The following is a 445,699-nucleotide window of genomic DNA, read 5'->3' as shown; positions in this document are numbered from 1 at the left end:
TAGATCGGCGCTTGGACATAAAGAAAATGGAGTGATATAGACTGTGCAGGCAGAAGGAATAAATCTAATTTAGCATTATATTTAGCATAGGCATTGAAGGCCTAAAGGCCCGTTCTCGTGCTGTAATATTCTATCTCAATTCTGGGAACTCCTAGGATCTGGTTACTTGTGGGGAGGAAGGGCAAAACTGTAAATTTCCTCAACTGACAACAAACATGATTTCATTTCTCCTTGGCTTTCCTCAAACGCCACTGTGTGTAAGCTCCCAGTCAAAATCAGGATGTACCTCCTTCACCTACTGGCTACCTGCAATAGTGGAGGTGTTCCACTTTCATGCAGTGAAGGGCATATAGTCCTAATCTTACACCACCTAATTTCAGCCTGTGGACGCCATGGAAATCGCACTTCATTTCTTAAAATACAGAGTGATCTCCCCTCCTCCTGTCACCCTCCATTGATTCCAATCACAGAGGAATGAGAAGTAATGAGAATACCCAAATCACCAGTGTAAAATAAATCTAGGACATACACACTAATAAAAATCGCTCTGCTATAGAAATTCTTTCACCACTACAGTTGCCATTTCTACCTCGCACATGTAAGTTTGAAGAAGAGCCAGTTTGAATTTCAGTTTCTTTAAAGTGCAATGGAAAGTGTTGGGTATTTGATATTTCAGTAATATTTGAGGAATATTGTTAACATAATGTTTGATTAAGCATTCTTTGTTGTTTACAGAATGCATTGTGGGTTATATGTAAAAATACGTAAATGGCATACGTCATCACGACACCATGTGATATGTGCGTGCCTCACTGAAAGTAAAAACTAAGTTTACACACACCTCTTGGGCTCCCTTGCTTTTCTTTCAATTAGAATTATGTTTTGGAGTTACAGAATGCAACAGTGGTGACAAGGTAGTTTTAAGACAAATCTGAAATGACCACCAACCTGTTGAGATGTTCGAGTTTTGAAAGAAATGCAGCAAGGTGTTTGAGTTTAAAAAAAAGGCAGAAAATGGACAAGTTCATGGGTTCATAAACGGTGAGTACTGGGTGATAATAATCATAAAAAGTTTTAAAAGAGCAGAAATGGCTGGCTACATCAGAAAGATAAACACATTCAATTACACAATGAATAACTAGCTGATGTATGCTGAGTTAATTGAGCAGTATTTTAAAGGAAATGGAAAGCAAGTGCAAGTTTTGATGGGTGTAAATAGCTGGAAGTGCATAACTTGCTTAAAGGTTTGACTGCTCCAATCAAACCAGCCAAAATGATCTTTCCTGCTATCGTGGAAGTATTACAGGAACATTTAGAATCAAAGCTAGTGTTGATTGCAGAACAAATTAGGTTTCTTCAACCGAATCAAAAGGAAAGGGAGTCCATTTCAGCGTACATGGCTGAATTGAAGAGATTGTTTGAGCATTCTCAGTTCGGTAACGGGCTCAGTGATGGACTAAGAGATCATTTAGATTATGGAGACACGCAGTCCTCTTTTATTGTCATTTAGTAATGCATGCATTAAGAAATGATACAATATTTCCTCCAGTGTGATATCACAAAACACAGAACAGACCAAGACTAAAAAAACTAACAAAACTACATAATTATAATATATAGTTACAACAGTGCAACGATACCATAACTTGATGAAGAAGTCCATGAGCACAGTAAAAAGTTCAAAGTCTGTCAAATGTCCCACATCTCACGCAGACGGGCGAAGGAAGAAAAACTCTCCCTGCCATGCCCACCACAATCCATCTCTGAGTCATCCGAAAACTTCGAGCCTCCGATCAGCTCTCTGACACCAAGTACTGAGCGCCATCTCTATCCAAACGATTCAATCTCAATCTTTGTCGCCAACAGCAGGCAAAGCTGGGGACTTCAAGGCCTTCATTCCGAAAGAATCCCGATCGCGCAGTAACAACAGCAGCGAAATGGCGTTTCAGAAATTTCTCCAGATGTTCCTCTGTGCTTTCTCATCTGTCTCTATCAAATCAGAATTGTCCATGGCCCCTATTTAACGGGTACAATATCATTTTTCACCAGAGGGCTGCGCACATGCGGTGCGCTGCTCTCTCTCCTCCCGCCGGTAGAATGTAGAATCTTACAAGAAAGTAAGATTCTAGCCACGCCTATTCCCACAAGTAGTTTGTAGAATCTTACAAGAAATCATTCAAAAACAGCTCCTAACTGAAGAACAACACACATTTAAAAGAGCAGTTGAAATCGCTGTATCAAGGCAACAAAAGCCCGTGACACAATTAAATTCAGTAATAAAAAGGAGCATAAACAATATTGCGATGTTTAAATAGAAACCTGCCTGGCCGAACAAATTTGGTTACCATTGTGGCAGGGGCTCACATACACCAGGCCAATGCAGATTTAAAAGTGAAACTTGTGGAAAATGCAATAACATAGGACATACACAAAAGGCATGTCAGGCAGACGAAAGTAAATGGACTGCAAAAGGAAGAGAGAAAGATAGGAAGTCAAGTTGCAGTTTCAAAAAGAGCACTAATTTGAATGCTGTTGATGAAAACTCTGATAATGATGAGAGTGACACAGGACTGAGTAGACTTGAGATTTACAATGTGAAAAATAACAAGAGGCAGGCAATATGGCTTACAGCAGAAGTGAGCAGCAAACCAATTAAAAAGGAACAGCACAATGGCTCAGATGTTTCAGTTATTACACAAAATGAGTTTGAATGGAATTTCAGAGATACTGAACTGAAGTCTGCAGATATCCAACGAAGAACTTATACTGTTAAAAAGATAACTCCTGTCGGAGTGACATTTGTAACAGTGAAGTATAACAACCAACAAGCTCTTCTGGCTTGTATTTCATAAAACCAGAAGGGCCAGCATTGTGGGGTCATGATCAGATGAGACGACTCTGGCGCAGAGTCTGGCCCTGTTGCTCAGCAGAGTAGGGAAAAGAAGAGGATGGCAGCAGTGATAGGGGACTCTATAGTTAGGGGGTCAGACAGGCGATTCTGTGGATTCAGGAAAGAAACGCGGATGGTAGTTTGCCTCCCAGGTGCCAGGGTCTGGGATGTTTCTGATCACGTCCACGATATCTTAAAGTGGGAAAGAGAACAGCCAGTGGTAGTGGTACATATTGGTGCCAACAACATATGTAGGAAAAGGGAGGAGGTCCTGAGAACAGACTACAGGGAGTTAGGAAGGAAATTGAGAAGCAGGACCTCAAAGGTAGTAACTCGGGATTACTACCTGTGCCACGTGACAGTGAGTATAGGAATAAAATGAGATGGAGGATAAATGTATAGCTGAGGGATTGGAGCAGGGGGCAGGGATTCAGATTTCTGGATCACTGGGGCATCTTTTGGGGCAGAAGTGACCTGTACAAAAAGGATGGGTTGCACCTGAATCCCAGGAGGACCAATATCCTGGTGGGAAGGTTTGCCAAGGCTACTGGGGAGAGTTTAAACTAGAATAGCTGGGGGGTGGGAACCGAACTGAAGTGAAGGAAGAAAGGGCGATTGGCTCACAAATAGAGAAAGCTTGGAGACAGTGTGAAAGGGAGGATAGGCAGATGATAGAGAAGCGACGCGCTCAGACCGATGGTTTGAGATGCGTATATTTTAATGTGAGGAGTATGATGAACAAAACCGATGAGCTTAGAGTGTGGATCAGCACTTGGAGCTATGATGTTGTGATCATTACAGAGACTTAGATGGTGCAGGGACAGGAATGGCTACTTCAAGTGCCAGGCTTTAGGTGTTTCAGAAAGGAGAGGGAGGGAGGCAAAAGAGGCGGGGGTGTGGCACTATTGGTCAAGAATAGTGTCACAGTTGCAGAAAAGGAGGAAGTTATGGAGGGATTGTCTACGGAGTCTCTGTGGGTGGAAGTTAGAAACAGGAAGGGGTCAATAACTCTACTGGGTGTTTTTTTATAGACCACCCAATAGTAACAGGGACATAGAGGAGCAGATAGGGAGACAGGTTCTGCAAAGGTCTAATAATAACAGGATTGTTGTGGTGGGAGATTTTAATTTCCCAAATATTGATTGGCATCTCCCAAGAGTGAGGGGTTCAGATGGGGTGGAGTTTGTTGGTGTCACAAGTGCAGGTATAGGTGGACCCAAAAGCAGGACACAAACACGTTTTGTAGCGTTAACAAGAATGGAGTTTATTAATCATTACTAGGAAAGCAGGGAAGCAAGGATTGTTCAGAGGGAGATCAAGGAGTGAGCAAAGTAGAAATGGGAATAAGCATGACTAGACTCGGACTTGGACTTGGAACTCGGAACATTAAACTCGGGACCCGGACTTGGAATCAGGACTCAGACTTGGAACTTGGAACATCAGAGCCTGGGCTCAGAACTCAGAACATCAGAGCCTGGGCTTGGAACTCGGAACATCAGAGCCTGGGCTCGGAACTTGGAACATCAGAGCCTGGGCTCAGAACTTGGAACTTGGAACTCAGAACATCAGAGCCCGGGCTCAGAACTCGGAACTTGGAACTCGGAACATCAGAGCCTGGGCTCAGAACTCAGAACTTGGAACTCGGAACATCCTACCCAACGGAGACAAGGACATGAGGAGACAACACCTCACTAAGAGTAGCGGCAAAATGGCCGAACCTACTCAGCGGAGACGAGGACGCAAAGAGATGGTACCACACAACGATAGATAGTTCATACCTTGACATGTTGTAGATGGGTCATATTCTGCATGGAGGTCGGTGACCAGTGGTCTGCTTCAGGGATCTGTTCTGGGACCCCTTCTGTTTATGATTTTTATAAATGTCCTGGATGAGGAAGTGGAGGGATGGGTTTGTAAATTTGCTGATGTCACAAAGGTTGGGGGTGTTATGGATAGTGTGGAGGGCTGTCAGAGGTTACGATGGGACATTGATAGGATGCAAAACTGGGCTGAGAAGTGGCAGATGGAGTTCAACCCAGATAAGTGTGAGATGGTTTATTCTGGTAGGTCAAATAACTACTAATAATTTCTAAATAATTTCTAAATGATGATAAAAGAGGACTGAGTGTTCTCATAATGTAAAATATGATGGCAGAATATAGCATTAATGGTAAGACTCTTAGCAGTGTGGAGGATCAGAGGGATCTTGGGGTCCGAGTCCATAGGACACTCAAAGAGGCTATGCAGGTTGACTGTGTGGTTAAGAAGGCATACGGTGCATTGGCCTTCATCAATCATAGGACTGAGTTTAAGAGCCGAGAGGTAATGTTGCAGCTATATAGGACCCTGGTCAGACCCCACTTGGAGTATTGTGCTCAGTTCTGGTCGCCTCACTACAGGCAGGATGTGGAAACCATAGAAAGGGTGCAGAGGAGATTTATGAGGACGTTGCCTGGATTGGGGAGCACGCCTTTTGAGAATAGGTTGAACTCTGCCTTTTCTTCTTGGAGTGATGGAGGATGAGAGGTGATCTGATAGAGGTCTACAAGATAATGAGAGTCGTTGATCGTGTGGATAGTCAGAGGCTTTTTCCCAAGTCTGAAATGGCTAGCATGAGAGGGCATAGTTTTAAGGTGCTTGGTAGTAGGTACAGAGGAGATGTCAAGGGTAAGTTTTTTACACAGAGAGTGGTGAGTTTATGGAATGGGCTGCCGGCGGTGGCAGTGGAGGTAGAAACGATAGGGTCTTTTAAGAAACTCCTGGATAGGTACATAGAGTTTACAAAAATAGAGGGCTATGGGTAAGTCTAGGTAGTTTTAAGGTAAGGACATGTTCGGCACAGCTTTGTGGGCCGAAGGGCCTGTATTGTGTTGTAGGTTTTCTATGTTTCTATGTTTTCTACTACAACTTGATTGGAGATCCATCCACTATATGCATGCCACATCCCCTGCAATAAAGTCAATTGAAGGTGAATTTAAAAATGTGCTGGATGATGCCACAGCAGTGTTCAAGGATGGCATTGGAAAACTCAAACATATCAAGGGTAAAATAATTTTAAATGAAAATGTGACACCTACAGAGGATATCTTTGCAAACCTTTCTGGAGGAAAATACTTCAGAATGTACCTGTATTCTGGCAGAAAGCTGTGGACCGGGAGCTTCAAGGCTGCCCAGACATTCACTGTTACCTGTAGGACATCACTGTTACCAGTAAGGATAACAAGGAACATCTCAAAAATCTTTAAAAAGTATTAAAAAGATCATATGCTCAGAGCATGACACAACAAGTGTGAATTCCTTAAACCAAGCATCACTTAAGTCTGATTTATACTTGTGCGTCAAATGTACGTTGTAGGTACGGCATAGTGGCGTACTCTACGCTGTACTCTATGCCGAACCCTACTCTGTAGCCTAACGCGCACCTCTCCCAAAATGTAACTACGCGTTGCGGCGTCGCAGACTGCAACAACTGTAATTGGTCCATTTGGTAGCATTGCATTTCCTCCTACGCTGCAATAGCTTCCCATTGGGCGACTGAAGGGTCGGGAAGGAACTCTGACTGCAATGCTTTCCATAAAGCTTTACAGACCTCCATAATTATGGAGTACCCTGTGCTTGACGCCAGTTTGTAGCTAGCTGCTACAGCCTGTTGACTTCCACCCGAAGCTAAAACCCGAATGGTGTTCGCCAGTCTCTAAGTATACTGTGCGTACACAAATGCAAAATAAATGGTTGGAGACGATGAACCAAATTGTCAAATCTACTTGCTGACATCCGAAAATACTTGAAATGCATTTCCTCATCCATGTCTCTCAGTGGCTCGACAAGCACAGAAAATTCCCCCTCCTTCAGTTTCAGTTGCTATTGTTTGAAGTTTGAGTTTCTTCATGTTGAGTTTCAACACAAAGAAACTCAACACAGTGGCATAGAAACCGCACCGCCAACTAGCGTTTTGGCGGTGAATTGCAGAGTGACGCAGACATACCAACGCACAAGTTTAAATACTCACAATGGCGTAGCCCACTTGCTACAGCGTAAGCTAGTACGCACAAGTATAAATCAGCCTTTACTGCGGTCACACCATTGATGCATAAGATTGCAAAAGTGTGCTGAGAAGATTCAAGCCGTAGTGCATACCCCAAGGCTAAAGGATGTGTTACATTTAGGGTCCTTTTTAGGATTCATCAATTACTATATAACAGGTTCCGGCAAAACCTGGCTACTGTGAACTCACTACTGTCCTTGAACTCATTACTACAGATCAGGAAAAAATGGCAATGGACAAAGCAGAGTGAGGTGGCTTTCAAAAAGGTAAAGGAAATGGCAACGTCAGACACTGTTCTCACACATTATAATCTACATTGTTCAGTGAAGCTTGCTGTGAAGCCTCACCTTATGGTGTAGGTACAGTCATGCCACATGTCATGGGCAGTGGAAGTGAATGCCCCATAGCCTTTGCATCATGTTCCGTTACCACCGCAAGAAAAATTATGCACAGATCGACAGAGAGGCCTCAAGTTTGGTTTGGAGTGTAAAACATTTCACCAGTACTTGTATGGGGAGAGTTTACCCTCATTACTGATCATCTACCGCTAGTGTCCATTTTCAATCTACCAAAGGGTGTTCCACGAACAGCAGCAGCACAAATATAGAGGTGAGTTCTTTTTCTTGGAGGAATGAGTTCAGAAGGGCAACTAATTATGGGAATGCTGATGCATTGTTGCATTTACCCTTGGGAAAGGAAATAACTGAAAAAAATTACAAAAGAGGGCACTCCTCTTGATGTATACCCTCAAATGCAAATCAAAAGTCTCCCTCTTTCGGCAGTGATGATCCAAGGGGAAACCAGAAAATGCTCCACACTGTCTCAGGTCTACATGACCACCCAAAATGGCTGGAATGTGCACAGAACCTTCAGTTATCCCATTTATAGCAGTGAAGAGATGAATTTTCCTTTGATGGGGGTTGCCTTTTTGGGAATTCAGAATTGTTGTACCATCCAAATTGAGAGGTAAAATGTCAGAGGAGCTACAGTGCATGCCGGTCATCTGGGCGTGGTCAAAACGAAGGCATTATTTCGAAGCTTTGTCTGGTGGCCTGGGATAGATCAACAGGTCGAGCAGCTTGCCATGCACCGTTCGGGATGCCAACACATCCAGAAGAAAGGCATTCAGAGCTGTCAGAACCACTTCCTGCAGTTCCAGAATCAACTCCTGCAACACGGATGAGGCCACAGAACCTGAGGTCGTTTCACAGCCTCAAGTCTCATCTGCCAAGCAAAGCCAACCCCCTTGTCAGGAAAGAGACGTTATCCCACAAGAGTAAGTAACCCTCCACAGTGAGTAAATCTTCAGGTCTGAATGGGCCAATTTAAAATTTAAATTTACTATGCTTTGGATGCCTGTGTAGTAGTTGTATTGTATAGTATTCTCATTTTCTTATTTTCTTTCTTTTATTTTATACTCTGTTCTTGGTTGGTGCAACTGCAACAAAACCAAATTTCCCTCGGATCAATAAAGTATGACTATGACTATGACTATGGCTATGACTATTTTCTCTCTCTCTCTCTGGCAAAGAAGAGATCCACCCACCAGGTGCACCTTGCTCAGCCGTCTTGTCCTGATAAGAAAGCAGCCTTCCGCCTTGTATGCAGCAACCTCCAGGGCAAGTTTAGAGAGATTCAGAATGTGTGGTGGACCAACCTCGCAAAGAGAGCTCAGCTTTACGCAGACACCGGTGACTACAGAGGGTTTTATGAAGCCCTGAGAGCAGAGTACGGCTCTTCGCACCAGGTCCAGAGTCCCTTGCGCAGTGCAGACGGTCAGGCACTCCTCACAGACAAGGCGTCCATCCTGAACCCGTGGTTGGAACATTTCCAGACGCTCTTCAGCGCCAACAGCATGATTCAAGACTCAGCAATTCATCGCATCCCACAACAGCCAGAGAAAGCAGAACTGGACAAGATTCCAACCCTAGAAGAGACAGTCAAGACCATAGGGCAGCTGAAAAGTGGCAAGGCAGTGGGAGTTGATGGAATCCCACCTGAGATTTGGAAGCATGGGGGCCCAGTGTTACACACCAAACTCCATGAGTTCTTTGTCTGCTGCTGGGAACAAGGTAAACTACCACAGGACCTCCGTGATGCAGTCATCATCGCCCTGTGTAAGAACAAGCGAGGAAAGTCCTACTGCTCCAACTACCAGGGGATAACTCTTCTCTCTATCACAGGAAAAATCCTCGCAGGAGTACTCCTGAACAGATTGGTGCCCATCATTGCAGAAGAACACCTCCCAGAGAGCCAGTGTAGCTTTAGAGCCAACAGGAGCACCACCAACATGGTATTTGTTCTCAGGCAGCTCCAAGAGAAATGTAGGGAACAGAACAAGGGATTGTACGTGACGTTTATCGACCTTACCAAAGTGTTCGACACTGTGAGCAGGGAAGGTCTGTGGCAAATCATGGAATGACTGGCATGCCCCACAAAGTTCCTCAGCATGGTCACCCAGCTACACGAAGATCAGCATGGCCAAGTCAGACACAACAACGACCTCTCAGAACCATTCCCAATAGGCAACAGAGTAAAGCAAGGCTGCATCCTCGCGCCGACTCACTTCACCATCTTCTTCAGCATAGTGCTTGAAAGGGCTACAGAAGACCTTGACGACAAGGACGGTGTTTACATCCGATACCGCACCGATGGCAGCCTCTTCAACCTGAGGCGACTACAGTCCCATACCAAGACATTGGAGCAACTCATCTGAGAGCTACTCTTCGCAGACAGTGCTGCCCTTGTTGCCTACACAGAGACAGCCCTGCAGCGTATAACATCCTGCTTCGCAGAGCCTGCCAAGCTCTTCAGACTGGAAGTCAGCTTGAAGAAGGCAGAAGTTCTCCATCAGCCCGCACCTCAGGAAGAATACCACCCTCCCTGCATCACCATCGGTGAGGTAGAGCTGAAGACAGTCCACCAGTTCAGCTACCTGGGATGCACCACCTCGTCAGATGCCAAGATCGACAAAGAGATTGGCAACAGACTGGCAAAGGCAAACAGTGCATTCTGCAGGCTGTACAAAAGAGTCTGGAGCAACAAACATTTGAAGAAAGGCACAAAGATCAGCGTGTACAGAGCCGTTGTACTGACCACCCTCCTGTACGGCTCCGAGTCATGGGTCACCTACCGTCACCACCCACGACTCCTTGAGCGTTTCCACCAGCGCTGCCTCCGCACCATCCTCAACATCCACTGGAGTGACTTCGTCACCAACATCGAAGTCCTCGAACAGGCAGAGGTCACCAGCGTCGAGGCCATGCTGTTGAAGACGCAGCTGCGCTGGGCAGGGCACGTCTCCAGGATGGAGGATCATCGCCTGCCCAAGATTGTGCTGTATGGCGAACTCTCCACTGGTCACCGTGAAAGAGGGGCACCGAAGAAGAGTTACAAGGACTCTCTGAAGAAACCCCTTGGTGCCTGTCACATTACCATAGCCAGTGGTCTAATCTAGCCTCTGATCGCGAGGCCTGGCGACGCACCATTCACCAGTCTGTCTCATCCTTCGAAAACGCACGCAGAGCTGGCATTGAGGACAAAAGGAGAAGGAGGAAGAACTTTGACACAGCAGCACCAAACCCAGAGCAGAATTTCCCTTGCAGCTGCTGTGGCCGGGCCTGACTGTCCCGTATTGGCCTCGTCAGCCACCAGCAAGCCTGCAGCAGATGTGGGCAGCCTCCTTCCTAAATCTTCATTCGTGAAGCCAAGCCATGATGATATATATATACATACGCATGTGTACACGTGTGTGTGTGTGTGTGTGTGTGTGTGTGTGTGTGTGTGTGTATATATATGCAACACACACAAAATGCTGGAGGGACTCAGACTCAGCAGGCCAGGCAGCATCTATGAAAAAGAATACAGTCGACGTTTTGGGCCAAGACTCTTTGGCGGGACTAGAGAGGAAAAGCTGAGGAGTAGATTTTAAAGGTTGTGGGGGGGGGGGAGGTGAGAGAGAAAGACAAAAGTGAAAGGTAAAAACTGAAGGGGGAGGGATGAAAGAGATGAAATAAAGAACTGGGAAGTTGATTGGTGAAAGAAATACAGGGCTGGAGAAGGGGGAGTCTGACAGAAGAGGACAGAAAACCATGGACGAAAGAAAAGGGGGGCAGAGCACCAGAGTGAGGCAATGGACAGGCAAGGACATAAGATGAGAGAGGGAAAAGAGGACGAGGAATGGTGAAGGGGGAGGGTGGCAATTACCAGAAGTTTGGGAAATCGATATTCATGCCTTCAGGTTGCAGTCTATCCAGATGGAATATAAGGTGTTGTTCCTCCAACCTGAGAGTGGCCTCATCATGACAGTGGAGGAGGCCAAGGATAGACCTATTGGTATGGGAATGGGAAGTGGAATTAAATAGGGTGGCCACTGCGAGATCCAGCTTTTTCTGGAGGATGGAGCATCGTTGTCAGGCGAAACGGTCCCCCAATCCACATCAGGTCTCACCAATATACAGGAGGCCACACTGGGAACACCGGAACGTGTTCGACCCCAACAGACTCACAGGTGAAGAGTCACTTCACCTAGAAGGACTGTTTGGGGTCCTGAATGGTGGTGAGGTAGGAGATGTAGGGGCAGGGGTAGCACTTGTTCTGCTTGCAAGGATAAGTGCCAGCAGGGAGATCAGTGGGGAAGGACGAATGGACAAAGGAGTTGCATAGGGAGCGATCCCTGCGAAAAGCAGAAAGTGAAGGGGGTTGGAGATGAAAGATGTGCTTGGTGTTGGGATCCCACTGGAGACGGCAGAAGTTACGGAGAATTATGTGCTGGATGTGGAGGCTTGTGGGGTGGTAGGTGAGGACCAGAGGAATCCTGTCCCTGGCAGGAGGATGGGGTGAGAGCAGACAGGCATGAAATGGATGAGATGTGGTTGAGGGCAGCGTTGATGATGGAGGAAGGGAAGCCCCTTTCGTTGAAGAAGGAACACAACTTCCACTGACATCAACAGTGGCCCAGTTCGATCAGTAGGCGAACAGGAAAATGTCCAATGTAGCTGGAAGCCGGGACTTTATATGATCAATTACCAGCCACTCAAAGCACTTCATGATTGTTGAAGTCAGTGCCACTGGGCAGTAATCATTTAGGCCAGTTAACGTTGCTCTCTTGGGCACCGGAATGGTGATGGCTGCCTGGAAGCCCGCAGGAACAGTAGACTGTTGTAAAGAGATGGTAAAGATGTCTGTTAAGACATCTGTTAGTTGGACCGCACAATGCCTCAGCACTTGGCCAGGTTCGCGGTCTGGCCTCACAGCTTTGCATGGGTTTACCCTGGCTTCGGAGGAGAGGGGGGCTTGCCTCAATGTCACATCATTCATTGCATTAAATTGTGCACAGAAGGCACTCAGCCTGTCAGGAAGGGAGATGTCATTGTTGACCTGCAGGGTGGACTTGTAATCTGTTATGGTTTGTATACCCTGCCACATGTGCCACATGTCCCTAGTTGCTAAAAATCTGAAATAATTTGGGAAATGCTCAGCAAGTAATCTAATCTAATCTAAATCAACAAGCATCTGTGGAGGAGAGAAAATTGGAGTAAGCATTGCCTCTTCAACGAAACTACTGTAGAGATGGTCGACAGCTTCAGGTTCAGAAACAGAATCAGAGGTAGGTTTTATTGTCACCGACATACAGTAAGTTGTGAAATTTGTTGTTTCTACCAGTTACCTCACTGATGTGGTGAGCAAGAAAGTGCTGCAGTGTATTTACTTTGTTCAGCACCTGAAAAGATTTAGCATGTCATTGAGGACTCTCTCAAAGATCTACAGATGAGCTATAGAAAGTACAGTAGTCTGATAATATTGTTGAGGATGCCTGCCATCCTGGCCATTCCCTTTCTTTCTTCTCCTTTCTGGGAGAAGATATAGGAGTTTAAGATCACAGATTTAAGAACAGCTTCTTCCCCACTTCTTTCAAACGTCGGAAGTAATCGTTTCTTTCACATTCCCTTCCTGGTGGTGTTGCCGTAGTACTACTAACTCAATGCCTCTTGGTTGTCACTTCAGGATTTCATTTTGCATTACCTCAAGTGAGATCACGGGGAATGTATGTCATCATCTTTGCTCTCTTCGGGGATCAAGGATGTTTGGCTTACCACTGAACATACAAACAAACTTTGCAAAAGTGCTGGTTGAATGTATCCTGACTGGTTGTATCACAGTCTGGTATGGCAATTTGAATGTGTAGGAATGTAAGAAGCTGTCGAGAGTAGTGGACTTCGCTCAGAACATCACAAGCACATACTTCGCACCATTGGTAGTATCTGCAGGATGCATTGCCTCAAGACAACATGCATCATTAAAGATCTCCACTCTTTGCCATTTTCTTGCGACTACCATCGGACAGGAGGCACAGAAGTGAATACTACCAGGTTCAAGAACAACTTCTTCGCTTCAACCATTCAGTTTTTGGAAAAACCATTAAAACCCTAATTACAACAGCTTAGCAAATCTATCACCACGTTGCTCTAAAATGGGCATTCTTCTGTTCTTGTAAAATTATATTCAAGTTATGTTTAATGTATGCTTTTCTTGTGAATACTGCTTATATGATGCTGCTGCAACAAAGTTTTTCAGTGCGCATGTGCATTCATGTACTTGGGCATACGACAATAAATTCGACTGTAACTTTGACTGCACTACAATCTTTGGACCATTTTAATATTTGTGCACATTGCTGTACTTATATGTTTATTTTTACTTGTATACAGTTTACTTTATGAGCTTCATGTATGCAGGGAATTTTGCTGCAGCCTGGTAAATAAGACATATTAAACAAACTAAATTATTGCAGGTAACTGATCAGTTCTGACACAACTTCGTTTTCTGGTTTTCCCTAAGCGCAGTGGGAGTTGTAATATGTGCAGTTGGCAGATGAAACACTGTTCTTTTGGCTTTATGTCAAAGGCCAAAGATAGAGGCAGCAGATTGGGTGTGGGTTAGAAAATTAATGTGAGTTGTTCTGCAAGCAATCACCCAATCTGCATTTGGTTTCCGCAAGGTAGATGTGATTGCATAGTAACACTGATATCAATTCAGTCAACCTGAAGTACGGGTGAACTGTTGCATCAAAACCCTTCATGGTAGGAAGGGAAAATATCAAAAGCAGGTATTGTACAATAAGGGGTGTGGATGTGGCAGAGAATCATGAAGGGAACAGTCACCACATAATGTGAAGTGGGGAGCAACGGGAAGACATGCTTGTTTCTGGAATCACAGTGGAGCTGTTATATGATGATATGTTAATTATGAAAGTGTGGCATGTAAAGTGAGGAAAAAGGGAGACCCTATCTTTGCGGTCTTGGTGGTCAAATGGTCAAATTCTGGAAATAATTTGGATGTGATTAAGATTCCCACCAGTGCTGGGAAATCAATTGTTAAGTATAAAGGAAAACAAATCAGAAATACTGTTGCGGAGGAAATTATTATTAAAACGAATACATAATAGAGCTGGAGAAATGGGAAGCAGAAGTTTCCATTATTGCCATGGGGCTCCTCACAGAGTGTGAAGATGGGTATCAGTAATTTCATTGTCCTTTACACTTGTGTACGGGAAATTACATTAACAAATTTGAATTCGAGGAAAAAAATTGCAGGAATAACGGGAAAACAGGGATTGGAGATTAGATTAATGAGATTGCTCCCCTGGAACCTGATAGGTCAAACAGCCTCTTTTGATATTATTATGAGACTAAAACCTCAAGTCTGATATTTCGATTGCCCCTGGATATCTCCACTTATCTAGGTTGGGAAAATAAGTTAGATCTTACAAGTAGTCTATCCCTTGGTATTCAGCAATGCATTTCATTTGCTGTTTGGGCTACGGGGGGTATAGTACAGAGAACATACCACAACACGCCTCACAGCTCCAGAGTGCTTGTGCTGGTAGTTAACTCTCGACAGCAACTTAATCCTTTGTGTAGTGTGACCGAAAATTTTACAGGGACACAGGGAAATAATGAGGGGCATTGAACTAATGGGAATCGTTCCCCCGAATGCCTGTATGGGTGAAATGGCGACTTTCTGTGTCAGTGTAGGTGGCATATTTAAATCACAAAAAAAAGTCTTTATTTCTAAATAGAAGATAAAATAGGGTCCGTAGATTGACTGGATTCTGAGTTTAACAGACTGTGATTCCTCTATTTCTAGGGGAAACATTACTACGTTGGACTCGCCGGATTGATTTTTGTGCTGAACTGCGCCGCCGACTCTTGAGTCTGCGCAGTGGGGACTGTCGGAGGGCGGTGAGTAGCATCACCATGGCGGCGGAGTACAAGTCGAAGGCGCTAACCCGCAGGCCTGTGCTGCTCAGCAAGATCGAGGGCTCTCAGGATGTAGTGAACATGGCAGCCATCATCCCCAAGGAAGATGGGGTTATCAGCGTCAGTGAGGACAGGTTGGTGGTAGGGCTAGTGGGAAGAGGGGGAGCGGCATTGGGAGTCAGTGGTGAGTGGGACTGGGGCTGTGAGGGAGCTGGATAGTGGGGAGAGGTAAAGAGGGAGAGCGCGGCAGGCGGGGGTGGAGGGGCAAATCTGAATTGGTTAGTTACAGCGGGATATGGGGGACTAAGGCCTGAAGTTTGGGGGACTAACCTGTAAATAGAGAGCTGGAGAGTAGGGGCAATAATGGGGGAGGTTGTGATATGCGATGTTAGTGGCTGTGTGCAGGCAACTGTATTATGGGAATGATTCGGAATAGTCGTGATGATGTGGAGTCAGGGGTGCCAAAGATCCCAGTTTGATGGAACTGGTTGAAAACAAGAATTGAATTACAGTATTGGGGAGGACTGTTGACGAGCATTTGTCACTGGAGGAATGGGACACAGGAGTGTTGAGGCGAGAGAGGACAGGATACTTAGTAGAGAAAGGAGGATTGTTGACAGAGTAATGTACAAAACACTGAAAGAACCCAGCGGGTCAGGCAGTAACTATGGAGGGAAATGGGCAGTTGACGTTTTGGGTGAACACCCTTCATCTGGACCGAAGGAGTTCAGATAACCAGCAAGAGCTGGCATTTGATGGATGGATCCAGCTTGGGGCGCAGGGAGGTTACAGTTGGGGAGAGCAGGAATAGTGCCAGGAACTGGAGGACAACTTCTGTACATGGTGCTGGGAGTACTATGAGGATGTATTTTGTGGTGGTTGATAAAAACTGTAGAGAGTGTGATGGGTAGGAAGTTTGTTCTCTTCATATCTTTGCAAGCTGAGGGTTGAAGGCAAAGTTAGGAAATGTATTTCAGTGCATCAAAGTGGAATTGGACAAGGGAAGGTTGAAATAAATATAAGAGTAGGTGAAGGATTGAAGAGGCTGTTCAAAATGGAACTGAATAAATAGGAGGGAGGAAATAAAAACTGACTTCCTGAACTATTACATTTAACTGAATGTGAATGTATGTGGAATTGTGTAAGCAAGTGATAGGAAATGAAACTCTAATGATAAAGCGTTTTCAACAGAAACCGAAAGGTTGCCTTGTCTTCTGCTTCAGTTTACTGTACTTTGAGTTTTCAGAAAAAGGTTAGTTAATAGAAATACACATAAAAGTTGCTGGTGAACGCAGCAGGCCAGGCAGCATCTCCAGGAAGAGGTGCAGTCGACGTTTCAGGCCGAGACCCTTCGTCAGGACCTGACCTGCTGCCTGGCCTGCTGCGTTCACCAGCAACTTTTATGTGTGCTGCTTGAATTTCCAGCATCTGCAGAATTCCTGTTGTTTGAGTTAATAGAAATACTTTGATTTGTTGACCCCAAATGACCTTATTACATATAAAGCATTAATTAAGTAAAATGTTGACTAGATTATGTACTTGCTGTTAAAACAAAATCACGTGTTTTTCCTAAAGGATTGTGCTCTCTGTCTGCTTTAGAAAATATAGCATTTTAAAAATTACAAATTAAATGATGTTCTAAATCTGCTGTATATGATGCCTGATTCCCAATCCCACTGCATACTGGATTCAAGCGACTGTCCGCTGTCTTCCACGTGGCAATACGGCACCTTGCCTCCAGCAATCCTCCTCTGCAGGAGTGGAGTTCAAAGGCAGGAGGAATGGGGAACTTGACCTCATCAGCTCTTCACCAAAACAAAATCATCTCAACCTCACTCACAGATTGCAGCATATGGGCAAAGCTTGCATACAAAATGGCTATCCTGCAGAGGCTGAGGTCCAGATTATTGTTGGCCAGATACTGCATTCTTTACTTGAAGGTCAGAAGTTTATTTATGTTTTCTTCATCAGTTTATTAAAATACATCATTTAAAAAAATGGGGCATATTTGAGTATCTTTCCAGCTGTTTGTAGTATTCCTCTCTGTTACCTAAGTCGAAGTGGTCTGGGATTCTTCAGGAGTTGAATTAAGTGCTTCCTGAATCATCAGACTGACCTCTTGTACAAAGGGTCCTGGTTGTTGTGCCATGATGGGATTGGCCAAATTGAACATCCTCTTGCTGAGTCTGATTTTTGGTTGTTTGACCTTTGTGTTTTTGGCAACAATTTTGTCAACACACTGCTTTGTCAGCCTTGTCTGGATCTTGTTAATGCATTGCTGCTGCTTGAAAGAATGTTGGAAATACTGTGTAATGTAATATAATAAGGAGTTGTTTTCCTGCACTTCAAAAAAAAGCCAATGACAATCATTATTTAAACATGGGAAGAGGAATCAGCCCTTTGAACTGGGTTTGTTAATTACGTACATCATGGTTGAATATAGGGAAAAGAAGGTAACTGCAAATGTTTTGAATTCAACAGAACTTTGTCCTGTTTCAGAGGGAAAGTCTGATGGCCAAAATCTATGTGAGAGCAGCAGAAGATGTTTGTTTTAAAGGGGGAAAAAAAGCAGATATAAAACCAGTTTATAGTTTTAAGTTCAGGAAAAGAAAGGAGGTCTTGTACAAGTAGAGGTAAAGAACAATATAAAGTGGATAGGAAAACTTTTTTTTTGAAAAACATAAAACAAAGAAATTGGGCTGCATTTGTCCGCTTGAGATTACTCTGTGATTCATTAAGCTGAAAGCTGATCCAGTCTTGGCCTGAATACCATTTTTCTCATGTCCTTTAATTCCCTTGAAATTTAAATGCCTGTTGGTAATTCTCTTGAATATATTCAGTAACTTTGTCACCTCAGTTACCTGAGTAGCAAATTCCAAAGAGCTGCAGATCTCTGAGAGAAGTTCCTTCTCATTTCCATCTGAAATGGGTGACCTCTAATTCTATAACTCTGTCCCCTTTTTTTTAGTTAACTTCACTTAGAAAGCATTCTTTGTTTCCACTCTAATAATTTGTCAGTTTCAGTAAAATCACTTCTTATTCTTTGAAATTCTGAGCATAAGCCCAACATGTTCAGTCTTTGTATGTCCCTTTGTTTATCCCAGGAATCAATCTACTGAAAGTTCTATGCTACCTTCAATATGTGTACATCCTTCCTTAAATATGAAGATGAAATTTCCAGCTGTGAAGACCAACAGCATACTTCGTGTACCTGCATACAATAACTTTGTGTTGGATGTACCTCCCCTCCCTCCCCCATATTTCCTTGTGTTGCAACATTATATATTCTCAAGTTAAATCAGTTGTTCATTCTTCCTTCTAATATTGGTAACTAAATGTTTTTCTACATTACAATTTTTCAAATTTTTGTCCTGCTAAAACTTAAAAAACCAGGTTTTGGAAAGGAATGAGGAAAATCAGCTTGAAGAGCTGTTCAAAATTAACAAAATATAGTTACAATCATGTTACATGATTAAGATAGGAAACAAGTATGGAGTTGGGAGCTTGCTAAAATTAACATAACCAAAATATTTTTGTAGAAATTAATGGTACTAAAGGACCTGGTAACAAATGGTTTCTGACCCAAGATTATGTAGAATATGCAGCAGATGCACTTACTATAATTTCCCCAACCTCTCCTTTCTAAGAATGTCTTTTCTAGAGTAGAAAATTGCAAATAACTTCCATATTTCAGAAAGGTGTGAGAGGGAAGAAGATTTTTGGCAAAGTCTATCACCTAAGTGTTGGCTCAAGTTAAATCGGTGCAACTGGAGGTAAATTATTAACCCGGCTAGGAAATTGTCCAAGAGGCAGGGGATGAGATGGGTTCTCAGATTGGCAGTAAATAATTTATGGTGCTTTGTAAAAAAAAAATTAATGTTGAGATCGTTGCTGTTTGCTATTTTTGGTTTATGACTGATTAGTGGGATATATATCATGTCCATGACACAAGAATTGTTGCTGCCACAAGCAGAATAGATGATGTTAAATTACAAATATTGTCTTGAGTGAAAGAAAAACTTAGTTTCAATGTAGAAAAGTGTGTGTTGTCCACATGGGTATCTGCTATTAAAATGGCAGAGTGAAAAATTGGCAAGGAGCTCAAAATTACAGGTCGAAGGAAATCCTGGAAATATCACGGACTGGAAGAGAAAATAATCAAAATGACTTTCAGCCTTTATTGACAGCATCAGTATATAAGGTGTAGAAGATGTGATGCAGCTACACAGAGCCCTGGTTATACCACACTTGAATATCAAGAGCAGTTCTGGGCAACCTGCAAAAAATAACGTTATTGACTTTGGTCCAATGTAGATATACATGAGCGTACAGTGAAAGATTATTCAATTGCGGGTTATGGTATCTATTAAGTAAGTTGTTCTTTGGTTGAAGGTTTTGAGATTTTAAGGGAAACAAACTTGATTAGCTAGTTCACAAGCTTGGCCTGATTGTGAACTGATGAAAAGAAAGCTGTAAATAATAGACGCCTGTAACATTTTTCTACAAATGACAATTGATGCATGGTCAATTTTGTCTTAAACTTTTGTATTTTTGGTAACCAAAGTGAGATTGGAATTGAGGAAAGGTGTTTATTTGGAAGGTTTCAGAACACTCAGGGACCAAACTGCTTATTTTGTTTTAGTGTTTCTATGATCTGGATGGACACCTTCCCATTCTTGAAGATGTCGATGGACATTTGGAGATCAAGTTTTAATTTCTCATGGATTGTGTTGGGAGGCTTTAAAATAAAATGCTTGTCCCTATAGGAGAGGGAGAGTGACTTCTCTTTTGACTCCATGCAAACATTTTCCTCTTAACCATAACAACCAAACCAGATTATCTGACAGCTTAATTTTTTTTCGTTTGTGGGACCTGGTTCCTTAAGGTTGTCATAGCCGGGGGAGACTTTGGGGATGAACTCCCACTACCTATTAAATGCTTCCAATGGCATGCGTCTCAAATAGCAACTGACAACCAAGTTCAGCTCTTGGCCTTCACGTGTGGCAAAGGTACTCAGCCTGGTGGAACTGTTTCTATTGACAGGAGAAGGGGCAAAGGCAGGTTACTGGCACCTTGAAAGCAGTCAATTTAGGCAGATGGGGTTTGTCAGCCGGTGGTTTGCAGTTCAGCAAGGAGAAGGAAAACTCTAATCTCAAATCTCTGCTGCCTTGTGGCTATACCCACTCATGGGAAAGGCCTTTGGGAGTAAACCCTGCCGGGGGGGGGGGGGTGGGAATTGAAAACTGGGATCCCTAAGGCAGTTAGGCAGTCCTACAGTGAGTTCAACGCTGACTGGTAACTCCTGTGCCAAGCTATATCGGTCTCTGGTGTTCTTTAGGATTCATCTGCTGTATGGAGAGGGGAACCTGCTGCATGGGTAATAGTGTCCGTATTGTACTGTACTGGCTTGCATATCACTTGGACAGCTAGGACACAATACGCATTGTTGATCCCGACAAACTGAGGGTCTCAGGTGTGCGACCTCAGTTCTTGGGACTTTCCTGAAAAGTACAATGACAATGTTTCAAAGTAAAATATTGTGGAACAAATAAATCGTAGAGCCCCTTGTAGAGATTTGCTTTGTCGTTAGCCATTGGCAAAGTTTCAGAAGACTTGAGAGCGGCTAATAGTGTTCCATTGTTCAAGGGTAGCAAGGACAGGGCAGGGAATGGCAGGCTGGTGAACTTGACCTTCGTAGGGAAATAGCTGGAGAGAATTCTGAGAAACGAGATCACTTGGATAGTCAAGGCCTGCTTAGGACTAATTAGATGGTTTGTGTGTGTGTGTGTCATCTCTGGAGAATCTTTTGGAGCTTTAGAAAAGGTAACAAAAGAGATGGATTAAGGTAGGGTTGTGGATATTGTCTGTATGGTTTTGAGTAAGGTTTTTTTAACGAGGTCCTGTGTGGACGGTTGATCTGGAAAGTTGTTCCATGGAATTCGGAAGTGTTTGTGAGGTGGATTCAAAATTGGCTCGATGATGGGAAGCAGTGGGTGATGACTGAAAATTGATTCTTTGTCTGGAAGCCTGTGACGCGTGGTATGCCCCAGGGGTTAGTGTTGGGACCTCTATTTTGTTATTGATGTAAATGATCCTGATGTGAGTTTTCATGGTGTGATTAGCAAGTTGGCTGATGATGCTGAATTCGTGAGTCTTATTGACAGTGAAGCAGGTTACAATGAATTGAACAGACACCTTGATCAGTTATGGAGATGGGTTGAGCTATGGCAAATGAATTACAACTTGGAGAAGTGTAAGATGATGCATATTAGACAGGCAAACCAGAGACCTATATGTGAATGGTAGGAGACTGATGAGTGTTATGGAACAGAGGGAACTGGGCATGCAAGTGCTCAGTTTACAGAAAACCGCTGTGCAAATAGACATGGTGTTGAAGAAAGTATTCGATGTGCTGGACTTTGCAGTGCATTGAGTTTAGGAGTAGGGACATTATGTGGTAATTTTATAGGTTGTGGTGAGGCTGCACGAGTAATATTGTATACAGTCTTTGTTTCCTCTTATAGGAAAGATGTTGGCAAACTGGAGAGGGTTCAGAAGAGATTTACAAGGATGCTGCTTTGACTAGAGGGCCTGAATTATAGTGGGAGGTGGACCACAGGAGAACAAAGGGGTTTGGATGAGATGAACAGTCATATTTTTCCCCTATGATTGGGTAGTCCAAAACTAGAGGACTTGGATACAAAATAAGAGAAGGAGATTTAAGAGACCAGGGAGATGGCCTTCCTGGTACAGAGGGCAATGAATACCTGGAATGAGCTGGCAGAATAGTTGACCATGGCGGGTACAACTGTATCATTAAGGAGACATTTGAATAGGTACATGGTGCGGTTGGGGGGGCTTCTGGCCAAACACAGGCAACTGAAACTTGCAAAGGGTATGCTGTGGTCAGCATGGGCCAGTTGGGCTGAAGGGCCTGTTTTTGTTGTATTATTCTGACTCCAAGTACTGGGATATAGGAGTTGTCACTGTCTCCCTCCTCTTCCTGCCTGTCCCACCCATAGATTTAATGAGTTGGTTTGAAAACCTGTAGGCAGTTTGGCTGATTTCCTAAAGGGGAAACCTGATCCAAATGCAAGCAGTACCTTTGTCAGAAATGCAAAATATAAAAGCTTTGAAATTGTTTGGTTGCATTTTAATTGATTTATGTCAAGCCTAACAATTGCCAGAAGCATTGGTTGCATACTTGGGTAGCTGTTGGGCTCACCATAGAACTGGCCCAAATTTTGATTATTTCAATGTTTTCTAATCACGGGTGCACAGCTGCATTTAGTTTACTCAAATCATACATTTTCAGCATTTCTAGCAGTAGATTGATAAAAATCCAAGTTTCTTTAAAACTGCGTAATAGATTGTTGTTGCGTGAATGAAGTCACTGGAGAAAAGTACTGGCAGATATGAAGCAGCTTTATTCGACAAAACAAGAAGCAGCAGGCAACATAGGGCGATACTTTCGGTTGAAACATAAGGCCATACGACAGGAGCAGAAGTAGGCCATTCGGCTCATCGAGTCTGCTCTGCCATTCAATCATGGGCTGATCCATTTCTTCCAGTCATGCCCACTCCCCTGCCTTCTCCCCATACCCTTTGATGCCCTGGCTAATCAAGAATTTATCTATCTCTGTCTTAAGTGCACCCAATGAGTTGGCCTCCACAGCTGCTCATGGCAACAAATTCCACAGAGTTACCACCCTCTGACTAAAGTAGGTTCTCCACTTTCAGTTCTAAACGGAGGTCCTTCAATCCTGAAGTTGTGCTCTCTGGTCCTCGACTCCCCTACCATGGGAAATAACTTTCCCATATCTAATCTGTTCAGGCCTTTTAACATTTGGAATGTTTCAATGAGATCCCCCTCTCATTCTCCTGAACTCCAGGGAATACAGCCCAAGAGCTGCCAGACATTCCTCATATGGTAACCCTTTCATTCCTGGAATTATTCTCGTGAATCTTCTCTGAACCCTCTCCAACGTCAGTATATCCTTTGTAAAATAAGGAATCCAAAAATGAACACAATACTCCAAGTGTAATCTCACAAGTACCTTATAGAGCCTCAGCATCACATCTCTGCTCTTATATTCTATACCTCTAGAAATGAATGCCAACATTGCATTTACCTTCTGTTCCACCAACTCAACCTGGAGGTTAACCTTTAGGGCATCCTGCACAAGGACTCCCAAGTCCCTTTGCACCTCTGCATTTTGAATTCTCTCCCCATCTAAATAACAGTCTGCCTGTTTATTTCTTCCACCAAAGTGCATGACTATACACTTTACAGCATAGTATTTCATTTGCTACTTCTTTGCCTATTCCCCTAAACTATCTAAGTCTCTCTGCAGGCTCTCTGTCTCCTCAACACTACCCGCTTCTCCACCTATCTTTGTATCATCAGCAAATTTAGCCACAAATTCATTAATCCCATAGTCCAAATCATTGACATATATCGTAAAAAGCGGCTGTCCCTGCACCGACTCCTGTGGAACTCCACTGGTAACCGGCAGCCAGCCAGAATAGGATCCCTTTATTCCCACTCTCCATTTTCTGCTGATCAGCCAATGCCCCATCCATGCTAGTAACTCCCCTATAAATCCATGGGCTCTTATCTTGCTAAGCAGCCTCATGTGCAGCACCTTGTCAAAAGACTTCTGAAAATCCAAGAACACCACATCTACTGCATCTCCTTTGTCTACCCTGCTTGTAATTTCCTCAAAAAAAAAAATTGCAGTCGGTTAGTCAGGCAGGATTTTCCTTTTAGGGAAACAATGCTGGTTTGGCCTATCTTGTCATGTGCCTTCAAGTAATCTCATCCCTAACAATCTTTTCCAACAACTTCCCAAATATCTGCCTATGCCCAGCCCTACACACATTTTATGTGCTACTGATCAAAGAAAATTCAGGACAATTCAAACAAATCCATATTTCCAGTCTTCCCACCATCGCACCAAAACAAATATCAATCACTCTCTTATCCATGCAGTGTAATGTTGATTGGACTCGTACATATGCAGACAATCAGCTAGGTGCCTGTTTCCTGGTCTGTGAACCTATTGTTCGGAGCTGCATTAAAATCAAATCCACAATCCGTATTCAGATGTGAAGACTAGCGGCCGAAGTTATCTGCCGTATGTAGAAGCATAGGAAACCTACAGCACAATGCAGGCCCTTCAGCCCACAATGAGCTAAACTTAAAAATCGTTCTAACATAGTGCTGAACAATTTGTGTCAATTTATAGATATGTTGTTCTCATTGTTAGCTTCCCTTTTCTTGTGGCCACTTAGATTTTCAGTTCTCTACACACTTGCACTTTGTTGCCTTCTGTTGACTCTTTGGTTTACTTTTGCGTGCAATAAAGGAACAGCAGTTATAATGGGTGACTTCAATCTACATATAGATTGGCTGAACTAAATTGGTAAGGGTGCTGAGGAAGAGGATTTCTTGGAATGTATGTGGGATAGTTTTCTGAACCAGCATGTCGAGGAACCAACTAGAAAGCAGGCCATTCTAGACTGGGTATTGAGCAATGAAGAAGAGTTAGTTAGCAATCTTGTCATGCGAGGCCCCTTGGGTAAGAGTGACCATAATATGGTGGAATTCTTCATTAAGACGGAGTGTGATATAGTTAGTTCAGTAACAAAGGTTCTGAACTTAAAGAAGGGTAACTTTGAAGGTATGAGACGTGAATACTGGCAAATGTTACTTAAAGGGTTGACGGTGGATGTGCAATGGCAAGCATTTAAAGATCGCATGGATGAACTACAACAATTGTTCATCCCAGTTTGGCAAAAGAATAAACCAGGGAAGGTAGTGCACCTGTGACTGACAAGGGAAATTAAGGATAGTATCAATTCCAAAGAAGAAACATACAAATTAGCCAGAAAAAGCGGCACACCTGAGGACTGGGAGAAATTCAGAGTCCAGCAGAGGAGGACAAAGGGCTTAATTAGGAAGGGGAAAAAAGATTGAGAGAAAGCTGGCAGGGAACATAAAAACTGACTGTAAAAGCTTTTATAGGTATGTGAAAAGAAAAAGATTGGTTCAGACAAATGTAGGTCCCTTACAGTCAGAAGCAGGTGAATTGATCATGGGGAGCAAGGACATGGCAGACCAATTGAATAACTACTTTGGTTCTGTCTTCACTAAGGAGAACCTAAATAATCTTCCGGAAATAGTAGGGGACCGAGGGTCTAGTGAGATGGAGGAAATGAAGGAAATGCATGTTAGTAGGGAAGTGGTGTGTTAGGTAAATTGAAAGGATTAAAGGCAGATAAATCCCCAGGGCCAGATGGTCTGCATCCCAGAGTGCTTAAGGAAGTAGCACAAGAAATAGTGGATGCATTAGTGATAATTTTTCAAAACTCTTTAGATTCTGGATTAGTTCCTGAGGATTGGAGGGTGGCTAATGTAACCCCGCTCTTTAAAAAAGGAGGGAGAGCGAAACCGGGGAATTATAGACCGGTAAGCCTGACATCGGTGGTGGGGAAAATGCTAGAGTCAGTTATCAAAGATGTGATAACAGCACATTTAGAAAGCAGTGAAATCATTGGACAAAGTCAGCATGGATTTGTGAAAGGAAAATCATGTCTGACGAATCTCATAGAATTTTTTGAGGATGTAACTAGTAGAGTGGATAGGGGAGAACCAGTGGATGTGGTATATTTAGATTTTCAAAAGGCTTTTGACAAGGTCCCACACAGGAGATTAGTGTGCAAACTTAAAGCACACAGTATTGGGGGTATGGTATTGATGTGGGTGGAGAATTGGTTAGCAGACAGGAAGCAAAGAGTGGGAATAAACGGGACCTTTTCAGAATGGCAGGCAGTGACTAGTGGGGTACCGCAAGGCTCAATGTTGGGACCCCAGTTTACAATATATAAATGACTTGGATGAGGGAATTAAATGCAGCATCTCCAAGTTTGTGGATGACACGAAGCTGGGCGGCAGTGTTAGCTGTGAGGAGGATGCTAAGAGGATGCAGGGTGACTTGGATAGGTTAGGTGAGTGGGCAAATTCATGGCAGATGCAATTTAATGTGGATAAATGTGAAGTTATCCACTTTGGTGGCAAAAATAGGAAAACAGATTATTATCTGAGTGGTGGCGGATTAGGAAAAAGGGAGGTGCAACGAGACCTGGGTGTCATTATACACCAGTCATTGAAAGTGGGCATGCAGGTACAGCAGGCGGTGAAAAAGGCGAATGGTATGCTGGCATTTATAGCGAGAGGATTCGAGTACAGGAGCAGGGAGGTACTATTGCAGTTGTACAAGGCCTTGGTGAGACCACACCTGGAGTATTGGAGAGAAGGCAGGTACAGGGTTCTGAGTTGGATGATCAGCCATGATCGTACTGAATGGCGGTGCAGGCTCAAAGGGGCCGAATGGCCTACTCCTGCACCTATTTTCTATATTTCTGTGTTTTGGTTGGTGGATGTTTGCAGGATTACATGAATTTGTTCCACTGATGTTCTTTACAGCCAAAATGTTAATTTCACATCCTTTGCATTCCATCACCTTTGCAGATGAATCATAAAGCGTAGGAGGTCACCTGATTTAGTATGTTTGTACCAACTCCAAGATGTTGCTACAGTTTTTCCCAAAATTCCTGAATATTTCTGCTTTCCATGGTTTTGCTTAACCTTCATTTGGAAGTTGATAGTCTCCTTGTACCATATTTAACTGAAAACTAGCTAAGGGTTATTGCAGTCTTGTTTCTGAAGCAGAAAGTTATGGATTCATGTTCCACTCCAGGTTTGTGTGTAATAATCTAGGTTGCCAAACTAGTTACAATGAGATGCCAAACCGTCCCATTTCCATGAAGACCAAGTCATAGTGCCTTACAGCATTATTTTAATGAAGAATAGGGAAATTCCACCCCCTCCCCCCTGTGATTTCACATCTTTATTCCTCAATCAGCATCATTATTACTTTCGGGTCTTTACTGTCCATAAATGTACCACAGCATTTTATGTACTTTGCATCAGTGACCTTAATTAAGAGGTATTTTGTTGTCTGAAAGGTAAGTTCACCTAAAGTTGTGAAAGGTACCATATGAATACAAGTCTGCCTTCCAATCTCTTCCTCTTCTTACTCAATCAAAAAGGGTTTGAAGCAGCTGTTAACCCTCCAGTGCTACTGATGTTTCACTTACTCGAGAAAAGAACTTGGCTAGTGATGACTGTAAGAAATGATTCATTTGAACTTGGTTGCAGAGTGTGAGTGATTGGGTGTTGCAACGGTTGGGCTTTGATTTCACTACACAGAAACGAAAACAACGAAAAGCACTTGTGAAAATTTGCTTAAAAAATGGTGTAATTGTACTTAGTAAAACGCTCCACAGACCAAGCCTAACTAAAAAGCAAAGTGGATGCTGGATCCTTAGAAATAACATAATCAATAATAGTGAAAGCTGTGTGACTCAATCAGTTTGTTGTTCAGCTACATTCATATGAGACTTGTATGCCACATGGTGATGGGATGCAATAATGACTTTAAGCCCTGATGCTGAGATACATCCTAGGAAATACTGGGGCACATGATCAGTGACGTAACCTGGGGTCATCAAATGTTTCAGGTCTTTCAACATCAGACATCCTCATCCAGGCTACCCAGCCAGGGTTCATCAGGCCTTGGTTTGTGTCCCAGCAGCATTGGTCCATGAGTCACACCTCTTGATCCATAGCCATCTGGAGGCTCATTAAGCAGTCTCTGTGATGGGCCTGATGGCTCTTCTATTTGAAGACCCCATAATACCAAGGAGAGAGTAGGTTCTGTAGAGCAAGCAGCCAGCAGAACCTCTACACCCCTCCTCTACAGGCTCACAACGTACCCTCCACCACTGTCTCTGACACTGCTACACCAGCTCCTAGTATTTGTCCATCTTGCATTTGAATGCTCCCTCAATCCAGTCTTCTCAAGGCATTGTCAGTTCTACCATGACCATCTGCTTCGTGGTTTCTGACAGAATGGCCACGCTGGGCCTCGGGGCTGATGATGTGATGAAATCGGGGACCTTTAATTGCTTGCCAAGACTTTCAGTTACCACACACACACGCCATGGCAGGCAAGCCTGCTGGTGATCTGGGCTGAAGCTGTGGTTAGTCTCCAGTTTTGCCCATGGCTTTGGGCTTTCTGGGTTGATGGAGGTACTTACTGTTGTTAATGGCCGAGGAGATATTTTTTGCCACTACTTTAATCGCATGGTCATGGTGCCAGTGGTAGCAGCCTTTTCTCAGAGCTTTTAGGCAGTTGCTGAGGATGTTTCACAGGGTCTCTCTGCCAGGACAGAAAGGACATGATGCTTTTGGCTGAAGGAAAAAGGTTCACTGGTCAAGGCAGGATGTTGTGCACAGCCTAGATCATGAACTTCATGTGATGGGGTTCTGCCTGCCAGATGTTGGACCTGGAGGCCTTCTGCTTCAGTGCACCTCCCGCCTTGTCCAAGCTCCATGCTGCCCCATTCCTACTATCCTGGCGGTACACACTTCCTCAGTTGCTGTTCACACCTCTTCCTGGACCAGTTTATGTATGTCCCTGCCCTGAGTCCTGTCAAAGTGGGTTGAAGGGAAGCTACTGAGCTCCAGCTGACCAGATGCCACTGTTCTTGCTAGATTCCTGTGCCTCAGACGTGACTCAGCCATCTCTATTGCATCCTCAGCTCCCACTTCCTGCCTGTCAAGACTTTGGGGTCATTGGAATCTTGTTACAAAATCAATTCTCTTGTATGGGAAGCCATAAACTCGTAGTTCAGTCTACTGAAGGGAAACTGCAGTTTATTCCTCTTCCCATACAGAGCACTGCTGCTCAGGCTATGTAGGAGCCCCAGCCATCTTTGAAGGGAGCCATTGATCTTTCTTTCAAAAGCCTCAACTGTTGACTTGAATACCACCTCCTGTTTTCCATCATTGGCCAGAGGATTCAAGAGAGGGTGCCATGCTGGTAGATTTAGCCCCTGAGCTTGTCAGGTAGGCCTGACATGACCACACTGGTGAGCCACACTTCTTACTCCTTGTTTGACTTCTGGATGGATGGCAACAATATCCAAGGGGTGGCCGATTAGGAAAAGGGGAGGTGCAACGAGACCTGGGTGTCATTATACACCAGTCATTGAAAGTGGGCATGCAGGTACAGCAGGCGGTGAAAAAGGCGAACGGTATGCTGGCATTTATAGCGAGAGGATTCGAGTACAGGAGCAGGGAGGTACTACTGCAGTTGTACAAGGCCTTGGTGAGACCACACCTGGAGTATTGTGTGCAGTTTTGGTCCCCTAATCTGAGGAAAGACATCTTTGCCATAGAGGGAGTACAAAGAAGGTTCACCAGATTGATTCCTGGGATGGCAGGTCTTTCATATGAAGAAAGACTGGATGAACTGGGCTTGTACTCGTTGGAATTTAGAAGATTGAGGGGGGATCTGATTGAAACGTATAAGATCCTAAAGGGATTGGACAGGCTAGATGCGGGAAGATTGTTCCCGATGTTGGGGAGGTCTAGAACGAGGGGTCACAGTTTGAGGATAGAGGGGAAGCCTTTTAGGACCGAGGTTAGGAAAAACTTCTTCACACAGAGAGTGGTGAATCTGTGGAATTCTCTGCCACAGCAAACTGTTGAGGCCAGTTCATTAGCTATGTTTAAAAGGAAGTTAGATATGGCCCTTGTGGCTACAGGGGTCAGGGGGTATGGAGGGAAGGCTGGGTTCTGAGTTGGATGATCAGCCATGATCATAATAAATGGCGGTGCAGGCTCGAAGGGCCGAATGGCCTACTCCTGCACCTATTTTCTATGTTTCTATGTTTCTATGTATCTTGCTCCCAGGTCTGCCTTTCTTTAACACCAGAGATCTGGGTTTCTCTGGCTTAAAGCTCACCCTAGCCCACGTGATGTTCCTCTTAAGCCCTTGGACGATCAATCTACTGCCTGGGACTGGTGTAGTTGTTACTGTGAGTTCCTCTGTGAAGGCTCTGCATGCCTGTCTTAATCAGAGGGCCTCTACACTCCATTTTGGCTGCCTTAATCGGCACATTCATAATCAAGGAGAAGAAGATCAGAGATTGTACATTTAGTTAAAATACCCTTCTCGAGCCAGTGCCAACGTGGTGTGGCATTCCTGAGGAGACTTTCAATCTGAAGTTCCCATAGTAGTCCAGGATGAGGTCCTTTATCTTCCTCAGAACATGATGTCAATTCAGCGTTGTCTCCACTGGCTGATGCGATGGTAACCAGTATGTGTTGGCAGGGTCTAGCTGTAATGCGACGAGGTCTCCCTTTCTTTCATGTGCTTGCCTGATCAGCTGGGAAACCATGCCTGAGTGCTCCAGACACCCTGGCACTCTAAGAGTCACTCCTTTCTGTACAAATGCAGCAATGTAGCTATTGTTGATGAGAAACTCAGTCAGGCGATGGGAAACGATACGGAAAAATTATCTTCTCTTCCACACTGAGCAGCAAGATGGATCTGAACTGCTCGAAGTCCTTGCAGTTCTCCTCTTTGGCAATCCAGACTTCCTGTGCACACCTCCACTGGTATATGACTTTTCCCAATGCCAGATAACCCTAACGAATTTCCAAAGTAGCTGGAAGAACTTCAAGCAGTGCTTGTACACCTTGTAGGGTCCTCTGATGGGACCAGGGGCAGAACTGGCTCTGGCTGCTCTAACTGCTTTCAGGATCTCCTTCCAGCTGGGCTCCTTGCTGTTGAACTCAGCCACAAGAGGAGGAGGATTTACTGGGATGCTATAGTGTCTGAGTTCCCACTCCCCCTCTGAGTCGCTGAGGGAGTCCTGAAGGTATAGATCTATCTCTTGTTTGGAACATGTGAGGTGCCTGCTCTGCTTCTGTCCCAGCATCTGCTTGGTGAATCTAAAGGGGTTCATAATAAAGGCACTTATTTCCTGGCTCTCTCTCTCTTCCCTGTTTTCAATACCATTCTACCCTGCGCAATCATAAGCTTACTTCTGAGGATGTATCGAAGCTCAGCAAGTGGTGGTTTCTCTTGTTCACTTGTTCACTCGTTTCCCTGTACTGTTAAGTCAGGGATCGGAGCTCCTGATGCAGCTTATATGTTTTGGCTGCCCTACAGTTTATTCCATTGGGCTTCTCCACTGGACCAAATCTCTCAGCAAAGCTAACAATGATAGTTGACGTGGTCTGGAGTTGTCTATTGACGTTTCCCTTGGTTATTGCCTCAGTGATATGGATTACATCCTCCTCAAACTGCAGGCACAGTCTCAGATGGCTTGCTGGAGGGCACTTAACCCACTGGTGATCTGCTACTCTGCCTGGAGTGAGAGTTTCTGGCGCTTGGTGGGGTGAGTTCCTCTGCATCTCACAAGAAGTGATTCCTGACTGCTGTGTTGCTCTCTCCTGCTCCAGGCATTTCATCTTGGCAGTTCCTTGCAGACCTTGCCGCAAATTCCTCTCTCACTCGTAATCAATGATCCGTTTGCAAAGGTTGACATTCTACATCTAGCTACAAAATAATCCATGAGAATAATATGTCAATTTGCTGGTTAATCTTAACATTTGCATGCATGAAAGGTTTTCAGTGGAAAATAGTTTATTTCAATTTTCCTTCACACATGGGTGCAATGTAAGAGAACATTTAGATTTCAGGCTCCAGTAATTTTAGAGCAAGAGAAATTGACACCCTTGTTTTCATATAACAGTTCAATGTGTTCAGTTAGTTCTTTACACAATTTTCAAAATAAGATCTAAAGATTGGGATAATGATTTTATGTTCTATCAGACATGGTGAACTTAAAGTGATCAGAAAAACAAAGTTAAGTGTTTGAAAATCTTTAAATAAAAATACAATGCTGGAAATTGTTTCTCTTTCCACAGATGCTGAGGTAATGTTCAGGTTTATGTTAGAAATCAGGTTTTTAAATTGCAGTTAGAGAATAGAAGTGGAGGAAATGAAGACAGATCTCTGCAGCTGGTGGAATCTGGAGCAGCAACAGAGCAGTGGAGGAGCTCAGCAGACCAGGCAGGAACAATGGAGGGAAATGGGCAGCTGCCACTTCAGCTCAAGACCTTTCATCTGGGCTAAGTTATGACTTTTGGAGATGAATAAGAGATTGGATGACATACGATGCCTGTTCATTATGTAGATTGCCTAACTGAGATGTAAATAGAGGGGGCTAAAGCAGTGTTAAAACTGGCTTACAAAGCAGCCTGTTGCTGAAAGTCTAAAATAAAAGAATACCCAGTAATGGAATATCCAACAAGTCAGGCAGCATCAGTGGAGAAGGTAATATTTGAGTTACTGTTCAGGTTGATGTTGGTATTGGTTTATTATTGTCACATGCTCTGAGGTAGAGTGAAAAGCTTGTGTTGCACACATTGTTCATACATATCAAACTTTTAAACAGTGCATTGAGGGAGAATAAGGTAAAACAACAACAATGCAGAATAATGTGTCAGTGCTACTGAAAAAAGTGCAAGATCATAATGAGGTAGATTGTGAGGTCAAGAGTTCATCTTATCGTGGGTGGCTGGGGAGTGCAGTGGTTAGCACAATGCTTTACAGTACCAGCAACCTGGGTTCAATTCCTGCCACTGCCTGTACATTCTCACCGTGACCACATGTAGTACTCCGGTTTCCTACCACAGTCGAAAGATATACTGGTTGGTAGATTAATTGGTCATTGTAGATTGTCCTATGATTAGGCTAGGTTTAAATTGGAGGATTGCTGGGCGGTGCTCAAAGGGTCTACATCTCATTGTATTTCAATAAAAAATAAATATTATCATACAGGATACATTTAGAAGATCTGGTTATCTGAAATTGTTGAATCAAAAGATAATGTTCTTTGGGCTTTAATTATTTTGGAACAGCACAAGAGGCTAAAGACAAATTAATAGGATGAAGAATTAAATTGAATGACAAATACACTCAGTGGCCACTTTTTTAGGTACCTCCTGTACCTAATAAAGTGGCCACTGTGTGTATCTAGTGCTTCTTGAAAGATCATTACCAATACCTCCACAATCACTTCAGCTACCTCTTTCAGAATCCTGGTGTGCACACCATCTGGTCCAGGTGACTTACCTACCTTCAGACCTTTCAGTTCCCAGGAACCTTCTCCTTGTAATGGGAATTTCATACACTTCATGACTCCTGACACCTGGAATTCCCACCATGCTGCTAGTATCTTCCGCAGTGAAGACTAATGCAAAGTACTAATTCAGTTCGTCTGCCATTTCTTTGTCCCCCATAACTACTTTGCCAGCATCATTTTCCAGTGGTCCAATATCCACTCTTTCTCTTTTATACTTTATGGATCTGAAGAAACTTTTGGTATCCTCTTGAATATTATTGGCTAACTTACTTTAATATACAAACAACAGGAATTCTGCAGATGCTGGAAATTCAAGCAACACACATAAAAGTTGCTGGTGAATGCAGCAGGCCAGGCAGCATCTCAAGGAAGAGGTGCAGTCGACGTTTCAGGCCGAGACCCTTCGTCAGGACTAACTGAAGGAAGAGTGAGTAAGGGATTTGAAAGTTGGAGGGGGAGGGGGAGATCCAAAATGATAGGAGAAGACAGGAGGAGGAGAGATGGAGCCAAGAGCTGGACAGGTGATAGGCAAAAGGGATACAAGAGGATCATGGGACAGGAGGTCCGAGAAGACAGAAACAGTTCTTCCAGGTGAGGCAACACTTCACCTGTGAGTCGGCTGAGGTGATATACTGCGTCTGGTGCTCCCGATGTGGCCTTTTATATATTGGCGAGACCCGATGCAGACTGGGAGACCGCTTTGCTGAACACCTATGCTCTGTCCACCAGAGAAAGCAGGATCTCCCAGTGGCCACACATTTTAATTCCACATCCCATTCCCGTTCTGGCATGTCTGTCCACGGCCTCCTCTGCTGTAAAGATGAAACCACACTCAGGTTGGAGGAACAACACCTTATATTCCGTCTGAGTAGCCTCCAACCTGATGGCATGAACATCGACTTCTCTAACTTCCGCTAATGCCCCACCTCCCCCTCGTACCCCATCTGTTACTTATTTTTATACACACATTCTTTCTCTCACTCTCCTTTTTCTCCCTCTGTCCCTCTGAATATACCCCTTGCCCATCCTCTGGGTCCCCCCCCCCCCGTCTTTCTTTCCGGACCTCCTGTCCCATGATCCTCTCGTATCCCTTTTGCCTATCACCTGTCCAACTCTTGGCTCCATCCCTCCCCCTCCTGTCTTCTCCTATCATTTTGGATCTCCCCCTCCCCCTCCAACTTTCAAATCCCTTACTCACTCTTCCGTCAGTTAGTCCTGACAAAGGGTCTCGGCCTGAAACGTCGACTGCACCTCTTCCTAGAGATGCTGCCTGGCCTGCTGCATTCACCAGCAACTTTTATGTGTGTTGCTTACTTTAATATACTATCTTTACCTTAATGACTTTTTTTAGTTGCCGCCTTTGGTATTTAAAAGCTTCCCAATTCTCTAACTTCCCACTTACTTTTGCTCTATTATGTGCCTTCCCTTTGGCTTTTATGTTTGCTCTGATTTTGCTTTTTAGCTACGGTTGTGTCATCTTACCTTTAGACTACTACTTCCTCTTTGGGTTATATATCCTGTGCCTTCCAAATTGCTTCCAGAAATTCCAGCCATTACTGCTCTGTCGTCATTCCTCTCAGTGTTCATTTCCGATCAAATCTGGCCAACTCCTCTCTCATGCCTCAATTAACATCACTCAAAGACTGATAATTTGACTTTAGCTTCTCCTTCTTGAAGATGGATTCAATCATATTATAACAGGAATTCTGCAGATGCTGGAAATTCAAGCAACATACATCAAAGTTGCTGGTGAATGCAGCAGGCCAAGCAGCATCTATAGGAAGAGGTGCAGTCGACGTTTCAGGCCGAGACCCTTCGTCAGGACTAACTGAAGGAAGAGTGAGTAAGGGATTTGAAAGTTGGAGGGGGAGGGGGAGATGCAAAATGATAAGAGAAGACAGGAGGGGGAGGGATAGAGCCGAGAGCTGGACATCCCCTTTTGCCTATCACCTGTCCAGCTCTCGGCTCTATCCCTCCCCCTCCTGTCTTCTCCTATCATTTTGCATCTCCCCCTCCCCCTCCAACTTTCAAATCCCTTACTCACTCTTCCTTCAGTTAGTCCTGACGAAGGGTCTCGGCCTGAAACGTCGACTGCACCTCTTCCTATAGATGCTGCTTGGCCTGCTGCGTTCACCAGCAACTTTGATGTATGTTGCTTCAATCATATTATGATCACTTGCCCCTTAGATCTCCAATCAATTCCAGTTCATTGCACGACACCCAATCCAGAATAGCTGATCCCCTAGTGGGCTCAACCTTGAGTTGCTCTAAAAAGCCATCTCATAGGCATTCTATAAATTCCCCCTCTTGGAATTCAGCACCAACCTGACTTTCCCAATCTTCCAGTATATTGAATTCCTGCATGAGCATTGAAACAGTGCCTTTTTGGCATGCATTTTCCATCTCCCTTGTAGACCACATTTTTACTACTGTTTTGGGGTCTGTATATAACTGCCATCAGGATCTTTTTACCCTTGCAGTTCCTTGGCTCTATCCACAACAATTCAACTTTTTCCAACCCTTTGTCTCCTCTTTATAATGAATTGATTTCATTTTTTACCAACAGAGCAATGCCACCCCATCTGCCTTCCTGCCTGTCCTTTTGATACAATGTGTATCCTTGGATGTTAAGCTCCCAGCTGTAATCTTTCAGCCATGATCCAGTGTTACTGGCAACATCATACATGCAATCACAAACAAGAGAATATCTTTAGATGCTGGATATCCAACAACACACACAAATTGTTGGAGGAACTCAGCAGGCCAGACAGTATCTATGGAAAAGAGTACAGTGGATGTTTTGGTTTAAGACCCTTCATCAGGACTGGAGGAAAAAAAAGATGCATACATGCCAATTTGTAACTGTGCCTTATTCATCTACCTTATTCAGTATACTGCACACCTTCAAACATAACACCATCAGTCCTGTATTCACCCTTTTCGATTTTATCTGCCTTTCATGTTGTGACTCAAAGATTCAAAGGCTGCATCCTGTTGTTGCAAATATGCCCTATCATCAGCCTCTCCTTGCTAGAAATCTCACCACACATTGCTTCTTTGTAAACCAACTAACTCATCTTCAGCACAAACACGCGGGTTTTCACCCCCTGCCAATGTAGTTTAAACCCACCCGAACAACTCTAGCCAACCTGCCCACCAGGATATTGGACTCCCTTGGGTTCAGGTGTAACCTGTCCCTTTTTTGTAAGGTCCAATGGTCAAGAAGGCAGTCTCTGCAAGCATCGTGGAACATGTGGAGCAGGACTAGACACAGAAGATATCCTGGTCATCCACTGCGCCTAGTCCCATCTCCATCCGTTACGACTCTGTCTTGCCACTGGATCCAGATGGGAATTGGGAAGAGGGAGTGAGGCAGGCGCTGTGCAACTGTCCCTCACTTAAATCCAAATCACGCACTAGTCTCGACACCATCATAATGGTGTCGAGCTCTTCATTGATATTGACGATGGACGAACACTATCCCTTTTTGTATAGGTCCTGCCTTCTCGAGAGGAGATCCTGTGATCCATAAATTTGGGGTGCAAGGGGACTTGGAAGTCCTTGTGCAGGATTCCCCAAAGATTAATTTGCAAGTTGAGTCTGGGTGAGGAAAGCAAATGTGATGTCAACATTCATTTCAAGAGGACTAGAATATAAAAGCGAGCATTTAATGTTGAGACTTTATAAAGCACTGGTGAGGCCTCACTTGGAGTATTGTGAGTAGTTTTAGGCCCCTTACCTTACTTCTGTTGGGCACGTGGTCAAGTGGTTAAGGCGTTCGTCTAGTGATTTGAAGGTCACTAGTTCGAGCCTCAGCTGTGGCAAGGTGTTTGTGTCCTTGAGCAAGGCACTTAATCACACATTGCTCTAGTCTGTGCGAGGAGTGGCGCCCCACACAGACTTCCAATCTGTGCCTTGTAAGGCATGAGAATGCCCGACGCAGGCCTCTCATGGTCTGAGTCAACGTTCCCTCCCTCCCTCCCTCCCTCCCTACCTTGCTTCAGATGTGCTGAAACTGGAGGGGTCCAAAGGAGGTTCATAAAAATGGTTCCAGGATTGAACGGCTCATATGATGGCTCTGGGCCTGTATTCACTAGAATTCAGAAGAATGAGGGGTGACCTCATTGAAACCTATCGAATGGTGAAAGGCCTTGATGATTGTCCCACCATAGGAAACATCTCCATATCCACTCTTAAGACAAGAAGACACAGCCTCAGAGGGGTGTACTTTCAGAATGGAGATGAGGAGGAATCTATGAACGGTGAATCTGTGGAATTCCTTATCACAGGCAGCTGTGGAGGCTAAGTCTTTATGTATATTTAAGGCAATGGTTGATAGATTCTTGATTGGTCAGGGATTGAAGGGATATGGGGGGAGGTGGGGAAGACAGGTGCTGAGAGGGAAAAATGGATCAGTCATGATGAAATGGTGGAGCAGACTCGATGGGCTATATGGCCTAATTCTGCCCTGCTCCTGTACCTTATGGTCTTGTGCTTGTGGTCTTCTGCTGCTTTAGCCTATCACTTCTTCAAGGTGTGGCATTCAGAGATATTCTTCCACACAACACTATTATAACACATGGTTATTTGAATTACTGTTAGCTTACTGTCAGCTTGAAACAGTCTGGCCGTTCTCCTCTGACCATTGACAGGCATTTTCTCTCACAGAACTGCTGCTCATTGGGTACTTGACTTTCACATCATTCTCTGTAAATTCTAGAGACTGATGTGCGTAAAAATCCCAGGAGATCAGCTGTTTCTGAGATGTGCACGGCGAATGGTATGAATAATCAGTCTGGCACCAGTAGTCACCTCGATCACATTTCTTCCCCATTCTGATGTTTACTCTGAAGAACCACTGAGCCTTTTGACCATGTCTGCATGGCTTAATGCATTGTGTTGCTACCACATGATTGGCCGACTAGATATTTGTATTAACGAACAGGGGCACCTAATAGAGTGTCCACTGAGTGTAGAAGCTGTGGGTATCTTTATTGATTGAAGAGTTGTGTTCTTTAAAGCAGTGTCTCACTCAACATTTGCCGTAGAGGAAACAGCATTGAGAATACTGAATGCAGTATAATAAGATGAAATATGCGTACACAAATTGCTGTTTCACCTGGAAACAGTGGATCCCTGGACAATGTGAAGGGAGAAATGAAGAGTTGGCTTTGCATCTCTAGTGTCTGTGATGAGCAGGATTGGCTGTTGGTCTCGGTAAAAGAATGAACCTGGGTTATTGCATAGGGAATGATCTCCATTGAATGCTGGAAAGGGAAGTCATGTTTGGAGATTGTGCTATGCTTGAAGGTGGCAGCAGTTAAGATAATTTTGAATGTGAAGTGTGGTGGGGTGGAAAGTGAGGAAGAGAGGGGGAAGGGAAAGTGGAGCGGAGACTTGGGTAATGGAGTATTGGACTAAGACCTCTGCCAACAATGGCTAGGGCGGTGGGAGGGGGGTGTGGTTGGTAAACCACAGTTAAGGAGGAAGACATTTTAGAGGTGTGTGTTTTAATCAGAAATTATGAGGTGGAGCTGGAGAAACTGGAAGCATGAAATGGAGTCCAAGGATGCATGGTAGATAGATTTGTTGTAAGAAGAGGGCAGAAGCTTGCAACAAAGTAACAGACACGAGACTCCACAGATGTTGGAAGTCTTGAGCTATGCACACAAAATGCTGGAGGAACTCAGCAAGTTATGTAGCATCTATGGAGGGGAATAAGTAGTCAGCATATCAGACTGAGACCCCTCATCAGGACTGGAAAGGAATGGGGCAGAAGCCAGTGTAGCCCCCTGGTAAGCCTTAGGCGCGCTCAACTCGCTTTCGTCTGGGGGAAGCAGCCTTCAGCCCGCCACATTGAGTAATCAAGTTTGTGTGGATGCTGTGTGATGTACCCACCCCGCCAAATAACAGACAATACACCACATGCGATTAAATGATACAATTTATAGATATTACTGGAACTATGTAATTAATAGTGATAAAATATAAAAGGAAAGTAAAAGGCGCCGAACTTATCAAAGTTCAACCACTTCGTGCACAACAGGTGGAGCTCAAGTAACGGGGTCCTCTTTCCACCATCCGATCCCCTCAGACCACCTCGACCCACTGCCTGGGACCAACCACGGAGGTTGACCAGGCACTCCACACGAGAGTGTCTTTGCCTCCTCTCCTCGCCTAAAACCCTGGGCCTTGGACTCCTGCACGGGAGTTGGCCGGGTTACAGCATCGAGTCCACTCTCTCTGTCCCCATCGCGCCTTCAGCCCAAAGCCCGCGCATCACAATAGCTTACAGACACACAGGAAAGAATAACATCTATCCCAATCGGTTAGCAAATGAATACAATTCTCTTTATAACCCAAACAAGCTGCTAGAGAGAGAATTTTCTCAACAGCTAACATAACAAAGAAGCCATTTTGATTAGCCTACGCAGTAACATAAAAGAAGAAATCCCTTACACCAGAATAAAAAAAAGTTGAGGGAGGGGAAGGAGTACAAGCTGGCAGGTTTTGGTAAGAGCTGATGTGTGAGTGGGTTAAAGTAAGAAGTTAGGAGATCATAGGTGGAGGAGGTGAAGAGCTGAAGATAAAGGAATCTGGTACGAGGATAGTGGATCAGGAATAAAGGGGAGGAGGAGAACCAGAGAGAGGTGATGGGCAGATGTGAAGAAGAGAAGGAGTAAGAGGGTAACAGAATGGGGAATGAAAAAAGACTAGGGGAGAGAAATTACCCCAAGTTAGAGAAATTGTTGTTCATGCCATTAGGTAGGAGGCTTTCGAAACAGAAGGAGGTGTTGCACCTCCAACCTGAGTTTGACCTCACCGTCGCAGTACAGGATACTGTAGCCATACCTATTGGTTTGAAATGTAAAGTTGAATTGAACTGGGTAGCCACCAGGTGATCCTGTCTTTTATGGCAGTCAGAGCAAAGATATTTAACAAAGCTGCCTTCAATCTGCATCGGGTCTCTATTGCAGAGGAGGTTGCACCGTGAGCACCAGATACAGTAGATGACCCCCAACAAACTCACAGGTGAAGTGTCATTTCATCTGGAAAGACTGTTTGGGGTTCCGACTTGCAGTGAAGGAGGAGGTGTAATGGCCTCTGTAGCATTTGCCACAATTGGAGGGATGAGTGCCAGAAGGGAAATCAATGGGAAGGGCAGGATGGACAAGGAGGTTTCCCTATGGAAAATGGAGAATGTAATGGAGGGGTGGGGGAGTGATGGGATACCATTGGATATGGCAGAAGTTGCAGAGAAAATGTACTTGATACGGAGGCCTGTGGGGTGATAAGTAAAGACTAGGGAAACACTAGTGACATTTTCCAAATTCTTGAGAGCAGGAAGCACCATGAATAACACTATTAGTATAAGAATGGGATTGAAACAAACTCTTAAATGTATTCAACACACAGGCACAGCTTGGACCATGATGTCAGATGATTTAAGAGTCAGTTGAAGATGGGAAATGGTAAACTATAGAAGTGGTGGAAGATGTCAAAATCTTTCTAGATAGAGAAGTAATAATATAGGAAGGAATAAGTTCTGTTTGATCAGAACAGATTGAAATCGTGGGTCTACTAGAACGGACCTACTTGGAGATCTTGGGGAAGTGAAAAGAAGCTAACTGCAGTCTTGAGCAGGACCCTGTGGAAGGAAGTTTAGCAGAGTAAAGGCAAATCTGCAGGGTGAATGAGAACTGTTCTGTCCTTGGCTTCAGAGCCACAGTCGTTCCAAAGCCTAGGAGGCAATCACTTCATATTTAGTGATGCAATTGTGGTCCAGAGAGAGCTATGATGAAAGGCAGAGAATTGGCATTCAGTCTCTGTGTGGTAGTGATCTGTTCGACAACAACAATAGCTCCCATCAGCAGAGTTTGTGGCTTAGTTTAAAATTAAACTTGGTTGCTTATTTTAGAGAACCTGTGCAGTGAATTTGGATACAGTGACAGATACCTGTATAAGGGCCTGGAATTCTTCAAAAATCTGAGTTTGGATTCAGATCTTTTTTGAAAAGGAAGAAGCTTAAATTAGATTTAATTGAAGTGATTATTTTTGCTTTCCAAAAGCATTGAACAGAATCAGGTTTATTATCACTTGTTTCATGTGAAAATTGTTCTACATTAGCGGTACTGTGTAAAACAATAAGAATGATAAATTACAGAAATTGTGCAAAGCAAAATGAGCCAATGTTCATGGACTGTTCAGAAATCTGGCGGTGGGGAAGAAACTATTTCTGAACTGAATGAGGGTCTTCTGGCTCTTTCTTGTACCTACTTCCTGAAGGTTGTAATAAGAGGCCATGCCCCAGATGGTAAGAAGGTCCTCAGTGATGGGTGCTGCCTTCTTGAGGTTGAAGGTGGGGAACATTATGGTCTGTGATGGAGCTCATTGCAGTTTCTTGTGATCTTGCACATTGGAGCCTCTATACCAGGCTGTGATGCAACCAGTCAAAATGCTCTCTAGCAAACTTCAATAGACATTCACAAGAGACTATGGTGACATATAAAATCTCCTCAAACTCCTAAGTAAGTAGACGTGCCTTCTTTGTGACTGCATCAATGAGGTGGAGTCCAGGAACTACAAGTTGTTCACCTTTTCCACTGCCAACCCCTCAGTGAAGACTTTTGTGTGTTCTCCCACCTTCACCTTCCTGAAGTCTACAATTAATTCATTGCTCTTGGTCACATTGAGTGGTTGGTGTTCAAAAATTCTCAACAGGCTAATCTCCCTCCAAAATGCCGCCTCATCACCATCTGAAATTCTACCAACGGCGGTGGTCTCATCAACAGATTAATAGATGGTGTCTGAGCTGTGCTTAGTACACAGTCATGAGAGTAGAGAGAGCAGCAATGAAAATTGTAATTCAGTCATGTGAAAGTTGATAGGAACATTAAGAATGATTGAGTCTTTGGATTTCATTCTTTAACCAAAATGTCAGTGTTAATGTTCATGGGTTTGTATTGAAATGAGCTTCAAAAATCAAGCAGGTAGCATTTGCTCACCCACTCTTTTGAATTACTGTATTGTTGAGTTGTGGTTCACAAATACCATTGACCTTCCATAAACCAGTCATTGTGTGGCAGTAATGAATAAAAGAATGTACCAGAAACTTATCCAGCCAGTTAGTATATTGAAAGCTGTTTTGAGGTTGGATATTGTGTGGTAATTCCACTGAACTTTTCACCATCTACAAAGCATAAATCAGAAGTTTCATGGGCAAACACTTCACTTGCCTACATGAATGCAACTTCATCACTATTCAAACTTTATCTTCTGGAAGATGTAGTCTGCTTGATAGGTAACCCATCCACATTTTTAAATATTTACTTTGTAAATTGTGGCTACTGTGTACCGTCTATAAGATAAACAGCAGGAATTTACCAGGTGTTCTTTGATCAAGCTTGCCAAAATGCCAGTAAGTACTCCCTAATAAAGTAAATGGAAAGATTTGTGTGAATACAGCAGTTGATGGATTCCTCTCTGAATCACAAAACATGCTGACCAGAAGTCCCAAACACAAGGAATTCTGCAGATGCTGGAAATTCAAGCATCACACTTCAAAGTTGCTGGTGAACGCAGCAGGCCAGGCAGCATCTCTAGGAACAGGTGCAGTCGAGACCCTTCGTCTGGACTAACTGGGAGGGGGAGGGGAGATCCAAAATGATAGGAGAAGATAGAAGAGGGAGGGATGGAGCCAAGAGCTGGACAGTTGATTGGCAAAAGGAAGATGAGAGGATCCTGGGACAGGAGGCCCAGGAGAAGGAAAAGGGGGAGGGGGGGAAAAACCCAGCGGATGGGCAAGGGGTATAGTCAGAGGGACAGAGGGAGAAAAAGGAGAGAGAGAGAGAAAATGTATATATAAATAAATAACGGATGGGTTACGAGGGGAAGATGGGGCATTAGCGGAAGTTAGAGAAGTCAATGTTCATGTGACTATACCCCTTGCCCATCCTCTGGGTTTTTTCCCCCTCCTCCCCCTTTTCCTTCTCCCTGGGTCTCCTGTCCCATGATCCTCTCATATCCCTTTTGCCAATGAACTTTCCAGCTCTTGGCTCCATCCCTGCCCCTCCTGTCTTCTCCTATCATTTTGGATCTCCCCCTCCCCCTTCCACTTCCAAATCTCTTACTAGCTCTTCCTTCAGTTAGTCCTGACGAAGGGTCTCTGCCCGAAACGTCGACTATCGCTTCCTAGAGATGCTGCCTGGCCTGCTGCGTTCACCAGCAGCCCTGACCAGAAGTCCATCAGGTTCTTCATCTTCAGCACTTCTGACAAGGTTCCTCCTTTAATCAAATGAATTTACGGGACAAAAGGAGAATTGTTTGCGTCTGTCACTTTAGCTGTGAAGATACTCCAGCGTTTTCCATCAAACTGCGGTGTACTAACAATATTCAGCATTGGAACTCTGGATCAACGTTTACTCATTCAGTGAAACACTGAGGGGTTGGAGAGGAGGGAACTCAGTTGAGTTGATTATCACATGCATAAGAGCATTTATACATATTTGCATTATATATGTAAGAAAAACATAAATTAAACAAATTTACATTATTTTTTACAAGAAAGAACACAATTAGAATGAAAAAAAACATTTCCTTTTAATGCAAGGTGGCCAAAGAGTTCACAGTTTTTTAAGTTGTAGAGATAAATGCTTTCTGTTGGTCCAGAAACTTGGTAATTAAAGGGAAGTTGTTCTTGCACTTGGTGGTGTGGGGTATCAGGCTTCTGCTCTTGTGGCAATCATGCATTAAACAAAACCTTCTATCAGTCTGTCCCCACTGCACAACTCTACCTTCAACAATAAAAGTCAAAGATAAAATTGGGGAAAGTTGGATCACTTTACATATCTTAGGAGCCAGTTTCTGCAGGAGGCATATGTGAAAGATTAAGTGCGTTATTACATTGATTAGCCATTGAGGAAAAGAGTATTTAAAGTTCAAGACTTTAAACCTGATAGTAAGAGCAGGTTGTACTGGCGATCAGTAATCTATGTCCACTTAGAAACTATGCCATCTGCAGCAGGCACTTCAAACCACATGAGGTACCAGTTACATTATTTGTGTTGAAAATATTCCAAAGCCATTGGCAGAATCAGGTAACCAACATCACACTTTCTCCTTAGCCAATGCCTTTAATATCAAAGGTATCTCATTTAGTGGTAATGAGTGGAATCATTCACATTTCTAGCTTCCTGCTCTGTTTTAGCAAGGGCTTTCCAGGAGAATAAAGAAAACATTTTTAATGCCTCGTGAGTAGCCTTTGAGGAAAACTAGCAATCTCAATGTGAGAGCTTCTGTCCTGGAACCAGTCTAAATGAAGACAAAACACCCTTTGTCACTTTAGAGCTTATAGAAGCCCAAGGGAAAATGGTAAAGGGAGAACTATCCATCCACCCCACAGCACAGTTTCCAATGCTTCACTGGTTTAGTCAGCTGCCTGAAAACCCACAGAACTGATGTGGAAGCAAGTCATCCTTGATCCTTGAAGGATTGCCAAGAGAGGCAATATGGTGAAATTTCTAGTATTATCGTTACCTTTTCAAAGGCATTAGGGAAGTGAACATTACCCTAACTAAATTCATTAAGGTATTAATAAGTACATTAATGCTGCATGCTTGTACTCATTGTAGTCAGTTTAGGTGGCTGTTATGTAGGCATTTCTTCTATGGAGCTTGCAGGTTTGGAACTGTTGGTGACCAAGCATTGAGTTACAGAAATGCATCCTGCAGATATTGTGCACACTCACTCCATCTCCAGCATAAGTCATCAGAGGAGCTCTGAATTCCTTCAAAGACTTGATGGGCACAGATTGGATGAAGAAAGATCACGCTTGGTTGTCAACAAACATGCTGGTTTTAAAATGATCTTTCTCAGTTGAAGATTACTTTTTCATCTCTCTTTGCCATGATCAAGTTGATTCTTTTTACTGTGCCGGATTACTCCCTGTTGAGTTGTTGATGATTGAGTTATTGATCTGGGCTCCATGTAGTCACTGAATGCCTTTGTTTCTTTTTGAAACAAGGTTAGTTTAAGACTAATTAGGTAATCAGAACCTATTAAAACAAAGGATAAAAGCATTTACTCAAACTCTCTCCTGTGATTCAGTTATTGCAAGAAAATGCATGATTTGCTTGGAATTTTACTATCAGGTAAAAGCATAAAATGTGAAAAATCTCAAAAAAATAAATACTATGTACTAATAAGAAGCAAATTTGGTGGCAGACTTTAGATGAAAATGCACTTTGCTTAGTGCCTTGAGTTCAGTTGCATTTTTGTATTGTGGTGGCTGATCTATTTTCGCCCATGAAGTGCAGCCATTTTTTCTTAATTTGGCCAAAAGACTGAAGAAGCTGAGTTTCAAGCAAAAGCTCTGTATGAGAGTTACCTGCAGTTGTCAACGGCCATGCCCTTCAGGACTTGGTGCAATATTTGTCTTTCTTTTCTTTTTAAATCTTTTTATTGAATAAGTATACAAAAAGGTAAGCCATATAGGCACTAATACACTGTTAGAATATAATAAAATTACAGAAGATTTTAATACAAAAAAATAATACGAACAATGTAATTTAAACATAACGTACCAAGGTAACATAATAGTATACTAATTTTTATATATATATATAACAATAGAGAAAAGGAAAAAAAAAACCCAAAAAAAACCCCACCGTGCAACTAACTAAAAGCAAAGCAAAGCAATGGGCTAACATGAAACCAAACAGAGTTAAAAAACTTAAAATCACGTCCTCAATCCCGACCTCCATTAAAAACAGTAAAAAAAAAACAAGAAGGGTACATATTACATTAAATGAAAATATCGAATAAAAGATCTCCAGGTCTGTTCAAATTTAAATGAGGAGTCATAAAGATTGCTTCTAATTTTCTCCAAATTCAAGCATAATATCGTCTGAGAAAACCAAAAAAAGGTAGTTGGAACATTAGGCTCTTTCCAAAATTGTAAGATACATCTTTTCGCCATTAAAGTAAGAAATGCAATCATTCTACGGGCTGAAGGGGAAAGATTACTGGAAATTTTAGGTAGTCCAAAGATAGCAGTAATAGGGTGAGGAGAGATATCTATATTCAATACCCTGGAGATAATATTAAAAATGTCTCTCCAAAAAGTTTCCAGAGTAGGGCAAGACCAAAACATATGAGTTAAAGAGGCTATCTGCCCCGGACATCTATCACAAAAAGGATTAATATGAGAATAAAAGCGAGCTAATTTATCTTTGGACATATGTGCTCTATGAACAACTTTAAATTGAAAGGGAATGTTTAGCACGGATAGAGGAAGTATTGACTAATTGTAAAATCTGCCCCCAGTCATCCACGGAAATGATAAACCCCAATTCCTGTTCCCAATCTACCCTAATCTTATCAAATGGAGCTTTCCTAAGTTTCATAATAATATTATAAATCATAGCCGATGCACCTTTCTGACATGGATTAATGTTAATTATAATATCTAAAATGTATGTAGGAGGAAGCATTGGAAAGGAAGAAAGTATAGTACTTAGGAAATTTCTAACTTGTAGATATCTAAAAAAAATGTATTCTTGATAAATTATATTTATTAGATAATTGTTCAAAAGACATAATGGAACCATCTAAAAAAAATCCAAAAACCGTGAAATACCCTTAGTCTTCCAAATTTGAAAAGCACGATCCGTAAAAGAGGGAGGAAAAAATGTTACCTAAAATAGGAATCGCTAACCCAAATTGATTAAGATCAAAAAATTTTCTGAATTGAAACCAAATACGTAAGGTATATTTAACTATCGGGTTAGACACCTGTTTAAGGCGTTTCAAATCAAAAGGAAGAGAGGAACCTAAAATAGAGCCAAGTGTATAACCCTGAACAGATTGTAATTCCAATGCTACCCATTTAGGAATGGATAGTATATCCTGGTCAAGTAACCAAAATTTCATATGTCGAATATTAATTGCCCAATAATAAAATCTAAAGTTAGGTAATGCTAAACCTCCATCTCTCTTAGCTTTCTGTAAATGTATTTTACCCAGTCTCGGGTTTTTATTTTGCCAAATGAATGAAGAAATTTTGGAGTCGACTTTATCAAAAAAAGATTTTGGAACAAAGATTGGTAATGCCTGAAATATATATAAAAATTTTGGCAAAAAAAACATCTTAACTGCATTAATACGACCAATCAAAGTTAAATATAAAGGAAACCATTTAGATGAAAGTTGAATAATATGGTCAATTAATGGTAAAAAGTTAATCTTAAATAAATCTTTGTATTTACAAGTAATTTTAATCCCAAGGTATGAAAAATAATTATTAATCAATTTAAATGGAAAGTTATGATATAAGAGAAGTTGTTTATTAATCGGGAAAAGTTCACTCTTACTAAGATTTAATTTATAACCTGAAAAAAGACCAAATTGTGCTAATAGCTCTAAAACAGCCGGGATGGATTTTTGGGGGTTAGAAATATATAAAAGTAAGTCATCAGCATAGAGTGATATTTTATGGGACTTTAAGCCCCGAGTTATCCCAGTAATATTTGGAGATTCTCGAATGGCAATTGCAAGAGGTTCTAATGCAATATCAAATAATAAAGGACTAAGAGGACAACCTTGTCGAGTACCTCGAAAAAGAGGGAAAAAAGGTGAACTTAAAGAGTTAGTATGGACCGAGGCCACAGGAGAATGATATAACAGTTTGATCCAGGATATAAATTTCGAGCTAAAATTAAACATTTCAAGCACCTTAAGTAAATAAGGCCATTCTACTCTATCAAAAGCTTTCTCAGCATCTAAAGAGATAACACACTCAGGAACATTTTGTGAGGGAGTATAAACAATATTTAACAGTGTGCGAATATTATAAAATGAGTAACGACCTTTAATAAAACCAGTTTGGTCTTCTGAAATAATAGAAGGAAGTACTTTTTCTAATCTATTTGCTAATAACTTAGAAAAAACTTTAGAATCAACATTTAATAAAGATATTGGTCTATAAGATGCACATTGAGCAGGATCTTTATCCTTCTTTAATATTAGAGAGATTGACGCTCTATTGAAAGATTCAGGAAGTTTACCAAGTTTTAATGACGCCTCAAAAACCCTACAGAACCAAGGGATTAATGAAGGTGCGAAACATTTATAAAATTCTACGGTAAACCCATCAGGGCCAGGAGCTTTCCCCAAATTCATAGAGAAAGTAACATTGTTAATCTCATCTGTGGTAATGGGAGTATCTAACATAGAAGACATATCCTGTGAAATCTCAGGGAAGTCTAGATTGTCTAAAAAATCATTCATATATTTAGAATCTCGAGGAGACTCTGATTGATATAAGGAAGAATAAAAATCACAGAAGGTTTGATTAATCCCCACATGATCAAGTATCAGTCGGTCATTTTGGTTATAAATCTGATTAATTTGAGATTTAGCATAATTAGACTTCAGTTGATTAGCCAACAGTTTGCCAATTTTGTCACTGTGTACATAAAATTCACTTCTTGTTTTCTTTAATTGGTTTACAATCGAGGACGAAAGTAATAAACTGTGTTCCATTTGAAGTTCAGTTCTTTGTTTATATAACTCCTCAAAAGGAGCTATAACATATTTTTTATCAATTTCCTTAATCTTGTCCACAATTACCAACTCCTCCTGCTTCAGCTTCTTCCTCAAAGCAGCAGAATACGAGATAATCTGACCACGAATATAAGCTTTAAAAGTATCCCAAAGAATGTTCACAGAAATATCCTTTGTATAGTTAATTGTAAAAAAAAGATCAATCTGTTCATTCATAAAGTTAACAAAGTCCGAGTCCTGAAGCAACAGCGAATTAAAACGCCATTGTCTATTATTTTGTATATTGGCCAGAATTTTAATAGAAAGCTTAAGTGGAGCATGATCCGAAATGGTTATAGAGTCATAATCACATTTAATCACTGAAGAAATAAGACGAGAATCAATAAAGAAATAATCAATTCTTGAATAGGAATGGTGAACATGTGAAAAAAAAGAAAAATCTTTTTCCTGAGGATGCAAAAAACGCCAAATGTCCGTCGACCCAGAATCAGAAAGGAATGAATTAATCAAAGTTTCAGATTTATTAGGTAAGGTCCGTAGAGGAGCCGAACGGTCCAAAGCTGGAGACAAACAGGTATTAAGATCTCCACCCCAGATCAATGAAAACTCATTCAAATTCGGGAACTGATTGAATAATGATTTATAAAATTCCGGACAGTCCATATTAGGAGCATAAACATTAACCAGAACTACCTTTTTATTAAATAGTAGACCACTAACCAATAAAAATCTACCATTCGGATCAGAAATAATATCATGTTGTATAAAAGTAACTGAGGAGTCTATGAAAATAGAGACGCCTCGAATCTTAGCATTGGAGTTCGAATGAAACTGTTGTCCCTTCCAGAATTTAAAAAAACGTAGTCTGTCCCCCCTCCGCACATGGGTCTCTTGTAAAAATAGAATTTGTGCTTTAAGTCTCCGGAACACTTTAAAAACTTTTCTCCTTTTAATAGGATGATTAAGACCATTAGTATTCCAGGAGACAAAATTAATAATAGACTCCATAAACCCTAAAGTCAACCCGCAGCAAGGAGGATTGACGATAGGCTCGACCCACGAACCCAGAAAGGGAACAGAACATACAAGAGATACCGGGAAGAAGAACGCAACCAATACTTCAATAATGTACATAGCCCAAGAAGAAGGAAACTAAAACGTGAAGCCCCTCCCACCACCCCCACCCCATGACCCCAAGGCTAAATCTAACGCAGACCAGCCCAAAAGAAGCAAGCACTAAAACTACCCCCATGACTTCCGGTATACGCTCCCTAAAAAAAGTGTAAATATAAAAAAGATCAGCTAATTATAAAACAGTAAAAGAATAAAAAAAAGATAACTCAATTAAAATAGACACATAATATAACAAAGTAAAAGCCAGAAAATATTAAAAAAACTGCAACAAACCCCAGACCCATGAGTAAACAAAACAAAAAAAAATGAGATTATTAACATAAACTAGTTATAAAAACCTACAAAACAAAATAGATTTTAAAAAACTACAAAATTTAAGGCCACAAAGGAAATACGTAAAATGATGGTGAGGAAATAACCACCCAGAATCCCCTGGGAAAAAGAAAGAAATGACGCAGTTAAAAAGAAAGTTTAGCAACCATATTAAATAATCAAAAATAAACTTTTCTGCCCATATAGGGCAAAAAAAAATTAAGACCGACAAATTCACAACCTCCGATCAACAGAAATAGTTAAAAATTACGATTAAGATGTTGAAGGTGAAAATTGATCCAGATAACTCTGGGCATCCGATGGAGATTCAAAAAAACGGAGGGCTCCATCCAACGTACGAATCCTTAAACGTGCAGGGTAAAGCAGCGCTGGTTTTAAATCCATCTTGTAGAGTTCCGACATCACAGATCTGTAACGAATCCTTTGATCCTGGATTGGTTTACTGAAATCCTCCACGAATTGGAACTTAAGATCCAGAAAATCAATGTAACCTTTAGATCGAACGAAACGAAACAGTTTCTCCTTGTCTTGAAAGTAATGAAAACGTAAAATGACATGTCGAGGTTTATCTGACTTAGGCGAGTATGATAGAACTCTGTGAACACGATCCAATAACGGTGGTTGGTCAGGAAATACCGTAGGAAATGCATCTTTTAAAAGTTGAGAAAAATACTTCATAGGGTTATCAGATTCAACAGCTTCAAGCACCCCAATCATTCGAAGATTCTGCCGTCGCATTCTGGATTCTAAGTCAGAGTTTTTAAAGGTCAGAAAGTCGAGTTTCTTCTTCATTACCTTAATTGTTTCTTCGATTTTCTCCATCTTGAGCTCACTTTGTTGCGTGGATTTTTGAAGATCAGATATAGCCGACCGATGTTCCATAATAGATATTTGTATCTTCTTGATTGAATCGGCAATTTTCTGGAAACTAGTTGAAATTTCCTCACGAATTAGCTCCGATATAGCTTTCAAAGTCACCGGTGGTTCAGTCGGAGGGAAATCGGTACCTTTCGGTCTACCCGGAGGTTTGCCATCCTTCCCGTTTTTTCCATTCTTAGACATAGCAGACCTTAAAAACATCCGATTATCGAAGAGCCTAATTTGTTTCAAAGTATTGTAAAAGTTGATGCCTTAATGGTTAATTAAAATATAGCTGATCATAAGAAGAAAAACTCAGAGGTAATGGAGCGAGTCAAGAACGCGACTTCACTCCATGAGCGCTACCGGAAGTCCATCGCAATATTTGTATTACAGTAAATATATATTTCATCACAATGTCAATTTCCAATGAACAGTGGTGTAATTATGTTATGGCATCATTGGAACAGCTCTTGGTGTAAGAGTGAGATATTTGAGTAGCGAGTTCTGTGTCTGGGACAACAGCTCTACTTTTTTGTTCCAGTAAAGCTCTTCCCAGTCTGATACTGGAATGAGAGATTACCAAAGAAGCAAGTTAAGGAAGCTGATTCAGTGTGGCCCATTGGCTTGGGCCTTTCAGAATTGAAGCATTCAGCAGGAACAGGGTCTTTCACTGTAATGCCATTGCCTGACTAAAACAGTTAATGGTGAAATATAGACTTGATTTTTCTCTGATCAGTGAACCTGTGTTTTTCCTGCTCTTCTGAAAATACTGACTTCGTTGGAAGAGATTAAGTGTTCACAGAATGCTCCTTGTAGCTTTGCCCATGTCCTTTATTTAGATGTCTTGACGTTGAGTGCTTGCAGGTGTGCTTTATCCAGTTCTTCATAAATCTCCTGATTTGGCGGCTGCAGAAACCAGAGTTTGTCTCCTTGCAAATGAACAGTTTTGAGTACTTTGTCTATTTTTTATTTTGGCTTCTTATTAACTTAAACATTTTTTTCAAAAATCAATGTGACAATGTAATTCTTTTTCTAGAACAATTCGAGTGTGGATAAAGAGAGACAGTGGTCAATATTGGCCGAGCGTTTACCACTCAATGTCATGTAAGTTTGTTTTCCTAAAAATACTGTGCAAGTATGCATGTCTAAATTGTTTGGTTTGATTGAAGTACGTTTAAAAATACTTCTGGAAGCACTTTGTTCATCTAAGTTTACAAAAATTGAAATATTTTGAACTTTTCCAAGGAACTGGCCTCAAGATCTGGTGACTGAACCTATTTTCAGCTTTTGATAGTTAGAAACTGACTATCCAGACCTAAAAAGATGGCAATAATGTTTTTTGAAAATGTTAGCAGTTTGGTTCTTGAGGGCTTTCTGACAGTTAAGTACACAGGCATGAGTGTTTTCTGCTGAGCTTTACTTGTCAGAGGGAAAAGCACTTGCCAGTGCTGGTGGCTATATCTTAACCAAGAGGAAAAGAAGTTGCACTCAGCTTGTGCCCCTTATTCAAAATGATTCAAAAATAACTTGGGATAGATAAGTGCACTATTTCACTCTTCCCACTCTAGTTCATGTACTTGTTTCTTCTTCCCAAGAAGGGAGAACTCTTTTCATTATCTGACTCACTTATCTGCCACTGAGATTGTTGGTGTAGGGGTACATACAATCCTCTTCTTAAGGCTCATAAAATGAGGTCCTGGGTTCTTATCCTAACCTAGCTCTCAAATATCGAAGTTTAAAGTATGGAATCTATATACAACCTTGAGATTTGTCGTCTTGCAGGCAACCACAAAACGAAACACAATAGAACATATTTTTTTTTAAAAACCCACGCAGCTGAGACATTCAAACACCCAATGTCTGTTTTTAAAAAAAGAACAGATCATACATTTAATAAAAAATAAACAAATGACACACAGAACATGAACTGCAGAGTCCTGTAAAGTGCATCCACAGCCATGGATTCAGTTTAGCTTTGAAGAGAGTGTTGATGGTTGCAGGCCATAGCTGCAGAATCAGTTCAGCAGCGAAGTGAATAAAGGGGAACGTCGACTCAGACCATGAGAGGTCTGCATCAGGCATTTTCATACCTTACAAGGCACAGATTGGAAGTCTGTGTGGGGTGCCACTCCTCACAAAAACACTAGAGCAATGTGTGGTTAAGTGCCTTACTCAAGCTGAGCATGGCTGAGGCTCAAACTAGTGACCTTCAGATCACTAGACGAACGCCTTAACCACTTGGCCACATGTCCAACACAAGTGAATAAACCTCACGGATTAGTGGGTTGAACACCAGTTTACCCTTCATCCTCGGCCTAGACACCTTGATCTTTTTAATCTAGCTTGGCACTTAAATCGGCCAAATGTCAGTTTGTTTTTCGCACTTTTGGGCCCAGGCCTTACCGCTTCAGTCCAACCCCAAGTCTGTTGCAGCAAAGGCTGCCGCAGCTTAACCTGCGATCTCAAGAGTCCAGTTCACTGAATCATTCAGAATGTTGCAAAAATGCCAGGTTGTACAGACGATTCAAAAGAATAACTCCCAAAGGGAAATTGCAGGCTGTGGATGCAGTGATCACAGTCCAGATAAAGTATAATTAGTAGAATAGATAGTAGTTTTGTTTGCTTCCTGTAAAATGTCAACATGTCTGACCAACATCATCTTTACATTCCATTTATACTGCCTTATTTGTGGTGTTGAATCGAAGCTATACTAATGTGGATTTAATCTAGTTTGTTTGTTTGGTGTTTGCACACTCCCATTGTAACCACTAAAGTAGGTAAGTTACAAATAAATCAAAGGGGATTGCATGGACACGTGGAGAGGAAGGTTACAAATAACTCAGAGGAAGGAATGGAACTAAGGGATAAATTTTCCTGTGGGTTGAGTCTCGGTGGCTCAAATGCCCTTCTTCTGTGTCATGAATAACTAGATATCCATGACCCTCACCATACCAGCCATCCTCCTTTGTTCAATGTTCACAAACATCTTTATTGGCTGAAACCACTATCATCTCTTCCTTTAGAAATCTCTGCCCATCATTCTTAGAATCACATCTATGTAGCCCCCTCACCAGGCTCGTAAGCAATCTTGGCTTGTTAGCCAGTTCTGCTAACAGCCATGTGACTCAGCGGTGAGAATGTCACCTTTCATAAACAATATATGTCTAGGGTTGGTATGATTTGAGGTTCAACCAAACAAAATGTTGTGATGTTCCAGTTAAAGAATTGGTGCAAATGCTGTGTAATTTATGCCCATACGCAGTTATTGGTCGGCAAGAAATAACGGATCATACACCACATAAAATTATAAAGAATATTTATTTACTAATTTCAACAATTTCAGTTAATAGGAAAGAGAAAGGAAAATAAAAGGGCCCATTACAGTTAAATCAGTATAATTTGCATAATGACTATTGGAGCTCATACTACAGTTGTTTTTTCACTTTCGCAGGACCATAGTAAATAAAAGTAAAGCAAGGGAAGTGGAACGGCCTTTGTTGGAGTCGACAGGGTTAGGGTGGGGATTTGAGGCTTTGGCTTTTCAAGGCTTCAGGGAGAGGTTAGAGTGAGAGAAGATAAAAAGCTGTAGGTAGTTTTTATTTTTCTGTTTACCTGTTGTTTCCTCCTTTGTAACTGCACAATTAGAGAAGTAAGGATGCCAAGTATGATAGTTGAATGCTCCTCGTGCAGGATGTAGGAATGCAGGGAGACCTTCAGTGTCAGAAGGGAAGGGGGGAGAAGAGCTGAGCTGTGTTGATAGGAGATTTGTCAGTTAGGGGAACATTAAGGAGATTCTGTGGATGGGAATGAGATTCCAGGATGGTAAGTTGCCTCCCGGGTGCCAGGGTCCAGGACATCTTGTATCGAGTCCTCAGCATTTTTAAGTGGGAAGGTGAGCAGCCAGTGGTCATGGTCCATAAACGTACCAATGGCATAGGTAGGAAGAGGGGGTGAGGTTCTGCAAAGTGAGTTCAGGGAGTCAGCTGCTAAGTCAAAGGGCAGGACCTCCCATGTTGTGATCTCAGGATCGTTACCTGTGCCACATGCTTGTGAGGCCAGAAATGGGAAGATCATATTGTTCAATATGTGGCAAAGGAGTTGTTGTGGGAAGGTGGGACCTGTACAGAAGAGATGGTTTGCACCTAAACTGGATGGGGACTGATATCTGAGCAGGAAGGTTTGCTTGTGCAGCAGGCGGGTGGGAGGGGAGTTGAACGGGAGTTGCAGGGTGACAAGAACCAGAATTGGAGAACAGACAGTGGCGAAGTTGTGAAGTGAGATACTGTTAAGACCTCTGAGAAAGTAAGGATTCAAAAGGGGGGGGGCTGATGTTCTGAGTTGGGTCTATTTCAATGGAAAAAGTAATGTAGGAAAGGCAGATGAGCTCAGGGCATGGATCAATGCATGGAATCATGATATTGTAGCCTTTAGGTTGCAGGAGGAGTGGGACAGGCAGGTCAGTATTTCAAGGTTTTGTTGTTTTAGACGTGATGGAGGGGGAGGGGTGGCATTGCTTGTCAGGGAATATGTCACAGCATGCTCAGTCAGAACAGACTAGAGTGCTCATCTGGTTGGGCTTTATGGGTGGAATTGAGCAATAAGAAAGGTATGAACACGTTAATGGGCTATATTATAGACCACCCAACAGTCCAAGGAATTTAGAAGAACAAACTTGTAGAGAGATCGTGGATTGTTACAAGAAACATAAGGTTTTGATAGGTGATTTTAACTTTCCACATTTTAACTGGGAATCCCATACTGTAAAAGGACTGGAAAAGCTTGTCAAATGTGTTTGGGAAAGTTTCCTTAATCAATTGCGAGCCCCAATGAAAGTGTATGTGATACTTGATCTGCTATTGGGGAACAAGACAAGGCAGGTTTCAGAAATTTGTGTAGGGGAACAGCTTGCATCTAGTGGTCATAATACCATTAGTTTCAAGGTAACTAAGGAAAAGGATAGGTCTGATCCACAGATTGAGATTCTAAATTGGAGAAAGGCCAATTTTGACGGTATCAGACAGGATCTGGCAAGTGTGGATTGGAACAGGTTGTTTTCTTGCGAAGGTGTACTTGGTAAATAGGCCTTCAAAGTTGAAATTTTGAGAGTACAAAGATTGTATCTGGTCTTCCTGTTAGAATGAAATGTAAAGGTAACAGGTTTGGGGAACCTTGGGTTTTGAGGTGTTGAGGACCTGGTTAAGAAAAAGAGGTGCAAAGTGGGTATAGACAGGTAGGAGCAAATGAGGTACTTCAGCATAAGAAATGCAAGAGGACACTTAAATAAATCAGGCGTACTAAAGGAAGGCAGACAAGGTGAAGGAGAATCCCAGGGGCTTTTATAGATATGTTAAGAGTAAAAGGATAGCAAGGGTAAAAATTGGTCTCTTAGAAGATCAGAATGGTAATCTATGTGTGGAGCCAAAAAAGTTAGGAAAGATGTTAACTTGATTTTTTTTTTTGCCTCTGTTTACTGGGGAGATTGACAAAGTGTATAGATGTGAGGCAAAACACCAGTAAGGTCATGGACCCTATAAAGATTACAGCGGAGGAAGTGTTTGCTGTCCTGAGGCAAATTAGGGTAGGCAGATCCCCAGTACTTGACAAGGTGTTCCCTTGGACTCTGTGGGAGGGAGGCTCGTGCAGAAATTGCAGGGGTCCAAGCAGAAGTATTTAAATCATATTTGGCGACAGGTTGGATATTGGAGGATACTAATATTGTTCCACTGTTAAAGGAAGGCTTTAAGAATGAACTAGGAAATTATAAGTCAATTTGACATCAGTGGTGGAAAATTTATTGGAGGGTATTCTAAGGGGCTGGATATACAAGTTTTTGGATAGACCAGAACTGATTTGGGAAATTCAGCATGGCTTTGTGCATGGTAAGTTGTGTCTAACCAATCCTTCAGAGTTTTTGAGGAAGTTACAAAGGAAGTTGATGAAGGCAAGGCAGTGGATGTTGTCTGCATGGACTTTAGTAAGGCATTTGACGAGGTCCCACCTGGGAGGTTGGTCAAGAAGGTTCAGTCACTTGGCATTCAAGATGAGGTAGTAAATTGGGTTAGACATTGGCTTTGTGGGAAAAGCCAGAGAGTGGTGGTAGATGCAAACACGAGGAAATCTGCAGATGCTGGAAATTCAAGCAACACACACAAAATGCTGGCGGAACGCAGCAGGCCAGGCAGCATCTATTGGAAGAGGTACAGTCAACGTTTCGGGCCGCGACTGGCCCGAAACGTCGACTGTACCTCTTCCAATAGATGCTGCCTGGCCTGCTGCGTTCCACCAGCATTTTGTGTGTGTTGAGTGGTGGTAGATGATTGCCTTTCTGACTGGAGCCTATGACTAGTGGTGTGCTGCAGGGATCAGTGCTGGTTGTGTTGTTGTTTGTCATCTATATCAACAATCTGGATGATAATGTGGTTAACTGGATCAGCAAGTTTGCAAATGACACCAAGACTGGGGTGTAATGGACTGAGAAAATGGCACATGGAATTTAATGCAGACAAGTGTGAGGTGTTACACTTGGGGAGGGCCAATTGGAGTAGGTCTTGCACATTGAACGGTAGGGCACTGAGAAGTGTGGTAGAACAAAGGGATCTGGGAATATAGGGCCATGATTCATTGAAAGTAGTGTCGCTGGTAGATGGGGTCGTAAAGAAAGCTTTTGGTGTTCATAAATCAGAACTTGGGCTGTCATGTTGAAGTTGTATAACATTGGCGAGGCATAATTTGGAGGATTGTGTACAGTTTTGGTCACCCACCTACAGGAAAGATGTAAATAAGATTGTAAGAGCACAGAGAAAATTTACAAGGATGTCAGAACTAGAGGACCTGAGTTACAGGGAAAGACTGAATAAGTTAGAACTTTATTCCCTGGAACGTAGAAGATTGAGGGAAGGTTTGAAAAGGTATGCAAAATTATGAACGGTGTAGATAACAGAAAGGCAAGCAGACTTTTCCACTGAAGTTGAGTGAGACTGCAACTAGAGGTCATGGGTTAAAGGTGAAGGGGGATATGAGGGTAAACTTCACTCGGGATATTGATGGCGTGGAACGATCTGCTAGCACAAGTGGTGGAGGAGTTCTGATTTCAATGTTTAAGAGAAGTTTGGATAGGTACATGGATGGAAGGGTATGGAGGGCCATAGTCCAGGTGCAGATCAATGGGTCTAGGCAATTTAAATGGTTCAGCATGGACTATGTGGGCTGTTCCTGTGCTGTACTTCATTATGACTATGACTCTCCATCTTTATGTAACGTTTTCAAAATCAAGCTACTGTTTGATTGACACCATGGAGGCTCAGAAAATTATTGGACCTATCACTTTGTGCTTGGATGCAACAGTGATATGATAGCTGAGAATGTATTATTTATTTCCTCTACATGGCCTTGTTCCACACATGGTGTGATTTTGGTATGTTATTCTCAGAAGTACTCCATAAAAAGGTGCTGCAATGTGTTTAACTTATAGTTTTCTTTTAGTTTGGCTGCTTTAACCTGCCTTTTTTTTAAATCAACATCTATATGAACGTTCACAAGGTTTATATGAAGTACGTATCATTCTTGGGTGAGGTTGGGAGTGGTGGCAGGATGGCTGAGTTAAATTCCGATGGAAAAAGGAAGACGATAGTATTAGCAGTCAGCCTTTGATTGTTGTGCAGATAATGTCTATATCTTGAGTGTTTGTTATATTTCTGAAATTGAGATTCTGTAGCTACTGGAAATACTGAGTAACACACAAAATACTGGAGATACGTTAAGCAGCATCTATGGGAGTGGGTGTGTAAATAATTGACAGTTTGACAGAGAATCTTCAATAGGGCTGATGTTGGGTCTCAGCCTGAAATGTCAACCGTTTCTTCCCCTTCATAGAAACATGGTGCTGAGCTCTTGGTCATGATGTCCTAGACATCAGATTTGGAGTTAGATTTAAGGCATCAAGCTTACTTTTGGGTCATTGCTTTTCTGATTTTCTTTTAGTTACTGATCTCTCCACATAATATAATCTCTTGCTCGAGGCTTCATTGCAGTGGCTAATAAACAAATTTATGGATGTTTATTTCCCATTCGATCCACATTCCCAGGTTAATGAGAGGTGCACTGGAAGGATAGGTGAGGAAGGTCTGAAAGTGTGTTTAACTGCTAAGAAAAACATGGTGGTGGTGAATATAGGCTATGGCGTGATTTGTAGCAAAAACTGAAATTGAACCATCTATATTTCAAATGGTTTGTCAACATATGAAGGAGTACTTACGATATCGGGATGTTTGCTATTAATTATTACCTTAGAAACTTCTGCATTTTGGATGGGAAGCAAATTGAATTCATGTTCATGAATTTATAAAAGTAGAGTGGAGTGTCGTTCATGCTTCATTGCAAAGTTTGTATTCAGATCTTTGAATGTTAATGTTTGAAAAGCAATTGTATACAGTTGCAAGAAAAAGTTTGTGCGCCCTTTATTACCTGTTTTCTGCATTAATTACTCAAAATGGGGTATGTTCTTCATCTAAGTTGCAATAATAGACAAACAGAGTCTGAGTAAATTAATAACACAAACAATTGTACTTCTCGTCATCACTCAGTGTACCATTTAAGTAATCACAGTCGAAGTTTTAAAAAAACGTATGTGAACCTCTGGGGTAATGCCTTCTCCAAAAGCTATTTGGAGTCGGTGTTCCTATCAATGAGAAGAAATTGGAGGTGTGGGTTCTAAAGGTGCCCTGCCTTTTTTTAAAAAAAAGACACAAGGGCGACTGACAGAAACTGTACTTCTCAAGGAAGATCTCTTTATGCACTATGCCTCAATCAAAACAACTTTCAGAGGACCTGAGAAGAAGAACAGTACAGATGTATGAGGCTGGAAAAGGGTACAAAAGTATTTCTAAAGACCTAAATGTTCAACAGTCCACAGTAAGAGAAATTGACTACAAATGGAGGAAATTCAGTACTGTTGCTACTTTCCCTAGGAGTGGAGTCCTGCAAAGATCACACCAAGAGCACAACGTGTAATGCTGAAGGAGGAGAAAAAGAACCCAAGGGTAACAGTAAAAGACCTGCAGAAATCTCTTGAACTTGCTAAAGTCTCTGTTCATGTGTCCACTTTTAGAAAAACATTGAACAATAATGGTGTTTGTGGAAGGACACCACGGAGAAAACCACTGTTCTCCAAAAAAAAAGACATTGCTGCACATCTCAAGTTTGCAAGCACCACCTGGATGTCCACAACACTTCTGGGGCAATGATTTGTGGCCAGATGAGACAAAAGTTGAACTTTTTGACAGAAATGCACACTGTTGTGTTTGGAGGAAAAAGGCACTGCACACCAACACCAAAACCTCATCCCACCTTTGAAAGGTGGTGGAAGGAGCATCATGTTTTGGGGCAGCTTTCTGCCTCAGGGCATGGACAACTTGCAATCGTTGAGGGAACAATGCATTCAAAATTGTATCAAGACATTTTACAGGAGGATGTCAGGGTAGCGGTCCGTGACTTGAAACTTTATAGAAGTTGGATGATGCAGCAAGGCAATGATACAAAAGACAAGAGTAAATCAACAACAGAGTGATTTCAAAAGAAGAAAAATTCGTGTTTTGGCCAAGTCAGAGCCCAGGTCTTAACCCAATTGAGATGCTGTGGCATGACCTGAAGAGGACTGTTCATGCAAGGTATCCCAGAAAAGTTGATGAACTGAAACAGTTTTGTATGGAGGAATGGTCTAAAATTCCTTGTTGTCTTTATGCAGGACTGATCAACAGTTACCGGAAACATTTGGAGAGGTTGGAGCTGGGGTGGGGGGGGGGGGGGGGTGTCACATCAGTTACTTAAAGCAAAGGCTGACATACTTTTTCCAACAAATACATGTAATATTGGATCAGTTTTCTCAATAAATAAAGGAACAAAAGGAACAAGTATATTTTTTTTGATATTGATTTAATTGGGTTCTCTTTATCCAGTTTAGGACTTGTGTGAAGATCTGACATTTTAGGTCATATTTATGCAGACTACTTGAATTTTTTTTTCACAGTTTTTGACTGCTAACATTGATCTAATTTTGGCATAGCTTACTGGGAAGTTTTGCATCAGTTTACAATTTCATGCTAAAGTTGATCAATTGGAAATGTATCTTTGTTCTCTGATACCAGCTTTAATACTCTTACAGCCAAGCTTCCATTGTTGAGTACTTACCTTGAAGTTTAAGTTGTCTGTATTTTGTAATTGGATGTGGCATTGTTTTTCTTGCAAGTTTTCAATTGGCTTTTCAATTTTTTACACTGAAGTTTATCGAATAAAAGGCCAACCTGATCTTTTTTTTGAAGGGGATGTAATTAACTTTCTCCTTTCCTCCTTTGTCCTACAATTTTTTTTTATTCGAACTAAGCATCCAAGTTTCTCATTGTATTTCAGCCAGTATATTTAGATCATAGATGACTGCTTTAAAGCAAGTGCCTTGCTTGTCAAACTGAAGATTATAATGGTTAGAGTGGTGCTGCTGCATTTAAATGTAAGATCTTAAGCCAAGTGATTCAAACTCTGTTATGGTAATCTGAAGGACACGTTATTTCTTGGCAGCATTGTTTTCTCTCTGACAACCCCAAATCTTGCATTGAAGTCATTTCCAAATTCTCCATAATATTCTAAATATGTTCCAATCAATATTGGATGCTTTCTTAGTTACACATTTATAATACAGGTGTCCCCCGCTTTTCGAACGTTCGCTTTACGAAACCTCACTGTTACGAAAGACCTACATTAGTACCCTGTTTTCACTTTTAGAAGGTGTTTTCACTGTTACGAAAAAAAAGCAGCGCGTGATAAAAAGCAGCGAGCGCCCCGAGCAGCTGCTCTCCCCCGGATTCGGAACTGCATTCTCGCAGGCATTGCTTAAACACATGCCTGTGAGCAGTCGTTTGCAAGATGAGTTCTGAGGTATCGGAAGAGCCTGTAAGAGCTCATAAGGGTGTTACACTTAGCTTAAAACTAGACATAATTAAGCGTTTCGATCGTGGTGAACGAAGTAAGGACAACATGAATTTGGCTTGTGGATGCTGACGAACATGATGTTGAAGAGGTTTTGGCATCCCATGGCCAAGATCTGATAGATGAAGAGCTGATGCAATTGGAAGAAAAAAGGATAACAATCAAAACCGCATGAGTAATGATAAAGTACGACTTCAATTTTGAAAGGGTACGTCGGTTTAGGGGATATTTGCAGGATGGTTTGAGTCCTTACAAAGAACTGTGTGATAGAAAAATGCACGAGGCTCAGCAGTCAAACAAGCCTTCCACATCAGCCACAGCAGACGATGAACCTCGACCTTCAACATGGAGGCAGGCAGAGATAGAAGGTGACCTGCCTGCCCTAATGGAAACAGACGATGACGAGATGATACCCCAGTGTCCCACCACCCCAACCCCTAGGCCACGGACAGATACCGATTCGCAGAGAATGCAACGGTAGCCGGGAGGCACACAGCACATCTTTAAGAAAAAAGCCGAAGTAAACAAGCTAATTAATTAGGTGCCGCTGACACGTAATTGTCGGCCCAGATCAGAGACGACGCAATCGGAAATCGGCACTGATCTGGGCCGACAATTACATGCTGGGTGGCACCTAATTAATTAGCATGTTTGTTTCGGCTTTTTTCTTAAAGATGTGCTGTGTGCCTCCTGGCTACCACTGCACCCCTGTATGCTTCGCGGATCGGTATTGGTTGGGGGCCACTGCGCCACCCAAACTCTGACTCAGCCTAACACACCATCATCAGTGTACTCAGCGCTGTCTTCCCGATTTCGGTAAGTGATACTACACTGTACATACATTATTTCTACTTTATATAGGCTGTGTATTTTTACGTGTTATTTGGTATGATTTGGCAGCTTCATAGTTTAAAGATTACTGGAGAGCACTTGCTCTGTGTTTTTGCCAACAGCGCTTGTGTGAGATTTTCTGCCGACGGCGCTTGCATGAGATTTTCGCTACGGAGAACAGTGCAGTAATGATTGTGGAAAAGTATTTCTACTTTATATAAGCTGTGTATTTATCATATCATTCCTGCTTTTACTATATGTTACTGTTATTTTAGGTTTTTTGTGTTATTTGGCATGATTTGGTAGGTTATTTTTGGGTCTGCGAACGCTCACAGAATTTTCCCATATAAATAAATGGTAATTGCTTCTTTGCTTTACGACATTTCGGCTTACGAACCGTTTCATAGGAACGCTCTACCTTTGGATGGCGGGGGAAACCTGTATAGATTTTTTTTCCAAAAATATATTAGCATAGTTGCATTGTTTCAAACAGATCATATAATCTTGAGACTTGTAATTTGTTGGTCTTTAGATTATGAACTTTTTTTATTCTTGTATTCCATTGTATGCATGGGCATCATATGAGTCCCTTTTACTGAGACAATTGATTGTTACGTTTTTTTTTGAGTAGTCCCCTCGCCCTTAGCTTGAAATGTGAAATATCCAGACATTTGGGCAAAGAAAGAATTATGTCCACAGGTGATGAATCCTTTGGACAGATTCTGGTCCCTGAAAGAATGGTTATTTGCTCAAGAGCTGTAAGTATTTGGAAGTAAAATGCTTGAAAAAAATTAACGATATTAGGTAGAGGATGTATTTGATGAGAAAGTTTGGGGAAAATATACCTGTAAAGTTTCTAAGTATACTTGTTATTACAAATTTTTAATAGGAATACTTGCATGGGTCTTGTATAATACAGTAGAATTTGTGATGTGCATTTTGGGTCTGGTTTTATGTTATCAAGAATTTTTAAATAATTCAGTATATTAATTAATAATACACCCAGGTATATATAATGACTTGCCTCTTGCTTCCCCGTGGTTGTGCACCAGAAACTAAATACCATCACCTGTATCCATCTCAGACTGGTACTATTCTTCCCAATTGGATGCACCAGCAACTCTAAATAAGATTTGCATTTTCTACCTGACTACTAGCTATTGCCACATCTCAGAAATTGCTGATGGCAGCAAGAAGTTAATTCAGGTGAGGCCACACTTGACCTGCGAGTCTGTCTGGCTCATCTGTTGTATCTGGTGTCCTGGTGAGACCCAGTGTAGATTGGGGGACTGCTTTGTCAAGGACCTTTGCTCTGCCCGCAACGAGCAGGATTTCTCAGTGGCCAGCCGTTTAATTCCACTGCCCATTCCCATTTGAACATGTTGGTTGTGGCTTCCTCTATTCCCACGATGAGACCACTCTCAGGTTGCAGGAACAACACCACGTATTCTTTCTGGGTAGCCTCCCACCTGATGACATGCACATCCATTTCTCCAACTTAAGGTAATTCCTCTCCCTCCCCTCCTTTTACATTGCCCATTCTGGTTCCTCTCTAACCCCTGCAATTTTCCTCTTCTCCCTCTGGTGCTCCTGCTTTTTCCTTTTCTCCTATTCTCCATTCTCTTCTCCCATCAGATTCCTTTTTCTTCAGCCATAGAAACCATAGAAAAACTACAGCACAGAAACAGGCCTTTTGGCCCTTCTTGGCTGTGCCGAACTATTTTCTGCCTAGTCCCACTGACCTGCACACGGACCATATCCTTCCATACACTTCCCATCCATGTATCTGTCCAATTTATTCTTAAATGTTAAAAAAAAGTACCCGCATTTACCACCTCGTCTGGCAGCTCATTCCACACTCCCACCACTCTCTGTATGAAGAAGTCCCCCCTAATGTTCCCTTTAAACTTTCCCCCCGCTCACCCTTAACCTATATCCTCTGGTTTTTTTTCTCCCCTTGCCTCAGTGGAAAAAGCCTGCTTGCATTCACTCTATCTATACCCATCATAATTTTATATACCTCTATCAAATCTCCCCTCATTCTTCTACGCTCCAGGGAATAAAGTCCTAACCTATTCAACCTTTCTCTGTAACTGAGTTTCTCAAATCCCGGCAGCATCCTTGTAAACCTTCTCTGCACTCTTTCAACCTTATTAATATCCTTCCTGTAATTTGGTGACCAAAACTGAACACAATACTCCAGATTCAGCCTCACCAATGCCTTATACAACCTCATCATAACATTCCAGCTCTTATACTCAATACTTTGATTAGTAAAGGCTAATGTACCAAAAGCTCTCTTTACGACCCTATCTACCTGTGATGCCACTTTTAGGGAATTTTGTATCTGTATTCCCAGATCCCTCTGTTCCACTGCACTCCTCAGTGCCTTACCATTAACCCTGTATGTTCTACGTTGGTTTGTCCTTCCAACGTGCAATACCTCACACTTGTCTGTATTAAACTCCATCTGCCATTTTTCAGCCCATTTTTCCAGCTGGTCCAAGTCCCTCTGCAGGCTCTGAAAACCTTCCTCATTGTCCACTACACCTCCAATCTTTGTATCATCAGCAAACTTGCTGATCCAATTTACCACATTATCATCCAGATCATTGATATAGATGACACATAACAATGCCTTTACATTTCTCAGCTATCACCTCTCAGCTTCTCTCTTCATTTTCCCGCTCCCCACCCACTCATCTTCCCCCTCACCTGGTTTCACCTATCACTTTTTAGGTTGTACTCCTTTCCCTACCCCCCACCTCCGGCTTCTTCTCCCTTTCCTTACCACCAGTCCTGATGAAGGGTATTGGCCTGAAATGTTGGCTCTTTATTCCTCTCCATGGATGCTTAACCTACTGAGTTCTTCCAGCATTTGCTGTATGGTACTCCTGGATTTCCAACTTCCACACAATCTTAGTTTTCAGCCTTCTTACACATAAGTTTAGTTAAACCTAAGATTTAGAATAACTGGTTTAAAAATAATTAAATATAAACAATTCCTTGGCTCCAATCATCTGATCTTCATCACATTCACACAGTACTTTCCCTCCATTCCCCATCAAGAAGGTATTAATTTCTTTTTTCTTCCCCTTAAAGACCAACAGCTTCCACCTAGCAGAACTTTCCCTTACTCTCAACTTCTTTTGACCCCTCCCACTTCCTACGCATGCACTTGTATGGCCTATTGTTTTGTTGGCCATGTAAAACAATTCATGCCTATTCTGGCAGTCATCGACCTCCTCCCCACGCCTTACTCCTTTCCTATATGGATGGCTGTCTTGGTGTTGTGTCTTGGCACCCATGCAGAACTCATAAATGTTATCATCTTTGAAACCTGCTCCTCCCCTGTCCTCAAATTCATTTGGACTATTTCTGTCGGTTCCTTTTTAGGATCTTTTTGTCTCCATCTTGGAGACAAATTAACCACCGAAATTTCTTCTGAACTATGGAGCAGCGTAGCTACGTCCTTTCACCCTGTCCCTCGTTAGGATGCTGCCACTTTCTCTCATGTTTCCGTCTAGGCCGCATCTCTTACATGGGGCTTTCTGTTCTGTACATGTAAAATGACCCCTCTTTTTCAGGCAACCTGTTTTCCCCTCTCACTTGCATTATTTGCATTTTCTTTTGCTCTCATTACCTGGCAGAACAGAGTTGCCTTGGTCCTTATTTTTCAACCCACTAGCCTCTGACGAGAGTGACGTAGTTAATTCAGAAACAAAGGTTCTGAACTTAAAGAGGGGTGACTTTGAAGGTATGAGACGTGAATTAGCTAAGATAGACTGGCAAATGACACTTAAAGGATTGACGGTGGATATGCAATGGCAAGCATTTAAAGGTTGCATGGATGAACTACAACAATTGTTCATCCCAGTTTGGCAAAAGAATAAATCAAGGAAGGTATTGCACCCGTGGCTGACAAGAGAAATTAGGGATAGTATCAATTCCAAAGAAGTAGCATACAAATTAGCCAGAGAAAGTGGCTCACCTGAGGACTGGGAGAAATTCAGAGTTCAGCAGAGGAGGACAAAGGGCTTAATTAAGAAGGGGAAAAAAGATTATGAGAGAAAACTGGCAGGGAACATAAAAACGGACTGTAAAAGCTTTTATAGATATGTAAAAAGGAAAAGACTGGTAAAGACAAATGTAGGTCCCCTGCAGACAGAAACAGGTGAATTGATTATAGGGAGCAAGGACATGGCAGACCAATTGAATAATTACTTTGGTTCTGTCTTCACTAAGGAGGACATAAATAATCTTCCAGAAATAGTAAGGGACAGAGGGTCCAGTGAGATGGAGGAACTGAGCGAAATACATGTTAGTAGGGAAGTGGTGTTAGGTAAATTGAAGGGATTGAAGGCAAATAAATCCCCAGGGCCAGATGGTCTGCATCCTAGAGTGCTTAAGGAAGTAGCCCAAGAAATAGTGGATGCATTAGTGATAATTTTTCAAAACTCGTTAGATTCTGGACTAGTTCCTGAGGATTGGAGGGTGGCTAATGTAACCCCACTTTTTAAAAAAGGAGGGAGAGAGAAACCGGGGAATTATAGACCGGTTTGCCTAACGTCGGTGGTGGGGAAACTGATGGAGTCGATTATCAAGGATGTGATAACAGCACATTTGGAAAGCGGTGAAATCATCGGACAAAGTCAGCATGGATTTGTGAAAGGAAAATCATGTCTGACGAATCTCATAGAATTTTCTGAGGATGTAACTAGTAGAGTGGATAGGGGAGAACCAGTGGATGTGGTATATTTGGATTTTCAAAAGGCTTTTGACAAGGTCCCACACAGGAGATTAGTGTGCAAACTTAAAGCACACGGTATTGGGGGTAAGGTATTGGTGTGGGTGGAGAATTGGTTAGCAGACAGGAAGCAAAGAGTGGGAATAAACGGGACCTTTTCAGAATGGCAGGCGGTGACTAGTGGGGTACTGCAAGGCTCAGTGCTGGGACCCCAGTTGTTTACAATATATATTAATGACTTGGATGAGGGAATTAAATGCAGCATCTCCAAGTTTGCGGATGACACGAAGCTGGGTGGCAGTGTTAGCAGTGAGGAGGATGCTAAGAGGATGCAGGGTGACTTGGATAGGTTGGGTGAGTGGGCAAATTCATGGCAGATGCAATTTAATGTGGATAAATGTGAAGTTATCCACTTTGGTGGCAAAAATAGGAAAACAGATTATTATCTGAATGGTGGCCGATTAGGAAAAGGGGAGGTGCAACGAGACCTGGGTGTCATTATACACCAGTCATTGAAAGTGGGCATGCAGGTACAGCAGGCGGTGAAAAAGGCGAATGGTATGCTGGCATTTATAGCGAGAGGATTCGAGTACAGGAGCAGGGAGGTACTACTGCAGTTGTACAAGGCCTTGGTGAGACCACACCTGGAGTATTGTATGCAGTTTTGGTCCCCTAATCTGAGGAAAGACATCTTTGCCATGGAGGGAGTACAAAGAAGGTTCACCAGATTGATTCCTGGGATGGCAGGACTTTCATATGAAGAAAGACTGGATGAATTGGGCTTGTACTCATTGGAATTTAGAAGTTTGAGGGGGGATCTGATTGAAACGTATAAGATCCTAAAGGGATTGGACAGGCTGGATGCAGGAAGATTGTTCCCGATGTTGGGGAAGTCCAGAACGAGGGGTCACAGTTTGAGGATAGAGGGGAAGCCTTTTAGGACCGAGATTAGGAAAAACTTCTTCACACAGAGAGTGGTGAATCTGTGGAATTCTCTACCACAGGAAACTGTTGAGGTCAGTTCATTGGCTATATTTAAGAGGGAGTTAGATATGGCCCTTGTGGCTACGGGGGTCAGGGGGTATGGAGGGAAGGCTGGGGCGGGGTTCTGAGTTGGATGATCAGCCATGATCATAATAAATGGCGGTGCAGGCTCGAAGGACCGAATGGCCTACTCCTGCACCTATTTTCTATGTTTCTATGACTCCTGAATGTTGTTCTTTACCATTTCTGCCCACTGCAATGCAATGCTACCACCTGCCTCCCCCCACTTTCCACATTTGGTATGTCAGCAAATACCCTCAAAAACTTCTATAGATGTACCGTGGAGAGCATTTTGACAGGCTGTATCACTGTCTGATATCCCGGGGGGGGGGGGGGGGGGAGCAACTGCACAGGACCGAAAGAAGCTGCAGAAGGTCGTAAATTTAGTCGGCTCCATCTTGGGAACTAGCCTACGAAGTACCCAGGACATCTTCAAGGAGTGGTGTCTCAGAAAGACATGTCCATTATTAAGGGCCCCCAGCACCCAGGGTATGCCCTTTTCTCACTGTTGCTGTTGGGAAGGAGGTACAGTAGCCTGAGGGCACACACTCAGTGATTCAGGAACAGCTTCCTCCCTTCTGCCATCTGATTTCCAAATCGACATTGAACCCTTGGACACTGCCTCACTCTTTTAACATATATTTGTTTTTGCATAATTTTAATCTATTCAATATATGTATACTATAATTGATTTATTTATTATTATATTTTGTTTTTTTTTCTTCTATATTATGTATTGCATTGAACTGCTACTGCTAAGTTAACAAATTTCATGTCAGATGCCGGTGATAATAAACATGATTCTGATTCTCAGTGACTCCATGGTGCACTTATCTCTCCCTACCCTTGCCTTTCTCATTCCATGGCTTTTTCCCCAATATACGAGGGGTTAGTGATAAATTCGTGGCCTAAGGTAGAAGGAGTCAATTTTAGAAAACCTAGCACTTTTATTTTTCAACATAGTCCCCTCCTACATTTACACACTCAGTCCAGCGGTCGTGGAGCATACGGATCTTGGACCTCCAGAAAGTGCCCACGGCAGGGGTAATTAATAAGTTTGTAGCCTAAGGTAGAAGGAGGTGAGTTATACAGCTCTCATTACATGCACATGCAATTCAACTGCTTGAGTGATTATGCAGAAAGTTTGAGGTTAATAACTCATCAGGGTGATTGATAAGTTCGTGGCCTAAGGTAGAAGGAGATGAGTTATTAACTTCAAACTTTCTGCATAATCACTCAAAGAGTTGAACTGCATGTGCATTAGCTGCCTCCTGTGCCAAATAAAGTGGCCACTGAGTGTATGTTCATGATCTTCTGCTGCTGTAACCCATCCACTTAAAGGTTTGATATATTATGGTTTCAGTGATGCTTTTCTGCACACCACTGTTGCAACACATGGTTATTTGAGTTACTGTCACCTTTCAGTCAGCTTGAACGAGTCTGGGCATTCTCCTCTGACCTGTCTCATTAGAAGGTGTTTTCACCCACAGAACTATTGCTCACTAGATTTTTTTTTTTGTTTTTCACACCATACTCAAACCGCCCTGTCAGGCACCAATAATCATTCCATAGTCCAAGTCAATTGGATCTCATTTCTCCCCCCATCTTGATGTTCGGTTTGAACAACAACTGAACATCTTGACCATGTCTGCATGTTTTTATGCATTGAGTTGCTACCACATGATTGGCTGCTTAGATATTTGCATTACTGAACAGGTGTACCTTAAAGTGGCCACTGAGGTATATGTTATTAATAAATACAGCAACAGGCACAAAAACAATGGAATACTACTAAGTATAGTAATGCAACAAAGCAAGCAGCAAAATTAACAATGGTAGACTTAAGAGTACAAGGATGTGGGAGCATCACTGGGAATGGAATGTGAGAGAGGTGATTAGTTCAGAAATTATTCTGATAGAGAAAGCTGTTCTTAAGTCTGGTCATCTGGATTTTAAAATGAAAATTTACCTGTCTTTTGTTTTGAATCAAACCAATTTTTCCCCTCCTGCCCCTCTACCACACCCCACCAAAAACCAAAGTAAAAACCTACGTCTGAAAGAGTTGAGCCTCCTCTTCCTGATGTACTATTACATTTTCTCCCAGTACTGCATCACACAGGTGTCTGTTTTCTATAGAGGTCCACATCATCTCCCTCTTATAGGTTTCCTATAAACTAATGAATTATCCTTGTTCACTCTCACATTGTTGCATTTATTTTTGATATTATTTAGGCTAACAAAGCATTTATCTTAGTTTATGAGATCATTTGTGCAAAGTGGTATCTCTGTAACTTGGATCTTCCACAACCCTGGAGCCTCTTACTCTAGGATTCTGCAGCTTTTGATACCTTGCCTCTCCATCTAACTTAAAATATAAAAAACAATTTTGGACCTGTCAGCTCTTTATTTTATTTTTATTTAGAGATACTACACTGGATTGGCCCTTCTGACCCTTTGAGCTGCACCACTGACGACCCTGGTTTGACCCTAACCTAATCATGGGTCAATTTACAATGACCTGGTACATTTTAGGCTGTGGGAGGAAATCAGAACACCCGGGAAAACCCATTCATTCGATGGGGAAGACATACAGAGACTCCTCATGGAGGATGCCGGAATTGAACTCCAAACTCTGACACCTGGAGCTGTAATAACATTGCACTAGCAGCTAAACTGTGGTGGCCTCGTAAGAAGATTTGAAGGATATGAAATTAAAGGCGTAGGTCAGTCACTATCTAATTGAGTGACATTAGGGTTAAACAGTGAAATAATTTTACTATGTTCCAGAATACCACTAAAACTTCATTGATAACAGTATTGCACCAGGCTTTTGCAAAACCCTGTGATGAGGCCAGTGTGAGCCTTGTTGCTTTCGCTCTCTGCTTGTTAGGGACTTTGAAATAGGTGGAGCAGTGTATTGATGGTATCTTTGTAATTTGTTGCTATTGGGCCGGGGAGCTCTAGACAAGACTGGCCAGAAATCGTGTGCTTTCTGTTGAGGTTATTGGTATGCAGATGAACAGAGTGATAAGTCATGCTATTTGCTTGGCTTTGCAGAAATCTCTGGTTATTGTGTGCCCATGCATTAATCTTTTACAGAGAACAGGAATTCAGTATTATATTAAATCTATAAATGCATTGCATCTTAATTCAAGCAATAAATGTGACTAGGAACTCTAATTATTTTATTGGATATGTTTTTGGGGTCATTTGCAATGTTTGAAACAGCTGAGCTTAAATAGTTATTGTCTCAACCAGTATTACTACAAGCCTTTCTTTTAAACAGCTTCGTGTTCGTGCATGTCCTTCAATCCAGAAACAAGGAGGCTGTCTGTAGGTCTGGACAATGGTACTATTTCTGTAAGTATTTGACTAAAATTAGAATTTCCTTTTTCTAATTGATCATAAATGTGTATCCTTGCTGTATCCAATTTTTCTTGGGTCAACTCTTAACTCATTTACTTCTAATTGAAAGGAGAATTATTTCTTGGGCAACCAAAAGCTGATATATGGCAAGCAACTTGCGTTCCTGGATGTCATTCCTTCTGATGTTGTGGTAGTTACTTCATGCATTCTTCGGTATCTTTCAGAACTTGACCACCAAGAAGTACATGAACACTACTGACTTCAGGTGTACCTTCAAATGACACACATCCTAATGTAGAACTACTGTATATTGCTATTCCTTTGTTTGCTGGCCATAATTCCTGGAACACTTTCCACTGCAGTTGTAGAAGTAATGTCACGAAGAAGGCCATAATCATTCAAGATCATGGCTCACCACAATCTTCTTGCGGGCAGTTGGTGGTGGCCATAAATGCTGTTATTGCCAGAAACACACTCATTGCATTAATAAATAATGTCTCCTTCTCTTGAAATAGATTCATTTCAATCCTCAAATAACTGACCCTTAACCTCTGATCTTCAACAGCTGTTCAATCTCCAGTAATGTTTCCGGGACTTGTCATGGTACTGGAGGGTGAGGATGACAGATTACTTTCCCTGAATGACATTTGTGAACCATATAGGTTTTTTACGGCAATCTGTTAGTCTTTCTTTTACATGGAATCTATAAAGTATATGATACCGAAGCCGACCATTCTGCCCAATGCATTTGTCCTGTTTGCTTCAAACGTTCCCTATGGCAGCAAGTTCCATCTTCTCGCCATTGCTTGGGTAAAAAAAAAACAACTTTCTGAATTCCCCGTTGGATTTCTTTGTGATTATCTTACATTGGCTTCCGGTTCTGCTCTTGGAAAATTCTTTTTGTAGCCAGCTTATCAAAGCTGTCCATTTTATAGATCCCTGTTTGGTCACCCCTTCAGCTGCATTTTTTTTAAACCAAAAGAAGTAGTCCTTTTCTTCATTCTTTCCTGATAAGTAAATCCTCATCATTCAGCCCAATGCAACTATACAACATACTTCACTCATTTCTGTTACTATATATTTCTCTGTCTTAGAGACCAAAACTGTACTCAATATTTTAAATGTGGTCTGACCATGATTACAATCAGATTATACAGGACTGCCTACTTTTAAATTCTGTCACTTTCAGTTAAACTTGATATGCTTTCTCTATCACTTTATTAATCTGCAGTGCAAAATTTAGGGAATTGGTATTATAAGTAACCTCCCTATTCCTAAAATATACACATCTTTGTCTTCAGTATTTTAACTGGCTTTTTAATTCTGGATTTGTGTAATTCCTTGTATCAAAATTCCCAGGTAATGCTAGACTGCAGGTACTTGGAATTCAGAGCAAATAAAACCGCAAGAGGAGCCCAGTGGGTTAGGCGGCATCGGTGAAGGACTATTTTGAGGCGCGATCCTGCAAATTTCCTAGCTGGGTTCATTTTATTTATTATTTATTTATTTTATTTAGAGATGCAGCATGGAACAGGCCCTTCCAGTCATACTGCCATGGAATCCCCAGTAATTATCCTCATCATAGGATAATTTACAATAACCAATTAACCAGAGTCTTTGGACTGTGAGAGGAAAGTGGAGCATCTGGAGAAAATCCATGCATTCCACAGGGAAGATGTACGAACTCCATAGGATGCTGGGATTGACTTCCTAACTCCAATGTGCCTAGCTGAAATAGTGTCGCACTAACTGCTACAGTTATGAGATGTCTACGGATCTATCAATCCCATAACTTCATTTTCCTTTGGCAGCTTTTAATATGGCTAACCACATTATTCTCATATAAAGCATTTGTAAGGTTGGGACTTGACCAGTTGTACCTAGAGAATTTCCTGGCTCTTGCTCTTCTGATGTTACTGTCCCCAAAGGACTCTTTGACCCACACTGTTGTATCATCAACACACATCAAAGTTGCTGGTGAACGCAGCAGGCCAGGCAGCATCTCTAGGAAGAGGTACAGTTGATGTTTCAGGCCGAGACCCTTCGTCAGGACTAACTAAAGGAAGAGTTAGTAAGAGATTAGTCTTTTTTTCTCTGTAACATGATTCAGAAAGGTACAGAAGGGTCCATGTGTATGCCGATGTTACCTAACTCTCTCAATCACCTCTCTTGACCTTTCCACTCTTACAGTGAACTGCTTGCCAACTTTTTATAGAAGATGAGCAAAGATTTTCTTTCTCAGCCATACACCATTCTTTGAACACCAATTCTGTATTTCTACATTGTAAATATTGAAGGCTAAACCAGACTGTTTACAAACTGGCAGTAACATTTTTCATTTAAGACATTCTGATTGTGAGTCAGGAAATGCATTTCTGATAACATTTGTTTTGGCTGAGTGTTTCAGAGAAGTTCTTCATTAAGTTTTATTTTTCTGTTATACTTCTTCCAATTTTTTTTCTTTCACTCGGTGGTAACTTTCTGCATTTAATTTCTATGTGGAACTGCCAGTACTGAATGTGATCAGTTCCAAACAGGTTGGCCTGTTGGACAGCCTGAAGAATGCATATTCTTGTCATTTTAACAATGCTTCCTGTGTTCTGTCCTATCCTGAATTTTTCCATCCTGCCTTATTTCCCTGCATCTGTGGAGAACAAACAAAATAGAAGCATGTGGATCCTTGTGCCTACTTCATTCAGCAAGATTATGATGGATTGCTTATCTCCACGCCATTCTCCAGCAATGACCTCTTATCCTGTCATTCCCTTAATAATAAGAAATCCATCAAGAAGGTCACCAACCTGAAACTTTGACAATTTTTTCCCTCCATATATACTGCCTGATTTGTTGAATATTCCATTTTCTGTTTCAAAGTAATTCTAAGAATTTGCCTTTCTTCTTTGTCCCCTTGCTCTAATGATATGGGGCTTAGACGTATACTGTTCGCTGCAGAGTTGGGCACGTTTGTCCATTTTTAAACATCTGAGAGCTTTCTTGTTGGACCACTTGAAAACAGTAAATAATTGAATTGAGACATTCTGGTTGGAATTTAATGAAAACATAGTTGACTTCTTTGTTGTATCCGCTCACAAACCATGACAGTTCTAAGAACTTAACGACGAAGTTGAGAGACTTGTTGATTGCTTTTGCAGGCTTCCAGGTTGTCTTCCGTTGGTATTGAATTGTCTCACTTTGAGATTCTTGATGGTTGCATTACTTTATGCATTTGTTAATCTATCATGTGGAGAAATCATATCTCTGCCAATGCACCAGCTAGAAGGTGCAGTAAGTTATATTTTTAGAGAAAAAGAAACTGGTATCCAAATTTGTTTGTGTGTTTCTTAAAAACTTAACTTTCAGAAGGCAGTGTTTAAGCAATGTATTTATTTAAATATGAACAGAAATGATTGAGAGTATTTTGCAACTTAAATCTTACGTCTCCCGTCAGGAATTTATTTTGTCGGAGGATTACAACAAAATGACTTCTGTAAAGAGCTACTTAGGTAAGAAACTTACTGATTCTTCAAATTTGGGAAGAAGAGTTTGAGAAGGTGTGAAATTTTCATGAAATTTTGGTACTTCAAAAAGGTTTTGAAATATGTTCTAAAGCAAACCTTGAATTTGATGTATTGTTTTTGAGCTAGCTGGATGTATCAGATCTTCCTTAACTAAGGTAGTTAGGTTTGCAGACCAGTATTGCAATAAGCTCATGGAGCATTCTGTCCACATTGTATTCCTCAAGTGATGGATGAGGGAAGGCCTTTGGTCCACTAAATACATCCTAACCTGGGACACTGTTTCATGATTCATGATTTTTCAGACTGATAGCCACCTGAGGTAACTGTAGACCTGGACAGAAACCTAGATTTAAACCTAGTCTTGGAGAAAGAAGGTAGTTCGAATTTTTTCTCTAGAATCCTGACTTCACAGGGAGCCTATGACTGTGGCTACGTATTTGGGGAGCCGATTACCATGCCTTTCAGACGTGGTCTGGCTCCTGCTGAAGAAACATAGTCAACTGGTGTACACTGTATGAGCAGTCAATTCCTCTGATTCTTCTTTCTCTGAGAAGAGAAATACCTTTGAATGTCTAACGTGATTCTTGTCTTGCTGAACTTCAGATTCAGGCCACAAGACTTCTCAACCCATTTCGTTGAAACAGCCTGTCTACAGGAATGAATTTGACTCCCATCTCTATCACAGCAAACATTAGCCAAATTGCCCCTAAGTATGTCGTTACAGTACTGCAATATTTGGTTGATTTGGGTACCACTTTTTCTAATTTAGAAAATAGTGTCATGTTTCAAACAGAACTAATGAGCTACAGAACTTTAAGTTGCATTTTAATTCTGTGGCTGAGGTTTAGAGGATTGGACGTCATTCCTGGCATGGGGTTGGTGGGAAATGCTGTTTGTAATACTATCCTGAGGCACCCAAGTCTTTCAAATCCGAACCAAACAGCATTGTAAGCTTGTTTCCTCTCAGCACTGCTGTGAAGGTGATGCTGATACAGTAAACATGCATACAGCATAGATGTGTCATCAAAGGATATAAACTGCATGCTCTCCTCATTGCAATGTATGTCCATTTGCAATATACACTCTCATATACACAGCTACCTGTTCAGACACCAACACATTTTAACAGCTAATTATCCTAGAGTAAAGCATTCTGTGGCAAAGGTTATTTGAGAGAGTCTCTCCAACTTTGCAATTTGGTAATTAGGTTGACCAATCTGCAGAGCCCAGTATGAAATGGTTCCAAGATCAAACCCCACTTCTTTAAGAATTCACTGATTTTTCCATGCTGCTACTTATTGGAGCTATGAGCAGATAGTTAAAAATAATTGAATAGTACTCTTTTTTTTGTCCCCCCCCCCCCAGTTAAGCAATCAAACCCTTTGTGGACTGTTAGTATGTGACACTTCGCAGTTTTTCTATTGGACAAACTGTGATTCCAGTCCTATGCAAGTGAGGTAGAGAGATATTTGTATCTTTTAAACAGGTTGTAGTTGGTAATAATGCATGGCACAACATATAACTAAATGTCTCATTAACTCAGTTCTATAGGACTGGAATCAAAGTTCCTCCAATACAAAAACTGTAAAGTGGCACACAGTAATAGTTTGCTTTCAGCTATAGATTAACAGACTTCACTGAAAATTCTGATTGCCATGCTTTTGTCAGTATTATTTGCCACGGGCATTTGCCTGGTGCTAGCTTGAAGTTCATAAGCTTTCGAATGCTGTTGTGATTGATTTTTTTAATTCTGTTTTGCCAGCTCATCAGAACAGAGTGACAATGGTCCTATTTATCTTGGAAATGGAATGGGTGCTGAGTACAGGACAGGACAAGAGCTTCACATGGCATTGTTCAGAGAGTGGCCAAAAGTTAGGTAGCCACAAAACCTCTGCTTCAGCCTCATGTCTGCAGTATCCTGATCACAAATCAGTTATTTTAAATATTGTTTTATTCAGCTGCAGTTTTGGATTGGTTTCCTCAAATACTTTTCCATAACTGATGTTCACAGATTCGACATTGAAACACGACATGCTTTTGTGGGGGATTATTCTGGTCAGGTGACAATATTGAAGCTTGAACAAGACAATTGTTCTGTAGTTACAACATTTAAAGGACACAGTGGTAAGCCGAGTATCGTTTATCATTATACTGAGTTTACATTTGCCTTATTTTCTCAGCCCAAAAAGAACTTAATTACACAGTTCATAGCATCCATTATTGATTGTATAAATATTTCCCTTATTACTGATGTATATGAATATTTGATACTTAGAAATTAGTGTGGATTTTTTCTCTTTGAACTTTCAGTCATGCTCCAGCCATGAGCCAACTTTGTGTCAATGCTAGGGAGGAAGGCAGTCGCTATTGCAATTAAAATGTGAGCCCACCACCCCAACCACTAGCATCCAAGTAACTGCTGCTTATCATCTTCAAGGGAATCCAGAAACTGCCCAAAGGGGGAATATTTTGTATTTTGCCAGGCATATTTTGTACTTGTATTTTTCTTTCAATATACATTTAAGATGTTTTTAACAAATATTTGGACTTTTCTCTCTGAGCTATTTATGGAGAATGACTGAAGTTTACCTTTGTTTCCATATAAACTAAAATGCAAATTAATGTATAATATGCATGAAGAACAAACTCCTGATATAGCACTGTAACTTCTGTTTAAAATTAGCTCTGACAAGGAAAACTTGGGTCTCTTCAATTACACTTGTCTGTGTCCTGTAGAAACTTTCAGAAATGGGTCATTTTGCCCATAGGGGTGTAAACCCTGATTTATTTAAAGAAGCAGAAAAGTAGTCTCGGACAATCATTTTCTAAGGTTAGGAATAAGGATACTTTTTGATCAGAATTGAATTTACATTTAACCATACATACTCGGCAGGTTTACTGTAAAAGCAAATGAAGTACTTAATTTTTCACAATAAGGGCAAACATCTAACTAATAATATAAAGCAAATAACGCTTTGAGTAAAAATCCAAAATGGGATCTGCTTTCTCTAAGTTGACCAATAGGATGGATGAAAAATTAAGTTTGATTCACTTTATTCTGTAGGTTGTAACTTTTACTATTTATCTATCCTGCAATTTCATTACATTTAGTTACCTGAGCTACATTCTGTCTTTTAGGTAGCATTACTGCACTTTGTTGGGACCCAGTTCAACGAACACTATTCTCAGGCAGTTCTGATCATTCCATTATTATGTGGGATATCGGAGGAAGAAAGGGAACAGCTATCGAGTTGCAAGGCCACAAGTGAGTGTGTAAATTCTGTATTGATTTCCGCATACTAATTTTTCATGTCAAATAAAGACTGCAGTTTTGCTGCTTTAGCTAATTCTGTTCTGTTTCTGCCATGCAGTGACAAAGTTCAGTCCCTTTGTTACGCTCTTCATACTCGGCAGCTAATCTCTTGTGGTGCAGATGGTGGGATAGTTGTGTGGAACATGGATGTAAAAAGACAAGAGGTCAGCAAATGATTTCATTCAGTATTGGAACATTTTAACATAGAAAATGGAAACCAAGTTATCTTAATGTTTTACTAATAATGTGGGTGCTAATGGTAGTGAACATTCCATCTTCTTTCAGAGTGTGATGTTTTGGAATTAATATGTAGGAGAAAATGTATGAGGTGATTGCATTTGACTTTAAATTTTGATGTGTAGTTTAACAGATGTTACAATTCAATTACATTTGGGAACCAGCTAGCATTTCATGGTGCTTTAGGAAAGTGGACAAATTACAAGTTTGTAACATTGCAGCTCAGGAGCTTTTGGCCAAATGTCTGAACCTTGACCAGAAATGTCTCCACTTGACTTTTCTGTTACTGTACAATTACTTTAGTCTGTTCAAGAATTGAGAGGGAAGTAATGCTTGGAGTTGTTAAGGGGTTTCAGGGATTGGAGGGTGATTAAGTGAGGGAAAGTATGTTCATTAGAGCACTGGAATAAATATATTGCTTAAGTTATTTCTCTTGCCTTCATTCTCTCTCACCTCAACAGTTCTAAGCTTCGTTTTCTTATTTCAATTGTTTTTTGATTATGCCAAATCAATTATGTTAATATTCAGTGCACTTGTGTCAATGTTATCTGCATTTGAACAAAAAGTACTTCCAGAGTCTGTTGGGTATGTGGAATCTGTTGCCAGAGGAAGTAGTTGAGGCAGGTACAGTTAGAGCATTTAAAAGGTAATGGATAGAAAGTTTAGAGGGATATGGGCCAAATATAGGCAAATGGGACTATCTATACAAGGCAACATTTTAGGCATGGACACGTTGGGCTGTAAAGCCTATTCTCATGCTGTATTATTGAGTGATGTGCAACTTTGAGCATAGTCATAATCAGCAGCCAACCAGAGGAACAGTGAGCATTTAGAGATAACCTTACTTTTGTACCCAATCTTTCTTCTAGTACAATAATAAATTTGAATTGTTCTTAAAGTACTACATTGAAATCTGGTTAATTGTGACATTCACTTATTTGGACCAACTCTTAGAGCAAAAACAAATCGAGAAAATGGCTGGGATTTTCATTTATTTGGGACACTATGCTGCTTAATTGGGACAGGAGACTTGTCGAACGTTCTAACTAGCATTGGTCGCATGCACTTGTATCCAGGAATAAAGATGCAAAGTGCCACAAATCTGAAATAAAACCCAACAAATGCTAAAACACTGAGTCTGTGGAGAGAAAAACTTTTAATGCTTCTGAGTGAAGACTGAGTGTCCCTGGCATTTTCCATTCTTATTTCAACTTTCCCAGTTAAGATAGTTTTCATTTGGTTAAAGCCAGTGTTTTAAAAATTGAATCCCATATAGTGTTAATTGATATTTTTTGCTTTTTTAATACAAATGATTTCAGACTTCTAACAAAATCCGGAAGAAAGCATTTTGTTTCTCAACAAAAAAAATCCCCAAATGTTAACCTTTACTTTAAGTTTGCTGGCTGTGCACAAAACATCGAGGGTTTTGGCTGCACATGTCTTTAATGAACAGCTATCAATCCCATAATATATTCACACACAGCTCGCTCTTGAGTCATTAGCATGCATCCTTTCTTCAAATAAATTATTTCCAGATCTTAATGCTTGAATAATTAAGCAGTTATTCAAGAAAAATATACAATTGATATATTTGAGTTTGGTTTATATTCTGGTGATGAGGGACTGAATTGTCTTTAAGATTTTTTCTTCTTCACTTTATCAGACTCCTGATTGGTTGGATAGTGATTCCTGCCAGAAGTGTGACCAACCTTTCTTCTGGAACTTCAAACAAATGTGGGACAGTAAGAAAATTGGTCTGAGACAGGTATTCTTTTTCACATCTAAATGTTTTTAATTTGGAAGAATACAATTGCAGTTTAAAGATCAACTGAAGTTCTGCAGTTTGTAATGTGCTATTTAATTCATTATTATGGGCAGTAATTATTGGTGTCAGCATATGTAATATTTCCAGCATTTCCTCCCTTTGAGCTGCCAGTCTAGTTACCATATAATACATCCTCTTGTTCATTGATGTGACCTGACATGCAATTGTATTGGTGAATGAAACAAGGGCTGGTCAAATAATAGAACATAGAACAGTACAGCACACTATGGGTCCTTCGATCCATGGTGATATGCCGAACCATATAAATCATAATCAGTCTAACCTTTCAGTCCTATACAACCTCATAGCCCTGCATATTCTTACATCCATGTACCTATCTATGAGTTTCGTAAATGTCCTTATTGTATCCGCTTCTACTACATCCCAGCAGTGCACTCCAGGTACTCAGCACTCTGGCTCTGTTTATCTTTCTTACACACAATCTGCCCTAGATTTTCCTTCACTCACCTTAAACAAATGGTATTGGTCTTTGCTGTCCTGGGGAAAAAGGTGCTGGCTATCCACTCTATGCCTGTCATAATCTTATACACTCTATCATGTTGCCCCTCATCCTCGTTTGCTCCAAAGAGAAAAGCATGAGCTTGCTCGACCAAATTCTCATAACACTTGTTCTCCAATCTAGGGTATATCCTGGTAAGTTTCCTTTGCAACCTGTCTGAAGCTTCCACATTCTTAGCTATCCATATTGAAAACTATACTGCAAATGTGATCTAACCAAGGTTTTATAGCACTGCAACATTACCCCGTGGTTCTGGAACTCAATCCCCCAACTAATGAAGAGCAGCACACCATATGCCACCTCAATCACTCTAAAACTTTGAAGAATTCGTGGATTTGGACCCCAAGATCCTCCTGTTCCTCCACACTGTTCAGAGTCCTGCCATTAGCCTTGTATTCCATCTTCAAGTTTGATCTTGCAAAGTATATCACTTCTCAGTTTTTTGGATTGAACTCCATCTGCCATTTCTCAGCCCAGTTCTGCATACTGTCAACATCCCATTGTAATCTACAACAACCGTTATCAGCAAGACTATCAACCTTCATCTCATCTGAATACTTACTAATCCACCTTTCCACTTCCTCATCCAAGTCAGTAATAAAAATCGCAAAGGGCAGGTATCCCAGAGTGGATCCCTGTAGAATACTAGTCACCAACGTCTAGGCAGAATATGTTCCCTGTACCATCATCCTTTGAGGAAAGCTAAGCTAAGTTTTCATGGACCCTATGCCCTATGATTTTTTTGGATAAGCCTACCATGAGGAACCTTGTATAAAAAAAAAAACAACCTTGCTAAAATCCATCCGGTCCACATCCACTGCTCTGAAAAAGAGAGCAGAAGCCAGAATAAGAGGACTGCTTCATTGAGCACCTTTGCCTTGTCCACTGTATCTGCCAGGATCTGCCAGTAACCATACATTTCAATCTCACTTCCCATTCCAACATGAACATGTCAACCTGCGGCCTTCTCTACTACCACAGTGAGGCCAGATGCAGGTTGGAGGAGCAATACATCATGTTCTGTATTGGTAGTCTTCAACCTGACAGCATCAGCACTGATTTGTCTAACTTCCAGTGACCAGTCCACTCTGTTTTTTCTCTCCACCCCTCTGTTCCTGTGCCTCTTCATCCTTCTTATCCCCTTCTCTCAACCCGCCTCTCTCTAGTTCCCTACCTCCTTCCCTTAACTTTTGAATTATTTATAATTTTTGCAAAAGTTGTCATTATTCTACAGTGTGCTGGTCAGGTTTCCTAACCTAAACTGCAAGAAAGGAATAGCAAAGTACATTCAGCTTCAAGTTCTGCAGAATCCAGGCTGATCCATATCTTCAGTTCTGACTGATGATAGTCTTGTATTTTTAAATTGCCCTCTTCCTCCCTCAGCCCGGCAGCCCTTTAAGATGTGAGAGTTTTAATTTCTTCCTTTCTGTGCTTCCTTAAATGCCTCTGAGCATCTGAGATTATAATTTGAGATTACAACATCTTGTTCTGGACTAGGACACTGGAGAAAATACTTTAGCTATATAATGCCATCCTATTGTTACCTTGGATAAAAGAATTGAATCATGTTATAATGTTTGAAACTGTATATTCCTATTTGACATGACTTCATAATTTAAAAAAACAGTTGAAAAGCATTAAACAACAAATGCTGAAATAAAACAAAATCTGGAAGTGCCTGAGGTACTCAGAAGGTTAGACAGCATCAGTCCAGAGAAGCAGTTAACATTTCGGTCCGATGGCACTTCAGCTACTTTCATAATTAACCTGCTTAACCCTGAAATCTTATGTAGCCAGAGTTGTGTTGAATTTTGGACTAGTTTTGAATCTACTGCAAATATCATTCTCTTTTGTTTGCTGCAGCACCACTGCAGAAAGTGTGGGAAAGCTCTGTGTGGGAAGTGTAGCTCCAAACGTTCCTCCATCCCACTAATGGGATTTGAGTTTGAAGTGAGGGTCTGTGACAGCTGCTGTGAATCCATCACAGATGAGGAGTGAGTACATTTCAAACTTGTAGCTGGGAAAGAATGGTCATGTCCAATTTTTGTTAATTTTTTTAAAAATACTGGAATAAAAAAGTGATCTGGTTTTTAAACTCCATTTGATTGCTGCAGATGTCTTGTCAACACTTATCAAAGTTGGTAGGATATTTATTTGCATTCTGACTGTCGCATTAGACCTATAATGGTTACAAGCATTCCATTATCTTTTTCCAAATACAACTAATGCATTTTTATTGAATTATCCTGCTTGACTCAATAGTAATGTTGTCATTCTAGAGTCAGACTACTGTTGCTTCAGATCCTGTTAAAGGTTTTACAAATTACGACCACCTTCTCAGAAGTACCTTCAGTTGCCATTAAACAGGTGTGCCAGGGAGTAAAATCTCTGAAAGTAGAGGCAAAAAGTGACATAGTGGCACAGCTCATACGGCTGCTACCTCAAATCTCCAGTAACCCAGGTTCAATCCTGACCTCTGGTGCTGTCTCATTCTCCCTTACGTGGATCCACCCCACCATACCCCCTCCCCAAAAAAAAGAGGGTGCTCCAGTTTACTTCCATATCCCAGAGAGGTGCATGTTGGACGATTAATTGTTCATTAAATTGACCATGTGCATAAGTGAATTGTTGATTCTGGGTGGTTAATAGTTGCTTCTGTCTCTTTCTGAAGGAGCAGTTAGATGAATAGGGTGGTGACCTTGAGTTTAGAAAGCAACAGGGTTCGATCTAACCTAAGATGCTGTCTGTGTGATGTTTGCTTGTTCCACCTGTGAACATGTGGGTTTCCATGATGCTTTGGTTTCCTTCCACATGCCAAATATGTGCCGGTAGGTTGCAACAAGCAATCTGCTGGAAATCTCAACAGGCCAAGCGGTACCTATGCAAAAAAGGACTTGTTGACATTTCGAGTTGAAGTCCTGTATCAGTATTCAGCTACACTCGGTTCCAATTGTTCGTATTTTAACTCCTCTCGCCTCCTACAACTCAAAGGAGAAGCTATAAGTACCCATATGTGTCCTAGCTAAAACTAGCACAGTTGCTACTTGACCCATTAGGTTCCTCCAGGAGATGTTTATTGCTCAAGGTCCCAGCATCTGCAGTTTCTTCCTTAGTTGTCAGCAAGACTGGGGTGGTGTTAGAGAATATAGCCTGCTTTGCGGTTATCCGTTTTTGATGTATTAGGATGCAAGGAAATGAGAGATGGCTGTGAGTATCTAGAGAAAAAGATTAAGGGAGGGCAGTAAAATGAGATTTGAATTTGCTAATGATGGGGACTCTTGAAAGGTACCTATTAATGAGTCCTGAGCAGAAAAATAGAGACGGGTGGGGAGCTCTCACTTCAACGTTCAACATGTATCTCACTATATACAACCCTGAGATGCATTTTCTTGCAGGCAGGCATACTCAATAAATCAATAACCTTAACAGACTGCACCAATAGGGCTGACAACCAATGTGCAAAAGACAACAAACTGTCCAAAGAAAAAAAGTAATAATAAATAAGCAATAAATACCAGGAACGTGAGATGGACTATCATATCAGCTTACCAGAAATAAAGTTTGCTCTGACATCTTAATTCCTGCAGAGGAGATGAATTGCAATATCTCAAAAATTGTTGTATTTTTGGAATTTTATCAAGGATAGTAAAAACCATCCTTGCAGTAAATTCACTTCATTGGCCTTTCCTATATCATCATTCGCTTCTGCAGGTGCCACGTAATGAAATCTGTGAAGAAATATTTATTAATTTATGATGTTTTTCAGCACTAGCTTTTTTAACCTTTTGTGCTTTTGTACATGATTTGTGTTGTTTGCAGTCGAGCACCCACAGCCACTTTCCACGACAGTAAGCATTCTGTGGTCCACATGGCATTTGATGTAACGAGAGGCTGGTTGTTAACTTCGGGAAATGACCGGATTATCAAGGTGAGAAAATGAAGCACGAGTCCACCCCAGTGTAACTTTTACTCAAGTAAATTGTTTTGTGTCCATGTGCTTTTTAAATTGTTTTTATTACTCGTTCAACGGATGTAGGCTTTGCAGGCGGAATGCAATTGCCCTTGTGAAGGTGGTGGTGAGCTACCATCTTGAACCGCTGCAGTCCTTGAAGTCTGGCTGTACTCAACACTGGTGGGGAGAGAATTTCATGATTTTGGGATTCCAACTTGTTGGAAACACTTCACTTTGTAATACAGATCATTCTCCTTGCAGAAAGATGATAGATATTAAATGTGGCCAGGAGGGGAAAATATTGAGGGAGAAATTTTTTTAAAGAAATGTCAAATACAAGTAATCTGACTAAGCCCCCTTGATTTCATAATCTATTCAGAATTGGCATTAGTTGATGAATGGGTCCATATTTGTGGTGAAATTAAATCAAGCCCATGTTCAGATGCTCGCAGGTAATTAAGTCTTTGACTTGTTCAAACCTGCTGTAAGCCAAATGCCTTCACTTTTGTCACCACCACATTACTGGATTCTAATAAGAGGCCCTGATCTTGCTGGCATTGTGCTGCAAATTTCATCTTGGCCATCATGTGTCAGCCTGACCCGCTGGAGATCAATAGAACAGAACATGGCACAACACAGGAACTGGCTGTTCAGACAACCACATCTGCAGTGATCGTGATGCCAATCTACTTGAATGCATCTGCTTGCACCCTGTCTGTATCCTTCTATTTTGTGCTTGTTCACATGTCGTCTAAATGTCTCTAAACATTGCTATCAGACCTGCTTTTACCATTTATTCCAGGTACCTACCACTCTTACTAATCAAAAATCTTTCAACTCTGTTTTAAGTGTACCCAATGTCTTGGCCTTCGCTGAGTTGCACAGATTCACTTACCCTCTGGCTGTAGAAGTTCCTCCTTGTTTCTATTCTAAAGGGATGTCATTGAATTTTGAGGCTGTGCCATCTGGTCCTAGACTCCACCACTTCTGGAAACATCCTCTCCATGTCCATTCTATCTAGGCCTTTCAATATTCGGTAGGGTTCAATGAGATACTCCCTCATTCTTCTAAATTCCGAAGGGTATAGGCCCAGAGCCCTCATATGTTAACCCTTTTGTTCCCAGAATCATTCTCTTGAGCCTCCTATTCTTTTCACAGATTCAGAGACTTGTATCAAATCACCCTTCAGCTTCTAATGCTCCAGTAAAAACAATCTAACTTTGTTCAACCTCTCCTGATAGCTAATACTCTCTAGTTCAGGCAATATCATGGTAAATATCTTCCACACCCTCTCCAAAGCCTCCATATCCTTCCCATGGTCTGGCAAGTAGAACTGCACACAAAGCTCAATGTGGTCTGAACAAAGTTTCATGCAGCTGCAACACGAGTGATGGTGACTCAGTGCTCCAAATGATGAAGGCAAGCATGCCATACGCCATCTTTACCACCAACTTTTCAGGAGCTGAGGACTTGCACCCCAATATCCGTTCATTTGAATAGCAGTTCTGGCCTGTATAGTATTTGAGAAAAGCTAAATAAGGTAAAACATTGTGTTCCTAATGTAACAAAGAAACATAGAAAGTCTACAGCACAATACAGGCCCTTCGGCCCACAAAGCTGTGCCGAACATGTCCCTACCTTAGAAATTACCAGGCTTACCCATAGCCCTCTATTTTTCTAAGCTCCATGTACCTATCTAAAAGTCTCTTAAAACAGCAGCCCCTAACCGTGGACCGGTACCGGGCAGCAAAGCATGTGCTGCCGGGCTGTGTGGAAACGATACGAGTCAGCTGCACCTTTCCTCATTCCCTGTCACGCACTGTTGAACTTGAACATAGGGTTGCCAACTGTCCCGTATTTGCCTGGACATCCCTTATATCGGGCTAAATTGGTTTGTCCTATATTTCCCCCGCTAAGGTAGAGCGTTCCTATGAAACCTTTCATGCCAAAATGGCATGAAGCGAAGAAACAATTACCATTAATTTATATGGGAAAAATTTTTGAGTGCTCCCAGAACCAAAAAATAACCTAACAAATCATACCAACTAACACATAAAACCGAAAATAAATAACACTAACATATAGTAAAAGCAGGAATAATATGATAATTATACAGCCTATATAAAGTAGAAATAAGGTATGTAAGATGAAGGCAAAACCAATTTGTGGGGGGAAAAAATCGGCACGTACGCGCATGTGCACATCACATGCGCACGTCATGCATGCGTACACAGGTGCCTGCGCAAGGCTTCATGGTCATAGTAGTCTTTCCTGGGGTAAAATGTCCTGGGATTTGACTGCTACTTTTATCCCTTATTTGGGAGTGAAAAAGTTAGCAACCTTAACTGTAAAAGACATACTGAGGTGAATTTAACCCTACTTGAACGCCCACCCGGTCAGCCAGTCCGCAAGAATATTGTCAATATTAAACTGGTCCGCAGTGCAGAAAAGGATGGGGACCCCTGTCTTAAAAGACCCTATCGTATCCGCCTCCACCACCATTGCCAGCAGCCCATTCCATGCACTCACCACTCTCTGTGTAAAAAAAAAAACAACTTACCCCTGACATCTCTTCTGTACCTACTCCCCAGCACCCTAAACGTCTGTCCTCTTGTGGCAACCATTTCAGCCCTGAGAAAAAGCCTCTGACTAGCCACACGATCAATGCCTCTCATCATCTTATACACCTCTATCAGGTCACCTCTTATCCTCCGTCACTCCAAGGAGAAAAAGCTTAGTTCACTCAACCTGTTTTCATAAGGCATGCTCCCCAATCCAGGCAACATCCTTGTAAATCTCCTCTGCACCCTTTCTATGGTTTCTACATCCTTCCTGTAGTGAGGCGACCAGAACTGAGCACAATACTTCAAGTGGGGTCTGACCAGGGTCCTATATAGCTGCAACCTTTTGTGTATTTCAAGTAATAATATTAGTAATGTAAAAACTGCTACAAAATCTTGCTGGGCTTTGCTAGAAGCTGAGGCTCCATCCCCATGCCCCATCAAAGGCTTTAAGGGGAGGAGTTGCCCACCTGGGGTCCACAGAACCACCCCCCCTCGGTGAATGGTAAGGGTCCATGACATTAAAAAAGGGTGGGAAGTCCTGCTTTAGGACCTAAGGGAGATGGAGTTTTGGGGAGAGCTCAGCAATACACCACACTGGCAAAGTGCAACCAACTGGTACCTAGAAAATGGCAAGTGGCCAGAGTTGACAGAGAGAGCGCAGGGGAATTGAAAGGAAAAGGAAGGAGAAAGACAGTCAAGGACAAATGGTTATATGGAGACGAGGAAAGGGACTGTGGGCAAGTGATAAGGGGTGTGGGAAATGTGTGGGTGGCAGCTGAGGAAGACCATGGACAGTGACTCTGCACATGTTTTGTGTATGTGCATATGCCCAAGTATGTATTTGACCTGTGCAGCAGTGCATAGGCTCCAGTCATCTTGGATTGTATAGCCATTGGATCAAGACCTTGTTAAGACCATGTGATAGTTGTACACTGCACACTGCCATTTTCTGCTGCTGAACTAGAGTGAAATCAACTTATCCACGATATATTAATTTCAATTGGCAAAGACTGGCATTGCAGTGTGACAAGTTTCCAGGAAATTCCTTCCTCTTTACTAAGTTAGAACCTGTTTTCTTATGAAGAAATTGATCAGTTCAAGTACAGGCATGAAAACCATTTTATTGCATTGCAGATTCTAGCTTTTTGTTAAAAGCTACAATTTAGTTTTCTTGAGTTGCATTTGCTTATAATTTACATTTAGTCTGCAGTGTACATTATGTATTAATGAGTGGTTTAACTTCTGCAAAGTATTGAGGACATGGTTACCTCTGCTAATAACATGGCTAAGATACCTTGGGGGAGAGTGGTTTAATTTACTTTTATGAATTTGAATTGTAAATAACTTTATTAAAATTGCTCATTTGAATGTACTTCCCTGCAGCTTTGGGATATGACTCCTGTGGTATCGTGACCTGCTTTCGCTGATGATCAGAAAGGATTCTGTCCATGAGCTAGTCTACACATGGAAGATTAGTCAGCAATGCTAATACAGTTATGGCTTCGACAGGGAATGCACAGGAATTTAACTTTTTCCAAAGCAACCTTCCAAATCCTGATCAGTATCTGCTAAAGTTTAAAAGTTGCACAATGATTCTGGTAAATCTTGGTTGTGAGAATTGAAGTACAGTTTTCAAGAGGGTCTTTTGTACAATTAGTGTTTGTATGATTTTCGGTAATTTTTTGATAGACCTAAATGATTTTTGTTTATTTTTAAATGTTGTGGTGATAAGTTTTTGTCTGTTCATGTTTTTCTGTTGCTTGCCAATGAATGAATAAGTGTCATGCTTGAGAGGTGCCCAGTTTTGTTTTGGTAATGTACTTCGCGATAGTACATAGTTGTCTGTTTCGTGTCAAGAAATCACGGACTGCTAATACAGATTTTTCCAAAGCAGCAGAAAGGAAAAACTAACATTGGGATTGCAGCGAAGGGAAAGATATAAACCTCATTGTCTAACAGTCCTCTATCTACGTCAAAGTGAAATTAGGTCAAACATTCCATGCTTTCTAGTGATTTAACCCATGACTGTAGAAGTGAGGTTTAAGAAAACCCGGTGTTTTCTAGAAGTTGAGATGTAAATAATTAGAAGGTATAACCACAAACTCTAGACATGTTTAATGCAACCTGTGATAGTAGGATGAACAGTAGTAAAATAAACATCAGTGCAATAGATATAAGCAAGATTATAAAGATTAACTCAATCTGCTGTTGAGACGGTGGAGAAGGGAATTTTGATACTTAACTAAAAATCTATTCTTTTGCTCTAACTTCATACTCCTTATTATATGTTTATGCCATTGCTGTCCCATTATGTTGCTTGAAAGGGCAAGGTGAGAATTGAGAAGGGTAATGTGCCTTTCATTTTTACTTTAAAGTCTGATCTTTGATTTCTGGACTGATATGCTTCCTTTATGTCTTTGCAGCCATTTTTAGACACTGCAGTATAGTGGCACATCTTTTGAATCCTGTTTAGATCAACGTTGAGTATTACAATCTGTTGATGCATCCAGTGATCCAATTAAACTCTCATCTAACAAATTGAAATGTAATAGTTGACTTTGACTTTGTGGGACTAAAGTCTCCAATCACCAAGTTGTAGAAACATGGGAAGCTGCTCAGCTGATTACACTACTTACTGTTTGCTCCACATTGGAGTGCTCTACTCTATTCCCAATCCTTTTCTTGCAACTGTCACTCAGTTCCTGTGCAATTTGCTGAGGCTAGTTTCACTTTTAATTGTCCAATGTTGATCGTGCATACTCTTTAAAAGACTAAACCACCTATCTGACTTTTGCAGCAAATGATAAAAACTGGGGTTTGGGATGCTCAAAGGCTTGTTGGGGTTAATGGTTAGTGATGGTGTTGGGTGCAACAAACCTCAAACTGGAGAATAAAAGCTTGTCATTTGCATGTTGCCTTTACTACCCTCAATTCTTCAATCCACAGAATTATTTTGAAGTGTAAATAGCAACAGTGATAGTTAATCCAGGAATTTAGACTGTTACATTTTAATGGTATGTAAAAGGAACACAAGTATCTAAAGTTGGGCTAAGCTAATCGCATTGCAGTCATTTTTTATTACAACTTTTTTTGCCTTCAGAAAACAAATCATGTCTTTGCTTGGTCCTCATAGGTTGTCTACTGCACACATTTTAACTGAAACTTTTTTTGCCGTATGCTTACAATTAGCATTCATTCCACCTGTCCTGACGAAGGGTCTCGGCCTGAAACGTCGACTGTACCTCTTCCTAGAGATGCTGCCTGGCCTGCTGCGTTCACCAGTGACTTTGATGTGTGTTGCCATTCCACCTGTGGTACTTTTGTTTTGCATTTTAATAGAAGGAACAAAGATACTACGAAGCACAACTTAAAACCTGCAATGGATATTTTAACACAATGAAGTACAAATTTGATATAGGAACTGGAGTAAATTCTTCCATATCCTTTAATTCCCTTGCCTTAGAAATTTGTTTTAAGTCTTGAAAGTTCTGTTGTTTGCTGCATTTGTTTACTCTTGAGGGGTTGTGGGGTGATGAGAGGAGAATTCCAGATTTGGTTTGTGTTGTGTGGAGACCTATGAGGCTTGGCTCGAATCTAAGGATCCCGATTCTTTCTCTATATCCCTGCTCCAGAGAAAATATTTGTGAACTGTCAAACTTATTGAAAATTTAGATCATTCCAATAGCTTCTATATTCCACTTGTGGGGCTTTTTACACATATTCCCTTAACAACATGGTAACTTTATTTACTTGTGAGTACAATCATCCAATGGTTGTGTTTTGTCTTCCAAGTGGAAAATAAATTGGTTCTTCCTATGCAGCCTATGTATCTTTGATTCTCATAATTGATCCAAAGAGTTGAAACTACAGTCAATGTCTGCCCTATCTCGATTACTCAACTAAGTGAGAGTTAAGCCCCCAGATGAAGGCATAGTGGTTTATTCTGAGGTTAATTTTTTTTTCCATATTTCATAGTATTCCAGTATTTCAGATTTACCAATCAAAATAGTTGAGGCAATGTTTGTACCAGTTTATTAGGAAATCTTTAATCCACTGCTTTCTCCCCTTCTGTTTGTGACAATTTTCAAAATCCATTCACTTTTAAAACTGTTTTTGCCTCAAAGTATCCCATACTCTAATGTATACCCCCATCAATTTAAATCAACCCAGTCAGTGCTTGGAAAAATTAAGTGATTTTAAAATCAATCATCAATGTTCTAGGAGGCAATTTAGTGATACAATGTCATTGTTTGCTGTGTACAATAGGCTAATGGCTCTGAACGTTGTTCCTGCAGACTACTATGTTGCCTGGAAACTTTTCCACTGTAATTTGTTCCCTCTCTTCACTACCTTTTCACCTGCCCCCTCCCAAAAGAAAAGTGTAGTGCATGTTTTAAACCGATCTTTGCTAGACAATGGAAAACTGTCCCATTTTGGTCAACAGTAGTTAAGTTTTACTAAAGCAAAGGGGATAAATTGAGAAAGTTATTGGTTAAGATAAAAAGGTAGGTGCCAGTTGGTGATCTTTTGGCTGATCTTTAACCTCAGTGTTATAAACCTGTGTCCTTTCATTGCCCAATGAGCCATTGATTTCTGAGCTGACTGCACTCAGTGGTTGAGCCTGCAGAGCCCCTTTCCCCAAAACAATTCTGAAGGTTGGCTCCTTTCCGTGTGAAGAAGTTTGTTCTCACCTTCTAAATGATTGACCACCTATTTTGAGCCTGTGACTCCTGGTTCTAGCCACACCAGTCAAACCATCATCCATGCATTTCCTCTCTGAATCCCCAAAATAATTTCATTTGTTTTAATGAGATTGTTTTCATCCATTGAAATTCTAAAGAGCGTACACCCTTTGTGCACTTTGTATATTTTTCTTAGAAATCAGAATGGTACGCAATTATTTCAGGAGTAGTCTCACCTGGGCCCTATTGCAGTAAGTTGTCTTTGCTCAAAATGATAGGTTCTTGATTGGTAAATGGGTTAAGGGTTACAAGCAGAAGGAGGCTGGGGAAAAAGAAACATGACTAAATGGTGAAGCAGCCTTGATGGACCAGTAGCCTAATCCTATATTTTATGGTGGAAACACTCTTGTAATGGAGGCCACTGTTGTGCTTGCCCTTGTCATTGGTTGTTCTATCTCTGAAAAATTTCCATTCAAACTGTAATACAATAACACTTGTGAATTTTGGGATGTACTGCTTCAGGTATTGTGTTGTGAAGATGGGGCACAACACTGAAACTCTTATGGTTAGTGCTGTTCTGGAAGTTCTATTTGTGTATGAATATTTTCCCAAAATTTTTGTTTTTACACTTGTCCCTAATATTTCTGAGAACTTTGTATAAATTTGGCTTGACTAGAAATCTGTATCGGCAACAACTGCTGAGGCCCAGAAGCCAACTGGGCAGGACTGAACTTACTTTTGATAAAGTAACTGATCCATTAATTTGCAGTTATTAAATTTTAAGGCTAACTTCTCCAAATTTAGTTTTATTATTAGAATTGGCTAAGAATGGTTTCTAGAAGTATAGTGAGGTTCAGGATAAGGCCCCTGAGGAACAAGTCAAAAGTCCCAGGAAACAATTGAATGAAAATAGTAACAGCTGTATCAATTATATTGCAAAAAAGCTTTCATCATCTCATCGATTTGGTACTTTCAAAAAGTTTTCTGATTTTTGATGTGGTCTCTAGATGGATTTTTATTGGAACTTGTGATACTTCAAAGTAATGCCCCTTCCCCTCCCACCAGTGGGAGTGCTTCATTAGCTGCCAGAGGTGATAGCTGGTCAGCCTTGGATAAAATTTGGTGTTCCAGGACCTCAATCAATTATTTACAGTACTCCTGAGGGAGAAAGTTTCAAAGCGGTTTTTGTCATGTAGGCATTGTGCAATTTTGAGAGTAGTTTATTGTGAGTTCACTCTTGATGGAATGAGAAAATGTTAAATTAAGCAATATTCTATAGCAACCAATTTGATTGCTGCAGACTCAATTTTATTTGCATTTTTTACCTGATACTTCATAACTGTATCCAGCCAATTATATTTCACTTCGTAGTGTCACTCTGAGAGCCTACTCTATTCTTTGCATTAGAACAGCTCAATTTTGTATTCCTCAGCCAAGAGAATCACAGATCAGTGGAAATTGACCAGTTCCAATTTTATTAGAAGCGATTAATGCCTATGTTGTTCAGGAAAAATCAACTAGGCCCCACTGAGAAGAACCAGCAGTTTTTGTCTTATTGACAGCTGCTTTCAATGGAATTTAGTCCACTTGGAAGCCACTTGGCAATCTAAAAATTTTAAGTACTGTGATTTTATTTTTAAATGTGACCAAATCTTACTGCAAAGTGGTATTTCCTTAGGGTGGAGGAACGTCACATTTGTGGGTGAAGTGTATGGAACATTGTACCAGTATGAACTTAAATGATGCTGCAACTAATGCTTCAAAACCAATTCTGCTCTAAAGTAGGGCGACTCCTCCTCCTGGTAAAATGCCGATAAATCATTGCAAAGCGATTTTACTCCCAGGTTGATTTCACTATTAATGCTTCATTTCGTTTCAACACTTATGACTTGTTAAATATTTAAATTGTTACTATATTTATGTATTGACAATTCTAAATAAAACTCTTTTAGAGGTGTTTGTAAGAGCATTGTCTCATTGTTGCAGATGGTTCCCCTCTGACAGTTGTGTATCATCTTTCACTTTGATTGATCTCCAGTTGATTCATAAGCATGGAAACAGACACTCTAGCCCACCAGATTTGTGCTGATTGTCACACACTATTTACACTAATCCCACTTATTCTCCCCTCTTTTTTCCTTCTGTTTCTCCTGCTTCTGCAAAGCTCCACCTCTTCTGACCAGCTTTGAGCACTGCTATTTTTGGATCTTGGTAGTGGCTTCTCTTATCACAATGTCTGTCTGTCTAGGTACCATATCCGATGCGGACTTTGGTGTCCACGCTTTTCCATATAGATCTATCCTTCATTTTTTGGATGACTTCCATTTCCTCGATGTGTAGCCACCTGGCTATGCTTTTGATGTGCATAAGCTGAGGTCTTCCTCTAGGTTTACTCCCCTCAATCTTTCAAGAGAGTATGAGTTTTTCTAGTTCATCTTTCCGCATGATGTGTCCTAGGAATCTGAGTTGTCTTTCTCTTATTGTTGGTATGAGTGATCGAATAGCTTGGGTCTTCTGAGAACTTCTTCATTTGATGTGTGTGTGGTCCATGATATTTTTAACATCCTCCTGTAGAACCATAATTCAGCTGCTTCTAGTCTCTTTTCCATTGCTGGAGAAATGGTCCAGCATTCACTTCCATAAGTCAGGACAGAATAAATGTAGCACTGCAGTATTCTGTTTTCAGTGTGCGTGCTCATCTTTCCGTCTGTTAATATGGTCTTCATTTTTTGGAAAGCTTCTTTCACCATTGCTATTCTGTATTTGATATCCGTGTCACACCTGCCGTTATTTGTTATTAGGCTGCCAAGATATTTGAATTTGTTGACTTGTTTGAAGTTTGTATTTCTGATCTTGATCACGCATTGTGGGATGTTAGTCTTTCTGGAGATGACCATGCTTTCCATCTTCTTGGTGTTGATTGAGAGGCCTCTGCGATTACTTTCTGCTGCCACCATAGTGAGTAGTTCTTGTAGTTTTGTTTCTGAGTCGGCTATTAGTATGATGCCATCAGCATATCTGATGTTATTTATATTATGGCCTCCAATTGTGAATCCATTGATGTCTTTGATACTTCTCAAGATATTTTCACTATACAGGTTGAATAAGTCTGGCAAAAAGACACAACCTTGCCTGACTCCTCTCATGATATTCACATACTCACTCACTTCTCCTTCTATTCTGATGGATGCTGCCTGGTCCTAGTATAAGTTTCTTAAGAAACGTATATCTTTCCCATCCATGTCAAGATCTTGAAGCATTTCCAGAAGATCTTGCTGTCTGTTTGAGCCACGTGGCAAAAATTATTCTCAGAGTAATCATGATGAGAGCAAGACGCTGTATAAAACCAGAAATCAGTAAAGAACAATGTGACTTTGTGGAAAACAGTGGAACCAGAAATGCAATTTTTATGCGACAGATGATCTGTGAACGAGCCATCCAGGTACAAAAAGACATCTTTTTCTTATCACAGTATCTTTCATAATTCCTTAGGGATTTATTTTTGTCTCTTGGCCACTTCGGTTAACTGTGTCTCCGGTCGAAGTTGAGTTTATTGTCATATGCACAAGTACATGTATGCACAGGTGCAATGAAAAACATACTTGCAGCAACATTTCAGACGAATGGGAGATTGGGGCTAAGAGGAACATTGGAACAGCCATGATGAAATGGCAGAAACACAGAAAACCTACAGCACAATACAGGCCCTTCAGCCCACAATGCTGTGCGGAGCATGTACGTACTTTAGAAATTACCTCCAGTTACCCATAGCCCTCTATTTTTCTAAGCTCATGTACCTATCCAAAAGACCCTATCGTATCCACCTCCACCACAGTCACCGGCAGCCCATTCCAAGCACTCACCACTCTCTGCGTTTTTTTAAAAAAAACTTACCTCTGACATCCCCTCTGTACCCACTTCCAAGCACCTTAAAACTGTACCCTCTTGTATTAGCCATTTCAGCCCTGGGGAAAAACCCTCTGACTATCCACACAATCAGTGCCTCTCATCATCTTGTACACCTCTACCAGGTCACCTTTTGTCCTCTCTTGCTTCGAAGAGAAAAGGCCAAGTTCACTCAACCTATTCTTGTAAGGCATGCTCCCCAATCCAGGCAACATCCTTGTAAATCTCCCTGCACACTTTCTATAGTTTCCACATCCTACCTGTAGTGAAGTGACTAGAACTGAGCACAATTCTCCAAGTGGGGTCTGACCAGGGTCCTAAATAGCTGTAACATTACCTCTCAGCTCTTGAACACAATCCCACAGTTGCTGAAGGTCAATATTGTACACTGTATGCCTTCTTAACTTCACATCAACCTGCGCAGCAACCTTTGAGTGTCCTATGGACACGGACCCCAAGATCCTTCTGATCCTCTACTCTGTCAAGAGTCTTACCATTAATACTATATTCTGCCATCATATTTGACCTACCAAAATGAATTACCTCACACTTATCTGGGTTGAATTCCATCTGCCACTTCTCAGCCCAGTTTTGCATCCTATCAATGTCCAGTTGATAGCCCTCCAAACTATCCACAACACACCCAACCTTTGTGTCATCAGCAAATTTATTAACCCATCCCTCCACTTCCTCATCCAGGTCATTTATAGAAATCAAAGAGAAGGGGTCACAGAACAGATCCCTGAGGCATACCACTGGTCACCAACCTCCATGCAGAATATGACTTGTCTACAACCACTCTTTGCCTTCTTTGGGCAAGCCAATTCTGGATACACAAAGCAATGTCCCATTGAATCCCATGCCTCCTTACTTTCTCAATAAGCCTTGCAAAGGGTACATTATCAAATGCCTTGCTGAAATCCATATACACTACATCTACTGCTCTACCTTCATCAACGTGTTTGGTCACATCCTCAAAAAATTCAATTAGACTCATAAGGCACGATATGCCTTTGACAAAGTTATGCTGACTATTCCCAATCATATTATGCTTTTCCAAATGTTCTTAAATCCTGTGTCTCAGGATCTTCTCCATCAACTTACCAACCACTGAAGTAAGACTCACTGGTCTATAATTTTCTGGGCTATCTCTACTCCTTTTCTTGAATAAGGGAACAACATCCACAACCCTCCAATCCTCTGGAACCTCCCCCATCTCCATTGATGATGCAAAGATCATCGCCAGAGGCTCAGCAATCTCATCCCTTGCCTATGACAGTAGCCTGGGGTATATCTCTTCCGGTCCTCGTGACTTATCCAACTCGATGCTTTCCAAAAGCTCCAACACATCCTTTTTCTTAATGTCTCTATGCTCAAGCTTTTCAATCTGCTGTAAGTCATCCCTCCAATCGCCAAGGTCCTTTTCTGTCGTGAATACTGAAGCAAAGTATTCATTAAGTACCTCTGCTAAATCTCTGGTTCCACACACACTTTTCCACTGTCACCCTTGATTGGTCCTATTCTCTCACATCTTATCCTCTTGCTCTTCACATACTTGTAAAATGCCTTGGGGTTTTCCTTAACCCTGCTCGCCAAGGCCTTTTCATAGCCCCTTCTGGCTCTCTAATTTCCTTCTTCAGCTCCTTTCTGCTAGCCTTGTAACTTTCTAGATCTCTATCATTATCTAGCTTTTCTTCTTGACTAGATTTTCAATAGCCTTTATACACCATGGTTCCTGTACTCTACCATCTTTGCCTTTCCCTGTCTCATTGGAACATGCCTATGCAGAATGCCATGCAAATATCCCCTGAAAATTTGCCACATTTCTGCTGTACATTTCCCTGAGATCATCTGCTCCCAATTTATGCTTCCAAGTTCCTGCCTGATAGCTTTATATTTCCCCTTATTCTAATTAAACACTCCTAATTTGTCTGTTCCTATCCCCCTCCAATGCTATGGTAAAGGAGATAGAATTGTGATCACAATCTCCAAAATGCTGTCCCACTGAGACACCTGACATCTGACCAGGTTCATTTCCCAATACCAGATCAAGTACAGCCTCTCCTCTTGTAGGCTTATCTACATATTGTGTCAGGAAACCTTCCTGAACACAGCTAATAAACTCCACCCCATCTAAACCCCTTGCCCTAGGGAGATACCAATCAATATTGGGGAAGTTAAAATCACCCATCACGACAACCCTGTTATTATTGTATCTTTCCAGCATCTGTCTCCCTATCTGCTCCTCGATGTCCCTGTTATTATTGGGCGGTTCCTGTTCCTAACTTCCACCCATAGAGACTCAGTAGACAATCTCTCCATGACTTCCTCCTTTTCTGCAGCAATGACACTACCTCTGATCAGCTGTGCCATGCCCCACCCCCACCTCTTTTGCCTCCCTCCCTGTCCTTTCTGAAATGTCTAAAGCCTGGCACTCAAAGTAACCATTTCTGCCCCTGAGCCACCCAAGTCTCTGTAATGGCCACAATATCATAGCTCCAAATATTGATCCACGCTGTAAGCTCATCCGCTTTGTTCCTGATACTCCTTGCATTAAAATAGACACATTGCAAACCATTAGTCTGGACGTATCCCTTCTCTATCACCTCCCTCTTACACTGTCTGCAAGCTTTCTCAATAAGTGAGCCAACTGCATCTTTCTCTGTCTCTTTGGTTCCCATCCCTCAGCAATTCTAGTTTAAACTCTCCCTAACAGCCTTAGCAAACCTCCCTACCAGGATATTGGTCCCCCTGGGATTGAACTGCGGCCCGTCCTTTTTGTACAGGTCACTCCTGCCCCAAAAGAGGTTCCAATGATCCAGAAATCTGAATCCCTGCCCCTGCTCCAATCCCTCAGCCACGCATTTATCCTCCACCTCACTCTATTTCTCTACTCACTGTCTGGTGGCACAGGCAGTAATCCTGAGATTGCTACCTTTGAGGTCTTGCTTCTCAACTTCCTTCTAACTCCTTGTAGTCTGTTTTCAGGATCTCCTGCCTTTTCCTACCTATGTCATTGATACCAATACTGTATATACTACGACTGCTGGCTTTTCTCCTTCCCACTTCAGGATATCATGGACGTGATCAGAAACATCCTGGACCCTGGTACCTGGGAGGTAAACTACCATCCGTGTTTCTTTCCTGTGTCCACAGAATCGTCTGTCTGACCCCCTAACTATAGAGTCCCCTATCACTGCTGCCATCTTCTTCCTTTCCCTACCCTTCTGAGCCGCAGGGCCAGACTCTGTGTCAGAGGCACGGCCACTGTTGCTTCCCCCAGGTAGGCTGCCCCGCCCCCAACAGTACTCAAACAGGAGTACTTATTGTTAAGGGGACAACCAGAGGGGTACTCTCTAGTATCTGACTCTTGCTCTTCTCTCTCCTGACTGTTTTACCTGTCTCCTGAGGCCCCGGTGTGACTACCTGCCTATAGCTCCTCTCCATCACCTCCTCACGTTCCCTGACCAGACGAAGGTCATCCAGCTGCATCTCCAGTTCCCTAACCCAGTCGCTAAGGGGCAGATGTGGCAGTCCGGGAAGCTGGGAGTCAACTGGACATCCCACATCTGGCACCCAGTACAGAACACAGGCCTCACAGACATATTTCCTATTCCTATTCTTCACAAGTAACTTCCCTCGCCTTGACACATAATCCCCGAAGCCCTGTTGAGCCAAAGCCCTCCTACTCTGACTCCCTCTACTCCATGACCGTTCTAGAAAGCTGTCTTCTTTTTTAATTCTTCCCGCCAGTCAAACTTGCTGACATCCACGTGCCTGCGCATTTGTGCCTCCATCCGAGCAAACATGATGGGCCAAATCGCCTGATTCTGCTCATATCATGGTCTTATGGTCTAAATAGCATTCACAAGAAAAACAAATTAAACTGTATGCAAATTTCATAAGAGAACACATCTAGAACAAAACGCTGAAGAATCTCAGCAAGTCAGGCAGCATCTATGGAGAACAATGGACGGTTTCAAGCGGAGACATTTATTGGGACTGGCAATGAGGGGTAGAAGGTAGGAGGAGGGTAAGGAGGACTAGCTGGGTCAGATCAAAGGAGGGGAATGGGAATAAAGGAAGCAGGGAAACGGATAGGTGGAAGAAGTAGAGGGCTCAAGGAGGAATTTAATAGGAGAGGGCAGTGGACCATAGATGAAACAGGAGGAGGAAAACCAGAGGGAGGTGAGTAGGGAATGGTAATGGGGAAGAAAGGGAAGGGGAGAAATTAGTGGAAGTTAGAGAAATCGATGTTCATACTATCAGGTTAGAGGTACCTACATGGAATATGAGCTGCTGCTCCAATCTGAGTTTGGCAGTAGAGGATGCCATGGATAGATATGTCGGAATGGAAAGTCGAATTGAAATGTTTAGTCACTGGGACAGAACAAAGGTGCTTAACAAAGTGGTCCCCCTATCTGCATCATGTCTTACGGATGTAGAGGAGGCTCCACTGGATACAGTAGATGATTCCAATAGACTCACAGGTGAAGGGTCACCTTATCTGAAAGAACCTTTTGGGGCCATAAATAGTGGTGAGGCAGGAGGTGTAGTGCTAATCACACTAGCAGGGATATGTGCCAAGAGGGAGATCAATGGGGGGAGATGAGTGCAGAAGGGAGTTGCATAGGAAACAATCCTGGTGTTGGAAATGGAAGAAATTATGGAGAATGTTAGGGAGAATCTCTCCGGTGCAGAGATATCCGGAGGTACATGATTATGTGGAGTACAGAAAGTGCAAATGCATGCAGGCACTTTCCCCTCAGGTTGGGTGAGACTAGAACTAGAGGTGATAGCTTTAAGGTTAAAAAGTGAAATATTTATGGGTAAGCTGAGGGGGAGATTCTTCACTAAGAGTGTGGTGCAAGTGTGATTCAAGCTGCCATTGGAAGTGGTGGATGTGAGCTCAACGTAACACTTAAGAGCAGTTTGGATAAACTCCTAAATGAGAGGTATGGAAGACTACGGTCCAGGCGCAGGTGGATGGGACTAGTTAGATGACCAGGCTGGCATGGATTAGATGAGCAAAAGGGCTGTTTCAGTGCTATAGTACTCTGATTCCATCTACTTTCTCCAAACAAAGGTGTAGCCATGGGCAATCGCTTGGGCTCCTGTTGTGCCTCGTTTTTGTTCACAATATGGGACAGTATGTTCCAAGCCTACTGGTAATAGTCCCCAATGCTTCCTCTGCTTCATTGACGACTGCACTGGTGCTCCTTTATTTATCCATGCTGAGCTCATCAACTTCAGTTCTGCCTCCAACTTTCACCCTGCCCTCAAATTTACTTGGTCCACCTGTCCGTTCTCCCCACTCTTGATCTCTCTGCCTCCATCTCCTGAGTCAGATTAACAACAGGCATTTAATACAAACCTACTGACTCTCACAGTTATCCACAAACTCTTCCCACTCTGTCATTTGTAAAAATGCTATTCCCTTCCCTCAATTCCTATGTCTCCACCACATCAGTTCTTGGGATTAAGCTGTCCAATCTAGAACATCTGAGGTGTCCTTTTTTTCAGAAAATGGAGTTTCCCTTCTACAACTAATGATGCTGCTCTTGTCCATTCCCTACCCTTCTCCCACCTGGTCACACCAGAGCTAGGGTTCCCCTTGTTCTTGTCTGCCACCCCACAGACCTCTATCCAGCACATCATTCTCCGCTACTCTTGCTATCTCCAATGGGATCCAACTAGCAGGTAGATCTTTCCACAGGAATTACTCTCTTGTTCACTCATCTCTCCCCACAGGTCTCTTCTGGCACTTATCCCTGCAACCACGCCAAGTGCTACACCTGCCCCTATACCTTCCCTCTCACCATCATTCAGGACCCCAAGCGGTCCTTCCACATGAGGCAGGGAATCAGAATCGGGTTTATTATCATCAGCACATGGCGTGAAATTTGTTAATTTAGCAGCAGCAGTTCAATGAAATACATAATCTAGCAGAGAAAAAAATAACAATAATAAATAAAATAAAAATAATAATAAATGAACAAGTAAATCAATTACAGTATACGTATATTGAATAGATTAAAAAATGTGTAAAACCAGAAATATTGTTTATTTTTAAAAAGGTGAGGTAGTGTCCAAAGATAAAATGTCCATTTAGGATTCGGATGGCAGAGGGGAAAAAGCTGTTCCTGAATCGTTGAGTGTGTGCCTTCAGGCTTCTGTACCTCCCACCTGATGGTAACAGTGAGAAAAGGGCATGCCCTGGGTGCTGGAGGTCCTTAATAATGGACACCGCTCCCTGAAGATGTCCTGGGTACTTTGTAGGCTAGTGCCCAAGATGGAGCTGACTAGATTTACAACCTTCTGCAGCTTCTTTTGGTCCTGTGCAGTAGTCCCTCCATACCAGACAGTGATGCAGCCTGTCAGAATGCTCTCCACGGTACAACTATAGAAGTTTTTGAGTGTATTTGTTAACGTGCCAAATCTCTTCAAACTCCTAATAAAGTATAGCCAGTCGGTGTCATTTATTGTATCCAGTTCTGCCTCTACATTGGTGAGACTCGATACAGATTGGGAGACCACTTTGAGTACCTTTGTTCTGTCAGCCGCAAAAGGCCGTTTCTCCTAATTGCCATCCATTTCAACTTAACTTCCCGTTCTCACACACGCATATCTGTCCATGACCTCTTCTACTGCCATAATGAGGCCAAATGCAGTTTGGAGGAGCAACACTTCAATATTTTGTGTGGGTAGTCTCCAAGCTGATGGTATTACCATTGACTTCTCTAACTTCTGGTAACCGCTCCAACACTCCCCAGACCCGTTCTGATGCCCCACAGCATCTTTGCCCCTGCCTTAATGACCTACCCAACACCTCCCTCTGGCTCCTCACCATAGAAAACTTGCAGCACAATACAGACCCTATGGCCCACAAAGCTGTGCTGAACATGTCCTTACCTGAGAAATTACCCACAGCCCTCTATTTTTCTCAGCTCCATACACCTGTCCAGGAGTCTCTTAAAATACCCTATCGTATCCGCCTCCACCACCATCGCCGGCAGCCCATTCCATGCACTCACCACTCTCTGCGTAAAAACAACTCACCCCTGATATCTCCTCTGTACCTACTTCCAAGCACCTTAAAACTATGCCCTCTCGTGCTAGCCATTTCAGCCCTGGGAAAAGGCCTCTGACTATCCACACAATCAATGCCTCTCATCATCTTATACACCTCTATCAGGTCACCTCTCATCCTCCGTCACTCCAAGGAGAAAAGGCCGAGTTCACTCAACCTACTCTCATAAGGCATGCTCCCCAATCCAGGCAACATCCTTGTAAATCTCGTCTGCACCCTTTCTATGGTTTCCAAATCCCTCCTATAGTGAGGCAACCAGAACTGAGCACAGTACTCCAAGTTGGGTCTGACCAGGGTCCTATATAGCTGCAACATTACCTCTCAGCTTCTAAACTCAGTCCAATGATTAATGGAGGACCTGTGTAGCAGCCTTGAGTATCCTATGGACTCGGACCCCAAGATCCCTCTGATCCTCCACACTGCCAAGAGTTTTACCATTAATACTATATTCTGTCATCATATTTGACTTACCAAAATGAACCACCTCACACTTATCTGGGTTGAACTCCATCTGCCACTTCTCAGCCCATTTTTGCATCCTATCAATGTCCCACTGTAACCTCTGACAGCCCTCCACAATATCCACAACACCCCCAACCTTTGTGTCATCAGCAGATTTACTAACCCATCCCTTCACTTCTTCATCCAGGTCATTTTATAAAAATCATGTAGAGCAGGGTCCCAGAACAGATCCCTGAGGCACACCACTGGTGACTGACCTCCATGCAAAATATGACCCATCTACAACCACTCTTTGCCTTCTGTGGGCAAGCCAGTTCTGGATCCACAAAGCAAGGTCCCCTTGGATCCCATGCCTCCTTACTTTCTCAATAAGCTTGCATGGGGTACCTTTGTCAAATGCTTAGATGAAATCCATATTCACTACATCTACTGTTCTACCATCATCAAAGTGTTTAGTCATATCCTCAAAAAATTCAATCAGGCTCGTAAGGCATGACCTGCCTTTGACAAAGCCATGCTGACTATTCCTAATCATATTATGCCTCTCCCAATGTTCATAAATTCTGCCTCTCAGGATCTTCTCCATCAACTTACTGGTAAGTAAGACTCACTGGTCTATAATTTCCCGAGCTATCCCTACTCCCTTTCTTGAATAAGAGAACAACATCTGCAACCCTCCAATCCTCTGGAACCTCTCCCCTCCCCATTGATGATGCAAAGATCATTGCCAGAGGCTCAGCAATCTCCTCCCTTGCCTCCCACAGTAGCCTGGGGTACATCTCGCTCGGTTCCAGTGACTTATTCAACTTGATGCTTTCCAAAAGCTCCTGCACATTCTCTTTCTTAATATCTGCATGCTCAAGCTTTTCAGTCTGCTGTAAGTCGTCCACTTTTCCTTTATTTCAATGTCCCCTCCTATCAAATTTCTCCTTTAACACTCTATCTCTTCCACTTATCATCTCCCAGTTTCTCACATCATACCCACTCCATCACCTTCTCCCTCTCATCTGAACTTGCCTATTTCCTGCCTGCTTGCATTAGACCATAAGATACAGGAGCAGAATTGAGCCATTTGGGCTGTTTGGCCCATCAGGTCTGCTCCACCATTACATCATGGCCGAGACATTTCCCTTTCAGCCCCAATTTCCTGCCTTCTCTCTGCATGACTAATGCCATGACTAATTAAGTCTACCAACCTCTGCCTTAAATATAGCGAATGACATAGCCTCCACAGCCACCTGTGTCAACAAATTCCATGGATTCAGCATTCTCTGGCTAAAGAAATTCCTCCTCATCTCTGTTCTAAATGGACACCGCTCTATTCTGAGACTGCGACCTCTGGTCCTGGACTCCCCCCACTACAGGAAACATCCTCTCCACATCCACTCTTTTGAGGCCTTTCAACATTCAATAGATTTCAATGAGGTCACCCACTCATTCTTCTGAATTCCAGTGAGCGTAAGCCCAGAGTCATCAAACACTCCTCAAATGATAAGTCTTTCAACCCTGGAATCATTTTTCTGAACCTCCTTTGAATTCTCTCCAATGTCAGCATATCCTTCCTCAGAACTGCTTCCTGCCAGTTAGCTAATGCTCGATCCGTGCTAGTATCTTTCCTGTAATACCATAGGCTTTTAACCTTTTAAGCAGCTTCATGTGTGGCACCTTGTCAGAGGCCTTCTGAAAATTCAAGTACACAACATCCACTGATTCTCCTTTGTCTATCCTGCTTGTTATCTCTTCAAAGAATTCTAACAGATCTGTCAAGCAAGATTTCCCCTTAAGGCAACCATGCTGACATAGGCCTATTTTATCCTGTGCCTCCGAGTACCCCAAAACCATATCTTTAACAATCAGCTCCAAAATCTTCCCAACCACTGAGGTCAGACTAACTGGCCTATAATTTCCTTTATTCTGCCTCCCTCCCTTCTTGAAGAGTGGAGTGACATTTACAATTTTCCAATTCTCCGGAACCATGCCAGAATCAGCTGATTCTAGAAAGATCATTACTAATGCCTCCATAATCTGTTCAGCCACCTCTTTCAGAACCCTGTGGTGTAGATAATTTGGCACAGGCGACTTGTTATCCTTCAGACCTTTCAGTTTGCCAAGCACTTTCTCCCTAGTAATGGCAACTTCACTCACTTCTGCCTTCTGACATACTCTAGCTTCTGGCATACTGCTAGTATCTTCCACAGTGAAGAATGGCGCAAAATAGTTATTCAATTTATCCGCCATTTCCCTGTTCCCTCAATACTACCTCTCTAGCATCATTTTCCAGCGCTCTGATATTTATTCTCCCCTCTCTTTTACATTTTGTATATATGAACAAACTTTTGGTATCCTCTTTAATATTATTGGCTTGCTTGCCTTTGTGTCCATCTTTTCCTCCTTAATGCCTTTTTAAAGTTGCCTTCAGGTGGTTTTTAAAAGTCTTTGACTTTTATGTTGGCATTGACTTCTCTTGTCAGCCATAGTTGCACCATCCACCCTTTGGAGGAATATTTCTTTGGGATTTATCTATCCTGGGCCTTCTGAACTGTTCCCAGAAACTCCAGCCATTGCTGCTCTGCTGTCAACCCTGCTCGTGTTCCCTTTCAATCAATTTTGGCCAGCTCCTTTCTCCTGCCTCTGAAATTCCCGTTACTCCACTGTAATACTGGTATGTCTGAGTTCAGCTTCTCCTTCTCAAATTGCAGAAGGAATTCTTTCATATTCTGATCACTGCCTTTTAAGGGTTCCTTTACCTGAACTCCTCTAATTAATTCCGGTACATTGCACAATACCCAATCCAGAATAGCCGATTCCCTCATTGCTCAACCATCTTGTAGGCTTTCTATAAATTCCCTTCTGCCCTCACCACCATATTCTGGCTTGTGTCCTCTTCTTTCCAGTACCAATGAAGGGTCTTCGCCTGAAACATTGACTATTTTACCCTCTATAGATGCTGCCTGACCCAAGTTCCTCCAGTATCTTGTGTGGCTTGGTCAAGATTACAGCATCCCCTGCATCTTGAACTACTTTAGTTTAGGAAAAAGAATCCTTGGACATCACACTTTTGTGTCTACATGTGACTCTAGGTGCACGGAAATGTAGCTTAGCCCCCTGAAATGCTTTTGCAGTAATTCCATAGAAATGATCCTAAGTGCTGATCTTGGTTGCAATGCTCCCAGACAACACTGGACAGCAATTTTTTTCAGAAGCGTTGCTTCCTCAGAACTTTTTTTCTTTTTGCTTATGAAAGACCACTTGAAGCTGAACAAATATAATTGCAGACTACTTGTATCATGTAGGAATTTGGACAAACAAGATATTAACTTTTACGGAATATAATGAGTTTAATTGCATAATGGTGTTGACACTTTGCAATAGTTCAACTAAGTTCAAACTATTTTCTTGATGATTTTCATTTGTACTTGGTGCCTGAGGCTTCCTGCTTAAGTGGCCAACAATAATCAGGCAGCATTGATGGATTCCAGTTGCCCTGATACAGTTTCTCCATGACCGCAACGTCCTGGTGAAACCTTTCACCATGCACGGCACTGACAGCACCAAGATTTACAGGGAAGTAGACTAAATGGGAATGCAAGAAATCAATCTTTAGTGACATGTTGCACTTTATGGTTTTGTGTGCTTGTGGCATGTTGTCAACCAGCTGGATGTACAGGAGGTGATTGATAAATTCGTGCACTAAGGTGGACGGAGTCAATTTTACAAAACCTAGCACATTTATTTTTCAACATAGTCCCCTCCTACATGTACACACTTAGTCCAGCGGTCGTGGAGCATACAGATCCCTTCTTTGTAGAAGTGGCCCACAGCAGGGGTGATTGAAAAGTTCGTGGCCTAAGGTAGAAGGAGGTGAGTTATTAGCTTCAAACTTTCTGCATTATCACTCAGAGTTGAACTTCACGTGCATGTAACGAGAATGTCTTGGACCTTCAGATGATCCATAGCAGGGGTGATTGATAAGTTTGTGGCCTAAGGTAGAAGGCGATAAGTTATACAGTTCAACTCTGAGTGAAAATGCAGAAGTTTGAAGTTAATAACTCATCTCCTTCTACCTCTGGCCACAAACTTATCAATCATCCCTGCTGTGGACCACTTCTGGAGGTCCAAGACGCCGACTTCTACAAAGAAGGGATCCGTATGCTCCACTTCCACTGGACTAAGTGTGTAAATGTAGGAAAAATAAATGTGCTAGGTTTTCTAAAATTGAATCCTTCTACCCTCATCAATTACCCCTTGTAGTTCAGTGCTCTATAGTTGCCAAGAAAAATTTTAACATCCTTGAATCCCTTCCATGTGATTTTCTTTGGTCCCACTCGAAGTTCTTTGACTTGCCTGTCATTGAAGACCTGTTTGATTTATGGACCAACAAAAATGACTTCCTTAATCTTGGCATCAGCTATTCTCGGAAACATCCGTCTCGAATATCAAAATCCTTCACGGAAATTTATAGCCTTTCCTGTCATGCAGCATCTGCCCTGACTAAGCACGTCCAGACATGCCTGGACAAGATAGAAAACTTTTCAACTTGCTTTGTGGGCCACATTTTAATTGACTTGAATTATGAATTGAAATAACAAATATCAGCAACTTACAAAAAAAAGGTGTGTAATGGGAACATTTTATGATGATTTTCATGATCAGCAGCCCAAAATCCATAAGGTAAATCCAAAAGTATTCAGAAAGCAAAATCTGTGTTGTCTAGTGTAATTAATAAATGAGCAATACAATAGCCAATGCACTGCTGTAACTCTAACTAAACCAGTGATCACACCAGATATTTTAATACAGTTCTGGCTCTATTTGCATCAACCTCAAACTCTAGCACCTAACATCAACTGGAATCTTGAGTGACGAGATCAAGAAGCAGAACAGGGATGATTTTCCCACTGCCCGCATAATCTCAACCCAACTCTAACCCGAATTCATGTGTCCCAGTGCACATCTGGTTAATTAAGCCAAGTGTTGTTCGACCAGGTTAATGAAAGGCATGCGCCAGATTAAAGTGGCTCCACAACCCCATCAGCTACAGCCCCACATACCTCATGACACTAAACTCCACTACCCAATCTCTCCTAGCCCTATTCTTAACCCTAATCTTCATGTCCAAGGGCCTAAACACTCCAGCTAATTCTGACCGCGCCCCAACAAGCCAGCTGACTTGTGTAAGGAGGAGAAAGAACCAATAAAGGCAAGCGTTGGACCTGTTTAATGAAGGCGTGAGCCAGTATGAGTGATGAGATAAAGCAGCACAAGAGGGGTGATTTTTCCACCAGCCACACAATCTCAACCTAACTCTAACCCTAATGCATGTGTCCCAGTGCACACCCGGTTAATTAAGCCAAGTGGTGGGGGATCTGGTTAATGAAGGTGTGGGCCAGATCACAGTGGCAGGGTTGTGTCAAGATCAAGAAGCACAAGACCGACGATATTCCCGCTGGCCACATAATCTCAACCTGACATCACCCAGGCCGTGACCTTCAGCAACACACACAAAACACTGAAAAAAGAAACTCATCAAGTCAGGCAACGTCTATGTAGGGAATGAACAGTTGGCACTTTGGGGCAAGAGCTTTCATCAAGACACTGTCATCCTTTGCTGACTTCCTGCACATTGAAATCCAATAAAGGTTATTTCCTGAGGGGAAAATTCTGGTTGCTTAAAAGAAGAATAAATGGAGACATTTTGGAGGACATTTGTATAGTATTACCCGTGAGCAGGTATTTGTAGCCTTACAGCATATTAAGATAAACAGCTAGGGCTTATCCAAGTGCACGATTGGACTTTGTGGGAAGCCGGAGAAGAAGTTATGGAAGCCACTGCAAAGACATTTGCTTCACCGCTGGCTGCTAGTGAAATCCAAAAATACTACTGATGGCTAATGTTCCATTGTGTAAGAAGGAGGGCAAGGACAAACCAGAGGAGTACAGGCAGGTCAGCCTGGCGTCAGCAATGAGGAAGTTACTGGAGGAAATTGAGGGTCAGGACCTAGCAGCATAGACAATCGGATCAGAAAGTCAGCATAGCTTTGTGCATGGGAAGTTATGCTTGACAAACCATTTGGAGTGTTTCAAAGAGGTAACCAAAAATGTGAATGAGTGTAGGATTATTTAGACTTTAGCGAGGCTTTCGAAAAGTGCAGCCCAACGGCTGTTCTGGAAGGTTAAGTCTCATGGAATCCAGGAGTCTGCTCTTATCCCATCCTCCCGCAACCCTACCATGGATAGGGTTCCTCTTGTCCTCACCTACCACCCCACCAGCCTCTGGGTCCAGAACATGATTCTCCGAAACTTCGGCCCACCACCAAGCACATCTTTCTGTTCCACCCCTCCCCACCATTTTCTGCTTTCCACAGGGATCGCTCTCTACACGACTTCCTTATCCATTCATCCCTCCCCACTGATCTCCCTCCTGGCACTTATCCTTGCAAGCAGAACAAGCGCTACACCTCTCCCCACACCTCCTCCCTCACTACTATCTAGGGCCCTAAACAGTCCTTCCAGGTGAGGCGACACTTCATCTGAGAGTCTGTTGGGGTCTTTTACTGTGTTCAGTGCTCCCGGCGTGGCCTCTTGTACATTGGTGAGACCCGATGTAGATTGGAAGACCACTTCACCAAGCATCTACACTTCGTCCACCAAAACAAGCAGGATCTCCCAGTGGCCACCCATTTTAATTCATCGTCCCATTCCGATATGCCCATCCATGGCCTCTTCCACTGTCATGATAAGGCCACACTCAGGTTGGAGGAACACCACCTTATATTCCATCTGGGTAGCCCCCAGCCTGATGCCACGAACATTGATTTCTGAGACTTGCGATAATGCACCCCTCCTTCTCAATTTCCCAAATCCTTTCCCCTCTCTCACCTCATCTCCCTGTTGGCCTATCGACTCCCTCTGGTGCTCCTCCCCCCTTTTTCTTTATTCCATGGACTTCTGTCTCTTTCATCAATCAACTTCTCAGCTCTTTACTTCATCCCTCCCCCTCCAGGTTTCACCTATCACCCGGTGGTTCTCTCCCTCCCCCCCCCCCAACCTTTTGAATCCACTCCTCAGCTTTTTTTCTTCAGTCCTGCCGAAGGGTTTTGGCCTGAAACGTCGACTGGACTTTTTTTCCACAGATGCTGCCTGGTCTGCTGAGTGTCTCCAGCATTTTGTGTGTATTGCTCGCATTTCCAGCATTTGCATTCTTTCTCTTGTCTGAGACCTACATCAGTTAAATGCTGGTACTCTTCCCCTTATCTTTCTTCCACAGCCTTCTGTTCTCTCCCATCGAATTCGCTGTTCTCCAGCTCTTCATCTCTTTCACCAATTGAAATTCCCAGCTCTTTACTTCATCCCCGCCCCCGCCATACTTCTTCTTCCTCTCCCCCACGTTGTCACCTCTCTTCTCCAGTCCTGATGAACATTGACTGTTTACTCTTTTCTATAGATGTTGCCTGACCTGCTGAGTTCCTCCTGCATTTCGTGTGTGTTGCTCGGCTTTCCAGCATCTGCAGATTCTCTCTTGGCAGTTAATTTCAATACAGATTAGTATGAGGTTGTGCATTTTGGAAACTCATAACTTGTATTATGAATGGTGGGACACTGGGGAGTGTAATGGAATGGAGGAATACAAGTGTATAGTTTGTTGAAAGCAGTGTCACAGGTAGACAAAGTGGTGCAAAAGGCAGTTAGCATGCTAGCCTTCATCAGTCAGGATCATGAGTATAGGTGTTGGAACACTATTGTGCAGTTGTACAAGTTGAGAAAGAGACAGCACATGGAGTATTTTGTACAGTTTTGGGCACCCTGTAACAAAAAAAGACATGGTTAAAATGGTAAGTGCAAGGAAGATTTATGAGGATGTTGCCAGGACTAGAAAATCTGAGTTAAAGGCAGAGTTTCACCAGACCATAAGATTCAGGAGCAGAATTAGGCCATTCGGCCCATTGTACCTGCTCCGCCATTTCATCAAGGCTGATCCAATATTCCTCTCAACCCCAATCAACTGCCTTCTCCCCGCACTCCTCCATGCCCTGACAAATCAAGAATCTATCAACCTGTGCCTTAAATATACACAAAGACTTGGCCTCCACAGCTGCCTATGGCAAAGAATTCCATAGATTCACCACTCTCTAGCTGAAGAAATGCTTCCTCTTCTCCATTCTAAAAGGATGCTCCTCTGTTCTGAGGTTGTCTCCTCTGGTCTTTAGACTCTCCCACCATATGAAACATCCACTCTATCAAGGCCTTTCACCATTTGATAGGTTTCAATGAGGTCACCCCTCATTCTTCTGAATTCTAGTGAATACAGGCACAGAGCCAATCAATGCTCTTCATATGACAAGCCATTGAATCCTAGAATCATTTTCCAGAACCTCCACCGAACCCTCTCCAGCTTCAGCACATCCTTTCTAAGGGGCCCAAACCTGCTCACAATACTCCAAGTGAGGCCTCACCAGTGCTTTATAAAGTTTCAATATTACATCCTTGCTTTTATATTCTAGTCCTCTTGAAATGAATGCTAACATTGCATTTTCTTTCCTCACCTCAGAGTCAGCCTGTAAACTCAACTTTAGTGAATCCTGCACAAGGACTCCCAAGTCCGTTTAGACCTCAGTTTTTCTGTATTTTCTCTCCATTTTGAAAATGGAAAGAACCTGTCTCTGCCAACAACCTGTCTCTGAATGTGAACAAAACAAAAGAGATGGTTGTTGACTTCAGGAGGACACGGAGCGACCACTCTCCACTGAACATCGATGACTCCTCCGTAGAGATCGTTAAGAGCACCAAATTTCTTGGTGTTCACCTGGCGGAGACTCTCACCTGGTCCCTCAACACCAGCTCCATAGCAAAAAAGCCCAGCAGCGTCTCTACTTTCTGCGAAGGCTGAGAAAAGTCCATCTCCCACCCGCCCGCCCGCCCCCCCATCCTCACCCCATTCTACAGAGGTTGTATCGAGAGCATCCTGAGCAGCTGCATCACTGCCTGGTTCAGAAATTGCACCATCTCGGATCGCAAGACCCTGCAGCGGATAGTGAGGTCCGCTGAGAAGATCATCGGGGTCTCTCTTCCTGCTATTACAGACATTTACACCACACGCTGCATCCGCAAAGCTAATAGTATTGTGAAGGACCCCACGCAAACTCTTCTCCCTCCTGCCATCTGGCAAAAGGTACCAAAGCATTCGGGCTCTCATGACCAGACTGTGCAACAGTTTCTTCCCCCAAGCCATCAGACTCCTCAATACTCAGAGTCCAGACTGACATCTACATCATTATTATATTGTAATTTCTCCTCTGTGCCTATTGTCTTGTTTATTAATTATTGTACTGCCCTGCACTGTATGCAGTCCTGTGCAGGTCTGTAGTCTAGTGCAGTTTTTATGTTGTTTTACGTAGTCTAGTGTAGCCTTGTGCTGTCTCACACAGTCTAGTGTAGTTTTGTGTTGTTTCATGTAGCACCAGGGTCTTGGAGGAACCTTGTTTCATTTTTACTGTGTACTGTACCAGCAGCTTATGGTCAAAATGACAAAAAACTTAACTTGACTTGAAAATAGTCAACCCTTTCGTTTCTTCTACCAAAGTGCATGACCATATACTTCCCAACACTATATTCCATCTGCCATTTCTTTGCTCATTCTCCTAATCTGTCTAAGTCCTTCCATAGCCTCTCTACTTCCTCACCTGCCCCTCCACCCATCTTATTGTCTGTAAACTCTGCAACAAAGCCATCAATTCCATCATCCAAATCATTGACATATAATGTAGAAAGAAAACACAAAATAATCTGCAGATGCTGTGATCAGAGCAACACTTTCAGTATGCTGGATGAACTCAGCAGGTTGGGCAGCATCCTGGAAGCAGATACGGCGGAGACGGAGGAACTGGGAATAGGGAATGGCATTTTTGATGTGGCGGGGTGGGAAGAGGTATAGTCGAGGTACATTACTAGGTATATTACTTCCCACCCTGTCACATGCAAAAATGCCATTCCCTATTCCCAGTTCCTCCGTCTCTGCCGTATCTGCTCCCAGGATGAGGCTTTCCGTTCCAGGACATCTCAAATGTCCTCTTTCTTTAAGGATCATGGTTTCCCTTCTACGGTGATCGATGATGCCCTCACCCGCATCTCCTCCATTTCCTGCACTTCAGCTCTCACCCCAACCTCCCGCCACCACAACAGGGACAGATTTCCCCTTGTCCTCACCTACCACCCCACCAGCCTCCGGATTCAGCACATTATCCTCCGCAACTTCCGCCACCTTCAACAGGACCCCACCACTAAGCACATCTTTCCCTCTCTACCCCTCTCCGCTTTCCGCAGGGATTGATCCCTCAGCGACTCCCTGGTCCACACGTCCATCCCCACGGATCTCCCACCCGGCACTTATCCCTGTAAGTGTAAGTGCTACACCTGTCCCTACACCTCTTCTCTTGCCACCATTCAGGGCCCCAAACAGTCCTTCCAGGTGAGGCAACACTTCACTTGTGAGTTTGTTGGGGTCATCTATTGCATCCGGTACTCCCGGTGCGGCCTCCTCTATATCGGTGAAACCCGACGCAGATTGGGGACCGCTTCGTCGAGCACCTCCACTCCGTTCACCACAACAGACAGGATCTCCCGGTAGCCACCCACTTCAACTCTGCTTCCCATTCCCATTCAGGTATGTCCATACATGGCCTCCTCTACTGCCATGATGAGGCTAAACTCAGGTTGGAGGAGCAACACCTCATATACCGTCTAGGTAGTCTCCAGCCCCTTGGTATGAACATAGAATTCTCCAACTTCTGGTAATTCCCTCCCCCTCCCCCTCCTTTCTTCTATCCCTATGTCACTCTATCCCCTCCCCCAGCTCCCTCATGGTTCCGCCTCCTTCTTCTACTACCCATTGTTTTCAAGGGCTATGACGTCAATGCTTCCCCTCCCCCAGCCCTTTGTCTTCCAAATCACTGGTCTTTCAACTGAAGCTACAAGCATTCTTCAAATCCTTCCCCATCTTTCATTCTTCAGTCCTGACAAAGGGTTCTGGCCCGAAACGTCGACTTATTGTTTTCTAACTGATGCTGCCTGATCTGCTGAGTTCATCCAGTGTACTGAAAGTGTTGCTAATGTAGAAAGAATTGGTCCCAACACAGAGCCCTGTGTAACACCACTGGTCACTGGCAGCCAGCCTGACAAGGCTCCCTTCATTCCCACTCTTAGCCTCCTGCCAATCAGCCACTGCTTTATCCATGCTAAAATCTTCCCTGTAATATCATGCACTCGTAGCTTGTTAAGCACCCTCGTGTGTGGCACCTTGTCAAAGGCCTTCTGAAAATCCAAGTACACATTAACCAATTCTCCTTTGTCTATACTGCTTGTTATTTCTTCAAAGAATTCCAGCAGAGTTGTCAGGTAAGATCTTCCCCTTGAGCAAATCATGCTGACTATGCCCTATTTTATCATGTGCCTCCAAGTACCGAGACCTCCCTTAATAATCGACTCCAGCATCTTCCCAACCACTGATGTCAGACTAGCTACTAACTGGCCCATAGTTTCCTTTCTTCTGCCTCTCTCTCTCTCTCGAAGAGTGGAGTGAAATTTGCATTTTTCCAGTCTTCCTGAACCACTCTAGAACCTACTGATCCTTGAAAGATCATCACAATCCCCTCAGCCACCTCTTTCAGAACTCTGGGGTGCACCCCATCTGGTAGGTGACTTATCTACCTTCAGACCTTTCAGATTACCAAGAACCTTCTCCCTAGTAATGGCAACTTCACGCACTTCATGCCCCCAGGCACCCAGAACTTCTACCATACTTCTCGTGTTTTCAACAGTTTTTATTCCTTGGAACATAGGAGAATGAAAGGTGACCTTACAGAAATGCTTAAAATATGAGAGGCATAGTTAAGGTGGATGACAAGTCTTTTCCATAATGTAGGTGAGTTTAAAACAAGGGGGTAATGAGGGAGGGGAATGTCGAGGGATCGTCGCCTCAGACCATGAGAGGCCTGCGTCGGGCATTTTCATGCCTTACAAGGCACAGATTGGAAGTCTGTGTGGGGCACCACTCTTCGCACAGACACTAGAGCAATGTGTGGTTAAGTGCCTTGCTCAAAGACACAAACCCGCTGCCACAGCTGAGGCTCGAACTAGCGACCTTCAGATCACTAGACAAACGCCTTCACAACTTGGCCACAGGGACAATGAGGAAAGATTTAAAAGGGTCCCGATGGGCAGCCTTTTCCATACAGAGGGTGGTGAGTATATGGAACAAGTTGAAGAGGAAGTGGTTGAGGAAGCTACAATAGAATCAGTTGGAGTGGGCAAGGCCAGGAGGGATATGGGCCACCACAGACACTTGGGTTGAGCTTTATGGGCAGCATGGTTAGTGTGGACTTGAAGGGCTGAAGACCCGGTATCCATTCTGTATTGCTCTATGACTCTAAATAACAGCAGCACAAAAACCTGCCCAGTGTTGTGCTGTAGGCTGATGAAACCTCTCATTCCACAGAACAACCATGGTGGGGCAGGATTTCTCAAAATGTTCACCTGGCATCTTGGAAAAGTAATCCACGTTAAACTGCTTTGTGTCTCTAAATGATTGGCAAGTGTTATTTACAGTACAAATTCATAGTGACCCAAAAACCTTGTGGAGAATGGTCTCCACTGAAAATTCACTTGGTTACAGTGTGAAGAGAATATTGTCAAAATAAATAAATGTACACAAAATTAATATCTAATTCTTGCATATGCTTATTTTATTAATTTTACTAACCAAGAAATTGGACTAATTTAAGCAGCATTTAAACTACTCAACTTTTAAAAGGCACATTTTAAAAGGCTGAAAGTGTAAGGCAGATGTGTAGAAATTATTCATGGGGTGAAGAAATAAAACAGAAAAAAAACACCATTAAATAGAGGTGAGTGTCTAACGGCTGAAATGCCTATCAACATTCCACCTGACACGCAACAAGTGACCAAGGATCCACTCTCCACTGTATTGAGAATGTAGTGTTAGATGAGCAGGATGCCAAATTAATCAGAATTAAACTGAGTTGTCATTCTGTTTGTGTCGGGATTCTCTGATGTGAATGAACAGGGATCAGGACTTCGATTCCAGTGATAATTCATTCTGGACTAGCATTATTAGAAGTACCAGGTTTAAACTTTTCCGCTAATTCCTCCAGAATTTTCATTAGTTTATGCTCCTCTTCAGCTGTTGCTCTTGTCTGAGCCAAAAAGAGATGAGTAGACACTGGGTTCCGATCTAAATTATCCAGAAGAAAAATTAAGTGTGGCATCTTTAGAGAATGATATTTGTAAAGCAAAACAACAAAATTATGGAATGCTTAATAAATGCTCATTCTTTAGTGTGTTTCAAGTAAAGACGATACTTAAGGGCATCCCTGACGCTGTGACAACAGATGTACTTGATATTTAACTACAGTGATAATTTCATACTTTACTAAACAAGGTTGCAGTACAAAGCCATAAGTGAGTCGGTTTTCTCCAGCCTTGTTCAAATTGTGTGATATTCTGTCCACAGCACTTCCTTTATCCTCATCTTTGTTCTTTGAAGTTGAGATAAGTTTCCCTCAGCTTTCTCCCATCATACTGCAAACTAATCGTCTACAACTACACTTTTTAAAAAGGTTCACCAGGTGTGTTCCAGAACCTAACAATCAGGTGAATGTGCACGAGGTTGGGTCAACAGCCTAGTTCTACAAGACAAGCTAACAGATCAAGTGTGTGAATCTTCCCCAAGTAGCCACTCAGCAGTTATGGTTCTAATGCTTTGAGGTTATTATACAAAAAATATTGCTTTATGTGGTTTATAGATGGTGCAGAAGAATACGATAGGCTATTTGGCCTTTCGAAGCTCCACCACTCAACATAATTGTACCTAATCTTTTATCTCAATATGATATTCCCCATGCCCAATAACACCTCGTGTACATTCAGCAACCTTACCTCCACCACCTTCGAGGAATCCACTAGCTCAGCACCTTCCAAGTGAATAAATTCTCCACTCAGTTTAAAATATTTTAAGATTGTGAGACCTGGTTTCTGGACCCTCTAATTTTGAGCCTTAGAATTTTGTATGTTTCAGTGAGATCGCTTCTTATTCTTCTAAACTCTTGAACACAGCCCTAGTCAACCTAATTTCTCATCATATGATGGTCCCACCACCTTATTAATTAGTCTGGTGGATCTTTCTTAGGTAATATGACGACAACTGTGCTCAGTGGTTAAAGCATGGTCTCACAAGGATTTTCCAAGTATAGGAAGACATTCTTTCTCCTGTGCTCAAAGCCTCTTGTAAATGACATTCCACAGTTGCTTCCTTAACTGCTTAAATGTTTGTTTTCTTTGAACATCAACATTTAAACAACCTAAATTCTATTTAAATTAATCTCAGAATCAACTGTATATCAAATAGTTAAATAAGCAGTGCAAAAATTAGAAAAAGTAGTGAGTTAGTGTTTCTGGGTTCAATGTCCACTCAGAAAATCGGATGGGAGAGGGGAAGCAGCTGCTTTTGAATTGTTGAGTGTGCACCTTCAGGCTCCTCGACCTCCTTCCTGATTGCAGTAACAAGAGCAAGGCATGTCCTGTGTGATGGGTGTCCTTAATGACGGATGCCACCTTTCTGAGGCATTGCTGCTCGAAGATGTCCTGGATACTACAGAAACTAGTGCCCATGATAGAGCTGACTAAGTTTACAACTCTCTGCAGCTTATTCGGATCCTGTGGAGTAGCTCCCACACCCTCACCCCCACCCCAAACCAGACGGTGATGCAGCCATTAGAATGCTCTGCATGGTACATCTGTAGAAACTTCCAAGTGTCTTCGGCAACATTTCCTCAAACTCCTAATGAAATATAGCTGCTGCCATGCCTTCTTTGTAGCTGCAACGATATCTTGGGTCCAGAGATTCTCAGATATGTTGACGCCCAGGAACTTGAAATTGCTCACTCTTTCCACTTCTGATTCCTCTGAGGACTGGTGTGTGTTCCCTCATCTTACACTTTCTGAAGTCCACAATCAGTTCTTCAGTTTTACTGATGTTGAGGACAAGGTTGTTGCTGCGACACCACTCAATGAGTGATATATCATGCTCCTGTACACCCTCTCATCACCATCTGAAATTCTGCCAAGAATTTCCTTGAATTTTCTCGATGGAGAATTTCACATTTATCCACTTTTCCTGCATTTACCTTGTAGATGCTCATTCACACAACTTTTCTAAATCATCTTGAAGACTCTTCGCAGCATTGTTGCAACCCTCGCTTCCCAACAGTCTCACATTTCTAGCAAACTGCAAGATTCTTCTTTCAGTTCTTTCCATCCAAATCATTGATCTATTGTGAATAACTGGGGCCAAATATGGATCTGAGGAATGTAACCAGTCGCTACCCACTATCCAGAAACATTTCCTACTCATTTCCTCCATCAACCAATTTTAAATCCATGCCAATACATTATCCCCAAACTCATCCATTTAAATTTCACACTGTAATCTTTTTCACTTTCCAAGTTTTTCAGAAAACTTAAATATGCCACATCCACAGTTCTCCCTTGTCAATCTGACTTCTTACACTCTCAATAAAAAAGTACACTCCAATAGGGTTGTCAAACACGATTGCCTTTAATAAAACTATGAAATTGTTGGAAATGGTGAGAATAATTTGAGTTGATTCAATCAACGTGAATGAGCAATGTATCTGGACATGCCCTCTTGTTACTATCTCAGAGTAGAGGTACAGGAGGTTTAAGACCCATTGTCAATGAATAAGGAACAGCATCTTCCCCTCCACCATCAGATCTCTGGATGATTCATGAACCCATAAACACAACCTTATCATTCCTTTTTTTCTGCACCATTTATTTTTTGAAATTTATAGATCTTTGTGTCTTTGCACAGTTACAGCAAAATGACAAATTTCACATTGTACATCAGTGATTCCAATTCTGATGTAACATCTGCTCAGTGTAGCAAGCTTGGGAGGTGGTGGCAAATTTGGACCTAGGGTTTCTAAACTGCAGCAGACTCATGACTGGGTCTGTTGTAGACTGTTAATCCTATTTTGTTATTGATCCCATTATCACTATCACACAACAACAGAATGGTGGAGGTTTACTTCATTGGAATGACTTGCATTTTTTAAAGGGACAATGGGGCAAGACGTGCCCCGATACAGCCCGACTGGGCCAAGCCGAGCTCTTACCCTGAAAGAAAAGGCCACTGGGTTGCCGTGACGCTGAGTTGGAGACAGCAAGCCACACCAATGTGTCTGCCCCCTGAGTCGCCGTCCTCAATCTGTCCTTCATCCTTGCATGAAAACTGGGCATGGAAGTTCTCACAGCTTGTGGAGGAATGAAAAATACATTTTTTTAGATTCAAATCAGACAAGATTTAAAGGCACTCTGAATTCTATTACAAATCGGGTCAGTCATGCATTGAAAACAGGTTAGTTTGCTCTTTGCTTGATTTGACACTACCTGGGGTATCAGCCCAGCCAGGGTGCATGGAGGAGAAGTGAATGTTCTTGTACATTTTGGCCCATTGTTCTATCATAATTACTTGCTGGCGCTGAGTTGGGAAGAGAGAGAGAGGACAAATGTTAATGCTGGGTCCGCAATCACATCACAAACTAGAGAAAATCTGCAGATGCTGGAACGAACATGAACACACACACACAATTTTGTGTGTTGGTCAATCCACATGCTGGTTATTTGTAAATAGAAACAGAACATGCTAGAAATACTCATCAGGTCTGGCAGTAGCTATGGTTACATTTGACAAACAAAGTTTAACTTGAAATACAGAATTGGACACAAGTTTCAATAACACTAGTAGCATCAGTGAATCCAGCTGAATTGGTCTATTATTGTCACATGCACGGATGTACAGTGAAAAACTTTGTCTTCTGTACTTTTATACAGATCAATTCAATACAGAGCATTAAGATAGTACAAGGTAAAAATCACAGAATGGAGAATAAATTGTTACAGTTACAGAGAAAGTGCAGTGTAGGTAAACAAGGTTATAACATGTATATTGTGAAGTCAAGTGTCCATCTTATCATCCTAGGGAATTGAGAGCCAGGGCTAAAAATTCTCCTTCAGCCTGGTGACACATGGAAAGCTCTTGTGTCTTGTGTCCACTGGGAGGGAGGAGAAGCGAGAAGGTCTGGGGTGCATGATGACAGCTGCATTACCGAGGAAGCAGGAAGTGCAGGCAGTCATTGGAATGACGGCCGGATTCTGTGAGGTGCTGAACTGTGTCCACAACCCTGCATTTTCCTGTGGTTACAGGTGGAAGAGATGCTGTTTTGAGCCATCGTGCATCTGGATAGGATCTTTTTCATGTTGCACCTCGGAAAATTCACGAGGGTCAAAGAGGACATGCCAAAGATTTTTAGCCTCCCGAGGTTAGCTTCCTTTTCCATGGCACCCATGTATTAAGAGCAGAACAGAATATTGGTGATGTTCACACCTAGGGACTAGAAGCTCTTAACCCTCGACCTCAGCATCATTGATGTAAACACTCTCCTTCCTGAAGTCAATGACCAGCTCTTGTTTTGCTGACATGGAGGGAAAGGTTGTTGTTATAACACCAGGTCACCAAGCTTTCTATCCCCTTCCTATACTCTGACATCAACGGCCCGTTACACTGGTGTCATCTGCAAACTTGTAGATGGAGTTCAAGCAGAAGCTGGCCATACAGTTGAGTGTACAGGGAGTAGGGGGCTGAGGATACAGCCTTGTGGGGCACCAGTGTTGAGGGTAATCGAATAGAGGTGTTACGGTCTATCCTTACTGATTGTGGCCTATTGGTCACATGCTCAAGGATCCAGTTACAAAGGGAGATGTTGGAGTTCCAGCTCCAGGAATTTGGAGACAAGTTTGCATGGAATTACAGTATTGAGGGTGGAGCTGCAGTCAGTAAACAATGGTATAACATTAGTATTTTCACTCAGATGCTCCAGAGATGAGTGTAGGGCCACCAAGAGAGCATCTGCTGTAGACCTGTTTCAGCAGTAGGCGATGGCAATGGGCAGAGGTTGTCTGGAAGGCTGGAGGTAATGCGTGCCATGACTAGCCTCTCAAAGCTCTTCATGATGGTAGAGGTCAGTGCAAATGGGCAGTAGTCATCAAACCAGGTTACATTGTTTTTCCCTTAAGTGCCGGGATGTTAGTGGCCTTCTTAAAGCAGGTGGGAACCTCACATTGAAGCAGGGTAAGGTTAAAAATATCTAGATATCCTCACCGGTTGAATTGCACCAGATTCAAGGACACGGCCAGGGGACACCACTTGAACCAAATGCTTTCTGCAGGTTCACTCTATGGAAGAATGATCTTATGTCCACAACGGTGACTGTGGACTCAGATGCACTGGAGGCCGTCAGGGTGGGTGGTGACATTCTGGTCCCCTTCTGTTCAAAATGTGTTCAGCTCATCAAGGAGGAATGCGCTATTCTTGGAGATGCTGCCTGACTTTGTTTTGCAGCCCATCATAGCATTCAAATGCTGCCACAACTGACAGCTGGTCTGTGACTCAAACTTGAACTGTATTGACTCTTGGCATCCCTGACACCTTGATTTCTTATTAAGTTCAGGGTTACCCAATTTGAATACCACAGTCCTAGACTCCAGCAGGGAGTGGATTCTCTAGTTCACCATGGTTGTTGGTTTGGAAACACCTGGATTGTCCTCAACACACTTACTGATAAAGTCTGAGATGGTGGTGAACACTCATCTAGACTACGTGGACATGGCATTGGGACCCAGAGTTAATCTGATTGGGTCAGCCACAGCGACTACAAACCTGCTCCAACAGTGCAGAACATCTTCCCAATTGGTGCTATGCTGAGGCTTAACATCATGGACATGTAGCTGATTAGCTTGAGTTTTATATGTAATATACCTGGAATACAGTTATCTCCTTTGTGACTCATTACCTATATTAAATCAGTTACTCCGTTTGCCTTGTGCATCTTCCTGATTTCCAAATCTAGAAAACCATATACAGTACAAAAGGGTAAAATAAAACCCACCCTGACACCCAAATTTATTGCCTTTTTGCTTCTGGCTCCATATACTTTGACACACCAAGCACAATTCCTTTCGCAGTCCGACCTGCAATCACCACTCACTGTTCAGTTTACTGAAATGTGTCAGAGTGAAAATTAATCAGCCTCCACTCACAAACTGGTAAATGAGTCAACACACCAACTAGAGGCAAGACCGTAAGTTATAGGAGCAGAATTAGGCCATTTGGCCCATCGAGTCTGCTGTGCCATTTCATCATGGCTGATCCATTCTTCCTCTCTGCCCCAATCTCCTGCCTTCCCCCCATATCCCTTCATGCCCTGAAGGAGAAGAGACTCATTTAAGTTCCCATCAAATGATACAGGGTGTAATTGGGCTGCTAACCCTTTGGCATTGTCCTGTGATTTTCGGGAAATAAATATTAATCTTAACATGAAGCTCTGTGCATTTCCAAATAAATAATTGGAACTTGACTTTTCTTAAAATTTGGCCTTAAATTGCTTTTTGAAATTATAAAAATATTTGATACAAGATATTGTATTGACAGTCAAGACTCCTCTCTCACAGTCAATTAGGAGTCATTTTGCTTAATTATAACCAGAGGAAGGGCAGGGCACAATTGTAGTGGAAGAACAAAGCGGGAGAGTAGTGTTGGCAATTATAGGCAGTAGGTCCATCTATTAAAGCCTCTAGAGTTGATAAATCTTTGCAAATACATGTAGTTCAGCTTCAAAAGACAAACCTTGTTCTGTGCATATGACATGGTCCCATCAAATTGCCCCTCCTCAAATTGCAAATCTTCCACATTTAGTTTCTGAACGAGCATTCCTCCTGATGATACTGTGATCTAGCAGCAGGTAAAGTATTTGATTAGAACAGGGCAATAAAGGAGAGGCAAGGTGGTTTCTATTTGTGAGAGGAGAGAGGTGACTGGGAATGGTATGTTAAAAGAATACACAATAAAACTGCTGTTTAAAATGTGAAGCAGGCTAAAGCAAGCATAATGACCTCACCACTCTAGCATCTTCAGACTTTTGGAGGAGAGGTATCAAAGCTGTGGTTAGTATATATGCACCTGAGAAAAAGAGAACCACATACAAAGGTCATTAATCCATAGGGGATCATTCACTATGCATTTATCATTTAATGCAATGTTTCCATCCCAGGTTCTTACCCTGAAAAACGGATGGTAATTTTAGCTGCTTTAAAACTCTACTTTGAAAACTTTGCAAGCAGTGTCTGTTTACAGTTCAATAGTAAAATTTCTTGAAGTACCTTTTGCTACCATTATTAAAATATGGAGTTAAATAAAATATTTCAACTGCTTTTGGGGAAAATGTCCATTTTTATAGAAACCTTGGTCAGACCTCAGGTGGAGTACACTGTGCTTTAGGAAGCATGTTAAAGTGTTGAAAGGGCTGCAGTGGATATTTACCAACATGTTGCCTGGGATGGAGCAGTTCAGTTATGAGGAGAGTCAAAGAACACTACAGCACCAAAAGAGGCCATTTGGCCCATCTAGTCAGTGCCAAACCAATAACCTGCCTAGTCCTATCAACCTGCTGCACCAGGACCATAGCCCTCCATACCTCTCCCATCCATGTATCCCCTCATGTTCCCCTTCAACATTTCACCTTTCACCCTTAACCCATGACCTCCAGTTGTAGTCCCACCTAACCTCACTGGAAAAGGCCTGCATTTATCCTATCCATACCCCTCACAATTTTGTATAACAAATCTCCCCTCAATCTTCTACAGTCTAGGGAATAAAGTCCTAACCAATTCAATCTTTTCTTATAACTCAGGTCCTCAAGACCTAGCAACATCCTTGTAAATTTTCCCCACATTCCTTCAGTTTTACTTGCATCTTTCCTGTAGGTAGGTGGCCAAAACTGCACACAATTTCCAAATTAGGCCACACCAACATCTTATACAATTTCAACATAACATCCCAACTCTGTAAATCAATACATTGCCACTTTCAAGGAATTACGGATCTGTATTCCCAGATCCCTCTGTTCTACCACATTTCTCAGTGCCCTACAGCTCACCATGCAAGACTAACCCTGGTCTGTCCTCCCAAAGTGCATCACCTCACACTTCCCTGCACTAAATGCCATCTGCCATTTTTCAGCCCATTTTCCCAGCCAGTTCAGATCCAGCTGCAAGCTTTTATAGTGTTCTTCGCTGTCCACTACACCCCTAATCTTGGTGTCATCCACAAATTTGCTGATACAGTTTACCACATTATCATCCACACCATTGATGTAGACGACAAACACCAGCAGACCCAGCACCGATCCCTGCGGCACACCACTAGTCACAGGCCTCAGGTCAGAGAGGCAACCATCTACAACCACTCTCTGGTTTCTTCCGCAAAGCCAATGTCTAATCCAATTTACTATCTCATCTTAAATGCCAAGTGACTGAACCTTCTTCACCAACCTCCCATGTGGGACCTTGTCAAAGCCCTTGCTAAAATCCACAAAGACAACATCAACTTTCCTGGTAACTTTCTCGAAAACTGTAAGATTGGTCAGACATGACTTACCACACAGATAGCCACTTTGAATATCCCTAATCAGTCCATGTCTATCCAAATACTTATATATCTGGTCCCTTAGAATACCTTCCAATAATTTTCCCACTACAGATGTCAGGCTCACCGGCCTATAATTTCTTTGCCTTTTCTTAAGAGTCTTTCTTAAACAACAGAACAACATTAGCTATCCTCCAATCCTCCAGCACCTCACACACAGTTAATGATATTTTAAATATCTCTGCTACGGCCCCTGCAATTTCTGCACTCCCAACAGGGTCCAAGGAAACACATTGTCAAGTGCTGGGAATTTATCCATTCAAGACAGCAAGCACCTCCACCTCTGTAATCTATATAGGGTCACATTTTGGACACCATGTCCATCTTCCAAATGAATACAGATGCAAAAAATCCATTTAAGATCTCCCCCATCTCTTTTGGCTCCACACACAGATTACCATTCTGATCTTCCAGAGGACCAATTTTGTCCCTTGCAATCCTCTTGCTCTTAACTTATCTGTAGTATCCCTTAGGATTTTTCTTCCTCTCACCTGCTAGGGCAACCTCATGCTTTCTTTTAGTCCTTCTGATTTCCTTCTTAAGTGTTCTGTTGCAGATCTTATACTCAAGTATCTCATTTGTTCCTACCCACCTATACCTGCAACGGCACTTCTTTCCTCCCCTTAACTAGGGCCTCAATATCTCAAAAACCAAGGTTCCCACAGCATGTTATCCTTGCCATTTATTCTGATAGGAACATACAAAATCTGTACTCTCAAAATTTGAAGGCCTCCCACTTACCAAGTACACCTTTGTCAGAAAACAACCTGTCCCAATCCATACTTGCCAGATCCTTTCTGATACCATAAAAAATCAGCTTTCCTCCAATTCAGAATCTCCACCCAAAGACCAGACCCATCCTTTTCCATAATTACTTTGAAACCAATGGCATTATGATCACTAGATGCAAAGTGTCCCCTACACAAACATCTGACATCTGCCTCATTTCATTCTCTAATGGCAGATCAAGTAACACACACTCTGTCATTGGGACTTCTATGTACTGATTAAGGAAACTTTCCAGAACACATTTGACAAACTCTTTCCTGTCTGGCCCTTTTACAAGATGGAATTCCTGGTCAATATGTGGAAAGTTAAAGTTACCTATTATCACAAACTTGTTTCTTGCCAGAGTCTGTGATCTCTTTATAAATTTGCTCCTCTAAATCCCACAGACTGTAGAATGGTCTATAATATAATCCCATTAACTAGGTCCTACCTTTTATATTCCTTTTACCTATAAAGCCTCAGTAGATGAGCTCTTCAGTCTGTACTGTCTGAGAACTACGGTGACATCTTCCCCGACTAGGAATGCCATGCCTCGTCCTTTAGTCCTTCCCGTTCCATCATGTCTAAAGTAACAGAACCCCAGAATACTGAGCTGCCAGTCCTGCCCCTCCCGCAACCAAGTCTCACTAATGGCTGCAATGTCATAATTCCATTTGCTGATTCGTGCCCCAAGCTGATCCGCCTTTCCTACAATACTCCTTACGGTGAAATACACGCAGCTCAGAACCCTAATCCCACCATGCTTGACCTTCTGATTCTTGACTTTGTATGTAGGCTTAACATTATCTTTCTCCACAACCCCTCCATGTGTATTCTGGTTCCCATCCCCCTCCAACTCTAGTTTAAACACCCCCGTACAGCAATAGCAAACCTTCCTGCTAGAATATTAGTCCACCTCCAGTTCTGGCCAAACTGCCTTTTCTGTACAGGTCCCACCCACCTGGAAGAGAGACCAGTGATCGAAAAATCTGAAGACCTCCCTCCTGCACCAACTCCTTAGCCACATGTTAAACTGCATCATTTTCCTATTCCTAGCCTCACCAGCACATGGCACGGGCAGCAATCCTGAGATCACAACCCTGGAGATCCTGTCCTTTAACTTAGCACCTAACTCCCAGAATTCAATTTGCAGGAGCTCATCACCCACTCTACCTGTTCTCCAGAGACGGACAAGCCAAGTCTGTTCTTACTGGAGAAGAGGAGGTTAAGATGGGACATATTTGAGGTACACAAAACAGATAAGGGAGATTGTAGAAAACATACCCCTACACCAGAGGTAGATTAAGTAGAGAACATAGGTTTAGGGTAAAGGATAAGAGATTCTGGGGATTGGGGGGAGGGAACTTGAAGGGACCTTCTTTGTCCAGAGAATGGCAAGCACTGGCATGCAGGGCTTGAGACAATGGTGGAAGCAGAGTCATTGACAGTATTTTCAGATGAAACCTTGAATTGCTTAGGCACAGAAGGCTCTGGGATAAGTGCTGAGAGATGGAATTAACGGAGATGGTTGCCCAGTGATCAGTGTGGTCACACTGAGCCAAATGGCTTGTTTCTATGCTATACTATTAAGTCATTCCCTTCCCTCTCACTGGGACACTGGTTCCCACTTTTCTCTTTAATCTGCTACACACTTATTTAAATGCATTTTTTTAAATTAAGAAGTGTATTGTAGTATTAATTAAAGTTACATCTAATAGTCCAGAAAACTTGAACATCACACAAAACGAGGAACTCAGCAGGTCAGGCAGCAACTATGGAAATGGATACATAGTCCACGATCCTTCTTCAGGACTGGAAAGGAGGGGGAAGAAGCCTGAATAAGGTGGTTGGGCGGGGGGGGGGGGGGGAGTGGAGAAAGAGGAAGGAGTACAAACTAGAAGTTGACAGGTGAAGCCAGGTGGGTGAGGGAGGAGGGGATGAAGTGGGAAGCTGGAAGGAGAGTGGACCATGTGAGAAAAGGAAGGAGGACTGGCTCCAGGGGAGGTGATAGGCAGGTGAGGAGAAGAGGCAAGAGGGGAGCTAGAGTGGGGAATGGAAGAAGAGGGAAGGGACAAAAGGAAAAATCACTGCAAGTTAGTGAAATCAATGTTCAAGCCATCATGTTGGAGGCTACCCAGAAGGACAGTGTACTTGTCTTGGAGTCAATACAAGATACATTCATTGATAAGGGGCTATTCTGTGAACTAGCCTGCACTCAGTACAACTCAGAATGCAGTCTCATTGAGACACACCAGATTGTTGAGACAAAAGCTGAGAAACCTTTTTCCATTTTGGGCAAGTAGTTCAGGACAAGGGAAAGGCTAGTTAGACTGGTGTAGGGGAGATTCCTTTATGTGACGATTGTAAATCTTTGGGATTCTCTACCCCAGAGGGCCAAAGATGTCCTTTCATTGATCACACTAAATTTTTTTGGCCACTTAGGGAATCTGGAATATGGGATCATGTGGACAAGTGGATGAGGACAGGACCAGGCCACTAAACGGCAGACAAGGCTCGAGGAGCCAGACAAATGACAAACATGCGCATCTGAATGTTCTTAAATTTAGAACAGGTGGCAAGCATCATTTGAAACAACTGCGACCATTCACCCACAGATCTTCTTCCAGAGGGATCTCTGGAGATCTCTGTACTGGTGATAAATCCTAAAATCTGATCTGCATATATACATTCATTGCCATGACCAACAGAACTAGTTGCAACCCCCTCCCACTGCATCTCGGCACTCCTGTCTGCTTTGACAACATGTTTTAGAATACCGTGGCAGTCTGGTTACCAAATTCAGCCACTGTGTACATTTTATGCTTATGGACAAAACAGATTTGTGGACTCCTGTGAAAATGGAACCCAGAGGCGGCCTGTACCAAGACGTTCCTAATAGTAGAGGTCAAAGTGCATCAGCGTTTTAAAACCAGGTCATTATAGCTTACCCAAGGTGTTTGTGGCAAAGTTGCTCTCCAGCTGATCTGCAGTCACCTGGCGTTCATTGATCATACAGCCTGCATTGTTGATCTGGAAAGACAACTTTAAGTAAACACGATGTCGATAAGCTCTTTGCTGCCCAGCACAGACACTTTTGTGGTTCAATAGCCTCCTGGGTTGTAAGTTTTCACTACATTCCAAGCTCTGTACGCAGTGACGACTAGGTGGACTTTGCTACCACATAGAGTGGTCGGGACAGGCAGGTTGGAGCCATTTAAGGAGAGTCTGGACCAGCACGACAAGGGAACTTGTGCACAAACTCTGCAGGAACTCCTGACTGTCATTTGCACATCCTCTGCAGGGGTAAAAGGCAGGTGCACAGCCAAATATTGCCCATTTTGAGGCCCAGTGCTTGCTTACTTGGGGGAGGAAAGCAAATTGCAACAGAAGGGCAGGGGTTAGGGGGAGTAAATTAGGAGTGCTATTGTTGGGAGAAGGGCCTGTTCCTGTGCTGTACTCTGTCCTATTTTAGCACCAACGTGATCAGTGACCTGGCCACTTGTGTACGGACATTTCTGCACCCCCTTTAAAGGCTCCAGTTTCTTTGCCACGCATTCAGCTCCATTCATCTGCCTGTCAGTCATGTTTTCCTGCGGCAAATGGAAGGATTTCCATCAACCAAGCCGAATACAAGACTGCGAGCATTCTGACTGGTTGCATCAAGGTCTGATACGCAGGCTTCAGTGTGCTGGACGACAAGAAACTACAGTCCTCTGCAGCACCGGTCAGCTCCATCACGAGCACAACCTTCCCCACCGTCAAGAACATCCTGAAGAAGCGGTGGCTCTACCACAGCATCCACTACTGATCACCTTGCAGGACATGCCTTCTGCTTTTTACTACTGTCAGGCATCCGAATACAACACTCAGCAATTCAGGAACAGCTTCTTCCCCTCCATCAGATTTTTGAACAGTCCTTGAACACTTTTAGACTATTTATTCACGGTGTAATTTATGGTAATTTTAAGTCTGTAATGTACTGCTGCCACAAAAAAATAAAATCAAATTTCTCATCGTTAAATCAATGATTATAAACCTGATTCTGAACCTAAAAAGTGCAATAAAAACAATTTGATTAAAATGATCAAAAGAAAATCCTTACCAGAACATTTAGCTTGCCATGGATTTGTTGGAATTCATTTGCAAACGTCCAGATCATCGTTGGCTTTAACAAGTCCAAGACGTGGACAAAAACTTCCTATGAAAGAGAGTGAAGGGTCACTCATTGTAGTTTGGTAGAAACCAGATTGACTTGACGGCAGCATTTCTTCCACAAATGATCGGTCTTTGTGCTTGGACAGGATTGTCACTGCTGATTCAACCCAGCACCTCACCATTATATCCAAGTTGAGGTTGAAAGCGGATCAGCCCTCTTGAAAAGTAATGCTGAATACAGGACCCATGTATCACATTGCCTTTCTCAAACACTCGAACCTTAGCTTAGAATCTCATTTTCAAACACAATTTGATTCGAAAGTGGTCGCTGTTCTGGAGATGCTACAGGCAGCAGGATGGATAACTCACGAGTCCGCATCCCCCAGGAATTACTTTGTTATACGGTGAATGAATGGAAGTTTACTGCCACTACAATCTTTACGCCTCACAAAATTATTAAATCAAAAGTGTCTTTACCTCATTATTGCTGGCATTCACAATCTCAGCCTTGGCCTCTTCAGCTCGCTCTTTGTTTCGACAGACGAGATGAACGGTACCCCCTGAGGGAAGCCAAGGGTTTTACTGAGCACAGCAATCAGTGACCAAAAGACCCATGTATCACAGAGAGGAAGAGCAAGATACTGAATTTCCAGTTCAAATTTGTTATCAAAGCATGTATTTCGTATATGACTTTGACATTCATTTTCTTGCAGGGACTCACAAAAGAAAAACACAATTCAGTAAAAATCACACAGACACAAAGACCGCCACATATCCAATTTGCAAAAGAATACACCAGTCATGCAAATAGTAAATAAATTAAACAAAAACACATGGAATATGAACAGCAGAATCCCCAAAAGCAAGTCCACAACTGCACAGCCCGTTTAGTGCCCAGGCAAGAGAAGCCTGTCCAAGAGCCCCGTGGCTTCAGGGCAATAACTGCTCCTGAACCTGGTGGTGTGGGAACTGATGTGCATTTAAAATTTCAGTAATTGTAGACATTGCTAGATTTAGCATTCCTGTTTGCTTAAATAATTCATTACAGGTTACATGTAAAAATGCGTGAATTGCATGCCATCACATGATACGTGTGCACCTCGCTTAAAGTAAAGAACAATCTAAGACTCACATCTCTTGGGCCCCTGTCTTTTTCTTGCAATTAGTTTTTATGTTTTGGAATCACAAAACATAATGGTGGCGTTCAGAAAGGTTTAAATAAACCTGAGACGACTACCTACCCTTGGAAGTGCAGCACCATTTTTTCCTTCAGAGCAGCACATTTTCTTTGCAAAAGAAAAGACGACTGAGATTAACGAATTCATGGGCTCATCAACATTGAGTACTGGGCGACAATTATTTAAAAAAAGCAGAAATGGCTGGCTACATTAGAAAAAATTGACGCGCTTGATTGTACAACAGATAACTGGAAATTGTAAAATGGAATGGATTGAACAGCATTTTAAAGCAAATGAAATAACCAGTGAGAAACCATTACCAATTTTGCAGAGTCCATTGCATTTAAAAGCATACAGTTTGCTTAGAAATCTAACTGCTCCAATAAACCAGCTGAAATTTACTTTGATATCGTGAAAGTCAAACAGGTACATTTAGAATCAAAACCATTGTAGACTGAAGAATGTTTTAGGCTTCATAAGAGGAATTAAAAGGAAGGGGAGTCCATTTCAACCTATGTGGCTGAAGTGAATTGACTGCCACTTCAGTGATGGGCTTAATGATACACAGAGATCATTTAGTTGGAATCTTACAAGAAAGCATAAAAAAGGGCTCCTAACTGAGGTACTACTTACATTTAAAAGAGCAGTTGAAATAGCTGTATCAATGGAAACAGCAGAGACACAACTGAGATGCAGTCAGATATGAAAGTGAGCGTGAACAACACTGCAACATCTAAACAGAAGCTAGCCAGGCTGAACAGTATTACTATTGTGGCAAGGGCTCACGTACACCAGACCAATACAGATTTAAAGAGGAAACTTGCAGAAAATGCAACAAAATGGGACACATGCAAAGAACATATCAGGCAAAAAAAATGGACTGCACGGAGAAGAGAAAAAGCAAAAAGTCAAGTTGCAATTTCAATAAGTGTACTAACCTGCATGCTATTGATGATAATGATGAGAGTGACATGAAATTGTGTAGCCTTGAGATTTACAATGTTAAAACTAACAATAGACAAGCAATGTGGCTTGCACCAGAAGTGACTGGCAAATTAAATAAAATGGGAATTATAGACACTGACAGCTGTTACAATCAATCCACAAAATTAGTTTGAATGTCATTTCAAAGATATTGAACTGAAGCCTGCAGATATCCAACTAAGAACTTATACTGGAGAAAAGGATAACTCTTGTAGGAATGACATTTGTATCAGTAAAAATGCAACAAACAAGCCACATTAGGCTTATACATGGTAGAAACAGGACAGCCAGCATTGAGAGAGTATGATTGGCTGACACAACTACAACTTGACTGGAGATCCATCCACTATTTGCATGCAGAGTCAACTGAAAGTGAATTAAGAAAGGTACTGCATGATGCCACAACTGTCTCCATGCTGTAAACTATGAGCCACTGTCCAACAGAGGGCAAACAGGTGTTGATGCCAACCTCCGTGCCTCTGGTTGGAAAGCACACTGGGCCAAGGAAGGACCACGTTGCTCAGAGGAAGCGTGAAAGTGACAAAAGCAGTGATCTGACTACAACAGGTTTTGTAGGTAACATATCTGAGAAAACCTCTTAAGTGGTAAGCAGGCAGTTACTTGCAAAATGTGGCTTGGTTTTAAGCTAGAAGAGAGTTCAAGGAGCTCAGGAACATTGCAAACACTTGGCTTTTACGAGTATAAAAACCACCATCTACTCTGCGTATGTAGCCCTCCCACCGGGCTCTTATGGAAACTTGGCTCATTGCTGGTCCCACTAACAGCCACGGACTCAGCGGTGAGAAGGCCACCTGTCTTAAACAATAGGCCTCTAGGGTCCGTATGATTTGGGATTTAGTCAAACAGGAACGTCGTGAGGTTCCAATTAAAGAAACCTCGATTTGAGCAAGTGCTGTGTAAATACTGCCCATACACAATTGTCGGTCGGCAAGAAATAAAAAAATCATACATCGCAAAAAATTATAAAGAAAGCAAATTTCAGCTTTATCAAACAGTTAGTAGGAAAAAGAGAAAAAGAAAAAAAGGCCCTATTACAGTTAACCCAATCCAAATATGCACATAGTTGGAGTTCATCTTGAAGTTTGTCCTTTTTCCACACCCCCCCCCCCAAAGCACTGGACCCACAGTCTGTGTGAAAGCACACACCACATTCCAAACATAGCATGAAATCCCTCTGGAACAAACGGGCTCTCCCACAGGAGTATTGGCCCTTCCTCAGTGGAGCCATTCATCTGTACAAAGCACCTCGTGCAATAGGGGTGGCAATCATCAGCCATCTTTCCTCCTGCAGCTCCTGCCAAAAGAGACCCCCAAACCAGATTACTGTCCTTCATGTAACTCTTGTCCAACTCAGGAATGTGAGTCAGCCAATGTTTTCTTACCTTAGTCAAAGCCAAAACACACTTTCCAGCAAGGCACACCATTTTTACAGAAAACTGCTAATAATGAAATACCTACTGCATAGCAGTAAAAATCTTAACCAGGGCATTACACATACATTAAGGTTAGTGCATGAGCTTCATGGGAGACAAAAAGATACTTGTAACAGTATTCGCAAAAACAAAAGCCCAGTCGGATGAATGGAACACCAAAGAGAAAGGAGTGAATGGAGATACGAAAACAGAGGCTTCATCAGATGATGTTGTGGATGATGTACTGGGTGGGCACAGGAGTACATTCAGTCAGAGACTCACTCCTCCGAGATACAGCACAGAGCGTCATAGGAAGTCATTCCTGCCTGTGGCCATCAAACTTTACAAACTCCTCCCTTGGAGGGTCAGACCCCTGAGCTGATAGGCTGGTCCTGGACTTATTTCATAATTTACTGGCAGAATTTACATATTACTATTTAACTGTTAATTACTATTTTTCTATTACTATTTATCATTTCCATGACTATTACTATTTACTAATAGTAATATTACTCTTACTATTTCTATTACTATTTATTATTTATGGTGCAACTGTAACAAAAACCAATTTCCCCCAGGATCAATAAAGTATGACTATGAAGAAACCAAGAGGAGAGATCAGATCATGAAGGGAGCAATAGAAGGATTATTAAGAGAATTCTCCAGTGAACTAAATGCACCTTCCCAAGATCAACAAAGAAGAAAAAAAAGCAAAGAAAGAAGATGATGACACAAGTGCTATGGAAATGGAAGAGGACAAGCGAGAACCAATTTCAAGAAATTAGTAAATTCAGAGATATTCTCAAGAAACAAAAAGGCAAGAAAAAGAAAGACAAGTTGAAAAGGAGGGAAGAGGCAAAGAGAAAGAATGTGGGTGAGAAACAAAGGCATGAAAGTGAGAAGGAATGTGAGAAAGAAAAAAGTGTGGGATGAAGAGAGAGAAAAAAGCCGGCACCAGGAGAGGAGCAAGGAATGAAGTAGATCCAGGGAGGAAAGCGGAGAGGAATAAAAAGAAAGTTGTCTGGAGCTGTCAGGACCACCTCCTGCAGTCTCAGCGTCAACTCCTACAACCACGATGGAGGAGATCGCAGAACCTGAAATTGATTCACAGCCACAAGTCTCTCCTGCCAAGCAGAGTGACCACCCCCAGAATGGACATTATCCCACAAGAGTAAGAAATCCTCCACAGCGATTAAATCTTCAGGCCTGAATGGGTCAATTTAAAATTTACCTTGCTGTGGATGTCTGTATAGTAGTTGTGTTATATAGTATACCGTGTACATAGTTGAGGTGTATTCTCTATTCAGTTGGAAGTTATAGCTAAGCAGGGAAGAGTGTTGTGTATTTAATATTTCGGTAATATTTGATTAGTATTGTATGATTAACCATTCTTGTTCATTTAAGTAATTATGGGTTATATGTAAAAATACGTGGATTGCACATGTAATCATGCCACCAATTGATACACGTGCACCTCGCTTAAAGTGAAGAACAAACTAAGACTTGCATCTCTTAGACTCCCATCTTTTTCCTCACAATTAGTTTTTATACTTTCAAATTGCAAAACATAACAGGATCCTAGACTCCTGCACCTCCCAGCTGATGGTAGTAGCAAGAGAGAGAGAGGCCGGTCTGACAAAGGCAGATGTCGTTGGACACGTGTTCATTTTCTGCTCTCGTGCACGACGCTTTAGTCGACACGGAGTAATGGAGCTGACCACGGGTTTCTCTTCCGCTATCCGGATTCGACGCAGCGTCCACCCCCAGCGATGGGCACCCAGAATGTAGCTGCACTCTCAGAGAACTCGAATCCCCCAGGAGATTGTAAAACAGCCAGATTGTTTAACAGCCTTCCTCCAATATTGCGCTATGGAAAAAATACTAACCCCTTCCTTACAGATGCCACAGTTTTTGCCAATCTCATGTTTACCGTTGATCTGTTAGATCCAGTCCACCACATGATATCATCGGTTTCAAAGGCCTAAGTTCTAAAGTGTTGGAATCAATGAATCCAACAGGTGGCCAGAAACTTACAACCTTTTAATGGCATCCTGTGTATTCAATCTTCAAAGCACTTAAACCTGAAGGAAACAAATAAATATTTCCTCAAAGTTATAAAAATAAGATTACTGGACTCAGTCCTTGAATTACAGATGCAATAAATCCTCCTGCACAGTTTCATTTACCAGATTAACTCATCAACATTTAACCCTTTCATTATCTAAGGTTCAGTATGATAACTTTGGCAAAAGCTTGCATATTGACTGATACATCTTTTAAGCTGTTTCATATTTACATGCTTTTTGCTTGCAAGGTGTTAGAGAGAGTTTTGGGGTTAGTGCATATAGCAATCAACTTCAACTGACCGCAGCCACTCGTCTTCAGATTCAAATATGCAATAAAGATTACATTTAAAATGCAGCTCAGAACAGTAAAATGTACCCAAGACAGACCAGGAAACAGGCTCTTGACTAATTGTCTACATATGCACGAACCCAATTTGCATGGATATGACAAATATTAACACTTATTGTGGGTGTGATGGTGGGAAGATCCAGGCATTTGAAACTGTTACATGTGGTTCAAAGGAAGCATTGTAAGTATGGATTTGTTTGAATTGTCCTAAATTTTTCTTTGATCTTTAGCACAGAAAATGTTGTGTAGTGCTGGGTCAAGGAGACCTTTTCCCTCTGAAAGGATCTCCGTCCCATGCCTGCTGCATCTCACTTTGACCAATAGCGAGCCTGCTTTTTATCAACCAGTATTTCTCTCCAGTGACTTCACTCACGTCGTGTAGGAAAGAGGAATTAATATTTTACAAATTATAAAGAGCTAATGGAATGTTTTTGAACCAGAATCACAGTTACATTCTTGTCCCTTAGATGGTTTCTTGAAGTACTTTCTATCCAAACAAAAGGAGGAATTAAGACAACATAAATTTGAAAAACGAGTACAATCAGCTATTTGCCCCATCTAGTCTACTCTGCTTTTCTAGCATGACTTCTGCCTTCTCCCTGCAACTCTTAACCGCCCCCTTACCAATCAAGAAAGTATCAAACCCTGCCTTAAATACACCAGTGACTTTACTTCCACAGCCCCCAGTGACAATCAATTCCAGAAATTCCTTCAGACCTCAGTTTTGAGGCACAGGGGAAATGGAGGTGTCAGTTTCTGGGTTTCTGGTGAGGTGTTCAGGAGTACAGGGGTCAGAGGTCAAGTTAGGTAGCGAGCACCTAAAGGTGAACAAACTTGGGGATTAATTGAAAGCAGCTGCTGATGCCTTTGAATGCCAGCAAGATTACGTCGTTACGGAACTGGAGTTGCAGCTCGATGACCTTCGTCTGGTCAGGGAGAGTGAGGAGTTGATAGAGAGGAGTTACAGGCAGGTGGTCACGCCGGGGCCACGGGAGGCAGACAAGTGGGTCATGGTTAGGAGGGGGAAGGAGAAGAGTCAGGTAATAGGGAGTACCCCGGTGGCTGTGCCCCTTGACAATAGGTACTCCTGTTTGAGTACTGTTGGGGGGGGGACAGCTTACCCGGGGGAAGCGACAGTGGCCTTGCCTCCGGCACAGAGTCTGGCCCTGTAGCTCAGAAGGGTAGGGCAAGGAAGAGGAGGGCAGTTGTGATAGGGGACTCGACAGTAAGGGGGTCAGATAGGCGATTCTGTGGACGCAGTCCAGAGACCCGGATGGTAGTTTGCCTCCCTGGTGCCAGGGTCCGGGATATTTCTGATCGTGTCCAAGATATCCTGAAGTGGGAGGGTGAGGAGCCAGAGGTCGTGGTACATATAGGTACCAATGACATAGGTAGGAAAAGGGATGAGGTCCTGAAAGGAGAATATAGGGAGCTAGGAAGGGAGTTGAGAAAAAGGACCGCAAAGGTAGTAATCTCGGGATTACTGCCTGTGCCATGCGACAGTGAGAGTAGGAATGTGATGAGGTGGAGGATAAATGCGCGGCTGAGGGATTGGAGCAGGGGGCAGGGATTCAAGTTTTTGGATCATTGGGACCTCTTTTGGCGCAGGCGTGACCTGTACAAAAAGGACGGGTTACACTTGAATCCTAGGGGGACCAATATCCTGGCAGGGAGATTAGCAGGGGTTACTGAGGTGACTTTAAACTAGAATGGTTGGGGGGTGGGAATCAAATTAAAGAGGCTAGGCGTGAGGAGGTTAGTTCACAACAGGGGGATGGGAACCAGTGCAGAGAGACAGAGGGGTGTAAAGTGAGGGTAGAAGCAAAAAGTACTAAGGAGAAAAGTAAAAGTGGCAGGCCGACAAATCCAGGGCAAGCATTAAAAAGGGCCACTTTTCAACATAATTGTATAAGGGCTAAGAGAGTTGTAAAAGAGCGCCTGAAGGCTTTGTGTGTCAATGCAAGGAGCATTTGTAACAAGGTATAATGATATAGTTGGGATCACAGAGACATGGCTCCAGGGTGACCAGGGATGGGAGCTCAACGTTCAGGGATATTCAATATTCAGGAGGGATAGACATGAAGGAAGGGGAGGTGGGGTGGCGTTGCTGGTTAAAGAAGAGATTAACGCAATAGAAAGGAAGGACATAAGCTGGGAAGATGTGGAATCGATATGGGTAGAGCTGTGTAACACTAAGGGGCAGAAGACGCTGGTGGGAGTTGTGTACAGGCCACCTAACAGTAGTAGTGAGGTCGGAGATGGTATTAAACAGGAAATTAGAAATGTGTGCAATAAAGGAACAGCAGTTATAATGGGTGACTTCAATCTACATGTAGATTGGGTGAACCAAATTGGTAAAGGTGCTGAGGAAGAGGATTTCTTGGAATGTATGTGGGATGGTTTTCTGAACCAACATGTCGAGGAACCAACTAGAGAGCAGGCTATTCTGGACTGGGTTTTGAGCAATGAGGAAGGGTTAATTAGCGATCTTGTCGTGAGAGGCCCCTTGGGTAAGAGTGACCATAATATGGTGGAATTCTTCATTAAGATGGAGAGTGACATAGTTAATTCAGAAACAAAGGTTCTGAACTTAAAGAGGGGTAACTTTGAAGGTATGAGACGTGAATTAGCTAAGATAGACTGGCAAATGACACTTAAAGGATTGACGGTGGATATGCAATGGCAAGCATTTAAAGGTTGCATGGATGACCTACAACAATTGTTCATCCCAGTTTGGCAAAAGAATAAATCAAGGAAGGTAGTGCACCGTGGCTGACAAGAGAAATTAGGGATAGTGTCAATTCCAAAGAAGAAGAATACAAATTAGCCAGAGAAAGTGGCTCACCTGAGGACTGGGAAAAATTCAGACTTCAGCAGAGGAGGACAAAGGGCTTAATTAGGAAGGGGAAAAAAGATTATGAGAGAAAACTGGCAGGGAACATAAAAATGGACTGTAAAAGCTTTTATAGATATGTAAAAAGGAAAAGACTGGTAAAGACAAACGTAGGTCCCCTGCAGACAGAAACAGGTGAATTGATTATGGGGAGCAAGGACATGGCAGACTAATTGAATAATTACTTTGGTTCTGTCTTCACTCAGAAGGACATAAATAATCTTCCAGAAATAGTAGGGGACAGAGGGTCCAGTGAGATGGAGGAACTGAGCAAAATACATGTTAGTAGGGAAGTGGTGTTAGGTAAATTGAAGGGATTGAAGGCAGATAAATCTCCAGGGCCAGATGGTCTGCATCCTAGAGTGCTTAAGGAAGTAGCCCAAGAAATAGTGGATGCATTAGTGATAATTTTTCAAAACTCGTTAGATTCTGGATTAGTTCCTGAGGATTGGAGGGTGACTAATGTAACCCCACTTTTTAAAAAAGGAGGGAGAGAGAAACCGGGGAATTATAGACTGGTTTGCCTAACGTCGGTGGTGGGGAAACTGCTGGAGTCGGTTATCAAGGATGTGATAACAGCACATTTGGAAAGCGGTGAAATCATCAGACAAAGTCAGCATGGATTTGTGAAAGGAAAATCATGTCTGACGAATCTCATAGAATTTTTTGAGGATGTAACTAGTAGAGTGGATAGGGGAGAACCAGTGGATGTGGTATATTTGGATTTTCAAAAGGCTTTTGACAAGGTCCCACACAGGAGATTAGTGTGCAAACTTAAAGCACACGGTATTGGGGGTAAGGTATTGGTGTGGGTGGAGAATTGGTTAGCAGACAGGAAGCAAAGAGTGGGAATAAACGGGACCTTTTCAGAATGGCAGGCGGTGACTAGTGGGGTACTGCAAGGCTCAGTGCTGGGACCCCAGTTGTTTACAATATATATTAATGACTTGGATGAGGGAATTAAATGCAGCATCTCCAAGTTTGCGGATGACACGAAGCTGGGTGGCAGTGTTAGCTGTGAGGAGGATGCCAAGAGGATGCAGGGTGACTTGGATAGGTTGGGTGAGTGGGCAAATTCATGGCAGATGCAATTTAATGTGGATAAATGTGAAGTTATCCACTTTGGTGGCAAAAATAGGAAAACAGATTATTATCTGAATGGTGGCCGATTAGGAAAAGGGGAGGTGCAACGAGACCTGGGTGTCATTATACACCAGTCCTTGAAAGTGGGCATGCAGGTACAGCAGGCAGTGAAAAAGGCGAATGGTATGCTGGCATTTATAGCGAGAGGATTCGAGTACAGGAGCAGGGAGGTACTACTGCAGTTGTACAAGGCCTTGGTGAGACCACACCTGGAGTATTGTGTGCAGTTTTGGTCCCCTAATCTGAGGAGAGACATCCTTGCCATAGAGGGAGTACAAAGAAGGTTCACCAGATTGATTCCTGGGATGGCAGGACTTTCATATGATGAAAGACTGGATGAACTGGGCTTGTACTCGTTGGAATTTAGAAGATTGAGGGGGGATCTGATTGAAACGTATAAAATCCTAAAGGGATTGGACAGGCTGGATGCAGGAAGATTGTTCCCGATGTTGGGGAAGTCCAGAACGAGGGGCCACAGTTTGAGGATAGAGGGGAAGCCTTTTAGGACCGAGATTAGGAAAAACTTCTTCACACAGAGAGTGGTGAATCTGTGGAATTCTCTGCCACAGGAAACAGTTCAGGCCAGTTCATTGGCTATATTTAAGAGGGAGTTAGATATGTCCCTTGTGGCTGCAGGGGATCAGGGGGGTATGGAGGGAAGGCTGGGGCGGAGTTCTGATTTGGATGATCAGCCATGATCATAATAAATTGCGGTGCAGGCTCGAAGGGCCGAATGGCCTACTCCTGCACCTATTTTCTATGTTTCTATGTTTCATTGAAGAGGTCATCTCTTTCATTTTACAAGGCTTCTCCTATTAGCTGGCGTTTCTATTTCTATCCACCGTCTCCTAAAGATGAACTCATGACCTCCAAATCTACCTCATCATGGCCCTGGCATTTCTTTTGACAACTGGCTCATGTCTGTCTAAAATTCTCTTAAAACACTGGTATTAGAGCTGCTTTTACCATTTGGTTCAGGTACCTACCAATCTTTTTCTTAAAAATACTTACCTCACACATCTCCTTTACAACTCGCCTCCCTTACTTTAAACCTATGCCGTAGTAGTAGATGGCATGTCCACCCTGGGTGAGGGGGAAGGAGGAGGTAAAACTGCCATAACTGTGACCATTAGACACAGGAGCTGAATCAGGCCATTCAACCCATCGAGTAGTCTGCTATGCCATTTGATCCTGGCTGATTATCCCTTTCAACCCCATTCTCCTGGCTTCTCCCCGTAACCTTTGACGTCTTTACTATTCAGGAAGCTATCAGTCTCCATTTTAAATACACCCAATGACTTGGCCTCCACAGCCGTCCATGGCAATGAATTTCACAGATTCACCACGCTCTGGCTAAACATTTCCTCCTCATCACTGTTCTAAAGTGACGTCCTTGCATTCTGAGGCTGTACCCTCTGGACCTAGACTCCCACAATATAGGAAACAGCCTCTCCATGTCCACTCTATCTAGGCCTTTCAATATTTGATAGATTTCAATATGATTTTCCCCCCACTTTCTTTAAAAAAAAAACTCCTCTCAGTACAGTCCCAGAGCCATCAAACACTCATGGTACCTCAAGTCTTTCATTCTCGTAAACCTCCTCTGGACTCTCTCCAATGCCCACATATCCTTCCTTAGATAAGGGGCCCTAAAATGCTCATAAATCTTCGAGTGCACCCTGAACAATGCCTTGTAAAGTATGCAAGTGGTGCCCAGATCATCAGCAAGACTTGTTTACTCTCAGGCACTGGTTACTGTCAGAAGAGGGCATGGGCCAAGTACTATTCACCAAAAGTTCTTCCAGCCTCATTCATGGGATTTTGCAACCTGGGAGGCAATCAGTTATTGAACAATCATTTCTGTGATCCACATTTCAATTCCTTTGCCAACACAACAAAACTAATGCTTCAACACATGACCTTCCTTTGCCCAGCCCAGAAACTTCCTAGCATCTAAAGTTGTTTTCTGGAAATTACCAAATTTGGATTATTTCAATTCCACAGCTGATTTTCAGTTTTATATAATGACGTGTGCAATGGTAAGGGACAATTCAAATATGCTGGAATTCCCAAACATGGATAACTAACTAGCATCCTTCTTGATGAATCATCTTCAACACAGTCCAAACAAACTGGTTAACTCTGTGATGGAAGGATTAGGGAAATACCTACGTACCTCGCTTTGCAATTTCCAGGGCAGCAGCCTTGCCGATCCCACTGTTAGCTCCAGTAATCAGGAAGCACCTTCCTGTCACATCAACATCCAGATCTTTGGCATCAAAGTGCCGTGCTGCAGCCTCGTATCCGCTCCTGTAGAGTGCAAAGCAATACCAGGAGTCAGACTGGCCCCAGCCATCTCCAACAAACAGGGAATGCAAAGCAGGCACGAATGAGTCATAGAAACATAGAAAACCTACAGCACAATGCTGTGCCAAACATGTAGTAACTTTAGAAATTACTAGGCTTACCCATAGCCCTCTATTTTTCTAAGCTCCATGTACCTATCCAGGAGTCTCTTAAAAGACCCTATCGTATCTGCCTCCACCACCGTTGCCGGCAGCCCATTCCACGCACTCAGCACTCTCTGTGTAAAAAATAAACTTACCCGACATCTCCTCTGTACCTACTTCCAAGCACCTTAAAACCGTGCCCCCTCGTGTTAGCCATTTCAGCCCTGGAAAAAAGCCTCTGACTAGCCACACGATCAATGCCTCTCATCATCTTCTCCTTGGTCGACAGGGTGTTTCAAGTGGCAGGTCTCAGGATTTGGAGCTGGGTCTTCAACTTTTACGATTTATAGAAGGAACATGGATGAGGACATCAAAGGTAGTATCGTTAAATTTGCTGATACGTAGTAAAGGAAGTTGTGAACAGGGAATGAAGAGGTGAGATATGGAAGATAAAAGTTAGGTGAGAGGGCAAAGACATTGCAAATGCAGCATAATGTCAGAAATTGTGAAGTTGTTCACAGGCAGAAAAATAAAATGCTTATTATCGAAATGGTAAGGGACTGCAGGGGACCTGGAAGGGTTTGCAAAAAGCTAGTGTGCAGGACAGAAAGTAACTTGGGAGCTAAAACAATGCTTTTGCTTGTTTCCAGGGGAATTGAATTCAGAACCAGGAAGTTATATAAGGTAATGATGAGACAACATAAGGCCAATCCTGGTCTACTCACTTAAGGAAAGATGTTAACGATGTTAACAGTTCAGGAACTTCTACTAAACTAATCGCTGGAATGGGGAAATGATCTTATCAGGAATGCACAAGCTAGACTTGTATAGCGGAATTTAGGAAAGGGGATTTGATTAAACAGATACAAAATTAAGGGGACAAGTAGACAGGGAGAGGATATTTCCATTTGTGGGAAAATTTAGAACAGGAAAGACATGATTGCTTAAAAAAAGATTGGGCATTAAGAAATGGATTTCTTTTTTCATTTGAGTGTGGGCGTTTAGACGTTAAAGGACAGTGGTAGGAGGACAGGATGAAGGACCTGTTTCTCTGCTACATTTCTCTCTGCTCCTAATTAATTGCATGTTCACACACTGAAGTTCATCATTTCATGCAGTATTAGTATTTGGCTTAATCTCATGATTGTTGTTTTCAATTCCTTTTGGCATAAATACTTGGAGATTTATATTTTAACCAGGATGATTTAGGGTTTAATGTATCAAAGTGCAATCTGATTGACTGTTGATTATTTTCTGTTGAGGTACAGGATGTGCTAGTTTGTTCCCATTGATTAAACTTTCTCAACGCCTTCAAAAACAATAGCCTAGAGTCAGGAAACCGGACAATTGTGATTAATAATGTGGTCAATGCTAAACAAGACCCAAGTATGCGAGCAACCTTTCAACTTCTGCAGTTCTTGCTCTCTTTAACATACTACCATGCCGTAAGAAATTGTGAAACACAGCAAGTCTCCAGAGGCCTAAGGTCTTGTGCTTTCCTTTCCAACCTGTAGATGGCGACAAGAATAAGAGCGGCAATGATGACCCTGACTACAGAACCAGAGGAAACGATAGACATTTCATTCTGCATTTTTTGCTTAGACAAAGTTTGTAGTGTCTTGTGCAACTGTTAACTTTTTTTTAAAGCATGTGGACAAGCTAATACTGGTTTATAGGAATTGAAATACAGTGACAAGCTTTTATGTGCGGATAGATCATACCATACACAGGTACACAAAATGGAAAGCTGGATGCACAATATACTAGAGCAGCAACAGGGAAAGTAGCAGTGCAAGTAGACAATTTAGGTTCAGGGGCCATAAAAAGTAGACTGGGAAATCAATAATCTGCCTTTTAATATGAGAAGTCCATTCAAGAGTGGATAATGTGGATTAGAAGGTATCCTTGAGTTGGCGGTATATGCTATCAAACGTTTGTATCTTCTGCCCAATCAGAGCAGGAAGATGAGACAATGACCAGAGTAGGCGAGGTCTTTGATTACGTTAGATGAGTAGCTGAGGCAGCAGGAAGTTTCAGAGGGAGGAACAGAAAAAGACATTGTAAACTAGAGGGTACAGTCTGAAAGGGGTAGGGGAACAGAGACATTGTAAACTAGTGGGTACAGTCTGAAAGGGGTAGGGGAACAGAGACATTGTAAACTAGTGGGTACAGTCTGAAAGGGGTAGAGGAACAGAGACATTGTAAACTAGTGGGTACAGTCTGAAAAGGGTACAAGAACAAAGATCTGGAAGAAGAAACGTCTTGTTTATTGGAAGCAACAGCAGATTGAAAAGTGATTTTTAAAGCATACTGAATTCTATGGCTCGTGGAGTAAAACAGCAAGGAAATCTTGATAAATCTTTATAAAATAATGGCTCACCCAGAATATTGTGGGCAATTCCAGATACCACACTTTAGGATAGATGCAAAAGTTTTGGAGAAAGTGCAGAGGAGATTTATTGGAATATTCTAGGAATGTGCGATTTCCTTTTTATGGCAAAATCACAAAAGCTGTTGGAGTTCTCCTAAGAACAGAGGAAGTTGTGAAGAGTTTGGTTAAAAATTGAGCAGGATGAGGGCTAAATGCAGAGAAGTGGCACTCGCTTAGACGGGCATTGTGGTCAACGTGGGCAAACTGGCCCACTTCCATACTCTCTCTATTAATCTACGATAAGGGCATGTAGACTATACAGGCAGAGAGATACTGTTCCTGTTGGTAGAAGTTTCAATAGCAAAAAAAGATGAAGGTGATTGCGACAGAGAGAAACCTCACGGGGAGCAGACTGATGTCTTGCTCCTGTACTGCCTGGGGAAATGGTGCAGATAGATTCAAGTAGAGGACTAGTTGCTGGGCACAGATCTGATAACAAGGAGAGAGCACCAACTCAAAGAACCTGTGCTAGAACTATCTAAAGAGTCGAGGGCCCGGAGCTAATATAAAGTGCATGAGACTACAATCCCCAGCATTCCTTGAGCCTTGCAGTTACGTTGTCCAGAAATACTTCCTCGTGTAAGGGACCGGGCATAGTCAGATCACTGCGTTATTTGTTAGACAGCGACAGTTCCCTCCTCGCTACTAGGTGATTTAACCAGACAGAGGCTCGCTATTACCGAATCGCCCCCACAGCTGTATCTTAAATCCCGGCCGAGTTTCTCGCCGTCGAAGCGCGGGGCGACGCACCCTCGCTTATGTAACTCAGCGCCCGGGTTTATGCAACAGCACTAATGCGAAATTTATAAAGTAGCAGCAGATTGAAATCATCTGCAACGTCCCAAACGAGCGAGCAGCTTTTTTTAAATAAGTGTCTCTCCGCGAACAAAACTACAAAACTGAACTTGGAAGAGAAGTGGCGACAAGCACTCGAGCCGGAGTGAAATAAGCAGCGGTGAGAGCTGTGTTCTGCTCGCAATACTCACCTGGTGTACTCCCGGAGACCCTTCAGTAACCAGACGCAGTTCCTGTAGTAGGTCATCTCCAGCCCGGCCCCGGCTCCGGCTCTCTCTACTCCACCATCCCGGTTTACCGCTGATCTCCCCGTCGCGATTGTGTAACCACCTCCGTTAGCACGTGATTATGTCTCCTGTCAACTTCACTGCTAACATTTTATACCCTCCGGAAACAGCCCGGAGACGGGGGTTGCAACTCGGTTCGAAGGCGAGGCGCTCAGACCCCACTCAGCATTTCACTGTGTATGCCACAAGGGCCGATTTAGATGTACTCCGGGCATTAATGCTCCTTCTGGGCGCATCTCCTGTTCTTTTTTCTGATTATTAACCCCTGTTGCATTGTTCCGTAATCCCGTGAACCATAGTTCTCCTGTTTTCCGTCCTTTCAATGTTTCCATGCGACATAGGAACCCAGAGAGATACAGTACAACACAAAGACAGGCCATTCAGCCCATCGAGACCACCCCCCCTTCCCTGGAACCGGTCTAAGAATCATTGCTGTATGCTCTCTATGACGATCATATATTTTTAGGTAATAAGTTCAAAACTGTATTTAATCTTCTAAGGGTGGTTTTAATAAGTGCTATCTCCCTTCTCCCCTCCCCCTCCCTATCTCCCCTCTCCCCTCCCCCTCCCTTAACTTACCTCATCTCCAGACAGCAACTATGATTAACCAACCTTTACCACCTCTGTTAGCCTGTATCATTATGACTGGTGTCACCCCCTTGGTCCCTATCCTGCCACAAGTCACCCCTTCTTTCTCTGCACCATCCCCCCATGTTTTCCAGCTCCTCTTAGATGTGGTGAAACATCCTCAAGATGAAAAGTTGCTTTTCTCCCCACAGGTGCCTGCAAATGCGCAGAATCTTTCTGGTACCTGCTTTTGTCACTGGCACTCCAGTTGCTCCCTGAGGCACTGGACAGCCTGCCTTCCTTTGTGAGTAGGAATATTTCCATGCTGGGGTGTTAAATGTTCTTGTTAAATCCTTTGGTCCCTTTTTCACAATGTTGATCTATTCAACCATAATACACTGTATTGATAAACTAGCAGTTAAAATAGATTTTTTATATGACCACAAGACATAGGAGCAGAATTAGGCCATTTGGCCCATTGAGTCTGCTCTGCCATTTCATTATGACTGATCCATTTCCCTCTCAACCCCAATCTCCTGCCTTCTCCCCATATCCCTGCATGCCCTGATTAACCAAGAGTCTATTAATCTCTGTCTTAACTATATTCAATGACTTGGCTTCCACAGCTGCTTGTGGCAACACATTACACAGATTCACCACCCTCTGGCTAAACAATTTCCTCCTCATCTCTGTTCTAAAAGGACATCCCTCTATTCTGGGGTTGTGTCCTTCAAGCTGAGGTGTTAAGGTTAGTGCGTCCAATGTCCTGTGCTATAGAAATTGCATTTTTTCCCCAGAGCTGTAGTTGTAAATGGATTCTGGCATTACTGCTACAACCTAAGAGTTTTTGTGGTTTTTTTTCATAACCTAAGTTTTTCTATGAAGTACCAGAGATTCTGGTATTATTGCTATAGCCCAGGGTTTCTGTGGTTTGTTCATAATCTAACCCTCTTTCTATGAGGGCCATCCTTTTAGAATGGATATGAGGAGGGATTTCTTTAGGCAGAGGGTGGTGAGGTCATGAGGATTTGTGAAGGAATAACATTTTTATCACATGCAGGGCTCAATCACGGAAAGCAAACCTAACACCAGGGAGGGGAGTCGTACAAAGATGTGTGAGAGTTGCTCGTGCAAATCGCACAGACTGATTTGCCAGGCGCTGATGTGTTGATCACTTCAGGATGAGAAAATGCATGGTAAGCAGCCAAATAGCTGGAGTCTGCAGTCTTTAAAGTTCCCTAATTCACCATTTAATTACAAGTTTAACATCTTTGATCACCGCCAAAACCATTTTCCAAAGCATTAACATCCTCCGTGCTTCAGCAGTGAAACATTAGCTTATGCCTTTGTTATCTAAGTGTTTAAAAACTTCCCAACCAACCGTCTGAATTTTCCACAACTGATAACCCACACTAAGTGCCACAGGCTGGATCTTCACCAAAGCCTCAGTCATTCCTTCCTAGTCCTCTGCACTTGAGGAATTAAATTTTGGCCTCTCATGCCTCACCATTGTTCTCCAACCACACCTCCCCCCCACCAGATTCACAGAAACATTTTCCATCGTCTTTCCTATCTTTTGAGGTTCAATGTAAATTTATTATCAAAGTCTGTAAATATTACCACATACTGCATTGAGGTTGATTCTCTTGCGGGTATTTACAGGGAAAAAAGAAATACAGTAGAAATTTACACAAAACTATATATGAATAGACAAAGACCAATGTGCAAATGAGGCTCCGGAGGGTTCCTGTACTGTGGAAGACGTCCTGTCTCGTCCCTGTGCCGAAGACGCCGTGCCCCAGCGACCTCAATGACTACAGACCGGTGGCACTGACCTCCCACATCATGAAGACCCTGGAGAGACTTGTTCTGGAGCTGCTCTGGCCTATGGTCAGGCCACACTTAGATCCCCTCCAGTTCGCCTACCAGCCCCGACTAGGAGTTGAGGATGCCATCGTCTACCTGCTGAACCTTGTCTACGCCCACCTGGACAAGCGAGCGAGCACTGTGAGGGTCATGTTTTTTGACTTCTCCAGTGCGTTCAACACCATCCGCCCTGCCCTGCTGGGGGAGAAGCTGACAGCGATGCAGGTGGATGCTTCCCTGGTATCATGGATTCTTGATTACCTGACTGGCAGACCACAGTACGTGTGCTTGCAACACTGTGTGTCCGACAGAGTGATCAGCAGCACTGGGGCTTCACAGGGGACTGTCTTGTCTCCCTTTTTCTTCACCATTTACACCTCGGACTTCAGCTACTGCACAGAGTCTTGTCATCTTCAGAAGTTTTCTGATGACTCTGCCATAGTTGGATGCATCAGCAAGGGAGATGAGGCTGAGTACAGGGCTACGGTAGGAAACTTTGTCACATAGTGTGAGCAGAATTATCTGCAGATTAATGTGAAAAAGACTAAGGAGCTGGTGGTAGACCTGAGGAGAGCGAAGGCAAAGGTGACCCCTGTTTCCATCCAGGGGGTCAGTGTGGACATGGTGGAGGATTACAAATACCTGGGGATACGAATTGACAATTAACTGGACTGGTCAAAGAACACTGAGGCTGTCTACATGAAGGGTCAGAGCCGTCTCTATTTCCTGAGGAGACTGAGGTCCTTTAACATCTGTCGGATGATGCTGAGGATGTTCTACGAGTCTGTGGTGGCCAGTGCTATCATGTTTGCTGTTGTGTGCTGGGGCAGCAGGCTGAGGGTAGCAGACACTAACAGAATCAACAAACTCATTCGTAAGGCCAGTGATGTTGTGGGGATGGAACTGGACTCTCTGACGGTGATGTCTGGAAAGAGGATGCTGTCCAAGTTGCATGCCATCTTGGTCAATGTCTCCCATCCACTACATAATGGACTGGTTGGGCACAGGAGTACATTCAGCCAGAGACTCATTCCACTGAGATGCATCACAGAGCGTCACAGGAAGTCATTCCTGCCTGTGGCCATCAAACTTTACAACTCCTCCCTTGGAGGGTCAGACACCCTGAGCCGATAGGCTGGTCCTGGACTTATTTCATAAATTACTGGCATAATTTACATATTACTATTTAACTATTTATGGTTCTATTACTATTTATTATTTATGGTGCAACTGAAACGAAAACCAATTTCCCCCGGGATCAATAAAGTATGACTATGAAGACAAACTTCAAATAGAGGTAATACTGAAAACATGAATTGTAAGGAGTCCTTGAACGTGAGTGTGTTGGTCATACAGTAGAAGCAGTTCAGAGTAGAATGAAGTTATCCACACCGGTGGTTGTAATGGTGGGAAGGGTTTTGCCTGTGATGAACTGGGCTGTATCCACTATTTTCTGTAACCTTTTCCATTCCTTGCTTCCATGATGCAACTGGTTAGGATACTCCACCGTGCAATCAGATCATCTAAAGCCTGATTGACGTTGGCCTGAGGTGGAGTGGATGGCGTATGTGCTCGTTAACGGCGCTTCATTAGTTGAAGCTACCTCGCATAAAGTGAAAACTGACACGGCTGTGCCAATCTGGTATCTGCACAAAAGGTAGATTTTATTTCCTGGTCCTCCAGTTGTAATTGGTACAAGTACGTTGGTCAAAGCTTTTGGAGACTTGCTGAATCTACGCAAACTTCTAACAAAGTAGAGGCATTGCTGTGCCTTCTTTGTGGTGACACATATGTGCTGGATCCAGGACAGATCCTCCAATATGTTAACAGCCAAGGAATTTAAAACTACTGACTTTGTCCACCTCCTTTCCCGAATGAGGACTCTCCACATACCTCCAGCTTCTTCCACCTGTAGTTGATAATCGGCTCTTTGCCCTCTTTTCTCATTGTCTTCACCATTCCCAGTTATCTTCAGCCACTTCGTTATATCCATTATTACCTACATCTCTCCATCCCTACCTAATCCCTCCTATATTACACGTTCCTCTGGAAATAATTCTCCTCTAAATCTATCACAATAGCTCTCCAAGCTATCCAGCTTTCAGCAGTTGTTATCAAACCTACTCGGAGGCTGTGGATCTTGCACTGAGTGATTCACCTCCTGACCCTCAAAATTCTTTTCACCATCTGCAAGGCACAACACAGGAGCAAGATGGAAAATTCTTCACAGTGACTACAGGGTGAACCAGCAACAGAATGCACTGTAGTTACTCACCCAGGCTACCCTGACAGCACTTCCCAAATCTGCAGCCTCTATCACCAAGAGGGCCAGAGGTCGAAGGTGCTCGGGAACACTTGCCTGTAGGTTCCCTATAAACACTATCTCAATTTGAAAATATAGCACTGGCCTTTTTTAACTGCTTGGTTCAAATCCTATAATACCCTGCCCAGCAACAAGTATTATGTTTGGTTTTGGTTGTCCTGCTATAGGAAAGATGTTATTAAATTAGAAAGAGTGCAAAAAGATGTACAAAGATGTTCCAGGACTCTAGGGACTGAGTTATAGGAAGAAGTTATAGGTTAGGACTTTATTCCTTGGAGTGTAGGAGACTGAGAGATGATCTAATAGAATTGCATAAAATCATGAGGGGTACAAATAGGGTGAATGCACTCAATCTTTTTCCCAGGGTTGGGGAACAGAGAACTAGACAGCATAGGTTTAAGGTAAGATGAGAAAGATTTATTAGGAACTTGAGGGGCAAGTTTTTTGGCAAAAAGGGTGGTACCTATGTGGAATAAGCTGCCTGAAGAAGGGCTTGTGACAGATACATTAGTAACTTGTAAAAGACAGTTGGACAGATACATGGATTGAGAAGGTTTAGAAGGTTATGGGCAAAACACTAGAGAATGGGGCAAGCTTGGACTGGGCATCTTGGTCAGAATAGACCAGTTGGGCAGAAGGTCCTCTTTCTGTACTGTATAACTCTTTGACTCTAACACGGTGGGACTGCCTTCATCAAAAGGACTGCAGCAGTTCAAGAAGGCAGCTCACCATCACCTTCTGAAGGACAGTAATGGGTTGACAGCAATATTCTCTCTAATTCTTTTACAGCTGCACATACCGACCATTGATCTGAGCAGGAAATTTTTACATGGCCCGAAAACTGTGCAGCACTACAAAAAGTATGCAAACGATGAATATTTAGAATTGAAATGGAAAAAACAGATACTTTTGATTTTATTTATTAATTGAAGAGTATAATGAAATACAGTACAACAAAGAAAATCTTTCATGTTTCTTAAACTTTTCCTAGCTCCTTCCAATTCCAGTTGCATAGCAACAAAGGCTATGTGCGTGGGAGCATTTCCATTACCGTGCGGCTGTGCACCCGCGCAGTGTGGACGGAGCAGTGGTTGACAGTAAATGTTTGCTTTAAGCCCAAATGATGCAGTGGTCTGCCACTGTTCCATGGTCCTTCTTAAATTCAGTGGAAGTATCCTCAGCTTCTTACCTCCAATTGCAAACATTTTTCTAAAACCCACCATCTCTTTTCTATCCTGTAATTCCCCCCCCCCCCCCAACAGAGTTCATTGACACTTAGGTTATGACAATGCATGTAGTTGCTACTCCTTCCTTTTCTTGACTGGTCAATCAATTGGAACGTTGAGCCAGCAATCAGGACATAAGAAACAGAACCAGGGGAGTCACTCATTCCCCCCCCACCCCACCAACACCACGATCGAATAAAACTATGGCTGATCTTTCACCTCAACAGCACTTTACTGCACTCTCATATCTGTTGAGATTCCCTTAATATCTAAAAATCTATCAATCTTTTTATTAAGTAAAGTGACTGAGCTGCCACAGGCCTCTTGAGGAAAGACAGAGAATTCCGAATTCTCACTACCTCCGGATAAAGCAATGTTTCTGTTCTCAATAGCCACCAAAGGTTTTGAGAATGGTAACCCTGATGCTAATTACTGCAGCGAGGGGAAGAATCAGTTCCACATCTACCCAGCCATAACCTTCCAAACTGAAAGTGATCTTTTTATTTCTATGCTTTGTTCTCTGCCTGTGAACCATGCCAGCATATTACCCATAAAGGCATCTACTCTGATAATCTCCCTTGTGCCAATTTATCAAAGTCATTCTGAACATCCAATTGAACCAGTTGTCCTAACTTACTCTGCCAAGCAAAAGATCAGAAAAGAAACTATAGGCTTGTCAAACATTGTTTCCCCTCTCATAAGTCCACAAATCAAAACCTATTTTTAAGCCATGAGTTCATCTCTGTCTTCTCATCGTCAAAACGGCAATTTGCACATGGCTAAGATAATTCTCACTTCTGCGGTGTTTAAATTCGGACCTAGCTTCCCACACCACTCTCTGCAGTACCACAGATGAGGACCACAAAAGTATGATCAAGGGAGGCGGGAGAGTGCTTGCAGGACTGCTTTGAATCAGTGGACTGAACCATATTCAGTGATTCATCTTTGGATCTGAATGAATATTCAGATAAACGGTGTCACTAAATGGTGACCCCTTTGCTTGCATCTTCGGAAACAACCCTATTTCTATCTTTGATATCTCTTTTTTTTTCCCTTTCAGGGTTCTTTTGAAGACCCTGACCTGGAGTTACACTCTGACTTCGGTTCTTTGCCGGAATGGGACCCGCTCTCAGGGCCTCACGACCGGCTGCTTTTTGATATCCCAAGGACAAGGCTTGGAAGACAAGCACCTTCAGGGTGCCAGATTTTCGTGGCTGTGGAGGTGGGGTGATTCAAGGCTGGTGCCCTTGACTGAAGTGTCGCGGGAGAACACGGAACATCGGGAGCAGCGGGTTAGCTGCCGGTTGTGTGTCCAGAGACCTGCCTTTCTGGGGCCAATTCTTTGGGTGCAGGGCTCAGAAAAGCAACGCAACAGACTTTTAACATCATAAATCAGTGAGCTGTTTGTTATGTCTCCCCTCTCACTGTGAAACGGGGACACCTCTTTTTCCCTTATTAGGGAGAGAGAGAGCCTGTGGTATGTTGAATACCGGGTGAACAGGTAGTCTTTGGGTTACTGCAAGTCTGTGTCTTTATGATACTTTGCTGCATGCTTGAGTGCTCGGTGGGGGGGGGGAACAATACTTTTTTGCTGGTGGGGGGTGGTCGTTGCCTTGCAACTGCTTGTACCTGAGGGGGGGGGCTTTGGGCTTCTAACATTTAACTGTCATCCATTCTTTGGGGCACTCCTCTGTTTTCATGGATGCTTGTGAAGAAAAAGAATTTCAGGATGTATATTGTATACATTCTCTGACACTAAAGTGCACCTATTGAAACCTATTGAATATGCCACCATTGTCACCAAATTCATTAAGACCAACATGCCTTTGAGAACCAACTGAACAGACCCATACTAGAAGCCATGGGTGAACCTTGAGATTTGCAGCCTGCTGAGGGCTAGATTTATGGCTTTTAAGAATGGTGATCCAGAAATCTACAAGAAATCCAGGTGTGACCTATGAAAAGCTATCTTAAGAGCACAAAAGCAACTCTGAGTGAAGTTAGAGACGGAACGGGATGCACGTCAGCTATGGCAGGGTTTGCAGGCCATTACTTCCTACAAGGTAAAATCTAATCATAACTGGCTGCGATGCTTCACTCCTGTTTGTTCTGGATGCCTTTTATGCACCCTTTGAAGGGGAGAATAAAGCTGTAGCTGTGTAAATTCCCATAGCATCTGGCAACCCTGTGATAGCCGTCTCAGAGGCAGATGTCAGAACACCTGTCAAGGCATCAGGCCCCAGTTGTGTGCGTTAGAACATTAGAAAGTTTTTGACAAAAACAGACCATTCGGCCCATCAAAGCTTGCCAAATTCCGATTCACATAGTGTGTTGAAATAATTACCGAGTTTAGATTTGAAAGTTTCTAAGGAACTACTCTCAGCTGGGTAGTTTGTTCCATGTGTCCACGACTCACTGTGTAAAGAAGTGCTTCCTGAAGTTAGTCCGAAATCTCCCCTTAACCGGTCTCCACCCATGGCCCCGTGGGTTAATTTTGAAGTAGCAGCCGGCATTCACCTCACTTATACCGTTAATGAATTTGAACACTTGTATTATGCCTCCTCTCATTTTACATCTACTTAGGCTAAGAAGATGTCATTCTTTCAATCTTTCTTCATAGCTCATACCCTGCAGACCCGGAGTGAGTCTCGTCACCTTTTTCTGAACTCTCTTCAGTGCCTTCACATCCCTCACACAATATGGAGACCAAAACTGTACACGGTACTCAAGGCGTGGCCTCACAAGCGCATTATACAGCTTAAGGAGAACATCTCCGGGCTTGAACTCCACTGAGCACATTATATAGTGCAATATTTTATTAGCCTTCCTGATTAGTGATTACTTCTGTGTATCATCTAGATGTTGATAGTGATGAGTCTACCAGGATATCCAAATCCTTCTCCTACCGTGTACTTTCTAACTCATTGTATATTTATGTCTAATATTTCTATTTCCTATATGGAATATTATACATTTACTTACATTAAATTTCATCTGCCATTTATCTGCCCACATTGTGATTTTATTTACCCAATAGAGCACTGAATGCATGTGCCAACCAACAGTCTGGAGTGTTCAAGGATATCTTCAGCCTCTAATTGCAGCAGCCAGAAGTTCCTACCTTCTTCAGAAAGGCATCAATCACACCAGTGCCCAAGAAGAGCAGTGCGAGTTGCCACAACTCCTCCTTTCTGACAGTCTACACAGGCAGACCTCAATGATGCATATTTAGCCCACTGCTCTTCTCTCTCTACACCCATGACTCTAGGGTTAGGTTCAGCTCAAACACCATCTATAAATTCGCCAATGATGGCAGAATCTCAAATGGTGATGAAGAGGCATACAGGAGTGAGATAGATCAGCTGATTGAGTGGTGTTGCAACAATGATCTTGCACTCTACGTCAGTTAGACCGGGGAATGGTTTGTGGACTTCAGGAAGGGGAATTTGGGAGAACACAGACCAGTCTTCACCGGGGTGTCAACAGTGGAAAGGATGATCAGTTTCAAGTTCCTGGGAGTCAACATCTCTGAAGGTTTATCCTGGGTCCAACATATTGATGCAGTTACGAAGAAGGGTCATCAGTGGCTATATTTCATCAGGAGTTTTAGATTTGATATGTCACCAGAGACTCCAGGATGTTTCTACAGATGTACAATGGAGAGCATTCCAACTGGTTACATCAACGTCTGATATGGAGTCTCCAATACTCAGGATCAAAAAAGGCTGCAAAGGATTGTAAAGTCTGCCAGCTTCCTGTCAGTGAGGACAGCTTCAAAAGGCAATGCCTCGAAAAGGTGGCATCCACCATTGATGGTCCCTGGCATCCAGGAAGCGGCCTCTTCTCACTACCACCAGCAGGGAGGAGAAACAAGAGCCTGAAGGCACACAGACAACATTTCAGAAACAGCTCTTCCCCTCTGCCATCTGAATGGCCCATGATCACTATTTCACTATTTTGTTCTCTTTTTGCATTACTTTTTTTATATACTTCTCACTGTAACTTTTCTTATGCATTGCACTCTCCTGGTGCCAGAAATCTATTGCGCCTCTTCATCTTGTTCTAATGAAGATGGCTCAGGGTTTCTTCATCCTGTAGTCAATAATCAGCTCTTTGGCTTTGCTGACACTGAGTGAGAGGTTGTCGTTCTGGTACCATTTTACCAGATTTTCAATCTCCTTGCTATATACTGAATAGTCACCACTATTGATTCAGCCAACAACAGTGGTGTCATCAGCAAACTTAAGTGATAGCATTAGAGCTGTTCTTAGCCTCATAGACAAAGGTATAAAGTGAGTAGAGCGTGAGACTAAGCAGACGTCCCTGTGGTGCAGCTGATCTGATGGTGACCGTATAGAAGGTATTGCTGTCAATCGGCATGGATTGGCGTCTGCCAGTGAGGAAATCAAGGATCCCGTTGCATGGGGAGGGACAGAGACACGGGTCTTGGAGCTTAGTGACGAGTTTTGAGGGGATGATACTGCTGAAGGCTGAGCTCCATGGCCTATGTGTTCCAGAGCAGAGCCAATGAAGTAGCTCCTGCCATGGACCTGTTGTGAAATTAGAGCCGATCTATGTCAGTCCGCAGGCAAGAGTTAATATGCTTCTTGACCAACCTCGCAAAGCACTTCATCACAATGGCTCTAAGTACTGGATGCTAGTAGTTGAGGCAGGGTATGATTGAAGGCTCAGGATTGGGCGCTGAGGAGGTGGCAATGGACATTTCTTCATGCAAAGGACTGAATGGAAAGAATATGTTAGGACAGATTAAGCTGCGTCTGTCGGGGGAGAAAGATTACGATTCAGAAGAATTTCTTGTCAGAAACATCAGGATTCAATGGAATTCCTTACCTGCGTGAAGCTCACAGTAGTGTTGGAGCACGAGTGGAAGTAGAGCCAATAATCTGAAGTAGCGTGCTGTGGATGTAGCACGGCGAGAAGGGGCGAATGGTGTGGGAGGTGAGCGGGTTGCTGTGTGTGGCAGCGCCCAGCAGGGTGAGTGAGGATCTGCGGAGTGGCAGCTCCGGGGCGGAGATGGGACGCTGTCCCGCAGGTGAAAGGTGCGCCGCCCGCCGCAGGCGGAGACTCGGCTTCCTCGGTCTGTCCTCACACACACAGAGGGAGTGAGCGGCTCCGCCGGACGGCCAGAGCTGCCCCCACCCTCTCCCCTCCCCATCGTGCAGCCCCGAATGAACGATCGTCCCGACGGAGCCGGAGCCAGACCCCATGGCTGGGGAAGGGGTGCGAACGAGGGGAGCGGCGGCTGCGGATGAGCCGGACGGCACGGAGCCGGGCATCGGCGAGCGGAGGGCGGTCAAGGGTAGCCGCTGCGTGGAAGTAGCCCTGAGTGGGGGAGCGCCCTGGGGATTCACTCTGCGGGGAGGCCAGGAGCACAGGGAACCTCTGCTCATCACCAAGGTAAATCGGCCGCTCTCCCTCACTCCCCCGTTCTCCATTTTCTCTCCCTCTCCGTCCTTTCTCACTCACTCTCTCTCCCCTTACTTCAACCCCAACTTCACCCTCCCCGAAAATAACAACTGGTACCCTGACCTTGTGGCGTCCTCTCTTTCGGGAAATAAGCAACCCTGATTCAGGAAGAAACCAGTGTCCAGTGTTTTCTCAATTCATTTACCGGATCTGGGTTTTGCAGGCCTGCATTAGATCAGCTCCCCACTCCTGACGGAGTTATAAGGAAAAGTTGGACGGGTTAAGACTTTATTCCGTGTTGGATATTGAGGGGTGGCCATATAGAGGTGTATCAGATTATGAAGGACATACATTGGGCGAATGCACATGTTTTTTTTCATAAGGAAAGGAGGAAGATCGGGGCACACATTTAAGGTGATGAGAGGAGGATTTAATTTTTTAAAAGTTTGGAGTTGAGGGACAGCTTCACACAGAAGGTGGTGGGTACATGGAAGGGGCTGCCTGAGGAAGTGGTTGAGGCAAATAAGACTAACTAAAACAACACAGTACAAATCCTTCTGCTCACAATGCTTTGCTGACCTTTAACCTACCCCCAAGGTCAATCTAACCTCCCACGTAGCCTCGTCCACTTTTCTTTCATCCGTGTGCCAGTTGGGCCAGTATGACCAGTTGGGCAGAATGACTTGCTTCCCTGTATTATTTTACACCTAGGTGGCAGTGAGCCTCTTGATTTGCTGTTCTTTAGAGTTTAGAAAACTGAGAGGCGAACTGGTTGAAAATTCAAATCTCCTTACAGGGTTAATGTGGGGAGGATGTTTCCACCCAGATGGGGTATCTGGAAGCTGAGAATAAATCAGCACAGAAAGGATGAAATGTTTAGAATTCTATGCCAGGACTAAGTGATTTCCGGTCAGAGGTGGGGCAGCAGGTAGTGTGGCTACCTCAGCTGGGATCAATCTTAACCCCGTGTGTGTGTGTGTGTGTGTGTGTGTGTGTGTGTGCGTGCGTGCGTGCGTGTGTGTGTGTGTGTTTCCCTTTTAGGTCTAGGTTTCTCCTGTATGCCCTGGTTAATTGGCTGTGGTATATTACGCTCTGTGTAGGAATCAGGGCTAATTGGCATCTGTGAGGGAAATCAAATTGTTGGATTGGCCTGAGAGCAAGCAGGGAATTGATGAACTAACTAGTCTCCTGTGTCAACCCGAATGGGCGATGTTACGGCTGTGTGGTCAGGTGGACATTGAATGCCATGGATATGTGTTCTGAACCAGTTTTAGATCCCTGGTAACAGAGTGAAAGATGTAGTGGCCAGGGAAACAAAAACACAGGATGCATGGTGTGGACTGAATTTTATGTCTACAATATCAATCTGCTACTGGAAATTTTTTTGTTGATACCATGGAAAAAACTGATAATATTCAAGGGCAAACAGCAAATACCTTGAAGTATTAATAGTTGAAATGTCTTGCATATTGCCTTTGTTTAAAAATTGGTGGTACTGAGCTTTTCATGTTTATCTGCATTTTGCCATGGGTAATATTTATGTGTTGTGTGAATTGGGTACATTGTTGTGAAATGATACTTCTGACATCACTGGTTATGTGTCATCAGTGAGTTTACACAGCCCTTTTCCATCTACTTGTTCAACTGTTTCTGAACCAATGATACTGTCTCTGAATGTCTGTATACAGTGAAACAGAGTCTGTGTGTGTTGAAAAAAACTTGTTACTGGTTACGGTTATGCATTCCTTTGATACCATTGGTAAATTAGAATGATTGCCTGTTGCAGAAATTACTTGTGGCTAAAATTAGTCAATGGTGGAAAATATGCATTGTTTTCTGAACCTAAGATTGGACTCCAAAAGATTAACTGATGTCGAGTCATTGTGATGGCTGCTCTGTTTTTTTCTTTCGCCCTGTGACTTTTATTACCTGTATATGATTCTAGTCTGAGACTGGTTGATGAGGTCATTTCAGTTGGAGAGGCTTCCGATGGACTCCTAGTTGGATGAGGATCTGGATGTGCCCACTGTGGGTAATGAGTTCTGAAGATGGTGTTTTGGAGGCCACTTTGCATTGTGTCATGTGAAGAACAGTACAAAGGATTCGATGCTTATTGTCTGGGATTCAAATCTGAGAACACAGCCTGTCAATGATTGATTTTAAAATCAATCACCTTAACCATGTGCTGAAGTTGTGACATTCATTTGACGCTTCAGTGAGTGTCACTGGCTGGATTATTGTGTGGGTTTCAGTGTTTCAGCAGTCACAAATACTGGACACTTGGAATTGTCAACACTGTCTTCATATTGAGCTGAAATTAGGAGATGGGTTTTGGCTTTATTATGCCATCACAGGACAGGGCCAATTTAAAGGAAGTTATTTGGAAAGACAGTCTGGGCGCAGGTTTCCACCCACCCAAAGTCTCAACACTTCTGATGCAGGCTGTTAATCCAAAACATTGACAGTTCTTTGCCTCACTGATGATTTTGGCCCACTGAGTTCCTCTAGTTGTTTGTTTTTCTTTGCAAAGAAAGTTGTTTGAGCTTTTTCTCTGCTAAAGACCTGTTCAGTGGAAGCCCAAATGTACATATTGGGATATTTTTAATGCAGGCAGGAAATGGAATTCATAGTCCCTTTGCACACCATCAGGTTTAATAGAAAGGCCTTTCTTAAACCTATTGGAAGTCTGGGCAACTGTACACAAGTAAAAGGAGTTCCAAGGCCTCTTAATGCAAAATCCTGTTTTCACGTTTGTTAATGTTTAAATATTGGCTAAGAGATAACCCTTGTTTTCTAAATAGTGGGCTGGGGTTATGGGATTCTAAGCTCCATTTGAGAGGCAGACAGGCCTTTGGTCTCATCTCAGATGGCAATGAGGAGGCATAGAGGACAGAGATACAGTAAGTCACTGGTTGAGTGGTGTCACAACAGCAAGATCGAGGAACTGATTGTGAACATCAGAAAGGAGAGGTCGGGAGGAAACGGTGATTGAAAGGGGGAGCGGCTTCAAGGTTCTGTGTGTCAACGTCTCAGGGAATCTGTCCTGGGTCCAATATGTTGAATCAATCATGAAGAAGCCGGTTGTGGCCCTACTTTCTTGGGAATTTGGGGAGATTTGGTATGTTACCGAAGACCATTGCAAGTTTCTATATGGTAGAGAACTTTCTGACTGGTTGCATCACAGCTTGGTATGGAGGTTCCAGTGCATAGGATCACAATAGGTTGTAGACTTGGCCATCTCTGTCAAGGGCACACCTTTCTCCACCATCAAGAGGCAGTGCCTTTGAAGGTGGTATCCATCATTAAGGATCCTTACTATTGGTGACATGCCCTCTTTTCGTTACTACCATTGCTCGAAGTTCAAAGTGTATTTATTATCGAATTATGTATACAACCTTGAGTTTCGCCTTCTTGCAGGCAGCCACAAAACAGGGAAACACAATAGAACCAGTTCAAAGAAAAACCCCACACAAGGTTATCAAACACCCAGTGTGCAGGGAAAAAAAATCAAATCATGCAAGCAGTAAAAAGTCAACAGATAACATTAACTGCAGAGTCCCCAAAAGAGACTCCCCAGTGCTGTGCCAAAATGGCTGCAGAGTTAGTTCGGTGCTAAGGCACTCCAGTCAAATCATGCAAAGAGTAAAAAGTAAACAATATACACAGGAAGCTGGACTGCAGGGTCTCTGAAGCAAGTCCGCAGCTGTGGAGAGCACTCAGTGCTGAGGCAAGCCCATCTGGAAGCCCGGTGATTGCAGGCAAGAGCCGCTCCTGAAACTGGTGTCATGGGACCCAAAATTCTTGCAGTTTTCATTTGCAGGTAGCAGCGAGAGAGACCAGTCAAACGCAGGCAGATGGCGTTAAACATCTGTTTACTTTTCACTCTTGTCTTCGAGGACTTTAATCTTGCTCATGCTTTAATTGGCGCAGAGTAATGGAGCGGACCATGGGTTCATGCTCCACCATTAGGAATCAACACAAAGTCTCATCCATACCGAGTCCCCCAGGAGATTGCAGAAATGCCAGATTGTTCAGTCGGACCACAAATACATTCCTAAAAGGGAAAATACAGGCTGCAACTGATCGCAGTTTAGAATAAGTAAATTTAAAAGAATAGGAGTATCCAGTAGTTTTGTAGGCTGTCGGCAAGATGTTGCTGTTGGTCACTGGCGCCATCTTGTCAGAAGTCAGAGCAGTAGTATTGAGGTGTAATGAGTAGCATTGGGGAAATGGTTTCAGAGCCTGAAGACCCAGACTCAACAATATTGGAACAGCTTCTTTCTCTGATCAGGAATCCAATTTCTGAGCAGTCATGAACACTACTTCATTATTTCTTTATTTTGTGCTAATTGTTTATATTGTAATTTATAATAATTGAATGTTTTTGCAAAGCAACAACTTTCATGTCACGTAAGTAGGTGATGATAAATCTGATTCTGATCCTGGTTTAATGTTTCACTGAAACTACCTTTTCCTCTAATTGGAGCATGTCTTAAAGTTGAAAATTAATTTATCCCTGTGGCTGAGTTAGTAAGGGAGTTTCAAGCACAAAGTACATTTTGGCAATTTGTTTTATAGAGTTAAACCTATACCCGGTGATTAAGCATTCTTTACAAATTTGGCTCCAGTTCTGCAATTTTTTAAATCTTAAAAAATTTAAACTTTGTAGTTTAATTTATCCAAATTACTTTTTTAAGCCTTCTTTGAGTGATCCAATTTTTTTACTTTGGAAAAATAAGGGTATTAATTCTTTTTTGGATTTATTTAAAGAAGATAGATTGATGTCTTTTGAACAATTAGTTGATAAATATTCTCTTTCATACTCACACTTTTTACAATACTTTCAAGTTAGACATTTCTTACAAAAATATTTAAGTAATTTTCCTTACATATTGGAGGCTGACCTGTTAGATACTATTATGAGTATGAACCCTTCAACGAAGGGTTCTATTGGAAGAATTTATAATTTATTATTACAATGGGATAAGCATCCTTTACTTAAGATTAAACAAGATTGGGTAAAGGAACTCAATTTGACTTTATGACAGAGGATTGGACGCGGATTCTGAAGCTGGTTAACTCTTCTTCGATCTGTGCTAGTCATTCATTGATTCAATTTAAAATTGTACATCGTTACCAGCTGACGAAGGAGAGATTGTCTAAAATGTTTCTTAATGTTGATAGTTATTGTGATAGATGTAAAACTGGGACAGCTATACTGACACACATGTTTTGGTCTTGTTCTATACTTGAACAGTTCTGAAAGTCAGTTTTTTCGACAATTTCTAAAGCACTTAAAATTAATTTACAACCTAACGAATTAACTGTGCTTTTTGGAATAGTTCCTCAAAATATCCGTGGTATCTCTGTGACTGACCAACATGTTATTGCATTTGTTACATTGATAGCTAGGAGGGCCATTTTGTTGAAGTGGAAGGATACATCAGCTCCCACTTTGTCACAATGGTTCTCTCAAGTGATGCTATGTCTTAGTTTGGAGAAAATTAGAAGTCGAACCTTTGAACCTTTATTTGATTTTGAGAAAAGATGGGGTTCATTTGCTCGTTATTATGATTTGAGTGAATTGATAGATTTCCTCCATGATCTAATTGTAAGTTTTTGGTATTTTTTTCTTGTTGGCAGTTTGATGTTTATCTTTAGAAGCTTTTTGTATGACACATGGCTCCAGGGTTGTACACCTAATGGAGTTTTTTTCCCCACTTTCTCTGTTTAGTAGGGTTTTTATATTATCACCAAAATTTTTCAATCTTTAAAAAAATGTTTTTTTTTCCTTGAGACATTGTAAGTATTGCTTACTTTGATGTACTCGTGTTATTTTTTGATTAATATAATAATAAAAAGATTTGAAAAGAAAAAGGAATCGACACAAAGTCTCATCCATACCGAGTCCCCCAGGAGATTGCAGAAATGCCAGATTGTTCAGTCGGACCACAAGTACATTCTTAAAAGGGAAAATACAGGCTGCAACTGATTGCAGTTTAGAATAAGTAAATTTAAAAGAAGAGGAGTATCCAATAGTTTTGTAGGTGGTCGGCAAGATGTCGCTGTTGGTCACTGGCGCCATCTTGTCAGAAGTCAGAGCAGTGGTATTGAGGTGTATTGGGGAAATGGTTTCAGAGCCTGAAGACCCAGACTCAACAATATTGGAACAGCTTCTTTCTCTGATCAGGAATCCGATTTCTGAGCAGTCATGAACACTACTTCATTATTTCTTTATTTTGCGCTAATTGTTTATATTGTAATTTATAATAATTGAATGTCTTTGCAAAGCAACAACTTTCATGTCACGTAAGTAGGTGATGCTAAATCTGATTCTGATCCTGGATTAATGTTTCACTGAAACTACCTCTTCCTCTAATTGGAGCATGTCTTGAAGTTGAGAATTAATTTATCCCTGTGGCTGAGTTAGTAAGGGAGTTTCAAGCACAAGATACATTTTGGCAATTTGTTTTATAGAGTTTATTTATGTGATGAATATGTGGCTAAGAAATACACCTACCTGGACTGAGCCATAGGATTTTACTGTCCCAAATTACATGTCAATGAGTCACCTGTTACTACTCAAAATTCTCAATCACAAGTGTGGCCCATTTCCCTAGGACCTGACACAAGAAAATGAAGTTGAGAGCAGTAAAAATCTAATTAAACAGCAGAATAGCCTACTGTGGTTAAAAATGTTCTCAGAGATTTTTTGGCCCACTAATTTTTTTTAAGGAGTAATGTAAGATTTTGCCAAGAGTTTAAAGAAAGCTTAATACTCATTTTAAAGATGCAAAATGTTGCCTTTGACTTGTGCAAGTTATAATTTTTTAAAAAGTGCTTGGAAATATGTACAAGGGGGATGTCAGAGGTAAGTTTTTCACACAGAGAGTGGTGGGTGCGTGGAATGCATTGCCAGTGAAGATGGTGGAGGTGGATACAATAGGGTCTTTTAAGAGACTCTCAGATAGGTACATGGAGCTTAGAAAAATAGGGGGCTATGGGGCAGGGAAATTCTGGGCAGTTTCTAGAGTAGGTTACATGGTTGGCACAATATTGTGGGTCAAAGGGCCTGTAATGTGCTGTAGATTTCTATTTTTGTTGACCACCAAGTGAGAATTGAGCCCTTTATAGATCACTCTGACACTTGGGTTCCCTCAGTGTCACAGGGCGATGGGTGCCGTGAGGCTGGCTGTCATCCAGGGCTTCTCCTTCATCTGCGGACTTGATCGTCTCCTTGGAGGGTGATGTAAGAGAATTTGAGAATAGCTGCCTTGGAGGGTGCTCATTGAAGAATAAAGGCAAATCACTTGTTGTTATTTTGGTTCTTGAGGGAGAAAGGAACGGGAGTGGTTATAAATTAGTTTTTGTTATAATTGGTTGGAAAGTTCAATGATTAAACATGTTTAGTTTAACGAGCATGCTTTGCCTCAAGCTGGATTTAATGATGGCAGACCTGTAAGAGTTCATCAACCATGATGCACATGTGCACACACAGCAGAGTAAATGGCCCTTTCATTCCACTTGGTCCATCTTGTTCTTGCTCTACATGAGCTTCCTCTCTTCAACTTAGCAGTGGAATCTCGTGCCGTTACTTGCCTATCTGTTGCTGGTGACTGAGCATATTCACAGTGTATGATACCATTAGTAAATTAGAATGATAGCCTGTTGCAGAAATTACTTGCGGTTCAAGTTAGTCAACAGTGAAAAATATACATTGTATTCGGAACCTAAGATTGAATTCCAAAAAAAAAATTAACTGACGTAGAGTCATTGTGATGACTGCATTGTCTTTTTTTGCAATATGACTTTTATTATCTGTTTATGGTTCTAGTCTGAGACTAGTTGATGAGGTCATTTTCGTTGAGAGGCTTCGGATGGACTCCTAGTTGGGCGAGGATCTGGATTTGTTCACTGTGGGTATTGTGTTCTAAAGATGGTGTTTTGGAGGTCATTTTGCATTGTGTCATGTGAAGAACAGTACAAAGGATTCGATGCTTATTGTTTGGGTTTCAAATGTGAAACCACAGTCTGTCAATAATTGATGTTTAAAATACATCACCTTAACCATGTGCTGAAGTTGTGACATTCATTTGCCTCTTCATCTGATGGTAGCACTTTATGTGAGAAATTGGAGCAGGAATAGGCTATTCAGCCCTCCTGTTTACTCTACTAACATAATAGCTGGCCTTTTTCTGAGAATCACTTACTCGCACTAACCTTGGTTTCCTTAATATCAAAGTCACAATTGTACTACATCTGGAATAAGTGAGCTTGCACAAACTTTTTGCATAGAGAATGGCACAGATTTGCCAGCCGAGAAGCTGCTTCTCAGCTCCGTCCTGACTAGCCACCACCTTGTTTTCAGATGGTGACCCTTGGTTCTAAACTGGAAAATCAGGGTGTGAGCATCAGCTCTGCATCGAGCGACAGTGCTGTCCACCTCACGGGTCAGTGGTAGATCTAATGACTCAGATTCTGTCCCTGCCTCTAATGCAGGTTTTCTTCTACGTCCCAAAGATCTACAAGTTGGTGGGTGACCTCTTGTGTGCAGGTGAGTGTGGACTCTGGGGGGAGTAGGTGAGTATGTGGGGAAATGAAATAGAATTCTAGTAGGATTAATGTCGATGGATGGTGTGGATTCTGTGGTCAAAGGGCCTATTTCCTCACTGTATGATTATCTAATTCTACTCACCAATTTCCCATCATCTCAAAAGTACTTTTGTTCCAGCTTTCACACTCTCATTTTCTCGACACTGCCCATTGTCTTCCTGCCCAAACAACCCTGCTTGTATGCCTATTCACGGCAGCACCCACAGCGCTGTGAACTTGACTGTTTTCAGGCTGCACGCTCTATGTGCCATATCTCCCACAGGGTTGAACAAACACTGCCCAACAGCCTGAGCTGCTGCAGAAAATGTATTTACTTTTTGAGATACGGCATGGAATAGGCCATTCTGGCCCTTCAACCTGCGCCGGCCAGCATTCCCCCGATTTAATCTGAGCCTAATCACGGGACGATTAACAATGACCAATTAACCTGCCAACCGGTACAGTTTGGGACTGTGGGAGGAAACCCACACAGTCACGGGGACAACGTACAAACTCCTTACAGGAAGTGGTGGGAATTGAACCCGGGTCGCCTGTACTATAAAGTGTTGTGCTAACCACTATGCTTCTGTGCTAGCTTAACCTCCTAGCTGGGACCAATTCTCAACTGTAGTTTTGCAATCAATTTTCCCGCATAGCAAACTTAGATGAAAAAGCAGATTACCCAAGTCAGTGGCATAGATTGTAACTGGCTGAAGACTACGGCCTCCTGTGACACACTAACAACATTAATCAGGTGCTGATATATGGATGTTTTCATTGCACTGTGACCAATCCTGTTTCTCTGCTTTTCTGTTGCCCTGTTGTATGAATGCAGTGAACTATTTCCACTTAGCCCAATAACCTTGCCATCTTCTTCTGTTGCTTTCCATCTGGATAAAACTGCACCGTAAATCTATGCTTGATTAAAATGAAGTATTTCAACTCGTCCAACACCATCCTTCAGATGGCTATCTGCAAACTACCAAGTCTACATGTCTTAGATGACCATGCAGGCACAAGTTTTTTTTGCTTTTATCATGGAGTTTTACAGCATTAAAAACAGCTCAACTAGTCCACACTGACCAAGGTGTTAATTTGTGTTTTAAATCTGATTGGTTAAAATGTTTTGGGAATGTAGCACTGTTTTTCCGCTATCCAATTGGGGTCACAGAAGTAATCACCCTGCGTCTGGCAGCTTGCCAGCAGGTGCTGGCTTTCTTGCTGGGACGACGTTTGGGAACCTGTGGGGAGCTATTTACCCCAAGTGATGAAATAGGTCAGACACGCTTCCTGATGCTGCAGCTTTCTGCGTGCTTTTGTTGAAGCAATCAAATCCGTAAGCTTGCTCCTTGTTTGTTCACTCACCTTTCAAACCTGAACAAACAATTCATGTGTGAAGGTTGATAAGGAGGAATATTCAGGCCCTTCTGTCACATGTACATTTACTGTGAGGAACCTAGTACCTTCCAGATCGTCGACCTGAGCTTAAGGCTGCTATTGGCAAAAATTACACCGATCTTCTTTACGGTGATCTTACACATTGACAGACTTGTCCCCACCAGTACTGTACCCTGGTATTATACTGTACAATAACAGAGCCATCCCCACCAGTACTTTACCCCATCTCTACCTACAGTATTGTGTGTCAGTGTGGTACTGTAGTTTTACCTCTACTGCCTATTACTGCTTCCCTTGTTGTACCATGTCAATGTGTCCCCACCTGTCCCTACCAACTTGCATTTGGTGCTGGGGGTGGACCTAATCTGAGCCAAGAGTTCAAATGGGGTGTGCTGTAGTCCCGGCCCAGGTTCCTGTCTGGGCTGGAGTACTGGGTGATCCTCGGAGCGTGCAGGCAAGGCGGTTCTGGTCAGATGTTTGACGGAATATCTCAGCCTCTGGTCCTGCAAGTCTTGTGGGTGAGGGGGTCGAGTGGTGAACAGCCAGCGGGGTTGCAGTGGATTCCTTGCGTCCTGCCAGACAGTGTGCAGGTGGCTGGACCTTCCTCCACCATCTCGATAATGAGTTTCCCTATCATTTTTTCCAAGGAAAACATGGAATGCTTCCCTTCCCTTCCCTCCCCCCCCCCCCCACTGCTGATTGTGATTGGAGTCTGGGATTGGTTCCCTGAGGAAGGAATAGAATCCTTTTCTCTTGTATTTTTGGTGCATCAACTCGTTTATGCTGTCTGTGAGTCATTGCATTCAGAAGTGTGAGTGGTCATTTCTTTCCATAAAAGGTCTTACTAACCTCCCTCGTTCACTTTATCTATCTCCAGTGAATGTTTTTACTCACTTTATAGGGCACCGTTACAGGGTAGTCAAAGTTCTTTCCTGATGAAGTTTATAACATCCCCTTTTTATGCAAACTGTGTCACGTTAACCCTTTTGATACTGAAGTTTTGTTAGCCTTTGGGCCGGAACTGTGAATGTTTAGTCTGACTTGCCAGGCCCCATCTTTCTGTGCGTCTGAACTTGGGACATTGACCAAGCTTGAGACTTCAGACACCTCCGCCACCCCCCACCCCCCCACAGAAATTGTTTTGACATCTGCCTCCTCCCCGAGAGTGAATAGAACTCTTGTGCCAGCCTTGTTATGGAAACGGACTGAATTTTCCTGTAAACAGTGACAGGAGCAGATCACCTTGCACCCATCCACTCTGTGGGAGCACACCTTGCCTCGAAGTCTCAGGGCTTTGAGTTTTACGTTGTCTGGAAGCTCTGCAACTCTGTGACTAGTGATACCCTGTTGTATAGCTTGTTGTTGACAGCATGGTCCCATTCATAACATTGAGTTGACAGTCAGGTTTTTAGTGACGTCGGCCACGTGGATAATGTTGGGCAAGGGTAGGCAGCAGCTCCAGATCCTTTTGAATAGTGGTTGAAGAATCTGCACTTCCCACATTGGCCCTATCGGTCCTTTCTGATCTACAGGAGCAGAGTTGGAGCAGGTTGTCCTCCATCCAAAGACGTGTTTGGAATTGGTCTTTGAGCCAGGCCTGCATGGAGCTGCTGAAAATTCTATCATCATCTCTTTTTAAGTTCTGAGAACTCAGAACTAACATCCACCATCTGCCAATCATCTCCAACTTTCCAATGTGTGTTGGCTCTCTTTCACTGGATTGAATTTAAATTTCTTGTAGTTTATAAAAATTCTTCCATGGTTGTTCCTTGTGTTATAGTCAGCCCATTAAAGGAAATCTATTCAAAGCACACTCCTAGAAAACAAAAATCACGTCCCATCAATTCCCCCTCTCAAGACTCTCCACACACCCAGGGCAATTTACAGTAGCTAAGTAAACTTCCAACCTACGTGTCATTGGGATGTGGGAGGAGGTCAGAACATCTGGAGAAAACCAAAATAGTTACATGAAGAACGTCGAAATTGGGGACGCCACAGCTGAGGACTGAACATGGGTCACTGGAGCAATAAGCTGCAAACGTTGTCACCACTATCCCCTCCCACAGCCTCCCTCCCCCCCCCCATTTTCATACAGTTTTATCACTCTCTGTAGCCACTTTCCAACTTCCCGACACCTACCCTCCGATACTGTTCCAACTCTTTGCTTTGATATTTTGATGAAAATCTCAGCTCTGATTGATGACATTCAGCTCATCAGCTTCCAAGTCATGTTTAACAGATCATTCCTATCAGCCCCAACTGGGTGAGCCAGCAAGGCTGTTGATTTTAAAACTGATTTGATGCATCACAGGATTGTAACTTCCTTCCATCAACTCCAGCTTCAGGAGGGTGAGTAGTTTTATCAAGGATATCTGTACATTGGCCATTCCCATCTCTTGCTTTCGCCTTCTGGGAGACAATGGAGGAAGCCTGAAAGCTCAGACATTCAGTGTTAAAGCTTCTGGCCAATGTCAGGCTTCTGAACCAATCTCTTCTTTCACATCCCCTTCCCACTGGTGCTGCCATGTTCTCAGACTCTCAACTCTACCTCTCTGTTATTTGATGGTAGGTAAGCTGGTTTATCAAAACCAGTTTCCACACTGTTCATACATATCATTTTGTTACAACAGTGCATTGAGGCAGTACAAGGAAAGTATTGCAGAGAGTGCAGTGTAGGAGGGCAATAGGTGTTAGGTTGATTGCGAGGTAGAGTATAATATCAAGAGTTAATGCTGTTGTACTCGGGAACCGTTCAATAGTCTTATTGAAGCTGGCCTTGATCCTGGTGGAACATGCTTTCATACCTTCTAAGCGGGGTGGGTGGAGAAGGGAGAAATCCTTGGGTGGGTGGAGTTCTGATCGTGCTGGCAGCTTTACCAAGTCAGCAAGACGTGTCGTCGGGGTCCATACAGGGGAGGCAGGCTTCTGTGATGTACTGAGCTCAGTTCACAACTCTGCAGCTTTTTTGCAGGAATGGGCAGTGCATTCGCTGTACCAAGCGTGACGTATGAGGGCCGGATGCTTTCTGTGGTGCATCGATAAAGTTAAGTGAGAGTCAAAGGGGTAGTGCCAAATATTTACAAAGAAGTAGAAGTGCTGGTGATCTTTCTTGGCCCAATGCGGTTGGACCAGTCAATTAGTGACATCCACTCTTAGGAACTAGAAGCTCTCAACCTCAGCACTATCAATGTAGACAGGGGCACGTGCACCTACCCCCTCCCCACCCCACATTCCTGAAGTCAATGACCTGCTCTTTCATTTTGCTGACAATTAATGTAAAGGTTGTCATGACACAATGTCCCTCAGCTCACTATCTCCTTCCTGTACTCCGACTCATTGTTATTTGTGATACAACCCACTACGGTGGTGTCATCTACAAACTTGCCTCTGGATTTAGAGTGGAATGTGGCCATGCAGTTAGGAGTGTATGGGGAGTAGGGAAGGGTCTGGCAGTGGAGGTGTTGCTGCCCATGCTTTTTTTTTGCAGTCTGTTGGTGAGAAAGTCAAAGGTCTAGTTTTAAAGGAAAGTGTTGAGTCTCAGGTCTAAAGAGTTTGGAGATGAGTTTTCCTGGAATTATAATTTGAAGGTGGAGCTGTGGTTAATGAATAATGTAGGTATCTTTACTGTCCAGATGCTCCAGAGATGAGTGGAGGGCCAGGGAAATGGCATCTACTGTAGCACAAACCCGAGAAAGTCTGCAATGCTAGAAATCCAAAGCAGCGCGCGCGTGCGCACACACACACACACACACACACACAATGCTGGAGGAACTCAGCAAGCCAGGCAGAATCTATGGAAAAGGGTACAGTTGAAGTTTCATCCTGAAAAGGTTTTTGGACTGAGACCTCGACTGTTTACTCCTTTCCATAGATGCTGCTTGACCTGCTGAGTTCCTCCAGCATTTTGTGGGCCGTCTACTGTAGACCTGTTTTGCCAGTAGGCAAATTGCAGTGAGTTGGGTTTGTTTGGGAGGCTGGAGTTGGTGTGTTTGATGGCCGGCCCCTCCAAGCACATGATGGTGGATGTCAAAGCTACTGTGTCACCGTCATTACTTTTGCCCTGTTTGGTGGTTCTGTTTGCAAAACTGGCAGCTGTACAATTGCTGCACCATTTTGATATTCTGCACTTATTGCTGTACTTATTATGGCCTTGAAATAATAAATACCCTGAGCTTCACACACACAAAGAATTTCATTGCACCCTGGTGTCTATCACTGTAAACTCACGGGTTTAGAAAAGCACAAGACAAATACCGTTGGCGTGCTCTCACACTTGTTGCAGTGGGTCAGGATATTTTCAGCCCATGTTCTCTTCTATGTTTCCGTGGATTAAAATTCAAGTTCTTCCAGTGGTGACATTAATTCCTAAACTTCGCTGGAAAAATAGCCCAAGATGGGTGTGTGCAATTTTTTTTGGTTTCAAGTCATGTTGGCAGTTAGACAGGGTGATGGTCCCATTAACTCGCTGAAAACCTATTGAGTTCTGCTGTGAACAGTGACAGCCCTCGGCCAGTGATTGCAGACAACACTTTTCCTCTATACCTTGCCTCATGGATGGAACAGTTGATTTATGTTAACTACTGGGGCTGAGGTTCATGTTCCTTGTACCCCTGTGCTTTGGGCGTTGGCCTGTGCACCTTTGACTGACGGGAGCTACGCAGATTGTTGCCCTGATTCCATCTCACCCAGACCCCGGTTGCTTTCACCAGCCTCTGGTTTCATCCAGCCTGCTGTTGCTGCCGTATGCAAGGTTTTTAAAAATTTCCTTTTAAAAACAGAAACTCCATCCTGCTTCATGGGAAAGGGGGCGATTCAGGAACTATTTGTGAGCTAGTGATCTTTCTGGGAGAATCTGATATCATTGGACTTCTTGGGGACATGAGTCAACTATGGAATGCCTATGGAGGCTTCCAGTGCCTCTCAATGCCAGACCCAGGTTCAGTCCTGACCCTGGGTGTGTGCTGCTAGCATGTTCTTGGGACCACGTGGGTGTCCTCCTACAGAGCAAAGGCTTGAAGTTAGGTATGTTAATTAGCCCCTGGAAATTGTCCCCATTGTGTGGTAGAGTTTGTAGGCAGTTGCTGATAAAGTGTGGAGATTAAAAATGGGATTAATGTAACTGGCTGGCTGATAGTTGAGGTGTACTTGATACGCCAAAGGGTGTGTTTGGCTCTGTGACCTGCGGGCATGTAGCTTTGCTAACAAAGCACTCCTGAGGTGTGGTCGGTGGCCCATACAGTTTGCTAGTTTGTTCACTAGTCAGTTCCACAAGTGCCAATGAAACCATGAAGGGTGTGTGACGAGAGGTTGCCTGGGAGGTGAGTATCGGTCGGGGTAGCAATGTAAGGACAACAGTGCTGCTGTCTTCTGCACACCCTCTGCGGGATACTGAAACCCAGAATGGGCTCACGCAGCAGGACGTGTTTGGTAGGGACTCTGGACTTTGCTACCACTTTGGGGATATTATTTTGCAGTGAGGTGGAGGAAAAGGGACAGGAGTGAAATGGGTAAGGACAGGCAATGCTGGAAATGAGAAGGAGCAGTTTCGAAGAGCTGAAGCATGAAATACCGTTTCACCGATTCTTTTAGGTGTGAGTGACTTCTTTTCACATTTGAGTGCTCTCGTTTGGGCAACCGAGGAATCACACAGCTTTCAAGGTATTATAAACTGAATAGCATTTACACTCATTGGAAACTTACTGGAGAAAGAACTGACCACACAGCAATGCCTAGTATAGTTAACTAGTTCTGTTGGAAACAATGAGCTATTAACCAGATAAATATTTTAGCAGACTCGTGTTTATTCGCAATGCCTGACCTCCATCACCCTTCTCCAGTGATGCCTCAACTCGTTTAAGAACTGGATGATAAGTCTCAACTTCTGTTTTACCTTTCCTTTGCCTGCTGATTTAGACACATCGCTACAGTATGCAAGTGAAATAAATCAAAGTGCCAGGCACCCGTATCAGGGGTGCCCATACAGTTGCATGCATTGTGGAGATTTTGTTAGCCTGGAGGGTTTTTCCCACACTCCCTCTTTGATATTCTGTTGCCTGGTTAAAGCTGCACCTTAGCGGTGACTCCTCCCTCATGTTTATGACTACAAGGACATGATTGCTTTCAATGTCTCTCCTTCGTTGCCCTGAGCAGGTGGTAAGATTTTTCTTGACCAACTGATCAAAAAGAGATGGAGCCTGAACTGTCAGAACCAGCTTATGTTGTGAAATTTGTTGTCTTTATGGCAACAGTACAATGCAATACATAATAATAGAGGAAGATCACTGTGATCTAAACAAGTTGTGCAAAAATAAAAATAAAAAAATGGTGAAGTGGTGTTCATGGGTTCAGTGTCCATTCACAAATCAGACGGCAAAGGGGAAGAAGCTGTTCCTGAATCGCTGAGTGTGTGCCTTCAGGCTCCTGTATCTCCTTCCTGATGGTAGCAATGAGAACAGGGCATAACCTGGGTGATTATGGTCTGCCTTTTTAAGGCATCGCTCCTTGAAGATGTCCTGGATACTAAAGAGGCTAGTACCCATGATGGAGCTGACTAAGTTTACAATTCTCTGCAGCTTATTTTGTTCCTGTACAGTACTCTTTCCCCCCATGCACCGTACCAGATGGTGATGCTGCCAATTAAAATGCTCTCCAGAGTACATCTGTACAAATTTCCGGGTGTCCTTGGTGACATACCAAATCTCCTCAAACTCCTAATGAAATATAGCTGCTGTCTTTCCTTCTTTGTAGTTGCATCGATATGTTGGGTCTAGAATAGATCCTCTGAGATATTGACACCAAGGAACTTGAAGCTGCTCACTCTTTCCATTTCTGATCCCTCTATGAGGACTGGTGTGTGCTCCCTCATCTTGCCCTTTCTGAAGTGCACAATCAGTTCTTTGATCTCACTGATGTTGAGTGTAAGGTTGTTGCTGCGACACCACTCAACTAACTGATAAATCTAGAAGGGGTTCATGTGAGGATGACAAGGTTTCTTCTCCCAGGGAAAGAGCTTTGTGCTTGTACATAGTCTTTCATGGCCTCTGCTCATTCCATTGCGTTTTGCAGCCAGTGAAGTTGTTTTCAAATATGGTCATTTTTGAGAAGTGCAGCAGGTAGTTTATAGATAACAAGTCTTGATGTGGGAAAAACCAAATTACTAGTTTTCATGATGTGACTGTTTTTCCTTCAGCCAGCAACTTCACTCTCCCAAGCTGTGACCATCTCAATGCAAACCTGTTTGTCTTCCATTGTTGAATCTTCTATAGATAAGATGTCATCTAAAACTCTGCCTGTACCTCAACTTGCACAGGATCCGGCAAGTTTGTGCTTACTGATCTGCCTCTAACCTCATCATCATCTACATTTTAGAAATTCTTATACTGGTTCTCTAATCTATCTATCAGTTTCTCTAATCATCATTCCAAATAAACTGATTCCTAAGCTCTGGAACCTAGGTCTTAGCACTCAGATCTGCAGCTGGATCTTCAGCTTCCTCACAGACAGGACCCAGGCTGTAAAAATAGGGGACAAGCTCTCCTCTACAATCACTCTGAGCACCGGTGCCCCACAAGGCTGTGTACTTAGCCCCCTGCTGTACTCACTGTACACCCATAATTGTGTAGCCAAGTTTCCATCAAACTCAATATATAAGTTTGCTGATGACACAACAATTGTAGGCCGTATCTTGGGTAATGATGAGTTTGAGTACAGAGAGGAAATTAAGAACCTGGTGGCATGGTGCGAAGACAATAACCTTTCCCTCAACGTCAGCAAGATGAAGGAATTGGTTGTTGACTTCAGAAGGAGTAGCGGACCGCATGACCCAATTTACATCGGTGGTGCGCAAGTGGAACAGGTCAAAAGCTTTAAGTTCCTCGGGGTCAATATCACAAATGACCTGACTTGGTCCAATCAAGCAGAGTTCACTGCCAAGAAGGCCCGCCAGCGCCTTTACTTCCTGAGAAAACTAAAGAAATTTGACCTGTCCCCTAAAACCCTCACTAATTTTTATAGATGCACCGTAGAAAACATTCTTCTAGGGTGCATCACAACCTGGTATGGAAGTTGTGCTGTCCAAGACCAAAAGAAGCTGCAGAAGATCGTGAACACAGAGCAGCACATCACACAAACCAATCTTCCGTCCTTGGACTCACTTTACACCGCACGCTGTCGGAGCAGTGCTGCCAGGATAATCAAGGACACGACCCACCCAGCCAACACACTTTTCGTCCCTCTTCCCTCCAGGAGAAGGCTCAGGAGCTTGAAGACTCGTACGGCCAGATTTGGGAACAGCTTCTTTCCAACTGTGATAAGACTGCTGAATGGATCCTGACCCGGATCTGGGCCGTACCCTCCAAATATCCGGACCTGCCTCTCTTTTTTTTTTTGCACTACCTTACTTTCCATTTTTCTATTTTCTATTTGTGATTTATAATTTAAATTTTTAATATTTACTAATTTTTACTATTTTTAATATTTTTAATATTTAATATTTGTAATCCAGGGAGTGGGAAGCGCAGAATCAAATATCACTGTGATGATTGTACGTTCTAGTATCAATTGTTTTGGCAACAATAAAGTATAAAGTAAGTATAATGTATCTATAGCCCCATATCCTTTGCTCTTTCTGTGATCTTCTTGTCAATAAACAATTTTAATACCTGACTTATGTTCATTTTGAATTCGAATGCTTTGCCACAGATGGCATGTCTTCAAATACCAAAGCCTCCATAAACTCCTTTGCCTCTACTTCTGTTCATGATGCTCCTTAAAGGTATCTTTTAGACTTAGATTATGAGAACAGTCAGTCCTCTTTTATTGTCATTTAGAAATACATACATGCATTAAGAAATGATACAATATTTCTCCAGTATGATATCACAGAAAACAAGACAGACCAAAGAGTACCACTGACAAAACCACGTAATTATACCATATAGTTACAGCAGTGCAAAGCAATACCGTAATTTGATGAAGAACAGTCCAGAGGCACAGTAAAAAAAAAAGTCTCAAAGTCCCTGAGTCGATCGACTCCTGAGTCCCCGATAGCAGCGGCAAAAGGGAGAAACTCCCTGCCATAAACCTCCAGGCACCGTCAACTTGCCGATGCCTTGGAAACAGCCGACCACAGCCGACCCTGAGTCCATCCGTCCAAAAACTCCGAGCTTCCGAGCAGCCTCTCCGATACAGCCTCCTGGGCGCCATCCTCTGCCGAGCGCCTTCGACCTCTCCCCGGCCGCTGAAACATGCAGAGCCGAGGATTTCAAGGCCTACAGCTCCAGAGATTCTGGTTACCACACAGTAGCAGCGGTAACAAAGCAGATATTTCAGAAGTTTTCCAGATGTTCCACTATGCACTCACGTCTGTCTCCATCAAATCAGGAATTGTGCACGGTCCCCTACTTGACAGATAACAGATATTCATCACCGGAGAGGCTGCGCGTGCTGTCGTCGTGCCGCCATCTTTGGCCAAGCATTTGGTTGTCTACCTCACTGTCTCTTTGTGTGACTTTGTGTCATTGATAAATAAAAGGTATGGACATGTTAGACGCAAAGAGGACGTGTTTCTTGACTGACGAGACCAGGGCGCTGTCTCAAAGTAAGGAGTAGGCATTATGGGCACATTGCTTCCCACCATACTCTAGAGGAATAGAGTATAGGAGAAGGGGTGTGATGTTGAGGCTCTATAAAGCGCTGGTGAGACCTCACTTGGAGTACTGTGGGCAGTTTTGGCCTCCTTATTTAAGAAAGTATGTGCTGCCATTGGAGAGGGTACAAGAGAAGATTCACTAGAATGATTCCGGGAATGAGAGGGTTAACATATGAAGAACGTTTGTCCACTCTTGGACTATATTCCTTGGAGTTTAGAAGAATGAGGGGAGACCTCATAGAAACATTTTGAATGTTGAAAGGCATGGATAGAGTGGATGTGGCAAAGTTGTTTCCCATGATGGGAGAGTCTAGTACGAGAGGGCATGACTTAAGGATTGAAGGGCGCCCATTCAGAACAGAAATGCAAAGAAATTTTTTTAGCCAGAGGGTGGTGAGTCTATGGAATTTGTTGCCATGGGCGGCAGTGGAGGCCAAGTCATTGGGTGTATTTAAGGCAGAGATTGATAGGTATCTGAGTAGCCAGGGCATAAAAGGTTATGGTGAGAAGGCAGAGGAGTGGGACTAAATGGGAGAATGGATCAGCTCATGATAAAATGGTGGAGCAGACTCGATGGGCCGAATGGCCGACTTCTGCTCCTTTGTCTTATGGTCTTATACAAAGTAATGTAGTTGTTGGCACATTGCTTTTCAGTACAGGCGACCCAGGTTCAATTCCTGCTGCTGTCTGTAAGGAGTTTGTTTATTTTCCCCGTGACCGCGTGGGTTTCCTCCCACGATAAAGAAGTACCGATCGGTAAGTTAACTGGTTATTGTAAATTATTCCATGATTAGGCTAGGATTAAATTATGGGATTGCTGGCTGGGTGGTGTGGCTCAAAGGGCCAGAAGGGCCTATTCTGCCCTGTATGTCAATAAAAAAACGATCATGAAAGATCCCCAGGCCATCTTCTCGCAGCTGCCATTGGGCAGGAGAGACAAATGCCTGAACTCCCACACCAGGTTCAAGAGCAATTGTTTCCCTTCAGCCATTTGGTTGTTGAACCAGTTTGCACAACCCTGATTGTTCCCTTAACCATTTTGTACTACTGTGCTCTTTTTTGTAAAAACTGTGTATAATATTTACTTACTAACCTTTGCTACAGAGGCTGTGTACAAGAAGGGCCAGAGTCACCTCTACTTTCTGAGGAGACTGAGGTCCATCAGGGTATGCAGGCCTCTCCTTCATATATTCTACTAGTCTGTCATCACCAGCACAGTTTTCTATGCGGTGGTGTGCTGGGTGATGCCAACAGGCTCAATAAACTGATTAGAAAGGCTGGTTCTGTTAGAGGAGTCAAGCTGGACACACTGGAGACTGTGGTAGAACAAAAGATCCTACAAAACATCTTGGCAGTTCTGGACAATGTTTCTCACCCTCTGCATGCCACCTTGGCAGAACAGAGGAGCACTTTTAGTCATAGACTAAGACAGCTGTGCTGCTCCAAAGAACGCTGTATGAAGTCATTCTTACCGTTGGCCGTTAGGCTCTATAATGAGTCAACCTATAGCCAGGGAAGTGATAACCTCCTTCTGTTAGACTGTTTATTAACCCCTGCTATCATGGACACCCTGTGCAATATTACCATCACTTCTTATCTGGACGGTGTGAATGTTCACCCATTATGTATAATATTATGGTAATTCTTGCACTACCATCTTACCAGTATGAACTTGGTAATCTTGTAAATCTTGTAACGTCGACTTGTAAATATTGTACATTTTATTTTTAACGTAACTTTTTCAAATTTTTTTCTTTCTTTTCTAATATTTGTACACTATAATGCTACTGTAACACTGCAATTTCCTTTGGGATCAATGAAGAATCTATTTATTTGTCTATTTATGTAGGAGTCTCTTTCTTTCTATGTGCCCGTGCTGATGCTGCAAGTAAACTTTTTATAGTCTTTATGACAATAAGTTTGACTTAGAGGCCAAGCAGAACTGCTATCTGGAGAAATTTCTTCCCCTAGAAGAAGGTGAATCTTCAAAATTCTCCATTCTACAGGTCTGTGGAGGCTCACTATAATATCAATTAACATTCTATGTTTTCTACCACAGTGGATGACCTCAGGTTTTTTCCATTAGGTTCCACATTTCGCATCACTGCCTGTTTTAATTAGCTTGTCCATAACCCCTGGAGGCACTGTGTACCCTTTTCCCACTGCTGTCCAACCTTGTATCATCAGCAAGATTGGACGTAGTATACTCTGTCCACATATTTCTAGTCATTGATACAACAGTGAACAGCTTAGATTCTGTGACATGGCACTAGTCACAGTCTCGAAACCCAAAAATTACCTTTTCATATCTACTCCTTAATCAATTATCAATCTGTGCCAGAAAAGCTCCTCTCCAGGTTGTGCACGTCTGATTTATGTACAGCCCGCATGTATAAACGGGAGTTTGGGATCCTGGCTTTGGCATATACATTTACCGGCTGCTGTGGAGCTGCAGGGAAATTCTGCTGTGTGGGAACTCAGTCTGAGACAATCTCTGGTTGAGTTAAGAATCCTGGTCTCTCTCTCCCCCTCACTCTCTGCTCCTGAGTGAAGGCCCCTGCATTCGAATGGTCTCTCTCTTCCTTTGTTCTGTTGGAGGTTGTTACCGAAGCTCTGGGTCTGCGTTTTATGGATTGGACTGTAGTTACCTTTTGGACGACTTTCAATCAGGGCGGCCTGCAGATAATGAACACTGAGGTGAACTGAATGTTGGCTGTTCGATTTTGTGTTTTACATTCTGTGTTTTTGCTCATTCTTGTTGCCAATTTGCGCGAGGGGGGAGCTGATGTCCTTGTTGCCCTTTCGCAGTTTGTGTTTTACACATGGGGTGAGTTGCTGTTTTTTTTGAGTGGGTTCCATGGTTTCCTTTATTACGTGTCTGTCTGTGGGGAAGACGAATCTCAGGGTTGTATACTGCATACATACTTTGTACTTCGAATCTTTAACTTCATGGTATACTTGGTTTAGTCAAGTTTTTAACTTGTCAGCTAGCCGCATTTCCTATTTGGAAATAGTTTGGGTTACAACCAGTTCCAGGGTCAGCACCCTGTTGTAACCTGTGTATTACCACAAACCCTACGTGCACTACACCAGGGGTCCCCAACCTTTTTTGCACTGCGGACCGGTTTAAGATTGACAATATTCTTGCAGACCAGCCGACCGGGGGTTCGGGGGTAGGGTTGCCAACGGACAAGAGTAGCAGCCAAATACGTTGAGATTACCCCGAGAAAGACTGCAATGACCATGAAGCCTTGCGCGGGCACCAGTGCGCATGCGTAACTTGCCGATATTTTTTCTTCCTCCTACAAATCGTTTATGGCGATTCTGTTTGGGGGGGCGGGGTGTTAATCACGACCGGAATATAGGTGATAAGTGGCTAATACACTCAATTTCGTTTCTAAAAGGGTTTATCTAACAAATTTAATATTAAACACACAGCGCATATTTTCCACGTATGAATATAGTGAGGGGAGGACAGGGGAGCTTCAAGTAAGTGTTGAACGAACTTCCAATAGAAGTGGCAGAAGCAGGTTCGATATTATCATTTAAAGAAAAACTGGATAGGTATATGGACAGGAAAGGAATGGAGGGTTATGGGCTGAGTGCAGGTCGGTGGGACTAGGTGGGAGTAGCGTTCGGCCCGGACTGGAAGGGCAGAGATAGCCTGTTTCCGTGCTGTAATTATTATATGGTTATATAAGTAAGTCAATAGCATCATAACATTTTAAGTAACGTTTGGATATTAAGCACACAGCACATATTTTCTCCGTATGAACATATAAAATCATTGCAACACACTAATATCGCTGAATCAGTGGGAGCTCTGGGCTTGTTTCCCTGCAACAAGACGGTCCTATCGAGGGGTAATGGGAGACAGCGATACTCGAAGGGGGTTCCTTATGTCCAGTCTATTCTGCAATTTAGTTTTCATTGCATTCAATGCAGAAAAATGTTGGAAATGAAAGCAACGTTTTCAGGGCTTTCGTGGCTATCTCAGGATATTTAGCCTTGACTTTGATCCGGAATGCCGGCAGAGATGTTATGTCAAACATACTTCTCAGCCGGCCGTCATTTGCAAGCTCGAGGAGTTGATCTTCTTCCCGCGCTGACATGGATGACGCGTGCGTAATGACCTCACGTGCGTTCAAGCTCAATACAGTACGGCATGACAGGGAATGAGGAAAGGTGCAGCTGAGTCATATTGCCAAATCATATCGTTTCCTCGCGGCCCGGTAGCGCATGCTTCGCGGCCCGGTACCGGTCCGCGGCCCGGTGGTTGGGGACCGCTGCTCTACACTTACCTCTTGTGTGATACCTTTCAAAGGCCTTTTGAGTGCTTCCTCCTGAGCTGTTCTACAAATTACAGCCTCAGCAATCTCCTAGCTGCTCTGTGAAGGAGAATTTCCTCTCCATATGTTCATTTTGATTATGTCTAATCCATTTGTTTTTGTAAACTTCACAGTACAAGTTCTTCAGTCATAAATTCTAGCACCCCCCCCGTTAATGTTGGGTGAATTGGTCTGTAATTCATTGGTTTTCTTCTGTACTACATTGATTAGTGGGAATACCTTTATTCCCTTCAAAGTGGAGGAGTCGGTTGATAATTTTTTAGGAATTTTGGATGCTGACAACCCCTGCATTTGCCATTTCCATAGCCAACTCTTTCAAAGCTTCTGGATATAGGTCATTGGGTCCCAGGGATTATTCACTTTCAGTTCAATTAATTAGCCCCAGGCCATTAAGCCCATTGAGTCTGCTCCACCATTTGATCATGGCCGATGTATTTTCCTTCTCAACCCCATTCTCTGCCTTCTCCCCATGACCTTTTCTAATCAAGAAGCTATCAATATCTGCTTTAAATGTACAACAAGTGGGACAAATGACAGAGTCATGGAGTAGAAAAGCCCAACAGGCCAACACATCCAATCTGCCATCCTGAGCTAGTTCCATTTGCCTGTGTTTGGCCTACGTTCTCCCATAAACCTTTCCCATCCTGTCCAAATGCTTTTTTAAAACATTCCAATCAGACAGATCTCAAAGGAGCCAACACTTCCAAGCCCCGATAACGATTCCTGCAAACTGGTTACACACGTGAAGATGTGGGCTTGGGTGCTGTCTCTGTCCCTCAATGAACACTGATTTTAATATGCCCCTGATTATTAAAATAGACACATCCAGCTTCTTCATGAATCAGACCGTGCAGTTCCTGTTTATTTTGCAGTTGTTATAAGTTCACAGTGTTTTTTGGTCATGAGCAAGCACCAGTTTAAGTGGTTGATGAGCAAAGTCTGGGAAGGTTGTTTTAGCAAGCTTGATTTGTTGGCATTGCAGTGTTTCTTTTGTGCTGCATTTAAGCAATTGGGAGAAATAAGGATGCTCACCCTTAGAGAAAATACATTTGTAATGTTGCTTTGATGTTTAAATAACAAACAGCAGCATTGCATTTTCTTGTTGGGTTAATATGAGAAGTATTTTGCACAGGGAGCTCCTGGCTGGGGAGAAAAAAGTTGAAATTCTTGCTTTGATCTGAAAAAATAAATAATTAACTGCCAAAGCTGTCTTTGAAAATGACTGGAATTTATTTTACACAACTCTCTTGAATCTTTGCTGTTATCCCTCCCCCTCGACTCAGCAGTTTTTTTTAGCGATACTTGACTTTGCCTTGACCTCAAACCGAGCCAACAATGCATTGTCCCAGCAATTGCTGGTCTCGGGCACTCTTGAACCATTTTATGTTCATATTCTCAGAGTGCGGTTTGTGAAGAGAGGGGAAGGGTCAGCGTTTGAAGTAAAACACATTTTGACATTAAGTCAGAGTATGCCATTATGTTTGACTGATCAGTGATTAACTCTGACCCGGTTGGGTTTAGTTTCATTGCCAGTTTTCAAAATAAAAACTGCAAAAGTTGCCTCAACTCTTTCTATATTGTGAGCTTGAAGATTTGTGACTCGTATGTAGGTGATTTTTTTCCCCATCTGAGTTTGGAAAGTATAGCAGTGATATATTTTCACATTGAGATAATCTGTGTCTGAAAGCAACCTGGATTCCTGTTGGGTCTGCCTAATTGTTATGTAAATTACCTCTTTTCAGCATTGGCATTCAAATGCATTAAAATATTACCATCGTTGCTTGCTGTACAAGGCTGACATTGGATTCTGAGGAATGAATCTGGGTTTGGTGGATGAGGATGAGGAAGAATGGCCAGTTGAACTGTGCAGCAACTGACTGCTGGACGATATCAGCCAAGGCTGGAGAGCCAATCAGCCGCTTGGATCCATGCACAAAGTGTAGCTGGGGTTGTTATTGTTACGTGTATCAAGATAGAGTGAAAGACTTCGTATGTCACCTGAACAGGCAATTCCAAAAGCTAAGTACACTGAGGTAGTACAAAGGGAAAAGCAATGACACAGTGCGGAATATAGTGTTACAGAAACAGAGGAAGTGCCGTGCAGGTAGACAAGGTAGAATGAGCCATCAAAATGGACTTTATCATACCAGACAACACACATCAAAGTTGCTGGTGAACGCAGCAGGCCAGGCAGCACCTCTAGGAAGAGGTACAGTCGATGTTTCAGGCCGAGACCCTTCAGGCTGCTGCCTGGCCTGCTGCGTTCACCAGCAACTTTGATGTGTGTTGCTTGAATTTCCAGCATCTGCAGAATTCCTCATGTTTGCGATGTACAACTGAGATTCATTTTCTTGTGGGCATATTCAATAAATCCAATAAACATAACAGAATAAATGAAAGACCACACCAACAGGGTAGACAGCCAGTGTGCAAAAGGTAACAACTGGAAATACAAAAAGAGAAAAATAAATAATAATACTAGTAAACAAGTAATAAATATTGAGAACATGAGATGAGGAGTCCTTGAAAGTGAGTCCCTGGGTTGTGGGAACAGTTCAGTGACGGGGCAAGTGAAGTTGGGTGAAGTTATCCCCTCTAGCTCAAGAGCTGATGGTTGAGGGGTAGTAACTGTTTCTCAACCTGATGGTGTGAATCCTGAGCCTCAAAGCTCAAAACTCAAAAATAAACAAAATTCTGGTGTTCTGCCTAATATTTGTCATTCAATCAACATCACTGAAACAGACAATCTGATCAGTTTTCTGGGGTGGATTGTGGTTTTATTTTGTGCAACTCGGCTTCTGAGATTTCCATGCAAGGGCAAGATTTTGTGCAATGTTCCACCGGTTGCTAAGTGAGGCCCTGAGATGGTGAAGGGCGGAACACGAATGCAAGGATTTTTATGTGTGTGGTGTTACTTGCACAGATTCTTTTTTTTCAGGTTCCGGGGAAATTCGTGCAGGTTTGTAGACCATACTCCTTGCCTACAGATGGCTTAGGCATCAATAAACTCTGTTAGAATGAGTTTCAGTAGGAGATTGGGGAAAATCCACAACCTACTGGAATGTTACCATGCTGGTTGCTGGAGAGACCCCTTGCTCTCATGTTAGCCTGACTCTTTATCATACCAATGCAATTTGGAAGTGAAAACATTCCTAGATGTGTTTGCAAGAATGTGCCTGTAAACACTTCAGAAATTCTGTGAATTCTCAATCCCTGCAGCTCTGGTCTTGTAACTCGACCACTTCCTTAACCCCAACACTGGCAGTCCACATCTCTATCATTGGAATTTCTTGCTTAAGCTTTGCCTGCTTTCCTGCTTTTTTTTTGACTGCTTAAAGCTATTTTTTTTAAATCAAGCTTTTTAATCACCTGTTCTTATCATCTTTCTCTTGGGGGTCACCTCAGGTGTGACACTGCATCAGTACATAACAGTATAATGCCACTGGGGCTTGGTATGTGATGAGACCTGGGTAGTGGCTGGGAGTTCAGTAGTCTTGTGACCTGGAGGAAGAAGCCAGTGGTTCTTGTCCTAATGCTACAGTAACCCCTGCTTGATGGTTGGGGAAGGGTCAAAGAGATTGGTGGACAGATGAGAGGGATTATTGACAATGCAAAGGGCCCTGCATACGCAGTGCTCCAGATAAGTGTCTCTGATGGGTAGAAGAGAGACCCTGATGATTCTCTCAGGAGCCTTTGCAGTACTTTGTAGGGACTTGCGGTCAGATGCTGTGAAGTTGCCGTACCAGACAGGAATGCAGGTGGTCAGGACACTCTCAGTGGTGCTCCTGTAAAGATTGGTTAGAATGCGGAGGAGGGAAGCCTCGCTAACCTCAATCTCCTCAGGAAGTGGAAACGCTGCTGTGCTTTCTTGACTAAAGTAGGTGGTCTTGAGGGACCAGGTGAGGTCATCGTTATGTGCACTTCCAGAAATGTGGTGCTTCTAACTCTCTCCATGGAGGGAGGCTTTTGTGTGCAGAGAGGAGTGGTCAGCCTGCACCCTCCTGTATTCTACAATCACCTCTTTGGTCTTGTCCACACTGAGACTCGAGTTGTTGAGCTCGCACCACTCTACCTCCTCTCTATATGCCAGCTCATCATCGTTGGCGATGAGGGCAACCACTGTCGTGTGATCAACAAACGATGATTCGGTTTGAACCGGACCTGGCAGTGCAGTCACGCAGCAGCAGTGGACTGAGCCTGCAGCCCGGTGGGGGGTGTCGGTGCTCAGCGTGTGATGGAGCTGGAGATGCAACACAGACTGACCATGACCTTTCTCTCGAGAAGTCCAAGGTCCAGTTACAGAGAGAGGTGTTGAGAGCCAGCGAGGAGAGTTTCCCACCAGCATCTGTGGAATAATCGTATTAAATGACGAGATGAAGACAATAAACAATGAACGAGGCACAACTTTCCAGTTGGGACAGGATGGAGTGGAGTGCAGAGGTTATGGCATCATCAATAGACTGATTTGAGCGATAAGCCACTGGAAGGTCTCCAATCTACAGGAAGATGGGACTTAATGCAATCTACAATTTGAGAGGGTGAAGGGAAACTCAGAAGTGTCAGTTTTACAGTTGAACAAAGGGAACTATGGTGCTATGAGGGAGGAGCTGGCCAAAGTTCAATGGAACAATACCCTAGCAGGGATGATAGTGAAACAGCAATGGCAAGTGTTTCTGGGAATAATGTGGAAGGTGCAGGATCAGTTTGTTCCAAAGAGGAAGAAAGATCCTAAGGGGAGTAAGGGCAGGCCATGGCTGACAAGGGAAGTAATGGACAGCATAAAAATAAAAGAGAAGAAGTATAACATAGCAAAGACGAGTGGAAAGCTGGAGGATTGGGAAACTTTTAAAGAGCAACAGAAGGTAACTAAAAAGGCAATACGTGGAGAAAAAATGAGGTACGAAGGTAAACTAGCCAAGAATATAAAGGAGGATAGTAAAAGCTTCTGTAGGTATGTGAAAAGGAAAAAAATAGTTAAGACCAAAATTGGGCCCTTGAAGACAGAAATGGGTGAATTTATTATGGGGAACAAGGAAATGGCAGACTAGTTGAACAGGTACTTTGGATCTGTCTTCACTAGGGAAGACACAAACAATCTCCCAGATGTAATAGTGGCCAAAAAACCTAGGGTAATGGATGAATTGAAGGAAATTTATATTAGGCAGGAAATGGTGTTGGATAGGCTGTTGGGTCTGAAGGCTGATAAGTCCCCGGGACCTGATGGTCTGCATCCCAGGGTACTTAAGGAGGTGGCTTTAGAAATCGTGGATGCATTGGTAATCATTTTCCAATGTTCTATAGATTCAGGATCAGTTCCTGTGGATTGGAGGGTGGCTAATGTTGTCCCTCTCTTCAAGAAGGGAGGAAGAGAGGAAACAGGGAATTATAGACCGGTTAGCCTGACGTCAGTGGTGGGAAAGATGCTGGAGTCAATTATAAAAGATGAAATTACGACATATCTGGATAGTAGTAACAGGATTGGTCCGAATCAGCATGGATTTACAAAGGGGAAATCGTGTTTGACTAATCTTTGAGGATGTAACTATGAAAATGGACAAGGGAGAGCCAGTGGATGTAGTGTACCTGGACTTTCAGAAAGCTTTTGATAAAGTCCCACATAGGAGATTAGTGGGCAAAATTAGGGCACATGATATTGGGGCAGAGTACTGACATGGATTGAAAATTGGCTGGCTGACAGAAAACAAAGAGTAGCGATTAACGGGTCCCTTTCAGAATGGCAGGCGGTGACCAGTGGGGTGCCGCAGGGTTCAGTGCTGGGACTGCAGCTGTTTACAATATATATTAATGATTTAGATGAGGGAATTAAAAGTAACATTAGCATATTTGCTGATGACACAAAACTGGGAGGCAGTGTGAAATGTGAGGAGGATATTATGAGAATGCAGGGTGACTTGGACAGGCTGGGTGAGTGGGCAGATGCATGGCAGATGCAGTTTAATGTGGATAAATGTGAGGTTATCCACTTTGGTGGTAAGAACGGGAAGGCAGATTATTATCTAAAGGAGTCAAGTTAGGAAAAGGGGAAGCACAACGAGATCTAGGTGTTCTTGTACATCAGTCACTGAAAGCAAGCATGCAAGTACAGCAGGCAGTGAAGAAAGCTAATGGCATGCTGGCCTTCATAACAAGGAGAATTGAGTATAAGAGCAAAGAGGTCCTTCTGCAGCTGTACAGGGCCCTGGTGAGACCATATCTGGAGTACTGTATGCAGTTTTGGTCTCCAAATTTGAGGAAGGACATCCTTACTATTGAGGGAGTGCAGCGTAGGTTCATGAGGTTAATTCTCGGGATGGCGGGTCTGTCATATGTCGAAAGATTGGAGCGACTGGGCTTGTATACTCTGGAATTTAGAAGGCCGAGAGGGGATCTTATTGAAACATGTGAGATTATTAAGGGATTGGACACGCTGCAGGCAGGAAGCATGTTCCCGCTGATGGGTGAGTCCAGAACCAGGGGCCACAGTTTAAGAATTAGAATAGGCCATTTAGAACTGAGTTGAGGAAAAACTTTTTCACCCAGAGAATAGTGGATATATGGAATGCTCTGCCCCAGAAGGCTGTGGAGGCCAAGTCTCTGGATGCTTTCAAAAAAGAGATGGATAGAGCTCTTAAAGATAGCGCAATCAAAGGTTATGGGGATAAGGCAGGAACTGGATACTGATAGTGGATGATCAGCCATGATCACAGTGAATGGCGGTGCTGGCTCGAAGGGCTGAATGGCCTACTCTTGCACCTATTGTCTATTGTCTAATCCATAACCAGCTGTTCAAAGCATTTCATTATTGTTGAGGTCAGCACCACTGGACCGTAGTCTCTGAGGCAGGTTACTGTTGTCCTCCTGGGCACCAGGATGATCGGGCTGCCTTGAAGCTTACAGGGACAGTAGGATGTTCCAGAGGGATGTTGAAGATGTCTGTTAGAAGCTCAGTTAACTGGGATGCACGGTCCCTTAGCATGCAATGAGGTATGTTATCAGGCCATGCAGTTTTATGTGGGTTGACCCGAGCTAGGGATTTCCGTCATATCGGTTCTGTTACCTGCCGTTGTCAGGTTGGGGACCAAACTCAAGTATTGGACTCAGATCAAGTATTGTCTTTAAGGTAGAGTCCCCTTCCACCCTGTTTGCCATGTGATCTCCCCTGTCTTCTTCCATGCTCCTGTTCTCTCCTTCCACTTCCCACTTTGCCTTTTATTTCATTGCGAGCTTTCTTCAGTTCTGCTGAAAGGTTACCACCCATGATATTCAATCTCTCCTCTCATCCCAGATGCTGCTGAGCATTTTGAGCACCCTGTGTTTCCATATGCATTGTTGCTTCACCAGTGTTGCTTGGAGTTTTCTACATTTAACCCCAGCCTAGTGTGCATTTTATCCAGGTACCAGAATGCAAAAGTACAAATCTAGTTAAAAGCCACTCCGAGTCCAACACCTCAGCTCACTCTCTAGCGTGTTCATCTGTGCGGCAGGTTAGCTGGCTGAATGCCTGTACTGAGACGTGGGTAGATTTGCACACTGCTGGCCCATATTGAATTACAGATGGGGCATCCATATTTGCCTGCTGCAGGCACAAAGGTGGGAAATCTAGAATTCTTTCGCTGTTTGTAGAACTCAGCCAGTCTGAAGGACTCAGTGACATGTTCCCAGGCTTGTCAGGGAAACCTAGAGCACCATAGTTATTCCATCACCTCCCCAATCACATGCCAGCCTTCAATGTCACAAAGAGAGCACACGATTTCTCTCTGCATTCAGGTACCCACCTAATATTACCTTTTGGAGTTCAGTGAAATGTTGTCTGAAGCACCTTGGTACAGTTTGCTAAAGTCAGAGCACTACTTAAGTCCAAGCTGTAGTATGATGAGCAAAGTGGTATTTTATCACATGGTTACGGTCCGTCGATGAAAACTAATACCTGGACATTAGAATCCTCATTGATCGAATTAGTGACGTCACCGATGAGTTGGACACTCGTTCCTCAATCACACTTTATTTATTTATGCACAAGGAGCACAGCATGGCCCCTGTCACCAAGCTGTTCTGAAGTTTGAACAAAGAAACACAATTTTTATACAGATTGACTAGCGGTTACGGATGCTGACCAATTGGTAACCTTGTAGATGTTCAGATTCCTTGTACGACCAATCACCAATCACACCACAAAATAACAATAGCCAATACAATCTCCACGTTAAAGATCAATGATAGTTTAAAATTAGTAAATTAACTAACCAATAGTAAGTGTCACCTACAATCCTTTATTTTCATCATTATCTTGTCTCAATATGCCAAATGGCTGTTGTCCCATGCTGTGCAAAGGCAAGCTATGCTCTTCATTGGTCTCTCTTGCCTGCACAGGCTCTGTGAACTGTCCTTGCTTGGACATAATCTTGACCCTTGTCTTGTCAGTTCTTACTTGCGACACTACTACCAACCAGAGTTGAGCAATCTTATTTGCACCAAACCAGAATCAGAATTGGGTTTATTATCACCAGCATATATCGTGTAATGTGTTAACTTAGTGGCAGCAGTACAATTCAATACATAATAATGTAGAAAAAAATAAATAAGTAATCAGTTATAATAAATAAGGTTAATATATTATATATGTGTATGTACACATACACACACACAGATATATATATATATATATATATATATATATATATATAAATTAGTTTAAATAATTTATTTATTACAACTGATTTACTTGTATATCCTTACACATCTGGGGAAGAGGGATGCTTATGTGAGAATGCTGTTTTTGACTACAGTTCAGCATTCAACACTATAATTCCCTCCAGTCTCAACAAGAAGCTCAGAGACCTTGGCCTTCACCCTGTCTTGCGGCAGGTGGATCCCGGACTTCCTGTCAGATCGCCAGCAGGTGTTAAGAGTGGGCTCCCTCACCTCTGCCACTCTGACCCGCAACACAGGTGCCCCTCAGGGCTGTGTCCTAAGCCCCCCCCCCTTTACTCTCTGTACACCCGTGACTGTGTCGCCACCCACAGCTCCAATCTGCTAATTAAATTTGCCAACGACACGACACTGATTGGCCTAATCTCAAATAATAATGAGACAGCATACAGAGAGGAAGTCATCACTCTGATACAGTGGTGTCAAGAAAACAACCTGTCTCTCAATGTCGCAAAAACAAAGGAGCTGGTTGTGGACTACAGGAAGGATGGAGACAGGCTAGCCCCTATTGATGTCAATGGATCTGGAGTTGAGAGGGTGAACAGCTTTAAGTTCCTTGGCATACATATCACTGAGGATCTCACATGGTCTGTACATAGCGGCTGTGTGGTGAAAAAGGCACAGCAGCGCCTCTTTCACCTCAGACGGTTGAGGAAATTTGGCATGGGCCCCAAAATCCTAAGAACTTTCTACAGAGGCACAATTGAGAGCATCCTGACTGGCTGCATCACTGCCTGGTATGGGAACTGTACCTCCCTCAATCTCAGGACTCTGCAGAGAGTGGTGAGGACAACCCAGTGCATCTGTAGATGTGAACTTCCCACTATTGAGGATATTTAGAAAGACAGGCGTGTAAAAAGGGCCCGAAGGATCACTGGGGACTTGAGTCACCCCAACCATAAACTGTTCCAGCTGCTACCATCCGGGAAACGGTACTGCAGCATAAAAGCCAGGACCAACAGACTCCAGGACAGCTTCTTCCACCAGACCATCAGACTGATTAATTCATACTGATACAATTGTATTTCCATGTTATATTGACTATCTTGTTGTACATACTATTATTGTAAATTACTGTAAGTTGCATATTGCACATCTAGAGACGAAACGTAAAGATTTTTACTTGTGTATCTGAAGGATTTAAATAATAAAATCAATTCAATATATATATTATATACACGTGTATATGTATGCGTATTTGTGTGTGTGTACATAAAATATTAAATAGATTAAAAATAGCGCAAAGACGAATAATAAAAGTGCGGTAGTGTTCACGAGTTCAATGAGCATTTAGAAATCGGATGGCAGAAGGGAAGATGCTGTTCCTGAATCACTGAGTGTGTGCCTTCAGGCTCCTGTACCTCCTTCCAGATGGTAACGATGTAAGGAGGGCATGTTCTGGGTGATGGGGGTTCTTGATGATGGACGCTGCCTTCTTGAGGTCTTGCTCTTTGAAGATGACTTGGATACTACAGAGGCTAGTACCAAATATGGAGCTGACTAACTTATCAATTTTCTGTAGCTTCTTTCGATCCTGTGCAGTATCCCCCCACCTCCCCATTCCAGACTGTGATGCAGCCCGTCAGAATGCTCTCTGTGGTATACCTGTAGAAGTTTTCAAGTCTTTTAGGTGACAAACCAAATCTCTCCTGTTCTCTGTGGAAAGCTCTCATCAGCAGCTGCCCAGAAAAAGTGTGCACATCATGATCTGACCAGATATACTTCTGATGCCCTCCACCACTCTCCTGGTCCCCCACCAGCTCACCTTCACCAATTCCTCCTCACCCCCCTGCACTCACTGGGATAGCCAAAGGATGTCAAACTTCCTCTTTGAACAGAGGCCCATCCAATCTCCCAATATGAGGTATTTTCTACACTGAACGACTGCTCCTTAAGTTCCACTACTCAATACAAGGTGTAAGATGGGCATGTATTATGCCTGCCTCCTTTCAGGATACACGGAAGAGTCCTTACTTCAAACCTCATTCTTCACCTCTTTTCCCGGTTCATGGATGCTGCTTCCTGCTCTCAGAAAGTGGAAGTCTCATGAGTTCTGCTGCTGCCTTGCTCTCACCATCAGATGACCATCTCTGGCTCTTGCCTTCCTGTGCACAATCTCTTCCTCCCTCTCCGGGAATACATTAGCAGCCTATATCCAGTACAAACCCTCAGATGCCCACTGCTCCTTGACGCCAGCTCCCATCCCATTTCTTGTACAACTCCATTCTGTACCGTCGGTTCCTCCGACCTCACCATATCTGATCGGAATGATGACACTTTCTCCATCAAGATGCATTCCTTTCTCCGTCACCACAGCTGGCTTCTGCTATAGGCAACAAGGTGCAAAACTGCACATTTTATTTCTTGCAGTTTGTACTCAGGCCCTCTCTTCAAATCAGACAGATACACGATCGCTCCTCAGGCTTTTCACCACATTCTCTCACCCAGCACCACCACCACTGGCATCAGTCGGTCTGTCTTGGTCTCCAGTTGGTCAAACACTCTCTTTGCTCTCTTCACCTCTTCCCTTTCTCCAGAACTTAAAGCACACCCTGTTTCTAACCTTTGCAAGCTTTTCATGATTTGTAATTGGCCTGAAACACTGGGCTTCTCTCTCCACAGATGCTATCTGGTCTGGTGAGTATTTCCCAGTAATCTCTGTTCTCACTAAACTCAAGTGGCAGTTTACTGACAACAGAAATGACACAATGGGCACTGATATGCAGACATGGGGCCCTGAGATCTCGACTGCGGAAGGAAATATATAAGGTATACAAAATTATCAAGGTGGATAGAACATGGAACAGTACGGCATAGAATCAGGCCCTTCAACCCACAACTAATTAAGCTAAAAATGAAACAATAACTAAACTATTCCTTCTGCCAAAACAGTGTCCCCATTCCTGCATTCTGTGCATATCAAAACCAGAATTGGGTTTATTAACACTGACGCACGTCGTGAAATTTTGTTGCTTTTGTGACGGGCATAAAAATTACTGTAAGTTACAATAAAAAGATAAAATGTGCAAAAACGGACTAACGAGATGGTGGGCTCAGGGTCTCATGGTGCACGGGAAGTAGCTGTTCCTAAAACGTTGAGTGTGCACTTTTGGGCTGCTGTACCTCTTCCCTGATGGTGGTAATGGAAAGGGGGCATGTCCCAAATGGTGAGGGTCCTTAATGATGGATGCCACCTTATTGAGGCACCAACATTTGCAGATGTCCTTGATAGCAGGAAGGCTTCTACCCATGTTTGGGCTGCTGAGTTTGCAAACTTCTGCAGTCTAAATTGATCCTGTGCATTGGAGCTTCCATATCAGGTGGGGATGCATCAGAGTGCTCTCCATTGCACATCTGTAGAGATTGGCTGGAGTCTTTGGTGACGTACTAAACCTCCATAAGACATAGGAGCAGAATTAGGCTATTTAGCTCATTGAGTCTGCTCTGCCATGCTATCATGGCTCATACCTTTTTTATTTCCCTCCTCAGCCCCACTCCCTGGCCTTCTCCCCATAACCTTTGATGCCGTGGCCAGCCAAGAACCTATCAGTCTCTGCCATAAATACATCCTATACCCTGGCCTCCACAGCTGCCTGTGATAACAAATTCTACAAATTCACCACCCTCTGGCGAAAGATATTTCTCTGCATTTCTGTTTTAAATGGACACCTCTCTATCCTGAGGCTGTGCCCTCTTGTCCTAGACTCCCCCACCATGGGAAACACCCTTTCTACATTTGCTCTGTCTCAACATTCTGAATTCCAGCGAGTACAGGCCCAGAGCCTTCAAACGTTCTTCATATTATAACCCTTTCACTCCCGGAATCATCCTTGTGGACCCTCTCCAATGCCAGCACATCTTTTCTTAGATGAGGAATCCAAAACTGTTCACAATACTCAAGGTGAGGCCTCACCAGTGCCTTATAAAGCCTCAACATCGTATCCCTGCTTTTGTATTCTAGACCTCTTGAAATGAATGCTAACATTGCAGTTGCCTCCTCACCACCGACTCTGCCTGCAAGTTAACCTTTTGGATGTTTTGCACAAGGACTCCCAAGTCCCTTTTGCATCTCAGATTTTTGGATTTTCTCCCCATTTAGAAAATATTCTGCACATTTATTTCTTCTACCAAAGTGCATGACCATGCATTTTCCAACATTGTATTTCATTTGCTGCTTTCTTGCCCATTCTCCTAATCTGTCTGTCTGTTTCCTCAACACTATCTGCCCCTCCACCATTTTTTATATCATCTGCAAACTTGGCAACAAAGCCATCGATTCCATAATTGAAATCTTTGACATACAGCATAAAAGAAACGGTCCCAACACCGACCCCTGCACTAGTCTCTGGCAGCCAACCAGAAAAGGATCCTTTTATTCCCAGTCGCTGCCTCTTATCAATCAGCCAATGCTCTAACCATGCTAATACCTTTCCTGTAATTCCATGGGCTCTTAACTTGGGAAGCAGCCTCGTGTATGGCACCTTGTCAAAGGCCTTCTGAAAGTCCAAATATACAACATCCACTTTATCTATCCTGCTTGTAATCTCCTCAAACATTTCCAATGGGTTCATCAGGCAAGATTTGCCCTTAAGAAAACCATGCTGACTTTGTTCTTTATATCACTGTAGCACCTAGTACTCCATAATCTTATCCTTAACAGTTGACTACCACATCTTCCCAGCCACTGAGGTCAGGCTAACTGGTCTATAACTTCCTTTCTTAAAGAGTAGAGTGACACTTGCAATTTTTCAGTATTCTGGAACCATTGTAAGAGTCCAGAGATTCTTGAAAGATCATTGCTAATGCCTCCACAATCTCGAACGCTATCTCTTTCAGAACCCTAGGGTGCAGTTCATTTGGTCTGGGTGACTTATGTACCTTTAGGTCTTTCAGCATTTTGAGCACCTTCTCCCTTGTAATAATAACTGCACTCCCTTATCTTCCCTCACACCCTTCAACATCTGGCACACTGCTAGTGTCTTCCACAGTGAAGACTGATGCAAAATATAAAAAATAAAAAGAGAGGTGAGAGTGGATATAGGACTGCTAGAAAATGAGGCTAGAGAAATAATAACGGGGGACAAGGAGATGGCAGATGAACTAAATGAGTATTTTAGTCATAGTCAATAAAGTATGACTATGACTATGACTAAAATACTCATTTAGTTCATCTGCCATCTCCTTGTCCGCCGTTATTATTTCTCCAGCCTCTTTTTTCTAATGGTCCTATATCCACTCTCACCTCTTTTATTTTTATATCCTTGAAAAAGCTTTTTGTATCCACCTTGCTTTCACATTTCCTCTTTTCCCTTCTAATGATTCTTTTAGTTGCTTTTTGTAGGCTTTTAAAAGCTTCCCAGTCCTCTACCTTCCCGCTAATTTTTGCTTTATTGTATGCCCTCTCTTTTGGTCTTGCATTAGCTTTGACTTGCCTTGTCAGCCACACTTGTACCATTTTGCCATTTGAGTATTTCTTTGTTTTTTGAATACATCTATCCTGCATCTTCCTCATTTTTCTCAGAAACCCCACGCACCTTAAATGCAGGGTCTCTAGTGCTAGACGTGTCGCCCTGTGAAGAAGATGCTGGCTGTCAGCTCAATCCATACCTCTCATAATCTTATAAATCTCGTATAGCCTTATCTGGATAGTGGGAAACTTTTACCACAGCAGATGACACTGAAACCGGAGGACGGAGGTTTAAGGCAAGGAGGAAGAGAATTGGCGTGGATCTGAGGAAATTCTTTTGCACCCATAGGACAGTTGCAATGTGCCTGAGAACTTAGTGGCCACAGAGACACTTGCAATGGCTAAGTAGCATCTGGACCACAGTTAAATGACCCAGGGGTAGAAGGTTACTGACCAAGTAATGGGACAACACAAAAACTGCTGGAGGAATTCAGTGGGTCAGGCAGCATTAATGGAGAGAAAAAAGCAGTCGATGCTTCAGATTCTGACGCTTCACCAGGACTCAAGGATTTCATGGGAAACGGAAATGGGATTACTAGGGCAGGTTAGTCAATGGGCAGCATGGGCATGATGGGTGAATAGCCCAGATCTCGGCTCTATTAAAATAAAGGTGAACAACATTCCAAGATCTGTAAAATTCTGTTCCACACTGGTCAACGTTGCCTCTTTATGAGGCTGATGTGTTTATTTAAAATGTGGGAGTTTGTTCACAGACTTTTGGTGATAATTCTTCCCGGCAGCCTTTGCCGGGATGAGGAGTGGTCTCATATCTTGCTCCCACCCTCACAGGGAAAAAAACTCTCAGGATGTCCACGTCAATGAGTTAGGATGAAGCAGGAATTTAAAAAATTTCGAAAAAGTGCTGACAAGCTATTTCTTTTTATTGACCTCCCAAATACTACTTCCTCATTGGCTGGTTCTTTGGGACAATAATTACATGGGCACACAAACTTTGAAAACACTGGTTTCAGTTATAAAATAGTAAACAGATGTGAAATTAAACTCAAGCTGTTCAAAGCAAACTACAAGAGAAACCTCCATTGATGCGTGTGGCTGTGGAATGCACTTAAACTAGCTGTTAAACAAAAGAGCTGGTCATTAACTTCAGGAAGTGGGGTGGCATAACACCTCTGACTGGATCAATGGTGCTGAGGTGGAGATGGTTGAGAGCCTTAATTTTCCAAGGTGTCAAAATCACCACCAGTTTATCCTGGTCCTGCCATGTAGACACTAGAGTCAAGAAACGCACTGTACCTCTACTTCTAAATTTGGTATGTCAACATTGATTCCTACCAATTTTTAGAAGTGCACCATTGAAAGCATCCTATCCATAGGCATCAGAGCTTGTGTGGTAACTGTTCCAGTAAAGACTCAAACCAGCCTCTCTTTCATTGACTCTACCTACTTTTCCTCATGCCCCAGGAAAGAAAAGACAGTTGATTGGCAAAAGTATCCTGCCATTTACTTCGTACTCTGCCATGGAGTTTGTACGCTTTGGAAGGACAAACTCCAAGGCAGAGTACAAAGTAAACGGCAGGATAATTGGTAGTGTGGAGGAGCAGAGGGATCTCGGGGTACATGTCCACAGATCCCTGAACATTGCCTCACAGGTGGATAGGGTAGTTAAGAAAGCTTGTGGGGTGTTGGCTTTCATAAGTCGAGGGATAGAGTTTAAGAGTCGTGATGTAATGATGCGGCTCTATAAAACTCTGGTTAGGCCACACTTGGAGTATTGTGTCTAGTTCTGGTCGCCTCACTATAGGAAGGATGTGGAAGCATTGGAAAGGGTACAGAGGAGACTTACCAGGATGCTGCCTGGTTTAGAGAGTATAGATTATGATCTCAGAGATTAAGGGAGCTAGGGCTTTACTCTTTGGAGAGGAGGAGGATGAGAGGAGACATGTTAGAGGTGTACAAGATAATAAGAGGAATAGATAGAGTGGATAGCCAGCACCTCTTCCCCAGGGCACCACTGTTCAATACAAGAGGACATGGCTTTAAGGTAAGGGGTGGGAAGTTCAAGGGGGATATTAGAGGAAGGTTTTTTACTCAGAGAGTGGTTGGTGCGTGGAATGCACTGCCTGAGTCAGAGGTGGAGGCAGATACACTAGTGAAGTTTAAGAGACTACTAGACAGGTATATGGAGGAATCTAAGGTGGGGGGGTTATATGGGAGGCAGGGTTTGAGGGTTGGCACAACATTGTGGGCCGAAAGGCCTGTAATGCGCCGTACTGTTCTATGTTCTATGTTCTAAAGCAACTGACATAATCAAGCACCCCATCCAACCCTGGTCATTCCCTCTTCTCCCTTCTTCCATTGGGCTGAAGATGCTAAAGCTTGAAAATATGTACCACTGCACTCGAGGGCAGCTTCTAACCTTCTATCGTCAGTCTTGAATGGACTTCTCATGTGCTAAAGATGAACTCTTGATTTCTAGATCTATCTCATCATGGCCCTTGTGTTTTTGCATTCACCTGCACTATACCAGCTCTTTAGTTACAATACTACATTCTATTTTCTTATTACGGCCTTGATGTATATACCTATGTACAGCATGATCTGTCACAGCACACAATGGTATTCCACTGTATCTCAGTATATAATAAACCAATACCCTGTGTTTGAGGACTTGGGTTCAAGAGATGGATGAAAGGATTGAATGGATGTTGAACATGGTGGGTAATTGATAGCATGGGCTGAGTGGGCCAAATTGCCAGATTCCATGTGTTAATATGATCTGCAATTAGTTCAGGTAAAGGAAATAAGGAAACACAGCAGGCTAGGCAGCATCTCTAGGAAGAGGTATAGTCGATGTTTTGGGCTGAGACCCTTCGTCAGGATTAACTGACCCAGGGAGAAAGAAAAGGGGGAAGGGGGGAAAAACCCAGTGGATGGGCAAGGGGTATAGTGAGAGGGACAGAGGGAGAAAAAGGAGAGTGAGAGAAGGAATGTGTGTATATAAGTAAATAACAGATGTGGTACGAGGGGGAGGTGGGGTATTAGTGGAAGTTTGAGAAGTCAATGTTCATGCCATCAGGTTGGAGGCTACCCAGACGGAATATAAGGTGTTGTTCCTCCAACCTGAGTGTGGCTTCATCTTTACAGTAGAGGAGGCCGTGGATAGACATATCAGAATGGGAATGGGACATGGAATTAAAATGTGTGGCCACTGGGAGATCCTGCTTGCTCTGGCGGACAGAGCGTAGGTGTTCAGCAAAGCGATCTCCCAGTCTGCGTCGGATCCGTTATTTATTTACATACACACATTCTTTTTCTCTCTTTCCTTTTTCTCCCTCTGTCCCTCTGACTATACCCCTTGCCCATCCTCTGGGCTTCCCCCCTCCCCCTTTTCTTTCTACGTAGGCCTCCTGTCCCATGATCTTCTCATATCCCTTTTGCCAATCAACTGCCCAGCTCTTGGCTCCATCCCTCCCCCTCCTGTCTTCTCCTATCATTTTGGATCTCCCCCTCCCCCTCCCACTTTCAAATCTCTTACTAGCTCTTCCTTCAGTTAGTCCTGACGAAGGGTCTCGGCTGGAAACATCGACTGTACCTCTTCCTAGAGATGCTGCCTGGCCTGCTGCGTTCACCAGCAACTTTGATGTGTGTTGTTTCCCTACAGTATTAGTTTATTGCTGAACTAGCTGGAAAAGTCACCACTCGGGCACACTGTGATGGCTCCTTGGGTGAATCAGTGCCTGTAAAACATATGTTATCTAATTGTAAGTGAAATGAAAGGTTTGCTTATGACCAAAAGCTCAGCAGCAGGCATCTGTGGGGGGTGGGGAGGGGGAGTGCAAAAAGGAAGGGAAGTAGAAGAATTTTTATGAGAAGAAATACAAATAAATTCTGGGTTTGCAGTTTCACAGAGCAACAATTCAAGGGCATTTTATGCTGGGCTGCTTTCTCCTGTTTACTTACCATTGCCGCAATAGTATGTGGAATGCAGGAATCTTTGATTCTGTCACAAGGGGAGGAGTTAGTGACATTCCCCAGGGAGTTAGGAACTGTAAACATTTTAACAAACAACATTCAAAGAGCCTTTTTATTCTGGTGGCTTCTCCCTTCCTTTCCAGTCCCAAAGAAGAGTCTCAGCCTGAAACGTCAACTATTTATTCACTTCCATAGATGCTGCCTAACCTGTTGTTCCTCCGGCATTTTGTGTGTGTTGCTTTGGGTTTCCAGCATCTGCCGACTTTCTCTTGTTTATTCAGAGAACCTGAGGGGTTAATGCAAATTGGGTTAAACATTCTAGGAATGTCCCAGCTCCCCCTCTTTGTGCCTGCCACAATGCCTCTTGAGTAGCTCTCCCCACCCACATCAGGCAATCGTTAACTATTGGCGCAAGTCGGGTAGATAAGGGTGGCCTTGGGCTGGGACAGCTGGGTGACTATTAATCCTATTGACATACGTTGAGTGCTCTTTTTACTCAGCGGGGGGGGGGGGCTGTAAATCTGAATATTAGCAAGTGGTAGATAGATCGTGACGTGGTAGCCAGCCTCTGATACAATATACCCTGGAAGAATTAATTTTAAAAGGTCTCTCCCAACGTAAAGTTAAACTCTGATCATTCAGAACACTTGAGACTTTGGCAGATTTTTGGTGTAATTGGATGTAGCAGGTTCTGAGATGTAGCTGTGGTCAGACAGGTGCTGATATGTCAGCTAGAGAAGGTGCCATTATGCATTAAACTCCAACAATTCAGCATGCTTGAGGCTTTGACAGACTTTCATGACAATTGGATGTTATTTATTAATACTCAGAACTCTGCAACTTGAGGACCTCTCAAAGACACTTCTTTCGATGTTACGTGCTATTACGATAAATTTTCCAGAGAACCCAGTTGGTGCAGGAAATAGGGTCCTGGTTAATTTCAAGAGAGTGCAGAGCTCTGGTCATGGTGAGCAGAGGGGTTGGAGGGAACCTGTGGTCAGTGGGATTTGGACCAGGATGGGCTAGTTTAGGAATGGGTGGTTGAAAGTGGGTTGGATCTCAGATGGTATCAAGGGAATGCAGAAGATTTTCATCCGAACCAAAGTATGAATGCAACAGGGGAAGTTTAGGGTTAGGGTTAGGGTTATCAAAAGCCACAGAGAGGAAGCCTACAGGATCTGAAAGCTGGTGTGAACAATGGAGTAAGAGACTTGTTTCATTTTCATACTAACAGCAGCAATGATGGAAAACAGAATTTCTAGACAAAGGTATGATAAGATCACCAGTGCATCAGTAAATCACTTGGTTACGGCAAGGATGCATATCAATTCATCCAAACTAATGGGCCAAAATGATCTCCTCTATCATTTGAGGACACAGAAATGTCCTAAGTACCTCCACAAGAAAATATTTGAAAGCTAGAGCAAGCATTCAGATAGCTACCAACTCATAGTGCAAAGCTGAAAGTAGTTGGTTGCATTGCAGCCAGTCAAAGCAGAGGAATAGTCTGGGATGATGTGAATTAGTTAGGTTCATTTCTGTTTGAGTGCCTTATGAAGCAAAGCATCATCGATTATGAACGCGTTTCACAGTGTCACTAGTGTCAAATGGTGGAGCAAAAAGTTGGTAAGAAGTGTCAAAGGAGCAGTGAAGCAACTCGTGGCAGATGGGGGCTCCTGTTTAATAACGAGACATCAATTGGCACACATTCTGTGAACTGAAGGGCAGCACAGGTTAATGCTGCTGTGGGGTTGCTCAGTCGGTACTCAGAACAACATCGAGTTCTGTTGAGCCAAATTGGAGGACAGTTGAGACAGAAACAAAGTCACGATCCAGTGGATCATGTTATCCTGGTACTTATCCTTGCAAGCGGAACAAGTGCTACACCTGCCCCTACACCTCCTCCCTCACTACCATTTAGGGCCCCAACAGTCTTTCCAGGTGAGGTGACACTTCACTGTGAGTCTGTTGGGGTCATATGCTGAGTCCAGTGCTCCCGGTGTGGCCTCCGGTATACTGGTGAGACCCAATGTAGATTGGGAGATCGTTTCACCGAGCGCCTACACTCCGTCCGTAAGAAGAAACAGGATCTCCCAGGGGCCAGCCATTTTAATTCCACCTCCCATTCCCATTCCAACATGTCTGTCCATGGCCTCCTCTAATGTTGTGATGAAGCCACATTCAGGTTGGAGGAACTACACCTTGTATTCCATCTGGGTGGTCTCCAACCTAATGGCATGAATATCGATTTCTCGAACTCCAGTAATGCCCCCCCCTTCCCCATTCCTCATCTCCTTTTCCCTCTCTCACCTTATCTCCTTGCCTGCCCATCACCTCCTTCTAGAGCTCCTCCCTCCTTTTCTTTAGGGTTCTTCCATGGCCTTCTGTCCTCTCCTATTAGATTCCCCCTTCTCCAGCCCTGTATCTCTTTCACCAATCAACTTCCCAACTCTTTACTTCACCATCTCCCCCTCCAGGTTTCATCTGTCACCTGTTGTTTCTCCCACCTTCCCCACACCCACCTTTTAAATCTATTTCTCACCTTTTTTTCTCCAGTCCTGCTGAAGGGTCTCTGCCTGAAATGTCGACTGTACTCTTTTCCATGAATGCTGCCTGGTCTGCTGAGTTCCTCCAGCATTTTGTGTGTGTTGTTTAAGTAACTTTTTGCAGTTCCTTATGCAACCGGCACCTTGCAAACGTGATATTTGGGAATGGAGAGTAAGAGTTTATCACTGCACCTCAGTCATGTGATGATAATTAACTAATTCCCAATTCAGCTTGTTTTCAGTCTTTTCCATTGCCGATGGATTGAAAGAAATGGCTGAGGTAACAGTGAAGGCATTTGTCATAATTTACCAAAATTCTCTGAACTCTGGGCAGATCCCAGTGGATTGAAAGACAGTGAATGCCACACCACCGTTTAAAATAAAAAGTATGTAGGGAAAAGGTAAGTAATTATAAGTCATTTAGTTTAACATCTGTAGTTAGGAATATGCTTAAAGCTGTAATTAAGAAAGAAATAATGGATGAGGATTGAAATTATTCTGTTAAGCAGACACAGCCTGGATTCAGGAACGTCAAACCCTATCTGAAAAAACTTACTGGAATGAACACAGTGGATAGAAGGGAAATGGGAGATGTTGCATACTTCAATTTCTAGAGGGCATTTGACACGTACAAGACCTATCCATGAGACGAGGAGTTGAGAGTAATGTGTTAGTATAGATCGAGGATTCACTAACCGATAGAAGGCAAGGAACTGGGATAAATGGGTGTTCCTCTGGTTGGCAATCAGTGGTGCATCGAGTGCCATAGGGGCCAGTGCTGGGCTAGCAACTGTTTCTAATGAACATTAACTATTTGAAATAGGGGACTGAGTGTAGGATATCTAATTTTGCTGATGACAGTAAAGCTAATGGGAGAAACAAATTGTGCAGAGGTTGCAGAGATTCTGCCCAGGGATATGATAGGTTAAGTTATTGGGTAAGGGTCTGGCAGATGGAGCACAGTGTTGGTAAATGTGAAGTGATTCACTTTGGAAGTAAAAATAGAGGATGAGATTATTATTTAAATGGTGAAATATCGCAGTGTGCTGTTGTGCAGAGGAACTTACTTGGAAGTGCTTGTGCATGAATTGCAAAAGATTGTTTTGCAGGTACAATAGGTCATCAGGGAGGCAAATGGAATGTTGGCATTCATTGCTCGAGGGATTGAATTTAAGAGCAGGGAGGTTATGCTACAGCTGTACAGAGTACTGGTTAGGCAGAGCTGGAGTACTGCACACAGTTCTGCTGGCCTTCCTTACTTGGGAAAATGTATTCTGGCTTTGGAGAGTGTGCAAAAGAAGTTCACAAGGTTAATTGTGGAGATGAAGGGGCTGAGTCTATGAGGACAGATTGGGACTATAGCCTGGGACTGTTCTCACCTGAATTCAGAAGTAAGGGGAGATCTTATAGAAACATATATAATTATGAAAGGAGTAGGTAGGTTAGGAACAGGAAAGTTGTTTCCACTAGTAGGGGAGACTAGAACTAGGGGACATAGTCTTAGATTTGCTGTAATAAACTTAGGACAGAGATGAGGAGAAACTGCTTTTCCCAGAAGGTAGTGAATATGTGGAATTCCTTGTCAAGGGAAGCAGTTGATGCTGCCTCGCTATACTTTAGACGCAGATACACTCAATGGTCACTTTATTAGGTACCTGCATTCAGAGATGCTCTTCTCCACACCACTGTTATAACACGTGATTATCTGAGTTAGTGTCATCTTCCTATCAACATGAACCAGTCTGGCCATTCTCCTCTGACTTCTCCATTAACAAGGCATTTTCACCCATAGAACCGCCACTCACTGGATGGTTTCGTTTTTTACACAATTCTCTGTAAACTCTGGATTGTTGTGTGTGAAAAATCCCAGATCAGCGGTATCTGAGATACTCGAACTACCCTGTCTGGCACCAACAAACATTCCATGGTCAAAGCCACTTGGATCATTTTTCTTCCCCGTTTTCTTTCCCATCATTTCCCCAGAATCAAAACTCGTTAGATTCTGGACTAGTTCCTGAGGATTGGAGGGTGGCTAATGTATCCCCACTTTTTAAAAAAGGAGGGAGAGAGAAACCGGGGAATTATAGACCGGTTAGCCTAACGTCGGTGGTGGGGAAACTGCTGGAGTCAGTTATCAAAGATGTGATAACAGCACATTTGGAAAGCGGTGAAATCATCGGACAAAGTCAGCATGGATTTGTGAAAGGAAAATCATGTCTGAAGAATCTCACAGAATTTTTTGAGGATGTAACCAGTAGAGTGGATAGGGGAGAACCAGTGGATGTGGTATATTTGGATTTTCAAAAGGCTTTTGACAAGGTCCCACACAGGAGATTAGTGTGCAAACTTAAAGCACACGGTATTGGGGGTAAGGTATTGATGTGGATGGAGAATTGGTTAGCAGACAGGAAGCAAAGAGTGAGAATAAACGGGACCTTTTCAGAATGGCAGGCGGTGACTAGTGGGGTACCGCAAGGCTCAGTGCTGGGACCCCAGTTGTTTACAATATATATTAATGACTTGGATGAGGGAATTAAATGCAGCATCTCCAAGTTTGCGGATGACACGAAGCTGGGTGGCAGTGTTAGCTGTGAGGAGGATGCTAAGAGGATGCAGGGTGACTTGGATAGGTTGGGTGAGTGGGCAAATTCATGGCAGATGCAATTTAATGTGGATAAATGTGAAGTTATCCACTTTGGTGGCAAAAATAGGAAAACAGATTATTATCTGAATGGTGGCCGATTAGGAAAAGGGGAGGTGCAACGAGACCTGGGTGTCATTATACACCAGTCATTGAAAGTGGGCATGCAGGTACAGCAGGCGGTGAAAAAGGTGAATGCTATGCTGGCATTTATAGCGAGAGGATTCGAGTACAGGAGCAGGGAGGTACTACTGCAGTTGTACAAGGCCTTGGTGAGACCACACCTGGAGTATTGTGTGCAGTTTTGGTCCCCTAATCTGAGGAAAGACATCCTTGCCATAGAGGGAGTACAAAGAAGGTTCACCAGATTGATTCCTGGGATGGCAGGACTTTCATATGAAGAAAGACTGGATGAACTGGGCTTGTACTCGTTGGAATTTAGAAGATTGAGGGGGGATCTGATTGAAACGTATAAAATCCTAAAGAGATTGGACAGGCTAGATGCAGGAAGATTGTTCCCGATGTTGGGGAAGTCCAGAACGAGGGGTCACAGTTTGAGGATAGAGGGGAAGCCTTTTAGGACCGAGATTAGGAAAAACTTCTTCACACAGAGAGTGGTGAATCTGTGGAATTCTCTGCCACAGGAAACAGTTGAGGCCAGTTCATTGGCTATATTTAAGAGGGAGTTAGATATGGCCCTTGTGGCTACGGGGATCAGGGGGTATGGAGGGAAGGCTGGGGCGGAGTTCTGAGTTGGATGATCAGCCATGATCATAATAAATGGCGGTGCAGGCTCGAAGGGCCGAATGGCCTACTCCTGCACCTATTTTCTATGTTTCTATTTTGATCTTTGCTCTGAACAGCAATTGAACCTCTTGTCAATGTCTGCATGCTTTTATGCAATGGGTTGCTGCCACTCGATTGGCTGATTTAGATATTTGCAGGTGTATAGCTGTACCTAATAGAGGCCACTGATTGTAGATTTTTGCGTAGTTCGGGCAAAGAAAAGGCGAGTAGGCTGATCTGAGACTACAGCTGGAGCAGCCATGATCTTATTGAATGTTGGAACAGGCTCAACAGGTCTGATGATCTGTTTGTTGTGTTCTTAAAACACTAGGACCAAGAGCACGATGTAGGGTCCTGGTCGTCACACAATGGGAAGGATGAGAGAGTTCCAGAGAAGGAGCACGGTGCCTTGAGGATGTTGCGATGGCTGGGGAGTCACGGACGTGAAGGGATGCTATTCTAGGGGTCATTTTTGGTGCACCGGAGTCTGCGTGGACGTTCAGTTGAAGTGTACAAAATAATGAGAAGTCTAGATGGAGCAAGGCTGTCACTCCTTTCATCCAGAGCAGTGAAAACTAGATTAAATTAATGGGTGGATGAAGGAGGAAGATCTTCACCCAAAGAGTGGTGGAGCCTGGAACTTTTTGCCTGAAAGGCTGTTGGAGGCAGTAGCTCTAGACACCTGTAAAAAGTAGCTGAATGTCAATCTTAAGTGCTGTAGCTGACGAGGCTTTGGACAGAAAGCTCAGAAATGGAAATATGTAAAAATAGATTCATTTTTGCCCATCTGAACATAAATGGCCACCTTCAAACTTCCATCGTTGTGTTGTTCTGTGTTGTAGGCCATTAACATGTGGCTTTTGCTTGCCGAACTGGAGTACCCTCGTACATGAAGTGTGTGGTTCTCGAGTCGTAGTCATAGGGTAGAACAGCACCAAAATAAGCCCTTCAGCCCAGCACACCCATGCTAACCCTTCTGGCCATCTACACTAATCACGTTTGTCCGCATGAGGACCATATCCTTCCCTGCCTTGCCTATTTAACTTCCTCAATGCCACTTAAACACAGGTCTAAGAAGGTGTTACTTTCTTGATGAACTTGTAAAAGGCAGTGAGTACCTGGTCTTGCAGGTGTGTGCCAAGGATTGGTGGAAGGCCAAGCCAGAGTAGCTAGGGTTCCTGTTGGGCAGGTTAATTTTGGCTCCTGAACAGTGAGAATCTATTGCATCTATGAAATGACTCAGGAAATTGGTAACAGCAGGTGTTGTGGGAATTGAGAACGTAGCTCATGAATTTGTGCAGAAGATTGACTGAGGGGCCAGCATTGGCACTGTGACCTCAGAGTCAGATTATCATGGATTCAAATCCTATTCCAGTGACCTTCGACTGGCAGTATGAAGGCAGTACTAGAATTATGGAGATGCCAGTTTTTTTTCTGGGAAGGTGCTCACCAAAAGCCTTTGTGCTCTATCAAACCATCTCGTAAGCCTTATTTTGAAAAAAATCTTTAACAGGCATTTTCAAATATTATAACTCAGTGAGTAACCAAAGTTTTTAGTTATTACTAGATTAATGTTTGTGAAAACTTGCCCCAACTCCTTACTGTATAACAGTGACTCTGAAACACGTTAAAACATCTTGAAATTATGGTGTTATGTAAATACAAGTAGTTGTTTAACATGAGCTGCCTTGAGAAAATGGTTTCCAAGTTCAACTGTATGAAGATACATGCTTTAAACTGTGCAAAAAGTAAAAGTGTTGGAAAATTACCTTTTTTATTATCAAACTGAGGGTAACAATTCAGTATAAGTAACATTAGATTCTGATAAAATTACACTTTTAATTGGACGATTTGCCATTGGACTCTGGCTAATTGTGCGGTGTGCCTGTGGGATTAAGGTGGGGCGGTGTGCTGATGTCTGTATGTGAACAGATACAGGGAATTTATTTTTGTCCTTCTAAGCTGTATACTTAGGTGGGCTAGGTGCTGGGGCAAATGCCTTTCCTCTAGTAGCCGGGTAGTAGAAATCTGGAAATCTTGCCACCAAACAGCTGTGGATGCTGAAATGAACAGAGCTTTCAAAATTGAGTTTGTTACATGCTTGGTGAGGGTGGTGTAGAGGAACTGGGGTTAAAGGCTTATCTCACTGCAGGGACCATCACGGTGTGAGACCAGAGAAAACACTGGGAACAATTTATGCTAGCTCCCTCCCTAATGTAACCCTCAGTTCAGCTAGTGGCTTAATCTAGGGGAAAACAGCCTCCAACCCGGCCAAACCTGAGAAATCTTGTTTGGATGGATGCTGCGTGATGTGTTCCCTGTTACAAATCAGTACCACAAAATAACAAACAGTACACCATATGCAATTAAACAATTTAGTTTTATAATTCTTAATTTGACTAGAGGTTAGTAAAGAAACAAAAAAAGAAAAAGGGCCCATTCACATGAATAGGTCTAATGTGCAACGTTGGAGCTCACGTTTCCGTCCATTCGTTCCCCGTCGACCTCCGAGCGTCATGGACCCTCGCTTCAAGTCCACTCCATCCGACCGTCTACCAGATCTCTCCACTCGCGTCTTCTCTCTTCATCTCTTGCTGACAAAAGACCACAAAACCCCTTCTCTCGGACCCATAAGAAAGAACAACAAGCCTCTCATTGGATGGCGCACATTCCAAAGCCCCTGTTATCTCTAGTCACAACCCAAGCATTACTGCTACAGAGAAACCATTCCATTAGCAGTGAAACATCCCAGAGTGTTACACTAAATTTACAGCGGCCACATAATCGATGAACACCCACATCTTGGGGGTGGATGTGGGTGAAACAGAGCTCCAGTGGGAAACCCATGGGGGTCACAGGGAGAAGGTACTAATTCCATCCACACAGCGCCTGAGGTCAGGCTCGAACCTGGGTCAATGGAATTGTGAGTTAGAGGTTGTACTGCAGCATTGTGCTACACACAATCACATTTGAAGAAGTAATGGGGTTTCTGGCTGTTGCTATTTGTAGGAGATTGCCCGGTGCAGAATGCTTGGCTGAGCTACGTTACAATTGGACTAGAACCCGCAGCAGTTTGCAATGCCCTGAGATTTTCAGTGATTCATTTATGACATGTGGGCATCGCCAGCTAAGCCACCATTTATTGCCCATCCCTAGTTGCCCTTGAGAAGGTGGCAGGTGCTCTGTAAATGCAGCCCTTTCAGTACAGCAGTGCTTCTAGTTAAAGCAGCAGGAGAGGGGAAACCTGCACACAGCTTATTTTGCACTGCTTCCACTTGCTGAAGTGTGCTGCTTTGAGCACAGGGTTTCAGGTTCACCGTGGGCCAGCGCTTCCGAGGCTGAGGCGTGGTTGGCTTTAATTCAACTGACCATTATTCTGGTTACTCGCAGCCCAGAGTCGAGCACTGTCAATAAGATCAGAAAATGCTGGAAGTACTCAGCAAAGGAGTACTCACAGCACTTTTGCTTTTACTTTTCGTACTCCTGTCTGCATCTGACACTGCTCCTGGTGCAGTTTGATCTGCTGCACAGTAGATTGCATTTCTGTGTGAGGGATTCAAACGCAGTGGTTGTGAGGAGTCCTGTAGACTGTATGGTCACAAGTTATAGTAAGGCTCTGGGACAGGGCTCTGTCCATCCATCGTGTTCCCAGTGACTTTTACCAAGTTTTATTGATGCACTATAGAAAGCATAGTATCCCGATGCACCACATGTTGGCATGGGGGTACACTGTCCAAGACTGCGAGAAATTGCAGAGAGTCGTGGATGCGGCCTATTCGATCATGAAAGCCAGCCTCTCCTCGATTGACTCTATCTACATGGTCCGCTGCCTCAGAGAAACAGCTGATGTAATCACAGACCTCTTGTGCCTGAGTCACCCCCTCTTCTCCCTTCTCCCGTCAGGCAGGAGATACCAAAGCCCGAGAGCACAAACCATCAGACACAAGGACAGTTTCTGTCCTACTGTTATCAGACTCTTGAATGGGCTCCTCATATGCTAAGGGATGAAATTCCAATCCTTCCTTGATAAGAGTTAAGGAATTAATCCAGGCAAGAGGAATTGGTGAAGACAGGCATGATGGTTGGCACAGAGACTGTGGGCTGAAGGGCTCATTTCTGTTTTGAACAATTCTGACTCTATAACTTCCAATCTATCTCATTATAGCTCAAGTATATTTTTAATCCACCTTCTTTGAGACACTATATTCTGACTCTGTTTTCCCTTTTATACCTCAGTATAATTATATATGGCATGATCTGTCTGTATGGCATACAAAACATTAAACTTTTCACTATATATCAGTACATGGGAGGGTAATTGACCAATGGCAATGTCTTAGGTGTTCGGGTAAATCAACAAGAAAAATTAGAATGATTGGAACGAATAAATAAACTAAGAACATCTCGCAGATCCTTGGGGTGTGCTGAAATGTTTTGCAGCTGGGGAAAAGTTAGAGCATCCAGTGTCTGGGTTTCACACTTGTGCCTGGAGTGAGACGTGAACTCTGTGTCCATGCCTTGGATGAGGTTGATGTCTGAGACATTCATGTGTCCTGCAACGTTTCCTCCTACTCTTGCCCTTGATGAAAGATGTAACTAGCTTGAGGAGGTGGATGCCCTGTGCCCATTTGCATCACATCGAGTCATCAGAGTTATGTAAATCTATTTGTTGGCCATACACGGAGTTCCCAGGAATGTTCTCCGACTTGATAAAAGTGGTGACTGATGGAAATACTCAGCGGGTCGGTCGGCATCCGTGGGGAAGTGAAATTGAGTTAACACTTCAGTTTGAGACGATTCAGTGGGACTGTGAATAGCTGAAGTGTGGGGTGCAGAGGCGAGGTGGTGACCACAAAAGAGTAGATGTCGGTTAGAGTGCAGGTCAGCTTTGTTTAAAGAAGGTGATGGTGCTGCAGGCAAAATGCTGTCTAGTTGGCTCTGTGCGTGTATGTGTGCCAACAGCACAGAGTCCAAGTACACGCTCTTGAAGGCTGACCTTGTTATAATTATGATCAGCAGCGGAGTGAGGTTTTGCCGTTTTTTAGTTGCTGGCTGTGTTAGGAGTGCACGTGTTATTTAAATTATTGTGGTTGATCTTTGTGTTACCACAGCAACCTCTGTCAAGTTGTAACTGCTGTTGCATGATGTTTCTCATGATTTATTATAAAACTTGTTAATATCATCCTGCCAGTCTCGTGCAAAGTTTGCATCTATGCTATTCTCCATCACTACTGTTTTTCTAACATATATGAAGGAATTGACTGCTGTGAGAATTGAACTGAATTGGTTTAAATTAAATATGTTCGTGCTATTTTTGCATCATTGTGCACAGCTGAATGTCTCTTTATCAATGAGAAAGAAGATCGTACTGATTTTTGCATTGAGTACAGACTGCTGAGAAGCTGAGTGCTCGTGGTGAGAATGCAGAGAATGTCTACAGAATGGCAATGATGAGCTTAAGACTCCAGCTTTTCCCTGCAGCTTTTGGGGATTGTATTCCACTGCTTTGTAGCGGTTTTGGTGTGACTGATGGAAACATTTTGGGAACGTTTCCTTGCCTTTGTGGTTGCACAATTATTTTAGTGTGGAACTTAACCAATTTGTCTATTGCCTTTCAGAAACTTGGGACCTTTAAACTCCAGTTATGGGCAGTGGAATACTTTTGAGACTGCAGTTTCAGCTGCAGTTTTGAAAACTTGGCACCAATTCACATAGGTCAGGGCTGCACAAACTGAATTGAGCTAATGGCCAAATTATTTCAGTGGTGTTGCTGGAGCATACTTACAATTTGCCAAGGAAACTTCTCCACGACTTTTTGCCGAGGTGTGTGGAATCTATTGCACTAGGGTACCAGTGTGATCTGTCTGATGGTACACCCATCTTCACCACAGTATCCTCATCCCTGTCTCTGGCATTGGCTTAAGGCGGATGTACAGTGGAAGCTTGGAATGTGTGGAAGTGTTTGTGACCCTGGACTGCTAATCCAGGGAATATGCTTGAACTTGATCCTGGAACTTCAGCTCCATTTGGAATAAAAGCCTGCAAATTGAAAGGCTGATCCTCTGCAAGGGAGACACAAAACCCATTTGGATCACTGATGTGTGTGAGGAAAGGGAGACGCTGTCTCCTGGTGTATATGTAACACCAATATTATACCTTGCGGTTGACTCTGTGATTGGCCCACCCAATTATGAATGACCTGATTTACAGAAATATGACTTTATGCAAATTTTCCCAATCATTTTTGAAGCCTTTTTTTCAACCAAGTAATATTAAAGTGCTTCATGGTATTCGTTAATGACTATACATTCCATTAGTTTAATTATGCTAATGTTAGGGTGAACATTTAATGAAATGAAGTGTTTTCTGTGTGATGTACCGAATCAATATTTTTTTAAGGATGTAACTGGTAGAACAAGCACATGAAAATAATGTGTGTGTTGTATTTGAGACGGACTTCGAGAAAGGCTCTTGTAAGAGATTAGTGTGCAAATTTAAAACCCATGGGATTGAGGATAATGTACTGGATTGAAAATTGGTTGATAAAGAGGAGGATTAAATTGTTTTTTTTTTGGAGCTGGCAGGCAGTGACTTTAGAATATTGTAGGGATCAGTGAAGGATTTGAATTTAATATTCTTGAGGTGGCTAGTGATATGAAACAAAGTGGGATCTTGGGTTGTGAGGAGAAACAGAAAGTAAGAGAATAAAATGTTATTTCTTACATCGAAGGGAGTAAAAATCTTTCTTGTGTCTCCGTTGCAATATACACACAATAAGGAGGGTAAATGTGGGAGGATATTGCCCAAACACTAAGATTGTACACATAATTGTTTTGTATACACGTATGTACAGTCAGATATGCCATAAGATCAACGTGTATTGATAGATCTGCTGGTCTAGTGAAAGAAGCTGTCCCGAAGTCTGTTGGTCCTGGCCTTAATGCTGTGGTAGCGCTTGCCAGATGGTAGCGGCTGAAACAGTTTGTGGTTGGGGTGGCTGGAGTCCTGATGATCCTCCGGGCCCTTTGTACGCACCTGCTGCTGTAACTGTCCTGAACAGAGAAAAGTTCACATCCGCAGATGCACTGGGCAATTTAAGTAGTGAGAGTTTGGGGAAATATCCTTGTACAGCTGACCCTGAAAGTAAACGTGTAGATGAGTCAAAATCTTGAGAAGTGCCATTATTCTACGAAGTTCTGAAGACAGGAGCAAGGGTGACCTTTTGCAGTTATATATGACCCTTTAAAGACCACACCTCAGTACATATGGACTCCTTACCTAAAAATGAATGTAGTTGCCACAGAAGGTGTGAAGCAAAGGTTCACCTGGTCCTTGGGATTGTGGGACTATCCAATGAGGAGAGGTTGAGCCTGCTTTCAGGGGAGTGTGAAGAATGAGAGAAGATATCAATGAAATGCACAAGTCCTGAGAGGTCCTGTCAATCTAGGTACAGGAAGGTGGTTTTCCCTGGTTTGTTGTCCTGAGAACCAGAGGTCGCAGTCAGAGGACACAGACTGAGGTGAGACAATTCTTCACTCAGTGATTGATGAAGCTGTACAATTCTCCACAGCAGAGGGGAAATCATTGAACATTTTAAAGAAGAAAATGGATATATTTCTAGACACAGGGTATGAGGGGAATGAGAGAGTGTGGGAGTATAATATTGAGATATCAGCTGTCGTGGGGCTGAATGGCCTATTCTGCCCCTACATTTCTAAACCAGTTGCATTGTATTTGCAATGTGCAGCACCTCATGCTTCAGACTGGAGAGATTAGCAGCAGTGGTTGTGTGGGGAGATGCAATACCAGGCTTGGGAAGGGTGGTGGGAGTGGTCAGAGAGGCTGATACAGACCACTGCCTGGTCCTCACTGAGCCTTGAATTGTTACGTTACTGGCACCATGGTTGTAATAATTAGTGCAGACTGGATCGAAAAGGAAACCTTTTGGGTGGAATATTTAACCCAACAAACCATTCGTGTGTGTGTGTTTGTGTATGGTTGCTGATGACCAAAAACTCCCTGCTCACTTGACTTGTCATTGTTTGTGCATCGCACATTTTCCATTATAATTCCCTGTGCCTACATTATACAGTGTTCCAGCTTCCTGCTTTACACTGCATGGAAAAAAATTGAATCATTGGATATACTGTTATGTTTTCTAACTTCAGAAATCAATCAACAGAAAAACACGGGAGCCCAGGAAAATGTGTCGACTTCATTTCACTTTCATGAGACGTGCACGTGTGATGTGGTGGCGTAACAACATATGCCGTCATGTACTTCGTACATATAGCCTGGAATGAATTATGTGAGCGACAAAGAATTCTTAAACAAATACTTCCACGATTGTTCAAATCCCAGCTAGTTGAGTGGTGTCGCAGCAACAACCTTGTACTCAACATCAGAAAGACAAAAGAGCTGATTGTGGACTTCAGAAAGGGTAAGATGAGGAAGCACCAACCAGTCCTCATTGGGGGATCAGAAATGGAGAGAGTGAGCAATTTCAAGTTCCCGGGTGTCGATATCTCTGAGGATCTAACCTGGTCCCAACATATTGATGCAGCTGTAAAGAAGCCAAGGCAATGGGCGGTTATGTTTCATTAGGAGTTTGAGGAGATTTGGTTTATCACATAAAACACTCAAAAACTTCTGATACACCAGGGAGAGCATTCTGGCTGGCTGCATCACCATCTGGTATGGGGGGGGGGTGGGGGCGGCTACTGTACAAGATCGAACTAAACTGCAGAGAATTGTAAAATTAGTCAGCTCCATCACGGGCACGAGCACCTACAGTATCCAAAACACCTTCAAGGAGTGATGCTTCAGAAAGGAAGCGTCTATTATTAAGGAACCCCACTACCCAGGACATGCCCTCTTCTCATTATTACCTTCAGGAAGGTAGTGCAGAAACCTAAAGACTCAGCGATTTAGGAACAGCTTCTTCCTCATTGCCATCCAATTTCTAAATAGATTTTAAACCCATAAATACTACCTCACTGCTTTTTTAAATTTCTGCTTTTGCACTAATTTCAATTTAACTATTTAATATATATATACTTGCTGTAATTCAGATTTTTTTCCTATATTTTCCTATATTCACCAGATTGATTCCTGGGATGGCAGGACTTTCATATGAAGAAAGACTGGATGAACTGGGCTTGTACTCGTTGGAATTTAGAAGATTGAGGGGGGATCTGATTGAAACGTATAAGATCCTAAAGGGATTGGACAGGCTGGATGCAGGGAGATTGTTCCCGATGTTGGGGAAGTCCAGAACGAGGGGTCACAGTTTGAGGATAGAGGGGAAGCCTTTTAGGACCGAGATTAGGAAAAACTTCTTCACACAGAGAGTGGTGAATCTGTGGAATTCTCTGCCACAGGAAACTGTTGAGGCCAGTTCATTGGCTATGTTTAAGAGGGAGTTAGATATGGCCCTTGTGGCTACAGGGGTCAGGGGGTATGGAGGGAAGGCTGGGGCGGGGTTCTGAGTTGGATGATCAGCCATGATCATAATAAATGGCGGTGCAGGCTCGAAGGGCCGAATGGCCTACTCTTGCACCTATTTTCTATGTTTCTATGTTTCTATGTATTGCATTGTACTGCCGCCACAGAGTTCTCGACATATTCCGGTGATATTAAACCTGATACTGAAATATTAAATACACTACACATATAGCATGAAAAATTTAATCTAACCATTGTATGCCAACATTCATCCTCTATTTGAGTCCCTGCAATTAAGTCTATCAGCGTCACCCTCTGTTCCTTTCTCCCCCATGAGTTTGTCCAGCCTCCCCTTGAATGAATCGTCGGTTCAATAGGTTTCAATGGGTACATTTAATGTCAAAGAAACGTATACAATATACATCCTGAAATTCTTTTTCTTCACAAACATCCATGAAAACAGAGGGGTGCCCCAAAGAATGAATGACAGTTAAACATATAACCCCAAAGCACCTGCCCCAGCTCCCCCTTCCCAGGCACAAGCAGCAACAAGACGACGACGATGATGACCCTCCCTCTCCGGCACCTCCCACTGAGCACTCAAGCGTGCAGCAAAGCATCAATAAAGACACCAGACTTGAAGTACTCCAAAGACTACTCGTTCTATGAACTGACGTTTCTTTGGGTATAGAAGTTTCTTTTGCTTTCTCTTTTGGGTTTACAGACATACAAGCATTAGAACGGTTAATGGGCTGGGCTGCTCATCCACTAGCTGTCTCAACATTTAATGTAACGGTGGCTGCTCTGTTTCTAACCTCAACCCTGCGTTCCTGTCTCCCCCTGGTAACCTTTGAACCTCCTTGCTTAGCAAGAATCTATCTACCTCTCAGAAATATTCAACAACTCAGGTGTTACCAGGCCTCAGTAATGAGAGCTTGGGCAGGCTCGGACTTCATTCTTTGCAGTGTGAGTGGCCAGGCAGTCTGAGAGTTGGTGTGTTTCTTCTGCCATCTTTGTTGGACTTCTATATTTTCCTAACCTTTATTGTCTGGGGGGTGGGGGGGGGAAGCTACATTGGAGCCAGGTTGGTAACAGACCTTTCTACTGTGGATGTATAGAAAAAAAATTGCGCTGCGGATTGGAGGTAACATGTGAATCAATGGCCCATTCTAATGGTGGGTGTTTGACTATGCCACTATCTCCACCACATTTCCACTGAGGCATTTATCAGCAGGGGTGTTCCCATCCATGTCTGAATATCTTCAGGGTAGTTTGCCCAGGGTAGCATCTCTTCTGGGTGTTTACAGTCAAGCCACTACAGCAAGTGATGGAGCAAGAACTGGACTTGTATAAGTGAGGTTCATTCACTGAAGAAATGGAATAGCTTTTGCCAAACTTTTCTCTGATATTTTCTTTTATTTGTGGCAAGGTTGTTGCTTCTCTGCCAGAAGGATATGAGGTAAGAATTTCTCTTAGCACAGTGCTGTGGAATTGTTGTAATGATGCAGGTACTGCTTTTCAGATTAAGTGTCATATCAGGGCCTGTTGATGTTCTTGAGAGGATATATGGGGAAGAGGGCATTCCCAGAGAGTTTATTGGCTCTTGGCCTGTTCTTAATGGAGTTAAGGATTGAGGGGAGGGGTGGAATCTCATTTGAAACCCATCAGATGCTGAAAGGCCTGGGTAGAGTGAATGTGGAGAGGCCACAGACTCTGAAGAAAGGGACATCCATTTCGAACTGAGATGAGGAAGAACTTCTTCAGTCAGAGGGTGGTGAACTTGTGGAATTGATTGCCACAGGAGGCAGTGGGTGGAACAAAGACAGACATTAAACCCACCCAAACACATCTTGGCACCTGAATTATACCTTAGCTCAGTTAATCATCCACAGCTTTCTCTGGATGCCCTCCTGAAACAAAAGTCTACTTTTCTCAACATTGAAGATGCTAATTTATTACTGACTGCAACAGCTTTATACAAGGGAGGAAAGGGGAGCAAGTGTGAGAGAAAAGGTTTCTGGATTTTTGCTGCTTTTGTGTCAGGAAGTACTTCCCTATTTTTGAAGCTGGCCCTGCTTGCTCTGGATCCTTAATCAGAGTGATGACTTTCCCTGCATTAAAACCGTTGAATCTCCTGATTACATTATGTTTTGAGGAGTGTTTCTCCCTGTACCCTCTGGACAGAGACTGAGGTTATTGATTTAAGTCATCCCTGAGGAACTTCACCACAAAAACCTGGGTTGAGACAAGGTGGCAGTGCTTCAGAATCAGAATCAGGTTTATTATCACCGGCATGTGACGTGAAATTTGTTAACTTAGCAGCAGCAGTTCAATGCAATACATAATCTAGCAGAGAGAGAAAAAAAATAAAACATAATAAATAAACAAATCAATTATGTATATTGAATAGATTATTAAAACGTGCAGAAACAGAAATACTGTATATTTTTCCTTAATAATGGACGCTGCCTTTCTGAGACACCGCTCCCTAAAGATGTCCTGGGTACTTTGTAGGCTAGTGGCCAAGATGGAGCTGACTAGATTTACAACCTTCTGCAGCTTCTTTCGGTCCTGTGCAATAGCCCCTCCATACCAGGCAGTGATGCAGCCTGTCAGAATGCTCTCCACGGTACATCTAGAGAAGTTTCTGAGTGTATTTGTTGACATGCCAAATCGCTTCAAACTCCTAATAAAGTATAGCCACTGTCTTGCCTTCTTTATGACTACTCATAAAGAAGTGTACTCTATATGACATTGACTGTTCTATTTATTATAAATTATTATAAATTACTATGATCACACATGGCACATGGCACATTTAGATGGAGACATAACATTAAAGATTTTTACTCATGTACGTGAAGGATGTGTAAGGGTTTCTTCTTTTATGTTACTGCGAAGGCTCATAAAATGGCTTCTTTGTTATTTTAGAATAAAAGTGGCTTTTCTGTAATAATAACTGATGTAAGACGTTCTCTCTCTCTGCTTCTTTGGGTTATATTATTGATAAGAGGAAGAATGAACCAATGAGTGTCCATGTTATTCTTTTTGTGGGTGATATTCTGTCTCATATGGCTGGGAACTGTGTGGTTCGGCGGCTTTTTGGGAGGAGACCCGAAGAGGAAGGACGTGCTGGAAGCGCTCTGGTCGACCACCGTGGTTCCCGAGCGGCGGGTTGAGGAGGTTGGAGGAGATCGCATGGTGGAACGAGGACCCCGTCAATTGAGCTCCAGTGGTTGTGCACGGAGCGGTTGAACTCTGATAAGTCTGGCGCCTTTTACTTTCCCTTTTATATTGTATCACTATTAATTACATAGTTCCAGTAAGATTTATAAAGTGTAATCTGTAAATCGTACATTGTGTGCTGTCTGATATTTGATGTGTGAGTTTGTACCAGGGTGGCATTACACAGCAACTACGCTAACCGTGAGACACGGTTTGGCAGACGGACGGGTTTCCCCTCGATAAACACGAGCCAACAGACCTGAGCGTTACATATGGAAGAAATAAAGTCAATTCAATTCAATTCAATAATTTTCAGCCCAACACTCTGTCCTGTTGCCCACTCATGCCTGTGGTGTGCTGGTCTGGCTCACATGATTGTACTCTTGCCTCATTGAGACTCTTTCCAATTGAAAGTAGGTGTCACCTCTACCCTGTGAAGCTCCTTCTCTATGGAGGTGAGGTTCCAGTTGAGGATTATGAATTATGTACCGAGGAAAGAAGCCTCAAGGTGTCATAGGATTATCAGAAGAGTCATACAGTGCAGAACCAGATCCTTCCACCCAGTACAGTATGACTGTGTCGACCATCAGTAATCCTATTGGCCAGCGTTTGATCCATGGCCTTCCATAAGTCAAGTGCTTATCCAGACACTGAAATATTGTGAGAGTACCTGCCTCCAATTCCCACACAGGCAGTGTGTTCCAGATTCCAGTTACCAAATGGTGAAGACATTTCTTTTTCAGATCCCCTATAAAGGGCACCAAACCCCCCCCCCCCGCCCCCCGAGTACCTCCCCTAAACCTGTACCTTAAGATTGTGGACATCTATGTGTGGGGAGAGGTTTCCTACACTCTGCCCTTGTTGTAGACTGGAGAGCCAGCAGTGCCGGTTGTTGAGGTGTATAAGCGCAGAGCTTGAAACAACCTAACAAACTGATAATTCTGTTCAGGTTTAGTGGAAGTATGATGCGCTGTTGATCCTGGGTAAATGTGAGATGTTGTTACTGTGGATTGGATTTGTGACGGCGAATGTCAAGTTGGTTTACATGATGGGGGAGGTGTGGCTGACGTTGGTGCTGTCCTAGACATATATGAGTAAATACCTGGGGCTCTCCTGTGAGTTTGCATGTGTCCTCCTTGTGTGTTAACATTGTTAGATGGGGATGGAGTGAGGTCTCCTCCAGTGTTTCAGTGGGATGGGTGCCTGCCCGAGTTGGACGCATGCAGGTCTGGTTTACCAGCACAATTACTGATAGGTTGCAGGGCCTTGCCTTGCCAGTTCTGCTGACACCGTCATGGCTGTTGTACTCGGGTTTGTGTTTGTTGCAGTTTGGGGTGTGGGAGCTGATTTCACCCTCTACTTCACTAAAGATAGAGAATGTTGGAGATATTCAGCAGGTCAGGCAGCATCTATGGAGAGGGATACAGGGTTCACAAGCACAAGAAAATCTGCAGATGCTGGAAATCCAAGTCAACAACATACAAAATGTTGGAGGAACTCACCAGGCCAGACAGCACTGATTGATGAGAGTAAACAGTCGATGTTTTGGGTTGAGACCCTTCATCAGGACCTGATGAAGGATCTTGGCCTGAAATATCAAATCTTTACTCTTTTACATAGATGCTGCCTGGCCTGCTGAGTTGTTCCAGCATTTTGTATGAGATGCAGGGTAAATCATTCTGGTCTGGGACCTTTCTTCAGGAGTGGGAAGGTTAGTATTGAGAAGCAAAGAAGATAAGGGGAAGGATGGGAAGAACAAAGAAACTGACCGGTTTACATGAACCTCAAGTAATTCACACATTTGACAAAGTCCCACAAAGGAAACTGTTTTAAAATATTAGGACCCTTGGGATCCTGGAACAAGTTGCCAAACCAAGTCTGTTCTCCCAAGAGCAGGGAAGTTTAAGAGTTAGGACATCATTGAGATGTTTAGGAGAGCTGGGTGGCACTGATGGTGTCACAGGTTGTCACATACTCGGTGATCTTACTCAGCCGTCGCTGTGTAAAGGGGACTTCTGTTGCTTGGTGTGACGCAAAGTCAAAGTCAAGTTTATTGTCATCTGCACAAGTACATGTATACATAGGTGCAGTAAAAATCTTACAGTGACATCACAGGAATATATCACATATGTGGTATTCACAACAGAATATAAGTTAAACATTGTGCAAAATTAGACAAGAAAGACCACTACCACATTTGAACAAAACAGAAGTCCATTTTGGTGTTAGGTAGTTATTTTACTGCTATACTGAGGTGGTGATCAGGGTTTGGCAGTTTGGTTCAAGAACCAAATGATTAAAGTTATGCAGCTGATTCTGTACCTGGTGGTGGAGATCTCTGCATATTGTCTTCTGGAGGCAGTGCATCATGTATGTTGTAGTGTGGATGAAATCACTGGAGAGAGAGGATCACCGGTAGAGACAAAGCAGCTTCTTTATTCGACACAACAAGGTACAGCAGGCATCATACGGAGGGAGATGCTTTCGTAGAAAGGTCTGCTAGCCCAATGTGGGCTTGAGGTATATATACACACACACACACACACACACACATACACATATATATATATATACACACACTAAACACAAAGGCAATCGCTACTTAAAAAGTAAAAGACAATGCTTCCTTTTGAAGCTACATACAAACATCACACCTTCTGAATTCAGCCTTTCCTTCCAATGCCAACATGTCTGGGTTGGTATCCACAGCCTTTAAGAATGCAAGTTAAATCCACAATACATTTATTTGGCATTTTACATGCTAACATAGAAGACAATTAATATTTATAAAGGATAGATAATACTGTCTTTGAAACTGCAGCATCTGGTCAAACTACGGTGCCAGAAGCATCTGGTATTCACACCTTTTTAGGAAACGCATTGTTGTGGACTGGATCCACAGTACTTTGTCAAATAGAAGTCTGGTGGCCAAAGTCATTTAAGTGTAAACGAATCATCTACCCAAAAAAACTCACTCTAACAATGTAGAATACTGGGGAGGGATGTACCTGTGATCTATTGGGCTGAGTGCTCTGTTGTCTTGGTTTGGGGGCATTAGGAGGGGTAGGGTGTCTTCTGACAGTAGTGGGAATGGACACTGTCACCTCCAGCCTCGTCACCATCAATTCCTTTAGCACCCTGATTGACCAGTAGCTGAAGCTAACCAGCGACATAAATACCAGTAAATGTCTACAAGAGCAGCTCGGCGTGTGACTCACCTCCTGACAACCCAGTGACTTTTCACCTTCCACAAGGCACAAGGCATGGATCATGACGGAACCAACTACAAAATGCACTGCATTTACTCACCCCGGCCACTCGCACAGTGCCTTCCAAACCCTTTGCCTCCACCACCAAGAAACACAAGGGTAACAGCTACACCGTCTGATTTCCCCTTAAAATTACACAGCTTCCTGGCTTGATCTAAAGCCAGGAACTAGCTCACAACAGTGCATCTTTACTGGAGCGACTGTACTGGTTCAAGAAGGCATCTCTTGGACAAATTTGGAAGGGCAACAAATGCTGGCTTTCTCAATGATGCCAAGTTCCAAATAATGGTTAAAAAAATCTGTGGATAATGAGGAAGGAGAGCGCGACCGATTAGAGAGGGTTGGGGAAGCAAGAGTGCCTGGCCCAGGGACAGGGAAGTTTTTGGATTTTAAATGTGGAAAATGTGTATGTGGTGTGCCTTTGTGTTTATACACACACGGATCAGTACATTGAGACCAGATCGCAGGATCATGCTGGCAGGTGAAGGGCGGGGGGGAGGGGAGAGCAAAGATGGACTGAGATACAGAGCCATGCAGATTTTGTTGCCTTGCAGAGGTGTCAGCCAACCTGTTAGTGGGAGCGGAGCCTGCTCATGGGGTGGGAGGGACGGACGATGAGTGCGTGGTTGGTCTAGTGAAGCCAGCTGCCAACTACCTTAGTGTGCTAACAGTCCTTCAACCCTTTGTATCCAAGCAATTTCATCTGCTTTCAATAAAAACTGATCCTGTAATTGTGGAGAATTTTAATCATGGCTGCAGCCAGCTCGCCCCTTAATTACGAGCAGTGAAAGGTGCCCACAGAGCCTGTGTTTGAACCCTTGTGAGGGAGGAATGTTTACATTCCACACATGCCTTCGGAAATACCTACTTTAGTGATGGAGGTGAAGCGGAGAACATCTGAACTGGGCTGCGGATTTGGGGCGGGGGGGCGGGTCATGAGTCTGCTTCGTGCCGGATCATCTGCAAGGACTGAGGAGCTTTGGCGAAAGGAGCAAGGCTTTGCAGCCCCTCACAGCTGCTCCATCATTCAGTGTGCCTATGGCTCACTCTGTCTCTGATTACCTTCCTGTCCAACTTCCATTGATCCTGGTTCCATGTTCCAGGAATTTATCCACCTTCAATTTGGCTGCACTCAGGAGTTGAGCATCTGCAGCCTTGAGCAGCACAAACAGTGGGCACCGTCTCTCCTCTCTCACCCTGGTTCAAAGTCCTCTGCTCATTCTCTTAGCACTTCTTCCTGTCGTTCCCTCTCAGAACTACGACTCACTGAGATCACTGCACCTCCCCTAAACTCCAGCCTCCCTCAACTTCTCATACTCAACTCCTCCTTCCCAGGAGTCAGACTGGTGAATCTACACAGCACCAGCCTCGTGACAAGTAAATCTTGCTTTAGCTCGATGCACCGTAATCGACGTGTGTTCTGTGGACAGCTTATCTGGCAGTAGAGGGACAAAGATTAAAAAAAGCAGGTCTCTCAGGACTTGGGACTTTGCACTTTGCACTGATTTGTGTGCGCTGATGCTGAAATCATGTCTTTGACTGCAGAATTTGTGGTGGTGCAGGACTGTGCTCACTTTCCTACAAGAAAAGCCAGCCACCATTTTTTCTCCCTGGACATTAACGTTTAACTTCCTTCATTGCATGAGTGTGGACAGCAAGTCCTCTCTTCACTGTTTTCTCACCATTTTTGAGGAAACATTCTACCTTTCTCCCATTCCTCCTGGTGTGAATAATATTTGACCAGATGACGTAAGATCTGCCACCTCCAGATTCTCTGCTCCCTTTGCACAGCTTCCTTCCAATCTGGCATTGCACCTCAAATAATTTGCACTCTGAACAGAAGGGAGAGATTAAAATTGTCCTGTGACTTCGACATTGCCCATGAATGGTATTGACCCCCTACTTTGCACATGGTACAGTGTTATTTACAAGCTAGGGCATGCACTCCACTGTGGTGGAAATGTAATGGGACTCGAGAGTAGATGCACATCTCCCGGAACAGTTATGTGCCAGAGACTGGTTGACAGATGTCAGGTGGCCCACTGCTACATAAGCTGTTCTCTAGGGCTGTGTGCGTAGCAAGAGGATTAGGCTGGGCTTCGAAGTGGTGGAACTCGCTGAGTGAGATTGGGATACAGGTGGAAGAAGTGAGTACTTGTGACTTTGGGTTGAAAGATTTGAAGTAAATTCCTAAGAGAGTTATAGTGTAATACTGCCCTCTGGTCCATCTCATCCAAACTAATCCCATTTGCCCATGTTTGCCCTGTATCCCTCTAAATCTTTATCCATTTTAAATATTGATACTGAACTTGCCTTAGTCACTTCCTCTGGTGATGAGGAAGGCAAATGGGACCAGCTTGGTCAGCATGGATGAAATGGACCAGACTTGCATCAATATTGGGTCTGCTGTACTCTGAGGATGTTGCAGTTCTCTCCCGTCAACAAGCAGCCTTTGGAGTGTGCTCATCCTGTATAACGTTGGAACAGATTTGTCCACAAGTAGAGTCACCGAGCAAGCTGTTTCTGCGGGTGAGTAAACCAGTGACATCGATGTTCTGTAAGATAAAATATGGAACTGATAAATGGGGAGAAGGATTTGCCCTGATTTTATCCACTGTGTATACTCTGAATGATGTGTACTTTTGGAAAACAATGTTGACCTGGTCTGCAGACGAAACTTTGACAAAGTAGTGTCAAGAGAAAACCCGAAGGTTTCAGGTCAATCTCTTTTATCGAAACAAGGACATTGCCTTACCTACTTGGTCGTTTCCGTCATCTTCTCTTTTATACCACGCCCTTCACCACTGGTTTCATCTTTGCACCAAATGATGTGAGTGATACCCTCACTGAGGTAGTGGATTACTGACGGACAGCTGCACTACCTATTTGATGGGATGTTAAGCTAAGTTTCTGCGTAGGCCCCGACCTGCACACTGCTGGTATATCTTGTTGCAGACTTGGATGCACAGCATCATTCCTTTCCTCCCTCGCTCTCCGGGAGCTTAACACTTTAACAGCATAGCAGTCTCAGACCACGTGGCTGCCAATGGTATTGTCCTACAAGTAATACGGAAATTGCAAATCTGGGGAGTAAGTTCCATCGGGGGACAACTTGTACAGGCAGTTCACAATTTGTGTTTGAGTTCTGTTCCTGAAACCATTTGTAAGGCAGAAATGTCAATTCTCTCAAGTAACCCAAATCCTATTGATCTACAACACACATCAAAGTTGCTGGTGAACGCAGCAGGCCAGGCAGCATCTCTAGGAAGAGGTACAGTCAACGCTTCGGGCTGAGACCCTTTGTCAGGACTAACTGAAGGAAGAGCTAATAAGAGATTTGAAATTGGGAGGGGGAGGGGGAGATCCAAAATGATAGGAGAAGACAGGAGGGGGAGGGATGGAGCCAAGAGCTGGACAGGTGATTGGCCACACATTTTAATTCCACATCCCATTCCCATTCTGACATGTCTATCCACGGCCTCCTCTACTGTAAAGATGAAGCCACACTCAGGTTGGAGGAACAACACCTTATATTCCGTCTGGGTAGCCTCCAACCTGATGGCATGAACATTGACTTCTCTAACTTACGCTAATGCCCCACTTCCCCCTCGTACCCCATCCGTTATTTATTTATTTATATACACACATTCTTTCTCTCTCTCTCCTTTTTCTCCCTCTGTCCCTCTGACTATACCCCTTGCCCATCCTCTGGGTTCCCCCCCTTCCCCTTTTCTTTCTCCCTGGGCCTCCTGTCCCATGATCCTCTCATATCCCTTTTGCCAATCATCTGTCCAGCTCTTGGCTCCATCCCTCCCCCTCCTGTCTTCTCCTATCATTTTTGGATCTCCCCCTCCCCCTCCCAATTTCAAATCTCTTACTAGCTCTTCCTTCAGTTAGTCCTGACGAAGGGTCTCAGCCCGAAGCGTTGACTGTATCTCTTCCTAGAGATGCTGCCTGGCCTGCTGCGTTCACCAGCAACTTTGATGTGTGTTGCTTGAATTTCCAGCATCTGCAGAATTCCTCGTGTTTCCTATTGTTCTACACACCCTTGCTATATTATTTCATTTCATTCAATGTTCATCCTAACGTTACCCATAATTAACTAATGGAATATATCCTGAAGAAGGGTCTTGACCCAAAACATCGACTGTTTATTCCCATCCATAGATGCTGCCTGACCTGCTGTGCTCCTCCAGCACATTGTGTGTATTGCTCTAGATTTCCGGCATCTGCAGTATCTCCTGTGTTTCTAATGGAATATATACTGTATCCAGTCACTAATGAATACAATTCAACATATTATTACAGACAAGAAAATTGCTTTAAAAATCTATGGGAGAACTTGTGTAAATTTGGAAGTCAGGCCATTTGTATCCTAGGGAGCTGCTGTACTAGAGACAGAGCAGTGACTCTAAGACTTCCAATACCAATATGTACTGTATGTGCAAAGGAGACTTGTTTACTTCATTCTATTAGAAAGCTATCTGTTCAGTGTTATTTTGGTTGCTGGCATTCTTCTTTAGAGTAAGACAGAAACTGATCATGTTCTATTGGCCTAAAATATCTTTGGAGATTAACCATTTGGGATCCTTTCAGCATTCTAGATCTTCCCGGCTGATCTTTGGACAATTTTACTAACACTATTGCATGATCTCTTGCCTTGAACTGTCATATCCCCCAAACTAGTTCTGTGGGCTATCCTCCAGACTCGTCCCTTCTCCCTTGCTCAAAGCTAGCTCAAACAGGTGGACTTTGACTCTTGCTGAAACAGCTTTCGATCACTCCTTTACAAGAAATGGAAATTAAACTGTCCAACGACAGTTTAGTTGTCCTGTCAGTGTTGCCTGTAGCACCGTACTGGAGTCTAATCAGATTGGCAAGTGACATTAAAGAAAGCTGCACAATGCTGCCAAACTTCTCAAGATACCTGAACATCTCTGCCAAGTATCAACTGACTGTCAGTTTTGCATTAATTTTGTTCTCCCAGAGTCTGTTTGTTATTTTTGCTGTTTTTCTGTCCATATAAGAATCAGGTTTAGTATCACTGGCATGTTCCTATAACATTGAGAGTGCGTCTTCAAGCTCCTGTACCACCTCTTCTATGGTAGCAATGAGAAGAGGGCATGTCCTGGGTGATGTGGGTCTTGAATGATGGATACCACCTTTTTAAGGGATAGCCTTTCAAAGATGTCCTTGGTGCTGGAGAGGCAAATGCCCATGATGGAACTGGCTGAGTTTGCAACTTTCTACAGTTTTTTCCAATCCTGTGCAGTGGCCCCTCCATACCAGGAGGTGATGTAACCAGTTAGAATGATCTCACCGGCACGTCATGAAATTTGTTCTTTTGCGGCAGCAGTGCATTGCGATACATAATAATAAAAACTACTGATTACAATAGGAAGTCTATATGTGTATGTATATACTGTATCTATAAATTTTTTAAATTAAATATGTAGTGCAAAAAGAGAGGGAAAAAGCTGAGGTAGTGTTCATGGGTTCATTGTCTATTCAGAAATTTGATGTCAGAGGGGAAGAAGCTGTTCTTGAAATGTTGAATGTGTGTTTTCAGATGCCTGAACTCCTCCTTGATGGTAGCAATATGAAGAGAACATGTCCTGGGTGATGGAGCTTTATAACTTTTTGCAACTTATTTCGACCTTGTGCAGTGGTCCCTCCATTCCAGATGATGGTGCAGTCAGTTAGAATGCTCTCCACGGTACATTTGTAGAAATTTACGAGTGTCTTTGGTGATGTACCAATTCTCCTCAACCTGCTCTAGCTGCTGTGGTGCTTTCTTTGTAGTTGCATCAATATGTTGGGCCAGGGCAAATCCTCAGATGTTGACACCCATAAATGTGAAACTGTTCACCTTTTCCACTTCTGATTCCTCAGTGAGGCCTGGTTTGTGTTCCCCGTTCTGAAGTCCATAGTCAATTGAGTGCAACAGTACTGCTGCGACACCACTCAGCCAGCAGATCTATCCCCCTCCTGTATGCCTCCTTGTCATCATGTGGAATTCTGCCAATAAGAGTTGTGTCACTGGCAAATTTGTAGATGGTGTTTGAGCTCTCTCTAGCCATACGATTATGGAGGAGGAAGGTACAGAGGCCCAGGTTATGGAATTTTGTTGATTAGAATTGAGGGTATGATTGTGTTGAATGCCAAGTGTAGTCAATTAACAGCAGCCTGATGTAGGTATTACTATTGTCCAGATTGGACAGCCAGTGAGATTGCAGCTGCTGTAGACTTATTGTGGTAGTAGGCAAACTGCAGTGGTTCCAGGCCCTTACTTCAGCAGGAGTTGGTTCTAGCCATGACCAACCTCTCAAAGCAATGTAGCTCAGCCTTCTCTTCTTGGCCACTGGTATGATTGTTGTACTTTTGAAGCAGGTGGGATCCTCCGACTGCAGAAGTGAAAGATTCAAAATGCCTTGAACACTCCCGCCAGTTGGTTGGCATGGATTTTCAGTGCCCTACCAGGTACAACATCAGGAGCTGATGCTTGCAATGCATCACATGAAAGGTTTTCTGACGTTGGCCTCTGAGACGGAGATCACAGGGTCACCAGATGCTGCAGGGGTTTGCACAGGTCCAGTTTTATTCTCACTTTCAAAGAGAGCATAAAGGGTGTTGACCTTGCCTGGGAGTGAAGCGTCAGTCATTCACGATGTTGGGTTTCGCCTTGTAGGAAGTAATGTCCTGTAAAATCTGCCAGAGTTAACATACATCCGATTGCATCTCTAACTTCAATTGGAATTGGTTTTTCGCTCTTAAAATAGCCTTCCATAGGTCCTACCTGGATGACTTGTACAGTTGTGGATCACCAGTCCTGACTACCTAAGATCTAGCTCTCAGCAGACTACGAATCTCCTGGTTCATCCACAGCTTTAGGTTTCAGTAAGTCTCGAAGGTGCACGCTCATCCACACAGGTCTTGTTGAAGTTGGTGTATTCATTCAGATTTGATGATGAATTCCTGAGTATTGTCTCGCCCACTGACTCAAAGAAGTCCTGAAAGCACCCCTCTGCTCCCTTTGACCATACCTTCTTGGATCTCACCACTGGTGCTGCAGTCTTTTGTCTTTGCCCACACACTGGGAATGGAAGTACAGCCAGGTGATTGGATTTTCTCTGTAAATATCCTCAGTGACTGAACCTCCATGGTTGTCTTGGGTGGACAGTTCTGAATATTTTCTTTCCTCTGGGTAAGGAAAAGTTTTCCAACTCTGGCCTGAATCAGTAACCCTATATGTTGGGGTTGTGGGCTCTTGTTCTAGACGTTACAGCCAGGAAAAAAAAACAACTTCACTTGTGCATCAAATAGTTTGTTAATGTGATTGCCTTTAATTCTTTTAAACTCAAGACCGTGCAGGCCCAGGTTGGTTAATTCTTTTCATTGGGCAAGACCACCATCCCTTATTATCTGGAAGCAACATTGAACGTGTTGCACTCACTGATACTTTTTTCTGACATAATATGAAGAGTCAATCAAAGTAGACAGGTGTAACCTTAACAAATCCACACTGACTCTCCTTCATTAATCTGCTCCTTTCTAAATGACCACATATTTGCTGTCTTGCTCTGACTGGAAGACGGTGCTAGGGGTGTGTGTGTGTGTGTGTGTGTGTGGTGGGAGGATAGTTTGATAGTGTGATGTACGGTCTTTAATTTCTACGTCAAACGTAGGGCCTCATATGTTGCTTCCTCTACACATCAGGCCAACTCCTTAGCTGTAGCCATTTCTGTAATGACAGCTGACTGCACCATGTCACCTTTAAAACCTGTTAACAGAAGCACTGGGTTGGCATCCTGACCACCTTTAATCCACGTGTCAGAAACCTGATGGGAAACCTCTGTTGCCCCCAGATTAAAGCAGAACATGACTTCTTTCTCTGAGGTGTTGCAGTGCCAGTCTGAAGTGGTGACCTCTGAGTGTGTCACTGGTCCTGCGGAAAGGCAACATTAGGACGAAGTTACACACAAGTTTAACAGTGATCAGTCTGACAAAGTGGCTACGTTGAATCCGGCTTCTACAAACTGCCTCCATCTACCGGTTAGTTGCTCTTGAATTTGGAAAGTGCCAAAAGGGGTTTTGTTCTTTCAAACCACCTGACCACTGTATTTTGTTTTGCAATCTCTGTGACGGTCAGGCTGCAGAAATCAGTAGCTGCTTGGCTGTGGTGTGTACTTGTGTTTGCTGAAGGTTGAGGTACACCTGTTTTTTGTTTCTTGACACAAAGTGGATCATGTGTTGTTGCTGAGAACTGGATGTAGTATTGGTTGAACTGGCAGCACCTCCTGTGTCATAAACCACGAGGAAGTTAAACTTGGGAACGCCAGAGCTGCTAAGTGTTAAATAGGAGAGCTATCCAGTCACCCTCTGACTAAGATGGATACTGGATGATAATGGAGTCATTGCCTAAACCCAAGAGTTATGGGAATTTACAGCCCTTCAATTCTTCATCAAAACCATCATAAAATACAGCACAGGAACTGGCCCTTCGGCACAGTGTCTGTGCAAGGCACGATGCCAGATTGAACTAAATCTCTTCTACCTGCGTGTAATCCATATTCCTCCATTCCCTGCATGTCCATGTGTTTGTCTAAAAGCCTCTTAAACACCACTGTTGTTGTCTAAAAATGCCCACAATTGACAATAAGACTGGTGTGATAACCCTTGTGGGCTGCTGTTTCCGTGATGTGAAATGTAACGACTTGTGTTAATGGTTTTCCAAACTTACCCGACTGTTCGGTCCCAAGCAGGAAGTGGTCCTCTGTACCGGTCGTGGTTGGAAAGGAGCTGTATGGCTCTGAGTTTGGCCCTTTGGCCCCATGGCCCCATGCTTAGTGACTGCGACGTCTACTCTTCACACTAAAGCAGGCTCAGCTGCAAGTGTGTCTGCCGACTTAGGAACTATGTTGTGCTCTGTGCTTACATGCCCATAATGTGGGTGCTGTTGAAGTTAATTCTATCGCAGCTTTGCAGCCAGCAGGAAATCAGATAAAAAGCTGGAAATGTAGTAAGAGCAGCAAGAGGTACGTTAACATTCTCCATGATATGAGGTGCTGAAGTGACCAGGCGCGACAGGTGAAATAGACAATGCTGGAGTTTGAGGCGATTAATTTTTGTTCGACAAATGAGGGGAGTAAAAAGTGACAGCAGGAGCAGAGAAAAGCCTGATTTGTACTTCTGCGTCAACGCGACACCGTTAAGTTCTGTGTTGCCGCAAACCCTACGCAGAGCCGACGCGGATCCCTACGCCTGAGCCTGACGCGCACCTCTCCCAAAATGTAACTACGCATCACAGCAACGCAGAACGCAACAGCTGTGATTGGTCCACATGGTAGCATCACGTTTCATCCTAGGCTGCAGTAGCTTCCCACTGGGCGACTGAAGGACAGGGAAGGAACTCTGGCTGCAATGCTTTATATAAAGCTTTACAGACCTCCAAAAGTATGGAGGACACATTTCGCTTTTATGAAAAAAGACGCTCGCTTCTTGTTTACCCTGAGAAAGACTACCATGACCATGAAGCCTTGCACGGGCAGGTGTGTGCGCATGCGTGACGTCCGCAAATTGCAGAGTGACACAGACACACCAATGCACAAGTATAAACAACAGGAATTCTGCAGATGCTGGAAATTCAAGCAACACACATCAAAGTTGCTGGTGAACGCAGCAGGCCAGGCAGCATCTCTAGGAAGAGGTACAGTCGACATTTCAGGCCGAGACCCTTCGTCAGGACTAACTGAAGGAAGAGTTAGTAAGAGATTTGGAAGTGGGAGGGGGAGGGGGAGATCCAAAATGATAGGAGAAGACAGGAGGGGAAGGGATGGAGCTAAGAGCTGGACAGGTGATTGGCAAAGGGGATATGAGAGGATCATGGGACAGGAGGCCCAGGGAGAAAGACAAGGGGGGGGCGGGGAAACCAGAGGATGGGCAAGGGGTATAGTCAGAGGGACAGAAGGAGAAAAAGGAGAGTGAGAGAAAGAATGTGTGAGCATAAATCTGCCAGAGAAAGCAGGATCTCCCAGTGGCCACACATTTTAATTCCACAACCCATTCCTATTCTGACATGTCTATCCACGGCCTCCTTATATTCCACACCTTATATTCTGTCTGGGTAGCCTCCAACCTGATGGCATGAACATCGATTTCTCTAACTTCCGCTAAGGCCCCACCTCCCCCTCGTACCCCATCCGTTATTTATTCTTTCTCTCACTCTCCTTTTTCTCCCTCTGTCCCTCTGACTATACCCCTTGCCCATCCTCTGGTTCCCCCCCCCGTCTTTCTCCCCGGACCTCCTGTCCCATGATCCTCTCATATCCCCTTTTGCCTATCACCTGTCCAGCTCTTGGCTCTATCCCTCCCCCTCCTGTCTTCTCATATCATTTTGGATCTCCCCCTCCCCCTCCCACTTTCAAATCTCTTACTCACTCTTCCTTCAGTTAGTCCTGACGAAGGGTCTCGGCCTGAAACGTCGACTGCACCTCTTCCTAGAAATGCACAAGTATAAATGCTCACAACGTGCGTAAGTCACTTGCGTAGGTTACGGCGTCGAGTTAACGCAGAAGTATAAATCAGCGTTAACCGGTGAGTGTAAGTGTACAAATCTTTGGCCGGTTCAGAAGACTGGTATTTCAGATTTTTGTAGGGGGGCGGGTGTTGAAATTAGTTGCTGTAGGAAGTCGATGGCAGAACCTGTGGAGGGTTAACGTTTTGGGTTGAGGTCAAGATGAAGTGTTTTAATTCAAAAAGACATTTCAAAAGATTCAAGATATTTATTATCAAAGTCTGTGTACAGTGTACAACCCTGCGGTTCGTCTTCCCACAGAAAACAAAGAAGAACAACCATGGAACCAACCCGCTCAAAGGAAAACATCAAACCCCATTACCCCCACACGCAAAAGAAAAACTGAGCAAGCAGCAACAAACAAAACCGAAAACACAGTGTAAAACACAAAAGGCATCATGTTTCAGTACAGTTCAGCTCAGTGTTCATTATCTGCAGGCCATTTTCCTCCACAAATGCTGCCTGACCTGCCTAATTTCTCTGGCACCATGTTTTCTGCTCTGGATTCCCGTATCTGCAGTCTTCATATTGCTATTGTTGGGTTTATAACTGGAGACAAAAGAATAGAAAAGAAATGGAGGAATGTTGATATTTCCTCTAACTCTGGGTGGACATCTGCTGGGGTATTGTGTTGCACTCCGGAGGCCAGAATATTGACATGTGTTAGACTAGAATGGTGGCAAGAGTGAAAGACTAGTCCTGTGGAGGCATCAGAGGAAATGGTATCTCTTTGAATAGCAGAGCAATCTGTGAAACTTTATCTGCAACGTTGTTAGATAGTGGCCGACATGTACCTTAACTCCATTACCCATCCAGCTTCCTTGTCGCTGTCCGTCCCAAATTTTAAATTGGCATTTGTCTTTCTGTTCCCTTACCCTCTTCTTTGATTTTTAAAATGATGTTTCCCCGATTTCTGCAGGATGCTTGATTTTGTTCCTTAACTCCCAGCTTTGATTTTGTGATCCTTTGAAGGTGGCTACTTGGAAATAGTTTCCTCTCAATCTGGAGGACCTCTGTTGGCTGGGTTTGACCTGGACGCTCCGACCTAGCTGTCTACATTCAGTCTATTCCCAAACCAATCCGCAAGCCGGGAAAGTTCAATATGGAGAGCAAGCTGTTGCCCGAGTGGCAGGCTGCGCCTCTCCACACAGCTGATGAATCCAATGGACTGATACATTTTGGCAGACCAGCAGCATTGAACTCAACATAGGACCACCTCAGGGATTCCAGCTCCAGATTTTTCCCCTCTGGATTTATCCCCGAAGCCTTTCCTGTGAGTGGGCGTGGCTGCAAGGCAGCAGAGATCTGAGATCAGAGCTTTCCTTCTCCTAAATGATCTGCTGCCCGTGGCTGACGAGTCCCACCTGCCTGGAAAGATTGGTTAACCCACCTTTGCCCCTTCTGTCAGTAGAAACGGTTCTGCTGGGCTTAGTAGCTAAGCCACACATGAGATCCCAAAGCTGAACTTGGTTGTCAGAGACATTTAGTAGGCTGTGGGAGCTTATCCTCACTACCCCCACCTCCTGGCTATGATAATCTTAAAGAACCTTTTCCATCAACCATAGCAGAAAGACTGTAGGAGTCTACATGTACATAAGCAAACTCACTGTTGACTTCAAAGCCACTTCTCTTGGACATTCCTCTAATCACTTTAAACATATCAGATCAGTCACCTCCTAAGATTCTGTACCACAGGGAACATCTTATCAATACAAACTTTCCTCATAGTTTAATCTACCCTTCTGTTGGTGTGGTGATTGCACCCCCAGTGGAGTCTAACCAGACATTTTGACACCCAAACACAACTTGCAACATTTCATGAGCAGTTTTATGTCTGTCCACCGCTTCGTCGAGCACCTCCACTCCGTCCGCCGAAACAGACAGGATCTCCCAGTAGCCACCTACTTCAACTCTGCTTCCCACTCCCATTCAGGTATGTCCATACATGGCCTCCTCTACTGCCATGATGAGGCCAAACTCAGGTTGGAGGAGCAACACCTCATATACCGTCTAGGTAGTCTCCAGCCCCTTGGTATGAACATAGAATTCTCCAACTTCCGGTAATTCCCTCTCCCTCCCTTCCCCTATCCCTATGTCACTCTGCCCCCTCCCCCAGCTGCCTATCACCTCCCTCATGGTTCCACCTCCTTCTACTACCCATTGCGTTTTCCCCTATTCCTTCTTCACCTTTCTTGCCTCTCACCTCCCTGCCTCCCTTCACCTGGAACCTACCAGCCTTCTCCTTCCCACCCTCCCCCACCTTCTTTATAGGGCCTCTGCCCCGTCCCTCTTCAGTCCTGACGAAGGGTTCCGGCCCGAAACGTCGACTGATCGTTTCCACGGATGCTGCCCGACCTGCTGAGTTCCTCCAGCGTGTTGTGAATGTCTGTCCACAAGCTTTGAGTTCTCCTAAAGATTTTAAATAAATAGATTCCTGGTGCAGTGGAAGTGTTGGTCAGGGAAAGGTTCCTCTCCTTGCTCCTTCACGTTGTGAAGTAACTCTGAGTGATTCCCATCCCTGCCCTCCCAGTGTCAGGCCAGCCAATTCCAGGTGAAATTGTCATTCAATGTACTCTCCCTGCTTCGCTGCCTGAAGCAGTAGAGCTTGGTGACTTAACCATCAAAAGAAAAAAATGGCAAGTGTCCACGCTCTAACTCTCTATGACGCAGGATTTAAATTTCAGCTTTTCTTTTCAAGAAAGACCCCAAGAATCAAGCACATTAAGAAGAAAGCTGTTAACCTCAAAACCACTTTCCTAGGCTATTCTTTGATTTCACTGAATGCAAGAGCAATCTAAATCCCCTGAGCCTTTCTGTCGTATTTTCCTGCTTACCCGATTTAGTGTTTCACCTGAGACATATGAATGCTTTGATATTTTCCGGGTGATCTCGAAAAATCCTGTCTCCAAGTGTTTTGTCCCGCTTGTCCTGTTTCCATGACCTCCATTGGCTGTCAGATATGTCCATCACCGGGATCTTCTGCCTTCCTATCCCTATTGGATAGTTGAACGTTCCCTTTATTAAATAGCAATAAAGGGGATGTTCAATTATCCAATAGGCATAGGAAGGCGGGGGAATCCTGGTGATGGACATGTCTGACAGCCAATGGAAAGGATAGAAAGAAGGGCAAGCGACTGGCCGACCCACTTGCTTTTTACAGCCAGCAAATAGAACTAAGGACGTTTTTTAAAACATTATGCTTTTAATTAAATCTTTTTGTTCTTTTTCCCCTTTAATGTTGCTTGTAATTTCAGAGATTGGAGTCGCATTTTAGTGGATTCCTGGCCTGATTGGCAACTCTTTCCAAAGCCACGATAGATAGATACAGCAAGGGTACAGGAAGCTTTCAACTATGCTGGGATACCGTTGTAAGAAACCTGCTCCTTGCTAACTGCATCGGAATGCTGACTTTGCACAAAATCTGTTTGTGTTTGGAAGTGGGAACAGCCTTGCTCTTGGGGACTGATATCTCAGGCAGAGTTAATCAACCAGAGAAATAAAACTCAGCTGGGTGGAGCCTTAGGAGATGGTGAATAGTCATTAGTGGTTGTTCCTCACACTCCCGATTCTGATCTCTTTTTAAAGAACAATTGAGGCCCCTTAGGGAAAAATAGGAATGCTGTACAAGTATGTATTTATTAAAGGGATCTTGTCAACTTGGTTGTCATTTTATGGTGCATGTGACTTTGTTTATGATAATTATGATGGCACAGTGATGGGTGTGGAGGAGGAATGAGGAACAGTGTGCAGGAACAAACCATTCTTGTCAGACCTGCTGTGATTGATCAAAGTAACTGAAAGGATCAAAGTTTTGCCCTTGTTATTGAGTGAAAAATCAACTCAAAGTGATGAGCTATCTCCTTGTGTTCTTGTATTTTACTGCTTCACTCTTCCAGCTCTTGCCACGAGCCATCATGCATTTGAACGTCTGGGTGCTGAGCTACACACCTCCCATTTGAAATTGCTCTCCCTTTAAGGCCTTCCTTTCGGCCCTTTGATTAGGGTTTTGTTTCCGTGCCCTTGTGTGACTCCATGTCAAAATTTAACAAAGCATCTCAACAAGGCACCAACCTACGACTCGGTGTCATTTGTGTTCTTTGATAGGGAAGCCCTGAAATGGTTAGAAACAGTGTGGGATTGATGGCTGTCAATCATTTGGATGTAATTCCGAGTTTTAGCTCAACCTGGACACCAGATCTGGTTTATGAAATCACACGTATGTCATTCTCTGGAGGGCGAAAACAAAACACTGCATTGATTTAGATGGCAGCAGCAGTTTGAGGTTGAATGTCTGTTTGGTTTGCATTAAAAATATCCCCTCTGAGCCTAGTGGGCTGTAGCAGAAGAGTTTGCAGGGACTTGTGTTATTGTGTGGCTGTTCACACATGAACACTACCTGGTGATTCCTCTTTTGCACCATTTATTCATCGTAACTTATAGTGATTTTTATGTCTTGCAGTGCAGGGCTGCCACAAAGCAACACTCACAATGCCTGTGATAATAAACTTGAATCCGATCCTAATCCTGTCCTGATGCTTCCTCCCTCCGACCAGTGAGGCAGTGTTAAATGTGAGATGATGTGAGCACACTGCTCTGCGACGGTTACTCAGCTCTCCACTGCACTAAGGCTCTGTGGATGCACTCTCTTTGAAACTTCAGTTCTGAACGCTGTTTGAACTCATTTAAAAAAAAGACCATCAAACACACAATGTGCAGAGAGAAAAAAAAACTAGTATTGTTTGCATGACTAGTTTTATTTTCTCTCTGCACGTTATATGTTTGATGGTCTTTTTTCAAATGGGTTCTTTTCAGTTTCTTTGTTTTCCGGCTGCCTGTAAGGAGACCAATCTCAAGATTGTATAATGTGTACATACTTTGATAATAAATGTAATTGGACTTTGAACTTTGAATTGAGCCATGTTTGTTTATTTATTTGTGCTTATGGAAGAATGGAAGGTGCACGACCAGCCAGGAGAGTGTTGGGTTAGTTGATTCAATTCAGGAGATTTGGATGAAAGTAAGAGTGCTGACTTTGACAGTGATCAGAACCCCAGAACTGAAACCTGAAGCTAATAGGTGACTTGCTTTAACTCGTGCATTCCCTCCATCTGAAACCACACTTCAAAAGGTCAGCCTGCTGGGACATGATCAACAGCCCTGCACATTACAAATGTTGCACTGCATAATTCATGTGATGTAGCTTTTAAATGTAACGTTGATACACACAGCATTGATCATTAAGATCCGTCAATGTATGTTACTATAGCATCTCGGTCCCAGGGCAGGCCAAGAGCAGTAACGTGATCGGTGAGCCAGGGTATTAGTCATCATGACATCATTCATAGAGTTGGTTTTACAGCAATCATGCTTTTGGATTATTAAAGATACTTGGCAGCTTTAAATCCAAGAACAACTGAATTCTCAGTCAGTGCTTGAGCGTTATAGAGTGTAGGTAAACATTACCAGTGCTTGCTGGGTTGGGTTGTTCTCTGATCTTAGCAATTTACTTGCAAATGTTTTGTCACCATGCGAGGAGACATGGTCAGTGCGTTGTTGGTTGTGGCGTGTCCCAGAATGCTTGGCCTGTATATTCCTTTCAATCAGCTGATTGCACATCATTTTGGAAACTCAGTTGTGTTATAATGAGGAAGTCTCATCGCTGATTGGTTGCGTGGTGAACTTCGTGTGTTATGGTCAGGAATTTTGCCAGCATCAGCTCAAAAAAACAGGATCGAGGTCTACGTGTCTGTTCACAGAATTGTTCATGGAAAACCATGCTTCTGGGAATTTTCTTGCATGCCATGTGCTTGCTTGTGCCGTGGCTTCCACTGGTGTCCAGTCGAGTCTCCATGGGTAGAGACGAGGGAGAGTTGGTCATGCTGCTTTCTGCCAGTTAATATCACCTGCTTATGTTGCGAAATTTGTTGTGTTTGCGACAACGGTACAATGCAATATATAATAGAGAAAAATACAGAATGATTGTGTGTGTGTGTGTGTGTTGTGTGTTTGTGTGTGTACGTAATAATTAAATAGGTAGTGCAAGAAATAGGAAATAACAAAGTAGTGAGGTAGCGTTCATGGGTTCAATGTCAATTCAGAAAATGGATGGCCGATGGGAAGAAGCTGTTCCTGAATTGTTGAGTGTGGGCCTTCAGGCTCCTGTACCTCCTTCCTGATGGCAGCACAGAGAACAAGGCATGCCTTGGGTGGCAGTGGGCCTTAATGATGGATGCTGCCTTTTTGAGGCATCGCTTCTTGAAGATGTCCTGTAAACTATGGAGACTAGTGCCCATAATGGAACTGACTAAGTTTATGACTCGCTGCAGCTTACTTCGATCCTGTGCAGTAGCCCCCGCCCCAACTCCCCCACACCAAATGGTGATGCAGCCAGTTAGAATGCTTTCCATGGTACATTTGTAGAAATTTTTGAGTGTTTTTGGTGACATACCAAATCTTCTCAAACTCCTAAAGAAATATAGTTGATGTCGTGCTTTCTTTGTAGCTGCAACAATATATTGGGTGCAAGTTAGATCCCCAGAGGTATCCCGAGCCACACCCCTTCCAAATTATTTCCATTATCAGTGTATTGATCTGTGAATGTTGGGACCACTAGAAGGCACGGCATGAGGAGGAGAATGTGTCATTGTTGTCATTACCATTCACGTCACTGATTGTGGAAGAGCATTATCCAATCAATTCTGAACATGGTTAAAGTACATGGGAATGTGACCTCACCAATTGATTACTTCTTAGTGCACTAGTTATGCGATGGGCACGTGACGGATTGGTTTGCAATTGTCTTGTCGTTAATTCTCTTCCATTCTCTGCTACCAGGTCACGTTTGTCCTTATCTAGCTCTGTAACCTTATCTACGATGCTGGTATAGATTGTGCAGTGAGGTAGTGTAGCAGTTAGCGCAATGCTATCGCAGCACCAGCAATGCAGGTTCAATTCCTGCCGCTGTGTGGAGTTTGTGCACTCTCCCCATGGCTGCGTCGGTTTCCTCCCACACTCCAGAGACGTACTGGTTAGTGGGGTAATTGGGCTGCTTGCTGCCCTGGAAGGGGCTGTGACTGTGCTTTATCTCTGAGTAAGTAAAATAGCGCCTGAGCCCACTGTTTCCATTCCTGTTTCTGTCCTCCCCTTCTCTCCTTCCACCACTCTTGGTGGTGTCTCTCCTCTTTGTGGGTGTTCTTCCCAAATTTAACTCCTTCCCCCCCTCCTTTATCACCTTCCGTAATATATCTGTCTATGCTGTTCAGCGTCAGTATTATTTGACAACCCTCCTGTGAAGAATCTTGAGCTGTTTTCTTCCATTAGGATGCTCGATAAATGCATGTGTTTGTTCTTGAACCTGCAAATCTGTCAAGAAATGAGATACAACACACAAAGGCACAACCTGCATACAAAGTAGATTTAACCATTAGGCTCTTGAACAAAAGGAGATTACTACACTCATTCTATTTCTAGTGCTCCCACAACAGATGGTCTCACTTTAAAAACGCTGCTTCTTGTCATTTCATGCTCTCACTTTTTATTTATATTTGCATCTGCACGGTTTCTTGTTTATTGATCCTGTTTATAGTTAGTGTTTCATAGATTTACTAAGTATGCCTGCAGAAAAAGAATCTCAGGGTGGTATGTGGTGACCTGTATGTACTCTGATAAATTTGACTTTAAAACAACCCTTCCTGAAGTACTGTATATATGCCATTATTGAGCAGAATAAAGGATATACTGTGTGTGTGTGTGTGTGTGTGTGTGTGTGTGTGTGTGTGTGTTATCAGCTTGAAGGTCAGAAGTCTCTTGAGAGGCCAAATGACCTGGGGTTGTCGCTATGCTCTATGTCTGGGCTGCTTACTCAATACCATAAGACATAGGAGCTGAATCAGGCCATTCAGCCCATTGGGTCTGTTCTACCATTCCATCATGGCTGATTTATTATTCCGCTCAACCCCATTCTCCTGCCTTCTCCCTGTAACTTTTGATGCCCTCACTAATCAAGAACCTATTAATCTCCGTTTTAAATATGCCCAATGACTTTCCCTCCACAGCCTCCTGTGGCTATGAAACCCACAGATTCGCCACTTTCTGGATAAAGAAATTCCTCCTCATCGCTGTTCGAAAGGGGCATCCCTCTATTCTGAGGCTGTGTCCTCTGGTTCTAGACTCCCACACTACAAGAAACATCCTCTTCACATCCACTCTATCTAGGCCTGCCAATATTCGGAAGGTTTAAGTAAGATTTCCACCCCCCCCCCACCCCATTATTCCAAACTCCAGCAAGTACAAGCCCAGAGACATCAAATGTTTCTCATATGTTAACCCTTTTATTCCTGGAATTGTTCTTGTGTCTTTCCTCTGGGCCCTCTCCAGTGCCAGAGCACCCTTTTCTTAGATAATGGGCCCAAAGCTCCTCACAATACTCCAAGTGTGGTCTGACCAGTGACTTGTAAAGCCTCAGCATTACATCCTTGCTTCTGTACTCTAGTCCTCGTGAACTGAATGCTAACATTGCACTTGCCTTCCTTACCACTGACTCAACCTGTAAGTTAATCTTTAGGGAATCCTACACACAGACTCCCAAATCCCTGTGAACCTCTGATTGCTGAATTTTCTCTCCATTTAGAAGATAGCCTAAGTCTTTATTCCTTCTACCAAAGTGCATGACTGTACACTTCACTGCACTTCATTCCATCTGCCACATCTTTGCCCATTCCCCTAATCTGTTTGACTCCTTCAGCAGACTCCCTGCTTCCTCAACATCACCTGCCCCTCCACCTATCTTTGTATTGTCTGCAAATTTGGCCAAAAAACCATCAATTCTGTCATCCAAATCATTGACATATAACATTAAAAGAAGAGGTTCCATCACCGACTCCTGTGAACCATCACTAGTCACTGGCAGTCAAATAGAAAAGGCCCCTTTAATCCCACTCTTTGCTTCATGCCAGATCCTGCTAGTAGCTTTCCTGTGACACCATGAGCTCTTATCTTGTTAAGTAGCCTCATGTGCGGCACCTTGTCAAATGCCTTCTGAAAATCCAAGTACATAACATCCACTGACTCTCCTTTGTCTACTCTGGCTGTTATTGCCTCAAAGAATTCCAACTGATTTGTCAGGCTAGGTTTCCCCTTAAGGAAAACATGTTTACTTTTGGCCTATTTTATCGTGTGGCTCCAGGCATTCTGAAACCTCATCCTTAATAATGGACTCCAACATCTTCCCAATTAGTGAAGTTTGGCTAATTGGCTTATAATTTCCTTTATTTTTCCTCCTACCCTTCTTAAAAAGTGGTGTGATGTTTTCAATCTTCCAGTCTTCTGGAACCAATACAGAATGTAGTGATTTTTGAAAGATCATTACTAATGCCTCCACAATCTCATCAGCTACCTCTTTCAGAACCCTGAGGTGTAGTCCATCTAGTCCAGGTGACTTACCTACCTTCAGACCTTTCAGCTTCCAAAACACCTCTCCTTAGTAATAGCAATGTCGCTCACTTCTGCCCCTCGACACTCTTGAACTTTTGGCATGACCCTTCCCAATTGTACCTCCAGGTCATGGCGTTTCTCAGAATGCTGTAAAATTCAGGAGCTATTGAAACGCTTCTACTGGTCTTGGATGTACTGTGACAAGTGAACAGTGCCCACCAAGGTCCCTCAATGAATGATTGGATAATCTACCTCATTGATGCCGACCGGGGATAAAAGGGCCAGTGCGTCTGAGGAAAAGTCCACTGCTCTACCAAAAGATGTCACGGGAACTTTATTGTCCGGGGAAAGTGAGGCCTTGATTTTACCTGCAGAACTTTCCCTTACGCTAGGTGTACAGTGCAATGTTTGAGGTGCCCTTTAAGCAGGCAGTAGATGCAGACAGATGGAAGCGTAAGAGATTGCTCGGAAGGAAGGGAATGTTGCAAAGATATTGCAGAACCATATAACTGTCCCAGAACTCAGGCTGGGCAGTAAACTGGTAATGGGTTGTTTCATCATTTTGGGTCTTAATATTTTTTAAGTGTATGCCATGCAATCCACCTTAGAGCTGGAAGATTACTTCCCTTGACTGATTGTGCCTTCATCCTTATTAATAAGCATATTCCTGGTATGTTCCGCTCCTCCTCTTTTGCACCACACTTTCCTGTTTGAACTGTACATTTGGTCAAACCTGCAAGCCCCCACCCCACCACTTTCTCTGCCCCCGAGGGGCTGCAGTTTGAGTCTGGTTTAGGCTGCAGTTTGGGGGGTGGTGGTGCTGCGGTGTTGAACACCTAACAATTCGGGCTTTGACAGTACACTGTCAACTCACACTTGTGCTTCAAATGAAAGTCATGTTTTCCAGAGCTGTTAGTGCACTGCAGATTCAGTGGCAGGAAAGGTGGTTTATTATTAAAATTCTGCTTACAAAGATGCTGTTGTTGGAGACTTGTGCAGAGCTACGTGAGTGCAGGAGATGTAAATAAAGTGCTCAAGAGGCAAACTTGCAGATGCAAATAAGATTAGAATGGAAACAATAACTCCAGGAAAAGAAGTGATTGAACTGATATGCTTGCACTAAAAAATTTTTCTACAATATTAAAACAGGTGCTCTGTATTGCCATTGAAAACGTGCTGTAGTCCTGATCCTAATCTTATGCAATCACTTTGTTTAGCATCTTGGTTAAATGGGTTTTAATTCCTGATCAGGAAGTGTGGAGGTTTTTTTAAATATAGAATCCTGCATTTACAATTTGCAAGACAAAACTACATTTAACTGTTGTAATGCAATCACTCAGAACACCTGGTGGTGGATGGCCTCCGAATGAAACCATTTGGTCTCAGCTCCAGTGGAGATAGCTTTTGTTTGTACACTTGCTCCTGTGACCCATTCTGTGAGCACCCCTGGTGTTAGTTTCTAATGTTAATCCGGACGATAAGATTGGAGCTGCTTTTGTGTGCTGCACCTGGAAAGAGTGGGGCATAAACTGAGTGACTTGGTGCTCAAGTTGCCATCGTCATCTTCCCAAGGTAATGGGCAGAGAAAAAGCTGACAGAGGGATATTGGCAGCACAGTGATGTGGCTTCACTGCTCCGGCATCTGGAGTTAGATCCTGACTTCGGACCCATGCCCTTCAAGGATCGGAAGATCGCCCGTCTAAAGACCACCGTACCTACTGATTCAAACGCTGGCAGACCTCGATGTCTCCAGACTGCGACCTCTGCTGCTGACCTCAATGGCTCTAACAATCCTGAGTGGACTCAAAACCCGGACTCCAAGTTAAATTCCTGCCTTGCCCACTGAGTTCCTCCAGCATTTTGTGTGTGTTGTTCGGGCATGTTTGAATGGAGTTTGCACATTCTGGTCAAGATGGTGCCAGGTTGCAGTCTCCATTGAGGTTGTGGCTTAGCTGTGTGTTTTTTTTTCATTTTGTAGGGATGGTTTTGGGGACAAAGGGGAGTTGCGGTTTATGGACAGGGTTGTGAGGTCAGATTAGGGTTTGGGGGAGGGCGGTGGAAGAGTTAGAGGTCAGGCTGGAGACTAGGCCTCTGCTGTGCATTCGAAGGCCAGCAACAAGAATGGGTGATGAATGACATTCAGAGTCAAGGACTCTGCTCTACACTCGAAGCCCAGTGATATGGACAGGGAATGAAAGACATCTGGAGCTCTGCACACAAAGGTCATTGATGTGAATGTGGGATGTAGGACATCCTGCGGCTAGGCCTCCCATCTGAATTAGATGAGGAAGTGGACCTGTGATGAAGCACATCTGTGGATGTCAGGCTGTCCCAGGTCAGTGGGTCCTGGGATCGGATTCCGTGTGAGTGGGATGCACGAGGGCCTGTGAGTCGGTGAGCCTGGAGATTGAGGTCCCATCATCGGCCAGTCCAGGGATCAATACCAAAAATCGAAGCCCAAAGATCATTTGGATGCCCTAAAGTTGAAGCCAAAGCCTGGAGAGTGGCGTCCCGGAGGTCTGTCCGTGGGCTGGGGGACTGTTGGTTGTGTTGGGAGGAAAGGGACTTACTTTACTGTTGTTTTGTTGTGTTCTGTGTTGCTCTGCTGAGCGTTGTGAGCCTGCTATGCTGGCACTGGAATGTGCGCTGACACTTGTGATCTGCCTTCCGCACGTCCTTGGGTTGTGTTGGCTGTTAATGCAAATGATGCATTTCACTGTGTGTTTTGATGTACATGTGATAAGTAAATAAATCTGAATTGGAATCTCTGTAATCATATGGGTTTTCTCTGGTCCCCAAAGATGTGTGGCTTGGCATGTTAGTTGGCCATTGGTGTGTAGGTGAATGATAAAATCAGGGAAAATTTTATGGGAGTGTTGGAAAGAATAAAATAGGATTAATGTAAGATTAATGTAAATTGGTATTTGATAGTTTTGTGGACTCAGTAGGAACAGGTCTAGAGGTTCTCATTAGTTGGTGAGGGTATCAAATTTTTTCAGAGAATCTTGGACAACATTCGTGAAATGTATTCTCGATGCTCCCGGAAATCTCCTGATGTGGCAGAGCTAAGGGCGGATTGTCTTTCTCCGGAACTGGTGTCAGGCTTGGGCGTGATGCAATCAGTTCACCAGAGCAGGTTGACCACGATTAGAGCCTTGGTGTCAAGGTGATGCCTGGAAAATGTACTAATCCTTGCCGGCCAATCATGCCCCAGTGTTTGGAGGATCCCGGGTTTGCAACACTAGTGGTCCCTTTCCAGTGCCTTGTGGTGGGTCCTGTAGGAGATCCGGGTCTCACAGGAGGTCAAGGGTCACTGTTGCTTGGTGGACATAGGGGTTTTTGAATGCTCCGATCTTCAGTCAGCCATTGGCAGTGCCGAGAGCATGATAGCTGTTGTCATTGATGGTTAATTTTGTTGAGAAGTGTCTCACATTTAATACACCAGGTCCTTCAGCCCCTTGGGTGCTTGCTGACTCTCATCAGTCCCTTTTGTCCTCTCCTTAGTTCTACTTGGCCCTGCGTTGCTTTGTCTTCTTGCACTTCCACCATGTTGCTTTGATTGTTTTACCACTTAACCACAGTAGGGGTAATTTATGGAAGTCTGTCTACCAGCCTACATGTCTATAGGGTGCAGAAGGAAACCAGAGCACCCAGAGGAGATGAACAGTCATGGGGAAGGTGTAAATTCTACACAGGCAGCACTGGAGGTCAGAATCAAACCCAGGCCTCTGAGCTGTGATGAGGTGTTTCTTCCAGCTGCACCACTCTTTGCCCCTCACCACCACCACCCCCACCCCCCCAACAGTCTGGATTGTAATTCTCTTTTCATCGATGTAAACCTGAACTTTTCCATTTACTTAATATTTGGAGGGGGTGGACTCTGGTGTAAAAATCTTGGCTTCAGAGTGAACTGAGAGCAGCTTGGCTGGAGTAACCAGCTGGGGGTCGATCCTGTGACTTGGTGCTCAAGTCACCATCGTCTTCTTCTAAAGGAGTCCTCAGAGGCAAAGCCAACAGAAGGATATTGGCAGTACTCCCTTATTCTCTAAAAATGTCTACAGGGACAGTTGTGTCTTACTGCTGGAATCCTCCACTTTTTTCAAAAAAAGTGTTCTTGCAACAAAACTTTTAAGAAACCCCCTCTTGAAAACAGAACAGAGAAGACAAGGAGCAAGTTGGGATGAAATGATGCTTCACTTCAAAGGCCACACAGTAAATTAAATCAATTCCACATTTGGGATCCTCTCATATCGATCCTGTAACGAGGAGCAGCGAACTCCGTCAGGATGCAGAAACACAGTGCTTCTATTCAGTGTGAACCTGATTTTAAATGACAAATATTGATCTGATGGATGGGGAGAGTAAATCTGTGCAGAGTAAGGGCTCCTGTCCAACATATTTGCTCTTGCCCTCATTTTCAAGTGCCAACCTTGACCCATTTGGGAGCACACTAGCCTCCAGGTTAGGAGGTTATCGGCACAAGGACCATTCCTGAGGTTTGAGCCTGAAATTCCAGGTGGGCATTTCAGTGTAATAGTGAGGATATTCTGCACAGACATTCTCTTTGAATCTTCTGTACTCGCTATCATTTTGCATCATAGCACCATAAACGTAGAGCTTCAATACTGAGTCCCTTAATTAGTCCATTGGTCTGCTGACAAGCAAATGTATGCCAGTGACCTTTGTGCTGGGGGAAGGGTGTAACGAACAGTTTTTCCACAGTTGCACTGGGTGAAGTCTCTAGTGCCATTTGTCACTCAGCTGTGACCAGTGTCACCCCTTGATGAATTGAAGCCCAGGGACTGAATTGTGAGATGGATACAGTGTCTTCTGGGGAAAGGCGTCTTTCAGTGCTTTCCTTGTGAATTTGTCAACATTGTCGACTGGAATGTGCTATGTTTGTGTCTGAGGTGGGGTTTCGAGATGTTGTATGTTGAGTTGGCAGAGACTGAATGCCAGGTTAAATTTATACAGTTTGCTCCTTTTGCAAGTTGCTGCACTTTAAATATGTGCCAGAGCTCGGTGTGGACTGACAAAGGTTTGGTATGCATTTGGCAAAACTTTCTCGCATTTCAGTAACTCTTTCCCTTTTGGAACTGGCCCTTGGGGTGAAGGCAAATTTGTTGTGTAGTCCTGAGCCGGCTGATGGGTGGCAGGCTGTGACACAGGTGGGGCAGGGGGTGCCGGATGAGACCAGTGGCTCAAAAGGCTGTATGCCTTCCCCGTTTTGAGTGATCATAAACCACTCTGAGGTTTGTCCTTCCACAGGCAGCCACGAAACAAACAAACACCATGGAACCTGTTCAAAGAAAACAGCAGGTAGCCAACACGCAAATATTAAAAAAACAGATTGTGCACACGGCAAAAAGCAAGTGAACGGCACATTGAATATCAAAGCAGGAGTGTTCAGTTTAGGTCAGTGCTGTGCCGCTGCTGACTACAGAGTCAGCAGCACTTCAGACTGCACTGAGGCACCGTGACCAAACTGCTCAAAAACAGCAAAAAAAAAACCCGAATCCAGAAACACATGCAACATGCAAAGTCTCCCAAAATGAGTCCGCAGCCATGAGTCTTGCCGATCAGTCCTTCCAACGTGGAACCCAAGGCCCCTGCACTTTCCTCTGTCTGTCCACTCGGTTATTACATAAACCAATCTTCTGTCCGTGGACTCACTTTACACCACACGCTGTTGGAGCAGTGCTGCCAGGATAAACAAGGACACGACCCACCCAGCCAACACATTTTTCGTCCCTCTTCCCTCCGGGAGAAGGCTCAGGAGCTTGAAGACTCGTACGGCCAGATTTGGGAACAGCTTCTTTCCAACTGTGATAAGACTGCTGAATGGATCCTGACCCGGATCTGGGCTGTACCCTCCAAATATCCGGACCTGCCTCTCAGTTTTTTTGCACTACCTTACTTTCCATTTTTCTATTTTCTATTTATGATTTATAATTTAAAATTTTAATATTTACTATCGATTTGTAATCCAGAGAGTGGGAAGCGCAGAATCAAATATCGCTATGATGATTGTACGTTCTAGTAAATTGTTTGGCGACAGTAAAGAATAAAGTATAAAGTGTTAGGATGTTATGCCCTGCTGATTAGAGATGGCTGAAGATAACCAGGTGGTCTCGGAGAGGCTCAGGTATTGGTACCCTGCTGATGGCTGTGGGCTTTGCTGGAATGGCAGTGGAATGTTTTGAGTTGCCAGCAGCAGTAGTCCATGCCTGAGTGTATACAGGAGAGTAGGCTTGCCTGAAACAGGTCAGCACTGAGGCTCCTTGAGGTGTAGACTCGTTGGATAAGATCACACCCATCAGGGGAGAGGTGAATTTCTGTGGCACGCAGAATTAAGAAGGTTGCTTCATTATTCTTCGTATGCAATCAAAGGCGGCACAGTTTGGGATTAATGTGAGAAGAGTATACAGTTTTGGGTGGAAAAACACACAGTTTGCTCAGAAGTTTGACTGCTCCAACCAAACCAGCTGAAATGAGCTTTGCTGATAGAGTGATAGTAATGCAGGAACATTTAGAACCCAAACCATGTTGACTGCAGAACACTTCAGGTTTTATCAACAGAATCAAAAGGAAAAGAAGTCCATTTCAGCTTGTGTAGCTGAATTGAAGAGATTGTCTGAGCATTATCAGTTCAATGATGAGCTTAGTGATGCACTGAGAGCTTGTTTAGTTTGTGGAATCTTGCAAGAAAGCTTTCAAAAATGGTTCATAACTGAAGCAAAACTCACATTTAAATGAGCAGTTAAAGTTACTGTGTCCATGGGAATTCATTCCAAGGTTGAGTGGAGCACATGGGCAACACCAGTGGTCCCGGTAGCCAAGAAGAATGGGTCTGTCAGTGATTGACAGTCACCTCTTTGGTGATTTTAAGGTCACCATCAACACAGTACTGAATGTAGCTCAATACTCTCTGCCCAGGATAGAGGGTATCTTTGCAAATCTTTGTGGAAGAAAGCACTTCAAAATGGATTTAACTGAGGCCTACCTAGAGATGGAGATGGAAAAAGAGTCCAAAGTATTTCTCACCATAAGCACTCACCAAGGGGTTTATCACTATAAAAAGCTTCTTTTTGGAGAAGCATCTGCACCTGCACTCTGGCAGAAATCTATGGATCAGGTGCTGCAAGGCTGCCCAGGCACTCAGTGTTACCTGGATGACATCATTGTTACCGGTGCAGATAACAAGGAACACCTCCAAAATCTTAAAACAGTGTTAAAAGGTTAGAAGATTATAGGCTTGGAGCATGATGAAGCAAGTGTGAATTCTTTAAACCAAGCGTCACTGGCTGTGGTGACAGCATTGACGTACAAGGATTACACAAGTGTACTGAAAAAATTGAAGCAGTGATGGATGGCCCAAGGCCAAAGGACATGTCACAGATGCCGTCCTTTTTAGGATTTGTCAATTACTATAACAGGTTCCAGCCAAACCTGACTACTGTGCTCCACCACTTAAATTCAATTGCTACAGATTGGGAAGAAATGGCAGTGGACAAAGCAGAGTGAGATGGCTTTCCAAAAGACAAAAGAAAATGGTGATGTCTGACACTGTATGCAGGACCCGCACATCAGTGAAGCTTGTCAGTGACGCCTTGCCTTATGGTATAGGTGTAGTCATGTCACACGTTATGAGTGATGGAAGTGAATGGCCCGTAGCCTTTGCGTCACATTCCCTTACTGCTGCAGAGAAAAATCACACACAGATTGACAGAGAGGCCTTGAGTCTGGTTTGGGGTGTAAAACGTGTGAACCAGAACTTGGATGGGAGAGAGTTTACCCTCATTACTGATCATCAACCACTCGTGTCCATTTCCAATCCACAGAAGGGTGTTCCACTAACGGCAGCAACATGAATGCAGAGATGAACTCTGTTTCTTGAAGGCCACAACTACAAGATTGAAAAATACTTTTAGTACTCTTTTATATTATTAGCTAGCTTACCCTCTGTTGGCTTTTAAAAGCTTCCCTCAGGCTCCGCACTAAGTTTTGCTATATTGTATATCCTCTTTTGCTTTAATGTTGTCTTTGACTTCCTTTGTCTCTTAGCAACATAAGTTTTATTCATTACTTATTTAACAGTCAGAACTTCGAACAGCATGCCTGCAGCTGAATTCATCAGCTAGTGCCTAACAAATTGGCCAACTCTGGACTAAACAAAGCAGTTCATGTAAAGAAGCACTGGCAGACTGACTCGTCAACACTGGATATGCTGTGCAGACGTCACCTCAACACTCACGAGGCTCCCGTTTCATTCTATAACAGGCTGGATGGATACACACATTGCACCAATGACCCGCCGCAAAGTGAATTCTGTTCAAATAGATGATTATGCAAATATTAGTCAAATATCCAGCTGGTTTCGATGCATATGGTACAGCATGCAGTCTCACTAATCAGCACCTGAGCAAGGTTAGGAGTCAGATAAACTTGCATTCTTATGTAGTCAACAAAGACTGATGCAGAAAATTGATTTAACACTCTACCAGATTTTAATGATGTCTTAGCTATGTAAAATTCTCCACTTTAATTCAATTTGCCTTTTTCCCATTGCAGGAGAACATTTCCTGGTCATTGTCCACCATGTTCCCTCTCAAGAGAGCTGTCCGATTCCACAGTCCACTTCCCCAGGAATATAGCTGGTCTCTTTGCATTACCGACCCACCCTCTGGATTATGCCTTTGAACATGATGGACTGAGCAGATCCTTTCTAATTTAACACATAGCAGCTCCCACCCTGACAGAGATTGCAGATAATTCCTTCAACGACACTGCAAGTATCGGGGGAGAAAGATGGTTCTCTGAAGGAAGATTTCCTCATTGAATGCATCCAGCATCCATTCATTGGTGATGTTGAGGAGGCCAAAGGACTTCTGGCAGGAGAGCTAAAGGCATTTCTGAATATGCTGAATTGGAGCTGGAAGCCCAAGCAACACGATCTCATTAATTGAGAATGAAGAGGTAGTAAAACAGCCCTGGGGCGGATCTGGTTCCAGATTCAGTGCAGGCTGCTGCTGTGGTTTGCAGGTTTAGGGCTTGCGAGGATGAGCCCCAGAGGTCAATTGAAAATGCCTTGAGGCTGCCTCTGACTTTGCTCTCCCACAGAGAGAGGCTTGTTGCCACTTGCTGTTTGTTATTCAACAGCTGTCTAGGCCAAGGAATGGGGTTTGATCCCACGCAGTAGTATGTTTTGTCACTCCAAAAACTAATCAAAAGAAAAACACTCGACTGGGGATAAACCTGACTATTTCATTTTCACTTTAGTGTATTTTTGCTTTTTTTTTCTGTCTGCACGTTGGATGTTTGATGGTCTTTTTTATGGGTTCTTTGTTTTGCAGCTGCCTGTAAGGAGGTGAATCTCAGGGTTGTATAATGGATGCACACTTGGATAATGACGTGGTGTAATGACATATGCCATTCACATACTTTTACATACAACCCATAATGAATTATTTAAACAACAAAGAATGCTTAATCGGACAACGTATTTACAATATTACTGTAATATTAAAAAGTAATAGAAAAAAATTATATATTGTGTGTAAAAATATATATATACGCACACATTTATTACACACACGCACACACACACACACACACACACACACACGCACTCACTCACTCACTCACACTCTCACTCACACACTCGCTAACTGTCTACACAGTATATAATATTTATTTTCTATTACTATTGCTTTCTTCTGTTCCTTGTCCAATATTGTGTCTGGTTGGTTGGCCAGTACCTGCTTATCAGTCTGTATTTGAAGCTATATGGCAGAAATGAAAGAGACTTTGACTCTCTAATCCACTTGACGAGGGTATACTACAGAGACATCAGGATGTCATTTGGACTGGAAAAGTGCAGCTGGATGGTAGTGAAAAGAGGTGAACTCATCAAGACTGAAGGAGTCGAGTTACCTGAAGGCCATATACCAGATGTACAGGACAGCTACAAGTACCTGGGGATCCTGCAGGCACATGGAAGCCATGATAAGGACACAAGGAAGGCTGCAACATCCAAGTACCTCCACAGAGTGAGACAGGTCCTAAAAAGGCAGCTGAATGGGAAGAACAAGATCAGAGCCATCAACCGATCATCAGATACCCAGCTGTGAAAGTGTTCTGGCCAAGGAATGAACTGGAAGCCACTGACATCAAACCCAGAAACTACTAACTATTTCCATCCAAAGCCCAATGTTGAGCCATTGTACATCCGCTGGAGTAAAGGAGGACGGGGACTTGGTGGAAGTGTCGAGGCCACAGTCATAGAAGAAATGTGAAATATTCATGAGTATGTCAGGAAGATGGCCCTGAAGGACGACCTGCTTGGAGAATACCTCAGACAGCAGGCAGGGGTCATGGAAATGGAAGTGGGTGAAGCAGATCCAGAGGCCATAGCAGGACAAGCCACTGCACGGGATGTACCGTCGCTAGATATCAGAGGTGACTGACATAAGAAAGTCCTACCAATGGCAGGAAATGGAGGAATTGCTCACGGCTGCACAAGAACAGCTGCTGAGCACAAAAGGAATATAAGCAGGGGTCTATCACACCAGACAAAGACCCAAGATGCAGACTGTACAAGGAATCTGCTGAAACCATCCAGCACATATTAGCAGGATGCAGATGCAGGCAGAGACAGTAATCACTGAACGGCAGAACCATGATGCAGGAATTGTGTACGGGAACATCAGCGCAGAGTATGGATTAGACACTCCCAAATCCATATGGGAAACACCCGAGAAGGTAGTGGAGAATGAGGGAGCAAAGATCCTGTGAGACTTCCAGATACAGACTGAGAAGCAGGTACAACCAACCAGACAAGGAACAGGAGAAAGCAATAGTAATCAATGTGGCAATCCCGAATGACAGTAACATCTGGAAGAAAGAATAGGAGAAGCTGGAGAAATACCAGGGCTTGAAAGAGCAGATAGAAAGGATGTGAAAAGTTAAAGCCAGAGTAATCCTGGTGGTGAGAGGAACACTTGGAGCTGTGACACCTGGACTGGGACAGTGGCTCCAACAAATCCCAGGATCAACGGCTGAGATCTCGGAACAGAAGAGTGGACTACCAGGATCAGCAAGGGTACTGTGCAGAACCCTCGAGCTCCCAGGCCTCTGGTAGAGGGGATCGGCAATTGAGGGAAAAATGCACATACACATCTCCCATAAGGGCTGAGGAAAAAAATATGTTTTGTGGCAATAGTGCAGTGCAATACATAAAATATTACTATAAGTTATAATAATGAATGTATAAAAATAAATAGTGTAAAAGAAGAGCAAAATCGTGACGTAATTTTAAACACAAGAAATCCTCGAACACTCTAGATGGTAGAACAACTCTCAATCCCCACACAAGGCAGCCTCTGTCAAGGGCAAGTTCATCCTGGTGGTGGTAAAAATGGGGAAACTGTAGTTTCTGCTGCACATTCCAGCCATTTTGTGTGGCCGTAGACCTGGGAGAATGTGGGGTATTTGCTGATTTCCCTTTGGATCATTTCTGCCGTAATACAGACATTGAGCGTGGCGGGGGTAGGATCAAAGGGGAATTGAGGGGCAAATTTTTTACTCAGAGAGTGGGGGATGTCTGGAATGTGCGGCCTGGTATGGTGGAAGAGGCAAATACATTAGGGGCTCTGAAGAGACACTTGGGTAGGCACACGGATGTGAGGAAGATGGAGGGATGTGGACGTTGTATAGGTAGGAGAGATTAATTTATGGGGGTTTTTGATTTGCTTTTTAGTTGGTTCGGCACAACGTTGTTGGCTGTAGGGCTGTTCCTGTGCTGTACTCTTCTATGTACTATGTAATACGAAGATTTTTGATTCGCATTAGGGAGGAATGTTAAAGGGCGTGTCCTCTTTTGTAAATTTTTCAGTTATTTCCTTTTCCCAAGGGTAAATGGGACAGTCGATCAGCATTTCCATGATTAGTCATCCTCTTGAATTCGATATATAAAGGTTAAAAAAGAAACGAGAGTGGACATGGGACAGCTGGAAAATGAAGCTGGAGAGATAATAATGGAGAACAAAGGAATGGCTAATGAACTGAATAGCTATTTTGTGTCAGTCTTCACCGTGGGAGACACCAGCAAAATGCCAGAAATTTGAGGGCAGCAAGGGGCAGAAGTGAGTGTAGTTGCTATTACTAAGGAGAAGGTGTTTGCGAAGCTGAGAAGTCTGAAGATGGATAAATCACCTGGACCAGATGGACTACACCTCAGGGTTGTGAAAAGAGGTGGCTGAAGAGATTGTGGCGGCGTTAATCATGACATCAAGGCATCACCAGGTTCTGGAATGGTTCTGGAGGACTGGAAAATTGTAAATTACACTCCTCTCTTTAAAATGGGAGGGAAGCAAAAGAGAGGAGATTATAGCCCGGTTAGCCTACTTCAGTGGTTGGCAAGATTATAGAGCCTGTTATCAAGGATGAGGTTTTGGGGTATTTGGAGGCACACGATAAAATAGGCCAAATTCAGCATGGTTTCCTTAAGGAGAAATCTTACTTGGCAGATTTGTTGGAATTCTTTGAGGAAATAGCAAGCAGTAAAGACAGGAGAGCCAGTGGATGTTGTTTACTTGGGTTTTTAGACTTTTAACAAGGTGCCATATGTGAGGCTGCTAAACAAAATAAGAGCCCATAGGATTGTAGGAAAGATACTAGTGCGGATAGAAGATTGGTTGACTGACAAGGCAAAGAGTGTGGCTAAAGACGGACTTTTCCGATCAGCTGCCAGTGACTCGTGGTCTTCTGCAGCAATTGGTGTTGGGTCACTTTATATTTTCACTTTATATATTAATGATCTAGATGATGGGGGAATCGATGGCTTTGTAGCCAAGTTTGTAGATAATATGAGTGGCAGGTAGTCTTGAGGAAGCAAGGGGTCAGCAGAAGAACTTAGAAAAATTAGGAGAAAGGACAGAGAAATGGCAGATGAAATAGGGAAGTGTATGAACATACACTTTGGTAGAAGGAATAAAGGCACAGGCCTTTTCTTAACGGGGAGAAAATTCAGAAATTGGAGGTGCAAAGGGACTTAGGATTTCTGGTGCAGGATGCTAAAGGTTAATTTTGCAGATGAGGTTGGTAGTAAGGAAGGCAAATGCATTGTTAGCATTAATTTTCCACAGAATTAGAGGATAAAAGCAAGGGTGTAATGCTGATACTTTATAAGACATAGGTCAGTCTGTGGTTGTATTGTGAGCAGTTTCTGGCCCCATATGTAAGAAAGGAGATGCTGGCATTGGAGAGGGTCCAGATGAGGTTTACAAGAATGGTCCCAGAAATGGAAGCATTAGTGTTTGATGCCTCTGGGCCTTTACTCACTGGAGTTCAGAAGATTGAAGGGTAATCTCTTTCATACCTGTTGAATATTGAAAGACCTAGATAGAGTGGACATAAGAGGATGTTTCAAATCGTGTGAGAGTCCATTACTAGAGGGCACAGCCTTAGAATAAAAGGACATCGCTTTGGAACAGAGATGAGGACGAATTTGCAGAAGGTGGTAAATCTGTGGAATTCAATGCCAGAGATGGCTGTAGAGTATACTTAAAGCAGAGTTGATAGGTTCTCGATTAGTAAGTGCGTCAAAGATTAGGGGGAGATGGCAGGAGAATCCTATTGAGAAGGAAAATAAACCAGCAATTTTCTAATAGCAGAGCATACTTGGTAGACCTAACGGCCTAATTCTGCTACTATGGCTTATGGTATTATAGTTAATTTATGTTTTTCTTGTAAATGTTGTGTACTTTATGCTATGTGCTTGTGATACAGCTGCGACTAAGTCTTTGTGCACATCACAAACACAAGAGATCCTGCAGATGCTGGAAATCCAAAGCAACACACACTAAATGTTGGAGGAAGTGAGCAGGCCAGGCAGCATCTATGGAAAGGAATGAACAGTTGATTTTCAAGGCGAGGCGAGATGATAATAACCTTGATTTTGACTTCTTGAGTTTCATTTCTTTTTTGGCATACGGTCTCTAGATGCATATTCACACATTTTGTGTATCTGAATTTTATCCTTTTCAGTTGGTAAATGGTCAGGAGAAAATCAGAATGTACAAATGTTTGTATTTTAATCGCTCTGTGTAACTCCTTGATAGATATTTGCTGAATAATTAAACACTTATGAAAAGTACATTTCCCTGCATTGCCCTTGCAGATGTAACTTGTAAGTTGGTTTATTGTTGTCACAATTACTGAGGTAGAGTGAAGAGCTTTGTTTTTATGCCGTCCATACAGAGTTCATTACATTAGTGTGAGAAGGTGATACAAGGGAAAACAGTAACAGAAACAAAGAGTGTTACAGTTACAGAGAAAATGCAGTGCAGTCAGACGGTGGTGCAGACCCATGACGTGGTAGATTGAGGTCAGGAGTCCATCTTGAGGTCAAGCGTCCATCCCATCATGCCAGGGGACCTTCAATAGTCTTGCAACAACAGGATGGATACTGTCCTTGAGTCTGATGTTACATGCTTTCAGGGTCTTTGTATCTTCCTGGCGGAAGAAGGGGAGAAGGGAGGTGTAGGCAGGATGTCTGATGATGTTGGCTGTTTTACTGAGGCAGCAGAAAGTGTAGACAGAGTTCATGAGGCTTGTTTAATGTGATATCCTGAGCTGTGGGTCCACAACTCTCTGCACTTCCTTGTGATTCGGGGCAGAATAGTTGCCACACAAAACTCTTGTGGTCAAACCATGATGCATGTGGGTATGATGCTTTCCATGGCGCACCGATAAAAATTGGTGAAGTCACAGGGAACATGCCAAGTTTCTTCAGCCTCCTGAGGAAGAAGACCCACCGGTGAGCTTTCTTCACTGTGCTGTCAACATAGTTAGACCAGGACTGGTTCTTGGTGATGTTCGCGCCTTGGAGCTTGATGCTCTCGGGCCTCCTAGCCTCCGCACTATTGATGTAAGCAGGAGGGTGTGCACTGTTCCCCTTCGTGAAGCTCTTTTGTTTTGCTGACATTAAGGCTGTTGGCATAACATCATGTCACTAGGCTGTCTATTACCTGTACTTTGACTCATCATGATTTGAGATCCAGCCCATTGTGATGGCGTCATCTGCAAGCTCGGAGTTGGAGTCAGTGCAGAATCTGGCCACGCAGTCATAAGGTACAAGGACCAGAGCAAGGGGTTGAGGACGCAGCCTTTTGGGGCACCAGTGTTGAGGATAATCATGCCAGAGGTGCTGATGCCATTCCCTACTTGTTGTGGTCAGTTGCTCAGCAAGTCAAGGATCCAGCTGCAAAGGGACGTGTTGAGTCCAAGGTTTATTTACAGTGCCTATAAAAAATTATTCACATACCCCGCCCCAGAAGTTTTCATGTTTTATTGTTTTACAACATTGAATCACAGTGGATTTAATTTTTTTGACAGTGATCAACAGAAAAAGAGTCCTTCATGTCAAAGTGAAAACAGATCTCTACAAAGTGATCTGAATTGATTGCAAGTATAAAGCACAAAATAATTGATTGTATAATTATTCACCCCCTTCAAGTCAGTATTTTGTAGATGCACCTTTTGGCAGCAATTATAGCCTTAAGCCTGTGTGGATAGAGCTCTATCAGCTTCGCACATCAGGACACTGCAAATTTTTCCTCACTCTTCAGTACAAAACTGCTCAAGCTCTGTCAGGTTGCATCGGGATTGTGAATGAACGGCCCTTTTCAAGTCCACCACAAATTCTCAATTGGATTGAGGTTTGGACTCTGACTTGGCCACTCCAGGACATTAACTTTGCTGTTTTTAAGCCATTCCTGTGTAGCTTTCATTTTATGTTTGGGGTCATTGTCTTGCTGGAAAACAAGTCTTCTCCCAAGTCATGGTTCTCTTGCAGAATGTGCCAGGTTTTCCTCCGGGATTTCCCTGTATTTTGCTGCATTCATTTTACCCTCTACCTTCACAAGCTTCCAGGGCCTGTTGCAGTGAAGCATCCCCACAGCAGGATGCAGCCACTGCCATGGTTCATGATAGGGATGGTGTGTTTTTGATGATGTGCATAGTGTTTAGTCTGATGGCCAAAAAGCCCAATTTTGCTTTTGTCAAACCATAGAACCTTCTTCCAGCTGACTTCAGAGACTCCCACATGCCTTCTGGCTAGCTCAGTCCAAGTTTGCATGTGAGTTTTTTTTCAACAGTGGCTTTCTCTTTGTCACTCTCCCATAAAGCTGCGACTGGTGAAGCACCCAGGCAACAGTTGTAGCATGCACAGTCTCTACCATCTCAGCCATTGAAGCTTGTAACTCCTCCAGAGCTCTGAAAGGTCTCTTGGTGGCCTCCCTCACTAGTCCCCTTCTTGCACGGTCACTCAGTTTTTGAGGATGGCCTGCTCTGGGCAGATTTACAGCTGTGTCATATTCTTTCCATTTCTTGATGATTGACGTAACTGTACTCCAAGGGATATTCAGTGACTTGGAAATGTTCTTGTATCCATCTCCGGAATTGTGCTTTTCAATAACCTTTTCACAGAGTTGCTTGGAGTGTTCTTTTGTCTTCATGGTGTAGTTTTTACCAGGATACTGACTCACCAGGATTTGGACCTTCCAGATCTAGGTGTATTTTTACTACAATCAATTGAAACACCTTGACTGCACTTGGGTCTCCAAAAGCAGATCTCCATTTAACTAATTATGTGATTTCTAAAACCAGTTGGTTGTACCAGTGATGATTTGGTGTGTCATGTTAAAGGGGGTAAATACTTAAGCAATCAATTATTTTGTGTTTTATATTTGTAATTAATTTAGATTACTTTTTACAGATCTGTTTTCACTTTGATACGTAAGTCTTTTACTGTTGATCAGTGTCAAAAAAGCCAAATTAAGTCCACTGAGATTCAATATTGTAAAATAATAAAACATGAAAACTTCCAAGGGGGAGGGGTGAGTACTTTTTATAGGCACTGTATTTGTTTAGAAATATAGTGCAGAATAGGCCCTTCTGCCTCTTCAGGCTATGATTTTTTTTAAAACTTCAAAATATACTTTATTCAAAAATAAAATTATATGCAATAAACCATTCAATGACTCTCAAACCTTTACATACATTTCCCTTATGGTCTGTACATATCCATACTTTTGGCCACCCATGTGGCACTCCGTTGTTTCACCTTACCACACCATTGTTGAGGGGTAAACTCCCCGTCACCCGACCCCTCCCACTCCTGCGAGTGAAGAAACCTAAACCATGTCCTTCCCCACCGGGCCGTTGCGGTGGCTGCACCGAGTTTCAGTGTGTCCCTCAGCACGTACTCCTGCAGCCGAGAATGTGCCAGTCGGCAGCATTCTCCCACGGACATCTCCATGTGCTGGTAGATCATCAAGTTTCGGGCCGACCAAAGAGCGTCTTTCACCGAGTTGATGATCTGCCAGCAGCACCGGATGTTGGTCTCCGTGTGTGTCCCTGGGAACAGCCCGTAGATCAGAGAGTCCTCTGTTACGCAGCTGCTGGGGATGAAACGTGACACTAGCTCGTCCATCCTCCTCCACACCCTCTCTGCGAACTGACAGTGTGCGAAGAGGTGGGTGACTGACTCCTCCTCACTGCAGTCCTCCCGTGGGCAGCGAGGTGTGGAGACGACGTTCCGGGCGTACAGGAGGGCTCTGACTGGGAGGGCCCCTCCCACCGCCAGCCAGGCGAGGTCCTGGTGCTTGTTGGTGAGATCTGGCGATGAGGTATTTTTCCAGTTGAACTGAACAGTCTGCTCAGGGAACCACCCCACTGTGTCCATCACGTCCTTCTCCTGCAGTGCCTGCAGGATATTACGTGCTGACCACTGCCTGATGGCCCAGTGGTCAAAGGCGTTCTCCTGGAAGAACTTTTCTACGAAGGACAGGTATGGCGGCAACGACCAGCTGACTGGGGCGTTGCGCGGGAGTGGGGCCAGACCCATCCTTCGTAGCCAGGGCGACAGGTAGAACCTGGGCACATAATGGTACTTGGTGCCCACATATTTGGGTTCTACACACAACCTGATGCAGCCACATACGAAGCTGGCCATCAGGGTGAGGGCGACATTGGGGATGTTCTTGCCCCCATTGTCCAGGGATATGTGCATGACGGTCCATCTGACCTGCTCCATCTTGGATCTCCAGACGAATCTGAAGACAGCTCTGGTAATTTCTGAGCTGTAGGAGCGGGGGACGGGCCACAACTGCGCCAAGTACAGCAGCCCTGAGAGCACCTCACACCTGATGACCAGGTTCTTGCCCGTTATCGACAGGGAGCGCCCTCCCCACAGTCCCAGTTTCTGTTTCACCTTGGCAGTCCGCTCCTGCCATTTCTTCCTGCACACCTCTGCCCCTCCGAACCAGATCCCCAGCACCTTCATGTGGTCAGACTTGATGGTGAAGGGGACACTGGATCGGTCGGGCCAGTTGCCGAAGAGCATGGCTTCGCTCTTCGTGCGGTTGACCAGCTCGAACTGTTGGCAGATGCTGATCAGCCTGCGAACTGACCTCGGATCAGAGCAGAAGACGGCGACGTCGTCCATGTACAGGGAGGTTTTCACTTGGGTCCCTCCACTGCCTGGCAGCATCACCCCTCTTATGCCCTCATCCCTCCTGATGGCTTCGGCAAAGGGTTCAATGCAACAGACAAAGAAGACAGGGGAGGGGGACACCAACAACTCTGATTTAACCCTAACTTAACCATGGGACAGTTTACAATAACTACTTAACCGACCCAGTACATCTTTGGATTGTGGGAGGAAACCGGAGAACCTGGAGAAAACCAATGAATTCCACAGGGAGGACGTACTCCTTACAGATCAAACTCTGACCTCTGATGCCCCATAGCACTAAATGCCATGTAAGACATTTTCTCCATTTAAAGCTCCTGGTTAAAATGGATTTGTCATATTCATTCCTGTGGTTGTTGAATGCATTTTTTTGGATAACATTACACCAATGAGAGCCTTGCTTTTAGTCTGTGGTTGATGAGACTGAAATAACTGCATCCAGAGAATGTGTTCCAGACGGCGAGACTGAAAGTGACTGCAGGTTATGTTGAAGGTATGCGAAGCCCAGCTTATTCCACACCTAGTGAACTGAGAGTTGATCAGGGCTCCAGACCTAGAAAGGAAACATTGACCTGGAGAGTATTGTCTAAAAGTTGGAGCCAGATCTTTCAGAAATGAGTATTTATTCATGGAAAGCTGGATAAAAGTATGTAACTCACTTCAAATGGCAAATGATGTTATGAAACTTAACTTTGTTGGGTTTATAGCAGTTTATTTACCTTGGATACTGAGGAATGTGATACTTCATGGGTGCTGAACAGCAAAAGCAACATTGGACAGCTAAGTGACCTGTTAATCAACGCATCAGCTTACACCTCTGCAGACTTGGTCGTAGATGATACTGGACAATAAATGGGAGGAAGAAGCTCCATGAACATCCTCCAAGCTTGATGGTGGTAGCGTGCTGCCTGAGACTGCAGAGGAAAGATGGAAGTATTGGTAGTCACGTTCAGTGAACAGTGTAAAATAAGTGACCTATCTCAGCTTCCTCCTAAGATCCCTACCATCACCGATTCCACTCCACAGCCAACTTGATTCACGCCGTAAGAGTACAAGGAATGGTTGGGAGCACTTGATATACATAGAAACATAGAAAATAGGTGCAGGAGTAGGCCATTTGGCCCTTCAAGCCTGCACCGCCATTCAGTACGATCATGGCTGATCATCCAACTCAGAACCCTGTACCTGCCTTCCCTCCATACCCCCCGATCCCTTTAGTCACAAGGGCTTTATCTAACTCCCTCTTAAATATAGCCAATGAACTGGCCTCAACTGTTTCCTGTGGCAGAGAGTTCCACAGATTCACCACTCTCTGTGTGAAGAAGTTTTTCCTTATCTCGGTCCTAAAAGGTTTCCCCTTTATTCTCAAACTGTGACCCCTCATTCTGGACTTTCCCAACATCGGGAACAATCTTCCTGTATCTAGCCTGTCCAATCCCTTTAGGATTTTATACGTTTCAATAAGATCCTCCCTCAATCTTCTAAATTCCAATGAGTATAAGCCTAGTCGATCCAGTCTTTCATCACATGAAAGTCCTGCCATCCCAGGAATCAATCTGGTGAACCTTCTTTGTACTCCCTGTATGGCAAGAATGTCTTTCCTCAGATTAGGGGACCAAAACTGCACACAATACTCTAGGTGTGGTCTCACCAAGGCCTTGTACAACTGCAGTAGTACCTCCCTGCTCCTGTACTCGAATCCTCTTGCTATGAATGCCAGCATACCATTTGCCTTTTTCACCACCTGCTGTACCTGCATGCCCACTTTCAATGACTGGTGTACAATGACATCCAGGTCTTGTTGCACCTCCCCTTTTCCTAATCCGCCATCATTCAGATAATAATCTGTTTTCCTGTTCTTGCCACTAAAGTGGATAACCTCACATTTATCCACATTAAATTGCATCTGCCATGAATTTGCCCACTCACCTAACCTATCCAAGTCACCCTGCATCCTCTTAGCATCCTCCTCACAGCTAACACTGCCGCCCAGCTTTGTGTCATCCGCAAACTTGGAGATGCTGCATTTAATTCCCTCATCTAAATCATTAATATATATTGTAAACAACTGGGGTCCCAGCACTGAGCCTTGCGGTACCCCACTCGTCACTGCCTGCCATTCTGAAAAGGTCCCGTTTATTCCCACTCTTTGCTTCCTGTCTGCCAACCAATTCTCCACCCACACCAATACCTTACCCCCAATACCGTGTGCTTTAAGTTTGCACACTAATCTCCTGTGTGGGACCTTGTCAAAAGCCTTTTGAAAATCCAAATATACCACATCCACTGGTTCTCCCCTATCCACTCTACTAGTTACATCCTCAAAAAATTCTATGAGATTCGTCAGATATGATTCTCCTTTCACAAATCCATGCTGACTTTAATGATTTCACTGCTTTCCAAATGTGCTGTTACCACATCTTTGATAACTGACTCTAGCATTTTCCCCACCACCGACGTTAGGCTAACCGGTCTATAATTCCCCGGTTTCTCTCTCCCTCCTTTTTTAAAAAGCGGGGTTACAATAGCCACCCTCCAATCCTCAGGAACTAATCCAGAATCTAAAGAATTTTGAAAAATTGTCACTAATGCATCCACAATTTCTTGTGCTACTTCCTTAAGCACTCTGGGATGCAGACCATCTGGCCCTGGGGATTTATCTGCCTTCAATCCCTTCACCACTTCCCTACTAACATGTATTGAAAGTACATGAAGATATAGCAAAGGCTCTGGGACCATGCAACATCTCTGTTTCAGTATAGTTCGTTCATTCGTTAGGCCGTGTCGTATGGCGTGGGCAATTGTGGTCTTTCCATGACTATGATGGTCCTTGGCAAATTTTTCCGCCGAAGTGCCTCCTTCTGGGATCTTGGTATTGGTTTTGTAATTGTGAATGTAGTAAGATACAGAGAAAAGCTTTCTTGCAAACTGTTCATACAGGTCATATGGTGCATTGAGGTAGAACAATGTAAAACAATAACAGTGGAATAAGAAAGTACATTGCAGGTAAAGGTCATGATGAGATACCGTAGATTGTGAGGTCAAGAGTTCATTGTTACTGTACAAGAAGTGTGTTCACAATAGTGAGATGTCAGCTGTCCTTGAGTCTGGTGGTAAGTACTTCCAGGCTTTTATATCTTCCGCTCGATAGGAGAGCGGAGAAGGGAGAATTTGATGCTGGCTGCTTTACTAACACAGCAAAAAGTACAGAGGGAGTCTACCGAGGGGAGGCTGGTTCCCGTGACGTGGTGAGCTGGATCCACAATTCTGTGCAGTCTCTTACGGCCACACGCAGAGCGGTTGTCGCTGTTCTGCATCCCGATAGGATGCTTTCTCTGGAATATTGATAAAAATTGGTAAGCTGCAGAACGAGAAACCGTGCTACAGAATTAGCAGTGCCTCCAGCCAGGTTGTTTCAGTATAGTTAGATGACGATATGGAAAATTGCCCAGGGATGTCTGTCAAACACAAGCTCCAATAAAGTAAATTTCACCCAATTACTTTCAAACATTAGCTAAGTGATGAAAGCTGTTGTTATCAGTGTTATCAACTCCCTCGGCGGCACTCCGCTCACTCGGCAGGGTGACACTCCCCTCCCCTCCCACTCGACAGGGTGGCACTGCCCTCCCCCTCCCCCAAGCACCAGTGCTGAGTGGCTACAGCGTGCGTCAGTTCCAAGTGGCACTGAAGGGTGACGCTGACAGCACCTCCCAAAACTGCTACCTCCACCATGGGCAACGACAGAAACACACGGGTAACCCTCCCAGTGACACACCATCTTGACCTGGAAATACAGTTGTTGATTGTTGTTGGGTCGACGCCTTGTAACGTTCCACCCAACAGTGCTGTGGGAGTACCTTCACTGTGAGGACTTCAGGAGTCCAAGAATCTAGCTTGCTGTCATCTTGCTAAGCACGATTAGGGATGGGGAGAAGGTGCTGCCAGGTCCTGAAAAATCAGTTGGGGTAGTGAGGGGCAAAGACAGCTCAGGAGATGGACCCTTCATGTCTCTGAGGCTGGAAGAGAATTAGAATTACTTCTAATTCTCTTTAAAAATATTCTTGCACTACTCACTTGTTTTAATTTTATACGTATATTTACTGTAATTCATGTTTTTTTCTTTATTATGTTGTATTGCATTGTACTTCTGCCGTAAAGACGACGAATTTTACAACATACGCTGGTGATATGAAACCTGATTCCGGTGCAACAGCAGGAATTTTGCTTGCTGCAATTCTACGTTGTATGTGTTCTGCTCCCCCACCTCCTCCAACAGGAGGAAGATGCAAGAAGGCTACACACCCACCAAGCTCAAAGATAGCCTCTACCCTGTTGTTCTAAGACTCTTGAGTGGATCTGTCTTACAACAGTGATGATCTCCTGATCTCATCGGTTGCCCAGTAGTTGCCATTGCACTTCATTAGTCTGGCTACTCTGTATTTTCTCTGTAACTATAACACTATACCCGGCATTCTGGTTTTTTTCGCCCTTTTGTACTACCTCGAAATGCTTATGTGTGGAATGATGTCTGAATGGGATGCAGACAAAAGCTTTTCACTCTATCTCAGTACATATGACAATAATTTACCATTGTGACCTTCCATGAGATGAGAACTTGAGGAACAGGAGTAGCCCACTTACCCCCTCAAGCCTGCCCCATCATTCCAAATGGTCATAGTTGATCTGACCCAGGTCTTAACTCCTCTTTTATGCTAGTTCCCCAAAACTATATCTTCAAATATTCGCGATCATGTTGCCTCCGCAATCCTCTGGGGCTGAGAGATCCACCAGCCTGTGTGCGATGGATCTTGGGGAGGTGCTGCGATGTTAGGGGAGGAGGAGATTTCCATGGGTGGACTCCATGGTGTAGTCCCTTCTTGCTGCTCCCATGCAGCACTATCAGAAAAGGCACCTTTTTGAAAGCAATGCTTATGGCAATTTTCGAGAAAGTAGCACAAAGTAGGCTTGTCATAAGTTTCACTGTCATATGCATCTTCCCCCATTCCCTCATGAACCGCTGATCCTCTCTTCCTTGTCTACTAACCATTCCCTTTCTCACAACTGCATGAGATGCACCTCTTCCAACCCCACCATCCAGTGACCTAAACTGTCTTCTCAGCTATAGCAGTGATTCTCTTAAGCCTTGAAAATATCTGGTTATGAAGTTGGCCTCTTCAATTAGGGTTTGATTCCACTTTGTACAGGGAATTAGCTGCTATCCCGTTGGAAAAGTTTGTAGTAAAGGAAGTGGTTCTTTGAGGACACTGGTTATTAGTTACAAAGAATAACCTGTGAAACCAAATCATTCATTAGTAGTCAATAGCACTTCTGTTTAAAACTTTATTTCTGCCCTTCAGCCTTTATGAAACATGAATTTTTTTTTCTTCCTCATGTCTTAGCTAATTTGATTTGAACATACAATATTGAATCAAATTCTCCAGACTCCAATTTAACCAAATCCTTCCTGTTTTTTTCTTCTTTTCCGAGCCTATTAGTAGGTATCTAATTCATGGATGTAAATGTCCACTCTGGTTCTTTGCCCATAACCATTAGGAATGCAGAGTCTCCTCAAAGATGTCTTTCCACCGCTGCCCTCAGTTCAACTCGCAGCCTTAACCTCGTGATTTTTTTTTTTGCTTATATTTTTTCACAACATTGAAGAAGGCCTCGAATAGCAACAGAATGTGGTGAAAATACTTTATGGGTCAGACCGCATCTGTGGAGAGAGAACGAGTTAATGCTAGGACCTTTCATCAGATCTGGGAAACAGAGGAACAAGTTAGCTTAGGTAGTTGAGACGAGCAAGATAGTTCTGTGATTGGACTAATTCTCTCAGTTCTAATAAAGGGTCAAAAATAAAAGGGTGGGGTTCAAATAATTGTTAGAGATTTACAAGGCAGATATTAGCCGGTCGGTGGTGTAGTGTCACCCGCACTGGACTTCAAGGCAAGTGGTCCTGGGTTGGAATCCGGCCGGCTGCTTGCACGCTTTCCATCTGGGCTGGGTTGAGCTTCGAAGTAGCAACGGCCTCATAAAACAAAAGTTAAGTGCTAAAGAAACAGCAAGGTTGCCACCCAATGTGTCACAATAGAACCACAGAACCATAGAACAGAAAACAGGCCATTCGGCCCTTCTAGTCTGTGCTGAAACTTTATTCTGCTCGTCCCATTGACCTGCACCCAGTCCATAACCCTCCAGACCTCTCCCATCCATGTATCTATCCAATTTATTCTTAAAACTTAAGACTGAGCCCGCATTTACCACGTCAGGTGGCAGCTCGTTCCACACTACCACCACTCTCTGAGTGAAGAAGTTCCCCCTAATGTTCCCCATAAACCTTTCCCCTTTCACTTTAAAGGCATTTTCTCTTGTATTTATCTCTCCTAATCTAAGTGGAAAGAGCCTATTCACATTTATTGTCTGTACCCCTCATAATTTTGTAAACCTCTATCAAATCTCCACTCATTCTTCTACGTTCCAAGGAGTAAAGTCCTAACCTGTTCAATCTTTCCCTGTAACTCAACTCCTGAAGACCCGGCAACATCGTAGTAAATCTTCTCTGCACTCTTTCAATCTTACTGATATCCCTCCTATAGTTAGGTGACCAGAAATGCACACAATACTCCAAATTTGGCCTCACCAATGTCTTATGCAACCTCATCATAACATCCCAACTCCTATACTCAATACTTTGATTTATGAATGCCAGGATGCCAAAAGCTTTCTTTACAACCCTGTCTACCTGTGACGCCACTTTCAGATCTGAAATTCCAGATCCCTTTGTTCCTCCGCTGGAATAACATTGTGGAATAACAATAACAGGGCAGACAAGGAAAGGCAATCCTTCATATTGAAGATAGTGGAGGTCTGGAACTGTTGGTCTGAAGGCTAGTATTGGTAGGAACACTCACCACAGTTGATGAGTGCCCAGATTTCTACTTGAAGAGCCATGACCTGCACAGTTGGTATAATGCTAGGATGAGGCTCCACACTTTCTATGACCAGCAGAGACAAGATACCTTTGCTCTGTTGTAAAATTCCTTTGATTCTTTGAACATTGTTGACAAGTTGCTGTTTAAACAATTTATGAGTCTTAATTACTTGGAGATGTTTTCCAGAGGCTGCGGAAGGTTTAGTAGACATCCAGCACTTGTGTCTGTCTCGGACCTTGTGCTTCCCAGGGAACTGGAGAGCTGAAGTAGGTGAAAGGTTGAGAGGTTCCAACTAGTTGGAGTGGCTGGAACTTGGATAAGGGACCAGTCTTATTCTTGGAAAAACAATATAATTGCTGTAGAAAGCGTGCAGCAGTGATTCGTAGGCTGGATTCAAGGATGGTGGTTTGCTGTTTGAGGAAGGACCGGCAGAAAGAGCAGCACAGCAGTATGGCTGGTAGAGCTGCTACCTCACAGGCCCAAATTGATGATAAAGGGGCTGTTGATTGTCGGTACAGACTCGATGGGCTGAAGGGCCTGTTTTAGTGCTGTATGACTTTATAATGGGGATGATGCAGGCTCATCTCTCCACTTGCTTGATACTGTTGGACTTGGGAAAATAATGTAAATTATTACCTTCCTCCTGATGTCTGTCACCATATTTACAGAGCAAAACGGTAGAAGCTCTGTTTGTGTATTATCCCCTTTGCATGATTTGTTTTTTCTCTCTCTACACTTTGGGTGTTTGACGATCTTCTTTAGTTTTAATGGGTTCTATTGGGTTTTTTTTTTGTGGCTGCCCATCATGAGACAAGTCTCAAAGTTGTATAAAGTATACTTTGATAATAAATGTACTTTGAGCTTTCATTTAATGAGGGAGTCACTGAACTCTTTAAATCCAATGAAACCTTAGCTTGCAGAGTTGACAGTCATATGGGAAATGCACACTCTAAATGCACACTGTAGCATTCTGCAGACTGTAAAGTTCTACAGTACTAACACAGCAATGAGCAAACCATCTGTTTTGGCCTAGAGGCAAATAATGGTCTTCTCAGTGTTATCTGAGAGTCCTCCCTGATGTGTCTGTACAGTTCTGAGGAACGCTGTGCTGTGTTTCCATTGTACCTTCCATCACATGGATGCTTGATTCTGCACCATCTGCTCTCCCATGGAGAAGAGCTTTCTGAATGATATTTCACAGCCGCTATTGGTGAAACAGGTTACCCATTTCCTTTTCTCATGGCAGTTTGTGGGACCCTGCTGTGCTGCAATGATTTGTCCCATTTCCAACATAGTGGCTGGATCTGAAATTTACTGCATGAACTGTTGCAGCAGAAGATGCTGGTTCTGCCTTCCCAGTTGAAAATTCCACCTCTGTTGCATTTATTACACAGCCAACAGCGCTCTAAAGGCTACTTCACTGCTTGTAAAGTGCTTTGTCACACCTTGTGTCAGGAATGGCGGATATACAACTGCACACACTCATCAGTTTGCACTTTGATTGCACTGACAGACACCAGGAAGAAGCTGCAAACGAGAAAGGATGTTTGGACTTGTATTTCTAAATAAATCCCCCAGTCTCAAACTATCCATAACAAATCATGGTAATATCCAATATATTCAATATTCAATATATTGGCTTTGTTCTTGATAGAATGGAAGGTGCTGCGTTTTCTTTGTTCAATCAGTGTGGGGCTGACATGTTAACACATCGTTTTCCTGTTGCTGATTTTCCTTGTAGCTGAAGGTGTTGATACAGCTTCTGATGAGGACGTCGGTCTTGCATTATACATATTGGTCACAAATTCAGACTTGCTGTGTTTCCAGTCTGAGGGAGGGAGAGGGGAGAAGGCCAGCACGAAGCTCTTTCCAAATGAGTCAGGCTGTTGATGGCTCTTCTGCCCTGCTCATTCGGTAGTGGAGCCTCAGCAAGAGTAGCTTATGATCCAATTCCATACTGAGAATTGCCCACCAGGAAGTGGATTTCTAGTTTTGGACAAGCAAACTGGTTTGAGGAGAGGTAAAATTCTTAGCTTGCTCATTCTCTGTCTTTAATGTCGTCACAGATTGAAGAAGGAAGCAAAGCGGCTGCTGCAGGGAAGCTTCAGGTCGGAGATGAGTTGGTCAGCATCAACGACGTAGTCCTGACTGGCTTCAGGCAAGAGGCCATTTGCCTTGTGAAAGGATCGCACCGGGCACTGAAGATGGTGGTGAGGAGGTGAGGCATGAAACAGAGCTCAGGGGAATGACGTTCACTGCTCACTTTCTGCGGTCCTTGCTGCTGAGGCGGGAGATGAGTTCAAAGTAAAAACTGCTGGAACCAATCACCAGGTGGAAAGGCAATTTTAATGGTTCCAAAACTCTAGGCAGTCTTTGAGTCTTGAAAGTAGTTTTTGAATTTGAGACTGGCGGTTTAAACTCTGTCACAAATATAACTCTGAAACAAATTTAATTCCTTTTTGGTGAGAAATTGACATTATGGAAAATGGAACAGGAAAATCCATCCCACAATATGGTGTGAAACATTTGTAGAAGATAGTAATGGCTTTCTTTAAAATGAGGAAGGAGCAGGGGATTTTGTTTAAAGAGATATAATAATTATAGGTTTCAATTGGTACCTTTAATGTTAGAGAAATGTATACAATATATCCTGAAATTCCTTCACAAACATCCATGAAAACAGAGGAGTGCCCCAAAGAATGAATGATAGCTAAACATTAAAACCCTAAAGCCCTCCCCCACAGCTCCCCCCTCCCACACACGAACAGCAGCAAGGCAACAACCCCCCTTTGCCACCCCCACCAGCAAAAAAGCATCAGCACTCTCCACTGAGCACTCAAGCATGCAGCAAGTATCAAAAAAGATACAGACTTGCAGTGCCCCAAAGACTACTCATTCAGCCTGTAATTCAACATACCACAATCTCTCTCTCTCTCTCCCCCTCCCTCCCCCTAATAAGGGAAAAAGAGGTGTCCCCATTTAACAGTGAGAGGGGAGACATAACAAACCACTCAATGTTTTGATTAAGCAGAAACATCTTCTCAGATGGATTTTTGGGTAGGAAACCTAGCAGCAATTTAAGATAGTTGGAAAAAGAACCAGAGAGGAGAGGAGATGAATGATTTTGTTTTACACAACATGCTGCTGAGGCAAAAGGCCTTGTTTTTAAAATGTTAACACAAGGAAGTCTGCAGATGCTGGAAATTCAAGCAACGTACTCAAGATGCTGGTGGAACGCAGCAGGCCAGGCAGCATCTATAGGAAGAGATACAGTCGACGTTTCGGGCTGAGTCCTGACGAAGAGTCTCAGCCTGAAATGTCAATTGTACTTCTTCCTATAGATGCTGCCTGGCCTGCTGCGTTCCACCAGCATTTTGTGTGTGTTGTTTTTATAATGGGTTTTTTTTTTCTGGATGTTCCAAGCACCTTACAGCCAAGGAAGTACTTCTGAGGTAAGGAGAACCTTATAAAGTGGGAATCACAGAGACTCACATGTACTCACTAAGCACCCATAACAAAAACGTGTTGGAGACTAGGTAATGTATTTTAGTAATGAGGACAGAGGTAAGCATTGAGAATTACATCCAGTGCTGCTTCAACATAGCCTCATGGGAAATTTAAGTTCCTACTAATAAAGAAGAAATCATTGGTCCAAGTCTGACTCTAGAGACTTGAGTACGTGGTTTAGACTGGCAGTTCCTGGACATTACTGAGGGACTGTTGTATTGATCGACATTCCACATTTTAGATGTAATGTTGGGATTAAACCATTTCATGATAACTATTTGACGAAGAGTAGGGTGTTTCCCTTGATTCAAGGTCACAGTTTATTGCTGGCTAGACATCATTGAATGAAAGACCCAGCTGTTGCCATGTTGTTTGTGGACTGAGCATTGACCTGCCTTCAACATCACAGTGCTGGTAAAAGACCTTGTCGTTGGCCATATGATGCTCAGTCATGTTTGAGGCTGAGATGGTACCACACTAATGCAAGTACATGCCTCAATTTGTGGTTGGTAATGGATCCAGTCCCCACAGCTTATTGTACAGGTTCAGTGGAATGCTGAGGTGTTGGTTTCCAGTCTTCCTTTCTTTCTGGGGATTGTTTTGAAAGGCCCTGCTTTGTTATGGGCCTTCTTGTAAATCATTCATGGACAATATGCCGTGTACTGTTATTAATGTGGAATAGATTCTAAATGAAGTGCTTGATATTGTGTTACGGGAGGGAACAGTTTTCAGTTTGGGTTTCACATTGCGAACTATGCAGTGAAGCTATTTGGAAAAGGCATTGCAGATCTGCAGAGGGTGGAATTATTAGGTGCACTCTCATCATGATCGGAATTTTCCCTTGATCCATGATTGTGACTGGATTAGAATAGAATTTCTATGGGAACATCTAAAGTGAACCACATATTCACAAAGATGGCTTGCCACCACCTAAGGTTAACTAGACATGGCCAATAAACATCAACCTTGCTACCAGTCCCTTTGTATGTCAACAATTATTTTCCCACCCATTGTCCTCACTTGATGAACAGCAGTGTGAACTGCAGCTTGATACTGATGATACTGTCATTTTGAACCCGTTATTTTACGGGCTACATAATACCCAGTGATTTTATGCACTCCAGTACAATGCTTTGCTCTGGATTTTGACTCGATCTCAATTCTTTGTGTTGAGGAAGGACATTTCCCAATAATTTATCATGTTTGATGATTCTTGAAATGTCCACAATCATCTGATGACAAATGTGTTTCAGAACCTTACTTGAGGATCGAATGGTGAGCATGTGCTTTTCAAAGAGATGTACTCTAGAGAGGGTTAAATACCTTGTGGAAAGTAGAAGGAAAAAGAGGGATTTGTGCCTTTCACATTCTCACAAGTCCAAAGTGTTTGATATTCAACGGTGCACTAGAGTAATGTGATCACAGTTGGAATGTAGGAAATATCTAATTAGCAAACAGGAAACCTCTACCTGTACAATTCAGTAACAATCAGAAACCTATATAGGTTATATATAGACTGGGAGACCGTTTCACTGAACACCTACGCTCTATCCACCAGAGAAAGCACGATCTCCCAGTGGCCACACATTTTAATTCCACGCCCCATTCCCGTTCTGACATGTCTATCCACGGCCTCCTCTACTGTAAAGATGAAGCCACACTCAGGTTGGAGGAACAACACCTTATATTCCATCTGGGTAGCCTCCAACCTGATGGCATGAACATTGACTTCTCTAATTTCTGTTAATGACCCTCCTTCCCTTCTTAACCTGTCTCTTATTTATTTATTTATTAATTATTCCCCCCCCCCTTCTTTCTCTCTTTTTTCTCCCTCTGTCCCTCTCACTGTATCTTCCTCTGATGCTCCCCTCCCCCTTTCTTTCTCCTTAGGCCTCCAGCTCTTGGCTCCATCCCTCCCCCTCCTGTCTTCTCCTATCATTTTGGATCTCCCCCTCCCCCTCCCACTTTCAAATCTCTTGCTAGCTCTTCTTTCAGTTAGTCCTGACGAAGGGTCTCGGCCAGAAATGTCGACTGTACCTCTTCATAGAGATACTGCCTGACCCGCTGCGTTCACCAGCATTTTGTGTCTGTTGCTTGAATGTCCAGTATCTGCAGATTTCCTCGTGTTTAGGTTATCAACTGAAGAGTTAATACAGAAGGTACTGGAGATACTTAGAGGGTCAGGCAGCATCTATGGAGAGAAGTGGACAGTTGATGTTTCAAGTTGACATTTTTCATCTGGGGGGTTATCCAAGTGAAATCTTTATGTCAAAGAGCTGGTGGAGCTTTGAAAGATAGCACCCTTAGTGCAGCAGGAGGCAGATGCTGAATATTAGGACAAACCTGCTCCAGGTGATGTTGGGAAGTAATTTATTGCACAGAGGCCAAATAAACCTGTTACTTCCTTCCCCTTTGGGGGGCTATTGAGGCTGGGGCGAGTCAAACTGGGAGCTGATTGTTATGAAGGAGAAGAATTGATGGGCTGTGGGACCAAGGATAGGCTGTCTTAAGGGGCTCCTGTCACTAAACTGGGTGGAGATGTTATTGGGCAGGATGGTGGTGTCTAATGACCAAAATTGCAGTGACTTTCATTGCCAAGAATGACATGAAGGCTGAAAAACATGGAAACGGGGAGTTTAAACCATGCAAAGTGTTGGAAAATATATTCGTCGAGGCAATGTTCTTTTCAAAATAGGTTCTAAATAAAATAGGTGTGATGGGAAGGCAGTATCCCCATGGCACGTGATGCATTGTGCAAAACGAAGTAGCAGGGGAGATGGCTGTGCCGAAACCAAGTATCTGAGTGTGGGCAAAGCGCGCTGTTGTCATAGTCAGGTGACTGAACTTCACCGTGGGAGTGCTGCACTGACGTAATGGTGACGTAACATTGTGGTTCCTGGCCCTGAGCTCTCATGACTGTCAGTTTGAAAGGAGCTTGGAGCACGTGGGAAGAGGCTTGGGGGAGATGAAATGGAGAAGGGGGAGTCTTTGGGAGGAGTTGGGCCAGCTAGATAACTTTGAGAAAGATGAAAGGTCAGGGACATGAGAGATTGAACAACTGGGCTAGCTCATCCAAGAACATTATTACTAAACACTACTGTGTTTGTTCAAGAAAATACTTTCCTGGATCAAGAGCCAATCAAGGGCAGTGGGACACAGGTAGTGCTGCTACTTCACCAGTGACTGAGGTTCGATCCTGATCTCCGCCAATATGTGTGGAGTTTGCTTGTTTTCTTCTGGGACAGTGCAGTTTTCTTTGGAGTGCTCGGGTCTCCTTGCATATCCCAAAGGTGTGCTGGCAGGTTAACTGGCTGTTGTAAATTACCACTGGGCAAGAGGTAGGTGGCTCAGGCTGGAGTTAGAATATGCTTAGTAGATAAATGGGGGTAGGGAACTGATGGGATTCTTTTGAGAGCCAGCACTAACTGAATGGGCTGAATGGTTTCCTTCAGTTCATAAGGAAATGTGTCTTTAAATTGTGGGAATGTCACAGTTTGCAATTATTTGCATTTTGTTTAAAACTTCTCAATGCCACTTGTCTGTGTGCAAACCGGGGCGACATATTCACCCTTCCTCAACCCAGCATAGCTCAAATCTTTAAATTTCCCTTCCTACTTATATGATACCTTCTTCAGTGGAAAGGGGCATGTATCTGGGTTGCTAAGGAAAATCATGAGGTGAGAGTGGGGAAGGACAGACGTTTGATCTGCAGGAATTAACATTTTATTTTCAAGTTTATGGGTTATTGCTGGTGAGCTGTTAGTGCTGCTCACTAAACTTATACAATTTGTATTGATCACTTGACTGAAAGGGTCCTGGATTGAATCTATATCTTTCCCACAAGGCATGGAAGGAAGCCATCAAATCTGTGGTAGCTCACGGCGTTTTACCGTTCACCCGCTAACTTTCCCTGTCTCCGATCTTCCCTGCAGTCCCACTGACTCTCCTCAGTTTCGACCACATTTGTGCAACACTGGGGCCAATTAATCTGCCAACCCCTCATGCCGCTGGGACATGGGAGGGAACGGGAGCACCTGGGGAACCCATACACCCACAGGGATCCTGCATGCAGAACAGCGCCTGGGGTCAGGATTGAACCCAGGCTGAACGGCTCTACTTTCCAAGCTGCTGTTCCTATATCGATACACACATAGCTGCGAAAGGCAGTGGGTCTGAGGTGGTCAGTTATAATCGGAGGAAAGATCGAAATGCTCTGTCACATGGAGTGGAAATAAAAGGCGTGTTTCTCCAAATGGTGAGAAACTGTTGTTGGTATATCAAAGGATGGCGGGGGGGGGGGGGAGCGGCTGGGTATGCTGGATCATGAGAGAGTGAGAATGTAAACATGCAGGTAGGCAAGCAAATGGTGTGTCAGCCCTTAAGGAGATTGTAAGGCAACAGCAAGAAAACCTTCCAGAGATTGTGCTCAGGTTTGAGATGAGATTATATGTACTGTGTGCAGATGTAGTCTCTGTACCCAAAGGATATACAGTAAAGGGAGAACATGGTTGACCTCTACGCACAAGAGTTTGAAGGGGAAGTGGCTTAATTGAGATAATTACGTCTTCTGAGAGGGATTGATAGAGTAGAACTTTATGTCAAAATAAAAACACAAAATGGTGGAAATGGTCAACAGGTTAGGCCATATCTTTGGGGAGAAAATCAACATTTTGTTTCAAGTTGATGACCTTCCATTTGAAGAGTTAACAGTTTCTCTCTCAGATGCTGTATGATTTGCTGAGTATATTCACCATTCCCTGGACTTTATTTCAGATTTCTGTCATCTGCAGTATTTTGCATTTGCACCTTATGAAGTAGAATCAGTGTGTTGTGCTTTGCCTCTTAACTTTGATCCTCTGGTAGATACTGTTGTGTATTTAATATTTCTGTGATATTTGAGCAATACTGTATATATTTGTTTGATTAACCATTCTTGTTCAGTTAAATGCTTCATTACAGGTTATGCTGTATGTAAAAGCACGTGAATGGCATATGTCATTATGCTACCACGTTATACGTGTGCATTTCACTTAAAGTAAAAATGAACACACACAAGTTACCTCCTGGCTCCTTGTTTTTATTTTGATTAGTTTCATGTTTTAGAGTTACAAAGCATAACAGTGTTGAAGAAGTATTTTTAATATTGACTTTAGATGACAGCCTATCTGTTGAAGTGCAGTGAGACAGTTGCATTAAAAAATGCACAGCAAGAAATGGTTGAGTAAAATAAACATTGCAGTATGTGCTTGAAAACAGGCGTCCGAGTCGGTCGAGTTAACAAAAAGGCAGAAAATGGAGCACTTCACAGGGTCATAAACATTGAGTACCGGGCGATAATAATCATTTTTAAAAAATAGCAGAAATGGCTGGCTACATTGGAAAGATTGACCTGTTTGATTGCATAACAGATAACTGGATTTTGTATACTGAATAGAGTGAGCAGTATTTTACAGTATATGGAATAACCAATAAGAAAAAAATACTAATTTTGCTGAGTGCAAAATTACACAAATTATCTCCCGGCACCTTGTTTTTATTTGAGTGATTTTTATGTTTTAAAGTTACAAAACATAACAGATGCATTAACAATATTTAAAATTTAGTTGGACTGGTACATGGATAGGAAAGGTTTAGGACATGGGCCAAACACTGGTAAAATGGGACTAGTTTAGATGGGAATCTTGGTTGGCATGGACCTATTAGTCTGAAGGGACCATTTCTGAGCTGTTTGTCTCAATAACGATGAAGTTAATAGAATGAATTTTAGAGGCACAGTGCAATGTGCTGACTCTGCTTTGTAATGTACCAACTGGGATGAAATTACTAAGCGTAAAGTTCTTGTTCTCATTCATTTGTGTGTCTGCCAACTAATTTTGGTTTTCAGGGTAAAATCTTTCAGGCTTACTAAGCAAAGTGATGTTTCTGGACCTTGGTGACCCTTTGCACTGTATAGAATTAAATCTTGCGGTTGTACAAATAGTTACCCCGTAAGAACATCAGAGTAATATGTTTGAAGATCTCTCTGTCGGTTTCAAAGGCAGGGTAAAACTGGAGAAGTTGTCCTGGGAGAGAGATGTCGCATTTCTGGTTGGAAGTGAACTACATTTCCATAAAATGGGAGACCACATGTCGTCAAACTGTTGAGCTGAGAGTTCCAGATGGAACTAGGGATGAAGTAGGATATTCGTTATCTACTACGGGCTTCCAGACTTCCAAGGCTACCTCAGCTACAGCTCCTACCTAGTCTCTCTTCTCCCAGTTTCTACAGTATGTATCCATTGTATCTACTCTGATGACGAGCCTTTCCATACTTGTGCCTGTCAGATGTCCTTTTCTCCTTAACTGCACCTTTCCCTTCACCATGGTTATTGGCTATAACTGTGTTCCACCAATTTCCTGGACTTCTGCTCTCAAATCCTTTCATCTCTGGTACAGCAAGGATAGGATACCTTTTGTCCTCACCTTACCCACCCTCCCCCAACTGCTTCCACATTTGATGGATTCTACAATGTGATTCCCACCACCTCTAAAGCGTTTTCAGTATCAGAGTAGTGTGAGTCAGGATCTGAATTGAAGCTCTTCTGGCTAAATCAAGACTTAGAATTACTGTTTTGAAGATCTGATTGGGCAGGTTTGACCTATTTTTGAGATTGTTCCTAGGATGTGGGTATTGCCTTGAGGTGGTGATGCACCTCCCTGCAGCCTGCAGTTGTGTAGTAAAGAGCCACTGTAAGGTCACTCATCAAGCGTAAGGAATGTTGGTGTTATTTTGGTTTGCTGGAGCTCAAGTCCCTGTGGGCTTGCATCCCCTGCCCTTTGATGTAATTGATGTTACAGGACTGGAAGGTGCTAGTCATTGGGATCGTTTGTAGCCTTGTTCCCCGAAGTTATAATCATTAAAATTTGAGCAACAGTGAATAGGGGGGTGTTTTCGGAATGACCATTTCCCAGCCCGTAATTATTCAGATCTCACAAGCACCGCACTGCCATCTGCTGGTTGGGAAGACCAGGTGCAAGTAGAAGAAAATTTAAATGAGTGTAATTTTCAAAGTTCAGAGTTCAAAGTACATTTATGATCAAAGTATGTATGTATACTATATACAAAGAATTCCAATAGAGCCCCATTTAAACTCTGAATGTGCAGGGAAAAAATTGTGCAAACAATGAAAGTAAGTAAATAAAATTCAGAACTGAACTTCACGAAAGTGAGTTTACAACCATGAAGTCGGTCACAGCTGGTCAAGGAGCCTGTTAGTTGCAGGCCGCAGCCTCAGTTCAGCGCAGGGACAAGTAAACTTCGTGAACAGTGAGCTGAATGTTCTCCTTCGGCCCAACACCCTGACATTTTCAATCTGGCCCAGCGCTTTTTTGCATTTGTTTCAACTTTTTTACAAAATAGAAATTTAAATACAACAGGCAACTCTTCGCTAATGACTCATCTGGAAAAGCAAAGAATGGAACTAACTGCTTAAAAAGAACTAGGTCAACTTTGAAACCTAGTTGGTGTAGCTGTGTTAATTAGCGTGTCAAAGTATCTGAGCTTCTGAGATACCTGGTGACATTGCATCTACTGTGCTGTGCACCACTCCCTGTGCTGAGATGCGGAACCCGCCCCTTAAGTGCCTTTGAGTAATTCTAGAATGGATTTCCTGTGCAATGAGAATGAACTCTCGATTTTGTAATTTACCTCAATGTGGCCTTTGTATCACATAGTGTATCTGCACTGCACTCACTCTGTAATTGCAGCACTCGATTCTACGTTCTGTTATTGCTTTCCCTTTGTACTAACAATGTATTGGTTTTTAAAAATTATCTGTACGGATGCAATGCAAAACAAAGTTTTTCACCGTGTCTTGATGTACGTGGCAATAACAGATCAATTCCAATTATTGGTTCCTTGGATAATGACCCAGTCTGCCGGGTACCAATAAGTGGATAGGCAGTATAGCCAGGAGGCTTTGTACTTTTTTCTCTGGCAAATAGAGAGCTGATCACGGCAGGACCATTCTCCAAGCATTTCAACACTGAAGCAACGAGCAATCTGCTGGAGAACCTCGGTAGGTTGAGGAGCATCTGGTGGGAGGAAAGGAGTTGTTGACAATACGCCTCCTCTCCCGCCCCCCCGAACACGCAGATGGTGATCACTCCACCAGGTTTCTTCAGCAGGTTGTCTGTTGTTCTGTGTCCCAGCACTTGCAGTATCCTGTGTCTCCCTGTCAACGTTGGAGTTGGTTTCTCCACTTCCTTCCTAGCTCTGAGACGTCTGCCCTTTCCATCTCCGTAAAGCATCACGACTCAGTTCTGTCTCTCCCACAGGACTCAGTAAACACCAATATCCTGACGCAGGAGATAAACTGTAACCCCTCCTGATCCACACAATGTGCGTGATAAATTCAGGAAAGGTGGAAAGCAGTACCTGTATATAAGGGCCTTTCTAAACCCATCAACCAAGAGGATTGTATGGGACTCGCGTGCGGCTGACTTCAATTGTTTTTGCCATTATTCACCTGCATATAACGGTGCAGGAGGTCCGTTCGGACCTGATCCCAGTCTGCTTCGTTGCAGCAGCCCTTTCTCACCCCTCACCACACCACTCTGAAAACCAAATTGACTCCATTTTACAACCAAACTCACTCTGGCCTCGGTCACTTGTGTGCATTCAGAGTTAAAATACATTGATTCCTTCAATGCAGCCCATTCAGGAAGAAATCAGAAGAGGTCAAAACCTCTACCAAAAATCTGTGAGGATTAGATGAGATTCAACTTTATTGTCATTATGCCGAGTACAGATACAAAGCCAATGGAATACAGTTAGCATCTGACCGGAAATGCAAAGAATAGTGTTATTTACAAAATAACTGCGAATAAAAAGTAAGTGCTACAGCACACAAATATAAAAGTACTGAGACAGTACAATATGGGTGCAATACTGCTTAGAGCTGTGATGTGAGGTTCAGCAGGGTCACAGCCTCAGGGAAGAAGCTCTTCCTGAGCCTTCTGGTGCGGGAGCGGAGGCTCCTGTAGCGCCTACCGGATGGGAGAAGAGTAAAAAGTCCATGGTTAGGGTGAGATGCAGCCTTGATAATGTTTTTCGCTCTGCCCAGGCAGCGTTTATGGTAGATGTTCTCAATGGTGGGCAATTGGGTGCCGATAATCCGCGGGGCAGTTTTCACCAGCTGCTGGAGTGCTTTGCAGTCCGATACGGGACAATTGCCATACCACACTGAGATGCAGTTGGTGAGTATGTTCTCAATGGTACAGCGGTAAAAGTCCGTCCATATCCTGGGACAGAGGTGAGCTTTCTTGATGCTCCGCAGGAAATAAAGACGCTGTTGCTCCTTTTTGACCAGGATGGAGGATTTCAGGGACCAGGTGAAATCCTCGGAAATGTGGACACCAAGGAATTTGAAGCTTGATACACGCTCCACTACAGCTCCATTGATGTAGGTGGGGACGTGAGTGTGGCTCCTAGCATGCCTGGAGTTCACAATGATCTCCTTGGTCTTCTGGGTGTAAAGGACCAGGTTGTTGAAACAAAAGTCCCTTCCAACCTTCTCCCATAGATCCACACTGCTCCTTCCCCCTCCCCATCTTCCTGATAATAAATGTCCAAGGTGTCTCCTTGAAAAGTGTGTGTGTGTGTGGTGTGGGACTCAATTTTCATAAGACATAGGAGCGGAATTAGGCCATTTGGCCCATTGAGTCTGCTCCGCCATTCCATCATGGCTGATTTACTATCCCTCAACCCCATTCTCCTGCCTTCTTCCCATAACCTTTGACATCCCTACTAATTAACTTGTAAACCTCTACTTTAAATATCACAATAACTCAACATCTGCCGGACGATGTTGAGGATGTTCTACGAGTCTGTGGTGGCCAGTGCGATCATGTTTGCTGTTGTGTGCTGGGGTAGCAGACACCAACAGAATCAACAAACTCACTCGTAAGGCCAGTGATGTTGTGGGGATGGAACTGGACCCTCTCACAGTGGTGTCTGAAAAGAGGATGCTGTCTAAGTTGCATGCCATCTTGGACAATGTCTCCCATCCACTACATAATGTACTGGTTGGGCACAGAAGTACATTCAGCTAGAGACTCATTCCACCGAGATGCAACACAGAGTGTCATAGGAAGTCATTCCTGCCTGTGGCCATCAAACTTTACAACTTGTCCCTTGGAGGGTCAGACATCCTGAGCCAATAGGCTGGTCCTGGACTTTTTTCCTGGCAGAATTTATATATTACTATTTAATTATTTATGGTTTTATTACTATTTAATTATTTATGGTGCAACTGTAACGAAAACCAATTTCCCCCGGGATCAATAAAGTATGACTATGACTATGACTATGACTATAACTTGGCCTCCACTGCCGTCTGTGGCAATGAATTCCACAGATAAACTGCCCTCTGTTTTAAAGGGGCATCTCTCTACTCTGAGGCTGTGCCCTTTGGCTGGACTCGCCCACTATGGGAAACATCCTTTCCGTATCCACTGTATCTAAGCTTTTCAATATTTGAGTACAGGCCTAGAGCCATCAAACACTCCTCATTTGCTAATCCTTTCATTCCCGGGATCATTCTCACGCACCTCCTCTGGACCCTCTCCAATACCAGCACATTTTTCTTAAATAATGGGCCCAAAACTACTCACAGTACTCCATGTGTGGCCTGACCAGTGCCTTATGAAAGCCTCAGCATTACATCCTTGTTTTTATATTCTAATCCTCTTGAAATGAATACTAACATTACATTTGCCTTCTTTACTGCTGACTCAACCTGCAGGTTAAGCTTTAGGGAATCCTGCATGAAGACTCCCAAGTCCCTTAGCACCTCTGGTTTCTGAATTTTCTGCCTGTTCAGAAAATAGTCTATGCTTTTATTTCTTCTACCAAAGTGCATGACCATACACTTCCCGACACTGTTTTCCATCTCCACTTCTTTGCCCATTCTCCTAATCAAAGTCCTTCTGCAGACTCCCTGCTTTTTCAACACTAGGTGCGTGCACCTCCACCAACAACATGACATATAACCTGAAAAGAATCGGTCCCAACACCAACTTCTGCGTAACACCACAAGTCACTGGCAGCCAACCAGAAAAGGATCCTTTTATTCCACTCAACACACATAAAAGTTGCTGGTGAATGCAGCAGGCCAGGCAGCATCTCTAGGAAGAGGTACTGCCTGCTGCATTCACCAGCAACTTTTATGTGTGTTGCTTGAAGTTCCAGCATCTGCAGATTTCCTCGTGTTTGCGCTTTTATTCCACTCTTTGCCTCCTGCCGGTCAGCTGATCTATCCATGCCAGTATCTCTCCTGTAATACCAGGGGCTCTTATCTTGTTTAGCAGTGTCAGGTGTGGCAGCTTGTCAAAGGCTGTCTGAGATTGCTCCTCGTATCTTCATATCTCGGGAGCAATGTGTCAGTGAAGGCAGGCACAAATGCTGGTGGTCAGCACTCCCCATCTCTTCATACTGAATCAGAAACAGGTTTAATATCACCAGCATATGCAGCGAAATTTGAACTTTGCAGCAGCAGTTCAATACAATACATGATAATATAGAAAATAAACTGAATTACTGGGTGTGTGTATGTGTGTGTGCATATATATATATATATATATAAAATTGGTAAGTAGTGTAAAGCAGAAATTTTAAAAAAATGTTCATCGCATCTCTCCGTTCTCAGGATTTCAACACAAATTGTCGACAATTTTTTTGCTCTGGTGGGTGCTGCTCAACCTGCAGGTTCTTCTAGCAGATTTTTTGTTGCTGTACCCTGAGCTTTGCTCTGACTCGAGTCCACTGGGGCCCCATCGGTGTGGCTGGATTGTTACAGGTGTTTGAGGTGGAGAGTTGATAAATCTTTGACAGGTTGGCAATTGGAGAGATGAGGAGTAATTGGCACAGAAGTGAAGTGGGGCCCTTGGAGAGGCAATCTGGCGGGGGGGGGGGTGCGACTGACCTGTGTGAGACCACGCAAAGTGGCAAAGGTGCAGTCGGGAAGGTACCGAGTTCAAGTCTCTCCAAAGGGAACAAACACACACAGTCTGCAGAACATGTGGCAAATTCCCTGGCCACCTCCCAACCCATAGAACTGGGGTGGCAGCAAGCCTTCCTCCATTTGCGAGGGCAGCCTCAGGAAGAGGTGAATTCAGCCATAATAAAAAGATGCTGGTTAGACAACGGCTACTGAAAGTGATCAGGGTTAGTGACTAAGGGAGCAATACACAGGAGCTGGAGGTAGTCAGCAGGTCAGGCAGCATTTGTGGAGGGAAATGGACAGTTGATACTTCGGGTCAAGACCCACAGACAGTCCCGATAAAGGGTCTCAACCCGAAAGGTCAACTGTTCAATTCCCTCCATAGATGCTGCCTGACCTACTGAGCTCCTCCAGAATTTTGTGTCTCTTACATCCCTGTTAATAACTAAGGAAACACTATTTTTTCGCACTCTGACTGTTGAGATTTTTTCCAGCAATTTTTGGTTTTATTTCAGATTATTTCAGATTTCCAGCGACTGAAGTTAATTTACGATGTTTTAAAATTTCAGCAAGTTCTGTTCATCTGCCAGCACTGCCCCTCGCCTGTGCCTGGTGTAGTGAGTGATGCGGATGAATGTCAGCTGCTGCCAACAATGAATGGGCAACAGCTGAAGAAAGTGGCAGTGGAACCCCAGTAGGAGTCCTGATAGCGCACTGGAGATCCCTGTCCTTCCCAGTAGCCTTTCAGTCTGCTGCCTCGTTTCATTTGTAAATCCCAAGGCAAGAACAGCTCACCAGGGTAAGGGTTAACAGTATGGCATCTTGTTAAGGGAGGAGAGAGTAGGTATGTAGAAGGCAGCAGTCGGAGTTTGAACACGAGAGAGAGGAGAAGAAGAAGAAGAAGAAGAAGAAAGACTCTGATACTCTGTCGGAAGAGCGACTTGCTGGTCTCCACTCATTGTTGCAGGAGCGACCTCTCTCTCCCTCAATAGCGAGAGAGAGAGACTGACTGCCTGAGATATCGAAGTGCTGGGTTATGGACTAGTTTTGATGGACTCTGTATCAAGGTCTCTTTGGGGGGGCTTCTGCTGTTGCTTGCGTGGTGGGGGGGTGTGGTCAGTGTTTCTTCTGGTGTGAGGGAGAGTCGATGCTGATGCTTGTGGGGGGGGGGAGGAGACTGTCGGAAGGCTCACTGGTCTACAATTCCCATGATTATCCTTATTACGTTTCTTGGACAAAGGAATAACTTTTGCCATTCTCTAGTCTTCTCGTACTACTCCTCTGGCCAGAGAGGATGCAAAGATCATCCCCAGTGGCATAGCAATCTCTTCCCTGTCTTCCTATAGTAACCTGGGGTATTTCTCTTCAGGCCTCAGGGACTTGTCTACCTTAAAGTTTCTAAAAGTTCCAAAACTTCCTTTTTCTTAACCTCAATATGTTCCAGCACATCAGCCTGTTCTACACTGACCTCACATTTGTCAAGGTCCCTGTTACTGGTGAATAGTGAAGCAAAGGATTCATTAAGTCCCTCCGCTACTTCCTCTGACTCCAGGCACATTCCTTTTTTATCCTCGATCAGTCCTACCCTTCAGCTATCCTCCTATTCTTCATGTACGTATAAAATGCTTTGGGGTTTTCCTCAGGCCTTCTCGTGTCCCCTTCTAGCTCACCAATCTGTAGGTCCCTTTTTAAGCTCTTTCCTGGCTATGTTATAACTCTCAAGAGCCCTGAGAGATCTTTGGTTCCTAAATCTTAAGTAGGCTTCCTTCTTCCTCTTGACTAAATGTTCCACCTGTCTTGTCAACCATGGTTCCATCACCCTACCATCCGATCCATGCCTCAATGGAGAAACCTATCCAGAATTCCATGCAAGTGCTCCCTAAGCAACTTCCACATTTCTGTTGGACATTTCCCTCAGTATATCTGTTCCCAGTTTACGCTCCCGAGTTCCTGCCTAAATGCATTATAATTAGCCCTCTGCAGTGAAATACTTTCCCACACCTTCTGCTTGTGTCATTGGCCAAGGCTATGCTAAAGGTCAGGGAGTTGTGATCACAAAAACAAAGACATAAGAACAGTATGAGAAATGGGTCTCTTGTTAGTGTGGATAACAGGGCAGGTGCATTTAAAGGGAGTTCAGGAAACAAGGCATCCAGGAGACAGATGAAAAGTTCAAAGTACATTTGTTATCAAAGTGTGTATTCAGTGAGATTCAGCTTGAGATTTATCTCCTTACAGGCAGCCACACAACAAAGAAACACAAAGCAACCCATTTTAAAAAAAGACCGTCAAACCACAATGAGCAGAGAGGGAAGAAATAAATTGTGCCATCAATAAATGTAAGCAAACAGTATTCAGAACAGAAGTTGGACTGTGGAGATGGGACGGTAGATTATCAGGGTTTGCTGCGTTTGAAAGAATGTTTGCAGTGCCAGGACCTGCATGGCTACTTTAGAAGGATGAGAGGGATCTCATCAAAGCATTCAAATTGCTGACAACTCTTGACAACATAGATAACTGAAGAATGTGGGATTGGGCAGGTAGCTGTTCTTCGACTGGCGGAATGGGTAGAAAGGCTTCCTCCTTCTCTGATAAGCTTTCTGCGATTCTGTAAACTCCAGTTGCAAAGTGTGTGCGAACAATTGCAGGATAGTGTCATTAAGTTAAAGACATAATCTGGCTCTTGGCATCTACATTCTGTCGGCACGAGAGTCGGTTGGCATCTGAGTCTGTGGCCATATTCTGTGCTTCCTCCGTGTGTGACAGTTTACTTCCTCTGTTAGGCAAAAAATGAACTGATTTAGTGTGTCACTATGATAGGCAGCTTGTAGACATGACTCAGTGAGTTTCTGAGTCAGAGGGACCTTAGTTTACATCCCCGTCCAGAGTTTAGACACATAGACTTTATGGCAAACACGAGGAATTCTGCAGATGCTGGAAATTCAAGCAACACACATCAAAGTTGCTGGTGAACGCAGCAGGCCAGGCAGCATCTATAGGAAGAGGTACAGTCGACGTTTCAGGCCGAGACCGTCAGGATGAAGGGTCTCGGCCTGAAACATCGATTTTGTGGCAAGTACTTTCTGGCCTTTCATCTCTCAAGGGAAGATGCTAGGCCTAAGACACTTTTCCTCCATTGGTGAATCATGAAGATCCAACAAAATGATTGTCCTTCATTCAACATCATGAAAAGGAATTATCTGGTTATTCTCAACTGTTTGAGAGCTTGTTGTGTATAATCTGGCTGCTGCTTTTCCAAACAGTAATTAAACTTCAAAAGGGTAAAATAAAAATCAGCTTTGGGGCATTTTTATATTGTGCAAGGCAATGGAAGTGCAAGCTCTTCAATCTGTAGTGATTTATGTCTTGAATTCAGTAGACCTGAATGATTGAGTTAGAAACATAGAAAACCTACAGCACAATACAGGCCCTTCGGCCCACAAAGTTGTGCCGAACATGTCCCTACCTTAGAAATTACTAGGCTTACCCATAGCCCTCTATTTTTCTAAGCTCCATGTACCTATCCAGGAGTCTCTTAAAAGACCCTATCATATCCGCCTCCACCACCATCACCGGCAGCCCATTCCACGCACTCACCACTCTCTGCGTTTAAAAAAAACTTACCCCTGACATCTCCTCTGTACCTACTCCCCAGCTCCTTAAACCTGTGTCCTCTTGTGGTAACCATTTCAGCCCTGGGAAAAAGCCTCTGACTATCCACACGATCAATGCCTCTCATCATCTTATACACCTCTATCAGGTCACCTCTCTTCCTCCGTCACTCCAAGGAGAAAAGGCCAAGTTCACTCAACCTATTCTCATAAGGCATGCTCCCCAATCTAGGCAACATCTTTGTAAATCTCTGCTGCACCCTTTCTATGGCTTCCACCTCCTTCCTGTAGTGAGGCGACCAGAACTGAGCACTGTACTCCAAGTGGGGTCTGACCAGGGTCCTATATAGCTGCAACATTACCTCTAAGGTCCTAAATTCAATTCCACGATTAATGAAGGCCAATACACCATATGCCTTCTTAACCACAGAGTCACCCTGCGCAGCTGCTTTGAGCATCCTATAGACTCAGACCCCAAGATCCCTCTGATCCTCCACACTGCCAAGAGTCTTACCATTAATACTATATTCTGCCACCATATTTGACCTACCAAAATGAACCACTTCACACATCTGGGTTGAACTCCATCTGCCACTTCTCAGCCCAGGTTTGCATCCTATCGATAACCTCTGACAGCCCTCCACACTATCCACAACACCCCCAACCTTTGTGTCATCAGCAAATTTACTAACCGATTCCTCCACTTCCTCATCCAGGTCATTTATAAAATTCATGAAGAGTAAGGGTCCCAGAACAGATTCCTGAGGCACACCACTGGTCACAGACATCCATGCAGAATATGACCTGTCTACAACCATTCTTTGCCTTCTGTGGGCAAGCCAGTTCTGGATCCACAAAGCAATGTCCCCAAAGTCTTGTTGCACTTGTTACTGTGGGGTTTGATATGTAGGTTGCTAGTTAAATTCCACCACCATGCCATTATTGGCAGGATAACTACGTGGCTGCTGTTGCTTTTCCTGGATTAGTTTGAATTCATTGCTTTTTAGGTGGTGTGGGATTGTTTGTTTGTCAGGGTGACCTGAGTGCACTCTCAGCAAGAATTGCTAATGTTTGTGGTGGGGATCAGCATCGTGGCAAAGGCACAGCTCGCCATGGAAGGCTGGCAGAGCTCAAAGACAGAAGGAACAAAGTTGGCAGAGTTGCAGCCTTACAGCTTCAGAAACCCAGGTTGATGGGAGTTATATACAGGCCTCCGAACAGTAGCCAGGATCAGGGATACAAACTACAATGGGAAGTGGAAAAGGCATATAATAATGGCAATTTTACTTTAGTCTTGGAAGATTTCAACATGCAGTTTGACTGGGCAAACCAGGTTGGTACTGGATCCCAAGAGAGGGGATTTGTAGAATGTCTACGAGATGGTTTTTAGAGCAGCTTGTGGTTGAGCCCACTAGGGGAAAGACAATTCTGGATTGGATGTTGTGTAATGAATCAGATTTGATTAGGGAGCTTCAGGTAAAGGTGCCTTTAGGAGGTAGTGATCATAATATGATAGAATTCACCCTGCAGTTTGAGAGGGAGAAGCTAAAGTTAGATGTATCAGTATTACAGTGAAGTAAAGGGAATTACAGAGGCATCTTTCGGTAAAATGGCAGCGTCCTCAGATGCACGGCCACTCTGGTCCAATCCAAGGTGTGGTTGTTCATTTTGTATATCTGTTGTATGATTGGAAGTCACTGCTGGAAACTAAGAATGTCAAGTACTGCAGGACTATCCCGTCAGTGAGTTGCCCGATAGTGAGGGAATTGGACTCATTGCATACCGTTGTTGTGCTTTCGCCTGGACTTGTCAGCTACTGTTGGACAGTGCGCAGAGTGGGTGGTTGTCTTGGATGCTCCTATTGTGATCGCAAAGCACTTCTGGAGATGAGTAAGGTAGAATATTGCTAGTCCAGTTCATTGGTTTATTGGTGAAACGGATGGCGGAGGTGGGGGGGGGGGGATGGTTTGCCTTGGTTATGGTGAGGGCTTGGCTGAGGCATGTTGCAGCCGACCAGGAGAAGAGACGTCAAAGGAGTGTGTGAGAGCGCCTGCAGGGCAGGCTGGAATCCATACTTGGGTTGGGGGCTGGCCCCTACTCTCAGTGCTGCCCTCTAGTGGTCACTCGGTGACCAGCTGGACCAGGACAACTTTCCATAGATTATAGTCATACCACAGAAGGACTTGCATTCAATGTCCCCTCTAATTTTTAGTAGTCAGTGTGCGCAAAAATCTTATGCTGTGTGCGAATGTTTTAAAAGTATGTGCGCACTGAATGCACACATGGCACAGTTTATGTAGCTTTACAAAATATTTGACATAAAACTGAACAGAGTAACAACAAAATAACATATTTAAGTCACTCAGTTATTTTTCTCTCTCCTGTCTTTGGCATTTACCCATTCTTTGTAAACTCTATCTAGACAAATAGAACTTCCATCCAATTGATGTGGTCTTACTCTCAAAGGGTATTTCACATTTAAAGATGCCTTGTAGGGCATTATGTATCCCACTCCAATAGTCTTTGATAACAGGGCATTCCCAGAAAATATGACAATGGTTTGCATTTTGATTTCCACAATTACTTCAGCAAACAGGGGGAGTTATATATTTTGGGTAATACCTCAAGAATGGTTGAAAAGAGATAAATATTTAATGAATGTACTGCTGGTGGCTGGTAAAAAGACCCTTACCAGGAAATGGTTATCACAGGAAAGCCGAACTCTAAATATATGGATTGAAATTACAATAGACATTTACAAAATGAAGATAACAGCATCTGTTAATCATAAGTTGGAACAATTTTATTCATACTGGAAAAAACGGTTTAACTACATAACACCTCATAGGCCTGATTTTATTCTCACAAGTCAATGAATATGTTGTAAAAAAAAGATCATTCCCTACTCTGTACATAGTTTTCTTCTTTGGATTGTTCTTTCTTTCCTCTCCTTTCTATCAGATAAATATTATGTGGAGATTTGTGACAAATATGATTATATAATATATGTACAGTATCTGAAATACATCTTATGGAAATGTTTGATGATGAAATTCAATAAAAAATAAATTACAAAGAAAACAGAAAAAGAAAAACTTGGACAGGTACATGGATGAGATGTGTATGGAGGGATATGGTCCAGGTGCAGGTCAGTGGGACGAGGCAGAAAAATGGTTCGGCACAGCCAAGAAGGGCCAAAAGGCCTGTTTCTGTGTTGTAATGTTCTATGGTTCTGTGATAGCTTTTGATTCTCATTAACATATCCAAATGACATTCACCTAAACGGTTTCTCAGCTTGTTTTTGAGTTGATTCATTAGGCTAAAACCTCGCTCACAGTCTGCACTAGATGCAAGAAAGGTTCCCCCAATGTCCATCAACTGTGCAAGGTCGCAAAACTGTTCATTCTGAAGTACAAATGCCACCATTTGAGCAAAGTTTGAAATCAGTTTGGATTTAATTTTTTCTTGCACAGAAAATTTGAAATCATTAAACTTTCTAACTATTATATCTGCAATTGTGGAGAAATCAAAAGCTGACCATTCTTGTACCTCATCTTCAGGAAACCTTTCTTCTAAATGAACACAAAGACTATTTATAAAGGTCAACAGTGAACTTCTATCTACTGTGATGTTTTCTTCACATTGCTGGCTTAGCAAAACTTTAACTTTGTCACTCCACGAAACATTGTCTCTCAGATCCTGGAACAGGATAGGTGAGGTGACGTAAATTAGTGACGTGCATTGTGGTATTTGAAAAACCGACTAACTAGTTAACAGAAACATTTAGCTGAAAGACTATTTTCAATAAGTATAATTATTAATTACTACTTAGAATGATCTATGCTGGATCTGTGGGTTTCTCAGAAAGTAAGCTGCTTGCATGTGAGCCAAGCACCACTACTGTCATTGTGTCTATCATTATATACAGTATCTTTAAGTACATTCATGCTGAAGCATCTCAGCCACCTCATGGAGCAGCAAATTTCACATTCTCTGGGTAAGAACTTTCACGTGGAGCCCACATTGGCTCAGGTATCTCAAACAGTGGAATGGACAGTGGTCTCTGTGCACTTTATATTCCCCGGGGGTGGGGGGAGTAACAGTTTATTAGTGGCAACCTTATCTGCATGGCCTTTCATTCTCATCTGTTTCCCAATGAAGTGGGATAATTTATGCAGCTACAATGTCAAAGTCTTCCACAGTTTAAAAACAAACTCATTTTATTTGCCCTTTGCTCCTCCTCAGCTGGGGTAATGTTTGGTGGTTCTCTGAGTGGGAGAAGCCTGGTGGGACTCCAGGTACACCTCGCCTTCTTGTTCACTGTCCAGGGTCAAGGGGAGAACAACAACCCGCCACTGAATTGCCATCTAATCTATGGGTGTCTTTAGAGATTTTGGCTCTCTTTGACGGGAGCACACGGTGTTCATGTTACATGTTTAGGCTGAGCAGCGTTTGATGAAGCTCACTGCAGCTTCAATCAGTGCTGAGAGTTACTCCCTTAGACTGCGTCGTCAGCACCCTGTCACACTGTTGAGTGTTCAATGCCTGGCCTATCACCCTCTTGAAGTTGTGATTTTGTTACAAAGTTTGAAGCTTTGGTACTCAAGTCCCATCCCTGTCACTCAACATTCAACCTAGCTGGGGCACCCATTGCAGTGCTGTGGGTGTCCTGCACTGTCAACATTCACATGTTATTATCCCAAGCTCTTGCTTACTTTCTCAGATGTAAATGATGTAGTGCGCGAATTCTGAGAAGGACAGGGAGATCTCCTGGTGTGTCAATCATTGCTTATTCTCAGTTGGGGCACTTCTAAACCATCAACTGGTCAACAATCTTATCATTTGTAGATACTCGTTGGCTGCTCTTTTTCCGACTCTACACTGGCAATTGAAAGAATTGAACTGGCTGGGAAATATTATGGGATGAAGTCTGGTTTTGAAAACTGCTGAATAAGTTCAGAGTACAGGTGTCCCCCGTTTTTCGAACGTTCGCTTTACGACACCTCGCTGTTACGAAAGACCTACATTATTTGCCTGTTTTTGCTAACAGAAGGTGTTTTCACTGTTACGAAAAAAGGCAGCGCGTGCCCCGAGCAGCCAAGCTCCTCCCCCGGAACTGCATTCTAGCCACCATTGCTTAAACATGTGCCTGTGAGCATCTGTGCTTCATGTCAATTTATTTTGAGCAGCCATTAGCAAAATGAGTTCTAAGGTATCGGAAAAGCCTAAAAGAGCTCGTAAGGGTGTTACACTTAGCATAAAACTAGACATAATTAAGCGTTTCGATTGTGGTGTATGAAGTAAGGACAAAGTGAGTTTGGGTTGTGGAAGTTGACGAAGATGATGTTGAAGAGGTTTTGACATCCCATGACCAAGAACTGATAGATGAAGAGCTGATGCAATTCGAAGAGGAAAGGAATCGAAACCCAATGCAGTAGCGAACGGACCGAAAGTGAAGTCGTCCAGGAACTGAATGTGAAGCAACTGCGTGAGATTTTCACTGCAATTGACAACGCTGCAATGATTGTAGAAAAATACGACTTTAATTTTGAAAGGGTACGTAGGTTTAGGGCATATTTGCAGGATGGTTTGAGTGCTTACAAAGAACTGTATGATAGAAAAATGCGTGAGGCTAAGCCGTCAAGCATACTGTCGTTTTTCAAGCCTTCCACATCAGCCACAGCAGATGACGAACCTCGACCTTCGACATCGAGGCAGGCAGATATAGAAGATGACCTGCCTGCCCTGATGGAAACAGACGACAATGAGATAACACCCCAGTGTCCCACCACCCCAACCTCTGACGACTCAGCCTAAACACACCATCATCAGTGTGCTCGCAGTCTTCCCGATTCCGGAATACTTTATATAGGCTGTGTGTTTTTATGTGTTATTTGGTATGATTTGGCAGCTTCATTGCTTAAAGGTTACTGGAGAGAGTGTTCCTGCCGAGAGCGCTTGCGCCGAGTGTTTCTGCCAAGAGCGCTTGCGTGAGATTTTCACTACGGTGGGCAGTGCGGCAATGATTGTAGAAAAGTAATTCTACTTTATATAGGCTGTGTATTTATCATATCATTCCTGCTTTTACTATATTTACTGTTATTTTAGGTTTTATGTGTTAGTTGGCATGATTTGGTAGGTTATTTTTTGGGTCTGCGAATGCTGACAAATTTTTCCCATATAAATGTAATTGCTTCTTCACTTTACGGCATTCCAGTTTACGAACCATTTCATAGGAATGCTCTACCTTCAGATGGCGGGGCAAACCTGTATCCTCGAACTACAAATTTTCAACATTGATACTTTGGCATCTGTCTGCAAATTTTTTCTGTAACAATTAGCACACCAGTCTTTCATGGTGAATGCACAGAACCAAAATGTATTCCACCCCAAGCTTTTCGATTTATGAAAAGTCATCTAATGAAACATTTATGTGTAAATCATCTCTTTCATAAATCAGGGAATGATTTATGAGATTGTTCCTCATTGTTGACAGTCACTGTACTTATTGTGTTGGGCACGTGGCCAAGTGGTTAAGACGTTTGTCTAGTTATCTCAAGGTTGCTAGTTCGAGCCTCAGCTGTGGCAGCGTGTTTGTGCCCTTGAGCAAGGCACTTAACCACACATTGCTCTCATTGCTCTAGTGTCTGTGTGAGGAGTGGCGCCCCACACGGACTTCCAGTCTGTGCCTTGTAAAGCATGAAAATGCCCGACACAGGCCTCTCATGGTCTGAGTTGACGTTCGTACCTATTGCAATGCTTAGTCAGAAACCAAAATCTCAAATTTTGTGTGGCTTGGGAGGGAAACCTGAGAGTGCACAAGTATATCCAGAATGTTTGTATGGATCTCCACTGAATCCTCATAATTCTTCTGCTGTTCTTATGCTCATTAAACACTTAAAGTGTCTTTGTTTATAAAGATATGTATCCTGAAGTAATTACATGGATTTTCTTTGAAAGAATCAGGACAGGTTCTTTAAACAAATAAATGAAAGAAAATACAATCAAACAGTAGCTAAAAGAGTTGGACTAGTCTTTGGGATTAGACATACATAAATTTATTTTTCAAAAGCAATTCCCTCCTGTTCATGCTTCAGAGCCAGCTTTCCTCCATTGTTCTCTCAGAGTACTAAGGTCACTGAACGTGGAGAAGTGTGAGTGTTTATGAATGAATGTGAGTACTGGGTGTACAAAGAAGATTTCCCTTCATGTTACTTAGTCTTGTTTTTCTTAATGTTCAGCTTCAGCCACCCATTGCTCACTGCTGCCAGAAGGTACAAGAGCCTCAGGACTCGCACCACCAGGCTCAAGAATAGTTACTACCCCTCAACCATCAGGCTCTTGAATAAAAGGGGTTAACTACACTCCATTGAGATGTTCCCACAACCAGTGATCTCACCAATGGACTCTTTATCTTGTTATCTCATTTTCTCGTTATTTATTGTTATTTATTTCTATTTGCATTTGCAGAGTTTGTTGTCTTCTGCACTCTGGTTGATCTTTCATTGATCCTGTTATAGTTACTATTCTATAGGTTTGCTGAGTATGCTTACAGGAAAATGAATTTCAGGGTTGTATATGGTGATATATACCTTGATAATAAAAATTTAATTTGAACTTTGAACACCACAACCTTATTAGCAAAGCGGCCCGGTACATATAGGTTATGAACGCCTGACTTTATATACATCTCATATATATGAATGAGCGTTTGAGAGATGGGCAGGATGGATTTGGCAGCTGTTGTGGGGCTGTAGGCGTCTTATGCCGTGTGGCAACTTGGTTCATGGCAATCTCTGAATGGTTAAGTTAAATGCCCTAGTTTAAATACACATTGCTCTTGGTGGGTTTTTAGTTAAATATTTTGCTAGGCAGCTTCATTTGTGACTTGCTTGGGTTACAAACAGTTCTTGGGAACGGAACCTGGTCATAACCTAGAGAGGACTTGGTGGAGACCCAGGAATACTGTCACACACAGACGTAGTGTTCTTCATTGCTGTGTCCGTAATAATTTTGTTTGACAAGTCAGGGCTGTTAGCCTTGAGCTGTTCTCCCTGTAATACAATCTATATCCTCCCACAACCCAGGCATACACAGTTCATTTCAATGGTCACTGAACTTAGCTCTCAGCATATGAGACCAAAGAATCAAATGGAAGGTGATGGGTGTGTGAGTGGGAAAAGAGCAGTAGGTTTGCAGTGAAATATGGAGAGGGGAAATGGGACTATGTAATTGTCATGCTGTGAACCAAATAGCCTCATTTTGTCTGTGGTCAGAAAGTTAATTCCCCTAGATTTCTTCTAAATTCCTCACAGATTGTGATTTAATGTTTCATTCCAGGAAACTGGCAGCACTAACTGTCTGGTTCTGTTCTGTCCAGCATCATAACTAGACATTGTTCTAAGCGAGGTAGTCTTGGAAGTGTACCTTATACCGAGGGGCACTTTGAAGCTCATTCACCCCTGTCGGCCTGGTGCTCCCGTGAGGACACATGAAATGAACGCTGCTATTAGGGCTCACTTGTTAATGGGTGGTAACATAATCTGAAGGTATAAGGTATCACATTAATCACTCAAGGATCACTGCAGTTTCTGTCTCCTGGAGCCCCTAACCCTGCTTTACTTTGTTGCATTTTCCATCTCATGGAGTGACCCATTCTTTATGACCTCCGACAGTATAACCTGATGAGATAAAACGCAAACAACAGGAATTCTGCAGATGCTGGAAATTCAAGCAACACACATAAAAGTTGCTGGTGAACGCAGCAGGCCAGGCAGCATCTGTAGGAAGAGGTGCAGTCGACGTTTCAGGCCGAGACCCTTCGTCAGGACTGCACCTCTTCCTACAGATGCTGCCTGGCCTGCTGCGTTCACCAGCAACTTTTATGTGTGTTGCTTGAGATAAAATGCTCATAAATTTAACGGCTGTGTTGCAAAAATGCGTTGTGGCTTCTCATGAGTATGTTTGTCCTGCAAAGGAAAGAACTTGCTTTTATAGTTCCCTGTTGTGACCGTGAATACTACAGTCGATGGTGGAGACTCCAAATCACTCCCTGTGCTGATGACCAATGTATAATTATCAGATAAAAGTGGCAGTAAACTATTTTTTTTTCCTGTTGCACTGATTAAGGAAACCGAGGCTTGCATTTATAAAGTCCATTTGTCCTCTCGGGATCTACAAAAGTGTTGAACTATTTTTGAAATATAGACTCTAGTGCAATGCTCAAAGGAGCCAATTTGCATGCAGTGAATTTCCACAGTGATGGAACAGACCAGAAAACCTAAATATTGGCTGGAACGCCAAGGATAAATCATGTTCTTCTTTGAATAGTACTGTAGCTTTTTAAAATTTTGGTTTAAAATTCTTCCTGTAGAAGATGGTATCTCCAAACCAAAATATTCTTCCATTGGTAAGCCAGAATGCTGGCCTACATTCTTTGGAATGGGGCCTGAGCCTATTGCTCCGGGTCCTAAGAGGTGAAGATGTTGAGTTTTAATACCTGAGACTTCCATATACAAAGACAATTAACTGTCTGTAAGGGTGGCAAGAAGAGAGTTGGATATGTAGATGGTTTTGAGTTCTGCGTGACTCGTGCTTTGGTGAATTTCTCACTGCTTTACCAAGACATGATGCCAACTTTGCACGTGACATGATACTTGCAGGTAGTAAAGAAGGCAAATGCAATATTAAGATGGAGTTTGAACAACATTAAGGACTTTTACAAGAAGTGGTGTCCCTAGAAGACAGCACCCAGCATGAGAGACCCTTACCATCCAGGATATGCCCTCTTCACGTTACAACCATCAGAGTCAGAATCAGGTTTAATTGCCTCTCTGACTGGAGGCTTGTGACTGGTGGAGTGGTGCTGGGTTTGTTGTTTGTCATCTGGATGATAATGTGGTAAACTGGATCAGCAAATGTGCAGATGATACCAAGATTGGGAGTGCAACGAACAGCAGGGAAAACCATCAAAGCTTGCGGTGGGATCTGGAACAGCCGGAAAAATGTGCTGAAAGATGGCAGATGGAATTTAATGCAGACAAGTGCGAGGTGTTGCACTTTGGGAGGACCAACCAGAGCAGGTCTTACATGGTGAGTGGGAGCACACTGAGAAGCGCAGTAGAACCAGGAAGGATGTAAATAAGATCTGGGAATATAGATCCATAATTCCTTGAAAGCGAGGTCACAGATATATAAAGTTGCAAATAAAACTTCTGGCACATTGGCCTTCGTAAATCAATACATTGAGTACTGAAATTGGGATGTTATGTTGAAATTGTATAAGATGTTGGCGAGGCCTAATTTGGAATATTATGTCCTACCTACAGGAAGGATGTAAGTAAGATTGAAAGAGTGCAGAGAAAACTTACAAGGATGTTGTTGGAACTTAAGGACCTGACTTATAGGGGGAAGATCGAATAGGTTAGGACTTGATTCCCTAGAATGTAAGAGATGAGGGCAGATTTGATAGAGGTATACAAAGTTATGAGGGGTAAAGATAGGGTAAACGCAAGTAGGGTTTTTCCACTGAGGTTAGGTGAGACTAGAACTAGATGGCATGGGTTAAGGGTGAAAGGTGAAATCTTTAAGGGGAATATGAGGGTGTGGAATGAGGTGTCAACGCAAGTGGTGGATTTGGGGTCAATTTCAATACCTAAGAGAAATTTGGATAGGTACAGTACATGGATGGTAGGGCCGTGGTCTGGGTGCAGGTCAATGGGGCTAGGCAGGTAGATGGTTCAGCATGGTCTAGATGGGCTGAAGGGTCTGTTTCTGTTCTCTAGTGTTCTATGACTCTGTGACTCTCACTGGCATGTCGTGAAATTTGTTGTTTTGTGGCAGCTATGCATTGTAATTTATAGTTTTTTTAAATGTGGTGCAAAAGGAGAGCAAAACAGAGAAAAAAGTTAGTGAACTATTGTCAATGGGTTCATTATCCATTCAGAAATCTGTTCCCAAAGTGTTGAGTGTGTGTACCTCCTCTTCGATAGCAGCAATGAGATGAGGGCATGTCCTGGGTGATGGGGCTACTTAATGATGGATGCTGCTTTCCTGAAGCATCGCATTTTGAAGGTATCCTCAATGCTGGGGAGGCTAGTGCCTATGATAGAGCTAGCTTTTTCCGATCGGTGCAGTGGCCCTTCCATATCACACAGTGATGCAATCAGTCAGAATGCTCTCCACGGTACATCTGCAGAAATTTGTGAGAGTCTTTGGTGACATACCCACTCTCCTCAAACTCCTAATAAACTATCTCTGCTGTCGTGCCTTCTTTGTAATTGCGTCAATATGTTGGGTCCAAGATGGTTCTTCAGAGATATTGACACCAAGGAACTTGAAACTGCTGATCCCTCGATGAGGATGAGGAAGTGTTCCCTCGACTTCCCTTCCTGAAGTCCACAGTCAACTTCTTGGTCTTCCTGACACGGAGTGCAAGGTTGATGTTGTGACACCACTCAACCAGCTGATTTATCTTGCTCCTGTATGTCTCCTTGTCACCATCTGAACGTCTGCCATCAATTGCTGTGACATCAGCAATTGTAGCTGTAGAGAGAATAGAGCAGTGGGCTAAGCACGCATCCTTGAGGTGCACCAGTGCTAATTGTCAGCGAAGAGGTGATGACTGTGGTCTGGTGAGGAAGTCAAGGATCCAGTTGCAGAGGGAGGTACAGAGCACCAGGTTTTGGAGCTTGTTGATAGGACTGAGGGTATTGTTGTGTTGAATGCTGAGCTGTAATTCAAGAATGTTGAATGTCATTTTCAGTACACGAGTGTAAAGGAGAACAAAATAATTGTTACTCTGGATCTGATACAGGCACAAATAAACATAATATGATCAAGAACACAATAGTTATTTGAAAATTACATTAATTGTATGCCATAACGTGATGGTAGACACAGGGGTGCCTGTCCATAGGGTGACTGACAGGAAATGATAAAGTAGTGGTGGTTAGGAGTGAGTTAATGGGTGGAGATATTGATCAGCCTTACTGCTTACTACTGTTTCATTGAGGCGAGAAGACGGCAACTAGCGGGGCACTGACTAAGCCACCCCGAGCTACCTGCCAGCCTAGTCATCATATGGGAGCCCAAGCATGGGAGGATGAACCCTGGGTGCCCTCCCAAGACTATGCTCCTAGAAGACAGCGGTGCAGCTAATGTAGATGAACTGAACACACTGATGAGGGAGAGGGAGAAGTGGAGAGTCTGTCATCGTGCCTGGCGCCGGGCCCCTAGGCCTGAGTCGACGTAGTAGTAGTAACTGTTTCTGAAGTGGGTGGTCCTGCCATGGATGGTATGTAGCCTCCCCCCTGATGGGAGTGGGGCAAACAGTCTATGAGCAGGGTGGGTGGGATCCTTCGTGATGTTACTGGTGCACCTTTCCTGTATCTATGTCCCTGATGGCAGGTGGGCTGGTGTCAGTGATGTGTTGGGCAGTTTTGACTACTCGTTGTAGAGTCTTCCTGTCCACTGCAGTGCAGTTTCTGTGCCATGTAGTGATGCAGCTTGTAAGGATGCTCTCTACTGCGCATGTGTGGAATGATGTGAGTATGGATGTGCAAAGTTCAGTGTTCCTGACTGTGTAGGGTGTGTTATGGGATTACAAGAGGTTGTGTGAGATGTGCACTTCCAGGAGTTCAAAACCGCTTGCAGTTTCCACTGCTGTGCTGCCGATGTAAAGAGGGGTTTGAGTGGTGCGAGATCTCCTGAAGTTGAGAACTATCTCCGTTGTCTTGTTGACATTGAGAAAAAGGTTATTTGCCAGGCACCAGGACTTGAGCTCTTCCACCTCCTCTCTGTAGGCTACCTCATCGTTGTTTGTGATGAGCCCCACCCCTGTTGTGCCATCGGCAGACTTGACAACGTGATTACGCAGACTTTGGGCTGTGTACTCAACTGTGAGCCGAGTGTACAAGAATGGCTTTGCACGTAACCCTGGAGCCACCTGTGTTGAGGTGAGCAGGAGGGAGGTGTGGTGGTGCAACCAGCCTACCTGAGGTCTGTTGGTTAGGAAGTCCAGCAGCCAGTTACACAGTTAGACAGAGGAGTGGGAGTTTGTTCACCAGGGTCTGTGGGACAATCGTGTTGAATGCCAAACTGAAATCCAGAAACAACATTCTGACGTAAGTGTCTTTGTTTTCTAGGTGTGTCAGGGCCAGCTGCATGGTAGATGCTCTGATATCTGGTTCTATTGGTGGGTGTCCATTGTGGAGTTTTTAATGTGTGCTATCATCAGCCAAAGCACTGCATGATGATTGACGTCGCCACCATCAGCGGTAGCTGCTTGGTTCTGAAGGTGCAGAGTTCCTTGGTACAGGGATGGATTGAAGCTGATTTGAAGCATGTGGAGATAGCAGCCTAGATGAGTGAAGTGTTGAAGATGTCCGTGAAGATGTCAGTGAGCTGGTGTGCAGACTGCCTGAGTACTCGGCCTGGGATAGTGTCTGGCCTGGCTGCCTTATTGGGGGTCGACTCTCGGCAGAGTCCTCTTTGTGTCAGCTGCTGTCACAGATAGTGGCTGCTCACCTGTGAGCGGGGGGTAGCTTTCATGGCCGGTGTTGTGTTGCATGCTTTGAAGTGTGTATAAAAGTTGTTGGTGTGTCAGGGAGGAAGGTGTCACTGGGACAGTCAATGCTGTTTTTCATTGCGTAGTCAGTAATGCCCTTGATGCCCAGCCACATGCAGCGAGGATAGTTATCAGATGGGTGCTCCTGAATTCTTTGAGCATGGCCAGTCTTAGTGTTCCTGATGCCTAAGATGAGGTTGCTCCTGGCTCCTCTGAAAACTGTTTTGTCATCAGACTTGAAGGCAGCTTCCTGGGCTTTTGGTAGACAGTGTACCTCCCTCAGCATTTAGCCTGGACTTCTAGTTGGGGTGTGAGGTGACTGTTCTTGAGGTACCAGTGTCATTTACAGTAGCCAGTGACTGATGAGGCGTATTCCTTGAGGTCTGTGACTTCTCTGTTTGTGGCGGCCTCTGAGCACCTTCCAGTTAGTCCGTTCAAAACAGTTCTAAGGCATAATGATTGCCTCATTAGCCCATATAGTGATGTCCCCTTGACTGGTTTCTCCATTTTCAGCAGCGATCAGTATGCCGGTATTAACATTGTGGAGATATGGCCAGAGAGGCCAAGATGAGGGTGTCAGGCTTTGTAAGTACTGCATCTGTCTGTATAAACATGGGCCATTCTGTTTATTCCCCTAGTGGCCAAGGCGACACGCTGGTGGAGTTTGGGTAAAATGTCTTGCAGGCTAACATGATTGTAGTTTCCTGCAATTGTGAAGAAACTATAGCCAGCACCTGATCACTGACTGTCTGAGTCTGCTGCGAGATCCTCTACCAGAGGAGGATGACCAGGTCGTTTCCTGTTGTTGTTCTCACATGCTTGCAATGGGATTTGAGTTGGGTCACAGCACCAGTTAAAGAGAACCTCACCTCTCTGGTGGAGCAGAACTCACAATGATTTAGTGGGGCTGTGGCTGTGTTACTGGATAGGTAAATCAGCTCTAGATTAAAGGATCAAATCCCTTCACTGCTGAGTGAGAAATTGAATCTGATGTAAACATCTGTAGAAGTGACCTCTGATGAATAAAATAAACCCAAATGTTCCACTGATGTGAGTTTGTGATAAAACTGTTCTGCCTGTACATAAGGACTGTCACAAACCTGCAGCATCACCAAACGGAGTGACACTGAAGTTCAAAGTAAATTTATTATCAAAGTACATATATGGTGTGTCACCCTGAGATTCATTTTCTTGTATGCATTCACAGTAAATGCAAGAAACACAATAGAATCAATAAAAGATCCGACCCAGCAAAATGGACAACCAATGTGTAAAAAAACAACTATGCAAATACAAAGAGAAAACAAAATAATAATCATAAAGTAAGCAAGCAATAAATATCGAGAACATGAGATGAAGAGTCCGTGAAAGTGAGTCCGTGGTTGTGGGTTCAGTGGTGGGGCAACTAAAGTTATCCCCTCTGGTTTAAGAGCCTGATGGTTGAGGGCTAATAACTGTTCCTGACCCTGATGGGGGTCCTGAGTCTCTTGTACCTCCTTCCTGATGGCAGCAGCGAGAAGGGAGCATGGCCTGGATGGTCCTTGATGATGGATGCTGCTTTCCTGTAGACGTGCTCAGTGGTGGGACAGGCTTTACCCGTGATAGACTGGGCTCCATCCCCTATTTTTTGTAGGATTTTTCATTCAAGGGCATTATTGTTTCCATACCAGGCTGTGATAAAACCAGTCAATATACTCTCCACCACACATCTACAGAAGTTTATCAATTTATTACATGATATGCCTAATCTTTGCAAATGTCTAAGAAGGTAGAGGTGCTGTGGTGCTTCCTCCATGATGGCACTTGCATACTGGACCCAGGACAGATCCTCTGAAATGATAACACCAAGGAATTTAAAGTTGCTGACACTTTCCACCTCTGATCCCCCGATGAAGACTGGCTCATCGACCTCCGGCTTCCTCCTCCTGAAGTCAATGATCCACCCCTTGGTCTTGCTGACATTGAGTGCGAGAGGTGGTTGTTGTGGCACTCAGTCAGATTTTCAATCTCCTCCTTATCTGCTGATTCATCACCACTTTTGATTCGGCCAGTGACCGTGGTCTTATCAGCAAACTTAAATATGGCATTGGAGTTGTGTTTAGCCTCAGTCATAAGTGTAAAGCGAGTAGAGCCGGTGGGGGGGGGGGCGTGGGTGGTGCTAAGCATGCAGCACCTGTGCTCACGGAGATTTTGGGAGGAGATGTTGCCTATCCTGACTGACTGGGGTCTGCAGGTGAGAAAATTGAGGATCCAGTTGCACAGGGATTTATTGAGGCCAGAGTCCCAAAGTTTTGAGGGGATGACAGTATTGAATGCCGAGCTGTAGTCAATGAAGAGCATCCTGATGTATGATTCTTCGCTGTTCAGATGTTCCAGGGTTGAGTGAAGAGCCAATGAGATGGCATTTGCTGTTGCGTCAGTAGGCAAATTGGAACGGATTCAAGTTGCTTCTCAGGTGGGAGTTGACGTGCTTCATCACCAACCTTTCAAATACTTCATCACAGTGGATGTTAGTGTTACTGAATGATAAATATTGAGGCAGGTTACCAAATTCTTCCTAGGCACCGGTACAGTTGAAGCCAACGCCTTCCTGGCATAATTTACATATTACTATTTAACTATTTATGGTTTTATTACTATTTATTATCTATGGTGCAATTGTAACGAAAACCAATTTCCCCCGGGACCAATAAAGTATGACTATGACTATGACTAAGCTAGTTGATCAGCACAGGTCTTTGTTACTCAGGCAGGTATCCCATCTGCCCTGGATGCTTTCCATGGGTTCACCCTTCTGAAGGATGCTTTCTTGCGGCCTCGTAGACTGAAATCACGGGGTTGTTAGGGCTGTGTGAGTTCGTGAAAGTGCCTCCATGTTTTGATGCTCAAGGCAACATTTAGTAAGCTCTGCAGTGATCTCACAGTGCAAGCTGTGCTCCGCCTGTGCTGCTCCCAAAACTCCAGAAGCTTCACAGCAACTGTGTTGGTCAACGTATCATTGAGTAACTCTGGAATAGTTCAAGAGAGAGTTGGGGTCACCAATGTAGAATTTTGTGAATAAAACATGAGTCATTTTATGTGTCAACAAAAGCTGCAGCCCTTTACTTCCATTATGAACAAATCAAAATTAGTTGCTTTACACTGACGCACTTACATCAGACAGTCTCCTGAAGTGAACATAACTCAATGAGGGTGTTTGTGAATCAGGTAGAACAGTTTTTATTGTGAACGCTACAATATAACTCAAGCACTGACACAGCTGTCAAGCATCCTTCAGTGGTTCAAGTTTGGTCCAGAATTGCCACTTCACATGACTTTCTGGAGTTTGTACCTGGACTTCTTGTATTTAACTTGGTTGCTAGACCTGTATGCCACTGATCTATCCCTCAGCAGATTGCAGATCTCTTGGTTCATCCAGGGCTTCTTTGTTGTCCTTAGCTCTGGAGCCTTGTTCTTTAGCCTCTGCCCGTGTGTAGGTAGGAGAGGGAGAGCCAAGTGCTCAGATTTCCCGAATTGAGGGAGACATTCCTCATTGTAGTATAACAGTGAATGAATATGTTGGGATCCTTGGTGCTGAGAGTGATATGTTGATAGCGATTGGGCAGAGATTTCTTCAAACAAGCCTGCATGAGGTCCTTGTCAAGATGTTGGGGTCAGGGTGGGCTGTTTCTTATTTGCTGATGGCCGTACCTTGAGTGCCTGCTTAACGTTGCCTCTGGAGGCATGCTAGCTGTGGATGGGATCAAGGATGAGAATTCTCGCTCTCTTAGTAAGAATGGTTGGCACTTAATCATGAGATGTTCACAAGAGTGCGACAAGATCTCAACAACTGAAGAACCCCCATTGTTTTCCTCAAGCCTTAGGCAACTGAGAATGAGCTGTGAATACTGTGGCTACGCCTACACTACACCGGATAATTTTGAAAACGCCGGTTTCAAGTAAAAACGGTAGACGTCCACACTAAGCTTTTTTCAAAATATCTCTGTCCACATTCGACGGATATTTGGGCAAATCTCATCCTACTGGGCATGCGCAGGACACACAGAAAACAAGTGAAGAGGAAACGATATACTTGGTGCGCGCTTGTCCAGTTACAGAGTAGAAAAACTTAAAAGGAATTGCTCTTGGCTCTCGCGCAGGAGGACTTAAAACTAAAAAAAACATACTGGAGCATATGCCGGCAACCGACAGGGAGTTCACAGACAGTATAACCCGGCTGACGACAAACATTGAAAAACTGACTAACTCTGTTGCATTAATAAAGCACCTTGTTAAATGTATAAAACATATCTGCATCAGTGTTATCTTGTATTTCCATACAATGTTACATTAGGCTGTTTCACATCTATTGTCAGAGAAGTACTTGCATAAATAGGTAAACCACCTTCATACAAGCAAAGACAGAAAACAGGGCAAAGTGAGTATACTTATTTATTCAGTAAGCTATGGGTCAAAGTATTTGGTGAGTACATTTCTAACTCTTCTGGCTTCAGTCTCGTTGCTGTCTGTTCTGAAATGGTTAGGTTCTGCGAAGCACAGAAACAAATATCGCTGTGATGATTGTACGCTCTAGTATCAATTCTTTGGCGACAATAAAGTAGTAATAATAATAACAAGAATAATAAGAAGAAAATAATGAAGTGTTGCGCTGTCGCCATCTGTTCCGGCACTTCATGACAGCGGTTTTAAAAAGCTCCAGTTACCTCTTACACACTGCAATGGATATTAGGCGTTTTCAGATTTATTCACTCTGGAGACTGTTTCTGAAAATCTCCGTTTTCGGGGGCTGAAAACGCCATCTCAGTGTGGACAGAAGGTCAAAACGAAGAGAAAAAGCTGCGTTTTCAAAATTATCCGGCGTAGTGTGGACGTAGCCTGAGAGTAAATAACAAGATCTTGAATTCTTCAGTGCATCCTGTTTTGATTGTCCAGAGCTACACCTGACCTCCAGTGTTCTCTTTACGGAGCTTGCAAGTTCTCCTGGTGTCCAGGTTTGTTTTCTCCTAAGTGCTTCAGCTTCCTTACAAATATCTAAAATATGTAGGGTCTCTGTAAAGAAATGGAGGGGCATGGGTGAAAGGGAATAAGTCGCAGAGGCACAAGGACATTCTGAGAGGTGGAATAGACTAATGGTTTTTTCCCCCTGCTGGGAGCCAGTGTGTTGAATAAACTCTGTGACCTTATAACATTAGATGAGGCTTGTTTCCAGACAAGGTCTTTAATTCTCATTTTCAAACATACAACATAGAACAGTACAGCACAGGAAAAGGCCTTCAGCCTACTATATTGTACTGAAGTAAGTCGGCCAATGACACCTGCAGGTAGACCCCCTCTGTTGTCATGTGCCTGTGGAAGAGCCTCTTAAAAGCTTCTATCCTATCTTAAGCATCACACACAAAATGCTCGAGGAACTCGGTAGGCCAGGCAACATCTATGCAAAAGAGTAAACAGTCGATGTCTCAGGCCAAGACCAGCTTGAAACATCGACTTTTTTTTACTCTTTTCCATAGATGCTGACCGGCCTGCCGAGTTCCTCCAGCATTTTGTGCGTGATGCTTTGGATCTCCAGCAGCTGCAGATTTTCTCTTGTCTATCCTGTCTGATAGGTACCCATCCTTTCTGCTGGGTTGGTGACTCCGTCCTTGCCCAGTGACATTATTCAGCACAGTGAAATGAGTTGGCGGAGAGGGAACAACTGCTCAAGGTTATTTGAAAGAAAGGATGGTGGGGGGGAAATAACACTCCCCCCACCCTCACCCCCACCCCCACCCCCGTCTGACTGTCTCCCCACACACACACCCAGATACTGTCTATAAGGTCAAACTGCTAATTAAGTGGGCCAGCCATGTTGCCATGGTTTTTAAAGGGCGGGGGGGGGGGAGGTGATGACAGGCGGCCTGACAGCATCTGTGCACTCTGAGCTGCTGGGCCTGGCAGACTGGGTCTTTAGTGCTCTGCTTAGCCGCAGCCATAGTAACCAGCGCGAAGAGGAGGGTCAGCCGGAATTACCTGTGGAGGGGGGGGAGGGGCGAATGCGAGCCAACAGACTATGCGAGGAATGTTGGATTTGTAAGGCTGCCTTACGACTGCATCTGCCCGGATCCTACACCCGACCTCATCGGCTCCATTGTTTCAGACGCAGAGCCGGGAAATACGCACAGGCTGGGCTGGCGGTAGAGCTCGGAGCTCTGCAGTTCATTCACGCTCCGGCGCCTGCCGGTGACATGGTGCCTCTGCCCGTAAGTGGGATGTTTAAACTCTCCCGATCAGCGCCTGTCTGACATGGTAAGACTGACTCCACTGATAAAGCTCGGCCAGTGTGCTTAACTTAGCCCCATGCTGTCTTTGTGTCCTTACTCTTGTTGGCTCACTCCGTTAAATAGAAAACTGGCTGACTGGTAGATGTCAGAGGGTGGGGGGGGGGGAGGGATCCTTTTCAGGGTGGCTGCTGGTGATTGATGGAGTTCCCAGTGCTCATTAATTTAGACCACTTTTCACGTTATACAGGAGTAATTTGGGTGAAAGAACTGATGGCATTGTGGCCAAATTTGCAAGCAGTAACAAGGTAGATAGAGAAACAAAGTTGAAAGTACAGTAAACTGTATTAAACAGGTAGTGTGGCTGAGGCAGGGAGTCTACAGAAGGAGATGGGCAAAGAAGTGGCAGGTGGGATACTGAATAGCGAAGTGTGAGGTTATGCACTTTTGTGAGAATTAAAGTGTAGAACTGTTTTCTAAATGGGGATAAAATTCAGATATTGGAGCTGTAGAGGGACTTGGAAGTCTTATTTCAAGATTCCCTCAAGGTTACCTTGCAGGTTGAGTCAGTAGTAAGGAAGGTAAATGCAATGGTAGCACTCAGTTTGAGGGCATGTGGATATAAAAGCGAGGAAATACTGCTGAGGATTTATAAGGAGCAGGTCAGACCACATTTGGAATATTGAGCAAACATGGGCCCTGTACCTCAGGAAGATTGTGCTGGCCCTGGAAGGTTCACAAGAATGATCCCAGGAGTGAAAGGATTAACATATCAGGAACTTTTGATGTCTCTGGACCTGTACTTGATGGTGTTTGGAAGAATGAAGAGGAATCTCATTGAAGTATACAGGATACTGAAAAGCCTGGATAGATTGGACAAGAAGAGGATGTTTCTTTTAGTAGGAAAGTCTAGGATCCAAGGGCACACCCTCCGAATAAGGGGCATCCCTTTAAAACTGAGATGAGGAGGACCTCCTTCAGCCAGTGGGCAGTAAATTTGTGGAGGCCAAGCTATTGTATGTACTTAAGGCAAAGGTTGATAGGTTCTGGATTGGTAGAGATGTAAAGGGTTATGGGGAGAAAGCAGGAGCATAGATTTGGAAAAAAAAATCAGTCAGTGAATGGCAGAGCAGTGTTGATAGGCCAAATGACCCAATTCTACTCCTATATGTTAGGTCTTATAGATTGTCAAATACAATGGTTTGTTTTAAATATCAGTTCTAGTGCTGGTTGTCTGGAATTTAATCTTCATATAATGTATGTAATGTATAGAGAGAGCGTCAGTTACCTATCAGCAAGTTTTGTTTTAGACCACAAGACATAAGCCACTCAGCCCATTCTCTTGCCTTCTTCCTGTAACCTCAGACATTGACTAATCAAGAACCTATCAACCTCTGCCTTAAATACACCCAATGACTTGGGCTCCACAGCTGTCCATGGCAACGAAATCCACAGGCTCACCACCCCCTCGCTATAGAAATTCCTCTTTATGTCTGTTCAAAATGGATGTCCCTCTACTTTGAGGCTGTGGCCTCTAGTCGTAGACTCACCCAGTGTAGGAAACAATCTTTCCACATCCACTCTATCTGGGCTTTTCAATATTCAATAGGTTTCAATGGGATTCCCCCCCCCCCCCACCATTCTTGTAAACTTCAGGGAGTACAGGCCTAGAGCCTCTCATACGTTAACCCTTTCATACATTAACCCTTTCATTTCTGGAATTATTCTTGTGAACTTACTCAGGACTGTCTCCAATGCCAGCATATCTTTCCTTAGATAAGGGGCCCAAAACTACTCACAATACTCCAATGTAGTCTAACGAATGCCTTATAAAGCCTCAGCATTACATCATTGCTTTTATGTTCTAGTCCTCTTGAAATGATTGCTAACAATGGCTCTGCCTTCCTTACCGCCAACTCAACCTACAAGTTCACCTTTAGGGAATCCTGCATGAGGACTCCCAAGTACCTTTGCACCTCTAATTTTTGAATTACCTCTCCATTTAGAAAATAACCTATGCTTCTAAAGTGCATGACCATACATTTCCCTACACTATATTTTATTTGACACTTTTTTGCCCTTTCTCCTAATGTCCAAGTCCTTCTGAAGCTTCCCTGCTTTCTCAACACTACCTACTCCTCCAACTATCTTCGTATCGTCCGCAGACTTGACCACAAAGCCATCAATTCCATCATCAAAATCATTGATGTGTGAAAAGCAGTCCCAATATCGACCTCTGCAGTGACACTAGTCACTGGCTGCCAACCAGAAAAGGCCCCCTTTCTTCCTGCCCTAACATTTTTGTTTTGGCTTTCACTTCCCCAGGAAAGGCCTGACTCCTACCAGATGCATCCTTATTGCAGGGTGGCTGCTTCAAATTTGAAACCCCCCTTTGCTCTCTCGTTCTTTAACCAGGCCTTTGTCCTTATCTTCCACCTTTGGCTTAATATCAATTGCTGTGGACCTGTGAAACAGTGGAGGTAGACAGACTTGCTCCTTAGAGAGTGTCACAGACTTGAAATGAGGAATGGCCTTCTGCTCCTGTACAAGTATTTATCGAGGCACAGGATAAATACCCGTTGTCATGGTTCATTATGGTTGATGGTCTCCCTTTTGCTTGGTTGAGTTGGGGTTAGCTCCATTACTCCGTTTCAATACATGTGTCAGGGGTGCATCTTGTTAGCTTTGGGAAGTGTGACGATCTCTGAGCTGGCTCTTACCCTTGGGTGATTGTCTCCAGCACACATTTCTCTTGTTTGAGTACATTTTTTTGTATTTTTCATTTCTTTATATCTTTCATTTTGGTTCTACAGAAAACTGAGTTTATTGTGATATTTTGTGTAAAATAAGTTCTGGTTAATGATATTGTGTGTTAAAATACATACTGTTCTCCACACTACAGAGAGCTGTATGAACTCTCAGACATCCCACCCTGCATTTCAGGGAGGTAGCATCATCAATTCGCAGGAGACTCCCGGAACTTCCGGGAGAGGTGGGATGTCTGAACTCTGGAGATGTATTACAATTCAGGGACTCCCTCACAATTACCAGGGCAACAGTAACAAACCAGAAACCTTTTCTAATCTTGGAGCATTCCTGAAACGGAATTCCATGCTGCTGAAAAGTGACATTACACTGGTGTGTTTAAATACCCCTTTTAAAGTAACCCAATGGAAGTGGATTTCTTGGCTTTGCTTGGAGTTGTTCATCTGACTGGCTTGAATCAGCTAGTGCAGTTGTGGCCCTTGAGACATGGGGCTGGTGTGCTCTTATGTAATACTGCACCAGCACAACCGTGTATTGTGTGGGTGGGGGGGGGGAAGAAAGGGGAGTGATCTACTGACTTCCTGCTTCCATAATAAATCCTAATACTACAGTTTGAATAGGCTAGGACTTTATTCCTTGGAACGTAGAAGATTGAGGGGAGATTTGTTAGAGGTACACAAAATTATAAGGGTTATAGGACAGGAGTAAACCCAGACAGCAAATCTGGGTGAAAGGTGAAAAGTTTAAGGGGAACATGAGGGGAAACTTCTTCCTCATCTCTTACTACGCCCACATGTTGGCCAGAGTCGTGAGAGTGTGGAATGAGCTGCCAGTGCAAGTGGTGCATGTGAGCTCGGTTTCAACGTTTCAGAGGAGTTGGGATAGGTACATGGATGGTAGGGGTATGGTGGGCTATGGTCCCGGTGCAGGTTGACAGGAGTAGGCAGTTTAAATGGTTTGGCATGGACTAGATAGGTGAAGGGCCTGTTTCTGTGTTGTACTTTTCTGTGATTATGAACTGCCTTCTGTCTAGAGCATTGTGAAGTATGCTATAGTAAATGAGTTGCAATTGTAAAAAGTGCAGTGATTCAAATGGAGCAGCGACAAACAAGGTTAATGGCCAGAGCATTCAATTGTAGTGGCATTGGTTGATGGGCAATTACATAATACTAGTGATGTGGGACCTTTCACATCTCCCTGAGAAGGTAGGCCGACGATTTGAGAGACATTTCAGTGGAAGGGTAGCAGGGGTGCAGCCTCTTGATTCTGACTGTGCTACTTGTCCACACTGGCATAACCACAGAGCACACTTAGCTCCACTGCTTTTACTGGAAACTGTTTTCATTCGAGTAGTGAAATGATTTAATTATCACATGCTGTTCTTCTGAATCCTTTTGCAATGGCTGTTTTCTTTTTAGGGTTTTAAAAAATTGTTAGGACATGTCCCTGGTCAGTTTACAAATACAACAGAATTTGCCAAAGACACAAAGATCACAAGATGTAGGTGTAAACCTAGGCAATAGGGCAATGTTTCAGGAGAGCCAAACAACAGGTAGAGGTTTAAAGGAGGGCCAGGATAGGTAGCTGGAGTGTAAGCACCTGGAATTCATCAGGGATCAGGCTCAGACCAATTGTCATGTTGGAATGTGGGCGTTATGGTGAATATAGAGTTGGAGTAGGTTGTAGAGAGAAGGAAGGGTGAGCAATTAAATTGAAGTTGGGGGAACTATGAGCCCATGAAAGAATAGTGGTACGAATGATGGCTGAACACAATAATGCAAGTGAAATACATTTCTCCCAGTATTTGACAATCTTAGGGTGTCTCAACTTTGTAAAACATGAGAAAGTCTGCAGGTACTGGAAATCTGGAACTCCTGATGAAGGGTCTCGGCCCAAAACGTCAACTGTTTACTCTCTTCCATAGATGCTGCCTGACCTGCTGCTTTCCTCCGGCATTTTGTGTGTGTTGCTTGTAGTGTGAAGTACTTTTAAGCGATAATTGCTCTTGGAATGTAAGAACATGTCAAGATCTAGCTGACAGAAATGATTGGATCCTATGGTTTTATAATAGAGACAGAAAATGCTGGAAGTACTCAAGCAGGTCAGGCCACATCTGTGGGGTCTTTCACTGTCAGTGTTTCAGATGGCCAACCCATTGACTAGTTTTTGGATTTAGTTGAAGGGTTAGTATTGGCAAGGCCAATAGAAGAACACTCCTGTTTCCTTTGGAATAGCACTGTGTATTTTTTTAATGTAAACTTCCTTGAGAAAGCACATGGAACTTCATTTAAATACAGAGGCAGAACTTGGAATGACTAATAGAAGTCAGTGGGAGGATTGTGTGTCTGCAGTTGGCAAACCTGTCTCACCTGTACTGTAAAATATTGTGCTAACCACTACACTACTGTACTGCCCCACTGTAGCATTGGGCAATGAGAGCAAAGTCTGGTTAAGTGAGACTTCGGTCTGATGGCCCTTCCAGTGAAAGAATGAAGAGAAGCTCCCTGAGGAAATGTGACAAGTTGTGGGTGCCATTTTGCCAACTCCCATCCAGCTAATAGGGTGATGTTTAGCTTCAGATTAATTTAAATTTTCCACTAAAGGATTCAGACCGATTTCCTTGGTTCAATGATTGGGAAACTACAGATTTGAATGTCAGTGTTACGTGTCCAGTTGCACTTTGCCATGGAGCAGTTTTGATGAAGTTGAGTACAGAGTGGGTGTGCCCATGGAGTGCAGGACCCCTCACTGAGTGACCACAAGTGATCTGGAAGCTTATTGACTGCACTCAAGTAGAATAATTTCTGTTGACATTTTGAAAACGTGTTTGATCTTGACCTCAGTTTATAGCCTGGATCATATCCAAGTGTTGCCAATTGGAAAGGTTGGCCCTCAACTTCCCTTTAAGTCTTTCTCCTCTCACCTTAAACCAACACCTTCTAGTTAGAGACTCTCCTACACTAGAGAAAAGACAGTGACTATCCACCTTCATTACACTTTACTCACTCAGTAGAGTTTAAAAAGTTCTAGTTTGGTCTGGTTCGCTAACCAGCCATCCACCCTCACACTTATCTCCTCCACACTGCTGTTCTCTCGCTTCCCTCCCTGCACCAGCCTCTTCTCCCTTGCTCTCTCCCTCACTGACCTTCGCAAGTCTTGTCCCAGCACACCACCTGCCCCACAAACTCAATCCATTGCTTGCTTTCCGGCCCTGTGAGAAGTCCCTATCATTGCTGAGCACTGCAGTTTCCTCTAGACAGCTGGGGATGGCAGCATTGGATGTGGAGAAACTCCCATCCCCACCCCTGTTCCTGGCTATACACCGACTCAGACTCCTGAAACAGACTCTTCACCAGCACATCAATGGAATCTCTTAACTCATGGCCATACGGCCTAGAGCAGGAGCATTTGTGATGTATTGAGAAGTCTGAATGAATGCATGGGGAGCCTGCAAATAGCCAGAAGCAGAATGCTTTCCCAAGTATTCCCCCTTTTTTCTGTGATCAGATCTGTTGGTCACACTTGCCACCTCAGAACACAGGGTGGCCTGACAAACTTGACCATGATCTGGAAGCCACAGAGCTGGTCTCAGAAACAAATCCAATTAACTGCCTCCAAGGAAGAACTGCACATTGTACAAACCAAATCCAGCAGGGAACACGGTACATCTGAGACTGGGATAGAAGTACTGATCACCTTCATGGAATGATTTCCAAGTGGAAATGCGTCTCCTATGTGGCCGACTAGGGTTCTTTACAGGATCAGCCTTGGGCAAAGCCTAGCACTTTAAGAACTGGGATTGTCTGTACAAAGGGGTTGTGCAAACCAATCCCTGGATTTGATTGGAGACCCAAGAACCTGCAGATGCTGGAATATGGAGCAACAGCAATCTGCTGGAGGAACTCTGTGAGTCAAACAACAACTGTATGTGGGGGAAGGAATTGTCAGTTTTGGGTTGGAACCCAATGCAGTGTTTCGACCCAAAACAATGATACCTTTCCTCCCACAGATGCTGCTTGAATGACTGAGAACTTCTAGCAATTTGCTTGATGCCCTGGATTTGATTCCCTGCCCGATGTGTTTTTCCCACCCCCGCTCTATGCAACGCCTAGTGAGTTCCCAAACAACAGATGCAGCTCCCCCCCATGCATTGTTAATCCAGCTGCTTGCTAAACTGAGGGCCTGCTGAATGGTTTATGTGGCCAAATGGCATTGTGCACCAGGAGCACCAGCACCTTGGGAAGGCTGATTGTTGCAATAAAAAGGAGCTTTGATGACTGTCTTTTGCTGAAGCAGCCTCATCTGACTGTTTTGAGTTCATAGCAACAAACAATCTGCTGGTGGAACTCAGCAGGTTGAGCAGCATCTGTGAGAGGAAAGGTATTGTCAACATTGAGTCAAAACCCAGCATCAAGGCTAATTGTTTCTCCCCCCACTCCCACACAGATCCTGCTTGACCTGCTGAGGTCCTCTAGCATATTGTTCATTGTTCCAGATTCCAGCAACTTACAGTTCACAAAGTCTGAAGTAAATTTGTTATCAAACTAGGTATGTCACCATGAGTCATTTTCTAGTAGAATGATGAAATACAATAGAATCAAAAATTACAAAAATTGACAAACAACCACCGTGCAAGTGCCAGCTGTAAATACAAAAAAAATCATAATTCCAGGAACATGATTTGTAGAGTCCTTGAAAGTGAGTCCATAGCTTGTGGGAACAGTTCAATGATGGGGTGAGTGAAGTTTAGTGAAATTATCCCCTCTGGTTCAGGAGTCTGATTGTTTAGTGGCAATAATCTTTTCACTGAAAGTTGAGTGTCTTTAGAATTTCCTCAAGCACAGTGTTTGAATATTTTTAAGCCAGAGGTAGAGAGCCTGAAGGTAGACAAGTTACCTGGATCAGATGGACAACACTACAGGGTCTGAAAGGTAGCTGAAGAGATTGTGGAGGCATTAGTAATGATCTTTCAAGAAACAGATTCTGGAATGGTTCTGGAGGACTGGAAAGTTGCAAATATCACTCTGCTCTTCGATGGAGGGACCCGAAAAAAAAAAGGAAATTATGAACTAGTTAGCCTGACTTCAGTGGTTGGGAAGTTGCTGGAGTCCATTATTAAGGATGAAATTTCAAGGTACTTGAAGGCACATGATAAAATAGGCCAAAGTCAGCATGGTTTCTTTAAAGAGAAATCTTGCCTGACAAATCTGTTGGAATTCTTTGAAGAGATAACAGGCAGGCTTGACAAAGGAGAATCAGTGGATGTGGTTTACGTAGATTTTCATAAGACATTTCATAAGGTGCGGCACACAAGGCTACTTAAGATTAGAACCAATGGCATTACAGGAAAGATATTAGCATGGATAAAAATTGGCAGGAGGCAAATAGTCAGAATAAAGGGGGCCTATTCTGGTTGGCTGCCAGTGACTAGTGGTGTTCTGCAGGGGTCAGTATTGAGACTGCTTTTCACATTATATGTCAATGATTTGGATGACAGAATTGATGGCTTTGTGGCCAGGTTTGCAGACAATACAAAGATAGATGGGGGCAACTAGTATTGAGGAAGCAGGGAGCCCGCGGAAGAACATGGATAGATTGGGAGAATGGGCAAACTGGCAGATGGAATGTAGTGCAAGGTCATGCACTTTGATGGAAGGAATAAAGGCAAAGGCCATTTTCTAAACAGGGAGAGAATTCAGAAATTAGAGGTGCAAAGGGTCCTGTGAGTCTTCATGCAGGATTCCCTAAAGTTTAATTTACAGATTAAGTGGTGATTTATAATATAAAAGCAAGGGTGTAATGCTGAGATTATCCTTTATTGTCGCCAAACAATTGATACTAGAACGTACAATCATCATAGCGATATTTGATTCTGCGCTTCCCACTGCCTGGATTACAAATCAATAGTAAATATTAAAAATTTAAATTATAAATCATAAATAGAAAATAGAAAAATGGAAAGTAAGGTAGTGCAAAAAAACCGAGAGGTAGGTCCAGATAATTGGAGGGTACGGCCCAGATCTGGGTCAGGATCCATTCAGCAGTCTTATCACAGTTGGAAAGGAGCTGTTCCCAAATCTGCCCGTATGAGTCTTCAAGCTTCTGAGCCTTCTCCCGGAGGGAAGAGGGACAAAAAGTTTGTTGGCCGGGTGGGTCGTGTCCTTGATTATCCTGGCAGCATTGCTCCAACAGTGTGCAGTGTAAAGTGAGTCCAAGGACGGAAGATTGGTTTGTGTGATGTGCTGCGCTGTGTTCACGATCTTCTGCAGTTTCTTCCGGTCTTGGACAGGACAACTTCCATACCAGGTTGTGATGCGCCCTAGGAGAATGCTTTCTATGGTGTATCTATGAAAATTAGTGAGGGTTTTAGGGAACAGGCCAAATTTCTTTAGTTTTCTCAGGAAGTAAAGGTGCTGATTTTATAAAGCAGTGGTCAGACTGCACTTAGAGTATTGTGAGCAGTTTTGGGTCCATTATCTACAAGATGTGCTGGCATTGGAGAGTCCAGAGGAAGGTGACGAGAATGATTTCAGGAATGAAAGGGTTAACACGAGGAACATTTGATAGCTTTGGTCTTATACTCACTGGAGCCGGGGGGGTGGGGTGCGGAAGAGTGTGGGGGAAGAATCTCATTGAAACCTTTCACTATTCAAAAAGCCCAGATAGAGTGGATGTGGAGAGGATGTTTCCTATAGTGGGAGAGTCTGTACACCTCCCTGTCCCTGAAGAGCAAGCACCTCTTGTAATCTAAATATGGTCTGTGACCTCTCTACTTTCACCTCAGTTCGAGACTGCTTACTAAGTAACTGCAGATGCAAAAACAAACCATTTAAGGTCTCCCCTCCTCAAATCTTACAGCTCCGGTGGGGGGGGGGGCGGGAGGGGAAGAGAGGGAAATCACCTACCATAAGAACTTGACATTTCCTACTAACCTGTTACCTCTACAAATATCCTCCTCCAAATCCCAATGACTATTGGAAGGTCTATAATAGACAGTCCTGTTAACATACCTCCAGTATGTCCTCTGAGCATTGCGGAGAGATTTTCTGATGAGCAGTGCCATCCCTTTAATTCCTCATTCTCCATGTTTAAAACAATGCAACCCAACTGCTTTGAGCTGCCAGTCCTACCTCTCCTGCAACCATGTCACTAATGACTGTAACATCACAAATCTACAGACAGATTGATGGCCCAAATTCATCTGCATTATCTAGTACAATACTCCTTGCATCGAAATAACAACTCAGAACGTTAGTCTCACCATACCAAACTTTCATTTTCCATCTTTGCTTGTAGTCTTAGCATCTAATTTCTCCACAGCCACTGTTTCCCAACACCTACAACTCTAGTTTAAGCATTTTCCACAAGGATATTGGTTTCCCTTCAGGTCAGGTACAAAATGGAACATGTGCAGGTTACACCTGCTCAATGGTCCAAACATTTCAAGGCTTCAGCCCTGCACCATTTCTTTAGCCACATGTTAAACTGCACAACCTTCATACTTCTTTCCTTCTGAGTATGTGGCACAGGTAGCCAACCTGAGATCACTACTCTGGGGGTCTTATCTTTAAACTTACACCCAACTCCCTGAACTCACTTTGTAGGGCCTCATCACTTTTCCTGCATGTTATTGGTGCTGCTGTGATCCACAACCTCTGACTGCACACCCTCCCACATCAGAATGCTATGGACTCAATCCTAGCTATAGGAACCTGGCAGCTGGGAGGCAATATACCTCAGAATCTCATTCTCATCCACAAAACCTTCTGTCTGCACCCTTATCTAATGAACCAACTATCAATACTGCTCATCTTTCTCTTCCTCGCCCCCCCCCCCCCGCCCCAAGCTTCCTTTCAGGAAAAGATCCAGATTCAGCACCAGAGACTTCAGTGGCTTTCCCCTGCTTTATTGTCTCCTCAACACCATACTTGTCAGTGAGGACAGAGGTACACTGCACTGCCTTCTCCCTCTTCTGACAGAGACTCAGTTACCTGCATTCTGCAACTTAGACGTAACTGCCTCCCCAGTAACACCTGTCAGTTAACCCTTTGGTCTTCCAGCACCAGCTCCATAACAATCTGTAAGGAGAGCATAGATCGTACTCAGAGACACTGGAGAAATCTTTGACTTCCCACATCCTACAAGTACAGTCAGCCCTCCTTATCCACGAATTCCGCATACGCGAATTCAACCAACTGCGAATCGAGAAAACCCGGAAGTGCTCTTCCAGCACTTGTTGTTTGAGCATGTACGGACATTTTTTCTTTGTCATTATTCCCTAAATAATGCAGTATAACAACTTTTTTACATAACATTTACATTGTATTAGGTATTATAAGTAATCTAGAGATGATTTAAATTATATGGGAGGATGTGTGTAGGTTATCATGGATCGGGATTAAAAAACACTTAAGTTCTCTTACTAAGTAAGTCGGAACAGGTACATCCGGTATTATTTAGTGTCAGTCAAATGTTTGTCTTAGTATGTATTTTACCTTTCTACACATATAAAACGTATGTTTCAGGGCCAGGCTCGGGAACAGAAATTCCCGTGTTTGATCCAGTGACAGACTGCTCCCGAGTGCACTCTCCATCCGTGTCTGGTTGATGTGGAGGATCAAAAACCCAAAACCCCATAATTAAATCACTGTGTTGCTTAGTAATAATTGTAGCTTTTCTCACTTTATCCTTTAAAGTTGTTCCGATCATTGACCGACTGTAGCCTAACGCTTTTCTAATGACCAATGGCGTTTCACCTCTTTCTGATCACTTTATTATTTCCACTTTATTTTCAATCATGATCATGATTATTTTTGTGAACAGAAACACTGCGGATTCAGAGCTCCGCTGCCGGGTCCTAATGTCCACCGCACTGAGATAGGTTAAATAAGGTCTGGGGTTCTGGTGGGACTCAAGGTCCACCGTATTGAGACAGATTGAATAAAAGACTTGAGCATCCGTGTTTTTTGGTATCCGCGAGGGGTCCCGGAACCAATCCCTCACGGATAAGGAAGGCCGATTGTATACTATTACCCTGATTGCCATGTCCACTGCTCTAATTGCAATAACAAAGGAACAGAATTTATAGAAACCCCACCTTAGCCTGTACTTACTGCTTCCGTCACTTCTCACCAAAGCCTCAGCTGCCCACTTGCACAATAGTAGTTCTGCTTGAGCCCGTCTTCTTTTTATAGGCTACTACCCGAATGGCTAATTACCCATTCCATTATCAACTACAATTTGCAGCTGTGCCCCTTTGATTGTGCTGCTACCTGGAGGTTTGTGGATGATGGGACTCTTTGTATGTTTTATGTGGATTCCATCACATGTTGGTATTCAAAGGAACAAGCAAGCGGATAAATTAGCAAAGGAGGTAACTGGACGAGCAGAAGTGGACGTTCCTATAAATTACGGTAAAGGAGAAATGAAAAACAGTATTAAAAGGAGCAGGAGAGAGGAGGTGATAATATCGAAATTGAGGTTTGGGCACAGAGGATACGTTGTTTTTTAATGAAGAAACAATAATGGGAGGTGAGGTGTGAGTATTGTAATCAACAAGAGATGGTTGAGCATGACATCAAGAAAGGGGATGGTTGATTTTAAAGTTATCATGGAATAAAATACAATTTAACATTAGCGATGTTTTGCAGAAGGGATCACAGAATTACTGCTTTAAGTAAATGGTGCAGTTCCTTTAGAATATGGGTCCTTTTTTAAAGAAGTTGATACCAATATATTTTTACATAGGATTTAGATATCTTCACCCATACTCCAGTTCAGAAGATGGCAATAATGCACCTTAAAGCTATTTGCCAATGAAGACGAAGAAGAAGAAGTTGTTTGTGGATGAGAGCGATTGGGCTTGGAGCAAAGGACTGAGTCTGTTTTTGGGAGTTTTCTCTCAGACAGGAAGGAGGTAGAGATGGCAGGAAGTGATGGAGAAGATGGATGTAGCGAACGGGAGGTGGTATTGGGTGATAGGAGTGGTATGGAGGAAGGTGAATGGCCAGCTTCTGGGAAACGGGATAATAGGCAGCTGATTGAGGATTGTAGTGGCTTGTCATCCAGTGATAGAGGCAAGAGGCAGGATTTAAATAAAAGAAGGAAGGAAAAGTTTAAGGTTTTTTTGAGTGGACCTGTTTCTGCTATCAATCCAATTAGACTAAGGATTTGAAAAAAAACATTAGGAGATATGGGAGCAAAACCTTTAAGAGATTGGGCACTGTTAGTATATTGTAAAGATCGTAAGTAATGTGATAAGTCTTTGGGGTTAAAAGCTGTGGGCGGGGGGGGGGGGGGAGGGAAGTAACACCAAGTAATTAGACCAAAGACAGTGGCTTTGGGGAGAAATCTCTGGAGTTGCCTCTAGACGTATCCAGGGACCAAGTTAAGAATAATTTAGTCCAAGGAAAGGTTGTGGATGCTAAACTTTGAAAAGGGTTTAGTGGTGGAGCTAGAACAGATAGTTTAGGTTGTTAGGTTTAATTTAGGTTATATGACTTATATGGTTGTGTACTGCCCCCTTTGAAATGTTTTCAATGCCAGAAGATCATGTAGCAGTTGTGTTTAAGGGTAAAAATTGGTGTGGTAGATATGGTGGAAAACATGATTTTGTGGAAAGGGTGTTAAGCTAAAATGTAGCAACTGTGGAGGAAAACATAGCTCTGCTTATGCAGGGTGTCCTATATATAGGAAACTGTGGAAGTTCAGTGTTTTTGGGGTTCTAATATTTTTCTGTCCGTCATTTTTTTGGGGTTTTTCTTTGTGTATGTCTGCGGAGTCAGAATTTCAGGTTGTATACTGTATGCGTTCTCTGATATTAAATGGAACCATTGAACCATTGTTTGGGTGGAAATGGGCATATTATATGCTGAGACTTAGCAGAAATTACAGAAGACAGTGTCTATGGGACCTATTAATATCCAAAATACAGATAGTTTAAACACTGTGTAAAGTGCATGATTGTATAAGGAAGGATCTCTGATTGTTAGTAAACTAAAGTTTGTCACTTTCATGGCAGATGTGGTAAATTGTACAGCACAAATTAAAAGTAAGATAGAAATAATTAAAGTTATATTAATTAAAAGCTACAGAAAAACATACTAGAATTAAAAGACTTAACTCTACAAGGAGGAGTAAATAATGTTCAGACTTCAAAGGAGGGTTGTTAAAGGTTTTTCTAAACTTACAATGGAATGCTAGAAACCTTTTAGCTAGTGGTCAAGAGTTTAAGAAACTTATTGAAAATTTACCAAATAAACCTGATGTTATATGTGTACAGGAAACCTGGTTGAAATCTTGTTTAAGTTTTAAGATACAAGGTTATGTTGATGTAAGATGTGATCAGCAATGGAGGAGGAGTGGCTACTATTCTCAAAAATGGGATTGCACGTAAAGTTAGGAGATTGGGATTGTTTATGGGTCAATTGTGGTGAAATTTAGGGAAAGGATAGTAAAGTTAAGGTAATAAATTTTTATAACCCTTGTAAAAGGTTCACACCTGATATATTGGAAAGTGTGGGTGGAAGTGGGTAAAATAAGGTCATATGGTGTGGGGATTTTAATGCTCATGGCACTACATGGGGTTGTCGTGACACAGAAGCGAATGGGATAATGGTGGAAGACTTTCTGGAAGAAAAGTGTGTGCTTGAATGATGGGCAGGAGTACACAGATAAACCTATTTAACAAATAGTTTCTGCTAGAGATCTTACATTGGTATCTGAGGATATAGCAAGTGTGTGTAACTAGGAAGTATATAATGATATAACAGTGGAAAATGATCATTTCCCCAACATCTGTATAATGGGAATAGATGAATATCAGAGGGAAGGCTCTCATGTGCCCGGATGGAATTTTAAAAAGGAAATTTGGGATGTATTTGATGATTTATGTGGAAGTAGATTTCCTGATCATTTGGTTTTGGAGGATATCAGGTTGAGTTATGATACTTTGTGTTCTGTACTCAATAGCTAAGAAATCAATTCACAGATTGTTGGGAGATAATCAAAGGAGAGCTGCTCCCTGGTGGACAGATGAACGTAAAAGAGCTGTGAAGGTGTGGAATAATGCTTTTTAGGAAAGTTGGGCAGCATTGCTCCTGTTCATCTTTCATACAATATAAAAGAGCTCAAGCTGTGGTTAGAAAAGTAGTGAGAAGGGCAAAGAAAATATATTGAAACACATACTGAGTTAGTATTGAGAAAGAGATCCAGGTAGGGGAAGTTTGGGATATGATACCGAAAATGGGGGTAGAAAACTTGATGTACTACTAGTTTTGTATGGTAGGGAGAAGGTTGCAGTTACTGACTCAGAATTATTAGCTTCACTTATCACCTTCTAGCTTGTCCTCCTTCCTCTCCCCCGCCATCTTTTTCTGGCATCTTCCCCCTTCCTGACGAAGGGCCTTGGCTTGAAACGTCAACTGTTTATTCACTTCCATAGAAGCTGCCTGACCTGCTGAGTTCCTCCAGTATTTTGTGTTTTGCTCTTGATATTCCAGAGAATGGATATTGGCTGTCATTTCACTTTGTTTGTGAAAATTGATTCCTATTCCCCTGGCATTCCTGTCTCAAATGCATCAGAATCCAAAAATTGGGAGTATGATGGATGAAAGTACACCACAGTGGTGAAATGCTTTTCTTGAGAACAGCCAAAGATAGAAGTGTCATTGTATTCCTGTTATTCTTAGTCTAGCAGGAAAATATTTACCAGAAAGGGGTGTTTTCCATTCCTTAGAATGAAAAGTGTTTACTGCCGGTCTGAGACACATGGGCTTGTTGGTTGGAATGATTTCTTTGCCAGTCAACATTCAGAAAAGGTATCGAGCCAATTAGAGTCAAGTTCAATCCTTTCATTGAATAGTAGTCCAAGGACTTGGCTTCAATGCGAGACTTTCTGCATATTCCACGCCTCTTCTCTCCAGCTTTCCGCTTGGCTGAATTTCTTCCTTTTATTGTTTGGCTCCCTCAGGAAGGGCAAAACGATGGATATTGTAGCACAGAAAATTCTGAGGCTGATGTGGCGAGGAGCTTTCTGATGAAGATCTTGAGAAATTCTATGAGGTAACAGCAGACCTACCTGTCAGTCCTCCCCTTCCCTAATCCTGCAGGTCCCCTTCCAGCATCAATGCATCTCCTCACCAACCATCTGATCAATGGCTGGCTGCTGGTGTCTTTGACTACCTAGATGTTAGCCTTTTGTCTTCATCTGTGGTGTTGTTTTTGAGTGTCTGCAGTGTAAGTGATCTTGATTGTCTTCTGTTGTTCCTTGGTAACATCAACAGCACGGAACAACTGAGGTATTGGGCTCATGTAGTAGTATAGTACATCTTAGTACATCATGTGGTAGTATAGTACCCACTAAAGGAAAATTAACAGTAATGCGTTTATCAATAAAGAGAATTTCTCAACATAGAAAAGGCGCTGGCATATGGCTCTACGTTTTATTAAAATCCTTTTCTTGTGCAATAAGTGACATTGACAAGTTGGTATTTACTGTTATTATTAGTTTCACTGTACCCAGAAGTTACCAATTATCCAGCCAGTCGAGATACAGAGGTGGTATCTTTCCATCCTCCGCTGGATACTGGACTTTTAACTTCATTAACCACACAGGCAATGGGTATGTAGCCAAGCTAAAGTTGCTGGAAGAGTTCAAGATAATTCTAGTTAGCTTCTTTGGTGCTGGTGATGTGTGATACAACTGTATAATTAAGCAAAGTGATTGGCCTTTATAGACGAGTCTGCAACAGGGATAGTGAAGAGGCAGGAAAGCTGGAGTACTGCCTGCAAGAAAGTGAATCTCAGGGTTGTAAATGATGACGTATACAGGATGTACTTTGATAATAAATTTACTTTGAACGTTGAACTTTTGGTGCAGTGCTTTGGGCATGACTTGTTTCCTTGTTTCCCTAACAAACACAAAACTTCCCTTAACTTTAAACTGGTAGGTTTGATCTTGCGACCTGTGTGATTCCCGGTTTGTAATGACAAAACCATCTGACACACAGCAAACACACCACTGGGCCCAAAGCCCAAAACCTGTTGGTCTTCCAGCACAGTGTCTGTAAGGGAAAGCTGCAGACGGGAACAGCCCAGGGTGCAGGAGTACGTACCAGCAGATGCACTGAGTCTCAGTGCAGCCAACACTAACTCTCTGTGGGAAAGGACCTCTGTACAGTCTCCTTCTGCTACTGCACAGGCTAGGGCAAAGCTGGATGGGAAAACCCCCAAGTAATGAAAAGGGCACACCGCCCCAGGGGGCTACATGAGGTACAAAGCGCTACGTTTGTTTGCCTATCTTTTTCGAAAAATAGGAATTGCCCTTCTGTCTCTTGTTCCTGGCTCAAAACAGTTTTCCTGTCATTACACATCTTGGTCTCCCTCTTGTTGGTGAATTTCCTATTCATGTCCTTCTAGTCCACAGCAAGTCAGATAGTTGTCAGTGTGGGTCGTGAAAACGACAACCATCACCCCTTTTACATTGATCCCTCTGGGGAGATCCATTTAAGAAATCAGTTGGATCTTATCTCAATGAGCCAGTATTTGAACTTTCTAATATTAAATCACCAAGCACGGAAACTCCCCTCACCCGCCCTCCCCGAACATACCATGGCACCAAATATATTTACAATACAACACTTCACAAATACAAGTACGGACATTTCACAGCCTTACCCCCACATTCCTTCAAGACGAAGGCCCACACACTCCACGACACCTATACTAATCCCACCTACCAGCACTTGGTCCATAGCTTTCTATGCCTTAGTGATGCAAGTACTTGTTCAGATGCTTTTTAAATGTTGTGAGAGTATTTGCTTTCACCACCAACTCAGACAGTGTATAGATTCCAGCCACCCTCTAGATGAAATAAAATTCACCCTCAGATCCTCTCTTAAGTCTCTTGCCCCTTTACCCTCCTTAGCCTCAGTTTAGATAACTTGTGCATGGAGAAAACTTCCCTGCTCCCTCAAGGTTTAAAGTTCAAAGTAAATTTATTATTGAATTGGTATATTATTAAATATGGTATATGTCATCATATACAACCCTGATATTAGTTTTCTCACGGGCATACTCAAATCCAATAACCATAATAGAATCAATGAAAGACCGTGCCCAAAATGGTGGACAACAAACTGCGAAAATACACAAAAAGAAAGAATTAATAAATAAGCAATAACAATCAAGAACAAGAGATAAAGAGTCCTTGAAAGTGAGTCTATAGGTTGTGGGAACAGTGCAGTAATGGGGCGATTGAAGTTGAGCGAATTTATCTCCTCTGGTTCAAGAGCCTGATGGTTGAGGGGTAATAACTGTTCCTGAACCTGGTGGTTTGAGTCCTAAGGCTCCTGTACCTTTTTCCTGATGGCAGCAGAGAGCATGACCTAGGTGGTAGGGTCCCTGATGATGGATGCTGCTTTCCTGTGACATTGCTGCTTGTAGATGAGCTCAATGGTGCAGAGGGCTTTACCTGTGATGGACTGGGCCTTATCTACTGTTTTTTTTGTTGGATTTTTCAGTTCAAGGGCATTGGTGCTTCCATACCAAGCTGTGATGCAGCCACTCAATATACTCTCCACCACATATCTAAGAAGTTTGTCAAAGTTTTAGATCTCATGCCAAATCTTTGCAAACTCCTAAGGAAGTAGAGGCGCTGCTATGCTGTCTTCATACTTGTATCTATGTGCTGGGCCCAGGACAGGTTGCTACCAGGATCCCTATCAGCTGAAGGAAACAAACGTTTTCTGTCCTTTCTCGAACTATTCAGTATCTCATCTACTTTTGAATCCTTCTGCGCTCCTTGTTTTACTTTTAACCAGAGACTCTGCTGTAAGACAATCTGTACCTTTGAGTATCCTGAAGACCAGTTACCAGTGACAAAGGAAGTCACTGCGTGTGTAATCTAGTTCCTGTTGTAGTTTCTACATCGCATGTTGTATTTGACACACTTCCATTTATTAATGTGGTAAACTGGAGGGCCATGGAAGTGATACCCTAGTGAAAGGGTTAAATCATGAAGACAGTCAAGCCTTGTATTCTGCAAAGCAGGACAGATTAGGAGCAATCAACTCAAGATGTTCAGGATGATTGTTAGATAATAGAACTGAGAGAGGTTTGACATCTGTAACCTTAAAACTAGAGTTTGATCTTTGAAAGCTGATACAAGAATCGAAGTCTTCATATTGATGATGGAAGCAGACAACCCACCCTGCAAAAACTCATTTCAGGGAGGTAGCACCATCAATTTGCGGGAGACTACAGGAACTTCCGGGAGAGGTGGGATGTCTGCAATACAGTAGTTCCTGAGCTGCTAGCCAGCTAGTTTAAATAAGGTTAGCTATGCTAATGAATGAATCATACCTGTTAAACTCACCTCAACATGTCTTTTACATTTTAACCCACCATGGGCAATAGAAAAGTCACTGTTGCAAACAGTGCAGCGAGCAACACTATCATTATTTTTGATCCTTATTACGCAGGGGTACATTTTGGGGTAGTCTGGGGTGACGTACGTCTTATATTTTCTTTTTTTGGAACACTCTGCCATGGCGCACTCTCCCTCTCTCGTGGTCGCTCTCTCTCGCTCTCGTTCTCTTGCTCTCTCATGCTCTCTCTCGTGGTCGCTCTCTCGCGCGCTCCCAAAAAAAATTGATTTCCGGGACATTGTATATAATTTACGGGCATCAGGGAGCCACTATTAATATGCGGGAGACTCCTGGAACTTCTGGGAGAGGTGGGATGTCTGTGGAAGGAACTGGAAAACCTCCTCAATAAGCTGCTGAGCCAAGGATAAATATTAAACCGCAACACTGGGAAAGATGTTGTTTGGTCAGTGCTGCTGAGAAGTTCAAAACCAGCAAGGTAAACAAGATGCACATCAGGCATGGCCTAATTGGATGGAGATACAGGTTTGAGGGGCTGAATGGGTAGCCCCCATCCTGTGACTAGTGCAAGGACATCAGTGGCTTATTCCTATTGCTATGAAGCTATCCAAGAACTGGATGCTGTGCTCCCTGCCCGCTAATATGATGAACTGATAAACGAGGCTTTGGGCCTACGCTTGGCTGCTCTGGAGTTCGAATCTGAGGATTCATTTTTAGTTTGGAATGCTGTTGTTTGCTTCAATTGTTTATGAGAATTGCATTTTTTTTCTTTCTCCTGTACATTGAGAGTTGGTCATTTATTTTTATTTCTATTCATTATTTCTTTAATTTGGGTTCTTTTGGGTTTTTTGCTTTGTGGCTACCTGTGAGCAAGCGAATCTCAAGGTTGTATAATTTATACATTCTTTGATGATAAGTGTAATTTGAAACTTGAACGTGCCTTTTTTTGTAGATGTGCTGTTGTGAAGTGTGTGTTTAGGAGGGGGTGCCGGTGATTTTCCAAGGGTGGACTGTAGGTTCCTACTGAAGTCAGGTGTTTGGGATACTTACAGGCTCCAGTGAAACCGTGTAAGGTGAAACATACACAAGCTGTGAATGGAGCTCGATCCATGAACTTCCAAAACCTTATCTCTTGGTAGATCTTTTCACCATTTCATCTGGATTCAGGATCATTAGATGTTAAGGATCAAAGAGAGTGGATAACAGTCCAACACCTCCCTCCCCCACCTCCTCTTCCTGATGTCAAACTACTTATACTAACACGTGCATATGGAACATTACAATTACTGTTGAAATTCAACTCTCTGACTGTAACATGATGTCTTTTAAGTGCAGATGCTGTAAGTGGGACCAGTAATCTGATAGCCATTTAATGGAATGAGAAACATCAGAAAGCCTTCATCTACACTAGAACATAAGCCCCTTGGTTCAGTTAGCCTTTGATGGCGAGAGTTACAAATAAAACTCATCTCAAACTAATCTGAGAGAGTGAGAGAGAGGGAGAGAGAGAGAATGAAAATGAATGAGAGAATGAGAATGCTGGCTACTTGGTGTTTAACTTCACCATTTTGCCCATTTTAAAATGTGTTACTTGTACGGATTTGGGTGCCTATTTCTCCTTATTCTACTCTGACCAAAAGCACCCAGTCAGTATAGTGCTCGTACGTGGCTAATGTTACTGGTAATAGACCTGTCAGGTGAATTCTTTATGCTAATGTCAGTACATCGTATGTGTGTAAAGCAACAAGTCATTCTTTATGCTAATGTCAGTACATCGTATGTGATTCTTTATGCTAATGTCAGTACATCGTATGTGTGTAAAGCAACAAGTCATGAAGGGCTGTGGAGGTAGGCCTTCCTTTGTATTTGCAGAGTTCTGTTTTGTGGAGCTGAGCACTTTAAAGACATTGTAGCATCCTGAGAATTAAAGTGAGTGCAGACAAAGTTAAATAAAGTCTTGCATAAGAAATGGTGGGAAAAGAAACCCATTCCCACAGTAGGTGGTGCTCCCTGTTCTTGCAGGTTTGGTCTGAAGTCCAAAAGTTAAAGTTGAAATTTATTTTCATTTGCAGATATGCAAAGGTGCAATGAAAAACTCACTTTCGTCAGTACCATTGGCATTCACAAGTAAAACATAAATGGAGCATAAAATATACCCAATTTTTACAAGGGAGAACACAACTAGAACAGAAGAAAAGAGCTCTAGTTTCATTAAAGCAGGTCATTCTTTGAAATTTGACTGACTGTGTTTTGATTGGTGGCTTTTGTCTTTAATAGATTGAAGTGCTGGGTCTGTATGTAGCGAGGTATTTTATTGAAAGCAATTGACCTTTTAATCAAAGCGACAGGGTTAAGTTCTCTGTACTCCGTGTCCGATTTTATTTGCGTATGCTTTTGTTTCGTTTCAGGCGGAATGAGCCAGTTGTTCGGCCTCACTCTTGGCATTCAACCAAGTTCACCGACAGCCCTCAGGATCCGGCCGCAATGCAGCTATCTTCTAGTGGAGTGTGTTCCTCCTGGCACTCGAGGTACCACGCCACGTGAGTGCCATGCTCTGCTCTATTCCTTTTCTGGTGTTAGGTCAGCAAAAACGGGATGGAATCCTTTGTTGATCTTTGGGATAAGTTTTTCCTTTGTTGAATCGGTGATCAGTAGAATTGAAAGGCCGGTGAGATGGAGAACAAGCCATATTTGTTGTCCATCCCTAGATCCTCCCTGAGCTGAGTGGCTCATGAACCGGATCAGAAGGCCATTAAGATTTAATCTCAGTGCTGTGGGTCTGGAATCACATTTAAGCAAGACTAGGTAAGGATGGCAAGTTTCATCACCTAAAGGACATTAGTGATCAATTTGTTTTCCCAACCACAAACCAGTAGGTGTTTGATAATCATTATCAGTGCCAGCATTTCATTGTAATTTATCTAATCTTCAATTGAGATTCCCCGGCTGCACTGGTTCCATTGGAGCTCATTGTCCAGATCATTGGTCCCCATCTTGATCATCTTGATGACAGTCACTGGACTTATCCACAATGCTGCTGTACCACATTTAAGATGTTTTACACTTTAGCTCCTAGAATCCTTCACTTGGTGTTACTTGGCTCCCATGTACTTAGACAGTTCCTCTGGATCGAGGAGGATTTGCTTCCCGTCTGATTTTGTGGGTTCTGATGGGGCCAATGTGGGAATCATAGTTTCTTCCATAGATGGGGAATAAGGTGGCTGATGAATAGGGATGAAGATAGCGTGTGAGGTGGTGAGTACCCTCCTCCACAGTTCTCATTGTCTGTCTTTGAGATTTCCAATCCAATCATGAAACCTCCTACTCTTCTTTAAGTGGTTCTGTGCTGGATGTTCCCAAGTGTCAGTGGGGTTACTGGGCTTCTTTAAGCATGTGCTTAATCATCGGATAACCTTCCAAGACAGAGGCTGGAACAAAATTTATGTATCAGAAGACCGGTGCCAGGCGTGCAAATACCTTGATCCGTCCAGTGGAGATGACTGAGGGAGGGCTTGTTGGCTTGGAAGAAGATGTTGGCGTTGATTCCCTTATTGTTCCAGTGAAGCTAGAGAATTTTGTAAAGTCAGTATTGGTATTATCTTCCAATGCCTTGAATTACCTGTTGTAGTTAGTCCAGGTTTCTGAAGCATATCAGAAGGCAGGGGTCACGATAGACCATCAGTTTTACGCCAAGTCTGAGACCTTCTCCTTCCGATATCATTTGCCTCAATCAACCAATAGCTCTATCAGTGCATTGAAAACAGTGGAGAATTTTATCATTGAGGTGACTTTTGAGTATTGGGAAGTGGTCCAACTTGTTCAGGATTTTGTCATTAACCTTTTTTTTAATTGCGGGCAGTGTGATACCACGGGGGCAAGTTTGTGGAGTATGTCTTGTAGATATTGAGTGTAAAAGTCCATCCCCTCACATTTCAGTGAAGGAGTGGATGATATCTTGGAGGTCGGTTTCTGAGTGTGTGCACATGTGTACCACAGCTCTTGAGTTCAGTTGGCCTTGCTTCTGGATATAAACCTACAGATGGAAGAGCTTCCCATTAATTCTGAAAGAAGTCCATTGGATCTGAGGTGCAGGACTGAATAATTGTTGGGCCATGCCTTGCTTGATACCAGCCTTCACTGAGATTGGCTCTGTTGCAGACCTGTTGGTTAGTATAAAGGCTTGCATGCCACTGTGGAGCAAAGATAAAGTAGAGAAGCATTTCTGTCTCTCCCAGTTCATGAAGTCAAAATCTTTAGTGAGGTCAAGTATTGTGGCTGGTGCTACACCAGGCATTTTCCTCAGAGCTGTTACTTGACAAAGGTCAAGAAGGTCCTGTTCTCGATGGACGGATTCTGCACTGTGATTTAGGGAGCAGCTCTTTGGCCACTAGGAACAGGTGGCTGAGGAGGACTCAGGCAATGACTTTCCCTATGGCAGTCAGTAGAGAGGTCTCTTTGTAGTTACCACAGTCGGACTTGTCTCCATTCTTGAAGATGGACACCATTATCACATCTCTGAGACCCCCTGAGGTTTATCCGCGTCATGCCAGATGTAGAAAGAGAGATTGTGGATTTGTGATTGCATCTTTCCACACGTACAATTTAGGACTTAAGTGGTGTCTGCTCCCAAAGCCTGTTTTTTTTTAAGGATGATCAACTTATTATTGGTCAGTAATGGCAGCAAGGTTGGCCCAGTTAGGCTGCTGAAGGGTGGAGTTCAGGGTGCTCATGTCAAGGGTAGATATGTGGTTGAGAAGGCCTTTGTGTTTCTCTCCACTGGAGGTGATTGCCGCTGTCTCCCCGTCTCCAGCTTTGCAGGGCCCTTGGGCCGTAGGCACTGAAAGGTTCATACATATCATGGATATTGGCAAGATCTTACACTCTCACTGTCCACCATCAGTTCTTGAGGTACTTGGACCTTTGTCTTCAGTTGCCTGTAAAACTATTTATGTTCCCTTGAATAAAGCTGAAACTTCCACTGGTGACTTTCCATTACCTTGGATGACTATTGGCTTTGCTTTGCTTAGCTGTAGATGGTTGTTTGTCCTCTACCCCTTTGGGTTTGAGAGATGAGAACTAAGCATGGCTCTGAAACCACCCTACACCACAGACTTTATTCACATTCATCAACTTCATTATTAAATGCTACCTATACAAACTCAACTTGAGAACATTTTTCTACAGGGGAAGACAAGAAAGTTATTTTATTTCCCTGATGTCTTTTAGGTTTTCAGCAGATGAAGTGCAGCCTGCTCATGTACAAGCATTACAGGTCTTGTTAGAAAGCTGCCTTATCTTGAAACTTTGTTATATCTCCTTGTCCGTACTTCGTCTCAGCATCCTTGTCACATTTGGACACCTCTTAATCAACAGTCTGAAGCACTTCTGGTATTATCTGATTGCTTAAGCTTGAGCAACCTCAGAATCAGGTTTAATATCACCGGCATATGTCGTGAAATTTGTTGTTTTTGTTGCAACAGTACGATGCAATGCATAATAATAATTACAGTAAGTATATACATATATGTTAGTTAAATTAAATAAGAAGTGCAAGAAAGTAGTGAGGTAGTATTAATGGTTCATGCACTGTTCATAAATCAGATGGCAGAGGGAAAGAAGCTGTTCCTGAATCACTGAGTGCTTGCCATCAGGGTTTCTGTACCTCCTCTCTAATGGTAGCAATGAGAAGAGGGAATGTGCAATGAAAGATGCTCCCTTTTTGAGGCATCGCCCCTTGAAGATGTCCTAGATACTATGGAGGTCGGTGCCCGTGATGGAGCTGACTGAGTTCACAACTTTCTGCAGCTTCATTTCATCCTCTGCAGTAGCGCCCCCGCCCCCCCGCCCCCCTGCCCATACCAGACAGTGCTGCAGCCAGTTAGAATGCTCTGCACGGTACATCTGTAGAAATATGTGCGTGTCTTTGATGAGATACCAAATCTCCTCAAACTCCTAATGAAATATAGCCGCTGACGTGCTTTCTTTGTAACTGCATCAGTGTGTTGGGCACGGGATCAGAGATGTTGACGCTTGGGAACTTGAAATTGCTCATGCTTTTCACTTCTGATTCTGATCCTGGCATAAGTATTAGTATTGTCCAGGTGATCCAAGGCTGTGTGAAGAGCCAATGAGATTGCATCTGCTGTAGACCTATTATGGCGATAGGTAAGCTACAATGGATCCAAGTCCATGCTGAGGCAGGAGTTGATTTTTGCCATAACCAGCCTCTCAAAGCACTTCATCCCTGTAGATGTGAGTGAAACCGGACAATAGTCATTGAGGCAGCTCACCCTGCTCTTCTTGGCCACTGGTATAATTGTTGCCATTTTAAAGCAGGTAGGATCTTCTGAGTGTAGAAAATAGTAATGGAAAATATCTTTGAATAAATATGCCAGTTGGTTGGCACAGGTTTTCAGAGCCTTACCAGGCTTGTTGCCTTGCGAGGGTTCACTGTCTTGTAAGACATTCTGACATCCGCCTCCAAGACAGGGATCATAGGTTACCCAATGCTGCAGGGATCCTCATAGCTGTCGTTTTATTCTCCCTTTCAATGAGAGCATAAAATGCTTTGAGCTCAGCTGGGAATGAGGCATCACTGCTATTCATGATGTTAGGTTTCGCTTTGTAGGAAGTAATGGCCTGCAAATCCTGCCGGAGTTAACATGCATCTGATTCTGCCTCCAACCTCATTCAGAATTGTTCCTTTGCTCTTGAGGTAGCCCTCTGTAAGTCATACCTGACCTTATATGGTCTTGGATCACCAAATCTAACCCCAGCAGACTACCTGGTTCATCCAGGGTTTTGATTCAGGTATGTACAGTAAGTTCTTGTAGTAGTAGGCAGCTGTCGATTTCAGGGGATCATAGGTTTGCACCTCCGGTGGACTGTGACCTTCCCGCCTGGGCGGGAAGATTTGAAGAACCTGCCGTTGCCCATGCAGTGGGCTCCCCCTCTCCACCTCACGGATGTAGTTCAAGGGAAGGGAAAGTGCCGATACAGCTTGGCACCAGTGTCATCGCAGAGGTTGCCAGAGTGAAGTTGTAAACAACATCAAAGTGCCTTAGGGACCCCGGCTCGAGATTTCTTCCTCGGGGTTTACACCTGAAGCCTTTCCCATAGGTGGGTATGGCCGCAAGGCAGCAGAGGTTTAAAATCAAGAGTTTTCCTTCTCATAGGTACACACAGGTTTGATGAAATCAATGACAACTGTGGCATACTCATTCAGACAAGATGAATCCCCGAATACAGTCCAGTCCACCGGTTCAAAGCAATCCTGTAAGCCCTCTTGCGTCTCCCTTGTCCTCACTTCTGGTCCTGCGGTCTTCAGTCTCTGTCTGTGCTCAGGAAGTAGAAGTACAGCCAGGCGATCAGACTTCCCAAAGTGTGGGCGTGGGATAGCACCGTAAGTGCTCTTGATGATGGTATAACAGTGATCCAGTGTGTTGATTCCTCCGCTTCCACAAGTGATATGTTGGTAAAAATTATTTGGAGACTTTTTCAAGCTGGCCTGGTTAAAATCCCCCAAAAATGATGGGGAAGGCACCAGGATGTGCTACTTCATGCCTGTTGATTATGTTGCTCAGTTCCTCTGGAGCCTGTTTGACATGGGCCTGAAGTGGGATGTACCACAACGATGGCAGAAAGCTCCCGCAGCAGATGAAATGATCACTTGATCACAAGATGCTCGAGGTCAGCTGAGCAGGGTCAGGACAGCCCTGCCACATTTGTACACCACTAGGAGTTGATCATAAAGCATATTCCACCTCCTCTGCCTCTGAAAGACTCTGCATTTTCATCTTGATGGTGAATCGTGAAGCCAGCGTGCTGTATCACTGCGTCCAGAATGGGGGAAAGGGGTGGCATTGATATTCAAGTCTCTGTAAAACAAAAAAAAACTTCAAATGTCCTTCTGGTGCAGCAATCTTGCTCTGAGCTCCTCGATTTTACTTTTCAGAGACTCTGCATTTGTCAGCAGGGTAGTGGGTATTGGGATCGAAAGCCATGTTTCCATGAACAAACTTCTAAACCAGCACAGCATCCTCTCTTCCGTTGTTTTAAAGGGGAACCACACCAGCAACCAGAGTCTGCTCGAGACTCATGGCCTTTGAGTAGCGATGGATTTCCCACCCTTCCCAGCATGCCTTCTGATTTTGGTCACATCATAACAAATCCAGATTTTGGGGGCCTCTCTCCCAATGTGTTTTGTAAATTGTTAATATAATGAAAATCCAGCTGGCTGGTGGCTCAATGACATTGGTGCCGGACCCGGGAGTGGAGGTTCCCAGGTTCGAAACCAATCGGGATCCGTTCCCGAGTACGCCTTCCATCCGTGCCGGGTTGAGTGTCTAAATCGCAACTTGGCCTCGTAAGATAACGGGAAAAACACTGCGAAAATGTCTGTGTGAGCAGTGGCTCGCCACACAGTCTCTCTCTCTCACTCTGCACCTTGTAAAAGCCATGAAAAAGACATCATCACGGACACCCGCAGACGCACAGGCACACACGCACAAGTGCGCATGCACGCAGGCACACGCCAAAAAAAAAGAAAATCCAAAATCCTCTTCCAATTGACTTGTACTATTTTCTTAACAGAATCAGAGTGAAATTCTCCTTGGAGCTTTGTGAGTTGTTTATTGATTGTTCTAAAGAAAAGTGCTCATAGTCTAGACCAGAGCATTGAGAGAAGGAAATGGAAGACAGTTACATATTACTTAATGTCTTCAGCAGAGATACTTCACCAAGCTCATCAGTAGCTAGTGCTAGCATAGTTGCATCACTCTCTCGGAGGGTCGTGTATCATTCTGAGGCAGGGGTGTTTGATGGGACTACACGTGCTAGATGGGGTCTGCAGGGAGTGGACCTTAACTTGAGGTGGTACACCTGGGGTTGGTCCAGGCTTGGATGCTTGGAAGATCTACCCAGCTCCCAGATGTGGTACAAGTGGTTGTGGGGGTACCGGACTTGGGTAGGGGTACCCCACATAGGTTGTCTTGAGGGGCTGGGTTGCTGGATTCGAACGTTGGTGCCTGCTGGATGAGCTGCAGATTCCTGATACTTGCCATGCAGACTGGGCATGAGTACTGGAGTACAGGCTGTGGGCCTGATGGGATTCCGGATGGACTGGGAGGGTGGGTGGGGGAGTGGGGTAACATGGTATATTGGCAGTTCAGTGGATTATAACCCAGGAGCCCAGACTAACAATCCAGAGAGCAGAGTTCAGGTCCCACCACGGCAACTGTGAAATTTGAAAATAATCTGGAATTGATGAACAAAGCAGCTAGAAATTGTTCAAACCAAATCCAGTCATGTCCTTCAGGAAAGGGTTCTGCCATCCTTGTCCCTGATCTGCTGATGACTCCAGTACCACTAATGCGGTAGCCTCGTTTACGTCCTCTGAAGTGGCCTGGTTGGCCACAGTGCAGGACAGTGAATGGTGTGCGATCGACGGTGTCCTTGCTGGTGATGCACGCGTCCGGACTATGAGTAAATAAAACACGTTCCTGAGAGGCAGTTGCAGGTGGGTTCAGGGGGGTCGTGGGCAGTGGGTGGTATGCTGGGTGCAGGTCTTTGGAACTGCAGCCGTGGCTTGGTGCTGGGCTGGATTGGGTGCCAGGTGGCGGATGTAGCCTGACTGGGCCACAGTGTCTGAATGGTGGATGTGTGGCTGCCTGGCTGGGTGTTCAGATACTACACTGAGGTGTGACTGCAGAACTGGGTTCTGTGTGTTGGCACCAGTCTGGGGCACAAGTGTACAGTGCCCATTGGAGCTGCAGGTACAGCCATGCCGTCTATTCTTCCAAGGTATGGGTAGTGGTGAAGGGGTCAGGTTGGCGTTTGGAGGCCTGGAGGGCATGGGGAGGGTGGGAAAGTTGGGGAGCAGTGAAGCTGGGATTTGGGTGTATGGCAGGTTTAGGGATATTGTAAAGGGCAGGATGCCAGCTTCTACATGAGGCTATATGGGTACGAGTGGGGGTACAGTGCTTGGTGGATTAACAAGAGCCTGGAAATCCCTGCTTTTGGGATCATGTCTGTGTGCCTGGGAATATTTGCTCCCCCTGTTTCTGGGACCATTTCCCACCTGCGCTTGAGATCATCCCCATGCTCCCATGTCCTGGTCTTCTTCACTGACTTTCCCATTCCTCTCTCTCTCTCTCTCCCCGCAGTTCTTCATCAAACAGCCTCTCAGATCCCTGGGACCAACCGAACCTGCACCACATCTCCCACCAGTTCAGCTCCCTGGGCAGTATGGACAGCCTGGACCAGCCCCCGGGCCTCTCCCTGGCCAAATCCAACACCAGCGTGGAACAAGCCGCCCAGCCCAGCAGGAGGGACTCGGCCTACAGCTCCTTCTCCACCAACTGCAGCACACCTGACTACTCGCTTTCGTCCTCCCGCAGCGACAATGGCTCCTCCACCGAGAATGTGCTGAGCAGGCTTGGCTGCTGGGAAGGGGGGCGCCTGGGTCAGGCCCCCCTCGAAGATGGTGGCCCGGAGGAGAGGAGGAGCCCCCGGCCGGAGGAGCAGGCCCACACCAGGGCGCCCCGCACCAGCCTTGGGCCTGTGTGGCATGTGCCCGAGAAGAGGGTCCTGGCCGACAGCCGCGGGCCCAGGGGGGCCTCTCCGCCCCCTCCTCCGATCCGCAGTGACAGCTATGCGGCCACCAGGGTCCACGAGGGCGGAGGGCAGTTGCGGAGCAGGCCTCATCTCCGTGGAGACAAAGAAGTGATGGAGGGCGGCGGCTGGAGGAACCAGTCCTGCCCCCCCTGCCTGGAGCCTGCCCCCGCTCCGGCTTTGTTGGACAGCGTCTCCTCACACTCCCCTGCTCCCCCGCACCACTGGCAACAGCACAGCGACGAGCTAACCCCGCCGTGGGCCGTCACCTGGCGACAGGACCCAACCCAGGCCTGGGCTGGGGCCTCGCCAGTGCCACCACCCAGCCTAGACTCAGCGGTCCCTGAGGGCCCTGGGCAGAGCAGGTACTTCTGCCTCACCTCTGGGCCACCCCAGCAACTGGCGGTGGAGGGACAGAGCCGCCTCAGGCCAGAGCCTCGGGATAGCCAGAAGGGACCGCTCTACCGCCCAGCTCCGGCCTCCAGGCACCTCCCTGAGGGGGGCCGGGGCAGGGCCAGCATTACAGAGGAGGTGAGCCAGAAGCCTAACTGGGTGAGCCAGAGGGTGGGAGGAGCTGGGACAGGCAGCTGGGCCTCAGACTCACGAGCTGGGGAGGATTGTAGGCCAGGCCCTGGGGTAATGTGTCCCGAGCAGGCGCCCGCCTTCAACTTGCCCGCCCAGGATGGCCGCAGGCCGCATGCTGAGCCAGGCCAGGCAGCTCGCCAGCAGCGACGCAGCGAGCGCTTTGCCACTGCCCTGCGCAATGAGATCCAGATGAAGCGGGCCTTGCTGCAGAAGAGCAGGAGCGTTGCGGCCTTGGCCGGGAGCCCGGAGGCAGGGGAGGGGACAGAATGCAGCTGGGGAGGAGAGCCGTCGGTTGGAGCCGTACCCTGGCCCGACGGCACCTCGTACGCTGACGGCCTGAAGGAAGCTCAGGCCCGAGTCTTGAGGGCCACTTCCTTCCAGAGGAGGGACCTGGGTCCCCTCCGTCCCGCTGGGCCACCACCCTGTCCTGCCCCTCCTCCCAGGAACGGGCCCCCACCCCCACCTCCGGGTAACCCCCCAGCGACTGGGCGGGCGGTCAGTGGCCAACTTGGCCGGGTAGGGGGAAGGAAGCGGCTGACGCAGGAGCAGAGGCTGCGGTCCTACTCTGAGCCTGGCAAAATGAACGAGGTGGGGACCCCGGAGGGGGACGAGCCTCTCCCTCCGCTGCACACCGCTCCCCTAGCCTCCTTCGCTGACAGGCGGCAGTTCTTCGAGGGCGGTGTAAGTGCAGCCCAGCCCCCGGCAGCCTGCGCCAGGCCTGCCCCAGCTCCTGGCGAGGTGGCCCACTGGAAAAGCCAGGCCATTGGCCCCAAGGCAGAGGAGCAGGGACCGGAGAGCAAGGTGCGTGGCCGTGCGGCCTCCTTAGGCATGGACGGCTTGTGGGGAGGGCCCCACCAGACTGGGAGCACGGGGGCCCACCTCAGCGGGTTCCCAGACAGGGCGAGGCAGGGTGGGGCCCCAGGCACCAGGGAACGAGAGGCTGATCTGCAGCGGTTGGGAACATTTGCGGAATACCAGGCCACGTGGAGGGAGCAGAGGAAGCTGTCAGAGGCCAGGAGCTCCAGCAGGTACCATTCTGTGGACAACATCCTGGACCAGGGCTTCGAGCAGCCTGCGAAACTGCAGTACGTGCATGAGAGGTCACGCTCGTCACCTTCCGCTGATTTCTACCTGCAGGTAATCCCGGTTCCCTCTGTGTTGCGGATTACTTGTCACTGAATTAAGCGTGTTTCTGTGGGTGGGGTACTTTTTTGGAAGCAGGCGGCAGAGTCAGCTGGTATTTATTATATAGAGTTGCCTCTTGGGAGTGCGTGTCTGACCGTTCAATTCCCATAGACCAGTGACAGGGTGATAAGGGTTGAAATGTGAAACAGCTGGAGGCTGAGGGTCTGGGCTTGTTCGGTGCAGGATTTTCAGAGGATGGCGTAGCTCGCCCTCCGCTGTGTCTCTACATGTACGTACCAGCATGGCAACCAGGAGTGAGCTGGCTCCACCTCTGCCACCACAGCCTTATGGGTGAGTTCCAAAGGTGTGAACCTCCCAGAGGGAGGCGACCCCCTTATTTTCTCTCAAAGGAGGAAATGTCCTCTCCACATCCACTCTGTCAACATCTCTCAGTGTCACCTACATTTCCATGAAGTTCTCTTCAATCTTCTGAACTCCACTCAAACCTATCCTGTGCTACCTTTCCTCATATGACAACTACCCTTTTCAGGTATTGGTCTTGTCATTCTTCTCTGAAATGCTCAGAAACATCCTTCCTTACATAAGGACACTCTGGATGTAGTCTCATTAATGCTGTATCTAACTGAAGCACAGCCTCCCTTCTTTCGTGCTCGGTCCCCTGAACAATGGGCAGTGACATTCCGCTAGCTCCTTTCATTTCTTGCCGCAGCTATGTACTATCCTTTGGCAGGTCTTGCACCCTGCATCTGAGTTCTGTAATCCCTCACCACTCAGAAAGTCTGCTTCTTCACTTTCCCTGCCAAAATGGACATCTTTACGGTAACATAATTTTCTGTTCCCCTTCCTCATAATGCATAAGAAGCTCCTCACTTCACCTACTCTGTTTTATCAAGCTCTTCACCGGAATGGACGACAATATTTATTTCCCCTCACAGGGCATCTTCTTTTCACCCATCATTATTTCCAAGACCTAACTCAGTTCCATCTTTTGATGCACTTCAGAGAAAAGTACTCGGTCATTTCCTGCCTTTCATGTTACAGTCACAGTTGCTGGCATAGGTAGCTATTGGCCAAGAGGTGGAAGGTGGAATTACTACAGATCAACACCTGATGCTTGGCATGGACGTGGTTGACCAAAAAGCACATCCCTGATGATGGATGAGATGGTCTCCATTCTGGCATCACGTCCAGAGCTACTGGCCGAGGCTGGAAGGACACCTGGACTCCCTGTACTATCGTGGGGATGTAGACAAGATCAGGCGCACTTGCTGCTGGGCCAATAACCCAAGGGCTGAGCTATCAAGCCTTACTAGCCCAAGTATTGAAATCACAGCTGAGTTGTGTAATAGACGTAGAACGTTCAGACATTTGCTTCCTAAAAGAAATCTTACAAGTGCCTTTGATTGTGACTCCAGCCCTGGGCTGCATTTGGGTATAAAGGCTTTCCAAGCTGCCATTGGGTATGGTGCTAAAAGCGAAGTGCAAAATCCCAAACTTTTCCCCACAATGTTTACGTGATAACTGCAGAATTGGTGGCTGTAATTACTCCCGGTGCAGGTGAGTGATGGGAGAATGTGGGAGGAGTGGATGGGCGTGTGAATTGGGTGGTGGGGAAATGGAAATAGGATTGGGATTGAAAATCAAAAGTGTGGTGCAGATGTCGGAAGTCTGAAACAGAAACAGAAAATGCTGAAACACTGACAGAATCTGTGAGAATAAAAGCATGTTTCAGGTCGAAAACTGTTCAGAACTGGGAAAGGAAGAAAAAAGAAAAATAGTTTGTTCTCTCACTTACCAAGTTCAGGTGAAGGAGAATGAATTACTCTGAGAAGCAGCACAAAATCAATGGTCAGAGTTGCCTGAGGGCAGATGAAGTATGAATAGGTACCCAGAGTTGTGTAATGGTATTTTTCAAATCACGGTTGCAATGTAAAACCTTGATCACACGCATCTCTTACAGAGAGTATCCAACTCTTAATTTTTATGGAACCATTCTGCATCAGGTGTTGCTGTTGAAAGACTAACCCAAGATTTCTCTGGACTATTTTGCTAGTGCCATGGAAATTTGTGACTAATCAGACAACTGCACTGGCAAGGTCATTTGTTTTGCCATTTTTGTGGCATAACACACGGCTTAGCAGGATTAAACTATTCAAGCAAATTGTACAGGGGAGGCTTATGTTGTTTCATTTACGACCGAGCTCAGAACAGAGCAAGCCTGTTTACTCGCAATGAGAGAAAATGCTCTTCAGCTAAAAAAGTAAGTTTGAACTCCGTGCTGAGATGGGGAGTCAAAGAAGAATTCCAGAACCAGTTTCAGCGCATTCTTGTTCAGTAAAGCAGTGATGTAAAACAAGGACAGATGGTGGTGAGATAAATTAGTGAGAGCCTAATCAGACAGCAGATCTATGAAGGGCTGAATGGTCTCACTTTGCTCTTGTGCAATTTACCTGTTTCTGCAACAGTGTCATGTTTCAGGCCTTTTGCTGTGCAGGTGGGGCGTGTAAATAAGGTCATATTTACACATCCTGACATTTCTTTAGAAAGACGGACTGCTTATGTAGCTATTAGACAGAGTCGCCCAGAGGCAGGCCGACCTGCCTCACATTCCCAGCAGACCCAAGGTGCAGTGCCTGGCCCTACCCTGCCATTGTCGCTGCTACTTCAAACCTTGCCTCGTCACGTTTACTCATTCCCGGGATTTTGTCATCCCCAGCATGACTAGCCCATTCTCCTCCTAGTCCCAGAGGAGAAAGTGATGGTGACTCACTGACTTCAGTTGCCGCTGGTACAATGAAACCGAGGGGACTGGAATCACTGGTGGAACAGTCTGTCCATAGGTGGCTGGTCTGTGCTCCCCAGGATGAAACGATTGAGAATTTCCAATCTATTGTAATAAAGTTGATTACTACTTGGGGAAGTTATTCAGCCAGTTGCAGAAGTCATGTCTTGCACTGGGGCAGAATCTCACTGAGTGCGATCTCCCACCCTTACCTTCCCAATGCCCTCACAATCACTCACTCCCCCCTCTTCCCCATCCCTACTGACTCTTTCAGCTGCTGTCTTGCCCCTGTACACACACGACTGATGATCCAAATGTTGCACACTTCCTGTTTCATTACTCATGTGCAATTAGTCACTCTCTCCTTAAGGGGAAAAATACACCTTAGTTAGGAGCCCTTCATTAAAACTCCCAGTACTGTCAGCAGCTTTAGTTTTTGCTGCTGTGCAAGAGATAAGCTTTGAATCTGTTTACTCTAGAAGGTAAATTGTGGATTTTATTGATGCTATATACCTTCGTGTTTCTGTATGAGTGTGAGGGGGGTTTTATCCCAGATCTTTCAAAAAGGGGAATCTTTCTCGTTTCAGGACTTGTTATTTATATTTAATAAGAATCTCCAGTGGGTCAGGGTTGGGGGATTAGCTTGGCTTAATAGGATCATCTGTTCAATCACATTTGTTTGGATTCTGTGGGAGTTATGGATTCAGTGCACTGCTTTAAACAACAGTATTGTATTTTCCTTCTGTTTTCTTTGATATATTTCGATCGTTATAAGGATGTTGGAGATCAGGTTGTTGGGTGGGAAGACTGTCTGACTGACTGTTCCTGTGGGAAGGTGGAGCAAAGTGCAAATAGACCGATGATTGGAGTTTGGAGGTGGGGCAGTTTGAGGAGAGAGGTCATGTGATGAAGCCTATAGGGAAACTGAGTTTTCTTTGGGAAGTTCCTTGTGGAGAAATAGAAATAACTTGAAGGAAGTTTTTTCTTGGAGGGTGAAGGTAGTTCACAAACGTTGCTGCACAGTCCTTAGTGTTGGCGGTTTGGAAGCCAGCAAACAGTCCAAAGACTGGCAGAGGGATTGCAGAGAACTGTGTGACCTTCAGAGACATACACAGAACTTGGTCACCCTGCTACGTTTACTGATTAGGGGCCAAAGGACAAATAAATCCTACTCCAGACAGTACGGGCTTGGATACGACAGATTCTGGTCTGCTCCAGAAAGACTAATTAGAGCAGCAGCCCCTGTAGTTACCATTTGTTCATATTATATTGAGCAGTGGGATTAGAGATAGAGGTACTCATGTCTCCAAATATAGGGCAAAGGTAATGACCGACACTCCGTGGCCACTTTATTAGGTACCTCCTGAACATAATGAAGTGGCCACTGAGTGCATGTTTATGGTCTTCTGCTGCTGTAACCCACCCACTTCAAAGTTCAAAGTTTGGCATGAACACTGAATTCTCCAACTTCCAGTAATTCCCTTCCCCCATCCCAGTTTCACTCTGCCCCCTCCTCCAGCTGCCTATCACCTCCCTCATGCTTCCGCCTCTTTCTACTACCTATTGTGCTTTCCCCTATTCCTTCTTCACCTTTCCTGCCTATCCCCTCCCCCACCCCTTTATCTATCCCCTTACTGGTTTTTCACCTGGAACCTACCAGCCTTCTCCTTCCCACCCTCCCCCTCCCCCTTCTTTATAGGGCCCCTGCCCCCTCCCTCTTCAGTCCCTGATGAAGGGTTCTGGCCTGAAACGTCGACTGTTCGTTTCCTTGGATGCTGCCATTCCTGTCAGCTTGAACCAGTCTGGCCACTATCCTGTCCCCTCTCATTAACAAGGCATTTTGCCCATAGAACTGCCACTTACTGGATGCTTTTTTAAAATGTTTTTTGCACTGTTCTCAGTAAATTCTAGAGACTTGCATGAGAAATCCCAGGTGATCTGCAGTTTCTGTGATACTCAAACCACCATCTGTGGCACCAACAATCATTCCACGGTCAAAGTCACTTAGATTACATTTCTTCTCCATTCAGGTGTTTGGTCTGAGCAACAACTGAACCTCTTGACCATGTCTGAATGCTTTTATGCATTGAGTTGCTACCACATGATTGGCTGATTAGATATTTGCAATAGTGAGCAGGTGTATCTAGTAACATGGCCACCGACTGTATGTTTATACCACGCAGGAGAATTCGGTTTGCTAAGTAAACTGTAGTACATGAAATAACACGTAGAATTCCTGCCATGCCCCAAAGGCGAGCAGGTGGGTAGGTCAATTGGCATCCAGTGTGTGAGTTTAGATTAGGGATTGAATTTGGGAGGAGTTGAGGGGAATGTGGGGGAATAAATTGGGATGTGTGTAAATAGGTGTTTAACAGTCAGCATGGACTCTGTGTGCCGTAGGGTCCATTTCTGTGCTTTAACTCTACGTGAACTCACCCCTGGGTGCGTTGTACAGTTCTGATGAAGTCTCTTCAACCTGAGGCATTAGCTTTCTCTTTCCACAGATGCTTTTCACACTCCTGGTGTTTCCAGTGTTTTCTGATTTTGTTTCAGATTTCCAACACCTGCAGTGTGTTGATTCTCCTTGCACTTTACTAAGGGGTTGGCTCCATAATTAGTGTGGTATCATGTGAAATGCAGACACCGGGTGACAGATTATCTACAGATGCTTCTTAACCATCCTGCAGGATATTCCCATTGAGGTGAGGAGGCGTCCAGAAGGTTTCCAGAAGGAGATGGCTCGTCCAACTACTGAAGCTGGTGCAAGTGCTTGCAGACGGTGAGTACTGAGGGGGTGGGGGTTTCCATGCAGTGCCAAGAAGCGCTTCACTCTGATTCTGTCAACTTTTGATGAAGTTGTTGATTTTTGGTTGTTCTTGAACACGGAAACCCAAATTTACACTTCAGAAAGAATGGTTTGTAATGATCATCACAACGTTTAACAAGACCTGCATTGAAATTATAACTCACAAGGGAAAGTTGAGTGGACACCTTCCCTGAAGGCACTTTCATTAGATTTGATTCATACCATTGAGATCAAGCACTTACATAATTTGTTGCAAACTCTGCCTGTGGTCCATTGTTTCAGTGATCCATTTGGAATGTCAGCCTTGGCCTTAAAACAGAATTCCAGGCAGCCTCCTTCGTAAGTGTTCCATTCCCCGTTCTCCTCATAAGGGTGGTGGAAATATAGAGTTTCCTCTCCCAAGGTTGCTGCAGCTGCTAGAAACGGGTTGACTTCAGAACCCTGATCTCATTCTCGTTGCGAGTTTGAAGGTACGTGGGATGAAGGTAAGAAAGTGGAACTGAGGTTCAGCTTGCACTTGAATCTCATTAAATGGTGGAATGAAGCTGAGGGGCTGAGTGAACATCTCCCGGTCTCGATGAGAATCCTCATTCTATTGTCCCCAGGTGTTTTCAAGTGTGACGGAGGATTCCCAAGTGCAGTGGAATAAAAGGGGACATTATTTTCCATCCAGGAATAACAAAAGCAAGCAGTGAAGACCAGAGGGTGATTTTCCTGCGTTTTTACCCCAAATTGGCCCAGAACTTGTTTTTTTGTGTGTTTTATTCACTTTTTTTAGGATCTGGATCTTGCTAGAGGGGCCAGCACTTAATGCTTATCACGGTTCCCTTGAGCTGTTGACATTGGGCTGCCTTCTCACCCTCTCTGGTGAAAATGCTGAGAGAAGTGCTTGTTCATGAATCACAGAAAGTTGGTTTGCAAGTACAACAGGTTATTAAGAAGGCAAACGGAATGTTGGCCTTCATTGCTAGAGGAATTGAATTCAAGAGCAGGGAGGTCATGCTGCAACTATACCCGGTACTGGTGAGGCCGCACGTGGAGTACTGTGTGCAGTTCTGGTCACCATACTTGAAGGATATACTGGCTTTAGAGGCGGTACAGAGGAAGTTCATGAGGTTGATTCCAGGGACGAAGGGGTTAACCTATGAGGAGAGATTGAGTCGCCTGGGACTATGCTCTCTGGAGTTCAGAAGAATGAGAGGGGATCTTATAGAAACATACAAAATTTTGAAAGGGATAGAAGTAGGAAAGTTGTTTTCATTGGTAGGTGAGACTACAACAAGGGGACATTGCCTCAAGGTTCAGGGGCGAAGATTTAGGACGGAGATGAGGAGAAATTGTTTTTCCCAGAGAGTGGTGAATCTGTGGAATTCCCTGCCCAGGGAAGCAGTTGAGGCTTCTTCACTAAATATATTTGAGATACAGTTAGATTGATTTTTACATAGTAGGGGAATTAAGGGTTATGGGGAAAAGGCAGGTAGATGGAGCTGAGTTTATGGACAGATCAGCCATGATCTTTTTGAATGGCGGGGCAGACTCGATTGGCCGGATGGCCTACTCCTGCTCCTATTTCTTATGTTCTTATGTAGGAAGGAGTTCTAGGGTTTAAACCCAGTGACAGTGAAGGAGCCAATGATACATTCTGAATGAGGGTGGGTGGCAACTATGAGCAGCCTTGCACTTGCTGCCTTTTTTCACCTCTTTCGGGAAACCTAATGGTTAAGGTTGGGCTGAAAGTGATGAAGGATGGCTGACTGGACCTTCAGCTCATTTCTCGTTTGTTCGTGTCCGTTCTCTCTGACCCAGTGAGTGGAGAAACAGTCTACACTCTTCTCTCCTCCCTCGCTTTGTGTTGGCCCTCGGCTATTCTGATTCTGCTGCGTGAACTCATTTTATAAAATAAAGAAGGAACAGTTCTTGGGAGTTTCAGGCTTTTCAAAAGAATGGAATGGTTGCAAAGAGTTAAATATAGTTGATTCTTTTGGAAGAAATACAGCTGTCAGTCATTGTTGTCAGTGTGTTTTTCTTGGCATGGAATTATCCCCTGGTGATTGGTTTTGAATAGTTGTGGTTGTGTGAGAAGTCAGTCTGACAGTCAGCAGGCGGCAGTCGTCATTTCACCATAATGTTTTACGGGGCTCTCTGTGAAGATGCTGGACTTGCCCCTTCCTTGCCTGGTCATTGTGGATATTGGTCCTGATCTGTCATGAGAAGAGGACAGAGGGGAGTCAAATGTAAGTGGACAAATGGTGTAAGGGAGGCGACTGACTGTTTCTCAGTACTGTGCAGCGTCCAACACCAGTGTCTACTTCCTCCATCTCACAACTACTCCTCTTCTCTTTATACTGACCATCTCCCCTTTCCAGTCTTAGTCCTGATGTAGGAGTTTAAAACATTAGGCCATTCAGCTCATCAAGTCTGCTCACTATTCCATCATGGCTGATTTATCACGCTCAACCCCATTTTCCTGCCTTCTCTCTCTAACATTTGACACCCTGACTAACTAAGGAGCTATTAAGCTCAGCTTTAAATATACTCAATCAATAGGCCTCCACAGCCATCCATGACAAGGAATTCCGCAGATTGACCAACCTCTAGCTAAAGAAATTTCTTCTCTTCGCTGTTCTAAATGGACATCCCTCTATTCTGAGTCTGTGTCCTCTGGTCCCAGAGTCTTCCACTGGAGGAAACATCTTCTCCACATCCACTCTGTGCAGGCCTTTTAATATTCAATAGGTTTCAGTTCCAACTTCAGGCAGATGGGGCTCATCAGCTGTGCTTGATGTCTCATCTTCGAGAAGGAAAACTCCGATCTCAAACCTCCGCTGCCCTGAGGCTATACCCTCACGTGGAGAAGGATTCAGGGGTATACCCCGAGGAAACTTCCAGAGCTGGAGTCCCTAAGGCAGTCCTACATTGAATTCAATGCTGATAGACAACTCCAGCGATGCTGCTCGTACCAAACTGTATCAATCTCTGCTGTTCCTTTGGGTTCATCAGATGTGTGGGGAGTGGGAGCATGGGCAGCAGCTTGCTCTCCACATCATACTGCCCAGGCTTGTGTATCACGTAGATAGCTGGGATGCAATATCCATGGTTGACCCTGAGATGGAGGCCTCAGAGGTCTCAATGAGAGATCCCTCTGACTCTTGTAATCTTCAGTGAGTACAGGCCCTGAGCCATCAAATGCCCCTCATATGTTAACACTTTCATTACCAGTCATCCTCATGAACCTCCCTCTCGACCCAGCACATCTTTTCGTAGATAAAGGGCCCAAAACTGTTCACAATACTCCCAAGTGCAGTCTGACCAATGTGTTATAAAGCCACAGCATCACATCCTTGCTTTTATATTCTAGTCCTCTTGAAATGAATGCGAAAATTGCTTTTGCCTTCCTTTCCATTGACTAAGTTAACCTTTAGGAAATCCTGCACAAGGACTCCCAAATCCCTTTGCAAATCTGATCTTTGAATTTTCTCCCTGTTTAGAAAATAGTCCACACCTTTATTACTTCTATCAAGGTGCGTGACCATACACAGCCCTACATTGTATTTCACCTGCCGCTTCTTCGCCCATTGTCCCAATCTGTCCAGGTCTTTCTGCTGACTCCCTGCTCCCTCAGCATTACTTGCCCCTCCACCTATCTTTGTATAGTCTGCAAACATAGCCGCAAAGCCATCGATTCCGTAATCCAAATCATTGATATATAGCGTGAAGGGAAATGGTTCCCATACTGATCTCTGTGGAACCCCTAAAGGTGCTGTCTTGAGGATGAGGCTTTTCTTCTTGGCACAATTCAGGTGGACGTAAGTGATCCTGGTGGGCTAGTGGACATCTGGGATGTTCTCCAAGGTGTCCTGTCTAATCTTTATCCCGAAACCAGCATCATTACAATGGACTATATGGTCACCGTTGCACTGCGCATGCTGGTACTTGCTATGTGCAATTTGACTGTCACATTTCCTGCAATACTGCAAATGTTGCTGCAATATCCACACTTCTCAAATGCTTCTTTAGTGGTAGGCCACTTAGCAGTGAACAAGGCCATGGAAAATCTTACTTAAATACAATTTTACCCTTTATTTTTGGTTTGCTCTCTCATTTCTGCTCTCTCTTTCACCTTGTACTAATCAGTGATCTATACTGCTCAGTTGAGAAGGTGGCCTTTGTCAATGTCATATCTTTAACACACTGAAGTATCTCAAGCCTCATGGATATTGCCAAACCAATTGAAACTTGTTGTTTGCCACGCTAAAGGAAAAACCAGCTGTTCATGGAACTAAAAGCCAGGAAGAGAGCTTTTAAGGACAATAGACAATAGGTGCAGGAGTAGGCCACTCAGCCCTTCCAGCCAGCACTGCTATTCACTGTGATCATGGCTGATCATCCACAATCAGTACCCTTTTCCTGCCTTCTCCCCATATCCCTTCACTCCGCTATCTTTAAGAGCTCTATCTAACTCTTTCTTAAAAAAATCCAGAGAATTGGCCTCCACAGCCTTCTGAGGCAGAGCATTCACAGATCCATAACCCTCATTTTGGGCAGGAATTCCAGAGTTTGGGATACATATAGTGGAAATCAAAGGTGAGATCCAAAATATCAGGGCCTGAGCAAGAGGAGAAGAATGGAACCGTCTGCGTTGACATGAGAGTCTGCAGATGCTGGAATCTGAGGCAACAGTCTGCTGGACGAACTCAGTGGGTTGAGGTGCGTATATCTAAAGAAAGCAAATATTGACATTTTGACAATTCCTGTCTTTCCAGAGATGCTGCTTGACTCACTGAGTTCTTACAGCCAGTCATTGTCACTCTGTCATTGTCTCAAATGACGGAGGTAGGCGGGGAGGGAGTCATATGTGTACTGGTGTCACCCATCCCATGCTGACTTTAGCTGTGATAATGAGCAGACTGTTGGGGTTTGGAATCAGCCAACAATTCAGTGTAACTCATTAACAGCGGGCGCCCATTGAAAGGAATACACCTACAACAGCATTTTTTTTGCTAGTGTGGCACAATTGTTTCTTTGTGGCTCTGGAATCTGTATAAACCACAGTGCTGAGTAGCAGCTGTAACAACAAAAGCCCAGTGTCTGTCCGTATGGGTAAACCATCCTATATTGCAGATGAAACCCAGTGGAAATGCAGTTGAATGCCTTCACTCCATTTCCTTGTGCCTGGTGGTGCAGTAGCCAGAACAATATCGAGTGTCCCATCAGCCTTTGAGAGAATACAAGCTAAAGCATTAGTAGGATTTGCTTGAAATTACGTTGTGATCTTTGTGTAACTCAAGGGACTGCAGGTGGTGGGATGCCGAGCAACAAACTATCTGCTGGGTGGACTCAGCATCTGTAGGAGGAGAGGAATTGTTGACGTTCTGTGTTGAAGCCCCACACCCACCTTCACGAGAGTGTGGTCGAAGAGCCAGAGAGCAGTGGAAACCGCAGAGGGAGTAAGAATGTAGTCGATGCAGGATACCTTGCATCCTTCTCACCAAAAGACTAATTGGTCTTGCACTGCTGGGGCTTCCAGGAGTGGGAGCAGAGACCCTGCTGTGGTGAGGAGTTGACATTGTCAGCACAGAAGAGAGGCACAATGAAGCTGATCAATGGTTTCACAACTTAGTCACAGGAGCAGGAAAGCACAAATCATGAACCAGGATCACAGGAGATGTAGGTACCTGATGCTCAAGCTTGGGGTCACTTTGCACAGTTGGCTTCTTCAGAATCAACAATGGTCCCCCTGCACATAACGTTTTGGGAGGCCCATGAGCACTGGCACTACCTACTGCGGGTCAATTAAATCACCAGATCCTCTTCATAGATCGCAATTCAGGAGCCGGTGAGAAGCAGCTAGGGGCTTTCCAGTTTAGGCTAAAGGTCCAGCCTACATGCAGATGCTTTTCTGTGGCAGATGTATGACTGAGATCAGTAGACGAGCTGGAGTACACTGGTGCAGTTGTGCGTCCTAAGGAATTGAGCAAGGCTCATGCCTCAGACTAGCTTAGTAAGGGGTGGGGGTGGGTGCACTCATATCAAGTCTGGCATTGGCTTTCAGATTTGGGACCCACTGACAAATGTTTACCAAGTAGTCAGAGCTCGTGGAGGAGGAACCTAATGAGCCTGTGTCAGCCTGTTTTTTGGGCACCTACTCCCAGCACAGCTTCTACGGTGCTGGGATGAGGTAGAAAGGACAGGCATGTAGGCCTGAGATAGGAACCCTTCTGTAAGTTTTGCAAGTGGCTTCCGGTAAGGTGACAACTCCGCGCTGCTGACACTGCCACTGGACTTGATCTTGTTTGGTTGGATTTCCATCTGCTCAGTCACTGACCGTTCTAACACTGGCTGGACATTGGATCTCAGCGAGGAAGCTCACAGGACAGGAGGGGGAAGATTTTGCGCTCTATGACTCTCAAACAGGAACCACATCCTGCCATGTTCCTGGAGGCAGGAGAATGGATGCTCTCAGCTTTAAGCATTTGACAATGATTACTTTGGGTAAACATAAAATCATGTTCAGGGTAGACAAGCTTAAAGGTTCGGACAAATAAAACAAGTTAGCTTGGTTCTGCAGCTTGTCAGCTCTACCTAACCTGAGAAAACTCAAGGTAACAATGCTATCAGCACCACTCATTTCAGAGTCTCGGAGTCAAAGTTCAACACCAAGTGTATGTTTACAGAGTATGAGGATTTCTTGATATGAGTGTGTTGGTTACTACAACACCAGATAACCTGGGAAATAATAAAAGAGCTGTGGTAAATGAGTAAATGATAGCCATCAAATAGCTGCTGTGTTTTACAGCTTCGATATGGCCCACTTTGATTTCACTTTATTCTTTATTGTCTGTAACAACTTAGAACATTTGGAATTCATTTTCAAAGTATTATCTTGGAAAATCAGAAGTACCAAGGCAAATTTCAGACTAAATATTCCCAGAATCTCTCAGCACAGGAGCTTTTGAGAGCTTTATGAAAGAAACACACTGTCTCATGGTCTCCCCATTATTATCCAGCAGTGATCACTTTGTAGTTTCCTGCTATGTACAATTCAGCTAATGTGCAATACATCAGGTCAGGCAGCATCTATGGAAATGAATCATCAGTTGACGTTATGGGCTGAGATCCTTCTTCAAGGCTGAAGAAGGATCTCAGCCTGAAATGTCAGCTCGATTCATTTCCATAGGTGCTGCCTGACTGCTGTTCCTCCACATTTTGTGTGTGTGGCTCTGAATCTCCAGCAGCTCCAGAATTTCTCGTGTGTATAATTTATTAATACATTTCTCACAAATCAAAACTACCTAATTTCCTTTAAGGATGTGATAGTTGCTATATGAATGAAAGTATTTTCCTTTCACAACTCTCTAGATTTTTCCTTTCCGTGTGTTTATTCAACTTAATTTAAAAAATTGCCCTTCAGTCGGCTGCCCCCATGCTTTCTGGCTGTGCTCAGCACATTGTGCCAACTTGCTGAATAAAATATTCCCTCCTATTGTTCTTCTAATTCTTTTCAGAATGACCCTAAATCTGTTTGCTGGCTACTGACCTATTGGCCAAAGCAAACAGTTGCTAGTTTACTGGATGCTCTGCCAGTGTATCGCTGGTGGACTGCCAGGTTCTGTTACGTTGTTAGGCAATAAGAGTACCAATATTTTTGAATGGAGTCTGTTGCGTATTAGGCACTAAGAGAATACCAATATTTTTGAATGGATCAATGGTAAATGGTTTTCCTTTGTCACCTTTAGTAATTCAATTCAGAATTTCCTGAGTGCTACACTTTCTGTGGGCTTGCCTCTCCCTACCTCTAGAAGCACCTTCAATCTGGTCACCTTCTTCTGATTGCCACCATTTTTAAAATTTTCACCCATTCATGTTGATGATTAGTAGCTTGGTCACACTTGTACAGCAGAAGAATATTTTTTTGGATAGGGTACTTCGAGGAGTAGGTGATCCCAGGTTGGCAGCTCCCACTGAACCTGTGTTCCGCTGTGAAAGCCCTTGGTCTTTTCTGGCTCTGCACATCGACAACGGCCTGAGGCAGGTTTCAGGGCTTGCGGGTTTTGTGATTTCAGCAGAGCTGCAACTTCTGAGTCCACCTGATTTCCTTGGGTCCTATCATGAGGGGAGTGACCTCACTGTTGTCTCTGGACAGTGAACAGTGAGCAACCCGGAATGAGCTGATGGTTTTGTGAGGCAAAGTCAGACTGGCCAGGTTTGTAGCTGTTGGAGCTTAAAAATATGAGAAGCAACTTGATTGAAATATAAGAACCTGATTTTGGTTTTCTTTGTTTCGTGGCTGTCTGTGGGGAAGACGAGCCTCAGGATTTGAAACAGCATACATACTTCGATAATAAATGTACTTTGAATCGTTGACCTATTGACAGAGTGGATGTAGAGAGAATGGTTCTTCTTGTGGGAGAATCAGGAATTGGGGGTCACTGACTTAAACCTGATTCTGAATAAAAACTTGCCCATCTGTGGCCTAAAGTGAAATAGCTTTCTCTTGCAGAAGGTGGTCAGTGTTTGGAACTCTCTTCTTCCAAGGGTAGCAGAAACGGAGTCAATACATATTTTTGAGGAAGAGGTAGATCGATTCTTGATAAAAGAATGGGTGAAGGGTTATCAGGTGTAGATGGGAATGCACTGCGGATTTTTCAGTCATATCAGCTACGGTCATGGTGAACGATGGAGCAGACTTAAGAGGCTCTGTGGTCTATCTTTGCTCCTGTTTCTAATATTTGTACAAAGCACAGAGCTGCACCCTCAGAGCAAGATTTCATTCTGTGACTGGTTTCTTTCTAAAGCTGCAAGCAACGCCAACAACTGGCTCAAGTTATAGTACCCATCCGTTGCACAAGTGGTTAGAAGCTAGAGGCATTGGTTTATGGGCTCCTGTGAAGGAGGACACTTGTGCATTAATGCCACGTGATGGCAATAAGTGAATACTGGATTTGCAAAACTGTGAGTGGTCTTGGCATTTTGCACTCAATAGAACGTTTCTTTCGGGCGATGTGGCGGCATTTCAGAGTTTCTTCTCTTATTTATTATTTATAAAGTATGTTTGTGCACCTGATTAATTTGTGAATAGAATTAATGTGTTAACTTGCAATTACTTTAATCCCAGGTTAATTGGTAGCCCTAATGAAAACCTATTATAATTTTAAACAGAATTATCCCTAACTGGGGAGCACCATACTTTTAGTTCTTTCATCTGCAAATACTGTCAGCAAGTTTAATTTAAAGGGTGAATGTGTAATATAGAGCACAAGCTCAAGCTGGCTGAAAGCCTTTTGGGCCTAACATGCACATTTTCTTTCATCCCTTTCAAAGTGTTTTTGGAAGTTTTTGAAGTGAAGGTCTTTCCATAGCCAAATTGAAGTTTAGCATTTTCTCAGCCCTTTGACAGGAATAAGGTCAGTGCAGCCAGTGTTGTGAGGTAGAGCGGCAGCCAATCAGCTGTGTGGGGTGGGTGGGGCAGTCAGCAAGTGAGGGAAGGGTTGTGGGTGGAATAGCTGTGGGATTGTCACTTGAGTGAATCATTCCAGCAATACCAGCCTGCTGCAGCAAGCATGCAGAGCGTGAGCTTGCTGGTCTGAAGCGAAAGATTGAGGTTAAGTGTGCTGTGAAGAGACTTCTCTCATTTTAAACTTGAGGATTTCGGGGAAATCTCCTGCTGAGGATGTACTTTGCCCAACAAATCAGGGTAAGTTCCCAGTGGTGGTAATGAAGGAACTTATTTTCTCCATGCTTTTCATGTCCACGTTACTATTTTAAAATTGTATTTAATTATACTATATACTGGAGTTTAAGTTGCTGGCTTAGCTGTGTGCACAGTTAATGACCTGCAGTACGCTTGTCTCCTCAATCTCACAGTAACATTCGGTGGGCCAGGAGGTGCAGACAGGCACCTTGCCCCCCACCCCCCACCCCCTCATACCCAGCTGAAGCATTGAAGTGTAAATTGAAGGGCGAAGAGACACCAGTTGTGTTGTAATATTGCCAGGGTTGTGCTTGCTCTCAGGTGTGGAGGCAGGAGCTGTGCCCATGGTTAGGCAATGTTTCAGGGAATACCCAGCTCTTGGAGAAAACTTGTCCGTCATGAGATTCTCCTAACTGCTGTAGTACCCATCTAATGGGAAGCAGGACTAATGTGTTATTTGCCTGGAAATAAAACTCCAACCAGAGGACTTTCCCAATGCAGGGTCTTGGCCTGAAATGTAGACTGTTTATTCAGCTCCACAGATGCTGCCTGACTTGCTGAGTTCCTCCAGCATTTTGTGTGTGGTGTTTTGGACTTCTCGCATCTGCAGAATCTCTTGCGCTTTTTGAACTCCTTGTCATTTTGTCCATGAATATGCAGGGTTATGGATCGTGTGCAGGCAGAAGGGCTGAGTTTGGTTTAGCACGGAAGTTCCTGTGCTGCACTGTTCTATGTTCTCTCGGAAGGAGGGCCAGCCAACATGAAAGAGTGGTGTCTTGTAGCTATCACTTTGCCATTGGCAAGTTTACCCTCCACTCCCTGCAGCCCCAAGCTCTGGCATTCTCTTTTAACTCTTTCTGCTTATATTACCCATTTTGAGTGTTCTTTCCAAACCTATTGCAGTGACTCTGATCCTTGTTCCGACCAGAGTCCGGTTTCATTCTGTGGCATGCTGCTGCGTTAAATGTGTGATTAAATCCCAAGTGTTTTGGTGCTGGTGAGGTATAAGAAATTGCTGCTGATGGTTGCCAAGTGCTTTGTAAAGTACTGCACATCAGTACAATCTTGTTGTGAGGAACTGTCGTTACAGAATCTGTAAATCTGTGTATTATTGACAAATCATGCAAATAAGGAGCAGGAGTTGGCCATTTGACCCCTTAGGCTAGCCTGTCATTCAGTAAGAATCAACTCCAAATGATTTGTACAACATACTGAGCTGGAGGAACTCAGTTGATTGGGCAGCATCTGTGGAGGAAAATGGACAGTCGACATTTTGAGCCAAAACCCAGTTCCTCCAGCCTCTTGTATGTTGCTGCAGATTCCAGCATCTTCAGTCTCTTTTGTCTTTGATTGACTTGTGTACAGCCCTCTGACCTTACATGTACACCCTAGCTCCCAACAAAGCATGAAGACTGCCCTTTGCAAGTCTCAAGCCTCAAGTTCAAGTTTATTGGCATGGACATGAACGAACACAATGAATATTAGCTATTTGCAGCAGCATAGTGCATTAAAAACTTCAGAAGCACAAATTAAGAAACACAAACTTAGTTATACATACAGTGCCCGTAAAAGATATTCACCCCGCTCCCTTTCCCCCCCCCCCCGGAAGTTTTCATTTGTTACTGTTTTACAACATTGAATCACAGATTTATTTGGCTTTTTTTGACACTGATCAACAGAAAAGACTCTTTCGTGTCAAAGTGAAAACAAATTTCTACAAATTGGTCTAAATTCATTACACTTATTAAATACAAAATAATTGATTGCATAATTACTCACCCCCTTCAAGTCAGTATTTAGTAGATGCACCTTTGGCAGCAATTACAGCCTTGAGTCTGTGGTGGATAGGTCTCTATCAGCTTTGCACATTGGGACACTGCAATTTTTTCCCCATTCTTCTTTACAAAACTGCTCAAGCTCTGTCAGATTGCATGGGATCGTGGGGGGACAGCCCTTTTCAAGTTCAGCTACAAATTCTCAATTGGATTGTGGTCTGGACTGTGACTTGGCCACTCCAGGACATTAACTTGTTGGTTTTAAGCCATTCCTGTGTAGCTTTGGCTTTATGTTTGAGGTTATTGTCTTGTCTTATTCCTTTACCTGCTGCAGTGAAGCATCCCCATAGCATGATGCAGCCACCACCATGCTTCACGGTAGGGATGGTGTGTTTTTGATGATGTGCGGTGCTTGGCTTATACCAAACATAGCGTTAAGTCTGATGGCCAAAAAGCTCAATTTTGGTTTCTTAGATCATAGAAACTTCTTCAAGTTATCTTCCACGTCTCCCACATGCCTTCTGGCAAGCTGTTGCCGAGATTTCATGTGAGTTTTTTTCAACAGTGGCTTTCACTTTGCTACTTTCGCATAAAGCTGCATCTGGTGAAGCACCCAGGCAAGGGTGTTGTTTGCGCAGTCTCTCCAATCTCACCCACCGAAGCTTGCAGCTCCTCCAGAGTTGTTATACATCTCTTGGTGGCCTCCCTCACTAGTCCCCCTATTGCATGGTCACTCTTTTTTTTTGAGGATGACCTGCTCTAGACAGATCTCCAGCTGTGTCATATTCTTTCCACTTCTCGATGATTGACTTAACTGTACTCCAAGGGATATCTAGTGTCTTGGAAATTTTCTTGTATCCATCTTATGACTTGTGCTTTTCAATAACCTTTTCGTGGAGTTGCTTGGAGTATTCTTTTGTCTGCATGGTGTAGTTTTTGCCAGGATACTGACTCACCAGCAGTTGGACCTTCCAGATACAGGTGTATTTTTACTACAATCAATTGAAACATCTTGACTGCACACTGGTCTCCAAAAACAGATCTCCATTTAACTAATTATGTGACTTCTAAAACCAATTGACTTCACCAGTGATGATTTGGTGTGTTATATTAAAGGGGATGAACACTAATGCAATTAATTATTTTGTGTTTTATATTTGTAATTAATTTAGATCACTTTGTAAAGATCTGTTTTCACTTTGACATAAAAGAGTTCCTCTGTTGATCAGTGTCAACAAAGGACAGATTAAATCCACTGTGATTCAATGTTGTACAACAATAAAACATGAAAACTTACAAGGGAGGTGAATATTTTTTATTGGCACTGTAACTTGCATAATACAATAAACAAAAAACTAACATAGTTGAATTATTGTCACATGTACTGAGATGCAGTGAAAAGTTTCTTTTCCATACTGTTGATACTTATCAGATCTTTGACGTAGTACAGAGTAAAACAATAACAATGCAAAATAAAGTGTAGCCACTACAGAGAAAGTGCAATGCAGGTAGACAGTAAGCTGCAAGATCATAACGAGGTAGAGTGTGCAGTCAAGAGTCGACTTTATTCTACTAAGAACTATTTAACAATCTATAACAGTGGGGTAGACACTGTCCTTGAGCCTGGTGATACATATTTCTGTACCTTCTGCCCAATGGAAGATGGGAGAATGGTGACTATCTAAGGTGGGTGGTGTATTTGATTGTGCTAGCTGCTTTACTTGTGCAGTGAGCAGTTTAGACAAAGTGCTTGGAGGGGAGGCTGCTTTCTGTGATGTGCTGAGCTGTGTCTACAACCCTACATTTTCTTGTGGTCATGCGCAGAGCAGCTGCCAAGCCAAACTGTTGTGCCTCTAGGTAGATGCTTTCTATGGTGCAACACTAACATTTGGTAAGGTTAGATGGGAACATGCAAAATTTCTTCAGCCTCCTGAGGAAGTAGAGACATTGGTGAGCTCTCTTGGCCGTGGTGTCTGCGTGGTTGCACCAGATAGGCTATTGTTGAGTTTCCATCCTTGGAACGTTAAGCTCTCAACCCCAGCACGGTTGCTGTAGAGAGGAGGATGTGCACAACAACCCCCCTCCCCCCACCCCCAATGCCCTGAAGTCAATGACCAGCTCTTTTGCCTTGCTGAGTTAAGTATAGTAGAGGCAGGGGTCTGTGTGGGCATGTGTGCATAGGATTAAGAGATCCAAAGTTTTCTCCAGGGTCTCTGAGGACCCAGAACTTTCCATAAATGATTGGCTCCCTTGGCCAAGTCTGCAGAGTTGACTAACATAATAGCGGAAAAGCCACACCACAAAGATGTGCAGTGGTTATATTACTGGTCCAGTAATGCAGAGAATGTGAATTCAAGTCCCATTTTGGCTGTTGGAAAATTTGAAAGCAGTCTTAAAGTAAAAACCTGATCCAAATAATATTGGCAAAGAAGCTGTTGGATTCTTGCAAAAGCTCAACTAATAACTGATGGGGAAAAGGAACTGCTAACTTTGCATTTTATTTGTTTCATGATATCAAAGTTCAAATTAATTTATTTTCAAAGTACATGTATGTCACCATATACAGCCCTGAGATTCATTTTCTTGTGGGCATACTCAGTAAATCCAAGAAGCATAAAAGGATCAATGAAAGACCTCACCCAACAGGGCAGACAAACAACCAATGTGCAAAAGGCAACAAACTGCAAGTACAAAAACAAAAATAATAATAATAAATAAATGAGCAATACGTATCGAGAACTTGAGATGAATAGTCCTTGAAAGTGAGTTCTTTAGTCATAGTCATAGTCATACTTTATTGATCCCAAGTGAAATTGGGTATGAAAATGAGTCCATAGGTTGTAGGAACAGTTCAAAGTTCAATGCAGGTTTTTTAAAAATCTAAGTGCGTATTCTATATATAGCCTTGAGATTCGTCTCCTTACAGGCAGCCACACAACAAAGAAACACAACAGAATCCATTTTAAAAAAGCATTAAACACCCCAATGTGCAGAAAAAAGACAAATAGTGCAGACAATAAAAGTAAGCAATTAACATTCAGAACTGAAGTTCACAAAAGTGAGTTCACAGCCAATCCAGGAGCCTGTTATTTGCAGGCCATAGCCTCAGTTCAACAAAGAGATGAGTAAACCTCGCGAGCAGTAAGCTGAGCACTGGCTCATCCTTTTGATAGCTATCAATCTGTTGAAGCACAGTGAGACATTTGGACTAAAAAAAAATACTGTGAAGAATGGCAAGATAAAAACGCAGCCCAGCACATGCAGAGGCAGGGAGTTAAAAAAAAATAAAATGAACAGCACAGCCTGTGTTCCTCGGAAGAAAAGACATGGTTGAGTTTAAAAAGAAAGTCAGAAAATGGAAGAATTCATGGGTTCATAAACTATGAGTACTGGGTGATAATAATCATTAAAAAAAGAGCAGAAGTGGCTGGCTTCATGGGAAAGACTGGTGTGTTTGATTCCATAACAGATAACTGGCTCATATATACTGAGCAAATTGAACAATATTTTTAAGCCAATGAGAAACAAGTACCGAATTTGCTGAGAACATTGGGTTTAAAAGCTTCATGGTTAGCTGCTCCAACCTAACCATCCAAAATGAGCTTTGCTGATATGGTGAAAGTAATACAGGAGTATTTAGAAACAAAACCATTGTTGATTGCAAAACGAAGGTTTCATAAGAGCAACTAAAGAGAAACGGAGTCTATTTTAGTGTACGGGGCTGAATTGAAGAAATTGTCCAAATATTGCCATTTCAGTGATGGCCTTAATGATACACTAAGAGATCGTTTAGTTTGTGCAATGTTACAAGAGAACATTCAAAAATGGCTCCTAACTGAAGCACAACTTGTACTTAAAAGACCAGTTGGAATCACTGGTCTATCAATGGAAGCAGCAGATAGAGATGTAATTGAGTTGCAGTCAGGAATGAAAGTGAGCATGAACAAAATTTTAATGTCTAAACAGGAACTAGCCTGGACAAACAAAAATGTGTTACCATTGTGGCAGGGGCTCATATTCACCAGATCAATGCAGATTTAAAGGCAAAACTTGCAGAAAGTGCAGCGAAGTAGGACACATCCAAAGAGCACGTTGAGCAGACAAAACTAATGGATGACACAGAAGAGAAAAGCCAATTTGCAGTTTCAAAAAGAGCACTGATCTATATGCTGTTAATGACAGCCTGATAATGGCACTGGACTGGGTACCCTTGAGATTTACGGTGTGAAAATTAGCAATAGAGAATCAATATGGTTTACACCAGAAGTGAATTGCAAATTAATTAAAATGGAATTGATCACTGGTTCAGCTGTTTCAGTCATTCCACAATAAGAGTTTGAATGACGTTTCAAAGATACTGAACTAAAGCCTGCAGATATCCAACTAAGAGCTTATACTGAAGAAAAGGTAATGTCTGAAGGAATGACATTTGTAACAGTGAAATACAGCAACCAACAAGCCACATTGGGCTTGTATGTGGTAAAAACAGAAGGACCAGCATTGTGGGGATGTGATTGGCTGAGACAACTGCAACTTGATTGGAGATCCATCCCAATTTGCATGTCACATCCCCTATAAAGAAGCCAAATGAAAGCAAATTAAGAAAGGTACTGGATGATGCCACAGCAATGTTCAGTGATGGCACTGGAAACCTCAAACATATCACAGGTAAAATAGTGTTAAATGGAAAAGCTGCACCCAAATTTTGCTGAACACATCCGTTTCCTTATACAATCCCGTGGTAAAGCCAGTGAGCTAGATTGCATGGAGTCTGTAGGGATTCTTTCTGAGTTTGAATGGAGCCCATGGGTAGTGGCAGTGGTCACAGTAGCCAAAAGAATGGGTCTGTTAGGATCTGTGCTGTTTTAAGATCACCATCATCCCAGTACTGAGAGTAGATCAATTCCTTTGCCCAAGGTAGAGGATATCTTTGCAAACTTTCTGGAAGGAAACCTTCAGCAAAGTGGACTTAGCTTACAGTGGGAGATAGGAGAAGAATTCAAAGTGTTTAAAACCATAAACACTTACAAAGGACTTTATCGCTAAAATAAGCTTGTTTTTGGAGCAGCATCTGCACCTGCACTCTGACAGAAAGCTATGCACCAGGTGCTGTAAGACTACCCAGGCACCCAGTGTTGTGCCTCTGCAGCTTGCTACCGCCCACACTGAACCCCCTACAATTTGCCTACCGACACAACCGATTGACAGATGACGCAATAGGCACAGCTCTTCACATCGTCCTTACATATCTGGAGAAGAAGGATGCTAATGTGAGAATGCTGTTCTTGGACTACAGTTCAGCATTCAACACTATAATTCCCTCCAGTCTCAACAAGAAGCTCAGAGACTTTGGCTTTCACCCGTCTTGCGCCAGGTGGATCCCGGACTTCCTGTCAGATCGCCAGCAGGTGTTAAGAGTGGGCTCCCTCACCTCAGCCACTCTGACCTGCAACACAGGTGCCCCTCAGGGCTGTGTACTAAGTCCCCTCCTTTACTCCCTGTATACCCATGACTCTGTCCCCACCCACAGCTCCAATCTGCTAATTAAATTTGCAGATGATACTACATTGAAGCAACACACATCAAAGTTGCCGGTGAACGCAGCAGGCCAAGCAGCATCTGTAGGAAGAGGTGCAGTCGACGTTTCAGGCCGAGACCCTTCGTCAGGCAGTTAGTCCTGACGAAGGGTCTCGGCCTGAAACGTCGACTGCACCTCTTCCTACAGATGCTGCTTGGCCTGCTGCGTTCACCGGCAACTTTGATGTGTGTTGCTTGAATTTCCAGCATCTGCAGAATTCCTGTTGTTTGATACTACATTGATTGGCCTTATCTCAAACCATAACAAGGCAGCCTACAAAGAAAAAGTTATCAGCCTGACACAGTGGTGTCAAGAAAACAACCTCTCCTTCAATGTCACAAAAACAAAGGAGCTGGTTGTGGACTACAGGAGGAATGGAGACAGGCTAACCCCTATTGACATCAATGGATCTGGGGTTAAGATTGTGAACAGCTTTAAGTTCCTCGGTATAAACATCACTGAGGATCTCACGCGGTCTGTACACACCAGCCGTGTAGTGAAAAAGGCACAACAACACCTCTTTCACCTCAGATGGTTGAAGAAGTTCGGTATGGGCCCCCAAATCCTAATAACTTTCTACAGGGGCACAATTGAGAGCATCCTGACTGGCTGCTTCACTGCCTGGTATGGGAACTGTACTTCCCTCAATCGCAGGACTCTGCAGAGAGTGGTGCGGACAGCCCAGCACATCTGTAGATGTGAACTTCCCACTATTCAGGACGTTTACAAGGACAGGTGTGTAAAAAGGGCCCAAAAGATCATTGAGGACCCGAGTCTCCCCAACCAGACACTGTTCCAGCTGCTACTTTCTGGGAAAATGGCGACTATCCACAAAGCCGGGACCAACAGGCTCTAGGACAGCTCTTCCACCAGCCAATCAGACTGCTTAATTCACACTGATGCAACTGTATTTCTATGGTATTTTGACTATCCTGTTGTACATACTCTTTATTATAAATTGCTATAAATTGCGCATTGCATATTTTGACACGTAACTTAAACCATGAGTGACAAGTGAGGTGGAAAGTCTAGTCAGGTGGAAGAAGGCAGCGTACATGAGGTTTAGGAAGCAAGAATCAGATGGGTCTATTGAGGAATATAGGGTAAGAAGAAAGGAGCTTAAGAAGGGGCTGTGGAGAGCAAGAAGGGGGCATGAGAAGGCCTTGGCGAGTAGGGTAAAGGAAAACCCCAAGGAATTCTTCAATTATGTGAAGAACAAAAGGATGACAGGAGTGAAGGTAGGACTGATTAGAGATAAAGGTGGAAAGATGTGCCTGGAGGCTGTAGAAGTGAGCGAGGCCCTCAATGAATACTTCTCTTCGGTATTCACCAATGAGAGGGAACTTGATGATGGTGAGGACAATATGAGTGAAGTTGATGTTCTGGAGCATGTTGATATTAAGGGAGAGGAGGTATTGGAGTTGTTAAAACATATTAGGACAGATAAGTCCCTGGGGCCTGATGGAATATTCCCCAGGTTGCTCCACGTGGCAAGGGAAGAAGATTGCTGAGCCTCTGGCTAGGACCTTTATGTCCTCGTCCACGGGAATGGTACCGGAGGATTGGAGGGAGGCGAATGTTGTCCCCTTGTTCAAAACAGGAAGTAGGGATAGTCTGGATAATTATAGACCAGTGAGCCTTACGTCTGTGGTGGGAAAGCTGTTGGAAAAGATTCTTAGAAATAGGATCTATGGGCAGTTAGAGAATCATGGTCTGATCAGGGACAGTCAGCATGGCTTTGTGAAGGGCAGATCATGTCTAACAAGCCTGATATCGAGTTCTTTGAGGAGGTGACCAGGCATATAGATGATGGTAGTGCAGTGGATGTGATCTGCATGGAATTTAGTAAGGCATTTGACAAGGTTCCACACAGTATGCTTATTTAGAAAGTCGGAAGGCATGGGATTCAGGGAAGTTTGGCCAGGTGGATTCAGAATTGGCTTGCCTGCAGAAAGCAAAGGGTCATGGTGGGGGGAGTACATTTGGATTGGAGGGTTGTGACTAGTGGTGTCCCCCAAGGATTTGTTCTGTGACCTCTACTTTTTGTGATTTTTATTAACGACCTGGATGTGGGGGTAGAAGGGTGGGTTGGCAAGTTTGTAGACGACACAAAGGTTGGTGGTGTTGTGGATAGTGTAGAGGATTGTCGAAGGTTGAAGAGAGACATTGATAGGTTGCAGAAGTGGGCTGAGAAGTGGCAGATGGAGTTCAACCCGGAGAAGTGTGAGGTGGTACACTTTGGAAGGAGAAACTCCAAAGTACAAAGTAAATGGTAGGATACTTGGTAGTGTGGAGGAGCACAGAGATCTGGGGGTACATGTCCACAGATCCCTGAAAGTTGCCTTGCAGGTAGATAGGGTAGTTAACATAACTTATGGGGTGATAGCCTTCATAAGACGAGGGATAGAGTTTAAGAGTTGCGAAGTAATGATGCAGCTCTATGAAACTCTGGTTAGGCCACACTTGGAGTACTGTGTCCAGTTCTGGTCACCTCACTATAGGAAGGATGTGGAAGCATTGGAACAGGTACAGAGGAGATTTACCAGGATGCTGCCTGGTTTAGAGAGTATGGATTATGATCAGAGATTAAGGGAGCTAGGGCTTTACTCTTTGGAGAGAAGGAGAATGAGAGGAGACATGATAGAGGTGTGCAAGATATTAAGAGGAATAGGTAGAGTGGACAGCCAGCGGCTCTTCCCCAGGGCACCACTGCTCAATCCAAGAGGACGTGGCTCTAAGGTAAGGGGTGGGAAGTTCAAGGGGGATATTAGAGGAAGGTGTTTTTACTCAGAGAGTGGTTGGTGCCTGGAATGCACTGCCTGAGTCAGTGGTGGAGGCAGATACACTAGTGAAGTTTAAGAGAGTACTAGACAGGCATATGGTGGAATTTAAGGTGGGGGCTTATATGGGAGGCAGGGTTTAAGAGTCGGCACAACATTGTGGGCCAAAGGGCCTGTACTGTGCTGTACTATTCTATGTTCTATGTAAAGATCTTTACTCCCCATGTATATGAAGGATGTAAGTAATAAAGTCAGTTCAATTACCTGGATGACATCATGGCCACTGGTAAGCATAACAGGGTACATCTCAAACCTCAAGGTATTGTTAAAAAGATTAGAAGATTATGGGCTCAGAGCATGACACAGCAAGTGTGAATTCTTCAAACCAAGCATCACTTAATGTGGTCATGCTATTGACACACAAGGATTACACAAGGGTACTGAGAAAATTCAAACTGTAGCAGAAATCCCAAGGCCAAAGGATGTGTCACCATTGTGGTCCTTTAGGATTTGTCAATTACTATAACACGTTTCTGCCAAACCTGGCTACTGTGCTTCACCCCTTGAACTCATTACTGCAGATCGGCAAGATATGGCAAAGGACAACGCCGTGTGAGATGGCTTTCAAAAAGGTAAAGGAAATGGTCAGCCACAGTACTCACACATTTTGATCTGCATCATCCAGTAAAGCTTGCCTGTGACGCCTCGCCTAATGGTATAGGTGCAGTCTTGTCACATGTGTTCAGTGATGGAAGTGAGTGCCCTAGGGAACATGCATTTGCATCATATTCCCTTACTGCTGCAGAGAAAAGTTTCCCACAGATTGACAGAGAGTCCTTGAGTCTGGTTTGGGGTGTAAGACGTTTCAACCAGTACTTTGATGGGAGAGAGTTTACCTTCATTACTGATCATCGACCACTTGTGTCCATTCTCCATCCCCAGAAGGGAGTTCCACTAACAGCAGTGGCACAAATGCAGAGAGGGGCTCTGTTTCTTGGAGGACACAATTACAAGATTGAATTCAAGAGTTTGACTAATCATGGAAATGCTGATGGATTGTCCTGTTTACCCTTGGAAAATGAAATACCGGAAATATTTGCAAAGAAGGACGCTCCTCTTGACGTATTCTCCCTAACGCAAATCGAAAGTCTCCCTATTACAACAGAGATGATCGGAAGGGAAACCAGAAAAGACCTCACGCTGTCTCAAGTCTGCATGGGTACCCGAAGTGGCTGGAATGTGCAACAGAAACTCCAGTTTCCCCATTTTTACCAGCGCCAAGATTGCCTTATCTGGGGATGGACAGCTGTTGTACCATAGAAGCTGAGAGCTAAAATGTTACATGCCAGTCATCTCTGTGTGGTCAAAGCATCGGCTCAAAGCTTTGTCTGGTGGCCTGCGATAGATCAGCAGTTTGAGTAGCCTGCCATGCACTGTTCGGGATGCCAACAGGTTCGGAAGATACCAAGAGCAGCCACTCTCCATTCCTGGGAATGGCTTGCATTGCCCTGGCAGAGGATTCATATGGATTTTGCTGGACCACTCATGGGCACAAATTTCTTGGTAGTAGTGGATGAGGCTACGAAGTGGCCAAAAGTGTTCCCAATTGCCTCCACTACAGCTTCACACACGTGTCAATGAGCTGAGAAGCCTTTTTACACAGGCTGGTGTTCTAGAACTCTCAGTCAGTGAAAATGGACCACAGTTTGTTGCGGAACATCATCAGTCATTCCAGAAAATGAAGGCAATAGACAAATTACGTCTGCACCATGCTACCCAGTTACAATTGGCTTGGTGGAAAGGTTTGCCCAGAGTCTAAAGAACGCGCTGTGAACAATGTCAGCGGAACCCACTGCACTAACACTGAATCAGAAGCTCACCAATTCCCCCCGTGCATATCGCAATGCAGCACACTCCATAACTAACAACACACTAGCTTTGCTGCTGCTTGGTCGTCCCTTGAGTTCCTCAAACCTAGTCTCAGAATGAGGACACAGGACAAGCAACTGAGACAATCTGATGGCTCCTCAAACAAAGGGCATCAGTGTTTCACTCCTGGATGATCAGCTCTGGCGAGGAACTACAGAGGTGATCAAAAGTGAGTATTTGGAAAGATTAAGGACAGAACTGGACCACTGTCCTACACTGTGGAGATTGAGTCTGAAATCATCAGGAGACGATACATCAATCAGTTGAGGAGCGCAGAGTCCATTGTTGGAGAAGAAAGGTGGTTTCTGCTGTCAGAACCACCTCCTGCAGTCTCAGAGTCAACTTCTACAACCACTATGGAGGAGGCACCAAACCCTGAGATTGTTCAACAGACACAAGTCTCATCTGCCAGCTGAGTGATCCCCCTTGTCAGGAAAGACATTATCCCTCAAGATTAAGAAATCCTCCACACTGATTAAATCTTTAGGCCTGAATGGGACACCTTAAAATTTACTATGCTGAGGAGTCTATATAGTAGTTATATAGTATACTGTGTATATAGTTGAGATGCATTCTGTATTGAGTTGGAGTTTATAGCAAAGTAGGGAGGAGTGTTGTGTGTTTACTATTTCAGTAAGATTTGAGTAACTGTAAATATATTGTTTGATTAAGCATTCTCGCTGGCTTGAATAATTCATTATGGGTTGTATGTATAAATACGTGAATTGCAAAAGTCATCATGGTGTCATGTGATGTATGCACACCTTGCTTAAAGTAAGCACGAAGTTAGACTCACATTTCAAACTTCTCTGTCTTTCTTTGACTTAGTTTGATGTTTTGAAGCCAGTAAACATAACATGTCCCTCTCCTGGCTCCAACACTGTGACCTTTTCAATCTGGCCTGCTTCGAAACGCTCTCAGACTAGGACCCACTGACTCGAGTTGGCCAGTGCCTGGCGCTTAAATTGGTCAAACATTGGCTAGTCCCTCGCTCTCGGATTTGGGCCCTGCCACCTCGGATCTGCCACTTCAAGCCTGTTCCAGCAATGGCATACATTGGCTTGCTCCCCGCTCTCAGGCCTGGGCCCCGCTGCCTCGATTTGATCCGTACACGCCACACTGCAACCATCCTGCACCTGTGAGACTTCAGTTCACACCACAGGATGCCAGGTTGTACAGGCAGCTCGAATGCTCAACTCCGAAGGGAAGTTACGTGCTATTGATTACGGTGACCCATTTTTGAGAAAAAGTGTGAGTAATAAAATAGTTAATAGTTGTGTTTGCTGCCAGCAAGTCGTCGCTGTACTTCATCAGTGCCATCTTGAACTGGAAGTTCACTGATGGGGCAAGTTTAATTGATTGAAGTTATCCCCACTGTTTCAAGAGCCTGATGACTGAGGGGTAATAACTGTTTCTGAATTTTGTAGTGTGAATGCTGAGGCTCTCATACCGTCTTCCTGATGCAAAGATAGGATGACTTGGGTGATGTGGGGTTACTGTGACAGTGCTCCATGTAGATGTGTTCAATGGAGGGGAGGGATTTACCTGTGATGGCTGGGTCGTAGCCACTACTTTTTCAATATATATGAGAATAATAAACTAGTAGCAATACTCTTACCCAGTTTGGACTTCAAATGACTCCATTCTCACTAATATAGATGATTTTTAAATGCACTGTGAAGTGGCAGAGCAATATAGAGTAAGTACTTGGAAATTTGGAGAAGGTCTAATGCATGCTCTCGGGCTGACCATGGAATGGCAAGGGTCATCAGTGCACAGGCCGATGAAAGCGCTGCTGAAAACTGTCAGCCAGTGAGTCAGACATGGGCATGATGTTTGTTGTGAGTTGCACCACTTGATTGTGCACTTGAAGGCTGCATCCGTTCGCTCACTCTATTTAAGGAGAGCAGGAAATATAAGTAGTGACTGAAACCATGACAACATTTCCCAGCCTAAGCTGGGTATTGTCAGCAGAACTGATGGAAGTGGAGGAGAGTCGCACACAAATCATCCATTCCAGCTCGATCTCGGTGACCCACACTGACCACAATCATATCCCCTCTGACCTGGAGGGAAAGTTGTCAGGTTAGGGAATGTATTAAGGGTACGTGCGTAAAGTGAGAAGGTGGTAAGCAGCTGAAGTGGCCTAGTGGGGCAAAGGTGAAGGAGGGGGGAGGAGGGGAGTGGAGAGATGCACCTTGCTTGGAGACCCCAAGGACTGATGTTGGTCATAAACAGGAAAACAGGAAGGCTGCAAGGGCAATTAAGGTGACATTGAAGGGGGAAAACAAAGAGTTGCAGAACAAGGTTCAAAGTAAGTTTATTATTAAAGTGCATATATGTCACCATATATAACCCTGAGATACATTTTCCTGTAAGCATACTCAGCAAATCTGTAGAATATTAACTATAACAGGATCAATGAAAGATCAACCAGAGTGCAGAAGACAACAAACTCTGCAAATGCAAATAGAAATAAGTAACAATAAATAATGAGAACATGAGATAACAAGATAAAGAGTCCATTGGTGAGATCAACGGTTGTGGGAACATCTCAATGATGGAGCAAGTAAATGTAGTTATCCCCTTTTATTCAAGGGCCTGATTGTTGAGGGGTAGTAATTGTTCTTGAACCTGGCGGTGTGAGTCCTGAGGCTCTTGTACTTTCTGCCTGATGGCAGCAGTGAGGAAAGAGCATGGCCTTGTGGGGTGGGTATCTCTGATGGTTGCTGCTTTCCTACATCAGTGTTTCATGTAGATGCGCTCAATGGTTGGGAAGGCTTTACCTGTGATGTACTGGGCTGAATCCAGTACCTTTTACAGGAAAATCTTCACAAAAGTGTGGATAGAGGGAGAATAGAGGTGTGCGGAAGATGTGGTTAGTTATTAGTTGAGGAACTGAGGACAGTGTAGAAGGGAATTGAAATCAAGAAATCACAAGGTGACATCACCAGCGAGAGAGGTCAAGTGGGACTGATGAGGAGTAAATGACATTTGCTTGTCTGGCACTTGAGGTATATAAAAGGAGTGTTATTCGGCCAGCACTCATTTAAAAGATTAGTGAGTTTGAAATCTATATTAAAGCATGTAGAAACAACAATTTGTATTTACACCAAGTCACACATGGAAATAGAGGGACAAGAGAGCAGAAGGTTGGTCAGGGAGGGAGGTTATAAGCAACAGTGGAAAGAGAGAGGGGGAATGGAGGTCAAAGGAAAGGGTTTGGGCACTGACAGCAGTGGAACAATTCGAAACCAGAAATTTAGAACTTCAGGAGTGTGGCTGTGGCTGTGTTGTTATGGAAGAGAGAAGAAGGTCTATTTGAAGCCAAGTCCAGGCTCCACTTTGAGTGTATGAGGGAATGGCGTTAGGGACAAGCAGTGAGAAGGGAAAGGAGAGAGCAGTGGGAGAGTGGGGGTAGTGAATGGAGCAGGAATGGAGGCATGTTATGAGCACAGGCATGCAGGCTTGGCTGGGGATCGATACTGCTGTGCCACTGGGGTCTGTAGAGGAAAGTGACGACACCTTTCTGCAGTCTGGGTCCCTCTCTGACTTGGGGAACATAACTTCAAGGAGTAAAAGTAATGTATTGTCGGGAAACTATTCCAAGGGAATGCATAGGTGTTTAACTGTGTGCTTGCTGAATGGTGGCCTGGGATAAACTGTGTGCCTGAGTTACCAACAAAATTGGCCTTTAGTGCCCCACTGACCCAGTTTAGGGAGGGTCAGAGGTATTAGGGCTGTATTAAATGTCCGTGCCTCTGGATTCGGGAGAGAGAAGGGTCAGATTCCTTCCACTGATTGCAAATGGTGGAATGAAATGTGCTTGAGCAAAAGCCCCAAGCTCACCCTCTATATTGATGCCTTTACAGGGCATCAGAGGGCAGCTTCAGTACATGAAGTGAAAGTCTTCCCCAGGGCGGGGCTTTTGCATATTGGCAGTGGAAACAATTAGATTTAGATTATGAAGACATGCAGTCCTCTTTTATTGTCATTTAGTAATGCATGCATTAAGAAATGATACAATATTTCCTCTGGTGTGATATCACACAGCACAGGACAGACCAAGACTGAAAAAACTAACAAAACCACATGATTATAACATATAGTTACAACAGTGCAACAATACCATAACTTGATGAAGAACAGTCCACGAGTACAGTAAAAAGTTCAAAGTCTCTCAAATGTCCCACATCCCACGCAGACGGGAGAAGGAAGAAAAACTCTCCCTGCCATGCCCGACCACACTCCGACTCTGAGTCATCCAAAAATTTCGAGCTTCCGATCAGCTCTCCGACACCGAGTACCGAGCACCATCTCTATCCGAGCGATTCGACCTCAGTCTCGGTCGCCAACAGCAGGCAAAGCCGGGGATTTTGAGGCCTTCTCTCTGGAAGATTCACGATCGTGCAGTAACGACAGCAGCGAACGGGCATTTCAGAAATTTCTCCAGATGTTCCTCTGTGCTTTCAAATCTGTCTCCATCAAATCAGAATTGTCCACGGCCCCTATTTAACGGATACAATATCATTTTTCACCAGAGGGCTGTGCACGCGCGGTGCGCTGCTCTCTCGTATTGGAGCAGAATGAGGCCATTCAGCCCATCAAGTCTGCTCCACCATTCAATCTCAGCTGATTTTTGTTTTCAACCCCATTCTCCTGCCTTCTCCCTGCAACTCTTAATCTCCTGACCAATCAAAAACCTATCCAACGTACACCCAATGACTACACATTCACCACACTCTGGCTGAAAAAAAATCCACAACAGTTCATTTAAAGCGACATCCCTTTAGTATTCTGAGACTGTGCTCTTGGATCCTAGATCTCATTAAACGTCCTCTCTAAGCAGGCCTTTCAGTATTCGGGGAGGCGAGGGTTGGTTTCGCAAGTATGTCTTCAGTTAGCCTGAGGCTGCTGCTCCCTTTGCAGTGTTTCAGAATACGGGGATGAGTGTACACACCTGCCTGCTGTAAATCCATAAACACCTCCCCGCAGAGTGAACACGATAATGTGAAAGTTAATGATTAAGTTGTTGGGTCAGAGGTACACATGGAAGAAGAATAATGCTACAGAGTCTGTTTTTCCACAGTCACCTTCCAGCAAGAGAGACCAATGCATCATCTGTTTCTCCTCCTCCCTGTGTAAAATCTAACTGAAATACTGATGAACTATGTCGCTAAAACTGGCCTTGGAACCACGTGATCGTATTTACTGTGGGGAGCCTCCCTCAGTATAATTGCCACATCTGGTGCACTGAAACCTGAGAAGGAACGGGTGCCTTGGTCACACTGTCTGCTTGCTAACAATCAGATTCCTCTTTTGACTCAGCTGATAGTGCACCTTCCCTTGAACCTGCCTCTCGCTCTCATGCACAACTCCCTCGGAAGAGGTGGGCGATCTCTTGGTACCGGGACGCTAAATATTCTCTGAGCAAACAGTTAAAAGATGCTGTGGCATGTTTTGAAGGAATTAGAATCAAGTTTCATTTCACTGGCATACGTTGTGAAATTTGTTGTCTTTGCGGTAGCAGTACAATGCAATACGAGCAAGAGTGAGAGTGTGTGTGTGTGTGTGTGTGTATACTTAGATTAATTAGGTAGCACAAAAAGAGAAATAAAATAAGTAGTGAGGCAGTGTTCATGGGTTCAGTCAGCTCTATCATGGGCACTAGCCGTCCCGCCAGTCGAGGACATCTTCAAAAAGCGGTGCCTCGGGGGTAGCATCCATCATTATAGACCCTCACCGTTCAGGACATGCCCCCTTCTCATTACTTCCATCTGCCAGGAGATACAGGATAAGCACCCAGTGATCCAGGAACAGCTTTTCCCCTTCTAGCATCAGATTTATGAATGGTCTATGAACCCATGAGCACTACCTCACTACTTTGCTTGCCTTTTGCACTATTTAGTTTTTTTATATTTCTACCGTAACTAATAGTAATTTCTGAAGTATCGCACTGCACTGCTGCCACCAAACAGCAAATTTCCGTCAGTGATAATAAACCTGGTTCTGATTCTGAGAAACTTTGCTTACAGCTCATGCCCTCTGATCCAGGCAGCATCCTGGTAAACCTTTTCTGCACCCACCCCACAGTCTCCACATCACCATACTCCAGGTGCGGTCTGACTAAAGTTTTACGTAGCTGCAGCACAATTCCCTTAGTCTTATTCTCAGCATCCAGACCAATGAAGGAAGACACACCATACACCTTCTTTCCCACCTTATCTATAGCTTATTAAAGCTTAGTAGCTTTCAATGAACTTTGGACGTGGATCCCAAGATCCCTTGGTACCTCAATGTTTCTAAGGGGTCTGCTATTAAATTTATATTTTTTACTTTCATTTGACTACTCAATGTGCAACCCACGCATGCCCAATTAAACACTATTTGCAACTTTTCTGTGCATAACTGATCGATATCTCACTGTATTTTTGACAGTCCCTTACTGTCTGCATCTCCAACAACTGTCGTGTCATCTGCAACCGTGCTAATTCATCCGTCTACATTCCCAACCAAATTATTGATATAAATCCAGACAACAGAGGTGCTAGCAGCGGCCTTTACAGAACACCACTGGTCACAGACTTCCAGTCAGAATAACCAGCTTCCAGCCCCACTCTCTGTCCTCTATCGGTGAACCACTGCTGAATCTAAACTTGCAATTCACCCTGGATCCCATACATGTTTATCTTCTGAATCAACCTACCATGAGGGACCTTATCAAATGCCTTACAAAATTTAAATGGATAATGTCCACTGCTTTACTGTCATCATATTCCTTGGTCACCTCCCCAAAAATCTCCTTCTAATTTGTAAGGCATGACCTGCCCTGTACAAACCGTCCGTAAGCAGGTTATAGCTTTTCAAATGTGCGTAAATCTTATTCCCAGTATCCATAAATAGCTTCAACAGCTCTCCTACCACGAATGTGAGGCTCAATGGACTATAATTACCTGGATTATCCTTGAACAAAGCCACAACATTTGCTACTTTCCAGTCCTCTGGGACCTCACCTGTGCTAATGAGGACAGAAATAACTTTGTCGAAGCCTCAGCAATCTCCTCATTTTCTTCTTTCAGTTTTCTGGGGTATTTCAGGCCCTGGGGATTTTCTGCCTTAATGCTTTAGAAACATAGAAAACCTACAGCACAATACAGGCCCTTCGGCCCACAAAGCTGTGTCAAGCATGTCCCTACCTTAGAACTACCTAGGCTTTACACAAAGCCCTCTATTTTTCTAAGCTCCATGTAGCCATCCAGGAGTCTCTTAAAAGACCCTATCGTTTCCGCCTCTAGCACCTCCGCCGGTAGCCCATTCTACGCACTCACCACTTTCTGTGTAAAAAATGTACCCCTGACATCTCCTCTGTACCTACTTCCAAGCACCTTAAAGCTATGCCGTCTCGAGCTAGCCATTTCAGCCCTGGGGAAAAGTCTCTGACTATCCGCACCACCTCTTGCTTAATCTCAAAATATTATATTAAGTCAAGGGCAAGCCTGTTCCTTTAGCTGGATGTACAAGTCTCACAGGACTGTTCTGAAGATCAGAGTGGTTTCTCCAGGTACCCTAGTGAACACGTATTCCTCAGTATTCAGGAGCTGGTTAACCTAAATGGGTGCTTACTTGTCCACTGGCTGTATCTGAATTAGCAACTGCATCTCCTGCTGAAGTAGCTGTAAACCTATATAGGTTTTGAAAGCTGCTATGCAAATGCAAAATTCTTTCTCCTTGTATTTCTCTGAGAAGATTTGGTCAGTTGTGCTTGTTATTGCATTTTTTTTCAGAGGTGCAGGATTGTTGAGAAGCTTGGAAATCAGTCAGCTTTGTGAATGACCCTCATGTTTTCTGGTTATTTCACACTTCACAGGTTCTTCCCATTGGTTGCGACTTGTTCTTGGAAGCATCCTTTCTCTCTCTGCTCCTGAACTGTAAGGTGTTCAGCATGTTGCATGAAATTGAATGCAGCCCTGTGTGAGTCAGAACGCTGGGTTCAGTCCCCTTTTGCCCCAACTGCATGTGCTTTATTACATCACTGAAATGCTGTCATTTTTCTGTTCCTCACTGCTCTGAATGCTTTTACTGACACCATGCCCAAACCTTGTTTGGAACAGACAAAGCAAAAATACTGATTATTACCAACACCATCCCAGCATCGAGTGCAGAAGATTAGAGAAGAATAGTAATAGTGTTCTGTGTTGCAAAGGAAAGAAAACAGCAATACAACTTTCCCAACAGCACACTGTGTAAACTCCTAACACACAGAAGAGAAAATTTACAGCTTCATTTTATTGTCTGCATGTGGGATACCAGTCAGGGCAAATTGGGGGATTGCAAGTCTCACTGATGAAGACAATTAGTCTGTTCTGCGTTTTCAGTACCGCCCCTATCATCTGTGTACCCCTTTTCCCCAGCAGCCCACCCGTGAACTATGAGAGAATTACTGTCTTGAATCTGATGTCTTTAGGAATTAGTGGGGAGAACATGCTCCAGGCTGGTGCTTCAGGGAGGCCTTGAAGAAGCGCTACGCTGAAGAAGCAGTTGTGTTTTGGGCAAGATGTCCTGTGTAACTGTGAAAGGGTTACTGGCACTATTTAAGGAACCTCCTACCTCTCCTTGTCCTTCAGTCAATATCACTAAAGCAGATTCTCTCTGCTGGTGTCAGGAAACCAATTACCTTTTAAGTCAAGTCCAGTTTTTCCCAGTGATGTACCAGAACATGTCAGGTCACTGGTCTGAGTGCTACCTGTCACATGGTCGGGTGGTCGGCGACTAAACTGGCTCCCCCTCCAGGCTTGCCTGGTGAGGAGGGTGTCTAGACACCCTGCAGGATGAAAAACAAGACCTGTCAAAGGGCGGATGAACCCTCTCGTAGGGTCAACGGCCATCTAGCAAACACGTGCCGTGAAGCATGGAAAGGGCACCCCTTGCATCGAAGCTTGGTCTGGCCATTCACTGCAACAGAACTTCCCCCAGCCGTCTTGGACCCCACCATGCCACTGGATCCGGGAGGGGATGTCGAGAGGGTGGGTCGGGACCTGTGCAACCCCCTACTCACCTAAAATCCACTCACACACACGCTGTTGCTTTCTAAGGAGTGGGGTATATATAGAGAGAGAGAGAGAGGAAAAAAAAGAAGAACATATGTGGGTCTGGTCAGAGCAAGCACCATTCAGTTCAGTGCTTGAAGCTTGGTGTCCATAAACTGAGCAATCATGGCGAGTTTTCAGAAAAGATTGATTACTTTCCTGCTTTCAAAAGCTCAGGGTTTGGGCAGCTCTTCAGAGCCCTTTTAAACATAGGTGGGTGTGAATAGCATAGCTGTGATTTAGAAACTGCATGTGGTTAGGGCTCTGGAAAACTGAGTAAGTTTTACATAGAAGAGGAGAGTCAAATACAAAGACTTCTCCTTGTACTTTACCCTTTGTTTATGCCAGTTGGAGAAGGTTGGAGAAGGCAGCAGAGACTGTGCCAAGGGACAGTTTTTGTAAAACTGTGGGGGGAATCTAGCTGCTAGTGGGAGAATCATGAACAATGGATGTGGATACAAAATATGGAGCTAGTCGTTTAAAACTGAGATGCAGAGGTATTTCTCCCTCTCAGAGAGTGGTGGATCTCCGGAATTCCCAGCCCTGAGAGGGGTGGAGGTTGGATCATTAGGTATATTTAAGGCAGAGGTAGATAATTATTTGAAAGATGAAGGAATTGAGAGTTATGGGGAACCGGCACAGAAGGAGATCTGAGGCCGGCTGGCTTGGAACAGCCGAGATAGTATTGAATGTGGTGTAGGTTTGAGTAGGTCGGTAGCTTCCTCCTTCTCTACTTCCTCATGTTCTTGAGCAAGTGGACAAGGATTTGGTGAGAGCACGGTGTGCCATTTTGGTCCCCTTTTGAAATAGGTTAGTGAGCAAAGGTTCACTGGATTAATTACTGAGATGAGGGAGTTGCTGTCATGGAACCATGCGCTGTATTTCATTGGGCAAGACAGGTGGAATATTGGAGAATTGTTCAGCAGGATGGAGGGCATCAGGATAAGAGACCACTTGTGGTTGAAAGTGATGATGAGAAACTTCTCGGTGGTGAAGGGCTGCAACTGAAATTCTGTACCCCAGAGAGCTATGTGGTCTGAATCGTTAAATGTCTTCAAGATTGGACAATTTTACTCAATACCAGGGTAAAGAATGACAGGAATAGTGGAGTTGAGGCCAAGATCCAGCAAGACATCACCTTACTGAATGTAGGAGCAGTTTGGATGGGTCGAGTGGCCAGCTCCAACCATTTCTTGTGTTCGTAGAGATCCTAGTGCATCACTTCAGAGGAGCGGGGAGAATTACTCCCAGGAGATCACTGTCTAATGAACCCCACTGAGATTCAGAGGAGCACTTGGACTCTTGGCCACTTCTCCAGCCTGTGCCACTGTCAACTTGATATGACTGGAACTCCAATTCCGCATGCCCGCCTATTCCTGGTAACCTTTCACCGCACCCCTTTGCCATTCAAGTGTCTGCATTTTAAACATTCAAAAGAGTCTGCCTCTACCATGTACAAAATAAAAAGAGAAGGTGTTGAAAATAACTTGCAGGTCAGGCGGTATTAATGGAGGGTGAATATTTTAGGTAAATGACACGGTCAGTTCTGGAAGGAGATTGTTTGGTCACTGCTGTGTGTGGCAGCTTGTTGTGCTTGCATTTGCTGCCATTTTTCCTATCTTGGTGACTGCACAGCATGCAGTTACTGGCGGTCTGAAACTTCATCGAGCTTGTGCGGGATGTTATAGGAGTTTACCTTCTTTCTTCCTTTCGAGGAATGAACCAGCTGTTGGGCTTAGAAGAGTTCCTAGGAGATGAGGTGGAGTCCACATTGCTATGGTTTGTAACTCCAGGAACTAATCGGAAGAAAAATATGGGAGCCAGGATATGTTTTGTCTACTTAGTTTTCCTGTTCCTTTTTTTAGTGGGATGCTCTCAATTGGCGGGCTGGCACCATTCACATATAACCCATAATGAATTATGTAAACAAACAAAGAATGCTGAATCAAACAATATATTTTACAATATCACTAAATATTACTGAACTATTAAATACAGTGCACTCATTGCTAGCTCACCTTAGGATCTCCAAATGCAGACAATGCCACCGATCTGTGTGCCAAGATGTCCGACTGGGTGTGAGACTCATCATCAGGCAAGTCTCTCAACCCCAGATGCCAACCCTACCCCTCTCTCAGCATGTCACCTTGGTTCCTGGTGCGTTCCATGCTCTGCCACCAGTTCTGACACAAACTGGCAATCTGAATCAGCATTGTGTCACAAGGGCTGTCGTGTACCTGGTCGCAAGATGTGGTGGTGCTCCCTGAGCTCTCACTGGGCTTCGTAAAACAGTGTAGGACTAAGTTAGGGAGGTTGGAGTGAGAATCAGATGGATAATTAATTTTGTCACCCACACGGACAGAAAAGGAGGTGTTCTGCAAAGCCAGCTCTTTATCCTTTTCGGTTTCTACTTTTTAGATAAGACCGAATTGTGAGCAATGAAACCCTTAACAGGGTCATATGAACACTGATTCGTGATTAAGTTGAAGGATTGTTGCTTCACTTCATGTATTTTGGAGATGCAGTTTGTAATTAACACAGTGATTAGAATTCTCAGGCCTTCGTTAGCCACATATAATCAATTAGTAGGCAGCTGTCGATCCCAGGGGATCATGGGTTTGCGCCTCTGGTGGACTGTGTCCTCTCCAGGGCGCAAGCCTGGGCAGGAAGATTTGAAGAACCAGCTGTTGCCCATGCAGTGGGCTCCCCCTCTCCACATCACTAATGTAGTCCAAGGGAAGGACAGGTGCCAATACAGCTTGACACCAGTTTCGTCACAGAGGTTGCCAGAGTGAAGTTGTAAACAACATCAAAGTGCCTTGGGGACCCCGGCTCCAGATTTCTTCCTCAGGGTTTACTCCTGAAGCCCTTCCCATGGGTGGGTATGGCCGCAAGGCAGCAGAGGTTTAAAATCAAGGTTTTCTTTCCAGGCGGGCTGCCGTCCAAGGCTGACGAGCCCCACCTGCCCGAAATAGAGTAGTATAATCTACAGAGAAGTACTAAGACCTTTGATTCATTCCTCACTCTCACTGTTGAAGGCATGATTTGCAACTTCAATCTCAGTTATGTGCAATTCTGGTCACCCCTTTACAGGACAAATGTGGAAGCTTTGGAAAGGGTACAAAAGTTCACCAGAATGCTCCTCACACTGGAACTTTCAGGAAAGAATTGGACAAGCTTTTGGGTTGTTTCTTTGGAGTGTCAAAGACTGAGAGGCATAGATAGTGTCTTTTTCCCAGGAAAGAAATGTCAAATACTGGAGGACGTGCATTCCAGGTGAGAGGACGAAAGGTTAAGGGAAATGTGTGGGCATTTTTTTTTTAGCACAGAGTTGTTGGTGTTTGAAATGGCCTACCAGGGGCGCGGGCGCAGGGGAGATGGTGGAATTAAATACAACTTGTGGTGTTTAAGAGGCTTTTAGTCAGACACGTAAGTATTCAGTGATCGGAGGGATTTGGCATCATGTTTGGCCTAGACCATAGACATTGTAGGTTGAAGGGCCCTGTTCCTGTGCAGTACTGTTCTATTTTCTGTGCAGCTGAACTCCATCTGCAGCAGTTGGGCATTTGGCTGGCTTTCCTAGAGCTGACAAGGACGCAGTGTGTCAATTGGTCTCTTTTTGCATTACCAAGTTTCAATTGTTGAAGCTGTAATTAATTAACGGTAACAATCTGTTTTCTTAACTAGCAGACACCTGGATTCTGGGAGTTTGGAGAGTAGACCCGAGGGGCAGCAGTTCCACACGAAAACAAAGTTGGAACAGACCTGGCCGGAGAGGATTGCTCAGGCCCATGAGTATCTGCCTCAGGAGAGGCATGGTCACCCAGTCAGCATGCTGAGCGAGCACAGTTATCCCGAGGAGCCCAAGGTCCAAGAGCGGTATAGAGCCGAAGAGGACATCCCAGATCCCTGCCCCCAAGGCCAGGAACTGAGCCAAACCTGGGCCGTGGCTGAGGGACGAGAGGACCTGGCGGCAGCCAGTACGAAGCGGGCAGCGGACAGACACCCGCAGCAGGAGCCCCATTTTCCAGCTGGAACAGCTGTACCCCAGACCAGGACGGCTCCACCGGACCAGGCATACGAGAGCGCAACCCGGGCACCAGCTGATCTGCTGCAGGAATCTGAAGGCAGTGCAGGGAGCGACCTGCACGAAGCCCGGCTGGGCAGAGACCCTGTGGAGGGCGCTGCCCACTTGGGGAACGCACGAGGCGACGCGGGGAGTGACGGAAGCCCAGCATTTCACTGCCTCCCGACGCCAACGACGGACACTCCTCGGTCTCCTTCCCCACAGTTTGCACCGCAGCGACTAACCGATAAGCCACCGCTCACCCTGGAGGATGACGGCCAGAACAAGTGAGCATCTGTTAACTGCTTAGTTAAAGTTCATGTCTGAGGGGGTCCCGGGTGCCTCTGTGTGGGTCAGTCCTGACATACCCTCCCTGGTTCTGGGAATGGTGGCAAGCAGCGTGGTAAATTGTTGCCACCCTTGTGGAGCAGGTCATAGCACAGAAACGTGACCTTCGGCCCAACTTGACCATGCTCCCATCTCAGCCTGACCTGCCTTTGGCCCATATCTCTCAGAAACCTTTCCCTGTGTACCTGTCCGATTGTCTTTTAAAAGCTGTTAAAGTACCTGCCTCAACCACTTCCTCTGGCATCTCACTCCACAGGTACGCCACCCTCTTTGTGAAGAAATTGCCCCTCAGTTTTCTGTTAAGTCTTTTTTCTCTCACCTTGGACCTGTGCCCTCTAGTTTTTGATTCCCTTTTCCTTGAAAAAAGACTGCATTTGTTCGCCCTATTTATGTCCCTCATGATATCATAAACCTGAGGGAGGTAACCCGTCAGTGACTGCCTAAACTCTCCCTATAACTTAGGCCCTCAAGTCCTGACAACTTTCTCATAAATCATCTGCACCCTTTCTAGTTTAATGATGCCTTTCCTGTAACAAGGTAGCCAAAACTGTAGACAGTTCTCAGGCACCCCTCACCAACATCTTGTACAACTATAATACAGAGTGTTCCAGACTGTGACTTCATAAGACCACGAGATGCAGGAGCAGAATTAGGCCATTTGGCCCATCGAGTCTGTTCCGCCATTTCATCATGGCTGATCCATTTTTCCTCTCAGACTCAGTCTCCTGCCTTCTCCCTGTATCCCTTCATGCCCTGACTAATCAAGAATCTATCAACCTCCACCTTAAATGAACCCAATGACTTGGTCTCCACAGCCATCTATGGCAATGAATTCCAGAGATTCACCATCCTCTGGCTAAAGAAATTCCTCCTCATCTCCATTCCAAAAGGATGCCCTTCTATTCTGAGGCTGTGTCCTCTGGTCTTAGACTCTCCCAATAGGTTTCAACGTGGTCACCCTCATTCTTCTGAATTCCAGTGAGTCCAGGTCCAGAGCCATTATCCTCATATGACAAGCCTCTCAATACTGGAATCATTTTTGTGAACCTCCTTTGAACCCTCTCCAATGGCAGCACATATTTTCTTAGATAAAGAGGCCCAAAACTGCTCATAATACTCCAAGTGAGGCCTCACCAGTGCTTTATAAAGTCTCAACATTACATCGTTGCTTTTATAGTCCAGTCCTCTGGAAATGAATGCTAATATCTCATTTGCCTTCCTCACCACTGACTAAACCTGCAAACTAACCTTTTGGAACTCCTGCACAAGGACTCCCAAGTTCCTTTGCACATCAGAATTTTGTATTTTCTTTCCATTTAGAAAACAGTTAACCCTTTCATTTCTTCTACCGAAGTGCATGGCCAGACACTTCGTGATACTGTATTCCATCTACCACTTCTTTGACCATTTTCCTAATCTGTCTAAGCCCTTCTGTAGCCTCTCTATTTCCTCAAAGCTGCCTGCCCCTCCACCTATCTTCATATCATCTGTAAACTTTGCAACAAAGCCATCAATTCCATCATACAAATCATTGTCATATAACTTAAAAGGAATTGGTCCCGGCACAGATCCTTGTGGAACACTACTGGTCACTGACAAACAACCAGAAAAAACTCCCATTATTCTCACTCTTTTTCTGCTGCCAATCAGCTACTGCTTTATCCACATTAGTATCTTTCCTGTAATACCATGGACGCTTAACTTGTTAAGCAGCTTAATGTGTGGCACATTGTCAAAGGCCTAGTTAAAATCCAAGTACACAACGTCAACTGAATCTCCTTTGTCTATGCTGCTTATTATATCTTTAAAGAATTCCAACAGAATTTGTCAGGAAAGATTTTCCTTTAAGGTAACCATGCTGACTATGGCCTATTTTATCATGTGCATACCAAGTACCCCAAAACCACATCCTTAACAACCATTGAGCTCAGGCTAACTGGCCTATAATTTCCTTTCTTTTGCCTGTCTCCCTCTTGAAGAGTGGAGTGGCATTTGAAATGTTCCATTCCTCCAGAACCATGCCAGATCATTACTAGTGTCTCCACAGTCTCTTCATCCACCTCTTTCAGAATCCTGAGGTGTACGCCATCTGGTCTAGGTGACCTATCTACCTTCAGATCTTTCAGCTTCCCAAGAACCTTCTCCCTAGTAATGGCAACTTCACACACTTCATGACTCCTGACATATGGAACTTCTATCATATTTTTAGTGTCTTCCACAGTGAAGAATTATGCAAAACACTTATTCGGATCATAAGAACATAAAGAATAGGAGCAGGAGTAGGCCATCTGGCCCGTTGAGCCTGCTCGCCATTCAATAAGATCATGGCTAGTCCGGCCATGGACTCATCTCCTTCTACCTGCCTGTTCCCCATAACCCTTAATTCCCTTATTATGCAACAATCTGTCCAACCTTGTCTTAAATGTATTTACTGAGGTACCCTCCATTGCTTCATTGGGCAGAGAATTCCACAGATTCACCACCCACAGAGAAAAGCAGTTCCTCCTCATCTCCGACCTAAATCTACTCCCCCGAATCTTGAGGCTATGTCCCCTAGTTCTAGTCTCACCTATCAGTGGAAACAACTTTCCTGTTTCTATCTTATCTATTTCCACATTTCCTTGTCCACATTACTACCTCTCCAGCATAATTTTACAGTGGTTCGGTATCTTTCCAATCCTCTAACTTCCCACTAATTTTTGCTCTATTTTATGCCCTCTCTTTGGTTTATATGTTGGCTTTGACTTCCCTTGTTAGCCACGGTTGTGTATCTTTCCTTTAGAAAACTTCTTCCCCTTTGGGATTCCAGATTGCTTCCAGAAATTCTAGCCATTGCTGCTCTGCCATCATCTCTGTCAGTGTTCTTTTCCAATCAATTTTGGCCAGCTCCTGGCTTATACCTCTGTAATTCCTGGTATTCCATTGTAATACCGATACATGTGACTTTAGGTTCTCCTTCACAAATTGCAGGGTGAATTCTATCATATTATGATCACCTACCCCTGAGGGTTCCTTTACCTTAAGCTCTCTGATCAATTCTGGTTCATTGCACAACACCCAGTCCAGAAAAGCTGTTCCCCTCGTAGGCTCAAGTACGAACTGTTTTAAAAACCTATCTCAAAGGCATTCTACAAATTCCTCCTCTTGGGATCCAGCACCGACCTGATTTTCCCAATCTACCTGGATAATGAAATCCCTTATGACTGTTGTAACATTGCTTTATTATATACCTTTTCCATTTCCCATTGAAATTTGTATTCAACACGTTCGCTACTGTACAGGGGCCTGTATAACACCTCCATCTGGGTCTTTTTACCCTTGCAGTTCCTTAGTTCTACTCACAACCATTCAGCACCTTCCAAAAATATGTCACCTCTTTCTAATGATTGGATTTCATTCTTTACCAACAGAACCACGTCATCCCCTCCGCCCAGCTCCCTGACACGCAGTGATGAAGCTGTGATGATTTGTTTCCGCATTGGGAGGAGCTGGTTGCATGACATGGGGAGTGGTAGTTGGGTGGGGATCCTGTCCGCCACTGCCCTTACCCCAGAGAACATGAATCAGGCGGTTCTGTCCACGAAACTTTGACAAATTCCCGAGTTCCATCTTAGAGGCTGTTAAAGATCAGAATCAGAATCAGGTTTAATATCTCTGGCATATGTTGTGAAATTTGTTGTTATGTAGCTGCATTTCATTGCAATATTTAATCATAAAACTGAATTACAATAAGAAGTGTATATATATATAAAATTTTAAAAAGTTAAATAAGTAGTGCCAAAGAAGTAGTGAGGTAATGTCCATTCAGAAATCTGCTGACGGGGGTGGGGGGTGGAAGATGAAGCTATTCCTGAATTGTTGAGCGTGTGCTTTCGGGTTTCTGTACCTCCTCCTTGATGGTAAAAATGTACTGAAAAGAGGGTATGCCCTGGGAAATGGGGTTCCTTAATAATGGATGCCACTTTTTTGAGGCATTCCTCCTGGAAGATGCTCCGGATGCTGTAGTTCTTTGCCCCTTTTAGTTTGTTGATGATCTTGAGAAATACCTTAGGACATTTTGCTCCTTTACACCACAAATTGGGTTTAGAGGGTCTCAACAAGAATTGATGGAGGTGTGTGGAAATATAAAAGGTTTGTGCTGCGTACAGAAATAGATGCTACAGTTGTACAGCAGGCAGGGCTGCTGCCTCACAGAGCCAAAAGGCCAAGTTCAGACCTGGCCATGTTCAAGCCACGCATGTCTCTCCCCGCCCCGCCCACTTTTTTCTTTCCGCAGGGGTCACTCCCTATGTGACTGTTTGTCCATTCATCCCTCCCTGCCGATATCCATCCTGGCACTTACCCTTGCCAGAAAAAGCGGATCTCCCAGTGGCCACCCGTTTTAATTCCACTCCGCATTTCCGTTCCAACATGTCAATCTGTAGCCTCCTGCACTGTCACGATGAGGCCACACTCAGGCTGGAAGAACAATACCTTATATTCCATCTGGGTAGCCTCCGATCTGACGGCATGAACATCGATTTCTCGAACTTTGCCCCCCCCCCCTTCACCATTCCTCATCTCTTTTTCCCTCTCTCACCTTACCTCCTTGCCTGCTCATCGCCTCCTTCTGGTGCTCCTCCCTCCCTTTTTCTTTCTTCCATGGCCTTCTGTCCTTTCCTATTAGATTCCCCCTTCTCCAGTCCTGTATCTCTTTCACCAATCAACTTCCCAGCTCCTTACTTTACCCCTCGCCCTCCAGATTTCACCTACCACATTGTGTTTCTCTCTCCCCTTCCCCACCTTCTTACACTGACTCACCTTTTTTCCTTCAGTCCTGCTGAAGCGTCTCGGCCCAGAACATCCACTGTACTCTTTTCCACGGATACCACCTGGCCTGCTGAGTTCCTCCAGCATTTTGTGTGTGTTGCTTCAGTCCTGGCTGCTGGTGTTGTTGGTGTGGAGTTTGTACCTTCTCCCTGTGACTGAGGCTACGTCCACACTAGACCGGATAAATCCGTAACCGGAGCCTTTTCTCTTTGTTTTGACCCTCCGTCCACACTGAAATGGAGCTTTTCTAAAACACTCTCCAGAGTGTTTAAATCTGAAAACGCTGGTTGACCGTTGTAGTGTGTATGGGGTAACCGGCTAATTTTATGACGTGCCGGAACAAACGGTGACGGCAGTGCGGCATTTCATTGTTTTCTTTAACACAACCTCCAACACCACAACAATATCTGACAATAGATGGGTAACAGCCTAATGTAACATTGTATGGAAATACAACACTGATGCAGACATGCTTTATACATTTAACAAGGTGCTTTATTAATGTATTGCTTGTGCAAACATTCAATTGATGTAATTGTCACTTTTGCCAGTAACTCGTTTTATTGCACATGTTAAATACAGCAAAATAATACACAAAGACATGGCAAAAGTAAAGGCAAACAAATGAGGTAACAGCAAATTTCACTTTTGCCCAGTAACAAGCCTTATTGCATTTAATTGTAGCTGTCGTCCCTTTCATCGGTGAAGAGACTATGGCTGCAGGAAATGTTTCTGGACAAACGCGCACCAAGTCTTTCGATTGGCAATTTCCTTTTAAGCTTTTCTAGTCTGTAACTGGACAAATACGCACCAAGTACAGTCTACCGTTTCCCCTTCGCTTGTTTTCTGTGTGTCCTGCGCATGCCCAGTAGGAGGAGATTCACCCAAATACCTGTTTTAATGTGGACGGAGGTATTTTCAAAACCGCCTGGTGTGGACGCCTATCGTTTTTACGCAAAACCGGTGTTTTCAAAATTATCCAGTTTAGTGTGGACGTAGCCTAAATGCGTTTTGCTCCTGATGCTCCAATTTGCTAAGTGTAGGGTTGGCCACTATAACTTGTCCCTAGTGTGTAGGTGAACGGTGGAGTTGATGGGTATGTGAGAATTCGGTGAGCCAAAAGGTCTGTTTCTGTGCTATCTGGCCCCATGATATCAAGCAGCTCAGTTTTCCTGATAACTGGGGGGAGAAGTATAGCACAACGTTTACGGTGCAGGCGACCTGGGTTTAATTCCCACCACTGCCTGTAAGGAGTTTGTACGTCCTCCCCGTGACTGCATGGGTTTCCTCCGGGTGCTCCGGTTTCCTCCCACAGTCCGTACCGGTTAGTTGGTTAATTAGTCATTCCGTGATTAGGGTTAAGTTGGGGGCTTGCTGGGCTGTTGCACTTTGTAGATCAGTCCAGGATAGGAAAAGTACGTCGCATCCGGAGTTTCTCCGGTTAGTGGACAATTTCCCTCCACACCTCTCTGACATAGTGGGGAACCGCGTATGAGGCAAGTTACAGCTGTGGTTTGTCATTGCCTTCTGCCGGGTGAGTTTTCAAAGAGATCACCAGAATGGAAAGCGTGCAGGGGAGCCAGCTGGATTCAAACTCGGGACCTTTTGTCCCAAAGTCCGGCACTGATGCCACTACGCCACCAGCTGGGTCAGAGGTCAAAAAGGGTAAACTGTGGGATGATGTTGAGTTGTCTTGATCTGGAATATACTTCCTGAAAAGGTGATGGAAGCACTTTAAAATTAACATCAAAGGGCTTTGGACAAATACCCAAGATAGATATGTAGGTGGAAGAGGGCCTGAAAAGAGGACAGTGAGACAGTGAGCTTGGTTGAGTCTATAACGTGAAATGCCTGGGCTGAATGGCTTCTAGTGCTGTTCCGTACATTGCTAAATGTTCCTGACTTCCTTCAGAGGCTGGAGATGATTTTTCACCTCAAACCATCTCCCCTCTGTGAACACTTCAAAGTGCATACCTCAAAAAGACTTTGCAGTGAAATGTCAAACTGTGGAATTGGGTCTGTAGATGCTGCGATCGGGAGCAACACACACCAAGTGCTGGAGAAACACAGCAGGTCAGGCAGCGTCTGTGGAGAGAAGCAGACACTTGATATTTCATTTCAAGACCCTTCTTCAGGACTGAAAAAGAAGGGGGAGGACACCAGAATAAAAAGGTGGGGAGAGGACAAGGAGGCTAGCTAGAGGGTGATGGGTGATGCCAGATGGGAAAGGTAAAGGGCCTGGAGAGGAAAGAATCTGATAGGAGAGTAAAATGGACAATAAGAGAAGGGGACCCTGGGGGATGCGATAGACAGCTGAGAAGATGGTGTACCTGGTGGGGCTCTGAAAACCTGTGCGAGAGGGGTAAGTACAAAGGAAATGTGAGATATGGTGGCGGTCTGGACTGGTAGTAGAGGTTAGATAAGTACATTAGGGACCTTTAAGAGATTTATTTTGTATTTATTTATTGCGATTCAGTGTGGATAGGTCCTTTGAGCTGCATCACCCAGCAATCTCCCGGTTTAACTCCGGCCTAATCACGGGTCAATTTACAATGACCAATTAACCTACTAACCGGTACATCTTTGGACTGGGAGGAGACCGGAGCACCCAGAGAAAACCCACTTGGTCATGGGGAGAATGTACAAACTCCTTACAGGCCAGAGTGGGGAATAGAAGAGGATGAGAGGGGGTGGAAAATTTTTTTACTGGAATTTTTTTTACAATTGATATTCATGCCATCAGGGTATTAGGACAGGAAAGAGGGGGTATGAAGAACACATGGCTTATTAGAGTAACTCCGTCAGTGGCACTGGTCGTTTGCTTTTGATCTCTGAATGTCCCAAATCTCAGTTAATGAAGTCACTGTTGAACAGCTCCAAGCACAGTAGCAAGCTTTCCCTCTGGAAGCTGCCGCCAACGTTTATAAAGTTGATGGGCTGAGCAACTTTTTCCAACGATGCTGTTTAAGAATAAACATTGGCAGTGGTAATGGAGGGAGCTCCCTGCTCAGGGTCCAGTGTCGAAGTGAAAGGCGGATGCTCTGACACAGTTACAGTCTTTGATCGCAGCAAAATATGCTGACCTCGAGCAGAACTGGAGCTCCAATGGCAAGAGAGACGCCTGATCAGGGAGGAAAGAGCACCTGTATTCAACAGGCTCTTCAATCGTAACAGTAGTGATGCTGTTGGATTAAGAGTTTTAGAGGCCTGAATGCTGAGGTAATTGGTTTATAATTGCCATGTGTGCAGAGATACAGTAAAACCTTTGTTTCCGTGTACTGTCCATACCGATCATTTTAAAGCATCAGTACACCAAGGAAAAAACTGGAGCAGTACTTCAGATGATGTTACAGTTGCAGAGAGAATGCAGTGAGGTAGAAATTCAGAAAAAGGGGCCATGATAAGGTAGATTGAGAGATTTTTAACATTAGTCCTTTTATTTGCAGTATTTATTTTATTCTGGTACTTCATGGTAATTTTATGTTTTTACAGTTTACTGCTGTTGCAAAACAACAAATTTCACGTCATATAAGTCTGTGATAATAGAAGTTATTTAACTAATTTATTAGTTGAGATACAGCGTGAAACAGCCCCTTCCGGCCCTTCGAGCAACCCCCATTCAATCCTAGCCCAATCACAGGACAATTTACAGTGACCAATTAACCTACCAATCAGCACGTCTTTGGACTGTGGGAGGGAACCAGAGGAAACCCACGCGGTCACGGGGAAAATGTACATGCTCCTTACAGGCAGTGGCGGGAATTGAACCGGGGTCTCTGGTTCTTTAAAGCATTACGCTAAACCATTTTCATTGACGTACAAGAGATCCATTCAATAGTCTTGTAGCAGCAGGATAGAGACTGTCCTTGAACCTGGCGATGCGTATTCTCCTGCCTGGTAGAGTGGGTGGGGGAGAAGAGAGGGTGACCAGGGGGTATCCATGCTGGGCACAATTTCTAAGTGTGCTGTCAGGCTGGTGGTGGACGAGGTCATACTTTTTATTCAGCGACCTTCCTGAAAGCTCGATTCCTATTATCATTCATGAATCTTGCACATTTCCACTTATCCCAGTGTCTCTGCTCACCACCACCGAGGTTTTCATCCTCATCTTCCCTCAATGTTTAATCATAGTGTTTAGTGGTTGGGGTTTAGCAGCTAATGTCAGAAACGAATTAGGGGTCACAGCTACGCACACAAGATGCTAGAGGAACTCTGGCCAGGCAGCGTCTGTGCAAAAGGGTACTCTTGTTGCCTGGCCTGTTGAGTTCCTCCAGCATTTTGTCAATGCTTGGATTTACAGCGTCTGGAGATTTTCGCGTGTTCGGGATCACAGCTGCCTTGTTGGAATGTGCAGGTTGAGAAACGTTTGTGTGGTTTGGCTGTGAAGTGAGTCAGTTGGATGTATGTTTCTAGCTCAGTCTTTTTTCTGTCTCATACTTCTTTTCTGATGAGTGGTACTTACCTTTTTCTCCTTGGTAGGATCAAAAAGGTGATGGAGAACAACACGACTGTCAAGAAGGTGCCCATAAAGATTGTGCGGTCGGAAAGCCAGACAGAGAAGGAGAACCGACACAACCTCCTGAATAACGTAGACCTTATCAGCTTCCCTAGCAACGAGCAGCCCAAGTCCATCGGAAGCCACGAGCATCCTTACTCCCTCTTTGCTGCCTATTCCCGGCAAGAGCAGGAGTGGCTGGCCGAGATGAATCAGAAGACAACAGGGGACTCAAGGGTCAGTGAGGGAGCCTCTCCTGCGCATGACTGCCCCAAGGCAAAGGAGAAGAGCGTGGAGGACATCAAGTCGGAGGAGCTGGTGAGGGAGATTGTCGTCAAGGACCGATCCCTGGCTGACATTTTGTACCCTAACTCTAAAATGAAGACCACCATGGATCTGATGGAAGGGATATTTCCCAAAGATGAGAACTTGTTGGAAGAAGCCCAGCAACGCAGAAAGCTGCTTCCTCGATCACACTCGCCCAAGGCCACAGAGGAGAGGTAAGTGCGACAATTCATGGTAAACAGCAGGAAACGACTGCTGGAGGTGTCTATCGCTGTTCTTCAGGTCACTGAAAAATGTACTGAACAACAGGATGCTATTTGGCCAATTGTTTGTGTCTGTTAAAGAGAATCCTTTGGTTTAAACCCACTTGGCCTTGCAGCAGCATTAATTACACTTATTCATTTAGCATTTGTAGTCCTCTGCCTTTTACTGTTGACAAGGCTGGTATTTATTGCCTGTCCTAACTGCTCTGAAATCGTGAGATTTATGGAGGTGGGTACAATTACAATATTTAAAAGACACTTGGACAGATATGTGGAGAGGAAAGGAGGAATATGTACCAAGTGCAGTTAAGTAGGACTAGCGCAGAAAGATCAGAATAGACGGTTGCGCCGAAGGACCTATTTCCGTGCGTTTTAACTCTGACCATCTGCCACAAGCAGGACTTCCTGGTTGCCAAACATTTTAATTCCAATTCCCATTCTTGGTATGACGTGTCAGTCTATGGCCTCCTCTTGCGCCAAGATGAGACCACCCTCAGGGTGAAGGAGCTACACATTATATTCCACCTAGGCCCAATCTGATGGTATGAGTATCGATCTCTCCTTGCGGTAAACAAATCCCCTCCCACCCACCACTCGTTCCTCTCTTCGCTGCTCTGACCTTTTACTTCTCACCTGCCTGTTACTTCCCCCTGGGTCCCCTCCTCCTTCCCTTTCTCCTATGGTCCACTCTCCTCTCCTATCAGGTTCTTCCTTCTCCAGCCCTTGACCTGGCTTCACTTATCCCCATTTTTATTCTGGCATCTCCTCCCTTCCTTCTCAGACCTGAAGAAGGGTGTTAGCCCGTAACATAGACTTTCTATTCATTTCCATCATTGGTGCTGCCTGACCTGCTCAGCTCCCCCAGCGTTTTGTGTGTGGTGCTCTGTGACTATACGGTGGGGTTATATAACAACAGTGACCATCTAGTTGGTGCTGCTACCTCACTGCCACAGTGATCTGGTTACAATCCTGGCTGCACGTTCTCTCTCTGGCTTGAGTTTTGCATTTCTCCACAAATGCTCTGGTTTCTTCCCAAAACCTAAGGACCTCGGGATTAGTTAACTGATTAGTTTAAGTTGCCCCTTAGGTATGTGGCAAAAAGAATCTTGGCTACTTTAACTCATATGTTTTGATCTTGTATCAAGATAGATAATTTTTGGAAAGATGTCTTTAAAACTTTATCAACCAAATTTATTTACAGCAATTTTTGGGATTATTCCACTGGAAGCAGGATATATCCTTGTTTCTGCTCAACGGATGATAGCTTTTACAACTCTATTAGCTAGAAGAGCCATTTTACTTAAATGGTAGGATTCTCATCTACCTACTGTTCTTTATTGGCTTTCCTCCATTACGTCCTGTTTAAGTTTAGGGAAAATAAGAAGTTGGACATTTGATACATCCTTCAAATTTGAAGAAACCTGGCGACCTTTTATTCAATATTTTCATATGGTTTGATTTATTGCTCTTCCAGTTACTTTCTCAAAATTTTGGATTTGATCAGAAAGTTTCTCTTTTTTTTTGCTTTCCTCTCAGAATGGGCTGCCCAGTTCCTTTTTTTCTTTTTCTTTTTTTTAATCTTTTTGTTTATAGAGAATAGTGGGGTTCTTTTTATATTTTAAAGTTTAAAATTTATAGTTTCTTTATCTTTTTTTCTCTTTATGAAATGGTAAGAGGAGAATTGATTATCTTATTTCTTACTATATATTCTTTATTAGGTTAATACTGTATGATTTTGATAATGTTTACTTTACCTTCTATATGTACTGTTTTTGATATAGATATTTGAGATAATTCTCCTATTGTTTGTATATATGTACTCTTTTTAAATTAATAAAAAGATTGATAAAGAAAGAAGAATCTTAAGAGGGGTTGATGTATACATGAGAAGAGAGTAAGTTGTAGGGTTAATGAAAATCTGGAGAGGGAAATGGAAATGATGGAATTACTCTAGACCAGGGGTTCCCAACCTTTTCTTATGCCATGGACCAATACCATTGAGCAAAGGGGTCCATGGACCCCAGGTTGGGAACCCCTGTTGAGCCTGGCAGTAAGTGCTTTCAGACTTTTGTACCTTCTACCCAAAGGGAGGAGGGAGAAGACAGACTTTATGGGGTGGATGGGGTCTTTGATTCTGTTGGCTGGAGTGTAGACCAAGTGATGGAAATGCAGGCGCTCCAAGCTCCAATGTCAAGGTTATAGTTTCCCAAGATGATTGCTTGGGCAATGCCATCCAGGGTAAGATGCTGGTTGAGAATTTGTCATCCTAAAGTGAGGTCCCTGCTCACCTAAAGGACAGTGTTCAATGTCCATTATATAATTCAGCTGACCTCGCCCTCACTCACTCACTGCATACAACACTCGACACTTCACATGTTTCATCATCTCCATTGGTGTAGCACAGCTACAAACAGCAGCTTTCATGGATTTTTCACTTCTAAACATCTAAAGTCATAGGGTAGTAGAGCACTGAAACAGAATTTTGGCTAACCATGTTCAAACTGACCAATTTATTCATCTGCATAAAACCCATTTGCCCTTTTTAAATTCACAAGAAATCACCCCTAAATTAATGTTTTCTAGGGTTATTATTTTAAGGATTATTAATTGAATACAAAGAAGTCAGCGGAGGTAACTCTTGTGAGATTATATCAAAGAGGTCACAAGCACATTGTGGCTTCTCCTAACCTTTACTTCAAGGTTTCCTCAGGAATTTAGCAAGGATATGAACTGGCCACCCTTTCCAAAGGTGTGGACAAACAGAGGGGTGGACAGGATGTGGCAATGACCAAATCTTGCTGGGTTCTGAGTTGGTGAATACTTCACTGAGGACACATGGAAATGCAAGCAGTGGTTAAGGCTTGACCTCAAAGCCGTAAATGTACTGTATAAAGCCGTCATCAAACAACAAATCAGGAGTGTGCTGGAATGCTCTCCACCAACAGCTCTCAAGATGCTCAGCACTGGGAAGGCCTTTCACTGGACAGTGTTTGGACTGCCTGAGAAGGCGGTAGAGGCAGGTTCTCTCATAACGTATAAGAGGCATCTGGACAAGCATTTAAATCAACAAGGCATAGTAGGTTATGGCCCTGTGCTGAACTGAGACTGAGGCTGAGGCTCCGGCCTGCTCCAGGCTCTGTGCTGAGAGCACTGTAACGTTTATTCAGCTCTGCACTGAACTGACACTGAGACTCCGGCTTGCTCCAGCCTCTGCAATGTTTATTCAGCTCTACATCGAACTGACACTGAGGCTCCGGCCTGCTCCGGCTGCTCTGGGCTTCGTGTTTAAGGACTCACTTTTGTTCTGAATGGTATTTGCTTACATTTATTGTTTGCGCAATTTGTTTTTCTCTCTGCACAGTGGGTGTTTGATTTTTTTAAAAATAGGTTCTTTTGGACGTCTTAGTTTTGTGGCTGCCTGTAAGGAGATGAATTTCAAGGTTGTATAATGTACACATACTTAGATAACAGATGTACTTTGAACCTTGAACTTTTGAACTTTGAAGTGCTGGTAAATGGAATTAATAGAGGAAGATTCAGTGGCTGACATGGACAAGATGGGCCAAAGGGCCTGATTTTTTTCTGTGCTGTGCACCTCTCTCTCTCCATTACTATCCAGGGCAAAGCAGTTCACTTGATTGACTTGGACAGTTTATTACTTGGAAGGTATCAGTCCAAATCACTTCAAGTTGCATTATGGTTAGCAAAGCTTCAAAACTGCAAAGAAACATTAAAAATTACTGGGAGGGACATAAGTGGAAAGTAGGAGTTATCCTGTGTGGAATCCTGATGGGATTACATTTAGAGTAAAGGATACAGTTCCAGTTACCGTTTCATCAAAGAGATATGGAGACATTGATGAGTGTGTAGAGACGATACCGTGTACAGGGATGATCCCACAAGTACAGAGGTATAAACGTCAGGAACAGCTGACGTTCAGCTGGGTCCCTTCTCTCTCCAGAAAGGAAGGCATAAGGATGACCTAATAATGACCTTTAAAATGATGAAGGGTTTTGTTAGAGTGGATAGAACGGGGAAGTTTCCATTTGAGAAAATAAAACATAACTAGAAGGCATCGATATAAACGAGTCATCAAGAAAAGCCGTGACACAGCGTGGGTGGAAGGAAACCCACGGCATCTTCCACAGGATGGTATCGTTCTCATCACTGAAAACAATGAATTACTTCATTATCAACTTCACCCCGACAGCAAATTAGTGTCCGTTATGGAAATACATGAAGATCAGCTTCCCAGATTCTCAGAAAACATTCTTTGTCCTTCCTTTCTGTGGACATCTCCCTCTCTGCAGACCCAGTCACGTGCTTCCTCTTTCTCTCTACTTCCGGTTTGAATCAATAGCTGGCACAAGAGGAGAGATTTTTCTGTCCCAGCTTGTGACCAGGATATGATGGTATTGGTAAGCCCATATCCTTACACCTTACTCAGAACTGTCTGAGAAGATGAAATATCACTTTCAGGCACACTTAGTGTCCAAGGTCTGCCATGGGACTAGACATGGCCTGGATAAAGGGGGTAGGTTGTCTTCGTTGTGTGGATATCAGTGAACCACACTAATATCGATTTGACTTGTCAGGCCTTTTCTTGGCTGTTGCCGATCTCAGCAGCAGGAGCCCCCTGCATCTCAAACAACCAAGTACCGCTGAAGTTCATAAGGCCATGTAATGTGAACAGCAGCCTGTATGTGCGTACTGGGGTGTCTTGAGCAGCAGTGTGAAAATGGCCAAAAGCTGATCTTTGGTTATAATATCAGCCAAGGCACTGGGAGAACATCCCTATTCTTCTTGAAGTAATGTCAGTGAATCTTTTACATCCACTCGAGAGGCCAGTAGGGGTTTTGTTTCAACACTTCATATACTGCACCATCTCCATCAGTACAGCACAACTCCACAGATCTCCAGAGTCCTCCTTCAGGTTTCCTGGATGTGTTGTGAGTATCTAGCAGCAGAGATCTGACCTACCATAGGCAAGGTGGATAAAACAATTTTGGTTGGTTGAGGGGCTGCACCGGCACTGGGATCTAACCTGAAGTCACCTCCAAACAAGCTCATGGCCACACCAGGTGCTCAGATTCACCCATCTCCATCCTCCTGTGCTAGAGCTCTCTGTAGGCACAGTGCTCCCACTTTACTGTGGAGTGAGATTTCTTGGTCCTGAGAGGCTAGAGCGACCGGTGAGCTCATATTTACACGTCAGTGAGAAACTTGGGTATTGCAACAATGGCACAATAACCCTCCCCACCCCAGGCATCCTGTCTTCTCCCTTCTTCCATTGGGGAGAAGAAACAAAAGCCTGAAAGCTTGTCCCTGCAGGCTCAGGGACAGCTTATGCCCTGCTGTAATGGGAGTAGTAAATGGCTCCCTAGTATGATAAGGTGGACCTGTGACCTCATAGTCTACCTTGACCTTGCACTTCATTGTATATCTATGCTGCACTTTCTCTGTCATGTTGCACTTTATTCTGCATTGTTATTGTTTTACCTTGTTCTATCTCAGTGTACTGTGTAATGATTCAAAGTTCAAAGTACATTTATTATCGAAGTATGTATATATTATACAACTTTGAGATTTGTCTCCTTACAGGCAGCCATGAAATGAAGAAACCAAAAAAAAATCATTAAAAAAAGACTGTCAAATACCCAGAGAGAAAAAAAAATCATGCAAACAAAGACCACAAGCAAAGAGCATTCTGAACTGAAGTCCAGAAATGAAGGCTGAGACCCGTAGTTCAGTGCAGAACCGCGTAAATATCGTGGAGCAGCAAGCTGAACCGGCCCATCCCTCACCTCGGGCCCCGACTCCCTGACCTTTCCAATCTGGCCTGGTGTCTAAATTGTCCAGACATCGGGTTCAGTTGCCTCGGTACACTCTGGGGCCTGGGGCCTGCTGCCTCAATTCGGCCTGTATGAACTGTATGCATTGCAAGCTTTTTTCTCTATTTCCGTAAATGTGACAAAAATAAACAGATACCAATATCAAAATGGCCCTTTATGGCATCCTTGTCTGGACCTGCTCTGGCACTGAGTTTGGTGGGAGTTGGATTGGCATTAGTGATCAGGAAATGGGAGCAGGGGGATGTTAGAGGGAGCAGGACGATTGGAGCCAAATTGAGGTATTTGAAGAAGCACCACCATCCCCAACCCTTCCTGGAGAAGTATCAGAAGTACCCAAAGTTGATCACAGCAGCCAGCCAAATCCAAACAGGAAAGAAATGTGCACCCCACAGTTCTAATTTAATACTCCCCCTGTTTTCCTGCAGTCCTGACTGGAACAAGGGTCATTGTTCAATTTGCTTTAAAAAAAAGAGAGATGTGATACATTTTTCTTTGTTTCAGGGTCATGAATCTCCCTTCTCAAAGAGTAGCTGTCTGGATATTTTTGAGGTGGAGTCACATGGATACATGGTGTAGTGTTACCAGTTAGGCAGGAATGAGGTTACATTACGATCGGCTGTCATCTAAGAGTAATCCAGCAGTTTCAATTGAGGCTTGGTTCCTGTTGGGTGCGGGCGTTGAACGCTGCTTAAAGACTAATTAACCAAATAGTCATTCAAGGCACATGGTTCTTGAGTGTTTATTCAGGGGCTTGTATTTCCTGAGGGAAGGTGAGACTGTGTCAACTAGCACCTAACTCGTGTCCTGGTTTGAAGCCCAGCTTCGGAGATGTGAACACGCTAGTGCAGGCCTGAAAGGTGTTGCACCCTTTTACCTAAGGTATTGAATAAAGGGTCAGTGAACCTTGTATAAAATGCCCCAAGGCTCTGTCTGAGTGTAAGCAAGGGACTCCTCCAATAGATCTGGGAACAAAGTGTGATGTATTTATTCCCTTTGTAAAAATGAAGGGTTTCATCCAGTTTATTAGCTCACAGAGAAAATTTTCATGCTTTCATTGAGTTTAAGGATGGTCTTACTGAGGCATTTGCTTTGTTGTTCAGTTAAATCCCAGTGGAGCCTACCCCAACTTTCCAACCCTTCACCCTGGTGACAGCCAATGCCCCAAACAAGCTTTGACAGTCCTCCACCCTTGGATAGAATGCTTGGGCCAGTCTCAAACGCTACCTGAATGGATATTGTCCGAAGTTACACATTACCTTACACAATGAGTGCTGGATCTCCAGAGCTTACAAAACCTTTAGTCATTGGCCAGGTATTTATGATGGAGGGGCTGCATTTCATTTCAACTTATTGCTGCTTTTATAGACAATAGACAATAGGTGCAGGAGTAGGCCATTCGGCCCTTCCAGCCAGCACCGCCATTCACTGTGATCATGGCTGATCATCCACAATCAGTATCCAGTTCCTGCCTTATCCCCATAACCTTTGATTGCGCTATCTTTAAGAGCTCTATCCATCTCTTTCTTGAAAACATCCAGAGACTTGGTCTCCACTGCCTTCTGGGGCAGAGCGTTCCACATATCCACCACTCTTTGTGTGAAAAAGTTTTTCCTCAACTCCGTTCTATATGGCTTACCCCTTATTCTTAAACTGAAGCCTCTGGTTCTGGACTCACCCATCAGCGGGAACATGCTTCCTGCCTCCAGCGTGTCCAATCCCTTAATAATCTTATATGTTTCAGTCAGATCCCCTCTCATCCTTCTAAATTCCAGTGTATACAAGCCCAGTCGCTCCAATCTTTCAGCATACGACAGTCCCACCATCCCTGGAATTAACCTTGTGAACCTACGCTGCACTCCCTCAATAGCAAGAATGTCCTTCCTCAAATTTGGAGACCAAAACTGTATGCAATATTCCAGGTGTGGTCTCACCAGGGCCCTGTACAGCTGCAGAAGGACCTCTTTGCTCCTATACTCAATTCCCCTTATTATGAAGGCCAGCATGCCATTAGCTTTCTTCACTGCCTGCTGTACTTGCATGCTTACTTTCAGTGACTGATGTACAAGAACACCTTTTGAACTAGGGACATACTGATTACCCATTGCTAAGCTGGCAATTAAAATGATTGGTTAAGGTAGTGGTTGCCCTAGGAAGTGAACGCTTTTGAAAGGGTACAAAAGAGATTTACCAAGATGCTGCTTGGCTTAGAAGAGTGTGCGCTGTAAGGGGAGGCTGATTTGTTTTCTCTGCGGTGTTGGAAGCTGAGGGGAGATCTGATTTACAAGAGCGTAGATAATCAGAACTTTTTCCCAGGATCAAAATGTCAAATATTAGAAGACATACATTTAGGGTGGTGGGGGGGCGGAATTTTTCTTTCTACACAAATAGTGGTAGGTGTCTGGACCAGGTTGTGGGTTGGGGTTTGTGGTTGAAAGTTGCTGTTGGATAGTTGCAGAGAATGGAGGGTTATGGATCATGAACATAGAACATAGAAATCTACAGCACATTACAGGCCCTTCGGCCCACAACGTTGTGCTACCATACAACCTACTCTAGAAACTGCCGAGAATTTCCCTTGCGCATAGCCCTCTATTTTTCTGAGCTCCATGTACCTATCTAAGAGGCTCTTAAAAGACCCTATTGTATCTACCACCACCACCAGCAGTGCATTCTACACACCCACCACTCTCTATGTGGAAAACTTACCCTTGACATCCCCTCTGTACCTTTCCAAGCACCTTAAAACTATGCCTCCTTGTGTTAGCATTTCAGCCCTGGGAAAAAGCCTCTGGCTATCCACATGATCAATGTCTCTCATCATCTTGTACACCTCTATCAAGTCACCTCTTATTCTCCGTCACTCCAAGGAGAAAAGGCCAAGTACACTCAACCTATTCTCATAAGGCATGCTGTCCAATCCAGGCAACATCCTTGTAAATCTCCTCTGCACTCTCTCTATAGTATCCACATTCTTTCTGCAGTGAGGTGACCAGAACTGAACACAGTACTCCAAGTGGGGTCTGACCAAGGTCTTGTATAGCTTGACCAAGGACTTATATAGCTAAAAGAAGAGATTTAACCTACTTTGCCATCCTGTTCAATGGAGGGATGGTAGGCTGATATGCCTGTTCCAGCGCAGTATTTTAAGTTAGTTTGTCTTGTGGTACTCGTGCTAATTCTGCCACATGTTTCACCAGGGAAGAAGAGACCATGCCGATTGGAGCATCCCTGACCACAAGCTCAACGTACTACAGCACATCTGCCCCAAAGGCTGAGCTGCTGAATAAGCTGAAGGATATGCAGCAGCAAATGGAGGAAGAGGAGGACTCTGAAGATGAGCTGAGTGCTGACCTGACGGAAAAGAAGGTAATCCACCCAGCTAACTCTGGGTAACCTGACAAACTCATCTGGTCAGGGGCTCTGCACCCTCATTCCTATGGCCCAGTGGCACAGCCAGTAGAGCTGTGTCCCAAAACACGCAGACAGGTATTCAGGTAAACAGCCGCATTAAATTGTTTCCAGTGTCTAGATGAGTGGTGGAATATGGGGGGAGCGGGCGAGACTGGAGAGAATAAATAGCTTTACGTAGAATTAATGTAAGTGGATGATTGACAATAGACAATAGGTGCAGGAGTAGGCCAATCGGCCCTTTGAGCCAGCACCGCCATTCACTGTGATCATGGCTGATCATCCACAATCAGTACCCCGTTCCTGCCTTCTCCCCATATCCCTTGACTGTGCTATCATTAAGAGCTCTATCTAACTCTTTCTTGAAAGCATCCAGAGAATTGGCCTCCACTGCCTTCTGAGGCAGAGCATTCCACAGATCCACAACTTTCTGGTTGAAAGTTGATGGTTGGTGTAAACTCAATGGGGCTGAAGGGTCTGTTTTTTGTGCTGCATCTCCCTGTGAGTCTTTGTTCTGCATGGACTGCACTTTCTAAACTACTGTAGATACAGTGGGTCAGAGTGACTAATCAGAATGATCATAGCTTCTTATCCCAATCACAAGGATTTTAATGTTCATCTGTGACAGTGTAGAGTAGACTCCTGTACGCAGAAACAGCTCCAAAATAATTGGTGTTGGCATAAAGTCATTCCTGGAGCAGGTGGTGTATCCCTGATTTTGAAGGTCTGTGTGGATGATGAAAACGGTTAACTCTCACAACTTATTTGGAGTATCTAGACCAGGGGTTCCCCATCTGGGGTCCACAGACCCCTTGCTTAATGGTATTGGTCCATGGCATACAAATGGTTGGGATCCCCTGGACTAGATGGACTCTTGATTTGCCAGGGCATGGAAGACTGCGGATCAAGTGCTGGTGCATGGGGTTAGTGTAGGTGGGCACTCGATGGTCTTCCTGGATCGAGTGGAGTGAAGGGCCTATTTCTGTGCTGTCTGTACTCTCTCTCATCCCCACTTGTATGAAATAAGTTTATTTCCATAAAGGCACCAAGTTCAAGATATTCAACTTTGCTGATGATGTGGCTTGTGAAGAAGGTGCACCTAGACTTCGGGGTTTGGGGTGGATATGGACAGGCTAAGTGAATGGGTGAAGCGTGGCAGATAAAACATAATGTGGTAAAAGTGTTTGGCTGAAAAAATAGGCAAATGTGGTACAGGCGTCCCCCAGGTTATGACAGCGTTCTGTTCCTGAGAGCTGTTTGTAATCTGAATGGTACGTAATTTGGAAGTAAACAAGAACAGTGTGTGGGAGGGATCACAGAAGCAGATGTGATGGGTGAGTGAGAGTGGCCTCCTGTTGGACTCACTAGCTCGGTGAGTGAGCCTGCTCATGGGGTGGAGAGAGAAGTCACACAGGGATGCCCGGCTTGTGCCAGGCAGAAGATTCCTGCGTACGGGGTTGCAGGTATCTTTTGTCAGCTGGGAATGGGACATTTTCTATGTGCAGGCTGTCAATAAGTTGGTCCTCTGTAACCCAGGGAGGACCCAGACTTGATAAATTGGTGTGGTATCCTTGTACATGGATCGTAGCAAGTTACTGTGCAGGTACAGCAATGAACAGAAAGGCAGAGACTGAAAAGATGGGGTGGCGGGGAGAGACCTTACCAGATATTGAAAGGCCTGGATAGAGTGGAAGTGGAGAGGTTGTTTCCATTTGTAGGAGGATCTACAATCCAAGGCTTAGACTCAGAACAAAGAGACATCCCTATAAAGCTGAGCTGAGGAGAAACTTCTTCAGCCAGAAGGTGATGAGTCTGTGAAATTTGTTGCCACAGAGGGCTGTATATTTAAGATAGAGGGTCATAGATTCTTGATTGGTTAGGGTTATGAGTTACAGGGAGAAGGTTGGAGAATAGGGTTGAAAAAAAATAGCCATGATTGAATGGTGATGCAGACAAAGTGCTTAAATGGACTAATTTGGCTCCTATAACGTGGTCTGTGTTGGCCTTTATTACAAGGGGACCTTGTGTGTAGTTTGTAGACAGCTTACTGCAGTTATACAGGGCTCTGGTGAAACCATACCTGGAATGCGGTGTACCATACCTTAGGAAGGATGTACTTGTAGGGGGAGTGTAAAGACGCTCAGTATATTGACTTCTTGTTCTATTAAGCAGACTGGGACTTAGATTTGGATGAATGAGTGGTGATCCCATTGAAATCTACAAGAGAATTTTGGAGATTGAGATAATCTGTGATCTTATTGAATGGTGGAGCAGGCTCGGGGGATCGAATGGCTGTCTCCTGTTTCTGTTTCTTATGCATTTATGTTCTTTCCATGAGGAAACCAGCCACGTGCACCGTGGCTTGAAATGGAAAGATTTGTGAGTTCTGTTCTTGCTCGCCATTCTTACTAAGAATCACCAAATGGTAACGGCTCAGAAGCTGTTGTTGGTAACTACTGTGGGCAAGAGCCCTGCCATTCATCCCCCACACCACGCACAGCCACCCTGCAAGTTACTTCCTTTCCCATCTAGCTCCTTTTGAACACTACACCTGAAAAAGCACATTCCAGACTGTAACTGTTCACTGTGGAAAAAATTGTCCTTGACACCTTTGGTTCTTTTGACATTATTTTCAACTTATGCCGTCTCATTTTGACTCCAGCACCAACGGGAACAATTATTCTCTGTCTATTCTGTATATACCCTTCATGCTTGTAAATACCTCCATCAAATTCCCTCACATCTAGTTACCATAAGATGTATGACTCAGAGGAGGTTCATGAAAATGATTCAGGATTGAAAGGAGTGTTTGATGGCTCTGGGCCTGTACTGGCTGGAATTCAAAAGGATGAGTGGTGACCTCATTGAAAGCTATTGAATGTTGAAAGGCCTTGATAGAATGGACATGGAGAAGATATTTCTAATGGTGGGAGAGTCTTGGACCAGAGGGGACACTCTCAAAATAGAGGGGCATCATTTTAGAATGGAGATGAGGAGGAATTTCTGTAGCCAGGGAGTGGTAAATTGGTGGAATTCATTGCCACAGGTAGCTGTGGAGGCAAGGCATTGGGTATATTTAAGTCAGTGGTTCATAAATTCTTGATTAGTCAGGGAATGAAGGGATACAGGGTGAAGGCAGGAGACTGAGGCTGAGAGGAAAAATGGATCAGCCATGATGAAATAGCAGAGCACACTTGATGGGCCTAATTCTGCTCCATTGTCTTATGGTCTTAAGGCCCTCATCCCTGATGTATTTTAATAAATCTCTTTTGTATCCTCTCCAAAGCTTCATTCCCCAGTTATGGCCAAACTAGTATTTTATAAAGGTTCATGTTGGCATCCTAGCCCTTGTACTCTGTGCCTCTGTTTTCATACCTGCATCCTGTCACTTATAACCAACTGTGCAGATATACACCCTTCAAACCTTGTTTTCCTTTAGAACTGAAGCCTCTGGTTTACAATGCTTCTTCTCAGTCTTCCCACAGAAATGTAACATATCTCACATCAAGTTCTAGCTGCCACATAGCTGCCCAATTTAACAGCCAGCCTGTATTTCCCTAAATATTACTTTGCTCTTCACAGTTCATATCGTTGGTGTCACACACATTTCCAAATGCTGCCCTATGTGTCCAAGTTAAAATTATAAATATATAAACAATTACAGCATCAATCCATCCGAAAGTCCATTGTCCGTATCCCTCCCATCAAACAAAAAAATGTTTTACTACTACTCTTTACTGTTTTTATAACCAATTTTCCTCTTTTTTTCACAACATTCAATCTTAAATGACACGATTGTTATGCGACACCTCATCAAGTTTTTGTATGTCACATCAACCACATTTCCCTCACCAGCTTTGTTGAGCATCTTCTCTATCTCCATTGCGAAAGGCAGGATCTCGGGTGGTTACTCATTTCAATTTGATTTTTCATTCCCATTTTGACATGTCTGTCCATGGCCTCCTGTACTGCTACAACAGGGCCAAATTCAGGTTTGGAGAGCAGCACCTCATTTTCCAACTAATACGGTCTCCAACCTGCTGGTATGAACATTAATTTTTATAACTTCTGTTAACTTCTCCCCCGCAACTCTTTTTTTCCATTTTCCATTCTGGTTAACCTTTCACTCCTTCTCTTCTCCTTACCTCCTCATCGCCTCCCTCTGATTCTCCCTCCTTCCCTTACTTTCATGGTCCACTGTCATCTCCTGTTAGATTCCTCCTTCTTGAACTCTTTACCTCTTCCACCTATCTCCTCCCAGCCTGTCACTGCATTCCCTCCCCCCCACCCACACACCGACTGTCCCCCTCATGTAGTCATAGTCATACTTTATTGATCCTGGGGGAAATTGGTTTTCATTACAGTTGCAGCATAAATAATTAAATAGTAATAAAACCATAAATAATTAAATAGTAATATGTAAATTATGCCAGGAAATAAGTCCAGGACCAGCCTAATGGCTCAGGGTGTCTGACCCTCCAAGGGAGGAGTTGTAAAGTTTGATGGCCACAGGCAGGAATGACTTCCTATGACGCTCAGTGTTGCATCTCAGTGGAATGAGTCTCTGGCTGAATGTACTCCTGTGCCCAACCAGTACATTATGTAGTGGATGGGAGACATTGTCCAAGATGGCATGCAACTTGGACAGCATCCTCTTTTCAGACACCACTGTGAGAGAGTCCAGTTCCATCCCCACAACATCACTGGCCTTACTAATGAGTTTGTTGATTCTGTTGGTGTCTGCTACCTCAGCCTGCTACCCCAGCACACAACAGCAAGCATGATCGCACTGGCCACCACAGACTCGTAGAATATCCTCAGCATCGTCCGGCAGATGTTAAAGGACCTCAGTCTCCTCAGGAAATAGAGACGGCTCTGACCCTTCTTGTAGACAGCCTCAGTGTTCTTTGACCAGTCCAGTTAATTGTCAATTCGTATCCCCAGGTATTTGTAATCCTCCACCATGTCCACACTGACCCCCTGGATGGAAACAGGGGTCACCTTTGCCTTAGCTCTCCTCAAGTGTACCACCAGCTCCTTAGTCTTTTTCACATTAAGCTGCAGATAATTCTGCTCACACCATGTGACAAAGTTTCCTACCGTAGCCCTGTACTCAGCCTCAACTCCTTTGCTGATGCATCCAACTATGGCAGAGTCATCAGAAAACTTCTGAAGATGACAAGACTCTGTGCAGTAGTTGAAGTCCGAGGTGTAAATAGTGAAGAGAAAGGGAGACAAGACAGTCTCCTGTGGAGCCCCAGTGCTGCTGATCGCTCTGTCGGACACACAGTGTTGCAGGCACACGTACTGTGGTCTGCCAGTCAGGTAATCAAGAATCCATGACACCAGGAAAGCATCCACCTGCATCGCTGTCAGCTTCTCCCCCAGCAGAGCAGGGCGGATGCTGTTGAACGCACTGGAGAAGTCAAAAAACATGACCCTCACAGTCCTCGCTGGCTTGTCCAGGTGGGCGTAGACATGGTTCAGCAGGTAAACTGGTCTCACCTATCACCTGCCAACTTGAGGACATTCCCTTACCCCACCACCACCTTATTCTGGCTTTTACCCTTTTCCTTTCCAGTCCTGTTGAAGGATCTCTGTCCGAAATGTCTGCTGTTTATTCCCCTCCAGAGATGCAGCCTGACTTGTTGTGTTCTTCCAGCATTGTGTGTGTGTTGCTCGAGATTTCCAGCATCTGCAGAACCTCACGTGCCTCCACTAACAATTTTGTTTGGTCCTGTTTGGTTTCTGCAGCAAGAACTGATTGACAGTATAAGCAAGAAGCTGCAAGTGCTGCGAGAGGCCAGGGAGAGCTTGCAGGATGACATCCAGGCCAACAACCTTCTGGGTGACGAGGTGGAGGCTGTGGTGAAGAAAGTGTGCAAGCCCAACGAGTTTGACAAGTTCAAAATGTTCATTGGAGATCTGGACAAGGTGGTCAACCTGCTGTTGTCTCTTTCCGGCCGGCTGGCCAGGGTGGAAAATGCTCTCAACACCTTGGAGGAGGATGCCTCTCCGGATGAGAAGGTACGTGGGTCTGCATTGTTGCGGCTCTGCATGTGCTGAAAACGCTACGCACTTTGATGTAGTGTTTGTGATCATGAGCTGATGACTCGGGGGTTGGCTGATTAACCAGGGCCATGCTCACATTACTTTATCAAATTTTATTCCAATTTTGTTTTAAGGATGTTGGCTTAGGGAGTTGTCCATATGGGACTGTAATCTTGGTGGCTTTGGTAAACTGAGCATTGGCCCCTCAAAGGATGGGAAAGTCTTGTTTGGACCAAGGATGCAAAGAAGTATTTACTGTTGTGGGTACTCTTCTCATTAACTATAGTTGGCGTAATTTCCTTCAGTGGTCGTGGGCTTGGTGAGGTAGTGCTGCTGCCTCACTGCTCCAGAGACTCAGGTTCGTTTCTGACCTCCAGTGCTGTCCGTGTGGAGTTTACACGTTCTCTTTGGCACTGATTAAATTTCACTCTGAAGGTGTGCTGACAGGTGATTTAGTTACCTGAAATTGGCAAATGACAGAATAACTAAACGGGGAGTTGGTAGGTGGGTGTGTGTGTGTGTGTGTGTGTGTGTGTGTGTGTGTGAGAGAGAGAGAGAGAGAGAGAGAAAAAGGCTTCAGGGCTCGAGAGGTGAAGGCAAAGAAGAATAGAATTAATGGCATCGCACTGCTGGGGGCTGGTTTGAACCCGATGGGCCAACTGGCCTGTGTGGTAATCAGAATGTTGCAGGGCCAGTGATCCCATTTCAATCCTGAACCCAGTGCTGTCTGTGGTGGAGTTAGCACTCCTTCTTTGTAACTGCAAGGATTTCCTCTGGGTGTTCTGTTGTCCTTGCCCATCTCAAGATCGTGAGGGCTGGTAGGTGAGTTGTGGTTGATTGGTAGAACATGTGGGGAGATGTTGGTAGGTGAGTTGTGGTTGGTTGGTAGAACGTGTGGGGAAATGTTGATAGGTTAGTCTTGGTTGGTAGAATGTGTGGGGAGATGTTGATAGGTAAGTTGTGGTTCGTTGGTAGACTGGTGTGGGGAGATGTTCGTAGGTGAGTTGCGGTTGATTGGTAAAACGTGTGAGAAGACGGTAGATTAATTGTGGTTGGTTGGTAGACTGTGTGGGGAGACATTGGTAGGTTAGTTGTGGTTGGTTGGTAGACTAGGGAGACGTTGGTAGGTTAGTTGTGGTTGGTTGATAGAATGTGTGGAGAGATGTTGGTAGGTTAGTTGTGGTTGGTTGGTAGACTGTGTGGGGAGACATTGGTAGGTTAGTTGTGGTTGGTTGGTAGACTAGGGAGACATTGGTAGGTTAGTTGTGGTTGGTTGGTAGAATGTGTGGGGAGATGTCAGGAATATGGGAAGGATAACAGAAGTGAAATTGACATGGTATCAGTGTAAATGGGTGGATGTTTGGATGAGGCAAGGGGTTTGTTTCTGTGCTGTATCTTTCTGTGACTCCAGATGGTAAGGTTGGCACAGCGGAACTTATGCAACGCATTCAGATGGATGAGTTACCTTGTGTTTATCTTTCTCAGCGGACTCTCACTCAAAAGCAGAAGCTCCTCACGAGGCAGCACGAAGACGCAAAGGAGCTGAAGGAGAACCTGGACAGGCGGGAGCGGCTGGTCTTTGACATCCTGTCCAGTTACCTGACGGATGAGCTCCTCCAGGACTATGAACATTTTGTCAAAATGAAGTCGGCCCTTACCATTGAGCAGAGGGAGCTGGAGGACAAGATCAAGCTGGGCGAGGAGCAGCTGAAGTGCCTGCTGGAGAGCCTACCCTTTGCAGATCAAAGTAGAATCTAAAGGGTTAACACTAACTGGACATTGAGGTGCTATCTTTGTGTGTGTATGTTCCCCTTTTGCTGCCTGTGTGCGTGGTATAGCTGGATCTGTCCACCAGGAGAGCTGAGCATGGGAGTAATTGCCCAAATGACTGAAAGCTGCGTTTCAGAGAGCTTCAATATTCTCCACAACATCCCATTGTTGTACTTGTAATATTGATAAGCTTCTGCATGTTTAGCTGCAAATACTTAACATTTCTGTTTCCACCTTTCCCCACAAAATTTGCTCAAATTTTGAACTAAAAAGAATGCAAAGAACATCTTCATTACTACTGTTGACCAAGAATCTAATACTTTGTCACCCTGTATTCCAATAAGTACAGGATGATTCCATGACACAAATATTATACATTCATAAAATGATGTGATGACTGAATTTTGTTTTTTTAAAAATGTGCATTAAATTAATTTATTGTAGCATAATTAAAATAAATAGGTGGTTACAGAATCCAGTGATGTTATTTTAGGTTGTAGTCATCAGAACAAATCAGTTTTATTTTGTTTTTCTTGGTTTACAAATTCTTATGCCCGAATAGGGCACATAAAATGGGTCGGGCTATTGATTTTTATGTGTTTGTCTGTGCTGCTTCCTCCAGGAAAACATTGGTTTTTAACTCCTAAGGAAAAAGCTCAACTCTTGAATGAACTGGATATGTGTTGGACCTCAAAGTGGTTCAGCTTTCATCTCTATAATGTGTGTTTGGTCTTTTAAAGAGCAAAAACTAATCAATTATGTTATCAGGCGAATACTGATGAAGATTTGCTTACACCCAGGCATTGAAGAGAAGGTTTTGCTTTCAGTCACTCAAACTATACTGCCAGGACTTCTGTAAAGTCCTTTAGGAATTCTGAACGGATTGACACTGTGTGTTTTTAATATATATATATATATAAAAAAAAACAAAATAATTGATGGCTGTTGTTGGACCATTAAAGTTCTGAATTTTGTTGTCTCTACCTAATGAGATGTTTTGTTTAAGTTCTTGGTTTGAACGTGTGCACATTTGAGAAGAAGCAAAATCAGGAATAGTCAGAGTTAGCGAGCACTGATTTAATTCTGGGAGAAGCACAGTTACCTGACAGAACTGAGGGAGGCACAGTTACAGTGCCTATAAAAAGTATTCATCCCCCTTGGAAGTTTTCATGTTTTATTGTTTTACAACATTGAATCATGGTGGATTTGATCTAGCTTTTTTGACACTGATCAACAGAAAAAAACTTCTGTGTCAAAATGAAAATGAATTTCTACAAATTGATCTAAATTTAGTGCAATTATTAAACATAAAATAATTGGTTGCAAATATTCACCCCCTTCAAGTCAGTAGATACACCTTTGGCAGCAATTACAGCCTTGAGTCTGTGTGGATGGGTCTCTTATCAGCTTTGCACATCTGGACACTACAATGTTTCCCCATTCTTCTTTACATAACTACTCAAGCTCTGTCAGATTGCATGGGGATTGTGAATGAACAGCCTTTTTCAAGTCCAATGGGATTGAAGTCTGGACTCTGACTTGGCCACTCCAGAACATTAATTTTATTGTTTTTAAGCCACTCCTGTGTAGTTTTGGCTTTATGCTTGGGCTCATTGTCTTGCTGGAGAACAAATCTTCTCCCAAGCTGCAGTTCTCTTGCAGACAGCATCAGGTTTTCCTCCAGGATTTCCCTGCATTTTGCTGCATTCATTTTACCTTCTACCTTCACAAGCTTCCAGGGGCTGATACAGTGAAGCATCCCCACAGCATGATGTAGCCACCACCATGCTTCACGGTAGGGATGGTGTGTTTTTGATGATGTGCGGCGTTTGGCTTATGCCAAAAAGCTCAATTTTGGTTGCATCAGACCAAAGAACCTCCTTCCAGCTGACTTCAGAATCACCACATGCCTTCTGGCAAACCCTACCTTAGATTTCATGTGAGTTTTTTTTCAACAGTGGCTTTCTCTTTGCCACTCTCCCATAAAACTGTGACTGGTGAAGCACCTGGGCTACAGTTATTGTATGCAAAGTCTCTTCCATCTCAGCCATTGAAGGTTGTAACTCCTCGAGAGTTGTCATAGGTGGCCTCCCTCACTAGTCCCCTTCCTGCATGGTCACTGAGTTTTTGAGGATGGCCTGCTCTAGGCAGGTTTACAGCTGTGCCATATTATTTCCATTTCATGATGATTGACAACTGTACGCCAAGGATATTCAGTGACTTGGAAATTTTCTTGTGTCCATTTCCTGACTTGTGCTTTTCAAGAACCATTTGGCGGAGTTGTTTGGAGTTTTCTTTTGTCTTTATGGTGTAATTTTTGCCAGGGTACTGACTCACCAGCAGTTGGACCTCCTTCTTCTGACTTTTGATGGGGATTGGCAGTCTCGCTTAAAGCTGCATTATTGCCACCTACTGGACTGGAGTGTGGTGCAGAGTGTTGGGAAATAAAACCCGTACTAGTTCTTTATCAAATGAAAATTAAATTACAATCATTTCCATAACTTAGTAAAGTTTTTAAATGAAAACTATCAACCCCCAAAGACAGTAGTGCAGCTTTCATTTGCTTTCTTTCAACTTTATATGCTTCACATTGCAAAAGAATGTATTTAACTGTTTCATAATGATGACAAAACCTACAAACCCCAGAGTGATGTTTTCCAAGATTAAGGAATAATTAAGCATAGTATGCCCAATTCTAAGTCGAGTCAATGTAATTCCTGCTCTTCTTGTCTTACCACCTTCTCCAAACAATCCAACAGTTTTATGTATTCTGTAAAGGTGTCTCCCCTTCTGCCCGTTATGCAACAAGATGTTTATTTATTGTTACCTGTAATTCAGGCACAAAAGCAGCCACGCCAACTTTATTTTTTGATCCATCAGTAAAAATGGTTAACATATAGCAATAATTTTCCTTAACGTGTTGATGAACAAACAGACTCTCAGGCATATCAGGATCCTCGGACTTCATTAAATCACGCAACCTAAAATCATTAAAGTGATAGGAAAAAGCCAAGGTGGGGTACCTACAGTGGGACATACTGCGTAATCTAGCAAACCCATATTCCTATCACAAGCAAGAAAAAAATCTGCAAATGCTGGAAATCCAAGCAGCACACAAAAAATGCTGGTGGAACTCAGCAAGCCAGGCAGCATCTATGGAAGAAAGTACAGTTGACATTTTGAGCGAGACCCTGCAGGATGGCTGGACTTCTTAAATTTGAAGATGAAGCTGATCCATAAGCTACACAGCCATAACTAAGTACAGATCTAATTAAACAGATTTTTGTATAGCACCCCAAGAATACCCACATAGACACCCAAGGATATTTAACTGACATTTGTCAGTTATCTACTGATATGGTGCTTCCATGTCAACCTATTATCCAGTCACATGCCATGAAATTTTACCACTGACCCTTCTTCAAGAGTTTGACCATATAATTTCAAATCAAGTGCTGGTCTGTTTGTAAAACACATAATGTGTGTTTTAGCTACTGAAAGCTTAAAACCCCATCTATTTGCCCACTTTTGACCTTATTAATTGTTAATTGCATCCTATATACAGTTAAATTCAAATTTCTACCTCTGATCTATAAAGCTCCATCATCTGCAAAAAGTGATTTACCAACCCCAGTACTTATCTCAGAGAAAATATCATTAATCATAATATTAAACAATAAAGGGCTACAACTACTGCCTTGTGTGGTCCTATTCTCTGTCCAATAGAACCCCCTAACACACTTTACCTACCCTTACCTACATTGACCATCCAAATAAATGAAACCCCTTTTTACCGGGCGCCTCTAGAGACACGGCTGGTTAGCCCCTCACTAGCAAGCCAATGTACTCAGTGGTGAGAAAACCACCCTTCTCAGACTCCGTACATCTCGGGTTGATATGAATTGGGCCCCACCTGATTGGGAGAGCCAGGATGTTTCAGCCACCCGTGCCCCAATCAGAGTGAATACTGTGTAAATGCTGCTCACTTGCAGTTGCCCGTCGGCAAGAAATAACACATCCTACACTGCATACAATTATAAAGAAAGTATATTAACAAATTTTAGCTTTATTGAACAGTGAATAGGAAAAAGAAAAGAAAACAAAGGGCTCGTTACAGTTAACTCAGTCCAAATGTGCTCACAAGTTGGAGCTCATCATGAAGTTGTCTAACTCATGCACTGGACTCACAGTCTGTGTGAAAGCACTCACCACCTTCCAAATGTTGCTCGAAATCCATCTCGAACAAACTGGCTCCCTCACGGGCTCCCTTCCTCCTTGAAGCCATTCATCTGTACAAAGCATCTTGTGCAACAGGGATAGCATCCTCGGCCATCTTCCTTCCTGTCTTCTCCCAGCTCCTGCCAAGAAGACCTCGACCCATACCAGTGTGTGTCACAAAAGCCTCTCCCCCGCAGTGTTCTCTAGAACCTTCTCCCAATTTCACCATCCTGATTGGCTGACACAACATTTCTAAGTTGAACAACATAGCCCTTTATCTTCAGCTGAAACCCAAGCATGTGAAATGCAGAACATGCTGCTCTTACAGAACTGCTAAAATGAAATACCTACAGCATAGCAATAAAAATCTTAACCAGGGTGTTACACCCTCCCCAACAAAAATAGTCATGTCCTCATGACTTTGAAATTTATCAACCCATCATTAATAACACAGTTTTCAAAGGAATTTCGTGACATCAGTACCTCCAATCCATTTGTAAACGGTAGTGACATATCTCAGTAGGGGGATAGATGCAACACTCTGTTCCCCTGGGGTGTCATAGGCCAGCCTATCAAGGGGTGTCCTGATTCTTTGAGACCTCCTTGTCCCATCTTCGGCTCCTTCAGTTTCAACCACTCCTTGTGACCCTTCCTGTCTAGCAGAAGGTAGCCCCCTCCCCTTTCTGTCACTTGTGTCTTCTGGCAGTTCAGGTCCCTCTGCTCCATGACTGAACTTATCTTCCTTCTGTTTAAGCCGGTGCTGCCAAACATCTTCAACCTCCACTGGTGCTAACCGGCGAGACCTCTCATGGAAAGGGTTGTCCTCACTCGCTCTAATAGTGTGGCAAGTACAGCTGGAGTAACCAACTTCAGACTCATCAGTAGAAAAGACATCTTCGCATTCCGATATCTCAGTTAATCTCATTTTCCATTCCTTGGATATATTGGCAAATTTGTGGCTTCCTGTCACTCTAGCTACTCCTCCAGGCCCTAACATGACAAACTTAGACTGGGTGTATACACAGTTCCTCGTTTCTGCTCATCCTCCGGTGTAGGAGGAACTTGCACCTTCTCAAAAGCAGCTCTGAACACAGGGTGAACGGACAAGGTTTTCAAAAAGTTCTCTCCATTTCTCTCCTTGCATGCTCCCACAAGCCTTCTCACAATTACAGTGTTTGTCCCCACAAGAATGGAAGCTCCATCCTTCTCAACTGAGTCCGGGCAGACCAACACCGGTGTGTCAATCGTCTGAGTTACTCCCACATCTGCTTCCAAATACTCCAGTTTCAATGTCAAGTATCATCGTATGGGTACCCTTCAGTACTAAGCCCCTGAATTTCAAGGGTACAAAGTGGCGTCAATGGTAAATGCATCAAATACTGGTTGTAAAAGGATCTATTAAGCAAAGTAACTTGAGAAACTCTGTCAAGTGTAGCTCTCAAATAGACACCTTCAATCTGTATGGATACATCAGAGCTTGGTTCCACTAAACCTTCAGGATCAGAGTTTTGTACTTCAGTATTTCCTTTGATACACTGATAGGAACGTATCCTCTCCAAAACGTTAGTCCATTCCTTTACTGGGTCCCTCCGTAATTTTACCCCTTTTCTTCGCTGTTTGAATAACCACTGGTTTACTTCCTGAAGATTTTCCCATCATTCACGCTCCCGCTTGAAATGCCCATCTTCTCCACAGTTGTAACAGAAAATACAGGTCACTTCCCTGGTCAAGAGACCCCGCTCAGCAGCCAGCAGCCCTTGTCTTAGTACATCCCACCAATGGGTCCAGCTTCCTATTGGCTTTGTTACACTTGGTGGCAGCACCAGCCAATATCATCCGAGGTACCTCAGCCCTCAGATCTTTCACGGCATCCTGCAAAACCCTTGCTTGTGTGGCATCAGGGGTCTCCTCAGCAACAGAGGCTACTACTGAGGATTTTGCCCTGCTGACGGAGGCTTCCCGCTCCTCTATTGCGTTTTCCTCCTTTCTAACTTCTCTGAGTAATTTGGTAAAAGATGGAGGAGGGCGCATCTTGCAGGTTATTTGAATACTTACAGCAATCACGTCATTTGACAGTGCGCCCTTCACAACTTGCTCCATCCTCAACAATTTCTCTCAGACGGTTGAATGCCCCCTTTGTGGCATGAACAGTGCAGTAGCTTCTCCAACCTGGAAATGGAGGCAGACAACTTCTCTCCTTCCTCCTGAAATATGTGCCTAAACTTCATCCTAAGATCGGCTACACTTCCAGCAGTGCTAAAGCATCTTCCAGAACTTGCGTGGAATTAGCTGATGTGGCTAATGGATTTTCTGGCTTGAGGAACCTCACTCTATCAGCTGCCGGCCCCTTTAATTTCTCTACCAGTCTCACTTTTTCCCTACTATCTGAGCTCTGCCATTCATCCAGTAACTGAGATGTCTGCACAGCCCAAGCCTCATATTCTTCTTCCCCAACGGGTGTGGGCTTCACCCCAGAGAACACTTCCAGACTACAATAACATTGGCTCTCTGCATTTATCAACCAGTGATGTAATAGCCAAAATGAGCTCAGAATTTAAATCAAACACTGAAGGACTCAGTAGACCTTTCACATCAGACAGCTCCTTCCCCTCACTTTGCAGAAACTTCAGCAACTTGTCTTTGAAGTCTCTGCCCTCACCTACGGGAGACTCATCTCCCAATTCTTCACCCTCACCTACTCTCCTCTCTTCTCTAAAAGTAAGGATGACCCATGGCCCTGTCTCTCCGGATACCCCAATCATACCAGGCAGATCCACTCCCGTCACATCCTTGCTAGTCTGCTCTAACACAACATCCTTTTCAGCCAATTAATCAAAATGCCATTCAACGAGGGTAACTTTCCCTAATACTTTAACGGCACATAAAACCCAAATCAACTATTCATCTGGGCTGCAGATTTCCACCCTGCTCAGAACACAAGCATTAGTTGTGGATAATCTCTTTGAATTGCTCCAAAACTTAATCTCTGCGACGTCCATAATTAAGTATCTCAATCACTTTCCTGGACACTAGTTTAAACACAGGCTTAAACACATAAACCACATAATCAATCCTTACAGAAAATACACAGTATTAGTGAATCAGATCCCAGATGAACCCCCACAATGAAACCCCTTTTTACTGGGTGTCTCTAGAAACACAGCTGATTAGCCCTTGGACAAGCCAATGGATTCAGCACTGAAAAAAATCACCTTTCTCCAAGTCCGTTCCTCTAGGGTTGATATGACTTGGGTCCCACCAGACTGGGAGAACCAGGATGTTTTGACCACCTGCACCGCAATCAGAGCGAATACTGTGTAAATATTGCCCACTTGCAATTACTTGTCAGCAAGAAATAACAGATCGTAACTGCATACAATTATAAAGAAAGTATATTAGCAAATTTCAGCTTTATTGAATAGTGAGGAGGGAAAAGAAAAGAAAAAAAATTAAAAGGGCCCATTACAGTTAACCCAGTCCAAATGTGCACACAAGTTGGAGCCCATCTTGAAGTTGTCTTTAACTCACATGCTGGATCCACATGAAAGAACACCTTCCAAATGTCGCTTGAAATCCATCTCGGGAGAATTTGTTCTCCTCCTTGAAGCCATTCATCTGCACAAAACATCCTCAGCCATCTTCCCTCCTGTCTTCTCCCAGCTCCCGCCAAGAAGACCTCGACCCACCCCAGTGTGCAACACAAAAACCTCTCCGCCCAGTGTACTCTAGAACCTTCCCCCCAATTCCACCATCCTGATTGACCGACACAACATCCCTAAGTTGAACAGCATAGCCCTTTATCTTTAGCTCAAATCCAAACATGCTGAAAGTAGAACTGCTAATATGAAATACCTACGGCATAGCAGTAAAAATCTTAACCAAGGCATTACATTAAAAATTCAGAGAACAAATATAAAGTCTTCCCCAACCCCTAATTTCCGTAATTTAATCAAAAGATGTTCCTTCCATAACATATCATATGCTTTTTCAATATCATAAAATACTGCTATTATAATTCTTTATTTGCCTGTACTTTCCTAATATCATCTTCCAACCATAAAACTCAATCCAATGTCATTCTACTATTCTGAAATCTGCTCTGATAAAATGCTATATCACCTCTTTTTTCCGAAATATAATTCAACCACTCTATTACCATACGTTTTATAAGTTTACATAAATGTAACGTTAATGATATTGATCTATAACTCGAAGGATCTGATGGGGGTTTCCCAGGTTTTAGAACAGACTGTCATTTTCCATGAGGAGGGAAGATGGCCTAAACTTCAAATATGATTCAAGTATGTTGTTAACTCAAGAGAGTTGTCGGCTATGTTGTATGATTAAAGATACAATAACCTATATCATCCCTTCCTGGAGGCGTCTGATCTGTACTATTAATGGCTTTCTTAAATTCACACAAAAAAAACTCGACATCAGTAATACTCTCATTGCTATAGCTGGCTTCCAACACATCAGGGTATTCACTTAGAACCTTGTTCCTACATTGTTTAGCCTCTTCACTTAATTTATCTTGATTATGAATTACAGCAAATGCCCAAGTCATTAACTCAGACTACTCTATTTCAGTAACAATCGTATTGCCTTCTTTAATCAATACTGAAATGTTATTAGCCCTATGAATTCCTCCCCCCATTTTCTTAATTATTCCCCAAACATCTCCAAATTTAATATCCCTTCCAATACTATCACAATATGACCTCCAGTAAACCTTTATCGCAAACTTCACTATTTTCCTCACTGCGGCCTGTGCCCTTTTATACTTAATAAGGTCACTCAGAGTGATACTTCTTATCTTTCCCAAATACCTTAGTTCTCACGCTAATTGTTTCTGCACACTCATCAGTCCCCCACGGCAGAGCCTTTCTCCTATTAAAGCCCTTGTTAATAGGAATCACTTCCTCCGTAGTTTGATGAATTATGTGACATAAGCTCTCATTGCAGAACTCCACATCAGCTTCAGCGTTCAGCCCTGACAGACATTCAGCACATTAAACCTCAAACTTCTCCCAATTTGAGACATCAAAATTCCACCTCTTAAAACTGGTCTTCTGTCCCCTATATAACTCCAAACCCAGGCTTATAAATATAGGAAAATGATCACTCCCCAGTGTTTATCTCCCATAACATCCCTCTCCCTCACTCCCAGTCTCATACCCCTCCCATCAGTAAAACACACAAGATGGGAAATATCTAAAAATTTTTCTACAATCAAACCATTACCATCATTCTGTGAACAACCCCACAGTGAACAATGTGCATTAAAATCCCCACACAATAAAACCTTCAGTGAACTAGAACTACATATGCTTTCCAACAAATCAATCAAAATTTTCCACAAGATTTGAAAGAATTTACCACTGTAATACCACCTGTTGAATCAAATACGAGGGGTGATTGATAAGTTCTTGGCCTAAGGTAGAAGGAGTCAAATGTAGAAAACCCAGGACATCTATTTTTCAACATAGTCCACGACTACATTTACACACTTAGTCCAGCGGTCGTGGAGTATACGGATCCCTTCATTGTACAGGTGATCCACAGCAGGGGTAATTGATAACTTTGTGGCCTATGGAAGCAGGAGATGAGTTATACAGCTCTATTATATGCACGTGCAGTACAACTCTTTGAGTGATAATGCAGAAAGGCTGAAGTTAATAACTCATCTCCTTCTTCTTAGGCCACGAACTTATCAACCACCCCTGCTGTGGACCACTTATGGAGGTCCAAGACGCCGAACTCAGAGAGACACAGTTATCTGTCAGAACTGAGAGAGATACAGATATCTGTCAGAACTGAGAGAGACACAGTAATCTGTCAGAACTGAGAGACAGAAATATCTGTCAGACTGAGAAAGACACAGTTATCTGTCAGAACTGAGAGAGACACAGTTATCTGTCAGAACAGAGAGTGACATAGATATCTGTCAGTCTGAGAAAGACACAGTTATCTGTCCGACTGAGAGAGACACAGTTATCAGTCAGAACTGAGAGAGACAGAGATATCTGTCAGACTGAGAGAGACACAGTTATCTGTCAGACAGAGAGAGACACAGATATCTGTCAGTTTGAGAAAGACACAGTTATCTGTCAGACTGAGAGAGACACAGTTGTCAGTCAGACCTGAGAGACACAGTTATCTGTCAGAACTGAGAGAGACACAGTTATCTGTAAGAACCGAGAGACATACAGTTATCTGTCAGAACTGAGACACACAAATATCTGTCACACCTGGGAGAGACACAGTAATCTGTCAGAACTGAGAGACACAGAACTATCTATCAGAACTGAGAGACACACAATTATCTGACAGGACTGAGAGACACACAGTTATCTGTCACAACTGAGAGAGACGCAGTTATCTGTCAGAACAGAGAGTGACACAGATCTCTGTCAGTCTGAGAAAGACACAGTTATCTGTCCGACTGAGAGAGACACAGTTATCAGTCAGAACTGAGAGAGACAGAGATATCTGTCAGACTGAGAGAGACACAGTTATCTGTCAGACAGCGAGAGACACAGATATCTGTCAGTTTGAGAAAGACACAGTTATCTGTCAGACTGAGAGAGACACAGTTGTCAGTCAGAACTGAGAGAGACACAGTTATCTGTCAGACTGAGAGTGACAAAGTTATCTGTCAGAACTGAGAGAGACACAGTTATCTGTAAGAACCGAGAGACATAGTTATCTGTCAGAACTGAGACACACAAATATCTGTCACACCTGGGAGAGACACAGTAATCTGTCAGAACTGAGAGACACAGAACTATCTATCAGAACTGAGAGACACACAGTTATCTGACAGGACTGAGAGACACACAGTTATCTGTCACAACTGAGAGAGACGCAGTTATCTGTCAGAACAGAGAGTGACACAGATCTCTGTCAGTCTGAGAAAGACACAGTTATCTGTCCGACTGAGAGAGACACAGTTATCAATCAGAACTGAGAGAGACACAGTTATCTGTCAGACTGAGAGTGACAAAGTTATCTGTCAGAACTGAGAGAGACACAGTTATCTGTCAGAACTGAGTGAGACACAGTTATCTGACAGAATTGAGAGAGACACAGTTACCTGTCAGAACTGAGAGACACAGATATCTGACAGACTGAGAGAGACACCATTATCTGTCAGACTGAGAGAGACACAGCTATCTATCAGAAGTGAGAGACACACAGTTATCTGTCATAACAGAGAGATACACAGTTATCTGTCAGAACAGAGAGATACACAGTTATCTGTCAGAATAGAGAGACACAGAACTATCAGAACTGAGAGACACACAGTTATCTGATAGGACTGAGAGACACACAGTTATCTGTCAGAACAGAGAGAGACTCAGTTATCAGTCAGAACTGAGAGAGACAGAGATATCTGTCAGACTGAGAGAGACACAGTTATCTGTCAGAACTGAGAGACACAGATATCTGTCAGTTTGAGAAAGACACTGTTATCTGTCAGACTGAGAGAGACACAGTTGTCAGTCAGAACTGAGAGAGACACAGTTATCTGTCAGACTGAGAGTGACAAAGATATCTGTCAGACAGAGAGAGACACAGATATCTGTCAGTTTGAGAAAGACACAGTTATCTGTCAGACTGAGAGAGACACAGTTGTCAGTCAGAACTGAGAGAGACAGAGATATCTGTCAGACTGAGAGAGACACAGTTATCTGTCAGAGAGAGACACAGATATCTGTCAGTTTGAGAAAGACACAGCTATCTGTCAGACTGAGAGAGACACAGTTGTCAGTCAGAACTGAGAGAGACACAGTTATCTGTCAGACTGAGAGTGACAAAGTTATCTGTCAGAACTGAGAGAGACACAGTTTTCTGTAAGAACCGAGAGACATACAGTTATCTGTCAGAACTGAGACACACAAATATCTATCACGCCTGGGAGAGACACAGTAATCTGTCAGAACTGATAGACACAGAACTATCTATCAGAACTGAGAGACACACAGTTATCTGACAGGACTGAGAGACACACAGTTATCTGTCACAACTGAGAGAGACACAGTTATCTGTCAGAACAGAGAGTGAAACAGATATCTGTCAGTCTGAGAAAGACACAGTTATCTGTCCGACTGAGAGAGACGCAGTTATCAGACAGAACTGAGAGAGACACAGTTATCTGTCAGACTGAGAGTGACAAAGTTATCTGTCAGAACTGAGAGAGACACAGTTATCTGTCAGAACTGAGTGAGACACAGTTATCTGTAAGAACTGAGAGACATAGTTATCTGTCAGAACTGAGACACACAAATATCTGTCAGACCTGAGAGAGACGCAGTAATCTGTCAGAACTGAGAGAGACACAGTAATCTGACAGAATGAGAGAGACACAGTTATCTGACAGAATTGAGAGAGACACACAGTTACCTGTCAGAACTGAGAGACACAGATATCTGACAGACTGAGAGAGACACCATTATCTGTCAGACTGAGAGAGACACAGCTATCTATCAGAAGTGAGAGATACACAGTTATCTGTCAGAACAGAGAGATAAACAGTTATCTGTCAGAACAGAGAGACACAGAACTATCAGAACTGAGAGACACACAGTTATCTGATAGGACTGAGAGACACACAGTTATCTGTCAGAACAGAGAGAGACTCAGTTATCAGTCAGAACTGAGAGAGACAGAGATATCTGTCAGACTGAGAGAGACACAGTTATCTGTCAGAACTGAGAGACACAGAACTATCTATCAGAACTGAGAGACACACAGTTATCTGTCAGTCTGAGAAAGACACAGTTATCTGTCCGACTGAGAGAGACACAGTTATCAGTCAGAACTGAGAGAGACAGAGATATCTGTCAGACTGAGAGAGACACAGTTATCTGTCAGAACTGAGAGACACAGATATCTGTCAGTTTGAGAAAGACACTGTTATCTGTCAGACTGAGAGAGACACAGTTGTCAGTCAGAACTGAGAGAGACACAGTTATCTGTCAGACTGAGAGTGACAAAGTTATCTGTCAGAACTGAGAGAGACACAGTTATCTGTAAGAACCGAGAGACATACAGTTATCTGTCAGAACTGAGACACACAAATATCTATCACACCTGAGAGAGACACAGTAATCTGTCAGAACTGAGAGACACAGAACTATCTATCAGAACTGAGAGACACACAGTTATCTGTCACGACTGAGAGAGACACAGTTATCTGTCAGAACAGAGAGTGACACAGATATCTGTCAGTCTGAGAAAGACACAGTTATCTGTCTGACTGAGAGAGACACAGTTATCTGTCAGAACTGAGTGAGAGACAGTTATCTGTCTGAACTGAGAAACAGACAGTTATCTGTCAGAACTGAGTGAGTCACAGTTATTTGTCAGAACTGAGAGAGACACAGTCATTTCTCAGAACTGAGAGACACAGCTATCTGTCAGAACTGAGAGACAGATATCTGTCAGTCTGAGAGAGACACCATTATATGTCAAACTGAGAGAGACACAGTTGCCTGTCAGAACTGAGAGAGACACATTTATCTGTCAGATTGAGAGAGACACAACTGTTTGTCAGAACTGAGAGAGACACAGTTGTCTGTCAGATTTGAGATAGACACAGATGTCTGTCAGAATTGAGAGACACAGAGTTATCTGTCAGAACCGAGAGACACCCAGTTATCTGTCAGAACCGAGTGACACACAGTTATCTGACAGCACTGAGAGACACACAGTTAACTGTCAGAACAGAGAGATACACAGTTATCCTTCAGAACTGAGAGTCACACAGTCATCTGTCAGAACTTAGAGAGACAAATTTATCTATCAGAATTGAGAGACACACAGTTATCTATCAGAACTGAGAGTGGCACAGATATCCGTCACAACTGAGAGAGGCACATTTATCTGTCAGACCGATAGAGAAGCAGTTATCTGTCAGAACTGAGAGAGAGACAGTTATTTGTCAGAACTGAGAGACAGACAGTTATCTGTCAGAACTGAGTGAGACACAGTTATCTGACAGAATTGAGAGAGACACAGTTACCTGTCAGAACTGAGAGACACAGATATCTGACAGACTGAGAGAGACACTATTATCTGTCATACTGAGAGAGACACAGCTATCTATCAGAAGTGAGAGACACACAGTTATCTGTCAGAACTGAGAGACACAGAACTATCTATCAGAACTGAGAGACACACAGTTATCTGACAGGACTGAGAGACACACATTTATTTGTCAGAACTGAGAGAGACGCAGTTATCTGTCAGACTGAGAGAGACACAGGTATCTGTCAAAACTGAGAGAGACACAGTTATCTGTCAGAACTGAGAGATAAACAGCTATCTGTCAGAACTGAGAGACACAGACATCTGTCAGACTGAGAGAGACACAGTTATCTCTCAGACTGAGAGAAACACAGATATCTGTCAGTCTGAGAGAGGCACAGTTATCTGTCAGACTTAGAGAGACACAGTTATCAGTCAGAACTGAGAGACACAGTTATCTGTCAGACTGAGAGTGACACAGTTATCTGTCAGTACGTAGAGAGACTCAGTAATCCGTCAGAACTGAGAGGCACACAGTTATCTGTCAGAACTGAGAGACAGACAGTTATCTGTCAGAACTGAGTGAGTCACAATTACCTGTCAGAACTGAGAGAGACAGTCATTTCTCAGAACTGAGAGACACAGCTATCTGTCAGAACTGAGAGACACAGATATCTGCCAGACTGAGAGAGACACAGTTATCTGTCAGACTTAGAGAGACACAGTTATCAGTCAGAACTGAGAGACACATTTATCTGTCAGACTGAGAGAGACACAACTGTTTGTCAGAACTGAGAGAGACATAGTTGTCTGTCAGATTTGAGATAGACACAGATGTCTGTCAGAATTGAGAGTCACAGAGTTATCTGTCAGAACCGAGAGACACCCAGTTATCTGTCAGAACCGAGTGACACACAGTTATCTGACAGCACTGAGAGACACACAGTTAACTGTAGAACAGAGAGGCTCAGTTATCTGTCAGACTGAGGGAGACACAGTTATCTGTCAGAACTGAGAGTGACACAGTTATCCTTCAGAACTGAGAGTCACACAGTCATCTGTCAGAACTTAGAGAGACAAGTTTATCTATCAGAATTGAGAGACACACAGTTATCTGACAGTGCTGAGAGAGACACAGATATCAGTCAGAGCGCAGAGAGACACAGTTATCTATCAGAACTGAGAGTGACACAGTTATCCTTCAGAACTGAGAGTCACACAGTCATCTGTCAGAACTTAGAGAGACAAATTTATCTATCAGAATTGAGAGACACACAGTTATCTGACAGTGCTGAGAGAGACACAGATATCAGTCAGAGCGAAGAGAGACACAGTTATCTATCAGAACTGAGAGTGACACAGATATCCGTCAGAACTGAGAGACATACAGTTATCTGTCAGAACTGAGAGACACGCAGTTATCTGTCAGACTGAGGGAGACACAGTTATCTGTAAGAACTGAGAGTCACACAGTTATCCGTCAGAACTGAGAGAGACACAGTCATCCGTCAGAACTGAGACAGACACAGATGTCTGTCAGAACAGAGAGAGACACAGTTATCTGTCAGAACTGAGAGAGACACAGCTTTCCGTCAGACTGAGAGGGACACAGTTCTCTGACAGGACTGAGAGACACACATTTAACTGTCAGAACAGAGAGAGACTGAGTTATCTGTCAGACTGAAAGAGACACAGTTATCTGTTAGAACTGAGAGAGATACAGTAATCCATCAGAACTGAGAGTGATACAGTTTTCCGTCAGAACTGAGAGACACTCAGTCATCTGTCAGATCTGAGAGAGACATATTTATATATCAGAACTGAGACAGACTCAGTTATCTGTCAGAACTGAGATAGACACATTTATCTATCAGAACTTAGAGACAGACAGTTATCTGACAGTACTGAGAGAGATTCAGATATCTGTCAGATCTAAGTGAGACAGAGTTATCTGTCAGAACTAAGAGGGACACAGTTATCTGTCAGAACTGAGAGACACCGTTAACTGTCAGAACTGAGAGAGACACAGTTATCTGTCAGACTGAGGGAGACACGGTTATCTGTCACAACTGAGAGACGCAGTTATCTGTCAGAGCTCTGAGAGATACAGATATCTGTCAGACTGAGAGAGACACAGGTATCTGTCAGATCTGAGACAGACCCAGTTATCTGTCAGAAGTGAGATAGACACAGTTATCCGGTGACTTAGAGAGACACAGTTATCTGTCAGATCTGAGACAGACCCAGTTATCTGTCAGAACTGAGAGCGACACAGTTATCTGACAGGACTGGAGACACACAGTCAATTTCAGAATAGAGAGAGACTCAGTTATCTGTCAGACTGAGAGAGATACAGTTATCTGACAGAACTGAGACAGACACAACTTTCTGTCAGACTGAGAGAGACACAGGTATCTGTGAGACTGAGAGAGACACCGGTATCTGTCAAAACTGAGAGAGACAAAGTTATCTGTCAAAACTGGGACAGTCACAGTTATCTGTCAGAACTGAGAGACAGGCAGTTATCTGTCAGACCTGAGAGAGACACAGTTATCTGTCAGATCTGAGACAGACCCAGTTATCTGTCAGAACTGAGAGCGACACAGTTATCTGACAGGACTGGAGACACACAGTCAATTGTCAGAATAAAGAGAGACTCAGTTATCTGTCAGACTGAGGGAGACACAGTTGTCAGAACTGAGAGAGACAGAGTTATCTGTAAGAACTGAGAGTCACACAGTTGTCTGACAGGACTGAGAGACACACAGTTATCTGTCAAACCAGAGAGAGACTCAGTTATCTGTCAGAACTGAGACAGACACAGATGTCTGTCAGGACTGAGAGAGACACATTAATCTGTCAGAGCTGAGAGAGACACAGTAATCTTTCAGAACTGAGAGAGACACAGTAATCTGTCAGACTGAGAGAGACACAGTTATCTGTCAGACTGAGAGACAGTTATCTGTCACAACTCAGAGACACATAGTTATCTGTTAGAACTGAGAGACAAGCAGTTATCTGTCAGAGCTCTGAGAGATACAGTTATCTGTCAGATGGTGAGGGAGATACAGTTATTTGTCAGATTGAGAGAGATACAGTTATCTGTCAAAACTGAGAGCGACAAAGTTATCTGTCAAAATTGGGAGTGTCACAGTTATCTGTCAGAAATGAGAGAGACACAGTCATCTGTCAGACTGAGAGAGACACAGTTATCTGTCAGAACTGAGAGAGACACAATACTTCGTCAGAACTGAGAGTGACACAGTTATCCTTCAGAACTGAGAGACACACAGTTATCTGTCAGACCTGTGAGAGACATAGCTATCTGTCAGATCTGAGACAGTCCCAGTTATCTCTCAGAACTGAGATAGACACAGTTATCTGACAGGACTGAGAGAGACACAGTTAACTGTCAGAACAGAGAGAGACACAGATATCTGACAGGACTGACAGTGACACAGTTATCTGTCACAGCTGAGAGAGACACAGATGTCTGTCAGAACTGAGAGAGACACAATGATCTGTCGGAACTGAGATAGACACAGTTATCTGTCAGACTGAGGGAGACACAGTTATCTGTCAAAACTGAGAGAGACACAGTTATCCATTTGAACTGAGAGTGACACAGTTATCCTTCAGAACTGAGAGTCACACAGTCATCTGTCAGAACTTAGAGAGACAAATTTATCTATCAGAATTGAGAGACACACAGTTATCTGACAGTGCTGAGAGAGACACAGATATCAGTCAGAGCGAAGAGAGACACAGTTATCTATCAGAACTGAGAGTGACACAGATATCCGTCAGAACTGAGAGACATACAGTTATCTGTCAGAACTGAGAGACACGCAGTTATCTGTCAGACTGAGGGAGACACAGTTATCTGTAAGAACTGAGAGTCACACAGTTATCCGTCAGAACTGAGAGAGACACAGTCATCCGTCAGAACTGAGACAGACACAGATGTCTGTCAGAACAGAGAGAGACACAGTTATCTGTCAGAACTGAGAGAGACACAGCTTTCCGTCAGACTGAGAGGGACACAGTTCTCTGACAGGACTGAGAGACACACATTTAACTGTCAGAACAGAGAGAGACTGAGTTATCTGTCAGACTGAAAGAGACACAGTTATCTGTTAGAACTGAGAGAGATACAGTAATCCATCAGAACTGAGAGTGATACAGTTTTCCGTCAGAACTGAGAGACACTCAGTCATCTGTCAGATCTGAGAGAGACATATTTATATATCAGAACTGAGACAGACTCAGTTATCTGTCAGAACTGAGATAGACACATTTATCTATCAGAACTTAGAGACAGACAGTTATCTGACAGTACTGAGAGAGATTCAGATATCTGTCAGATCTAAGTGAGACAGAGTTATCTGTCAGAACTAAGAGGGACACAGTTATCTGTCAGAACTGAGAGACACCGTTAACTGTCAGAACTGAGAGAGACACAGTTATCTGTCAGACTGAGGGAGACACGGTTATCTGTCACAACTGAGAGACGCAGTTATCTGTCAGAGCTCTGAGAGATACAGATATCTGTCAGACTGAGAGAGACACAGGTATCTGTCAGATCTGAGACAGACCCAGTTATCTGTCAGAAGTGAGATAGACACAGTTATCCGGTGACTTAGAGAGACACAGTTATCTGTCAGATCTGAGACAGACCCAGTTATCTGTCAGAACTGAGAGCGACACAGTTATCTGACAGGACTGGAGACACACAGTCAATTTCAGAATAGAGAGAGACTCAGTTATCTGTCAGACTGAGAGAGATACAGTTATCTGATAGAACTGAGACAGACACAACTTTCTGTCAGACTGAGAGAGACACAGGTATCTGTGAGACTGAGAGAGACACCGGTATCTGTCAGAACTGAGAGAGACAGAGTTATCTGTAAGAACTGAGAGTCACACAGTTGTCTGACAGGACTGAGAGACACACAGTTATCTGTCAAACCAGAGAGAGACTCAGTTATCTGTCAGAACTGAGACAGACACAGATGTCTGTCAGGACTGAGAGAGACACATTAATCTGTCAGAGCTGAGAGAGACACAGTAATCTTTCAGAACTGAGAGAGACACAGTAATCTGTCAGACTGAGAGAGACACAGTTATCTGTCAGACTGAGAGACAGTTATCTGTCACAACTCAGAGACACATAGTTATCTGTTAGAACTGAGAGACAAGCAGTTATCTGTCAGAGCTCTGAGAGATACAGTTATCTGTCAGACGGTGAGGGAGATACAGTTATTTGTCAGATTGAGAGAGATACAGTTATCTGTCAAAACTGAGAGCGACAAAGTTATCTGTCAAAATTGGGAGTGTCACAGTTATCTGTCAGAAATGAGAGAGACACAGTCATCTGTCAGACTGAGAGAGACACAGTTATCTGTCAGAACTGAGAGAGACACAATACTTCGTCAGAACTGAGAGTGACACAGTTATCCTTCAGAACTGAGAGACACACAGTTATCTGTCAGACCTGTGAGAGACATAGCTATCTGTCAGATCTGAGACAGTCCCAGTTATCTCTCAGAACTGAGATAGACACAGTTATCTGACAGGACTGAGAGAGACACAGTTAACTGTCAGAACAGAGAGAGACACAGATATCTGACAGGACTGACAGTGACACAGTTATCTGTCACAGCTGAGAGAGACACAGATGTCTGTCAGAACTGAGAGAGACACAATGATCTGTCGGAACTGAGATAGACACAGTTATCTGTCAGACTGAGGGAGACACAGTTATCTGTCAAAACTGAGAGAGACACAGTTATCCATTTGAACTGAGAGTGACACAGTTATCCTTCAGAACTGAGAGACACACAGTCATCTGTCAGAACTTAGAGAGACACTGTTATATATCAGAACTGAGAGAGACACAGTAGTCTCTCAGAACTGAGAGAGACATAGTTATCTGACAGGACTGAGATAGACACAGTTGTCTGTCAGATCCGAGAGAGACTCAGTTGTCTGTCAGAAGTGAAAGAGACACAACGATCTGTCAAAACTGAGAGAGATACAGTCATCTGTCAGACTGAGAGAGACACAGTTATCCTTCAGAACTGCGAGTGACACAATTATCCGTCAGAACTGAGAGGTACACAGTCATCTGTCAGAACTGAGAGAGACAAAATTATCTATCAGAATTGAGAGACACACAGTTATCTGACAGTGCTGAGAGAGACACAGATACCTGTCAGAACTTCGAGAGACACAGAATTCTGTCAGAACTGAGAGAGACACATTAATCTGTCAGAGCTGAGAGAGACACAGTAATCTTTCAGAACTGAGAGAGACACAGTAATCTGTCAGACTGAGAGAGACACAGTTATCTGACAGACTGAGAGAGACACAGTTATCTGACAGACTTAGAGAGACACACAGCTATCTGTCAGAACTGAGAGAGGACTGTCATTTCTCAGAACTGAGAGACACAGTTATCTGTCAGAACTGAGAGACATACAGTTTTCTGTCAGAACAGAGAGACTCAGTTATCTGTCAGACTGAGAGAGACAGAGTTATCTGTCAGAACTGAGAGAGACACAGTGATCAGTCAGAACTGAGATAGACACAGATGTCTGTCAGAACTGCGAGAGATACAGTTATCTGTGACAACTGAGAGACACACAGTTATCTGTCACAAGTCTGAGAGATACACTTATCTGTCAGACGGAGAGGGAGATACAGTAATCTGTCAGAACTGAGCAAGACACAGCTATCTGTCAGACTGAGAGAGACACAGGTATCTGAGACACTGAGGGAGCACAGGTGTCTGTCAAAACTGAGAGAGACAAAGTTTTCTGTCAAAACTGAGAGAGTCACAGTTATCTCTCAGAAATGAGAGACACACAGTTATCTGTCAGAACTGAGAGTGACTCAGTTATCTGACAGGACTGAGAGAAACAAAGTTGCCTGTCAGAACTGAGACAGACACAGATGTCTGTCAGAACTGAGAGAGACACAATTATCTGTCAAAACTGAGAGACACACAGTTATCTGTGAGAACTGAGTGACACACAGTTATCTGTCATAACTGAGAGAGACACAGTTATCTGTCAGATCTGAGAGAGACACAGTTATCTGTCAGAACTGAAAGAGACAAAGTTATCTGTCAAAATGAGAGAGTCAATGTTTTCTGTCAGAACTGAGAGACATACAGTTATCTGTCAGACCTGAGAGGGACACAGTTATCTGTCAGATATGAGACAGACCCAGTTATCTGTCAGAACTGGGAGAGACACAGTTATCTGACAGGACTGAGAGACACACAGTTAACTGTCAGAACAGAGAGACACTCAGTTACCTGTCTGACAGAGGGAGACACAGTTATCTGTTAGAACTGAGAGAGACACAGTTATCCGTCAGAACTGAGAGAGACAAATTTATCTATCAGAATTGAGAGACACACAGTTATCTGACAGTGCTGAGAGAGACACAGTAATATTTCAGAACTGAGAGAGACACAGTAATCTGTCATACTGAGAGTGACACAGTTATCTGTCAGAACTGGAAGACATACAGTTATCTGTCAGAACTAAGAGAGAGACAGTCATTTCTCAGAACAGAGAGCCACAGATATCTGTCAGTCTGAGAAAGACACAGTTATCTGTCAGAACTGAGAGACACAGATATCTGTCAGTCTGAGAGAGACACAGTTATCTGACAGACTTAGAGAGACACAGTAATCTGTCAGAACAGAGAGAGACACAGTAATCTGTCAGACTGAGAGAAGCAAAGTTATCTGTCAGGCTGAGAGAGGCACAGTTATCTGACAGACATAGAGAGACACAGATAGCTGTCAGTATGAGAGAGACACAGTTATCCGTCAGAACTGAGAGTGACACAGTTATCTGTCAGAACTGAGAGAGACACAGTTATCTGTTAGAACTGAGAGACACACAGTTATCTGTCAGAAGCGAGAGAGAGACAGTGATTTCCCAGAACTGAGAGACACAGTAATCTGTCAGAACTGAGAGACACAGATATCTGTTAGACTGAGAAAGACACGGTTATCTGACAGACTTAGAGAGACACAGATATCTATCAGTCTGAGAGAGACACAGTTAACCGTCAGAACAGAGAGTGACACAGTGATCCATCAGAACTGAGAGACATAGTTATCTGTCAGAACTGAGAGAGGCACAGTTATCTGTCAGTACTGAGAGAGAGACAGTCATTTCCCAGAACTGAGAGACACAATTATCTGTAAGAACTCAGAGACACAGATATCTGTCAGACTGAGAGAGACACAGTTATCTGATAGACGTAGACAGACACAGATATCTGTCAGTCTGAGAGAGACACAGCTTTCTGTCAGAACTGAGAGACACACAGTTATCCGTCAGAACTGAGAGACAGACAGTCATTTCTCAGAACTGAGAGACATAGATATCTGTCACACTGAGAGAGTAACAGTTATCTGACAGACTTAGAGAGACACAGGTATCTGTCAGTGTGAGAGACACACCATTATCTGTCAAACTTAGACATACAGGTATCTGTAACAACTGAGAGAAACACAGTTTTCTGTCAGATCTGAGAGAGACATAGATGTCTGTTAGAACTGAGAGACACACAGTTATCTGTCAGAACTGAGAGACACAGATATCAGTCAGACTGAGAGAGAGACAGTCATTTCCCAGAACTGAGAGACACAATTATCTGTCAGAATTCAGAGACACAGATATCTGTCAGACTGAGAGAGGCACAGTTATCTCACAGACTGAGAGGGACACTGTTATCTGACAGACTTAGAGAGACACAGATAGCTGTCAGTCTGAGAGAGACACAGTTATCTGTCAGAACTGAGAGTGACACAGTTATCCGTCAGAACTGAGAGACAGACAGTCATTTCTCAGAACTGAGAGACATAGATATCTGTCACACTGAGAGAGTAACAGTTATCTGACAGACTTAGAGAGACACAGGTATCTGTCAGTGTGAGAGACACACCATTATCTGTCAAACTTAGACATACAGGTATCTGTAACAACTGAGAGAAACACAGTTTTCTGTCAGATCTGAGAGAGACATAGATGTCTGTTAGAACTGAGAGACACACAGTTATCTGTCAGAACTGAGAGACACAGATATCAGTCAGACTGAGAGAGAGACAGTCATTTCCCAGAACTGAGAGACACAATTATCTGTCAGAATTCAGAGACACAGATATCTGTCAGACTGAGAGAGACACAGTTATCTGACAGAATTAGAGAGACACAGATATCTGTCAGTCTGAGAGAGACACAGTTATCTGTCAGTACTCAGAGAGAGACAGTCATTTCCCAGAACTGAGAGACACAATTATCTGTCAGAACTGAGAGACACACAGTTATCTGTCAGAACTGAGAGAGAAACAGTCATTTCTCAGATCTGAGAGACACAGATATCCGTCGGTCTGAGAGAGACAGTATTATCTGTCAATCTGAGAGATACAGTTATCTGTCACAACTGAGAGGCACATTTATCTGTCAGACAGAGAGAGACACAGTTATCTGTCAGAAATGAGAGAGACACAGTTGTCTGTCAGATCAGAGGGAGACATAGATGTCTGTCAGAACTTGAGACACACAGTTATCTGTCAGAACCGAGAGACACACAGTTATCTGTCAGAACTGAGAGACACACAGTTATCTGTCAGAACCGAGTCACACACAGTTATCTGACAGGACTGACAGACACACAGTTATCTGTCAGAACTGAGAGAGACAAACGTATCTATCGGAATTGAGAGACACAGAGTTATGTGACAGTGCTGAGAGAGACACAGCTTTCTGTCGGAACTGAGAGACACACAGTTATCTGTCAGAACTGAGAGAGAGACAGTCATTTCTCAGATCTGAGAGACACAGATGTCTGTCAGTCTGAGAGAGACACAGTTATCTGTCAGTACTCAGAGAGAGACAGTCATTTCCCAGAACTGAGAGACACAATTATCTGTCAGAACTGAGAGACACACAGTTATCTGTCAGAACTGAGAGAGAAACAGTCATTTCTCAGATCTGAGAGACACAGATATCTGTCAGTCTGAGAGAGACAGTATTATCTGTCAATCTGAGAGATACAGTTATCTGTCACAACTGAGATGCACATTTATCTGTCAGACGGAGAGAGACACAGTTATCTGTCAGAAATGAGAGAGACACAGTTGTCTGTCAGATCAGAGGGAGACATAGATGTCTGTGAGAACTGAGAGACACACAGTTATCTGTCAGAACCGAGAGACACACAGTTATCTGTCAGAACTGAGAGACACACAGTTATCTGTCAGAACCGAGTCACACACAGTTATCTGACAGGACTGACAGACACACAGTTATCTGTCAGTACTGAGAGAGACAAACGTATCAATCGGAATTGACAGACACAGAGTTATGTGACAGTGCTGAGAGAGACACAGATATCTGTCAGAACTACGAGAGACACAGATATCCGTCAGAACTGAGAGAGACACTGTCATTTATCAGAACTGAGACAGACACAGATGTCTGTCAAAATTGAGAAAGATACAGTTATCTGTCACAATTGAGAGATACACAGTTATCTGACAGAACTGAGAGACACACCGTTATCCGTCAGAACTGAGAGATACACAGTTATCTGTCAGAACTGAGAGATAAAGATATCTGTCAGACTGAGAGAGAGACAGTCATTTCCCAGAACTGAGAGACACAATTATCTGTAAGAACTCAGAGACACAGATATCTGTCAGACTGAGAGAGACACAGTTATCTGATAGACGTAGACAGACACAGATATCTGTCAGTCTGAGAGAGACACAGCTTTCTGTCAGAACTGAGAGACACACAGTTATCTGTCAGAACTGAGAGAGAGACAGTCATTTCTCAGATCTGAGAGACACAGATGTCTGTCAGTCTGAGAGAGACACCGTTATCTGTCAAACTGAGAGATACAGTTATCTGTCACAACTGAGAGAGACTCATTTATCTGTCAGACGAGAGAAAAAACAGTTATCCGTCAGAACTGAGAGTGACACAGTTATCTGTCAGAACTGAGAGAGACACAGTAATCTGTCATACTGAGAGAGGCACAGTTATCTCACAGACTGAGAGGGACACTGTTATCTGACAGACTTAGAGAGACACAGATAGCTGTCAGTCTGAGAGAGACACAGTTATCTGTCAGAACTGAGAGTGACACAGTTATCCGTCAGAACTGAGAGAGAGACAGTCATTTCTCAGAACTGAGAGACATAGATATCTGTCACACTGAGAGAGTAACAGTTATCTGACAGACTTAGAGAGACACAGGTATCTGTCAGTGTGAGAGACACACCATTATCTGTCAAACTTAGACATACAGGTATCTGTAACAACTGAGAGAAACACAGTTTTCTGTCAGATCTGAGAGAGACATAGATGTCTGTTAGAACTGAGAGACACACAGTTATCTGTCAGAACTGAGAGACACAGATATCAGTCAGACTGAGAGAGAGACAGTCATTTCCCAGAACTGAGAGACACAATTATCTGTCAGAATTCAGAGACACAGATATCTGTCAGACTGAGAGAGACACAGTTATCTGACAGAATTAGAGAGACACAGATATCTGTCAGTCTGAGAGAGACACAGTTATCTGTCAGTACTCAGAGAGAGACAGTCATTTCCCAGAACTGAGAGACACAATTATCTGTCAGAACTGAGAGACACACAGTTATCTGTCAGAACTGAGAGAGAAACAGTCATTTCTCAGATCTGAGAGACACAGATATCTGTCGGTCTGAGAGAGACAGTATTATCTGTCAATCTGAGAGATACAGTTATCTGTCACAACTGAGAGGCACATTTATCTGTCAGACAGAGAGAGACACAGTTATCTGTCAGAACTTGAGACACACAGTTATCTGTCAGAACCGAGAGACACACAGTTATCTGTCAGAACCGAGAGACACACAGTTATCTGTCAGAACCGAGTCACACACAGTTATCTGACAGGACTGACAGACACACAGTTATCTGTCAGAACTGAGAGAGACAAACGTATCTATCGGAATTGAGAGACACAGAGTTATGTGACAGTGCTGAGAGAGACACAGCTTTCTGTCGGAACTGAGAGACACACAGTTATCTGTCAGAACTGAGAGAGAGACAGTCATTTCTCAGATCTGAGAGACACAGATGTCTGTCAGTCTGAGAGAGACACAGTTATCTGTCAGTACTCAGAGAGAGACAGTCATTTCCCAGAACTGAGAGACACAATTATCTGTCAGAACTGAGAGACACACAGTTATCTGTCAGAACTGAGAGAGAAACAGTCATTTCTCAGATCTGAGAGAGACACAGATATCTGTCAGTCTGAGAGAGACACAGTTATCTGACAGACAGAGAGACACAGATATCTGTCAGACTGAGAGAGACAGCATTATCTGTCAATCTGAGAGATACAGTTATCTGTCACAACTGAGAGGCACATTTATCTGTCAGACGGAGAGAGACACAGTTATCTGTCAGAAATGAGAGAGACACAGTTGTCTGTCAGATCAGAGGGAGACATAGATGTCTGTGAGAACTGAGAGACACACAGTTATCTGTCAGAACCGAGAGACACACAGTTATCTGTCAGAACTGAGAGACACACAGTTATCTGTCAGAACCGAGTCACACACAGTTATCTGACAGGACTGACAGACACACAGTTATCTGTCAGAACTGAGAGAGACAAACGTATCAATCGGAATTGAGAGACACAGAGTTATGTGACAGTGCTGAGAGAGACACAGATATCTGTCAGAACTACGAGAGACACAGATATCCGTCAGAACTGAGAGAGACACTGTCATTTATCAGAACTGAGACAGACACAGATGTCTGTCAGAATTGAGAAAGATACAGTTATCTGTCACAATTGAGAGATACACAGTTATCTGACAGAACTGAGAGACACACCGTTATCCGTCAGAACTGAGAGATACACAGTTATCTGTCAGAACAGAGAGACACAGATATCTGTCAGACTGAGAGAGACAGCATTATCTGTCAATCTGAGAGATACAGTTATCTGTCACAACTGAGAGGCACATTTGTCTGTCAGACGGAGAGAGACATAGTTGTCTGTCAGAAATGAGAGAGACACAGTTGTCTGTCAGATCAGAGGGAGACATAGATGTCTGTCAGAAGTGAGAGACACACAGTTATCTGTCAGAACCGAGAGACACACAGTTATCTGTCAGAACTGAGAGATACAGTTATCTGTCACAACTGAGAGAGACTCATTTATCTGTCAGACGAGAGAAAAAACAGTTATCCGTCAGAACTGAGAGTGACACAGTTATCTGTCAGAACTGAGAGAGACACAGTAATCTGTCATACTGAGAGAGGCACAGTTATCTCACAGACTGAGAGGGACACTGTTATCTGACAGACTTAGAGAGACACAGATAGCTGTCAGTCTGAGAGAGACACAGTTATCTGTCAGAACTGAGAGTGACACAGTTATCCGTCAGAACTGAGAGAGAGACAGTCATTTCTCAGAACTGAGAGACATAGATATCTGTCACACTGAGAGAGTAACAGTTATCTGACAGACTTAGAGAGACACAGGTATCTGTCAGTGTGAGAGACACACCATTATCTGTCAAACTTAGACATACAGGTATCTGTAACAACTGAGAGAAACACAGTTTTCTGTCAGATCTGAGAGAGACATAGATGTCTGTTAGAACTGAGAGACACACAGTTATCTGTCAGAACTGAGAGACACAGATATCAGTCAGACTGAGAGAGAGACAGTCATTTCCCAGAACTGAGAGACACAATTATCTGTCAGAATTCAGAGACACAGATATCTGTCAGACTGAGAGAGACACAGTTATCTGACAGAATTAGAGAGACACAGATATCTGTCAGTCTGAGAGAGACGCAGTTATCTGTCAGTACTCAGAGAGAGACAGTCATTTCCCAGAACTGAGAGACACAATTATCTGTCAGAACTGAGAGACACACAGTTATCTGTCAGAACTGAGAGAGAAACAGTCATTTCTCAGATCTGAGAGACACAGATATCTGTCGGTCTGAGAGAGACAGTATTATCTGTCAATCTGAGAGATACAGTTATCTGTCACAACTGAGAGGCACATTTATCTGTCAGACAGAGAGAGACACAGTTATCTGTCAGAAATGAGAGAGACACAGTTGTCTGTCAGATCAGAGGGAGACATAGATGTCTGTCAGAACTTGAGACACACAGTTATCTGTCAGAACCGAGAGACACACAGTTATCTGTCAGAACCGAGAGACACACAGTTATCTGTCAGAACCGAGTCACACACAGTTATCTGACAGGACTGACAGACACACAGTTATCTGTCAGAACTGAGAGAGACAAACGTATCTATCGGAATTGAGAGACACAGAGTTATGTGACAGTGCTGAGAGAGACACAGCTTTCTGTCGGAACTGAGAGACACACAGTTATCTGTCAGAACTGAGAGAGAGACAGTCATTTCTCAGATCTGAGAGACACAGATGTCTGTCAGTCTGAGAGAGACACAGTTATCTGTCAGTACTCAGAGAGAGACAGTCATTTCCCAGAACTGAGAGACACAATTATCTGTCAGAACTGAGAGACACACAGTTATCTGTCAGAACTGAGAGAGAAACAGTCATTTCTCAGATCTGAGAGACACAGATATCTGTCAGTCTGAGAGAGACACAGTTATCTGACAGACAGAGAGACACAGATATCTGTCAGACTGAGAGAGACAGCATTATCTGTCAATCTGAGAGATACAGTTATCTGTCACAACTGAGAGGCACATTTATCTGTCAGACGGAGAGAGACACAGTAATCTGTCATACTGAGAGAGGCACAGTTATCTCACAGACTGAGAGGGACACTGTTATCTGACAGACTTAGAGAGACACAGATAGCTGTCAGTCTGAGAGAGACACAGTTATCTGTCAGAACTGAGAGTGACACAGTTATCCGTCAGAACTGAGAGAGAGACAGTCATTTCTCAGAACTGAGAGACATAGATATCTGTCACACTGAGAGAGTAACAGTTATCTGACAGACTTAGAGAGACACAGGTATCTGTCAGTGTGAGAGACACACCATTATCTGTCAAACTTAGACATACAGGTATCTGTAACAACTGAGAGAAACACAGTTTTCTGTCAGATCTGAGAGAGACATAGATGTCTGTTAGAACTGAGAGACACACAGTTATCTGTCAGAACTGAGAGACACAGATATCAGTCAGACTGAGAGAGAGACAGTCATTTCCCAGAACTGAGAGACACAATTATCTGTCAGAATTCAGAGACACAGATATCTGTCAGACTGAGAGAGACACAGTTATCTGACAGAATTAGAGAGACACAGATATCTGTCAGTCTGAGAGAGACGCAGTTATCTGTCAGTACTCAGAGAGAGACAGTCATTTCCCAGAACTGAGAGACACAATTATCTGTCAGAACTGAGAGACACACAGTTATCTGTCAGAACTGAGAGAGAAACAGTCATTTCTCAGATCTGAGAGACACAGATATCTGTCGGTCTGAGAGAGACAGTATTATCTGTCAATCTGAGAGATACAGTTATCTGTCACAACTGAGAGGCACATTTATCTGTCAGACAGAGAGAGACACAGTTATCTGTCAGAAATGAGAGAGACACAGTTGTCTGTCAGATCAGAGGGAGACATAGATGTCTGTCAGAACTTGAGACACACAGTTATCTGTCAGAACCGAGAGACACACAGTTATCTGTCAGAACCGAGAGACACACAGTTATCTGTCAGAACCGAGTCACACACAGTTATCTGACAGGACTGACAGACACACAGTTATCTGTCAGAACTGAGAGAGACAAACGTATCTATCGGAATTGAGAGACACAGAGTTATGTGACAGTGCTGAGAGAGACACAGCTTTCTGTCGGAACTGAGAGACACACAGTTATCTGTCAGAACTGAGAGAGAGACAGTCATTTCTCAGATCTGAGAGACACAGATGTCTGTCAGTCTGAGAGAGACACAGTTATCTGTCAGTACTCAGAGAGAGACAGTCATTTCCCAGAACTGAGAGACACAATTATCTGTCAGAACTGAGAGACACACAGTTATCTGTCAGAACTGAGAGAGAAACAGTCATTTCTCAGATCTGAGAGACACAGATATCTGTCAGTCTGAGAGAGACACAGTTATCTGACAGACAGAGAGACACAGATATCTGTCAGACTGAGAGAGACAGCATTATCTGTCAATCTGAGAGATACAGTTATCTGTCACAACTGAGAGGCACATTTATCTGTCAGACGGAGAGAGACACAGTAATCTGTCATACTGAGAGAGGCACAGTTATCTCACAGACTGAGAGGGACACTGTTATCTGACAGACTTAGAGAGACACAGATAGCTGTCAGTCTGAGAGAGACACAGTTATCTGTCAGAACTGAGAGTGACACAGTTATCCGTCAGAACTGAGAGAGAGACAGTCATTTCTCAGAACTGAGAGACATAGATATCTGTCACACTGAGAGAGTAACAGTTATCTGACAGACTTAGAGAGACACAGGTATCTGTCAGTGTGAGAGACACACCATTATCTGTCAAACTTAGACATACAGGTATCTGTAACAACTGAGAGAAACACAGTTTTCTGTCAGATCTGAGAGAGACATAGATGTCTGTTAGAACTGAGAGACACACAGTTATCTGTCAGAACTGAGAGACACAGATATCAGTCAGACTGAGAGAGAGACAGTCATTTCCCAGAACTGAGAGACACAATTATCTGTCAGAATTCAGAGACACAGATATCTGTCAGACTGAGAGAGACACAGTTATCTGACAGAATTAGAGAGACACAGATATCTGTCAGTCTGAGAGAGACGCAGTTATCTGTCAGTACTCAGAGAGAGACAGTCATTTCCCAGAACTGAGAGACACAATTATCTGTCAGAACTGAGAGACACACAGTTATCTGTCAGAACTGAGAGAGAAACAGTCATTTCTCAGATCTGAGAGACACAGATATCTGTCGGTCTGAGAGAGACAGTATTATCTGTCAATCTGAGAGATACAGTTATCTGTCACAACTGAGAGGCACATTTATCTGTCAGACAGAGAGAGACACAGTTATCTGTCAGAAATGAGAGAGACACAGTTGTCTGTCAGATCAGAGGGAGACATAGATGTCTGTCAGAACTTGAGACACACAGTTATCTGTCAGAACCGAGAGACACACAGTTATCTGTCAGAACAGAGAGACACACAGTTATCTGTCAGAACCGAGTCACACACAGTTATCTGACAGGACTGACAGACACACAGTTATCTGTCAGAACTGAGAGAGACAAACGTATCTATCGGAATTGAGAGACACAGAGTTATGTGACAGTGCTGAGAGAGACACAGCTTTCTGTCGGAACTGAGAGACACACAGTTATCTGTCAGAACTGAGAGAGAGACAGTCATTTCTCAGATCTGAGAGACACAGATGTCTGTCAGTCTGAGAGAGACACAGTTATCTGTCAGTACTCAGAGAGAGACAGTCATTTCCCAGAACTGAGAGACACAATTATCTGTCAGAACTGAGAGACACACAGTTATCTGTCAGAACTGAGAGAGAAACAGTCATTTCTCAGATCTGAGAGACACAGATATCTGTCAGTCTGAGAGAGACACAGTTATCTGACAGACAGAGAGACACAGATATCTGTCAGACTGAGAGAGACAGCATTATCTGTCAATCTGAGAGATACAGTTATCTGTCACAACTGAGAGGCACATTTATCTGTCAGACGGAGAGAGACACAGTTATCTGTCAGAAATGAGAGAGACACAGTTGTCTGTCAGATCAGAGGGAGACATAGATGTCTGTGAGAACTGAGAGACACACAGTTATCTGTCAGAACCGAGAGACACACAGTTATCTGTCAGAACTGAGAGACACACAGTTATCTGTCAGAACCGAGTCACACACAGTTATCTGACAGGACTGACAGACACACAGTTATCTGTCAGAACTGAGAGAGACAAACGTATCAATCGGAATTGAGAGACACAGAGTTATGTGACAGTGCTGAGAGAGACACAGATATCTGTCAGAACTACGAGAGACACAGATATCCGTCAGAACTGAGAGAGACACTGTCATTTATCAGAACTGAGACAGACACAGATGTCTGTCAGAATTGAGAAAGATACAGTTATCTGTCACAATTGAGAGATACACAGTTATCTGACAGAACTGAGAGACACACCGTTATCCGTCAGAACTGAGAGATACACAGTTATCTGTCAGAACAGAGAGACACAGATATCTGTCAGACTGAGAGAGACAGCATTATCTGTCAATCTGAGAGATACAGTTATCTGTCACAACTGAGAGGCACATTTGTCTGTCAGACGGAGAGAGACATAGTTGTCTGTCAGAAATGAGAGAGACACAGTTGTCTGTCAGATCAGAGGGAGACATAGATGTCTGTCAGAAGTGAGAGACACACAGTTATCTGTCAGAACCGAGAGACACACAGTTATCTGTCAGAACTGAGAGACACACAGTTATCTGTCAGAACCGAGTCACACACAGTTATCTGACAGAACTGAGAGGGACAAACGTATCTATCGGAATTGAGAGACACAGAGTTATCTGACAGTGCTGAGAGAGACACAGTTATCTGACAGACTTAGAGGGACACAGATATCTGTCAGTCTGAGAGAGGCACAGTTATCTGACTGACAGACACACAGTTATCTGTCAGAACTGAGAGGGACAAACGTATCTATCGGAATTGAGAGACACAGAGTTATCTGACAGTGCTGAGAGAGACACAGTTATCTGACAGACTTAGAGGGACACAGATATCTGTCAGTCTGAGAGAGGCACAGTTATCCGTCAGAACTGAGAGACATACAGTTATCTGTCAGAACTAAGAGAGACACAGTCATTTCCCAGAACTGAGAGACACATTATCTGTCAGAACTCAGAGACACAGATATCTGTCAGACTGAGAGAGACAGAGTTATCTGACAGACTTAGAGAGACACAGATATCTGTCAGTCTGAGAGAGGCACAGTTATCCGTCAGAACTGAGAGACATACAGTTATCTGTCAGAACTAAGAGAGACACAGTCATTTCCCAGAACTGAGAGACACAATTATCTGTCAGAACTCAGAGACACAGATATCTGTCAGACTGAGAGAGACAGAGTTATCTGACAGACTTAGAGAGACACAGATATCTGTCAGTCTGAGAGAGAAACCATTATGTGTCAATCTGAGAGATACAGTTATCTGTCACAACTGAGAGGCACATTTATCTGTCAGACGGAGAGAGACACAGTTGTCCGTAAGAAATGAGAGAGACACAGTTGTCTGTCAGATCAGAGGGAGACATAGATGTCTGTCAGAACTGAGAGACACACAGTTATCTATCAGAACCGAAAGACACACAGTTATCTGTCAGAACTGAGAGACACACAGTTATCTGTCAGAACCGAGTCACACACAGTTATCTGACAGGACTGACAGACACACAGTTATCTGTCAGAACTGAGAGAGACAAACCTATCAATCGGAATTGAGAGACACAGAGTTATCTGACAGTGTTGAGAGACACAGATATCTGTCAGACTGAGAGAGACACAGTTATCTGTCAGAACCGAGAGACACACAGTTATCTGTCAGAACTGAGAGAGAGACAGTCATTTCTCAGATCTGAGAGACACAGATATCTGTCAGTCTGAGAGAGACACAGTTATCTGACAGCCAGAGAGACACAGATATCTGTCAGATTGAGAGAGACAGCATTATCTGTCAATCTGAGAGATACAGTTATCTGTCTCAACTGAGAGGCACATTTGTCTGTCAGAAATGAGAGAGACACAGTTGTCTGTCAGATCAGAGGGAGACATAGATGTCTGTCAGAACTTGAGACACACAGTTATCTGTCAGAACCGAGAGACACACAGTTATCTGTCAGAACTGAGAGACACACAGTTATCTGTCAGAACCGAGTCACACACAGTTATCTGACAGGACTGACAGACACACAGTTATCTGTCAGAACTGAGAGAGACAAACGTATCTATCGGAATTGAGAGACACAGAGTTATCTGACAGTGCTGAGAGAGACACAGCTTTCTGTCAGAACTGAGAGACACACAGTTATCTGTCAGAACTGAGAGAGAGACAGTCATTTCTCAGATCTGAGAGACACAGATGTCTGTCAGTCTGAGAGAGACACCGTTATCTGTCAAACTGAGAGATACAGTTATCTGTCACAACTGAGAGAGACTCATTTATCTGTCAGACGAGAGAAAAAACAGTTATCCGTCAGAACTGAGAGTGACACAGTTATCTGTCAGAACTGAGAGAGACACAGTAATCTGTCATACTGAGAGAGGCACAGTTATCTCACAGACTGAGAGGGACACTGTTATCTGACAGACTTAGAGAGACACAGATAGCTGTCAGTCTGAGAGAGACACAGTTATCTGTCAGAACTGAGAGTGACACAGTTATCCGTCAGAACTGAGAGAGAGACAGTCATTTCTCAGAACTGAGAGACATAGATATCTGTCACACTGAGAGAGTAACAGTTATCTGACAGACTTAGAGAGACACAGGTATCTGTCAGTGTGAGAGACACACCATTATCTGTCAAACTTAGACATACAGGTATCTGTAACAACTGAGAGAAACACAGTTTTCTGTCAGATCTGAGAGAGACATAGATGTCTGTTAGAACTGAGAGACACACAGTTATCTGTCAGAACTGAGAGACACAGATATCAGTCAGACTGAGAGAGAGACAGTCATTTCCCAGAACTGAGAGACACAATTATCTGTCAGAATTCAGAGACACAGATATCTGTCAGACTGAGAGAGACACAGTTATCTGACAGAATTAGAGAGACACAGATATCTGTCAGTCTGAGAGAGACACAGTTATCTGTCAGTACTCACAGAGAGACAGTCATTTCCCAGAACTGAGAGACACAATTATCTGTCAGAACTGAGAGACACACAGTTATCTGTCAGAACTGAGAGAGAAACAGTCATTTCTCAGATCCGAGAGACACAGATATCTGTCAGTCTGAGAGAGACAGTATTATCTGTCAATCTGAGAGATACAGTTATCTGTCACAACTGAGAGGCACATTTATCTGTCAGACGGAGAGAGACACAGTTATCTGTCAGAAATGAGAGAGACACAGTTGTCTGTCAGATCAGAGGGAGACATAGATGTCTGTGAGAACTGAGAGACACACAGTTATCTGTCAGAACCGAGAGACACACAGTTATCTGTCAGAACTGAGAGACACACAGTTATCTGTCAGAACCGAGTCACACACAGTTATCTGACAGGACTGACAGACACACAGTTATCTGTCAGAACTGAGAGAGACAAACGTATCAATCGGAATTGAGAGACACAGAGTTATGTGACAGTGCTGAGAGAGACACAGATATCTGTCAGAACTACGAGAGACACAGATATCCGTCAGAACTGAGAGAGACACTGTCATTTATCAGAACTGAGACAGACACAGATGTCTGTCAGAATTGAGAAAGATACAGTTATCTGTCACAATTGAGAGATACACAGTTATCTGACAGAACTGAGAGACACACCGTTATCCGTCAGAACTGAGAGATACACAGTTATCTGTCAGAACTGAGAGACACAGATATCTGTCAGACTGAGAGAGAGACAGTCATTTCCCAGAACTGAGAGACACAATTATCTGTCAAAATTCAGAGACACAGATATCTGTCAGACTGAGAGAGACACAGTTATCTGACAGAATTAGAGAGACACAGATATCTGTCAGTCTGAGAGAGACACAGTTATCTGTCAGTACTCAGAGAGAGACAGTCATTTCCCAGAACTGAGAGACACAATTATCTGTCAGAACTGAGAGACACACAGTTATCTGTCAGAACTGAGAGAGAGACAGTCATTTCTCAGATCTGAGAGACACAGATATCTGTCAGTCTGAGAGAGACACAGTTATCTGACAGACAGAGAGACACAGATATCTGTCAGACTGAGAGAGACAGCATTATCTGTCAATCTGAGAGATACAGTTATCTGTCACAACTGAGAGGCACATTTGTCTGTCAGACGGAGAGAGACATAGTTGTCTGTCAGAAATGAGAGAGACACAGTTGTCTGTCAGATCAGAGGGAGACATAGATGTCTGTCAGAACTGAGAGACACACAGTTATCTGTCAGAACCGAGAGACACACAGTTATCTGTCAGAACTGAGAGACACACAGTTATCTGTCAGAACCGAGTCACACACAGTTATCTGACAGGACTGACAGACACACAGTTATCTGTCAGAACTGAGAGGGACAAACGTATCTATCGGAATTGAGAGACACAGAGTTATCTGACAGTGCTGAGAGAGACACAGTTATCTGACAGACTTAGAGGGACACAGATATCTGTCAGTCTGAGAGAGGCACAGTTATCCGTCAGAACTGAGAGACATACAGTTATCTGTCAGAACTAAGAGAGACACAGTCATTTCCCAGAACTGAGAGACACATTATCTGTCAGAACTCAGAGACACAGATATCTGTCAGACTGAGAGAGACAGAGTTATCTGACAGACAGAGAGACACAGATATCTGTCAGACTGAGAGAGACAGCATTATCTGTCAATCTGAGAGATACAGTTATCTGTCACAACTGAGAGGCACATTTGTCTGTCAGACGGAGAGAGACATAGTTGTCTGTCAGAAATGAGAGAGACACAGTTGTCTGTCAGATCAGAGGGAGACATAGATGTCTGTCAGAACCGAGTCACACACAGTTATCTGACAGGACTGACAGACACACAGTTATCTGTCAGAACTGAGAGGGACAAACGTATCAATCGGAATTGAGAGACACAGAGTTATCTGACAGTGCTGAGAGAGACACCGATATCTGTCAGACTGAGAGAGACACGGTTATCTGACAGACTTAGAGGGACACAGATATCTGTCAGTCTGAGAGAGGCACAGTTATCCGTCAGAACTGAGAGACATACAGTTATCTGTCAGAACTAAGAGAGACACAGTCATTTCCCAGAACTGAGAGACACAATTATCTGTCAGAACTCAGAGACACAGATATCTGTCAGACTGAGAGAGACAGAGTTATCTGACAGACTTAGAGAGACACAGATATCTGTCAGTCTGAGAGAGAAACCATTATGTGTCAATCTGAGAGATACAGTTATCTGTCACAACTGAGAGGCACATTTATCTGTCAGACGGAGAGAGACACAGTTGTCCGTAAGAAATGAGAGAGACACAGTTGTCTGTCAGATCAGAGGGAGACATAGATGTCTGTCAGAACTGAGAGACACACAGTTATCTATCAGAACCGAAAGACACACAGTTATCTGTCAGAACTGAGAGACACACAGTTATCTGTCAGAACCGAGTCACACACAGTTATCTGACAGGACTGACAGACACACAGTTATCTGTCAGAACTGAGAGAGACAAACCTATCAATCGGAATTGAGAGACACAGAGTTATCTGACAGTGTTGAGAGACACAGATATCTGTCAGACTGAGAGAGACACAGTTATCTGTCAGAACCGAGAGACACACAGTTATCTGTCAGAACTGAGAGAGAGACAGTCATTTCTCAGATCTGAGAGACACAGATATCTGTCAGTCTGAGAGAGACACAGTTATCTGACAGCCAGAGAGACACAGATACCTGTCAGATTGAGAGAGACAGCATTATCTGTCAATCTAAGAGATACAGTTATCTGTCTCAACTGAGAGGCACATTTGTCTGTCAGACAGAGAGAGACACAGTTGTCTGTCAGATCAGAGGGAGACATAGATGTCTGTCAGAACTTGAGACACACAGTTATCTGTCAGAACCGAGAGACACACAGTTATCTGTCAGAACTGAGAGACACACAGTTATCTGTCAGAACCGAGTCACACACAGTTATCTGACAGGACTGACAGACACACAGTTATCTGTCAGAACTGAGAGAGACAAACGTATCTATCGGAATTGAGAGACACAGAGTTATCTGACAGTGCTGAGAGAGACACAGCTTTCTGTCAGAACTGAGAGAGAGACAGTCATTTCTCAGATCTGAGAGACACAGATGTCTGTCAGTCTGAGAGAGACACCGTTATCTGTCAAACTGAGAGATACAGTTATCTGTCACAACTGAGAGAGACTCATTTATCTGTCAGACGAGAGAAAAAACAGTTATCCGTCAGAACTGAGAGTGACACAGTTATCTGTCAGAACTGAGAGAGACACAGTAATCTGTCATACTGAGAGAGGCACAGTTATCTCACAGACTGAGAGGGACACTGTTATCTGACAGACTTAGAGAGACACAGATAGCTGTCAGTCTGAGAGAGACACAGTTATCTGTCAGAACTGAGAGTGACACAGTTATCCGTCAGAACTGAGAGAGAGACAGTCATTTCTCAGAACTGAGAGACATAGATATCTGTCACACTGAGAGAGTAACAGTTATCTGACAGACTTAGAGAGACACAGGTATCTGTCAGTGTGAGAGACACACCATTATCTGTCAAACTTAGACATACAGGTATCTGTAACAACTGAGAGAAACACAGTTTTCTGTCAGATCTGAGAGAGACATAGATGTCTGTTAGAACTGAGAGACACACAGTTATCTGTCAGAACTGAGAGACACAGATATCAGTCAGACTGAGAGAGAGACAGTCATTTCCCAGAACTGAGAGACACAATTATCTGTCAGAATTCAGAGACACAGATATCTGTCAGACTGAGAGAGACACAGTTATCTGACAGAATTAGAGAGACACAGATATCTGTCAGTCTGAGAGAGACACAGTTATCTGTCAGTACTCAGAGAGAGACAGTCATTTCCCAGAACTGAGAGACACAATTATCTGTCAGAACTGAGAGACACACAGTTATCTGTCAGAACTGAGAGAGAAACAGTTATTTCTCAGATCCGAGAGACACAGATATCTGTCAGTCTGAGAGAGACAGTATTATCTGTCAATCTGAGAGATACAGTTATCTGTCACAACTGAGAGGCACATTTATCTGTCAGACGGAGAGAGACACAGTTATCTGTCAGAAATGAGAGAGACACAGTTGTCTGTCAGATCAGAGGGAGACATAGATGTCTGTGAGAACTGAGAGACACACAGTTATCTGTCAGAACCGAGAGACACACAGTTATCTGTCAGAACTGAGAGACACACAGTTATCTGTCAGAACCGAGTCACACACAGTTATCTGACAGGACTGACAGACACACAGTTATCTGTCAGAACTGAGAGAGACAAACGTATCAATCGGAATTGAGAGACACAGAGTTATGTGACAGTGCTGAGAGAGACACAGATATCTGTCAGAACTACGAGAGACACAGATATCCGTCAGAACTGAGAGAGACACTGTCATTTATCAGAACTGAGACAGACACAGATGTCTGTCAGAATTGAGAAAGATACAGTTATCTGTCACAATTGAGAGATACACAGTTATCTGACAGAACTGAGAGACACACCGTTATCCGTCAGAACTGAGAGATACACAGTTATCTGTCAGAACTGAGAGACACAGATATCTGTCAGACTGAGAGAGAG

General features: G+C 43.6%; 3 protein-coding genes and 1 long non-coding RNA gene across 10 annotated transcripts; 3 read left to right on the top strand and 1 right to left on the bottom strand.

The window, feature by feature from the left end:
- The first annotated feature begins 15,168 nt into the window (after window positions 1–15,168).
- Window positions 15,169–94,956, top strand: wdfy2 (WD repeat and FYVE domain containing 2). Its single transcript, XM_063051098.1, has 12 exons — window positions 15,169–15,330; window positions 52,191–52,258; window positions 72,040–72,113; window positions 75,568–75,622; window positions 77,400–77,550; window positions 77,649–77,761; window positions 78,776–78,902; window positions 79,009–79,114; window positions 80,851–80,952; window positions 83,396–83,526; window positions 85,352–85,460; window positions 89,432–94,956. Exons 1-12 carry the CDS (start codon window positions 15,194–15,196, stop codon window positions 89,459–89,461), a joined length of 1,203 nt encoding a protein of 400 aa, XP_062907168.1. The 5' UTR covers window positions 15,169–15,193; the 3' UTR covers window positions 89,462–94,956.
- A 21,913-nt stretch (window positions 94,957–116,869) lies between these two features.
- On the bottom strand, window positions 116,870–146,799 carry dhrs12 (dehydrogenase/reductase (SDR family) member 12). The gene is made up of 10 exons (XM_063051097.1): window positions 146,659–146,799; window positions 142,968–143,101; window positions 131,223–131,305; window positions 130,693–130,788; window positions 129,539–129,620; window positions 124,237–124,298; window positions 123,966–124,070; window positions 120,671–120,761; window positions 120,397–120,534; window positions 116,870–117,434 (listed from the first exon to the last, which is right to left on the bottom strand). The coding sequence occupies exons 1-10, from the start codon at window positions 146,712–146,714 to the stop codon at window positions 117,295–117,297; spliced, it is 987 nt and encodes a 328-aa protein (XP_062907167.1). The 5' UTR covers window positions 146,715–146,799; the 3' UTR covers window positions 116,870–117,294.
- Window positions 146,302–154,286, top strand: LOC134348145 (uncharacterized). Its single transcript, XR_010018360.1, has 3 exons — window positions 146,302–146,627; window positions 148,382–148,517; window positions 153,797–154,286. It is a non-coding gene; the product is annotated as an uncharacterized LOC134348145 (long non-coding RNA).
- Window positions 154,287–157,751: 3,465 nt separating this feature from the next.
- On the top strand, window positions 157,752–406,845 carry shroom2a (shroom family member 2a). Of its 7 annotated transcripts, none has more exons than XM_063051091.1 (10): window positions 157,752–158,154; window positions 269,710–269,861; window positions 328,126–328,245; window positions 335,881–338,050; window positions 343,529–343,620; window positions 378,174–378,839; window positions 388,189–388,704; window positions 397,802–397,970; window positions 403,767–404,039; window positions 405,549–406,845. In XM_063051091.1, the coding sequence occupies exons 1-10, from the start codon at window positions 157,963–157,965 to the stop codon at window positions 405,819–405,821; spliced, it is 4,623 nt and encodes a 1,540-aa protein (XP_062907161.1). In that variant the 5' UTR covers window positions 157,752–157,962; the 3' UTR covers window positions 405,822–406,845. The 7 variants fall into 7 exon arrangements, with proteins under 7 accessions (XP_062907161.1, XP_062907160.1, XP_062907163.1 ...); XM_063051090.1 differs by having other exon boundaries at window positions 328,126–328,257; window positions 378,177–378,839; window positions 405,549–406,844; XM_063051089.1 differs by having other exon boundaries at window positions 157,753–158,154; window positions 328,126–328,257; window positions 405,549–406,844.
- Window positions 406,846–445,699: the final 38,854 nt, after the last annotated feature.

This window comes from Mobula hypostoma, chromosome 6 (assembly GCF_963921235.1).
Source record: "Mobula hypostoma chromosome 6, sMobHyp1.1, whole genome shotgun sequence".
In the NCBI taxonomy this organism is placed as follows: Eukaryota; Metazoa; Chordata; class Chondrichthyes; order Myliobatiformes; family Myliobatidae; genus Mobula; species Mobula hypostoma.
Note: the sequence above shows the minus strand (reverse complement) of the source record. Positions and strands in the feature narration are given on the sequence as shown.

What these genes read in the sequence shown, in the direction of transcription:
- wdfy2 (XM_063051098.1), top strand. Translation starts at nt 15,194, where the DNA reads ATGGCGGCGGAGTACAAGTCGAAGGCGCTAACCCGCAGGCCTGTGCTG. An exon ending in AACATTTAAAGGACACAGTG is followed by an intron (nt 77,762 to 78,775) that starts GTAAGCCGAGTA and finishes TCTGTCTTTTAG; the next exon opens with GTAGCATTACTGCACTTTGT. An exon ending in ATCGAGTTGCAAGGCCACAA is followed by an intron (nt 78,903 to 79,008) that starts GTGAGTGTGTAA and finishes TCTGCCATGCAG; the next exon opens with TGACAAAGTTCAGTCCCTTT.
- dhrs12 (XM_063051097.1), bottom strand. Translation starts at nt 146,714, where the DNA reads ATGACCTACTACAGGAACTGCGTCTGGTTACTGAAGGGTCTCCGGGAG. An exon ending in TGAATGCCAGCAATAATGAG is followed by an intron (nt 130,789 to 131,222) that starts GTAAAGACACTT and finishes TCTCTTTCATAG; the next exon opens with GAAGTTTTTGTCCACGTCTT. An exon ending in CAGTGGCCTTTTCTTTCAGG is followed by an intron (nt 117,435 to 120,396) that starts GTAAGAGCTCGG and finishes TGGATAATTTAG; the next exon opens with ATCGGAACCCAGTGTCTACT.
- shroom2a (XM_063051089.1), top strand. Translation starts at nt 157,963, where the DNA reads ATGGCTGGGGAAGGGGTGCGAACGAGGGGAGCGGCGGCTGCGGATGAG. An exon ending in CCGCTGATTTCTACCTGCAG is followed by an intron (nt 338,051 to 343,528) that starts GTAATCCCGGTT and finishes ACCATCCTGCAG; the next exon opens with GATATTCCCATTGAGGTGAG. An exon ending in ATGCCTCTCCGGATGAGAAG is followed by an intron (nt 404,040 to 405,548) that starts GTACGTGGGTCT and finishes TATCTTTCTCAG; the next exon opens with CGGACTCTCACTCAAAAGCA.